Source organism: Dipteris shenzhenensis, chromosome 14 (genome assembly GCF_047967505.1).
Source record: "Dipteris shenzhenensis isolate YYH24624 ecotype China chromosome 14, Dip_SZ_1.0, whole genome shotgun sequence".
In the NCBI taxonomy this organism is placed as follows: Eukaryota; Viridiplantae; Streptophyta; class Polypodiopsida; order Gleicheniales; family Dipteridaceae; genus Dipteris; species Dipteris shenzhenensis.
Genome location: NC_141609.1, coordinates 18,499,342 through 19,047,709, shown reverse-complemented (window position 1 = coordinate 19,047,709; position 548,368 = coordinate 18,499,342). Strand labels below are relative to the sequence as shown.

The 548,368-nt window shown below is 44.0% G+C and overlaps 3 protein-coding genes, 4 long non-coding RNA genes and 1 pseudogene across 10 annotated transcripts; 6 read left to right on the top strand and 2 right to left on the bottom strand.

Annotated features, from left to right (window-relative positions):
• Nucleotides 1-30,774: 30,774 nt before the first annotated feature.
• LOC147894298 (putative glycosyltransferase STELLO2) lies at nucleotides 30,775-47,991 on the top strand. The gene is made up of 3 exons (XM_087384520.1): nucleotides 30,775-32,855; nucleotides 33,057-33,183; nucleotides 46,901-47,991. Exons 1-3 carry the CDS (start codon nucleotides 31,126-31,128, stop codon nucleotides 47,375-47,377), a joined length of 2,334 nt encoding a protein of 777 aa, XP_087240646.1. The 5' UTR covers nucleotides 30,775-31,125; the 3' UTR covers nucleotides 47,378-47,991.
• Nucleotides 47,992-71,891: 23,900 nt separating this feature from the next.
• On the bottom strand, nucleotides 71,892-326,022 carry LOC147894296 (binding protein). 2 transcript variants are annotated; one of them, XM_087384649.1, is made up of 42 exons: nucleotides 325,879-326,022; nucleotides 325,117-325,701; nucleotides 312,373-312,436; nucleotides 311,706-311,982; nucleotides 281,556-281,717; nucleotides 262,419-262,733; nucleotides 262,035-262,245; nucleotides 248,266-248,325; nucleotides 213,421-213,529; nucleotides 213,072-213,334; nucleotides 203,372-203,705; nucleotides 202,413-202,880; nucleotides 202,110-202,271; nucleotides 201,676-201,825; nucleotides 200,024-200,179; nucleotides 199,861-199,902; nucleotides 199,417-199,761; nucleotides 199,060-199,254; nucleotides 197,934-198,094; nucleotides 173,454-173,772; nucleotides 154,651-155,074; nucleotides 154,128-154,470; nucleotides 153,773-153,961; nucleotides 134,781-135,042; nucleotides 134,450-134,692; nucleotides 134,126-134,347; nucleotides 130,986-131,162; nucleotides 125,161-125,303; nucleotides 124,630-125,061; nucleotides 124,334-124,532; nucleotides 118,779-119,000; nucleotides 118,166-118,633; nucleotides 117,668-118,012; nucleotides 117,104-117,556; nucleotides 116,946-116,992; nucleotides 116,759-116,852; nucleotides 105,879-106,085; nucleotides 105,607-105,732; nucleotides 105,022-105,414; nucleotides 98,047-98,278; nucleotides 96,913-97,743; nucleotides 71,892-72,273 (listed from the first exon to the last, which is right to left on the bottom strand). In XM_087384649.1, exons 2-41 carry the CDS (start codon nucleotides 325,242-325,244, stop codon nucleotides 97,037-97,039), a joined length of 9,849 nt encoding a protein of 3,282 aa, XP_087240775.1. In that variant the 5' UTR covers nucleotides 325,245-325,701; nucleotides 325,879-326,022; the 3' UTR covers nucleotides 71,892-72,273; nucleotides 96,913-97,036. The 2 variants fall into 2 exon arrangements, with proteins under 2 accessions (XP_087240775.1, XP_087240776.1); XM_087384650.1 differs by having other exon boundaries at nucleotides 118,166-118,630.
• On the top strand, nucleotides 272,746-278,658 carry LOC147894297 (uncharacterized; annotated as a pseudogene).
• Nucleotides 326,023-380,023: 54,001 nt separating the features above from the next.
• LOC147894295 (short-chain dehydrogenase reductase 3b-like) lies at nucleotides 380,024-382,159 on the top strand. Its single transcript, XM_087384711.1, has 2 exons — nucleotides 380,024-380,619; nucleotides 381,354-382,159. Exons 1-2 carry the CDS (start codon nucleotides 380,582-380,584, stop codon nucleotides 382,153-382,155), a joined length of 840 nt encoding a protein of 279 aa, XP_087240837.1. The 5' UTR covers nucleotides 380,024-380,581; the 3' UTR covers nucleotides 382,156-382,159.
• A 14,749-nt stretch (nucleotides 382,160-396,908) lies between these two features.
• Nucleotides 396,909-397,718, top strand: LOC147894294 (uncharacterized). 2 transcript variants are annotated; one of them, XR_015542057.1, is made up of 3 exons: nucleotides 396,909-397,201; nucleotides 397,318-397,536; nucleotides 397,610-397,718. It is a non-coding gene; the product is annotated as an uncharacterized LOC147894294 (long non-coding RNA). The 2 variants fall into 2 exon arrangements; XR_015542056.1 differs by having other exon boundaries at nucleotides 397,318-397,712.
• Nucleotides 397,719-431,865: 34,147 nt separating this feature from the next.
• LOC147894293 (uncharacterized) lies at nucleotides 431,866-433,033 on the bottom strand. Its single transcript, XR_015542162.1, has 2 exons — nucleotides 432,753-433,033; nucleotides 431,866-432,103 (listed from the first exon to the last, which is right to left on the bottom strand). It is a non-coding gene; the product is annotated as an uncharacterized LOC147894293 (long non-coding RNA).
• Nucleotides 433,034-519,195: 86,162 nt separating this feature from the next.
• LOC147894292 (uncharacterized) lies at nucleotides 519,196-519,837 on the top strand. Its single transcript, XR_015542066.1, has 2 exons — nucleotides 519,196-519,498; nucleotides 519,615-519,837. It is a non-coding gene; the product is annotated as an uncharacterized LOC147894292 (long non-coding RNA).
• A 25,204-nt stretch (nucleotides 519,838-545,041) lies between these two features.
• On the top strand, nucleotides 545,042-545,794 carry LOC147894291 (uncharacterized). Of its 2 annotated transcripts, XR_015542161.1 has the most exons (3): nucleotides 545,042-545,277; nucleotides 545,394-545,612; nucleotides 545,686-545,794. It is a non-coding gene; the product is annotated as an uncharacterized LOC147894291 (long non-coding RNA). The 2 variants fall into 2 exon arrangements; XR_015542160.1 differs by having other exon boundaries at nucleotides 545,394-545,788.
• Nucleotides 545,795-548,368: the final 2,574 nt, after the last annotated feature.

Below are 548,368 nucleotides of genomic sequence, written 5' to 3'. Positions count from 1 at the left end.
GCAAAGCTATGCATGATGAAATGGATGCACTAGTACACAATGATACATGGGATTTGGCTGAGTTACCAAATGGCAAGAATGTTGTTGGCTATAAACGGGTTTATATGGAGAAACGCAAAGTCAGATGGTTCATTTGAAAGACATAAAAAGGTTGGTTGCAAACGGTTATGCACAAGCTCATGGGCTTGATTATGATGAGACATTTAGTCCACTAGTTACAATGGCTATTGTGAGGTCTATGATTTCTTTGGTTACAACTAAAGGTTTGGAGTTACACTAGATGGATTTGAAATGTGCACTCTTGAATGGAGAGTTACAAAAAGAGGTGTTTATGGAGCAACCATAGGAATGTGTGCATTTAGACTTTCCCACACATGTATGCAGGTTAAAGAAGGCATAATTTGGTTTGAAGCAAACCCGACAAGTTTGGAGTGACATAATTTCCAGTTATCTCATAAGCATTGCCTTTCATATTGTAAATTCGGGATGTGAAGAAGACAAAGAGTAGATTGGTGATAATTGTGATTTACGTGGATGGCTTGATAGGCACGAGTGATTGTGAGAATGACATTGTGAGAGTGAAAGCATCATTGGGTGGTCGATTTGACATGAAAGATTTGGGTGAGTTGAGATTCTTTCTAGGATTGAGGTGGTGAGGATACCACATGGTATTCAATTAGCACAACTGTAGTGTGCATCAGAAGTGTTGGCAAAGTCTGGCATGTCTAGATGCATATATATCTTACAATCACTAGGGCAGATCTATGTTAAACATTGGAATGGCCCTAGCTAGTTTATGCAAAGTCAGAAGGATCATGAGATATGTGACTCATTATGGTCTATTTTATGAGCATTGTAAGGATGTGATGCCATATGGTTACATGGATGTAGATTAGGTAGGAAGGAGTTGCAAGCTAAAGGAGGTTGGTGACACCTTTATAAATACAGATTTTCTTGGGACACCACGTTAACACATGCAGATCATCAATTTAAAATTAGTTGAAGTGGTACATCATGCAATTGGATATTTTAATTTTCATGATGATTGATTGGACATATATCAAATTAAAAAATGTGAAGAATATAGCCATTACAAAATTATAGGGTAATGGCACAATTGCCTTCCACAAAGGTTTTGATAATCTTGTGAATCATTAGTGCACAAAACATTTGTAACAAATGTACTATGCATCAGGCTCCACATTAAAGAAAGATTGAAATTTTGATATGGAGATGAAAGAGGGAAGGTCTTTGGAAAGCCCACAAAATTAAGGGTGCCTAGTGATATCAAGGTTGAGTTGAGCATTGTTTTCCTCGCAAGAAGATCAAATAATACTCTTTTCTAGACACCACAAATGGTTAGTGATTCTTTCACATCAACACATGAGACTCGTGCATTGAAGAGTCCACAAACCATGCAAATCACCCCATAAATGGTATTGATGTGCCATGTGATCATAAAGATAAGAAGTTGGATGGTCCTTCTTCACCCCCTTAGTGATAAGAAATTTCATTTTTTTAAATCAATTTGCCACTATTCTATCATTGTGATAAACTCATAAGTAGTGATGATATTGATTCAATATCCCTACATACTCTACTTACTAGCAACCATGATAGTGTCACATACATTGGTGGACCTTTCCCCCCCCTTTTTTAGGGAGAAGGGAAAAAGTTTGTCTCACATACATTAGCCCATTTTTATTGGAAAAAGTTAGGAAAATTTCCACAATATTACATGGTTCATTTATCATTCCCTGTCAATGTAAGGGAGAGAGGGTAAAGAAGAGAGAGAGAGAGAGAGCTTAGAGAGGGAAAGAGGGGGGGGAAATAGAGGGAGGAAGAGAGAGGAGAGGGTAGATATATAGCGAGGATAAAGAGAGCGAAAGGGGAGGAGAGAGGATAAATGGAGAGAGGGAAAATTTTGAAGAGAGGGGAAGGATATTAAATGGTAAAAATTGGTGAGAGTAGCATGTTGTGAAGGGCGGGACATAAGGTGCTAAAGGGAAGAGAGAGAGAGAGAGAGTGCGCCCGTGTCCATGCGTGTGTGTTAATGTGTTGGTTGGGAATGCAATGTATTTTTGGTGAGCTGACCGATGCTATATATTTACACTAAGAGCCATTTCAAAAAGAGTAATGTGGTCGTCTATAGCCAAATACGAAATGCATAGGTGGAAGGAAAAATAATTAACTAGCACCAATAATTCACCACTCTCTAAGAACTGCATATTTCTAGAATGAGTTTTTTTCAAATGCTTATTTCCTTGGCCTCTTCTAACAACAAAGGCAAGCTTCAATAATAGTGAAGCAATAAGGGTTATTTACTTGCCCTCTTTTATGCACCAAGGAAAGTTTCCTTAACAACGAGGCAATAAGCCAAGAGGAAAACCTCAAGTGCGAAAGATAACCATCAACAAGCTTGAAATGAGTTAAATGTGAGGGAGACATAATGCTCACTTGATGCTAAGGTGGGTGCTCAACTAACCAAAACTTTATGGAATAGAGGTTCATTCATTCTATGTCTTACTCTTTTTGTCTATTTGATACCTTTTGCTTGCTACTAGATTGTATAATAAACATAAAAAAACAACAAGAGTAGAGTCACTTTCTTGTCTTTGATTAAGAACTTGTTGGGCAAAACTCACAAGATGAGAAATATAATAGTTTCTCTCATTGATGAGTTTCCTTGTACTGTGTGTGTGTGTGTGTGTCTGTGTGTGTGTGTGTGTGTCACAACAATAGGCATGTGGAGAGAAAAACTTGAGGTCATCAGAGTTGAGAGACTATTTGGTAAGCGGAATACCAGTTACTATTTGGAAATTGCAATGAGCAACTATTAAAGTCAAATTCTATGATGCTTTGAAATCTAAAGTGGTTCAATTGCTAGAAATTATTGGCCATCTTTTCTCATTTGATTTTAGAAGAGGCCAGTCACAGCAAGTTGTTGGAATATGACTTGAGAAATGATGAATGTAAAATGCACATACTCATAATGAACAATGCTTGCTAGCTCATCTATGAATAAGAATAACAATGCTTGCTAGAGATTAACAACTCAAATGGTGTCTTTTTATGATACAACTTAACAACTCAAATGGTGTCTTTTTATGATACAACTGAGCATTCATGAATGAAAAAGAGGTTTTATGCATGAAGTGTTCAAAGACGAGATGCCATGATTCTAGACAAGGGCAACTCAAAAGGTTGAGAAAAAGACATCTCAAAAGCCTTGACAAGAAGGTGTGAGAAGGCCTTAAAGAGGTATTAGCAAGGTGTTGAAGGATGATAGTAAACCGTCATTGAACCTACAAGAAAAATTGTGGTAAGCTCACTAAGGACATAGTAGCCTAAGAGAAATGGACTAAGAGAGGACTCAAAGAAACCTAGTAGATTAAAAACAATGTAAAGGAGAACAAGAAAGAAGGCCCTATGTTGTAACAAAATATTGCAAGAGAACAAAAGATCCCATCCCTCGAGAGGGATTAATGATGGTAAGAAAGGCTTCGGAAGTCTAGACAAAGACAACAAAGAAAAATCGTTGGAGGGGAAGACCATAGGAAGCCTAGTCCCACATGAGGAGGAAAAACACAAGGTTAAAGATACCTTAAAAGAAATTGACCCAAGCACACCATTATAGTAGGTAATACTCATAAGAATAGGATAGGTGCTATAGTGGCACCCATCTTTTGAGATTTCTTTAAAAAGAAATTTTGAGAAGAAGAAAATAACAAGTGGATAGATTGGCTACCAAACCATTCTCGTCAATGGTGTAGCGAGAATGACCTCAATGAAGGTTAATCAAAGGAATAATAATTGATATTGGTTCTAGTTAAATATTATATAGAATAATAGTCATAAAAGAATTATAAGTTAGGTCCCAACCTTTGTGTGGTGGGGACTTGGTTCTGTAGATTTTTACATTACTCTTATTGAATAGTTACTATGGCATAGTTATAGATTATTGATGCACTTTACAAACATATTTCTTCTCAAGCTACTTTCTAACTAGAAAACCAAATAGGTAGAAAAATCAATGTCTTTTGATTAATAAAGGAGGAGAATATATGTCCACAAAATTTAAGAAAATTTGCAAAGATTATGGAATTAGAACACAATTTACTTGCCACAAAATGCAAGTGCAAAAAAAAAGACAAAATACTAGTAGATAGTGTTAGAGTAAGTTATGCTTAATGAAAAACACATGCCAAATTAGTATTGGATAAAAGCCATTGATATACCCAATTGGTTAGGGAGGAAGCTACCTGTAGAACCTGTACAAGAGGTATAAGAATATTTGAAGCATTAACTGCCTACAAGCAAAAAATTGGACATACTAAATTTTTTGGATGGATTGCATACTCATATACGTGTTCACAAAAGGGAAACTTGAAGAAAAATTTAAAAAAATGTATTATTGGTGGTTAAAGTGAACAAATCCAATTAATAGGAAAATTATAATCGCTAGAGATGTAGTGCTTGATGAGAACTCAGAGTGGGAAAAACCCACCTCATAAAAACTAATGGTACATACAAAAGAAGATAATGAAGAGCTATCAAAACAAGTAGAAGAAACAATAAGAATTGAGAAGATTAACTAGAGAAAAAAAACAACTAGCAAGGCTTACTGATGTTTAGAAAGGAAAAGGTATCCAAGTTGAAAGCACAAATTATGCTCCTCTGACTACAAGCATGCAAACAAAAGAGCCAATATATTTTGATATGTAATTTAGTAGCCGGAATGGAAGATAACAATGAATAAATAATGGAAGCATTTTATAAAAACAACATTGGGAATTCTATAATTTACCACTAGGAAAGAAGGAAATTGCAAACAAATGGCTTTACAAGGATAAGTACAATATAGATGGTTAGCATTGAAACACATCAAGTGAGACTTAATACAAAAGGATTTGCATAGAAATATAGAAAAGGCAATATAGAAACCTACCCTAGTGTACTTTATCAAATATTTAGCTTCATTAATAGCCATTAGCAAATATTTAGTTGCATTAATAGCCATTAGCAAATGGAATATGCATCTAGATGAAAAGGATGCATCTCTAAATGGAAATTTTACATGCAACACCCTTAAGGATATTTCAAAATTCAAAAATCTAGTGAAGTATGTAGACTAATACAAAATTTGGGTCTAAAATAAGCACCAAGAAGTTGGTACAATAGAATTGATAAATATTTTGCTAATCTTGGTTGATTGACGAGTTACCTCAAGTCTCACAAAATTTGCATAGCGGACATGTCGCTCAATGATGGTCATTTGAATGTATTTGTAGAAGTGTCACGTGCTATAGGAGCAACCTAATGAGTAGTGTACATTTCAAGAAAGAGCTCATGTGAGAGTAGTGCCTCACAGGGGAAGGGATTTCAAGAAATTGTAAAGGAGAGGTGGACAAGATGGAAGAGAAAGTTTTGGAAAAGTTGCCGATGTAGTTGCCTATAAGCATCAAGGTGGAATTTCCCCCCTCACAAAAGATGAGGCAAAAATAATACTCAAGGAAGAGGCTATATGGTGCACAAAAGAGGTAGATAAGAAAGAATGGATCGATTTGAGCAAGAAGCATGCGGTGGTTTGTAGGTTGTCAAATGAGAACTTGAACATCTTGCAAAGGGAGGATTCTATCCTTTCTTCATGGGATGCATACCATCGGTGATGGAGCTCAAGAAATTCTTATCTTATGAGTATGAAATTCCCTTGAAAGGTATGTGTCAAGGTTTATAGGGAAATATTTCTTTTTGCTCCACTATGCTTTTAAAGCTCTCTGTAATGAATTGATGGGAAAAGCATTTTTATTTTTTGATGTGGTTGTTTTGGTGGTCCCTTGGAGTCCTTCATTTAATGTGGATGGATTCCATTTTCATGGTTGTCCTATTAGGGTTGAGCTTCTAGGTTTGCCTTCCTGGTTGGGGGGTTAGAGGGTGGCTAGTTCTTTGGGGAAGGTTTTGCTCATTCCTCCATCCAGGAGGAAGTAGTTTGGCCTTAAAAAGGCTTGGATCCTATGACATAGAGGCCAAGGTATCCCAAACTTGGTGGAAATCATGTTCCTCGATTGACCCTTCAAGCACTAGAGATGATGCAATTTGACGGCCATGTCCACGGAACCAATCTAAGTACATCTCCCAAAATATTGGCTTGGATCCTATAACCTAGAGGCCAAGGTATCCCAAAATTGGTGGAAACATCGACGGCCATATCCATGGAACCAATATAAGTACATCACCCAATAAATGAGCTTAATCAATATTCAAGGCAAACTACTCATGAATGACCTCAATAGTCTTCCAATCACCATCCTATCATCCCACAATTGTTCCTAGCAAACCAACCCCTTCTTTTGGAGGCTTCTAGACCTCAGGAGGTTGACTTGTGCCCAAGGAGTATCATCATTTAATACTGGTTGCTCCACCAAATATTGTCCCTAAGGATGGCATTATGCCTTAGGCCGCATTTTTCTTTTCCAACTGAGCAAGGGTGTAAGCTCTTTCCGGGCCAAAATTAGACCAACACATTAATCTTTGAGCTAGATACTTTCAATAGGAACCATAAAAAAATATTGTCATACCATATAAGTTCCTCCCAGTCTCTACCTTCACACCTTACTTTAGTTCTCCACCCATAGGGTAATCTCCACCCTTGAGGCCTTATACTTAAAGAGCTTTGGTAGCCACTTCGCCAACATTCCTCAAGATAATGTTAGGAACACCCAATCCTCCCTGCACGCTTGAGACTTCAAAAGCCTCCCATGGAATATAATGAAGTTTTTGTTTATCCTCTTCCTCCAACCAAAAGAATTTCAATTTCTACCTACTGTCACTTCTTAAAGTTCCACATCAAGGAAATATAAGCCATGGTTTTATCACACAAGCAAAATAACCAAGATTCTAGCATTCCATCCTAAGCATAGAACTTGCCATCCCCATAACTTTTCCCCATAACTTTTCCTTCAATCTATCCCTGAACCAACTTAAGCATTCCTTAGTGTGTTAATTGTTGTGAATTGCATAGATGCATGCTGTGGTTCAGTCTATCATCTTGTGATGCCCTTTGTTTATTTGGATGATGGGGAAATTGCTGTTTCCAAGTGACCGATGAGTGGCACCCTTTGGCAAGTGTCTGTGGTGCATGTGCAATGAATGTGGAGCATGGCAATTCACTTGTGTGGTTTGCTTCTGCTACCCTTGCCATCAGACACTTGTGGCCAAAACCTTGGTGCTTGGTCACTTTGAATAGAAGTTGGGTAGTCAAACTGACTAAAGGTCAACCTATTTTTCCTTAGCTCAAGGTCAACCTGTTTTGCCAAAGAAGAATTAGTGATAGTGAAGAGTTGTGCTGCTAAAAAAGAATTGTTGATGAGATGTCCTCAAAATGATAGCAAAGTCAAGGAGGAGGAAGAATGAATTATATGTACCAGAGTTTACATCCTGTCTTTTTTACTATAAGGGCTAGAGCATTGTAGTTGTCTTACAAATGCTTATTAGTTTCCCTCACAAGAGTTTGAGGTAATGGTGATCTTTATTGTGAAATCGTTTTTATCTCAATATATAGAAAATAACTTTTCTTCCCAAAAGAAGGGTGGTTAGGAGTATGAGAAGCAGCACAAGGTTAGGAGTATGAGAAGCAGCACAAGGTACATGCATTCTTTGAAGGGTGATTCTAATGCTAATGGAAGCCTCGATGTTATATATGATATATTTGGTGCATTCCATATTTTCATGCATGAGTACCTCTAAATAATATCCATAGCACATATATCGATACATTGTCTTTGTAACTGTATATGCTTTTTAGGGTTGCTTGATAGACATGCTCTTTTGTGAGTGTGCATGATCTACCATTGAAAGGATTTTCTTTTTTTCATATACATAATTGAATTTATGAAACAATTGAGTATAATGTAGACATCATCAAAGGAGATTGAAAAGTCATCAATTGATTTAGGGCATAATGTAGTATGTTTGATTGAGAAGGCATCTCCGAAAAGAATTATGGATATTCAACTACATCTAGTGGATCATTAGCATATGCAAGAATTATGCAAAGTCAACGGGTGTTCTTCTTTGAACATTTTATGAAAGTGTTGAAAGGGTTTGTGAAGAAAAAGGCATGGCCACAAGCTAGCATGGAAGAAGGTTGGTTGGTACAAGAATCAAGGTTTTATGTCATAGATTTTCCCATGCCAATGGAATCCCTCTATACCTTGAATTTGGGATGATATTGATCCAAAAGTTGAAGAGAACGTGGAACAAAAAAAGATGAGTGCTACATTGAGTCAAGGTGACCACATTTTCCCTTTGTAATTGTGAGCGAATGGAGAATGGATTGAAAGATACTAAGAGATTAAAATGAAATGAGAGGAAGATAGAACATCTTTTAGAACAAGAAATAGAGGCGTTGGGTATCCAAAAGATTTATGTATATTGCCAAGCAAATGCAAAATTGAATGGCTCCAAAGGTTCTGTTACAAAGGCCTATAAAATGGGAGAGATTGTGAGTAATAGGGAATAGGAAATTGCTAAGGACTATGATCTTCATGTAAGTAGCAATCTCCTCCTTTTATGATTCTCATGTTGAGAAGTTGTAAATAGTATTATTTGTTTGAAATTCTAATTTTCTTTTAATTTCATGTTTAATATAATTTTTTCATTGCAATGTGGCCACATGGGCATCACTTTTGAGAGAGAAGGTTGATGAGAAGATTAAAACATTTGATCAAGGAGTCATGGCAAACTTCATCCAAGAGAGTCAAGCTAGTGAAAGGGACAATCAAACACTAAAAAGTGAGCTAGATTACATTAGAACGATACAAGCTATCATGAAAGTGAGCTTTTGAGAATTGTATGTAAAAAGGTTCGAAGTTATGGGTAGAGGGGCTAAGAAGCTATGACAAAAGATTTGAATGGTTGTTTTTCCAATGACAACCAAAATTTGGCATGAGCTTATGGATACAGTTGTGTTGCCTCATCATTGTGAATAGTTACGCATATTTTTTAACTATGGGATAGTTTGGGCCATACATTTTGCAACCATTAGTGTATCTAAAATTATAAGTTATTCTTATATTATTTTTTAACTAGATTTCTTGGATGCAAAATGGTGGTATGTGATTCAAGTCACACCAAGGAGTGACATGTCTTTGAAGACAAGAATTTCAAAGGAAGATATGCAAAATGTCATAGTAAATGACATGGAAGAAAGTAATTCTAATGCTCCCCCTTACATTATGAGCTAAGGGCTATACAAGCTCTATAAAATATTGACAAAGCTCTTCATATCATTACTCAAACTTAGATGTGGGGGATCTATTCTTTAATATGGAGGAAATAAAAGACAAACATGATAGTGCTCATGTGTTAGGAGAGGATCATGGAAAAGAAGATTTATCCAATGATTCAGATAATTAACTATGTAATAAAAACTAATTATGCGATACTCATCTTCAAGAGTTTATGCATTCATGGATTATATTATGGTTTGAATGAAACTTCTTGTATGCTAAAGGTTTCACACACATTTCTAGGCAATATATTATAAAAACTCACAATGTTTTTTCATCAAAGTAAGGCATACAAAAGCTTACAAATGTGCAAGAGAGTATAGTTTAGAATTGGCATTTTTAATGCTATTTGGCACTTTTTTAATCTCCTTAGAGTTAGTAGGAAGATGAGCATCAGTCATGGTATCAGGTAGATGGCGAAAGGTTATGTGCACTAAAATTGTTTTCTTCGTCTTGAACCATGTGCACTTCTGTTTCATCTTCAACTCAATATAATCTAAGGGTCTCGTTGCTGAGGTTGCATTTCTTGCTATCTTGCATTCATGTTGGATGCAATTACACCCATATCATTGAACATGTAGATCAGTTTGTATACAAGTGTGATATTTGTGAATTTAGGAGACGGATGTGATGTTTGGCGGGCATCTCGTTACTAAGGCTACAGGCTCCTTTGTCGATTCATCTTGAGATTTGGCATAGCTTCTTGTCCTGCTTGTGAATTCATTGCATGCTTTGAGACTATGGAATGAAAGTGTGCGATACTATTATTGATGCAATCTATTACGTGCTTATGCAAAATCGTGTGAGTGCATGTGATCTGTCAATTAGGTAGGGACTAACTATACACTTATTTGTGGGATTTCATGGGAAACTAAGACTCAATCATCTCTAGGTGGAAACTGATTAGGTCTTCCTATATGTGCAAAAAAGTGCATATGCAAGGTGAGTGTGTCTGTAACAATCTAGTGCAAACTATATCTGCAAAAACATCCATATGCTAGTGAGTGTGTGTGTAATAATCTAGTGCTAACTATTGAAGACTTGGGGTTTCCATATCTTTATTATTATTGGGGATTGTTTGCACGTTGATGTAGTATCACTTCAATCGGCTCCCATTTATGGTTGTGTTGAATTGGACTCCATTTGATGTTTCTAGTAGCAAAGCTCCAATGGGATTCATTTTCCTTACTCGAAAAGGTCCTTGACCTAGACACACGAGTTTTCCCTTGTGGACCTTGGCATTGTATAGTAAGGCCAGGTCACCTTCCTTGATGTCTTTGACTTTAAGGTTTTTGTCAAACCATGCCTTCTTCTACCTTTTTCTATTGTCATGTCATGGTAGGTGAAGACTAATCTAGTCTTTGTATGCTTCTCCAATTGACAGAGTCTTTCTTTTAGGGATGCATGATAACCCATGTGTTCCTGTATTGCTATGCATAGGCTTGGTATTTTAAATTCTAGTGGGACCACAGCTTCAAGGCCATACACTAATTGAAAAGGTATATTCCCTACATTGACCTTGAGTGTGGTTCGGTATGCCCATAAGGGAGCATTTAGTTTCTCTACCCAATCAGAACGTTGTGGTTCTACTACCTTGGTGAGGATAATGCATAATATTTTGTTGGTGGATTCGGCATGTCCATTCCCTTGGGGTAGTAGGGTGTGCTTTTTCTATGGATTACCATAAAGCCAGACGAGTTCTTGGATAACCTCATTGACAAAATGCGTGCCTCTATCCGACACAATTTCAATGGGGCATCCGAATTGGGTGATCACATTCTCGTATAAGAACCTTGTTGTGCTTTTGGCATCTGCCTTTGTGACTGCTTTAGCTTCAGCCCATTTGGTAAAGTAATTAGTGCCACAATGATGTAGCGTGCATGTGTTCCCTTTGCTGCTGGATGGATGGGACCTACAAAATCAATCCCCCATTTTTCAAATGGTTTCTATACAACAACTATTGTTAGGGGATTGAAGTCCTTGTGTTTTGGTTTAGTAGTCCATTGGCATACATCAGAGCTTTTGACATATTCATATGCATCTGCCCAAAGTGTTGGCCACCAGTAGTCTGCGAGGAGGACTTTTATTGTTGTGGCTTTCCCTTGGAAGTGTCCTCTTGCAATGCCTTCATGGACTTCAATGAGGATTGGCATGATCTCATGTAGCATTACACATCTCCTTAAAACCTTGTCATGGACTTGAAGGGGTATGCATAGCAAATGAACCCTTACTTGGGAATACTTTTCCAATGGAAAAGTTACCCCATAGTTCCCAACGTAAGAAGTTTTGAAAGTTTAAGCCACATGTGCAGATGAAGCTTGATAATGAGACTTCAGAAAAAGAAAGTACACAAGAGCCTCAAAATTTGGTTAATGATACATGCCACCCAATGCCCATAGCCCATGTCAGGCTAGTTCAACACCATCAGAGGCTGCTCTTCAAGAAGTGCCAGAGTACTTCAAGAACTAAACAAGTGGTAGTGTCCCCATAGCAATGCCAAGACCAGTAAGAGAATCTGATATGCAATATACTGAAAACATTGGAGAGACTCGAATCTATAAGGGACCAGAACCTTGCCCTTGAAGGGGAGGAAGAGAAATTGGTATTCATTGGGAAATACCTTACACAAGACAATCAAACAAAGCTCAAATCACTCCTAATGGAATACCAAGACTGCCTAGCATGGTCATACAAAGAAATGAAGGGAATTTCACCAGAAGTGGTAGTATACACGATACCTATTAGGGAAGGTGCCCACCCTAAGGTATGTAGACCTTATCAAACAAATCCAAAATATGGCACCATGGTTTATGATGAACTAGAAAAACTTTTAGATGCAAGATTTGTCTATAAGATAGAGCACATTGATTGGGTTTCACCCATTGTCATCATGCCTAAATGCAACAAGAAGCTAAGAATATGTGTTAACTTAAAGAATGTGAATGCCGCCACAATCAGGGATCACAGAAACAGTGTTGGAAAAGGTGGCTAAATCCGAGATATACTGCCTCTTGGATGGCTTTAGTGGCTATAATCAAGTGCAAATTGCTCCTGCAGACCAATCAAAAATAGCATTTTCTACAAAATGGGGTATATTTGTGAATAGAGTCATGCCATTCAGCCTTTCTAATGCCCCGACCATCGGAGAGTCATGTTCACAGCTTTCAAGTCATTTCTAAATAAGTTTCTACATGTGTTCTTGGATGATTTGTGCATCCACTCAAATAAAAAAGACCACTTAAAATGTCTTGAAGCAGTTCTAATCAAATGCAAGGAGTATGGCATCTCCCTAAATCTAACAAAATGCTAGCTCATGGTCACCCACGGAGTTGTTTTGGGACACATAATTTCTCAACATGGGCTGGCAACTCACATGGACAAAATCAAAATCATAAAGGAATTGCCTCCTATAAATTCCAAAGGTGTACAGGTCTTTATCGGACATGCCAGCTATTATAGAAGAGTTATCTTGTGGTATGCCATGATAACCACACCAATTTACAAATTAGTAGTGAAATTCTTATGGATAGAAGAGTGCAGCCAAGCCTTTGATCTTTTAAAGCATCACCTAATCACAGCACCTATCCTTATATCTCCCAATAGGGATATTGATTTTCATGTTCATACTCATGGCTCCAAGTATGCAATTGGGAGTGTGCTTTGCCAACCTAGTGAACATAAGAAAGACTACCCATTCTACTTTGCCATTCAACAACTCAATGATGCGGAGATCAGCTATACCACCACAAAGAGAGAAGCCCTAGCAATTGTGTATAGTGTTAAGCAATTTGGACACTATCTATTGGTAAATTATTTTGTCTTCTACACCGACCATCAAGCATTGCTTTATCTTGTGAAACATCTATGTATAGTAGAAAGAACAACCAGATGGCTCCTCTTGCTACAAGAACTCAACTTCAAAATAATGATCCACAAAGGTGCCCAACACTACATTGTTGATCACATGTCTCGTGTCAAGTCGGGAAAAGAAGCCATTGGAGTAGAAGATGACTTGCGAGATGCCACATTCTTTCAAATAGATGTTCTAGAATGGTGTGCAGATATCATTGGATACTTAATGGCACGAAGACCTTCCTCTGAAATGAAAGCAGTGGATGCTAGAAAACTAATTTTAAAAGCTGCACCCTATCAACTCATTGCACGACAACTATATTCAAGAGGAGGTGGCTCAAATTTCGGGGGAGTTGGTTTGGTAAGATACAACTCAACGATCCTAGTTTGGACTTGTTCGAACTCATTGAAGTGGTCGGCTTTGGCTTTGTAGTAGCGATGTCCTCCTTTAGCTTTCTTGTAACGAAAATTAAAATTTAACATGCTCAGAAATTCAAGATTTACCAAAACCATAGAAACCAAGAACAAGGAAACAAGTGGGGAGAGAAGAGAAAGAGAGAGCGACACTGCATGGCATCCAATCTGCCCCCCCTAGATGGTGGCTCTTGCTTCCCATCTAGAGTATTTATAATTATAATTCCAAAAAGCAAAGAGCCAATAATAGTACATCCAAAAGAATCCCTTGTGCATAACTAGAGGGATTGCTCAACATAGCTCCATGAGCGTAAAATATCTCAAGGCTTAATATGCCCTCATCAACAATTAATAAAATTAATTAGCCCACGGCTTAAAATTCATTACTTTACAATATGTTCCATGGCCTTTGACAACCATTAAATACTTCTATCAATCCAAATCACCTTCACCATCTCAATTCCTTGTTATCCAACTCATCATCTATACATAAGCTGCCAATTGTGTTAGTTGTTACGATCAATTAATGAATCATCACACCAACTAATCCCAACACAATTGTATGCTTGATATACAAACATCAAATACACACCTTGCAACCAATTGCAATAACACCAGTAACACTAGTGACATTAGTATTAACATGGAATCACCCACAATACCAACCATCTAGTCTGGCAAAAACATAGGTAATTAGGCATCCCCAACTAAATCCCACAAAGCATCCACTAGGACCCCCGCCACGTCTGGTGCACTCCTATGGAATACTTTGCCATAGTCACACTTGACTAAAATAAAATAATTTCCATAGCAAGAAATGTTTGAAATACATTTCTATAACATCCCTCTTGCTTGGATTGCAACTAACCTCAGTTGTGTATTTGACTTTTCGAGTCAATGAGTAGAGATATGAAGAGTAATCTCTTGGATATTCATCAAGTATCATCGTGGTCAAAAAATTTCTTCAAGAGATTGTAAGCTCTCATTAACCAAGAGATAATGAATTTAGCCAATTCAAAAATTCTGAAAGATTATTTTTATTCTTATCTTGTACCAAGAGAAAGTACTATACCACATCCATTTGTTGCTTATGTTATTTTGGTACAGGTCCAAGCATTACATTTGTCATATTCCTCAATATCTATACTGCCCCATACCAATACGATATTGAGAAATAATAACGAATACACATCATAATTCCTTTTCCTTTTGATGTGAGTACCAATAAGTGACATATACTATTCTGTGATCAACAAAAGGGTATATGTACGTCATTGTCTAATCACATGTCAAAGTTTCTGATTTAACTTGGTAGCTAGTAATGATCCCATATGAATATTCTTCAGCTGTTAGAAAATACATATAAGATATTATTTGACATACCAACTATTTTTCATTATCTATAAAAGCAATTCTATAAATAAATTATCAAAGCAAGAAGCTTGTTAGCAAACCCTTCCCTCTTGCTCAGCAAAAATGTCATATGCTTTTTCTTCTCTTTAATTTTCTCTAATTTAGTTCACTTTAGCAGAACACTTTATCGAAGCATACCATATGTAACACACCATAATAGTTTTGTTATTTACAATTAAGCTAGGATTGGCATCTACTCAAGCAAGCTATGAGAATACAAGCCCTTTAAGTAATTGTATTTATTATGATATACATCTTGTCATCCTTATCAATGCACATAATCATGCTTATTTAATCATAAAAAAACTCTTAGCTTACCTAGAATATCCTAGGTCTTATATAGGCTATCACTCTTTTTCATGCTATTTTAACATGATTTATTACTCTTCTTCAAATTCAATTGTTCCCTTCCATTGCCATACCATTCTTTCTTATCTCTATATGAGTATTTCTATAAGAGTAAGAAAAATGAAAATATAGGAAAACAAAAAATGGAAATAGATACGTATCTCCTTTGTCCTTCCAAATCTTTGCTTGCTTGGTTGAGCCCCAATCAACTTTCTTTTGCTTCTCGTTCAATTGTCGGTCTAACAACTTTGTGGTTCATAAGAGATTCCTTATAGAGCCTCTCTTTCATAGTGACCTCATCATATGCAACTTAAGAAAAAGCAAATCAGTAAAGCAAAGAAGAAGGATAAAAGATGTATCTAGAGATGCCTTGGCTGTCTCATCACAATGCTTGTATGCTTGACTGTGTCTATTAAGTTAACAAGAGATATTGACGATTGTTATCGAAGCAATAACATGCATATTGTGCATCTATTTGTCCTTGTTTCATTTGCAACTCTCTATTCTTAATTTAGTCCTATTGCGTTCTTCCAAATTAAATAGCCGTGGTCTTTCGTTTAGGAGAGCAACATCCGTGTTGTGATTTTCATACAACTTCCATTCTTGAAATCACATGATGCTACTTTTACTTTAAATATCATTAATTCTATAAGAATAGGAATCTTTACTGTCCTCATGCCCTAAGGTTAAGTCATCTCTATGTTCATCTTCCTATCTAAAGAGTGCTTCTACCAATTCATTATAGTAAGCAATGAAAATAAACAACCATAAATTTCTCACCTGAAGTCAGACTATATTGATCCAACCACTCAAAAGAACCAGTGCATACCCTTTGAACAAGTCATCGTGGGCTGTGTTTGTCAATTGCAATTGTAGTGTCGATTTTCGAAGCATCTTTGATAACTTTTGCATACAAACTCAAAACCTAGCGATCAAGTAGTCAAAACGATCAGGAAGAACATTATGAGAATGACTGTGCAATTATATTGGAAAAAATCATGTTGCTTGCCTCTTGCAGTCAGGCTAGAGCATAGCCAGGCTCTAATACCACTATTACAAAAATTGAAATCAAACATGCTCACAAATTCAAGATTTACCATGGCTCAAAATTCATTAGTTTACAATATGTTCCGTGGACTTTGATAGCCATTAGATACTTTGATCAATCCAAATCACTTCACCATCTCCGTTCCTCGTTATCCACCTCATCATCTGTACTTAAGCCACCAATTGTGTTAGTTGTTACAATCAATTAATGAATCATCACACCAACTAATCCCAACACAATTGTACACTTGATATACAGACATCAAAATACACACCTTATGTCTAATTGCAATAACACCAGTAACACTAGCGACATTAGTATTAACATGGAATCACCCACAATACTAACCATCTAGCCTGGCAAAAACATAGGTAAGTAGGCATCCCCAACTAAACCCCACAAAGCATCCACTAGGACCCCCGCCACGTCCGGTGCACTCCTATGGAATACTTTGCCGTAGTCACACTTGACTAAAATAAAATAATTCCATAGCAAGAAATATAAAAAAGACAATTCCATAACATTTCTTGTGGGATCTTCTGCTATTATTCAACTTTGGAGTTTCAACTTTGGGAGTTCAACTGCCATTAGGGCATCCAGAATGGCTAAATCATTATCAAAGACATGGTCTTAAAATTGAGCATATTCAGCCTCTATTTCAAGGTCCCAAGGAAAATTTGAGTCCTTATTATCATGGATGGCCAGTGCCACAATCTCTACAGAGTGGTTGGAAAGTACTGGGGCTACCACGAAATGAGGCTAAGCTTGATGTCCCAATCGGCATTATTGGGGTGGACCATCAAAGTCTAGGACCGACAAGCATATTATCATAACCTGTGAATGTAATTACATGCCAGCAAAAAGAGGCCACCAAGGGCTCTAATATTTCAATTCAATCCCAAAGACCTCTTCGAAAGAAAGCACAAATGCGTATCCCTTTGCCAAGAAATGAGTAGCCAAGCTCATCCACATTAGCTCTCGAGCCTCAAATAAAAGAATCTCCATACCCTAATGCAGAAGTGGAGAAGGCTCAATTTCAGGCACTTCAACAATGGGTACAAAAGGAACAAGCTCAATTTGAGGCTGAGAAGCAAGCACACAATCCAATCCTTGACTTGGCCCCATGGAGTATCGACATTGTACTTGAGTCTCTATTCCACCAATAAAATCCACAATATAATGTACTGCCATGCCAACTTGAAGGTGCCGCACTCTCCAGCATTCTAAGTTGCCAAGTGTCAATTCCCATTAGAATTCTCTTACGAAAATTTCCCAATCTTTAGGAGGGTTTCAAAGGATGTATTGAACTAGAAAATCCCCCTCCACCTATGGAAGACATAGAAGATATCCCTGCGGATGGGTGAGAGAGATGACATATACAACATTACTGTGCCTTTGATCCATAAAGCATATGATGAAGTCCAAGCCATAGTGGATGGTGGAGCAGGTGTGAATGTCCCATCCAAGGAGCGCTATGATGAATGGGATCTCCCACCGATGCAAAATGTGGGGGTTAAAGGTCACTATGTCTTTACCCCGGTTATGTACAATACTCAAACACATATATAAATGAATGAAAAAGAAGATTAGGGTATTCTACACCCACCAAAACTTGTGTAGCTCTTTGTTTCTCTCTCTCCCTCTTCCGTTCTTGCTTCTGTTGAGAGCACTCTCAACTGGTATCAGAGCCCGGGTGATCTAGGTGAGCGTGCGTGAATGCTTGAAGCTCAGCAGCTTTGTGGGAGGAAGGAGAAGCTCTGTGGGAAGCTTTGTGGGTGACTTTACTTGCATCCGAGTATGTAGAGACCTTGGAGGAACCTTTAGAAAAGTCACTTTGGTTTTACAAAGTGGTTTCGAGAGCCTGTTAAGTGTTTTTAAAGAGAAAGTCGTTTTTTGAGCTTTTCCCTATTCCATTCGATGACAGAGACTCCGTATTGACTTGTAGAGGCAACTATTGCTTGCTTTTGGTGTCCACTTCACTTCAAGAGCTTGGAAACACCTTCATTCTTGAATCTGGGATCATTTCATTGGAATTCTGACTCACTGTGTCAGTTTCTGCGTTTTTTCTGTCTGAATGTTGGAACTCAAGTTTGGAGCAACCATTTGCAGATCTGTCAGTTCCGGTGGACTCAGGAGGTCCTAAAACTTCTATGTTGCTCATCATTCGTACTCCGGTGGAGTTTACAAACAGCTCTATTTCCAAAAACGTTTTTCAGTCCGTGTGTTGGACCCAGTGATTGAGACCACGGTTTCCAAAACCGTCTATCCCATTGCGTTTCGGATGCCTAAAAACCCCTACTTGTCAGCTCTTATGCGATTCGGTGGAGGATTTTCAGAGTTATAGATCTCTGTGTATTGGATTTCGTCTCTCTGTTATGCATTTTTCATTCTAAGGTTTTGAAACCTTAGATTTATGCCACATGGCAGTGGATAAGTGTTGACTCCCATTTCTCACTCATCGGTTGGGATTTTGGAGTTCCGGCAGAAGAGAGATATTTGCAGATTTTCTTGCTGAGTCCGATTATGCAATGATACCCATGTTTTGAGGCATCTCAGGTTCTATTTTCAGTAGCGGTCATTACTGTGGGACTATGATTTCTTGAGCATACCTTATGCAGATCACTCTGGTTGCAATTTGAGCAGTGTGCGCTCATTCGTGGTGTGCATTGGGTTGCAGTGGATGATTTATAGGCCATTTGGATGCATTGCGGTCCTTATTGGATGCGCTGATAGGCCCAAATTGCCTTGTGGGATGCTATTTTTATGGACGCTTTGCACATGGATGCTATTTTATCTGAGGGACAGCTTTGACACATTGCAGGTGATGCACTGATAGTGCTATCCTCTCTTGGATGAGATATTATTAATGCATATGCCAGTGGACGATGTTTATGCTTAAGTCATTTGGCACTTATTGGCATTTTGGATTCCCATTGCAGTTGGCATTTTCTTTTGGGCCAGATTTGCTCATATGGATGTGTAGTATATGCACATGAGTCAGATGCTTTGAGACATGAGTTTTGGTGATATTTCACTCTATTGTGGCATACACATTTGGGTGCACTTGGTATTTGGTGTGACTCTCTTGTAGGCACTAGCATTTGGGATTTTTGCTTCATTTGCATCATGGCATCCTCTTCCATGTCTAAAAAGGAGTTTTTTAGCATTAAAAAATTTGATGGGACAAACTTTTCTTTGTGGAAAGAGCAAATAAGGGATGTGCTTATTCAAAAGAAGCAGATTAAACCCTTGGCAGGGATTGAAGCTAAGCCTGCAAATATGTCTAAGGATGATTGGAATGAGTTGGATGCATTAGCAAAATCTACTATTAGACTTCATCTTGCAGAGTCAATTTATTTCACAGTAGTAAATGAGTAGACTACGGAAGATTTGTGGAAGAAACTGTATGCCACTTATGAAAAGGAAACTGCCTCTAATAAAGTTTACCTCATGAAGAGGTTGTTTGAGCTACAGATGAAGGAAGGGGTCTCCATTGCTTCTCACTTGAATGAATTCAATATTATTTTCAGCCAGGCTTCAAGCTCAGAAGATGAATTTTGATGCGGAGACTAAGGCAATATTTCTCTTATGTTCATTACCATCCTCATGGGATACATTTCGTACAGCTGTCAGTAACTCTGCACCTGGTGGAGTACTGAAATTTGATGATGTTGCTTGTTGGCCGAGGAGATTAGACGGAAGTCTATGGATGGCAACAAGCAAGATGCAGCCTTAAATGTGCAAAGGGGCAGATCACAGTTTAGGGGTAGTCCCAAGAAAGAGGGAAGTCTCGTAGCAAATCCAGGGCATGGAACATTGAGTGTTACCACTGTGGCAAGAAGGGCCATATGAAAAAGGATTGCTACAAGCTGAAAAGAGAGCAAAAGAAAAAGAAAAAGAATGCAAATTGGGGTGCAAATCAAAAGGAAGAGAGTCCAAGGGAGGACAAAGGAAAAGTGAAGATCGAGGAGATCAATGCAATCACACATGATAGTGACAATGACGTTCTCTTCATGTCTAGTTTATCTACAGAGTTGCTTACCACTTCAGATGATGCATATTCCCAGGATTGGATTTTGGATTCTGGTGCTTCATTCCATGTTACTCCCCATAGGGAATGGTTCTCCACTTATGACAGTGGAAAGACAGGTTGTGTGCATCTTGGAAATGACTATCTATGCATGTGACATAGTGGGAGTAGGTGACATAAAGTTTTCTTTGCAAATGGGTCTGCATTTATTTTGAAACATGTGAGACATGTGCCTAAGTTGACCAAGAGTCTTATTTCAGTGGGTCAGCTAGATGACGCTGGTTTTCACACCACTTTTGGCTTTCAGAGTTAGAAAATTCAGAAGGCTCTATGCTTTTGGCCAAGGGTGCCAAGTGTGGGACTTTGTATCCCTTACATGTATCAGGGGTACTTGATCATGTTGTTGCAATAACTGAGCAGCCGAGCACTTCTTTGTGGCATTGCAGGTTGGGGCACATGAGCGAGAATGGAATGAAACTCTTATGCCGTTTGGGTTATGTACCGCATTTGAGTTTCTCTGATTTTGAATTTTGTGAGCACTGTCTCTATGGGAAGCAGACTAAATCAGCCCATAAAAGAAGGGGAAAGAAAGAGTTTGAAAAGCTTGATTTGGTGCATTCAGACGTATGTGGTCCCATGCCTACATGGTCATTAGGCGGGGCTGAATACTATGTGACATTCATTGATGATGCAACTAGGAAAGTGTGGGCTTATGCTATAGCTCGGAAGAGTGATGTGTTCCAGGTATTTCAGAAATGGCTGGCCTTGGTTGAGAATCAGTCAGGTAGAACGCTTAAATGCCTACAGACTGACAATGGTGGAGAGTATATCTCTCATGACTTTCAGCATTTCTGTGATACACATGGGATTAAGAGGGAGCTCACATCCCCTCGTACTCTAGAGAAAAATCCAGTTGGAGAAAAGATGAACCGTACCATTCAAGAAAGGTTGTAATGCATGCTTTCCAATGCAAGTCTTTCTGGTGGTTTTTGGGCTGAGGCAATGAAGACTGCAGTGCATGTGATTAATAGATCACCTAGTAAGAGTTTGGATGGTGGCATTCCTGAAGAGGCATGGAGTGGCAAGAAGCCCTCTTACTCTCATTTGCATATATTTGGGTGTGAGGCATATGCACATGTGCCAAAAGAGCTTCGAAAGAAGCTAGATCCTAAGTCTAGGAAATGCATCTTTTTGGGTTATGGTGAAAGTGGAGAGATGGGCTATCGTCTCTGGGATCTAGAAGCAAAGAAGATCATACGCAACCATGATGTAGTCTTCAATGAAAAGAAGATGCATAAGGCACCCATGAGGGATGTGGAAATGAGGAGAATCACTTTCAAAGCACACCCTACTACCCCCAAGGGAATGGACATGCCGAATTCACCAACAAAATATTATGCATTATCCTCACCAAGGTAGTAGAACCACAACATTCTGATTGGGCAGAGAAACTAATTACAGCCTTATGGGTATACTGAACAAACTCAAGGTCAGTACAAGGAATACACATTTTCAATTGGTGTATGGCCTTGAAGCTATGGTTGTAATACCAAGCATGCACATAGCAGTATAGGAATGCATGGGTAGATCATGTATCCCTAAAAGAAAGAGTCTATCAATTGAAGAAGCATACAAAGACTCGATTAGTCACCTACCATGCCATGACAACAAAAAAATGTTGAAGAAAGGCATGGTTTTGATAGAAACCTTAAAGCCAAAGACATCAAGGAAGGTGACCTAGTCTTACTATATAATGCCAAAGTCCATAAGGGCAAACTCAAGTATCTAGGTCAAGGACCTTATCAAGTAAGAAAAATGAATCCCATCAGAGTTGTGCTGCTAGAAACATTGATTGGAGTCCAATTCAACACAACCATAAATGGGAGCCGAGGGAAGAGATACTACATCAATGTGCAAGCCACCCCCAGCCCTCAATAGTTAGCACTAGATTGTTACACGTGCACTCACTAGCATATGCATGTTTTTGCACATATACTTTGCACTAGATTATTACACGCACACTCACTGGCATATGCAAGTTTTTGCACATATAGGAAGACCTAATCAATCTCCACCTAGAGATGATTGAGTCTTAGTTGCCCTATGAAATCCTACAAATAATCATATAGTTAGTCCCTACCTAATCAATAGATCACATGTACTCACACGATTTTGCATAAGCACATAATAGATTGTAATGAATTCACAAGTAGGACAAGAAGCTACACCAAGTCTCAAGATGAATCGGCAAAAGAGTCTACATCCTCAGTAACGAGACCCCTGCCAAACATCACAGCCATCTCCTGAATGCACAAATATCACACTTGTATACAAACTGATCTACATGTTCAATGATCTAGTGCAATCGCATCCAACATGAATGCAAGATAGCAAGAAATGCAAGCCTTAGCAATGAGACCCCCACCAAACCTCTTCCCAAGAAGATTTGGCAATAGAGTCCACAATTTCAGCAATGAGATCCCTCCAAAATTGATAGTCGTCGCCGTCTCCTCAAATGGAGGTAAGCTTCTTGACTACAACCCAAAAATTGTATGATGCAAAGGCATTATAGAAGGAGTGACTGGCATGCCACCATTGGATTAGGTGCATGGCATTCCAACTCCGAAATCAAAATAAGCCATAACCTAAGGACGGGTAATAAAATGGATCTGCGAGTATGTTGTCTCTGTGCCAACATGGACTTAGGTAGCATAGAATGTGTGTAGAGTAGCGGCAAAGCTCCGCTTGTACTTACATTAGGCTAGGAATAATCTCTCGTAGGAATCCAACACGCATGTTCTCCATGCAAGTTCTACATACAATTCCTATGAATTGTTGAGCTGCTTTTGGCTGCCCTAGTAATTGATCATTCAGGACGCAAAGGATGAGTATCTCTTGTTATTAAGCATCCAATTCTACTTTGGAATTCACAAGTGTCTCCCTTAATGCTATGCATTCCTTTTCTAGTGCTTGAATTTGACGTATGCTGTCATAACATGTTGTTGGTAAGAAGGATTGTAGCTGAAGTATCTTTTGGTAGCCACTCAGTATGTCACTAAGTGGGCTGAAGCTATCGCCCTCCCCGCTGCAAATGGTAAGGCAGTTTCAAATTTCATATTTGAATGTATCTACACAAGGTTTGGGACACCCATGGAAATAGTATCTGACCATGGGAGTCCATTCTTAAATGAAGCAGTGGAGTTGCTCATGGATCGCATGGGTATTGATCATTTGCCCTGGCTAGTTTAAGAACCCATCAGAATGTAGCCTTCCTATGTGAGGTGGTTGATACCTATTGCATGGCATTAGGTTTTATTTGTAGCTGGAATAAATCTTTTGGATTAAGGATACCCTTGGATGCAAGGCCTGGCTGGGTGGAACACTTACTGGTCAAATGGCTTCAGCGTGGTTAGATAATTCGGTACTTTGGGGTTGTTTTTGGGCTCATCATCTTAAGGCAAAGATTTCTTGGTTCAAGGATAAAATAGCTGAGAAGGTGAGAGCTTGGCATGGTCTGAGTCTTGGGTGGAATGCCAGGTTGTTGGTAGTCAAGCATCTTCTTTGTGGCTTCAGTGTGGCATTTTAAAAAATCTCATTGGTATTGAGAAGCTCTTTAGAGATTTTTTGTGGGTTAAAGTGGGCAGTTGTTAAAGGCTTCATTAAATTCCCTAGAAATAGCTAAAGACCTCTAAGTTATAGGGTGGCCTTGGCCTTATAGATGTCGGTATGAGGAATTTTTATCTCCTTTGCAAATGGTAATCATAACTATTAGAGTGCAAAGCCACATGGGTTGAGGTGGTAATATGGTATGTTGAGAAAGGATTTTTTAAAGGAGTTGGTGGGGGTGGGTCTTTCTAGGTAGGATAAGCTAATATCTTGGTTTTGTCTTAAAATTATAGGCTTTGACTTGGTTTCAGGTTTGATTGATGCTTGAAAGTAGTTGCACATAATTATTCCTGAGAAGGGTTCAATTGGGTTATGGGGAGATGCTTGTCTACTGCAGAATATTTGGTGGGGATGGCCTTGCTTGGTTGTAGACAAATTGGTAGCTGCTCATGATATTCATAGTTCATAGTCTCTTCAGAGGAAGGGGGTGCATTGCTGGCTTGATCTCTAGGATGGCAAGTCTAGTTTTAGGAAACCTTTTTTGAAGTTAAAGGGCATTTTAAGCTGACTGTTGATGCAACTAACCCACTAAATGGGTTGGTGGGGGATATCCATCGGAATTGGCCATCTAATCCTTTCCCCCTTCTGTGCTTGGAAACATAATCGTGGGTTGTAGGTGGGGTTAATTTCCATAAGGTCTCTATTGAAGCTGTTTATCATCAATTGCTAATGAATCAGGAACTTCTAGATACTTTCAATGACAAGTGGAATTTAAGAAGAAGTCCCAAGTGGTGGGAGAGGAGATGCAAGGAAATTTGGAAGGTTAGGATGCTAGGGAAAATTAGTTTCCTACTTTGGAAGATTCTTCATATGTGGCTCCCTGTTCAAGGAAAATTAGTTTTTTACTTTGGAAGATTCTTCATATGTGGCTCCCTGTTCGAGGAAAGTTTGTTTGTTGGATTATTGTCTCTCCATTTTTTGTTCTCTATGCAATCATGTAGTGGAGCAAATGAGGCATCTCTTTTAAAGTGCCAAGTTGTCACAAAAACATGGCAATGACTCCAAACGATGGTGAGGAGTGTTGGGCTGTAGTCCAGGTTTCACTTGAATTGGAAATTGGTGTTGCTAGGGGATTTAGAGTGGTCTCCCTCTATTCTGTTAAGTTGTTGGCCTTACTTGAGGGCTGCTATGGTGCTCTTTATTTGGTCAGCAAGAAACCAGCAAGTGTTTCATAGTTACCTAGGAGTTGGAGTGAGAAAGGATAAGGCTATCCTCAGCCTACAAAATGAGGCTCCTTGTACTTGCAAAATCATAAATCTACATCCTCATTTGCCTCTTTATGACTTGCAAGCTTGCACTCCATCTCTCTCATTCATTGTTGTTATCTATTGGCTATGGAGATCTTCTATCCTCCTTAGTCAATTCTGCCTTTACATCTCCTGATCTCAATAACTGGTATCAGCAGAGCCATGTTGCTCCTTGTCTCACTTCAAGAAATCTACTCGTGAGTGTGCTCAATCAATGATCTTAAGAAAATATGAAACTTGGCCTCTTCATCGTGCTACCATAGACTTGCATTACTTTAAGCCTACTGTCACTACACTTTAAGAGATCCACCACACCATTTTTGGTCTTCATGTTAGAGCATGCTCTATGTTGGAACATGTGAAGTGAGAAAGTAATGGAATGAGGAAAGATAGAATAGGAAGGGGAGCACTCAAGGAGAAAGGGAGAAGATAGATTGATCTGGATGGAGCGAGATGAATAAGCCTCTGTGTGCTATTCATCGAGCATGTATGTTCAAATAGAACATCAATTTATTACGTTACAATGACTATCATGGAGGTTTTGGAACGGTCCACTAATTATAAATTATTGAGAACATTGTTTGATAAATGACGTTATTATGTTACAACGACTTGCAATGTGTGCGGAGGCTTTGAAATTGTCCATGAATTGTGATTATTGAGAACATTGTTTATGGATTTATCATGTTTTAACACCCCCCTTAACTCCAAAATGATGTTCGAAAATTCTAAGGGGTGATGAGTCCCATGGATTTACAACAATTCCAGTGAGCCGATCTAGGGAGAGCTTTGGTGAGAACATCCGTGAGCATTTGATCTATGGGAACAAAAATTAGCTTGACATCCTACTATTCAACGTGATGCTTTACAAAGTGATATTTCAAGTCGATATGCTTGGTGCAGTCACTCTGCGTGAGATTGTGGGTAGTCGAGATGTAGGTTTGATTGTCACAATGTAGAATGATGGAGACACCACTGATGAGCCCAAGCTTTTTGAGCAGGCCCTTGAGCCACATGCCATCACATATGGCTATAGAAATCGATAGGTACTCAGCTTCATTAGTGGACATGGCCACCGTGACTTACTTTTTACTGTACCAAGTTATGGGGCCTCTTGCAAGTTGAAAAACTTGCCCAGATGTAGATTTACATGATTCGAGGTCTCCTACCCAATCAACATCGCATCAGCTTATAAGTTCATGGCAATATGTGCGAGTGTAGACGATGCTATGTTTCATTGTGGATTGAAGATATCCGAATAGGCGTAGCATGGCTTGCCAATGTATGTGGTTTAGGTTTTGCATGAGCTAAGACACCTTTGAAGCAGCAAAGAAGATGTTCGTCCTGGTGTAGGTAACAAGATATCGAATGGATCCAATGGCATGATAGTATGGGACCAGTTTCATGGCATTCCTCTTTAGTTGTTGGAGCTATTGCTAGGGTGAGCTTTGTGTTAATTTCCATTGGGGTGGTGTACTGCTTGATGTGCTCCATCTAAAATTGGTGAAGGATCTCTTAGATATATTACTCCTGAAGTAAGGTGATTGTACCTATAGGGCCATCGTGCCAAATCTGGAAGCCTAAACAATACTCTATAGGGCCATTGTGAGTCAAATTTTAATCTGCAGGAGAAAGTCAAAATTATCCCTTGCTAAGAGGAGATCATCAAAGTACAGACCCAAGAGATAGAAGGAAGTAGAAGAACACTTGATGTACACATTGTTGCTGTCGGAGACAGTTCAAGTGAACCCAAGGTCTGCAAGGTATTTGTTGAGCCTTTGGTACTAGACATGGGGGGATTGTTTTAATCCACATAGGCTCATTTTAGAAGAAGGCATACCTGAGTCTCAGTGCCCTTGACATACCCATCAGGTTGTTTCAAGTAAACTCTCTATGATTAGGGAAGGACGCCATTGAAAAATGCTATTTGACATCCATATGATGAAGAGCCCATAGGAAGCGATGAGAGCGATGATGACCCGAAGGGACTCCATCTTTACAACTGGGGCCTATGTGTCCGTGAAGTCTATACCTCATATTTTAGATAACCCTTGAGCCACTAGCCTGGCCTTATAGTGAGAGATGGAGCTCTGAGAGTTGTATTTCTTCTTCAATAACCACTTGGATCCAACAATCTTATAGTGTGGAGGTGGATCACAAGAACCCAAGCTCAATTCTTAATGAGTGAAGAGTACTCATCATTCATTGCATTGCGCTAGAGAGGTGCCTCATTGGAGTGAAGAGTGCAATGAAGTGGACTATGGAATATGATCATTAGGGGAGCTCTCAATGACAATTGTAGGATCGTGTGCTATAGCAAGTGCATATTCAAAGTCCCAAAATCGAGGACCATACTGCCCCTGAGTTTGTCTTGTGGACCGCTGAGGAGTAGATGTGGTTAGAGGTGGGGATGCATCAAGCACATTGATGAGGAGATCTAGCTAAATTAGTTGAGGCAAGGAATTCATCAGGTGCATCATGGATTGCTTCTTTGTCCTATATTGTGACAATCAATCTTGCATCTCGATTGCCCACAATCTCACGCAGAGCGATTGCATCAAAGCATATTGATTGAAATATCACTTTGTGAAGCATTACATCCAATAGGCCGGATGTCAAGCTGATTTTTGATCTTGCAGATCAAATGCTTGCTAATGTTCTCACCAAGGCTCTCCCTGGACCGGCTCACTAGAAGTATTGTAAAATGCTGAAACATGTGAAGCGAGAAAGGAATGGAACAAGGAAAATATAGAATAAAAAGGGGAGCACTTAAGGAGAAAGGACAAAGACAAATCAATTTGGATGGAGTGAGATGAATAAGACTCCATGTATTATTCATTGAGCATGTATGTTCAATTAGAACATCAACCTATTTTGTTACAACGACTTGCGCTACACGCTAAGGTTTTGGAATTGTCTAGTAATCGTGGATTATTGAGAGCATTGTTTATGGATTTAACACTTCATTCCAATCTCCACTCAGAGGGTCCCTTCCTACATTCATCTGTTGCTAGTTGAAGGAGCCATAATGTGCTCCGCTATCTGCCTTCATGTAGTTAGAGTTAGCTGGTATCAGCTTTGTCTTCACTAACTAAGACTTGTACATTGAAGAGGCATCATCAACTCTGAAGAAGAGATCCCATTTACTATCGTGCACTCGCTTTCAAAAAGTTTTAGATGTTCATGTGCAAGAAGCCCTTATTGACTCTTGATATAGTGATGCACCCACCTCATTGGTAGGATAAATCAAGCAGTAGGAGAATAGACGACATGCTTCTTCTGGTGGTCGCAATTCATAGAGTAGAACAAGAAACTATGTCTATTTGAGCCATTACTCGTAAGAAACGTGACAAGTCGGGCCAAATTTGTCATTTTAGAAACATCTCCATTTTTGGGTTCATGCCCCATTGTTGATATTATTGACACTGAGCTTCTAGTTAAGCGGGCACAATATCCTTGAAGACAGAATCTGTGACATCCACTTCTTATACTATGTTACTTGCCAATCATGGTTTAAATGTTACAAGCATTGATGCATATTGTCTATGCTTATCACAGTAGAAGCATTTCTTCTTCTTTTTGCTTTGACTAGTTGATGATTCTTTGCCATCCTCTAAAGATTTCATGCTAGTGTTATTTTTCTTGTGGCTTGCCCTTGCCGTGCTTTACCTTTCTTGAAGCAACAAAGGCTTTTTGATCACCAACCCTAGCTCAGTTGTACAAGTTGTCACCCTTGTGACCAATCCACTGAAGGCGTTCTAGAAGAAAAGGAAATTAACCTTAAAAAAGGGTTTCATATTGGCTAATGAGTTGAAGTAATAATTACATATCGGAATGGAAGAGATTGCATTTCCACTCTAGTTTAAAAAGGAAACTAACATTCAAAAAGAGTTTAATTAAGTATGCACGTCATTACCACACAATATGATAGGTTGGTTGCATTTGACACAAGAAGAAGGGGTGAAATAACGTGTTGTGACAGGTTGCTCAACTATATTTTTTACATTTGAAAGTGTTTATTAATTCTTGAGGCCAATTTTGTTAAATCATTGTATAATGGCATCCGTATTAGGATTTTTCAAGGTACATAATTAGTCGACATTGCCTTTTGCATTCTGAGTGCCATGCAAGTGTTAAAAGAATGATGAAAATGGTCCAAACATAGTATGAATTGTCTAGGAGCCAAGGTACTCTCAAAAGCAAATTTATGGATTAATGGGAAAGAGAGATGGAGAAGTAAGTATACTACGGAGAAGTACTATCCTACTTTTGTTGAGAGAAGTTGTGGAGGGGGTAAAAAATAAGAGGGGCACACTATCATTGAAGTGAAGGTCATTGGGTAATATTAGCCCATGCTACCATTTTTAGGACTTCAATGGTGTAAGTGTACGTAAACTTCATGCACAAGTTTTAACAAGATAGAATTTGAAAAATCTAACGTTTTTGGGGTGAATTTTTCAAATTTTAAGGTCTAAATATTAGCCCAACCAACCCAGATCTTGAGGTTGGGCCGATATTTGTCCCTGCTCTTTTTGGCCTTGGATAGGTAGGCTATAGTAAAGACTCACTCGTTTAATGAAAGTGAAAATTATATTTTGATGAATTTGTGCACACATTTTTTATGATTAAGCTAAAGTTGCACTTGCTATTTGTATCCTTGATCTTGCTATTTGTAAACCCCCCCCCCCCCCCTTCTCTCTCTCTCTCTCTTTTCATGTTCTTCTTCTTCTTTGGCTTCGATTCGCTCCCTTTTCTGCGCGCCATCTCGGGAGTTCATCTTGTTAACTTGTTTTCTTGATGTGGTGGTGGATGCTGAAGGTGGAAGGAAAACACTCTATAGAAACATGGAATGGATTCTAAACGGCTAAGAGGAGACAAGAGTAAGATGAATTGGATGGTTGGCAAAGGATGAAAGGTGAGTGGAGTAGGATGTATGTCGTAGTCACTTCTTCTTCTTCTTCTTCTTCTTCTTGTGGAGCCTCTGATTTCCTTTATGGAGTGGAGTGTCTTCTTCTTCCATCAAGAATTTAAGAGTCTTGCACATGGACATGGACATGGAAATGGACATGACAAGTGAAAGAGACCTCCCACCCTCTTCTCTTTTCCTTTGCTCCTCTTCCTTTTCCTCCTCCCTTTGCTTCACAGATTAGCAGTTCTGCATCTTGATTCATTCTATTGTTTCTGCATCTTGCTTTTGCTCTACTGCTACTGATCTCACAGAAATTTTCTGCATCTTACTTATTTTTACTGCATCTTGATTTGATGCTTTTGCTCTGCTGCTACTCATCTCACAGAGTGCTTCTGCATCTTAATTGTTGTTGAGTGATGATGCTGTGGGTACTGCTTCTGATCTCACAGAATGCTTCTGCATCTTAATTGTTGCTCATCTTGAATGCTGCTGCTGTTGCTACTGCTTCTGATCGCACAGAATGCGTCTGCATCTTAATTGTTGCTCATCTTGATCGTTGCTGTTGCTACTTCTGCCGATCTTGATCTGTGCCTATGTAGCTGAATTGGGCTTTGTGCTGCATTTCCTGGGCGCTGCCTGTGGGCTGGGAGGGCTCGCAAAGCAAGCTCGGTAGCCAGCGACCAGCGATTTCTCTCAGGAATCCTTCCCACGCGCAGAAATCCTGAATCAGACCTAACCATCTCATCAATCACAAATACTTCGCTTTGCTGATCCTGCGCCCGATCTACCATCATTGCGGAACAGTTTGCCGACTCGCAAATGCCTCTCATCTCCTGCCTGCGAGTGCCAGTTCGAATGCTTCCAGTTGTAACTCATTTTTCCTAGCTCCTATTGCATTGCTGTTCGAAATGCTGGTCCAGCAAGAGCGCACTAAACCAAGGCAGTGGGCTGGCGCGGAACCTAATGACGATCGGAAATCCAGGTCTGAGGAGGAGGAGGAGGAGGAGGAGCAGGAGGATGAAGTTCTGCCCAAGGCACGTGAGGCTGGCGTTTGGGACAAGGTGACGGACCATCTCCCAAAGGTAGTGATCGTGGGGCTTCTTTGCCTAAGTGCTCTGATCCTGGTCATCGTGAGGAATCGAGGCGAGGCGGGGGCAATCCTCTGCATCGAGTCTCATTTCTCAAAAGAAGCCGAAAGTATTCCTTACCCAGTCGTGAACTTCAGGAATATCAAAAGGATCGTGGACACGAGCACGTACTCCAGTGTCCATTTTGAGAATTGGATCGTGGTATCGGTTTCTGGCGCTCCAACTGAGGAGGTCCATGCTCTAGCCAAGCTGCCGGGATGGAAAACTTTGGCAATCGGCGGCGCGGAGACCCCCAGCGACTGGAATGTGACCGGGGTCATATACTTGTCCATGCTGCAGCAGGCAGCTCTTGGTTACAGAATCATCGCTCACCTTCCAAACAATTCCTTTGTTCGCAAGACTGTGGGCTACTTGTTTGCGATCAATCACGGTGCTAAGAAGATCTATGATGCAGACGAAAACGCCTCTGTGCTTGGAGGTGATCTTAGCACAGCGTTCGACCTGGAATTGAATGGTGCTAACAGCCGCAAGGAACCCCTTCTGCAGTACCTCTCAATCCAAAACAGGAGCTGTGTAAACCCTTACATCCATTTTGGACAGAGATCCATCTGGCCACGGGGGCTTCCCTTGTCTTTGGTGAGTAAGATCGATTCAGAAGTCAGCTATGGGCAGGTCTTTAGTGGGAAACAATTCATCCAACAAGGGCTTGCAATGGGTTTGCCTGACGTTGATTCAATCTTCTACAGCACTCGCAAATCTGGGATCGAACCATTTGTTATAGGATTTGACAGCCATGCACCTCCAGTGGCCCTTCCCCAGGGCACAATGGCTCCTTTGAATAGCCTAAATACACTCTTCCATTCTACTGCATTTTGGGCGACGATGCTCCCCGTCTCAGTAAGCACAAAGGCTTCCGACATAATGAGAGGTTACTGGGCTCAGAGACTTTTGTGGGAAATTGGAGGATATCTCACTATGCACCCTCCATCGGTATATAGAGTAGACAGAATGGTCCCACCTCTTTATGCTGATGAAAAAGATCTGCATAAAAATGTTGGCAGGCTAACAAAGTTTCTGATTTCCTGGAGATCTAAAAAGGCAACTCTGTTCCAAAAAGCTTTGCATCTAAGCCATTCAATGGCAGAAGCAGGGTTTTGGACAGCCCAAGATGTTGTATATACAGCTGCCTGGCTCCAAGATCTTGTCTCTATGGGCTATGTACAGCCCAGGATATTCGCTTTAGAGCTTGACAGGGGCATATCTTTATTGCACCATGAAGATCATAAAGAATTTGTCCCTGTTAAGCTCCCTTCTGTTCACTTAGGTGTCGAAGAGGCAGCTTCTGTGGGCCCAGAAGTAGAGAATTTGATGACCTGGAGGAAATTTTATGGAAATATAGTGCTGATACTGGAATGTGCCTGGCCAATGAATCATACAGCACTTGGTTGGAAAATGCTGTATGGTCGGATATTCAAGAGTGTCATACTGCTTTCGGAACAGAGCGATGAAGAATTTGGAGTGGGGAGAAGTGACTCACAGCGAAGTTACATGTAAGTATTTTGTTCGAGAATTGTGAACAGTAAGATGGATGTCACCTTTCTTTTATCAAGGAAATGAATCAGCTCCGATCAATCAGCACCAATGAAAACGTTCACATGGGTAGTGTTAATCTTTAAGATGAACATCACCGGCGTTGCTGACAAGAATGTAAGAAAGAATGCTCTCATCATAAGGTTTTAATTAATTTGCAGATCACTTCCAGACATTTTTGAGAGATTCCCCAATGCGGAAGGGTTCTTGTTCATGAAAGATGATGTAATCTTGAACTACTGGAATTTGCTACAGGCAGACAAAAACAAGCTTTGGAGCCTACATAAGGTTAGTATTCTCCCCTTATATGCAAAGATAAGTTGATGATGGATTTTTGTCCATTCTACTCTAATCGTCTTCGTTGAGAAACAGGGCCTTTAAAACTTAGGATGGCAATAATTGGACTGTCAATCACCATAAACTTGGCATGAGTCTATATAAAAAGGATATCTGAAATGTGTCATGGCATAGGGCCCAGGGGTGCACGACAGTTAAGCAAGAGATATCCATGAAGAGGCGCTAACAAAGGATTCTTGCAGTTGTTGACCGAATCATAGAAGGCTCTTTGTATGTAATAAAGTTGCTTGCTGTAGCAAACTCGCACAGAAGGCCATCAAGGAAGTCTCTACATGCAACATCAAGGAAGCACAATCTGTAAATTTCAGGAGAAGTAGAAAAGGCAAATAACTGAGCTAATTAATCATCCACTGGTGTTTTTTAAATAGCTCAAAGATGAGCAACAAACATCAAGCTTGCTCAGGGGTGATAGAAAGCAGATTTTTGCGTAAGTGAAGTACATTCAAGACCAATCAGTACCTTTTCTTCACCCATGTTGGTTGTGAATGGAACAATCCCAATACCCTTATTAGGCTGTTGTGATTTTCACCCACACTGATAGATGAACCAGAACTGACACTGGTGAGGTTCTCAAACCAATCCTTCGTCCTCAACATGTGTTTCGAAGCTCCGCTACCAGGATACCAGTCATCTCCTTACTCGTAGTGCTGAAAATCCTTCTATGATCGTGACCATGAATAGCTCCTCTTTGACCGCCTTGGCGGCTTCTGATATAGTCTCCCTTCAGCTTGTCTGCGTGCTTCTTTTTCTGATCTGCTTCTTCTTCAAGCAGTCCTTTGCAATACTTCTTCTTCGTCTTTGAATGTGCTGACGTGTCGCCTTTGGAGTGACCATCAGACTGGGGCTTACCTTGAGAGGACTTACCCATGCCTTTCCCTTTTGCAAGGATGGCCTTGTCACCGAAACTGACACGTCCCAGCACTCCTGAAACCTCTGATTTGCAAGCAAACACAAGAACACACACAACGTGAGAAAACTGAGCAGGCTGCTCACCACCCAACCATGACATCTATGGGATGTGATCCCGAATCAGGAGATGTCCCCTCCGAGCCACGAGCTGAGCTACTGGCACGAACTCCCAACCAGATCCTAACCAGCATGGTGTCCCATACCACCAGGTGGCGCTGTGAAGCCTGGGATCTGCTACTGGGCCTTGGGCTACGCTATGATGCAGGCGCGCGTCCGCGACTCAATCCAGGATCAGACCTAGCACCTGGGAACGAAACTTGCTCCCATCGGCTCCTTGAGAACTGAACCTCTGGGCCCCTTATATAGACTCGGGTCCCAAGCGCCAAAAATAGCGAAGACCTCTAACTGGTTCGTACCCTTGCCACTCAACCCGAGAATCAAGCCTGCCTAGCTCTAAGCCTCCCCAGGCTACCTAAGCTAGTCTTGTGTACCCAGTACACGTCAGATACCAATCCGTGCACATGACATACTTCCCCTCCTCTAAGAACTCACTCCTGAGTTCGCTAAAAAACCCGAAAATGTTCTCTGGAGGTTTTGTAATGTCTCCCATGTTGCATCCTCCTCAACACGATCCTTCCACTTGATCTTGTATTCCGTGATAGTTCTATTTCGAATTTGTCTTTCACGAAATTCAAGAATACACTCAGGTTTGTGTGGAATAAAAGTCAAATCTGTAACTTCTATTATCTCTTGAGGAGAAACAAGTTGATCATCCGCACCCAAGACTTCTTTCAGTCTACTGACATGAAAGACTGGATGTACTTTAACATCAGGAGGCAATTCTAGTCGATATGCAAGTGGTCCAATTCTTTTAATGACCTTGAACGGACGACCACAGTATCTGGGAGATAATTTCGGAACCAAACCAGTACTTAGGCTCTTGGATTCCTTGGGAATTCGCAAATATACCATCGTTCCGTCAGAGAACTCTCTAGGTGAACGATGTCTATTAGCATAAAATCTATCCCGATCTTGGGCACTTCTAATAGACTCCTTGGCAAACTGCAACATTTCCTGCATGTCTTGCAAGAAGTTCTTTGCAGCATCATTTTGAATCCCTTTTAACCCAACCATAACTGGTGACTTAGGTTGAAACCCGTACATAAGCATAAAAGGACTGTAACCAGTACTGGAATGCTTTGCACTGTTATAAGCAAATTCTATCATAGGTAGATAATCTTCCCATGAAGACTGTCTCTTAGATACATATGCCCGAAGCATATCTTCAACCAATTGGTTAATCTTCTCTGTACTGCCATCGGATTGTGCATGATCTGAGGAACTCATACCTAGAGTAGTTTCTAACTTCTCAAAAACACGTGTCCAAAAGTTACTTGTAAACTTTGAGTCCCTGTCACTGACTATGTCAGAGGGTAAACCATACAGCTTAAACAAGTGGTCCACAAACTCGTGAGCCAACTGAATAGCTGAAATAGTTGTTCTAGTAGGTAAGAATCTAGCCATTTTTGTCAAACGGTCGACTATGACCCAAATGGAGTCATGACCCTTGCGCGTTCGAGGCAAACCAGTAATAAAATCCATGGAAATACTTTCCCATTTATTACCTGGAATCTGCAGTGGCTGTAATAAACCCGCGCTTCGAAGGCGTTCTGCCTTAGTAACCTGACAAACCCGGCAACCTACTACGTAGTTTTCAATAAATGCACGCATCTTAGGCCAATAAAAGGTATGCTTCACAAGAGACAGAGTCCGATGTATACCCGGATGTCCAGCACTAGGAGCATCATGACACTCCTAGAGAATCTTGGATCTAAGTTCCAGAACATCTGGCACACAAATCTTTCCATTCCGGAACAGCAAGCCGTTTCTAATCATCCACTGACCTCCCGCTGCCTGTACCGTAGGAGGCACAATCGCTGAGTCCTGGTCAACCATGGAGCTCCCATCCTGGACTCTCTGCCAATAAGAACTGAAATGACTATCAGTTGCGTAAAGCCCTCTCAAGGATTGAAATAGGTCTGAGGATATTTCCGTAAATGACATAGCATTTACAAACTTGACTCGACTTAAGGCATCCGCCACACTATTCAACGAACCCTTTCGATAACGTATTTCAAAATCAAAATCTTGTATTAATTCTGCCCATCTAGCTTTCCGTCCCCTCAATTCAGACCCATCACACACATACTTAATTGACTGATGATCAGTCAATACGAGAAACTTCGAACCATACAAGTAGTGTCTCCAAACCTTAAGGGCATACACTACATCATAGAGTTCCTTTTCTAGTGTGGGCCAACGATATTGGGTGTCGTCTAGCTTCTTACTCTCAAAAGCTACAGGTCTGCCCTCTTGGAATAGAGCTGCCCCAATCGCAAAATCACTCGCATCGGCCTCTAAAACATAAGGCCGGGTAGGATCGGGTAATGCAAGAATGGGTGCTTCCTTGATAGAAAACTTCAAGGTTTCAAAAGCCTTGTTCAATGCATCATTCAAAGAAATCGGCTGGGTAGACCTGCGTCCACGACCTTTCAATATGTTTGTTAGGGGTGCCGTGATATGTGAATAATCACGCATAGACTTACGTAGAAATACCATAAATCCTAGGAAAGAACGAAGTTGTTTCACAGTCTGAGGGATAGGCCATTCTAAAACCTTCTGGATATGATCCAGATCAATGCTAATACCTTCAGATGTCCTAAGTAAATGATCTCCTTCATAAAGAAGTCACATTTACTCATCTTGGCATAGAGCTTATGCTGTCTTAGAATAACTAAGACAATCCGGAGGTGTCCTATGTGATCCTCAAGTGTTCGGCTATATACTAAGATGTCATCTAAGAACACTACAACGAATTTGCCCAGAAAATCTCGAAACAAATCGTTCATCATTTGCTGGAAGGTGGCAGGAGCATTGATCAAACCAAAAGGTAATACAAGAAACTCGTAGTGGCCATACCTAGTTCGAAATGCGGTTCTATCTATGTGTTTAGCATAGATATGGATTTGGTGATAACCTGTACGCAAATCAATCTTAGTGAAATACTTCGCTCCGGCCAAACGGTCTATTAGATCATCGGAATGAGGTAGAGGGTATCGATTCTTAATTGTCACTTTATTTAATTGTTTATAATCTATACACATTCTCTATGTAGAATCTTTCTTCTTCCTTAAGAGGACAGATGCTCCCCAAGGTGATTTACTTGGGTGAATATAGCCCATATTCAGGTAATCCTGTAGCTGTGAAGCTAGCTCATCCTCCTCAAGCTGGCTCATCCTATAAGGTGGTACACTAATAGGTTGAGCCCCAGGTACTAAGTCTATGCGATGATCTACTGCCCGTTCTGGAGGTAAACCTTCCGGCAGTTGAGCAGGGAATACATCCTTGAAACCATCTAACAACATTCTCAATTCACGGTGTTCAAACAGACTTAAATCATTCTTGTTATTTACAGAGAGAACAAATGAAGAAAGCGGAATCAAAACACACTGATAGACATCATAATGAGAAGTGTTTAATATATTCCGAAGCTGCATCGCAGATACAATAGGTCCCTGGGAAGAGGGAATATTATTACACTGAATACAAAATTGGGTGTCCTTATCCACAAAAGAAAGGGTATGTTCCTTCCATCCAATCCGAATATCGTGGGTTTTAAACCACTCTATTCCGATTAACAAGTCCACATGCTCCAAGTGCATAACATAGCACGTAAGAGCCGTTGTGTATTCTTGAATCCGGATAGAAAGCGCTTCAATCTTGCGATCCCAAAACTGCTTTCCAGCTGGAAGCTGCACCTCATAGGTGTGATCGCTAGGTATCGTGGACAGCCCCATCTTCTGTACAAGTTTGTAATTAACAAAGTTGTGAGAGCTGCCCGGGTCAAAGAGAATGTGAACTCTTTGGTCCCTAACTTCTCCATAAACTCGGAAAAGATCATGGGAACCAAATAACGAAGTATTAAAAGTGCAATTACAAGAAAGTGGGCAGGTAATGACATTTACAGAAATACCTGTCATCGAAACTTGGTTCGCTCCCTTGGCTTTGGTACCCGGACCCGCCTGGAGCTTCGGTCCCAGCGCTTGCTTTTGGTTCTTGCGCTTAGGACAATCGTTCTTAGTGTGGCCCCGCTCCTCGCAGAAGAAGCAACGTCCCTCCTTCTTTAGCTTCAAAGTACGAAGAAAACGGGCACGACCATTCTTCGCCTGAGTCAAGTGTTTCTTGGAGGCGTTGTCTATAGACTTCGTCTCCCCGGTACCTGTGGTAGACTGGAAGAACTTCTGTTTGTTCTTTCCACTTGTGTCGGAAACTGTGGTTCCCTTTGCACTGGCCATGGTATCATCATAAATACGCGCATAATTCATGGCCTCTTGCAATGTGGTACACTTGTTGTTCTTGATCTGCAACTTGTACGAGTCAGGCAAACCATCCACAAAGAAACCTAACAAGGTCACTGGATCCATCTTTGTAGCTCTGGTCTGCAAATCCCGAAACCTTTGAAGATAAACCTCAAAAGTCTAGTTCAGCTTGGACATATCGAGGGCTTTGAGCTTGCCTACGATATCATAATCGTCCTCCTTCTTCAGAAACTCCTTCCTAAAGACCCCTTCGAAATCTATCCATGTTGCAGGCTTGGGTTGGAGTTCCTTTCACCATAATAAACCTGACATGAACCCGACTGCAAGCTGTATTTTCTTGTCATCTGGGTACGGGTGAAACTGGAAGTGCACTTGCCACTTGTGCAACCAAGTGTCAACAACCTCCTTGGTACGAGACTTCTGATCTCCGGGAAAAGGATCTGGAGTGATGTTCGGACCTAACACTGAAGCCATGGCATCCACATGCGTGAGTGCCTGAACAGTGCTAGTCAGAAGTGTGAGGGTAGTTTGAATCCCTTGGAGTTGCTGTGTCAACCCCGTTTGATTCGCATTAACTTGCTCAAACTTTCCATCAAGAGCAGTGGTGAATTCACTGAAGGCTTTCTTCGTAATCAGATCGTCGTAGAGACCCTGGTCTTCCTCCGCAGGTTAGTCCAAATCCTGGTCACCCATCGCAAACTCAGGATTTACAGAATCAGCCGTGTCTGAAATCCGATCTGAAAAGAGTAGTGAACTGAGAGAAATGACTGGTGGAATCGAAGCTTGAAGGAGAGTGGAGCAGAGAGAAACTGTCCCAAGAGGAGGTGACGGAAGAAAATAAGCTGGCCGAGAAGAAGGGGTACAAAGCTGACGATCAGCTCGAGTAGGTGAACCCGGAGACTCCCCCTGCTGGTCCGCTGCTGGCTGTACCATACGGTTATCTGCTGCGAACCGTACCTAGGTGATGAAAATCCGCTAGAGGTGTAGAGGGATCTTCTTGCGAACACTAGCATAATCTGTGGCTGAGCTTGGGATCTCGCCAGGCTATAAAGGAGACAGTTTAGTGCAGCTATTCTAGGAAGCTATGCTTTCTAGAAAAGCCCACCCTCCCAAACTTGGAGGGTTGATGCTTTTTTTAGCATGCACACCCTCCCAAACTTGGAGGGTCGATGCTTTTCTCGCCCCACCCTCCTAACTTGGAGGGTGGTGCTTTTTTCTCTCATCAGCCTCCCCGAGCAGCCTGGCCGCACCCTGCTCCAGCCTATGGCGCATCCCCCTGCCTGGCCGAATCACGCTCCAGCCTATGGCGCACTCCCCTACTTGGCCGAATCACGCTCCAGCCTATGGCGCACCTACTTGCGTTACCTAACCCACTGCGCAGCCCTGACCAAAACACGGGATCCCCTAGGGTTCCCCTCAACCCATCGCCTACCCAACAGCCCCTCTCACGCCTCTCCTCCAATCCTCTCCACTCTCTCCTAGCTACACCTCACACCCTCTCTCACCTAAACCTTCAGCAATCCCGAATTCATCACTCACTCTCTTCTTCCTACCTTTTCCCTAAATCGTGACCACTTCCCATAACTGATGAACCAAACAAGAACTTGCAGCACAAATTTCGAAATTAGGGCATACTTGGAGGAACAAATCGTCCAAAATTCTTGGAACAGAAGTTCCTACCTCAGGAGTTGGCTCTGATACCAACTGACACGTCCCAGCACTCCTGAAACCTCTGATCTGCAAGCAAACACAAGAACACACTCGACGTGAGAAAACTGAGCAGGCTGCTCACCACCCAACCATGACATCTACGGGATGTGATCCCGAATCAGGAGATGTCCCCTCCGAGCCACGAGCTGAGCTACTGGCACGAACTCCCAACCAGATCCTAACCAGCCTGGTGTCCCATACCACCAGGTGGCGCTGTGAAGCCTGGGATCTGCTACTGGGCCTTGGGCTACGCTATGATGCAGGCGCGCGTCCGCGACTCAATCCAGGATCAGACCTAGCACTTGGGAACGAAACTTGCTCCCATCGGCTCCCTGAGAACTGAACCTCTGGGCCCCTTATATAGACTCGGGCCCCAAGCGCCAAAAATAGCGAAGACCTCTAACTGGTTCGTACCCTTGCCACTCAACCCGAGAATCAAGCCTGCCTAGCTCTAAGCCTCCCCAGGCTACCTGAGCTAGTCTTGTGTACCCAGTACACGTCAGATACCAATCCGTGCACATGACAGAAACCCTCGTACTTCTTCTCTTGAGCTTCTTCCTGTACAAGCAGTGGCACTAGCTCCTTGAAGGTTCATTGTGCTTATCAAACCTTTGTAGCTGTGGGGAAGCATGCTTTGTTTCCAAGCAATTGCTGAAAGTTGGTCCGTGTCTCGACCTTTGGGTAGAAGGATCCTTGTATCCTTTAGATAGTGCCAACCAAAAGAGCCCTCCTTTCCATACAATGCATGAGCTAGTTCAGTTTGTTGGAAATGGACATGCGGGGTTGCTTGGTTATTGCAATCAGTTAAACAATGCTCAGTCAATGGCTATGCAAGCAAGTGAGATGCGCAGAGCCCAAGCAAGGATGCTAGCACATTTAGGAAATAGCACCATTGTTGCAATGCATAACTTTATGTAGGATCTTCAAAGGAAGAACCATGACCTTCATGATAAAGCCAAAGCATTGGACTTGGAGTGACATAAATTAGAAGAGTCACTCTGTAAGCTAGCTGAGTCCAAAAAAGGCTTGGAAAGATCTATATACAGATTACTTTCACCTTGGTTATGCAGTCCCTGCACTGAATCCCCTTTTGTCATCTTCATGCTGAAGAGTTTGGTCTCAAACTCCAGGATTCTTACGTCATCGTCGATCTCGAAAATATCCCTCAGGATTGTCCAAACTTTGTGTGCTGTTTCCACAAGCTGAAGATGTGGTAGAATGGTGTGTGCAGTCATGCCAATGATGATGACAAGGGACTCTGTCTTGTAGTACCCCAATCTTTGACTTCTACCAGATCCATGGGTGCCGTGACTGCTCCTGTAGCATCCTTCATCTCTGCAGGATTTAGCTCTCCCAGGTCATCTGTACTGCTAGGTGACTTCTGACCTTCATCTTCCAAAGTGGGTGCCAACTATCCATCCTAAAGTTTGGGGATCGTGAAAGTTGGATGGCACCAACTAGGCCATGGCAAGAGATAGATAAGTGTAGAGGAGAGAAGAGAGACAGTTACTGAAACACTGCGCGCAACAGTACCTTGCTGAAACTGGGGGGTCCTCCTCTTTCTTGTGAGAGACTCCTTTCAGACTTATGTCAATCACGAGTGGTTGACGAGGCTCTGATACCACATCAGAGAATACAAGTCTGCTTGCTGTATAGCAAACTCATGCTGTGGAATCATCTCTCGCACTCTCTCCGATCTGACTCAAGATGGTGCTCCCCCTTGCTCCTGTGTCTCCCTTGTGTGCCGGGGTTGTGCTTCAGACTTATGTCAATCACAAGAGTGGTTGACGAGGCTCTGATACCACATCAGAGAATACAAGTCTGCTTGCTGTATAGCAAACTCATGCTGTGGAATCATCTCTCGCACTCTCTCCGATCTGACTCAAGATGGTGCTCCCCCTTGCTCCTGTGTCTCCCTTGTGTGCCGGGGTTGTGCTTCAGACTTATGTCAATCACAAGAGTGGTTGACGAGGCTCTGATACCACATCAGAGAATACAAGTCTGCTTGCTGTATAGCAAACTCATGCTGTGGAATCATCTCTCGCACTCTCTCCGATCTGACTCAAGATGGTGCTCCCCCTTGCTCCTGTGTCTCCCTTGTGTGCCGGGGTTGTGCTTCAGTGGGTGGAGGTCGTTGGGCACCTTGGACAGTGTCAACAGCGTAGGGGGCCTGGTCACCTGGCCAAGATCCACCCGAGCTTTTCTAGCTATCATGGAGTGAGAGCGCAGCAGCATATTCCCACCCAGCATCCTCCTCACCACCACCGCCACTGTTGGCACATGTTTCGCCTTCCTAGGTTTGTGCAGCTGATGTAGATGGAATCTTTATAGATCCCCTCTGTTCTCATGCAGCTCCTGTTGGCCCACGGGTCTGTGATTGTATGGCACGCAATAACAATTCTCACTCCTCAGCGAGAAAGGGATACACATCATCATCCTCATGTCTGGGATGAAGCAGATCCCCCTTAGGTACCCCACACACATTTTATCTTGCTGCCTCTCCTTGCAGCTTCCCACCCTTCTAATGGCTCACCAACCCCTGCCCCTCCTGCTGCTGGGACTGGCCCGGGGCCAGCAATGGTGGAGGTTGGTGAGGGGGAGGGAGCAGGTTTTGGGGAGTGATAGGCCTTTTATAGGGCTGGATACCCCCTACAAACTGGCAGATCTGCTACAGACTGGACGACCAGTCTGTCAGCCAACCAAACAGCCAACAGACTGTGCCGATCCAGTCTGTCCACTATTTAAGGTCCTGTCCGCAGGTGCTTCTCCTGGATTCTTCCTCAGCCCTGCTGCAATCTCCAGACCTTTCACTATACCCACTGCAGCACCCCTCCATTCCTACACTACTGGCGACCACTCAACATCAGTCTGCTCCAGCCACTGTCCTGCTGTACTCTCTGCTGTCCTGCTGCATTTCTGAGCAAGGTCTCAGCTCTTTGTTCTCTCCCTTCAGACCCATGGTCAGTCCCAATGAAGGGCAGATCCATGCCAGTCCCTTGTGGACTGTTAAGCCTACAGAAGAGAGTCAAATAAAACCCTAACAAGGATTCTCTATGCTGCGCACATGGCAGTCTGTGTGCTGCCCATGTGACAGCCTGTTCATCCTTCCATCTTCCCCCTTTCATGTTACAGGTATCACTCCCCCATGCTCTCCTCATTTGAGGGCTTACAAACTGGGAGTTGACCCTTATTCTCTGACAGGAGGGAGGGGGAGTAAGGGTAGGGGGCTGACGAGGGGGAGTAAGGGTAGGGGGGTGTCAATGGGGAAGCAGGATCAACTAGCCAACAAGGAGGCTGTTCTCCAACTCTAGTTTTCCACCAGACCCTTCACAGCAGGCTGAGATATTGGAATGCCCCTTCTCAACTCTAGAACTGTAGTTTGCTGCACAGGATCAAGCATTTGGCAAGTCCTAGGTCCTGATAAGCTCCAGCAAAAATTCTAGTGCAATTTTTGGGAGTTGATTGGATCCACCCAACTGATTTTATATGCTCTGTAAGTCTCGAGACATGATTCAAGGACATACGGCAGCCCCTGGAGGTGCCACATCATGCAGATACTTGTGACACCTCACCTCTTGGCAGGGGGTCAGCATTAGGACAGCCTAGCCGATCACTTCTGGTGGGATAACAGCCTAACTAAACTCCCTTGCGCACCTTCAGCATATCAGTCCAATTCAGGAGGTGGGGTGAGCAAGTCTGGAGAGCATCTAGTGAGCTTAGAGTTGTTGAGCTTCTTCAGCCCTTTGAGGTCTTTATCGTTTCTACATGGTTCTCTCCTACTTGTACCTAGAATTGAATGTATTGTATTGTTGGAGATAAGTGCACACTAAGTGTACTATTTCCCTAGTCTAGTCTAGTCTAGTCTTTGTGTCTTGAGTGTGTGCCATGTGGCACCTCTACAATTATCCCATAAGCACTCTTGCTTTATGTCTTGTACTTTGGCCCATATATTCATGGGTCACATCATTGCAACTTGTGTCTTGTCTACACTCTTCTCAAGGTACTTCTTTGTCTTTCAATCTTGTTCTTATTTTACTTCTAGTTTTCTAGTTTCTACATGGTATCAGAGCCATGTAGATCCCTCTTCTCTCCTCTCAGTCTGCTGTACCATAGCCGCCTCTTCTCAGATTTCTGCCCCGCTCAGCTGGTCACCATCATCTCCGAAACGGGCTGCTTTTGTCTGCCCGGCCATTCTCTGCGCCACGGGCTGCTCCTGTCTGCCCCGCCATCTCTCTGCCAGATCTGCGCCACCACATCAGGCCGCCATCTCTCTGCCAGATCTGCGCGCCAGATCTGCACGCCATTGCGCTGCCAGATCTGCTGCGCCCAAGGCGCCATCTCTGCCACATCTGCGCGCCATTGCTGCGCTGTGGGCTGCCGCCCCTGTTCATGCTGAAGAGCCGCTCCATGTTGCTGCCCACGACTTTCTGAAGCTGCTGCCCGTACCTTTTCTGTTCGAAACAAAGAAGGAGCTGAAGCTGTTCTATCTCTGCCCAACCTACATTCAGTTCTGCCATCACTTCCTCTTGAAGAGTCTACAAGGTACTGTGCATTGTCTCTTCAGTTTGCTGAGCAGTCTTTTTTTGTTATCCTCATATTTGCAAACTGCTGGTTCCTCCTGCTTCGATGGGCTGTCACATGCTATGGCCTTGACAAAGTGGTGAGAGAACCGGCTTCTTGGATCTCTCCTTTCATTTATTTCTGCAATATTGTAAGGGAATAGACACTGCCCTTGCATCTTAGCAAGAGGTAAGACCTTCCCACATGGCCTCTTCCTCTCATTCTCTCATGTCTATCGACAAATTTAATGGGTCCAACTTTCATACTTGGCAAATCAAAATCAAGTGCCATCTTATGAAAGAAGGTCTTTGGGACATTGTTCACCGTGCTGCTCCCGAAGATCCCGACATTGAGCAAGTTGTCACTGCCAAGAACGACAAAGCCTATGCTATCATCTTGCTCGGTCTTGGAGATGATTACATTCATCACATCTCCGACATACAGTCTGCTCCTCAAGCATGGATCACTTTGGATACCCTTTTTGGACCCCGATCTAAAAACTCTAAGATTGCACTTATGATCTCATTCTTTGATCTACATATGCAGGAAGGAGCTACTATAGCCTCTCATGTCAATTATCTTCGCAGTCTTATGGTTCAGCTTGCATCAGTAAAGTCTCCCATCTCCGAAGATATTGCTATTGCTGTGCTTCTCAAAAGCTTACCTGACACCTATGCTACTCTTGTCACTACCTTCAAACATCACAATAATCCTTCTCTTGAAGGTATCATCAATGCTCTCCAAGAGGAAGAAAGAACTCAACAATGAAAGGTAACTGACACTGCATTTTTAGCAAAGAAAGGAAGTTCTAAGGTAAGAAAGCCTTGCACCCATTGTGGCAAAACTAATCATATGAAGAAGGACTGTTTCAAGGCTCATCCATGCACCATTTGTGGCCGTGATAATCACCGGGAGAGGGACTACTACTCCAAACCCTCTACATCAGCCCCTGCATCTACCTCAGCCGATGTTGCCGCAACATCTCCAGCAGCAGATCCTGCTGTTCCTTCCTCATATGATGAGAAGTGGGCTTTCTGATTACTTCATATTTTCTTGTCTACCACTTTGACCACCGATGATGTAGGTCAAGGGGTTCTAGTGTCTTGGTCTTTCTGTTTGTCTACAGTCAGTCTTCTGTCTATCTAGTCTTGTCTGTCTGTCTATTTGTCTATCAATCTGACTGTGTTTTGTTTTAGATCCATCTTGTCCCTACCCTTGTGGACCCATATGAGGATATCACTTGAGGAGGGGTGTCTGAGGATCTTTGTCTGTCATGTCTTCTGTCTTGTCTCTCAGTCTATCAGTCTTTATGTCTGTCTTCTAGTCTTGTCTTTCTGTCTTACTCCTAGTGTCCACTTAAGGAGGGTGTTGGAGATAAGTGCACACTAAGTGTACTATTTCCCTAGTCTACATTTGTCTAGTCTAGTCTAGTCTAGTCTTTGTGTTTTGAGTGTGTGCCATGTGGCACCTCTACAATTATCCCATAAGCACTCTTGCTTTATGTCTTGTACTTTGGCCCATATATTCATGGGTCACATCATTGCAATCTATCTAGCTTGTGTCTTGTCTACACTCTTCTCAAGGTACTTCTTTGTCTTTCAATCTTGTTCTTATTTTACTTCTAGTTTTCTAGTTTCTAGTTCTTCCTTTTATATTCCTACATGTATATCTTCAGCATGTGTAATAAACGTAGTAGTAAACTAATCCTGCTCTTTTAGCTCTCAGCATAGTTCTGCTTCAGTCAGGATGGAAGGGTGTGAGAAGAAGCCCTAGTTTATGTTCTTTTGGATTTCAGCATCACTTCTGATTCAGTCAGGGTGCAAGTTCTGAGAAACTAATGGCACTACTTTTCATGCTGAAGGGTGGCAGGGTACACCTAGAAAGGCCAGATACAGAGCGAAAGAAAGGGGAGGGGGGGAGGGGGTTGAGTTTTTTTTTAATGTATGAGGGGGAGCAGGACACGGCTGTATCTGAGTGTGGCTTGGGAGCATGATTATTTGAGCTTTGCTTTTCTTCCTTGTCTGGCATAGTGTTGAAGTCTACTGAGTCTTTGTCAATGATGTAACCAGTAAACCCTCGTTTATTTGCAGGTTACAAAGTCTTGGAAGGTTATAAGCTACAATAAAGAGGGTTCTTCCTGGTATTTTAAGAGTAACGTCAAGAAAGGTGTACAAACTCTGCTGAACATGCTACCCCCTCACTACAGAGCTACCTACCGAGCAAACATGGATAAGAACCACTATGCTGTCTGCAGATCAAATTTGTTTTATATCCCTCGTCGTCATGTGGGGGATTTCACTAATCTTGTATCGCTTGGTGTCAAGGCTACTGTTCGCCATGAGGTAGCTGTTCCTCTTTTTTTCCTGGCTATGGACTCCAAACACGAATTTGATGGAGAAGCTTTTAGTGATATTGTGTACAAGCCAAATGAAGGAGAGAGTGCAGCTGCATATTACTCATCCCAGGCGCATGCAGTGTACCCATGGAAGGTGAAAAATGAGCTTGAACTGCAGGGTCTCATCAAGACTATGGCCTCAGGTGATCCTCTTCTGTCGAAATTCCAGTAAAAATATGAAGCACTTCAGTCACCAAAGTTGATTTGTTGAGAGGCTTTGGTGCCTATGGTATGTGATAACATTCGTATGCACCGTTTTAATGTGTTGCTTCAGAATTTTGAAGCTGTTTACTATTTGTTCTGTCAACCGAATGGCCTTTGTGTACAATCTGTTCAGATTTCACAATCTACTCTAGCAGACTGATGTAGTGCACTATCACTTGTTTCTGTATTCTTCACATAGGTCTTCACTAGAGGATATTTACTTCGTGTAGGGTACGTATTATGTTCCGATGGATAATATTGTTTTATGAACTGCTTCAAGAACTTCATGGTAGTAGAGTTTTGTGCTTCGAAGCTCAGGTTATTTGCAGAACAATTTTATGGTTCTGCATGACATGATCGCATTCAACCTGTCAATGTGTTGAAAATAGGTGTGCAAGGATATGGAAATGTGGTTATAAAACAATGTTTCTCTATCCAGAGATCACTGTGGAATAGAATAAGGGTCTGTTGTGACTGGGATTCACATGATCGCATTTAACCTGTCAATGTGTTGAAAATAGGGGTGCAAGGATACGGAAATGTGGTGGTTATAAAACAATGTTTCTCTATCCAGAGATCACTGTGGAATAGAATAAGGAAGGGTCTATTGTGACTGGGATTCACATGACAGGTATCATCTACATTTAGTTTATATCTGCAGCATTGTGGGCATGTCGAGGGAGGTTAGGGTTAGTGTTGAGAGTTTTTCTAATATGAATATGCATCATTGTTGCCCTACATCAAACAATACACGCCGAGTTGCATGGAGTTGTGTTATAGATTTGCAGATAGTGAGGTTTGTTGTGGATCATACGAGTAGTGCTGCCTGAAAGGCAACTCTCTACTAACACTTTTACCAAAAAATGTCCTCCCAATCACTTTTCAACATGCATCCCATCCTGCCAATCAATTTTGGACACTCGTCCCCTCTATTAACTCTTTCTATTCTTGGGCTCTCTCTCTCTCTCTCTCTCTCTCACACACACACACACACACACACACACACACACACACACACGAAGTAAAAAAGCCCCCTCTCTCTCTCTCTCTCTCTCTCTCCCTCTCTCTCTCTCTCTCTCTCTCTCCTTCTCTCTCTCGCTCGCTCGCTCGCTCGCTCTCTCTCCTCCATAAAAGTTAAACAGGCAGCGTTGTCAAGCACATCATGTGTTCCCTTGTTGGTTTATACTAATAATGGTGAAGATTTAATGGTCAGTAAGGAATCCCAAATGTCATGGATGGGATTTGAATTCCCATGGGCATTAGCGAGTTAATAATTGAAGTAGTTGTGGATTTTGTTAAAGGTCCTTTACTTCATGTTAATGGGGAAACTTTAATGGTATCTTTTGATGTAAGATGTCGTGCTTTGTAGTTGTTCATTAGTCCTTGCTATTTTTTGCTTTTGCTTGCTTTTACTACTTTAGATTGAATTCGTACTATGTGTTCAAATTATTGGTGTTGGAGATTGTGTACCAATTCTTTCAAATTCAGTATTATATTGTTGTAATGTGATTACATCTTTGAAATGAGAAGACCGCTCTTTTTTTCGTCGGTTCTTAACATTACTATAACTCTCAAAACACATATGACTAACTACTATCTAGCTTGTTCCTCTAAAACATGATCAGTAGCTAGTGACCTGAATACTCTATGATGATTGCTTGAGCTAAATGAACATTAAGATTTATTATGTAAAAGTAGTGCTTTTAATATTTGCATATGCTTTTGCTCAAAACTTTGTTGCTAACTTTTCCTTCATCCCTTACAATGATGTTGCCAAAGCTTTTGCACTAAAGGTTCTTGGTATTTTTCTCTTATCACGCATGCACCTACCTAATTTTGCAATAACTATGTTCTTTTTGTGAAGCCATTTTGTTTGTCTAATTATAAAACGAATTGTCTTTGGATGCCATGATATCTACAAAGTGAATGATCTGAGTTCTCCATCATTATTTTGCGGATTTTCATATGTTGCCTAGTTTACTTTTCAACCAAAGCTTTAAACTCTCTTAAAGTATCCAATGCGTTTGATTTTTGTTTCAAGAAAACTTGTTTAGTGACTTCTTCGAAGCATAACCTCTCATGGTAGAATGTACAGCCTACTACATGTCATTGCCTTTTTTGCTATAAAGTTGGAAAGGATATTGATATTTTTTATAGAATATGTAGACATTTTTCTAATATAAGACCTAAGCTAGGCCTTGTGCCATGTCAATTTCTTTGTGAAGCACAAGGTGAAGGAATTATGTTTCATTAATAAATCAATATTGATTTAAGAGGATAAAATATCGCTCCATAGGCATTATATTACACAATATATAATAAAACGGTACTTTGCATTTATTAGGATCTAGATTGGCTTACTAAAGTTTCTCATTGCTTGTACAATAAAATTTGATTTTAATGATAAACATATGGATGTGTGTAACTATATCAGCTATAGGGATGCATTGCACAATATATGATGGGCTAGTCTAGGATTTAGCTTGACCTATTTAGGTTTTTAATTTCTTAAAACCAATTTACTCTATCAAATGTGTGTATGCACGCGCGCACACACACACACACACACACACACACACACACACACACACACGCATGCCCGCACACAATTCTCACTCCTCTTTCCCAATTACACCTCCTCTTCCTTAATTGCACCTCCCTTGACCCCCTTCCCTAACTATACCTCCCCAAGTTAATCCAATTAGTTTGTTTAACCATCCTTGACTACTCTTCTTGCACTGCTTCCTCTTCGCCGACTGTCGACTCCTCGACTACCCCCCTGCCATTGTAGTCTCGTCGATTGGCTTCCCTCCCCAACCACTTGCTTATCCATACTACTTAAACTTCCACCTCTCCTATGTAGCCTCTGCCCTCTCTATCGTCTTGCTTTCTTTCCTTGCTGTTCTAGTCCGTTGCCCATTCATTTTCCCTCCCCTCCTCTGCCCTCCTCCCTTATGCATAGTCAAGCCTTCCATCCCATCCCTAACTGCTCCAACACCCATTTGCTCCATCTCGCTACCTGTGTGTTGTTGACTCGCATCACCACTACATCTCAAACTTGCTTAGCTTCCACTGTCGCCTCTGTCGCCATTGCTACCACAACATGTCTCCAACCGTGACCTCGCTTCTATCCTCTACCTCATAGTTGCCTCAACCCATTTTGCTCATTTGCCTCCACACGCCATGTGAATTCAATGGACTACGAGGTGGTAGTCGTTCCTTGCTTTTTCATTTAAACACACACATAATTCGTTTCTCACACGTATAGCTACACTTTATGTGTCACTTATCCCCCCTTCTTTGATTTTATGAATTTCCCTTACATTTAATCATCCCCCCCCCTCCCCCTTATTACCACCCTCCCCCTTCTTTCATTTATTTATCTAACCCATTTATTTATTTCTTCAAATATTATTGTTAACCCCCCTCTCATCTTTTACTAATCTTTTATTTAATACTTCTAACCTTTTATTCTTTATTTCTTTTTAAGCTCTCGATCTTAAAAAAATCCGCTCTTTTCCTTACATGTATTCATTTCTTTTTCTACCATACATCTACTACCCCCGTTTGCCCCCCCCTCTTTTCATATGCCAATAACTTTTTAGCTTTCTCTAACTTTTTTATTAGTTCAAAAACTTATATGCCCTTCCCCCCTCTCATCTTCCACTAACCTTTTATTAGTTCTAACCTTTTATTTATTAGTTCTAACATTTTATTTATTAGTTCTAAAACTTATTTACCCCCTATTTTCTCATGATTAAAATCAAAATTTTCTTTCATCCCATTGTTTACTTGGAAATGCTTATGTTCTCTTCGACTGTAATCGATTTGGGAATTCTTATGACTATAATTGAATTTTTCTTCCACTTAACCCATTCTCCTTTATCTTATTACTTGGAAGTGCTCATGCTTATTATTCTCTCTTTTTTCCATTGTAGGCCCTTTAAAATTCCCCTCCATATTAATTCCATATTAACTTGCTAAACCCAAGATAATTCTCCTTGTCGTACTCTTCCATTTTTTATTGTGACCTCGATAACAAGGGAGGGATATTTATGACACGTCTTCCCAACTAAGTTTAAAGCTGGTTCTTATTGTGGCAGATATGCAGACTCCTCTCTTCAATAAAAGTGATGCTTGCTACGACTTATCAGAGCAAAACTTGTTGTGTAGTCATGCTTTTTACAACTTTTTAGCAATTTTGTCCACTTCTTGATTTTTTTGTGAATGTTTCACCTACATGTTGAGAGAATTTTGTTAAATTAGTAGTTTACTCTTTTGTGTCCATTACCAAAATTGTTTTCATTTTACTATGAAACGGGATTTTGTCGAGTCTTCACACATAGAGTCAGGTTTCCCCTGCGACTCTAGACGGTTGCACATAGTACATTTAAGTCATGATGGCTCTTTTGTCTCTTGACTCACTTTATTGATCGCTTGAGCAATACTGTCTCTCCCACTAAACCATTCAATTTTCACCACTTCATAAACTCTTCTATCCCAAACAATTCTCAAATTAACCCACTTTCCCCTTTTCCTTCCCTCCCTTCTTTCCTTTCCTTTCCCTGGCATTACTATCATTAAATCTTCACTCTGACTTCTTTGCTTTTAATCTTGAAATCCTCACTTCTTGCTCACTTGTCTCTCTCTCAACCCTTAAATTGGACTTTTGGATAGTTCAACCCCTTTTGGGTAGATAGTAGGTCATCACACAAGGTGATGACCTTCTGTCTTACCTAGTGTGGAGTATCCTAATAGGGTAAAGGTGGGTACACACACACACACACACACACACACACAATAGAATAAAAGTTGATTAGTAAATTTATCTCACACACATAGACACTTATTTCTTTACACACACACACACACACACATGTATACTTTCCCAACTATGAATTGTTCTTTTATGTACCACCCGTGAAATCTCTCTTTACATGCTCTTTCTAACCACCTCACACACCAAGCCCACTAATCGTCCCATATATCCTCTAATCCCTTCTCAACTGATGCACTCATTCGCTCCTTACTCCACTTGTGGCTTAATTTTTCTTTTAAATTATCTAAGAATCCATATGGTTGTCTATATTCCTAGGTAAAGCGATAACAAGCACATGCATTAGCTCTATACCCAAACGTTACTATGATGCTCTAACAACTAGTTTGTTTGGATGGTGGAAGGTAAGTGGAAACCAATCTCAGAACCTGGACTGCCTGAGGACCTGACATCTTTTTTCAATATTATGTTTGTCAAACTCAATATTATTAAAAATTCTTAATTTTGATCAAAATTTTTGCAAACTCTAGTTGTTGCATTTTTCAACTTAGATGTCTCAAACATTTTTTAATCTTTTTATTGTTTATCCAATTGATGGAATTAATTGTGTGGCTCAATTATTGATGGGACTTTTTAATCTAAACACAAACTTTGATTTCCCAACTAGCCTTTGGTCGGGCTAGTGTCATACAGTTAATACACATCCATTGGATAATTCTTTAGCATGGATAATCCCTAGTCATTTTGTGATCCTCCTTATTTTTTTACTAACTTTTATATGTATTTGCAAAAGTGGTTTACACATTTACTATTGGCATCATTTTTTCATTTTGATACTTATCATACAGATCCACTTTTATTCACTTATTATCAGTAGATGCGGAGTAAGTTCCACATGGTGGGCTTACTCCCCACTATGTAGTCTTACCCTCTGGGTTGGGGGTGGGCCACGCACACACACACACACACACACACACACACACAAAATTATTTTGATTAGTAAATGTATCTCACATACTCAGGCACTTATTTCTTTACACACACACACACACACACACACACACACATGTATGCTTCCCCAACTATGAATTATTCTTTTATGTACCGCCTGTGAGATCTCCCCTTTACACTCTCTTTTTAACCACCCCACACACCAAGCCCACTAAGCATCCCATACCTCCTCTAATCCCTTCTCAACCCATGCACTCGTTTGCTCCTTACTCCACTTGTGACTTAAAATTCACTTGTGGCTTAATTTTTTTTTAAATTATCTAAGAATCGATATGCTTGTTTATATTCCTAGGTAAAGAGATAACAAGCCAGGGGAAACATGCATTACCTGTCTACCCAAATGTAACTAAGATGTTCTAACACCTAGTTTGTTTGGATGGTGGTAGATAAGTGGACCTCGACCTCGAAACCTAGACTGCCTGAGGATTCAACATATTTTTTCAATATTATGTTTGCAAAACTCAATATTATTAAAAATTCTTAATTTTGATCAAAATTCTTGCAAACTCTAGTTGTTGCATTTTTCAACTTAGATGTCTCAAACATTTTTCCTTATATGTTTTCCTTTTTTTACTTTTTATCCAATTGATGGATTTGATTGTATGGCTCAATTATTGATGGGACTTTTTAATTTACACACACACACACACACACACACACACACACACACACACACACACACACACACACACACACACACACAATTCTCACTCCTTTTCTTCCCTAGTTACACCTCCTCTTTCTCACTTGCACCTCCCCTTACCCCCCTCCCTAACTATACCTCCCTAAATTAACCTAATTAGTCTGTCTAACCCCCCCCCTACTTCTCTTTCTGCACTACTTCCTCTTTGTCAACTGTCGGCTCCTCGACTACCCCACGTCCTTGTAGTCTCGTCGATTGGCTTCCCTCCCCAACCACTTGTTTATCCCCACTACTTAAACTTCCACCTCTCCTACGTAGCATCTATGGTCTCTATCATCTCTCTTTCTTTCCTTGTTGGTCTAGTCCATTGCCCATTCATTTTCCCTCCCCTCCTTCTGCCCTCCCTTATGCATACGCAAGCCTTCTGTCCCATCCCTGACTGATCCAACACCCATTTGCTCCATCTCGCTACTTGCTTGCTATACTGACTCGCATCACCACTTCACCTTAAACTTGCTCTGCTTCCACTATTGCCTCCGCCATTGCTACCACAGCATGTCTCCAGCCGTGACCTCACTAACCTAATTGTCCTATTTGTCCTCTATCTCAGGGTCGCCTCAACCCATTCTTCTCATTCGCCTCCACACCGAGGTGCATGCGATGGAATCTGAGGTGGTAGTCGTTCCTTGCTTTCTTCATCTACAAACATGCATAGCTCGTTTCTCACACGTATAGCTACTCTCTACATGTCACTTATCCCCTTACATTAAGTCCTCCCCCTCCCCCTTATATACCCCCCCCCTCCCCGCCCCCCCCCCCTCTTTTCATTTGTTTATCTAACCCATTTATTTATTTCTTCAAATATAATTAACACCCCTCTCATCTTTCACTAATATTTTATTCAATACTTCTAACTTTTATTCTTTAGTTATTTTTAAGCTCTTGATCTTAAAAAATCCCCTATTTCCCTTAATGTATTCATTTCTTTTTTTACCATACATCTAGTATAGACCCCCCTTTCTTCCCCCCCGCCTCTTTTCATATCCCACAAGCTTTTTAGTTCTCTCTAACCTTTTTATTAGTTCAAAAACTTATGTACCCTTCCTCCCCTCCCCCTCTCATCTTCCACTAACCTTTTATTAGTTCTAACCTTTTATTTATTAGTTCTACTTTTCCTCTCTCACTTTTTATTTATTAAGTTCTAAAACTTACTTACCCCTTATTTCCTCATGATTAAAATAAAAAATTTGTTTCATCCCATTGTTTACTTGGAAATGCTCATGTTCTCTTCGATTGTAATTGACTTGGAAATTCTTATGACTATAATTGAATTTTTCTTCCACTTAACCCATTCTCTCTTTTTTCCATTGTAGGCCCTTTAAAATTCCACTCCATATTAACTTGCTAAGCCCAAGATAATTCTCCTTGTCGTACTCTCTTCCCTCAATCGTATCGATACTCCAATCTACTTTTCACTCATAATTTTACATCTAGCTTGATAAGTTGTCATCTGGTGAGCTGTCTGACATAGTTGTCATCTAGTGAGCTGTCTGACATAGTTGTCACCCTGGTCAGTTGTCTGACATAGTCGTCACCCGGTGACATGGCTGTCATCTAGACAGCTCCCTGACATAGTTATCACCTAGTCGAACCGGTGACATGGTTGTCATCTGGACAACTCCGTGACATAGTTGTCACCTGGTCAGCTCGGCTTGAATTTGAATGCTTGAACTTGAATATCTGCAACATATACTTATTTGAAAAATGGAATTCTATAAAAGAAATAGAAATGGGAAGAACTACTCTACTTTTATAGAAAACCTTTTACAATACAATATTCTATGGTAATCCATTTCCCTTATAATGGGCAAAAAAGACCACCTAGATCTGTATGCGCTATGATAGGAATAAAAGGCATCTTCAAAGTATATGTCATTTATTAAGCTCTATATCTAGTAGGCAGATAAAAATGCGAGTGTGTGTGTCACAGTCATTGCATTAATCTAGATTTATTGCACAATATGTGATAGACTAATCTTGGCATATATTAGAATCTACATTTGGTTACATATATTTTTGGTTAGGTGTAGATTAAATCAAATTCAAAGGTAAGCATATACACACATACATTCACTGTGGTAGAAAGCTATTTCTTGATAGGAGATATTCTAGTCCTTGCATATATTAGGATCTACATGCAAGATTTTTTATTACAAAACCTAGATTTGAGAGGCATCCATGGCTCTTCTCTTTGTTTTGATATTTTTGAAAGTTTATGATGTGTACCTATTTTTTTCTTGAGAGAGGAAAAAGTTGAGAATTAGGCATCAGGTTTAGGTCAATATCAAACTTCAAGTATAAAGAGACTGACGTAAGTTAGGGGAAAGGTCTAGCTAATGATCATAAGAATTTAGACATCTAGATTGCATCAGGTATCAAACATCAACTATAAAACACCAAGCATCAATTTAGCCATCGAGTTTAGGTCCGGCATCAAACATCAACTATAAAGATCAAAGTATGCACCTTAAGTTAGTTTAATGGTCTAGCTAATGATCATAACCACTACACATGCATGAATATGTGCATTAATCACTTTAGCTAATCACTAGATCACTTTTACAATATGGTGCATGTTGTTTTGTACGTATGTGACTAAGTGTGATGACTTCATATTGTAATAATGCATATTAAAGGGAATGTGCAGTCATTGTGATGTAATATGTTTGAACATATTATGTTACATCTCCAAGTAGATTTCCAGCATCGGTGCATGTGTTGAGCCTTAAGAGCCATCAAAAAAGCATGTGTACTACATTGACACATGTCCAAAAATGAAATATGTGATATGCTTAAGTAAATATGCAAATCATTACTTCATTGTGATCGATCTGGCTCCTATGAGCACTATCACCCCTTATTGTCTAATCTGTTGCAACAAGGTCTATCAATGTCACCGCATCTCCATCAAAAAGAGGACTGTGTCTTGGAGCTAACTCAAAGGCATAAGATTCAGTGATGTGTCATTGTGCTTGATCAGCCTCCTATGGGTACTATCACCTCCTACTGTCTAATCTATTGCAACAAGGTCTATTTGTGTCATCGCATCTCCATTAAAAAGAGGTTGATGCATATCTATTCTTGGAAGTGGATCAATCAAGGGAGTGGCCCAAACCTGTGTCTCTCCTAAAAGAAATAGTGGTACCCTCATTGGATCTCATAGTAGGTGGGGCAAGTACATAGGAAGTGCTTCTTTGTATCCACCTACACTGGTATGCATGGCTTGCATATACTGCTCTTATGCTCAACACCTTCCCTGAAGATCAACATCATGAAATAGACCTTCTCTCCTCAAGATGGTGATTATGGGGAATGGAAGAAGGATTGAGAATTACATTCCATCACACCCCTTTAATGGGAATGTTCCTGCTCTACGTCAGTTTGACAAAGATACCTACAACATTCTCTTTGCTGTCACAACGTTGCAATATGATGTCACCAAGTAACATATTTCTTTGATTAAGTGCTCTCTGACATCAATGTGCTTTGTCCTAGAGTGATATATTGGATTGTTGGCTAATGCTTAAGCCAATTGATTATCGCAGTATATTGTGGTTGGCCTTGACTAATCAAAGTCATCTATTTCTAACAATACTCTTCTAAGCCATATAGCCTCAAATGCACCTGTTGTGAGTGCCCTATATTCTACTGCTGTTAAAGACAAAGAAACAGTTGTGGCTGCTTGTTTGACAACCATGATATAGAACCTTGACCAAGGAAAAATGCATACCCTTATGTGGATATCCTAATCTCCTACATAGTCACTGTCACATTATCCATGCAACCTTGGATGAATTTCTTTGTATTCTATTCCAAAGTGTCTTGTACCTCTAATGTATCTTAAGGCTCTCTTGGCTGCATTTCAATGAGATTGTTTTAGATTTGCCATAAATTATGCAAGTGAAATTACTTCATAATAAATATCTGGTCTTGTGACAGTCGAATATATAAGAGATCCAATTGATGTAGTCTTGTGATTGGTGTAGGATTTTCTAGATCTTTTGTAAGTTTCATCCTCTGATCCATGGGTGTGGATGCAATCTTCCAATCTTCCATATGAAACTTCTTTAGGAGTCTATCTAGATATTTGTGATGGCTCATGAATGTGTTGTGTCTGAGTCTCTCCGAACTTGATTCCAAGATAATAGTGCATAAGTCCAAGATCTTTCATGTCAAACTCTACAAACAATTCTTGTTTCACTTTCTTGATGAAGCTTTCATTGCTTCCTATCACGATCAGATCATCTACATACAAAAGTGCAATAGTAATTTCTTCCCCTTGAACTTTATAGTAGAGAGTATGATTTGAATTGGAATTCATGTGTTTGAGATTAGCAAAATACTTGTTAATTCTACTGTAACAAGTACTAGGTGCTTGCTTTAAGCCGTAGAGACTTTTCTTGAGATGGCAAACTTGATGCTCTTTCCTTGGTTCAACATACCTTGTTGGTTGTTGATGCATGTAGACTTCTTCGTCTAGGTCACCATTGGGAAAAGGATTTTTTACATCTACCTAGTACACATTTCATCTACTGAGTGTGGCTAGTGATATAAAAAAACTTATGGAATCAATCTCTGCTACTCGAGCATGAGTCTCATCATAATCTTGATCGTATTGTTGTGCAAAACCTTTTGCAACTAATCAAGCTTGGTATCTTTCAATGTTTCCATTTGGATTGTACTTCACTTCACAAACCCATTTGTTTGAAATTGCCTTATTTCCTGGTGGAAGGTCACATAATCCCAAGTGTTATACAAAGCATCCATTTCTTCGTTCATAGTAGTTTGCCATTCCAGCTTATCAACTACATCCTCAAAGTACATTGGCTATTTTGTAGCCGTGATGGTAGTCATAAGAGCAATCCTTGCTCTTCTTCATCAACATTCTCTATAGGTGACTGAGTAATTGGAGTGACCATGTTCGATTTATTGATGTTTTCCATTCTGATTCTTCATCAAAGATTACATCTCTAGAGATTATGACCTGTTAATTGATGGGATCATATAACTTGTATGCTTTGCTCTCTTCATTGTAGCCAACCGTGATGCATTTACGTGAGATCAATAATATCTACTTTAGTTGTTGATGAAAGTCAAGTAGTAAAGGGAACCATTGATGCTAAGGGTTTGTGCATAACCCGATACATTTGTATGCATCAAATCAAGAATATATATTGCTTGAGAGGTTCTTTTGCCAATATTGGTTCTCTTTTGTTTGCTGAAGCAATGTGCTTCGCAAGCTTTTCCAAGAAATTATAGTTTAGGAATGCGAAGTGCCATATTCTGGTTTCTCAATTGCATCAAGCTTTTGAAATTGACATGTCCATATCTCTTGTGCCATACTGCATGGAAAGTGGCATCGGTGTTGTTGGGTTGACATGGCATGCAAGTTTGGTACTGAAGCTAGCATCCTGAATAAGCATCCTTCCTTGACTACTTTTTCCACTAGATGATATCCTCTGGATTTATCCGTGATTGTGCATTCATCTTCATAAAAGATGACTGTAGAGTTGTGTTCCATCATTTGTCCAACCAAGAAAATTTTCCTACTGAGCTTTGGAACATAGAGTACATCTTTCACTACCAATCCTTTTGTACTAGTGAAATAGTTCATAGGGACAATGCCTTTCCCGTGAACTAGATTTGCTGTGTTATCTGCAATGTAGATAACATTCTTTGGTCCTTCTAATGCCATTTTTGATGCTTTGTCATGTCTAATTATGCACCACTATTTATGTATCGATGATCTTGATCTAACCTGATCAACTTGATAGCTGCATTCCCCCCTAGAACTACAATCAATGTCAATGTATACTGTGTTAGTCTTCTTCACATCCTCACTTGCAAGATAAATTGTGTTAGGTTCATTGGCATAATGATTGTGACTTGGATGTCCACTACGGTGATTTACTCTTCCATGGAATTCCCTCTTTTGTTGCTAGATTGACTTCCTTGGTCATACCATTTCTTGTGGCAATCTCTTTCATATTGTCCAAACTTATGACAATAGTTGCACTGAACATTTGACATGTTGGTGATGCATTCTTTCTTCCTTGAAATCTCCCTCTATTGGAATTATTTCCTCTTGGATGCCGATGCTAATGCAGCTACAGATATTGTTGTTGATGCTGATTTTGATGCATGCTTGATCATTGGAATGACCTTTCCATAGTTAAATGGTCTGAGTCTTGAGTTCTTCACCAAGTAACACTGATTGTAATTATTCCAGTGTTGGAATTTCCTTTGAATGGTAATACTATGGGCTAGATTCTCATATCCCTCTCCTAGTCCATTTAAGATGATTTGAACCATCTCTATGAGATTCATAGTCTCTCTAGCTGCTCTGCAACTTGATTGTTGTAATCCTTGATTTTGAGTACATCAGCATGACCCATTTCATTGCTATTGCAAAAACTCTGGTTGATCTAGTTTCTCAGTGTGAGAATCTTGGATGTATTCTTAGACTCACAAAGAGCTGCAAACATATTCCATGCTTCTTTGGATGTATTCATTGTGTTGAGTTGGCCAAGCATGGCATCTTGCACATTTTTCTTAATCAAATGATATGCATATTTGTCTTTCTTGTCCCATTTTGCTTGTGCTTGGGAAATGGAAGGATCTACTATAGGTGTGGACACCGTTTGTGTAGGTGTAGACCCTTCTGCTTGTGGTCTAGCAATGGTGGTAGTTGCTGCTGGTTCACTAGATAATCAAGGTGTAGATCCATCTATTTACTCCCATTTGTCTTGAAGTACACGAATTTTCTCCTTTCGATATTTCCATGTGCCGTAATTGGAGTTGTCGAGCTTAGTAGATGCCTCCAAATTGAGGTTGCTCATAGTAGACATGATGCAAAATAGTACTCAAAATGCCTGTGAAAAACGCTGTTTGAATCAACTGCAACCTAAACTGCTAGTGAAGATAGAACGGAAATAGATATCCAATCTGTTACAAGGATTATGTGAAAAATGATGTAGAGAATAGCCAAGAGGCTTTAGAAGTCTCAAAATAATTTGCTCAAATGCCAAAAAATAGCCAATAAGGCTTTACAATAGAGGCAATGTGAAGTTTAAAAATAAAATGATGTACAATCTGCCCATTGAACTAAATACCAATACCTTTGAACCTTTCAAATCTACTCACATTGATCTATAGGTGGTCAGGTTTTAGGACATGTGATGATGTGAAACTGCATGTGAGCAAGGCATGACTCCAAGTTGGAACTAGTCAAGAATTTTTGGGCATGGCTTCGATTGGATGCTTTGGAGTTGTCTCCTCTACAATAAACTAATCTATGCTAATCTAGATCTAGATCAATTATCGAGTAATGAAAAGCGAGAAATAGTTTCTTTTCCTTTTGTTCCTTTTAGGTGAAAGGTTAGATGCGTAGATGTAGAGGCTTGAATGTGGAAGAAGTAGATTTGATGATGAGGCTAAAAAGTATGTGATACAAGTGTTGAAATCTATGCGTGATGTGACAAGCGTGCAGAGCATGAAAAAGAGGTTGATTTTTCTTTTTGGAACATCCTCAATTCCTCACAAACCTCACAAAGGCAAAGTATCAATTTGAGCCATAATGGAGATGCTCAATGGAAGCCCACTACAAAGCCTGCATAAGGGTGCTATGTCCAACTTCAAACCAAAATTTACAAAGGCAATCCCTTTGATCCTCGAGCTTGAGACTCGTCATAGTGATCATGACCTTAAAGAAGAGGAATTGAAGAGGCTTTCAACACTAAAATGAGGATAAGAAATTGAGAACTCAAGGAAATTTTCTTTCATAATTAAAATTTGAGATTGATGAGAGACATTCACCCTCATCCTCACCCTCATGACGCAGATGCAAATGCACACATGCATCATCATTGTCATCTTTACACTCACCCTGACTCTTACTTTAACACCTGTAATCAATCATGCATACACACACTCATTTCTTAAGACTTTTTGCAACAAGGAGGCCATGTTCACTAATTTTAGAGTATGGAATGAATAAAGTTCCTTAAGTTAAGCAATGAGTTGCAAGGCCCTTCCACTTAATGCCACTTAAATTGTGCAGAGGCCATATTATCTTGTGATTCCTTCTATCGATCTATGGTCATTTTTCACTCCAATGGCCAGCTAGAGTTGGTAAAAGCCTTGAGTTATTGAAGGCAATGAAGTTTGTGGGGAATACAATTATGGTGGTAAGGCCACACAATTTTCCTTACAAAAATCATCAACAAAAGTAACAAAGTATTAGGCTTTGCCAATTGAAATAGTTGTCATTGGTCCATAAACATTTGAATAAATATGCTACAATGGCTCAATTGCTCCAATACCTTTTGAGATGTCTTATGTACATAAAAGATAAACTTTGAGTTATTGCACACCAAAAAATTTCATGCATTTTATGGAATTTTGACTTTAGGAAGAATGGATGGAGTTTGAGCCAATCATTTTCTTCACGTTCTTCTCTAACTTTTGGATCCCTTTTAAGCTTGGAAAATTTAAAAAGTTTCTATTGTAAAAAAAAAGTCTCTTTGCTTTGAGTCAAAGCACTAACTAAGTTTTTTGTCAATACCATCACGATAAAGCACATCATCAAGCTGCTTTTTCGTACTTGCATGATTGTTACATAACTTTTGGACTAAAGTAGTCTTTATGTATTCTTGAGGAATGTGATATTTCAAGCTCCATTTGCAACTTGAAATAATAAAATCCAACATTTTTTGCTTACTAGCTCCAAAAGCTATGTGCTAAGCTTCGCTTGCAACGTTCATAGATTCACAATTATCTTGAAACCAATGTTTTTTCTTTATGCATTATTGAGTAATGTGATATTTTAATTTTCATTTGCAACTTGAAATGATAAAAACCAAATTTTTACTTCACATGCTTACTACCTCTAGAATTTATGTAACCAATATTTTTTCTTTATGCATTATTGAGTAATGTGATATTTTAATTTCCATTTGCAACTTGACATGATAAAAACCAAATTTTTACTTGTCACATACTTACTACCTCTAGAATTTTTGTACCAAGCATCACTCGCAACATCATAATTATATTGAATAATGAAGCATCTCAATCAACATTTTTCGAATCAGCACTATTTGCTCTTTCTGATCATTTCTATTGAAATGAGACCGGTGTACCTTGTTCACTATATATATATATATATATATAACTTTACCTCTATTGAATCAAGTAATTGATCTCTAAGCGTGTGATGATTGAACATGATATCTTTTTTTTGCCCAATCAAATATGAAATGTCAAGTCCTTTTAGTATTAATGAATTCACAAATTGATGGCAACAAATCTCGTATTTTTCAAGTGATGACTTTGGAGTCTTTAACACATTTGTCAATGCCAACAAGTTGAACTTTGATATCTCAAATCTTGTAGTGTACATCATAATTTGCAATTTGATGATAATCTTTCAAAGTTTTTAAGCCATGCTGCAACATATCTTGTCCTTTAAGTAGATAAACACAATAGTAGGTTTCCTTGAAGTGGATAGGCAACTTCTAAAAGATAACAATTGAAGCTTGCCAAATCTTTGTCATTCTTTTAGCTCTATTTGCAACCTAGTGAGGTGTGGCACCTTTTGAAGGAACGCTCTGTTGAGAAAGGGTCACACCAGAACACTTCTTGGGTTCTTCTCTTCTCCTTTGGGCAATCTCTATTGAAGTGCCCAAAGATTCTAAAAATCTGACATTGGTCTTGCATGCCGCAACCATGAAGAAGAGAGCCATGCAAATGCTGGAGCATAATAGTCATCAAATAAATTGTTGCTAGACATGATGATCTCTTTGGAGACTCCATCAGACTTGATAGTCACCATTTGTGAAAGAGGGTAAACCGGTGAGAGAGGGAATCTTTGTGACCAACCCAAAGGAAGCTTCAATTGTGGCAAGGAGTCAGTGGTAGAGCAGAGGCAACCAGGGAACTTGATAAAGAGTGAATTGACCCATCTGAGAAAGGTCAAAGAAAAGATCTTCTAGGAATGAAGTGTTAGGGGGTAGCCTTGAGCACTATACTCATGACTCCAAGAGAATAAAAAACCACCTAAAAGAAACCACACTTGAATAAACAAACATTTGAAAGGCAAGGGGTGAGGCAATAACTACTCAGTCCTTGCTCGAGTCCTAAAAGGGTGGGATCCATGTATGCATGCAAAAAGGATAGTCAAGCTCTTAAACTTTGCATCCTTTTGAAGCTGTAGCAACTTGTCTTTAGAAAATATGCATGTTCTCGCAATTGGTGGTAAGGGATGAGGATTGGCTAGCCATTCGCCAATCATGGAAGGCCGACAAACAAATTTAAGATCTGTCAGTCACTTGCAATAGAAGACTAGAATGGCAAAGGGGGGAGGGAGGGGGGGCAACAAGAGAGGGAAGGGGCAACAGGTAGGTAGCGAGGCAGAATGGGAAGAGCTAGCAGCAAGGGAGGCTGAGGGGGAGGGGCAAGGAGGGAGGTAGCAATGGGGAGAGTCGGAGGGGGAGGAGAGAGAAGCAAAGGGGAGGGGTGGGGAGGAGACAATAGAGGGGAGGCGAAAAGGGAGGGGCGAAAGGGGACAAGATAGAAGGGGTGGGGCAGAAGGAAGGAGACATCAGAAATTAGGCAGAGGGCAGACGTGCTCATTTTAAATTTGAGTGCTATAGATTCTAATTCTTAAATGAATTATGCAATAGTTCATTTTGATGAATCATTTGTAGCAAAAGAATGTTTGAACTAACAAGATCTATATATAAGATGCATCCTTGCCCCTAAAACTGCCTACCAAGCTGGATTTGCAACATCCCTGCATTACAAAAGAGTATCTCTCACCTGAAAGGAAGATCTACATCTAATGTTTTCGGATTACATAAATATGAATCCAAAGACGACACAGTGTATGTGTGTGTGTATATATACCGTCGTCGTTCGCATCGAGAGAAGGTGCTATATATATACTGTCGTCGTTTGCGTCGAGAGAAGGTGCTTACTTTCGAATTTGAGTTGTCGATGGAGAGTCTTACACTCATCATCGTACCATCCGTTGGAGGGTACCGAGACAAGGGGTGGTGGGCGCATGGTATGTGGGAGGATATGTAGGGTGGCATTGTGTAAGGAACAGGCGATGAGAGAGAGCATAGTTGCCAGAAGTTTTTGAAATGGGAGGTTTGAAATGGGTTTCGAAAAATGAATGAAAGGGGTTTCATTCGGAATGTGAAAATATGTGCATTTATACCTAGGGTATGCATCATGCCATATACAAAAATGTGCAAATAAAGATTGTAAGTGACTCCATAGTGCCGACATGATACAAAAAACATACATATCAAGTATGAGCACCATACATACTGAATCTCGATCATACAAAAAGCTAGAGTCATCAATGATCACACATACTAGAATACTCAACGATCATCATCACACATCCATACTGAATCCTGATCATACTAATCATACATACTGCATACTGATCATTAAAAAAACTAGAGTCATCAATGATCTTCCCAAGACCTCCATGGACCATGAAGGTAAAAAGGTCAAACTACAAATGGAAACCAAAGATCTTGAATCCTCCTAGTACTGTCTATCAATAATTGGGGTTGTATGAAATGGATTTCATACTGGGTTTCATACTTGTATTAAACGCGTTTCATATGCAACTATGAGAGAGAGAGAGAGGGAGAGCGAGAGAACAACTCTCTTGCTTGGCTATCTATGTAGATATATTTCCTTCACCAAGATTGAAAATTTTCCTGTGGAGAGTCTAGCAGGTACATTTCAAGCTTTCCATTCAGCTATTGAGGGGTTGATGTTCCAAGGACTTAGTTTGGTCTCCTTAATAAAATTAGGAGCTTTTTTTGAATCATGCATGTTATCAGGTTCCTTGAAGAGATCAAGCATTTGGAAGCATTTCCCTTCTACCTCTTCTCTCTTTCATAGTATAGAATGGCCTATTCTTGATCCATTCACCATAGATGAATTTAGGATGAAGATACAAAAATATATTCAAACATCCATGAAATGTTTCTAAGTATATTCACGTCAGTGAATTAACCTACATGTAGGCCATCTCTTGGTGGTTCTAGTGATGCCCTATAGGCCATGGTATGTGCCTTGTAGGCATAAATATAGGCACTTGTAGTGTTAGGGCCTTTTAGGCCACACAGGACACTTAGTCCTATGTGACACCTAGGACACTTAGTCCTAGGTCTAGATACAAGTACTTTGTACTCTCTATTTTCTTTACTCTAGTTGACGTGACGACGTTTCTCATCGACCCTTGTACCTTGTACGTGCTCTCTTTTGTCTATGTGACCCTTTAGTGGTATCAGAGCAGGGATTTTTCTTCCTGTGCACCCTTTCCGTACAATCCGTACAACTATACGGACGTTCATACAGACACGTACGGATCCTGCGTCAGATCTAGTACGGTCATATATGCGTCGCCATACGTACCTGCGTTGCATACACTCGTCGTACATACCTGCCTTGTGTAGTCGCCGTACAACTCCGTACCTACGTCATCGTACATTTGTACCTGCTCTGTACTACACTACGTACGTCTCCGTACAAGCACTATACCTGCATACCAACCTCGTACCTACATCCGTACAGTCTCCGTACCAACATACCAACCTCGTACCTGCATCAGTACAGATCGTACTATTCGTACCGTACAATCGTACATTGGATTCAGCACACCTGATCCGTATAGCCTCCGTACAACTACTGTACAGTCATACATTCTATTAGTACAGATCGTCCTATTCTCGGGATTTCAGTACAGGTGCACATTTGCAGTCAATTTGTGGACAGCAAGTCCTAATTCTATAGTTGCAAGCCTTGAGGCTATTTTTTGGGATTTGGTCTGCAATTTCTCTTTTGATTCCAATACATTGGGACAGATTGGAGAACATTGAGTCACATTTGCAGGACATTAAGTCATATTCGCATACATTGAGTCACATTTGTAAAAGTTTTAGCAAAATTTGGGGCTTTTCTGCATTTGTCCTCTTTTTGGCCTATTTGCCTCCAGTAAATTTGGGGCTTTTGCCAGATTTGCTGTTTTTGCAGTGAACATTGCCTGCCACAGTCACATTTGGGCCAGATCTGCATTTGCCCTTTTGATTTGGGTTAGAAATTTGCAAATATTTGTAGTCATTTTTGGACAGCTAGCTTTTTGCAGTGATAGCCTTGAGGCTTTTGGGTTTTCAGGTCTCTTTCAGGGTTTCACTTGTGCTATGGCTGGGAATAATCAAGATCTATTTGGCGTTCTTCGTGAAGATGATAAGTTGGATGACACTAACTATCCGATGTGGTCTTATCTTATGAAACATATTCTAATTGCAAAGCATTTATGGAATATTGTTTCTGGGGTTGATCTGAGGTCAGCCAATGCTACAGTGGTTGCCTCTACTACTGGTCCCTCTGCAGGGGGTACTCCTCCTGATGCCTCATCCTCTAGCACTCCTGCTGCTACTCTTCTAACTCAAGAACAAACAAGATGGGATGCAAGAGATGCAAATGCACATTCATGTATTGCTTTATCATGCAAGAGAATCATCCGGTCTTGCACGACAGCAAAGGATGCTTGGGATAAATTGGCTTCTCTCTATTAGATTCGCAATGAGGCACGTGTTGCATATTTGAGAAGGCAATTACAGGAAGTCAGCATGAATGAAGGTGACTGTAGCACTCCTGCTACTACTCTTCCAACTCAGGAATAGACAAGATGGGATGCAAGAGATGCAAATGCACATTCATGTATTGCTTTATCATGCAAGAGAATCATTATTCCACACATCCGATATTGCAGGACAACAAAGGATGCTTGGGATAAATTGGCTTCTCTCTATTAGATTCGCAATGAGGCACGTGTTGCATATTTGAGAAGGCAATTACAAGAAGTGAGCATGAATGAAGGTGACTCTATGGATGCATATCTGACAAAGGTCAAGGACCTCATGGAACAACTTGCCAACATTGATGAGGTGGTGCCAAATTCACAGCTTGTCAGTACCACATTAAATGCTTCACATGCACATGCTCTTCAGGATGATTGGGCATGGGCTATCCATTGCTCATTTGATCCCTCCAAAGCTGATGCATTCTTTACTGGTAATGATGCTCAGTCCAGGTACTTTGATAGTGGTGCTTCCAAGCATGTCACATCTTGCGGACAATTGTTTCATTCTTTAGCTAATGCACCTCAAGGGGGGACTGTCACATGTGCTAATAATGCTTCATATGCTAAAAGGAATTGGAGATGCGCAGCTCACATCCATTTCAAGCCATCCTGTCACTCTGACAAATGTTCTTTTTGTGCCTGGAATTGAAGTCAACTTGATTTTAATTTCCACAATTGCCACTTCAGGTTTCAGAGTTATTTTTGATGGCTACAGATGCCTAGTTTATGATCTTCGTAATGACAATGCCATAGTTCTCACTGGCACTTTGCAAAAAAGGCTTTATCACCTAGATCATCACTCAGCTGCACTTTCTGTTGAAGCATTGGCTATTTCAGATTCATAGCTTTCAGCAAGCTACATTCATAGCAGATGGCAAATGATGTACCTCAAACTCACACAATTTCCAAACATGTGTGTGAGGGTTGTCTTTTGGGTAAGATGCATCAGTTTCCTTTTCAAAAGAATTGTCCAAAACTCTCACAAAGGAAATTGCAACTAGTGCACAGTGATGTCTGTGGCCCAATGAGGACAAATGCCATTGGAGGGTACAAATATTTCATGACTCTCATTGATGATTTCACAAGATATTGCTGGATATATCCTTTAAAAGCTAAAACTGAAGTTTTCTCATGCTTTCAGAGGTGGCTAAATATAGTTGAGAATGAATCAGGATGCAAGCTTGTCACCCTCAACATAGATAGGGGAGGAGTATATATGTCAAAGGAGTTTGATGCATTTTTGTCTTCACGGGGCATTATTCACTCATGCACTACTCCTTACACTCAACAGAATCTTATTTCTGAAAGGAAAAACATGTCCATAATGAAGATGGCCAGATGCATGCTTAAAGCCAAGTCTTTGCCCAATAAATTTTGGCTTGATGCAGTGATGTGTACCAACTATGTGCTGAATAGATCACCTACACGGGCATTGAAGATTGTTACACCTTATGAAGCATGGAAAGGCAAGAAGCCTTTACTTTCACACATGAGAGTTTTTGGGTCTCTTGCATATGTTCATGTACCATCTCAACTGAGACATAAGCTTGATGACAAGGCAATCAAATGCATATTTATTGGTTACAATCAGGAGAGCAAAGGGTATCGATTATATCAACCAAATACTCGGAAGATTATTGTCAGTAGAGATGTAATCTTTGTTGAACATTCAGATTCTCCTCTTGTGGACTGCAAAGCTAAGCCAGATGTTGACATGTTTGATGCCTTTGAATCTTGGTTACCTCTGCCATCCTCAGAAGAGGACTTTGACCAGCAACATTAGCCTCCTGCACGCCCTCCACCAAGCAATACTCAGCAACTACCCATGCTGATTTGCAAGTTTCTCTTCCAGCACAAAATAATTCCACTATTCATGATGCAATCATTGAAGAAAGAGCTGTCAATAGACAACAAAGGCAAGTTCCCAGATGGCTTCTTGATACATTGAGGGACAGCAAAATAAGATCGGCCTTTTGCTGCCCGGACAAGGTCAGGGAATAGACAGCATGGTCACTTTCTTGAGTTTGCACTCCTTGCTACAGCTTGCAATCAAGAGCCTCTCTGCCATAAAGATGCTTTTGACAGCAAAGAGTGGATGGATGCAATGAGAGCTGAGTTACATTCCATTGCTAAAAATGACACATAGGAATTAGTAGATCTCCCTCCCGGCAAGCATGCCATTGGAACCCGGTGGGCCTAGAAATTAAAGAGGAAATCTGATGGCAGCATAGATCGATACAAAGTCCGTCTTGTTGCAAAAGGGTATGCCTAACAACAAGGCATTGACTTTGAGGAGACATTTGCTCCCACATCCAAGATTACTACCATTAGATGTGTCATTGCCATTGCAGCCCATCATCATTGGCAAGTGCACTAACTTTGACATCAAGACTGCTTTTCTTCATGGGGATCTGCAGGAAGAAGTATATGTCACACAACCTCTTGGCTTTGAGGTTGTTAATTCTGAAAATAAGGTATGCTGGCTTAGAAAAGCCCTTTATGGTTTGAAGCAGACACCCAGGGCATTTCAGAATAAGGTATGCCGGCTTAGAAAAGCCCTTTATGGTTTGAAGCAGGCACCCAGGGCATGGTATGCCAAAATTCATGCACACTTACTATCCCTTGGTTTTCAGAATAGTCCCACAGAACCCACTCTTTATATCCATGGGAGTGGATCTGATTTTTTTGAACTAATTTTATATGTGGATGATATGCTCATCATGAGCCCAGATACTCAGCAAATTACAGCTTTCAAGGCTGATTTGCAACAGATTTTTAACATGTCAGACATGGGACAGCTCCACTATTATTTGGGCATTCAGTTTGCTCATGTTGAGGGAGGTATCATGATGTCTCAGTCCAAGTATATTGTACAGCTCCTTGATTGTTTTCAGTTTGAGGATTGCAAGCCAATCTCTACTCCAATGGACCCTGGCTTCAAATTCTCAGCTCATGATGAGAGCCCACCATGTGATATCACTCTTTATCAGCAGGCTGTTGGATGCCTTATTTATTTATGTCACACCAGACCTGACTTACAGTATGCAGTATCTCATCTCAGCAGATTCATGCACATGCCCAGTTCACAGCATTGGCAGGCAGTGAAGAGAGTCTTCAGATATCTCAGAGGCATTTAGGATTTAGCCCTCTTCTATGGTGATCATGGTTCACTTACCATGCATGCTTACACAGGGCAAGATGTTCCGACACCAGAGTGTCACATACTGGTAATTGTTTTTTGCTTGGCAATTCATGTATCTCTTGGCTCAACAAGAAGCAACCAACAATTGCCACATCTAGTTGTGAGACTGAGTACATGGTAGCTTTCACCGCTACAGTAGAGTGTGTTTGGCTTCGACAATTACTTACAGATCTTGGTATTCGCTAGACATCCTCCACTATTGTCTATACTGACAGCCAAAGTGCTTTGGCCATTGCGCGTAACCCAGTGTTTCATGTGTGTACCAAGCATATTGAAGTTCATTATCATTATGTTCGGGAGTGGTTGTCAGTAGGAGACATAGAATTGTCCTATCTTCCCACAAAGGACAACATAGCAGATATGTTTACAAAGGCACTTCCTCGTCCGAAGTTCGAAGTCTTTCGACAGGCTTTACACTTGGTTCCATTTGTTACATGATCTGACATCCCTTGTACATTCATAGGTGGCTATATCCTTTTGGATGAACATGTGCCACCATGACCAGAAAATACCACGTATTCTGAGACGTTTCCAGAGTACTTCAGCCCATCCCATGGAGGGGGGTTTGTAGGCCATCTCCTCCTGGTTCTAGTGATGCCCTATAGGCCATGGTATGTGCCTTAAGGCATAAATATAGGCACTTGTAGTGTTAGGGCCTTTTAGGCCACATAGGACACTTAGTCCTACGTGACACCTAGGACACTTAGTCCTAGGTCTAGATACAAGTACTTTGTACTCTCTATTTTCTTTACTCTAGTTGACGTGATGGCGTTTCTCATCGACCCTTGTATCTTGTACGTGCTCTCTTTTGTCTACATGACTCTTCACTACATACTTTCCAAACCTTCAAAATGCCACATTTTTTTTAACGCAGGAGTTTACAGCATGTATATATATAAGACTTCAAGGTGGACCCATTTGATACACAATCCCACCCACAACCATAGAATACATTATTTAACAAAGTTCAAGAGTTGCTCTAAGATATTCACATGGAATCCAAGAACCAACCTGCAAACATATAATGGAGGAATGGTGCATGAATGGGCCAATGGAACGTTGAAATGAGATGAAACATATTCCAGTCCCTGTTGAACAACTTTTATAGACACTTCCGCTAATAAATGGGCACAAAGAATTGATTTATACATAAAAATTGGGGTGGTTACATTCAATGGCTGTGATTGCAAGCGATCTGCTTGTTATCCACCTTATGGGGCATGTACAATATCCCTGACTGGCAGCACAAAGGCCTTAATAGTTGCCCCAGATTAAAGCACCCGAAGAGAGAATCTTGTTCACATTATAGAGAACCTGCTAGGCCTGGGTGCTTGCAACAGATTTGAACCAATGAGAAGCATTGGTTTCGACTCCACTTACTCCATTGAATGAAATATGATAATATACAGAAACCATATTTTGCCTTCACAAACTTTGATTGCAATCCATTCTTACAATCTTTCAGGAAGTGAGATGACACTTCATATCTGTATATTTCCCTGTTTGCAAGGCAACAATAGACCTCAGAACCAACATTTCATCTTGTGTATCAATATACTAGAAGTTCTTCAACAAACAGTTTCGACAATGGACTCACATCTCACATGACAGACCTTGACCATAATACCATTCTAACAAAGCCACAATTCTATGCACCAGTGCAAGGATGATTCAATAGTCTCTACAAATATAGACTTGGTATAGCACTTTCTTCCTTGCCTCTTAAACCTTACCCTCAGTGCTCTACATATTGAGTGTAGTGACTTAGAGAAGTCTCAAAGAATATACAGGTGCATGATCAGTGTGCACACACTGTCACAGCCAAACCAAAGGTCCTTTTGAATTCCATGGAAGCATTCTAAAGTAAAATCCAATCTGCGTTTTCTGGCTAGGTGTTTTAGGTTAAGCAGAAGTGGTCTGGACACATGAGCCCAATGTTGCAACCATTACTAGGCATCATAAGGAATCCATAGCCAAGCAGTTAAATTCAGCTAAGATACTCTTTGAGCTATTTCCTGTTTCAAACGCATCTAAGCAAGAATGCTCCTTTACATTGCTTTTCATATAAGCCATCCTTGCATCTTTTGAGGGAACATATCCTTTTTCAGCCCTCCTCCCTTATGTCTCACGTCTCCTACTCTCCTATCAGCAGAACAAGGAATCCCCTACTTTTCCAAAACACCAAAACCTTAAGGTGATGGATGTCCTCCATTAATTGTGGCTAGGGGGAAAATGGCTTCCCAAGGATGAAGAGTCTGCGCATTATGGCCTGAAGAGAATTTTGACAGGGGGATATCAAAATGTGCTAGCCCCACATGCATCGAGGTAGCACCTTGTTGTGCCAACATGGATATGGATATGGCATCATCCTGCTCAAGTGCTCTTGAGCAGTCCTTATTTTGGACTGCTAAGCTGATAATCTCTGAAATCTAGCCGATTTCCTGACAAATCTCGTGGCTAACCTGTTGGCCAATTTATTGGAATGTATGCACTTGGTCATGGGCCAGTATTTTATATACAAAAAGGGTAATGCATGTGTGATTTGAGATTGACTGCCGTCAAGCATAGGTGCCTTGCCACCTATCTTTTGGCAAGCAATGGCTCAAGCTTAGTGCCTCCATGGGCACAAGTCCGAGTAGTCTATTGTAGATAGAGGGAAACAAGAGTGCAGCCTAGCAATTGAATGCTTCGAAGGCTCAGCTTGAGAATCAAACAAGCTCTGCAATTGAGCTTGACTAAGAAAATGCCAAATCCTTAGTCCTCTAAGCTCAACTGGACGGGTTAAAAAAAGGCCTTGAGGAAGAGGAGGTGAAGTATCGAAAGAGGTGCCAACATCTGAACAAACGGGCTGAAACAAATCAAGTTGAGTGTAATAGTGCAAAAAGACACAATGAGCCCAAGCTCCACATCAATGCCCAAGCCACAAACACATCCATGAGGGACACTTTGAAGTCCGAATGAGATGCCTTAACGCAACAATGTAGCAAGGAGGCGAAATACTCAACGCCATGAAGCATTTGCTTCTCTGATTACTTTCTTGTATTCGTCAACTTTCTTATATTTCTCTAATCAGATACTTTCTTATATTTGTTAACTTCTTTCAAAGCTTTATTTGAAATTATGTTGAGTTAGCATTATTCTGCTGAGTACGTATAGGCCCATTGTGTGGATAGAGGAGCTTGATGCAAGTTTGAAGTCTTTGAAACATGAGGCTACATCAGCTCCTATGCTATTGTGGATCCTAGTAAACCATTTGTGGTTTAAACGGATGTTAGTGACTATGCTGTTGGTGTAGCATTGTTCATAGGCAGCAGGCCAGTACCTTTTGAAAGTAAAAGGCTAAATTGAGCTATACTATCCATGGCCGATGCATGAAAAGAAACTGTGAGCTATTATTCACGCGTCGAAAAAGTGGAGATATATATGTATGCCTCTACTTTTGTGGTCTATATGGATAACTCATCTTTGAAGCATTTTTACAATACTTTTGACCCATGGTGGGAGCTTATGCAAGAATTTGATTTCAAGATTCATAATTGAAAAGCCTCTACCAATAAGTTAGCTAATGCCTTGAATAGATTTAATAGTGTGAATCAACTTTGTTTCATTGAGATCCATCCAGATCTATCAAAGTCCATTTATTTAAATGTATATGGGATGAAGTATGAGCTGGGAAAGCCCCTCTTCGTAGTAAAATTGGAGAGTAATTCATTTGAAATGGTTTGCTTTTTGAAAGGGTAAGGCCTAAAGGACAAATTGATGTAATGGATCATACCAAGGTCTATGGTTGTGAGTGATGATGTGAATGAGTGTGTGAACACGTGTGTGTGTGTAGGAGTGCCTGAGTTAGGTGTGACTGATGATGAGTCAGTCAGTAGGTGTGATTGAATTTAGGAGTGTGGTGTGTGATTGAGAGATTCTAGGAGACATTGGTGGTCTTCCTGATTGAGATAAGTGTGGATCTAGATTCCACCTACTCATGGGCAGTCGCCTATGAGTACTCCATTCTATGAATGAATCAGTTCCTCATTGCCTTCATACTTGTGTCATTGTATGTACCTCTTGTCTATCTCCATCATGCTTCCATGCTTGCTCCAACATGTGGTATCACAACCACCATGTCCATACCAGCCTCCTTGAGCTCCCTAGAACCCTACTCTAGCCCCTAGAAGCCTAGATTCCAATAGATTCCTTCTTCTTCATCACCTCCAACTTCACCCATTTTTTTCCCAATTTGAGCCAGACCTTGGAGGAAAAAATTCGGGAGCTACAGTCGAGCATTACCTGAGTCCTTGCAGCTGAAGCTTCCCCACACTAGGGCGAATCTCTGTACTAGTCTATGCCTCGACATTTTGCTCCAGGAAGCCGCATTCTCCAAAATGTCGCCGATTTTCTCTGCTGTTCGATCTCCTGCTACAGGACATCTTTCCAAAATTCCTCCTAGCCGTGGCTGGGCAACAATGTGAGGAACCTTCGGTTCAAATCTAAGCTCAAATTCTTCAGTATTCAAGGTGCATTTGATGAGTTTTCGGCCAGATCTGCTACCGTTCTCTCTGTCGACCTACGCATCTATTTCGCCTTTCTTTGCTACTAGATCTTGCCCACAAATTAGGCTTTCATTTGCCCTAGAAAGCCCTCTCAAAGCTGCGTGCTACTAGTCAAATTTCATCCTCCAATTCCAGTCTGTAAGCCTTTCCTTCATATCTTTGGATTTTGACAGTTTGGTCTTATGGTTGACCAAGTCTACTAAAAATTGGGGTTTTTTTACCTTGACTAAAAATTTCAGAATATTGACTCTTCCTGAGGAGTAGAACTCAGTTATGGAACTCATAGATGTCATTGTACTTTGCATTTATGGAGATCACTTAATGATGTATGCAACCTCTTTGCATCTATATGGGGATGACATGATGATTGTACTCTCAAAAAATATGTTCTCAAGTTCCACTTGCTTGAGTCTATTTGTCAAACCTTGTAAGGCATTAAACACTACCCATGTAGTAAGACCTTGCCTAGAAGGAAAACTATGCTTCATCGACACCAAGTACAATGCAATGGACAAGCAAGTTTATGAGTCTCATGCAATGGTGGCTTGGAAACGACCCCAGAAAAAGATTGAGATCAAGGGAGGGAGTTTTCCCACATCTTCAACTTAGAATTTTTGTGTGTGGTCAATAAGGTTCTCTGCCCTGGGATGTCCCCCTTAAATGATTGTTAGTCTTATGTGAGTTTTACCTTGTTAGACCTATGGGGACTTCCCATGCATAGTCATTGTCCAGTCTTCCAAATTGTAAACCAAAAGACCAAAGTCAGAGTGAGAGAGGGTGTGTGTGTGTGTATAGGGAGTGGTTGTGGTGTGTGCTGGTAGAGAGAGCTCGACGCCTCTGCTGTTCAGCCTCGTCAGGGATCGCGTGGCGCCTGTCTCCCCGTCCGTACATCTGTACGACTGTCGTACAGTTCCCGTACGGCAGTAAGAACATCTGCGTCATGTCTGGCTTACCTCTTCGCATCTTTGAACGGAGCTCCGTACCTGCCTGCATCGCCGTACCTTTCCTGCAGACTACCTTCCCAACGTCCGTACAGCCCCTCAGTATTTTCGTGCAACCGTCACCGTCAGTCTTCCCGTATACCCGTTAGTCTTTCCGTACAGCCTGTCAGTCCTTCCGTACAGCCTGTCAGTTTCTCCATACGTCCGTACAGCCTGTCAGTCCTCACGTCCGTACAGCCTGTTAGTCCTTCCTGTGCCCCGTCTGCTTCTCTCCGTTTGGTACCTGCTGAATCCCTTAGCCTCCATGGCAGAAACAAGCAAGTATTATGTCAAGAGAGCACTCTCTCCTGAACCTAAAAGACAATCAAGGGAAACTTCGCCCCCCTTAGCTCCTTCATCTGAAGATGCTTCCTATGCGTTTGACATGTTGAATGATGATTTTCAACAAAGTAGAAGAGAATGGATTCTACCTGCTCCAGAACTCACTTACAAGATGAAGTTGCCTTCTCTTGTGCATCCTTTGAAGAAGCTCTCTCGAACTGCAGTTATCATCTTTTTCCCAGGCAAAATACCCTCGGCTAATGATGTGGGACAATGGGTGAATTCTCTCCTAGGTGGATGCTATGTAGGAGGAGTCTATTTTGCCTCCCCAGGATTTTATGAAGTTCATCTTTTGGATGCCTTGACAAAACAAAAGATGCTGGAAATGTCCCCTTTATTTTTTGGTCGTCAAATGGTGCACATCATGCCCTGGTCCCCTAATAAGGACTATCAGAATCTCATCAAGCATCATTGCCCTGTATGGGTTGAAGTGGTTGATTTTCCAAATTACATGAGAACAGAGCTTCCAGGCTTAGCCACGACATTGGGACAAGTGATCTGTCCCCCTCGTCCCACAGGTAATAAAAATCATTTTTGCATCTTATGGGATACTGATAGACCAACCCCCTCTGCTATTGTAGTTGAGATTGAGGGTGTTAATTTGGGAAAGAAATATTTCACTTTAAAATGGGGCATTTTTGCTGGAGCTTGTTTCTCTTGTCACAAGTTTGGGCACCTAGCTTCTGAGTGATCCTCTATCCTTCATCCGCCTCCTCCAGCAGCCATTCCTCTGCCATCTAATAAAGGAGGTCAGAAGACATATGTGGAAAAGACTGAAGCTAAAGGAGTAAAGCCTTCAGTTCATACAGGGAGCCAGGCCAATTCAGCTCAAAATAAGGATAAAGGAAAAAGCAAGTTAGTGGAAAATAATTCATCTTCTCACGAGGGATGGCAGACTGCAAAGAAGACGGTGCCTCTCAAACAAAGACCTCTCCAATCTCGTAATTGGGATGCTTCTGCTCCTTCTCCGGGTTAACCTTCTACCTCTTCGGGCAACCCCATCTCAAAGGCATGGGTTAATGCAGTCAAGAAGGGTCTTCCACTTTGTGAAGAAGATGATCTAGTCAGGGAATTGGATTCTGAGGGTCAGCAAGACCCTGTGGCAATGGCAGAGGCTTGATGCCTCCCTTTCTTTTTGAGGACTGTTCATCTCTTGTACATATTTTCATGCGTGCTTCTCTTAAATGTATTTCTTATAATATACAGGGCCTCTGCAACCAGAATAAATGGAGGCTCCTATGGCATTATATAAATAAAACTCATCCAGATGTTGTGTGTCTACAAGAGCATAATCAGCATTCTTTCGCTGGCCAGCATGGGTTCTTTTCAGGATATGATATATTTTATGCAGGATCTGAACAATTCTCTAGGCTGTGCATTTTAGCCAGACATGATCTGCAGCCCTGGATAGCATATAATGATCTTGGTGGCCGATGGATGATTATCCAATGTATAATCAATGGAGAGATTTTTGAAATAGGCTCCTTGTATGCCTCAAAAATTCAGCTTCTAGAGCTCAAATGTGGGACTCCATCAAGCAATATCCTTGGTCTTCAAATGCTCTCCTTTGTGGTGACTTCAATAATTCTCCTCACTGGAAGGACAATACCACGCATAAATCCCATATGCTGCCCTCCGAAATCCAGCAATGGGAACATATGACTTCATCACTTCAATTTGCAGATTTATGGACAGCAACTCACCCTTCAGTTATGGGATTTACATATCATCATAATGCTTTTACAGAATATTGGGCCAGGCTTGATAGATGTTATCTTATTCATGCTCAGCAATATGATGAATATACATGTCAAATGTGGACTGATTATTCTCAACAATATCTGATCACACTCCACTTTGGCTCACCCTTTCATTTGGAATGCCTCTGGATGACATGCAGCTCTCTTCGGTTAGACATTTACAGGTAAATCAATTATATCTTTCTCATGAAAAATTCCAGCAAATGATCAGACTGGCTTGCAGGCCATTGTTATCCCATGCTCAGGAGGATCTGGACTTTGCTTGGAACTCTTTTGTACATCGTATTCAAAATGTCATTAAGGAATATGGAAGATGGTACATGGCAGAAACCAGACAGCATATCCAGTGGGCAAAATCATACAAGCAGTATTTAATACAGATTAGCCATCAAAGATCTCTATCTCCTTCTGAGCAGCATTTATTGTCTTGTGCTTCCTCCATAATTGATGCCAATGATAAACGCAAGCTTTCCAAATGGCAGACCAGGGCTAGAGTTAAACCTATGCTAGATAAGAGTTGTTCCTCGAAATCTTTCTTTCGGAATTTACATGCACATAGACAAAGTCAATCTATCATGAGGGTCAGGAAACCTGACGGTCTTTGGACCCAAACTTTACCTCAGCTAGAAAAACAATGTCTGGATCATTTTCAGCTTCTTTTTTCTCAGCCATCTTCTTCTACACCTCAGGTTGCATTGGCTTGGAACAGATTTATTGAGCTTGTTTCTCCTATTGTTTCTTTGCAAAAAGCTTTAATGCTGGAAATGTCTTTCTCAGATATTGAATTGGATGAAGCCCTCAAGCATTTGGGTAAACATAAATCCCCTGGCTGGGATGGTTTGACGGTTGAATTTTTTGTAGCCTTCTGGGCTGAATTGAAGGGTCCAATTTTGAAGTTCATTAATGTAGCTTGGCAACATCAACATCTTCCCTCAGTTTGGAAGCATGGTCTGGTTAAGCTTGTGCCCAAAAAACCTCTATGTGAGACAATGGATGACTGGAGGCCCATCACTTTGATGCCGGTTATATACAAACTTATTGCTAAAATGTTGGTACATTGGATAAAGGATATCCTTCATGATGGATTTCATCCTAGGCAATATGGTTTTGTTCCAAGACGGCATATACATGATAATATCTCTAATACTCTCATCGCAATGGAATATGCAAAATATTCAGCTCAAGATGTTTTGGTCATGCAGGTGGATGTGGCAAAGGCATTTGATACGGTACAGTGGGATTATGTCTCTCAAATCATGTTTAAACTTGGTTTTGGACCAAAGCTAGTTAATGTCATATATTGGCTTTACTTAGATTCCACTGCACAATGCTTTATAGGGAATCATTTGTCTGAGTCTTGGACTTTGGAACGATCAGTTCGACAGGGATGCCCTCTCAGTGCTTTGCTCTATGCCATTGCTTCACATCCTTTGCTTCTTTATATGGATCATCTGGTAGATACTGGACAGCTAGTGGGGCTTCAGATTTCTGGTTCACGACCTTTCATTGCACAGGCTTATGCAGATGATTCATTCTTCATGCCAAAGAACAGTCCTTTGGAGCTTTGCCTATTGATGGATACCCTTTCAGATTTTGGGTTGGCAGCTGGTCTTAAAATTAATTTTCAGAAATCAAAACTCTTGCCTCTCAAGCATTGTGACTGGCATGCTATCCTGTGGCCCGGCCAGATTATTTATCCGGAAAACATAGTAAGACATTTGGGCTATTCCATTGGCTGAAAAATCAGAAATAAGCAACAAATATCATGGGTGTTAAACAAAATTCAGGACAAATTAGAAAATTGGAAGATCTCCACTTGGCCCCTGCATGTACAGCTTCGAATTGTCCAGTCCATTGTTCTAGCTTATGTCCAGTTCTACCTTCCTCTATTACATTGGTCATCTTGAGATCTCACTTATTTTATGTCTCAAGCCATGGAGATTTTTTGGAAAACTAAGATTCATAAAAAAGCTTTAAGGTTGCTCAAAATGGACTTGCTTTGCTCACCAAGAATGCATGGTGGTTTGAATATAATAAACATCAAATTTCATGTGTTGGCAAGAAAGATCACTATGCTCAAGACATTTTTTCAACAAGAGCAGCCTTGGTCTATCATGTTGGCAATTTTGTGTGGTCAGATGCGCACAAATGCTTATGGACATTGGCTAGTTGATCCATCGGAAGTAGTACTTCGCAAATTTCAAGGTAAAATCCCTGGTTGTCCATTTTCTACTTCCTTGATTTAGGATTGGAAGCAAGTTCTCTCTCACATCAAATGGTCTCCCCATCCTGCTTCTATAGCTTCCTCACTCAGAATGGAAAGCATTCATTGGAGTGCTGTGTTTTTCTCTCCCCTTGCTGTACAACAACCAATCAGAGCTTACAATCTTATGAAATTGGGCATCCGGTTCATTGATGACGTGGTAGATACGCAAGGACATATTCTCTCTTTTCCGGTAGCATGTCGACAGTACAATCTTGGGATGCATCACAGACCTATTTGGAAAGCTATTGCTGATCTCTTACTCCCTTTGGTTCTGATTCCAACATTGAATGTAAGAGACAGGCTTCAAGATTGGCACCTTCAGTCTTCAAGTCCAAGAATATCCTCTCGGCCTTTGCATTTATTGACTTCTATACAGGCTTATCGATTGATATTACCTCCTCCTTGGATTGCTCATCATGCTAATTCTCTATGGCGTCTGAATAAGTCATTAGCCTGGTGGAAAGGAAAATTGCAATTGATATGGAAGTTGAAAATGCCATTGAAGCAGAGACTCTTTCTATGGAGATGCATTGTTGGTATTCTTCCAGTGGGAGTGAAATTGGCTCAAAGAAGCATTGCCTCACCTCTTTGTCCAAGATGTCACCATACTCCTGAGAGAGTTCCGCATTTATTGTGGTTTTGTTCATATTCCAGAGATCTTCTAGACAAGATCTCCTATTTCTTCTGTCTCAGATTTCCTGCACACAGGTTCTTCAGGTTTTTCTGGATGTATGGCAAACTATCAGCTTCTTTGTCACAGTATTCTCTTTTCTTCCAATGGATCAGATATTGGGCCTTATGGACCCTCTGGCTGCAGCGAAATCATGCATATATGAATTCGCCCCTTCAGCACCCTTATGAGTTCTTCCGAGCCTCATTGCGGCAGTCCTTATATGATGCCTTACATGAGGAAGATTTGGATGTTTCTTGTATTCAGCTTTTCTTTTACTGCTTCTGATGGATAGGGCATTGGCTCTTTTCTCGAGCACTGCCCTGATGTAAATGAATGTTTCATAATATAATTTTCTTGGTTTCACAAAAAAAAAAAAAATTTGTGTGTGTGTGTGTGTGTGTGCTCTTAAACCACGTCCATTACAGTCTCGCCATTGGGATGCTTCAACTTCTACCCCTGGTCAGACCTCTACCCCCGCTGACAGCCTTGCTTCTCAACTGTGGGTTGATGTGTTAAAAAGAGGCATTCCTGTATGTGACAATGATGAGGATCATAGAGCCAATGATCCAGGAGCCCAGGTGGATGTTGATGTCATGGCTGAGGCCTGACAGCTTATACTTTACTCTGCTTTTTGGTTTGACTGTACATATCTTCTATGTCTACTTCAATTACTTGCATCACATACAATGTTCAGGGTCTTTGCAATGTCAATAAGTGGAGACTTTTTTGGCATTATGTACATAGAATGATCCCAATGTGATCTCTTTACAGGAACACAACCAACAGGACAGTGTTTTTTTTTTTTAAAAACAGAGAAAAGGAACTTCTATTAAAGCTTAAAATCCAACCATACAAATTGGCTGGCCAGCAAGGCCACTATGCTGGTTATGATATTTTTTATGCTGGTACAATGCACTTTTTGGGGGTTTGCATGCTGGTAAAACATGATATACAGCCCATGGTTGCTTACAATGACCCTCAGGGTCGATGGATGGTGATCAGGTGCACCTGGCAGGCTGATCTCTATGAAATTGCATCTGTTTATGCCTCACAAACTTTTGCGACTAGAGCTCAAATGTGGGCCTCTCTCAAACAATATCCATGGCTGTCCAATGCTTTTTTGTGTGGAGACTTTAACAACTCGCCTGCCACTCAAGACAATACCACTCATCGCTCTCACATGATTCCCACCGAGCTTCGACATTGGGAAGATATGCTCTCATCTCTGCATGCAGAAGATCTATGGCTCTCAACAAGAGACACAGATATGGGTTATACATATCATCACAATGCCTTTCATTACTGGGCTCGACTTGATAGATGGTATTTGCTCCATGCTCAGCAGTATGCTGATTTTACATGTACATTACGGGTTGATCACTCCCTCTTGCTATCTGATCATTTTCCAGTATGCTTGACATTATCAATAGCACATCTGACAGATGATATGCCTTCTTTTGGTCGTCCCCTGCTCCATGTTAATAGTGCTTATTTGCTTCATCAACAATTTCAGAACATGGTGAGAGTGGCTGTCCGTCCCCTCCTCTTACATGCTCAGGAAGATATGGATTTTGCATGGATCAGTTTTGCTTTGGATGCAATCAGTTCTCATAGGCAGCTTACCCCTTCTGAACAGGATTCTTGCGCTTATGCGGTTCATATCATCCACCAAAATGATCTTCGCAAATTAAAGAAGTGGCAAATCCGAGCTCGCATGAAACCCCTTTTAGATAAGGGCTGCTCCTCCAAAGCTTTTTTCAAAAGTCTCCATGCCGATAGGCGAAAGGAGGATATTTGCAGGATCAAGAAAGATGATGGTACCTGGACCACTTCCAAATCAGAATTGGAATTGCAATGTTCTAGTCATTTCCAGCATCTCCTTTCTCTTCAGCCTTATCATTTGATGCAAGTGAATGCAGCTAGGTCTCAATTTCTCATGCATGTCCAGCCCATATTGTCTCGGGAACACGCCTATGCATTGGAGCAGCCTTTTATGCTTAGTGAACTGGATGATGCCTTGAGTCATCTACGCAAAAGCAGCTCTCCTGGTTGGGATGGATTGACTGTTGAATTTTTCCGTGCATTTTGGGGTGATCTCAAGAACACTCTTCTTCTAATGATCAATCATGCTTGGGCAGAACAATCTCTTCCTCCATCCTGGAAACATGGCCTAGTAAAATTGATTCCCAAAAAAAGGTTATGTGAGACGATGGCTGATTGGCGGCCTATATCTCTCATGCTTGTCATTTACAAACTCATTGATAAAATGATTGTCCTCAGGGTTCGCTTCTTTTTGCAAGCAGGACTTCATCCCAGGCAGTATGGGTTTGTCCCTAGAAGGCAGATCACTGACAATATCTCCAATGCCTTGTTTGCGATTGAGTATGCCAAATACTCTAAACAAGATGTTCTCATTCTGCAAGTAGACATTGCGAAAGCATTTGATACAGTCCATTGGGATTTTATCTCTCAGACTATGCATAAATTGGGATTTGGCCCTCGGCTCGTCCATATCATCTATTGGCTCTATTCTCAGGCCACGGCGCAGTGCTTGCTTGGTGGTGGGTTGTCAAGAACCTGGACTATGACCCGCTCAATGAGACAGGGTTGCCCTCTCAGTTCCTTACTGTATGCCATTGCTACCCATCCGTTACTGTTGCATATGGACTATCTTGCAGACACAGGACAGCTTCATGGCTTGCAAATTCCAGGGGCACAGTCATTTCTTGCACAGGCATATGCTGATGATTCATGACCTTTCTCATTTAATGCACACGCTGAATGACTTTGGCATAGCTGCTGGACTGCATATCAATTTTCAGAAATCAAAACTTCTAGCTTTGAAAGAAGCTGATTGGCATGCACTTCTCTGGCCAGGCCACATTATCTCTTCCCATACTATTGTCAGGCATCTAGGCTACCCCATTGGCTGGAATATTACCCCGCATCAACAGCTCAAATGGGTGCTTCAAAAGATCAACAAGAAGTTGGAATACTGGCATTTGTCCACTTGGCCTCTACATGTTCGACTTCGGATAGTACAGTCCATCGTTATGGCATATGTGCAATTTTATTTGCCTCTTCTTCCCTGGTCTTTCAAGCATTTGTCTTCCTATATGTCCCAGGCTATGGAGATATTTTGTTAAAGCAAATCTCATAAAAAGGCCTTGCGACTACTACCTATCTAGTCTATTTGTTCACCTAAGACTCATGGGGGGCTGAATATTCTCAATCTCCAGGTTCATATGTTGGCAAGAAAGAGAACTATGATTGCTGATTTTCTTCAGCAAAAACAGCCATGGGCTATTATGTTAGCAGCTATGTGTGGAAACATGGCGTCTCATGCATATGGGCATTGGATTACAGATCACTGGGAAGCAGTCATGTCCAGATTTCAGGGGAAAATTCCTGGTTGCCCTGTTTCTTCTGCTTTTATTCATGATTGGAAGAGAATTCTCTCATATGCAAAATGGACAGGTGCTTCCATCATGGTAATTCTTTTCGCTTGGAAAGCAACCATTGGAGCAAGGTGTTTGAATTGCCTCTCGCACTACAGGCACCTATTAAAGCATACAATCTCATGAATACATGAGTTTTAGGACTACATCCAAAATTTGAGAGCAGTTCTTTGAGACTTGCAGAACCCATCATGTAAAAAATTGGGCGTCAGATTTGTTGGTGATGTTGTGGATCAACAAGGTTGTATGCTTTCATTTCCACAAGCTTGCAGGACATTCTCCTTGGGCCTGCATCATAGGTCCATTTGGAGAACACTTTCAGCTATGTTGCAGCCATTTGTTCCGGTTCCTCCACTGTTTGCACAGGACAGATTAATGGACTGGAATTTGACTTCTTTACCTCCTGCTACCCATACGCTCTCAATGCACAATCTGACCTCCTCGAAGGTCTACAGATTTCTTCTTCCACCGCCATGGATTGACAAGCATGCCAACACTCTTTGGAATTTGGATAGGCCTTTATCTTGGTGGCAATCACGACTAATGAAAATCTGGAAAGCCAAATTGCCATTGAAACAGAGGCTTTTCTTTTGGAGATGTATAGTGGGAGCCTTTTCCATTGGGGTTAAATTGGCAGCACGCCGCATTGCTTCCCCTTCCTGTCCCCGTTGCTCTCATCATTGCGAGACAGTTCCTCACCTATTATGGTCTTGTCCACACTCTCGCATACTGATCACTCATGTTTCTCATTTGCTGCAGCTTCGGTTTCCCTCTATCAGATTTGGGAAACTCTTCTGGATGTTTGGATGCCTCTCATCTCAGATGTCTCCATTCCTCCTCTTCTTTTACTGGACTCGCTTTTGGGTACTATGGACCATTTGGACACAGAGACTGCATTCTAGGATGAGTCAACAGTTTCCTCAGGCATATATTTTCTTCAGAATGTCCCTCAAGCAATCCTTATATGACAGTTTTGCTGCAAGGGACTTGGATGCCACTAGCCTTGAAGTGTTCTCTACCCGTTTTTGAGTTCTTCCATTGGGCTCTCTTTTGGAGTCTCATGTCAGTGAGTGGGAGACTTCCCATCTTGTAAATTTATGATAATATAAATACACTGGATTTTACCAAAAAAAGTGTGTGTGTGTGTGTGTGTGTGTGTGTGTGTGTGTGTTTTGGCATTTTTAACACTTGAAATGAGCTTAGAGGGCTCAAAAACCCTAGAAACAACTGTAAACATGGGTACCTTTCGATGTTTTTTTAAAACCCGTATGGGAAAAAAGTGCACTAGTAGGGCCTAGCTAGAGTCTGTGCTGGGCTTGGCTAGAGTCTGTGCTAGGACTGGCTAGAGTCTGCGCCAATGTAGACTCTAGCTGGGCCCTGCAGGTGCAATTTTTTCCCACAAGGTTTTTGAAAAATCATCGAAAGATACCCATGTTTACAATCGTTTCCAGGGTCTTTGGGCCTTCTGAGCTCATTTTAAGTGTCAAAAATGCCAAATTATGTGTGTATAAAAATGTTGGATTTTATGTGAGGGATTTAGACTATAAATATATATTTTAAATCTCATATGCCATCCTTGATATCTTGATCATGGCGTATATGGAGAAGTTCATATATATACATAAAGGTTCTGATAAATTTGATGTCTTTATGTAATCCATTGATATGGTTAAAGACCTAGGTGCAAATGTGTGAAAATAGTTTACACTCTTCCAGGAAGCAAGAAAAGTTCATGGAAAATTTCCTTCCTTTAATGTAGGATTCTTGCTCTCTTTGGAGTTGGGAGATTTTTGTCCACACCTAAAAGGAGTGTGTGTGTGTGAGCATGTGTGTGTGTGTGTGTAGAGCTACAGGTCATCGCGTTTCCTTGTTGCTGCCACAGGCCCGTTAAGTGTTCCGCGTGCCTCTTGGAGCTCGTCTTGGATCCCATCCTAGGTCTCGCCCCGCCCTGGAGTCCGTCTTGGATCCCGTGTCCCCTTTGCAAGTCCTGCGCTCTCCTTGTAGTTCTGACTCATGTCCCGTGACCTCTTTGGAGGCCCGTCTAGGCCCTAGGGTCCCGTGCCTCTTCTGCAAGCTCGTCCTTGGCCGCATTCTCTCCCCATTCTTTGGTCCCTGTTCCGTTCGTCGTTTTTTGGGTCATCAACGTATGTTGTCGTCAGCTTCTCTCTTGCTTTCCCTTTCTCTTGCTCTCCCATTTTACTTTTTCTAGCCTTGTGTGTGAGTCATCACTGCTTTTCTCCTCTATCTGTTTCAGCCTTCTCTTTTCCTTTTTCTCCTGCTTTTGTCCATACACCTTTCAAGTCTTCTTATACATATTATAGGTTTTTTCAAATCTTGGGCTTTCTCTTCTTGTGTATGGTACCTTTCACAAAGAAAGATTGGAAGAGAAGCAGGCTGTAGGTCAGGATGACCCTGTTCTTGCTTCATTTGAGGCTCAGTTGGTATATGAGGTTATGCATGAAGGCTTTGAGGACACATGCAAAGGTTGGAAAGATTCAGCCCTTCCAGTTGGACTTATGGTCGAGGTGGATGATATAGTTGCCCTGTGCAGGATTATGCAAAGCATGCTGTTATCATTTTCTTTCCAGGTCGTATGCTAGTTGCTGCAGATGTAGGAAACTGGTTGACCAGGACACTTGGTGGTTCTTTTGTTCGCAAGGTCATTATGCAGCCAGGGGCTTTTTTGAAGTCATTATGACAGATGAGGAGCATAAGCAAGTGCTATTGGAGCATTCTCCTCTTTTTTATGGGCAGCAAATGGTACATGTGCTTCCATGGTCACCGACCAGGGATTACCAAGCTCTCTCATCAGGCATCGCTGTCCGGTTTGGATAGAGGTGGTGGATTTTCCACAGTGTTTAGCTTCCCTTTTGCCTAAAATTGCAGCCTCTTTAGGCACAGTGGTCTATCCCTTGAGGCCAAATGGAAATTCCATTAGATTTTGCATTCTATGGGATATTGATAATCCCACACCTGAATCTTATTCTGTTATCATGAACAATGTTGATATGGGGAGTGCCTTTTACAAGGGGGGGTTATTTGCAGAAGCTGTTTTGAATGCAAAAAATTTGGACATATGGCTTCGCAATGTCCTTTGCGTGTGCAAAAAATGCCGCCAGAAGCTATGCCTATGCAGATGCCAACTAAGGATACTGGTGGGTCTTATGCACTCAAAAATAAAGAAGGTTTTTGCAGCACAAGATAAAGGCAAAGCACCAATTGTTTCTAATGAGAGTAGTGGGAATGTATCTGCTTCAATGCCTTCTACTTCTCAAGCACAGGTAAAGGGAAAAAATTCGAATGAAGCTTGGCAAAATCCAAGAAAAGTTAGCTCAGCCAGGAGACCATTACCTCCTCACACATGGAATGGTACTTCCTCTAATGGCCATACCCCTGAAGAAAATTCAGGTGTTGGCATTACGTGGGCTGCTGTGATAGCCAGTCATATTCTTTTCCCTGAAGAGGAAATTTGTCTTTTCAACAGGCGCTGGTGTCACCTCAGGGAAGAGGCCCTAATTCCTGAGGTGGATATGCATACTTGATTCAGCCTTGCTTCAATGTATATAATAAACTGTAAATATGCTGTCACAGATTAAATGTTTGACACTTAATGTACAGGGTTTGTGTGATGCTAGAAAATGGAAGCTAGTTTGGGTGTATCTCAATAATTTGCAGCCTGATATAGTGGCTCTACAAGAGCACAATCAGCACATGTATGCAAGACAACATGGTCACTCTGCTGGCTATGATATCTTTTATGCAGGAGAGCACTCTTTTTCAGGTGTGGTATTTTTGGTGAAGCATGATCTTCAGCCAACTGTTGCCTTTAATGACACTCATTGTTATGCAATGTCCTGTTCAAGGAGAGATCTTTGGATTTGCTTCAGTTTATGCACCACAATCATCTCATAGTAGAGGTATGATTTGGGATGATATGCAACAGTATCCCTGGAGACACCATGCTTTCCTTTGTGGAGACTTTAATAATGCCCCTCAACAGGGAGATAATACATCTGGTTGTACTCATATGTTGGCCTTTGAAAGGCATCATTGGTCTCAATTATTGGTTCAGCTCAGTTTCGCTGATCTTTGGAAGGAATCACAACCACGTCTGCGAGGCTACACTTTCCAACATAATGCGCATTCTTATTAGGCTCGCCTGGATCGTTGGTATAGGGTCAACCCGTAACACTACGATAATCTCACTACCAAAATGTGGGCGGATTATGCTTTTACGCATTCTGACCATGCTCCTTTATGGTTGAGGATTTCTTTACATGAAATATCAGATGATAGGCTGTTACAAAGAAGGCTGCTCATTGTAAACAATAGTTATTTGGAGCATGATGCATATAAGGCAATGGTCTATGGTGCCTGTCAGCCTCTTTTGCAGCAGAGTCTCATTGATATAGATTATGACTGGGATGCTTTATGCAATCAGCTATTCGGGATTATTGCAAAAATTATATGAAGACATTGAGGGACATTGTTGCTCGGGCAAAATACTTGCCAATCTTTGACTGAGCTTAGTCATTTTCGGCCTTTGTCCAAGGAAGAAAGCACATCTCCATGTCAGGCTAGATACTGTCTACAAAGTAATGATCATAGAAAAATCACTATATAGGAAACAAGAGCGAAGCAAAGGGCTTTCTTGGATAAAGGTTGTTCATCCAAAGATTTCTATAAAAGCCTATATTACAAGAGACAATCTGCAGATATATGGTGTTTGGACTTCTTCTCGAGCACAACTTGCTGTAGCATGTGTTGCTCATTTTTCTAGTCGATTTGGGATTGCAGATCTCCCTTCACAAGAGGTTCTTGCAGCTAGGAGCCAATTGTTACAAAATGTCTCTCCCATTATCTCTTCTGCACAAGCTCTGGAGCTAGAAAGTCCTTTCATTGAAAGAGAATTATTTGATGCCGTAAAATCCTATGGCAGACAGGATGGGATGGTCTCACTGTTGAATTCTTTCTTGCATACTAGGATATCCTAAAATCAACTTTGCTGCGTATGATCAATTCTGCTTAAGAAGATCAGCACATGCCAGTTCCTGGAAAAAAGGGCTTATAAAACTTCTTCCCAAGAAGCACATATGTGAATCCTTGGCTGATTGGAGGCCTATCACTCTCATGCCTGTTATTTACAAGATCATCATTAAAATGGTGGTTGATCGTATCAAAGGATATTTACATGATGGCCTTCATCTGGCACAATATGGGTTTGTTCCTCGTAGGCATATCACAAATAATATTGCAAATGCTTATGTTGGAATAGAATATGCCAAATATTCGGAGTAGGATATTCTATTATTGTAGGTTGACATTGCCAAGGCATTTGACACAATCCAATGGGATTTTATATCACAGACTATGCATGCATTGGGTTTTGGCTACAAATTGCAGCATGTTATTTATTGGCTCTACAATGACAATGTCTAGGGATATTTCTGAAACATGGACTCTTCGTTGTTCAGTTTGTCAGGGCTGTCCACTTAGTGCACTTCTATATGCCATTGCCACGCATCCTATGCTTCAATACATGGATCATCTGGTGGCGCCAGAAATGCTGCATGGATTAGAGATTGCTCAGGCGTATGCTAATGATACATTTTTTACTCCTCGAAATATTAAGCGGGATCTATCCTCTTTGATGCATGCTCTATCTTTATATGGTTTGGCCGCTGGTCTTTATGTCAATTTTCAAAAATCTAAGTTATTGCCTTTGCATTCCAAAGACTAGCATTCTCTTTTATGGCCGGGGGAAATTGTCCAACCCACTCAGCTGGTTCGCCATCTCAGTTACCCTTTAGGTTGGATGATTACTCATCGTCAACAATCTGACTGGATACTTGCAAAGCTGAAGAAAAAACTTGAATACTAGAGTTAGCATATTGGCCATTGCATGTTAGACTACGGATTGTTAAATCCATTTTGATGGCATATACTCAGTTCTATTTGCCTTTGATTATCTTCAACCAGGGAGATCTTACATCTTTCATGTCTTTAGTTATGGAAACCTTCTGGCGATTCAATAATGGCAAGAAAAGTTTGAGATTGCTTTCGGTACAGCATCTCTTTTCACCAAAGATGCATGGGGGTCTCAATATTCTTAACATTCATGCGCATATTCTTGCTCATAAAGGAAAAATGATGCTGCAATTCTTGCACGGTTCTTAGCCTTGGGCTGCCATGATGCACCATTTGCTCTTACATCTCACCACCCTTGCCTTTTGATACTGGCACCCCACTCACTGGGATTTTCTTTTGGGTTGTATTGATGGTAAGATCAAAGGCTGTCCACTGGCCTCCAACATGTTGATGGACTGCAAACATATCCTCTCGCGTTTGGAATGGCATGGCCAGGATTCCTTTCAAGGAAATTCTTTGAGAGCTGAGAGCATACATTGGTCAAGGGTTTTTGTCCCTCCGTTGGCCTTGCAGGAGCCTAGAAGTTCATACTTCATTAGTCTGAAAGGGAACCACTCGGTTGCAGATGTCACTCATTATGATGGAACCCTTTCTTCTTTTCCTTTGGCTGCTGCAAAATATGGTGTTGGCATGCATTATCATCCTATATGGCACACTATTACTCATATGCTTCAGCATTCTCAGCTAGTATCACCACTAGAGATTGAGGACCGGCCGTCCTTTGAGCTATCTCACATTACTGTATATAAAGTTCTTCTGCCCTTGCCCTCGGTTTCACACAGGGCAAATCATCTTTGGCAAATGAATCATCCTGCAAAGTGGTGGCGAAAGAGACTCCAACTGATTTGGAATTCTAAAATTCCCCTTCGACAACAAGTTTTCTTGTGGAGAGTTTTGCTAGGGGTTCTTCCATCTGGGCAGTTTTTGGCACGTAGACATATTGCTCCGGCTATTTGCCGCAAATGTTTGGCTCCACGAAAATTAGTGCCTCATCTTCTTTGGCATTGCTCCCACACCCATGATTTCTTTGGCTTCCTTGAGCAGCATTTGAACCAGATTTCGTAATGCTACTTTTGGAAAAAAAAATTGGCTTTTTGGGATTCACCCACGTAGACATGAGTTTGATTTATTTTTCACTTGGGTTCGCTATTGAGCATTTTGGACCTTATGGAAGGACATAAATCATAGAGACTTTGGTGATCTGACTTCCTCAACTTTCTCTTTTTTCAGGCACTCCTTGCAGCAATTTTTCTATTATGTCTGTAGACTCATTATATAGACTCTAATGGATACTTGTCTTATACAGAGATCTTCTATTGATGTATTTGGACACATCCCATTTTGGGATAGTTACTCTGTAATAAAAATTTCACAAAAAAAAATGTCTATGATAATTGATGGGCTCCATGGCTCGTCAACAAGAGGAGCAGAACCGCACCAATCGGGCTGCCTCCATTCATGTAGATCAGGCCCTTTCTACAGATCATAGAGGCAAGGGCAAAGGGGGCAATAATTTCAGCAAGCCCGAGACTTCTAGACCTTCATCAACTTCTGCCCCGTCAGATGGGAAGAGAAAAAACAGAAAGCGCTGTAATTATTGCAGGAAGGCAGGTCATGACATCTCTGAATGTCACAAGCGCATAGCTTCAGCGAAGAAAATACAGCAAACAGGTCTTGCTGTCATAAATGCCTCTGCTGCCCCTGAACATGCTCATGACTCATGAGGCAGAAAACATTTCTCATGATGAGTCAGCATTTGTTGTGACATGCCATTACCATCCAGAGAAGCATGCTACAGCCTTGTCTATCTCAGATTCTAAGTCAGATTGGTACTTGTCAACTAGTGCTTCTAAGCACATTACTTCCTGCAGATCTCTCTTTCAACCTTTGGGGGCTGCTCCACAGAATAGCACAGTGACATGTGCCAACAATGCATCTTATCCCGTGAGCACATTACTTCCTGCAGATCTCTCTTTCAACCTTTGGGGGTTGAGGTCACTTTAGTATCAGGGGATATAGTTACACTTCTGGATGTGTTTGCTAGGCATTAAAAAAAACCTCATTTCTATCTCAGCCACCTCCTTGAATGGCTTTCAAGTTCTTTTTGACAGTTATTGTTGTGCCGTGTATGACAACTGGTACGATGATTGTATTGTACTTACTGGGTCACTTTCCAGTGGGCTGTACCACCTTGATGTTTATGAAAAATAGCCATCTATTGAGGCAAACTTGGTGTCAGAATCTGTTATTTCAGATTCTCACTTGTGGCATGAGAGATTGGGTCATCTCAATTACAAGAGTCTGGACTCAAAAGGATATGGTGGTTGCACTCCCACCCATGCATGCACCTGCTAAACATGTCTGTGAGGGCTGCTTATTGGGCCAAATGCACAGGTTCTCATTTCCACAAGATGGGGCTGTCGGTGCATCCAGAAGGTTGTATCTCGTACATATTGATGTATGCGGGCTGATGCAAACAACATCACTTGGAGGTGACTTATGCTTTTCCACATTCATGGATGACTTCACCAAGTTCACGTGGATTTATGGCATGAAAGCCAAGTTAGATGTCTTCTCATATTTTAGACATTTTATTGCCATGACTGAAAATGAAAGCGGGAATAAAAACTCGACTCTGCGCACTGACAAGGGGGGGTGAGTACACGTCCCGAGAGTTTTCTGAATTTTTAGCAGCCGGGGTCATTTATCAGAGCACAGTGCTATATACTTTGCAACAGGATGGGCTTGCAAAGAGGAGAAGTCGTACAGAGGTGAAGATGAGCAGATGCATGCTGAAGGGCAAGTCTTTGCTGAACAAATTTTAGTTAGATGCCATCATGTGTTCCAACTATGTACTCAATAGAGTACCCACCTGGTCCTTGAAGACTATCACACCCTATGAGGCATGGACCGGCTGGAAGCCTGTTATTTCACATATGCGGGTGTTTGGGTCATTGGCATATGCGCATGTTCCATCTTAGCTGAGGCATAACCTTGAGGACAAGGACATCAAATGCATATTTATTGGCTACAGCTCAAAGAGCAAGGGATATCGGTTGTATCAGCCTAGCACAAGCAAGGTTATCATCAGTAGGGCTGTTGTCTTTGCTGAGAATGTGCATTTACCTTGGCTGGACTGCAAAAAACAGCCATCCATTGAGGCCTCAGATGTCTTTGATTCTTTGCTGCACCTCTTCCAATTCAGAACAGCCAGTGCAAAGCTTAATGCCACATGCTTCAAGCAGCTCACATCCTCCTCCCGTTGCTCCTGCTCAGCTTGATATGCCTCCAGTTGATCCCCATGCTATTGAGCAGGAAATTGAAGAGGAGAGGGCTGTCATTTGACAGAAAAAATCAGTTTCTTGTTGGCTTTTGGACACCCTTAGGGATAGCAAGTAGATTGAGCCTTTACCTGCCCACACTATACATGCGAACAAACAAATGCAGGGTAATTTCTTGGTTTTTCGAGCATTAATAGACTTTTTCTTTTCTCTGGAAACAAAAAATGGCACTTGGGTGTTGTGTGACTTGCTTGCAAGCAAGCGTTCTATAGGCACAAAATGGGTTTATAAGGTCAAATAGAAAGATGATGGCAAAGTCGACCGCTTCAAAGCCCGCCTGGTTGCAAAGGGATATGCACAACAACATGGCATTGACTTTGAGGAGACATTGCTCCCACCTCTCGCATTACGATCATACGATGCGTCATTGCTCTTGCATCCCGACCACAGACATTATGACCATATGGTGCATCATTGCTCTTGCATCCCACAGGCATTGGAGGTTCATTAAGACCGCCTTTCTTCATAGTGATTACAAAAAGAGGTTTATGTCACTCGGCTACCTGTCTTTGCGCAAAAAGGTTCTGAAAATCAGGTTTGCCGGCAGAAAAAGGCCCTTTATGGATTGAAGCAGGCACCCCTTGCATGGTATGCCCAAATACATGCATCTTTGACAGCCCGTGCTTTAAGAACAGCCCTGCAAGGGCCACTCTTTATGTCCGAAAGAAAACTGTAGAATTTTTAATTCACATTCTTTATGTGGATGACATGCTTGTCACTAGGCCAAATATGGGAAAATTGCAGACTTCAAGGCTGATTTGCAGAAATCATGTGCAATGACAGACATGGGTTCACTGCATTATTACTTTGGCATCCAGTTTGCATACGTTGAGGGGGGTCTAATGATGAGTCAGTCCAAGTACATTGGACAGCTCTTAGACTGCTTCCAGTTTGAGGATTGCAAGCCAGTTTCTAAACCATTGGAGCCTGGGTTCCGTTTCTCCTCTGACAATGGGAGTGCCCCATTTGATGCCACCCTTTATCAGCAGGCTATGGGCCGCCTCATTTATTTATGTCATACTCGGCCTGATCTTCAATATGTCATCTCTCAGATATATGCACAAGGCCAGCAGATAGCATTGGCAAGCAGTGAAGCATGCTTTCCGTTACTTGAAGGTCACACAAAATTTGGGACTGTTCTATGGTGACGAGTCTCCACTAGAATTGCATGCTTTCACGGACAGTGATTGGGTAGGTTGCACCAGAGTGTCCCACAATGGCAATTGTTTCATGCTTGGATCTTCGTGCATCTCATGGTTCAGCAAGAAGCAGCCTACAATTGCTACTTCTAGTTGTGAAGCTGAGTACAAGGCAGCTTTCATAGCTACAGTAGAGTGTGTATGGCTTTGCAAGTTGCTAGCAGATCTTGACATCAGCTAGCTAGCTTCTACTACCATCTACACTTACAGTTAGAGTGCTTTGGCGGTTGTGCGTAACCCAATGTTTCATGCCCGTACAAAGAACATTGAGGTTCATTATCATTATGTTCGAGAATGATTGTCGGTTGGAGACATACAATTGTTCTATGTTCCCATGGTGGACAACTTAGCAGATCCCTTAATGAAGGCTCTACCACGACCCAAGTTTCAGGCTTTTCAGCTTGCCTACACTTGATGATGATCTCCCTGTACTATCATAGGTTGGTTTCCATCTTGGACGAACATTTGCAACCATGATATAGATTCCAGGTATTCCTGAGACGTTTCCAGGATACTTCAGCCATACCATACAAGGGGGTTTGTTAGCACTTAGCCTTGGTATTTGCCTTGTAGGTCAAGTCAACTCATAGCGTTGACTTTATTGGTCAACCATATGGTTGACTTGGGGGCCATATAGGCCACCCCTTTGTACTTAGGGGCCATATGGTTGACTTGAGGACCATATAGGCCACCCCTTTGCACTTTCTCACTATCCATTTGCACGTACTCTCAGTTTCCTTCAGCTGTTGTTAGCTCCCTTGCATTCCACTCACTTTCCATTGCTTCCTGCACCCAACAGTTGAGAACATGAAAGAGTATTGAATCTACCTCTTGTGGATAGTTAATCTCTATTACATGGAGAGATCTCTCAGTCATTCAAAAGATGTTACTAGTGATCTAAAGAGAGTAGTATTATGATGATACATCAAGAATGATGCATGTGTGAGGAGACATATAACTCAGCCACAATGGTTCGATGGCAGCTGTGCATGGTGAGGTCCAGGAAAGCCTAGCAATTAGTGCCAAAGGTCAACCTGACATATGCTGTAAATATTCTCTTTTCTTAAAATCAAGGGGTTGGAGGGAGAGAGAAGGGGGTTAACTTAACTCTAGGGGGGGTTACCCTTGAATAATGCTAACCCACTTTTCTTTTTAAAATTAAGACTAGCCCTTACTTTGTTTAAACTCAAGGGGGGGTGGCAATTTGCTAGAGCACGGGCAGTAAGACATAAGGGTAATAATGACTCAAATTTCTCAACTATTTTCAAAGGATGCAAAAATCCACCTCGTTTCAAGGCTCAACTTTATTGACTTGGCATTGTTGACAGTTTCAAACATACAATTCAACATCAACTTTAAGCTTAGGCCAATAAAGTTCTTTTGACTACACCCAAAGGTCTTTGTACCCTCAGATGACTAGCATTGGGACCGTCATGACATGTTTGAACCTGTGTGCATCTGTACTTGCTGTGTGCAAGTGTGTATGTCCGTGCATGTGTCTGTGTGCACACATGTGCATATGTTGTGCACACATAAAGGGTGGTGGGTGTGTAGGAATGTACATGTGGTGGGTGTGCGTGACTTGGGCATGTGTTGCATGCAACACCACAAACTTTACAAGGAAATCACAAGAGGATGGCATACCTGTTTTACCCATTCCTTGTATGGACGATACACTTTGGATATGCAGTGATAATTCCCAAGCGGCTTCATTCCAATTTGGAGAGCACTGGAAACAGTACATATATATTGACCAACTTCAGTATTGTCAAGGTTGCCGGGGTTTCAAACTATGTAAAATATTTGATTTCTTTTGCTGTTGTATTTCGATGGAGTAAATAAGAAGGTTGCCATCTTGTGTTCCAGCCAGAAAACAGTCCTCTGGGGTTACAGTAAGAGACACAATCGGCATACTTGCCCCCTCGTATCGTCTTATTACATCAAGTGTGTATATTGACCGAACTACCACCTGACCATGGTCACCTCCACACACCAGAAACTCCCCACAGTTGCTGATCTCAAGGCTGTGCACACGTCCATTAGACTCCGAACTTGCCAGGTGCTTTCCATTAATAGAATACAAAAGGAACATGAGATCATCTTTTGAGAAAACTACCATTGTGCCATGTTTAGACAGCACCAGTTTTGAGATGGAGCTTCCTAGGGGGTGCTGAACAGATTGAACATACCTTCCCTCCCGCAAAGTGTGAAAGATGCAAGTTGAATCCATTGACCCACTCACAACAACATCAAGCTCCACACTCACTGCCACACACGTGACAGCATCATCATGTCCACAAAGAACATGACGAGGTTTATCAAATAAAATGTTTTCCCCTTTTCCAGACTTCTCTGTGGAGGTCTGGGTGTCTCTATGCCCCGACCTTTTGCTTGCCAGAGCTAGAAGCTCAATTTCCCATACCATCACCGTTGTATCATGGCTACCAGTAACCACAACGCTTCCATCACTGGAAACTGCAAACAATAACCAAACTTATTTTGAATCCTGAAGGGTCAAATGCAATTGCGATTTTAAAAAAACAGGTCCACATTACCATATTTTTATTGATACAGATAGCAGCTGTACAAATATCATTAAAACTGCATGGGCTATTCAAAACCACTGAAATGAAAAGCATAACTGTACTCACTGACTCGTTGAACTGGTAATAAATTTGCATTACAATAGGAGTCAGCCCCTATGGATGGCCTTCCACAAAAAGATTAAGTACAATAACAAGAAAGTAAGTTGAGGACGATCTGGCATCAAAAGATTACCTGAGAGACAACTGACAACATCTTTATGCTGTCTGTTACTTTGCAAAAGAGATCCATCACTGAGAGAAATGAGTCTGAAGCTGTTGTCCCAGTGACCACAAGTCAGCAGATAGCTTGCTGATTGAACTTGCAGTGTTCTAAAACACCATGAACTTAACTCCACATTTTCCGCAAATGGCCCTTTAATTCTGTAAGGCAATGATAGCTCAGCACCTATGCCAAAGAAGGGTTCCTGCAAACCAGAACCAAGGCTACAAATAAAAATGATAAACTAAATGTCCTATTTTAATCCAGCATACCAGACTTTCTTTCAAATCCAAAAATTGTTTTCATTTTTTATCACTGATAGTGATATTGGAGATACCTTCAAGCCCAGATCTTTAAACATGCTACCATTTGATTCAAAGGAAAAACTGGTCACCATTGAAGCTGCTGTTACATACTCTTTTCAATCCTTATCCATTGAAAGGGCCAATCTAGAGCAGACACACAGTATTCATCCTTGATAGAGTAGCATAATTCAACATTGTTGGGAGAACATCAGAAATGATGAATCTTACAAAAATACCATGTGTTAAGATAGGACAGCTCTCACTTTCAGTAGACCCATTTTGATGAGACATGGTAGTGACACAGACATCAAGGGAAAAACAACTCCCCAATGATAGCTCAGCACAACCATCTGTGAAATGAAGGAAAGGGCCTGGATCCCATATACTGATAAAAGCCTCCTCCTACGCCTAGCACAATCCGAGTCTCCCTGGTGTCTAAACCATCCCTCTGAGAGTACGAATGATCTCTAGCCAAATGCTGGCCAGTGGCTCCGAGGCTGATGTGGTTTGCTGCTTTATGGCCTGCCTGCACCTAGCTGTCCATATGTACCAGGCAATGTGCTCGCTATCAGCTCCCATCTATGATAATGCCCAAGTGTCCACACCGTCTCTCTGACGTCCCGAGTATGGATCACGGTCAACAACTCTTGCCCTACCAATCTAAAGGACAAGCTCCCCTGAATGTCCTCATAACCAACAAGCAGGTCCTCTATCTGTCACCCAGGCCACAGCTCCCTAGGTCACCACCATCTCAGCCTGGATCCCAGCAAAGACCATCCTCAAAGCTCTCCACCCAAGCCTTTTGTGCCAACAGGCAATCCCAAATACAGTGCCTCTCAGAACCCCCTGCTAAACCACATCATGAGAATGACCAAACCGAAGCCAAGAGCCCACTGCAAGGGCTCTGTGTGCCAACCACAGGAAGTGGGAGACCTTCCTTAGCCTATAACTGTCCCAGATCCTGCGCCAAAAATCTCAAGAAACCTCTGAGAAAGACTTGTCTGTGCCAATATTCTGTTGCGGTTGGCATGCCACCAATCCTCCCCATTTGCCTAATCTCACTCAATAGCTGAAAAAAGAAATATCAGGGGCATCCTGAATGAAAAGGGTGTCCCCAATACTACTCTCTTGGACACGGTGTCTCCTCTCCCAAACCTCAAACCTCCAAGCCTCTTCAATCTGGATCAATGTGTCACCTCCTTTGATGTGGAGCTACTATCATGACTCGCTGAGGGGTACATCCTCCAAGCCCCTCCCTTTTGCCCTCCTGTCTCTGCATCTTGCCATCATCTTGCACTGTGAATGTGAAAGAGGACCAATTTGAGGTACCCCCACCAAAAGCATATCTCATGTCTCGTAAAATACCCAAGCCGTTGATAGGACAAAATCTGTATCAAGTTTTTAAGCACTGTATATAGCTGTGGGTAGGCATATAGTTGTACGCATCTAGGGTAGGTGTGGGCTTTTGGCATTTGTGGATTTTTTCTTTCACAAGCATGATGGACTGATGTATATTTTTTTGAGATAATAAAGTATGTTTTGCAGGGACTTCATGGGAAATGATGAAATGCAATCTGGTTGTACAAGACTTCCAGAGCAAGGGTGTCCAGTGTGTGGTCAAATGGAATGTTTTTAGGGTCATGTAAAGTCAAGTCATGAAGGGTTTTTTTATGTTTTCCTGAGTCAATGTGCACTTGCATGTTACAGGAATTTGATATGTTATGGTGTCCATGTCAAGGGGCTTTTCATGTGTGTGCACGGGGGTGCATGCAAGCTTTTATGTGCATGCTAATGTGTGTGGGAATTGTGGACTAAAGGTCCAAAATGTGCATTTAACGTGATTTGGGGGAAATGTCTTGAGAGTGGTAAAATGTCACTGATGAGGTGGCAAATTAGGCTGAGGTGGCTGGACTGATTAGGAAGGCATCCTGCTCATGCAAAGGTGGCTACGTGATGAATGAAGGGATGCTTCTAGTCGACGAGCTGGACGTAGATGAAGGTCACAGCTTGCAGGAGAATTCGAGAAGGAGATCGTGGGCACACGGAGGATGATCACGTAAAGAAGGGGAGAAGAACGGGGAAGTTGAGTGGGTGTGGCCATGGTGAGCAGAAGAGAGCTTGATGACAGTAGTAGAGGCGTCGCCACAGAAGAAGCGGGAGGACCTTGGAACAGAAGGGAGCTTCATGAGCTCTGAGAACAAGGGTAGCCTTGCATCAGGTGGCGTGCGTGGGTTGAGGGCTGGAAAGAGCTGTACGGGCTTTGTACGGGCTGATGCAGGGGATCGTGTACGGGAGGAGCAATTGAATGCCAGCTAATGCTGCTGATACAGCGACGTACAGACGGGCATTAAATTCTATGTACGCGCTGGTACAAAATCTCAAGCGTGGGCTTGTACGGGCTGCAGTACGAGTTTGTACGGGCCTTAATTGCTGATTGGTACGGGCTGGTAGTATGGTGCCTTGATCGCAGGCTGTACGAGCTGTACGGAGGATGGTCGTCATTAAATGCAGGCTGTACGGACTACCGTGCATGGTTGTACGGGGTGTAAGTACCTGTTGTCGTACGTGTGACTGTACGGCTGCTTGTACAGTGAACGTACCTGCAGGTTTACAGATGATTGTACCCGCTGGTTCTTCTTTTGGACAGCTTGTGGGCACGAGGGTCATAGGCTGGCCGTTGCCTCAAGTTGTGTACTCATGGTTGGGCAGTGTGAAATGCTAACTACCTGGGAGTGAGCAAAGCAATGATTACAGAAGAATGCACACAGAGGTTATGCTTGGGGGTCTTGCTGGCCATTGAGCAGTGGGCTGTGGGTTCATAGTATTCTGAGGCTGACTGTTTTCTGAGTTTTTTTGGGGGAAGTTCAGTTCTAAGTTCAGTCTGTTTCAGGCTGTGTAGTCTTTCCCCTTTTTCAAAGAGTCTGTGTGTTCCTGTGTGTGTGTTCTAGTCAGATTGTGTGGGAGATTGACTTGTTATTTGTGTGCTCTGGATATCTGCTCTGGAACCTGGTTCATAAGCTCATCATCTACGAGCCCACATTGCAGCTGATCCCTATGAAGTCTCACCTATCTGACGTGGTGAAGTACATAATTCCTGGTTGTCTTTCCATTTTTTCCTTATCACCGTGTGTGAGCTTGTGCAGGCTTGGGCTCTTGAACTGCTCTCCAGTCCTCACAGAATGCACTCTCAATCTCCTCTACCATGGTCTGGGATCCTCCAAGTCCATGAACTATCTGTCTCCATGCAGGAGGAAGCAACTCTAGACAGCCACTCTTCCACTATACAGCCATGCTCCGAGCAAAGACTCCCCAGCAAAGGATGGGTCTTAACCCAATGGTGTGTCTAGATGCCGATCTGATAAGGTCGCTGAAAAGGAGAGTTGGGAGGACCTTGGAAGCCAAGTACTAGGTGGATTTTTTCTAGGATGAGGGCTAGTTGTTTGGGTACGAGTTCAGAGGTGAGATTTGCAACAACTATTTCTCTGGGCTTGGATGCAGTGCAAGAGATACTTTTTCAAAGGCATCCCACGTCGTCTTGAAGAGAGGAGACAACAGCCCTACACTTATCTAGGAGCAGTCTTTACCAGACCAGTTTTCACAATGATTCATGTAGCCAAGGCATGGCTTAAGCGAGGTCAAGGAGCTCTAGCCCCGTTAGAGTGATAGTGCTTTCAGGCACACTTCTAGGACCCCTCGACGAAGGGATGGCTATTTGATATACTAGTGAGGCCGACAACCATTTATGCAGCACCCTCTAGTGGAGTGATTTCTCAACGACTGATTGGAGGAGGTTTGAGAGACTATAAGTGACTACGGGATCCCTGATGATTTGGAATAAGCCTTCGTTCCTCATCAAAAAGTAGGGGCCGAGTTCGCCACGACACCGCTCCAGATTAATGCTATCTTCCAGATCGTGACATTGTTTGGGCTTTGCCTAGCTGAAGATTAACGAGGTTGGTACTAGATTCATCCAGGACACTAGAGAGGCATTAGCATGGCATGGTATGCATGGGTATCCAAATGGTTCACTAGTCGGTGTATTCAATGGACCAACTCCCCCCTATCAATATAGCTTAGATGCACTAGCCACATGTTGCAGAGATGCACGTCGAAAAATTTTTGGGGTTTCTATCATATTGATAGGGTTCAAATCCAGTAAGGGTGACAAGAAAATCGAGGATTATGATTTAAGGACCAAAAAGGCACTTGCCTATTAATGTGTTTGCTAAACAGCATATTGTTTCTCAGATTGAAAATTGTAAAACAATAGCTGAGCTTTGCAAGCTTTTCAAGCATATGTAGCAAAGAATACTCTCAGAATTTCAGCCTTGAATATATGCGTGAAACAGCCAGCCTTATGTATTATAGATCTAGGGTGAAAGAAATTAAAACTTAACTTACACAACAGAGAAGTAGAAGTAGAAGTAGAAATTATTATCGTCCACGGGGGGCCGAAAACGACCCATGGGACCCAAACGGTGTACAAGAAAAGTCACCGGTGTGGAGGGGTCAAGAATTTTCAAGTTCTTGACGGTACAAAAAGAGGCGGGTAACAAAAGATCCTAATGCTGCCGGCGAGGCAGTGGAAAGGACTGATGTTAACTGTGTGGAGTCTCCCAGTAACTTCCGGTAGTCCTCCCTAATGTGTGCATAACGGGGACACTGCAGAGCTATATGTGCCTCTGTCTCCACTGTTTGAGAGTCACAAAATCTGCATATTCTGGCATGTCGCGGAAGATTCAACCACGCTCCCTTCTCAATTGCAAGCATGTGAGATCTAGTCCGGAATCTAGCAATATTTCTGCGATAGAAAGAAAGAAAGAAAGAAAGTGTATTATTGTCCACTAAAGGCCAAAATGGGCCCATGGGACATCAAGAACTCTGCGTACAAGATAGCACAAAATCAACGTGCCACAAAGAAGAGGCATCGTCGAATATCATCTAAGTGCTACGCAATACAATGCAAGTGAAAGTACATAATGTCAAATCCGAGCCTAAATACAAAGTAAGCTAGATGCAAGGAAACCGCCCCTGGGTGCAAAATGGGGGGATGAGTACAATATGTCAATGCAAAGATACAAGTCCATGTATCACGGAGTCTGAGAACCAAAATAATAATAGAGAGAGAGAAAGAAAGAAGAAAGATGTATTTACGTCTTCGGGAGGCCTTGCGGGCCTATGAGATAGAGTACAATAAAAAAGAGTAACCAATACAAGCCACTGTGGGCTCAGGCAAACAGCCCGCTGGGGCCCTTGCTGAGTGCTATGCTAAGCTAAGAAGATCAAAAGCTAGTGCTCAAAATACAAAACCAGGTGCCATTGTGGCTCTCCAGTGAGTTGCGAAGATATCTCGTTTCTTTGTCTGTCTAGTCGTCTCTCACTGTGGCAGAGGGCATGGCCTCCATGATCTTTGAATCCGGTGAGCCATATCAAGATTAACGCCTTTGCTTTGTTGGTCCTCTCTGAGAAGAGCTGAGATAGGCTAGACCTCCATCATGGGTACTCTAGTCAACCTTTGTACAAACTAGCTCCTCCCACCCACTATGTCCTGGAACTGACTCAAATGCGTAGGAGTCCATGACATGTCATTGTCCTCTTTCTAACCCAATCTCTTGTGGTGCTATCATCTCCTACCTATGCTCAGTATACTCAATAGGGTCTATCTATTCCGTCGCATCTCAATCACGTAGAGGCCATGGTCATGGAAGTGGATCAATCGAGAGAGTGGTCCAAAGCTGTGTCCCTACTGAAAGAGGCAGTGATATCGTCCTTGGATTTCATAATAGACTTGCTGGGTACATAGGAAATGCTCCTCTGTCTCCACCTCCCTCAGCATGCATAGTCTACAGATATGCTGCTCTCTGGGTGTGCCTCGATCCTCAGCTGATGGGATGAGACCCACATCAATCCTCAATGCATGTGGAACTCCCTTGCTAGGTACTAGGGTCTGATGATCACTTATCCTCTGATACTCTTAAGAAGAGGTCGTGGTAGAATTGGATCTTGGTGGGGAACTCCTTGTCCCCCCCCTTTCCAAATCTGTAATGTATAGATGTGGAGTAGATCCAACCGTATGATACGGTTGATCTCATCTTGTGGGATTAGGGGGTCCTGGAATGCTGCCCATAGTGTGGCCCATATGACCACCAAATTTCAGCCTCAATTAATTCGATTTGAAAGCAATCACAGCCAAATTTTTGCTAGGAATGTGAATGTGGCTTATACATTTCACTCCTTTATGTTCAGAGCAAAGAGTGTATATGGCACAAGGGAGTCACTATGGGTAAACCCTATATATCACATGCATTCAAGGCCTCTTTTTAAAGTCCCTTATTTGTAAAATTGTATGACTAAAAGACACCGTTTTTTTTTCAAAGTGGTTTTTATGATACCCCGCTGTATATATATTTTTGTTAAAAGCATGATTCAAAGATGTGTGCAAAAAAAGACGCAGTCAGAAATAAAGCACAAGAAAATTGAAGTTACCATCCCTAGGTGTCATGAAATGCAAAACATCACCTGTAATGTATTCAAGACAGAAATATTAAGCTAGGGCATATACCCTCTGTAGTGTGTAAACTATTTGTTAATCATGTTAAAACATTTCACAGTGGAGAGCCTCTCACGATTTTCATAGTATCACCTGTGATGAAGAGAATGTAAAGTTGCCTCCAGACTGGGAAGGAGTGAGCCAACTCCGGATGATTATATTCAGTTCACTCGTGACCAAGACCACTTTTGAGTCCACAATCCCTATAAACAGCAAAGCAGTTGCTTTCTTCCCTTGTAATGATCCTTGAGACAGCACACTTGCAGGCACAGAAGAAGTGAGAGTTATGGAGGCCGGAGCATAGTAAAGGGGTCTGGAAATTGGAATCGGTGGGCCACGTCGAGGGTGCTTCTTTCGGAAAAGCTGAATTGGTGTCTGGCCAAAGTTTGCAATTTGATCCTCAACTGCAGCACGCTGTAGCCTATCTTCTAGGGCTTCCAATTCTACTGCACCTTCGTATGTCAAATGATAGAAGACATTTGCTGCCTGTTCATCATGCAAAAGTTTTGTCAGCAAATAAAATACCCACCCTGACAATGAAGATGTGATTGAAGGTTATCTGAAATGAAAAGCTCATTGTATCTAAAGATCTATTGATCTACCCAAAAAAGGTTAAGATAAGACATAATCTTGTTTTGATCTATATCGACAAATTTGGGAGCCATGTCAAGGAGTTACCTCCATGGCTGGTCGTCCACGCTGCTTGTACCCAAAGATGAGGTCAATCCACTGATGAAGATGTTGACTGACATACTCACTTTCAAGAGCTTCTCTGTTCTTTGATATAAATTCTTCGGGAGAACCCTTCAGAGGGAAGTAAACATGAAATAATAAGAACAAATGAAACAAAAATAAACAAATGTAGTACAGTCATGCAAATTGAAAAATTCTGAAACAAATCCAAGAGGGAACAGCAAGTCAGCCTTGTATGTGAAGAGCATTTACTGCACCTTTGCCCAACGAGGTAATATGACATTGTCGAGCTTTTCTCCATCTTGCTTTATCCCAAAGTGGTATCTATTTGAGTTCACAAGAAAATCCGGCATATAAAAGAGCTCAGGAATCAACTCCTTCACATCACTCGTGTTGGTCAAGCAGTTTGCAAATGCACCCTCGATGCTATGGAACAACCGATCTGCATGATCAAACTTCCCCCCCTGTAGTACAATTTCATCACAAAATCATAATCTTGCCTGCATTTAAACACACAGAAAAATCTGAAGCAATGCATGACCAGGGAGGGCATCCTCAAGGTTCTTTGAAAAGCTAAGACAGCGGACACAACCAACATAATTTGATGCAGTATAACATTTGACCAGAATAACCTAATTGCGAGAAAGGACAGTAGCTTCCCATGAAGGTATTGAAAATTATGTCTGTCTTGGATATTTTGACGTGAAGCCCATAATCTTCATATGAGCAGGAACATTTGACAGATAAACAGATGCTGCAGCTCCCCATCGTGACCTGCTTCCTGCTCCCTTAGCTTCTACTACAGCCCTTTGACAGCCTCTATCTTGGATGACCTCTTTTGGGATGATGTTTGCCTTTTGCTTCGAGTTACAAAGCCACAATTCTTTTGATGTTGAGGCTTGTTGATGGAGATGGTCCTTGTATTGGGAAGGTATCTGAAGGGACGGATAGGATGATTGAGACCATTCAAAGTATAGATGCTTTGTATGCTTGGAGGAAGGAGGAGTTGAGGACCTTGGCAACCTCTTGGTGGACAGAATATCATTCACCTTTGGAGGCTGCAGCCTTTGTTTTATCCGGAATTTCAAGGGGCAAGAAACATATAAAGAGGTGGTGCAAGGATGGGAGAAGATATTGAGACGACTTGTCTCAAGTCTAGATGATAGGAGAAAAGTGCGGGAGGAGCTGTCATATTATAGGCAAGGAAAAGGTTGTTTGGTTTGAAGGATGCACAGAATGGCAGGTTCAAGATTTCCTCCATTCATTGGTGGGAGGACTATGTGGCAAATTCTCCATTGTTGCAGCATTTGGCCATTTGTATACTCAGCCAAGCAGCTACTCTTCACCCGTTGAGCGGTTGTGAAGCAATTTTAGAAACACTGCATCCAAAAAGAGGAACAGGCTTGGGGTTCAGAAGGAAATTAATCTTGTATTTGTTAATGCAAACTTGCGTTTGCTTAACACGTTCAGGTCAGAGTGCACTCCTGAACCATATCTTGGATTTAAACCAGATGAGGAACCCGACAGTGATGCAGCAAAGGATGCTCCTGAGCATGAGGATGATGAGGCCCAGGACCAGGATCACGATGATGAGGCCTAGTAGGGTGAGGGAGAGGCCTCCATTGCTATGCCACCTTCAAACCATTAGGGATGACTCTCTCTTTTTCTATACACCATGTACTTGACTAGAGAGTCTTGAGTCCTATTTTGTATTGAGGCCTTCAAGCCTGAGGCATGGCCTCCTTTTTTTGTACTTTGCATATTATATGGTCCGGATCTATAGTATTCTACTGCGCTTTATTTTATTTTTTATTTTTGCAAAAAAGAGACTTCTATTAAGTATTAAAACAAACCGTTAGAGCAAGCTCCATACGGGAATATGGGATACACCATGCAATGCATGAAAAGCTCAAGAGCCAAAAAGAAAGGATTGGGGCTGATAGTGCCATCTCAATCCGGTAGCAACCTCCGAGAAAAAGGGAGAACCCCTCCAAACTCAAAGAAATACAGTCCTCCTAGAAGAGACTGCCCATGAAGGGCCCTGCATGCTAGCCCATATGGCTATCAAAGTGTGAACCGTGTCACTCCAAATACCCGTGAACACCTGTGATGGGTGTATCTAGGTGTCATCCCAGGCCTCTGTGCATCTGGCTCTCCAAATGTGCCAAGAGGAAATGCTAAGAGGTGTCCGTTGAAATATGTGAAGCTCTGAAAGGAATATGTGGTACAAACTGAAGAGAGCAAGGCTCTATCACCTGCCGGCGGATCGAGAGTGCCCAAGAAGAAGCCTCACCCTCATAAAACACCTGGGGCCTAGTAAGGGATAACCATGCGACTGAGCCCCAAGTCATGAAGAAAGGGGAAGTATGAAAAATGCTGAGTATCCGAGCAACTCCTTTCCAAACAATTCTTGCTTGATTGCAGTCCCAAAGGCAATGTCGCATTGACTCCTCTGCAGAATGACAGCGAGGGCAAGTGGGATCAGCCCCAAATCGTGATCTCCACAGGTTCACTGCAATCCCTCCATGAATAGAAAGCCAAAAGAAAAGAGTGATCTTTCTATTTCTGAGGGATTTCCAGAGCCTCCTCCAGAAATTCCTACCCAAATCTGCGGTGATGAAGAAGCTATTCCAATGGGGGGCTCTAGAGGGAATCCAACCTCTACTGCTTAGCTGAAATCTCCTGGCATTACCAACCGTGAAATGAAAAAAGGGAATCCCTCTCTCTCGATGCCCATGATCTATCCACTCCCACTCTCCTGGGTCCCACTCCAAGCACCTGATAGGTGCACCTCCATATAACCACAACCTCCAGGATCCCAGGGCCAAGAGCAGAGGGTCGGGGTCTAAGTACCACTGCAAGCCCGCTCCATGGTCCACAAAACCAGCAATCCTGACAGGCTGAAAGGCAACCTCTAGAAGAATATCATCCGTGGATCTAGAGAGTATACCTCCATCCCCAACGTCAAAGACTAGAGCATCTTTCCTAAGATCTCGAAGAGCGATCACCTGTAGAGGAACTACTGTCCTCGAAAAAGCTCCCGTCCAAGTGGTGGAAGTAATAGGCATCTCAACTGTCCATTCCACGGGGATGGCTGCATCTATCTGCTGAATCCTGCGTGCTACCCCTCTGAGGTGACTCAAGGACTGTAGCCTCTGATCCTCAGGTAGCCTGATAAAAGCCTTCCAAGTGCCTACTGTGTAGGCGGGGCCTCTCTCCCCATCTAGACCACTGCATATAATGGGAAGTGCCCAGTGGTCTGCCATGCTCATCAAGTATACTATTGTTCCAAATGATCGGTTGCCTATAAATCTCTTCAAGGGTAGAGGGCGGAACCCTTCGAAGAGTGTTCCTGAAGCTCCCCCAAGCTTTTAGGATGGCAGTCATGAGAGCAGAGGCAAGAGACCTAAGAGAGGCGGAAGTAAAAATCCAGCGAGGGCTGTCCACCCAATCATCTCCCAAGGTAGGTGTGCAAGCTTGAATGCGTCCAAAAAAGAAATCCTTCCAAGGTTCCTACTCAGGCATGAGTCCCCTCACCACCACCTTACAAAGCAATGCCCTGCACTGCAAGTCCGGGTCAATGATATTAAGGCCCCCTTCCCATGTAGGGAGAATAATGGTCTCCTAGGCCACCCTCGCTGCAACATCTGCCATGCCATCAAGTCCACTCCATAAAAAATTCCTGACTGGTCTAATTAGCTGAGTGATGCAATCCCTAGACCGGCACCAGCAAGAACACACAAACCAGGCGGTGGCCAAGAGAACCTGGTTCACTACCACAACTCTAGAGGCAAGGTCGAGTTTGGTTGAGCTCCAAAAAATGATCTTTTTTCTTATACTTTCTAGTACTGTGGCAAACTGCTGTGCTGGAGAGATGCCCAATCCTACCTGGCATCCCAAATATCTGACAGGAATACCCCTCTGAATCCAGGAAAAGCCAATGTCAACTCCCCATCCTGGAGTGTCCTCATCATTGATCCAAAAGCCAAAGGATTTATGCCAGTTAATGTGTGTCCCTATAGCTGAGCAAAAAATATCCAAGGCTGTCCGAAAAGAATCAAGTGACTGCGAAGAGGCCTCAATAAAAATAGCAGTGTCATCAGCCAACTCACAGTCAAAAAGCTCCTGCTCCTGTCTCAAGGACAATCTCAACCCATAGAGCTCAGCCTGAGATCTAAGGAAGATACTCATAGCTTCTGCCACAAAAAGAAAGAGGAAGGGGGCTAAAGGGCATCCCTGACAAACTGATCTGGAAATCTGAAACCTGTCACCCCTTACCCCTCCAATCAAAACCTGGCTGTGGGCTGATCTGTAAAGGAAGGCCACCCCTCTAATCCATGCATTTGAAAATCCAAATCGTAGAAGACTGCCCTCAAGAAAACCCCAATCTACTCTGTGATAGGCTTTCTCAAAGTCCAGGAGTAGAACTGCTAGCCTCTGCCCGCTCTGCATAGCCCACTTTGTGGCTTCCCAAAAGGAAAAGATATTATCAAATATGCTTCTGCCATGCACAAAGCCTGTCTGAGTATCATGGATGAGGTCTGGAAGAAGGGGCTGCAATCGGATGCTGATCGCCTGGCAAGGATTTTGTATAGAGTGCCCAAAAGAGTGATGGTCTCCAATGGGATACAAAATTCATGTTGCCACCTTTCGGGATAAGGTGTATGAGTCCCTCGGTCAGTGAGTCAGGCATCTCACCCGAGTCCCAAATGCCCTGTAGGGCTGAAGCAATATGATCACCTATCATATCCCAAAAGGCTGTAAAAAAAGGAGTAAGACCATCGGAACCAGGGCATTTGCCCTTATGAATGGCGGAGAGAGCAGTCTTGAACTCTGTGTTGGTAAAGCGTGCATCACGTGAGCATATCATCTCTGGTGTGACCAACACCACAGGTAAACTCTGCCAAATTTCATCTCTAGCCACATCTCTGGCCTGTGTGTCAGGATTTGCGGAAAGAAGGGAGGCATAGAAATCTATCGCTAAGTGCATGACGGTATCCGGATGAGACTGCAAAATGCCGTCAGAGTCAATAAGCTGCCTGACACTCTCTCTACTGTGTCTGGGACCAAGTGTAGAGAAAAAGTGTTTATTGACTCTCGCTCGCATCTGTATCCAAAAGGACTCCCGTGCATGGAAGGCATACTCTGCTCTGTGATCAAGCAATATCTGCAAGTGAGTCCTTGCGGTAGCAAGGCGCTCCTGTACCCAAGCATTTGATGGTCGTTTCTGCTCCTCCCTCTGCAAGGCTGCCAACTGCCGATACCAACCTCCCGCCTGAGTACCTCACCTCACCGAGCACTAGCAACGGAGTGATAAAAGTCGCTGATACTGGCAAGTGCTGAGGCCACATGTGAAGGACCGGCCACCCCCCCGTACATGTGAGAAACCCAGATATCCAAGACTGCCTCTGTGAGAGTCTCATCCGTGTATAAGGCATCGGGGATCCTGATACTGTGAGACCGTCCTCTCAAATGGGACTCTGAGATGGATAAAACTACCAAAAAATGGTCGGAAGTGAAAACCCCCGGTGCAATGCAAACTGTCCCCCCTCTATCAAGAGCCCAATCATCCACATAGAATCTGTCAATCCGGGCATCGATAGGCATCTGCACCCTATTGTTCGACCATGAAAACAAAAGTGACTGAGACTGAACATGAAATGCATCATCTGACCAAACATCTCTGCCACTGAACCTGAACAAGAAGGCATCCCAAGCTGCTCTCTCGAGGGAATGAATACCACCTTCTCTGCCCCCTTGCTTATCAGAAGGTGCCTCAACCATGTTGAGGTCACCTCCAATAATCCATGAATCTACAATGTCAGCCCACAAGAGCAACTCTTTCCCAAACAGAACACGGTCCCCTCTATTGTTCGGAGCATAGAGGTTGAGGAAACCAACCTTACGTCCGTCAATTGGAAGTAAAACCCACTGGGCCCTGGAGGGGGTTATGGTACCGTGTCCAATGATCAAAGGGAGAATGGAATCTGAGACTGATATGCATGTACCTCTCCTGGTTCCCAAGGCAGGAAGCCAAAAAGTCCGGCCTGAAAGTAGTTTACCTGACTTGGAGCAATCTCTGGCATCCAGTTTGTGTTCCTGAAGAAAAAGAATGTCTAGGGAACCATCTGAAGCACTTGGATGGAGCTGATTCCTGATCAGCTGTCTGCGACGGCGATGAGGGATGCCGCCCAATCCCTGTATATTCCAATTGGCTATCCTCATCCGCGGGAGGAAGCGGGTTGGAATACCTTACCCGACCTGGTGGCAGAAAAAGAACCCTCCACCAGAGCTGACCTCCTGCCATACACACGAGGTCCAAGGGGAGGAAAGTCCACAGGTGAGAGAGAAAGATCTCTCAAAAGGGATGCCGATAACTAGCTCTCCGAAAGTGGAAGGTATAAAATCATCATCTGGGAGGTCAGAGGGGTCCTCAAGGGCAGAAAAGGAGTTCTGCTGAGCCAGTCCTGGGGAGGGGGTACGAAGGATTCCTACCGAAGCAGAGAGAGAATGTAAGACCCCCTTCCCTCTATCCATAGAAAGAGGCACCTATACTGAGTCCTGATCAAGAAGTGCTGCAGATGAGATGCCAACAACTTGCGCTGCTGAGGAAGGTAGAGCTTGATCCTGGGGTGGAGTCGAACAAGGCTCCTGAACACTAGTCTCCTCCCGAGGCTCCAAGGGGGTAGCCTCCGAAGCAGTGGAGGTGTGATCTGAAGTAGAGGGCCTAACCGCGATTGGAACCCACCATGGGCCAGAGGTGGTGCGGGCTGCAGGAGGGACTCGAGTAGCCCTAGGAAGGGGGGGAGCCTGAGTCTGAGGCGGTGCCTGTGGAGCGGTAGGTCCTGCTCCTACTCTCTGTTCGTAAGCTAGTACGAGCTGGTTGCTTTCTGGGCCTCTTTTTCTTCTTTGGGCAATCTCTGGCGAAGTGCCCCGAGGATCTGCAAATCCTGCATTGGTCCTAACGACCTGCAACCTCAAATCTCTGTCGGAAGAAAGACCCATCGGATCGCTGTAGCATGATGTGGTTATCTGAAATATTAGGGTCCTGGACAATGATCCTAACGCTGGGTATCCCATCCATCCTGACCGCCTCAGCAGCCGAAGAGAGCTCGCCAAGAAGAGGGGGGATCTGTGCTACCACACCAAACCTCTTGCCAATAATTGAAAGAAGCCAATGATAAACTGAGGGGAGACCAGGGAACCTGATGAAAACAGAAACTCCCTGTTTGTCCTCTTCAACTGGTTCAAAGCCCAGTTGAAAGGGAAACAAAAAAATCCTCATGTAGCCTAGAAATAGAAACCCGGCCTGTAGCAGGTCTCTCGCGACGCCCGGGGAATCTAGGCACACCTGAAAGAAACCTCGTCCCAACAAACGAACATCCATCCAATCTCTAGCTTGTGACCTGGAGTGACCTGGAGGGGTGGGAGCCATGAATGTGTGTGAAGACAGTCGTGGAACACTCATGCTCCAAATCCTTTTGCAACTGCTGCAGCTCGTCTTTTGAGAAAGTGACGGTTCTCGCGGCTGATGTGGGCGGTAACGGATTGACTGAATGGGAACCCATTCGTCAATTGAGGTGGGAAAGGCCGATTCAAACACAAAGAAGAACTCCATCCGCTTTCCTGAAGCCCAGGAGACCCCTAAAGGAGAATAGGGTACTCCAGATGAAGGGAGAGGGTGAAAGGAAGGTGGGAGAGAGAGGAGTGAGCAAGGAGAGGAGGAGTAAGCAAAGAGAGAGGGGGGGCAGCAAGAGGAGAGGAGGAACTTGGAAGGGAGAGGAGGGGAGGATAGAGGAGAGGAGGAGTGGAGGAGAGGGGGGGGGAAAGCAAAGAAAGAGAGGGGGAGGGGGGGGGGGGGGCGAGCAGGTAGGGGGGAGGGGAGGGAGGAGGCAATGCGCGGGGGGGGGGGCTGCAGCAGCGAGGGAGGGGAACCAGGGGGGAGGCGGGGGGAGCAGTGGGTAGGGGGGAGGGGAGGGAGGAGAAGCAAGGAGGGGAGGGAGGAGGCGGGGGGAGCAGCAGGTAGGGGGGAGGGGAGAGAGGAGGCAGAGAGTGGGGCGGGGGGGGGGGCTGCAGCCGCGAGGGAGGGGAGTCGGGGGGGGAGGCGGGGGAGCAGTACGTAGGGGGGAGGGGAGGGAGGAGAAGCAAGGAGGGGAGGGAGGGGGCAGCAAGGAGGGGAGCAGGAAGGAGGGCAACAGGAGGAGCGGGGAGCAGCAGCAGGTCTCCGAAAACTTCACCTACTGCACTTTATTCACATTGCAAACATGTACATTTCAGTTTTGAGTATTCTAAGAGTGTCTTTAAATATCTAAAGCTGAAATGGAAAGTTTAGAGCTGCTACAAGTGGTTTTCTTTTCAAAATTGGTATATTTTTATATGAATTGATGACGTGTCATATGATGTGGCGTTCCGGTTCCCGTTCCCCTGTTCCCCCCTTCCCGGAATGTTCCCATTCCGACACTTGAAATTTTGGAATGTTCCCACTCCCTGGTAACTATGATCTACAGCCAAGCTGAGTAACATATTAAATCCATGGGTTTTTTCCTCATTCCCAAAGACATTCAACTTTCCTCTAAGCAATAGAGGTTCTTCACTATTAGAAGATGTCGAGGCTCTTGCTGAGATACGTGTCCAGTCCAAACTCTATACCCTATACCCTAAATCCTAAACTCTATACCCTAGATCCTAAATCTGGCTTACTATTCATGGAGGGATTGCAGTGAACCTGTGGAGATTCAGGTTCGGGGCTGACCCTACATGTCCTCGATGCCACTCAACAGTTGAGTCAGTGCAGCACTCCCTTTGGGAGTGCACTCAGGCGAGGACGGTTTGGAAGGGTGTTGCTAGGATACTTTGCACTTTTCATAGAGCACCCTTCTTAATGCCTTGGGGATCAATTGCTTGGTTGTCACTCACTGGTCCACAAGCTTTCTTTGAGGGACATGGCACGAACACAGCTTTCTTTGTTCGACAACATCTTGTGGAGTCATGCTTCCTCCGGGATGTTCCGTTTACTCCATTCAAAGCTCCCCACGCTTCTGTAGACACATCTTGGGAGATTCTGGCTAGTATCACAGCATGGCATATTTGGAGAGCCAGATGTACAAAGGCTTTGGAGGACTCCCAGGTTCACCCTTCTCAGACTATGGCCAGTATCTGAGCACATACTATACACACTTCGATGGCCATTTGGGCGAACATACAAGGAACCTCCAGGACTGCTACTGCTAGAAGGGTTGCTTTTCTCAGAGTCTGGAAGGATTGTCCTTTCTTCTCTAACTCTCCTACAGGGACGAGGTAGCATTTTCAACCGCCACCCGGGATTTTTGTTTGCTGATTCTGAGCTATTTTTTCTCATGCTTGACATGATGTACTCCCGCACTTGAGCTTGCTCTATGGTTTTTATTCATACTTAATGAAGTACTTTTCTTGAAAAAATAAAAATAAAAACCCATCCATTGTAATGCTTGCAAATGTGTTGTTATAATCACAATGCCTTACTGAACATCTTCCACTGTCACGAGGACGTGAAAAGTGATGTAAAGTATCTTCATAACTCAACCTATGCTTAACCCGAGGTTAACCATGGTTAAGTGTTGTAATGGTTTGGCTGTGAGGGACTGGCTAGAGGAAGTGCACACTTCCTAGAAGTTCCGAAGGGCAAAGTCTAGGTGCACCACTAGGTCCTAGGGGCAAGGCAAAGGTTTTTAAAAGAGGGGTCTAAAAGTTGGACCCAAGGACAACCAATGTTGTCCTTGGTATGGGGGTTAGGACTTTAATGAAGGGGCAAATGGCAAGGAGGAAGTGCCATTTGTCAAGCATGTGTATGCATGCCCTTCCCCCACCTGCCATTTGCCATTTAATGAAGGGGCAAATGGCAAGGAGGAGGTGCCATTTGTCAAGCATGTGTATGCATGCCCTTTCCCCACCTTCCATCTCTCTCCCCTCACTCTCCCAGAGGTGTAGGACGTTTTCAGTTGTTCTTGTGCAGTTTTTGAGCTGTTTGAGCAATTTCAAGCCTGTTTTCGGCCGTTTTAACACTGTTTTGACTGTTCCAAGGCTAGTACGCACTTCTAAGAAGTGCCAAAACTCATTTTTAAACTTTTGGGAAATTTTCGTACGGACTCCACGACGTCCGTACGGCTGTACGGAGTCCGTACGGCTGTACGGAATCCGTACAGACATGTTCAGCTGCCTCCAACAGGTGCCCGGGGTTGTCTTTTGCTGTGCTGGACCTTTGTGCACATTTTTTTGGCTGCGTGGTGGCTTTTGGAGCTGTTCTGGAGCTGTGCAGGCTGCAGGAGGAGCTTTCCCTGTTGCTTTTGGCACCTTCTCTTAGGAGAACTCAGGCACAGATCCCGAGGCAATCATTTCGGGGCATATCTCTTCAAACCATTTAGTATTTTCATTTTTGATGTAAAATGGTTTAGAACTATTTACAATGGTCCGCATGTGACAGTGAGAAAAGACAGTAGCAGTTTCTTTGCAATAGACTCCACCAAACTTTGGACCGATGAAAGTGATACTTTTGTTCTTTTCGAGCATTGTGAGTAGGTGCATACTAATGATTTAATTAATCGAAGCTTTCGTTTTTAAAGATCCATTGATACATGTACTTAAGCATATAATGATGAAGGGGAAAATTACACCCATCTATACATCTGTGAAGTTCTTGAGGCTCAAAAATAACATAGAAGTGCAGCAACATACACTCGTACAGGAGCCCGTATATTTTGAGCAAAACAAGTAGAGCATGGACATGCTTAACAGAGTAGTACAATAGAAGTACCAGAGAAGGAGCCCACATGAATTTATGGTGGTATTAAAAGGTTAGTTTTTAAATGTTGTATCTAAATTTTTTGAACATTTTTAAATTAGGCCTGGGGTGTTTTAAAACACCCCAGGAGCAAACTTTAACTGGGACCGGTTCCAGTTGGTTCCCGAATGGTATATCGATACACCACTCGGTATTGTGACAAAACACCGCATGGTATTCCATAATACCACCCGGTTCTATTTACATCGAGCAGTGTTTCACTACAATGAGTGGTATAGTTAACAACACCGTCCGGTTGTTTATCGAAGGCCGGTTTCATCCACCATCGCCCCCAACCCCCGCAGATTTTGATGTCCTTACCTGCAGATTTCGATGTAGAGAGGTGAAAGGCTCCAACCGCAAAAGATAAAAGAGTACTGTGCCCATGCTTGAATAATGGGATCCATAATAGAAGCTGCGAACAGGAAAAAAGAAACAAGATCTATTATGCTGTACCAAAACGTCGCTTTGAACTGCAGGCATGCTACCTATTGTTTACAACTAGTACCTGGGAATGTCTGGATCACTGAAATTTTGAAAGCGTTCCTCAAAAACCTGGATCAAAGAAGGAACTTTTCAGGACACAAATACTGCACAAATATCCAGGCCTGGCAAAGTGACAGCTCCAAGTAAATTCAGTAAGTAAGTATGAGAGAACTTTCTCACCTCGAATCGTTTTGCATCCAGTGCACCAACAGGCTTGGAAAGATCACGAAATGAGGCAGATGAATTAAGGTCCAAAATCTCTGATGAATAATCAGATATAATCCAGGGGAACACTGGATATTGAGTAAGATCATTATAGGTTCTGCCTGCAAGAGTATTTAAATGCATCAAATACTCAAAGTTGTTAATTTCTCGCCTACGCCAAGAATCCCTAAACCTTTCTGCAAGCTCGATGGACAATCTTTTGTCAATATAAAATGTGTTGTCTCTTTTATCTCTGGAAGTCCCTTTCCCCGTAGAAAGTTTGTTTCGCAGAGAGACAATCTTCAAACCAACTTCTTTGGCATGTCGCTGTGAAGGAAAATTAAAAAATACAGGTGGAATTGAACTGTTGAAAAATAGCTCCAGAGCAGTGTATTGTAATAGATATCTTGTTCCATGTACCCCCTTGACCTGTGAAGGACAACTGACATTAGGAACAAAAAAACATTGTCTTACCAAAGACCACAACAATCTACAGGAATGATGAATTCATTCTAGATCATCCAAATGTCTGAAAAACACCTTTAGCAAATCCCATCTTCGATGACGCTTTATGTCTTTCAACAGTCCCTCTGCTGCTGCACTTTGTAGACTTTCAAGCCTCATTGGTGTGTTTTCTCTTTCAGTTTCCTCGGTATCATTCCCATCCTTTGAATTCACAAGATATTTAACACTTGTTTTTCCAATCATCTCCAATGGTACATGATCAGAGTAGTTTAGTAGCCCAGAAGATGTAAAAACAGAGGTGCCTCCTGTTCCTTCCACGACAAATTCTCCATGGAAATGGAGGCCGTCTTGCATTATCTCTAAGCGACCTGCTAGTTTCCTTTTGCAAGTTACCAGAACACAAAATGCGGAATGAAGTACCTGGTTCAACATATATCTAAATGAATTATCTTAAAGGCTTAACTGAGGAATACATACAAAAGAGCATAAATAACAAAGGAATGGTAAAGCGAGCAACAAAACACAGGCTAATGTAGGCATTTAAGGATCAGATACGATGGCCAAGGGTGAAACCTCATCCAGTCCTCCCTCTGACTTGCTTGCAACCTGTTCTTGTTGATTTGCTGAAGCTTCATCAGTATTTTGTTGCGACTCTGAAGATAGAATCCTCATTTCTTCAATATTGCCAGCATCTGAATCGTCATCATCTTTTTCCTTTTCCTCCTCTATCATATCAGGCACCTCTTCCTCACTTATTCTTCGCAATCCTTTCAATAACAATTTTGATGTTTCACCTAGGACATCATAAGGTGCCCCTTTTTCAACCACAAAGGATGAGGTATCAGGATTTTCACAAGAGTTACGTGGGTGAAGGAGCTGTCCATCAAATCGGTAGTTTCGTTTTAACTTAAATCTCCTACGCCATGGATCCTCTGTTTTATCCAGCTTCCAGAATACATGGAGGTCATTTGAAAATGGGAGTATGGACCATGGACCTCGCTCATCTGTCAAACGCCTGAACAGATGGCACCATTGACTCTGCTACATCCAGACATACATTCATGCATAGAAACTTATTGGTAAACAGTCCTCAGTCCAGCAAAGTTAAAAGCAGTCAATATTGCTGTATTCTTTTTTATACATGCAGACTGAAATTGAATCGATGCAAAGAGTCACGAGCACTTACATTGATAGCTTGCTGATCTTCATCATAGGCCAACTGCAATGCCACACTTCGTGACCAATCACTTATGCATATAGCACTTAGATTGGCTTGGAGCTGGTCATCTATCATTTTCGCATGTGATATTTCAAACTCCAATGCTTCCTTCAGCTCCACATTCAATGATTGAACTTCGTTGCCCCGTTCCAAAAGCACAGACTTCAGAAATCCCTTCTCTTCCTTCACCTTTTTGTCAGAACACACGGGGATACAAAGGGGAGAGGAAAATGGTCCATTAATATATTACCAATTTATCATAACTAATATCTTAGCTTTCCAAAATCTACATGACTGCATACCTTAAGGCCATGTGCAGATTAGTGGTAACTCTATAAGAACATATTACTGGTAACATGCATAGCTTAGGGTAAAAATCTCATTTTTTTTCCAAAGACAAATTGAAAAGCAAAAGAACATGCTTGTCAGCATGATTGAGCTTCCTCTACACCATCTTACTCCACTCTTCTTTTTCCCTCTTTCCAACCAATGATGAAGCACCTTCTCCCCCCTCCAAGATCCAGTTCTCTGGGGTCCATCAAGCTTCTGTTTTCCTCCAGTATGCCCCTCCACCCTGTCGTGATTTACTGGCCTGTGAACTTGAGTCCTTGTGGGCGATATGTCATCTTTTACCAGGCTCGAGGCTCACTTTTCTGGTAATAACACTCTGAAGAGAGCTGACCTCCCTGTGGATGCCTCCACCACTCTGGCTTGCTAATCTATCTTACAGGTCTAGTGTTAATTCAAGTTATTGAGTTGAACATAATTATACCAGTATGAGTACTCTGCAAAGCATTGAGGTCAGCCTTGAACCTATCTGTGACGTGTTCATGTACTAGATGTCCCTGAAAACACTCGAGCCGAGGAGTTCTCTCTCCTGCACTCGAGCTCCCCCCCCCTCCCCCTTCGTGATCACGCTCCCCCTCCTCCATCCCGCCTCGCTCTCCCTCGCCCCCCCCTTTTCCTTCTGCGCTCATGCTCCACCCTCCTTCAACCCACCTCGCCTTCTCCTCTCTCGTCTCCCCCTTTCTCAGTCCATGCCCTTCCTCCCCTTCAACCTCTGCCCCCCCTCCTCCTTGCCAGCCTGCCGCGTAGCCTCTGCTGGCCGCGCTGGCAGTGGACTATGCCGCCCTTCGAGACCCCCTCCTCGCATTTGCCGTCACGCCCTGGGGCCCTTGCAAAGCCCAGCAGCGGGCTAGGCTGCCCTCTAGCCACCTCTTCAAAGCGCCCTTGTGGTGCCTCAAGGGCCATCCCTTGAGCTGCCCGCATAGCGGAGGCCACACTAGGCCTCAGCCCTCCATACCATGCAGATTCGTGCCACGAAGACCCTCGATAACTCAAGTGGTGGACAGCGGGCTGGACATTTGCAATCGCTCTGGACCCTCTCAGCTTCAAGGTGGCTTGCAGGTTTTCTTGGCCCTAGGGTGTGAGGATTTCAGTGACAGCTTTCACGTAGACTCAAGCAACCCTTTTAGTGCGAGGGTTCGAGGGACAAAGGTTGTCGGTGATGCTCTTGGAGGGCTTCGGGCCTTCCTTTTTCATTCTCTCATTCAGGCAGCAAAGAACGAGTTTCTTTCTTCTAGGTTTCGAATTTCGGAAGTGACCACTGGTCCGACAAGAGGAGCTCAAATGGTAGCATCCTCGCCTCCCTCAATTGTCAAGGTTTGGTTATCCCCAAAAGACAAACAACAAGTTAAGAAATTAGTGCAATCTCTTCAAGATAGAGAAATAGTAGGCCGGATAGTGAGGCACACACCCACGAGAAGGCGCGTATGAGAGAGGACCCAGGCGAGTCTAGCGCTAAAGGGTGACCACATTCGCATCTATGGCAAGGGGTTTTCTTCCTCCAACTGAGCTTCTTCGACACCTCCCAGCCCTTAAGCCCTCTTCCTTTAGGCCTGCACTTGGTCTACTTTATCCCGTGGTGGCATGGGTTCATTGTGGAGGACATGGAGTCGACGCATCTTGTGCCCTACTTTCCAGTGACGCTACGCCTCCCAGGCCTTCGCTTCTCGGTGACACTACTGGACCATTCTCCACTCCATCAAGCGAGTTTTTAGTATAGTTCTAAAGAATCCATCCTCGACAGATGCCAGATGATGGGGTCCCCCAACTCAGGTTGGTCGTAGCACACCCAGAGACCCTCCCAGAGGATATCTTCCTCAAGACACTTGATGGCGGACAGTTCAGGCAGAGGCTCGAGGTCTCTGGATTACTAGAACAGTGCCTATGTTGCAGGTTGATGGTCATCTAGCTTATGAGTGTCGGCGGTGTGAGGCCAAGGCTCCAACTAATCCCCAACAAGAGCAACGGGCTACTCGTCCAGAGAGAGCCCCGCATGAGCTAGGTCAACAGATGGAGTCCCAGACCCCTTGGGTGGAGCCCTTGAGAGGGGCTTGGACAAAGGTGAAACGTAAGAGGCCTAGGAATAGGGCCAGGTAGAACCGCAAATGGCGTGCCAGACGTCACGCCTAGAGGATGACTTGGAGCCCCCTCCACAGGGAAAGCACAAAATCCGAAGTAGGAGACCTTTGATGATGCTGTCCCCCCGACGACAGGGGCCCCAAAAACACAATGTCACAGGCATCCAACAGTCCCTCGTGCTCCCCCCGCCGCACCAAAGATGACCCTTGATCCCCCTCCCCCTCCTCCGCCTCCACCTGCACCACTTGACCTTCCACCCCCTCCTCGATTCCTCCTCCGGACCCCCGCCCCCACCTCCCTTGCCCCCTCCCCCCCCCCTAGTGACTCTCACCACCCGCCTGCCATCCCCTCCCTTTCTTCTATCCTCGCCTGTCCTACTCAGCAGAGCCCGCCTCCTCCTCTACTTCCTCTCATCCCCTGCTGGACGCTCCCCCGTCCCGAAGCCCTCGAGTAAGGGCGTGGACAAATTGCCCGCTCCCTCTGTAGCTGAGGCCTCCTCTCCAGAGTCGGAGGCCTCTCCCACTCCTTCACAGGACTCGGCTCTCTTGCAGACTCTGGTGTCAGGTGGCTTATTTTCTCAGTCTCCAGGTCTGAAGCCTTGCCCTAGGAACCCCTAGTCCAGAGAACTCTAGAGGCTGGGACTGTGGTATTACCTAGAGATCCTTGACGAGTACTCCCTGGTGCTTGAGATGACGGTTGTGATTTTGCAGCCCCGCAAAGGGGGATCGCTTGGTGTGGTGGAGTCCCACACTCGAGCCTTTTGGGGGTTCAACATTGCCTCTGCAGGAGAAGAGAAGCGGACTCCCAACCTCTTCAAATGCATGATGAAAGAGGAGATTTTTCATATGATGGCAGAGTAGATGGGCCCCTAGGTTTTGGACATTTGGCTCACACAGCTTGGATTCTCTCCAGAGAGACCTAGCGTAGGCATGGGCATGGCAGTTCAGAGTGGGACCTAAGGTGCAGTTTACGACGCAGGTCACACATTGGTCGTTGCATCAGTGCGTCTAGAACTAGAGGTCACTCCGGAGTCCGGTCATGCCCTTGATCCAGGGTTGAACGGATACGAATTACTCCCCCTCAAAGCCTCCGTCGAAGTCCCAGAGATCTGAGATTGTTTTGCAAGCTCCTTCACATAAGCGAACCCTGTTCGCTTATGCCACCTCCCCATGAAGCGGTGGTAGGCCGATCAATGGACTTTCTTTTACTTCAGGAGCACATGTTTTCAATGGTAGACATTAGACGCTACCACCATCTTCTCCCGGGGAGAGACGCGGAGGTAAGGTCCCCCGCGTTAGGCCTAATTGGGGGGGTCTGCATTTCAGTATCTCAGACAGTGGCCCCGGAGGTTTTTGAGGTTTTTGACCAGGGGCACCTTATCCCAAGCATGGTAGTGTGGGTGGGTATACAGGTGAGAGAGTCCATGATTAGGATTCTGAATGTTTACGCACCGACATACAAGCAGCACTGCCCAACTTTTTGGAGGAGACTTACAGACAGTCTCCCTGACGTCGATTCTTGGGTTGTTGGAGGTTACTTCAACAACTTAGAATTTGAGGACAAGCAGGGAGGAGTCTCGTTCGCGGAGGTGCGGTCAGAGGCAGGAAAACGTGGAGAGAGGAAGAGTTCACCATGACCCTCGACAATTTCCACTTCTCCTTTGGTCAAAGAGATATTCTATGTTGGGGATCGGGCTTTGCGGGCTTTGCTTCGGGGGGGCTCTACAGGCATCCTGGCATGCACGAGGATGTTCGATCACTCCCAGATAGTGCTCCACCTAGAGCTACATAGCCAGGGCCTTCCTAAAAAAGGAGTTAAGATTCCCAATAGACTACTACAGGAGGAGGAGGTACAACAGGAAGTAGCTTTGATTTGGCAGCAGCCCAAGGAGGAACCTAGCTAGGGTTGGTCTTCGTGGGTTGCTAAGGCAATCCTTCGGAGTAGCGAGGAGTGGCAGTCCCAAGCTGTGCGATGGAGACTTGCTATACAGGAGCACGAGTGCGCCTTGAGATGGGACCTCACTTCCATAGACAGACTCGGAGAGCGGGACCAAGATTCCTAGCTCCGTGACCGTTATATGAGTGCACAAGGTTGGAGCTACACGACACAGAGCTCGGACGGGCTGAGTATTCTGACCATTCCATGAGGGCCAGATGGGTACAATAGGGAGACATGATGACCAGATAGTTCTTCCAGCTCACAGGGCCACGCTCAACCGGGTCACACCTCCAGCGATTACGAGATCCCCATGGGCAAATGCACACGGACCCTCGAGATCCTCGAGCTGACTGCTGACTTTTATCGGCAATTGTTCCAGTCCGAGGAGTAGTCCCCATGACTGCAATAGCAGGTGAGGCGGTTTGGGGATGGATTGACCCCGGCCTTCTGTTGTTGCTTCTGGGAGCACTTTTTCACCCCCCTTCGGTTGGCGTGCCAAGAGATCTTCGATTCGGGTGCACTCCTGTAATCCCTGAGTCGAGGATGGATTTTCATGATCCTGAAAGGGGGAGAGAGATCAGATATTCGACAGTGGAGATCGATTACCCTACTAGACATTGCATACAAGATCTTGAGCTTGCGGTTGCAGCCCCATCTTCTAGATATCATCCACGACACTCAGACGGGCTTTGTTACTAATCATGTATGCTTGCTATCTCAACTCTTTGTCGAAAAAAGAACCATCTAGGCACTGAAGCATAATATGGTCATCTAAAATGTTAGGATCGGAGACAATGACCCTAACTCTAGGAACCCCATCAGATCTGATTGCGCCTGCTCTGTAAGAAGTAAAAAGAGGGGATCTTTGTGACCAGCCTGAATGATGCTCCGATCATGGCAAGAAGACAATGGTAAACCTGAGGAAAAGGGTAGAGAAGGGGCTCAGAGGCTGAGAGGGGGAGAAAGTGGGGCTGAGAGGGAAAAAGGGGTCTGACAGAGGGGCTGAGAGGGACGGCCATGCAATCTTCCAAATAGCAAAAGGTTAATGCCCTCTGGAAGGCAAACCAGCTGCTGATATTGACGACTGGCCCATAAAGTAAGATAATTCCAGTGCAGTTTTAAAATGTAAGATTGAGAAGGATAGGATAAATGTAGCATACCGCATTAATAATCCTATCCTGCTGTAGCAAGCTTTGTACTGATGCTGAGTCATTAGATCCCCTGCCATCTTTGTCTACAATGCTCGCAGCTAGCAAGTTTTTCCCATGGTCTACAGTTTCTCTGATAAGCTGGGATATTAAATGAAACCTGGCTCCATTATCCATGGATCCCAATTGTGTACGAGCCTCAATCAAACACCTGTTCAGGATAACAAAAGCTCATCAACTTTGATTGATTGATTAACTGAAAATGATAACATAAAACCAAATCCTTGCTGACTATACTCTGATCATACCATAGAAAAAGCTGCAGCCTATTTTTACTCTGCTCGTTCTCTGCTATCAGAAAGACTGGCAAAAGTGCCACAAACTGTTGGACACATGAAGATGCTGCCTCCAAACTGGCCCGGTATATATACAGGAGAACAAGATGAAATACAAATCTTGGGAATTTTTCACCCCGCAACTTCACAGCTTTGTCTATGAGCTTGCTTGGGTTCATATTGACTACGGCACCAAGCCCTCCAGCCACAACTGCTGCAGCAATTTCAGCAGCTGGAATATTTATAGATTCCACTAAACCACGTGCACGTTGGCCCAAGGATGGACCAGGGTTTGCATCCCCTTTTCCTCTCCCGTTTATGTCTCTCAATAAAGCCCACACTCTATCATAGATACTCCAGTGTTTATCATCAATGTCACTGCTTTCGCCTAGTAAAACTTGTCTCCTATATTGAAAACAAAAAACTATTAATAGGTTTCATTTTTGTGTGCCAAACAAACAAAAAGTATTGTGAAGATAGCAACGATTGGTAAATGAAGCCCACCTCGCATCAATGTTTGATACTGACACACAATGAGATGTATTACTTTGCTCCATCTTTGAAACTGTATTGAATGCAACAAGTCCACTAGCTTCAATTGACACATCATCCTGAGATGTACTTTCCACAATTCCTTCACTGGGGAACTGCCAACAAATGCACAATCATTGCCAATATAAGCCTGTTTTGCTCGGACTAGAAACAAAGGATAGTGAAACAATCAGACCAAAAACAGCATCTACGGGAATTCATGGTGAAGGTGAAATTTCCCAACAATAATTCTTATCTAGCGATCTAAGAGCACCAACTTCCAAAATGATGTCCAAAGCACACTGTTTTTTACAACAGCTTGTGTCTTTAATATCTTTAACCAAAACAGTGCATCTCCTAGCCCAAAAGGCGAATTTGTAGATTCCAGCACTCTTAAACCAATCCAATGCAATCATGTCAAAAAGGGAAAAACAGATCTAGAAAACAAAGCTTAATACAAAGATGTTTCAATCAGCCAAACATAAGGTACTGGATTCAGTTACTGGAAATTTTATTTAGAAAGGAATGTATGACTGAGTAATGGAAGATATGATGTCACTAGCGACCTTGAGTTTCTATAGCTGAACATTATAGTCATAGAAAAGGATTATATGAATGAACTCCATATAGTTTGTGGAGCAAAACCATATACCTAGATGAATCCGAGAACATTCCCAAACTCATCCTTTAAAAACACAACATAGTGCAGTTTCAATGTCATGATAGTCACTCACAAGGTTGAAAACCATAAACTCCATCATGCATAGCAGGGACTAGCTACTATGACATCCCCACTGACGTCATCAGCGCCCAACAGTGGGTGTAGACCATAGTATAAAAACATGCTCTCACACATACAAATCCACACACCCACACATACTTGAGCATCCATTTATACAAAGTCTTCGTACTAAGTTTCTGTCAGCACTCCGGAGGTGAAGGGCAGACTCAGCCATGACGAAGGCTAGCACTAAAGGAGAAGGCTTATCAAAAGGTAGTCCAAAATCTCTTCAATCAAGCTACAACTGCTTGTGAAGTCTAAACGTTTTCATTTTAGTCTCTCCCCAACGAGCATCTAAATCTAAATCTAGCTGATAGGGCAACGCACCATTTAAGAAAGAAAGAATTATCACAATACCAGTAGGCCGCAACTTGGACGAAAACTTCACAAGGTGAAATTTGCATGTCTGCTAATACGGCAGAAGCATATACCTAGATGAATCCGAGAACATTCCCAAACTCATCCTTTAAAAACACAACATAGTGCAGTTTCAATCTCATGATAGTCACTCACAAGGTTGAAAACCATAAACTCCATCATGCATAGCAGGGACTAGCAAAACCATAGAGCTTTCAAAACTTTATAAAAGGCGTTAGAATTTAGTTTTCAGGACTTTGTAGTATCGTTTATTTTAACTCTGATGAGCAGCACCATAAGACCACCATCTATTTCAAATGTGTACAACCATTACCTTGTTACATCATGGAAACTATTTTGAAAGGAAGATATTGCAGAGAAAACCAAAGCCACCACAAGCTACTTAGTGCAGTTTCATTTTTTGTTTGTGAAACAAAAGTAAATTGATGATCGTGGTTACACCTGCAAATCAGGTGGAATTGCAGAAACACAACGCTCATATCCAAGATTTTTTCATACAAACCGTTCAGGTGTGTTGTCGTGCCAGCTCATAATATGTTAAAGTTTAAATACACATTCAATCACAACCTGCGTTCCGTATCCTATTTGCCCTGATACATCTGAAAGATTTCCCTCAAGATCCATGACATGATCCCTTTTCTAGAGATCCCATCCTTGCCTTTGATATGTAGACTTCACCATATCCTGAATACCATAACAGGAGTGACTATTCATATGTGATTCCAAGCTCTACATCTACAATATACAGCTGAGAAAGGCCCAAGCAATGCCAATAGCTACTTATGACTTGGAAAAACCAGAAAAGGGCAGGCCAATCATAATTCCAGGCAGCGCCTACAAGATCCTGGCCAAGATGGTAACCCTAAGACTTCAGCCCCTCCTCCTCAACCCTATCTTGACACTCAGACTAGCTTTGTATGGAGTGGGACCATATGCGATAACATTTTCTCACTTTGACAACTAGTTGAGTGGGCCAAGCAGACTCATCAATCCTTCGCCATCTACCGCTCGACTTTGAGAAGGCTTATGACAGGGCGGAACTAGAGTCTCTTGGAAGGAACTCTCCGACATATGGGTTTCTCAGAGTGGTGGATTATAGGCATTTCTTCTTTTCAACACTCAGCTCAAAGCCAGATTCTCACTCAGGGTGGCAAAGGAGATAGATTTCAGATTCCAGATTTGTCTCACAGGTCTGCCCTCCTGCTCCTTTCTTTACCTCTCCTTTCTGTAATGAGTCCTTTCCTTTGCCACCAACCACGGATCAATGCAGTTCGCCTTTCCATCAAGAATGAGGAAGAGCTTGTTGATTGTGAGCTTGCAGATGACATAGAGCCATATTTCAATTTTCTAGAGGCTTCCCCTAAGAACCTACAATGCTTCTGGTCAGCCTTGGAAGATTTTTGCCTCGTTAATTTGCAAAAATCTACAAGATTTTGGACCCTAGATCCTTCAAGATGGGGAGTGAGCTTGGTATCAGATATATATAGGGGCACCATGGCTAGACATATATATACAGGGAGTGAGGTTGGTATCAGATATATATATATATATAGGGGCACCATGGCTAGACATATCCCAAACCCAACGATTTATTCCTTTATGGGGAGAGGAGATTACTCTATTGCAATTCCTATACCTAGCCTCCAAAGCCTTGCTGGTAATCAAGCTGGTACATTGCATCTTATTGAAGCTTCTTGATCAGGCCTTGATCAGCTTAAAGATTGATCCACGACTAAGGGAATAGATGCCTAGCCAGAGATGGATTTTCATGGACATGAGCATTAGGATTCCATCTTCCCTCCTCTTGGCAATAGTTACCAAAGGAACTTTCACAACGGCCAATTATGTGGAATAAGTACTTCGTTGATCATTTAGGGCTGGGCTATTCAAGATACATGCAATGGTCCAAATGTGAGGGAAGGCTGATCTCACCCACAGACACCTTGATAGCATTCATAAAGCTGCCTTCACCAAAGCATCACACTTTACTAAGGATCTATGGGGCATTTACTAATGCACTTGCAGATTGTCACAGCCATACCAAGGAGGCGAGATAGCTTTGTATGCAATTAAGAGGGGGTCATAGACTAACCAAATTGACAGAGCTTTCTCCATATGAAATTTGTAAGGCCATCCATTGGTTGTTGGCTCTAGAGCTACCCCAGGGGCAGAAGCCCTGGGTTAGGAAGATAGGAGTGAGGTTGTAGTCATTGGTTAGTAGGGATAAATTGACCCTAAGACCTAGAAGTGCCTAGTTAGGACATCTAGGATAGTTAGAACTAATTGTAGGATAGTTAGAACTAATCCTAGGTCCTAGGTGAACTAAGTCTCCACAATGAACTAGTGCATAGTTAGAAGGTGGCCACTAGGCTTGGGGGCAGCAAGTGGTGCATCCTAGAGTCTCCAATCATGGGGCATCTACCGTGGCAAGGTGGTGAGAATTTTGCCATGCAATGTAGCATGTGTATGCTAGTTAAGCAATTTCCATAAAGTTGGCATCTCTATGGATTTTATTATTGATATACCAAGAACACATAGAAGTCATGATCTGCATGGGTAATAGTTAATCGAATGACCAAGATCGCAAGATTGCTTGTCGAAGGAGTTTTCAGGTTATACCGTTTACCTACAAGTACTGTTAGTGAATCATTTTGCGTCTATATAGGGTTATATGGCTATTTCCCGAGTTTTCACGTTATATGGTTTATTTACAACTATTGTCAGTGACTGGGACATTAAGTTTGATAGACATTTTGCTTATTATAGTGCACAACATTCAGCTACAGACTACAGGAGCCTAGGAGTGCCTAGTTACAACGTTAGGACAGCTACCAACCCAAGTCTAGACTCATGAACCCCTCCATGGGATGTCCCTAGACAGCAGGACATCCTCATCTTCACAAGAGAAGAAGTGGTCAGGAGATGACGTGACTGCGACCCAACTTTCCAACAGATCTGATCAGCAAGAGACTAGATCCAGACCATGCAAGCACATGACCCATTCAGCCTTTTAGGGAAGGATAATATTGGAGCATCTCGATACTAGGGCACCGAACGATGCGGCCTGCCCACGACTACACCCTACGGAGAGGAGTCACGGACAATGACAACAGATCTCCGATATTTTCTAGAGACATACGGACTCTTGGTGGCACTTGAGCTGAGCGCATGTGCAGCTTTGGCTACTCAGGACCACACATGATACATGACACACAGCATGACATGACAAGAACTACTCTTGACGTATGGAGTTTTTCTTACTTTTCCTCGGTGGACCAGTAGTTCCTTGGAGGTGTGACAGACACCTCTCGTTCCCCCCATGGATGTGCAATCTCACCTCAATTTCAGCTTCTTGGTCTCATGCGCATTTTTACCCTTCAACAAACATCAGTGCATACCTATAGATCCACCTATCCCACCTAGTACATACAGCTCAAGGTCTCTCTTGTAGATTTCATAGAGGCAAGACACAAGGTCATAGAGACTTCAAGATGCACCCCTCTGTGATATGCATGAGGTGGAGACTGAGGAACATGTATTAGTTAGGTGCCTAGATACCAGAGATCCATGGGAGATTCCATTGCTTGTTTAGTCATAGCTGAGTCAGGTCATCGATTACCAGACTTCAATCTAGACTCGTGAAGCCGTTGCTAGACATGAACCGCGATAGCAAGCAATTATAGAAAGCTTCGCAAGTCTACCCTCCAGACAGGAGATTGGGCACAAGCCCAGTGAGCTCTCACCCATCCAAGGCACCTTTATTGCTGCATCGCAGCACCATGCTGCTTCACAATGTCTACAAGTGCCTCCCACAAAGAGGAGCACAAAGAGGAATCAGGTGCGGCAGCCAGATCCCATGAGCCACAGCTCAGGTCCCAGATGTAGACATGGCATTCTGAAGAATCAAATACATACACAAAGGCCTAGCCGATAAAAAGGAGACATCATTATTTGCAATCACGGAAAGAGACACTTAGGCCTCTGTAACACAGTCTATGGTAGTGCAATTACAACTCACAAACTGAACAGAAAAGAGCTTGCATATCCCTTTGGCCATTGGATTTGGAGGCCTGCATGTATTAACTCTTACTCAAAACATTCTGCATGATGGGACACTTTCTCTCTTTTCAATAACCTTCTCCCAAATCCACACCTGAAGGATTGAAAAATTGTGTAAATACTTTTTCTGTACAAAGTCAATCCATTCTTTGAAAATTACTCCCTGCAAGAATGTTTAAAATAAGCAGGCATAGTTAGCCATGCAATGTTTCAAAAAACATTCCAGAAAACAGTACTGCCAGCAGAAGGCAAGAAGGATTAATTACCAGCTCCGAGCAATGAGATAAGATCAAGCACTGTAATATGCTACATTCCCAGCCATGGTCAACACAAACATAAGAGCTATAAATTGGCAGAAGATTAACCAATTCAAGCTGGACCCTAAACATGTGCTGGGAAACTGTGGCCCCTATGAAAGGAGGTTTTAGCCTTTGTTATTCACATGAAAATAGGTTGTAACCTATGTTATTCATACTACTGTGCTGTGATATTCATCCTCACACATCAATATATAGCAATTCCACAAAAGGGAACAAGTGCAGAAAAGAGCTCACTGAGGCTTAAAAGAGGAATAAATTACTGGCAAAATCTGTGTTGTATCTTTAATGAGCAACTCATCCATCAGAGTCAGCAGATACAAAGCATTGTCACGACATGGTTGTGACATTGGTACACTTTCTTGAGAGCGAGCTTGAAGAACTGCCTCCAGAAGATCTCCAAGTATAACGAGGAGAAGGTCAAACTTGGAAAACATACCCTACAGCAAAACCCAAACATCCAAATAAGTCAGGAAAGAAACTAGATAAACAAAGGACTTTCCAAAAGACAAGTTCCAAACCAAGCAAGTTCTCCCTCTCTTCTGCTATATAAGATCAAAGCACTCAACAAAGTGAATGATCTACAATCACACATTGTAGATAAAACTACATCACGAGCCATTCAGAACGTAAGAAGCTCTGTCAACCTCATTGATAAACAGAGAAGCAATTGTTACGTTGACCTTAGAACAATACAAATTCTTCCCATTCTCAAATCTAACACCACAACATCTAAATAAGTCAGGAAAGAAACTAGATAAACAAAGGACTTTCCAAAACACAAGTTCCAAACCAAGCAAGTTCTCCCTCTCTTCTGCTATATAACATCAAAGCACTCAACAAAGTGAAATGATCTACAATCACACATTGTAGATAAAACTACATCACGAGCCATTCAGAATGTAAGAAGCTCTGTCAACCTCATTGATAAACAGAGAAGCAATTGGTAAGTTGACCTTAGAACAATACAAATTCTTCCCATTCTCAAATCTAACACCACAACATCTATGAAAGATGAAATATAAAAAGACACAAGGATGCTACAAGACCAGATACGAGATACAAAACCAATAGAATTTTACTAGCATGTATATTCAGATCGTGGGTTTCTTCTAGCTTTGACACCTCATGAGCTACAAAGAGACTGACATGCATCAGGAAGCTGATACAGCAATGGAAAAATTCGACAAAATTTAGAAAAACAAGATGGTGGTCGCCCTTTCAGTTTGTCTCTTTCCAGTGATTAGGAAAATCTTATGCATCAGGAAACACTTTTGTGACTCCCAAATCATTTCTTGGACCCAATGTGAGATTTTTAAAAACCCAGATATAATGAAAGCTAGGGTTGGGGCCACTACGCGGGCACCCATACCCAAGGCTGACTGGTGAGTGAGAGGGATCGGAGAAGGAGCGAAGGGAAGGAAGGCAGAAGGGCTGGGGGGCAGGCAACCAGAGAGGGGCAGAAAATGAGGGGGGAGGGAAGAAGCATGTGCGAGAGGAGAGGGAAATGGGGCTGTAGGCCCTGTACAGGCATCTGCACAGACTCTACGGGAGTTATACAGGCTGTATGGTGAGAGGTTGGGGCTTGGGAAGGAGGGCAGGGAGGCTAGGGAGCAGGGTGATTTGAGGGGGGGACGGGCAGGGCATAAAACGAGGCAAGGGGGGGCGGGCAGCAGGTCAAGCAGTAGGGGAAGGAGCAGCAGCTCACCCCTCGGCCATCTGTTATAATGTTGAGTTGGAATACATTGAAAGATCCTGCATCATCGTCACATCTATGGAGGTCGTCAGCATGCTCATTCTTCTGTAATATCATATTCGTGAGGTGCAAGAGGGGGGCTTTTTATATTGCCCCAACATCTTGCACAATCATTGCATCCACGAAGGAACAACAAGGGTGGAATGAATGCCGAAGGCCTAGTTCTTTGTTGAGGTGGTGTCGACAGAGTCCTAATTCCATCATGGCAGAGTGACTAGGACTGAGATCTGCCTCAGCGTCAATCTGTGCATCTGAAGCAGCAACAGTATGCAACCATGGGCTACACAGATGCAAATGGCATCTTTAGATCTCGATGCAATATAGCCTTCATGCAAGTGACGACAAAGAGCTGAAGGCTACGCTGCAAATCTCTATCCTGGTTTTTGATCAACATGAAAGGGGTTCTTCTCAGAACAACAACTCTGATTCCTTGGCCATCACCCTCACAACCGCATCCACTCATGTACGGTGTGCGAGTAATTGATTGCCCACCAGCCTAGCGTTCTTCAGACCTTCACTGAATAAGTAGCCAGCCTTCATGCAAACATTCACTACAAGCCTTTAAAAAAGGCCACCTAAAACATACCAAATAATTACAGACTCCTCAGAGCCAGATATCTTCCAATTGTAACAAGAAATCATAGAACTAAATTGAGACTCATAAAAATAGAGTCAGGTGTTAGACAGTTGAAAAAAGAAAAATGAATTGATCTTTGAGGTCATGAAGAAATGCAATGTACAATTTATCTATACTGTTAAAGACCTGATGACCACACAAATGATGTCAATGAAAGAAGAGGCGATAGAGGTAAACCAACAAAAACAATCGTTAGATAGGAAGTGATCGTGGAGCATTACCAATGCTCTAGTACTCAGAATTGCTGGACTATGGCACAACGGAGATGGTAACAGAGAAGAGGGTTTGAACAACTTTGTGGAAAGACTGCAGACATTGCACAAACTTACGGGCACGATGATTTGGATGAGGAACTTACCCCAAAGCAACTCAGAGAGAAAGCTGCAGAGCTCACTAAAAGAAGCATGAATCAGCAGACTACAGAGAAAGGAGAGCACCAATCAAGGACTCCAAGCCTGAGCCTAAAGACTGATTGTAGTACATTTTGTGTTGGCCATACTATTTAAGCAATAGAAAGTGAATATGCTTTTAATAACTTCTGCGATGCTTCTCCTCCTGGGGGTCTAATGTAGTGACCATTTTAATTGTCCCATAGGTTAGTTTTCATCTCGTGAGGAGGTTAATACAACTTCCTTTCTTTCATTACTATCTACTACAATTCTGTACAAACATTACAATTTCAGAAAAGAACACACTATATTAAAATGCAAATTAAACAGAAGCCACTACTTGCTACGTGTTCTCAGCATACATGTGAACAAAAGTCCATGGTTCTCTCTATAAATGGCCATCCCCGCTCTTATAGATACTATAACAGTAAACAATAGAAAAAATGCTGCCAACCTATACTGAGTGCAAGAATTAAACTCAAGGAAGTGATACCTACCTGTTCAGCATACATGTGAACAAAGCTGCTCCACAAATGTGCCCATTCCCCCCCCCCCTTCTCTTCCCAAATGCTTGCGACCTACATTAAGATGAAAAATTAAACACAAGCCAGTCATGCCTACCTGTTCAGCATACATGTGAACAAAGTTCACACTTCTCTCCAGATGTCTCCATCCTCCCCTTAAACTATAGATACAATAACAGTGAATGATAGCAAAAATGCTACGAATCAGCAGTCCCTCTTCCTCCAACAGTTGAAATGCATCCCCTCTGGCTTCGAATTGCTGTTTCTTATCTTGTATACATGTAAGCACATCGAACAACCAAGCTTGCCAGCGTGGTTCCTGCATGAACGAAAGCTTAATAAAAATAAAGAGACTTTTGCCACACATATATACACATGCACAAGTGCAGTAAACGTTCAGACACCAAGTGTGGAAACTCACAAGCACTAAGCCTTCACTGCTTGAAGGATTTGCTTGTAATAAGCGAAGTATATCACTCAAAATGCCATGCCGTATCTTTGAATCCTCACAGATCAGCAAGAACTTAAAAATAATACCCAGAACTTGGGGTAAAACAAATTGTGATGGGTTGGTTGAATCTTTCCTTCCACTACTAGAGGAAGTAGTCATGCTTTTAAGGAAGACTGGGACGTCAGGTGCAGTGCTAGCCCCCCTTTGCAAAACCTACATCAAACATCCCCAATAATGTCAGCTTTTCTGGAGAATGCACCCAATGTCTTCACCATTGCACAAAGCTAGACGCCACTTGCACCTGTTTTGGGCTTGCGCCTCCTAAAAGCACATCAAATAATGTTGCCCGAAGCACATCTGTAAAGGGGAAGGCAAGAAGACGTTCTGTTATTGCTGCAAAAAGAGGAGTAAGCTTAGCCCTCTCAATTCTCTGTTGTTCATATGCAGCTCTGGTGCTTGCAGTGGCAATTGTAAGAAGCCATGAGCCTTTCCTCTCATAAGGAAGTGCCGCAAGTAAAATCCCAATAATTTGCAAGCCCAAAATTCTCAAAGGTTCTTCTTGCCTGTATCAGAACATGGACAAATTTACTAAGATGTAAAAGGTTGTATCTCGCATGTAATTTTACAAAATCAAACTGAAAATCACAGAGAGTTGCAATGTAAGAAGAAATAATAACTTAGGAGCAGAGACAACCGTTAGCGTTACCTCAGTAATGACTTGAATATGGACAAAAGAAAAGAAAATGGTAACACCACCCGATATAAGACAGCAGCCTCAATTTCGCAATGTGTGTTTATTGAGAAGGCATTGCATTCCTGGATCTAGAATTTCAGTATCAAAATACACTTCAACATGTATTTTGACATGTCAATCTACTACTCACCATAAGGTACCCATTTGTTAGCAATAATGGGTTCACACATTCTTAACTTACTGTTAAGAGAGCTCAGAGTTGGCGTAACTAAAACCTTATAAGTTCCAAATGGAAAGCACATTTTCATCAATGATCTTAATGGTCCTCCTTTAGGAATAACTATTGATGAATGCAATGGTTAAAAGTAATGAACAAGCCCTCCATTTGAGAAAGAATCTTTAACACAGTCTACCCAGGGCTCACAGAGTCATGCAACTGTGAGAGTGCAGTGGAAATGAACGGAAGAGAGAGAGAGAGAGAGAGAGAGAGAGAGAGAGAGAGCATGCCTCACACATACAACCTAAGAAGGAGAGAAGAGAGAGAGAGACACACAGGAGAACTGTAAGTGATCTCTGGAGAAAACCCTGCTACAACTGGGGGAAAACCTTGGAACCAACAGGTTGCTCGAGAGCTCTGACAAACAGCTCAACAACCACCACAAACGAATGCACAGAGAGTGGATGAACTGCGCCACACCTCTGCCCTAGGACTCCTCTACAGCACAGCATGCCTCCACACGGGGCAACACAGGGTGAACACGTATCCTCATGGGGGGCGGGCACACCCACAGCTCAGGCCCTCACTTATCTACGCTAGCCTCTCACTGGGCGAGCACACCCACAAGCAAGGCCCTCTCTCTCTACGGTGACATCAGTGTTGCTAGATCAATGACACTGGCAATGTACTGACCCATCCGGATCTCCAACAGCATCAGACAATAGCTGCAGCAGAACACTGGGAGATCCCCTCTAGATCTACCAGGTCATAACGTCCAACGAAAATAGAAACTAGTAACAAACTGCCACCTGAGTCACTGGGAACAACTCCTCGTGGCTCGAGGTGCGCCTGAAAACCTTCCCTCGATCAATGACTCCAGCTGCCACAAACAAGCAAGCAATCCTCCATTTGGATCCAAAAAGCCTGCTGGCAGCTCCTGCCAAGTGCTACTAAAAGGCTAGAGTAATCGTGGTCGTAGCAGTCACACAATTGGTCAATTGGCTACTGGACCCCTCAGCGTTCCTTTGGGGACATTAACGCCAATAATGACCTTTCTGACCACATGGGTTACACGTTCGGGATGCCTTGAGAGCTTCTCGTTCCTCAAATGTCAACTACTTTCTTCCTTTTTGATTAGTTGTCAAAGCCTCAGGCTGACTATCGTAGGTACGATCAACAAAGCGCTACTCCTGGTCAAGCACCATGGGGACCAATTCCTCTCAAGTCAACTCATTCACCCTACCACAGGTGATCAAGGATGAATAGAAGGCCCCATACTAAGAGGATAACTGGGATAGGTGAGTTATGGCTGCTAATGAAATCTGCTTCCCTGCTTGGAGGATCTCTTGCTGAAGTTCTTGTAACTTGTTGATGTGCTCCCGCAACGATGAAGATTTCTTGGGATCCAACAACCTCATCTGGACCTCCAATGAGACCCTCTTCATGGGAGAGATTCAGTTAAACATGGATGCCAAAATGCTCCCAAATACTTTTGGCCACACGTCATTAATCAACTTAGGAGTACAGCTCAGAAAGATAAATGATCTTACCCTAGCATTAACACGGTCCCACAGATGGGATAGAGTTGCGGCCTCCTTCTGAGCCAGGACGCCAAGGTCCTCTGCCAGGGGATCTGGTCATGCAACACCTATTAAGAAGAAATCTGCCATGTCGTATGACTGTAGCACAGATTCCATCATCACCCACCAAACGCCATAATTGAGCCCATCTAATTGCCGGTCAATCAGGAACGTGGGCAACACTGGAATTCTAGACTTGTTCTCTGCTATCTTGGACAAAGTCACCATGTCGAAGTGAAGGGGATGATGAAATGAAGAGAAGATGGATGGGATAAAGGAAATTGAGGGAAAAAGAAAGGAGAAGGCGAAAGAAGAGGATGAAGGGGCTGACAGCCCAATGTACCTTCACACCTCACTTTCCGTCCCTTGGAAACACCTCCTCTCTAATCTGAAAACACCCTTGAAAGACATTTCTTTGCTGTTCACCCGAACAGTCCACTCCTCAAACCTTCCAAAAGCACCCTAATCCTCCTCTCTGGGTGTTGGCTCAACACTCCCTCCGCTCCTCGGGTCTCAAGCCAACCGTGGCTCTGATACCATGTGAGAAATGCAACGGAAATGAATGCAAGAGAGAAAGAAAGAAAGAAAGATTTATTAACGTCTTCGATAGGCCTCGCGGGCCTATGAGACAAAGTGCAAAATAGAGGTAACTCATACAAACCACAGCGGGCTGAAGCAAAAGACTCGATAAGACCCTTGCTGAGTGCTAATTTGTACAAAATAGCAAAGTAGCAAAATGTCCTAGTATCAAGTGCTCAGAGGTAGTGCACCAAGTACATGTACAGGCTCCATATACCCTGGTACCCTAGTGGCTCCCTGATGGGTCGAGAAGAGAGCTCACATATCCGCATCTGTCGGGTTGTCTCCTACAACAGTGGAGGGTGCGGTCACCTCGATCTCTGTATCCGGTGGGTTACATCGAGAGTGATGCCTCATTGCTGAAGGTCCCCTCTGAGGAGGGCTGAGATAGGTCGGACCTCGATTGTACGTGCTCTTGTCGCCCCTCGTGCCATATGCGATCTCAACGTGCCTCGCCTAACAATGTCGTGGTAACTCCCACTGCCGATCCACAATGATATCGTGTCATCTAGCTCCTCCACCTCAATCTCACCCATGACTGGCTTGGATGTGTACAAGTCGATGACGCGTATCTGTGCTCGGTCAAGCTCTTATCATGTGGCGTCGTCTCTAGCTGCTCCCTAGTCTGCCGCACTAGTGTGTCGCTGTATTGCCGCATCTAAATCAAGTAGAGCAGGACACAAACCTGGTCGGGGAAGTGGATCAGTCCTGTAAGCAGCCCAAAGCCATGCCCTTCCTGAAAGAGACAATGATACCGTCCTCATATCTCATAGTATACTGGGCAGACGCCTTCATAAAAAGATCTCCCAAGTTGTCTTCAGTGGGAATATAAGACAACTCAATATCACCTGCTAATAATTGCTCTCTGACATAGTGCTAGTGAACCTCAATGTGCTTTGTGCGAGCATGGAAAACTGGATTCCGTGCGACAGCCAAAGCACTTTGACTATCAGTGAAGATGACGGTAGGAGCAGTCTGACATGCATAAAGATCTGCAAGTTAACTTCCGAAGCCAAACACACTCCACTGTAGATGTAAAAGCCGCTCTTTACTCACCTTCACAGCTAGAAGTAGCAACTGTACTCTGCTTCTTGCTAAACCAAGAAACACATGAAGTACCAAGCATAAAACAATTGCCACTATCTGACACACGAGTATCAAAACAACCAGCCCAATCACTATCAGTGAATCCATGCATGACAAGTGAAGTATCAGCCCCATAAAGAAGGCCTAAATGCTGAGTGCCTTTAAGATATCTAAAAACACGCTTCAGCTCTTTCCTAGTCAAGAGTCCCGTGCAAATGATCCTGATCAATGATAGGCATATCAGGCTGAATTTCTGGCAGCACATGTGGCTGCAAATCACTAACAGATGGAGGAGGGACAACCTCAGATGGAACATCATCCCACGCATCAGAAACAAAGGCATCAAGCTGTCAAAAATGTATGGGGCATCAACGACGGGCTGTTTTTGACAGTCCAACAACGGCATAGTGGAAGATTCATCAAACACAACATCCCGACTGACAAAACACTTGCCCATGTGGGACTGATATAGCTTACAGCCCTTGCTCTCTGAACTATACCCAAGAAAAATGCACTTGAGAGCTTTATCATCCAACTTAGTGCATTTCTGTGAAGACACATGAGCATAAGCTAGGCTTACGACCCGTCCAAGCCTTGTAAGGTGTGAGAGTCTGCAATGCCTTTGTAGGACATCTATTGAAGATGTACTTTGCACACATGACCGCATCCAACCACAACTTATTAGGCAAATGTTTGCCTTTTAGCATGCATCTGGCCATTTCCATCACTGATCTATTCTTTTGCTCAGCCACAGGATTCTGTTGAGGAGTATAAGGCACCGTGCATTGATGATTGATGCCACGGGAAGCCCAAAAAACAGCAAACTCCTTCAACATGTATTCACCCCCCTCTCTGAATTAAGGTGAGCAATGTGGAGCCCAGTCTCATTCTCAGCCAAGTCAATAAAGTGCTTGAAGCATGAGGAAACTTTAGATTTGGATTTCAATGCGAAAATGCAAGTATACCTAGTGAAATCATCAATAAGAAAAACAAAATAGTAGAACCCCCCAAGAGCTGCAACCCTCATGGGTCCATAAACATCACTATGAACGAGATAAAGCTTGCGTGAAGCACCAACTCTCCCTTCCTTGGGAAACGCAGCACGGTGCATCTTTCCAAGCAACCATGGTCCACAAACATGTTTGGTAGGCATATGCATTTTGGGAATATCCACAACCATATCTTCCTTATATAACTTCACCAGGGCTCCAAAATTGAGGTGTCTAAACCTCTCATGCCACAAATAAGTATCGGCCATGGTAGAATCAATAGCAAAGGCATGTGCATCGGCAAGTGCAGCATCATCATCCAAACATCTGTCATAAACATCAAGTCTATAACGACCTCTAGACAATGTGTCAGTCAAAACCATGGTAAAGGCATGTGTAGCATCATACCTTGCATACCTCACACCACCAAAGAAAACCTGAAAGCCACATGTAGCAATGCTGAAATAGAAATGAGGTTCTTACGAATCCCTGGAACATAAAGCACATGCTCTAGAGTGACAATACCACCAGAAACAAAAGTAAGAGCAACTTACCCAATACCTTTCACGGTATATGATGCATTATTGGCACATGTGACACTGCCCCCCTTAGATGTAAGCTCCAATGAGTGTGCTTGCTAGCACCACTATCAAAAAACTAGGCATCACGAACATCTGAAACTGCCATGCAAGCATCATGAACATCAAGATTATACTGACATGTAACCAAGAAAGCCCAATGCTAGTCTTGTGCGAAATTAGCGGACTCATGTTGACCTTCTGCACTAGAAAAACCAGATACTGCAAGACCAGACTCTTTCTTTTTCTGGATGCTATGTGCTTCCTGCATTCATAAATATCATGCCCATGTTTCTTGCAATAATTACATCCATCACATTAGTGAGATAGGCATCCATCTTACCACCCTCATCAAGCTTTAAATCTTTCAACTTCCTATGGAGATGGACAACCCTCGCCTCATTCCGCACCTGATACAAAGATGCAAGCTCATCCCATGCTTATTTAGATGTCTTGCAAGACCGAATATGAGGGATAATAACCCGTTAACTTGAAAGAGCAATCAAAGCATATGCTTTGGCATCACGACCATCCCACTGTATTTGCTCCTGTGAAGGTGGCAAAGCACTTGTAGCAGGAGGTGCAGAAGTCCTAGCTGTAGCATTAGAACCATCACCTAAAGACCCATCACTTGAAAAAGCAGAGGCTGTAGATGTAGCACCAGAAGTCACAGTGCGTGTAGGCCTGGCCTCAGAACCTAAAACAATATGCCATAGATTCTTGGCAACCAAAACATGTCCCATCATGTATGACCACATGGGATAATTGGTGCCATCAAGCTTGTCATCGGCCCCAATCAGTCCAAACAAATCATCTTTGCCACCAAACATAGTGCTGAAATACAAGGCAAATGCACCAACTGGCAAAGCAAATGAGAGAAAGGCAACCTCTTAGAATCAAGTACCAAAAATCTGCCCAAGCTTCAAAGCTTATGCCTGCTAAAGATTTTGCTGTCCCAAGGTGTATTTGTTGCAAAAAAAATCCCCAATGAGGTACAGTAGTGGCAGGCTCTCAAAGCGAGCAAATGAGGGCTGGAAATGAGAATTATAGCAAAAGAAGTGCTCCCACGAGGAGGAGAGCACGTAGAAATGGAGAGAGAGATCCAATGGAGGGGAACTCGCAGCCCGAGGCAAAGGGATGCCAAATGAGGAGGGAAGGGCTCAAAGAGAAGTCTCCGGATCAATTCAGCACACTCCAAATGGCACCAAACGCCGGCACACAGCTCGAGGCAGCTCCAAAATGCTGACACGCAGCTCGAGGTAGCTCCGAAATGCTGAGAAAGCTTCGATCCAACACTGAAAAAGCTCCGTCCGTGAAACTACTGCCCAGGACGCCCTGAACGGGGATCCATTCGCCAATCGATGTGAAAAGGCCGATTCCAACACTGAAAAAGCTCCGTCCGTGAAACTACTACCCAGGACGCCCTGAACGCGGGCGCAGGAAGAAGGAGAAAGAGAGGGTAGGAGAGAGGGGAAGGGAAGGAGAGGATAGACTCAAGGGGGAGACGGAGGTAGGCTGAGAGGGAGGCGTGGGGAGCTGAGTTAGGAAGGAAGGGGGCAGGGAGAGAGAGGAAGGAGGTTTTTTTTTTTTTTTTTTTTTTGGGTGGGTCTCCCTTGGGGGGGGGATAGGAGGGAGGGAAAGGGAGGGCGGGGGAGAGGAAGGAGGGGGAGGGGGAGAGCAAAGGAGGGCGAGGGAAAGGGAGGGCGGGGGAGAGGAAAGGATGGGGGAGGGGGAGAGCAGCAAGGGGGGGGAGAGGGAGGGGGGCTAGGGAGGAGAAGGGGGTGGGGGGGCTGGCGGGGGAGAGGGAGCGCGGAGGAGAAGGGGGCAGCGGGGGGGGAGAGCGATGACGGGGGAGGGGGTGGGGGAGGAGAAGGGGGACGGGGGGGCTGACGGGTGGGGGAGAGGTAGGGCAGGGAGGGAGAGGTAGGGGCAGCAGGGAGGGAGACGTAGGGGGCAGCGGGGCGGGGAGGGGGAAGGGGAGAGGGAGGGCGAGGGATGAGGAAGAGGGGGCTGGCGAGAGGAGAGGGAGAGGAGGAGCAACGAAGGGGGGAGAGGGGGGGCAGCGAGGGAGAGGGGAGGGGGGGGGAGCTGGCTGAGAGAGGGAGAGGGGAGGGCAGTAGCTCACGGGGAGGAGCAGTAGCTCATGGCAAGGATGATTTGGATGGGGGTAGCCAGGATTTTTCCAACAATCATTATGAAAGGCATCTTGATGACATAATGGCTCTTCATTGCATGCTGTAGCAACCAAAGCATAAGCAACAAACCTAGCATGCTCTTTCCGGACAGCTGCTCTCGTAGGGGCTGGCAAAGGAGTGTCTTGTTTGCTGTCTTTTAATGTGTCAAGGAGCCAACGGGGTACCATTTTGGGCTCCTGAATTTCTGCTCTTTCCTGGTCAAGAGCCCTGTGCAAATGATCCGGATCAATGATAGGCATATTAGTCTGAATTTTTGGCTGCACATGTGGCTGCAAATGACCAATAGAGAGCATCATATGGAAACAAAGGCATCAAGCTGTCAAATATGTCTGGGGCATCAACAACGGGCTGTTTTTGACAGTCCACCGAAGGCATAGTGGAAGATTCATCAAACACAGCATCCCGACTGACAAAACACTTGCCCGTGCGGGGCTGATATAGCTTATAGCCCCTGCTCTCTGAACTATACCCAAGAAAAATTTAACAGCTTTATCATCCAACTTAGTGCGTCTCTGTGAAGGCACATGAGCAAAACCTAAATCTTTCAACTGTCTGTGGAGATAGGCAACCCTCACCTCATTCCGCACCTGATACAAAGATGCAAGCTCATCCCATCCTTGCTTAGCCATAGATTCTTGGCAACCAAAACATGTCCCATCATGTATGACCACATGGGGTAATTGGTGCCATCAAGCTTGTCATCGGCCCCAATCATCCCAAACAAATCATCTTTGCCACCAGACATGGTGCTGAAATACAAGGCAAATGCACCTACAGCAGAAAAGTTTGGGTGTATTTTATGAAAAAGAAAAGTGAAGTGTTTGGGCATTTCAAAGCTTTTAAAGCTATGGTTGAAAAAGAAACAGGCTTGCAAATAAAATGCCTAAGGTCAAATGGAGGGGGAGAGTACCTCTCAAATGAGTTTGCAAGTTTCCTGCAGGAGCATGGCATAAAGTAGCAATATTCATGCAATTATACCCCACAACAAAATGGACTTGCAGAAAGGAAAAACAGGCATATTGGAGAGGTATCTCATGCCATGCTCAACGAAAAAGACCTGGTAGATTATTATTGGGCTGAAGCAGTTGCTACAGCAGTCTACATAATGACCAGGACTCCCACTGCAACAATACGTGGCATGATGCCAGAGGAGAGGTATACTGGTAGGAAAGCAGATATTTCTCATTTGAAAGTTTTTTGTTGCATTAGAGAGAAAGGCAACCTCTGAGAATCAAGTGCCAAAAATCTAACCAAGCTTCAAAGGTCAACTAGCTATGCAAGGAGTCCCTTCGGCCAAATAAGGGCCACCTAGAACTCAAAACCTCCCATTTCCACCACTCATCTTGGGTTGTCATCCCACTGTAAAAGACTCTGCTGTCCCAAGGTGTACCTGTTGGAAGAAAAATCCCCAAAGGCAACACGAGGCCTTTCCAAAATGCAAATGAAGCAGAAATTGAAAAAAGCCAATGCAACAAGGGCTTACCCAATGATGTATAGCAGTGACAGGCTCTGAAAGCGAGCAAACGAGCGCTAGAAATGAGAATTACAGCAAAAGAAATGATCCCATGAGGAGGAGAGCACGTAGGAGGGTGCTGCATACATGGAAGTCCGTCTCACAAGAGTGTCAAAAGCCAACCCTTCGTTGGTGGATCCTGGAAGTACGCCTGAAAACAGTCTCTCTAGTCGGGCTAAGGCACCCTGCCCTCGTGTGGGTCATTGTGAAGACTAGCCCAATGAACACTGCCCCCGAGCCCCAGGTATGTGTAGCACTGCACTATCTCCACTGGCTCCCCTCGGTAAGTGAAACTATGTCAGTGGAGCATTGCTTGCCATGTATTGAAGATCATAACCTTGGTCTTCCCAACATTAACTGTTAGGTACCTCTCTCTGCAGAACACCTCTAGAGCCTCCAAGTGTTTCTGCAGCCCCTCTCTTGTGGATGAAATGAGAACAATATCATCTGCATACAATAGTATCTATATCATCAGATCAGCCACTAGAGAGCCCTCTCCTCCTAGACAGTCAACAAGGACGTGATCTCATCAATGTAGAGCCCGAAGAGAGCCGGTGAAAGGGGGCAACCTTGCTTTGTGCCAATGGTACTCTTGACATAGCCCATCGGATCCAGAGATCGATGAGACCACGCCCTCTACCACCACTGCAGACAGGCTGACAGATGCAGATACGTGAGCCCTTTGCATCTCATCAGAGAGCCAACATGGAGCCTGGATACATGGAGCGGATTCATGCACTTGGGACTCTAGCCACTAGAGAGCCCTCTCCTCCTAGACAGTCAACAAGGACGTGATCTCATCCACTGTTGCATCCGTACGCATACGGTCATTTTTTCCGTACAGCCGTACGTACGGATTTCCGTACGTGACTTTTTTGAGGGGGAAAAAATCGAGATGCGTACCTTATATTATTGCTTGGCTCCTATGTTCGAATCCGTACGACATCCTTGTGAAGGCTCCCGAATCCCAAGAAAGGCCGTACGTACGAATTTCCAATCACGATTCATGGTTCATCGTCGACCGACTCTCTGCCTGCAGGCTGCACACTGACCTTGCTGCCTCAAGAGCCTATTTAGCCAGACGTTTGCCCTCTATTTAGGCAGGCTGCAGCCCTTTGCCCTCTTCTTCAGCACCTTGCTGCCCTCTATTTAGGCAGCCCTTTGCCCTCTTCTCAAGAGCCTATTTAGGCAGCCCTTTGCCCTCTTCTTCAGTCCCGACTCCCGAGTCCCCTCAGCCCTTCACTCTTCTTCAGTTTGCCCTCTTCTTCAGCACCTTGCTGCCCTCTATTTAGGCAGCCCTTTGCCCTCTTCTACTTGCTTTGGAGGTGAGTGGTCACCGTACAGTTGCAGCCCGCAGCTTGCCTCTACGCTCTACCTGCTCCAAGTGTCAAGGTAAATGCAATGGCTGCTTTTTTTTTCCTGTTTTGCAGCAAGTGCTCTCTCTTTAGTTGATGCCATCTAACAGGGCAGCCTGCAAGGGCTTCAAGCCCTCTTTGGAAATTGTTCCTTTGCCCAATGCCTTATTTGCCCTCTTTTGCAAATTGCAGCTTGCAGATCTACAAATGGGAAGACAAAAAGGACCAGAATGGGAATTTTTAGAGGCCTTAAAGCCTTTGGGGAAGGGCCGATTCACTTGTAAATGTAAATTTTGCCCTCATTCATGGGATGGAGGACCGACCCGTATAAGGGCACATTTTCTTGGGCTCACAGGCTTGGGGGTTGACAAGTGTACCGCTCCTCCTGAAAATGTGAAAGATACTTGTCGAAGATTGCAGGCAAAGGTGGCCCTAAAAACTGCTGCAAAACAGCTTGTTGAAGATGTGGCTGATTTGGGAGATGCCTCAGTGAGTGATACTGCAAGTGGAAATGCATTTGGCAGTGCATATGAGCCAAAGCAAAAGAAGTTGAAGATGTCAAAGGGAACCTTGGAAAAGGCATGGGAGTCACCAGCACGGAAGGATGCATACATTGCTCTCCGTCGTTTTTTCTTTGCAGACGATATTCCTCATTGGAAGGTGAGGAGCCCTTATTTTTTGGAGATGGTTCGTGCCATTGGCCAAGTTGGGCCTACCTTTAAGCCTCCATCCTACAATGTTTTGCGCACAACGGAGCTAACTAATGAAGCAGTATGCATAGATCAAGAGATGCTACAGTTTCGGGATAAGTGGAAAAAATATGGCTGCACCATAACTTGTGATGGTTGGTCTGACACTCGACGCTAGCCTATAATCAATATTATGGTCTCATGCATATTTGGTTCAGCCTTCTTGAAGTCCGTGGATACAAGTGGGCAGTATAAGTCAAGGGAGTACATCTTTGGGATACCGAAAGATGCCATTCTTGATGTTGGGGCTGAAAATGTGGTGCAGGTGTGTATGGACAATGCATCTAACTGTGTGCGGGCAGGAGAATTGGTGGAGGAAGAGTGGCCTCACATTTTCTATACTGGATGCACATGCCATTGCCTTGACCTCTTGTTTCAGGACATTGGAAAGCTTTAATGGCTGAAGCCAGTGTTGGTACATGCTAACATGATTGTGACATTTGTTACCCGGAAACACACAGTGTTAGCAATGTATAGAAAATTCAGCAAGAAGGAATTGGTGAAGCCAGCACAAACACGGTTTGCTTACATGTTTATCATGTTAGCAAACTTGTTGGATGAGAGGGTATACAATGGATTGCGTCGCATGGTTGTCAGTGATGAGTATTGCAAGAAGAAGGTGTCACGCACTGTGAAAGCACAACAGGTGTCTTCTATTATATTGGGTGCTTCATTTTGGCAAGATGCAAGACTCATTGTGAAGCTTTGTGCACCTATTTTGAAGATCCGTCGCCTGGCTGATAGGGAAGGGGCTACCATGGGACTTGTATATGAACTCACTGATCGGATGGTCGAGAAGATGGCAACTATTGATGGGATTGAATTCTCAAAGCTGGCTGATGTTAGAGCCTTACGTGTTGACAGTGGAATATGATGCATTCTCCATTGCATGCGGCAACGTTTGTTCTCCATCCTATTTGGAGAGAGAAAAATCCAGATAGTGACAAGGAGGTGCACGATGGGTGGATGGATGCCATAGAGCGGTACACCAAGTATGATGTTGACAGCCAAGGCACCTTATGTGATGAGTTGGATATTTACAAATCCATGTCAAGCACGTTTGCTTGTGCGATTGCAAAGGATGAAAAGAGAATGCACCAAGGGGTGAAATGGTGGGAGACATTTGGGGCTCACACACCAAATTTACAGCAGTTAGCTCTTCGAGTGCTCTCGCAAGGCACATGTGCTTCTCTTGTGAGAGGAATTGGAGCACATTCTCTCTTATCCATACTAAAAGAAGGAATAGGCTGCTTCCAAAGAATACCGAGAAATTAGTATACATCCATACTAATTTGCGTCTCATTTCCAAAATCAAGGAAAGGGGATTTGAGAAGATAGAAGTGACCCTAGAAATGATCAACAAGGAGAAGGATGATGATAGGCTGCTAGCGAGGCAAGCAGATATAGAGGGAGAAGACATTGCAGCCCCTATTGTTACACTTACAGGAACGATGGATGTTGCTGCAGCTTCAAGCAGCTCTAGTCTTTTGGAGTTCCATGGCAAGGCAGATGAGGATGATAGTGATGAGGAGGAGGAGGAGGATGAGGAGGGTGCAGTCATTGATGCAGATCATGATGAGGATGAGGATGAGCAAGAGGATGAGAATGAAGATGCATCTTGAGGCTTGAGCCTCATTGGTTGTGAATTGTCACGCATGCTTTATTTCCGGGCTGTGGCACACTGGCAGCCTTTTCTTTATGATGTTTTGCCTTTCATGTTTTGGTGTAGTTACTAGTACCTACTTCCTTTGAAGTTTGATCATGATGTTTTGGACCTTTTGGTGTAGTATTGATTATTGATCTATGATCTATGATTCCATCATTTGACAGTGGACACTATGTATCATGTATGAATCATGATGTATCAAAATCTAGAATCCAGATGACTACGGTCTCTGGAGACTGGAGGCTGGAGTCTTTCATGAATGATGAATCACGATTCAAGACTCATGACTCATGAGTGATGACTTTAAAATTAATACAAGTTTCAAGTTTCAGTTTAATACCTCTATGTCAATTTAATGTGTACAATGATCAATGATCAATCTATATTTTTCTGAAATTTTTTGGGTAAAACTAGGGTCACGTATGTTTCAGCCCCAAGGGCTGAACCATACTCCAATCATACTTCCGTACTCGTATGACGTATGTGTATGGTAACGTATGGAAAAAACTATGATCTCATCAATGTAGAGCCCGAAGAGAGCCGGTGAAAGGGGGCAACCTTGCTTTGTGCCAATGGTACTCTTGACATAGCCCATCGGATCCAAAGATCGATGAGACCACGCCCTCCCCCACCACTGCAGACAGGCCGACAGATGCAGATACGTGAGCTCTTTGCATCTCATCAAAGAGCCAACATGGAGCCTGGATACATGGAGTCGGTTCATGCACTTGGGACTCTAGCTCTGAGCACTTGATATTTTCATGCCACCCTCATGCTATTTTGCTACTTTTTTGCTATTTTGTACTAGTATAGCAATTTTGTACTCAGCAAGGGCCTTAGCAAGCCCTTTGCCCTAGCTCACGGTGGTCTGTATGAGTTATTTGATTCTGTACTCTGTCCCATAGGCCCGCGAGGCCTCTAGCGGACGTTAATATATCTTTCTTTTTTTTGTTTCTCAACCCACTCTGATAGGCCTTCAGGAGCACGAACTCTACCTCTGATGAACTCATACAGACTCATCACTCCCCAAACCATGACCTCTAGCAGATGCAGCTCTTGTAGTCGTCTTATCAAGCAAGAACGTGGGATAGTGTCAAAAGCTTTCCGAAAGTCTACAAAGCAAGTGTAGACCTTCTGACGTCTCGACTTCCCCTCCTCAATGATAGCCCTCAAGGAAAAATGTGGTCAATGGTAGAATGTTGTCTCTGGAAACCTACCTGCCCGAGGGCGCGCTATCCATGACCCTCTGTGTGGCCACTGATCGCCCTCTCCAATACCGATCCATAAATCTTAGCCAAAGTATGGCCAATCATAACGGTGCGGTAGTTCTTAGTATTCATGGGGTCCCCTGCCTAATGTATCGGTACGATAGTGGTAGTGCTCCAAATAGGAGGGAAATCATGGCATACTGGATGGTTAAATAGCTGTGCTAGAATCAGAGTCAAGACCTCCTACCCATGTGCAGAGTGCTCAGTACGTAATCCCTCATGGTCTGGTGATCTCCGGTTGTGCATTCGAAAGAGACCATCCCTCACATTCTGTGTAGTGAACAAGTGACAAGTAGTGGGCCTAGGCAAAGATGTCATATCTAGTGACCTCTGACTTGGGACATCATATAGGGAGCATGCATATATGTGCCAAACCTCTGGATCTGTGATGGGGATGGACTATTTCCCCTCTGATAGGAGCCCCTAGCCGATAGTCCCCCCCCCCCCCCCCGAAAGGATACGCCATCCTACGGATGAGGAAAGTCCGCTTCTTATGCCGTAGCACCCGGCGTGAGATCCATTGTGCCTCAGATGAAGTCAAGTGTCCCATGGCCCACTCACGAGTGAGGTGGGCTCTCGTCTCCTTGCATTCATCATCGTACCATGGGTTTTGAGGCATCTTCCCAACTGGGACATGTGTGGGTCGATCCGTGGGGAATGATGTAATGGCAGCCTCATGGACCACTGGAGCGAGGGTGGCGGAGTCCTAAGCAAGGTCTACATCAGCTCCATATAGGGTTGGGAGCTCTTGGGCTAGGTGGGTACATAAACCGGATCAAGGGTACGGTCAAAGTGAACATGGACCTGGGTGGGTGTAGAGGGAACTCTCTCCATGACTGGCATCATGATGGAGATACAGAATGTCAAGTATGAGTGATCAGCCCCGAGTGGGAGATGGGGTACAATGAAATTATGGATCTGGGATGCCAAGGTTAGGGGACCCATCAAGTAATCTACTGTGCTGGTCCCTCCGCCATGTGAGAAACAGGTGAGGCCGCTGGATAATGGCCATCTCTGATGACTATTGTATATGATCAGATCATAAATTGCCCCCAGCTCAAGTAGGTGTCGCCCGTATCCAATCACAGTGGTGCATCTGCTGAGTGTCTCACTATCCCAAGCTCAGTCGCATCTAGCTCCGGCACTATGAGGGAAGCGGATGCAAACTCAAATAGTCCCACTTGGCTGTCCCCTGTGCATCCATTGAAGTCACCAAAGAGGAGAGTATCACCTGCCGGGAGAGCTCTGTGATGTCATCGTGTATGGTCTTGGGTTGTTCCCCTCTGTAGTGACCTCCCGTGCATAGGATGATGTGTCGGGAAAAGCAGCACACCGCACTGAAGATCGGTCGTGCATCGGGTAGCTGAACTCGAATCCACATGTGCCGTTGGATGGACAAAAGCAATAGAGCCTAATCCGGCTTCACAGCCACCCTCATCCACATTTAAAACAACTGAATAGCACTATCAGAAGGTAAAAGGCATTCATTTAACATCCTTGTCTCTATACCCCTTTACACTCAATTCATACATTGGCCACCTTTCCTCCCGAGCCAAACAACCCCAAAAAAAACCCAGTGGATTACACAGCTCAACACAAGCTCTCCTACTGACTGAGATCAAGCTCAGAAAATACATAGAAGACCCACAATTTAGGATGCACAGAAAATTGATGATTTTCCGATCTGTTCAACTAGCATTTGAAGTCCCCTATTCACTGACCAGCAATCATCCAGACAACCATGTATTGTCACAAAACATACAACCCACAGTGATAGCTTCATAATGTGCCTGCTCAGAACAGTCAGTCACAGCAGCCTCAGAACTGTCTTCTCTTCAGGAAACATGCTGCTCAAGACAAGACATCTCCATCCATGTAGAATTCAAATCAGCAAATCAGTTCCAGCACTAAATCAGCAACAAAACATTATCTTGATAATTGCATATTCACAGAGAGATAACCCCGTCAACTCCATGCAATTCACATTGCAGCTCAGCAAACAAGCAACCTCAATCTCCCTTTGTGTCAGGCCAAGAAAACCAACATCATGATCACCTCTGATTTGCTAGCCCCATTCATCAGCATGTCAATAAGTAATATTCTTCTCCTACGTGCATTTCGTGGCCTTTTGAGAATGCTTTGGCCCTTTGATAATCTCGACCCATGGAGATCTTCTACAAAAGGTACTCCTTGTAGTAGTGCATGGGTTCTCAAGCGCATCGGATTTCACGACTCACTTGGATTGATGGAACCTATCTATTCTTCACATGCTGGTCATAGCGTAGTGGCTACTCCCATGCTCACGGAGCACACATTTCCTTCGTCTCAGGAACTTTGGACCTGCATAGTAGAGACCCGCAGCCATTAAAGATACCACAGTTAAGACCCAAAGCTCCCATCGACAGTAGTAGTCGATGCCTCCATGCAAAGCTCACGTACTTCCTCCTCTGAAGGACCTCCAGCCGCTCAATAGACACGCCTAGCCCAAACTCCTTGCAACTACAATCACTGAACCTTTGAGCAGGACTCCCGTTGCACGTCACCTTCAAGGGATTAGAGCACTGCAGTTTCCTCCTCCCACAGAGCGCACAAAGCTCACGTATCTCCTTCCAAAACCTTTCAGCCTGCACAGTATCAATGTCTCTACCATCTAGGAGCCTTTGGGTAAATAAAAAACGACAGCACAGCGTGCCTCTCTGTAGCTCACAAAGCTTACACATCGTCATAGTTACCAGCCTCCTTTACGAGAAGCTCACACGCTTTCTCTTTGCATCATCTTCCAACCGAGCTCTCATCGATCCCCTGCCAACTCAGCTCTCCATCACTGGCCATCCTTCCACCACAAGCTCACGTTCTCCCTGCACTCCAGCCCACGATCTCCTTCTCCTTCACACAGTGATCATAGCATCACAGCTTCCCTTCTCCTCATGGAGCACACGCCTTCTCCCAAGGCTCTCCTCTCCCCTCTCTTAGCGACCCCCAGCTTGCAGAACAAACGACCCCCACCGCTCCCTCTGAGCTCGCATCATCGCGACCACAGTCAGGTCGATCAGCTCTCTCACAAGCATCCCTTGGCCTTCCAGCAGGATCTAAACTCCCCGTTTGTCACAGCTGCACAGTAGCCACACCAGCCAAATCCCAGAGCTCCCTGTCGCTCCCAAGCCTTTGGAACCTCCAAGCAATTCTCCCGTCTAGCTCCCGCAATCGAATTCTGAAGCTTCCACCAGCACAGCCGATCTCCCTTGTTCTCAGAGCTCACCAAGCTCCCGCCTCTTCCAAGGTCCTCCACCTTGTGTAGTAGTGACGCCTCCACCGTCTAGGAGCTTCCAGCCACCACCTTCTATTCAGAAGCTCCTCCCTTCATCCTCACGTAGCCACAATTCATGCATGCCTTTTTTTATTATAGCCATGTCATCACCTTATTTTTCACCACTCTTCCACCTCTTCACAAAACTTAAATCTCCAAATTCTAGATCTTAGGCACCACCTCTTCCTACAAACTTTATACAAGGCATTCAATGCATAAATGCCCACATATAACCACACATAAAGCAACCCATGCGTTGAGCAAGTCACCAATGACGAGGAGAGATAGGGGAAGAGGAGGAAAAGGGGGCGGAGGGGGAGTGAGTGAGATAAGGGTTGTGCTGTTGAGCAAGAAGCTCAGCACCGTCCCAGCTCGAACAGGCTAGTGTGTGGCAAGAAGTAGTGTGACGAGGAGCGCCCCCCCTAGTAGCTTGCAATGTCTTTTAAACACTGCAGGTCATAAGTTGGCTTTACTTTGTTTCCCACATTTATTGTAATTTGTTAAATCTTACGATTGGGATGTTGGATTTCGGCCATTTCATCTGCTGGAAACTTGTACTTCCAGGTGAGGGATCACCTGTGCTGTATTAGTGGTATCTAGGCCCCAACCATGATTCACTATGTACTAACAAGAGGATCCTTTTCCTTGAAATGACAGTACCACCCCCCACCTTTCCTTGCACTACTTGGACTTGTTTATTGGATTCTTGAGCAACTTGGATAGCTTAATTAATAATCCTTCCTGGCCTACATGCACGAAGATCAGGCTGCAGTATGCATAAGCAAAAGACGACTCAGCCATCTCAACGATCCTGACCCATTTACTTACAGTAACAGCCTCTCAACTACTTGCAAAGAATGACACATTCTTTTGGAACATATAGTGCCGTTAGCTTTTCTAACTACGTTATATCGCATCTTTCCTCCACACTTTCTTTCCTGTCTTTTACGAGTTCTTATGTAAGGAGTTTTGTTGTGTCCAACAGTCGAAATTCCATATGGTTTTCAATATTGTAAGAGAGTTTAAAGGTAGCTGCAGGTATGCACTGTCGCCTTGGAACTTTAATTTCCTCTTCGAAAACATGAACCATATGAGAGCTCAGGCATAAGGACTCAACATTAGCGCCATAAACCTACTGTGGTCAAACTTACAGGGGCCTACAACTTCGTTCTAAACATCCCTGCAGGCACTCCACTGTTTGGTTACCCTAGAAGTTTAGAAGAGTCGTCATTGAGCATATAATAATTCTCAGCATATTGACATCTCTGACCCACCTTTGAGGTGACCTTACACCCCACAACAAGCTCACAAGACTCCTTTAACGTTAGGAATTCAAGACTTCAATCTTACATAGCTTCAGCACACACAGTGGAGGAACCTCTTCATGTCCAACAATTAAAAAAGCAAGACCTTGACCAAAATAAGGAAAACAAACAAACAAGGTAAAACCCCAAAGAAAAATCCACGAGAGCACCCCTCACAGCCAGCTCCAGGCGCAGATAACCAATAATTGGTACCTTTTGAGAAGATTCAAAAAAAGCTCGCAACCACCAAGCATCTGAATATGCTCTATGAAACCAGTACAGAAAGATTTTCGGGCCAAGAGACCAAGTAGTGTATGTAAAACATCCTCCAAGCCGACAGCATCCTCACTTTTTTCCATAAATGCAAGAACAGCTTTCACATCACAGATAGAAATGGAATCCCTGCACATTTCATCTTCAAATGTGTAATTCATCCTTATCTTCTTGACCAAAACATGAAAAAGACAGTTGAGATTAAATATTCCAAAGTCTGAACTTAGTTATATCTTCCCTGAAGATCCTAAGTATTAGTGTTGCCTTAATGCTCAGAAAACAACAAATGGTTTACCTTAGAACTACCTCATTCAGACTCAGCAGTAAAATCCTCAACTTTCCCATTTCCTCTCGCCCTGGCCTTTCCCCAATGACCTCTTTTGAGACAGGATGTAAGATCCTTTTTGTGCCAATCACCTTACGGTTTTTTGGCTTATCCCAGTAAAACTGCTGAACAACATCCAAGATTCTTGGTAGGCTTATAAAATTGCGGACCAAGGCAGCCTCACTCTCACAATAGTTCAGAAGTACCATGAGAAGCTCACGTTGAACAGCATAAGGGGTATAAATCCATATGTTAAAGTTCATAAAAACACTCAGAAGTGCTTCTTCTATCAGCTGCTTTGAAAAATGAGTACCTGGTCAGGGTTGAAAATTTAAGTATCATAAATGTAGCCTAATGAGGTAAACACTTTGAAATTAAATATTCCATTTGTCAACGATCTCTGGGTACAATTTTCAAGCCCACTTGGATCTCTTAATCACAATTGTTGTAAGGCATAAAAGGCAATCATACACAGAGACCTCAAACAACATACCACTGGTTTTAGTAATCACTGATAACAAATGCACCAGTGCAGAAACAACTTCAGCAGTGAGATGTTGAGGTGAAACCGATTGCAATAAAAATCCAATGATTGTTATCCCCTTGTTTTCATGCATATATTGCTGATGGGCAGAACTATTATCCAAGACTGATGTGATTAGCTCAATCACTTCTGCAGCAACATAGATATTTAATGGTTCCCTTTCCATCACAGAATCCATTGCTGATTGAGGCTGGTCAAGTTGTGTTAACAAAGGGAAGAAAACCCCAACTCCACCTACACAATCAATTATATCTTTCACCACACACCGATAACAAAGCTGGGTCCCTGCCATTATTGTTGCCTCATGAACCACTTTCTCCACTGCACTCTCCGAATATGAAGAAACATCGAATAAAGCACGTCCAGAGCTTGCCTACACAGGAACATAGAGCTGCTTAATCACTCATAAAGGAGATGCCTGAAAGATCAAGCCATAATACTGTGTATAACAACGAGTAAAGAAAAAACCATTTTCAATGCAAAAAGATCTATTGCTAGGCCAAAGTTTGTGTACAATGTGCAACCATGTATGCGAGTAAATTCCCAAATGAAGCCTCCGAACCCTACATATGTTACAAGGTGTTCGTATTAGGGTAAAACAATTTTATTCTCCTTCCATCAACACAAATGAATGTGATTAACCCAATCTTTATTTGAGCTCTTCTCGCAATGTTGTTAGACTATTCAACTCCAAATGAATTTCAACCATTTTCAGTTGTTCAATATGTGGTTACTCCTGTGTTTCAGGACTGACAAGTAGTCTTACAGGACTGGGGAGATCAAAGTATAAAAGTAAAAGAGGAAGATCAGCATGCAAGACCATCGTTACACAAGAGATGCAGCCAAAAGCCCATAGAGCCACGCACGCATGAAGTAAAGATAAAAGCAACTGCAAAAAAGCAATACAGCAGCATAGCGCACACAAAAAATGGAAGACACAAACATGGCAAGGGGAGCAAGCAACAACAACGGACAGAAGAGCAAGAGTCTAAGCGGAAGGACAGCCCAAAGCATGTGCAGACTGCAAAAGAATTGAAGATGCACAATCAATAAATGATGTGAGGAAAGCAGCCAATTTTTACAAATGACAACGCAAGAGTAAACCACAGCAGAGAGAACAGGCAGAAATGCGCAACATGCCATCAAAAGAATTGGTGTGTGCAGAGTGCACAAAGTAGAAAAGGCTACTAGCCTGTCTAGCAAGCCACATATACGAATCATTCCACTAAAATGCAAACAGAAAGCTATTGCAATGGCATCAACTATATCATTGCCCAAGCAAAACAGAGTGGTTTAAACACCAGAGAGGCAACTGAAATAGCTGAAACTTGAGCATTACTTGCAAAAAAACCACTTTGTCATAGCCAGCAGTCAAAGCTGGAACCAGAAGAAGAATGGCAAACAATATTCTACAAACTGTCCATGCGGCCCATATTCCACATGTGTCAGCCAATGGCATACAGCAGAGGCAATTAGAACAGCAGCATGGGCACCAAGCAGATGATTATAAGAAAACAGAATAGGAGAAAGTAAACTAGAAAAGTAACCACATGTCAAAAATATCCCATTAACCGAGTAGCTGTATAGGTAATCCACACACATATGAAACTTTCTTGAGTTGACTCCATAGTACAGCTGGAAAGCCATCAGGGCATTGCTGCAAATGCACAAGGTATAAAACAGAGGAGATCTTATATTCAGAACTTTGTAGTAGCAAAACTAGTAAAACAATCATTTTCCAGGTGCTTCCTTACATCCACAAGAACTGTAAAAGCACAGAAAAAGAGTCTAAATATTTATTAAAAACACGTTCAAGGCTTCCATTACAATGATGAATTAGCATTCCTGACTATCAACTTAACTTTTCAAAAGAAGTAATTTCGAACCCTAAATCCCTCTGGTTTCAACTCTTCCAATATTTTCATATAAAAATGGGATCTCAATGAAGGTGTAAAGATGCAGTCCTGGTGTCCAAGCTGCTGCAATGGAAACCGACTTTCCTAATATTAATCCCCTACTTTGAAGTGCAGAGACTGCAAGTCACTTCAGCAAAATGAAAACCAAATTGTGTCCTTGAAATGAAAGGCAGGGGTGTGCAGATATTGTAGCAAAGTGTACACATGATAGATTTTTTCCATACAGATGATGCTGGTATCATGTCATTAGAATTGATATTAAGCAAGTGCTGCAATTAATATCAACATATACATGGACTGTGACAAACTGGTTCGCTTTCATGTAACTTTCCTTTATTATTTGTGTGCACAATGCACATATTATTGATATATGTGTGAGTCCTCTTGCTAGGCCTTCCACACCATGTTTATAGTCATTTGGCACCCTCCGCACTGCAGTGACCATTCACATATTTGTCACCGTCTATCCCCTTTGGGATTGACTATATATGTATACTTTTTTTGACACTCCATACCACAATGGTTAATCACATGTTCTCCTCCATGCGATGATGAATCTTATCTTCTTTCGTGGAGATGCGATAACCTTAGCTAGTGCATGCCGTGGCTCTCATATAAGTGTGGATCATGGGCTGCCATGTTCAAATGATCTTCCATGTTCACTCTTACCCCCACCAATTCAGTTGCCCAACGAGCCATACTACATAGAGATTGCCCTGCACATCCATAGGGCTTCCATGTCCACACTAAAAGCTTCTACCCTAGTCACCAGCCAAAGACCATGAGGGACTATGGATTACACACATTGCATGGGGATTACGTACCTCAGCCCTGATCTTGGTAAAGCTATGTAACGAAGCATTTTTCCCCTGTTGTCACACATGAACATCATCCCGATTCACAAGGCAAGGAATCCTTTGATCCTAGAAAACCTACACGATTATATGGTTGGGCATGTCATGTTCAAGGTTTATGCTTCGGTGGTTGACAATTAGGTTAGCTAGCTTGCAGAGTGTGAGAGATTCAAAGCCACTAGATGAGCAAGCTTTCGAGCTGATCATGTGACTCTAGACCACATCAAGGCTTTCGACATAGTGCCATTGGTTCCCCTTTTAGATGTCGACACGCCTTGCAATACAATCAAGACAATATATGGGTAGTCATGACACCATATGTGTGGGTATCAAGCAAAGTTCAGATGGTGGTACAGAGGAGATCATCAGTATGAGTGGGGTCAAGCACGAATCTTCTTAGGTTTGATAGGATGAGACCAGCTATGCAAGCTAGATTTAGCAGAGGGTATGTCGTACTTCCCAGACTTGAGCAACAATGTTTCCAGTCACACATCCAAGATACCAAGACCAAGTCTCTTCTCTTCGGTTCTGTTGTTTGTCCACCTGGTATGTATGGTAGTCCCTTTTAGGGCTCACACTTATTAGACGCTGACGGGTCTCAAATAGAAAGGCTACAGGTTTTACTAGATGCACAGATGAGCCACAGTAAACCATCGGTCCCACGTCAATGGCAGATCAATAATAGATCCTTGGAAATACTCTCTAATAAATGGTATTTCCAATGGTTGTAAAAGGCAAGGTGGCTTCCGGTGGTTCTACGTTACTCACTTGATACGAGAAACATTGCATATTCATGAAAATAATTTCCATCTTTAGCCAAAAGGAGTAACGTTTTAAAAGTTCAATGTCTCTAGACACCTAACTGTTCTGCATATGGGCCATCATGGCACTGATGAATTATCTTTTGTCTAAGGCATAATAACTGTAGGCTATCTCATGGGCTATCCATAGATAACACTCATACCTTGGTATCAGCCTTGTAGGCCTAGTTATAGTCAGTCAGGAATATTAGTACAGTTAGTTTATGTACCATCTAGGTCAATTACGACACTTAGTCCATTTAGGGCAATTAGCCCTAGGTTTTGTTATGTTGGCTCTCCCTTGAGCCTCCACACTTCAGTTTTGCCTCGTTTTTCTCCTTTGTGCTTCAATTTTTGAGCTTCCATTGCTTCCAAGACCCAACAGTAGTATCAGAGCAGGTCAGGGATCCACCCTCTAGCCATTTCCAGCCACCCAGAGCCCTTCTGGAGTCATTGGGAGCTATTTGGCAGCCTGTTTCTTGCTGGCTTGCTGGTTTTCTACTCACCCGTGAGCATTTGTGGCCTCTCCAAGCATTTCTGTCACGGAAAGATTGCATTTCGGAGTGCCACTGCAAAGGAACACCTATTTTGGAGCATTTTGACGCGTTTTTCTGCTGCAGCCGCCTCATTCCAGGCTGTTCCAGCCTATTTATGTTCCGTACAGTGCATTTATTGTAGGGCGGCTCCACACCTGTGAGCCGTACTTCTGTCGGACTGTGTACATTGCAGTACGGAGCTGCTGGCAGGGTTCTCGACTCTGTACGGACCTGCAAACAGGCATTTAATGCAGTACGGAATCCGTACAGCCCATTAATGACTGTAGGCACCTGCTGCGCCTGCATTTAATGCACCGAAAGACTGTTTTGACCAGCCTCGAAGTTCTTGCCTGCATTTTGGTGCTGTTTCTTGCTGTACGGAGCTGCCTCGAGATGCGTGCCATCTAGATCGAAGCTTTCTCAGCATTTTGGAGCTGCCTCGAGCTGCGTGCCAGCATTTTGGAGCTGCCTCGATCTGTGTGCCGGCGTTTGCAGCCATTTGGAGCGTGCTGAATTGATCCGGAGACTTCTCTTTGAGCCCTTCCCTCCTCGTTTGGCATCCCTTTGCCTCCGGCTGCGAGTTCCCCTCCATTGGATCTCCTTCTCTCCATTTCTACGTGCTCTCCTCCTCGTGCAAGCACTTCTTTTGCTATAATTCTCATTTCCAGCCCTCTTTTGCTTGCTTTCAGAGCCTGTCACTGCTGAACATCATTGGGTAAGCCGTTGTTGCATTGGCTTTTTCCAATTTCTGCTTCATTTGCATTTTGGAAAGGCCTCGTGTTGCCTTGCGTGTTGCCTTTGGGGATTTTTATCGCAACAGGTACACCTTGGGACAGCAGAGTCTTTTGCAAGCATAAGCTTTGAAGCTTGGGCAGATTTTTGGCACTTGATTCTGAGAGGTTGCCTTTCTCTCATTTGCTTTGCCAGTTGGTGCATTTGCCATGTATTTCAGCACCATGTCTGGTGGCAAAGATGATTTGTTTGGGCTGATTGGGGCCGATGACAAGCTTGATGGCACCAATTACCCCATGTGGTCATACATGATGGGACATGTTTTGGTTGCCAAGAATCTATGGCCTATTGTTTTAGGTTCAGAGGCCAGGCCTACACGCAATGTGACTTCTGGTGCTACACCTACAGCCTCTGCTTCTTCAGGTGATGGGTCTTAAGGTGATGGTTCTAATGCTACTCCTAGGACACCTGCACCTCCTGCTGCAGGTGCTTTGCCTCCTACACAGGAGCAAATTCGGTGGGATGGTCGTGATGTCAAAGCACATGCCTTGATTGCTCTTTTAGTGGAACGGTTATTATCCCTCATAGACAGAAGAAGAGATGTAATTATTGCAGGAAGCCTGGGCATGATATTTCTGAATGCAGGAACCGCATAGCATCTGAAAAGAAAAAGAAAGAGTCTCGTCTTGCAGTATCTGGTTCTTCTAGTGCATAAGATCGACATGAGTCCGCTAATTTCACACAAGACCACCATTGGGCTTTCTTGGTTACATGTCAGTATAACCGTGATGTTCATGATGCTTGTATGGTAGGTTCATATGTTCATGGTGCCTAGTTCTTTGATAGTGGTGCTAGCAAGCACATCACTTCCTGCAGGAAGTTATTCAGCTCATTGGAGCTTACATCTAAAGGGGGTAGTGTCACATGTGCCAATAATGCATCATATACCACGAAAGGTACTGGGCAAGTTGGTATTGTCACTCTAGAGCATGTGCTTTATGTTCCAAGCATTCGTAAGAACCTCATTTCTATCTCCGCCATTGCTACATGTGGCTTTTAGGTTATTTTTGATGGTGTGAGGTGTGCAGTGTATGATGTTACACATGCATTTACCCTGGTTTTCACTAACACATTGTCTAGTGGTCTTTACAGACTTGATGGTTATGACAGATGTTCAGATGATGATAATGCACTTCCCGATGCACATGCCTTTGCTATTGATTCTACCATGGCAGATACTCATTTGTGGCATGAGAGGTTTGGACACCTAAATTTTGGAGCCCTGGTGAAATTATATAAGGAAGATATGGTTGTGGATCTTCCCAGAATGCATATGCCTACCAAACATGTTTGTGAACCATGCTTACTTGGTAAGATGCACCGTGCTACGTTTCCCAAGGAGGGGAGAGTTGGTGCTTCACGCAAGCTTTATCTGGTTCATAGTGATGTTTGTGGACCCATGAGAGTTGCAGCTCTTGGGGGATTCTACTATTTTGTTACTTTTATTAATGATTTCACCAGGTACACTTGGATTTTCGCATTGAAATCCAAATCTCATGTTTCTTCATGCTTGAAGCACTTTATTACCTTGGCTCACAATGAAAGTGGGCTGCACATTGCTCACATAATACAGACAAGGGGGGTGAATATATGTCGAAGGAGTTTGCTGTTTTTTTGGCTTCCCATGGCATCAATCATCAATGCCCAGTGCCTTATACTCCTGAACAGAATCCCATGGCTGAGCGGAAGAATAGATCAGTGATGGAAATGGCCAAATGCATGTTGAAAGGAAAACATTTGTCTAATAAGTTGTGGTTGGATGCAGTCATGTGTGCAAACTACATCTTGAATAGATGTCCTACAAAGGCATTGCAAACTAAAACACCTTATGAGGCTTGGACAGGTCGTAACCCTTGCATTTCCCATATGAGGACTTTTGGATGCTTCGCTTATGCTCATGTGCCTTCACAGCGATGCACTAAGTTGGATGATAAAGCTGTTAAATGCATTTTTCTTGGGTATAGTTCAGAGAGCAGGGACTATAAGCTATATCAGCCCTGCACGGGCAAGTGTTTTGTCAATCGGGATGTTGTGTTTGATGAATCTTCCACTATGCCTTTGTTGGACTGTCAAAAACAGCCCGTTGTTGATGAATTAGACATATTTGACAGTTTGATGCCTTTGTTTCCATCCGATGCTCGGGATGATGTTCCATCTGAGGTTGTACCTCGTCCATCTGTTGGTCATTTGCAGCCACATGTGCATGCAGAAATTCAGCCTGATATGCCTATCATTGATCACGATCATTTGCACAGGGTTCTTGACCAGGAAAGAGCAGAAATTCAAGAGCTCCTTGACACATTAAAAGACAACAAACAAGAAACTCCTCTGCTAGCCCGTACGAGAGCAACTGTCCGGAAAGAGCATGCTAGTTTTGTTGCTTATGCTTTGGTTGCTACCGTATGCAATGAAGAGCCCTTATGTCATCAAGATGCCTTTCAAAATGATTGTTGGATGAAGGCCATGCAAGTTGAATTGGATTCTATCCATCAGAATGATGCTTGGGAGTTGTGTGAATTGCCCCATGGCAAGAATGACATTGGAACTCAGTGGGTTTACAAGATCAAACGGAAAGCTGATGGTTCAGTGGACCGTTACAAAGCCCGTCTTGTTGCTAAAGGCTATGCTCAACAACATAGCATTGACTTTGAGGAGCCCACTTCCAGGATCACTACCATTCGCATTGTTATTGCCTTTGCTGCCCACTTGCCCACTTTCATTGGCAGATACATCAGCTTGATATTAAGACAGCTTTCCTTCATGGGCATTTGCAGGAAGAGGTTTATGTTTCCCAACCTCCTGGCTTTGCGGTTGATGGTTCTGAAATCAAGGTATGCCGCTTGAAAAAGGCACCTCGGGCTTGCTATTCGAGAATTCATTCTCATTGGCCCACACTTGGCTTTCAGAACAGCCCTACAGAGGCCACCCGTTACATCTGCAAGCGTTGGACAGATTTGCTGATTTTAGTCCTTTATGTGGATGACATGCTTGTAACTAGGACACATGCTCAGCAAATTGCAGATTTTAAAATTGATTTGCAACAGACATTTGCTATGTCTGATCTTAGTCTTCTGTACTACTATCTGGGCATTCAATTTGCTTGCAGTGAGGGGGGCATTTTGATGTCACAATCCAAGTACATTGGACAACTTTTGCAGCGTTTTCAGTTTGAGGATTAAAAGCCAGTATCCATACCATTAGAGACTGGTTTTCACGTCTCTTCTGAGGATGGCAACGGTACATGTGATGTCACTCTCTATCAGTAGGCAGTTGTTTGTTTGATTTACCTATGCCATACGAGACTTGATCTACAATATGCTGTCTCACAGTTGAGCAGATATATGCACAGCCCATGTATGCACCATTGGCATGCCGTGAAGCGTGTTTTCAGATATCTTGAAGGCACTCAGCATTTAGGCCTTCTTTATGGGGCTGATACTTCACTTGTCATGCATGGATCCACTGATAGTGATTGGGCTGGTTGTTCTGACACTCGAGCGTCACATAGTGGCAACTGTTTTATGCTTGGTACTTCATGTGTTTCTTGGTTTAGCAAGAAGCACAGTACAGTTGCTACTTCTAGCTGTGAAGCTGAGTACGGAGCGGCTTTTTTTTTTTTCAAGAAAAGTACTTCATTAAGTATGAATAAAAACCGCAGAGCAAGCTCAAGTGCGGGAGTATCATGTCAAGCATGAGAAAAAACAGCTCAGAATGAGCAAACAAAAATCCCAGGTGGTGGTTCAAAATGCCACCTAATCCCTGAAGGAGAGTCAGATGAGAAAGGACAATCCTTCCAAACTCTGAGAAAAGCAACCCTCCTAGCACTAGCAGTCCTGGAGGTTCCCTATATGTTCGCCCAAATGGCCATCAAAGTGTGTATAGTATCTTGCCAAATACTGGCCATAGTCTGAGAAGGGTGAACGTGGGAGTCCTCCAAAGCCTCTGTACATTTGGCTCTCCAAATATGCCATGCTGTGATACTAGCCTGAATCTCCCAAGATGTGTCTACAGAAGCGTGGGGACCTCTGAATGGAGTAAGCAAAACATCCCGGAGGGAGCATGACTCCACAAGATGTCGTCGAACAAAGAAAGCTGTGTCCGTGTCATGTCCCTCAAAGAAAGCCTGTGGACCAGGAACATCAGTGATAGGACCTGAAGAAATGGGTTCCCCTCCTAATGAGCAGGTGGGGGGACTAGGGCAACCACATCTACGCCTGTAGGAATATCACCTACCTGTAGCTGAGAATGGTCCGAGGTGCCTTGTAGAGATGGCGGAGTATCAGCAACCCTCAGAGGCATCCAACGGGGTACTGATCGTACTGTGCGTGCTGAAGAAGAGGGTCCAAGTCTAGGGGCTGGTCTCAAAGGTCCTGGGCGAGGAGGGGCTCTAGTAGCGCGTGTAGAAGAAGTAGGACGAGAAGGCGGAATAAACCGTTTGGGCCTTTTCTTCTTCCTTGGGCAATCCCTGGCGAAGTGCCCAAGGGTCTTGCAAATCCTGCACTGATCCTGTCTCCCAGCAACCTCGACTCTCTGTCGAAAAAAGAAACCATCTGGTCACTGAAGCATGATGTGATTATTTGTAGTATCAGGGTCACAGACGATGACGCTGACTCGTGGCACCCCATCCAAGATGACAGCCTCTGCCGTTGAAGAGGGCATGCCAGGGGAGGGAGGGATCTCTGTGACCAACCCAAAAGTAGCTCCTATGGATGGTAAGAGTCGATGGTAGACCTGAGGAAGGCTGGGAAACCTGATGAAAAGTGAGGTAACCCTGCTATCTTCCTCTACTGGATCGAAACCCAAAGTGAAGGGTGTCAAAAAGATCCTCCTGGAGCTCAATGCCAAAGGACTAGCCATGAGTACTGAACCTGCTGACTCTGGAGAATCAAATACCACCTCGAAGAACCCTCATCCGAGCAGACGAACATCGGTGAGGTGCCCTGCGAGGTCTCCAGGTAAAGCCGAAAGCATCCAATCCCTAGCCTGTAGCCTAGAGGGGTGTGAGCCATGGATGCGAGCAAAGAGTAAGGTGTCGTACTCCTGCTCTGAGTATGTCTTGAGCTGCTGAAGCTCGTCTTTCAAAAGGTAACTGTTTTTGCGGCCAGTGGAAGCGGTCGCAGATTGGCTGAATGGAAACCCATTCGTCAATCAAGGTGGAATGGCCAACACAAACACGAAGATTCTCTGTCCGTCCGACAATCCTGCTGCCAGAGAGAGAAAATCTCTCTCTTGTTTCGTCAGGGGTTGAAGGGGGAGGGAGGTGGTGATGCAGAGGCTGAGAGAGGGGTAGAGGGAGGGGCAGGAGGTAGGGGCCGGGGAGGGGAAAGAGCCAAGGTAGGGGTAGCAGGGGGTAGAAGGAGTAGGGGGATAGAAAGGAGGGGCACCGAGGGGGTAGGGAGAGGAGGGGAGAGGGCAACGCGGTAGGGAGGGAGGGGCAAGTAGGGGGAGCGGGGTAGGGGGAGCAGGGGGTAAGGAGAGAGGAGCAGCGGGGGGTAGGGAGAGGCGGAGAAAGCAGCAAGGGGAGGGGAAGGGAGCGGGGTAGGGAGGGAGAGGTAGTGGGGTAGGGAGAGAAGTAGGGGTAGGGAAGGATAGGTAGTGGGGTAGGGAGGGAGAGGTAGCGGGGGTAGGGAGGGAAGGGAGCAGCAGGGTAGGGGGGGAACAGCGGCGGGAGAGGTAGAAGGGGGGACAGTAGCGGGAGAGGGAGGGAAGGGAGCGGGAGAGGGAGGGAAGGGAGTGGGAGAGGGGGCAGCAGCCTTGGAGGAGGGGCTGGCAGGGAGAGGAGGAGGGAGGGAGAAAGGGCTGGGAGGAAGGGGAGAGGGGTGCAGGATGGAGGGCAGCAGGGAGCAGCAGGATGGGGAGCTCAACAGCTCGAGGTAACACTAAGAGTGGCTTTTACAGCTACAGTGGAGTGTGTTTGGCTTCGAAAGCTACTTGCAGATCTTTGTGCATGTTAGACTGCTCCTACCGTCATCTTCACTGATAGTCAGAGTGCTTTGGCTGTTGCGCGGAATCCAGTTTTTTATGCTCGCACAAAGCACGTTGAGGTTCACTATCACTATGTCAGAGAGTAATTATCAGCAGGTGATATTGAGTTGTCTTATGTTCCCACTGAAGACAACTTGGCAGATCTTTTTACGAAGGCTCTACCTCGACCTAAGTTTGAGGCTTTTCGGCAAGCTTTAAACTTAGTACCTTTTGTAACTTGATTTGTTGTACTCTGTACAGTCATAGGTTGCTATATCCCTACAGGACGAACATGTGCAACCATGACACTCGATATTTAGGTATCCTGAGCCATGTCCAGGATACTTCAGTCCATACCATGGAGGGGGGTTTGTAGGCCATCTCATGGGCTATCCATAGATGCCACTTATATCTTAGTATGAGCCTTGTAGGCCTAGTTTTAGTCAGTTAGGACGATTGGTACGCAGTTAGCCCTAGGGTTTTGTTATGTTGGCTCTCCCTTCAGCCTCCACACTTCAGTTTTGTAGCACTCTATTATAGCATCTCGTTTTTCTCCTTTGTGCTTCAATTTTTGAGCCTCCATTGCTTCCAACACCCAACCTTGCCATGTCTCTTAAGCATACCGCTAGATGCCATGTCATCAACAATCTCGGCAATAGTCCTAGGCCAAAGACTGTAGAAATACTTGTTAACGTTTTGAGCTTCTTTAATCTCAGTCCTTAGAATACTCTCTAATACTGTGAAATTTATATTATGCATAATGTGTAGCAGTGCATTAGTAACTTAATTATCCTTGTTCTTTAAGCTTGAATTTCCATATGGAATTCTTGCATTAGGCCTATCCATCTAGCTTGGTGGTCAACCAAATCTGGCTGTTTACAAAAGTACTTTAGAGTAGCATGATCGGCATCCACATAAGACTCTACACCACATAGACAATGCCTTCACGATTTCAAATATATATACCTTCATAAGACTAGAATATATCCAATCTTACAAAATAATATTTTTTATAGAACAGGGAAAAAACCAAAACCACAATAAACAAAGGAAGGAAGGGAGTTTGTAAGTGAACTTGGACAAGTTCTTATTAAGAAAAGATATACTTATGTTCTCATCAATACCCAAGCATAAGCTCTTATCTCAGTTTTGAAAGGTTCAAAAATCTCTTGGGTAAACCCAATGCTTACTAAGCTCTAAAAATGCAACCAAACAATGTAAACTTTGATAGCACAAAGGAAGAAACAAAGCAAAAAATTAGAAGAAGAAATACAGAGAGACAGAGAGGGAGAGAGAGAAAAAGATATTCTTATGTTCTCATCAATAACCAAGCATAAGCTCTTATCTAGGTTTCGAAAGGTTTCGAAATCTCTTTGGTAAACCCAGTGCTTACTATGCTTTGAAAACACAACCAAACAACAAAAACTTTGATAGCACAAAGGAAGAAACAAAGCAAAAAATTAGAAGAAGAAATACACAGAGAGAGAGAGAGAGAGAGAGAGAGAGACACACACACACACACACACACAGAGACAAGAAAGAAAGAAAGTTTATTATAGTCTACGGAAGGCCGATGGGTCTATGAGACTGGTAGAAAACCTGATACAACAAGCAGAAAGGGTGGGGCTACTAAACGAGCACTATCACCCATGCTGAATGCTAAGTCCTAAGTAGTACATAGACTGGAAGGACTTCATGATCGTGTATCCTGAGTAAAAGCTCTCTAGGTCGAACCGCCTCATGTATGAAAGCAACGAGGCATCCCTTGTCTGAATACGAAAGGAGTTCGGAGAGGGGCCCAAAGTTGTGTCTAAAGAGACAATGATAGCGACCACGGATCTCGTAGTACACAGGGCATCTGAGTGCAAAGTGCTCCTCTGACTCAACCTCCTGCCAATCGCATAGCGTACGTAGGCGGCACTCCCTAGGCATCCCCTCAGCTCATTCACACTCAATATGGAATCAATGTGATGATACTCAAAACTGCCCAATGGAGATCCTCAATGAGTGCGGTAATTGAATCCGAGTATAATCTAGTGGGAGAATGAAGCCCTCCTCGGAGATGAGAAGGCAGTGATCTCTATAAAGCTGAGCTTTACTAGAAGCTCTCTTGGCTCCAACTAGGTCCTCAATGTGTGTAGCTATAAGAGATCCTCTCGAATGACCTGGTTCTCATGGTACCCAAGTGGGATACATGGAGCGTCTAAGCTGTACTGGAAGGGGGTAATCTATCCATGTGGAGCCCCACTCTCTTGAACCACCTACATGTTTGTGCATTGCTTGTCGAGAGGCAGAATTTGTGCATGCCACCTTTGTTGACGCTTCTCTTTCACACCCTCCCGATAGAGCGTCCACTTCCACAAGTGTGGGGGTCCTTTTCCCTATGGACTTTTCTCTCCTCCACTACTCCAATAGGTCTATTTCACACGAAGAAGGTGTTTCCACCACTAGGTCAAGTAACATTTTCCACTATGCTTACTCCTGTCAATGAGGATTGTTAGTTGGAATACTCAGGGCCTTGTTGTTTTCCTCATTATCGCCAAAGGCAGGTAATTCGTAATTCGTCCGGGTGTTACTGAGGGTCTTATTGACATCTTTATATTCAAGAATACAAGATGGGTAGTAAAGACTATTCAAATTTAGGTAAACTGCTTTCTGATCACAATTTCGGGTCTCGTTCCTTGGCCACTAGGGAAGGAACATGCATTTCTGTTCATTTCTCCCCCTTGTGGTTGGGGGGTAACAGGAGAGAAATGTCAGAATTTTAGATCAATGTCCTCTTGCCCCTTTCTTGTACTTATTTGTGGCGAAGCCATGAGCATCTTTTTGAGATCTTAGGAAAAAATTATTGGGATAAGGCTTTTCCCCTGAGGTAGGATGAGGAGATTTGGCGTGCTGATGACACTACTCCATGTCAACCCCTAGACTCTCACAGCTTTTAGGACAGCCTTGGATTTATTTTGTTTTGCAGGAGCAATTATTCATTGGAATAAATCCAATGGCTTCTTGTAGTAACGAGGACACCTCATATTGTGGGCTGAGTTTGAATTCAAAAAGGTCTTTTTGTCACATATCTAGGCTTCCAGTTCTAATTGGGTATCTCTCCTTTGCAACAGTTTACTCCTATGTTGGAGAGTATTAGAATTAAACTCCCCTCTTGAAGTTCAGCTAGACTTGACTCGCATCTAAAGTGGTAATTGTTAACAGGAACCTGTTGGCCACAACCTGGTTTATTTGTCCTAGTTGGTGCCACTCTAGGGAATGCATCACTCAGCTCGAAAGGCTAATAAGGAATTTCTTGTCAAGTGGGCTTGATGCAGAGTGGCTTCGGAGACCTTGATTCTCCCCACACAAGAAGGCAGCTGATTCATAATTCATCCAGGTGTTATTGAGGGCCTTATTGACATCTTTATTTCAAGAACACAAGTTGGGTAGTTAAAGCTATGCAAATTTAAGTAAACTGCTTTTCAGTCAAAATTTTTATTCTCGTCCCTTGGGCACTGGCAGAGGAACATGCATTGCCAGCTTCAATTCACCCCCCCTTGTGGTTGGACATGGCATATCAGAGGGGTCAAAGGAGAGAGATTTCAGATTTCCAGATCAATATCCTCTTTCCCCTTTCTTGTACTTATTCTTGGCTGAACCTGTAAGCATCTTTTTGAGATCTCAGGCAAACATTATTGGGCTAAGGCTTCCCCTGAGGTAGGATAAGGAGATCTCAACGAGAAGCTTGCTGATGGAACTAATCCAAAGGCTTCTGTTAGTAATGAGGACACCTCAGATTGCAGGCTCATTTAGGTTTCTTTTAGATTCACAAGGGTGTCTTTGTCTTGTATTTGGGCTGCCAGTTCTGCGCGGGTATCTCTCCTTTGCAATAGTTTGCTCCTATATTGGAGAGTATTAGAAAACTCCTCTCTTGAAGTCCAGCTAGACTTGACGTCACATCTAGGCTGGCCACAACATGATTTCTTTGTCCTTGTTGGTGCCACTCTAGGCAATGCATCACTCAGGTCAAAATGAAGATAAGGAACTTCTTGTGGAGTGGGCTTGATGCAAAGTGGCTTGGGAGACCTTCATTCTCCCCACACAAGAAGATGGCCTCAAGATTATTGATCAAGACTTACAGTGCAGTGCCTTTTGCCAAGACAAAAGCCTTGGAGATATTTCTTCATTCATAGCATGCAGTCCAGCTCTCCCTCTTTGGGGGGTGATTGGATGGATTGGATCAGGTGGATCCTTACCTAGGAAAATCTTAGGATTCCTTTCTCCTGTCTTATGGCTGCAATCTTGAAAGCTTGGGGCAGCTTCAAGGCTAATCTTTGAAGAATCCTTCGCTCTTCTTTGAAGACAATCTGTAATGTGGAATTACCTCATACTTGATCATCATGGCAAACCTCTTGGTACTTCTAGTTACATGGAGTGGTCCATATGAGAGATAGGTCCCGCACCAAGGGCTCTTGGAAGGATTTCAAAAACCTTCGGGATGATCCGAAGCCAGAGTTGGTAGTCACCTTGGAAGAATTGAAGAAATAATTGAGCTGAATAATGCATCCCTACCCTCGGACTAGGTTCTCATAGATGGAAAGCCATAGCATCGCTCTATATGGCTTGGGGTTTTTACGAGGTCAGGTATCCCACTCCATGTTATAAGGCTTCGACGAGGATGTCTTAATTTTCGATGTTCACTCTGGCGGCAGGTTACCTACATCCACGGATGAGGATATCCTTGTGGATGTTGTTTTTGAGCCTGTCAAGTTTTGGTTCTTGATGAGCAATGTTTCTTAAGGTCGATACCTAGACAAAACATATGTAAGTATATATTTATGTTTGTACTGGATCACTTTCACTTGGGTTTGGACGCGTCCTCATAAAGTATTTGCAATGGGGCACTGGGGGGTGGGAGTGGATTGATGCAGAGAAACATGAAAAGAGCTTTCCTTTCTTTTGCTACTTGGTTAACAACACTAGGAGGTTTTAGCTAAATATTAAGAGCTAGAAGCCCACCGAAGCTCCTCATTAGCAGAATTTTCAGATTTCTATAATCTTGCAGAAACTTTTTGAAAAAGACTCTAGAAGTCCCTTAAGAATACAAAAATCACTATTATCTTTTGGGTTTCTAATCATGGAGGGATTGCACTAAAACCTGTGGAGGTCCAAGTTTGGATCAGCCTACTTGCCCTCGCTGCCTTTTTGCTCAGGAGTCCATTTAGCATTTATGGGATTGCAAATAGGAGAAGTTAATCTAGATGAGGATTGCTACATTTTTTGAGTACTTTTATTCCCTCCCCCTTCTTCATGATCTAGGGCTGGGTGGCTTGGCAGTCTCTTTCGAGGCCTCAGATCCTTTATGAGATGCATAGCTCCTCTTGGTTTCTTTCGGTTCGACAACACTTAGTCAAGTCATGATCTCCGGATAATGTTTCCCATTCTCCTCATAGACCTACACATGCCTTAGTGGATACCTTTTGATAGATCTTAGTGAACATTTCAGCGTGGCACGTATGGAGATCCAGATGCACAAAGGCAATCGATGGCTCCTAGTTCCACCCTTCTCACACTTTGTAAGTATTTTGATAGGCATTGTACACACTCTGATGGCAATCTGGTTGAGCATGCAAGGATCTTCTCAAGCAGCTTTTATTAGAAGGACTATCTTCTGCAGGGAGTGGAGTGGCTCCCTTTTTTCTTGGAGCCCACTATAGGTTTGAGGTGGCATTGTCAGCTTCGGTTTCTCAGAGATATACACCGACAGAAGCATGATCTTCTACACTACTGCCCACAATGACAAGATATACATGGGAGTCAGCCATAGGAGAGAGATGAGGAGAGGCAATGGGGTACGAGGCTAAAGCTTGTAGCTATTCTCTTCAAATCACCTTTGAAACCACTCATATCCGTAAGACGGAGAGAGGAGCATGCACGACATATGTGGATACAAGTCCAGCGATCGGATGAATGACCAATCTTCATTGTGATGTGCTATTTTCCGCCAGATACGTCATCCTATGCATATGAGGTCACTACAAAGGGACACAACCCATATGAGAGGAGATATGATGACATCACGATGTTCTCCAGATAGGGAGATACCCTCCTTGGTGACTTCAATGCACTCACAATAGAGAGATAGGTGGGCTTGCTAGACTTCACATCTGATTCCCTTATAGTACTATAGCTAGATGTCGCAGAGCTTGGGATAGTGAGGCCCTCAACAGATGCACCACATGTGTGACAAGGTTTGGGCGACATCTATTGGAGTTGGGGGCTGTCCATGATTTGATTATATATAACGGCCTCTAGAGATGGCCATCATCAGGCAGGCTCACTTGTTTCCCACATAGCGAGGGGACAAGTACAATGGACTGTTTATGGGTCCCTTAGCCTTTGCTTTACTCATACACGACTTCATTGTGCCTCCTCCCCCACTTGGTGTTGACCACTCATACCTAGCCTTCTCCATCTCTAGTGCTATGCCAACCACACGCCACCCCATGCCCACTTGTGTCCAAATCCACTTTGATCGTGCTCTTGATCCAACCTACGTGAGCCATGTAGCTCAGGAGCTTCCTGCCCTACTTGGAGATGATGTAGACCTCGCCCATGCCTCGGCACCCTTGTATCAATGATGACCAGGAGATCATCTTGGCCGTCATGGCACTTTACGAGAGAGTGTGAGGCCTTTCATCCCATGACCAAGATCAATTTTGAAACTGATCTTGCATGGGGAATGAAAGGCTTAGCCTTTGCCTTTCATCTGGGCAGATCCACCAAATACACTTCAATTGAATGCCAGCCCGTCAGCAATGCTTAGCAATCTCAGCCTGGGAAAAACAGGCAATAGTTCAGAGATTTACCTATTCTCTGAAGCCAACTGCATGTGCTAAGCCACGGAGAGAAGTGATACTTTCTGTGATTATGTATCAAAGATAAAGATTACACCAATGAGTGCAACGGCAATCTTGAGTGGCCCTACTCAAACTTAAAACATAAGGTAGTGGGCTGATCACAAATAGTATCTTCTAATTGATACTCATGATGTAATTCGAAGCCTGATTCAACTTGGCTGCATGGAGATGAAGTCTCCAGTCTGTATCCTACGAGGAATCTTATATGCTCAATCCAAGATAAATCGATGACAACCACCAACAACCCTGATCCTCTGCCACTACACCACATTTCCTGAATCCCCCGAATCTTGGTGTCAGCAATGCAACTGACGCCCTAAAAACTGGCCTCTAATCTCTGATTCACTTGACAATACTACAAAGTGGTTTTCAGCAGGAAACATAGATGATAGTGCTAATTCTGCAATTATGTTCACAGAAGACAAGCATATAAAACAGACGGGTAGACAAGAAGGAAATTTCCTCCTTTTAATGCAAAAATGCTCATTGAAAGAACTCGTGATTCATAGTCTTGCCTGTGAAAGTCATGCCATCTGATACTCCTCTATGAAGATATTTCAAATAGAACAGTGAAATTCAACATTTCCAGCCAGCTCTTTCATCTGGAGAGTAATCTTTCAAAAAAAATTGGTCGAGTGACCATGCATAGGAAGATCTGCTCTAAGATAAGAAGCAGCTCTTGTTTCATCATGCAAAATGGTAGATCTTGGATCTCTTTTGGCCATTTTTATCTGACTTGAACATATACATCAAAGCATACTTTTCTAACACACTGAGCTGTTCAGAAGTATTGGTAAACCTGTCTACCTTAAAGCAAACCCATATTAACCGCATACACCCATATCAAAGCATACACAAAGTCTAATTTCTACTGCTTCATGTATAGATTCAAAATATTCTGTAGAACAGATGGAGATGAGTCCAAAAAAACTCAAGAAATGCTCCTATCAAGGCTATACAACTGGTAATCATGTACGCAGTTTACCTGTGCATTGAATCCGAAAACCACTTTTGAGGCTAGTCCATCCTTCATATCAAATATGCTGTTAGCTGATAGGCTATCCACAATACAGCCAACCTCTGTAGGGAGAAAGGAATACATATAGCCTGAACCAGCCAGAAAGATCCCCAAAATCTGGTCTGAAGAAAGGCAATCATCAAATAGGTAGATTGGCCCAAGTTGTCCATGAAAAGGAAGTGAAAATCTGCCTAACGAGAGGTCAGAAACACTCCCCTCAGATGCAGGAAGGGGAGAACTAGCACCAAGGGTGCACCTCGTTAATGGCTCAGGTACTTTCGGATACCTATGCATGCAGTACACACAGAAAAGGTAAATTTATAAAATCCGCCCATAGCAAAATGCAGACCACTCACACCCAAAAAGTACTTTCAAGAATTAAAATGCTTCCTTTTGTTGTATATACACTTCTTGTATGAAAGACACAAATGGAAGAATAATATATGATAACACTTGCAGTCTTGTATACCCATATGCCTGTTATAGCACGTCAACTGAAAACACAGTACACCTTTACATGCAGGGAGCTTAAGTTTTAGCCTGCCAAACCTATGCTATGACACTCAACTGCAATTTGTCTCTAATAATTTGCTTCATTTTGTTTTGTTTGACTGAAATAGAGATTCAAATTTACTACCAGAGCATGGGCAGTGCTTTGTATCATCTTTGCAAGCCAGGTTGAATGAAGCCCAGTTTACTCTTTTCACTACTGCTTTCCAGATTGGAACCCAGTTGGGCTCCCTTCACTTGACATTTGTCCATTCACCGAATTTTACGCACAGGATTACTCAATGACCTCTTTTACCACACTGGCCCAATAGCATTTATCTATGTAAACTCTGACATCGCCATATCATGCTGAAACTATCTGCCACATTTTTGTGATGGAACTGTGTCTCCTGTTTTCTACCATGTGTCTTACACATGGTGAACAATATTGAGCGCTCTCACTTGATATTCGATCGTTCATCCTATTTTTGGTCATTGGTAATCTGACTTTATCTCCCGCAGGGGCATTTCATCACTTGAGGTGTTACCAATTAGCCTCATAGGCTTCTTTGACCCTTTACTATAATACACACTTGCCCAGTAGCTCTCATCTACAGAAACAGCTTGATTGACCACTTTATGGTCAGTTTTCTTTGTATTCAGCCTCATCCACTTGCACCATTAGCAGGTACCCTCAGCTAATGATGTTCTTCCTGATGCATGCTCACTCACTCAATCAGTCTAACAGAGAATGGAGCAGCAACAGCTCCCCGTCTCACCCCTTGCTGTCCCAGCGCCAGCCTCCCCAACCTCCACGCTCCCTCCCCCACAATGCACATCTCTCCCCCTAGCTGCCCTCTCCACGCTGTCATCTGCCCGCCTCGCCCCCCCGCTATCCTTTCCCTGCCTCTCTCCCCCTTGCTGCCCACTTCCCACTGTCCATTCACTGCCTCTCCACCCCCGGCTGCCCTCTCCCCTCGCTGCCCTCTTCCCTCTGCTGTCCCCCACCTTGCTGCCTTCTACCCCCTGCTGCCCTCACCTACCCCACTCACTGAGGATCTCTCTTGGGCAGTTCCGGATCTCTTCTCATAGACTTCGTATCGAGAGTGGCAGAGCAAAGCAGTTACCCAGGGAGAGGCGCATATGCACACTATGTGACATGCAGGAGGTTGAGACAGAGGAGCATTTCATATTTAGATGTCCTGTTTACTATGAGATCCGAGGGCGTTTCTACTACCTCTTCAGAGACAGTGATGGGGTTTTGGCCTGTTCCTCTCCTACCCAAACCAGCGATGTTTGGCTGGTTTCATTCATGAGGTGCTCAGACACCGAGATAGGATACTCCGAGCACGGAGACAGGAGCAGACTTCTCCCCCGACTGATACCTCTCAGAGCTCTATCACGGAGTTCTTTCAACCATATCACATAGACCCCCACGAGGCAAGACCTCGACATGACTGTGACCCAGAGCCTGTGACCCGACAACTCAAACAAAGGGTTGACTCACAGATCATACTTGGGGACATCCCCTCCTTGTTTAGGGTCGGAGCCTGACCGACGGAGGTCACAGTGGCCCTAGTTAGATGCAGAGCTACGACCAGGAGGACTGCACCCTTGGGGGGGCGTCAGCGCTCTATTGCTGACCTCATGCCTCCACTTCCACAGCCTCATCCATCCTCATGTCCTACTGCTGATGATGATGATGATGATGATGGTTATGATGATGTCGACGATGATGCTGAGATTGATTGATTGATATATACAATCGAGATATGACTATGTTGTACTTAGGATTTAGTACCACCATTTTGCTTTTTTGCATTCTGCATTGGTATGGATGCTCGTTTAGTAGCTCCACTACCACAGCTCATTGTATCAGGTTTTTCACAATCTCATAGACCCATCGGTCTTCCGAAGACTTAAATAAACTTTCTTTCTTTTCTTTCTTTCTCCCCTCATTCCGCTGCCTACTCCTACCTTCCTCTCCTCACCCACTTCCCTTCCCTCTCTCGCAGCCCCTCATGCCATCCCTCCTCTCCTCTCCGCCCATCTCCTCCCCTCTTAGATCCTCCTCTCTCAGACATTTCCTTCCCCAAGCCCCTTCCCTTTTACTCTTAGTGAAAAATAGAGCTTAGCTTGAATCTTCCTTCCACCCTCATAGACAAATGGTCACCCATTCAGTCAATCCTCGCTCAGTTCCAACGGGCACAAGAACATGTACTTTCCCAAAAGACGAGTTTGTTCCAGCTTCAAAGGGATGTGAAGTTTAGCTCCACCACCCTCTTTGTACGCATTCATGGGTCCCAGCCTTCCAGATCACAGGCTAGGGACTAGATGCTTGTTGCCCACCCACGCCTCTCTAATATTCAATTATTGGAACAAGGTTTTTTTGGGTGCCCTTCAACTCTCCTAGAGCCACAATCACAATGCTCAAGGCTAGCCCCTTGGTGCTTAGTTCCAGGAAGATCTTCTTTAAGGCCTTCTCTTTAGGTTTCAACCCTGTAGAAGAGGACAAGCAGATAACTTCACTCTTCATCAGATTTTCCTCTAGATCACTTTGGATATTACTTCTGATTGAGGGACGTAAGATTGGTCTTCTTAACCTTTATGCCGCCAACAATAGAGAGAATTGTGCCTTGTTTGAAAGGAACTTCTCTGTTGGATCCAAAAAGCATACTCATGGAATATTGGAAGTGACTTCAACATGGTGGAGTTGCCCTCAGACAAAAAGAGGGAAAGAGAAGGTCGCATTCACTCACTTGAGAGAGAAGCATGGAATGCCTTCCTATTAAATTCAGTGGCAGAGATGCTTGAGCAGATGATGCATTTCACCCTTGTCCTGATTCACTCCTATTCACATAATTGAACAGGAGACTACAGATGCCCGTCCATGGTGCAGAAAATTGGTTTTATATTGATGATAAGGCCTTAGACTAAGGTGGCTCAATATGTATTTAACCAGGGCTTTCCATCTAGGATTACTTTCCGGTGGCTACGATGATTTAGGAGCTTTCCATTATGAATATTCATGTTCAAAAGTTTCATATAGAATTAAAAATTTTCAGTTTGCATTACTGCTTGTTACAACTGAAGGAGGACTATTACAATTCAAAGTATGTATACAAATTTAGAGCTAGACTAGTAGCATAGCTTCTCCAGTATGTTTCCCCAATAGTTGAGAGTGCAGAGCTAGACTAGTAGCAGAGGTTCTCTAGTCTGCTTCTCCAATAGTTCAGAGTACAGAAGCAGAAAGCTTAAGAAGAGATGACGACGAGGTGTTGGAGCGGACATTAGAGGAGCAAACGGTATAGGAAGAGCTGCATTTGAGACACCACCCTGCCAGTATCCAGATTCCAAATTGTCGAGAATTAGTTGATCATAGCATCCAATACCACATTGGAGCTATGACTACCAAATTGGAGTGCGTGTCTAAGGTTCTAGTCATGTGCTAGGCTTGAGACCCATATAGGTGCTATGTGGCAAGTAATTGTAAGTACCTCGTTTCATGTGAGACACTTGGAGGTGGTATGCTAAGTGAAGGACAAGAGGACTTCTCCATTTGCCTATTTAAGGTCTTGTACATGAGTGTGTGGGACGTCTACGTGACTTGTATTCTCTTTGTGAAGAAAAGAAACTATGTGTTCCTTTGTGATATCTTGTCTCTGATCTTCATTCAGTTTTAGCATGGTCCTCTCAAAGTTTTAACATGGTATCAGAGCATCTTTTTCCTAGATCAAGGACTAGGCTAAGAGAGAGAGAGAAAGAAAGAAAGAAAGAAAGTTTATTAAAGTCTTCGGGAGACCGTGAAGGTCTATGAGACTAAAGATAACTGATACAATGAGCATAACGGTGGCGGTCTCAAAACAAGCCAGCCAACCGTTTCTACAAAAAAGAGGTTATGAAGGACGGTGTGTCTAGTCCTGATACAAAAAATATGTGTCAACCTCCAGATGATACAAAAAAGAAGGGGGGGGCACCAAAAATGGGGCAGAGGGGGGAGATACAATATATATGTGCAGGTGGTGATCGTCAGAGACCAATCATAGAGGGGCCGTCAAATGAGAGGCCGGGAAAAACCTTGCGATAGATGATTGGCCTCTGACGTCACGCGGCCTAGTCGAGCTCGGTCGTCGGGGGCGGCGGGTGGCCCTGTGGATGAGGGCAACGGTAACCCCGGTGGGGCGGGCAGAGAGCAGAGACGAGATGTCATGGACCCGGATGTGTGAGTCTGTCCGCTGGCGCAGCTGTCGTGGCTCTGGCTCTCGCTCACGTCCGCGTCGTCGGCTAGACTGAGGAGAGGTATCCTGTGACTGGAAGAAATCAGTGTCCTCATGCTGTGTGTGCTGCGCGTGTCGCCGTGCTCGGAGAGAGGTATCTCGGTGGCGAGTCATCTCATGTAAGAAAGCAGCTAGGCATCGCTGATCCGGGAACTGCAGCATGTGTGGGAGAGAGAGAGAGAGAGAGAGAGAGAGAGAGAGAGAGAGAGAGAGAGTCTATGTGAAGACCGGAAACTCCGCACAAATTTGGAAGGTATGCACTTTTTCATGGTTCAAAATACTCCCTTGGTTCACCCTTCTACTGTACATTTGATATAGTTTCAAGGGCCAAAAGTTTTCTGGTTTATAGAGGTGGATGCTCAGGAGTGGGTCGAAATCTCGCTTTGTCTCTTTCGTCTATGACTTTTAAAGGATCTCAAACATGAAAGCTCGTTCTCTCTAGAAGCAAAGATTTTTAAGCACCTGGATGCTCATGAGCTTAGGGTGGTTTTTCTCATGGCTAGAAGATTCTTAGTGTGAACAAATGTTCCTTCTCCTAATACTGCTATAAGCTATTCTTGAAGCTCTGAGAAGAGGTGCATCATCTTTGTGAAGAACTGCAATCAAAGGGTGCTTTCTACAACTAGGGAACTTTCTTTCTCGTATAAATTGCTGGACTAGTTCATATTTGGCTTGGGTCCTTGCTCTGTGTGACGCGACAACGACAAAAACAATACCTCAGTGATTCCTATGGGTATTGTTGCACCTTAGTGGCATTATTGTTGCAACTAAGTGAATCATGATCAAATCCTAACAAGCTGATGTTTCTCTACTCATAAAGCTGCCTATATCATAGTGAAATCCAAAATCTGTTTTTGATTGAAAAACGTATATAACTTATCCGTGTCTGCGCTACGATTACTTCCTCCACTCTGATCAATTGTTTGTAAAGTTTAAGTGCGCTACAAGCAGGGGAATGGACAGATCTATAGTATTGTTTAGAGGACAGGATGAAGAAACTGGTGTGGTGCAGTAGAACGATTGAGGCTTTTAACGAAGAGCAGATTCCGGCAGATATTTCCAGCCTGAACCTTCAGATTTCAACTTTGAAGGCCTGCATATTGGCAACCTTCTTTCTTTTCCTTCATGATACCATTTCGGAACGTTGGCAGCCCCTTGCTCTTGTACCTACAATCTGGGAAAAGTAATTTCCCGTTAATGTTCAATGTTCATGACCTGCAACTTAGCTGTTCTCTTCTCTGTGGAAATACCTTCCAAATTGGCAGATTACTGTTCATGTTGAATACCTCATGTTTATGAGACATGTGTATTGTATTTTGTTCCAACTCCATTTCTACTCAAGATTTCTATTGCTGGGTAGTGCTTTCGACGTGGAGAACACCTACGAGACATCCGTGACAATTGTGCAGCTTGACAACTATGTGATGCCTATCAGTGGCTCTATTCAGCTCTAATCTATGTCAACGCTACCAATGGACTGGAGAATAGATTCAAATTGAGAACCATATGTTTGTACGAGCAAGACTTCAACTGATCAGTTTCTTTATGAGATGTGGTGATCTTGTGAATCTCCAAAACAAATAGAAATCGGCTCACCTCAATGGGCAATTTGTTCTTGGTAAGTTCAGAATTACACATTCTCTTTACCTAGGCAGCACTGTATTCTTGGTGAGTCTTAGTGGTTCCTTAGGGTCAAGCACCTAAGTGGAGTGGGTGTCTAAGGTTCTAGTCATGTGCTAGGCTGTGACACATCTGGGTACTATGCGGCAAGTAATTGTAAGTACCTCCTTGCATGTGACACTTGGAGTCAGTCAAGGTCAAGTGGAATTCTCCATTTGCCTATTTAGGTCTTGTACATGAGTGTGTGAGACATCTATGTGACTTCTATTCTCTTTGTGAAGAATAATAACTATGTGTTGCTTTGTGATATCGTGTCTCTGATCTTCATTCAGTTTTAGCTTGGTCCGCTTAAAGTTTTAACACAAATGCTTTGTATGTAGAAGAGGACCTCACAGAGAATGTATTACAGATTTGGTGGTGGGTGTCTCGTGCATGGTGGAGTGCCATCTTCACGTGTGGCAAGAGCAATTTCTATCATACCATTGCTAGTACTAGAAGACCTGAGATTCTCAAAACGAGATTGGCCTCCAACAACAGTTAGCAGCCTTATAGAGGGAATAGCAGAAACGCCTGCAAACGCTTGCGTTCAGGAGCACCTTGCTGCAGCAAGAGCCCATCAACAGGTTTTGTTGGAGCAAAGAGCGGTGTATGTCTTCATGCACGGGAGTCTTTTCGAATTCAGAGTCAATAAACACTTCTTCTCAGTGTTGGCCCGAGACATGATAGAGAAAATATTAAAAATTATTGCCTCTAACAGGGTTTTACACTTAGATCCTAATGTTGTCTCACGTATAGCTACTAATCTTTGGCTTTCCTTCTTTTAGCACATCTTGACAAGGCAATGGAAGCAAAAAAGAGATGCTAATATAACAAAACCCTAGGACAAGGTGTCCTAGGTGGACTAAGTGTCCTAACTGGTACATGTACTAACTGTACCAAGTGTCCTAACTGCCTATAACTAGGCCTACAAGGCACATACCAAGGAATGAGTGGCACTTATGGATAGCCCATAGAATGGCCTACAATAGCCTTTCTTTCTTTCTTTCTTTCTTTCTTTCTTTCTGTCCATCTAGCTCCTGTCCAGACTTTGCCTTAGACTCTCTTGTAAAGTGCCATGACAGCCCAAATGATCTCCTGGTCATACATGTACTAACTATACCAAGTGTCCTAACTGCCTATAACTAGGCCTACAAGGCACATACCAAGGAATGAGTGGCACCTATGGATAGCCCATAGAATGGCCTACAATAGCCTTTCTTTCTTTCTTTCTTTCTTTCTTTCTATCCATCTAGCTCCTATCCAGATTGTGCCTTAGACTCTCTTGCAAAGTGCCATGACAGCCCAAATGATCTCCTGGTCATAAACCAGCTCCTACAATCATTTAATGAGGCGGGCCCTTGGTACCGTATCAAAGGCTTTGCGAAAATCCACAAAGCAACAATAGACCCTTTGCTTCCATGCCCTTGCCTCCTCGATGATACACTTGAGTGTGAGTATGTGATCCATGGTCACGTGGTCACGTCGAAACCCGGCCTGCCCCTCTGCTCTAAGCCCCTACATCTCTGCAAATCGATTGACCTCGATATCAAGTACTAATACGTAGATCTTGGACATGACATGCCCAATCATGATAATCATGTAGTGCTCCGGGTTCATGGGATCCCCTTTCTTGTGAAAAGGTGAAATGGTGTTAATGGCTTAGGTGCGTGGAAAGCCAAGACAAACAGCTTCACTGAGATCAGGGCTAGGATATCAATCCCATATGCAATGAATTCAATGCATAAACCCTCATGATCTTTCGCACGAGGGTTTATGCCTCCTCAATGATACACTTGAGTGTGAGTATGTGATCCATGGTCACGTGGTCACGTCAAAACCCAGCCTGCCCCTCTACTCTAAGCCCCTACATCTCTGCGAATTGATTGACCTCGCTATCAAGTAGTGATACATAGATCTTGGACATGACATGCCCAATCATGATAATCATGTAGTGCTCCAGGTTCATGGGATCCCCTTTCTTGTGAAAACGTGAAATGGTGTTAATGTGAGCCTTGAGCTCCCGCGCCATCATTGCCTCCTCCTTCGTCTCCTTGCACCTCAGCTCCCCTGGCCTCTCCTCCTCACCTCGCCATCTTTCCACCTCTTTTCCTTCATGTTGGCCGCCTCTTCCAACACCCCACCTACCATTGCCTTAAGCTCCCGCGCCATCGCTGCCTCCTCCTTCGTATCCTTCCACCTCAGCTCCCCTAGCCTCTCCTCCTCACCTCACCATCCTTCCGCCTCTTTTCCTTCATGTTGGCCACCTCTTCCAACACCCCACCTGCCATTGCCTTGGGCTGTGTAGCAGCAGCCTCAGCCCCCATTTCTGAGACAAGGTGCACCTTGGGGTGGCCTTTTCTTTCACCATCAACCTCCCTGCCAGCCCGCGTTGGCAACAGGAGCTTCAGGGCAGCATATGGGCCTTCTTTGGAGGCCTCCCCTTGCGTGGGGGCTGCAAGTCAGCCAACGGGCTGTCCACGCCTCCTCAAAGGCGCCTTGGCTCGTGAAGCTCGTCCTCAAGCAGCCCACGGGGGCTGTTCTCTGTGCAAAGCTGCACACGCAGCTTGTGTCGCCAAACGCCTCTCTTTGCCTGACAGCCCCTTTCTCGCTGTCCCTTTTTTCAGTTCTCAAAGGTCCCTCTTTTCAGCTCTCTGCTCCTTGGCGTAGTGGTTTTTTCCTCCTTTCAGCAACCAGCCCCTTTGGCTGGTGGCTGTCCTTTCTTTCCCCTTTTTACTTTGCCCCCGTTTTCCTCTTCATAGTGGTGGTTTTTTGCCTTATCTTGGAGAAGAAGATTCTGCTTGGCCAGAGGGGCTCTTACGGCAGCACCCTCAAATCCCATTGCCATTAAGGTCCCTCTCTCCCCAAAAGATAAGCAGCAGGTGAAACAAATAGTTCAATCAATGTAGGACAAAGCAGTAATAGGCAACATCGTGGGCCTCACACCTACAAGGTGACAAGTGCATGATTGGATCTAGACGAGCTTAGCACTCGAAGGTGACCACATTTAGGACGTCGCCATCAATGCAAGGGGAGTCTTTCTCCTTCAGTTGCACTCGTCAGAGACTACCCTGATCCTTGTGGAGCAGAGCCATATCTTTCCTCAGCCCGCACTTGGTGTATCTCTTCCCTTGGTACCATGGATTCACCTTAGAGGACATGAAAATGACCCACCGCGTAACCCACTTTCTAGTGACGCTCTGCTTTCTGGGCCCCCCGAGAGAGTATAGGGCCATCCTCTCATCCAGTGGTCGCACTTTTGGTACGGTGTTGGAGTCCACACCAGACACAACAGTTGCAATTGTGGTGGATGACGGGGTACCTAGACTCCCACTAGTGGTGGAGAGTCCAGAGTTTTCTTCCGAGGAGATCTACCTCTAGACTTTAGACGTGGGAAGCTCCCGCAAAGGGCTGAAATATCAAGTCTCCCTGGACAATGCCTTCGGTATCGACAGATGCGACACATCGCATGGGACTGCCCTAGGGGCTAGAGATGGGCCCTACCCCCGCCCTCCGTAGGTTCAACAGAGACGACAGAGGGAGCCATAGGCGGATAGACCTTAGTGCACTCATAGACAGCAGCAGCAGTCCCAGACCCCTTGGGTGAGCCATCCAAAGCGAAGTGGACCAAAGTCTACAAGAAAAAGAAAAAGCAAAGAAGACAGGGCGAGAGGAATCGCAGAAGGCATGCCAAAGCCAAGGAGAAGTCACAGTGAGGGCGTGAGGCCACTTCCCAGGGCAGGCCACTTCCCAGGGCAGTCAGGAAGCGCCCCCTCTGAGCGCCCTCAAACGCCAAAGGACAAGACTTTCTTTGACCTTCCGGACGATCCTCGAACAGGGCCCAAGGTACAAGCAGCAGGATTCGGGATCCCCCGAGGCTCCAGTGTCTGCTATCACCCTTGTCAGACCTCCCTCGCCTTCTGGGACAAGAGCCTAGAGACCACAGCGCCTATGCAACAGAGCTGCAATGGAGCTTATGTCACTCTAGCGGCCCACACACCTCCCGTTCGCTCTACCTCCCCCGCCGGTCCTCCCCCGCTTCCCTCCCTCCTCCACAACCCCCCCCCACTCTCACTCACCGAGCTATTGTCACTACCCGCCCCCTTCCTCCTCTTCCCCAACCTGCTCCTGCTCGCCCTCCTGCTGCAGCAGCCCCATTCACCTAGTCAACTTCCTCCGTTCCCAGTTCTAGATCAAGGCTGAGCTAGCTCCCTAGCCCACGGGCAAGGGGGAAGTGGGGGCTTCTTTCCATGCCCCCTCTCCCTCCTCAGAAGCAAACCAGCTCTCCCCAGGACGTAGCCTCTTCAACTATGTCAAGGACAAGTGGTCCCTTCTTCCAGCTCCCGGGCCCAAGACCTCGCCCAAGGTTGTTGGATGTAAATATTTCAAAAAATGAATATAATGTGTTTCTAGCAAGGTCTTGAGGGACATGATGAGCATAAGTGATGTGGGCCCAAGGTCTCCAATGTATTTGGTTTCCATTGTTTGGGTGTTGGTTTGTTAGCTAGTACATAAAAATGGATAATGATATATGTGTGGGGTGTGTTGTTTTGAAAGGGCTACGTCCCTTGGCATTTTTCTTGTCAAGGAAATGTTTGGGGGGGGTGAAAAGGGTATTATGGGTTGTGCATGGGATTATTACCTGACAAAAAAATGCTATCTTGGTGCGTTGACGTGTTGACGGCATTCATGAGCTTTGGTAACGGCGAGAGGCTTCTGGATGACGAGTTGGCAATGGTACGTGGAGCATTTGTGTGAGATCATTCCAGACAGGAATCGGAGGAGGATAGCAATCGCCTGGGTGTGTGGTACGGACTGTATGCACGCAGGAGTTCGAGGTCTGAAAGCGGAGAGGGCGTCTTGGATCGCATGAGCTCAGAGGCTTGGAAGGGGGATCACGTACGGACCTCTCACAGATTGGTGCATCACACTGGTGTAAGCTTGTACGACAAGCTGTTTGGTTTTTTGAGCTGGTATGGACTGGTTTTGTTGGTTGGTTCGGATGGCTCATGGACTGCTTCAGGTATGATTCGTGGTTGTGTATGGACGTGTTACGGTGCCGCATGGATTGGGACATAAGTGCAGCCACTTGCGCTGACGAACAGCTGTGTGCACGGACAACCCTTGGCTGACCCAGGGCTGCAGCAGAGCCACAGTTTGGCTTTTGTGTTGTGTGTGACACAAGGAGACCTTGGGCTGTTACATCACATTTTGATCCTGAATGAGACCCTTGTTTTTTTAGCTTCATTTCTGAATAGGATCACAGCTTTTTTAATCTTCATTGAAGAGTAGATGATAAATGTTTGAATTGGTTGGCTTGCCTTTAAAGTAGAGATAGCTTGTTTTTTTTGTTATCAGCTGACAGCACCTAGACATGTTCTATGATGGGGAATGGCGCTGCACAAGGGAGGCGGGGGGGGGGCCCACCGAAATTTTGGTAAGTACCACAATGTTAGATCACTCCCCAGCTGTGCTTCACCTAGAGCAACCCAGTAGAGGACTCCCCCAAAAGGGGGCTCGCATTCTAGATGACCTTCTCATGGATGAGGAGGTGCAGCGGGCAGTACCACAAATCTGGCAACAACTAGAGGGTGGGCCCAGAGAGGAATGGGCCTCTTGGGTGGCAGAGGCGATTCAGAGGAGTAGCGTAGAGTTACAATCTCATGCCCTTAGACAGAGACACGATCTTCAGAAGCAGGAGAGAGCCCTGGACAACATCTTCATCTTTTGGGAGGCGGTAGACTAGGCCCGGGAGGAATTTCAGCTTCTAGCCATCCTTCTCCTGAATTTCGAGAAGACTTATGACAGGGTTGCGTGGTCCTTCTTGGAGAGCACCACACATAGATTGGGCTTTTCACACCAATGGATCCGGGGGATTGCAGCTATCTATGCAGGGAGCTCTAGCCAGGTGCTTATCAGTGGTCACACAAACGAGGCCTTCTCTTCTCTCCCGGTCAATACGATAAGGCTGCCCCTCACCCCCTTCCTCATCCTCGTCGTCGTAGTCAAGGCGTGAGGTTACTTCCTGTGTTCCCAATAAGCAAGACTGATTGGATGAGGCTTTCAATCTGGAAGGAGAAGGAGAAGGAGCTTTTCAATTCAGAGTTTGCAGATGACACGGCCCTGTATGTGGAGGGATCAGCAGCAAAGGAAGTCAGAGGAGCCCTGGCCATTTATTACAAGGCCTCTGGGGCTCGGATCAACTGGACCAAATCGATTGGCTTCTTTGGAGGAGTAGAGGAGGTCCAAGAGGTTTGAGATTGGGGGCTGTCTTTGGTTTCCAACGGATTCTACGAAGACAGACCGCGTGATACCTAGGATGCCAAGTAGGGATTGACAATTTAGAAGAGCAGCAAATTGCCACAGTTCTGGAGACTGCCTGGCAAAAGCTTCTGTATTGGAGCTCGGCCAAACTCTCCCTAGCAAGCAAGGCCCTAGTGGTCAACTAGGTCCTTCTAGCCATGGCCTAGTACATAGCCTCCTGTGGGTGTTTTCATAGGGGTCGTATGGGGCAGATTAGGTGCCTAGAGCACAATTTCCTTTGGGCTAGTTTGGATGCCACGAGAAACACGGAGCATGAGTTGCTTGGCAGACAGTGATCATGCGGCAAGCACGAGGAGGCTTGGGCATCATCGATCTAGAGATGCAAAGCAGATCCCTTCTAGGCAAGCTAGCGGTATGTGGTCTCACTCCAGACACTGAGCCCTGGAAGCTCCTTTTGCAGAGGGGGCTTCATAGGCACACCCCATGCAGGCAATTAGTGGCAGCAGTCTCACCCCTAGCTTTTATCACAGAGCCCCTCATGGGGAAGGGATCTCCATTGACGCAAAATCTTTTCAGGGTGTGGTAGAGATAGGAAGGGGGACTCATCCGGGCCCCACCTCGCTCTATAGAGAGGAATTCGAGCGTCAGCCCCTTATTTGCCACCCGGAGGTTCGAGATCAGGATGGCTATATGCTCGGGTAAGTAGACACCAGTGGAACAGCGGCCCAACCAACTCCTTTGGGACATGGAGTAGGCTCCCCTCAGATACAAAGGCGAGGCAAAGGACGCTCTCCCATCTTGGAGAAGAAGCACTGCAAATGAGAGAGAGACGCAACCATCCCCGAGACATGGAGGACAACACTGCAGACTTGGACAAACGGCATATGATTGGACCATTTCTCGAGGATAGGGGTCCCTCTGAGGGTTATGACCAAGTGAGGTAGCGACCAAGCCATCTTCTTCAGAGTAGGGCTTGGAGGACTCCTTCAGCCAGTGACAGAGAGAGACTAGAGATGGATGGAATCTTGGACCCCCAATGGTGCCTTTGGCTTTGGGAGGGCCATCCCCTTCAAGAGATCCAGTGGGACCCAAGACAGTGGTTATGGCCATCTAGGATAGGCCACATAGAGAGAGTGAAGGAGGTGGTCCTTTTCTCCTACACGACACGAATTGGACGACGACTTCACATAAAGGTATCGGCCTGGACTCCTGAGAGAGAGAGAGACACTGGGCAAAAGGTGCCCCAAAAGGTCCAAGCTCGTTTCAAGACACGGCTATAGTACAGCCTTTGACCACCGAAGATCTCATATTTCTTTTGGCTGATCGCCCATGGGGGTCTACAAATACGCCCCCAACTAAGCAGACATGGGTGGATGGGCACTGCCACCGTTGCATGGATGGTGTCCTAGAGACGATCCCACATTGCCTTTGGAACCGCCTGAGCACCCGAAGAATTGGGCTGGATTCTTTTCAAATCGTGATCCGGTTCCACCAAAGTATTCATCGGGATTTGGCATGGGGTTAACAGAGGGAGGCATACCTTCCACATCGACGAGGTTACAAAATACACACTCGGAGCATTCACTAGATTGAGCTGCACAAGGCAACCCCTCCATCTCGGCTGAGGACGGTGTGTGGGACACAGCAGCCAGTATCACGACGTGGAACATCTACATTGAGTGTTGCAACCTAGTAGAGAAGGAGCACCATGTTCCACCAGCAGCCACTTTGGCTGATATCTGGCAAATATCAAGATCTCCTCATCCTATCTCGGGGGAAGTGTCAACTCAATCATGTCAGCCTGAGATCTTAAAAAGATGCTCATTGCTTCAGCCACCAACAAATACAGGCAAGGAGCAAGAGGGCATACCTGCCAAACTGATATACAAATCTGAAATCTCTCTCCCATGTCCCCCCCTGATGAGCTTCATCTTAGTGTAGTCAGCTAGACGTATGTTGAATGTGGCAATCCTCATTGGTGGTAGTCCTCATTTTTCATAGGGCTCTTTTGCCAAGATGTTCATCACTCCTGCCCCACCGTCCACTACTGCAGGGTATTGGACAAAGGCTTTATGCTCTAGAGGGATGGTGACATTTTTATGTATGTCCTCATCATAGAATTGAATGAGAAATTTCATCACGTTCATTGATGATTACCCAAAAAGACATGGATCTACTTTCTTAGGAAAAACCAAACGCATTCAATGCATTCATAGAGTTCAAAACTTTATTGGAAAAGCAAATTTGAAAGCACATAAAGATTCTCCAATGTGAGAATGGAGGAGAATACAAGTCAAACAGTTATTCAGACATTCTGGCATCCAAAGATAGTTTACTTGTAGTCATACCGGCTTTATGAGAGGAAGTTGGCCACGTTTGTGACAACACCAATAGCTTTAGGAAGAAGGTCATCCTAAGTAGCGACATGGGGTCAAGCGACGCTATCCCTCTAGCCATCTCTTTTATAACTTTTCATTGATGAATTGGAAGATTGGATGAGAATACACAGCAGAGAAGGGGTCCAAGGTGCAAGGTATGCCCTATTATTTCTCATCTATGCAGATGACATAGTGTTCTACGAGAGGGACATGCAGCACATTTGGATGCACTAGGCAAATTCTGTAGAGACTCACGCATGCGTGTCAACATACCCAAGACAAAAGTAATGGTAATCGGGACTTGGAATAAGCAAATAGACTTCACATTCGAAGGAGGACCTCAGGACACAATCACCATATACAAATGCATACGGCTGGAATTTGAGCATAATTACAAGTGAAATGCATGCATAGAAAGAGAAATTTTGGGAGGTTTGAAAGCCCTATACAACCCCCAAAATAAGTGCAGGGAGGCTATGGAATTGGGAAATTAGAATGTCTGTATACCATGCTTGTGCAAACAGTAATTCTTTATGGATGCCTAGCCTGGGCAACAGAGCTCCCTAAAACTTACTGGAGAAGAATAGGTTTACTATATAAACGCTTTCTCATAGGAGAACTGGGGGTCAAGGTACAAACACCCTATCCCATCCTATTGGCTTAGACTGGTATGATAACTCTTGAAGTGGAAACACTATGCCAATACATGGTCTACCTCAATAAGCTCGAGAAACACGATGCAAGTATGATAATACACAAAGCCATGGAGGCTACAGAGACCATTGGACAGCACAGTGAAGGAAGGAAATGAATGGAGTTATGGGGCATCACGCCTGCTGATGTCCCAGAAGATACATGTGAAATCAGGGATTTAGTAACACAGGCAATGCATAGTTACCCGAAAGGACTCTTTATAGAAAAGGGAAAGCACTTATTGCGGAATTCAATTTAGGCCTAAAGACTCTCGATATCAAACCGATGTAATGCAAGAATATTATCTAGGCACAAAGACTCTCAGTCTCAAATCTAGGCCTAAAGACTCTCAGTCTCAACCGATGTAATGCAGCACATATTATGTTAGAATTAGAAAATAGTTACGTTTGCAAGCTCCAATTTTGGGGATTTAGATATACATGCCACTTATTGCTCCCATAGATCTTTTTGGTCTTTGTGGACCTTAAGAGCACTTTCTTTCGTGCTTCAAAAGTAGTTGTAAAGTTGTGGAGGGAGCAACTTGGCTGCTCCCGCTGCCCCCCTCCCGACATCTCCTCCTTCCCACCTCCTCCGCCATCGCTCCCCCTCGCCGCCTCTTCCCTCTACCTCCTCCGCTACCTCTCCGCCCCCCCCTCCCCATCTCCCCTCGCCTACCCTCCTTGCCTCCCCCCGCCTCGTCTCCCCCCGCTGCCCCCCCAGCCTCTCCTCTTTGCTTCCCCACTCCCCCTCCTCCTCCCCTCCCCGCTGTTTCTTCCTCCTCCCCTCTCCGCTTTTTCTTCCGCTGCCCCTCCCCGCCTCCTTCCGCCGCCTCTACCACCTCCCCCCGCCGCCTTCTCTGCCTCCTACCGCCTCTTGCCGCCCCTACCTCCTCCCCCCTCCGCCTTCTCTGCCTCCTTCTCTCCTCCCCCCTCACCGGCTTCCTTCTCCCACCTCCTCTTTGCCTCTTGCCCTCGCCTTCTCTCCCTCCTCGCCTTCTCGTCCCCCCCCTCCTTCTCCACCTTCCATCCTCCTCGCCTCCCTCCTTCCTCTTCCATCCTTACCCCCCCTCACTCCGCCTCGTCTCCGCCTTGCTGCATAACATGATAGGCATTCAATTTAACTATTGTAGCCATCAATACCACAGTATGACTTTGTACATGAAGAAGTTGCTTCTTGATTCATTCCTCCCTCATCCTAAGGCAGCGGTGGATGTTCTTCTCCATCTCCTCCACTCTTTGCTCACTCCATGCAACAACTTCATCTGATTCCCTCAGCATCTCTTGAAGCTACCTATATTGCTCAATGGCATCAACATGGTCCATTTCCAAGACTTCCACTCTAGTTTGGAACTCTCTCATGACGACATACTACTTTCAAAACTTTCAAAAGCCACTGCAAGCTCGTGCACAACCCTATCATAATCTTGCTGTAGGGTCTTGTAGCTTAATCTTTGAACTTGCAAAAGTGGTTCTAGACAACAACCCCCATTGTGGCTGCTGCAATTTGCTCCATCGTGGCTGCTCTCTGCATCCTTCTTAGCTTGGAGAGCTACCTCACTGTCTTCTCCACCGTGGCTACTCTCTGCCCCATCCTTCCTGGCCTTGAATCTCTCTCGCAGCTCCTACATCACCGCAGAGCCATTTGTAAAGATCCTCCTTTTTGGCTCTCTGTTCTTCAAGATGCTTTTGCATCATTGCTATCTCCTTCTACGCGATGTCCCCATCCAATTGTGACATCTTCAAGCCTATCCCAGAGCTCCTTAATGCACTTCTCTGCTTCTTCTCTACATCTTCTCTTCTATGCCTTTCCATGTCGACCATTTTTGTAGCGACCTTAGCTTGCTCTCATGTCTACAAGGCACTACAAGCACGTGCAAAACCCTATCATAATCTTGCTTTAGGGACTTGTAGCTTAATCTTTGAACTTGCAAAAGTGGTTCTAGATAACAACCCCCATTGTGGCTACTGCAATTTTCTCCATTATGGCTGCTCTCTGCATCCTTCTTGGCTTGGAGAGCTGCCTCATTGTCTTCTCCACCATGGCTACTCTCTGCCCCATCCTTCCTGGCCTTGAATCTCTCTCGCAGCTCCTACATCACCGCTCTCATTTCTGCATTCTCCCTTTTTAGTTCCTCCATCATTTGGTCTTTTTCAAAGTTCAATGTGTTCTGCATGTTGCAGGCCATTTGTAAAGATCCTCGTTTTTGTCTCTTTGTTCTTCAAGATGCTTTTGCATCATTCCTGTCTCCTTCTCCGCGATGTCCGCATCCATTGTGACATCTTCAAGCCTATTTTTGATGCGCTTCTCTACTTCTTCTCTACATCTTCTCTTCTATGCCTTTCCATGTCGACCATTTTTGTAGTGGCCTCAGCTTGCTCTCGTGCCTGCAAGGCACTGCAAGCTCATGCACAACCCTATCATAATCTTGCTATAGGGTCTTGTAGCTTAATCTTTGAACTTGCAAAATATTTGTCTCCCTTTTCTTCTTCCTCCCTGCAGCGGGAGCATTTGCACTTGTTAAGGTGAAAGAAAACCTTGGTGGTGACCCTTGGTCTGGCCAGAGGGGCTCTATGGCAGCACCCTCGAATCCCACGGCCGTTAAGGTTCTTCTTTCCCCAGCTCACAAGCAACACATACAGCAGGCAGTTCAGTCCCTCCAGAACAAGGTGCTTGTGGGCAGAATTGTGGGCCTGGAACTATCTCGAGGTTCTGAACTCTTATCCTCTACCATTGGAGGTAACGCTCATGGTCCTTCAACCCCGAAAGGGGGGCTTGATCAGTGCAGTGGGATCTCCAACACACCCCGTTTGGAGATTTTCGTTTACCTCCACAGGGGTGGAGAAATGGTCCCCGGAGGTGTTCGATGCTATTTTGGGGAATAAGATTACACTCATAATGGATGAGTGGATGGGGCCACATGGACTAGACCTTTGGTAGGCCCATGGTGCGGAGGTGAACTTTCAATTGAGCTTCACGCGCGAGGAGCCGATGTGTTGTTTGGCGACAAGAGTTATCAGATTGCCGCTCGAGGCAAAGGTGGAGCAGGCACAATTCTAGCCCCTCCAGAAGTGAAAGGAGCTCTTTGGAGTGGAAGCCTCCTTCATGATGAAGTGGGCACGGAAGATCAGTATTGAGCTAGTATCCACACTAGTACGGCGACGCACAGATACTGACTACTCGCCCTCTAAACCCCTGGCAAAATCACACAAAGTAGTCTTTCTTGGACAGGCACCCACTCACACAAGAGCCTTGTTCCCGACTCCCCCGTCCTCATGAGCTGGACCATAGTGAGTTGGAATGTACACGAGCTCCACGACCGTGTTCGTAGCCAACCGCAGTACCTGATACTCCAAGAGGAGTTGCAGAGGGCAATGGTAGGACGGCCAGTGGACATCCTTATGATTCAGAAGCACATGTTTTCAGCTTCAGACATCAAACGATGCCATCACCTTCTCCCAGGGAGAGGTCTAGAGGAGTGGTCCCTGCGGTAGGACGGAGTGGAGGAGTCTGCATCTCAATCTCACAGACTCTGGCCCCAGAGGTCTACGACCAGGGCGAGCTCACTCCGGGCAGTTTGGATGGGAGTTCAGACAAGAGAGTTCAGGAACGGGATCCTGAACGTGTATGCCCCAGCGTGCAGACAGCACCGCCCGTCCTTTTGGAGGAGGCTGTCAGAGTGTCTTTCGGATGTAGACTCTGGATTGTTGGAGGTGACTTCAACAACTTGGAGTTTGGGAAAGACAAGCAGGGTGGAGCCTCTTCTTCTGAGAAGCCAACAGTAGAGCGTAGCACCTGGGAGCGATTCATTTTCATGATTAGTGGTAGAGACCCGTGGAGAAAGCCAGATTTCAGCAGGACACCTGGCAGCCTTCTCTTCTCCTTTGGACAGAGGAGACACGATGGATTGCTAGAGAGACTAGACCGTTTCTATGTTGGGGACTGGGCACTACACAGAGGCGAATCTACCGGGATTTTGGCACGTACCACGATGTCAAACCACTCTCCAGTGATACTTCACTTGGATCAGCCCCACCGAGGTCTCCCCCCAGAAGGGGGTCCGTATTCCAGAGGACCTCTTGCAGGACGAGGAGATTCAGCAGGTCATGGCACGGATTTGGGAGCAATCAGAGACAGCACCGTGTGAGGGCTAGCTATGTGGGTGGCCAATGCGATTCAGAGGAGCAGTGAAGAGCTACAGGCTCACGCCCTTCGGCAGAGGAGTACCCTTCATAAGCGAGAGCAGGCTTTGAGGAGAGACCTCGCCTCCATCGAGAGGCTCAGTGAGCAGGATCCAGTGTCTCAGTGGCTTAGTGACATATTCGAGACCGCTCCTCTCGAGCTCCAGGACACGGAGGTGCGACGGGCTAAGTTCTCCTATCATTCCTCCCAGGCCCGATGGGTGCAGCAGGGGGAGAGGATGACGAAGCAGTTCTTTCATACCACTGGGCCCCAATCGGCAAGCACACATCTACAGCGTCTCCAGGACACGCAAGGCATCATGCACACTAACCCGCAGGGGATTTTGGACATGACCACGGGTTTCTACAGCCAGCTCTTTCAGATGGAGAGGATGACCCCAGCTGGTCTTGTGGCCCGAGAACTAGTTTGGGATGAAGTTCCGCCAGTAGTCTCGCAGGACTTATGCAGCAGACTTGACGAGCCTTTCACATATGAGGAGCTCTTGGAAGCCCTCAAGGCTCTCCCGCCGACCCAAAAGTGCCCGGGTGAGGATGGCTTGACTCCGGCCCTCTTCCGGAACTTCTGGGAGATTATCTCCACCCCTTTCCGTCTAGCTTGCCAGGAGATTTTTGACACAGGCCTTCTCCCTCACTCTTTGAGCAGGGGGTGGATTTGTTTGATCTCGAAAGGGGGAGATAGGCCAAACATCCGACAGTGGAGGCCAATCACTCTCCTTGATATTGCATACAAAATCCTCGCCAAAGTCTTGAGTTTGCGGTTACGGTCCCATCTTACCGACACCATCCATGACACACAGACTGGGTTTGTCCAGGAGCGTAGCCTCCTGGACAACATCTTCACATTCTGGAAGGCAGTGGATTGGTCCAGAGAGGAGTCACAGCCGTTGGCCGTCCTTCTCTTGGACTTTGAGAAGGCCTACGACAGGGTGGAGTGGTCTTTCTTGGAGGGCACTATGAGGAGATTGGGTTTCTCAGATAGATGGGTCAAAGGAGTTTCAGCGCTATATGAAGGGAGCTCTAGCTAAATGCTTATCGGAGGACACATAGGTGAGGCCTTTCCTCTCTCTCGCTCAGTCCGCCAGGGCTGCCCACTTGCTCCCTTCCTCTTCTTGTTTGTGGCGGAGGCTTTGGGCTACCATTTGAGATCACAGGTGGCAGGTCTCACAGGGTTGAAGCTCCCAATCAGATAGGAGGAGCTACTTGACTCGGAGTTTGCAGACAACACGGCCTTGTATGTTGAGGGCACCAAAGCGAGTCTGGACAGAGTCAGGGGTGCCCTGGCTATTTATTGTGAGGCCTCGGGGGCACGGATCAACTAGACGAAATCTATAGGTTTCTTCACAGGCTTTGAGGAGACACGGGAGATTCGAGAGTGGGGGAGTGACTTTGGCTTCAGATGGATACCGCGGGGCCAGACAGCGAGATACCTCGAATGCCAGTTGACATTACAGCAGAGCAGCAGATTGCCCTGGTCCTTGAGAGTGTTCGCCGCAAGCTTCTCTATTGGAGCTCGGCCAAACTCTCCTTAACACGTCGCGCCTTAGTGGCAAACCAGGTCCTTCTTGCCATGGCCTAGTATATCACCTCCTGCTGGTGCTTTCACAGACGTTGCATTGGGCAGCTTTGACGGTTGGTATGGAACGTCCTTTGGGCAGGTTCAGATGGCACGAGGAACACTAGGGACCGAGTAGCTTGGCAGAACAGGGATCATGCAGCAGGCAATGGGAGGCTTGGGAGTCATTGATCCGGAGATGCAGAGCAAGGCCCTTCTGGGCAAGTTGGTGGTCCGTGGCCTCACCCCAGGTGCAGAGCCTTGGAAGCTCCTCTTACAGCAAGGGCTTCTGAGAACACCCCACATACTGGGGGACATTGGCAGCCTTCACATCGATGGATCTTCTCAGAGACCTCCTTACAGGGAAGGGCTCCCCCTTGATGAGGAGTCTTCACAGGGTATGGCAGAGACTGGCAGGGGGTCTCATCCGTGCTCCGCCCAGATGCAAAGAGGAGTTTGAGCGCTAGCCCCTTATGTGGCACCCAGAGATCAGAGATCAGGAGGGCCGTATGCTCGGATAGCAGACTCACATTGGTTGGGCACAGTGGGACAGTGGTCCAGCAGGGTCCTTTGGCCGTTGAAGTAGACTACCTATGGAGACAGTGGTGAGGCTTGATGCCCTAGAGCATCTGCCAGGGGCAGGGCAGCGGATGGGCGAGATTGACTTAGCCATTCCGGAGTCCTAGTGGGATGGACTTCACGTTTGGAGAGACAGCAGATGGTTGGGGCAGTTTTCCCGTACAGGTGTTCCCTTGAGGATGTTGATGCAACGCGGCAGCACACACCCCGGCTTCTTCCGTGTGGGACCTAGCGGCCTACTTCAGCCACTCACTGAGAGTGACCCCTAGATGGATGGGAGTCTTGATGGGATACACTGGTAGATTATCAGAATGGTGGGCCGTTTGGGAAAGGAGTGGCACATTGACCCTTCCAGTATTTCAGAGCAGGATGCCTCTAGATGGCGCCTTTGGCTGTGGGAGGGTAGTCCCCTGCTGAGGGAGGTCCAGTGGGATCCGGGAGAGTGGTTCTCACCCTCCAGGGGCCGCCTAGTTGAGCAAGTGGATGAGGTGCCCTTCTTTTCCTATACCACACGGATTGGCAGAAGGCTTCAGATGGACTCATCGAGGTGGACCCCTTCGAGGGAGAGACATTGGGTGACCCAGAGAGTGCCTCGGGATGTGCACTCCAGGTTCTGGACACGGTTGTGGTCCAACTTGCGGCCGAGGAAGATCTCTTACTTCTTCTGGCTGGCCGCCCACGGAGACTTGCCCATTGGACCGTGGTTTAGCAGATGCGAGTGGACGGGCAGTGCCACTGTTGCTCCGATGGTGCCCTGGAGACTATCCCGCATTGCTTGTGGAGCTGTCGTAGCACAGCGAGGATCTGGATGGGAGCCCTCAGGATCATGACATGTATGCAGAGTCTTCATAGAGACTACACCTGGGGGATGGTGGCTTGGTTGACAGAGGGAGGACACGCATTTCAGATTGATGAGATCTCTCCAGCCTACCGGATACAGGGTCAAAGCATCCAAAGGATCGCACTCCACGAGGCTGTCCCCCCTGACAGTCTAGCTCCTCCTCCTCCTAAGGAAGACAATGTCTGGGAGGTGGTAGCCAGCATCACGGCTTGGAACATTTGGGTGGCTTGCTGCAGTCTTGTGATGGGTGAGCACCCGGTTCCACCCATGCCTACCCTAGTTGCCATATGGTAGGATATCATTTACACTCTATGGTCCACCTGGGAGCACGGGACTCCAGGCTCCAAGGCGAGGGCGACCATCGAGAGGCATGCTCGTTTCTGCAAGGCTTGGCCTGCGAGTGTTTTCTACATCTTCACTCCGCGAGGCATTCGCTGGCTGTATAGTCCCCCCACTTGGCTGTTAGCCCCATTTCCAGAGATCCCCTAGGCAGTGAGCTGGGTTTCTCTGGAACAGGCCGGTTTTTCTTTCAGCCTTTTCCAGTTTTTTCCATACTCAGCACCTTCGGGGCTGCTGTCTTGTATGAAAATCTTTCAAGCATTAATAGAAGGTTCCTTTCTTTGGAAAAAAAAAAAAAAGAGCACTTTCTTTCTTATGTTTCCTCTTCTCACTCCTCCCATTGTCTCCTGCCAAATGAGACGCAAACTTGATATTCTTGATATTAATGCCTCACATTGCACAGGCTTCTTCTCATGGGGTCATATACAATTCCAGTATCCATGGCTAACAGAAGCTTTCATATCCCTCCTCGGGTTCGCAAACATTTACACAGTTTCCAAAAATGAGAACACCGTTATTTTTAATAGATCAAATTGCTTTGGTGCATGAGATGTTGTGCACTGTACTACCACAACTGAACATGAAGGGAGATTCAAAAGCATAAACCTCAATATAGTATATAATACCTGAGTGACTCTATGACCGCACTTTTTGCTTCAACATACTTAAATTATCTTGGGCACTGAAAGTTGGCAATCCCAGTGTATCCAATAGCAGGGCTTAGGTGGGACTCGAGGAGACAGTCTAAAAGATGGGGCAATGGCTGGAGGGGGACCTCAAGTTAAGGTCAGCCCAAAAGGTAATCTGCAACACTACTTCTAAGCCCCCTCCCCAATAGACAAATCAAGCATAAGCTGAAGACAGACAATGTTTGTAGACCTCGGAAGAAAATTGGAAATGGGAGAGTCTCATTTAAGAAATGAAAACACATTGATTAACATGGACAGCCTTCGATGGCTCATATTAAGAGTGCCTGGAAGCAATCTGCTCTTACAATTCAATATTGCATATCTCCAAATTTGTCATCCTGCAAGCTGTGGAACTTAGCAAGCTTAATTTCCTCACCTAAGCTCGTGCCAAATATCACCCCCCAGTTTACACTCAACTGTTCTGCAAAGCAGGCGTAAAGTAACCAATCTCACCAATTTGGGAACTTGATTTTCAAAAAAGTAAAACAAACCTTAGTTTCGCACTAGCTACAAGAGATCCATCCACGTAAACCTTTAGGATGCTCCCACCAGATAATGCCCTTCCTGTGGAATGAGTAATGCAAACGAGATACCAGCGCTTGGGCTGAAGTTGCACATTTAAGATGGCCAATTGCGTTTTGTGGCTTGTACTCTGTCACGATACACAATCTTATGAAAATCAACACAAGGGGCCCAATATGAAAAACATGCACAACTGCAGACCAAAAATTATCACAATAATAATAGACTCAGTGAGAATTTATTAGGATGCCAGAACATGCAAGAGAGAAATGGGAATGCAAACTCCTCTATCACAATTGAGATTCTTAATGTAGATCAGTTCGGGTATCATAGCACCAGATTGTAAGTAGGATGGCATTAGAAATATATATCACCAAAACAAAAGCATAAATCATTTTACTGGCATTTAATAGTCGATACCATGGTACTACCATATTCAGTCCCAATAAAGCATGTTATACAGATCGAGTCGAGAGTACAAGGAAGAGCGACAATACAAATGCCAAAAACAAGACATAAACAGGTTCAGCATGAAAGAGAAGTGCAGAAGAGGGTTGATTGTAGACTTAAGGTGGTATCTCGGAAGTTCATCTACTGTATAAAAGATAGAGTGCATTGCAAGTGCTGCCATCTAAGGTTGGGCACAAATGTGAGATTGGAGCTCTTAGTAGGATCATACTACAAGAAGATTTGACATTCTGTGGAACATGATAAATACTTTTAGAAGATTGGCATCCTCTAGAACATGATAAATAGGTTTAGAACATTGACATTCTGTACCACATGATGATAAATATACTACAAAACTGATATTGAGATGGTAGCTACTACGATTCTTCATGGTAAGTGTATCTATGTATTGCAACGCCATTGACAATGCGTTTTGCTCCTATATTCTATGCCAAACAAGAATTTGCACATGGCCCTCATTCGCTTTCAACAAATCAGACGACTCAAAATATACATCCTTACAAGCTTTAACCTAGCTTTAGAAATAGTATTTTCTTACCCTTAAACACAATCATTACACATACACAACACTGTGGAGAAAAAAGGACTTCAGTCACACAGATGACTATGGTATGTGTATCAGACCTCCACCACCATTTTATCCTTTCCAATAAGTGAACTGTACCCTTTTCCACTTTCTGTCAAAAAAGTAAACAGCCCCATCAGGCTTTGACTAGCATTTGGATCCTCCAGAGCAGGAAATTTCTCCACTCGTATCCAGCATGACAAAGTGAAGCCTCGAACACTAGGCCAACGTAGAGAACTTGTCATCATGATTCCCTGATGTGGCAAGAAGGTACTCGATTACACCAAGAAGATCATGACTGAAAGGATCGTCGACCTAATGTCCAGCTTTAAAAAGTGAAGAGACTATTCAGTACTGTTTGAAAAGAGAATCTGTGCACCTATTAAAAACAAAGCTTTGGGACATGAGCTACTTACCGAGTCTTTACCACTTAACTCAAAAAAAACAGCTGGCCCCTCTTCTCTCAGCATCCCTTGAACCACACTCAAAAGAATCTTCCTGTGCCTTGCCTTTGATGCTTGATTGGCATTTCGCAAAAGAAAGAAAATCCTTCGCATGTTCTTCCCAGTAATACTATGTCGTCCTAAAGCCTCTATCAATATAGCTAGCTTTGTAATCAAGTCGTAATCAGGCTCCATGTCAAACCAATCTAAGAGCAAGCTGAGCAAACCAGCTTTGACACATGCAGTCCTGTTTGCTGTTGATTCCTCTACAATCCGATGGAAGGTAAGCAGCCCAAAAGACTGTAAACTCTCACAGCACTGCTATTCACTCAACCAAGCAAATATAGACACATCACATACGTGTACTTGTATAAGAATATTCAAAAGAATTCTCATTCAGGTATGAGAGGAGCATACCTGACGTAGTATGTTGAAAAAAAGCGTGATAGCATCTTCATTCTGCATTTAAGATGGCCATATACCTCCAACGAATCAGCTAGACAAATGTGAAAAGATGATTCTGGATGAGCACTGCATAATGTGGTATAACGATAGGGCCATAGGAAATGTAAAAGTTTACCTGTATGACCATATTTGCAGGTACATTAAAGCTTCCATCAACTAACACATCTAACAGAGCGTTTAATAAATCCTCTGTCCCAGATCTTTGATGGCTGCTCATGAGCAAAGTTTGCAATGTAGCATATCCTGCACCAACAAGGCTCCTAAAAGCAGCCTGTTACAAAGTTCTGTGTTAACAACTCCAGCTCTGCAGGGGGATAATACAGTGAAGACCTACAACTTCAAGCTTATGTACAAACAAATATGAAATAACATAGTATAGATAGATTTAAGTGACATCTCGCCTTTTTTTGTCACATCTTGCTTATTTACAGACAACTGAACTGAATCCACCCTCCATACCATCCAAGTATCAACCAATTATTGATCATGCACCCTGTTCAAATACGGCTAATCCCCACATAAAAGAATTCCAAGAGGCAATGTATGGGAGAAGAAATTCCGCTACTTTTCTGACACTCTACATGTGTAAGAGTCTTCTTGCCATTTTCATGTTGTACTAGTTCATATGTCACCAAGTTGTAAATACTACAAGTCAAAGTTCCAATTCACCATTTATTTGATCATAATTGAAGAGTCTTTCATTTATTTAATTATATACCTTTGTAAGACTAGAATAAGTCCAATCATACAAATTTAGATTTTTTGTTGTTCTAAAGATCAAAAATCTACACAGAAAATAAAAGAGAAAAGGAAAGAGAAGAAAAAAAGAGGTAAACAAAAACTTTTATGAAAAACAAAAGGAATACATACATAGCAAGCAAAGCAACACTTATGTCGTCATCAGTGCCCAAGCATAAGCAGCTATACTAGGTTTCTAAAGACCCACGGAGTCTCTTGGGCAAACCCAGTGCTTACTAAAATACGTCAAATAAACAAAAGAGAAAGAAAACAAGAAATAAAGAGGAAAGGAAGCTGGAGACTAAGCAAAAATAAACAAGCAAGTCAAGAAAAAAAATCTTCAAAAAAACTGGAATATCGCTCTCTCTCTCTCTCTCACTCTCACTCTTATTTAAAAGATAAAAAGCTAAATGGCCCTTTACACTTACGTATCGTTTACTACAAAGAGGCAAAAATACATTTCTAACTTAGAAAGCACAAGCATACATCAACCTCTAATCCTATGGTAGACTGCAAAAGTCTAAGAAAACACAAGAATCCCCTCTTGAAGTGCAGTTCAGTTCACAAGAGTCACGAGGATAGATTCCTTCTCCAAAAGCACTAGTGTCTTTGTACATAAAGTCTTGAAAGTTCGGAACATTTGGTACAAATAAGTCATCTATAAAACGCCTAACTTGGCTAAGCTTATGTAAAATGATAGGGCATGTATTGATAGAAATAAGACGTTGCATAAACTCAAATTCATAAGTGAAAAGATAAAAGTTTGCTAAAAAGACGGCACAATTAGTGCCCATGGGGATTCTAGAATCTAGGATGATTGTCCACATTGAGAGATTCAGTGGAAGCATGTGGTTTTGGCCATCTGGGATGGGTTCCCCTTTAGTGGAGAAAATCATGTAACCCCTCCCTATAACAATATATACACAGAAAGTTCACGTTGAAAGGCATGTTAAAATAATTAACGAATACCACAAAATGTCATCAAACCTAGTCAGAGCATTGACTTAAACCTTGGAAAGCAGCAAGTACCTTGGAAGCTCCGTTGCCAGCAAGAAGACAGATCAGCGTTTGGATGACACTTAAGCTCAAAAGTTTTCCATCTTCCTCAGATAAGTTCTCATTCAGCAAAGAAACAATATGAACAAAGCACTCCCCTTCTCGAAAAAGAGCTTGGTAATACTGCAAAAAACGAAGGGTGGAAAAGGGAAAATGAGAGCAAGGGTAAGAAGAGACCAGAAATAAGCTAGGGCAAGACTGCAAGTAAGCACAAATTCTATGCAGCTTGATAAAGATAAGGCTCAACCATGTAATTCTTCTAATAAACACACATTTGGCATGTTTTTACCGGCTTGGCAATTTAAGACATTCATAAATTATAATAGATCAATTTTAGAACCACGTTTGTTAAAAGAACATAGAATATGATGCCAAAGAAAAAGTAATTAATAACATGAACAGCTTACCACAGGATCTGTCAGAATAATCTCCCGTATTCCACTGAGTAACTCTATACAGAAGTCTATATCCTTTGAGACTCCCTCAAGACTCGACTGAGAGAGGGTTTCCAGGTACTTGATGCAAAGTTCCAACTTAGCTTCTTGGTCAGCTTCCGATGTCGGAGGTAGCTATGCAAGGGAAAAAGGGCAAGATTTAACCAAAATCACAAGTCAACAATCCTGGTTTTCACACTTACCACCTGATGGACTGGCATGCAGATTAAGGTCAAAAGTAGCAGACAAACAACAAAACTAGACTCTGTGGCAAACCTTCATCAGGTCCAGAATATGCCGTAAAGCAAACTTCCGTGATTCTTGGTCCCTTAACAAATTGAAAAGTACTTGCAATGCCTTGGTACTATGCAAAAAAACAATCCGTGCTTCCTCTGATGTCAGCAAATACTCAGCAAAGAGATCAAAGACAGCTTCCCTAGAGTGCTTCCAAGTTTCTCTAACAGCAAGAAACTGCCAGCTAAGTTTGTCCTCTCCCTTACAACCATCTGTGACTAGCTGATTTCCACTTGAACGCAATTTCTCATCCACAACCTTACTAAAGGCCTGCAGCTGTATATTCATCACTTCAGATAGTAATACTAGTGCATTCGATTGTGCAAATGCACTGACAGTTTGTTCTGCAGCCAGCTGTAGAATTCGGTGCAAGCTCTTTACAATCATTGTAGAAACACTTGGAATCTGTGCACACTGCTCAAGAGCCTCCATAAGAGCACGGCATTCTGGCTATCCAGACCAGACAACAACAACTTGATTAGGCACAAGCTTTCCAAACCCTCCCAAAAAAACACAAGGCACATCAGTGAAACTAGATACAAAAGGACCCTGTGTACAGTTTGATTCAATAAAGTTTACTCTCAAATGAGACTTCTTAATCCGTATACCTACATAATGAATATAATTTATTATAATCTTCAGAAGATGGTCAAAGTAACATTCTCGATACTTCAACTTTTACATGAAATATAGAAACACTAAAATACCAAGATGTTGAGACCCAAAAATGTGCAGAGGGGCCCTCACTCTGGGTGGTATTCAACTTTGATTGTGATGATGCATCGATCACTGCTTAAGGATGTATAACACATCACAACTTCCATTGCAGATTCATTTAACATTCGAGACATAATTAGACACCACTCTAAGAGTTTCAATACAAAAACAACTTTGTAGATGTATGCAGTAACTACCAAATGGGTAATGAAAAAGGGCCTTACCACATTGTCATGATTGGTGTTGCTTGTTGCAGCAAGCTCTACAAAAGAAATAACCTCCAGCCGTAGAGGCTCAGAATCAATAGTGTCTTGAATGTGCCTTGCATAATCTGAATCAGCCCCAGTGACAGATGCTCCAGAACCATGCTTGTCGATGCTATCACGTCTTCTTTGTAAGATGGATGCTTCGGATCTTATCTCAAAATAAAAGAAGAACTCTGAAAACATGACCTCCCAAACTCCCTCGTCACGAAAAAGAGAAAGCACTGTAGGTGAAAATGCCAGCAATTTCTTAAAGACATAAAGCACATAATGTTGCAAAGTCGTGGAACATGCTCTGCATCACAAAAACAAAAGAGTAATAAAAACGAATTATCAGAGCTTCACAGGGCCCTTTCGCCATTGCAGTTATGTGCAATATCAATCCCATCCCCCTCCCTCCCTTTCGCTTAAAAAACCACCCCACCAAAAAAAAATCTGCACCAGCACCATAGCACCCATTGCACAGTGTACAATCTTCATAACTGCATATTTGTTGTGACATGCTTCATCTTTTCTGCAGATTACTATCATTGCATGCTTCATCTTTTCTGCAGATTACTATCATTGCATTGTCCATCAATCTATTCTCTGAGATTCCCAAGGGAATGAGGTTGAGGGAGGCCAAAAGAAGCTACTCTCCCTCTTCCCTCATGAAGAGCCTACCTTAGCCCACCTTCTCCTTCATTGAGCTCTAGCAACTTCATCGCCTTCCTCCTCTTCATCGCCTCCTTCTCCTTCATTGTCTTCTCCTCCTTCATCGTTATCTCTTCCTCTCTTGGATGGTCTTCACTTGGCTGCGCAAACCTCTCCTTCACGATTGTTGTAAGCATCAATTCAATGGCTGTTGGTGTTGCTGCGTGAAGAAGATGCGTTTGAAGCTAATTCGTGGAGATCTCGTTATTGCTGGTATGCTGCGTGGAGCTGCTGATGGTTGCTACGTGGAGAAGGTGCATTGGAACTAAGTGGAGCTGATTCGTGGCTGCTAGTGCGGATTTCTGATTCGAGGGGCTGCGTGGAGCTGGAAGTGTCATTTGGGTGCTGTTCCTAGCCTGCTCATGGCATGAAGAAGCTCAGATTACTGATAGAATGCTGGTCGCCATTTTTTGCTGCTGTTGGGACTGATTTAATTTCTTCTACTTGCTGAGTCGACTTCACGAAATCAGGGACGGAAATTCAGCACTAAGGTCTGCAATATCTCTCTCCTTTCCTGCTTCATCTTTGCTTAAATGGAGTCTTCCAAGTCTGCTTTTATTATTGAGAAATTCTCTGTCAAAGAACTTTCCCACATGGCAAACCAAGCTGAGGCTTATTCTTATGAAGGAAGGGGTGTGGAATGTCATTAGTGGAAAGACAAAAAGACTTTAACAAATGAGAAGAAAATTCTACAAGGGTAAAATCTCAACGACAAAGCTCTTGCTCTTATTGGTTTGGGTTTGTTACATGAAGTTATTCATCACTTAGATTTTGATTACACTGCACAAGAATTTTGGGAAAAGCTAGAATGCTTGTTTGGTAACAAAATTATCAACTCCAAAGTATTTCTTAGACAAGCATTCTTTAAGCTTCAAATGAAGCATGAAGATTCTCTCAATGCACATTTGAATCATATGGAATCTATCATCACTCAACTTGCTACGTTGAAGGCCCCTGTTGGGGAAGAAGATCAGGCTGCTGTCCTCCTTTCTAGCATTGAGGATGTTCCTGAATATCGTTACATTATTCCAGCACTTCGTGTGGCACGGGATATGAAATTTTGATGAGATGGTTGCAATGCTCATTGATCATGATAGAAGACATAAGGATGATCATGTCCATGAGGAAGTGGCATTGTATTCTAAGGGTAAAAACAAATTTAAGCCTCTCAAGTGTAGGTATTGTAAGAAGCTTGTACATACACAGAAGCTCGCCAAGCAACAATCTAAGGACCATGCTAACTTGGTTGCAGCTGCCACTAGTGAGCAAGAAGACATCCCAACACCAACTCATGCTCTCACTGCTGAAATCCGACATCTCTCCCCTCAAGAGGTAGATGAGGATGATGAGTTTGTTTTCTAAATCTGTCCATGAGTCATGCGTACTCTACCCTAGATATTTTCCCAAAAATGATTGTAATAATCTCATGAGTATTTGTCTCCTTGAGTCAATAAAGGTTCTCAGCCTTGGATAGTCTCCTCAAATCATGTATTGCTTTGTTATGTGTGGCTCCATGTCACTAATTAGTCCATTTTGGAGCCAGGAGGGGGATGTATTATGGGAGTCCCATTGTATTGGTCTTTGATGGGTTTATCTAGGCCTCACCAAGTTCCAAGATGTTGGTGTAGCCCCTAGACCTATGAGCTAGTCATGTAGCCATGCTAAGACATAAGCCTCTCAGTCATGTTGAGTCTCCAGCCATGAGAGTGCTTGCATCAACCTCTGAACATGCTCAGACTTTAGCCTCTAAGTTACATGGGGTGGACAGATTAGTAGATTCCATCATTGCCATGTTTTCCTCTTGGTTAGTCCCTCACCTTTCCTCAAATTAGTTTGATTTTGTTATAATCGATGGACATCCCATTTTTGGAGAGTACATGTGCGAGTATTACCCCATGTTTCACCCAAAATTGGCACTTCAGGGGATTGAGGGAGATTCTATAGAGATGGGATCTTTTGAACACCAATCTCAGATACTTAAGATGATCATCCCACTTAGAGTGAACACAGAGATCATCCAGGAAAACTTCTTTAAAAACCCTCAAATATTCCTTGAACACAATGATCATTAATCGTTGAAATATTGTGGGCACATTGGTGAGTCCGAAGATCATCACCTTTGAAGCATAGACCCCCCATTCTCTGGCGAAGTCCGTTTTATGTTGATCTTGTGGTGCTATGGACACCTAGTTATACCCTGAAAACCCATCCAAGAAGCTATAAGCTTCCTTCCATGCGACTCTTTCTAGGATATGCTCTATGAAGGGCAGTGCGTAATGATCCTTATGGGTCACGACATTTACCTTCTTGAGATCAATGCATAGTATTCAAAATGCATTGAAAGAGTAACATTATAGTTTCTAAACATAATTGTCCAATAGTAGATTTATAATCAAATTGGATTAATAATTGTCCAAGAGTAGATTTATAATCAAATCAGATTAATAAAATTGAGGCATCATCTCAACTGCAGGCCGCAAACAGGCATGGGGTTGAGTGTTTTATCTTGCTAGTCCATTATTCATCTCGGCCAATGTCATTCTATTTTGTTTATCCACAAACAAATAGTTAGTTGAATTGAAATAAATATGTCACAACTTGCCACTCCATGCTAACTATTTTTTGTGTAATCCTCTTTGAAGTAGTATTCCTTACACTCCTTATAAATGTTAATAATCTCTTTAATCATGCATCCCATGGCTAACACAGCTGATTCTTTACTGTAAGAATTGGTGTTCTCAGGGTCTATTATTTCTAGAGCTTGCCAAGGCCAGAGTCGATTTTGTCTTATTATTGTACTCTTTTTTACCTTATAAGTCACATCATCCATATCTGAAGTACATTTCACAAAATTAACAGCTTCTCTTAATTCATTGTATTGAAGCAACAATCTCCAATCAATGATGCCAACCCATGGACTATAATCCTTGGTAAAACCTAGCATGACATTGAAAGGGTGTAGATCACAATGTATAATGCCTTAGAATCGCGGCCATGCCATTCCAAGTAAGAAAGGACGTGCTTCCAAGCAAGAAGCAAGCTAGAGACCAAGGGGCAACCATGCAATGTACCATCAAAGCAACCAAGTAAGAAGTCCCACTGAGTGGGTTGCCAGTGACCAAAGGCAGAAGTATTGATTTGTTATAACAAAGAGCGAATCATAACAGCCCAAGGCTGAGCACCTTGCATAAATTGCAGCAGCATTTTTCCTTTGTGAGCAAGGATTTGCACCTGGACATCAATGATATTAAGACCTCCATGCATTTTTTGTGAACACAGTCAATGCACGGAAAGCAATCTGACTTTTCCAGCCATGCTTAGATCGCCAAAAGATTTCCATGATTACAGACATGAAAGAAGCAAGGACCGCTTCAGTTAACATGATCAGAGGCAAATAGAATTAAATGTAGGCCACTAGAATTGACTGCACTATTTGAAGTTGAACATGCAATGGCCGGGTTGCTAGTTTCCAATATTCAATCTTTTTTCTAAGCTGACAAGTACCCAATCAATCTGTTGACGACGGATGATCCCCCAACCCAAAGGATAACCAAGATAACGAACAATCTGAATGGGTGGAATTATTTCCCCTGGCCATAAGAGACAATGCCAGTCTTTAGAATGCAAAGGGAGCAGCTTAGACTTTTGAAAATTCACAAAAAACCAGCTGCCAAACCATAGAGCGAAAGAGCTTGCATCAAAGTGGAAAGATCATTTTGAGTATTCTTTGGGATAAAAAAGGAATCATCAGCATAGTCTTGAGCAACCATGCTGCGATTTTCTGCCATTTCCAAGCCATGAAGGATTCATGTATCCACCAAATGGTCTATATATTGCAACATAGGATGCGTAGCAATGGCATACAGCAAAGCACTAAGGGGACATCCCTAACGAACCAAACAAAGAAGAGTCCATTCTTCAGAAGTGTCTCCAAAGAGAATACATGCAGTTTTGTTGTCCTCATAGAGCCAGTAGATAACGTGCTGCATTGTTTTTCCAAACCCCAAAGCTCGCATGGTTTGCGAGATAAATTGCCATTGAACTGTATCAAAAGCTTTTGCAATATCAACCTGCAAGAGTAGAACATCCTGTTGCGTGTATTTTGCATATTCCATCCCAACATGAGCATTTGCAATGTTGTCTGTGATATATGCCTACGAGAATAAACGCATATTGAGAAGGATGCAATCCCTCATGCAAATAACCTTTGATACGGTCTGCAAGCATTTTAGCTATGCTTTTGTAAATGACTGGCATGAGCGTGATTGGTCTCCAATTAGAGAGTGAATCCAATAATTGCTTCTTAGGAAGGAGCTTCACAAGTCCTTTTTTCCATGACATTGGCATGTGCTGATTTTCCCAAGTTGAATTAACCATGTGCAGCAGAGTAGATTTCAGAAGATCCCAAAAAGCCAAAAAAAAATTCAACAGTGAGACCATCCCGTCCTGGAGATTTCCATCTACCACAGGATTTAACTGCAACAGACAATTCACTTTCTGTGAAGGGGCTTTCCAGTTCCAAAGCCTGTGTAGCAAAAAGAATAGGATGGACATGCTTTAAAAGAATTTGCCGTGCAAACACAATCTGAGGAGAAGGATACCACATGCCCAAAAGTAAAGAAGAAGTGTTGCACACAAGCAACAGCAAGTTCTGAGCGAGATGAAGACCAGGCACCATAAGGCATCCGTATCCGACAAATATTTGCTGCATGTCGCTTGTAATGCAAGCTTTTAAAAAATTGCTTTGAGGAGCAACCAATATCAAGAAAAGCTTTATGTCGAGAGTGTGTTTCCCATTTAATGAGCATTCTTTTATCATTAGATTGGAGACAAAGTTTGGCCTGGCATAGCAACATGTTTTCTTCCGAAGACAAAGGCCTAAGATGACCAAGCTCTGTCAAATCCTAGCAAGTATATTTGGCATGAGCAACAGTCTCCCGTATGGCTCTCATATTTGCCATAATCCCGAATAGCAAGCTTGCATTCTAGCAACAAAAGCCTGCCATGCATAATCAAGATCTATCTGTGTCTGATGAGAAAGTGGCTGAATGGCATCACAAACCAATGCTTTAAAATCAGCATGCTCTAAATAACTATTATTCATAAAAAATAGCCTTCTGCAAGGCAATCTGTCATTTGGAAAAGCATGTAGAGAGAGCCTTAATCCACAAACAAACACTTTTTTTTTGGGTGAAATCTTTGATTGATTATATTATATGAGTAGCAACCTCAAAATAAGGTGCTACAATTACATCAACTGAAAATTTCAGTATATGCCAAAAAGACCTCATGATCTATGCAGCGGGTCTGCAAGCAATCAAAGAAAGATTGCTGCAGAGAACGCCTAAAAAAGCCAAACAGAAAGAAAGTAGGATCACCAAAGACTTTACAATTCCTATATGTCCATAAAGTCCATAGTGCCCAGTAGCGAACCTAAACGAAGAAAAGCTGAAACTCCGGTCTGTATGGATGAAACCCAAATAGCCAGAAGAACTTCCCAAACCGAACAGATGGGAATCTCACTTGAAGGTGCTGTCAAAGCAGATCAAGAAACTCACGAGAGCACAGACAATGCCAAAACAAGTGAGGCATAGTCTCCGAAGAAGCAAAACATCTGTGGCAAAGTGCAAGAGCAATGTGTCGATGAGCTAATAGCTGTCCAGATGGAAACACTCCCAAAAGAACTCGCCAAAAGAAAACCTGTTGCCGAAGCGGTACTTTATAGGCCCAAAGTTGCTGTAATCTTTTCCTCCACCACTTGGCTAGGTAATGCATTCGCCAAACAGAATCACCTCTCTCTGAAACCCAAGGTTGAGGCAAAAGGATTTTATACAATGCAGGTACAGTAATCTGAGATAGCCTGAAAGGATGAGAAGAGGACCCTCGAGAAGTCAAAGTCCAATCTTCCAACCGATCCTGGAGTTCCAAAGGAGGAATTAGAACAAAAGGCGAAAGTATAGAAGTAATTTGTCGCCACAAAGGACAACAATAATGAGAGCCCAATCCATATGTAGTGGCTGCTAGAGAAAAGGGAAGCACAGTACCAGCATCATCTATAACATTAGCAACCGAGGTGATGCCTTTAAACGAGACAAAGTAGGAACGTCGAGGTTCCTATAAAGCCAAGGGCAGCTGAAAGACTTTCAACCAGTGAATGCTTTCAGCTCTCAAATAATTCCCAAGCAAAGATTGCCGTCCATTCCATTTCAGATGAGAAAGAACATGCTTCCAGTCAAGAAGCAACCGGGAGACAAAAGGACAGCCAGGCAAAGTGCCATCAGTGCAGCCAAAAAAGAAATCCCAGTGATCGAGTTGCCGATGACCAAACGCAGAAATACTGATATGAGTGACCAGAGTCCTAATCATAAGAGCCCAAGGCTGATCACCTTGTAGAAATTGCAGCAACATTTTCCCCCTGTGGGCAAGAATATGCACATGAATATCCGTGATGTTCAATCCACCATGCATCTTGGGAGAACAAATGTGATGCATCAAAAGCAGCCTGAGACTTCTTATGCCATGTTTTTGGATCGCCAGAAGATTTCCATAAAGACAGACATGAAAGATGTGAGATCTGCCTTAGTGAGCATGATCAATGGCAAGTAAAATTGAATATATGCCACAAGGATGGACTGCACTATTCGAAGACGAACATGCAAAGGCCAGGTTGCCAGTTTCCAATACTCAAGCTTTTTTCGAAGCTTAGCCAAAACCCAATCAGTTTGTTGTCGGCGAGTGAATTCCCACCCCAAAGGGTAACCAAGATGACGAACAAACTGAGTGGGTGGAATGATATCCCCGGGCCATAATAGACTATGCCAGTCTTTGGAATGCAAAGGGAGCAGCTTGGACTTCTGAAAATTAACATGAAGACTAGCTGCCAAACCATAAACAGAGAGGGCTCTTCGGGGTAAAGAAAGAATCATCAGCATAAGCTTGAGCAACCATGTTGCGATTAGCATCCAATTCCAAGCCATAAAGTGATCCTGTAGCCACAAGATGATCAATATATTGCAGCATAGGATGAGTAGCAATGGCATACAGTAAAGCACTAAGAGGGCATCCCTGGCGGACCGAACAACGAAGAGTCCACTCATCAGAGATATCCCCAGAAAGAATGCAAGCCGCATTGCTATCTCTGTAAAGCCAGTAAATAACCTGCTGCATTTTTTGTCCAAACCCCAAAGCTCGCATAGTTTGCGAGATGAAATCCCATTGAACTGTGTCAAAGGCTTTTACAATATCTACCTGCAAGAGTAGAACATCCTGCTACGTGTATTTGGCATATTCAATCCCAATATAAGCATTGGCAATGTTATCTGTGATATGGCGACGTGGAACAAAGCCATATTAGGAGGGATGCAACCCATCATGCAAATAACCTTTAATCCGATCAACCACCATTTTGGCCATGATCTTGTAAATGACTGGCATGAGCGTGATTAGCCTCCAATCACCAAGTGAATCACATAGCTGCTTTTTTCGAATTAGCTTGAGAAGACCCTTTTTCCATGACACAGGCATCTGCTGATTTTGCCATGCTGTATTTACCATTTGCAGCAAGGTGAATTTAAGAAGATCCCAGAATGCAAACAAGAATTCAACACTGAGACCATCCCATCCCATTCTGGAGATTTCCATCTGCCACAGGATCTCAATGCATCAAACAATTCCCTTTCAGTAAAGGGATGCTCAAGTTCCAAAGCCTGGGCATCAGACAAAATTGGATGAATATGCTGCAAAAGAAGCTGACGTGCAGACACGACCCGAGGAGAAAGAGTATCCACATGCCCAAATTGAGTGGAGAAGTGATGCACACATAAATCAGCAAGCTCTAAACGAGATGTTGACCAAGAACCATCAAGCATCCGGATCCGACAGATATTGGCAGCCTGTCTTTTGTAGTGAGAGCAGCCTTTATCCAAAAATGCCCGTTGTCTGAATCGAGTTTCCCATTTAGCAAGCTTTTTGCGATCTTTGGATTGAAGAGAGAATTGAGCCTGACATAAGAGCATACTTTCGTCTGAAGACAAAGGGCAAAGATGAGCAAGCTCAATCAAACTCTGACAAGTAAATTTGGCATGTGCTACAGTCTCCCTGGTGGCTTGCATATAGGATTTGCCATAATCTCGAATAACTACTTGCATCCGAGCAACAAAAGCCTGCCAGGCATAATCCAAACCAATGTGTATCTGACAAGAGAGAGGCTGAATAGCATCAGAGACCAAGGCTTCAAAGTCAGCATGCTCCAGATAACTATTATTAATCAGCAAAAGCCTTCGGCAAGGCAATCTGTCAGTGGGAAATTCATGTAAGGAAAGCCTTAACCAAAGAGGAGCATGATCCGAATGTGTGATCCCACTTGAGCTTGTAAAAGGCACTCCCCATGGAAACATTATTCACAGTAATCGAATATGAAGCTGTAGTGGGGTGATCCGTATCCCACAAAATGCAGAAGCGATTCGAATTTCCATTGGATCGCAGTGGACATAACACCTTACCAAGGGAAGCTGATATTTTAGGTAGAAGAGAAGACAAGCATTGAGGAAAATCCACAACTTCTACCCAAACAGGGCAACGATGCCAAATCAATGCCTGATAATCCTGAGTGGGAGACCAAGGCAGGACATGGACCATCTGCTGGCCATAGAAGAGAGGAGAGTGCTCCAGCAAAACCTGATGGTGCTCCTCATCAGCCATGATGATCTCAAAAAAGCCCCTGCCAACCCACACACCCACAGCCACCCCACCCACCCACACACACTCACACACACACACGCATGGCATACACACATAATATATGTATGTATCTATCATACAATCTAGGGACATGCCCAAACTCTAAAACTAATTCAAGAATATTACTTTAATCTTCGGATCCCTATTTGCATCAACATCATTGTATATCGTCAATCCTTCCGTCTTTTTATTTTTCATTTTCATCATTTAAAAGAAAGAATAATAATACCTTGGGACTTGAGAGCTTTCATTGTATGTGGAAAAAGAATCCATGGTTCTAAAGATCCCAAGCAAGACCTTAACAATCCATCGAGTAGCAAGCTCCCCATAGGAGCTAGTTATACCAAGAGCGTCATGACCACCAGCAAGACCAGAAACAAAACCACGTACATCGCCACATGCTACCAAAAATGAACAAAGAATTCTGCATAGTTGTGCAACTTGGGAGTTCCAACCTTCAAGGTTGTCACCATCGGCAATGCCTTGTACTCCCTGTCCAGAAGTACAACTATTGTATCATTAGACAGAACCATACTTAACATATTTCATAAAACTGATGGTGGTGTGAAAGACATTACTTGCGACGGAACTGTAGGTGAAACGTATGCTGCCCAAACAATGACCTCAACAAACTTTTGGATTCCTCCTTTTTCACATAGGTATTGTAAATTACTAAGGTTTCGAAAGCTGCACAGTATAATGCACAAAGTAGTTAAGGTGATCAAAACGCCACATAAGCATGTCATTCCATGAATGCAAACCACAATTAATTATACTGATTATCTTGTAGCAATTTTTTATCACATAAGCATGTCATTCCATGAATGCAAACCACAATTCATTATACTGATTATATTGTAGCAATTCATCAAAATATACTACCTCCAACTACTTTTTGTCCAATGTACGGTCTGTGCTTATGTTGAAGTGTGCATGTATGTGTGTATATCAGTTGCTAATGGTCACTCAAATTTGTATGAAACAAGGCTTTTCGAAACTCTTACCATGGTACCTTTTTAAACCTTGGGTTCAGATTTTTTTTTCTCTTTTTTTGCCTTTTTGTTCTCTTTTCAAATATTTTATGGGCTTTTCTTGTAATTATTACCTTAATTATTCACATGCGCTTGTAACTTTCCAAGCACCAATTGCCTAAGCCTAGATTGATGAGTTACATAGATTGATGAGTTACATAGATTGATGAGTGACAAATCACATTTGATAAAAATTATGTTCTCAACTCAGAATGTAAAGTTCCTCTAAATTTAGATTCTATGAATGTAAAAGTACATAGTACATACATGCATACATACAGCTACCTGCATTGAAAATGTATTCTAAACATACTTTCAATACCAATAAGGAAGTACTGTGTTTGTATTTGCATCTACACTTGCATCTGTATCTGCATCTATGCCAGTCCACCCTTGCATTAGCACCCACATCCCTACATCTATGTATGGGACTGTCTTGAGGCTATTATGGGTATACCCATGTGTATGTATACATGTATGCGTGCTCAAAGATGTAGTGCAGAAATCCATGTGCATGTCTATGTCAAGCATTGCGGATGTGTATGAGCATTTGATCAAGTCCATGTTTGTGTTTATGTCTGTGCCCATGCCCGTGCATATGTTAGAAAACAGAGCTGAAGATTGCTCGATGTAGCCAACGCTCCCACAGCAGATGATTTGTGTAAACATAGCCCAGAAACCACACAGTCCTGAATTCAAATCTCACTCCTTTCCTCAATGTGTACACAAGTGAATATAGAGAGATAGACAAAGACTTAGATCCTTGAAAAACACAACATAGGTAGAACAGTAGATCATCTATTAAAGATTGCTCCAAACGAATGGACAAGACCTAAGGGCTTGCTCAGTTTGCAACCATCTAGCGCCTGTTTGAGTTTTTGAGATTTTCAGATTATTAGCTTACTAGCTTAGCACTCAGCGAGGGCCTGAGCGAGCCCTTTGCTTCAGCCCACAGTGGCTTGTATGAGTTACTTTACTGATTGTACTTTGTCTCATAGGCCCGTGTGGCCTCCCAAAGACGTTAATACAACTCTCTCATTGGATGATGACCTCACATTGCTACAGCAGGAGCACCGGAGAGAGGGAATGGTGTGTGTTATGGCCGCAAGGGATGCAACTAAATGGGCTATCTACAGAGATGGGAAGGTGATTATCAGAGAGAGAGCAGAATGGGAGGAAAGGGAAGAAAGAGAAGAGGGAGAGATGGACAGCACATGACAGTGTCAAACCCAGAAGATGAGGGCACAAGGGGGGCTGAGAATAGCAGTGTGGAACTGCAATGGTACCCTTTGGTCCGACCCTAGGGGTTTCTTGGAAACATACACCAGCAGAGACATGATCTTCTACACCGAGACCCATGAAAGCCCGGAAAGAGGGCTGCCAACAGTGACAAGATATATCTGGGAATCAGCCCACAAGAACGAGATGAGAGGAGATAGTGGAATATGGGGATCAGGAGGTGTGGCTGTCCTTTTCAGAGCACATCTGAGACCACTCATAGCAGTGGCCCGGGGAGAGGAATATGCAAGACATATGTGGGTGCGAGTTCAGCTACCAGATACACGCCCTATCTTCATTGCAGTGTGATACTTTCCCCCATACACATCATCTTATGCACAAGAAGTTACCACTGACGCGCATAGCCCATATGAGACTATTCGTGATCTCACAGAGCTTTCTAGACAAACGGACACTCTCCTCCTTGGTGACTTCAATGCATGTACTGGGAACAGACAGGTTGGCCTGTTAGATTTCAATGAGGATTCCCTCATAGTATCGGAGATGGATGCAACAGAACTGGAGATCATGAGGCAGTCAGCAAATGCAGATGCACCAGTGACAACATATGGGAGGCATCTACTCGAGATGGGGGCTATCCATGACTTGATTATATATAGCGGTCTCGAGAGATGGCCATCATCTGGTGGGCTCACTTGTTTCCCACATGGTGGGGGGGGGAGAAGTACAGTACACTACCTACTGGGTCCACTAGCCTTTGCCCCACAGATACATGATTTTATTGTGCCTCCTCCTCCACTCGAGGCCGACCACTCATACCTTGCCTTATGTATATCGGTCGCCATGCCAACCATGAGGAGGGGCCCCCCGCCACCCACTTGCATTTAGATCCATTTTGACCATGCTCTTGACCCAGTGTACGTGAGCCACCTCACTTCTGAGCTTCAAGTATTACTTTGAGAGGAGATGGACCTCGCACATGCATCAAATACCCTTGTCTCAATGATACAGGATGTTGCCACCAGATCCTTTCCCATGACATGATCTACACATGTCCCAGATGGAAACATACCCCAAAACCCCTGGTTTGACGATGAGTGTAGAGAGATGAGAGCCCACCTCACACGTGAACAAGCACCGGGACATTTGACTTCACTAGAGGCACAGTGGATCTCATGCTGAGTGACACAGTGTAAGAAGCAGGCTTTCTTCATACACAAGATGGATGAGGTGATCAGATCCTTTGGCGGAGGAGATCCTACTACGGGATGGGGGCTCTTGTCGGAGGGGAAGTCGCCCATCCCCATCACAGATCCAGCAGTCTAGCATACATATGCATGCCCTCTATATGATGTCCCAGGTCAGCCACCACATGATATGTCCTCTATGTCCAGACCCACTACGTGTCACTTGTTTACTACACAAAATGTACGTGCTGCCCTTCTCCGGCTTCATAACCAAAGATCAGTAGATCATGAGGGACTACGCACTGGGCAGCAGATCTTGACCCCGATCCTAGCACAAGCTGTTCAACCATGCCGTATGCCATGGCTTCCCGCCTACCTGGAACACCACCACCATAGTACCGATACACAAGGCAGGTGATCCCATCGAAACTTAGAGCTACCGCACTCTTATGATTGGCCACACTCTGGCTAAGATATATGGGTCAGTACTAGAGAGGGAGATCAGCAGGCACACAAAGGGTCACAGGCGTTGGGCTCTTGAGCAAGCCCTCAGTCCCCCATCAGAATATACAGGCAAAGTTCACCATGGCCCCTCTCCAGGTTGATGCCCCCTCTCAGACAATGACGTTCCTTCACAGACTCTAGGCCTTACTCTGGTGGAGATTACCGAGGTTAGCATTGGAGTCCTCCAGGCGACTAGCAGAGAGCGGTGTTCATACAACATGGTATGCACGAGTGTCCACGTGGTTTGGTGGTCATGGCATTCAGATGGACAAACTTCCCTCCTTTTAGTACAACCTAGATGCACCACCCGAGATGATCCCACGAGATGAGATCAACCGTATCATACGGTTGGACCTCCTCCAGCTCCATACATCTAGGGCTTGGGGGGGAGAGGAGTTCCCCACCAAGATCCACTTCTACCAAGACCACTTCCTAAGGGTGTTGGAGCATGGTCTTGTCATCCGATCTTAGTACCTCGAGGACAGGAGAGTCTCACATGTTGCAAGTCTCATCTCATCAGTTGAGGATTGAGACAGGGAGAGCTGCGGGCATACCCACAGAGTAGAGGATTTGCACACTATGCCAGATGGAGGAGGTGGAGACAGAGGAGCCCTTTCTATGTGTCTGCCTAGTCTATTATGAGATGCGAGGACGATATCACTGCCTCTTCCAGGAGGGGCATGGCTTTGGTCCACTTACACGCCTAATCCATTTTTTCGATCCGTTCTGTGTTAGGCTCTATCTGATTGAGATACGACAACAAAGAGATATACTGGTGCAACATACCGGAGAGCAACAGGGATTGAGGCCACAGTGCACCGAGATCGACAAAGCATAGACACTTGTTACAGATTCCTATGCATCTGAGTCAATTTCCAGGGAGGCTGAGGGAAAGGACCTTGATGAGACGAGAGCATCTTGGACTAGCAGTGGGAGTCCCCGCCACGATGCTGCCAGACAAGAGACGCACTCCACATGCGACACAGAGAGGGACATGCATGATTGAGGTCCAGTCCATTTCAGCCCTCCTCAAAGGTGACTGCCAGAGATGAGGAGTCACTCTTGATGTAGCCCTTTGAATACAGAGATCGAGGAGACCACCCCCTCCACCGCATCGAGAGACAGTCGACAGACACAGATACGAGAGCTCCTCACATCTAATCAGAGAGCCACTAGGTTAGCTGGATATATGAAAATTGGTCATGTACTAGGAGTGTTAGCTCTGAGCACCTGACACTCTTCCGATATTTTGCTACTCTACTATTTTGTTCACTATCTTAGCACTTTAGCTTTCAGCAAGGGCCTTAGTGAGCCCTTTGCTTCAGCCCTTAGTGGCTTGTATGAATTACCTTTTGGTTTTGCATTTGTCTCATAGGCCCGCGAGGCCTCCTGCAGACGTTAATACACCTCTCTCTCTCTCTCTCTCTCTCTCTCTCTCTCTCTCTGGTTGGAGAGGCTCTAGGTTTTGATTATAGAATGTTGTTCATGGATGATTTGTTAGGGCAAGATGTTTTTATCTCTTAGCTTGGTTTGTCTTTGATTGCACAACTGCACTTTGGGCCCTTTCACCTTGAGACTAAGGGACTTTGAAACAGTCGTATGTTTGTTTGGGTACCAACCACCCTCCGCTCTCTCTCTCTCTCTCTCTCTCTCTCTCTCTCTCCCCTGCTCCGTCTGTCACCCCCTACACTACCCTTCACCTCTGCTCCGTCTGTCACCCTCCTGCTCTGTCCGTCACCCCCTACACCACCCTTCACCACTGCTCCGTCATCACCCCTCCTCCTGCTCCGTCGTCACCTCTCAACCTCCCTCTCTGTCGTCCCTCAATCTCCCTCTCCGTCACTCGGTCACCCCTCAGCCTCTGTCCCCGTCACCCCTCAGCCTCCCTCTCCTTCACTCCGTCACCCCTCATCCTCCCTCTCCGTCACCCCTCAGCCCTCCTTCCGTCAGACCACCCCGCCCACCCCCTAGCCTGTCGTGACGCCCCTCAGACCCCCCCACGCCACACCTCAACCCACCCTCGCTACCCCTCAGCTCACCTACCACGCGGAGGGCTGTCCTGTGCCGTCGCAGCGCGGGCCTCCTAAACACTGTTGTGGGGCCATCTGGAGCCCACGGGGCGGCTGCTGCTGCTGCGCCATACTGCCTCGAAGGGCCTCCAGGCCCTTGCACCTCTGCACCACCAAGCACAGCCCGTCACGGGCTGTCATATGCCCGCCCTGGGTGTCCTAGCCCCCGTCTCCCCTCCTGACGCACAGACACCTGCAAAACAGGTCCCCCAATCTATCTCCACTGGCCTCCAAGGCCATGAATTGTTGAGGCCTCCAAAGGCCATGAATCAGCAGCAGCATTCTCGCAGGAGCAACTTGGACTGCTGGTGCTGTCACGGGATAGCTCGGGGGGGCTGTCTAAGCCCTCACACATCCACTGATGCCCGTGGACCAGTAAACCTGCAATTTTGAATTCAAAAGCAGGGGAAAAAAAGGTGCCAAATCATTCAAATGGGGACAGTGGGCAGTCCATCAGATCAGAAAACAAGGGGCGAGAAAGAGCACAAATACGGTGTTATTTGGGCCAAAGTGGATAAAATAGAGGACAACAACATTAAAGCATGCATATCCTCAGTCAAGGAGGTGTGCAAAATGCAGGATGCTCAGCTAGAAAGCTTACAAAAGAAAATGGGAGAGAACAAGGACGATGTGCTCTCAAATATACATACTCAACTACAAGAAGACATGAGAAAATAGCAAACTGAAATGCAAATGAAATGGGCCAAAGAAATCACCCGCATGCTGAATGAGAAAACTAACTCCCTTGCCTCGCAAATCAAGACACTAGAAGACCAAATTGTCATCCTGAAATAAGAGAATGAGAAGTTGAAAGAAGGCTCACACTGGGAGGAATGTGAGATTCAACCACCTATAAAGGAAGAGCTGATTCTTCTTAAAGAACAGATTGAACAGTTTAAGGATGCCAAAGGGACCTCGGAAGAGGGATGCAAGCTCTCATTGATGAGCTGAAATCTGAGAATGAACAGCTTAAGAGGGAAATGTCCACGCTACAGGTCACTATGCAAGGGAAACATGCTGAGTTCACACGGCAAATCACAAAAGGAAAGGCGGACATGCTTGCGTGGAAGGATGTACTTAAAAAGGGCACAGTAGCTCCTAAAAAAGAGCTCATATCTGAGACTCTAGAGGAGTAAAAAAGACGCAGCAGCAAAGCCATGAATGTATTGGTAAGAGGCCTAGCAATGGGTGAAATCCCTATGTCAGATGCCAAGGCGTTGTTTGAGAAAATGGGGGTCAACTTGACTTGTGAATCAGCCTGGAGGGTGGGGAAAGCTGATGTGCCATAAATAACTATGCATGTGACATAGTGGGAGCAGGTGACATAAAGTTTTATTTTGCAAATGGCTTTGCATTTGTTTTGAAAAATGTGAGAAAGCTGACCAAGAGTCTTATTTCAGCGGGTCAACTAGATGATGCTGGTTTTCAAGCCACCTTTGGCTTTCAGAGTTGGAAAATTCAAAAGGGCTCTATGGTTTTGGCAAAGGTGCCAAGTGTGGGACATTGTATCCCTTACATATATCAGGGGTGGCTGATCATGTTGTTGCAATAACCGAGCAGCCAAGTGCTTCTTTGTGGCATTGTCAATTGGGGCACATGAGCCAGAATGGAATGAAACTCTTATGCCGTTATGTACCGTATTTGAGTTTTTCTGACTTTGAATTTTGTGAGCATTGTCTCTATGGGAAGCCCATGGTGATAAAGATGCGGACAGTTATTGACAGATCCACCCTCATGGATATGAGAGCTGCACTGAAGGACACCAAAATCTTTTTAGATGATGACCTCACACTCCTACAACAAGAGCACAGGAGGGTGGGAATGGTGCAAGTTATGGCAGCAAGGCAAGAAGGGCTTACAGGGACGGGAAGGTGATTATTCAAGAGAGGGCAGAAAATGCAGAAAATGGAGGGAGAGAAGGGAGGGCAGAAAACAGCACATGACGGTGTCTGCCTCCTCAGGTGAGAACACAAAACACGCTGAAAATGGCAGTATGGAACTGTAATGGCACTCTCTCGTCTGACCCTAGGGTCTTCTTGGAGACCTACACTGATAGAGACCTGATTTTTTATACCGAGACACATGAGATCCCTGAGAGAGGGCTGCATATAGTGACAGGGTATGCTTGGGAGTCAGCACACAGGAAAGAAATGAGAGGGGACAGCGGAACTAGAGGTTCTGGCGGAGTGGCAGCCCTCTTCAAACTACACCTGAGACTGCTCATATCCATAGTACGGAGAGAGGAACATGCACGACACATGTGGATACGGCTCCATTTTGAGGCACGGCCTCTTTTCATTGCAGTGTGCTACTTTCCCCCAGATACCTCTTCCTATGCGTACGAGGTTACCACAGAGGATCATAGCTCGTATGAGACGATCTTTGATGACATCAAGGAGTTCTCCCAGCAGGGAGACATCCTTCTCCTCGGTGACTTCAATGCACGCACAAGTGGCAAGCAAGTGGGTCTACTAGATTTTGCATCTCACTCCCTTATTGTACCAGAGCTGGACCCAGCAGAGTTTGGCATAGTGAGGCACTCATCAGATACACCCCATGTGATAGGATATGGGCGTCATTTTCTTGAGATGAGAGCTGTCCATGACCTGATGATATAGAATGGCCTCGAGAGGTGGCCCTCATCTAAAGGCCTCACATGTTTCCCACATGGCAAAGGGTCGAGCACAGTGGACTACCTGATAGGCCCACTAGCTTTTGTTTCACAAATACTTGATCTCTTTGTGCCTGTCCCCCTCTTGGTGCTGACCATACATACTTGGCCTTCGGCATCTCGGTCACCATGCCAGTTGTTCAAAGAGCTCCTCGTGCACCTACTCGTGTCCAGATCCACTTTGACCGCACGGTCGACCCCGTCTATGTGAGCCACCTGGCCTCTGAGCTCCCAGCCCTACTTAGAGGTGACATGGACCTCACCCATGCCTCAGATACCTTGGTGACTATGGTACAAGCTGCAACGATCAGAAAGAAAGAAAGAAAGTTTATTAAAGTCTTCGGAAGACCGATGGGTCTATGAGACTATGAAAATCCTGATACAACAAGCTGTGGTAGTGGAGCTACTAAACGCGCATCCATACCAATGCAAAATGCAAAATGCAAAATGGCAGTACTAAGTCCTAAGTACAACATAGTCATGTCAATGGTCGACTATATATCAATCTCAGCATCATCATCAATATCATCATCATCCTCAGCAACAGCAAGATATCAGGATGGATGAGGCAGTGGAGGCATGAAGTCGGCAATAGAGTGATGTCGGCCACTCAGAGGTGCAATCCTAGCACGTCTCCTGGTCGTAGCTCTACGTCTAACCACGGCTACTATGACCCCCGTCGGTCGGGCTCCAACTCTAAACAAGGAGGGGATGTCTCCAAGTGTGATCTGTGTGTCGACCCTCTGTCTGAGCTGTCAGGTCACGGGCTCCGCGTCACGGTCATGTCGAGGCCTCATCTCGTTGGGGTCCATGTGATCTAGCTGAAAGAACTATGTGATAGAGCTCTGAGAGGGATCAACCGAGGGAGAGGTCTGCTCCTGTCTCCGTGCTCGGAGTATCCTCTCGCGGTGTCTAAGTGCCTCATGAATGAAACCTGCCAAACACCGCTGGTCTGGGTAGGAGAGCAAATGGGCTAAAATCTAAAATCCCATAACTATCCTGAAGAGGCAGTGGAAACGTCCTCGGATCTCATAGTACAGAGGACACCTAAAGATGAAATGCTCCTCTGTCTCAACTTGATGTATGTCACACAGTGTGCATATGCCCCGCTCCCTGGGTAGTCACTCTGCTCTGCCGCTCTCGATGCGAAGTCTGTGTGAAGAGACCCGGAACTGTCCAAGAGAGATCCTCAACGAGTGGCGTAGGTGAATCTGTGTGTATCCTGGTGGGTCAATGAAACCCTCCACTGTGATATGTAAGAAGTGATCTCTGTAGAAGCTAAGCTTCACTGGGAGTTCACTCGGTCCCAACCAGGTCCGAAAAGTGTGTAGCTGTAGTAGATCCTCACAGATAGCCTCGTTGACCTCGTGTGATAAGAGGGGAGAAAACGGAGCATCCATGCTATACTGGAAGGGAGGTAGTCTATCCACGTGGAGCCCCAGTTGCTCAAACCATCTCTCTGTACGTGCATACCAGCACCTCTGATCTCCTCCTGCTGCAAGTGCCATAGAATTGGATAGAGCTATCCATGATAACTTGCTATGTCCCAAGGTATAATCCCCATATTCCCTAACTCGGTACAGATATGTGATGACCTGAAATGCAGCATCTAGCTGTAAAGGGGGTGACCCAAACTCAGCCTGAATGATCTGGTGAGGAACGGATGACTTACCACGAATCATCCATGATAACATGAGAACCTGTAGCCGCTCCACACGGGCCCACTCTGTATCCGACAAGTCTGGCCCCCAACAAGGGCTGTCGTACATCCCCGCTAGACGAGCTAAGGAGTCAAAAAGCAACCCCTTGGTGCGTGGATCCTGAAAGTGCGAGCGGAAGCATTGCCTCTCTAGTCTGGGCAATGAGGCATACCCTCTACTCAAGCGTGCCTGCATCGCGGGTCTCATAGTGAAGCTCCGTCCGGAGAAGATAACCCCAAGAAAAGTGTATGATGAAACTATCTCAACAGATGACCCTGCAAATGTGAACTGCTCCTGACGCATGATGGCTCGAGATGTATTGAAGATCATGACCTTGGTTTTACCCAGGTTGACCTTCAAATCATGAGACTCACAAAAGGACTGTAGTGCGTCTAGGTGTCTCTGAAGCCCCTCTGCTGAGGAAGACAAGAGAGCCACGTCATCTGCAGTGAGCAAAACCTAGATCAGCGTGCCCGCAAGAGAGCAACCTACACCCCCCTGTGTCTACATCACTGTCTCAAGCTCGTCAATGTAGAGGCCAAACAAGGTAGGCGACAAAGGACACCCTTGTTTGACCCCAATGGTACTCATGATCACGTCAATCCACCCGGATTCTGCCCGAACTCTGCCAGAAACTCTCTCCTAAAGTGCCATGACAGCCCAAATGATCTCCTGGTCATAACCCAAGTTCTGTAGGCGCCGTATGAGGCGGGCTCTCGCGACCATGTCAAATGCCTTGCGGAAATCCACAAAGCAACGATAAACCCTCTGCTTCCGTGACCTCGCCTCCTCGATGATACATCTGAGCGTGAGAATGTGCTCCATGGTTTCATGATCACGCCAGAATCCGGCCTATCCTGCTGCTCTAAGTCCTCGACACTCTGCAAGTCTGCTAACCTCAGAGTCGAGTATTGATGCATAAATCTTGGACATGACATGTCCAATCATAATGGTCCTGTAGTTCTCCGGGCTCACGGGATCCCCTGCCTTGTGGATGGTGAGATAGTGTTAATGGTTCAAGTGTGTGAAAATCCCAAACAAACTGCTTCATTAAAAAGCTTTGCTAAGATCGGCACTAGGAGGTTAATCCCATATGCAATGAACTCTGTGCATAGCCCTCATGATCCTTCACTCGACCATTATGAAGTTTCATTACGGCATCCTTTACCCCTCCTCTAGTGAAGACGGTGCAGGATGTGCGACGAGGCAGGTGTGAGAGGTTAGGGACTGGCTGATTTGGGATGTCATAAAGTGTGCGTGCATAATCAAACCAGATCTGGGTGTCAGAGAGTGGCGGAGGGGACCGTCCTTCTAGAAATCTCCACCAGAAGTCCTTAGAGTTGTTACTAAACAAAATGTTCAGTAGCTCCTCCTCGTTCTGACAAACGAAGTCTAGTTTCTTCCTCTATACCAGTCTATGGTATTCACGTAGCGTATCTCGTGCGCTTGGAAGACTGTTTTTGGTTTCGAATCTGAGTTGACGGCGTAAGGCCTTACACTCATCATCGTATAACTATTACAGGGTACGGTTCTAGGGGGTGGTGGGTGGGTGGAGCCGGTGGTGTGGGAAAAAGCGTGAATGGCAGCCTCATGTAGTGAGCGGGTGATGGGCAGCACGATCCTCTAAAAGGAGTATGAAGTCAATATAAGCGAGAAGTATGTACAGACGGCCAGAGTAAGAAGGTGAGTGATCCCGATCAACGGGTATATCGTGGTAGGTGGAGTAAGCACTGAGTGGGGTGGAAGGTGCTGTGCGAAGGGAGGTGGAGATGCGAAAGAAAAGGTATGTATGATCAGCCCCTTGGAGGAGAGGTGCTACAGTGAAGTCAGTAATGCAAGATGTGAAGACAAGGAATCCCATGATGTAATCAACAACACTGGAGCCCCCCCCATGTGGAAAGCATGTGAAACCACCTGAAGCGGGCCATCTGTCAAGACCATTACAGATAATGAGATCATGTATCCTGCCTAGGTCTAATAGGGCCTGCCCATAAGATGAGAATGGACCTCGCCTGTCAGCTGAAACCCGTAGCATACCTGCCTCCTCAAGGTCAACATCTGGCTATAGAGTGGAATCATCTCTGAAGTCAAGAAGTGGTACTTGACGAGCCCTTGTCCTCGCATTGAAGTCCCCCACTAGAAGGACTTCTCCACGGCTAGAAAAGTCAACGATGGACTGATAAAGGGCAGCAAATGGGGATGTCTCATCATCACCTCGAATATCTCTGGCAAAGTGCGAGGTCTCCGGGGGGAAGTAGCAAACTGCGACAAACAGATCCCGACTGTCCATGTGTCGTATCCGGATCCAAAGAAATCTGGAATATGTATCTCTCTGCTCTACTGAAATGATCCCCCGAAGTGTGGATCTGAAAAGGACTGCAACTCCACCTGAACCTCGAACTCCTCCTGTACCCCTCGTCTCATCTCTGTAAGCAGACTCCCATGTATATCCGTTGACTGTTGGAAGAGGGCGCTCTGGACTCTGATGTGTCTCTGTATAGAAGACTATGTCATGGCCTGTATAGGATTCCGAGAAGTTCCCTGGTTCTGACCATAAGGTACCATTCCAGTTCCAAATGGTGCAAGACAAGGTCTCGGATATCTGAGTCTCATAGACCCTGCTTCCCTATGTAGGGGAGGGGGCAGGTGAAACCCATAGCATACCTGCCTCCTCAAGGTCAACATCTGGCAGTAGAGTGGAATCATCTCTGAAGTCAAGAAGTGGTACTTGACGAGCCCTTGTCCTCGCATTGAAGTCCCCCACTAGAAGGACTTCTCCGCGGCTAGAAAAGTCAACGATGGACTGATAAAGGGCAGCAAATGGGGATGTCTCATCATCACCTTGAATATCTCTGGCAAAGTGGGAGGTCTCCGGGGGGAAGTAGCAAACTGTGACAAACACATCCCGACTGTCCATGTGTCGTATCCGGATCCAAAGAAATCTGGAATATGTATCTCTCTGCTCTACTGAAATGATCCCCCGAAGTGTGGATCTGAAAAGGACTGCAACTCCACCTAAACCTCGAACTCCTCCTGTACCCCTCGTCTCATCTCTGTAGGCAGACTCCCATGTATATCCGTTGACTGTTGGAAGAGGGCGCTCTGGACTCTAATGTGTCTCTGTATAGAAGACTATGTCATGGCCTGTATAGGATTCCGAGAAGTTCCCTGGTTCTGACCATAAGGTACCATTCCAGTTCCAAATGGTGCAAGACAAGGTCTCGGATATCTGAGTCTCATAGACCCTGCTTCCCTATGTAGGGGAGGGGGCAGGTGCCCTACGGGGGCCTGTAAGAAGTCGTCCCTCTCGTACCACTGTCCACTTCCCCTCCTTCCGGGCTTGATCCTGTCGCTGCTGCAGCAAAGAGCGCCTCTCCTCAACCTGTAGAGGTGTGAAGTCCTCATCCATAGAGATCGCTAGCTGATCTCGAAGGATTGACCTGCGTAGTAGAGCTGAAAGTCGTGCCTGAGTATCATGGAACCGTATGATCAGGGGTTTGCTCTCGGTTGGAATCTCTCCCCACCCGCCATGCCCTCTCTATCTTGTGCTCAACCACACCCACGGTAGCGGTCACGAATGCAGTCGCATCTACCATCGGTGTAGCCTCAATGTGTGGGATCCCACATACTCTAATGTTGAGAGCCTTACTGGCTCTCTGTTGCTGCTCCATGAGGGTAGCCGAAATGATTACCCTTGCGGGTTTCCGTTTGGCCACGTCAACCCATCTGGAAGTCTCCTCAATAGCAGATTGCATGCTCGCAATCTGTGCCTCGACCACCAGGGTACTCCCTGGGACAGTGTTTATGGATGTGACCTCCTGTCAGAGCTGCATGATATCCTATCTAAGTCCCTGAATAAGACCCGCCTGCTCCCGAATGGCCCTAGCCTGCTCCTGTATGATGTGGCTCTACTCCTGGTTGAAGCGAACATTCTCCCGTGTGAAGGGAGTCGGCTCCATCTCACGCTCACGAAAACTATGTATCTCCATGAGCAAGGTCTCATGGGCCTCTGGTGTATCAGCCCACCCATGTCCATGCTAAAACTGTGGTGACTGTGGCATGAAAGAGTGGGACGGAGTCTGAAAACTGGACGGTGACTGAGTGAGGAACGGAGATGACAGTGGAATGGATGAGGCAGTCCCAACGGGGTGTGGGAGGGTGGGCAGACTGAGAGGGGGAGGGGAGAGTAAAGCGTAATGCGGCACAGTGTATGACATCTCCGAAGTAGGGGTCATAAGCTGTGCGAGAGCTGTAACAGGAGAAGAGGGGAAGGGAACAACAACCGACACCATGGGCATGAGTATGTCACTAATCGTAGATGTAGAGGGAGCAGATACTGAAACTAGAGCTGGGCCTGAAGCGGGGGCTGAAGTTGAAGTAGAGATAGAGATAGAGGGAGCTGAGACCGGAGCTGAAAACGAAATTGACACTGTAGCGGGAGTTGAGGTTGAGGTAGAGATAGAGGCTGAAGAAGCTGAGGCGGATCCTACCTTTGCCTTGCTGTCTACCCCGAGTCCACTTCAGTTGTAACGTGTGTTCACATCCTCCAATTTCAGTTGTGTTGTTTGCTTTTTTTTGTTGTTGTTATTGTCGTCTTTCTTGGCTTTGTCCCCCATTTCTCTTGGGGTGTGTGTGCAGATCTTAGTGTCCAGCTGGGAGCGAGAGCACCGGTTCCCCCCCCATAATGGGAGGCAGGTCCAGTGCGAGGTGGTGGAGAGGCAGGGCGGAAGCCTGAGGTGGAGAGGCATCCAAGAGGTGGAGAAGGAGAGGCTAAGATGGCGAGGGTTTTTTTTTTTTTTGGTGGTTGTTTGGATTTTTTTTTTCAAGTTCCAAAGGAAAAAAAAAAAAAGAGAGCGAAGGTGGCCAGGGGAGCAGAGAAGGGGGGGCCAGGGGGGGCGGTGGATGAGCGGAAAATGAGGGAGGGAGGTGGCTGAGTGAGGGGGTAGCGGGGAGCGAGGGGTGGCTGAGGGGAGCGAGGGGTGGCTGAGGGGAGCGAGGGGCTGAGCGGGGAGCAGGGGTGGCTGAGCGGGGAGCAGGGGTGGCTGAGCGGGGAGCGGGGGAGCAAGGAGCAAGGGAGCGGGGGAGCGAGGGAGCTGAGCGTGGAGCGGGAGAGCGAGGGAGCGAGGAGCAAGGGGTGGTTGAGCAAGGGAGCGAGCTAGCGGGGAGCGAGGGGTGGCTGAGGGGAGCGAGCGGTTAGCGGGGAGCACGGGGCTGAGAGCTACGAGGGAGAGGGCAGTGGGGCGTGAGCGGGAGAGCGTGAGCGTAGGGAGCGTAGCGTGAGCGTAGGCTGAGTGTGAGCTTTCCCCACCACTCGGTCCTCGAAATTCCCAGATGGGAAGATGCTCCCAAAACTCTCCGTTTGATGAGTGCAGAGAGACGAGAGCTAACCTCATACATGAGCGAGTTTTGGGACACATGACACCACTCGAGGCACAACAGGTCTCACATCATATGACGTGACGGAAGAAGCGGGCTTTTCTCACATGTAAGATGGATGAGGTGATCAAATCCTTTCGAGGAGGTGATCCCACTATCGGCTAGGGGCTCCTCACAGAAGGAAAGGCGCCTATTGTCTAGCACACATATCCATGCTCTCCTTATGATGTCCCACAGGCACTCCTAGATATGTCAGATATACCCAAGACCAAGACCACCACATGTCATCTGTTCACTACACAGAACATACGCGAGGTGCTCCTACGACTCCATAACCGGAGATCACCAGATCATGAGGGGCTGTGCACTAAGCACTTTGCACTTGGGCAGAGGTCCTAGCCCCAGTCCTAGCACAGATGTTCAACCATGTCGTATGCCATGGATTCCCATCTACTTGGAGCACCACCACCATTGTACCCATACATAAGGCAAGGGACCCCATGGATACTGAGAATTACCGCACTCTCATGATTGGCCACACTTTGGCTAAGATTTATGGATCGGTATTGGAGAGGGCGATCAGTAGCCATACAGAGGATCATGGACAACGAGCCCTTGAGCAGGCAGGCTTTCGGATACAGCACTCCACACTGGATGATATTTTTACCCTAAGAGCCATCATCGAGGAAGCGAAGTCGGGGCGTCAGAAGGTTTACACTTGCTTCGTGGACTTTCGGAAGGCTTTCGACACAGTCCCTCACTCTGGCCTGATCAGGCGACTAAAGGAGCTACATCTCCCAGAGGTCATGATCTGGGGAGTGATGAGTCTATATGAGTCCGTCAGAGGGCAAGTCTGCGCTCCTGGGGGGCTATCAGATTGGGTTGAGAGCACCATAGGGGTGAAGCAGGGTTGCCCCCTCTCACCGACTCTCTTTGGGCTATACATTGATGAGATCACATCCTTTGTTGATCGCCTAGGAAGAACCCAATTGAATTTGCACTTGGGTTGAGGGGCTAAGATGCTCCCCCCCTTTTATGCTTAAGAAGGAGATGGCAGCGCTACAAACAACCATACAAGGGAAGCATGCTGAGTTCACACAGCAAATCACTAAAGGTAACGCAGACATACTAAAATGGAATAATGTTGTTAAGAAGGGTACGGCAGCCCCCAAGAAAGAGATCATCTCTGAAGCCCTAGAGGAAGAGAAAAGGAGGAGCAGCAACACCTTGAATGTCCTGGTCAAGGGCCTAACAGTTGGAGACAGAGACACCCCTATGTCCGATGCTATGACCTTGTTCACCAAAATGGGAGTCAACCTCACATGCGAGACGGCATGGAGGGTTGGTAAAGCTGAAGCTCCAACAAGACCACTCATAATGAAATTACGAACAGCTATGGACAGGTCCACTCTCATGAGCATGAGGGCAACCCTGAAAGGGACCAGAATATTTTTAAATGATGATCTCACGCTGTTGCAGCAGGAACATTGGAGAGAAGGGATGGTACAGGTTATGGCAGCAAGAGAGGCAGGGAAATGGGCTGCCTACAGAGATGGCAAAGTGATTATTCAAGAAGCCGACAGAGGTGACAAGGGAGAAAGGGGAGAAAGAAGAGGGTGAACTATGACGGTGCCAGAGCCGAGAGAAGAGTGCACAAAACAGCTTAGTATGGCTGTATGGAACTGTAATGGCACACTTTGGTCCGACCCAGGTGGCTTCTCGGAGACATACACATGCAGAGACATCATCTTCTACACTGAGACACATGAGAGCCCAGAGAGAGGGCTGCCCACAGTGACAGGATACACCTGGGAGTCTGCTCATAGGAAAGAAATGAGGAGAGATAGTGGGTACGAGGCTCTGGAGGTGTAGCTGTCCTTTTCAAAACACACTTGAGGCCACTCATATCTGTGGTACGGAGAGAGGAACATGCACGTCACATGTAGATACGAGTGCAGCCACTAGATGCCCAACCTATCTTCATTGCAGTATGCTATTTCCCTCCGCACACGTCATCATATGCCCATGATGTCACTACAGAGGGGCAAAGCCCTTATGAGACGATACATGTGGATATCATAGAGTTCTCCAGACAAGGAGACACTCTCCTTATGGGGGATTTCAATGCAAGGACAAGGGACAGGCAAGTGGGCTTACTCGACTTCACATATGAGAGAGATCCCCACATGATGCCAGAGTTAGATGCAATAGAACTTGGGATTCAAAGACTCTCTGCAGACACTTCGCATGTGACAGCATACGGGCGACACCTGCTTGAGTTGGGAGCTGTCCACGACCTCATTATCTACAATGGCCTTCAGAGATGGCCATCATCTGAGGGATTCACATGCTTCCCACATGGAGGTGGGACTAGCACAGTGGACTACCTACTAGGCCCACTGGCTTTTCTCTCACGGATACATGACCTCACCATACCCCCCCCCCCCCACTTGGAGCTGACCACTCATATCTGGCCTTCGATGTTCTTGCTACTACACCAGGCACAGGGAGAGTTCCTACTGCTACCCGTACCCAGATCCACTTTGACCGTGCTCTTGATCCAGTGTATGTGTGCCACTTAGCCAGAGAGCTTCCGGCCTTATTGGAGGCTGATCTAGACCTCACCCATGCCTCAGCTACCCTTGTCACAGTGATACAGGATGCTGCCCCCAGATCCTTTCCTACGAACCGATCTTTACGGGTACGCAATGGGAAGATGCCTCAGAACCCCTGGTTTGATGATGAGTGCAGAGAGATGCGAGCCCACCTCACACAAGAGCGAGCCTTGGGTCAGTTGACGCCACATGAGGCACACAGGATATTTCAGCGGCTGACACGCCGCAAGAGACGAGCCTTCCCCACACATATGATGGATGAGATCATCAGATCATTTCGTGGAGGAGACCCAACCACTGGGTGGGGATTCCTCACAGAGGAAAAGCCACCCATCCCCATCACCGATCCGGACGTGTGGCACACCTATGCATGCTACTTATATGATGTCCCGAGGTAGACACCGCCAGACACGTCCACTATGCCCAGGCCCACTACTTGTCATCTATTCACTACGCAGAATGTGCAGGCTGCACTTCGCCTTTGGACAGAGCACTTCGCACATGGGCACGAGGTTATAGCACCCATCCTTGCACATATGTTTAACCTTGTGGTTTGCCACGACTTCCCACCAACGTGGAGCACCACTACTATCCTACCGATACACAAAGCAAGAGACCCCATAGACACTAGGAACTATCATACCCTCATGATTCGCCACACACTGACCAAGATCTATGGATCGATGCGAGAGAGAGAGAGAGAGAGAGAGAGAGAGAGAGATCAACAGTCACACAGAGGCACGGGGGCAACGAGCACTAGGGCAGGCAGGATTCAGGAGGCAACACTCTTCTCTGGACCACATTTTTACTCTAAGGGCTATCATTGAGGAGGCGAGGTCCTAACATCAGAAAGTCTACACATGCTTCGTAGACTTTCGAAAGGCCTTCCACACTGTTCCACGATCAACGCATGATTAGGAGACTACAGGAGATGCAGATCCCAGAGATACTGATTTGGGGCGTGATGAGCTTATATGAGTCAATCAGAGGTAGGGTCCGTGCCCGAGGCAGCCTATCAGAGTGGGTCGAGAGCACCATTGGGGTGAAGCAGGGCTGCCCTCTCTCACCAACTCTTTTTGGACTCTACATTGATGAGATCATATCTTTCATAGATCGCCTAGGTGGTGAGGGCTCATCACTAGGGGATCTCCTCATACAGATACTGTTATATGATGATGATATAGTCCTCATATCCTCTTCAACGGAGGGACTACAGAGACATCTGGAGGCCTTAGAGGTGTTTTGCACAGAGAGAGATATGACGGTCAACCTTGGGAAAACTAAGGTTATAATCTTCAACACCTCACGAGCAGTGACTAACCGACTCACTTTCACCTATTGTGGTGAACTAGTGGAGATAGTGCAGTCATACACATATCTGGGAGCAGTCTTCACAGGACCCATCTTCACAATGAAACATGCAGCCCAAGCACGACTCACACGAGGGCATAGTGCTTTGGCTGGACTAGAGCGGCAGTGTTTCCAGGCGCACTTCCAAGATCCACCAACGAAGGGCTGGCTTTTCGACACACTACTGCGACCGACTATCATGTATGCAGCACCTTTCTGGGGGTGTGATCTTCCGAGGACAGATTGGAGGAGCTTCAAGCGGCTACAGGTGACGATGGGATCCAAGATGATCCGGTGTAAGCCCTCAGTTCCACATGAGATAGAACAGGCAGAGTTTGCCATGACACCTCTCCAGGTTGATGCCACCTTTCAGACAGTGACTTTCATCCACAGGGTTTGGGACTTACCCCATTGGGGACTTCCGAATTTGGCCCTAGAGTCATCCAGACGACTCGCAGAGAGAGGGGCAGACACATGGTATGCACGCATATCTACATGGTTTGCCAGGCACGGTATCCAAATGGATAGGCTTCCCCTCTTTAAGTACAGCATGGATGCACCTCCTGAGTTGATCCCGCAAGATGAGATCAACCGTATTATACGGTTAGACCTCCTTTAGCTTCACACATCCCAGACTTGGGGGGAGGACTAGGAACTCCCCACCAAGACCTAGTTCTATCACGACCACTTCCTGCGAGTATCAGAGGAGGGATTCATTATCAAAGCCCAGTCTCTCGAGGATAGAGGAGTATCTCATGCACTGAGGATTGCCATCGGTCAGATGTGGGTTTCATCCCATCAGCTGAGGATTGAGGCAGGGAGAGCAACGGGTATGCCTAGAGAGCAGCGGATCTGCACACTATGTACGCTGGGGGCGGTTGAGACAGAGGAGCATTTTCTGTGTTTGCCCAGCCTACTATGAGATTTGAGGACGCTACCACTGTCTCTACCTAGAGGGAAATGGCTTCCGTCCTTTTTCACGACTGATCCATTTCCATGACCAGGTCTGTATCAAACTCTATCTAATGGAGATGAGGCGACACAGGGAGGCGCTTCTACGACAGATCAGAGAGTAGCAGGGGTTGGTCAGACGACTATGGGACATAGAGGGTGATCGGACACAGCGGCACGTCACAGACTTCTATACATTTGAGTCAATCCCCGGACACAACGGAGTGGAGGAAGAGGAGCTAGCCGATATGAGAGCAGTCTGAATGAGCAGCCGGCACAGTACCGCCGAGAGAGGGACGCAGAGGCCATTGTGCGACAGAGAGCCCCCACAGTACACTCTATTGAGGTCCGACCTATCACAGCTTTCCTCAGAGGAGACCGACAGAGATGAGGGATCACTCTAGACATAGCCCAGAGAGTCCAGAGAGCGAGGAGACCGTGCCCCCCGCCGCAGCACGAGATAGCTCGACAGACACAGATACGATATATTTTCGCAGCCCACCAAAGAGCCATCACTGTACCAGGCTTCGGTTTCGTCCTAGCGCCTGGATAGATTCGTTGATATGATATGATTATGATTATGATTCTGTTAGCATAGATTAGTACTCAGCAAGGGTCCTAGCGTACCCTTTGCTTCAGCCCACTGAGGCTTGTATGAGTTCGCTTTTCTGTGCGCTTTGTCCCATAGGCCCACGAGGTCTCTCTCTCTCTCTCTCTCTCTCTCTCTCTCTCTCTCTGGTTGGAGAGGCTCGAGGTTCTCTTTTTAACATAGCTAATTTGCAGTAAGCCATAGGTCCCACACAATATCATCTTGGCTGAGTTCAAGGTCCCTCCATCCAACTTGACGTAGCATTTAGGTGATCACGTACGTGCACTGAGGCAGGGATTCTGGTTCATCGATCTCAGGCTGACATAGTTTACCATGGCTAGCCTTAACCACGTCCATGGCATTAGTAGATGAGGATGATTAGAGGCATTGGTATGCTTGGACATGCAGATGGTTTGCGAGTATGGGACTTCACATGGATAGACTATCATGAGGCTAACTAGGTCATTCAGGAGGATCTCATATGGCTACACACTGGCTCTTCTGTAGCCATGATGGTAGTCATAAGAGTATATCTTGTGCATTCAACTTGCCTTTTTGAGAATAGATATACATAGATGGTAGTCCGTCTAGAGTGGTGTATTTGATGTACCCGAGCGTCTCATGCCATTGTCTAGACATCCCTACGCCTACGTGTATATTCACCGGCCCTTTTGAAGGGACCCATCTATCGCTGCATGCTTTCATTTTCCTCATCTGCTTACGTGCAGAGATTTTAGCTATGCCATGTTATATTGCAATTCATGTAGGATATTGCCTTTCTTTGTTAGTTTCATGTTAAGTAGGAGAAGTAGACCATTTCATGTACTTTTGGTTGTGTCGACTAGTAAACATGAATGAACTTAGGACAGTGAGCAACAACAAGACGTAGACGTGGACGCTGACCTAGAGACCTAGATCTAGCCCTAGACTTGGACCTACAACTAGAGCTACACCTAGCATCTCTAGACTTAGACCTAGATGTAGACCTAGATTGAGACAGAGAGGTAGATCTAGAGCTAGAGCTCGAGTTCGAGTTCGGCCCGCATGCACATCCCTCCCACATATCTTTAGTATCGTGCAAAGTATCATGCCATTGGATATGGTTTGCATGGTTGAAGTTGCATTATACCATGTTTTTACCGAGAGTCATGCACAACGATCAAGAAACACGCTCCGAGATGTCTTATTTGAACATGCACATATCCGATGGACATGATACTTTGCGTAATTGCATGCACATATGCACATGTAGAGAAACACATATACATACTATTGAGATTGCCATGGTCACCTCCCTGCCGTGAGCTCTCATCTGAGGAGGACATGGGGGAGGTGTGCAAACAAAGATGGGAATTGGAAAGAGGTTAGAAGATGAAGATCCAAAGCCACCTTCTAGTATGGATGATCTGGGAGATTAGAACATGAGTGGAGCTAAGGCCTCATGATATCAAAAATGCTGCCAGGGTAGTGGTGACACCAGTAGATCCTAATACAGTCAAAGATCGGGAACGATGTGATCAAGACACTCTGGCCATAATCATGGGCACGACTGCAGACTCAATCCTCCTCATATTTAACTGGCAGACACGACGTTTTCAGCATGGACAATCTCTATAGAACATGTATGAGATCAACAACACAGCTAGAATCCTCGACCCTGAGATAGAAGTCCACATGGAAGGGATGGACACGGTAGAGGACCACGTGACTAAAATGAAGGTGGTGAAGGATTGACTATCAACCGTTGGCCATCAAATGGATTTGGCTCTGATAGCCAAGCTTTGCTTAGCATGCTCCCCAGGAGCCATAAAAGTTTTGTAACGACCATGATTGCAGGGCAACGCTAGATTACTTTGAGAAGCTAGTGTCTATACTTCTGCAGGAAGAAGCTAGAAAGAGAAAGCTTGACACATTTGGTGACAAAGCCTTTGTTGCACAAGACAAGAGCAATAGCATAGGGAAGGGCAAGCTTGGCAACGGCAAGCCCACCAACAAGAAAAGAAATGACAAAACAAATGAGGAGGACTCTTCATCTAGTGGAGCAGAAAAAGAAGAAATGCTTCTACTATGACCAGCCATGGCATTTTGCGAAGGACTGCAGACAAAAGGCAGATAAAAAAAGAAGGAAGGAGTCCAATAAAGATTCAAAGGAGTCAAAACCATCATTACATGTAGTAATGGAAATAGGAAAGCTTTTTCTTTGTGACAACTCTGAGTGTTGCTGAGATCAGGTATACAGATTTAGGGGAACCTATTTGTATGTCTGATATTGAGAGTATGGTCTGTTGAGTCAGAGGGACCATACACATATGTGAAGGTGCAGGACAACAGTGTTTGGTTAGGAAGTTTCTGAGAGTAGAGCTGACATCGCTTGCATAAGGGAGGAGACTTCAAGGATTAGACTCGGAGGGGTAATCCCGCTGATCCATGCTGCCCTCGTATCAGCTATCTCCTCCTCCTCTACCCCAATGTGTCCCGGGACTGACTCAAAGTCATAGAAGTCAGTGTCATGTCACTGTGCTCAATTTGTCTCCTGTGGTACTATTACCTCCTGATCTCTGATCTACTGCAATAGGGACTCTCTATGTGCGCATCTCCATCAAGAAGAGGCCAACGCAGACCTGTTCATGAAAGTGGATCAACAGGGAGAGTAGCCCGAACCCGTCCCTCCTAAAAGAAACATTGTACCATCCTCAGATCTCATAGTAGGCGGGGCAGGTACATAGGAAGTGCTCCTCCCTCTGCCAATGTGCATAGCCTGCAAATCCGTTGCTCTCAATGTGTGCCTGTGGCTCTGCCTCGATCCTCAACTGATGGGACTAGACCCGCATCTGTCCAATCGTAATCCTCAGTGCGTGTGAGACCCGTCTATCCTCCAGATACAGGAGCCTGGTAATCACTCCATCCTCTTATACTCTCAAGAAGTGATCGTGTTAAAACTAGATCTTGGTGGGGAACTCCTAGTTCCCACCCCAAGTCTGTGAAGCATAGAGCTGGACTATATGATACGGTTGATCTCAGGATGCCTTAGCACTACCAAACCTCCACCTTGGGAAGTTTTTCCATCGATTAGAGGATGCACACGTTGGATCCTCCATCACGTAATATAAGAGATATTTGCTGGATATGTGCACCGACCACGAGCTGCTACTCTATAACAAGCTACAGAATTGGCTAGGTTCAGAGGGATGTGCACCATGAGCTACTCCTCTAACAGGCTACAGAGATACTCGCTAGATACGTACACCAACCACAAGCTATTCCTCTTTGTGCACCACGAGTACAGAGATATTTGTTGGATATGGGCACCACAAGCTACTCCACTATAACAGGCTACAAAGTTCAAATGTGGCTAGGTTCAAAAGGATGTACCTGTTGCCCACATAGGGGAGGACCGAGGTCATAGTGTAGTGCAAAATGTCATGGGATCCCTTGCCTTCACGTCATAGATTTATGACCTCATAGTCTTATGCCCGAGCAAAGCACTCACACGTATCCTTCAACATGACCCCTTCCAAACCCATACAGGGCATCCACAGGCCCCCCGCCTCCACATACTACTAGTATGGACTTTGATCATTCACTAGACCACATCTATGGTGGTTAGAAAGCTCATACATGAGCAGCCAAACATAGATGCCAAAGCTCTTCTTCTCACCATGCAATCCATATCACAGCACAACTCCTTTCCATACACAATCAAAAGCATGGGGAAGACACACGAAGGGTCAGTACCTCCAGACAATAGATACAATGACGAGTGCAAAGCACTTAGGCAACGTTGGTGCTCTAAAACCAGCCAAGGACACCTAGATCCTGTTCAACTGAGAAAGAGTATCAACCTTTAGTGCAATCGAAGAAATGATAGTTTCTTGCCTGGCATGAACAAGAGAAAGTATCATTATAGCAATAATTCCAACGAATTTTTGATGAAGCTGTTGGAAAGGAGATCACATATCAACGCCCCCATCCTCTAGAAAGCTTATGCCCGACCTAGAGAACAATTCCCACCCCCACCCCATCCACGCACTTCACCACAACTCTAACCCATAAAAGGGAAATACTTGCTCCAATCCTATCCAAGCTGTCCAATGGACCTTTCTGCAAAGCCTTTCGACCTCCTAGCACCCAACACCATCATAACCATTCACAAGGCAGACAATCCTATGGACGCACATATCTACCAAACTATCATGGTTGGCAATTTGATGGCCAAGGTATATGGGTTAGCTCTAAAGATATACATCAACGAGCATGTCGGGAGCAGGGCTTGTGCCAGACGGGAGAAATAGATTTCAGACACCACCCTAAGATCCATCATGGAGGAGCCCCGATTCTAGAAATAGAGAGTATATTGCTGCTTTGTAGAATTCCAAAAGGCATTTGACTATGGACCTTGAGTCCACCCTATCGCATGACTTCTAGCCTTGGATCAGGCACACATGTTATTTGGGCAGTCATGGCTTCATATGAGAGGGTTACAAGCAGGGTGTGCACTACATAGAACATGTCTAAGGACATGAACAACACCATTGGGGTGAGTTGCCGCCTCTCCCCCACCTCTTTGACTTTACATAGATGTCTTTCCCTCATTTGTGGACACACTAGAAGGTCGAGAATCGATCGTGGCACAGTCAGTCATACCCATCTTCTTATACGCACATGATGTGGTGCCAATACCATACGCAACAAAGAGTTACATCTCGACGGACTACAAATGCATTAACACCTTTGTAGGCATCTTGTGAGGGCTGCGACATGAAGGTCAACCTTGGTAAAACCAAGTTCATAAGCGGGAGACATTAAGTCTGGCAGAGGAGCCAATTGAGAGAGTTAGATTTTGTGTATACTTGGGGTGCAATTTTCAAAGGCCCAAAGTTTACCATGAAACTAACAATACATGCACGACTAACCAAAGGGAATGCCTCTTCACCAAGACTAGACAGACAGTGCCTTTAGGCACACTTCCAACATATGAACACCAAGTCATGAGCTGCTCCTGCGAGCCCCCCTCCCTCCCTCCGTAGACTCTACCTCCCTACCCTCCTCCGCCTCACTCCCTCGCCCTCGCCCCCCCTCGCCCTCGCCTTACCCCCCTCGCCCTCGCCGCACACCCCTCACCCCACGCCCTCGCCCTGCCACCACGCCCTCGCCGCTCCGCCCCTCGCCCCTCGCCTCACCCCTCGCCTCGCCCCTCCCCCCTCGCCTCGCCCCTCGCCTCACCCCTCGCCTCGCCCCTCCGCCCGCCCCTCGCCTCGCCCCTCCGCCTCGCCTCGCCCCTCCGCCTCGCCCCTCGCCCCTCCGCCCTCCGCCCTCGCCCTTCACCCCCCTCCGCCCGTCCGCCCTCGCCCCTCGCCCTCGTCCCTCCCCCCTCCGCCCTCGCCTCCGCCGCCGCCCCTCTCCCTCGCCTTCGACCTCCGCCCTCGGCTCTCGCCTCCGACCTCCGCCCTCCGCCCCCTTCCGCCTTCCGCCTCCGCCATCGCCTCCGCTTCCTCCGCCCGCCTCGATTCGTCTCGCCTTATCCTCCTCCGTCACACCCAGGCTCCATCCCTCGTCTATCTCCCCCCTTTTTGGCGGCAGCCTCTTCTTCATCGGAGGTCTCGCAGTTTGTCTTGGCGGTATGGCGGCTCCCTGCCCGGAACCGGAGGCCCAGTCGGACCCTCCCTCTCCAGATGCCTACCGCGTGATCTTGACAGAGCAACAGTCGTCTCGGGTACAACAGGTTGCCAATGACTTTGCCCTCACTTCCGTCTATGGCAGAGTCATTGGACACTCTCCCTCCAGATCAGCCATCAGGGACTGGCTCCAGTCCACTCTTATGCTAGAGGACAGCCACATCGAGGAGGTGGCCCTTATGGGAAGGGGCATCTTCTGGCTTAAACTCTCCACTGCGAAAGCTGCGAGCAACCTGATTGCTGGTTCCCCCACATCTATGGATGGAAAGATCATCATGATAGTCCCTTGGTACCGAGGATTCAGCGCAGCGGACTTTGATGCTCGTTTCCGCATACCTCGCCACCCAATGACGCTAGTTCTTCCAGGCCTTGCTGCTGAGTTGCGGCCGATAGTCAGGGACCTGGGTTCCCACTTTGGCTGGGTGATGCATGACACTTTCGTCGACGCGGTTACTGCGGCAGGAGCTCCCAGAGTCCGTGTGGCTGTGGCAGACCCTGCGACCCTCCCTGCAGTGATTGAGATCGTGACAGATGCTGGCAGCATTACTCAGAGCATGGTAGTCATAGGACAGCTAGGCCAGTGCCTGAGGTGTCACGGCTTTGGGCACCTGGCTGTTGCTTGTCCACGATTCTCCAGCTCCTCTTGGCCCCCTCCCCCCCCCTCCGGGCAGCCACGTCAGGAGGAGCAGAGGAAGCCGAAGTCCGGTCCAGAGGTGGCTGGCGGCTGGACCGAGGTCAAAAGGAAAAGAGGAAAGAATAAGAAGATTTCTGACAAAGGCAAGGAGGCAGAGGTTACCCAACCTGTAGCAGCGCCTCAAAGACCTGACAGGCAGCCGCCCCAGGGTCTGAGGAGAGCTTCTTCTTCGACTGTAGCCCGCCCTCCGCAGCCTCAGGTCCCCCTCTCTTCCGCTCCCCAGCTCCCTTCCACTCAGCCCCAGCCCCTTCCCCAGCCGCAGCCCCCTCTTCCCGACCCGCAACATCAGCCCCCGCCTCTTCCTCTTCATCCCCAGTCCCAGCTCCAGCCCCATCCCCCCTCCCCCGCCCCTCTCAACTCTTCTGCAGTGTCAGCTGCACCCGTGGTTCCTCAGCCGCGGGCAGCCCCCACTCCCCCTCCTCCGCCCCCCCCCGCTAGTCGCTTCCGTGGAGTCTGAGTTGCCTACCCCTCAGCCTCCTTCCCCTTCCCCACCCCAGGCAGGGCATCCCAAGTCTGCACCACCCCTGGAGCAGTCTTCCCTGTCTGCTAGCCCGACCCCCTCAGTTGCAGACTCTGGCGGGCCTCAGCTTCAGGAGAGAGAGCTTCCTCGCGACTTCTACAGATCTCGTCCCTGAGATTACTTGGATGTGGCCGACCTCGGGACCTTCCCTGCTTGCCTCGACATCAATATCTTCCTGCTCCGTAAAGGGGCGGATGGGAAGATCGCAGCCTTGGCCCCGAGGGATGGCCCTAGCTTTGCTTTCACCTTTCTCAGCGACGGCACCGAGACTTGGACAGACGACTCGGTCTGGGAGGCTCTCAGAGAGCAGACGCACGCTCAGATTTGCTCCTGGATAGGCCTGTCGGGTGGACAGCTTCTCGAGACTCAGTGGTCCGAGGGTGACGTGCGCCTGTGGTGGCGTTGCGCCGCCAAGCATTTCAGATTGATAGTGATCCTCAGGCCCCCTCTGTCGTGGCCCCTTCCCCAGGATGTCAGAGCCTGGACTCCTCAGAAACTTCGAGCCTTCTACGGGATGACTAACTCAAAGATCTCGAGTTGGCTCGAGAAAGCGTTTGTCCATGGCACCAAAGGCCTCACGCCTTTGCTAAAAGTTTTGAAGAACGGGCAGGATGACCCCGCCTCCCCCTCCAAACCCTCTCAAAAGCGTCAGCGCCTTCATTCCGAAATTTCAGCTTCTTCATCGACATCAGCCGCGAGCAGACAGTTGTTCGCAGCCTACCAGTCCTCATCATGAGCTTACACCTTGTCTCCTGGAACGTGAACGGGTTTCATTCTTCTAGCACCCATGGTCCTAGGAAGCTCATCTTGAGACAGGAACTTCAGCCAGCAATGATTGGTCGCTTGGATATACTCCTGCTCCAGGAGCATAAGCTTTCAGTGGCTCATTCCCGTAGCTGCGGGAAGATCCTCCCTGGACGCGCTCACACTTATTGGGAGCCCTCGATCGGTGCACAGGGGAGGAGTGGCGTGTCAGTACTTCCGTTTGCGAGTCGTTTGCCCAGGGAGTTTTTGGTCATGGTACGTTGATCCCAAACCGTGCACTTTGGGTTGGCCTAGAGTTGGAGGGCTCCAAAATAGGAATCCTCAACATCTATGCACCCACAGACCTCCGATGCAGAGCCACTTTCTGGAGGACACTCACAGAGATTCTCCCAGACATGGATTCGTGGATTGTTGGAGGTGACTTCAACAATCAGGAGACTTTGGAGGACCAGCAGGGCAGAGGATCAGAGTTTACAGGTTTAGCTCAGGCAGAGCAGTCCGCTTGGGACTCCTTTATCTTCGCGACAGGAGGTAGGGACAGCTGGAGAGACCCTTCCTTCCGCCCATGGCACGGGAGCTTGGACTTCTCATGGGGCTTCCGCAGAGAAGGAGGCAGACTCCTGGAGAGACTGGACAGATTTTATGTCAGTGATTGGGCCATCAGCAGAGGTGGTCAGGTGGGTATAGTGCCAGGGACGACACTCTCCGACCACGCGCCTGTGCTCTTATCACTAGACTCGGCAGCTCAGTCCCTTCCTCCCCGTTCGTGCAGGATTCCTGATTCCATCTTCTCTAGGGAGGAGGTGCGCAGTAGTATCGGTAGCCTTTGGGACAGAGATTGGGGCGAGTGCGTGGATCTGGTAGAGTCGGTGGCGCAGGCTTTGCAGGAGTCCAGCCAGATTTGCCAACTCGCAGCCCTTCACGTTCGCCAGGAGTGGTGGGGCAGAGAGAGAGCTCTTCGTAGGGACCTCGCCTCCATTCAGCGACTCCAGCAGGCAGCTCCGGGATCGGAGGAGCTTCGGATCCAGGCCCTTCGAGCCAGAGCCCTTCTTGAGGAGACTCTCCAGCGTCGCTCAGAGTTCTCTTATCACGCCTCCCTCTCCTACTGGGCTCGGAAGGGCGACCGGATGAGCAGAGAGTTCTTCAGGACGCATGGCCAGAGGGCAGCAGGTGATCAGCTCTGGATTCTTAAGACAGCGGAGGGGCACATCGTTACTGATCCGGAGGAGGTCTTGGGGTTGGCTACCGACTTCTACAGGACTCTTTTCCAGCAGGAGCAGCTTGCCCCCCGTACTAGACGTTCCCGCGAGGAGGTGTGGAGGCACATTCCATCCCTTGTTCAGCCCAACATGCAGACGACGTTGATGGCACCGTTCACTACTGTCGAGATGCAAGAGGCCTTGATGGCCATCGATGGGCAGAAATGCCCTGGCGAGGATGGGCTCTCTCGCGCTTTCTTCACCTCTTTCTGGGATCAGATCCATCAGCCCTCCAGAGGATTTTCAGCAGCGGACATATGCCAGAGAGCCTCTCTTCGGGATTGATTTGCCTCATCCCGAAGGGAGGAGACCGACAGGAGATCCGTCAGTGGCGTCCGATCACTCTCCTCACCACTGCCTACAAAATCCTTGCCAAGATGATCAGCGCCAGAGTTCGGCCTCTACTTCCAGACCTCATTCATGACACTCAGACAAGCTTTGTCCAGGATCGCAGTATCCTGGATAATGTCTTTACCTTCTCAGAGGCGACGGAGTGGGCTCAGCACAGTGGGTCGCACTTAGCCATCCTACTTCTCGACTTTGAGAAGGCCTACGATCGAGTGGACTGGTCCTTCCTGGAGGGTACTTTGGAGAGACTAGGATTCCCAGTAGGATGGATTCAGGGTATCTCAGCGCTATACAGGACAGCTTCTAGCAGGGTCATCATCGGCGGTAGGATGGGAGAGCGATTTCGATTGGAGAGATCAGTGCGTCAGGGTTGCCCCCTCGCTCCTTACCTGTTTCTCTTCTTCGCCAAGGCGATGACATACTACCTTCGGGCGAGGTCGACCGGGATCCGGGGTGTTCGCCTTCCCATCAGGGAGGACACGGAGCTCCTGGACTCAGAGTATGCAGATGACACAGCGCTGTACGTTCAGGATGATGAGATGATGCTGGAGAGGGTGAGGCTGGCCTTAGAGGTCTTCTGCTCGGCAGCCGGTGTGAAAATCAACTGGAACAAATCAGTTGGTTTTCTCACAAACCCTGGGGCATGCTCACAGTGGGGGAGGTTTTTGGGTTTCAGATGGATCCCGCGGGGACAGACAGCTAGATATCTCGGCTTTCAGGTCGGCTTGGACATCACGCCAGCTCAGCAGTTTCTCCCAGTGCTAGATTCCATTCGACGGAAGCTGGCTTTCTGGAGCACTGCTAAGCTCTCTCTTGCAGGTCGTGCTCTTGAAGTCAACCAGGTTCTCCTGGCCACGGCCTGGTATGTGGCCTCTTGTTGGTGCTTCTCGAGATCCAGCGTGGCACAGCTCAGGAGGATGGTCCGAAATTTCCTATGGTCTGGGGGGATGGTCTCAGAGATACCAGAGCCAGGGTAGCCTGGCAGACAGTCATTCTTCCGCAGGCTGAGGGTGGCTTGGGGGTCATTGATCCTGAGCTTCAGAGTCAGGCCCTGCTGGGCAAGTTAGTTATCCGCGGTTTGACCCCGGGGGGGCAAACATGGAAGATGTTACTTCAGCAGGGGATCAGTTCTTGCGTCCCGCGCCGAGGTGGAGAGTGGCTACCGTCCCTCCTGTGGATTTTCACCTCTGCACCGCTTACTCACCCCCGCTCCCCGCTCATTCGTAGCCTTCTCATGGTTTGGAGGCGACTCCGTCTCAGTCTCCTCCAGTCCCCTCCTAGCTGTCAGGAGGAGATCAACCGCCAGCCGCTCATCTGGAACGATCAGGTCAGAGATACCTTGGGCCTTCAGCTAGGGGAGAGGTCACATATCTTGTGGGACGGTTGGATGCGGGGGCCAGCCCGGTCCCTTTGAGTTTGGAGGGACACTTACAGACACTTGGAGACCGTTGCTCTAGCAGCCACAACTGGAGGTGTCCGTGGAGCTCAGGCGAGACGCACAGAGATAGACGGAGCGATTCCTGCCGATTGGTTGGTTCCACCCGAGATTCAGATCCTCATGCTTGGTGATGACCGTTGGCTTGGACAGTTCACCCCCTGTGGCATCCCACTGGTGGTTGCAGGCCGGATGGACAACACCTCTGTTTCCTTCTTCGCGGTTTTGGGGCACGGCCGACTCAGGAGAGAGGGAGTGCTCATCGACCCCCTTCTCCCGTGGCAGGGGGTTCGGGTCGTAGGCCTCGTGGGGAAGGTTTGGCGGATCGATCCTAGTATAGAGCAGGATCAGCTGCAATTATGGCGACTCTGGCTTTGGGAGGGGCGGGCCTTGTCAGAGATTGATTGGGACCCAGGTGAGTGGAGATGGCCAGAGGTTGTGGCAGGCCAGGGGCCAACCCCTTTCTTCGCTTACAGCACGACATTGGACAGGAGAGTTCTCGAGGATGCAGAGCCGCCCGCCCACCCAGCGGCCCAGTTGGTATGCTCAGGGTATCTCCAGGCTATTTTTGCAGGCCTTCTGGAAGGCCTTGTGGGAGAGCTGGCGGCCGCGGAAGATTTCCTACTTCCTTTGGCTACTCGCCCACCAGGGTCTTCCAGTGGGGAGCTCTGGTTGCGGCAGATTGGTCAGGATGGACTTTGTCAGATTTGTCATGAGGACGAGGAGTCACCAAAACACTGCCTGTGGAGCTGCACTCGCGTCCAGGAAGTGTGGAGGTGGACCTTCGGGATCCTTACTCGCGCAGCACCGGAGCTAGGTTTGATCACCTGGGGCGCGTTCTGCTGGTGCAGCACCACACCTGGCTTTCATCAGTTGTTCGAGGCAGGCCCGCAGGACCCCATGTTCCTTATCACACAGGGGACTTGGGGGCCGCTCGAGGGCATCCCGCTGCACCTGGCAGAGGCAGACACAGGATCTCAGGAGAGGCAACCATTCTGGGAGATTATTAGCAACATCGCTGGATGGCACATTTGGACCTCGCGCTGCGCGCAGATCCTCAGTGGCACCTCTCTTTCGACTGCCCAGGTCATGACCGACATCTGGAGTGAGATTATACACACACTCAGAGGCCAGTGGGGCCAGATACAGGGAGATTCCCGGGCTGGCCGGGAGAAGCGGAGACGTTTCCTCCGAGATTGGGATACGTAGGGCCTCTTCTTCGAGCATACTTCTCAGGGCCTTCAATGGCGCTATTCACCACCCCTCTGGCTGTTTATTCACACCCGCCTGATCCCTCCGTGAGAGAGAGCTTTCTGTTTCCATTTAGGGCTGCGTCCGATTTGTGAACGCAGCCCTGTCAGCTGAAAACTGACCTCATGGATCTTGTTTTTTCGAAGTAATATAATCAGCACTGTTTTTTCGGCAAAAAAAAATGAACACCAAGTCACTCCTCTTTGACTCTCTAGTTTCACCAGCGGCTTTACATGCAAGTGCTTTTTGGGGCAGTACACCTTTGAGAGGATGAGTGGACCGGACTTGAGACGCTACAGATCAAGATGTTGTCGCACAAGATTCAAGGAAAGAGATTACTCCTAGCAGAGTTTGCAGTGAGACCTCTCCACATAGAGACCTCATTCTAGATCATTACATATCTCGACCCAGTCAAACAATTTGGATGGACGGATGCAGATCAGCAGAGAGTACGAGACCTCTCAGCATCGAGGAAGCTTGCAACTGAGAGTGGGAGATGAGCACTTTTGGCACCACAATACCTACAGATCCACCTTTCCGATGCAGTATGGATTAGCTCACAACAAGGCAGGACGCAAGGATCACAGCCACAACACCATAGAGATCTAGGACTTTGCAATCTCTACGGCTAGGCAGTAAGAGATCATAGACTTCTTGATAAGAGAAGGCAGCCCATTTTTGTTTTTGGCCATGATTGGCACCTTTCCAATTTTGCCAATTTGTATGGTTGGATTTTAAGCATTAATAGAAGTTCCTTTTCTCTGTTTTTAAAAAAAAAACAGAAGACATGACCAGGAGACACCAAGATCCAGACCTTGACTTTCAAGCATACCAAGTCAAGAAGACACATGTCCTACGAGCACCCGCCCCATCCAAGGCACCACCATTGCGGCATCCCGACGCCAGGCTGCCTTGCATCGCCCACAAGTACATCCCACAAAGAGGACCGGAGGATGCCAAAGATGAATCTCAGACATGTTACACAAACTATTGGACTCGTGATGGGACCTTAGTCCAACCCACACGGAGCTTAGACTACTCATGACCGACACAAGGCTGAACATGACAGTAGCTCCCTTGACACTTGGAGCTTTGTCTCAATTGTATTGTTTCTGGTTTTCATCTCAGTTCAGTTTCCAAGAGGTTTGACAGACACCCCCACTTCTCCCACAAGGGGTGTACTCTCATGTTGATTTCAGTTTTCCTTGGTCTTGTTCATAGTTGCCAGACGTTTGGAAACACGTTTCCAAACGTTTGGAAAATTTTCCAAACGTGTTTTTATTCAAAATTTTCCCCACGTGCCTGTTTTACCAAAAATTATACGCCTACTATATAAGTACACATTCTTGGGACCTAAAATGCATGATTTCATGCACTAATGGCACCCAAAACACTAAATAGAGGAAAACATTTCAGCAATCTACTTGTTCATACACTCAGAAGTGAGCCCAAGAAGGTGTTTTCCAACAATGCATGATGGCAACAACTCCTTCGACTGCTTTGATAAAAAATGGGGCCAAAAATTGACCTTAGGGCCTTTTGCCCCAAACATCACTGCCAAAAAAACGAGTTTCTTATTTCCAAACATTTGGCAACGTTTGAAAAGGTTTCAAAATATAAAAAAGAGTTTCATTGCAACTACTCTCATTGGTTTTTTTGGCCTTTCAGCGACATAAAAAACAGCTTGACAAAAGTTCAAAAACGATATCTATTCAAGTCTCTAGGAAGAGACATATACCACCTCTTGCTCAATTGAGAATCGATATGGTAAGGTTATATCTACTATATGGTATGCACCATGCTCATATCTGAGGCCATAAAGTGTTCTAGACCGTATAGTCCCCACAGCCAATGGTGGCATGTATAGCACTACTAGAAACTGTGCATCCAAGTTTCTTAGGATCTACATTGTGCCATATTTAACGTGGCCTTCTAGCACTAATTGTTTATGTATTGGCATCTCCCAAGACAGGGATCCATCTTTTGGCAATTTCCTGTCGCTGTAATGTAATGTAGCATATCATTATTTTGGCAAAAGGGAGCCAAATAATTAAGACATTTATCACAAACACTGGAAAATACGAGAAAAAGTTTAAAAACAAAGCAGTATTTCAAAAGATGAAATGAAAAACAATTGCATATATGAGTTTCTCATCTTTTTTTAAAAAGAACTATAAAAAAAGTGCAAGGATACACAGCTTCCCTCAAAACCTCAAGGGAGAGAACTTGCATCTGGAAGTCTCCAACTGTACACCTGTATAACACCAAAAAAGATCAGTTAGTTCATGCAAATAAATAAGAAATCCTGATTTGTAAACCATACTGTGTAATGCCAAAATTTTATAAAAACAAAGGCTCATAAATCCTACCAACGTATAAGATGCAATTGAAAAAGAAGTTTAAAAGTCATTCCCATTCTAATCCGCACTTTTGCTTTCTTCCTTGTCACACAAGATAATCTATCTCAAAAGATTTGACCCTCAAATATGAGATCCCAAAACACTCTAGAAGCAAGCATCTCAATCATCAAAGACATAGCCAAGCTTTTTGGCTGAGAATCGGAGAATGAAAGAAGGTTTATTGATATCTATGAGAGAGCCAAAAGCCTATGAAACCACAAAATGCTGGGGGAACTAGAGGTCTCTTATCACATCTTCAAAAGGCTACCAGGAAAAACAAGAAAACAAACCTAGTCCTATCAAATCACGTGCCATGTGTCAGTCATAAGTATCTTGAGCTCCTGGTGGGCGAGACACTGGTCTCTCTGGGAGTCTTGATGTCTCTAGAACATATCCAATATCTCTTGCTAGCATCCACGACTCCTCACTGAGGGTATACTCATGGGCGACGTGAGGCACCTTGACACCAAAATGCCATAATAATGGTGTCATGGATGGGGCGGCTGCTCGCAAGTCATGGATGGGGCTGCATGTTTAGAACTCAAAGTTGTGATCCAGTCCCTCCTAGTCACTTCTCCTATATTATTATGGAGTTAGTTATATCCTACAATTTGTAACAATTGCAGGCCTCATGAGTCTAGCTCTAAGTCGACTGACCTCATGATCAAGCTTATCAATGACGCTGCTCATATCCGTGTAGTCATGCATGAAAGACAACAGTATCTCCCCTAGCTCCCCTATTACTTAGGGATCACACTAGAACACGCTCCTCTATCTCTACCTTCTATGTGTCGCAAAAAGTGAAGAGTCGCAAGTCTCCATGGTGTCAAGTGGATGCGACCTCATGGCCTACCTCAACTTGAAACCAATGGGACAAGGTCCATGGGGATCCATACTACGTACGAGAGATGGATATATAAATACCTTGGTGCTTGGATAAAGCCACCTTCACTCAGATGGAGGAAGTGCTCCCTCTAGAAGGTCATTTTGGTTGCATGTGGCTAAGAGAAGGGATATGGGATAAGAACGAAGAGGAAGAAAGAAAGAAAGAAAGAAAGATATAATAACGTCCACCGGAGACCTCGCCGGCCTATGGGACAAAGTGCACAGAAAAACCGAACTCATACAAGCCTCAATGGGCTGAAGCAAAGGATATGCTAAGACCCTTGCTGAGTACTAGTCTATGCTTGGGGCTTTTGAGATCTTTGCAGGCACACTGTATTTTTTGGAGTGCTCTTGTGCAATTTTTAGGCAGGCATTGCAAAGAAGAGCAATTTGGGAGCTTTGCAGGTTTTTTAGACTCAGTTTGAGTCACATTTGAAGAATTGGCAATGTTCATTTGGACACATTGGCAGTAGAATTTACTCCTTTTGCAGATAAATTGCGAATTGGGGCTTTCAGTCAATTTGCCCCTTTTTGAGTTGCAATTTCTTGCAAAAATTTGGGGCTTTTTGCTTTACACAGCAATTTCTTGCATTTTTGGGCTTTCAAACAATTTGCCCTCTTTTGGATGCAATTTCCCTGAAGAAATTAGGGCATTTGGCATTCTGATGCAATTTGGCACAGTACAAGCAATTTGGGACTGTTGCAGGTATTTTTGAGTGACATTGGAGAGCATTTGCAGGATAATTGAAGTGCATTCTGAGCCTTTGACAGGCTGTGACAGTATTTGTCACTGTGGGCAGCTTTTTCTTTGCAGATTTTACTTGTGCATTTTATATCCCAGGAAGGGATTTCACTTGGTCAGTCTGCTGTATTTTTTGATATTTTCTGGTATAAATGGCTCAGAACAACTCAAATGAGGTGTTTGGGGTTCTCACACAGGAGGATAAGTTGGATGGCACCAACTACTCCTTGTGGAGTTTCATGGTTCGCAATATCTTGGTTGGCAGACATCTTTGGGATTATGTCAATGGGGATGAAGCAAGACCAAATACAGCTACTACACCTGTCACTCCTACAGCTCGAGGCAGGGGTAGAGGTATAAATGCAGCACAGGTGGTTGGAGCAGCCGAGGAGCTCCCACAGCAAAGCAGAAAAGATGGGACTCTAGAGATGCACAAGCTCTTTCAGTAATTTCTCTTTTTGTCAAGAGGTTCATTATACCTCATATTCGGTTATGCAAGACATCTATGGCAGCTTGGGAGATACTAGAGAGTATGTTTGCAGCAAGAAATGATGCCAGGGTTTCCTTTCTGAAGCGAGAACTTTCCCATACACATATGGAGGAGGGAGATTCCATGAATTCTCACCTCACAAAGCTTCAGGACCTCATGGAACAATTGCTGAATATTGATGAAGTCATTCCGGATTCAGAGATGATCACCACCACTCTAAACTCTCTTCCTGAGTCCTATCTCGGTTTCCACACCTCACTGAATTTGTCATTGAGGGGGGGCAGCAATCGTCTCTCCTTTCACGAGTTGGTAGGACTTCTGTTGCAGGAGGAACAAACTCGCAGAAAATGGCAACCCGGGCTGGCGAGCATGCTATGCTCTCGAAATTCAAGCCCAAGGGTAAAGGGCAGCAAAAGCCACATGCCAATCAGCCCACACATCAGCATAAAGCTGATTCTAAACAGCCTTCTTATAAGGCAAAGGGTGATACAAACAAGTAGAAAAAGAAGGGCATCTGTCATTATTGCAAGAAGCCAGGTCATTATATTGGAGAGTGCAAGAAGCGCATAGCCAAAGAGAAGAAAAGGGATTCCGGTATGGCTGTGTCAGATGCATCAGTTCCACATTCTCATGATGGAGGAGATGTTGCAGCCAACTTGGTAGAAGAGCACTATGCATTTCTGTCTTGCACTTCAGATTTTTCAGTGGATGTTTCTGATATTACAGCCACTAATGATGATGACCCATATGCTTTCTTGACTTGCAGTTATGATCCTTCAAAGGATGAATGCTCCTTTAGTGTTAATGAGACACTTCATACTTGGTATTTTGACAGTGGTGCTTCAAAGCACATCACTTCCAAGAAGAGTCTGTTTGTAACTCTGCATTCTTCACCCACCAAGAAGAAGGCAACTTGTGCGAATAATTCTTCTTATTCAGTGTGTGGAGTGATGGCACAAATTTCAGAATTTCAGCTGTACTCTATGTGCCAGGGATAAAGAAGAATTTGCTTTCAGTGTCCTCACTCAATAGAGGAGGATTTCAGGTTGTTTTTGATGATGACAAGTGTGCAGTCAAAGACAAAGAAAATGACTATGCTTTGATGTTGTCTGGCACTTTGTATCGGGGTCTTTTTCAGCTTGATCTATATGAAAAAAGATCCCATCTTGCATTATCAGTTAGCACTCCCACCGCTGCGATGCAGAATGCGGAGTTATGGCATGCCAGGTATGGGCACATGAACTATGGCAGCTTAATGACACTTCAAACGCATGATACGGTTGATGCATTGCCTCCCTTGGAGTCGCCTCCTCCTCATGCATGTGAAGGCTGCATTCTTGGCAAAATGCATAGACTTCCCTTCAAAAAGGATGGTGCAGTGAAAGCTACACGAAAATTACAGCTTATTCACAATGATGTTTGCGGTCCGATGAGGACACCTGCTTTTGGGGGTTATCTCTAGAGAGACAATGCTTTCACTCCCACTTCTAGGACCCTCGGACCAAGGCTCTTCTCTTCGACTCCTTGGTCCGACCAGCCGGTATGTATGGCAGCCCTTGTTGGGGGCCTGACATGTCAGAGATAGAGTGGACACGGGTGGAGCGCTTGCAGATCCTCATGCTCTCACCGATGATCCGGGGGAAACCGTCTGTACCACATCACATCATTCAGGCCGAGTTTGGTGCTTCTCCACTCCAGCTAGATGCAACCTTTCAGACCATCACATACCTACACCGGGTTAGATCATATGGGAACTGCACATCAGGGAGACAGAGGTTGCCATGGTTGGCTCTCGATTCCTCCATGAGGTTGGTAGCAGAGGGAGACGAGCGATGCTGGTATGCACGGACTCACAGATGGTTTGTGAGACTAGGGTTCCACATCGATAGGATACCTCCTTTTCAGTACAGTTTAGATGCCCCTCCGGTACTCCCACCCACCATCCCGATTGGGCCACATACCAACCAGGTCATTCAAGAGGATCTCCTGCAGCTACACACCTTTAGGACCTAGTTGGAGCCGAGGGAGCTTCCAGTGAAGCTGAGTTTCTACAGAGATTACTGTCTTCGCATTTCGGAGGAGGGATTCATCACACCACCGGGGTACACTGAGCTTCATATGCCTCACTCACTACGGATCTCCATCGGACAGTTTCGGGTATCATCACACCGCCTCCGCAGGCAGCCTTGCTTCACTCCTATGGTGCTCTCAACCCAGTTTGATAGCCCCCCAGGAGTGCAGACTCGCCCTCTGACGGACTCATATAAACTCATCACTCCCCAGATCATGACCTCTGGGAGATGCAGCTCATGTAAGGTTCTAGCTGAGTTAGCACAGGCGCTAGTAGATGGATCATGCTCTAAGAGGAAAGTTGTAATAAGGAGTGACATAGGGGTTAAACAAGGCTGCCCCCTATCACCGACACTTTTCGGTATTTTTATCGATGAATTGGAAGAGTGGATGAGAATACATAGCGAAGAAGGTGTGCAAATTGCAGGATACGCTTTGTTAATGCTTACATATGCAGATGATGTGGTATTCTTCGCAAAGAACAAGGACAGCCTACAAGCACATCTGGATGCACTAAGAGAGTTTTGCAAACACTCAGGAATGCAGATTAATATAGACAAGTCAAAGGTGATGGTCGTCGGGACATCTAACCAGCAGGTGGATGTCACATTTGGAGGGGAGCCCCTGGAAATAGTCAACTCATATAAATATTTAGGTCTGGATTTCCCGACAACTACAAATGTAATGCATGCATGGAAAGGAGGATTTTGGGAGGTTTTAAAAGCTCTATATAGCTTCCAAAATAAATGCAGGAAGGCGCATCTGTGGAATTGGGAAATGAGAAAGTTTATGTACACCATGCTTGTAAAGACAGTAATTCTTTAAGGATGCCCCGCTTGGGCACCTGGGCTATCTAGGATTCATTGGGAAAGAATAGAAACTTTACATAAGCGCTTCCTAATAGGGGAGTTTGGGGTTAAGGCACACACACCCTACTCCATCCTGTTGGCTGAAACAGGTATGATACCTCTAGAAGGGGAAGCATTGTGTCGATTCAGGGCATACCTCAACAAAGTTGAGAAGATGAATGATAGTAGGATACCACACAAAGCGATAGAAGCTACCCAACTCACGGGTCGGCACAAAGAAGGGATGAAGTGGATGGAATCATAGGGTATAACGAACGCTGATATACCAGAAGATGCATGTGAAATAAGAGAGATTGTGACACAGAAAATGGTACAAAAACCATGGCAAAACCCAGGGACAAAAAAGCAGTTTTATAAACAAGAAATTAACTCAATGGACAGTTATGGAATGCAGAAATACCTTGGGGAAGACATATCAACATTTAAAAGACATCTGATCTGCAAAATCAGAACTAGTTCACATGATCTTGAGGTAGAGAGGGGTAGATGGCAAGACCCAAGATCCCCAGAGAGGAAAGAATCTGCAAAATGTGCCCCAAAGGAGAAGTAGAAAATGAGCAGCATGTACTCCCCAGATGTAGAGCATACGCACACATCAGAGAAGGCTATGGGTAAAGTAGAGACCTAAAGAATCTGCTGGAGCAGCCGGCCAAAAAGCTAGGAAGCTACTTAAAAGAGATTTTAGAACATCGCAACAAGGTATTGGGTCTAGCTCACAAGCCAGCCCACCAAGTACTCGCTACATGACAGCTGTAAGATTTTTCCCTTCACTAGATGTAAGGGATCGCCATTAGCCAGTAGTGATCGCCAGTCCCATAGATCCTGAAGGGTCTCACATGGACTTTAATACAATCATATCATATCATATCATACCCATGACATCGATTGCTCCACCCTCCCCTGGGATAGAAAGAAAGAAAGAAAGAAAGAAAGTTTATTAAAGTCTTCGGAAGACCGATGAGTCTATGAGACTGTGAAAATCCTGATAAAACGAGCTGTGGTAGTGGAGCTACTAAACGAGCGTCCATACCAATGCAAAATGCAAAATGCAAAAAATGCATTATGCAGAATGGCAGTACTAAGTCCTAAGTACAACATAGTCATGTCGATGGTCGACTATATATCAATCTCAGCATCATCATCAATATCATCATCATCCCCAGCAACAGCAAGATATAAGGATGGATGAGGCAATGGAGGCATGAAGTCGGCAATAGAGTGCTGCCGGCCACTCAGAGGTGCGGTCCTGGCACGTCTCCTGGTCGTAGCTCTACGTCTAACCAGGGCTACTGTGACCCCCGTCGGTCGGGCTCCGGCTCTAAACAAGGAGGGGATGTCTCCAAGTGTGATCTGTGTGTCGACCCTCCGACTCTAAACAAGGAGGGGTTGTCATTGACATCATCTCTCCCTTCTTCTCCCGCTACAGTTTTCTCACTGATTATGACACCTACTTTGGAGGGGTCATACACTATTCCGCACTATGCCTCGACCTTTCTCTCCCCTCTGCCTCTCAGTCAGCCCACGTTCCCACACCCTGTTGGGATCGCCTCATCCAGGCCACTATCATCTCCATATCGCATCCATCTCACCCAATCATCACCCAGCCTCCAGTCTCATACTTACACTTTCATGCCACTCTCTTTTCAGTTTCCGCTAGGGCACAGACGAGCTGACCCATCACAGGCTAGGCAGAACTTGCTGATGGAGGTACATAGTATCCGAGTGGAGCTGTCACGCTTCGCACACGACGCTTCACCCAGGAGCAGGCGCGTCTCATACAGGAGCAGGCTCAGGCTATCCGAGACCAGGCTGATCTTATTCAGGGACTCAGACAGAAGATCTCACAGCTCTGACAGGAGGTCACTGCTATACGCACAGTCCCAAGGAGCACCCCAGTTGTGGAGGCACAGATTGCGAGCATGCAATCTGCCATCGAGGAGACATCCAGATGGGTCGACGTAGCCAAACAGGAACCTGCAAGGGTAACCGTTTCGGCTACCCTCTTGGAGCAGCAGCAGAGAGCCAGTAAGGCTCCAACATTAGAGTACGTGGGATCCCACGCACTGAGGCTACACCGATGGCAGATGCGACGGCCTCGTGGCCACTACTCTGAAGGCGACTGAGCACAGTATTGAGAGAGCATGGCGGGTTGGGAGGGACCCCAACCAAGAGCAACCCTTGATCATACGGTTCCATGACACTCAGGCACGACTTTCGGCGGCTTTAGGTCGTAGGTCAACCTTACGAGACCAGCCAGCGATCTCCATGGATGAGGACCTCACTCCACTATAAATTGAGGAGAGGCGCTTCCTGTTGTAGCAATGGGATCAGGCCCGCAAGGAGGGGAGGTGGGCAGTAGTACGAGATGGACGACTCCTTACAAGCCCCTGTCGGGCACCCACCTCCCCTCCCACATACGAAGGCGGGGTCTATGAGACTCAGATATCTGAGACCCTATCCGGCACCATCTAGAACTGTAATGGTACCTTGTGGTCAGAACCCACGAACTTCTCGAAATTCTATACAGGTCACGACATAGTCTTTTATACAGAGACACATCAGAGTCCAAAGCGTCCACTACTAGGAGTCAGCGGGTATACATGGGAGTCTACATACAGAGATGAGACGAGGGATACAAGAGGGGTCCGAGTGTCCAAAGGAGTTGCAGTCCTTTACAGATCCACACTTTTGGGGGCCATCTCAATAGAGCAGAGAGATGCGCATTCCAAGTTTCTTTGGATCCAGATTTGGCACATGGACAGCCGGAATCTATTTGTTGGAGTTTGCTACTTTCCACCTGAGACCTCCCACTTTGCCAGAGATATTCGAGGTGAGGATGAGACATCTCCATTTGCTGCTCTTTATCAATCCATTGTTGACTTCTCTAGCCGCGGAGAAGTCCTTCTAGTTGGGGACTTTAACGCGAGGACAGGTGCACGTCAGGCACCACTCCTCGACTTCAAGGATGATTCCACTCTACTCCCAGACATTGACCTTGAGGAAGCACGTATGCTACGGGTTACTGCTGACAAACGAGGACTGTTCACATCTTATGGGCAAGCTCTATTAGACGTTGTTGACTACATCATGGGATCTCCTACCTTCACATCTCGCATCACTGACATTACCGTAGCACCTCTCCCTCCAAGGGCTGATCATACCTATCTTTTCTTTAGTATTTCCACTCCCCATCGCACAGCACTTTCCACCCCGCTGAGTTCTTACTCCACCTACCATGATATACGCTTTGATCGCGATCACTCACCTACTTACTCTGGCCGTCTGTACATACTTCTTGCCTACATTGACTTCATACCCCTATTAGAGGATCATGCTGCCCTAGTCACCCGCTCACTACACAAGATTGCTCTTCACGCTTTCCCCCACACCACCCGCTCCACCCGCCCACCACCCCTTGGGACCGTACCCTGTAATAGCTGGTACGATGATGGGTGTAAGGCTTTACGCCGTCAGCTCAAATTCGAAACCAAATACAGTCTTCCGAGCGAACTAGAGACGATACGCGAGTACCGTCGACTGGTACGCAGAAAGAAACTAGGACTTTTTTTTTTGCAAAGAAAGAAAGAAACTAGACTTTGTTCGCCGGAACGAGGAGGAGCTATTGAACATTTTGTTCAGTAACAACTCTAAGGACTTTTGGGGGAGATTTCTAGAGGGACGGTCCCCTCACCACTCACTGACACTCAAGTGTGGTTTGATTATGCACGCACACTCTATCATATCCCAAATCAGCCAGTCCCTAACCTCCCACATATGCCATGCCCCACATCCTGTACCCTCTTCACTAGGGGGGGGTAAAGGATGCCGTAATGAAACTTCATAATGAGCGAAGGATCATGAGGGACTATGCACAGAGTTCATTGCATATGGGATTAACCTCCTAGTCTCGATCTTAGCAAAGCTATTTAATGAAGCTGTTTGTTTGGGATTTCCACGCACTTGGACCATTAACACTATCTCACCCATTCAGAAGGCAAGGGATTCCATGAGCCTGGAGAACTACATGACCATTATGATTGGACATGTCATGTCCAAGATTTATGCATCAGTACTTGATTCCGAGGTCAGCAGATTTGCAGAGTGTCGAGGACTTAGAGTAGCAGGACAGGCTGGATTCCGGCGTGATCATGGAACCATGGACCACATTCTCACGCTCAGATGTATCATCGAGGAGACGAGGACGGCACGGAAGCAGAGGGTTTACTGTTGCTTTGTGGATTTCCGTAAGGCATTTGACACGGTCTCCAGAGCCCGCCTCATACGATGCCTATAGGATTTGGGTTACGACCAAGAGATCCTTTGGGTTGTCATGGCACTTTACGAGAGAGTTTTAAAGAGAGTCCGGGCAGGATCTGGGTGGACAGACAAGATCATGAGCACTATCGGGGTCAAACAAGGGTATCCATTATCACCTACCTTGTTTGGCCTCTACATTGACGAGCTTGAGACAGTGATGCAGACACAGGGGGGGTAGGTTGCTCTCTTGCAGGCACACTGATCCGGATATTGCTTTACACAGATGACGTGGCTCTCTTGTCTTCCTCGGCAGAGGGGCTCTAGAGACACCTTGACGCACTACAGTCCTTTTGTGAGTCTCATGATTTGAAGGTCAACCTAGGTGAAACAAAGGTATTATGATCTTCAATACATCTTGAGCCGTCATGCGCCAAGAGCAGTTCGCATTTGATGGGTAACCTATTGAGATAGTTTCATCATACACTTATCTTGGGGTTTTCTTTTTCGGACCCATCTTCACTATGAGACCCGCGCTGCAGGCACGCTTGAGCAGAGGATATGCTTCATTGGCCAGACTAGAGAGGCTGTGCTTCCGCTCTCACTTTCAGGATCCACGGACCAAAGGGTTGCTTTTTGACTCCTTGGTCCGTCCAGTGGGGATGTATGGCAGTCCATGCTTGGGGCCAAACTTGTGAAATACAGAGTGGGCCAGGGTGGAGCGGCTACAGGTTCTCATGTTATCACGGATGATCCGTGGTAAGCCATTCGTTCCTCACCAGATCATTGGGACGAAGTTCAGGTCACCCCCATTACAGCTAGATGCTACATTTCAAGTCATCACCTATCTGTACCGAGTCAGGGAGTATGGGGATTACACCTCTGGGTGTAGCAGGCTACCATGGCTAGCACTGTCCTCTTCTATGACACTTGCAGCAGGAGGGGACCGAAGGTGCTCGTATGCACGCACAGAGAGATGGTTTGAGGGACTAGGGCTCTACATGGACAGACTACCTCCATTCCAGTACAACATGGATGCTCCGTTTTCTCCCCTCCTATCACACGAGGTCAACCAAGTTATCCGTGAGGATCTATTACAACTACACACATTCCGGACCTGTCTGGGCCCAAGTGATATTCTAGTGAAGCTGGGCTTCTACAGAGATTAATTCCTACATATCACAACGGAGGGTTTCATTGACCCACCAAGGTACACGCAGATTTACTTACCCCACTCACTGAGGATCTCTCTTGGGCAGTTCCAAGTCTCTTCACATAGACTTCGCATCGAGAGCAGCAGAGCAGAGCGACTACCCAGGGAGAGGCGCATATGCACTTTATAGGAGGTTGAGACAGAGGAGCACTTCGTCTTCAAGTGTCATGTTTACTATGAGATCCGCAGACGTTTCTACTGCCTCTTCAGAGACAGATATGGGATTTTGGGCCGATTCATCTCCTACCCAGACCAGCGATGTTTGGCAGGTTTCATTCATGAGGCAGTTAGACACCGCGAGAGGATACTTTGAGCACGGAGACAAGAGCTGACTTTTTCCTTGGCTAATCCCTTTCAGAGCTCCATCACGGAGTTTTTCCAGCCAGATCACATGGACACCCACGGGACGAGGCCTCGACAGGACCGTGACCCGGAGCGTGTGACCCGACAACTCAGACAAAGGGTTGACACACAGATCACACTTGGGGACATCCTCTCCCTGTTTAGAGTTGGGTCCCCCCCGACAGGGGTCACAGTAGCCCTGGTTAGACGCAAAGCTATGACCAGGAGACATGCCAGGGCTGCACCTTTGAGTGGCCGACAGCACTCTATTGCCCATTTCATGCCCCCATTGCCTCATCCACCCTGATGTCCTGATGTTGATGATGATGATGATGATGAGAGAGTCGACTACCGACATGACTATGTTGTAATTAGGATCTAGTACTGACATTCTGCATTTTTTGCACTTGCATTGGTGTGGATGCTCGTTTTAGTAGCTCCACCACCACAGCTCGTTTGTACCAGGTTTTTCACAGTCTCATAGACCCATCGGTCTTCCGAAGACTTTAATAAACTCTCTCTCTCTCTCTCTCTCTCTATATATATATATATAGATACATATATATATATATATAGCAGACGTACTAGATGGTTTTTTGCTGTCCCATAGACATGTTGGTCTCCCGTAGACATTAATAGACTTTCTTTCTTTCTTTCTTTCTTCTCTCTCTCTCTCTCTCTCTCTCTCATGTAGCAATAACCTTATTAAACTGAAAGTTGTTCTTAGCAAGCCAGACGAGCCAAATTGCATGTGTAAATGTAATGCCAAAAGTCCTGCTTGAGTTTACAGGCATCCCGAAGCAATATGGCTTTCCACTTGCTAGGCTCTCCCAATTGAATCTGTAGTATTTTCCAGATTGTTCCAGCATGTGGGCAAGATATAAAAGATGAAAAACATCCTCCTTGTGACCAGGCATCTTTTGCATTTGCCATCACTATTCCCAATTCTTTTGACCAAAATGCTTTATGTAGGATCAGCCAGAAAGCAGTAGACATTTTCTCAGGGATGTCTCTGTGCCAGATTGTTAGGAATCTACCTTTCCAACAGTAATGATTGTTGTCAGCTCTGGTTCAGTACCTTGCTGACTTCCACTGTTTGAAGAGAGGAGTTGGCATGGGAAACAATTGAGGGCTTCCCACCCAACTGAATTCCTTCCAATAAACCAGACATCTGCCTCCTTTCCATTGAATGTTCCCATTTCAAAGTGCAATCCTGCTCATCACTAGAGGTTCTTGATCGAACAGCCTATACTTTTTTCCTTATCTCTGGCCAATTTGTCATCTGAATTCATCACTAACTCAAAGCTGACCCCAACATTGAAGCCCTTTCTTCACCATCTTTAAGGAGCTCTAAGTCATTGAGAGTATTGCCCTTGAAAATGGAAGAGACATGAAAGCCCCTTTACCTGAAAAGATTATTTGTCTTTAAGACCAAAGGGATCTCAATAAAGGGCTGCCCTTAGTTTTTCATGGCTCAGAATTGCAAGGGCTGAAAGAAGAAGACAGTTTTGCCATTTAAGAGCCCTTAACAGCAAAGTAATTTCTCATCAACAACTGAGCCCATATTTTTTCGGGATTTAGGATGGCCTTCATTATCCATGAAGCTGAGCATTTATAGGCTGCCTACAGGATACACCACTCCTAACCATCCATTCGTAGGCTTGGTATAAAAGGACCATTTGATTAGTGAGATCCTTGCCTCTGGAAGAAATGACACACACTGCCTGATGAATTCTCCAGCCCAGAGGATGACGGGGCCCTTTTGATCCTCTGAATCAAAAGGTGGTCTCTTCATGTAAGAGGAATAAAGCAGCAAACCAAAGACAACTTGAAGAGAAAAATGGAAGCAGCAAATCACAGATATTGCAGAAAAAACCAAAATAAATATTCAATTTTGATTGGTCTCAGTCATCCTTGACTAAAGGTTTGTAGTCTTGGGTTATTATTTTAGAAGGTCTATTTTTAGCAAGAGCCTCCAAATTTAGCAAGTTCAATATGTAGCTACATTCTAGGCATTCCCTGAATTTAGCAAATACTCTAAATTTAGCAGATTTCTAAAAATAATAAGTCTTTGGAAAAGTTTTCTGGGATTCATCTTTACCACAGCCCAAAATAGTAAGCTTTTGAATACTCTCTCTAGACTCTTACAAATCTTAATGCATAATCTAGCACCAAATAAAATTTGATTTTGTTCAAAAAGTTTACAAGATGCTAATCCACCTACGAGGTTTGCATTGACACCTTAAAGCTAGGCAAGGAAACTTTGAGAACAAGAATTATTACTGTTGACTCACTGCACAAGGCAGACCAACCAGCAATTGGACGCAGAGAATAATTATGTCCAGCATGAAAATTCAGATTAATATCATCAGCCTCAAACTTGCAAAAACGTTCTTTCAGAAAAACCCAATCAGTCAGACCAAGGGTCCCCACTCTTTAAAACTCATCAAAGAAGAGACCAACCAACTGCATGTCTTTCTGAAAGATAAAACGTCCAGCAACAGAACCATGCCTGATAAATTTTGACAGAATATGCCTTTAAGAAACGTCCACCGTAGTAGTATAATAAGGAGGGACAACAGACAAGAGAAACCTCCCAAAAAAAGAAACACTCGTGTTTGAGTAGATGGCAAGCGATGGGCATGTATTTAAGCCCATAAAATCCCATCCCATAAAAGAACATTGACAACACAGCTTACCACTCTTTTATTTCTGCACCATGCTGCAGCTTTTTCGGAGGACTTCCTAGACCTTCCATTAACACGTCTATGCCTCCAATGCTCCTAAAATGATTTTGTGCGCGTGAATTTCCAACCAAGGCAGCCCTCAATGTTCTGAGAGTTAATTGTTCCAAAGAAGATTCCGAGAGAATGCCAAGCATCCGCAACTTTCGTACAGTCCTTAGGAGCTCTGTCAGTGATTTCACAGATTAACATAAGGAGAAACAAAAGATGAACAAAGGGATAAATCTTTATTTTCAGGCAATAGCAAATATCTGAAAGCCCGATAGGTCAGTTATAACTGATTACTATAAGAAACACTATGACAGTATGATCATCTTCATGCACTTTACAGAAACTCACCAACAAACCAATTCAAACCTCCTGTCTCCATTAATGGTACAGTGCTACCAAGGGACCCACGTTTCTCCACAGACACCCTTCTTGAACCAGTAGGCTGCATATCCGTATTCCCAGCACCCATTTGAACTAGGAAGTCTGATTGAGCAGCATGACCATCTGTAGCATCCATTGTCTCCGCATCGATAAAATGGGCAACAATTGTGATTATGTATCCAAGCAGATGCTGCAAAGAACTTGATTGCATTCCAACTGATGAAGATGGCATATCTTCCGCTGTGAGAATACTAGCTACAGCTTTATATTGTACTACTGCAGCTGCAAACAACACCACATTCCAGTTGAGTTATAGAAGTTCCAGGGGCTGTAGCAGGCTGTTCATGCATCTTAACACACTTAATGCCACCAGAAACTGCGTACCAGATTCGACTAACATAACACATGCGCATGAAATTTATGGCAAAATCCCATTAATATATGATCAACAGGCCTAAAGTGTAAGGTTTGGAAAACCTGACATATAAGGCAGCATGCACCAGCAAGAAAAGCCATGATACTGGGGCTGTTGATACTTCTCTCAACACAGGTTGGGGATTTCTTTTCATGTACGAGGTTGGGACTTCAGACCACGAGGACCATTGATGTAGTGCACTGCACACATAGCACATTCAATGTATCACACTGAATTTGCTAGATTATAGTGTGTCCCAAACATGAAGAGACCCAATTAGAGAAATATCTTTTGCAACCTAAAACCCTGGCTGTGTACGAAAAATGAAAAAAATGAATTGGAGTTGTCCCAAAGGATGACTGATATCGTGAAAGGCTGCTTCCACGCTCACCTTACAAATCTAAAGGAAGCCGTACCAGAGTTAGCATGGAACTCTACTCAGATAACCAGCTTGACAGCATTGGTATGCATGCCGTTGTTACTTTTAAATCACAAAAGGGGGATATTGATTTCTCAAACAAGTCAAGGAATTGAGAGACACAGATCTAGATATCAGACAATCTTACTCAAGCTCAACTGAAGCAAAAACCAATGGAGCTGGAGAAGTAAGGAAGGCATGCAAATGGGCTATCTACAAGAAAGGAAGGGCAATCATAAGAGAGTGTATGGTTCTAGTTTGTTGCCTTGAAATACCATGTGGGCATTAAATGATAAGATATTCTTAGACCTTAGGGGTGCAATGGGCACCTCAAGTTGAGCATTGAGGGGATGGCGATCTAATTACGTATTCTGGTCTTGGTCTCATAGGTCTTTTTAGCCCTCTGCACACGTTTCTTTTTTTCTTCTTCTTTTTTCAACGAAAGGAGCCTTCTATTAATGCTTGTAAAACTTCATACAAAACAGCAGCCCCGAAGGTGCTGAGTGTGGAAAAGCCGATAAAGGCTGAAAGAAGAAAACCAGCCTGTTCCAGAGAAACCCAGCTCACTGCCTAGGCAATCTCTGGTACAGGGGCTAACAGCCAACCGCAGGCCTATGGACAAGCTTCCGTGGACGGCCAGCCAGAAAAAGTAGGAGATCTTCCTTGGCCACAAACTGGACCATAGGCACGTCCAAAACCTCGAACACACCAGCCTCCTGCCAATCCGAGTGGTATAGAAAAAGTGTGAGTGTGAGTGTAGACAGAGCAAGAGAGTGAGCTGAGAGCTTGAAAGCTTGAGAGCTAAGTTGCAATAGAAGAGTGTAAGAGATACAACTGAAGGAGTGAGATAAGGTTTTGTCCTAGTGACAAAACCTTAGTAGTCACTAACCATAGTTAGTGGACTAACTGCGGTTAGGGGGAAAAACCTCTTAAAGAGGAAAAAGTGCCCCTAACTTGCTTATTAAATTACATTGGTCACTGCTGAATTATATCTATAATTCTAACACCCCCTTGCAATGCCAATGTCATGTACAAGGATGATTAATCACCAAACGGATATAAGTTTAGCGCACTGCGAAATGCCTCAAACTTTTCACGTGGAAGTGCTTTGGTGAAAATATCTGCAACATTGTCATGTGTGGACACAAAGATCATACTGATCTCTCCTGCATGCAACTTCTCTCTGACGTAGTGATAGTGAACCTCAATGTGTTTCGTGCGAGCATGAAACACTTGATTCTTTGCCACTGCAATGGCACTCTGACTATCAGTGAGAATTGGAGAAGGACCCTCCAATGACAGATGAAGATCAGCAAATAGACGACGCAGCCAGACACATTCAACTATTGCTGTGAAAGCTGCCCTGTACTCAGCTTCACATGATGAGGTAGCCACTGTAGATTGTTTCTTGCTCAGCCAGGAAATGCAAGCTTTACCCAAAAAAGTGGACTGCCTAGTGTCATAATCACCAGCCCAATCTGAATCACTGTAGGCATGCATCTGCAAGTCACCCCTGCTGGGAAATAACAAGCCAAAAGACTTCATGCCCTGCAAATAACGGAAGATGCGCTTAACTGCCTGCCAATGCATAGTTTTTGGGCTGTGCATATACCTGCTCACCTAAGATACTGCAAACTGAATATCAGGTCTAGTGTTGCAGAGATAAATGAGGCATCCAACAGCCTGAATGTAAAATGTGGCATCAACTGATTCTCCTGCATCATGCATTGTGAGTTTCAGCCCCGGCTCCATGGGAGTGGCTATGGGCTTACAATCATGCATGTTAAATCTGTCCAAGAGTTTCTGCACATACTTGGACTGAGACATAACAGTCCCACGTCTCTCTTGAGAGAACCAGATCCCCAAATAAAAGTGAAGCAGCCCCAAACCTGTCATGTCAAAGTTGGTCTGCAAATCAGCTTTGAAATCTGCAATATTATCTTCATTGGACCCTGTGAGCAGTAAGTCATCGACCTAAAGAATGATGACTGAAATTTCCCCCCCATCCTTCTTGATGTAGAGGGTGCTCTCAGTAGGACTATTGTGCAGCCCCTTGCTGGTCAAAAAGGCATGAATCTTGGCATACCATGCACGAGGGGCCTGTTTCAGCCCATACAAAGCTTTATTTAGCTTGCATACCTGAAGTGCATTTTCTGAAATTTCAAAGCCTGGAGGTTGTTTGACATAAACCTCTTCCAACAAGTCTCCATTTAGGAAGGCTGTTTTAATGTCCAACTGATGAACATTCCACTCAAAATGTGCAGCCATTGCAATAACAGATCGGATGGTGGTCATCCGGGATGTAGGAGCAAAAGTCTCCTCATAATCTATGCCCTTTTTCTGAGCATAGCCTTTGGCAACCAGCCTTGCCTTGTATCTGTCAATGGAGCCATCTGGCTTCCGTTTCACCTTGAAAACCCATCGTGTACCAATGGCATGTTTACCTGGTGGCAAGTCTACGACATCCCAAGTCTGATTTTTCTGAATGGACTGCAATTCATCGTGCATGGCATTCATCCAATGCACATTGTCCTTTGCTTCTTCGAATGTTGCAGGCTCCTCCTCATCGAGAAGAGTACCTGCATATGCTGATTCCATTGAATTAGCACCTTCCATGTGCCTTACTACACTGCGAGTCCTGCCAGGTAATGGAGCATCAATCTTACTCTCCCTGAGAGTCTGTAACAGCCAATTTGGGACTGTTTTTGCTGCATGTATCTCTGCAATTTCTTACTGAACCACCTGTTCCACTGCCTGTGGAGGTGGCAAGACATTATGTGGCTGAACTGGAGCATGGGAGGTGGCTGTAAATTCTGATTTGCATCAGAAATATCAGCAGGGGAACCCAAGGCAATGGGTAGTAACCCCTCAAAAACATCCTCTGAAGAAGAAGGCATATGAAATTGAGCCTGAGTGTGAGCTGAATTTTCTGCAAATATCACATCTCTACTGACAATGATCTTGCGTGTAGCAAGATTGTAGAGACGGTACCCCTTGCTTTCTGCACTGTACCCAACAAATATGCACTTAATTGCCTTATCTGACAACTTATGCTGAAATTCAACTGGCACATGAGCATATGCAAGGCATCCAAAGACATAGAAATGATCCACTGAAGGCTTTCTCCCATTCCAGACTTCATAGGGAGTTTTTGTTTTCAAAGCCTTAGTGGGAGACCGATTTAAGATGTAGTTGGCACACATTAGACCTTCAAGCCAGAATTTGTGAGGCATGTGTTTGCTTTTCAGCATACATCTGTCCATCTCCATAAGAGTTCTATTTTTCCTCTCAGCTTTGCCATTTTGCTGAGGGGTCAGCCTCACTGTGAGCTGATGCACAATACCCTTGCCTTTCAGAAAAGCATCAAAATCTGCAAACAAGTATTCCCCACCTCTATCTGTGCGCAATGTCTGTATCTTGAGTCCATATTCATTTTCAACCATGGCTGAAAAGTGTTTAAACACCATGAACACTTCTGATTTGCGCTTCAGCCCAAAGACCCAAGTGAAATTGGAGTAATCATCAATAAAAGTAACAAAGTAGAGATGACCACCCAATGATGGAGTCCTCATGGGACCACAGACATCACTATGTATAAGCTGTAATTTTCGAACAGCTTTAACTGAACCATCCTTTTTGAAGGGGAATCTATGCATCTTGCCTAAAATGCACCCTTCACAGGCATGTGGAGGAGGTATATCAAGAGGTGGCAATGCATCAACCATAGAGTGCTTCTGAAGTGTCATCAAGCTGTTGTAATGCATGTGGCCATATCTGGCATGCCATAACTCTGCATACTGCATGGCAGCAGTAGGAGTAGAAACTGCAAGAGCATGGGCTGCTCTTTTCTCAAAAAGATCAAGCTGAAAAAGCCCACGCAGCAAAGTACCAGATAATCTCAAGGCATAATCATTTTCTCTGTCTCGGAGTGGACACTGAAAGGAGATTCTTGGAGATACCAGGCACATACAAGACATCTGAAAGTCTGAAAACTGAGCCATCAATGGCGGTAAGCTCAACTTCTCCTGTACCACGTACTGAATATGACGAGTTGTTGGCACAAGTGACTTTCTTACCAACGGGAGGTGGATGCAAGGAAGTGAAGAGACACTTCCTAGAAGTGATATGCTTGGAGGCACCGCTGTCAAAATACCAAGTATTCAGTGTTTCATTGACCCTGAAAGCTGATGCATCCGTGGAAGGATCATAACTGCAAGTCAAAAAAGCATATGTATCATCATTACAAGTGGCTGTACTATCCCGAGCATCTGGAGCAGCCAGCCTAGAATTTGAAATGCAAGATAAAAAGGCATAATCCTGTCCAACAAAGTTGACTGCAGCATCCCCACTGCCAGATGCATGAGGAGCTGAATCTGAAACAGCCATACCGGAGCTGTTTTTCTTCTCTTTTGCAAGCCTTTTCCTGCATTCTGCAATGTGATGACCTGGCTTTTTGCAGTAATGACAAAAACCCTTCTTCTTGGGCTTACTTGCATCATTCTTAGCCTTTTGTGAAGGCTGTCCTGACCCACTGGAAGGCTGATTTACTGATGTCTTTGCCTGTCCCTTTGTTTTTTACTTGAACTTTGAGAGCATAACTTGTTCACCTGCACGTGAAGCCAAGTTTTTCCTGGTCTGCTCTTCCTGAAGCAGAAGTCCTATCAACTCATGAAAAGTGAGAGGATTTGCACCCCCCCTCAATGATAAGTTCAGCGAGGTATGAAAGCTGAGATAAGTCTCAGGAAGAGAATTCAGAGTGGTGGTAATCATCTCTGAATCAGGAATAATCTCATCAATGTTCAATAATTGCTCTCTGAGATCCTGTAGCTTTGTGAGGTGGACTAACATGGAGTCACCCTCTTCCATATGTGTATTACCTAACTCTCTTTTCAAGAAAGATACCCTTGCATCATTCTGGGCTGCATACATGCTTTCTAAGATATCCCACGCTGCCTTCGAGGTCTTACACGACCGAATATGCGGAATGATAAATCTTTTCACTGAAAGAGAGATGCATGACAAAGCTAAGCATCCCGTGAATCCCATCTCTTCTGCTCTGCAGTAATGGCTATAGCTGCACCAACAACTTGTCCTGCAGCTGCACCCTGTGCACGACCTCTTCCTCCTCCTTGCTGGGGAGGGGTATTAGGTGCCATACCTGCTGGTCGGATCTCATCCCCATTCACATAATCCCACAAATTACGAGAAATCAGAATATTGCGTACCATAAAACTCCAGAGGGAGTAGTTGGTACCATCCAACTTGTCTTCATGTGAAAGACCACCGAACTGGAAATCATTCTGATTTTGCTGGGCCATGTCTGAGAAAGAGATTACAGCAAATACAAAACTGAATTCCCTTGCTGGGAATGAAATGCACAACTCCCAAAAAACACAGCCAAGCACTGGCTGAAAATGCAACTCAGATTTCTGCAATTTCTCTGTCAGAAATCTGTCAAAGCATCAAAACTCTCCCAAAATCTGCCAAAAGTGCTGCAAAACACTTACAGAAAGGAAGTGTGAACTGAAATCTCCAAAATTGCTCTCCCAACACAAAAGCCCCAAAATAGGCCTGAAATTGCAACCAGAAAGGGGCAAATTGATCAAAAGCCCCAAATGTTGCAAGAATTGCACTCTGTCTACAAAAGCCCCAAATTTCACTGCGAAATTGCAGTGTAATCACAAAATCCCCAAATTTCTGCAATAAATTGTACTGCAAAACTGAAAGCCCCAAATTTCGAGCTTGAAATTGCAACTAGAAAGGGGCAAATTTACTAAAAGCCCCAAATCTACAATTTCTGAGCAAAAACCCCAAATTTCTGACCAGATTTGCAATGCTTGCTCCAAGTGCAGCTCCAAATTTCTTCAACACCTGCAAAGTGTTTGCAATGTCTGCCCGCGAATACAAATGGCCGTACTGTACAGACGAGCTGTGTGCTGCAGCCTGTACGGCAAAACAGTACATGATGTATAGCAGGTACGAAGACTGTACGGAACAGTCCGTACGTCTTGTACGGAAGGCAGCGCAAAGAACAGCCAACGAGCTGTACGGAAGGATTCGCAAGTACTTGTACAGACAGCAACCAAAGATCAGTACGGACGAAATGACGCAGGAGCTGTACGGCTGGCGATGACGAACCCTACGGATTGCACGGACGGCGCTGTCGACGAGGGACGTACGGAACTGTACGGCGAACGGGCTGTACGGCGACGATCGCGAACTATACGGAATGGAGCTGCAGGCTGTACGGCGCTGCAGTTGTACGGGCGACAAGACTGCAGCAGACAGAAGGTACGACCAGCAAAGGGAGCTCGCGGGAGCTAGAGTCCGGGAGCACGGAGCAGGTCCAAGAGCACGATCTGCTCTGATACCAAATGTGAGTGTGAGTGGAGGGAGAGCAAGAGAGTGAGCTGAGAGCTTGAAAGCTTGAGAGCTAAGTTGCAATAGAAGAGTGTAAGAGATACAACTGAAGGAGTGAGATAAGGTTTTCTCCTAGTGACAAAACCTTAGTAGTCACTAACCATAGTTAGTGGACTAACTCCGGTTAGGGGGAAAAACCTCTTAAAGAGGAAAAAGTGCCCCTAACTAGCTTATTAAATTACATTGGTCACTGCTGAATTATATCTATAATTCTAACAAAAAGGACACCTCGTCCACCTACTCGATCAGGCCGATCCTGGAAGGCCAAAACCACTCTCCCAAATCCCATTGAACCTCCCTCAGGGGCCTTGTCACGAGGACATGAAAAGAGGACGTGAAAAGTGATGTAAAGTATCTTCGTAACCCAACCTACGCTTAACCCGAGGTTAACCATGGTTAAGTGTTGTAATGGTTTGGCCGTGAGGGACTGGCTAGAGGAAGTGCACACTTCCTAGAAGTTCCTAAGGGCAAAGTTTAGGTGCACCACTAGGTCCTAGGAGGCAAAGGCTTGAAAAGAGGGGTCTAAAAGTTGGGCCCAAGGTTGTCCTTGGTATGGGGGTTAGGACTTTAATGAAGGGGCAAATGGCAAGGAGGAGGTGCCATTTGTCAAGCATGTGTATGCATGCCCTTCCCCCACCTTCCATCTCTCTCCCCTCACTCTCCCAGAGGTGTAGGACGTTTTTAGTTGTTCTTGCACAGTTTTTGAGCTGTTTGAGCTGTTTCAAGCCTATCTTTAGCCGTTTTAACACTGTTTTGACTGTTCCAAGGCTAGTACGCACTTATAGGAAGCGCCGGAACTCATTTTTGGACTTTCGAAAAATTTTCATACAGACTGTACGGACATTCATATGTGTTCAGCTGCCTCCAACAAGTGCCCTGGGTTGTCTTTTGCTGTGCTGGACCTTTGTGCACATGTTTTTGGCTACGTGGTGGCTTCTGGAGCTGTTTTGGAGCTGTGCAGGCTGCAGGAGGAACTTTCCCTGTTGCTTTTGGCACCTTCTCTTAGGAGAACTCAGTCACAGATCCCGAGGCAATCATTTCGGGACAGATCTGTGAACCATCTTTCCTCTACAGCTCTTTCTTGTTCACCCTCCGCTCTCTACCTTCATTTCTCTCTTCTCCTGATTGCTGGAAGACACCTGCACCCTGCGGGGAGCTTGGACATAGGATAGGTGCGAGGAAGGAGCTCGCCCCTCTGCCGCAGACAGCAGGAGTTGGTTCCAGGTTCGGTTTTTCCTTGTTCTTTCTTGCTTTGCAGCTTTTTGCAGTGCATGCGTGTTGTGTGTAGTCCTTTCAAGACTCCAACAGGTTCTAGGAAGCACCCAAAGGCAAGGGTGATCTTGTGGAAGGCCTAAGGACAGTGTGGATGCATGTGATAGCCTTGAGGCTGCCTTGAGCTCAGTTTGCCAGCGGTTTGGATGCCTGAATGCCTCTAAGTCGTGTCAGATCAGAAGTGAATGCCTAGGTATGCCTTGCCAGTGAGAATTCTAGTGGTGCATTGGGATTAGATGCCTTGAAGACAAGTAGAGGATTTGCAGAGAGGAACAGTGCAAGGTTCAACCCTTGTTGTAAAGCATTTCCATTCAGAAGCATTAAATAAATACCCTAAGGGGCGCCAAGGCATTTGGGGCCAGTGGGTGCACTGTGTACTATTTTCATTGAGCAGGGGCATTCTAGCCTCACCTTTGTTGTTGTTGAAGCTTGTTTCTAAGTTGTGCTAAGTGATTTAAGTGACTGAAACTTACATTGTGGCTATTTATGAAGTTTATGACTGAGTAGAAGAAGATCACTGCCCTTTTGTTTATCAAAGGCCGGTTTCAGTGGTTCCATTGCCAGGATCGTCACCATCTTCCTACAGAGGTGGGCCCTTGTAGTGTAGGGTGAAGGACACCTTCAGTGCAATTGTTGCTATAGCCATCAATCTTAGCAAGCATGTCACACCGTGAGAGGTCATTGACCATTTCAGAGCAAGAGGGGCAGGATGAAGACAAAGCATCAGAGAGCTTTGAATAGGAGCACAATACCAACAGGGGTGATGACCAGGAGGACAGTGGGACTCATCCAGTCGGAGGACTCACAGGATGAGGTAGATGAGGCAAAGGAGCTTGATCCCAATGCACTTTGTCAGCTACGAATGTAAAGTGTAGCGGGAGCCCTGTCGCAGTTGCAACATGCTGTCACAGAGATTATGCAAGCTCCTCCCCCTATGGTTGCTTTCCCTGGAAGCAAAAAGTCATCTCAAAAGAAACATAAGAAGCATAAGAAGACCCCTAGGCATGTTTCTTTCAGTGGACAGCCGTCAGAGATGCCCTCGATCACCCCTGTAGCGGGTCATGCCAATAACTTCCATTCAATCAATCAGGGACAGCAAGCCCTTCCTCAGCCCACGATGCATCCAGGATATTTCGGAGGGGGATCAATTTTTCACGCAATGGTGGCACCATCCGCAGAGGCACCCGGAATGCCAAGTAGCTTTATGGGCAGCACGCAGCCGGGAATGCAGAATTTCCAGCAACCTATGATGGGTGGAATGCCCCTTGCAAATGCCAATATGATGTACTCAAACATTGGGATGTAGCCTGGAATGCAGACAGGAATGCCTGGGACAATGGGCAATACTTGGAATATGCCACTAATGCAGGGAGTGGGACCTGAAATGCCAAACCCCACCATGGGTACGGTTGGAATGGCTCAGAATGCGGGAGCAGTGATGCCCCCACCGTTTTTACAGGCCCCCGTTTATGACAATAGGCAAATTGAAAGATTACAAGGAGGGAGGGGCAACTGTCAAGTTTGAGACTTTCAATGGGATGCAGGACAGATTGAAGGCTTTGACATTCGTGCAACAGTTTGATGCTGCCTACTCAGGTGGACACTTCACAGAATCCTCCAAAGTCCGAAAGGCAGCCACCTTTTTGAAGGGCAATGTGCTCCAATGGTGGACCAACCTCCTCTTGCAAGGCAAAGCACCTACCACTTGGGTCGAATTCAAGCAAGTCTTCTCAGCAGCATGGCTCACTACCACTTTTGAGGTGGATATCATGACCGCCTGGTACAGGTTGGATGCTGCAAATTGCAGAAATTTGGAGGACTACAATAAGAAGTTTTGGAAAGCCCTACTGCCAGTGAATTCTTACAAACATGTGCCGCTGTCCGAGCAAATTGAAAGATATTGCTGCGGGTTGCCAAAGGAGATTCGGGACTATTGCACAAAGACAAGGGTTTCCAATATGTCTCAGTTGGTTGAGAATGCCACTACAGCTTATGCACTAATGCAAGGGAAAGTCTCTAGGTTCAAAGGAAGCTCACATGAGACATCAAGGCCAAAGGGCAGCAAGACGGAATCCCCTAAGAAGTTCAGAAAGTTTTCGCAGCCCATGAAGGCAAAGTTTGTTGGAGGACAGAGGCGAGTACCAACCCGCATGCCTGATGAGGAAAAGCAAATTCTCTATGATGCCAACAAGTGTTATATTTGCAAGGAGGAAGGCCACAGGGCTTTCGAATGCCCACATAAGAAGCGGAAGTTCCCTCGTTCTGAGAAGAGTGAGCACAAGGAGGAAAAGAGGACTGATCAGAAGAATAAAAAGCCCAAGCCCACTACTGGTCTTTTGCCAGACTTGATTGGGGCTGTTCACAATACAGATGCTATAGAGTTATGCCGGGCATGGGGCAAGATAAGAGACCAGACAGCTCTGATGTTTTTCGATCCGGGAGCCAAGGCCAATTTCATCTCTCCAGAGCTGGCTGGAAAGTTAGGAATAAGGGCAGAAGAGATGGGTCCTTTGTGTGATGCAGATATGGCGTGTCCGGGACTCAGCCAGTCAGTTACTCCAGTGATAGGCAAGCTGCGGATGCATATTCAGAGCTACGTGGACATAGAAGAGTTCTATATTATGCCGTTGAATGGTTGTCATGTGTTACTGGGGATACCTTGGCACTTTCGTGTTGGGGCTGTTTTGGATACAAAGAATAAAACAATCACAATCACTCACCGTGGCAAGACCCACGTTCTGGATGCTAAATTGAAGGGAGAATCCATCCCTGTTGTATTTGCTTTTGCCATTGGCAACGTAATGAAAAAGCATCTTTCAATGTACTTAGTGTTTGCATCTGAAAAGAAGTCTGTAGAAGAAGAGTCTCATTTTTCTAAGCTGGAAAAACAGCGAACAGATTTTCTTTTTCAGTTTAGGGACTGTTTTTCTGACTCACTTCCACCGAAGTTGCCCCCTAAAAGGCCAGAAGACCACACGATAGATATAATCCCTGGTAGCAGTCCTCCTAACCGACCTCCTTGCAGGGTCAGTGCAGCCTAGCAAGAGGAAATTATGAACCAGGTCAAGGACCTGCTGGAGAAGGGGCTGATTCAGCCCAGCTCTTCACCTTACTGCTCACCCGTGCTCTTGGTCCAGAAGAAGGATGGATCCTGGCGGATGTGCATTGACTATAGAGCCCTCAATAAGATTACCATTAAGAACAGATTCCCCATACCTTGGATAGATGATATTTTGGATAGGTTACAGGGGTCTGGAATGTTCAGCCGCATTGATCTAAAGAGTGGTTATCACCAGATCAGAATTCAGCCAGAGGATGTTCACAAAACCGCATTTCATACCACATTTGGTATGTATGAGTTTCTTGTCATGCCATTTGGGTTAACTAATGCACCCGCCACCTTCAACAGAATGATGGACAGGATTTTTAGAGAGCACCGAACTTTTGTTGGCACTTTCTTCGATGATATCATCGTGTTCTCTCAAGATGAGGCTGAACATAGGAAGCACCTGGCAATTGTTCTCGAGGAGCTACGGAAGCATAAGCTACTTGTCAATGCCAAGAAAAGTGAATTCTTCATGCATGAGATCCATTTTCTCGGGCACATTGTTTCCAAGGATGGAGTTAGGATGGACCCTGCCAAGGTAGAGGCCATTAGGAATTGGCCATACCTGAAGAACATCCATGAAGTACGCAGCTTTCTGGGCTTGTGCTCGTACTACAGGAGGTTCATTCGGTATTTTGCAGAGATTGCATCTCCTTTACATGCCTTACAGAAGAAAGGGGTCACTTTCAGATGGGGACCCAAAGAAATTGCAGCTTTTGACCTACTAAAGAAGCGACTCTGCTCAGATCCTGTGATTATTTTGCCAGATCTTCGCAAACCGTTCACTGTCCAGCAGATGCATGTGGGAACAGCGTAGGAGGGGTACTTATGCAGGATGGAAGAGTCGTGGCATACAAGAGTAGAGTGCTCCACAATGCTGAAATGAATCTTGGCATCTATGAGAAAGAGATGTTGGCTGTCATACATGCTCTTTCGACCTGGAAGCATTATCTTTTGGGTGCTGATTTTCATGTTCAGACCGATCATCAATCACTGCGGTACTTTCTCACTCAGAGAAAGTTGTCTGAGAAGCATATGAGGTGGGCAAATTTTCTTTCTATGTTTCATTTTCAGATTGTGCATGTGCATGGGAAGAAGAATGTTGTTGCAGATGCACTCTCACGCAAGCCCACTCCAGATGCAGTGTCTGTTAAGCCACAAGTTTCAGCAGTGACCATTGCATATCATGATGAGCTTGATGCCATGAAGGATCAATATGCCAATGATGCTGATTTTTCACAGATTTATGATCAATTGGTTGATGGACAGAGGCATGAGCACTATACTCTTAAAGACGGATTTCTGATGATGCATGGCAGATTGTGTGTCACGAAACAGTTGAGGCCCAAAGTGTTGACAGAGAGTCATGCTCCACCCTATGCAGGACACAGAGGCATTGATGTCACCATCAAAGCTGTGGAGCACTATTTCTTTTGGCCATCATTGAGGAAAGATGTCGAGGGGACATGCATCACCTGCCAAAAGGTGAAATATGACAGGCAGAAGCCGGCTGGACTGCTGCAGCCTCTACCTATTCCCGATCGACCTTGGCAGAGCATTGCCATGGATTTTATCTTTGATCTTCCTCGTACACCATTTGGACATGATGGGATATGGACCATTATTTGCAGATTCAGCAAGCAGGCCCACTTCATTCCCATCAGAAAGAAAATTACAGCAGACCAGATGGCGAGACTCTTTATGTCTCATGTGTTTAAACATCACGGGATGCCTCAATCAATTCTCAGTGATAGAGACCTGCGGATGACAAGTCTTTTCTGGAGAGGTATCTTTGAGAATATGGGTACCACGCTGAATTTCTCATCCTCTTTCCATCCCGAATCTGATGGGCAGTCCGAAGAAGCCAATTCCACTGCCCTTGATCTTCTCAAATGCTACGTTTCGGACCAGCAATCGAAATGGGAGCAATTTCTGCCACTTGTTGAGTTCGCCTACAACAACACTGTACACTCATCCACGGGGAAAGTCCCCTTTGAAATTGTGGCAGGAGAACGGAAGGTACCTCCCATTCTGCATACGAAAGAGAAGATTTTTGAAGCAGACAGATTTGTGGAAAGTTTGGATGTTGCTTACCAGAAGGTCAAAACAGCCCTCCAGAAAAGCCAAGAGAAGCACAAACGAGCAGCCGATAAGCATTGCCGCGAGTTGCTCTTGAAAGAGGGCGATTGGGTGCTGCTGCGTTTTCAAAAAGCACGACTCAGGAAGATAAAAGACAAGACGAAAGTGTACACAAAGCTGAAGATGCGGTATTATGGTCCTTTTCAGATTTTTGAACGCATTAATGACGCAACTTACAGGCTGAAGCTACCTGCCACTTGGACCATACACAATGCCTTTCATGTGAGTTTATTGAAGCCTTTCCAGGGTGATGTGCCTATTGACCTGCTGCATGAGGATCAGCCCGAGGTGGAAGAGTTGGATGAAATCTTGGTTCCGGAACAGATTTTGGCACATATGGAAAGAAAAGTAAAAGGTAGAGTTTCCCATCGCTATCTGGTGAAGTTCATGAATTATCCTGCACTGGATGCGAAATGGATGGAGGAGGGTGACCTGGCAGACTCACCTCAGATTTTGCAGCTCTACCTCGATGCGTTTCAGCTTGCGCCAACTACGGTACAGGCTCCTACAGGTTCAGCAAAGCAGAGATCTGGAGCATTGCCTGGTGCCCAAGAGGAGGGTAGCACCTCCCCTTCCTTGATTCAGACTGCTCATATATCTGGAGATCGCTTGGTGGCACCGATTGTCTCACCCGAGATGCTGCTTGCTGATAGTATTTCTGCCGTGAGGTCTCCATGATGGGTGTTCGCGACACTCGACATAGAGGATGCATTGATGTATGGATGGACTCTCGAGCTCTCCTAGCCCATATTATCATTGCAGGTTGTATCTTACAGATGATGTATATTCTGGTATGGGCTATTTCTGCCTATTTGTACTTTTTCAACAGCAACCTAGGTAGTTTGCTGTTTTAAGAGGAGGGTATGTCACGAGGACGTGAAAAGAGTACGTGAAAAGTGATGTAAAGTATCTTCATAACCCAACCTACGCTTAACCCGGGGTTAACCATGGTTAAGTGTTGTAATGGTTTGGCCGTGAGGGACTGGCTAGAGGAAGTGCACACTTCCTAGAAGTTCCTAAGGGCAAAGTCTAGGTGCACCACTAGGTCCTAGGGGCAAGGCAAAGGCTTTAAAAGAGGGGTCAAAAAGTTGGGCCCAAGGACAACCAACGTTGTCCTTGGTATGGGGGTTAGGACTTTAATGAAGGCCATTTGTCAAGCATGTGTATGCATGCCCTTCCCCCACCTTCCATCTCTCTCCCCTCACTCTCCCAGAGGTGTAGGACGTTTTCAGTTGTTCTTGTGCAGTTTTTGAGCTGTTTGAGCTGTTTCAAGCCTGTTTTCAGCCGTTTTAACACTGTTTTGACTATTCCCCCTGCAGAAGGACCAGCAGTAGTAGAGGCAACCACTGTAGCATTGGCTGGCCTCATATCAGCCCCAGAAACAATATTCCACAAATGCTTTGCAACAAGAATATGTTTCATGAGATAAGACCACATCGGATAGTTCGTGCCATCCAACTTATCATCTTCACGAAGACCTCCAAATAAATCTTGATTGTTCCCAGCCATAGCAAATGTGATACCCTGAAAAAGACCTGAAAACCCAAAAGCCTCAAGGCTATCACTGCAAAAAGCTGACTGTCCAAAAATGACAGCAAATATCTGCAAATTTCTGACCCAAATCAAAGGGCAAATGCAGATCTGACCCAAATGTGACTGTGGCAGGCAATGTTCACTGCAAAAACAGCAAATCTCGCAAAAGCCCCAAATTCAATGAGGGCAAATAGGCCAAAAAGAGGGCAAATGCAGAAAAGCCCCAAATTTTGCTGAAATTTTTGCAAATGTGACCCAATGAAGGATAATCTGACTCAATGTTCTGCAAAAGTGACTCAATGTCTGATAATCTGACCCAATGTATAGCCTCAAGGCTTTAAACTGAAAAAGTATGATTTACTGTCCCAAACACCAGCTGAAATTTAGCTCCCAACACAAAAGCCCCAAATTTTGTTGACCTGAGTGATGACGTGGCACAATGTGACAGTCCTGAACCTGAAATTAACTGAAAACTTCAATTTTTGGAAAGATTTCAGTTGTCAACCTTGTCCAAAATATTGTATTGACAGGTTGAAGGTCCAGATGTCCAAAGCCCTAAATTTTCCTGTTGGAAATTAGGGTTTGACAGTCAAATACTGTCCAAAAACAGTAAAAGACTGCAAATATTGATTGTGTATTATCTTCTGGTCCCCTGAGCATAAAGCTGAGACTGAAAAGACCTCAGCAGATAGAATATAACAGGCCACGAAGCTGATGTAGCAGATTGAAGTGCAAAAACGACTGGAGCGTAACTGGAACTGCGCTTAGGCACCTTGAAATAAGTGCGTAACTGCAGGTGTTTTGTGTAGGGATCTGAACAGGTCGCGATAGCAGAACGACTCCTGCAGACGACTGTGAAGAGGTGACTGAAGGTTCACGGAAGCTGGGCGCCTGGATTCACTGAAGCGTCGCTTGAACTAGGCGTCTACTGAAGGGAAGTACAAAAGTGACGACTGATGGCCACGATACTGTGTAGAACCTCGAAACTGCTGCAGCTGGAGCCTACGAGGAGTCACCTCAGTCTGGGAACAGCAAAGAGACGCTTGGTGGCGACGAAAGAGCTCAGGAAGCCTTGGACAGCAAACAGAGGAAACGTACGGTGATCCGTACGTATCTGTACGGAAGTCCGTACAGTTGTACGGACAGTACAAAAAAAGAAGGCGCAGGAAGCAGATCTCGCTCTGATACCACTGTAGGATCGAATGAAGGAGAAAGAGAGTGCAGGTAGCAAAGTTTGACTGAGTTAGCCATCACGTCAAATCTTGGATTATGAAAAAATCTAAGTACAAGGTACTTGTACCTAGACCTAGGACTAAGTGTCCTAGGTGTCACATAGGACTAAGTGTCCTATGTGGCCTAAAAGGCACTAACACTATAAGTGCCTACATTTATGCCTACAAGGCACATACCATGGCCTATAGGGCATCACTAGAACCACCAGAAGATGACCTACATCAACCTCTAATCCTATGGTAGATTGAGAAAGTCTAAGATCTAAGAAAACACAAGAATCCCCTCTTGAAATGCAGTTCAGTTCACGAGGATAGATTCCTTCTCCAAAAGCACTAGCGTCTTTGTACATGAAGTCTTGAAAGTTAGGAACATCTGGTACAAATAAGTCATCTATAAAATGCCTAACTTGGCTAAGCTTATGTAATATGATAGGGCAGGTATTGATAGAAATAAGACGTTGCATAAACTCAAATTCATAAGTGAAAAGATAAAAGTTTGCTAAAAAGACGGCACAATTAGTGCCCATGGGGATTCCTATAATTTGTTGAAACAAAGAATCACCTATTGTGATGTAAAGATTATCTAAAAGAAAATCTATCCAAGAGCAAACATCTTCCACACTTACTACCTTTGTGTATGTTTTCTTTTTAGAACCTATGTCATGATCTTTATTTTTTAGCCACAAAAAGTTAAAGCATAAGGCTGTTTTCTCAACTTTTAGCACTTTGCATCTATCTTTGTCAAATCTCAGCTTGAAAACTTCAGCCACTAGCTTTTTTATTCTAAACTTCAGGTCTTCCAGCTCGATCTTTGTGTAAACAGTGGTAAAATCATAGGTTTGAAGAAGAATAGGAGACTCTTTTTCCTGAATGCTTTGAGAGGAATTAAAAAATTTTACAACATGAATCACTCCTACAGAGTCATTTAAAATCCAGCTTAAGCACGAGGGGACATCTGCCTCTTTTAATAAGTCCCTCCAAAGTTCATGGACACTAGGCAACATGGCTTTGAAGCAATAGCTTAGCCATTTAGAGACATCCGTCAAAGTAGTCTCACAAGCAGCTGCAATAAATCTTGGCTTTTTTGGAGTTTTGTGAAACTTCCAAGCAGCACAAAGAAAAGGTATACTTAGATTGCAAACAAACCTAGAAGACTTGCAAAAACTCTGATGTTTTGAGATCAAATCCTTTTAAGAAACTAAGGCACGGGCGTAATTTTGGCAGACGAGTTCACTTCTCTCAAAAGACATTCTAAGTAAAACTTTTTGCAAATAAAAACAAAGTTATTGAAACATTTGTCCATATAAGAAATGACAAAATTCCTATGGAATTTTCGAAGAAGACTTTCATCTTCTTTAGAAAGATGGTTACTTTGCTTTAAGCAATTAACCGCAGGGACTTCTTCTAGTTTCAAAGCAACTTTCTTCAAAATCTTCCCTTTCCATTCTGATAAGATATTTTGAACTCCTAAACATTCTTCTAACTGTAAAACAAACTTTGAGATTCCCTTATCAATAGCTTTTAAAAGGCAAGACTCTTTAAAAGAGGCTGTTTGACTTGACTACATCCCTGCTTCTCAATACAGCCTGTTCACGGATCACCTTTATTTGGTAGAGGCTGTTTGACTTGACTACATCCCTGCTTCTCTTTGACTTGACTACATCCCTGCTTCTCAATACAGCCTTCACGGCATCGGAGGACACGACCTAGGAGATTATTGCAAGCATCATCGTGCAGCACGTTTGGAGATCCACATGTATAAAGGCTATTGATGGCACATAGGCCCACCAATAGCCTCTGTACATGACTTCCAGTTGGACAGACATTGTACATACCTTGTTGGCCCCCTGGTCGAGGATGGAGGGGACTCATATGGTCTGCATCAGCTAAGAGGAGGTTGTTTCTCAAAGAATGGAGAGGTAGTCCTTTCATCTCTGATTTTGGTATTGACATGGTGTGGCAGTTTCAGCCACACTTGGTTTCTTTGAGGCTTTGCATTCACCTATATCACTTTTTGTTCAAGCTCATTATGATGTATTTATGCCTTAAGTGCTTTGCTCTTGGCTGCTTCTCTCATACTTAATAAGAGTTGGGGGGCGGGGGGAAGGATTTGAAGTCGCATCAATTAGAGAGTGTTTGCCATCGAAAGCGACATACCCAATGGTGTTAAAAATTGGCAGACTTCAGCTCATGCAAGTCCATCAAAAGATTATCAGTATCACCTTTATAACAAGCACTAAGCCACCACTTGTTTTGTTATGTCATCAATTCACATAGAAAGAGTAGTAATAATAATATCCGTTTCCCTAATTTTGTGTACACCTTTTGTTATGTGACCTACTGCACATGAGGAAGGAACAAATGGCAAACAGAGAGTCCATTCCCTTATTTGAGTGCATGTGTGTGTGAGCGTGTATGATTGTACATGTAGCACCTCTGCTTACACTTTCCTTTAAACCTGCTAGAATTCCAAAAACTATCAACAAAAGCCCTGGGGCAATTTGTGAACTGTAGGTATCAAATGCATAGGAAACAACCGCCACACAGCGTTTGCACCCCACAATCATACCTTTCATCAAACTCACGAGTGTCTGCAATCCTCCAGCAAATCTGAATACTTGCCGGTTGTGATTGGAGCGAGTCATGATTGCTAAAACATGTAGAAGGCATATGCCTACTTCCATTACATAAGAATTCAGACCAGCCACACTTGCTTCAGCGATCAATTGCACTGCAACAGATTTGGAACAACTTCAATGAGTGAAGAAGAGATGAAAACATTGAAGGTATACACCTCACATTTACTCACAAAAACAGCTAGACAATATCCACAATATATATCTGTTCCCTAGAAAAGAAATCCTAACAAAGCAAAAGTGTTTCCACCTGTTAAAAAACTACTTTGATACTTCCAATCTACCTTAGACAAGCATGAACTTGGTTGCTTCCAATATCTGTCTTCTATGTTCTTGTGTTGCAGTAAGTACCATTATTCAATCTATCCTTTCATACAGGCATATCATTGAAAACGCACATACCTTCATTAGGAGAGTCTAACCCCAATGGAGATAGAGACTAAGCCACTAACTAGGACACGTCTTAGCTAGTTGATGCTGCATTTATTGGAGATTGGTTGGAAATTTGTTTCGCTTCATCAATCCTTCTCGCTTTTGCAGTAGGGTTGCTTTGTCACTATTCTTCAAAGCCAAAGTAGAATCATTGGAAAGCTGGTTTACGAGTCCGTAAGTATCTGAAACTACATGCAATTATGGGATTACTTACCCAATAGGTATCGAGCTTGGTGAGCTTTGTGATTCACATTGGGCCAGAGATTGGGAAACTTGTACTCCACATCAAGCTATTGCTTAAAGCAGGTTGTCAGGTGTTATTCTTGGCCCACCAAAGGTCACTCTTTCCTCCATAGAGGCAGAGTACAGAGTGGCTTGTTTAGGAACTTGCAAGTCCATTGGCTTAAATGGATACTAGAGGACATCGACTTTCTTCTAGAAAAGGTAACAGTTATCCTACAAGTTGCCTAGCCATTGCAAGAACCCAGTGTTCCATGATTGAGAAAATCACATCAAGGTTCAGTGCCATTTCATCTGGGAGCTGCCTATGGACCGGCTAATGGTGTTGCAACATCAGAGAATACCTCTATTTGTTCACCAAGACTCTCCCTCCAGAGCGGATGGAGCATCTCATCAGATGAATGGGCGTCGTCCCATAGTGAGTCAGTGAGAGGAAGTGTTGCAAGTCACTGCCCCACTGGTGAGCTCCCATATGTGGAGGACTAGAGTACAGTCGACCTAAGTAGTTCTGAGAAGGAGGAAGGGGGAATAGATGTGTCCTAAGTCCACAGTTATTCGAGCACCTAAGGCTGCTGCTCAGCAGCACAATTGTCACCATAATGGATGCCTTTTTATAGGCTTGATGAAGGGGCTGGCAGGGAGCCAGAACTAGCTCAGCAAACCCACCTGACCAGATTGGCCATCCAGAAAGTAAGATCTGCCCCTCCAGTTGGGTCTATATGAGGCTTTTCCTAGCCTATATAAGGAGAGCATTCGCTCTATACATTCCATCCCTTCCAAAGGCAACAAAGGAGAGTTTTGAGAGTCCATACTACTGTCTATTCGATCTGAGTTTTCCTGGCTATAGTTTTGACGGCCCTTCACACCAGATGCTTATAGCTCACCTTGAGCAAGTTTTCCCACATGTTGTGAGATTGGAGAGAGATTAAGTGATCTTTCTCTGCATAGGGTTGCTACAGCAAGCAGGCCCTTATTCTAACAATGATGCGATTGCCAAGACTAACACATCTTTTGGAATTTTCTACTACCTTAACTCTCTTGATCTTTGCCTTTGCTCAGATCTTGCATGTCTCACTTACTCTTTGCCTTTTATAGACATTGATCTCTGATCAGTTAGGTAGAGGTCAGGCAGGGAAGGTTCACCCATATGCACTAGGCATTTGCTAACGTTTACTCCTTTCAAGGAGAAACGTCAATTATTATTCCACACGGAGAGAGCGTCCTTATAGGGGAAGGTAGCCACACCTCACATAAGTCCCAACAAAAAACCAAGTATGCACAAAGATTGTATACCTGCACTACAGACGTAGCAGATCATCCAGAATGCCTTGGATTTAGCTAAAAAGTTTCTCAGGTTTGGAAGATACAAAGGATAAGATGGCAAACCTAAGCAGGCCATAGGATAGGTAGAAGGGTCTGATAAGACAAGTCATACATGTCTTCGTGTCATGTCAAACAATTGGTCTAGACGCATGCATAGGTCAAATCCGCATGATCCTAAAACGTATAGCTTCAGAAAAGGAAAACCCTGAGCAAGTTCACAAATCAGCCAGGTGTAGAATGAAGGTCACTGGCTGGGTTCTGGTTCCTAGAAAGCTCAGAAAGTGCTTTAATTTAATTAGGAGAGTAAGCTTGTAGATCATCTCCTGCCATCTGCCCCAGCTTTCTGTCCTCTCCAAGCCTTGATTCAATTGCAATTTCATTCAGCCCTCCTTCCAAAGTGTGCAACCTTCAGACTCTTGAAAGCAGAAAGGGACTTCTATCCTTGTAGATGTTCCGGAGAGCTCTCTCTCTCTCTCTCTCTCTCTCTCTCTCTCTCTCTCTCTCTCTCTCTCTCTCTCGCGGAGACTACGCCCTCCTCTGGCACCACAGCGTGAGACAGCCAGACAGACGTAGATCCGAGATATCTTCACCGCTCATAGACGAGCCACCACAGTGCCGGGTTTCGGATTCTGAGTTCCAGTTCCAGTTCCAGTTCCAGCTCTCTCTCCTCATTCAAATAGCGCATGATATGACATGACATGACATGATATGATACAAAATGTTTTGTTTTCGATTTTGCTCTTTTTTATTTATTTAAGCATAGTATAGTACTCAGCAAGGGCCTTAGTGCGCCCTTTGCTCCAGCCCTTTCTGGCTTGTATGAGTTTTTTTCCCTTTTTGGTGTTTCCCGCACTTTGTCCCATAGGCCCGCGAGGCCTCCCATAGATGTTAATATTTCACCACAATGCGGTCAGACGAGTGACACACACTCCACATACGACACGGAGAGAGCCCAAAGTACGCATGATCGAGTCCGGCCTATCTCATCCCTTCTCAGAGGCGACCACCAGAGATGAGGCATCACCCTTGACATAGCCCACCGGATCCAGAGATCGAGGAGACCACGCCCTCCCCCACGTCGTGAGACAGCTCAACAAACACAGATACCAAAGCTTCTCACATCTCATCAAAGTGCCACCAGGTTACCTGGATATATGGAACCTGAGCACGTACTAGGAGTGCTAGCCCTGAGCGCCTGACACGCTTCTGTTACTTTGCTACTCTAGTATTTTACTCACTAGCTAAGCATGTTAGCATTTTAGCTTTTGCTTTCAGTTTTTCAGTTTTTCAGTTTTCAGTTCTCAGCAAGGGTCTTAGTGAACCCTTTGCTTCAGCCCTCACTGGCTTGTATGAGGTACTTCTTGGGCTTCGCACTTTCTCATAGGCCCGCGAGGCCTCTCTCGCAGACTAGGAGTGCTAGCCCTGAGCACCAGACACGCTTCTGTTACTTTGCTACTCTAGTATTTTACTCACTAGCTGAGCATGTTAGCATTTTAGCTTTTGCTTTCAGTTTTTCAGTTTTCAGTTCTCAGCAAGGGTCTTAGTGAACCGTTTGCTTCAGCCCTCAGTGTCTTGTATGAGGTACTTCTTGGGTTCGCACTTTGTCTCATACGCGGGTGCAAGGCCTCTCTAGCAGATGTTAATATTTCTTTCTTTCTTTCTTTCTCTCTGAGTCTTCAACTGATGTTATTCAAGCCGTTTTTTTAAGATAGAATTAGTAGCTAGTTATGCATCTAAATAATTGGGGCTGAGTTGCCTTGAGCACTCCCTCAACTCTGGATACCCAGACGTATTTGTAGCTTTTTTGGTGTGTACCTTGTCCCATAGACCCGTGAGGTCTCCTGCAGATGTATTTGTAGCTTTTTTGGTGTGTACCTTGTCCCATAGACCCGTGAGGTCTCCTGCAGACCAGCGATGCAGGCTAGACTCAGCATGGGATACACCTCACTGGCTCGGCTAGAGAGACAATGCTTTCACTCCCACTTCCAGGACCCTCGGACCAAGGCTCTTCTCTTCGACTCCTTGGTCCGACCAGCCGGTATGTATGGCAGCCCTTGTTGGGGGCCTAACATGTCAGAGATAGAGTGGACACAGGTGGAACGCCTGCAGATCCTCATGCTCTCATGGATGATCCGGGGGAAACCGTCTGTACCACATCACATCATTGAGGCCGAGGGTCCCTCGAACCTGCAACAGGGCCAAAAAAAAGGCCCCTCTGGAAGCCCTATGGGCACACCCCCGACAGTACCAGGGCCTCTCAACAGCCACTAGGGCTGTCAGTCCCCCCCCCCCCCCCGCGACTTGTGACAGGGATCAGGGCCCCCGTGGGCTGCTTCTCTGTCCAAAACCCACCCCAAACCCTCCCGATTGCTCCTTGGACTGCTCAAAGACTATCATAGACAGCCTTTAAGGTGCAGGCACACCCACAGGGCCACACAGGAGGACCTGCAAACAAGAACAGAATATTCAGCCTCCATTCATTCAAGAAAAAGGGACAGATTGAGATGCTATCTTTCTTCATTTCTGAACAGTAAACAGTGACAATCTCACGCACTGTTAGACCATCACGACGACACGGAGCTATGTAAAAGCTCTGCAAGGCAATGGAAGATTTGAAATCTGAAAATGAGAATCTCAAGAAGGAGATGGCAGCCTTAGAGACTACCGTACAGGGGAAGCATGCTGAGTTCACACAGAAAATCACTAAGGGGAATGCAGATATGCTAGAATGGAAGAATGTGGTTAAGAAGGGTGCAGCAGCCCCCAAGAAAGAGATCATCTCTGAAGCTCTAGAAGAAGAGAAAAGAAGGAACAAGGCCTTAAATGTCTTGGTCAGAGGCTTAACAGTTGGAGATACTCCTATGTCAGATGCCAAGATTTTGTTCACCAAAATGGGAGTCAACCTCACATGCAAGACAGCATGGAGGGTTGGTAAAGCTGAGACCCCAACAAGACCCCTTGAAATGAAACGTCAAACAGCTATGGACAGGTCTACCCTCATGCGCATGAGGGCAACCTTGAAGGGGACCAGAATATACTTGGATGATGACCTCACATTCCTGCAGCAGGAGCATCGGACAGAGGGAATGGTACGGGTTATGGCAGCAATAGATGCAGGTAAATGGGCTGCCTATAGGGATGGCAAAGTGATTATCAGAGAGAGAGTAGACAGGGAAGAAAGGGAAGGAAGAGAAGAGGGAGAAATAGACAGCACATGACAGTGTCAGACCCAGGAGACGAGAGCACTAGGAGGACTGAAAATGGCAGTTTGGAACTGCAATGGCACCCTCTGGTCTGACCCAGTAGGTTTCCTGGAGACATACACTGACAGGGACATAGTTTTCTATACCGAGACACAAGAGAGCCCAAAGAGAGGGCTGCCCACCCGTGACAGGATACACATCGGAATCTACCCATAGGAAGGAACTGAGGAGGGACAGTGGAGTACGAGGCTCAAGGGGTGTGGCAGCGTGGCTGTCCTCTTCAGGTCAACCCTCAGGCCACTCCTTTCAGTGGTGAGAAAAGAGGAACATGCACCGCACATGTGGATTACAGTCCAGCTACTAGAGGCACGACCGATCTTCGTTGCGGTGTGCTACTTCCCTCCGGACACGTCATCTTGTGCACGTGAGGTTACTACAGAGGGGAACAGCCCATATGAGAGTATCCATGAGGATATCACAGAGTTCCTTGGCAGGGTGACACCCTCCTCCTTGGTGACTTTAATGCACGCACGGGGGACAGCCAGGTGGGACTGCTTGGCTTTGCATCCGATTCCCTCGTAGTACCAGAACTAGATGCAGCTGAGCTTGGGATAGTGAGGCACTCAGCAGATGCCCCACATGTGACAGGGTATGGGCAGCACATACTTGAGATGGGAGCAGTACATGACCTGATCATATGCAATGGTCTTCAGAGATGGCCATCATCCGGTGGACTCACTTGTTTCCCACATGGGCGGGAAACAAGCACAGTAGATCACTTGATGGGTTCCCTTGCCTTCGCATCTCAGATTCACAACTTTGTGGTACCCCCTCCCCCACTTGGCGCCGATCACTCATACCTGACATTCGGTATTTCCACTACCAGGCCAGCTACAAAGAGAGCCCTTCATGCACCCACTCGGACCCATGTTCACTTTGGCTGGACTCTCGACCCGGTTTACGTGAGTTACTTAGCTCGAGAGCTTCCGACTCTGCATGGAGCTGAGGTAGATCTTGCTCAGATTTCAGCCACTCTGACTTCTGTGGTACACGAGGCTGCCATCATATCTTTCCCCACGTCTCGATCCACTCAGGACTCGGTCAGGAAGATGCCTCAGAATCCCTGGTACGATGATGAGTGCAAAGAGATGAGAGCTCACCTCACACGCGAGCAGGCATTGGCACACCTGACCTCATCTGAGGCACATCGTATCTTACTTCAAGTGCACGACGTAAGAAGCGAACCTTTGTCACCCGCAGGATTGATGAGGTGGTCAGATCTTTTCAACGAGGAGACCCGACTATTGGCTGGGGACTCCTATCAAAGGGGAAACGGTCAATCCCAATCACAGAGCCAGAGATCTGGCACAGCTATGCATGCTCTTTATATGACGTCCCAGGTCAGATGCCCCCAGACATGTCCTCTATGCCCAGACCCCCTACTTGTCACATGTTCACTACGTAGAACATGAGAGATGCCCTCCTCCGTCTGCATAACCGGAGAGCACCAGACCATGAGGGGCTACGTACAGAGCACTTTGCACACGGACAGGAGGTCCTGGCCCCGGTTCTAGCGCAGTTGTTTAACCATGCAATATGCCACGGCTTCCCGCCTACTTGGAGCACTATCACCATTGTAGATACATAAGGCGAGGGATCCCATGGATACTGGGAACTACCGCACACTCATGATTGGCCACACTCTGGCTAAGATTTATGGGTTGGTCTTGGAGAGGGCGATCAGTAGCCATACAGAGGGCCATGGACAGCAGGCTCTTGGGCAGGCAGGCTTTCAGAGACAGCACTCCACACTGGACCACATTTTTACCTTGAGGGCCATCATCGAGGAGGCGAAGTCGAGGCGCCAGAAGGTCTACACTTGCTTCGTGGACTTTCGGAAGGCCTTTGAAACAGTCCCACTCTCGCCTAATCAAGCGAATACAAGAGTTGCATCTTCCAGAGGTCATGATATGGGGAGTAATGAGTTTATATGAGTTTGTCAGAGGGTAGGTCCACGCTCCTGGGAGCCTATCAGATTGGGTTGAGAGCACCATCGGGGTGAAGCAAGGCTGCCCCCTCTCCTCGACTCTCTTCGGGCTATACATTGATGAGATCACATCCTTTGTGGATCGCCTAGGAGGAGAGGGCTCCCTGCTGGCGGATTTGATGGTATAGATACTACTATATGCAGATGACATAGTCCTCATTTCGTCCTTAGCTGAGGGACTGCAAAAACACTTGGAGGCCTTAGAGGTGTTCTGTAGAGAGAGGGACCTGACAGCTAACCTTGGGAAAACCAAGGTTATCATCTTCAACACATCCTGAGCAGTGCTTCATCGACATAATTTCACCTACCGAGGGGAGCCAGTGGAGATAGTGGAGTCCAACACGTACCTAGGGGCAATGCTCGCGGGCCCAGTCTTCACGATGACCCATGCCGCCAGAGACGGGGGAAGGGCGCCCTGGCCCGATTAGAGAGGTAGTGCTTCCAGGCGCATTTCCAAGATCCACCGACGAAGGGTTGGCCTTTTAGCACTCTCGTGAGACCGACTGCCATGTATGCGGCACCTTTCTGGGGGAATGACCTTTCAACCATTAGCTGGAAGGGGTTTGAGAGGCTACAGGTGATTATGGGATCTAGGATGATTCGGAGTAAGCCCTCAGTTCCCCATTAGATCATACAGGCAGAGTTCACCATGACACCTCTCCAGGTAGACTCCCTCTTCCAAATCGTGACTTTTCTCCACAGAGTTTGGGCCCTACCTCAATGGAGACTACCAAGATTGGCACTAGAGTCATCCCGATGACGACTGGCAAAGAGAGGCTTTGACACAGCATGGTATGCGCGGGTATCCTGAGAACAAGGTATGCAAGCTGAAGAAGGCTCTGTATGGGCTGAAACAAGCCCCAAGAGCATGGTACCACAACGGATCCCCTCTTTTGAGTACAACATGGATGCACCGCCGAAGCTCATTCCACATGATGAGATTAACCGTATCATACGGTTGGACCTTCTCCAGCTCCACACATCTCGGACTTGGGGGAGGGATCAGGCGTTCCCCACCAAGACCCAATTTTACCATGACCATTTTCTGCGGGTATCGGAGCATGGGCTCATCATCACGCACCAGTACCTCAAGGATAGCAGAGTCTCACACCCCTTGCGAATTGCTATCGGACAGATACGAGTATCTTCCCACCAGTTGAGGATTGAGGCAGGGAGAGTGGCCGGCATACCTAGACAGCAGCAGGTCTGTAGACTATGCACGACGGGGGAGGTCGAGACTAAGGAGCACTTTCTATGCAATTGTCCGGCCTACTATGAGATCCGAGGGCGATACCACTGCCTCTTTCAAGAGGGACTCGGCTTCGGGCCACTCACACGGCTGATACATTTCCCCGACCAGATCTGCATCAGGCTCTACTTCATTGAGATGCAGAGACACAGATTCCTTTGTGCGACACGCCAAAGATCAGCTACGAGTGATGCCTCAGGACACCGGACCAGACCGAGCACAGACACTCATCACTGATTTTTATGCATCTGAGCCAGCACTAGATGAGATCGAGGGGGAGGAGCTCGAGGAGACGAGAGCACTATGGATCAGCAGCAACGAGACCCATCACCACAATGTGGTTGGACGAGAGACGCAAAGAGCACAAACGGCACATGGGAGGACCAGAGCACGCACGATTGAGGTCTGGCCTATCTCAGCCCTCCTCCAAGGGGATTGCCACAGACGAGACATTACTCTAGGTGTAGCCCATTGGATATATAGATCCAAGAGACTGCACCCCCGCCACTGTGGGAGACTGCCTAACAGACACGGATATGTGAGCTCTTTGCATCACATTAGAGTGCCATTAGGGATCCGCGTTATATAGAGCCTGCACATGTACTTGGAGCTCTGGCTCCTAAGCAGTACTTGACTTCTCCTTTCCAATGTTTTGTACTAGCTTTTGCATTTTATTTTAGCACTTAGCACTTAGCAAGGGCCTTAGTGAGCCCTTTGCTTCAGCCCACAGTGGCTTGTGTGAGTTACATATATTTTGTACTTTGTCTCATAGACCCACAGGTCTCCTGAAGACGTTAATACATCTCCCTCCCTCCCTCCCTCTCTCTCTCCCCCATGGGTCATTTTTGGCCACCCGAGGACGTTAATAGACTCTACTTCTACTTCTCTCTCTCTCTCTCTCTCTCTCTCTCTCTCTCTCTCTCTCTCTCTCTCTACTTGACCTGGGGGCTATCCATGACCTAATCATATATAATGGCCTACAAAGATGGCCATTATCTGGTGGGTTCACTTGTTTCCCGCATGGCGGAGGTACTAGTACAGTGGATTACATACGCGGTCCCCTATCATTCACCTCACGGGTACACGACTTCGTTGTGCCCCCTCCCCCGCTAGGTGCTGACCACTAATACCTATCCTTCAGTATCTCCACCACTACGCCAGTCACATGGAGAGCCCCCCCCACTCCCACTTGTGTACAGGTCCACTTTGACCAGACCCTTGACCCCGCTTACGTGAGCCATTTGGCGCAGGAGCTCCCAGGTTTACTACTTGGGGACGAGGTAGACCTCACCCATGCATCACACACCCTTGCCACAGCGGTCATGGACGCAGCTATCAGATCTTTCCCTACGACTCGGTCTGGGTGCGTTTCCATAGGAAAGATGCCTCAGAACCCCTGGTATGATGATTAGCGCAGAGAGATGCGAGCTCACCTCACACGTGAGCAAGCCCTTGGCCACTTGACACCACCTGAGGCACAGAGGATCTCACGACAGCTGACACGCCGCAAGCGGCAAGCTTTCCTCACCCATAGGATGGACGAGGTGATTAGTTCGTTCAGAGGAGAGGATCCTACTATTGGATGGGGGCTCCTATCGGAGAGGAAGCCGCCTATCCCCATCACTGACCCAGGTGTTTGGCACACATACGCATGCTGTCTATGATGTTCCGATGCATGCACCACCTGATATGTCCGCTATGCCTAGACCCGCCACTTGTCACTTGTTCATCCAAAGGGACCTTTTGTCCCATCTTTACAACTAAAATCATTACAATAAAAATATCCTTCTAATTCACAGTAATCGAGCCATCCAAAAGCTAGCATAAATGACCAGTACAATATTACTACTCCCCCTAATCACAAGCCCAATTCCTTCAAGTGGGGAACAAATGCCCTAGCACAGATGTTCAACCACGCCATATGCCACAACTTTCCACCCTCCTGAAGCACTACCACCACCGTCCCAATACACAAGGCAGGTGACCCCATGGACACTGGGAATTACCGCACTCTCATGATTGGCCACACTCTTGCCAAGATCTATGTATCTATACTAGAGAGAGAGATCAACACTCACACAGAGGCACATGGGTAGCGTGCCCTAGGACAGGCAAGATTTCGGAGACAGCATTCCACCCTAGACCACATCTTCACACTGAGGGCTATCATTGAGCAGGCATGGTCGAGGCATCAGAGAGTCTATGCCTGCTTTGTAGACTTTCGGAAGGCTTTCGATACTGTCCCACGATCCCGCATGATCAGGAGACTCCAAGAGATGCAGATCCCAGAGCATCTGATTTGGGGGGTGATGAGCCTAAATGAGTCCGTCAGGGGACGAGTTCGCGCCCCAAGAGGCCTATCAGGCTGGGTGGAGAGCATGATTGGGGTGAAACAGGGATGCCCCCTCTCACCGACTCTCTTCGGCCTCTACATTGATGAGATCACATCCTTCATAGACCGCCTGGGAGGCGAGGGGTCACCGCTGGCTGATTTGTTGGTACCAATACTACTATATGCGGATGACATAGTCCTCTTGTCGTCCTCAGCAAAGGGTTTACAGAGACATCTGGAGGCCCTCAAGGAGTTCTGCACATAGAGAGATATGACAGTTAACCTTGGGAAGACCAAGCTTATGATCTTCAACACCTCATACCCAGTGCTCCATCGACATAGCTTCACTTACCGAGGTCAGCCAGTAGAGATTGTGCAGTCCTACACATACTTGGGTGCACTTCCAAGACCCACCGACGAGGTGCTGGCTTTTCGACACCCTAGTAAGACCAACTACCATGTATGCAGCACCGTTCTGGGGGTGTGATATTTCAGCAGCAGAGTGGAAGAGATTTGAGCAGCTACAGATAATCATGGGATCCAAGATGATTCGTAGTAAGCCCTCAATCCCCCATCACATAGTACAGGCAGAGTTTGCTATGACCCCTCTTCAGATCGATGCCACCTTTCAGACAGTGACCTTCCTCCCTAGAGTCTGGGATCTACCTCATGAGAGGCTACCGAGACTGGCATTGGAATCCTCTATCCGACTGGCAGAGAGTGGGTTTGATACAGCATGGTATGCACGCGTCTCTGCTTGGTTCACCAGTCATGGCATTCAGATGGACAGGCTCCCTCCTTTTCAGTATAGCATGGATGCACCCCCCGAGCTGATTCCGTGAGATGAGATTAACCGCATCATACGGTTAGACCTCCTCCAGCTTCACACACTTCGGACTTGGGGGGGGGGCCAAGATTTCCCCACCAGGACCCAGCTCTACTATGACCATTTCTTGATCGGAGGATGGCCTCATCATCAGACCCCAGTATCTTGAGGACAGAGGAGTCTCACATGCACTGAGGATTGCCATTAGACAGATGCAAGTCTCCTCCCAGCAGCTGAGGATTGAGGCAGGGAGAGCTGCACGCATACCCAGAGAGCAGCGGACTTGTATGCTATGCACGATGGGTCATGTCGAGACCGAGGAGCACTTTCTTTGTATATGTCCCGCCTACTACGAGATCCGAGGGTGCTACCATTGCCTTTTTCAAGAGGGACATGGGTTTGGCCCACTCTCACGACTGATCCACTTCCAGGATCAGGTCTGTATTAGGCTCTACCTGATGGAGATGTGGAGACACAGAGAGACACTACTGTGACGGATCAGAGAGCAGCAGGATGCGACCACCACATCACAGAATACTGAGGTGGACCGAGCGCAGAGGCAGGTCACCGACTTCTATGCATTTGAGTCAGCTCCAAGGCACTCGGGAGTAGAGGAGGAGGAGCTAGCTGACATGAGAGATAGATGGGTCAGTAGAGGGAGTCGACACGACACCACTGCTGGACGAGGGTCACGGGGATCTCACATGTGACAGGAGACCAAAGCACACACGATTGAGCTTCGACTTATCTCAGCTCTTCTCAGAGGCAACCGACAGAGACGTGGCATTACACTTGACATAGCCCATCGGATCTAGAGATCGAGGAGACCACGCCCCCCACCACAGCGCCAGATAGCTCGACAGATGCAAATACATGAGCTCTTTGTGTCACACCAGAGAGCTATCACGAAGCCTGGATACATGGAGCCAGATCATGTTCTTGGAGCATTAGCCCTGAGCGCCTAACATGCCCCACTCATGTTACACACTATTTGGATTTTCTGGCCTAACTTGATATGATGTACTACATTATTATTTCAGTTTGTGTGTTTTCTGGTACTTAGCGAGGGCCTTAGCGAGCCTTTTGCTCCATCCCACTGTGGCTTGTATGAGTTTACTTTGTTTCTGCACTTTTGCCCCATAGGCCCGTGAGGCCTCCCGCAGATGTTAATACATCTTTCTTTCTTTCTTCTCTCTCTCTCTCTCTCTCTCTCTCTCTCTCTCTCTCTCTCACACACACACACAGGCCATACGTGAGGACCTCCTGCAGCTACACACATTCGGAACCTAGTTGGAACTACAGGAACTCCCAATGAAGCTTAGCTTCTACAGAAATCACTGCCTACATATTTCTAGCGAGATTTTTATTGATCCTCTTGGATATACCCAGATTGACCTCCCCCATTCATTGAGGATCTCTATTGGGCGATTCCAGGTTTCTTTACATCGACTCGCATTGAGAGTGGGCGAGCTGAGGGAGTACCTAGGGAAGAAGAAGAAGAAGAAGAATATATTATCGTCCTCTGAAGACCAAAAATCGGCCTATGGGACCTAAAACAATACAAAACCTTACATACATAAAGACTCCTCCCTCAAAGGGGAGGGTAATAAGAGAAACTACCTTTATGTCTAGGTGAGTTTCTGTGCTTGAAAAGCTTAGATACAAATGTTCCTAAAGCTGAGGGTGACGCCTTATGTAGCAAATCAGCTAGTCTGTTATGTCCCTCAAGAAGAGAGCTGAACTTTTTCCTAATGTGTGCATAGTAAGGGCATTTGGCATATTCTGCTCTCTCTTGGCATGTCTTTCCATCCTCCTATTTCAATTGCATAATAGTAAGGGAGTGTTGGTATTGGCAAACCTCACGTGGGCAAAATGGACATGTGGCATGATTGCATGCAGACTCGCCATTTGTAAGGTGGCTTGCTATGGAGGGCAGTATGGCCAAGATTCCTGCTCACTAGCCCTCGCTGCTCCTATGTGCTATCTTCTTTGAGATGCTTGCCTTCCTCTTCCTCATCGTCAGCAATGATTTGGAATTCTAGCTCAGCCGTGAGCTCAGAAGAATCTCTCCACACTATATGGCTCGATGCCAAGGTCGTTCTCTGCAATCTTCTTCAAGTCACTGTAGTCGCAGTTCTTGTTGTGGTTCATGAGTACCATGTAATCATCTTGGATCCTCCAACAAGATCAGTAGAGATGAGGAGGATCATCCATGATCAGTTCTATCTTTGCATGCAGTAGATTAGTAGGCTTTTCCTTGCATATGATAATAAAATAGAGTTGGTTTCTATATTTCATGTTCTTATCACTGAATTTTCTCTAAATTCTATTGTGTGAATGTAAGATTTGATAGTAGTATTTTCACAGTTGGTTGCAATGGAGGTAAAAGCCGCATCTGCAGCGAAGCTCGTAATCTTCAATGGAACTAATTGTCCTACGTGGCAGCTCAGCCTGCGACTCTACTTCATGGGAGAAGAACCACTGGGGAATAGTTGCGGGAATGGAGAAGAAGCCAACCGGAAAGCTGCACAAGAATCCCCTCAAAAGGTGACGGCTTGGGAAAGTAAGAATGAAAGGGCTCTTGTGTAGGCCATCTCCTGGTGGTTCTAGTGATGCCCTATAGGCCATGGTATGTGCCTTGTAGGCATAAATATAGGCACTTGTAGTGTTAGTGCCTTTTAGGCCACATAGGACACTTAGTCCTATGTGACACCTAAGACACTTAGTCCTAGGTCTAGGTACTTGTACCTTGTACTCCTTTTTCATTATCCAAGTTTGACGTGACGGCTAAGACTTGTGCGACGCTTTGCTACCTGCACTCTCTCTCTCTCAATCGATCCTACAGTGGTATCAGAGCAAGGGTCTACACTTGTCTTCCAGCTCTCCTCAGCTTCCGGAGTCCTCCATTGCTCATTGGGAGTCTGCTCCTCTGCTAGTCGTCACTGCTTCAGCCTATTTGCCGTATAGACTCACTGGACCTGTGCTCCTGCCCCCGGATTTGCGTCGCTCACAGCTTTCAACAGCCTCAGTTGCGCTCCATCCGTACAGTCCGTACGACTGTATGGACTTCCGTACGGATCACGTACAGATCCCAAGTCTTTCCGCCCAACTGCATCCCTAGTTGTTCTGCCCAAGTACTTGCGCCGTACTTGCGTTGTACAACAGTGCTTGCACAGCAACTGTTCCGTACAATCGTATATGCACACAGTACTTGTTTCATACAGGTATACTTGCATAAGTACACAATTCCCTACAATAGTGCATGCAGACATACAGGTCTCCCGTACAGATTTTTGTACAGGTGTACTTACATCGTACCTGCTCCGTACAGGTTCATATGCTCCATACTTGTTTTGTACGTTCTTCCGTACGGTCTCACCTGCAGATCATACGTCAATAACTTGTACCTACATTCCGTACACACGTGACTGCAAATCAACTGTCTGTACAGCTCGTACTTGCTCCGGGAGTTCCGTACAGGTTTTGCACGTGCGAAGTTATTTACAGTTTAGGGGCTTTTGCTGGACATTGGCAAATTTGGGGCTTCCAGTTCTTTTCACCTTCTTTGGTTGCAATTTCTTGCAAGAACATTAGGGCTTTGGAGTTTGGTCTGCAATCTCTTGTTTGTTTGCAGTACATTGGATCAGATTGCTAGACATTGAGTCACTTTTGTAGGACATTGAGTCACTTTTGTATACATTGGGTCACATTTGCAAAAGTTTCAGCAAAATTTAGGGCTTTTCTGCATTTGCTCTCTTTTTGGCCTATTTGCCCTCAATAAATTTGGGGCTTTTGCCAAATTTGCTGTTTTTGCAGTGAACATTGCCTGCCACAGTCACATTTGGGTTAGATCTGCATTTGCCCTTTGATTTGGGTTGGAAATTTGCAGATATTTGCTGTCATTTTTGGACAGCCAGCTTTTTGCAATGATAGCCTTGAGGCTTTTGGGTTTTCAGGTCTCTTTCAAAGTATCACATTTGCTATGGCTGGGAACAATCAAGATCTATTTGGCGTTCTTCGTGAAGATGATAAGTTGGATGGCACCAACTATCCGATGTGGTCTTATCTCATGAAACATATTCTTGTTGCAAAGCATTTGTGGAATATTGTTTCTGGGGTTGATCTGAGGCCAGCCAATGCTACAGTGGTTGCCTCTACTGCTGGTCACTCTGCAGGGGGTACTCCTCCTGATGCCTCATCTTCTAGCACTCCTGCTACTACTCTTCCAACTCAAGAACAGACAAGATGGGATGCAAGAGACGCAAATGCACATTCATGTATTGCTTTATCATGCAGGAGAATCATTATTCCACACATCCGGTCTTGCAGGACAGCAAAGGATGCTTGGGATAAATTGGCTTCTCTCTATCAGATTCGCAATGAGGCACGTGTTGCATATTTGAGAAGGCAATTACAGGAAGTCAGCATGAATGAAGGTGACTCTATGGATGCATATCTGACAAAGGTCAAGGACCTCATGGAACAACTTGCCAACATTGATGAGGTGGTGCCAAATTCACAGCTTGTCAGTACCACATTGAATGGACTGCCAGATACATATCAAGGGTTTGCTACAACCCTTCGATTAGTGGCCATAGGTAATCCAGACCACTATTCTTTTGATCAGCTAGTTACTTTGCTTTTGCAGGAAGAGCAAAGTAGAGCTAATAGACAAGCCATTATTCCTGATCATGCATTTGCTTCACAGCAGACAAGAAGAGGCAAGGCTTCCAAGCCTATGGGCAAGCCAAAATATGCACATAGCAGCTGCAATTCCTCCCATGCATCTAAAAATACAGCAGATAAGTCAAAGAAGAAAAGATGCATCTATTGTCACAAGCCTGGACATGACATTTCAGAATGCAGGAAGCGCATTGCTTCAGAGAAAAAGAAAGCAGGATTGACAGTTAATGCCTCTCATGCTATTGAATCCCATGAGCCGGAAGATGCTTCACATGCACATGCTCTTCAGGATGATTGGGCATGGGCTGTCCATTGCTCATTTGATCCCTCCAAAGCTGATGCATTCTTTACTCCTAATGATGCTCAGTCCTGGTAACTTTGATAGTGCTGCTTCCAAGCATGTCACATCTTGCAGACAGTTGTTTCATTCTTTAGCTGATGCACCTCGAGGGGGGACTCTCACATGTGCTAATAATGCGTCATATGCTGTAAAAAGAATTGGAGATGTGCAACTCACATCCATTTCAAGCCATCCTGTTACTCTGACAAATGTTCTTTTTGTGCCTGGAATTGAAGTCAACTTGATTTCAATTTCAGCAATTGCCACTTCACGTTTCAGAGTTATTTTTGATGGCTACAGATGCCTAGTTTATGATCTTCGTGATGACAATGCCATGGTTCTCACTGGCACTTTGCAAAAGAGACTTTATCACCTTGATCACCACTCAGCTGCACTTTCTATTGAAGCATTTGCAATTTCAGATTCACAGCTTGCTGAAACTCATCTTTGGCATGAGAGAATGGGTCATCTCAATTATAGAGCTCTTGCAAAGCTACATTCACAGCAGATGGCAAATGATGTACCTCAAACTCACACAGTTTCCAAACATCTGTGTGAGGGTTGTCTTTTGGGTAAGATGCATCGGTTTCCTTTTCAAAAGAATTGTCCAAAACTCTCACAAAGGAAATTGCAGCTAGTGCACAGTGATGTCTGTGGCCCAATGAGGACAAATGCCATTGGAGGGTACAAATATTTCATGACTCTCATTGATGATTTCACAAGATATTGCTGAATATATCCTTTAAAAGCCAAATCTGAAGTTTTTTCATGCTTTCAGAGGTGGCTGAATATGGTTGAGAATGAATCAGGATGCAAGCTTGTCACCCTCAACACAGATGGTTGAGAATGAATCAGGATGCAAGCTTGTCACCCTCAACACAGATGGGGGGGAGAGGATATGTCAAAGGAGTTTGATGCATTTCTGTCTTCAAGGGGCATTATTCACTAATGCACTACTCCTTACACTCCTCATAAGAATCCTATTTTTGAAAGGAAAAACAGGTCCACAATGGAGATGGCCAGATGCATGCTTAAGGCCAAGTCTTTGCCCAATAAATTTTGGCTTGATGCAATGATGTGTGCCAACTATGTGCTGAATAGATCACCTACACGGGCATTGAAGACTGTTACACCTTATGAAGCATGGAAAGGCAGGAAGCCTTCACTTTCACACATGAAAGTTTTTGGGTCTCTTGCATATGTTCATGTACCATCTCAGCTGAGACATAAGCTTGATGACAAGGCAATCAAATGCATATTTATTGGTTACAGCCACGAGAGCAGAGGGTATTGGTTATACCAACCAAATACTGGGAAGATTATTGTCAGTAGAGATGTAATCTTTGCTGAACATTCAGCTTCTCCTCTTGTGGACTGCAAAGCTAAGCCAGATGTTGACATGTTTGATGCCTTTGAATCTTGGTTACCTCTGCCTTCCTCAGAAGAGGACTTTGACCAGCAACATGAGCCTCCTCCAGGCCCTCCACCAAGCAATAATCAGCCACTACCCCATGCTGATTTGCAGGTTTCTCTTCCAGCACAAAATGACCCCACTATTCATGATGCAGTCATTGAAGAAAGAGCTGTCAATAGACAGCAAAGGCAAGTTCCCAGATGGCTTCTTGATACATTGAGGGACAGCAAACAAGATCAGCCTTTTGCTGCCCGGACAAGATCAGGGAATAGACAGCATGGTCACTTTCTTGAGTTTGCACTCCTTGCTACAGCTTGCAATGAAGAGCCTCTGTGCCATAAAGATGCTTTTGACAGCAAAGAGTGGATGGATGCAATGAGAGTTGAGTTACATTCCATTGCTAAAAATGACACATGGGAATTAGTAGATCTCCCTCCCGGCAAGCATGCCATTAGAACCCGGTGGGTCTACAAATTAAAAAGGAAATCTGATTGCAGCATAGATCGATACAAAGCCCGTCTTGTTGCAAAAGGGTATGCCCAACAACAAGGCATTGAGTTTGAGGAGACATTTGCTCCCACATCCAGGATTACTACCATTAGATGTGTCATTGCCATTGCAGCCCATCATCATTGGCAAGTGCACCAACTTGACATCAAGACTGCTTTTCTTCATGGGGATCTGCAGGAAGAAGTATATGTCACACAACCTCCTGGCTTTGAGATTGTTAATTCTGAAAATAAGGTATGCTGGCTTAGAAAAGCCCTTTATGGTTTGAAGTAGGCACCCAGGGCATGGTATGCCAAAATTCATGCACACTTACTATCCCTTGGTTTTCAGAATAGTCCCACAGAACCCACTCTTTATGTCCGTGGGAGTGGATCTGATTTTTTAGTGCTGATTTTATATGTGGATGATATGCTCATCACGGGCCCAGATACTCAGCAAATTGCAGCTTTCAAGGCTGATTTGCAGCAGGTTTTTGAAATGTCAGACATGGGACAGCTTCACTATTATTTGGGCATTCAGTTTGCTCATGTTGAGGGGGGTATCATGATGTCTCAGTCCAAGTATATTGGACAGCTCCTTGATCGTTTTCAGTTTTAGGATTGCAAGCCAATCTCTACTCCATTGGACCCTGGCTTCAAATTCTCAGCTCATGATGGGAGCCCACCATGTGATATCACTCTTTATCAGCAAGCTGTTGGATGCCTTATTTATTTATGTCACACCAGACCTGACTTACAATATGCAGTATCTCAGCTCAGCAGATTCATGCACATGCCCAGTTCAGAGCATTGGCAAGTTGTGAAGAGAGTCTTCAGATATCTCAGAGGCACTCAGGATTTAGCCCTCTTCTATGGTGATCAGGGCTCACTTACCATGCATGCTTACATGGATAGTGACTGGGCAGGATGTTCCGACACCAGAGTGTCACATACTCGTCATCATGTCCCCCTGATGTACCCACCGGGCCCCAGAAGAGTGATAGGAGAACTCAGCCCACCGAATCTCTCTTTCCTGAGGCTCAAGGCGAGCGCTCTCAAACTTGCCACTAAGACACTGAGATCATGGGTCCTACTCCCTGATCCTCTCTATGGAGGCCAGGTCTCTCCGCAGTGCCTACTCGCGCCTACTCGCGCTCTTGAAGAGCCCTCCTCCGCCTAAGGGCAAGAGCCTGCAACTCCTCACTGCTCCTCTGCATCGCATCGGCCACCCACGAAGCCAAGCCCTCGCACGGTGCCGTCTCTGACTGCTGCCAAATCCATGACCTATTGAATCTCCTCGTCCTGCAGGAGGTGCTCTGGAATGCGGACCCCTGGGGAAGACCTTGGTGGGGCTGCTTTAAGTGGAGTACTACTGGAGATTGGTCTGACATCGTGGTACCTACTAGAATCCCGATAGAGCCGCCTCTGTGCAGTGCCCTGTCCCCAACGTAGAAGCGGTCTAGCCTCTCAAGCAGTCCATCATGTCTCCTTTGTCCGAAAGAGAAGACGAGGTTGCCAAGTATCCTGCTGAACTCTGGCTCTCGCCATGGGTCTCTGCCACCAATCATGAAAATGAACTGTTCCCAAGTGCTCCACTGTGATGCTGGCATCTAAGAGAATGAGGCCCCGCCTTGCTTGTCCGCCCCAAACTCCAGGTTGTTGAAATCCCCTCCAACAATTCAGGAGTCTACATCCGGAAGACACTCTGACAGCCTCCTCCAAAAGGCCATACAGTGCTGTCTAAACGCTGGGGCATACTGAAACCGGCCTCTAATCACTCAGAGGGCAGTGGAACTAAACCTTTAATCACTTCAGCACTTATTTACAGCTCACAAAGCATATATCACAACCATTAACCATTGCATGATCACCATTTGGCATTTACCCATTTGTTCACAAACAAAACCACTGAAAAAAGGATGGAGGCTAGAATGCCCCTACTCAACAAACATAGACAAGTGCACCCGATTGGCCCCAAACACCGTGGCGCCCCTTTCGGTATTTCTTTATATTTCACAGTGAAATGATTACAAGTTGCATCTAGGAGACCTTCCCTGCAACTGAGCACGTAGCCCCAATTCACTGAGCCTTCGCAAGGCTTTCAAGCATAGAACACCATCACATAAGTGCACTTAACCCATAGGCTCAATCCAAAGGCATTCTCTTTTCCGAGTGCAATTCCATTGGCTGTCCAGATGCAATCACACTACACCCCAGCTGCACTCTCTTTGAGTGGTTTCCAGATGGCATTCACAAAGCTTTTCAAAGCTCCAAAATAAAATCAGCAAAGTACCCAACCAAAGAATGACTCATGTAGCACTGCTTGGGCACCGGTGAGCCAAGAAAAAGGCGGCACACGAGGCCAACCAATAGCTTATGGCAAAAAGAAATTGGAGCAGCAAAATCACAACTCACCAAGCCCTGAAAACTCGAACCAAGTCCTCAATCGCCAAGAGGACATAGTAGCCAATGCCCAATTGCACTCTCAGCCAAAGAGGAGTGCAAAGGCATGAAGAAAGAGCATTTACAAGAGCCAACCAGTAAGAATTCCACTGAAAAATGCGAAAAGAAGCACTTCTGTCGCGAAGAAATGGGAGTTCTTGGGCTTAAAAGAAGCGTGCTTCAGAGAGGAATGCATTGAGAAGACTTTGGAGAAGTTTCATCGCTGGAAAGTCCTCCAAAACTGAGAAAAACCAGTCAACCAGCACGTGGGACCACTCGAAATTCAACAAAAAGCTGTAGCTTTGCAAGACGAGAGGCCCAGGAGGCGGTAGAAGCAAAAAGGTCCAGAAAAAGCCACTTTTGCAAATTCGACCAACAAAAGAAGTGCTCAGCTCTGCCCGTTCTACCAAGAGCAAGGAGGGAAAAGCATATCACTATGAAGGGGACGCAGAGGGGAAGCCATCGGGCCAAACGGAAGTCGAGGAATCCAAACGGGTGAGAAGTTATAAAGAAAAACGGAATTCAGCTGAAAGAGGCTGAAAAACCAGTCCAAAATCTCAACAAAGGGAGAAGATGAGAGAGAAAACCACACATGTGAAGTTTAGAAGGCCCAGGAAGGTCCAGGAATGGCAAAGGAGCATGTAGAAGGCACTAGAGCCACCTGGAACTCTAGGGGGGCCACTGAAGGTACATGGCCCTCTAGGGGGCCCATTAAAAATCCCACATCATCATTTCCTAACAACCACTCTTTTAATTCCTTGGAATGCCTTTGGGCCTAGGAATTAATTACGCTTATGTGCTAGGCACCATGCCGCGTTTAATTACACATTATTAAGCCCATGCTTGGACTTTTAAAACCAAAGTTGTCACGGTCTTGTAGTACATCAAAGTACTTGGAATTTCACGCCCCCGTGACATACCCCTCTCTTGAAACAGCAAACCACAGTTTGCTGCCCCAAAACACAGGAGTGAGCATGAAATATAGCATGAAAGAGTATATAAGAAAGCCACAGCTATAGTATACAGAGACAGTGAAAATATGGTTAGAAGAGACATGCATCCATCCATATACACTGCTCAAAATCTATGTGATCCTCCGCGATCAATAGTCAAGATGCATCAATATCATGAAGTCTCACAGCAGAAATATTGTCAGCTCAGTATCTCGGATGAAACATACAGTGTCATCAAGCGACCTCATGAAATCACGGTGAGCCCGTCTGTACTGAGGGAGTGGAGGTGCTACTCCCCTCTCGAACACCAGGTAATGCTTCAGACACTCGCTCTGCTGAACTACCTGTAGAAGCCCGGACCGCAATCGGCTCTAACTGGAAAGCATCAAGGTAAAGCTGCAATATCCCAGGTGAATTTGCCAGTTTACCTTCCTCCATTCATTTTGCATCAAGTGATGGGTAATTTTGAAATTTTACCAAGTAGCGACGGATAACTTTACCCTTGAGCTTTCTATCTCTGTGTGCCAGAATCTGCTCTGAGACTAGAAGTTCATCTTGTTCTTCCACTTCAGGCTGCACCTCATCAGGTAAATCCTCGAGAATATCTCCATGATATTGCTTTAATAAGCTCACATGAAAGGCATTATGTATCTTCCAATGTGGAGGCAACTTCAGCCTGTAAGCTACCTCGTTTATCTTTTCTGAAACCTGGAAAGGACCATAGTAACGCATGTTCAGCTTTGTGTACAACCTTTCCTTGCCTTTCTTATTTTTCAGCCTTGCCTTCTGAAAACGCAGCAAAACCCAATCACCTTCTGTGAATACCAATTCCCTGCGGTGCTTATCTGCTGCTCTTTTCTGCTTGTCCTGACTTCTTTGCAAGGCATATTTGATCTTCTTGTAAGCCTCTTCAAGGCTTTCCACAAAACGATCAGCTTCGAAGATTTTCTCTTTTGTATGCAAAATGGGAGGTATCTTCCTGGCACCTTCCACTATTTCAAAAGGTGCTTTACCTGTGGATGTGTGCACCGTATTATTGTAAGCATATTCCAGCAACGATTGTCCATCAGACTGAGGGTGAAAAGATGAAGAAAAATTCAGCGTAGTGCCCATATTTTCAAACAGCCCTCTCCAAAAGAGGCTGGTCATCCTCGGATCTCTATCACTGATTATGGATTCAGGCATCCCATGATACTTGAAGACATGCTGCAGAAACAATTTGGCCATTTGATCTGCTGTAATTTTCTTTCATCCATGGCTATGCTTTGCCATGGTCTATCCGGAATTGGCAAAGGGTGTAACAACCCAGGTGCCTTCTGCCTGTCAAACTTTACTTTCTGACAAACCATGCATGTTCTCACATATTCTTCCACATCTTTCCTCAAAGATGGCCAATAAAAGTATTGCTCCACTACTGTAATTGTTGCTGTAATTCCCCTATGTCCTGCATATGGAGGAGCATGACTTTCCATTATGACTTTCTGTCGCATCTGATAAGTGACACAGAGTCGTCCATGCATCAAAATGAAGCCCTCTTTCAACATATAGTGATCATGCCTTTGACCATCAGAAAGCTGATCATAAATAGTTGAAAAATCACCATCATTAACATATTGATCTTTCATCACATCTAACACATTGTTGTAAGCAATGCTCACTGCTGAAACACTGGGTTTCTTAGAGACTGCTTCAGGCTGTGGTTTCCTGGAAAGTGCATCAGCCACGACATTTTTGTTACCCGGCACATGTACACTTTGAAAATGAAACATTGAGAGGAAGTTAGCCCATCTCATGTGCTTTTCAGATAATTTTCTCTGCGTGAGAAAATATCTAAGTGACTGATGATCTGTCTACACATAAAAATCAGCTCCAAGAAGGTAACGTTTCCATGTGGTCAAAGCATGTATCACTGCTAACATTTCCTTCGCATATGTCTGCAAGTACAATTCAGCATCTTTGAGAACTCTACTCTCATATGCAACCACTCTGCCATCCTGCATCAAAGTGCCTCCTATGCTGTTCCCACATGCATCACAAGTTACAGCAAAGGGTTTTGCAAGATCTGGCAAGATAATAACGGGTTCAGATAACAACTTTTGCTTCAGGTCTTCAAAAGCTGCATTTTCCTTTGGTCCCCACCGAAACGGTACAAGGATGGCAACAGTAAGAGCAGTCATTGCTATGGCTGCATCAAAGGGATGGTCTTTACATCAGATGGATGTAAAGAATGCTTTCTTGCATGGTGATTTGCAAGAAGAGGTCTATATGGAGCAGCCACCAGGTTATGTGCATGATGTTCATCCTGAGTTTGTTTGTAGGTTGAAGAAAGCCTTGTATGGCTTGAAGCAAGCACCCAGAGCATGGTCTGACAAGATAGGACAATATCTTGTCACTATTGGCTTTCAGATTTCCAAGGCAGGTTTCTCACTTTATGTGAGAAAAACAAAGAAAGGTATTATGCTGCTTGTCATTTATGTTGATGATTTGATCATCATAAGTGATAGTGATGAAGATATCCTTCATGTGAAAATGCTATTGAAGTAGAAGTTTGAGATGAAGGATTTGGGAGAGCTGCATTATTTCTTGGGCATTGAGGTGATTAGATCCACAAGTGGGATATGGCTACTTCTACCTTCTCAAATTCACTACTTGCTTTGGCCTCAAGCTTTTCCCTTATAACCTATTCCTCTCCCCCAAGACCACATATTCCTCAAATCTCCCTTGAGTTTTCAATGGAAGACACCATTAATGATTCCATCAATGAGCTTTAAGAATTGGATAATACAAATCACACACCCACATGGGAGTTGCAACAGGATACAGATAGGATTCCCATTTCTAGGGTAATCCCATTGGTGACTTTGAAGGCAATACCCAGACATGCAGTCAAGAGGAGGATGGGACCTCTCCAGAATTTCAATGAGTATCCGCCAAGCACAAATCACTCCAAACATTAGCAACAAATTGGAGCCAAAGCCTGCTTGGCGTAGACCAAAGCTACTCAACGAAAAGTACCTCCTTGAGTACTTACAAGCTCCATCTTCCTTTCACGTGCATCCTACATTTGATGCGGTACCCCATCGCTACCAGTGGGATGCCAATGATCATCATCCTAATAGTGTAGATGCTCCTCACAATTGGCCGTTAATATCACAATAGAAACTCCAAGATCAAATGGGCAAGCCAGGAAACACTCATCAGAGCCTTGGATAAACATGCATCAATTATGCAAGGCAGTTATGAAAAAACACTCAAGGAAAGTGCAATATACAGTGAAGCCTTAGCAGTAATCTTGGTGCATTGATGACCAAATGCTTAAGCTCAGCTTCAATCCAAATCAACACATAGATGCTCAAACAACAAGTCACCTCTTTCAAAAAGCCATATCTCTTCAAGGGTGTTATGTGTGTTTGTTCGAAGAAATGGTTGAAATTGGCTTCTTAAAAAATGAGCAAGCAATCTATAGTGCTCGTGGATTACAAGGAAAAGATCGACAACAAGCTCACTCCATCTATCACCGACGCCATCTTTACCATACTCGTTGAGTAAAGACAACCGCAGCACAACATCATCTGTAGACTCAACCATAACCCAAGGATGGGTAATCAAATCGGTCCAGGGGAGTTGTTAACCCTATGGCAACAAGGGCCAAAAGTACAATCTAGGACTCCTGCCGACGGATTAGGTACTGCGGTTGACTACGAGCACGATCGTGGAGACCGTGCACGTTCGGACGCCCAGGTTGGAAATTGGGAGCTGAGAGGAGGGAAGTTGAGAGGTGGAGAGGGGCGAGGGGGAGGGGGGGTGGGGCGGAGGGAGGAGGACGGGTGGTGAGGATGACCATAGCAGGAGGGGCGAGGAGGGGGGAGGGGGCGGGGGGAATCAAGGAGGGAGGGGGGAGAGTGGATAGGGAGAGAGATCTGGAGGGGGAGGGGGAGGGGGAGGGGGGAGTAGAGGTGACCACAGGCCTCCTTGTTAATCAGGCTCGTCGAGGCTCTGGATCCGCTCCTCCTCAGTCGTTGTCGGGCTAACATCCATAGCTTCTACCATCATAGCAGCAGGAGCTCCTGGGACTCGCTACTGATGCAAGGGTGAATGCAAACGCCGAACCTCCATCACGGGAGGATCACTTGGCTGGGCAGTGGCCCCTGCCGCTAGGGGGGTGGGTCTCCACCTATGGGCTCCTGCTGCTGCTCCTTAGGTGCCTCTCGAGAAACTCTACAGATTCACCTACCCCACTCACTGAGGATCTCTCTTGGGCAGTTCTGGGTCTCTTCACACAGACTTCGCATCGAGAGCGGCAGGCGCATATGCACATTGTGTGACATGCAGGAGGTTGAGATAGAGGAGCATTTCATCTTCAGGTGTCCTATGTACTATGAGATCCGAGGCTGTTTCCACTGCCTCTTCAGGGATGGTTATGGGATTTTGGCCTGTTTCCTCTCCTACCCAGACCAGCGGTGTTTGGCAGGTTTCATTCATGAGGCACTTAGACACCGCGAGAGGATACTCCGAGCACGGAGACAAGAGCAAACTTCTTCCTCGGCTGATCCCTCTCAGAGCTCTATCACGGAGTTCTTTCAGCTAGATCACATGGACCCCCACGAGACGAGGCCTCAACATGACCGTGACCCGGAGCCTGTGACCCGACAGCTCAGACAGAGGATCGACACACAGATCACACTTGGGGACATCCTCTCCTTGTTTAGAGTCGGAGCCCAACCGACGAGGGTCATAGTAGCCCTAGTCAGACGCAGAGCTACAACCAGGAGACGTGCCAGGACTGCACCTCTGAGTGGCTGACAGCACTCTATTGCCGACTTCATGCCTCCACTGCCTCATCCATCCTGATATCTTGCTATTGCCGATGATAATGATATTGATGACGATCCTGAGATTGATATATAGTCGACCATCGACATGACTATGTTGTACTTAGGACTTAGTGCTGCCATTCTGCATTTTTGCATTTTGCGTTGGTATGGACACTCGTTTAGTGGCTCCACTACTACAACTTGTTGTATCAGGATTTTCACAGTCTCATAGACCCATCGGACTTCCGAAGACTTTGATAAACTCTCTCTCTCTCTCTCTCTCTCTCTCTCTCTCTCTCTCTCTCTGTCTAGCCCTCTACCTGTGGCGCTTTCAGACCTGTTTGCTTGGTTTCTTTCTCTTTTTAACCTGGGTCCAGTCCCCTTTTGAGGAGGTCACCCAAGGGGGTTGAGACTCCTGTTGCTCATGTCTAGGGGGGCGTTGGGCTCTGGCCTGCTAACTCTACCTGCTCTGCAGAGGTGGGGGGGGAGGAGCTTGGCCTTGGTCGTGGGGGCAATCTCTGGCTAGGTGACCCATCTGTCTGCAACGAAGACACTGGCCTGGTAACCCATAAATCTCCACTCGCTGGCGAAGTGTACCCCCTTCAAGGGTCTCTAGGAGGATCAACTCTGGGAGGGACTCTGTGCTCTCAACCACCTACCACTGATGCAGCCGAATTTGGCAGAGACTCGAGCACGGTACCAAATGCCCGACCAATGGAGGGAAGGATGGCTCTATACTCCTTTGGGAGCCCTAGGAAGCGGAGCGTAACTGACAAACGGGAAACATGGTGTGTCGTGTCCATGTCCTCCACTGTAAAGCTGCGAATGAAGGAGAGGGAGGAAGGAGAGGAAGAGGCGGAGAGGAGGAGGAGATGGGGCGAGGGGGGATGGAGAAGGCGGGGGGGAGGAGGCGGAGAAGGGACGCGGAAAAGGAGCGGGAAGAGGCGGGGGGCAGCGGGGAGAGGCAGGACGGAGAAAGCAGCGGGGGGGTCAGGAATAGAGGCACAGAGAGGGCGAGAAGGAGGCAAAGGGGGAGGCGAGGGAGGAGGCACAGAGAGGGCGGGAAGGAGGCAGAGGGGGAGGCGAAGGAGGAGGCAAAGGGTGGGTGGAGATGGAGGCGTGGGCAGAGACGGGGAGGGCGGGATGGCAGGATGGAGGCGGGATGGCGATGAAGTGGAGGCGGGGAGGGAGGCGGGATGCAAGGTGGGGAGAAGGTGGAGAGGAGGCGGAGGCCAAGGATGGCGGAAGGGCAGAGAGGAGGCGGAGAGGAGCGGGGGCAGAGGCAGAGGGGCGGAGAGGAGGCGGATGCGGAAGCGGAAGGGCGGAGGGAGAAGCAGGGCGGGCAGCGGGAGCAGCCAGGGAGCCGGAGCAGCAGCTCAGTTCCATGATCAATTCTATCTTTGCATGCAGTAGATTAGTAGGCTTTTCCTTGATATGATAATAAAACAGAGTTGGTTTCTATATTTTATATTCTTATTAGTGAGTTTTCTCTGAATTGGATTGTGTGAATGCAGGATTTGATAGTAGTATTTTCAGAGGGGACAGCTCATATGCACTCTGTGTGAGCTATAGGAGATTGAGTCAGAGGAGCATTTCATCTTCAAATGTCCAGTACACTACGAGATCTGAGGTCGCTTTTATTGCCTCTTCACAGACAGCTTCAGGCTACTTTTCCGCTTCCTCAACTTTCTAGACCAGAGATGTTTGGCTGCCTTCATTGAGAACGCTTACTCAGATCACAGCGATAGGATGCAGATTCTAGATGTATACCTTTGTAAGACTAGAATAAGTCCAATCATACAAATTTAGATTTTTTGTTGTTCTAAAGATCAAAAATCTACAAAGAATATAAAAGAGAATGAAAGAGAAGAAAAGAGGTAAACAAAAACTTTTATGAAAAACAAAAGGAAGACATACTTAGCAAGCAAAGCAACACTTATGTCGTCGTCAGTGCCCAAGCATAAGCAGCTATACTGGGTTTCTAAAGACCCGCGGAGTCTCTTGGGCAGATTCTAGATGTCATGATTTTGGGGCCGGGGGGGGTTGAGTCTATATGAGTCAGTTAGAGGGAGAGTAGGCGCTCCTAGAGGCTTGTCAGGTTGGGTAAAGAGCACGATATGGGTGAAGCAAGGATGGCCTCTCTCACCGACACTATTTGGGCTATATATTGATGAGATCAAGACATTCATTAACCACCTAGAAGGTGAGGCATCACGACAGGCCGATCTTATGATACAGATATTATTGTATGCAGATGATAGTCATGTCCTCCTTTGCAGCAGCCTGCAGAGACACCTAGACAAAGAGAGAGATCTGACAGTTAACCTTGGTAAGACCAAGGTTATGGTGTTTAACACCTCACGGCCGGCACTTCATCGATGTGGCTTCACTACCGAGGAGAGCCAGTGGAGATTGTACAGTCCTACACCTATTTAGGGGCAGTCTTTGCGGGGCCAGTCTTCATGATGACCCACACAGCCAGGGCACGTCTCACACAAGGGCAGGGAGCCAAAGCTCGACTGGAGCGGCATTGCTTTCAGGCACATTTTCAGGACTCCCCACAAAGGGGTGGCTATTTGACACATTGGTGAGGCTGACAACCATTTATGCAGCACCTTCCTGAGGATGTGACCTACCTATGACTTAGTGGCGATGCTTCAGGTTACTATGGGATCCAGAATGATATGGAGCAAGCCTTCCATCCCTGCCAGATCATACAAGCAGAGTTTGCTATGACACCGCTCAAGATTGATGCCATTTTCTAGAGAGTCAAGTATCTTCACAGGGTTTGGGCTTTACCCAGAGGGAGGCTACCGAGAGTGGCACTGGAGTCATCTAGATCACATAAAGACATGGCGAACCATAGTCCAACACATAACCTTACCAAAGAGGGCATCTCATTGATTTCCTTAGAAACGTCAAATCGTGGTGACAACTTCGATTTGAATCTTGATCCCATCATAAAGGGTCTCAAAGTCCTTCCAAATAACTTTCTACCCTTCTCAATTGAACATATCTATACCAGATATTATAACATGTTCTTGAGACCTTACATAAGAGTCGACCGCAAAATTAAACATGCTACGCATATCTTTAGGCACAATCTTATAGAATGACATATGAATATCATATAGGTTAGCTGAGTAGAGGAATGTTCATTCCTTTGACATTTACAACTTTGCACCATAAGCCACTTTTAGAAAATGTATAACAAGTATTTACCTGCAAAGCATTTCTAAGAAATATCAAAAAACTGCCAATCATGAGAGGCAAAAGACTGCAAAATATTTTACTTACAGTCAGTGAGGGAGCTGATGACACCTTTGAGCTCCCTGGCTAAACCAACAATCACTCTGGTTGGATGACCAATTGTACATCCCACAATGGTGCCTCTTTCTTTGTTAGTTAGATTTGGCAATAAAGACCCCTGCTCAACAGAACCTGGGGTAATCGAAGCCACATCCAAAGACAGTTTGCTTGACACATCTGTGTTATCTGAATCTGCTGGCGCCCAGCTCTCATATACTCGTAGAAAGTACACAAGGAAGACTTCCAAAGCCTTCTCTGTCTCTGTCTGCATACAAAGCCAAAAAAGCAGTCATTGTAGCAGCCTTGGATACAATATGCATTCACCAAAGCACCACTTACAAAAAAGTCCACAAAGAAAGTGGCCTATTTTTAGCAGATCACAATCGGTGCCTAGAAAAGCAATTGTTTTCCTGTTTTTGGTTATATTGTTTATTCAGAGATCATAAAACAGTATCAGAAGTTCCGAACACATGAAGGGACCTTAAGAAACACAAAAATTCAAATCTCACATGTTACAAGTCTTTTAATGATGAAGCTGTCATTCTTGTGAAACAAAGTAGAACCGTATGTTCAATTTTCCAACTAGATAATCTTTACCGATCCCTACATCAAAATTCAGGGGCATGTATCAGACAAAGGATTCTGCCACCCATACCTTTCCCAATGATTCTTCATACCCCTGCCAGAGAGCCTGCAACACTTTCTCATCCCCATCATCACTGAAAAATGAATACAAACATGAGAGAAAAACTCCAATTTGTTAAATCACTTACATGACCTTCATCACTCCCTATTGTTCTCATAAATTTAAAAAGCCTCATTTCATACCTGCTAGCTATAAAGTTTAAGGGCTTAATCTCTTTCCAATCTTAACAAAAGCTTGTGTAGCCTCAGCTTAATGAAAGTCAGTCAAAAAAATTTGAATGCAAAAAGACCTTACAACCCCATCATCAATTCTAACTGATTGCACATGATGCACATAAAAAACATGTAAAACCGACATATTCACACAACAAAAAACTCCATCAAGTCTCTATCATTTTAGAGAAGGTGAACACAGAGTTAAAAATGAGAAAAATAGCAACAGAACCAATTTCATCATAGCATCTCTTGCTCTAAATGTTGATGCACAAATATATTAAGATATAAAATGGAGAACACTAAGCTGAGCTTTGTATCAACCTCTTCTGGCCAGAGGACCATACAATGTATACCTTTGTAAGACTAGAATATGTCCAATCATACAAATTTAGATTTTTTGTTGTTCTTAAGACCATAAAAAGGGCCAATTCAAGTAAAAACTAAAAGATTTAGAGGACTGTGACAAATACCTCTTTGTGTTGCAAAAAGCAAGTGTGGTTGCATGGGGCCAAGGAAAGACACTTGTTTACATCTAGTAAAAGAGAAGACGATGCCCAAGATCCTCACTTCACGGTGTGGGTTTAAAATACCTCTTTAAGGCATATCCCATCTCACAAGTTAGATCTTTTGTAAGACAAACAAAAGAACAATGAAAGGGAGAGGGGTGACTTCTAAGGGAAATAGACACATCTAGTATTTAGATAGTGAGGACGGTAGCAGTTGTGAATTGCAACAAGGGGTGATAGTGCTTGTAATCTGCAACAACAAGAGGGGGCAAAGGTGCCCTCTCAATTGGATTCAATTCTTGGTGACACATATGCACGATGATGGGCGGGGCGATTCATCTCTCCCTGCTACTATTGCTATGAATAGTTTTTTAGGGCAAAAGATGCGGTGGTGAACAACTGGAGACCATAGGCCCCCGGTGGCTGCCATAGCGCCAATTTGCAAATGGCTAAACCATGGGGCCGTAATGGGCAAGGATGCAAAACTCATGATCATTGATCCTTCTACGCTTAACGAACAAGGGACGGAAAGAGAGAGTGATCATATTTTTGAAGGTGGCAGTGCTTGAACGTTATCGTTTGCTCGCATGTTGCCTGTGTTGTCACACACAAGTGCAAAGAAGAAATGACATGTGCAAAGAAAGAGGTGGAGAAGAAGGGCTCGACCAAAGGATTCTTACCGATGGGAGCCTACCACAAAATCCATGGAAATACCTCGCTGAGTTATAATTACCCACAATAAGAGCTGACCCCATGGACTATCAACTAAGACATTCTGACTAACACCCGACGAAGGGTACAGACCATGCCATACGCTCTAAAGATGCACTCTTATACTTATTAGGGGTGTTTTACTCAATTAAAGCAATTTTATAAAAATGTTCTTACAGCAGTTGGAAAGTTTCTGTAAACACGAAACTCAAATCTGATATCCAGCTCAGTTATGACCCTTAAATAACACCAGAAAAGCTCAGACAAGCAGAATACTAACAATTTGGAACATGTGGGCTGAATACTCTTTCAAGTAATTTGATAACAGCATTGTATATAGGATGCACCTAAAGTTTGGGCAATTTCAAGACTACATACGAACAGCACTGACTGTAAAGGCGAAGAGGATCAAAAGACCACCAAACTGCAATTACAGCCAGGCTAGAATTATAATAGTTTATCCACGCTGCTCGAGCGATAACCTCAACTAAGCCCTTACCCTCGGCCAGAACCAATACTAGATTAGCCTAATGTCAACCCTGGCTGTTTCCATCCCTTGGATTAGACTGTCCCTAAACCCTACAACCACCTAGATCCTAGCTTTACCCTAAAACTTGCAGTCATAGTTAAGCCCTTATCAATCCTATTAGGGAACTAACATTCTGTTGGAGTTGAGCATCTCTTGATGTACCATGTGTAGAGTAGGATTGAGGGCCTTTGTTGTGGGTATGCCCTGACTCCTAAGGATAGTGTAGGAGGGGGGTTGGATGCATAATTGCACATGGTTGTCTGCCAGGGTCTTGTGCTGGATCCAACCACCTCTAGGGCAGACCTGGCTGATTGGTGGCTGCGCCAGGGGTGTTGGGCATGTGCCAAGAGAGGAGCAGACCTGTGCACATGTCACGGGGACGTGAATTTTCAAACCGTGACTGGCTTTGGCTAAGGGGACTAGCCCAAGGGAAGCGACACTTCCCACAAGTCCCTAGGTTCACACACTAGGCCTACATGCGAGGGGCAAGGCAAGGTTTAGAGTGGTCATACAGTTGGGCCCAAGGAAACCCAATGTTGTCATTGGTTTTAGGGGTTAGAACTTTAATGTGTGGGCAAACTAATGTTCCATTGGTTTGGAAGGGTTAGACTTTAATGAGGAGCCACGTGGTGATCCCTCATGCAAGTCTACCCACCCCCTTCCTTGTTAGAAAATACCCAACAGAGGGTACACACAGCGGAAATAATGCCCAGGAGCTCACACAGTGTGCGGTGTGGGTGTGGAATCACAAACTTCTTTACTTATGTGCCTTCAATAGGTGTGCAGACTCATCAATAGACAATGAACCAAACTAGATAGAGAAACCACCAAATAATATATTTCCGTCCACAACTATGGACACAATACAAGAGAGACAGATCCAGAGTCCCACCAATGGTGTGGTCCTCTGATCTTACCACAAAGTCCTCCTCCTATCTGCTGGCTATCTCTAGACTAGAGTCCGCGTGCTCCACCTAGAGCGTAAGTAAACTTTCTGTCTAGAATGATCTTCTCCACCTTGCTGTCTGGAAACCAGTCTAGGTGGGCAGCTTTCTGCAAGCTAAGTCTGCAGCACAAGGTACTTCTTTCTCCTCCTGACTGTAGGCCCAAAGGTAGCCCTGCTGCTGCTCCTTCTGCTGGTGGAATTGCTGCTCCAGATGATGTTGAAATGAGGCCTGAATGGCCTCTTTATATAGGCCCCAGGGGGGGCTGGTAAAAACCGACCAGCCTGGTACAAACTGGCCGACCAGTCTGTGGCTGGTCCAGCCCTATAAGGCACACAAACCAGGGCCCTTTGGCCCTCCTTTCAAGGCATATCTCCAGCCTATAAAATGCCTGTCTCCTGCCCACTAACACCCACAGTTCCTGCTGCAGATCTGGGCCTGCACACCCTGCCATATCTGCGCCTCTGCAAACAGTGCGCCTCCATGTCCTAGATCCTTCGCAATCTGTCCCAGACTATCTTCTCTTGTGAGGTGCTGCCCATGTGGCAGCCCCCTCTCTCTTTCTTCTCTGGGCATCTTCTGCCCTAGGTCTCCCTCCCCCATGCTCTCCTCATATGGGGGCTTACAGATGGGGAGGTGACCTTTCCAACACCCCCTCTCACCGACACATCTCAGCCCAATGCCAACACGTCGATGAAGATGCTCCAGTAACTCCCTGGTCGTAGTCCTCTGGAACCTTTCGGTGTCGAAATCTTTTCCTGGCTTTTCATTCCTCTCCTTCTAACTAAGGCTAAGGTACGGATTTCTTTTGAGGTTTATCTTCTTGCTCCTTTCATGCATCCCGAGGTGAAGGGTATGGCTGTTTACGCTGCATTTTGGACCTTGATTGGTGGCTGGCACATTTCCCAAGGCTGCCAAGGTTGGCCCATAGGTTCCGTACGGACTGTATGGAGCCTTTAAGGTGGCTGTACAGGCAGATTTTCCTAGTCTTCTCCAATTCGGGCTGTACGGAAGAGGCACGAATCCCAAGGCTGCTTGTACGGGTGTACGCGTCCTGAGGTAGATTGGTGCTGATTTCGAGGCTGATGTACGGCTGTTTTCTGCACATTGTTCGAGGTGCATGCTTACCTAGGCGGATCTTGCAGGCTGTGTTCATCTCTTTCTCCTGCCCGTGATCTTCCCTCTCTCTCTCTCTCTCTGTCTCTCTCTCTCTCTCTGTCCAGCCCGTTCTCTCCCTTCCTCTCTCTTCCCTAGCTGCCCATTGCTCCTGCTAGCCCTTATTCTGTGGATCGGCTCCCCCTGGATGTATTGAGTTGGAGCTTCTGAGAGCTGATTTGGAACTATCTGGAGCTAGATTGAAGTCATTTGAAGCTGGTTTGAGTTCTCTTGTCACTATCTCTTTCATTTTTAATTGCATTTGGTCATTTTGGAAGGTTGTTGTTGCTCCATTTGTTGTTGGAAGGCCCCTCTTGGCCATTCAGGCGGTCACAGAGGGTGTAACCAGATTGGAGTCAAAGGGGCAGTGTGTGAATTTGCTTCCTGTATTGAGGTTACTTGTTCAGTTTGAGATCTGTGTTGATACTTGGTAACCCTGAGAGGCTGGTGAGTGGGTTGTGGGATTCCCAGACCTGTTGAGCAAGTTGGATGCATTGTGGAATGCTTGGACAGCTTTACAATTGGTCATGGACAATGGTGAATGTCTTAGCCTTGCCTTGGCACTTGGGCACTGGTGTGTGCACTAGGATGGAATGCAGGTTGTAGCCAAAGTTTGGCTTGGACAGTGGAATTGCCAGTGGGGCAGAGCACAAGGGTGAGCCCTTGTTGTATGTACAAATTTCATTCCTAATTACTGGAAGGGGCGCCAAGTGTTTGGGGCCAGTGTAGTGTCTTGTACTTGGTTTCATTGAGCAGGGGCACTCTAGCCTCCATCCAATTATTTCTCAAGTTGTTTCTAAGTGGTATTGTTTAAAGTTAAGTGGCTAGAAATGATGTAATGTGGCTGTGAATAATGAATATGCAATGATAGTTATGGTCTACTGCCCTTTAGGAAACTGAAGGCCGGTTTCAGCACATCAGCCTGGCACGAATCAGGGCTGATTCGGCGCTGCTCATGGCCCTTTGTGACCTGTTTGTGTGCCGCGATGGCAGCCCTTGGAGGCGCCTAGGTGGGGCCAGGATAGGGGGCCATTCAGGCCACCCTTTGGGCAGAAGACTGACCTGTCTGGTAGGGTTACCAGACCCCAGCAGCAGGCTGGTAGGGAGGGTGTAATGAAGGGGGAAAGGGGGTTAATTTAGGGAAGCTTTAGTGAGGGTTAAAGGCGATAATGGAGGGGACTATATAAGTCCAAGCCCTCCACTCTTGTAACACTTTTTTATGTGACATCTAATCCTATCTACTCTACGTCCTCCTTCCTCCTACGTGCTACCTACACTCTCTCTCCCAATCTCCCTCTATCTCTCTTCCCTTCACCCTTTGCTTCAGCCCACTGAGGCTTGTATCTATCTCTCTATCTCTCTATCTCTCTTCCCCTCACCCTTTGCTTCAGCCAGCATGTGGACAGATAAAGGCTGGGCCCTAGCATGGAAGTGTGGGCCAAGGGCCCTGGTTTTGTGTGCCCCTTTGGGGCAGTTTTGTAGCAGCAAGAGTCGGCCAGGGAGGGGCTGATTGGGTCGGCCATATCCCCCTCTCCTGGTCGGTTTTTTGGGCAAGCCATTGGGCCTATAAAAGGTGGCCCTTGTGGACTCATTTCATATCACCTGAAGCAGCCTTCCAAGAAGCAGCAAGCACCAGCAAACCAGCATCTTCTGTGCCTCATCCAGGAGGAGAGAAGAGGCTTGGAGAGCTGCAGACTAACTCCTGCTGCTCCTGTCTGCCTGTCTTTTGCTGCTCCAGAAGATGCTGCATCACAACACATTCAGGAGTATGACAGTGGAGAGCAGAAGGAAGATGGCTGTTATGGCATTTAGAAAATGGGCATGATGGCAAGCAGCCCTTGCACAACCACATTGGTCTAAATAGTTACTGTGCCCAGCAATACATTAGTGCACAGCAGCAAGATAATGCAGATATGCAACGAGATGGAAAAGATGCACATGGAAGTGCTACTGCAGGAGACCGACCTAAGTCTATAGTTCAGGATAAGGCATAGGATTCTGGCATGGTAGACAAGGGTTTCAATAGGGTTAGATCGTCTTGTCAGTTGGTATCAGAGCTGCCCTATCGTGGATGATCTCGATCATGGTTGAAGTGACACAAGGTATGTTGGAGTGGCAAATTCCAGGTATGGATCCAATTTGCAGTTTCCTCCAGGTTTGCGCAAATTCATTTTTTGCAAGTCATGTCTATCAGGAATGGATTGAATTTCGTTTTTGTGTGTGGGAGGATGAGTTAGGGTTGGATTCGGCAGAATACTCTGGTTTTAGGGTGAAGAGAAGATTAGGATGAGATTTGCCAGGGTTTTGGGCAATGAGAGCAGTAGGCGTTAGGAATTCTGGTTTGGGCCTGTAAGGAGGAGACCGAATTGTGCTGGAAGGGTGAATTCTAGATTCGCCATCACTTCTGGTACAGGAACGATGGAAACCGGTGCATCTCGATCTGAGTAGGTGCTGCGAACTGTTCTCCAAGGCCTGAATAGGCCATCCGCTAGGAGAAGGAGACTTGCGAGGGGGTTAGAAAGGGCTGGAAGGATGCACAATTACGGCTGGTTTGCTTTTTTTAGTTGTTTTTTTTGGGGCATCTAGCTTTTGAGATGCTTGGACCTCCAAAAGCAGGATCTCAGTTTTGGCCTTGACTGGCCAAACAAGGAAATCGTTTTTGAACAAAAAGCAAGCGCTTTTGGGGGCCCCAAAAAACTCAACTAACGCTTTTTTTGGAAGCTTTTTCATGCTTTCCAAGAACCAAAAGCATAAGCCAACAGCCTTAAATTCCTTGCCCTCCGTTGTTCATCCCCACGCATAGTCTATGTTGATTTCGCATCCACATGCTCTTTCCCACGTGTTAGGTACAGACCCACCTGCCTGCTGAAGTTCGCAATCCATCTTTCTCTCCTTGCACCTTTTTCCCTTCAGATTTCGCCTTATTTTACTAACTGCCCTTGCTGGGACTCTCCTGCGATTTACCATCTCTGCCCTTCTCAGCTCCAACTGAATATCAGACAGCATCTTCTCGTGGACGATTTCCCTTCCTTGCACACGTGGTGGGCAGAATTGAAGCCTCTTGCAGTTTCAATTTTTGTGAGCTATGGCGATGGAGAGCCACCACAATAACAAGACTCCTTCCTCGGATTACTCTCTTCTGGAATTGGAGGACGAATTCACCTCAAGACTTATTCCACGAAGACCAGAAGTTGTCCTTCAAAAGATGGAAAATTTGCAAAACGAGCTTTGGGAATCTCTTAAATATTATGAGACTCCATAGAATCAGAAGTATGTAGCTGCAGGATCCAATGTCGTGATTTTGTTTTAGAATCATTGCGTCAACACCATGTTATTCGTAAGCATAAGTGATCTCGGACCTGATCTCTATGCATCTCGGCCTTTACTTGTACTCAACCGCTCATGGACTCTTATCACCTCCTACTTGCTTATGGATGTGATTGAAAGGGTCTAAAGTTAAGGGAAACACGCTTCATTTCCAAAGATTTGATGGGTATAGACAGATGCTTCTCGACTAGGGCGCGGCGCTAGTCATGGAAGTTTCTAAGTGCACAAATGTTATCTATTCGCTAATCTCGAATTGAGTTATACTCTTCGAAATTTTTTTTGAAGTTTGTGGTTTTTGGTTGGCCATTTGTATTTACTATTTATAGTTCACAAACTAGTGTTGTAGTAATCATAGCACGTGGGTGTGTGGTGTATTATGGTGGTATGGGACGCCATAATCCATCTCATGCTACAGGGTTATGCCAGAGTATCCAGATTTATTTAGGACTCTATGCCTACGAACACACAAATCTTTGCTTTTTTTTTTTGAGATAGATTAAATCATAATAATGTATGTTGACATGTTGGTTCTTGATACTCAAAGCTCCTTTGCGATTGACCGGTCAGATTTGCTTTGAGTTAGGACCCTCGACTACGCTTTCCGAGCTTGAAAAGCAGACATTTTGACTTTCCGGGTTTGGAAAGTAAGATTTGATTTCACTTCTGGAGTTTGGAAGCATAGATTGGATTTCACTTCCGAGTTTTGGAAGTGCAGATTGGTTGAACTTTCTCCTTTTGGAAAGAGACTACTATTGTGATTATACGTAGTAGATTTTAATTTTTTTCGAGTCTTTGGATTTCCCAGTGTACAGGACATCAAGATTAAAGCAAGCAAGTCAAATGATAGATATTTTTGGCCCAACTTTGATAGTTGTTGCTTACCTTGGATACTGGTAGCATGTGCCTACCTTAGGTACTGGTAGCATTGTCAAAGTAGAGTTGCTAGTTGGTTCATTTGACAGGGATGTTGCTTTTTTACCAAGACTTACTACTCATCGGATGTTTCTGAGCAGCTGGATCTCTTGGTAGGATTTTCCTTGAGTCTATTGGTTTCAACCAATAGTGAATCGTTTCTAGCAAGTTGACTACTTCTTCTGAGTTTCAATGAGTTCAGGAGTGAGCTCTTTGAGGAAGGGCAGTATGTCATGTGCATGCTAGGGATAGGCACGCAGATACGGGCTGGAGTGCTATCCGTGGGAACAAGGGTCAGCAAGATTGTTTTTCACTTTCTTGCTTTCCGCTTTTCTTGGCACGCGTGTGCTTTTCTTGGCTTTGCTTGGCGGACAATCTTCCCTGAGGCTATATAGGGAGGGCCAGGGCCATAGTTGCACACACCACAGTATAAGTGGCCGAAACATGAAAAGGAGTTGTCTGCTATTATTCACGAGACATTACTTGTATGGCTCTACTCTTGTGGTTTTCCTTGATAACGCTTCTTGGAAGTATTTCTGCAGCTCCATTGATCTAAGGGACACGAAAGCCCGGTGGTCCTAGTCAATGCAAGAGTTTGACTTTGAGATCCGTTATCAGAAAAGGACCTACCAACAAGGTCGTTGATGCCTTGAGCAGAATTCATAGTATGAATCACCTTTGGTTCACAAAGATCTATTCAAGCCTTTATGACTCTCTTATGGGCCTTTTTCTCAACAATGAATTTTTCAAAGGAGGAAGTTACAAGAGCACTACATTCGGAATGGTCTACTTTTCCTGAAGAGTAAGGTCGGTGTACCCGAGGTGAGAGAGAAAGAAAGAAAGTTTATTAAGGTCTTCGGAAGACCAACGGGTCTATGAGACTGTGAAAATCTTGATATACGAGCTCTGGTAGTGGAGCTACTAAACAAGCATCCATACCAATGCAAAATGCAAAATGCAAAAAATGCAGAATGGCAGTACTAAGTCCTAAGTACAACATAGTCATGTCGATGGTCGACTATATATCAATCTCATCATCATCAGCCATACGACATCAGGATGGACGAGGCAGTGGAGGCATGAAGTCGGTAATAGAGTGCTATAGGCCACTCAAAGGTGCAGTCCTGGCACGTATCCTGGTCGTAGCTCTGCGTCTAACCAGGGCTACTCTGACCCCCGTCAGTCGGGCTCTGACTCTAAACAAAGAGGGGATGTCCCCAAGTGTGATCTATGTGTCAACCCTCTGTCTGAGCTATTGGGTCACAGGCTCCAGGTCACGGTCATGTCGAGGCCTCGTCTCGCAGGGGTCCATGTGATCTGGCTAAAAGAACTCCGTGATAAAGCTCTAAGAGGGATCACCCGTTGGTCTGGGTAGGAGAGGAAACAGGCCAAAAAGAGGCAGTAGAAATGCCCTCGAAACAAGACACCTGAAGATGAAATGCTCCTCTGTCTCAACCTCCTGCATGTCACACAGTGTGCATATGCACCTCTCCCTGGGTAGTCGCTCTGCTCTGCCGCTCTCGATGCGAAGCCTGTGTGAAGAGTTACATATCATCATGTAAGTGACTTGGTTTCACAGAGAGTTGGTGGTAGATCCAAAAATTCTCAAAAGATTATTGGTGATGACAAGCAACACAAGGATCTCACTGCCCACATCTAATGGTTCAAGTTGCAGATGGTACTAGATTATGAAAGGTCTAAACAAGCCTCAATGCTTGATACTTTCAAAATCCAAGCTGTTCCTAGTTTATGGGGAGACGGCTAGATAGTCATCGGTTAGTTTGAAGATGATTTGACCATCAGGGATGTTTATTGACCATCAAGGATGTTTAGAAGGTGGTGAGTCAGTGGATAGACCTAACAATGGCACCTAGAGGCATTTGGAAGATTTTAAGATGTTCATGACTTGGTTTGGCAGTGCTACAGGTGGGTGGTTCTGTTGCAGTTTTGTAGGCCACCTCCCCACCTGTGAGGCCCCAAATGAGGACAGGATGGGGGAGGTGTATGTAGGCTGCCATTGGAGGGCTGGACAAGCTCTGAGCAATGGGCAGAAGGGCCCATACCTGGGGTGACACATGTGGCCAGGACCAGCAGTAAGGACTGTTGAAGGAAATAGAGGCGTGGACCTACAGACAAGGCTGTGACCGGCAGAAATAGCTTGCGCAGCGTCCATGGCTTGTTTGGAGCAGAACCACTCGTCAGAACCATGCAGCAAACTGGCACAACGGTCAGGGCTGGCACGCAGCAGCCAGGTGGCATGTTTGGAAGTGTTCTACAGGTTGGGGCAGCCACTGTAAGATGCCGCAGACAGGACAGATGGCTGGAGAAGCCTCAGATGTCTGTGCAGAGAGAAGGGCATATAGAGAAACTGTAGGGTTTGCAGTGGAGTGATCAAAAAGTAGACAATACTCCGACACAACTGAAGAACGGAACTCAGAAAACATAGTGCCTGTCGGTAATATGAAAAACTGAATACAAGAACCTCAAGCCGTCGTGTCTGAAGGACCGTGGCTGAGGTGAATCAGAAAGATGATTCCATGTAGAGAGACAGTAGAAAAGATAACAGCGTAGGGAGCGTAACGCGGTCCTCCGTGTAGCTCAATGATGACGAGGATGATGAAGGGCTGGAGCTGCCCTAGGAAATGGCTGAAAACCAGCATGCTCTGAGGAAGGAACCTTCAGGCTATCTCGAATAGCAACATGATGAAGAAAAGGAGCTGATCTGGGGCAGAAGGAGCTGATCTGGAGCAGAGGAGCAGAAGGGGACAGATCTGGAGTAGGATGGAACAGATCTGGAGCAGAAGGAGCTGATCTGGAGTAGAGGAGCAGAAGGGGACAGATCTGGAGCAGGATGGGACAGATCTGGAGCAGAAGGGACAGAGCTGAAGTAGAGGAGCAGATCTGAGTAGAGCAGCAGAAGTTGGGACAGATCTGGAGGAGAGGATGGAGCAGCCAGGAGGCAGGAAGGAGAGGAGGCAGCAGAGGAGGCAGAAGTGGAGGCAGCAGTGAAGGCAGATCTGAAGAGGAGAGGTAGATGGAGCAGGCGGGCCTGCAGCAAAAGATGGAGGAGATGAGGAGCAGCTGCAGGTCCTGTCCTGTCAAAGGAAGTGTGGGGGCAGAAGCCTTTTATAGGCCAGACCTAGCTGGCCGGTCGGTAGGTCGGCCAGCTGGTCGGTAGGTCTGCCAGCTGGTCGGCCAGACCAGCTGGTCTTTCTGGCCACTTGGTTGGCTGAGATGGCTGGCCTTTTGGCTGGCCTGTGAGCTATTAGATTGCCCCATAAATTGGGGATTGCTTAGTTGCTGAATAGGGCAGAGGCTAGAGCTGATGCAGGAGTGCAGGAGATGCAGCTTAGGTCCGGAGCAGAAGGCCCCTGAAAAGCAGCATATGGCTGCAAATATGAAGTCCATCTTGGAGGATCCTATACCTGATATTTTGGCGCTGTACATTCTCTGGACTGTGTCTCTTTCTTTGAGTAGAATTGTGTGCACACATCATCTATCGTGTGATCTTGAGCGTTGGTGATCCTGGCACATTCTGCTGCAGGCGTTAGGCTGTTAGAAGCTAGCCTCAATGACTCTAACATGTACAGCATTTTTTACCAACCCTAATTTTTGTATAAAAGGGGGGGCCTGTTCTACCATCATTACTACTTCCTAGTTGGGATTCCTAGAAAGTTTCAACACTTGTTCCAAGCCGAGGCTTGTGACTTCCTACCAGCCTTGCTAGTGTGTGTTGAGTGTACAGCTTACCACTCCCGAAAAGGTATATGAATTCTCCATTTTCTATTCGCAAGGTCTATTTGTTCCTTATATGATGCTATAGTCAATGTGCTCTAGACAGCAGTAGTCTTTATAGTTAGCAGCTGTTCTATTTCTGTAATAGAGCTTGTGTTACACCATGAAAGCACGGTATTTTATTTCTTCAAGCATTTCGCATGACCTCTCTTTTCAAGGGGTTCCCTACCATCTCCTCGTCTGACACAACCCCTTAATGTACTTGAGTCACTTGGCAACTTTCATATTGATAAGACCGCAAATATGATATCCTCCTTTGCATAATGTCTGATTTTGCAGAATTTATTGATATGGCGTTTGTCGTAGCTGAGTTTCCTTCCTCGTTTTATTTCCTGTTTCCCTAACGTTCCCATTTAAAACCTTCGCTGCGGTGCTTTTCTGCGCCATTTGCACTATAAAAAGGCAGATAAATAAGGTCTGTTTAAACCCATGTACGAGGACACCTCTATTTTTTTAATCATAGCAAGGATGACAACGTATCAGATTACAATTCCTTTGGCATTCTATGCTTAATGCGTGTATATAACCACCGTTCACAAACATATATCACTTCACGTACAAGGCTCGTCTTTTTCTGTCTTTTCCATACATTACTTCGGGGCAACTCAAGTCCTTTTGAAAAAAGCAAGCGCACAATGTGAAACTTAATGAAGATGCACCTGAACTCAACTTCAGGCCAGGGAGCAGCTATCGCTGAGACTTCCCTGTGCTGCCCCTGTGAGTTGTCCCCTTCTTGACCAAGGGAACTTCTTCGGAGAAACCCAGCTACACCTCTTACCAAGTTCATACTTTCTGAGGGATGCCGATATTAGAGTAGCAAATTCTGAAACAGGTTCGTTAAGCCAGAGGAGTAAATGGAACCAGACACTTCTAGCTCCTCTAAACAGCCATGAAAAGGATCATCTCGACGGATAGAGAGGTGACCAATATAATAAGCACGCTCGGACATGGTTCACATACGGTAGTGTGTATTTGTCATACACAAACCACTTTAATTTATGAATAGATGACAGTGTTCCGTATGGCGTCAACCTGCCCTGTGATCTCCCGTGCCTCCTGGCCACTTAGTCAGATCTTGCAATGGTCAGGGATGACTATTCAAGAAAGCAGCTCCCAATGGCGCGTTGCATGTGAGCGCTTTTACTTTTTTTTCTCTAGTGCAAATGAAGTAAAACGGTTCCTTTTAGAGAATATACAACGCTCGGGTTCGAAGAGAAGCAATGCCACGAGTTCTGCGCAGATTGCTGCACAAGACATGGAGCTTGCGATCAAAATCAAGTAAAGATGATGATCGAAACGATTGCTAGACCAAAAAAAGAGCAAACAGGAATGGAATTGGAGAAACGATCGAAAGGTGTAGAAGCCAAATTGCGAAAGATGAAAGGATAGAAATATTGGCGATGGAAATCTGGAAGAATTACCAAAGGAAGAGCTAGAAAAGGGGAGACTGCAGAGTGTGAAGCGTCGAAGAAGCGATGGACGAAGCGAATTAGGGATATGAAGATTGTGTCTGCAGGAAGAAGAAGCAGGAGCTTCAACAGCGAAAAACCAGCTTTGAACAAAAACAGCCCCCCAAGAAGAAGACCACGATGACTTGAAGCGTTTGTTACTTATTTTCTTCGGAATAAAGTGACTCTCCCTCAAGTCACTCTCCCTCACCCATCTTCATTTTCATTCATTGTCTGCCAAGAGAGTGTGGGTGTGGGAGGGGAGGGGGGGGGGTGTGTGGGGGGGGGGTGTGGCTTTACTTTTCACAAGTACTTCTTGTTGTTTGGGATACATCCCCCTCAACATTAGTTTGTTTTTTTCTTTATTTGGGTTCAATATTGGGCACTTTGGACTCTGTGGAAGGATAGAAATCATAGAGTTTTTTGTGACCCGACTTTCTGAGCTTACTCTTTCTTCAGGCACTCTTTGCAACAATCGTTTTATGATTGTTTGCAAACAAGGTCTCTAGATCAGGATGTATATTTGTCATATATTGACGTCTTTGCTTAATGTATTTTGAGCATATCCTGCTTTGGGATGCTCATCTTGTAATATAAAAGCAACAATATTTTCACCCAAAAAAAAAAAAGTGTGTGTGCCACTCGATGAGTTCATCTTCGTTTCTTTAATTTTGAGAGCCCTATTGCCTAGAGCCTTTACACCAAACGGCTAAAGCGAGTGGGTGTGTATGCACCATTGCTAAGTTCAAGTCCCAAGGGGCTCTAGATTCTACCTTGATACCTCGTATGGGGACGTCATTGGCACTTTCAATTTCAATACAATGCCAAAGAGAGAGAGAGAGAGAGCACAGTCACATGCATGTTTGTTTCCAGGTCTGTTGGATGTGTAGAGGTTTGGATGCAAGTCCACATGCATTTGCGAATGGAGACACAATTGTGTAAAGAGTCTGTCATCAACGTATGGAGGTTTGGATGCAAATCCACTTGCATTTGTGAATGGAGGCAAACTCGGCAGGCGGACTGTCTATTGTTGCTAACATTAAACTGTGGAATGGAAGCATGCTGCTGAAAGGAGAGGCCCCAAACCCTTCTCCCTCCATTTGACCTCCATAGCTTTTTCATGAACATTTGGGTGGATTTTTAAAAAAGCTACCAGCTCCTTTATGTTAAGAGTGTGCATGTTCACTCTGCCCTCCAATTCCACACCTGCCTCCATCTGACGTTAGTAGTACAGAGCCTTTGAATAGGCTATCAGCGGTGTGCAATGTATTAAAGCCATTTGACCTCCAAATGACCATGGAAGTGGCCTTGCTCTAAGTCTTCTTCCCTCCCCCCCCCCCCCCCCCCCCCCCCCCCTCTACCTCTCCCCCTCCCCCTCCCCCCCCCCCCCTCTCCCCCCACCCCCCCCCCCCTGCCCCCCCCTCCCCTTCGCCCCCCTCCCCTAACTTAAGGCCTGCAGACCGGTCGCCCGTGGCAGCATAGTCCACCCGCTTTGGCGGCTCTAGCTATGCTCGCGTCACCAAGTCCACCAAGGGGTGGATCCATCTGTTCCAACTCTCGTCAAATCTGCATGCAGCTAGCTCCGACCAACACATCCGCCAACTACGCTCGCCAAATTTGCATACAACTTTGCTGCAGCCAATGCCTCTGGCAACCCTCTACACCGATTCCCCCCCTAAAATTCAAGAAATCCCTTTGACTCCTCCACAACACCACATGGCCGGTCGCGATGATGGGGATCTTGAACTCAAAGTGGCGGGGAACAATTGCAACAATTTTGGCAACAATAATAATAATCAAGGTAGGCGTCCCTTGGGCAAACTTGAACTTCCCAAATATAATGGTAGGGGCGATCCAGCCCGATTCATCCAACTTTTTGATGCCGCATGCCGAGCGGGTGGAGATCAATCCAATGAAACCAAGGTCGCGACCTCCTAGTGGAAGAAAGAGCCACATGGGACTTGTTGCAAATAGAATTCAAGAGGTGCTTCCAAACGGAGAGACTACAAGATGATCCCGCCCTCCAACTAAGCAAGCTTGAACAAGGTCGTCAAGAAGATGTACGCATGTACGTGGGTAAGATGAAATGATTAATTGCTAAGAAGATGTATGCACGATCCTCCACTCTCAAACAAGGTCGTCAAGAAGATGTACGCACGATCCTCCACTCACCCATGAAGAACCAATTGATCTAGAGGTGCCATTCTTTATGGTTGATCTCAAGTGGAATAATGAACCTGAAGAAGGTATCCCTAGAAATAAGGACTCATATTTTCCTCGGGACCTTGAAACTGAGGTTGAGAATGCATAATTTGAAGATCAAGTCTTTGACAATGACAGCCATTCTACATACCCTAATGGCGGTCGAGCTTTCCAAAGTTGAAACTCAAAAGTTGAATAAAATTAGAAGATCCCGTAAGAAAGCGGAAGGAGGATATTGCCGCAAAGCCAAGGCCGACGAACACTTTAATGAATTTGAACGAGTCCAAACTAGGATCGTGAATTGTATCTTGCCAAGCCACCTCCCTCAAAATCTGACCCACCACCCCTTGAATGGTCCCCTGATGGACTTGAAGGAGTATGCACAGCAAAGGAACCCTTACTTGGGAATACTTTGCCAGTGGAAAAGTTACCCCACAGTTCCCAACATAAGAAGTTTCGAAAGTATAAGCCGCATGTGCGAATGAAGCTCGATCAAAAGACTACAGAAAAAGAAAGTCCTCAAGAGCCTCAAAATTTGGTTAATGATACGATGCCACCCAGTACCCATAGCACATGTTAGGCTACTTCAACACCGTCAAAGGCTGATCTTCGAGAAGTGCCTGAGTACTTCAAGAATTACACGTGGTAGTGTCCCCATAGCAATGCCTAGGCCACTAAGAGAATTTGAAGTTCAAGAAACCGATAGCATTGGAGAGACTCCAATCTATGAGGGACCGGCAAAAACTCGAACAATAAACCTCGCCCTTGAAGGGGAGGAAGAAAAATTGGTTTTCATTGGGAAACAGCTTACACAGGAAGATGAAACCAAGCTTAAAGCACTCCTAATGGAATACCAAGACTACCAAGCATGGTCATATAAGGAAATGAAAGTAATTTCACCAGAAGTGGCAGTACACATGATACCTATAAGGGAAGTGCCCACCCTAAGGTATGTGGACCTTATTGAACAAATCCAAAATATGGCACCATGGTTTATGATGAATTGGAAAAACTCTTCGATGTTGGATTCATCTATGAGATCGAGCACACTGATTGGGTTTCACCCATCATCATCGTGCCTCAAGAAGTTAAGAATATGCGTTAACTTAAAGAATGTGAATGCTGCCACAATCAAGGATCACTACCCCCTACCCTTAATAGAAATAGTGTTGGAAAAGGTGGTAGGTTCTAAGAAATATAGCTTCTTGGATGGCTTCAGTGGCTATAACCAAGTGCAAATTGTTCTTGTAGACCAATTAAGAATAACATTTTCTACAGAATGGGGTATATTTGCCTATAGAGTCATGCCATTCGGCCTTTGTAATGCCCTAGCCACATTCTAGAGAGTCATGTTCACAACTTTCAAGTCATTTCTGAATAAGTTTCTACAGATGTTCTTGGATGATTTATGCATCCACTTGAACAAAGAAGACCACTTCAAATGTCTTAAAGCAGTTCTAATCAAATGCAAGGAGTATGGCATCTCCCTAAATCCAACAAAATGCCATTTCATGGTCACCCATGGAGTTGTTTTGGAACACATCGTTTCTCAACATGGGATTGCAACTGACATGGACAAAATCAAAATCATCATGGAATTGCCTCCTCCTACAAATTCCAAAGGTGTACATGTATTTATGGGACATGCTGGCTATTATAGAAGATTTATCTTGCGGTATGCCATGATAGCCAGACCACTTTACAAATTATTAGTGGAATTCTTATGGACAGAAGAGTGCGACCAAGCCTTTGAGCTTTTAAAGCGGCACCCAATCACAGCACCCATCCTTATATCTCCCAATTGGGATATTGATTTTCATGTTCATGCTGATGGATCCAAGTATGCAATTGGGAGTGTGCTTTGTCAACCTGGTGAACATAAGAAAGACTACCCATTCTACTTTGCCAGTTGACAACTCAATGATGCGGAGATCAACTATACCACCACAGAAAGAGAAGCCCTAGCAATGCTGTAAAGTGTTAAGAAATTTTGGCACTATGTATTGGCAAAGGATTTTGTCTTCTACACCGACCATTAAGCATTGCTTTATCTTGTGAACTGTCCATGTACAACAGGAAGAATAACCAGATGGCTCCTCTTGCTTCAAGAATTCAACTTCAAAATTGTGGTCCACAAAGGTGTCCAACACTACATTGCCGATCACATGTCTCGTGTCAAGTCGAGAGAAGAAACCACTAGAGTAGAGGATGACTTGCCAGATGCCACTCTATTTTAGATAGATGCTATTCCAGATTGGTGTGCAGATATCATTGGGTACTTAATGGTAGGAAGACCACCACCTGAAATGAAAGAAGTGGATGCCATAAATTTAATTTTAAAAGCTGCACCCTATCAACTCATTGCACGACAACTATAGAAGATGGGCAAGGACTAGGTTTTAAGAAGATGTGTAATGCCTCATGAGGTCATGCCAATCCTGAGTGAAGTCCATGAAGGCATTGTAGGTGGCACGAAAAGTCCTCGTAGGCTACTGGTGGCCAAAACTTTGGGCAGATGCCTATGAATATGTCAAAGGCTGTGATGTATGCCAACGGACTACTAAACCACAGCACAAGGACTTCAATCCCGTAACAAGAGTTATTGCACAAAAACCATTTGAAACATGGGGGATTGACTATGTAGCTCCCATCCATCCAGCAGCAAAGGGAACACAGGCATGCTACATCATTGTGGCCCATTGATTACATTACCAAATGGGCTGAAGCTAAAGCAGTCAGAAAGGCAGATGCTAGAAGCACTACAAGATTCTTATACAAGAATGTGATCACCCGGTTTGGATGCCCTATTGAAATTGTGTCGGATAGAGGCACACATTTTGTCAATGAGGTAATCCAAGAACTCTTGTCTCGCTTTATGGTAATCCATAGAAAATGCACACCCTACTACCCCCAAAGGAATGAACAGGCCGAATCCACCAACAAAATATTATGCATTATCCTTACCAAGGTAGTAGAACCACAATGCTCTGATTGGGCAGAGAAACTAAATGTAGCCTTATGGGCATATCGAACCACACTCAAGGTCAGTACAGGGCATATACCTTTTCAATTGGTGTACGGCCTTGAAGCTGTGGTCCCACTAGAATTTGTAATATCAAGCCTACACATAGTAGTACAGGAACGCATGGGAGATCATGCATCCCTGAAAGAAAGACTCTATCAATTGGAGAAGAATATTGAGACCAGAATAGTTGCCTACCATGCCATGATAATAGAAAAATGCAAAAGAAAGGCATGGTTTGACAAGAATCTTAAAGCCAAAGACATCAAGGAAGGTGACCTAGTCTTGTTATACAATACCAAAGCACACAAGGGAAAACTCAAGTATCTAGGTCAAGGACCCTATCGAGTAAGAAAAATGAATCCCATTGGAGTTGTGCTGCTAAAAACATTGGATGGAGTCCAATTCAACACAACCATAAACGGGAGCCGACTGAAGCGCTACTACTTCAACACGCAAGCCATCCCCGATAAAAATGCAGACTTGGGAAACCCAAGTCTTCTTTAGTTAGTATTAGATTGTATCATGAGCACTCACTTGCATATGTACGTCTTCGCACATGTAGGTAGCATCAACCGATTTCAACCTATTGCTCATAAGTGATGCCTGAGTCCTAGCTGCCCTATGAAATCCCAACAACAACAACAAAAAAAAGCATATAGTTAGTCCCTACCTAGTTACTAGGTCACGTGCACTCACACGCTTTCGCCTAGACACATAGTTGATTGATTGAATAATTGTGCCATGCACTTTCATTCCACACTCTCAAAGCATGTGTAAAAATAAGATCTCTCACAATACACACACAAATGTCATACCTACATGCCAACTAATCTAATGAACAATGGTACACCATATGAACATGGATGCAGGTTTAGAAACAATGCCGCCACTAAAGAGGATGCAAAGAAAGAGCCCATCGCCTCAGCCCCACGATACCCCCTCCAGGGTTCGCAGTCATCTACCTCCTCTCAACCATGGTGATCACAAGCATTAGTGTTTCTTCTCACTCCCAACACAAGGTGCAAAATACCCTACAAGTCCTGTTGATGCTGAATTTCTCAAAGTATAGCCTCTCCTCGCCAAGGGCACAAAGTTCCATCGGGACGGGATATTACTTCACACCATCATTAACTCTTGCCTTAAGGAACCAACACAATTCCTATCCACAATCCTGGGGGTTAAGTGCGGCAAGAATCGATCCCTTCCACTCTGCACATTTGTTTTGCTGAGTAGGAAGCCAAAGCAATATTGGATCTAACACTTAGTCATCTTCTTCACAAAAAGACTAGATTGTTCATAAAGGCAAAAATGTCAAATTCCACACTTATTGGCTATAAACATCAATAAAGAGCTATAGGAACGAGAAATGACTCTGCCCCAGTCACAAAAACCTTATGAGTTGAACATTCCCTTCTCACTAGCATGGGAGCCATTACCAACTTCTCCTACTATCACATTGGAAAATGCGGATACTTTTGAAGAAATGCCTATTCTGGAGGTTGAAATTGAGGAATTGCCCCACGAGATGCTACACCTCGGCGCACAATTGCAACCAATATATCTCCAACAACATCAGCAGTAGCCAGAGAGCCTGAGGCTACATTAGCACCAGAGCCTGAGGCTACATCAACACCAGCACCGCCCATCAATGACATGCCAGTCCATGAGCCACAAGGGGAACTAGTGCCAGATCAATAATATGACTACTGTACCCAAGTGACTGAAATACCATTGGAACAACCCCCAACAAGTACTACAGAATCATCAAGATGGCTACATGGGCACCAATTGTATCAGAGCAGTATTGCCATTTCTCATCACCGTCTATCATTCTCCATCATCAAGCTAGCCAAATGCTCCAAATGTCAGAACTATTCACTAGCTTGGCCAAGGAGGAACATGCATGAGAATTGGAAAGACAGACTGTAGTAGCAATTGAAGACCAATTTCCAAGGAACTGCCATAGAGGTCAAGGCACTTCGGGCGTGAATAGATGAGAAAGAGGTTGAAGAAGTGCGCATGAACCAAGCTCTCCAAGCTCAAGAGAAGGTAGTGAGGGATGTGACCTCCAACATCCATCAAAGCCAACTACAACTGACAGCAGCAGTATAAGCTATGGCAATCCTATAGACCTCCTATGACTACTTGACCTCCGCACATGCTCATCACACGGAGGAACTGGCACAAGCTCCACTCACTCTAATCGATAAAGAAGAAGAGCTCCAGGATTTCCAAGAAAATCTTGAAGACATGTAGTAGTCTTAAGAGCTTAGAAGGGAGTGCTGAATCTTAAAGGAGCAGCTTGCTACCGCTAAAGAGACCAGCACTTCTCAAGCACAAGTCTTGGACCAATGGTCCAATACCACTGAAGTCATTCCTCAACAACCGCAAGTCACCTTGCAAATGAAAAAGCTAAGGAGGCATACACATCCATCTACCATAAATATAAAGAAAAAATAACAATCAAATGGGAATGTTCCATAGGGACCAAAACTCTACGCATAATTTGCCAAGACTTGTCCGAAGATGAGAAAAATATCTTCTACCTGTCTACACATGCTGGGTTTATAGCACTCAGGACAGATGCTTTCCTCTCATATGTATGCCTCATGGGTAGTCCTTCCCTCATGGTTATTACTGGTTTGTTGCCATTGCTACAAAGTCCATCACTACTATTTGCAAGGCATGACATAACTGACATCCCACCCTTGTAGCTGATGATCCCATTGCACCAGCAAAAAGAAGTGTTGGAAGATGATAGGGCCTATCTCACATCCAACTTCCCATATCTAACCACTCTCTATGCCAACCTCATAACCTCACTTACCCTTGCTGCTACCACCCTCTTAACCTTCCCTGAGCTCTAGCCTGCTGAGCTCTAGCCTAACATCTACTCCGACTAACTTATGAGCCCCCCACACCTAGCTTCTTCCCTTCCCTTGCTAATCCTACTCTCAAGGATTACCAAGCTGCTCAAACCATTTGCCCAGTTCTTCCCCCTCTCCCCTCTGATTCCCCTTCCACAACTAACACTCTTCCATATTTCTCCCCCATGTCTTTTTGGCAGCACATCTTTCCCCCCCTAGCAAATCCTCTCTAGTGATAGAGAGGGTCTGCTGGCCCTCAAGGTGGTCGAGCATAGAAGAATTTAAGGCGATACTCATTGGTGCGTCTGGGTATCACCATGCCGTCAACATCCTGAAGCTGATAGGTTCCATTGGTGAACTTCTTCTTAACTTGATATGGTCCCTCCCATCGGCCGATAAACTTTTTGTCTAGCCGCTTGTCCAGACGGCTATCAAATCTCATGACCAAATCTCCTTCTACCATATCTTTCTTCTTGTGTAATTTGGTGTCAAAACGGGCCTTGCGCCTTTTTTTAAGAAGCTTCCAAGTATTGCAAGGCCTGTAATCTGCATTCATCCAAGGCTTCTAAGCTGTACCAAGCGTTGAGCATAGGCATTCTCATGTCCTATTCTTGCAACAGCAGTGCGAAGGCTATGTATCTCCAATTCAATGGGCAAAATGGCTTCTATTCCATACACTAGTTGGAATGGTGTAAACCCAATAGCCAGCTTGTGTGTGGTTCTGTAAGCCCATAAAACTTCTATGAAGTGCCTATCCCAATGCCTTTTCTTGGTGTCTACAAGCTTTCCCATTGAATTGCACAATAATCCATTTGTTTTCTCAGCCAAGCCATTACATTGGGGATAGTATGGCATGGACATGCTATGATTTATCTTTAGCTTATGCACCACATCTTCAATTAGCTCATTTCTAAAAGAGGTTCCTCCATCAGTGAGAATTTCCAAAGGACAACCAAAGCGTGAACAAATTTGATCAAAGAGAAATTTTGCAACTGTGCTTGCCTTGCTATTGACTATGGCCTTGGCCTCTACCCGCCGAGTCGCATAATCTGTGGCCACCAAACAATAAATAATGCTTGCCCTAAGATGAGCGAGGGAGTGGTCCCACAAAGTCCAACCCCCACCTCTCAAATGGTCCATATGCTGGAATAGGCTTCAAGGGCCCAGGAATCAACTGTCGCCTTCCAAACTTTTGGCATACTTTACAACTTCGACACCATTCATATACATTCTTATGGAGGCGTGGCCAAAAGTAATCTGTATTAAGAATTCTCCTAGGTGTGCTTGCTGAAGCACAATGACCAGAGCATTCATGACACATTTTTAGGATTTTCCTAGTCTCCATGGGATGGACCACTTGACGGAGCACCTTATCTTTTCCCAATTTATAAAAAATGTCATCAACAATAGTATAGGGACAAGCCTTCCTTACCAATCTCTGCTTCTGTTGTGGAGTTAACCCTCAAGGAAACATGCCTTCTTCCACATATTGCTAAACATCTTGCAGTTTTGGCCATCCAGTGTCTACCAAAGGAACCACCCCCCGGTCTTGTACTACAATGGCTGGAGTAGCTAACTCATCTGCCCTTTCATTTTCTTTTCTGTTTATATGAACAAACTTGCAAAAATGAAACTGACTACATAGTGCCATATCCTTTTGATTAAGCTGCTTCAAATGAGGACTTCTTGTCTTGTAATGCCCTTGCATTTGCTTTATAATAAGCTCATAATCTCCTCTTACTTCCAATTCTTTAACTTGACTTTGAAGACAGCCCTCCAAACCAAGAATCAAAGCATTATACTCAGCTGCATTGTTAGTTGTGATACCTGGAAGCTCTTGTCTTCTAGCCCATACCTCTTGACCTTCAGAATTCATCAAGACTATCCCCCCGGCTCCTTGTTGGCGTGAAGGACTAAAAGCCCCATCAAAATACAAAAAATAAATGCAAAAATCATCCAAAAAGACCCTTATGAACTTTCCCAAGTAAGGCTCAAGCACTTGATTCATGAACCTTTGAAATGTAGCTGGTGCATTGGTCAACCCAAAAGGCATCACTTTGTAAGCAAAAACTCCCTAAGGTGTGACAAATGGTGTCTTCTTTTGATCTTCCTCCTGAATGCAAATTTGAAAGTACCCAAAATACCCATCACATACATAAAACATCTCATGCCCTGCTACTTGGTCTAGTATTTCATCTTGGAATGGCAAGGGAAAATGATCTCTCTTAGTGCATGCATTCAAAAGACGAAAGTCCACACAAACTCGCCACTTCTTTCCTTTCTTTGGTGTGACAACTACATGAGATATATCAATAGGAAAGATGAATCCCGCCTCAAGTAGTTGTGTTACCTCTTTCTTTAGTGCCTCAGCTTGGATCACCCCCAATCTCCTTAAGCATTGCACAACTGGCTTACTTTCTAGTTTCAACTCAATCTTGTGCTCCACAAGAGAGATTGGTCAAACCTATGAATAGCTTGTTGCAAAGAGATATGGGAAATTTGTTAGATACCAATGCTACACTCTCGTGTAACTACGCGGGAACCAGCTAACTCTACTTGTAAGCCCCCCATATGAGGAGAAGGCATTTGAGTAGCTCGGTTGGCTGGACGGAGTTGGCACACTACCAACTAGGCTACATGCAAGTGCGGGAAGGCATCCCATGACTGACCGCATTGAGGGTAGACAGAGCATTTCTCGGGGTAGCCCCCACTCTCGGGTTGCGGGGCCCGTTTGGAGTCCTAGATGATCCCAGATGGCTGTGGGCTGAACGGAGTCCATAGGTCAGTTGGTCTATTTTGCACACTGGTTCTATCGTGTGGTCGGTGGCCTATTTTCCGACCCCCAGTCGGCCGTTTTGGTTGGACTGGGTCGGTCACTCAATTGGGTCTAGCTGACTACGACTGGTGGCTATATAAGAGCAAGCCCGTGAAGCCCATTTCATCACTGGCTACAGCAACCCTGATTCCTTAGCATCCAGCCTCCGTCCTCTACTGTTTCTAGCATGCCATCGAAGCTTCTTTCACAGGAGCGCACAGTTGGGAGGCAGCGCCATCTATTGTATCAGTTCTACAGTAATCAAATTTTTGATTCTCCATACTATCTGCTTTTCTCTCTTGCGTACGAGATCCTGTCATCTAACATATCCAAGTACTGGAGCTTCTCACTACCTGATAGAGAATCACCAAGAAGCTCTTCATTGCATTGGCGTCGTTTAGTGTGCTCCACATCCTCCACATGAAGTGTCTCTACAGGATCTTCTTGTACCACCACCTTGTTCCTTCATGACTCGTCCCAATTAGCACCAAGACAAAGACCCAAGGCCACTCCTTCCACCTCACCCTTTGAGCTGGACTCCTCGGAGCTACACCCTGTCTCTTCTTCTTTATTGGTCAACAAACTCTCTGATGTTGAAGACTCCTCCTTGACAACTTCCTTTTTGTGACTTCTGATGTTGTAGCACACCTTGTTATCATTTCCCTGCAAAATCAATTCTCCAGTATCCCACTTTTGAACAGCCTTCACCTTGCGTCGCCAAGGCCTTCCCAAAATCAATGGATAGGCACGTGCATCTGGCTTGGTAGGGATCACCTGAAAAGTAGTCGACACAGAAATTCCACATAGATCCACTTCTAGATTCTTCACAACTCCCAAGGTCTTTATACTAGTGTTGTCAGCCCATTTGATGCGATAAGGGGGTAATACTAGAGTATTTTAAATCAGCATCTATCATGGTCTTCTCACTCATGACATTAATTGATGCACCTCCATCAATGTAAACATTAGAAATCACTTGACCATCAATGATCACATCAACCACAGGTACACCATTACCAACATCTATATCTACCTTTTTAACAACATGAATGGCACTTTTCTTCTTTTTCTTCTTTGACACTCTTGTGCTTGCTAGGTTTTCCCATTCTTTCTGTAGTTTTGGAGACAAAGCAAGTAATTGACCAAAGGTGATATGAGCTTCCTTTTATTTAAGGTCTGACAACAAGTCATAGCTTCCAATGCCTTGTCCTAAAGAAAAGTCAGACTGGCTAATTCTCCTTCTAGATGCCTTCTTTTTATTACTATGGTGTTCCTCTTCTTGATGTTCCTCATCTACTTCTTCCTTGCTTTCTTCTTCTTCTTTTGCTTTACCATGCCCCCGTTTAGCCATCATTACCTCTCATTCCTCATCCCCTGAAGAAGCTTCTAACAAGGATACTTGTTTTTCTTGACCCCACTCTTATCTCTCGAGGCCCATCCTCACTCTTTGGTGCTCTAGGTTGTCATGCATTAACCAAATACAATTTCAAATCAGCAAACTCTGCCATCAATTGGGAGATATTATGATCTAACTCAGAGGACTTTGGTACCTGAGGAGTGCCCATTACCTCCACCTTAGAAGCTGAAGCTGTTGAAGACACAAAAGAGGATTCGATCTTCAGAGAAGCTTCTTTCTTGGTCGCAATGCGAAGTGCCTCCACGTATGTTGTTGGATCTTTACTCATTACTTTTGAGCGAAGACGAGGCTCCAAAGCCATAACAAATTTGCTCATCTTTAAGTGCTCCATCCCTACGAGACTTTGAGGGGCCGATGATGCAGTGCCACAGCTTGCAAGGTTGCCCTTTCATACTTTGTCCATAAAGTTTCATATCGGATTGCCAACACAGAGACCATCTCTCCCTCTCCTTGATAGAATCGGTCCAACTGCAACATCAAAGCATTTGGTGACTCCACTGCCCCAAATCTCTACTTCATTGCAGCCACCACTTGGTCCCAGTCCTCCTTAGTTGAGTCCGACAAGGCCTCATGCCAACTCAAGGCTACACCTTCAAGAAAATTAGGCAAAATCTCCACCCAATCCTTCATGGACCATCCACATAAAGCCAGCATCCTCGAACAAAATCTCGAAGATAAGACTCCGGGTCTTCCCCTTGGGTCCCTCGAAACAATGGAATCTTCACCATGATGAAACACAAAAAGAAAACACCAAGATCCAAATAATATCCCAAACAAGATCCAAACAAGATCCCATAGAGCCTTAGTATACCAAGACCAACTTATTATGCATAACCACTTGTTGAAAACCCTCCACAATGTGATCCACAACAAAATCTTCAAAAATAAGTGACCAACCAACACCACGAAAACATTGTGTATACATGCATTCAAGAATCACCCTTGTCATAGTTGGAAGTGCACATAACACCTTCAACATATTGTACTCTTCATCATTTGCATAGCAAGCAAAGTTGAAAGCATTGAGAATCACCACTCCACTGTTATAGTCAAAAACTGCCCAAAGACTCAACTCTTCTTCACACCAAGCTGCCAGTGCATGAAACAATCCCCAATCTATCATTGTGCCTGCTGACAGCATTGTCGATTCACCAACATATTCACGAGTGCAACCATAAAGGATATGATCACAATGACCGTGCGAATAGCTTGAGCATCACCTTCACAATCTTCTAGTTCTCTTAAATGAGCTACAATCTCTTCTAACAGAGTTCTTCTATGCATCTTCTTTATCACATTAGAAAACACATGCCTATACTAGGCATCACATGTAATCAAGTACACCCAAGACCATTTAATAAGGTGGGATGAATCCAATACCAAACGTACCCGACGTCTCCACCAAAAGATGTGACATGAAGTTGGGGGTAATAAACTTCACGCACCTCTTCACTTCCTACTGCTTTTGAACTGAGTGATAAAGATATTTATCATTGGGAAAGGGACATTAAAAGGAAGCTTTTATACCAAGAGATCACACGATCTTAGAGGGCTAGGCTACGCTGAGCCCCTCCCAGCCCCATCCCTTGGTTGCCAAGCAGTGTGGGGGTTAAAGGTCACTGTGCCTTAACCCCAGTTATGTACAATACTCAAACACATATATAAATGAATGAAAAAGAAGATTAGGGTGGTTCTGCACCCACCAAAACTTGTGTGGCTCTCTGTCTCTCTCTCTCGCTCTCTCTCCCTCTTCCGTTCTTGCTTCCGTTGAGAGCACTCTCAACTGGTATCAGAGCCCAGGTGATCTAGCTGAGCGTGCGTGAATGCTTGAAGCTCAGCAGCTCTGTGGGAGGAAGGAGAAGCTTTGTGGGAAGCTTTGTGGGTGACTTTACTTGCATCCGAGTGTGCAAAGACCTTGGAGGAACCTTTGGAAAAGTCACTTTGGCTTTACGAAGTGGTTTTGAGAGCCTGTTAAGAGCTTTCAAAGAAAAAGTCGTTTTTTGAGCTTTTCCCTGTTCTGTTCGATGACAGAGACTCCGTATTGACTTGTAGAGGCAACTATTGCTTGCTTTTGGTGTCCACATTACTTCAGGAGCTTGGAAACACCTTCATTCTTGAATCTGAGATCATTTCAGTGGATTTCTGACTCACTGTGTTAATTTCTGCGTTTTTTGCCCGGGTGTTGGAACTCAAGTTTGGAGCAACCATTTGCAGATCTATCAGTTCCGATGGACTCAGGAGGTCCGAAAACTTCTATGTTGCTCATCATTCGCACTCCGGTGGAGTTTACAGATAGCTCTGTTTCCAAAAACGTTTTTCAGTCCGTGTGTTGGACCCAGTGATTGAGGCCACGGTTTCCAAAACCGTCTGTCCCATTGCGTTCCGGATGCCCAAAAACCCCTACCTATCAGTTCTTGCGTGATTCGGTGGAGGATTTTCAGAGTTATAAATCTCTGTGTATTCGATTTCGTCTCTCTGTTATGCATTTTTCATACTAAGGTTTTGAAACCTTAGATTTATGCCACATGGCAGTGGATAAGTGTTGACTCCCATTTCTCACTCATCGGTTGGGATTTTGGAGTTCTGGCAGAAGAGAGATATTTGCAGATTTTCTTGCTGAGTCCGATTATGCAATGGCGCCCATGTTTTGAAGCATCTCAGGTTCTATTTTCAGTAGCGCTCATTACCGTGGGACTATGATTTCTTGAGCATACCTTATGCAGATCACTCTGGTTGCAGTTTGAGCAATGTGCGCTCATTCGTGGTATGCATTGGGTTGCAGTGGATGATTTATAGGCCATTTGGATGCATTGCGGTCCTTGTTGGATGCGCTGATAGGCCCAAATTGCCTTGTGGGATGCTATTTATATGGACGCTTTGCATATGGATGCTATTTTATGCTGAGGGACAGCTTTGACACATTGCAGGTGACGCACTGATAGTGCTATGCTCTCTTGGATGAGACATTATTGATGCATATGCCAGTGGACAGTGTTTATGCTTGAGTCATTTGGCACTTATTGGCATTTTTTTTGGGCCAGATTTGCTCATATGGATGCATAGTATATGCACATGAGTCAGATGCTTTGAGCTTTGAATTTTGGTGATATTTCACACTATTGTGGCATACACATTTGGGTGCACCTAGTATTTGGTGTGATTCTCTCTTGCAGGTACTAGCATTTGGGATTTTGCTTTATTTGCATCATGGCATCCTCTTCCATGTCTGAAAAGGAGTTTTTCAGCATTAAAAAGTTTGATGGGACAAACTTTTCTTTGTGGAAAGAACAGATAAGGGATGTGCTTATTCAAAAGAAGCAGATTAAACCCTTGGCAGGGATTGAAGCTAAGCCTACAAATATGTCTGAGGATGATTGGAATGAGTTGGATGCATTAGCAAAGTCTACTATTAGACTTCATCTTGCAGAGTCAGTTTATTTCACAGTAGTAAATGAGCAGACTACGGAAGATTTGTGGAAGAAACTGTGTGCCACTTATGAAAAGGAAACTGCCTCTAATAAAGTTTACCTCATGAAGAGGTTGTTTGAGTTGCAGATGAAGGAAGGGGTCTCCATTGCTTCTCACTTGAATGAATTCAATATTATTTTCAGCCAGCTTCAGGCTCAAAAAATGAATTTTGATGCGAAGACTAAGGCAATATTTCTCTTATGTTCATTGCCATCCTCATGGGATACCTTCCGTACAGCTGTCAGTAACTCTGCACCTGGTGGAGTACTGAAATTTGATGATGTTGTGGGTAGCTTGTTGGCCGAGGAGATTAGACGGAAGTCTATGGATGGCAACAAGCAGGATGCAGCCTTAAATGTGCAAAGGGGCAGATCACAGTTCAGGGGGAAGTCCCAAGAAAGAGGGAAGTCTCGTAGCAAATCCAGGGCACGAAACATTGAGTGTTACCATTGTGGCAAGAAGGGCCATATGAAAAAGGATTGCTACAAGCTGAAAAGAGAGCAAAAGGATAAGAAAAAGAATGCAAATTGGGGTGCAAATCAAAAGGAAGAGAGTCCAAGGGAGGACAAAGGAAAAGTGAAGATTGAGGAGATCAATGCAGTCACACATGATAGTGACAATGATGTTCTCTTCATGTCTAGTTTATCTACAGAGTTGCTTACCACTTCAGATGATGCATATTCCCAGGATTGGATTTTGGATTCTGGTGCTTCATTCCATGTTACTCCCCATAGGGAATGGTTCTCCACTTATGATAGTGGAAAGACAGGTTGTGTGCATCTTGGAAATGACTATGCATGTGACATAGTGGGAGCAGGTGACATAAAGTTTTCTTTTGCAAATGGGTCTGCATTTGTTTTGAAACATGTGAGACATGTGCCTAAGTTGACCAAGAGTCTTATTTCAGTGGGTCAGCTAGATGATGCTGGTTTTCACACCACTTTTGGCTTTCAGATTCAGAAGGGCTCTATGCTTTTGGCCAGGGGTGCCAAGTGTGGGACTTTGTATCCCTTACATGTATCAGGGGTATTTGATCATGTTGTTGCAATAACCGAGCAGCCAAGCACTTCTTTGTGGCATTGCAGGTTGGGGCACATGAGCCAGAATGGAATGAAACTCTTATGCCGTTTGGGTTATGTACCGCATTTGAGTTTCTCTGATTTTGAATTTTGTGAGCACTGTCTCTATGGGAAGCAGACTAAATCAGCCCATAAAAGAAGGGGAAAGAAAGAGTTTGAAATGCTTGATTTGGTGCATTCAGATGTATGTGGTCCCATGCCTACACGGTCATTAGGCGGGGCTGAATACTATGTGACATTCATTGATGATGCAACTAGGAAAGTATGGGCTTATGCTATAGCTCGGAAGAGTAATGTGTTTCAGGTATTTCAGAAATGGCTGGCCTTGGTTGAGAATCAGTCAGCTAGAACGCTTAAATGCCTACGGACTGACAATGGTGGAGAGTATCTCTCTCATGACTTTCAGCATTTCTGTGATACACGTGGGATTAAGAGGGAGATCACATCCCCTCGTACTCCAGAGCAAAATCCAGTTGCAGAAAAGATGAATCGTACCATTCAAGAAAGGTTGCAATGCATGCTTTCCAATGCAAGTCTTTCTGGTGGTTTTTGGGCTGAGGCAATGAAGACTGCAGTGCATGTGATCAATAGATCACCTAGTAAGAGTTTGGATGGTGGTATTCCTGAAGAGACATGGAGTGGCAAGAAGCCCTCTTACTCTCATTTGCGTATATTTGGGTGTGAGGCATATGCACATGTGCCAAAAGAGCTTTGAAAGAAGCTAGATCCTAAGTCTAGGAAATGCATCTTTCTAGGTTATGGTGAAAGTGGAGAGATGGGCTATCGTCTCTGGGATCCAGAAGCAAAGAAGATCATACGCAGCCATGATGTGGTCTTCAATGAGAAGAAGATGCATAAGGCACCCATGAGGGATGTGGAAATGAGGAGAATCACTTTCCAGGATGTGAATCCACCTGCATATGTTGATAGGCAGCAAGCTGTCCATGCACCAAATGTGCAAGAAATAGTACAACCAAGTACTCCCACAGGTATACAATCAAGGGTAGATGATGGATCATCTATTGGTGGAAATGATGAGCCAAATGTGGCTGATATGCAAGTGGGACAGCAAGCTGAAATGTCCTTGAGAAGATCATCTAGAGTGTCTAGACCACCTGATAGGTTTGTTCCAGGGGTAGACTATGTGATGCTTACTGATTGCGGGGAGCCTTCTTGCTACAAAGAGGCTATGATGCGTGAGGATCAACGCAAGTGGGAGTATGCTATGCAATCAGAGATGAGTTCACTTATGAAGAATAAGACTTGGGACTTGGTTTCTTTGCCACATGGAAAGAAAGCATTGCCATGTAAATGGGTCTACAAAATGAAGGTCACAGGTGATGATGTGCCTAGGTACAAGGCCCGTTTGGTTGCTAAAGGGTTCAAGCAAGAGAAGGGTGTGGACTTTGATGAGATATTCTCTCCGGTTGTGAAGATGACCACACTTAGATGCATGCTTGGACTAGTGGCAGTAGAGGATATGGAGCTTATGCAAATGGATGTCAAGACAGCTTTCTTGCATGGGGATTTGCATGACGAAATTTACATGGTGCAGCCGGAAGGCTTTGAAGAAAAGGGCAAAGAGCATTTAGTTTGCAAGCTGAAAAAGAGTCTCTATGGTCTTAAGCAAGCACCTAGAGAATGGTATCAGAAGTTTGATGCTTTCATTCGGTCCCAGGGTTTTAGAAGGAGTGAAATTGATCACTGCCTCTACACTAAAAGGACTAAGGATAGTAGCCTGATAATCCTGGCACTATATGTGGATGATATGCTATTGGCTAGCAAGAATACTTATGAGCTAGATGCATTAAAGGCCAAGTTGCATGAGGCCTTTGATATGAAGGATTTGGGACTTGCAGGTCATATTCTTGGTATGCGCATCACGCGTGATCGGAGTAGGAAACTCCTTTGGCTTTCACAAAAAGAGTATGTTACAAAAGTATTGCAGCATTTCAATATGGAGGGGGGGAAGGTAGTGAGTACTCCATTGCCTCCATATGTGAAACTGAGTCATACAGATAGTCCCAAATCAGATGAGGAAAGGGCCATGATGGCCAAGGTTCCTTATGCATCAGCAGTTGGGAGTCTTATGTATGCTATGATAGCTACTAGACCAGACATTGCATTTGCAGTGGGAGTTGTTAGCCGGTATATGGCTAATCCAGGAAAGAGGCATTGGGAGGCAGTTAAGTGCATCATGAGGTACATGAAGGGTACCAAGGAGATGTGCATTTGCTTTGGTAAAGGAGACATGCGTGTACTTGGGTACACAGATTCAGACTATGCAGGGCATGTGGATAGTAGGAGATCCACTTCTGGTTATGTGTTCACCTTTGCAGGTGGTGCAGTGTCGTGGATGTCTCGTGCACAGAAGTGCATTGCTTTGTCTACCACAGAGGCTGAGTATGTTGCAGCCACAGAGGGTTGCAAGGAGGCTATATGGCTTGATCGGCTAGTGGGAGATTTGGGGATTCATACAGGTGTACCGACATTGCATAGTGATTCCATGAGTGCTATTCAGCTAGCACGGAATCCGGTCTTTCATGCAAAGACCAAACACATTGAGGTCAGGTACCATTTCATCAGGGAGGTACTTGAGGACAAGCGCATAGAGCTTGTCAAGGTTCATACAGATGATAACCCTGCAGATATGCTGACGAAGAGTCTACCGAGTCAGTGGTTTGAGTATTGTCGTGTATTGATGGGCATTGGATAGTATGCTCACTAGTTGTTCTCTCTTAAAGGCACATTGTCCTTTAAGTGGGAGGTTGTGGGGGTTGAAGGTCACTGTGCCTTAACCCCAGTTATGTACAATACTCAAACACATATATAAATGAATGAAAAAGAAGATTAGGGTGGTTCTGCACCCACCAAAACTTGTGTGGCTCTCTGTCTCTGTCTCTCGCTCTCTCTCCCTCTTCCGTTCTTGCTTCCGTTGAGAGCACTCTCAAGCAGTTCTAACCATGTCCAACAAATCTGTACATGATGTCATCATTGAGTTGGATTCTCAAGAACTAAGAGTTAATTCTGACTCCATGAGGTTGCTACTGTTGCAACTTTTTTTTAATGACTGGTGCCGCATCTTAGTCCTTGGCAAAGGGAATATTGAGAAAAACTCTCATTGGTGAAATAATTAGTTGACAATTTGGACCAGCTCATGGAGGAAGATAGCACAGCCCTGCTGACCTTTGCCGAAAAGACACCCGATACTATGCGGAACCTGTTTATCCATTCCAATCTCCCACCCCCAACAGGCCCACTATCCCCAGAATGCTTGGGTCTGAAGTGTTTTTCATTGCCTGAATCTTCATCTATCATCACACAACACAGCTTCTGTGACATGGAAGGAGTTGAAGGAGGATAAGGAAACAATCTATTCTGACCAGTTAATGACAACCACAGTCACTCCAAAGAAGAGCTCCACAAGTACTTATACAAACCCCTTCTTCCCATCACGAGTCCTGGAAGCTGAACTGATTGCCTATGATAAGAAAACATGGGAGCTCCAAACATGAACCTGCTTGCACCATTTGCACCAGATACTTGGCTGTTTTTTGCTGACCTCATCAGTACATAAAAGAATGTGAAGGCTGAGGCTAAAAGAGCAGCACAGAGCTTTCAGATTGGCATTGTCTCCATAACTACCCACTAGCATCTTTCTTCCCAATGTCTGCCTTCACCACAGGAAGGTGCTCCTCACCAGTGGGAGTGTTTGGAAGATGCAAGAGCAGAATTTCTGAAAGGAGAAGAGAACACCTAAATACATCAATGATATATTCAATGTGGGATGCCCTTATGTTAAATGTAGATGTGTGGAAGAAAGTCTTGATTGCAGGGCACAACCACTATGGTATGACCATGCCATATGGTTTATTGCCCATAATTTAACCTCGTTTTTCCCCAACCAGCCTCTTAAAACAGCGCTCTATTCCTTTCTCCTGTTTATGAAAGTGAATGATATGGTCTTGTTCTGCAAGGCCTCTCTCAGCTTCTATTATATGAGAGAACTTGTCCTGACCACAGTAAAGAACTTGGAGAAAAACCCACAAGGACCACTGTTACCTCAACCATCACCAGGAATTGTTTCTTACGGGGAATTAATGCTCAGATCACCAGATGCCCAACCCCTGAGAGCATTTGGACCAACCAGGAAGGGAAGATTTGCTGGACGCACAGGCATGGCTAGAGGACACAACTGCAATACCCCTTACCTACAACAAAGAGGACAATCTGGTAGCAGACTCATTGACTGGCAACCAACCATAGAAAGCTCTGTCCATCATGATAGCCCTGACTGCTAGGTATGAACTACAAAAGCTTTGAGAGGGAGCAAACAGTTTCCTGCACAATTACGAGGGGCCATAATTTTCCTGTTCGACATTTGCTGTATGATGAGAAGGATCAATCACTAATAGTTATGTGCTTGTTCATAGAGATCTGTTGTTTTGATGCTGCATGGAAGATGGACACTAGAATGTAATAGGGATAACCATAACGTTTTCATTCATGTCATGTTTGATAATACCTTGATGGAGTTTTTTTCTTTTAGAACATGGTTCAAAGATTTTTTCGATGAATGGAATTGTATGCTTGGTTGTAAACTTATTGACGAGCTATCATTTGGATGGTCTTTCAAGAAGCCTTTGGCAGCTACACTATGTAGACCTAAAAATACATTTAGGGACTCTTTGACGACTGTCTGCAAATGCAGAAGTTTAAAGAATACCACATTTCTACATAAGATCTGGGGACATGTGGTAACCCTTGACACTGATAGTGTTGAATGAAATACTAAAAAATGAAATACAAAAGGGTTAGGAAATATAGTGAAGGAAAACTACAGCATTAATGGGACCTTAAAATCACTTCATCAAACATGGGGAAAGGTAAAAACATTGGGACATGATATAGGCACACCCTTTCCTACAATGGAACCATACTTTCTGGAGTTATGCTGGGATAAACTAAGGAACTTGAAGAAAAAAGAAAAAAGGGATTCAAGGAAACACCATGGCGTGAGGAGTTACCAGATTTGAGAATAGAGATTGAACGCCTAACGAGTGACTTGTTAATAACATCCACAGACAAATCATCCAATACTCCAGCTTTTATATGCAAAGCACTTATTTTTGAGAAAGCAAGGGAGAAATTGGGAAGCAAAGATTTTATTAAAATCACGGACCCATTGATCCTCGATCGATTGGTCGAAGAGATCAAACACTTTGATCTACACTTGTCACTTCATTCACTTTCACTCCCGTAGTTGATGGGCCACATACAAGGCCCTTAAGGAAGCATTTAGATGGATCACAAATGCACACTCATGTGTTTTCTCAGAAATAGTAGAAAGAGTGATAGTGATTTTGCAAGCTTGCTTGGACCCTTTAATGAGGATAGCTAAGGACCTCCAAGATGAGATATGGAACAGTACGGGGATTGCTCTAAGCGTGTTTTGGATTGTTAACTCATCTTATGAAGTTAAGCTAACCTCCCAAAACAAATCCACTCTTTATTCATAGCAGATATTGGTAAATGTTACGAGAACATCCCCTTGGATGGACAATGGGGACTTAGGGCTATTATGTCAAATATCTATGATTGGGCATTTGATAAGATGGATTCTATGTACATTCGCTTGAAGTCAATAATTGGCTCTTAGAGAACATGCACATCGAATTGGGGACCGAAGTTTTCAAACAAACTACTGGTATTCCAATGGGCTTTGCTTGCTCTCCACTTTGGTGCAATCTGTATCTATTTTGGTTCGAATATAAGGCAATACTATTAAAAATGGCAACGGAAGATGCAAACAAACTGAAGCTACAGAACCACACAGAGAACACTAGAGACAACAAGATGTGCCACAAACAGATCTTGCTGTAACTCAGCCCATAAACCAGGGCAGCAACTGAAATACAAAGTATCCTGAACAGGATGAGAAACAGGAGTTGCAGAAGGGGCTGAACTGAAGCAGAGGAAGGGGGCACAAGGAGGCTGCAGAAGGGGCTGAACTGAAGCAGAGGAAAGGGGCACAAGGAGGCTGCAGCCTGAGAGCATGGAGGCAGGAGGAGCCTGAAGCGAGGAGGCAGGGGCCTGGGAGCGAGAAGGCTAGAGGAGCCTGAACCGAGGAGGCAGGAGCCTGGGAGCGAGGAAGCTAGAGGAGCCTGAACCGAGGAGGCAGGAGCCTTGGAACGAGGGGACTGAAGAACCCTGGAGCGAGGAGGCAGGAGCCCGAAAAGAGGAGGGATCTGCTGAGGGAGCGTGGGCAGCCAACAGGGCAGCTGAGGGGGGGCTCAGGTGGGGACGGCCAGGAGCAGCAGGCTGAAGACTGGAGCCTTGAGGAGCTGCTGGAAGGAGTGAATAAAATGAGGAAGGGGGAGGGCCCTTATATAGGGAAGGTCAGGAGGGTCGGTCAGTTGGCCTAGACCGACCAGCCTGGTCGGTCAGCCAACTGGGCCGACCAACTGGTCAGCTAGAGGCTAGTCGGCCAGGACCTGGTCGGCCAGGGGCTGGTCGGCCAGCCTACCCCCTCTGGCCCCCCTGCTGCGTGGGAGCTGGTCGGCCAGTCTACCTTGGAGATGTCAGTCTCAACACCCCCTCTCAGCTCCAGGGTGTGGCACCAGACCCAGAGAGCTGGCATGACGCTGGAGAAGGGGAGAGGAAACAGGTTTGGTAAAAATGTCGGCGACGTCGGTAGTGGTGCTGAAGAGGAGCAAAATGGTACCGTCAAGAACCTTCTCTCGCGTGTAGTGGTATTGAATTTCGATGTGTTTTGTCCGAGCATGGAAAACCGGATTGCGAGCAAGGGCAATACAGCTTTGATTGTCACAAAAAAGTGTGGTAGGAGCGGGTTGCTGAAAACCACAATCGAGAAGAAGGCGCCGAAGCCACACAGCCTCACAGGTGGCACTACACATAGCACGATACTCAGCCTCGGTGGAGGATAGGGCGACCGTGGGTTGGCGTTTATTGGACCAGGAGATAGCCGCAGAGCCAAAGGAGAAAACATAGCCCGTGGTAGAGCGGCGAGAATCGGGGTCGCCAGCCCAATCAGAGTCACTCCAACCTCAGAGAGTGAGCGGGGAAGGAGAGGAACCACCGGTAGTATATAGGAGCCCGAAAGTAGAGGTCCCCTGAAGATAGCGGAGGAGACGTCGAGCAGCCTGCCAATGAGAAAGCGAAGGGGTTTGCATGAAGGTACTGAGGGTGCCGACAGAGAAGCCGAGTGTTAAGTAGCCAGATAAGAGAACCAACAAGCTAGCGGTAGAGGGAGGCATCAGGATAAGCAGTGGACCCAGAAGCAGAGAGTTTAGAGTTGGGATCCATGGGAGAAGTGATGGGCCGACAGTCAGCCATGTGGAAAGTTTCGAGGAGCTCGTGAACATAGCGCTGCTGAGAGACAAAATACCCCCTCTTGGTCTGCCAAATCTCAAGACCCAAGAAAAAATGGAGGAGGCCCATATCCGTCATCTCAAATTCAGTTTGAAGAGCAACTTTAATGGCAAGGATATGATTGGTATGACTCCCAGTAAGGATTAGATCATCCACATAAAGAATGATGAAGGTATGAAGCTGTCCTTCATGAAAGAGATAAAGATTGGGATCAGCCAGAGAGCGATGAAGCCCTTGGTGGCAGAAGAAGGTATCAATACGCTGATTCCAGGCCCTAGGAGCTTGCTTGAGACCGTAGAGGGCCTTGCGAAGGCGACAGACCATAAAAGGAGAACGAGAATTAATATAGCCGGGTGGCTGATCCACATATACCTCTTCTTGAAGATCACCATTCAAAAACGCAGATTTGACATCCATTTGAAAAATGGGCCATTGATGGTGGGCTGCAAGAGCAAGGATCGTTCGGATGGTGCTCATCCGGGCGGTAGGTGCAAAGGTCTCCCCATAGTCGATGCCGGGTCGTTGGGCATAGCCTTTAGCCACCAGCCGAGCTTTATACTTGTCGATAGAACCATCAGAGGCGTACTTTGTTTTGAATATCCACCGGACACCGATTACGGAACGGTGTGAGGGACGAGGAACAAGGTCCCAGGTATGGTTCCGAAGAAGAGCATGAATTTCCGCTTCCATAGCCTGTTTCCAATGAGGCTGGGCCAGAGCCTGAGGAACGGTAGTGGGCTCGCGAGTGGCGAGGATGCGAGACATAAGGGCGTAATTGACATGGAGGGGATCAGAAGAGGACAGTGGGGGGTGGCGATGAGAGCGACGAGGCCCATCATCAGGGTGTGGTTCGGAGTAGGGATCCTCAAGACCGGAGGAGCGGAGAGTATCAATGAGCCATCGCAGAACACGTACCGAGCGGGGTTCCAATGGAGGAGCAGACGAGGGTGGAGCCGGAGAAGGAGGCGGAGGAGAGAGAATAGGAGGTGATGTAACGGGAGACGAGGCAGGTGGAGGGATAGAGGGCTCCGGGGCATCGGACGGATCTCCAAGAACAGGAGGAGAGTCGGAGGATGGCGGAAGGACCTGCTCGTCGAAAAGGACATCCCTGCTCACGGAGATAATGCGGCAGCGAGGATCATATAGGCGATATCCAGTGGAGACGGAGTTGTAGCCTACGAACAAGAGCTTGTGGGACTTAGGATCAAGCTTTCCACGATCAGATTTAGGAATATGAACATAAGCATCACAGCCAAACACCCGAAAATGGGAAACATCGGGCTTAGATCCATAGTAAGCTTGATAAGGGGTCATGCCTGGAACTGCTGATGTCGGAGAGCGGTTAAGAGTATGGATCGCGGTCATCATGGCCTCGGCCCAGAGGGACTGAGGGAGTTGACTGTGAGTCAGCATGGTCCGAGCCATTTCCACGCCGATACGATGTTTACGTTCAACCACGCCATTATCAGAAGGGGTACCTGTGTTGGCAAATTCCCGTTTGACACCATGACTACTCAAGAACCGATCAAACTCGAGAGAGGTGAACTCACCACCCTTATCAGCACGAAGAATTTTGAGCGAGTGGTTGGATTCTTTTTCGACCAGGGCCAGCCAGGTCTAGAAACGACTGAAAGCCAGATCCTTGTGGGAAAGAAAATAGATCCAAGAATAGCGACTGAAGTCATCAACAAGGAGCATGTAGTACGAGGCTCCCCCCAGTGACATAATCTGCATAGGGCCACATAGGTCGAGGTGAACAAGACCAAGCGGAACGGTGGCACGGCGAGAGGCATGATGGGCGAATGGCTCGCGATGTTGTTTGCCCAATATACAAGAGGGACAGAGACCTTGGCGAGTGCCAATGTTAGGGAGGCCGAGGACAAACTGATCACGGAAAGCACGATGGAGAGCATCAATGTGTAGATGACCAAACCGATAGTGCCAAAGGTCGCCAAGAGAGGTGCCTGTAAGGGAGGGAAGGGCGACAAGCTTGTAGATACCATTAGTAGAATGGCCGGTCCAAACCGGTTGTCCGGTAGCACGATCGCGGATGGTAACACAGGCCGCTTCAAACTCAACCTTCATATTGTTTTGACAAATCTGATGAACCGAAAGGAGATGAAAGCCGAGACACGGAACATAAAGAACACGAGAGGAGTGTTTACCCCCTTTGCCATCAGGAATAATATCAAGAGAGCCCTCTGAATGAACAGGAATAGAGTGCTTGTCGCCGATGCAGACACGACCAGAATGAGGGGTGAGATCCTGGAGCAGCGAGGAGGAGGGGGTCATATGCCGAGAGGCCCCACTATCAACGATCCATTCACGAGCATCGGCACTATGGAGAGCCAATGACTCTACTGCAGGAAGGGGTACCGAATTCAAGAGCTCAAGGTGAACAAATGCAGGAGTGGGGGTAAGGGAAGCATCAGCCGCAGCGGCCATGGGTGCGTCAGCTTGTTTGTGTTTGCGGTAGGGACAATTGCGCCAATAATGGCCAGGAGTGCCACAGTGATTGCAATTACCTTTGCGAGCAGGACGGTCACTGGAGGGATCTGAAGAAGATGAGTTAGTGGCAGAGGACGGGGCATTCTTGGATCGAGGTTTGGGACGGTGGGCCACAAGAGCCTCAGAAGAACCATCAGAGGTTTTAATGAACTGTTCCTCCTGATCCATCATCATGGGGACAAGTTCCTCCCAAGTGATGGTGCTGAGGCGGCCAGAGGTAATAAGAGAAGAATAGAATGCTGCATATCGACTGTCAGTAATAACATGAGATAAGAGAGTAATAGCCATATCTTCGGAGGAGATAGCCTTGCCTGCATGGAGGATGTCCTGATGCATGCTCTGCATTTTATTGATGTGGTCCCGTATGGAAGGGGAAGTAGCCGGATCGAGGCGACGAAGCTGAACTTCCAAGGAGATACGTTTCATGGGAGTGACGCGAAGGTACATGCCATCAAGGAATTCCCAAATAGCACATGCAGAAGTAAGGTGCTTGATATGATTGAGAACCCCTGGTTGACAATTGAGAAAGATGAACGAGCGTACACGAGCATTCAATTTGTCCCAGATAAGAGAAGCATGTGGATCCTCCTCAGGAGACGGACGAGGGATCCCGGGATCAACAAACTCGGCAAGATCATAAGATTCCAATACAGACGCCATCTGAATTTTCCAAAGGGAATAGTTGGTCCCATCTAACTGCCGAGCATCTGGAAATGTAGGAAGAGTGGGGATGCGTACAGGCTTGTCAGACTCTTGAAAGAAACTGGACATAGGGGGAACGCGAAGATCCGGAGTAGAATCCTTTGTTTCATCAGCCATGACTGAAACCAGGGAGTGGACACAGCAACCAAGGGCTGAAGAGAACGGGGCTGGTGAGCAGATCGAAATCTAGAACGGGGCTGCCGACAGGCAGCAAAAAAAAATATAGGGGAAGAAGAGAGCTCTGTAGTCAGCGGGAAAGAGAGTTGCCGACGAGGACAAGCTTCTTCAACTTCATCAATATAGGAGCGCCAAGATCAGAGAGTATTCTGGTGCTCTGATACCATATTAAAAATGGCAGCGGAAGATGCAAACAAACTGAAGCTACAGAACCACACAGAGAACACTAGAGACAACAAGATGTGCCACAAACAGATCTGCTGTAACTCAGCCCATAAACCAGGGAAGCAACTGAAATACAAAGTATCCTGAACAGGATGAGAAACAGGAGCTGCAGAAGGGGCTGAACTGAAGCAGAGGAAGGGGGCACAAGGAGGCTGCAGAAGGGGCTGAACTGAAGCAGAGGAAAGGGGCACAAGGAGGCTGCAGCCTGAGAGCATGGAGGCTGGAGGAGCCTGAAGCGAGGAGGCAGGGGCCTGGGAGCGAGGAGGCTAGAGGATCCTAAAGCGAGGAGGCAGGAGCCTGGGAGCGAGGAGGCTAGAGGAGCCTGAACCGAGGAGGCAGGAGCCTTGGAACGAGGGGACTGAAGAAGCCTGGAGCGAGGAGGCAGGAGCCCGAAAAGAGGAGGGATCTGCTGAGGGAGCGTGGGCAGCCAACAGGGCAGCTGAGGGGGGGCTCAGGTGGGGACGGCCAAGAGCAGGCTGAAGACTGGAGCCTTGAGGAGCTGCTGGAAGGAGTGAATAAAATGAGGAAGGGGGAGGGCCCTTATATAGGGAAGGCCAGGAGGGTCGGTCAGTTGGCCTAGACCGACCAGCCTGGTCGGTCAGCCAACTGGGCCGACCAGCTGGTCGGCCAGGACTTGGTCGGCCAGGACCTGGTCGGCCAGCCTACCCCCTCTGGCCCCCCTGCTGCGTGGGAGCTGGTCGGCCAGTCTACCCTGGAGATGTCAGTCTCAACAAATACTCTTGACCTTACTCTTCTTCCTCTATATTTTCTATGTCCTCCTCTTTCTCTTGTACTTGAAGTTTCTGAGAGAAGGAATGTTGCCTTTTTTTCAAAGTAGGCTTTGGAATTGTGTCCTCTTTATCTTTTACTTGTACTTTCTGAAGGGAGGAACGTTGTCTTTTTGTGAAAGTAGCCTTTGGAACTGTGGCCCTTGCATTATTAATCTTTTCTATTTTGCATCTTTCTTTTCCTTTGATAGGTTGCACCAAAGTGGTCATGGCTCGTCCTTTCTCTTCCTCTATCTTTTGTATTTCTTAAGGCTACAATGGTTGTGTCGCTTCTTCATTTTTTAGTTCAAACGCAGCATCTACTTCTGCTTCTATCTTGAAGAGTTTGCGTGCAGACCCTTGATGTGGGGCTCCTTGTCTAGGTTGCTTTTGAGCGAAACTAGGAGCTCTCTCATCCTGCTTGTGTCCTCTTTGTTTTTGAACCAAACTAGCATCCATCTGATCCTACTTGTGCCCTCCTTGCTCTTGACTGAATTCATGGTCTATCTTGAGTGATGATGTCTTAAAGTACTCAACCATAATCTTTTGATGCAACCTACTTGCCTCTACATTCGAAAATGTACTCCATTCATCCATGAGAGCATGTAATGGAGTTTGTAGTTTTGTAAAGTATAATGGTAGAGGAGGTGGCATTTCGAACATATTTAGACCTCTTGATAAGATAAAATGATAGCCCCCAATATTAGGTTATGAATACTTCACAAAAATATCCAAGTATGGGCTCTTTGGTTCCATAGTAATTCCCACAACCATGCTAGAAGTTATTTCTTTCTTAGAGAAGATTGCATCCCATGGCTCCTCATTTTGCTCCATATCTTTTCTCGACATCATCAAATGTAGCTCAGTTTTTCTTTGAATGAGAAACCAAACTTTTCTTCCCATGTGCATGTGAGTCCACTTCCCTTCAAAGTTACTAGGGGAATACTCTTTCCCATTGAAATGTAAGGTGGTGCTAGAGACAAAAGCTCTAATCTCTTGAGAGTGCTCCATAATAGATAAAAACCCTACATGAAAAATAATGCACGAGACTTTAGATACAATGCTTCAATAAAATAGCCAATAAGGCTTTAAAGTACAAATTGAAAGACAATATATTTTACCCATCATAATGTAATGTGCCCAACTTGAAAGACAATGCATTTTGCCCATCATACTGTAATGCACCCAAGCTGAAAGACAATGCATTTTGCCCATCATACTGTAATGCGCCCAAGCTGTAATGTGTCCACTGATACAATTATGTGTGTGTCCATTTAACAAAATCTTTGAATGAATGGTCAAAAATAGCCTCAAAGGCTTTACAAGGATCAATATATATACATAAATTAAAAAATAATAGCCAATAAGGCTTTACAATGAGATGAGGAAAAATAAAACTATGATGTGTCCATCATTAACAATTACATTGTGTCCATTGAAACTCTGCCCACTGAAACTCTGACTTTGATGTGTCATATGTCATCTGTGTTGGAAAACTGAAAGGAAAGCAAAGAGTGGACACAAACTCAGAATACTTGCATTACTTGGTTGTAGAATGAAGAAGAGTGAGGTCCTTAAGTAGGCACCTCATACATGCTCACTGACATCACTGATGACTTCAGAGCTCCACAATCATCTCCTCAATCTGCTCCTAGATTCTCTCGATCATCCTATGTGGCTCTCCACCACCTAACTGTGCTTGTGGGCACCTAACTGTGCCTCTAGCACTCACACATAGAAACATAAGGTGTGCCTGAGGCATACACCTTGAGATATCCCAACAAACCCCCCCTCAAGGAAATGCCTCAAGCTATGTCAAGGATACATCTAGTCTCATAGTTTCTCATGCCATCTCATGGTGGTCAAGGATAAATCTATGGCTAGGTTCTCATGCTAGCAAGGGTTCCCTTGGGTGTAAGGTAAACAAAAGGGATACAAAAAGACCTTCCAATGGTTATCTCGCCTACATGTACATGCACACAATGTCTGCAGGAGGTACCATGGAACAAAACATACACATGGCCTACATCATAAGGTGACCAGAGGTGTTTACAAAACACAATAGTTTATTTCATTCATTTTGGAGGACTATCCAAGCTGAGTACCTTGACATAAAAAGAGAGATCTGGAGCATACATAGAGATGTTTAAAATGCATAATCTTCATGGGATGCCTCATCTTGTGGAGGCTCAACTGTAAGTAGATTTGCATTTTCTTTCTTTGCTTTGGCTCTGCAAAACTTCTCATTATGGTTGTTCTTGCCACAGTGCTTGCATGGATTAATTTTGAAGCAGTCCTTTGAAAGGTGATTTGTCTTTCCACAGTGATTGCAAGGAGTATACTTGCCCTTCTGGACTTTTATAGCATAAGCAGTGTCATTGCCTTTCCTGAGCTCCATATGCCTTTCTTCTTCTTGGAGAGCAGAGATAATACCTTCAAGATTAGGATTAGGAAGATTTTTCAAAGTGGTAACTATGTGATCATAATCTTCAGGCATGCTCTTAAGTAACACTGCCATAGCATCATCTGGAGAAATAGGAGAGTTGATAGAAGCTAATTGAGTCATAAGACTCTGCATATAGTTGACATGAGCTGCTAAAGTAGTACCACTAGTCATCTTCAATTCAAAGAAAGAGATTTTAAGTGATAGTTTAGAGATGTGAGAGCTTGCACCAAAAATCATGTCTAGCTTCTGCCAAGCTTCCGAAGGAGACTCCAAGTCAGAGATATGGTGTATATAATCATCACCTAGAGCAAGAGCAATTATACCATATGCTTTTTCTTCTCTAGCTGGATCCCTTGCCGGTCGTGTCGGTGTTGAGGATTCTCCAGCATTGGAGGCTGTAGAAGAAGCGGTAGGAGTAGGTTTGACAAGTCCCCATAAGTTCTCCCTCATCAATGCAAATTTCACCTTCATCTGCCATGTATGGAAGCCCTTTCCATTGAACTTTTCTAGATTCAATAGGGTAGCCATGAGAGGGTCTAACCCAGATATTGGGCAGTGTCTATCTCTCTTACAAGGCAAAAAAAAATAATTGAAAGACTTCCAAAATATGAGCACTTGATGTAGCAAAGACTAGTGACCAATATTCAAACAATGATGCTTCTTCTTACATGCTTTCACAGAGGTGGCTTAAAATGAGAACTTTCCAATCAAAACCAGGTCTAGTAATTCAAAACAAAACTGAATCCACACTTGTACTGAAGTTATTGAAAGCTTCAAAAAACCAGAAATGCTAGAGTAGCATTTTATGTAGCATCATCTTCAAAAACTTGTCCAAAACTGTCAAAACTGAAAAGCTGAACTTGGAGGGCTTGTAGCTCACTCTTCAAAGCAAGGAAAAGAGGGCTTTCTAAAGCAAAAGAAAGCTCATATACCAAAGAAGGTCCAGCACAGAGGTTGGACGAAATGGTGCACACTTTTGCCCGGGAGAGTTGCTACAGACTGAAACTGAGTTTTGACGATTTCTCCCTCGTTACTGAACCAAATGACCTGAAAAATGGCTCAAAATCTTCGTCTTGAGGTCGCCCATCTACTCCTAAGAGGGCTCAGGCAATGGCGGAGCAGGCAGGGAGTATTGAGCAACAGAAGAAATTCGCTGTTTGGAGAATGGCAGCCACCACAAACGTTTTTTCTTCAATTACTTGCAGGTGGAAGTTCGCCCATACTAGAGGAGTTTCCAGCTCAGAGGGTTTGGGCAATGGTCGTTTGTAGATGGAGAACCAAGCTCTCAAAGATTTTGGGAAGAAAGAGGAAAATGGAGAAGAAGAAGATGAAGAAGAAGATGATGATGTGGCAGAAATGGGCTCAAGGGGGATCAAAGGGCTCTGATACCATGTTGGAAAACTGAAAGGAAAGCAAAGAGTGGACACAAACTCAGAATACTTGCATTACTTGGTTGTAGAATGAAGAAGAGTGAGGTCCTTAAGTAGGCACCTCATACATGCTCACTGACATCACTGATGACTTCAGAGCTCCACAATCATCTCCTCAATCTGCTCCTAGATTCTCTCAATCATCCTATGTGGCTCTCCACCACCTAACTGTGCTTGTGGGCACCTAACTGTGCCTCTAGCACTCACACATAGAAACATAAGGTGTGCCTGAGGCATACACCTTGAGATATCCCAACAATCTGAAACTTTGCTCATAGGGTTGTGTTATGAGTGTGAAACTGCATGTGAATGTAGGACTAACGCCGATTAGGAACTAGTCGGGAATTTTTAAGCATGGCTTTGATTGGTTGTTTTGGAGTTCTCTCCTCTATGGATAAACTAATCTATGCTAATCTAAGCTATACCAACCATTGAATCGAAGAAAATGCAAGAAATAATTTTTTTTTCATATTCATTTTAATAGGTTACTTGCAAGACAAGAGTTATAAACAAAATTTGATTCTTTTCATATAGAATTAAAATATATTTAATTTAGTAAAGAAATTTAAACTAAATTAAATATACATTTAATCTAAAATGAATTTAAAATTAAAGATCAAATAAAAATTACAAGCTTATGAAATAGAGATTATGTAAACACATTAATTATAAACTAAGGTAAAATAATTAAAAATAAAATGATGAAATGATAGACATAAAAAAAAATCCTTCATTTTTTTCTCTTATATATATGTGTGTGTGTATATACATATATATTCATATATATATATATATATATATATATATATATATAAACATTTTAAACTAAATTAAATATACATTTAATATAAAATGAATTAAAAAGAAAAAATATAAATACATTATCTAAGACAAACTTAAATTCAAAAATACAAAAAATTATATATTAAATTCATTAATCTTGATTTAAATAAAAAAATGTATACAAACTAATGAAATAAAAATTATGTAAACACATAAATTATAAACTAAGATAAAATAATTAAAAATAAAATGGTGAAATGGTATAGACATTCAAAAAAATCCTTCATTTTTTTGTCTTGTACATACATACATACATACATACATACATACATACATATATATATATATATATATATATATATACATTTTAATAAGTTAACTTCAATACAAGAGTTATATATACAAACTAATGAAATAAAGATTATGTAAACACATAAATTGTAAACCAAGATAAAATAATTAAAAATAAAATGGTGAAATGGTAGACATCCAAAAAAATCCTTCATTTTTTTCATATATATATATATATATATGTATGTATGTATATATACATATATATTATGCACACACACACACACATTTTTATAGGTTATCTTCAATATTTTAAAACAAATTAAATATATTCAGTTAATTTAAACCCTCCCTCTCCCCTTTACGCTGGATTAACTAAATAACTAATTAACTAACTAACTAATCAACTAAATAATTAGCTAATTAATTAACTAATTAATTTACTAACCCGCTCCCTATAACCCCTCCCCTTATTCCCTAGCCACGGCCCGCCAAGGAATAAGGGGAGAGGGTTTACTATAACTAATTAACTAATAACTAAATAATTAACTAATTAATTTACTAACCCCCTCCCCTTATTCCCTGGCAGCAGTGGTCGCCGAAGAATAAGGGGAGAGGGTTTACTAACTAATTAACTAATAACTAAATAATTAACTAATCCCCTCCCCTTATTAATTAACTAATTAATTTACTAACCCCCTCCCCTATAACCCTCCTCCCCTTATTCCTTGGTGGCTGCTGCGGCCACCAGGGAATAAGGGAAGGGGATCCCTCATCCCCTCCTTCCATCGCATCCCATCCCTCTCCTTTTGTCACGTTCCCGTCCCTCCATCGTGGCACCTTCCGTTTGTGTCCTATCCCTCTCTTCCATTGCATTGCGACAAAGATTCGGGCAGGGCGATGAAAGTTTGGGAAGTCGATGCAAGTTTGGGGGGTGATTGGGTGATTAAGGGGGGATTAAGGGGTGGGGAGAAAGGGGATTAGGGGATAAAGGTGGTGGTAGTGATTAAGGGGTGGGGAGAGAGGGAAATCTCTACCTGTTAGGGTTGTCGGAGTCAACAACAATGGATTAGGGGAGGAGGAGATTAGGAGAAGAAGAGGTGAGGAAAGTGAGAATAGAAATGAGAAGGATTCAAATTTTGAGAGAGTTTAGGAGAAAATTTGCTCGGGAGATTTAAATTTGAAGTATAAACAAAAAGTGCGAGAGGATTTGAATTTAAACTACAAACAAAAGAGCCGACATTCTCCTAAACAAAAAACCCGACATTCTTTCATCATATATTCTTTCTTCCTTTCCTCACCAAACACACACGACATTCTCTTTTCCAAGATCTCTTATCAACAATAGTACACTGGTAAAAGATCTTTCCAACACTCTTTTTCCGTTGTATTTTTTTCCCAATTTCTTCCCACCTCTTTCTCTCCCTCCATCCTACTCCCAAATGTCCGTCAATCAAAATTTATGTTACCATTCAAATGTCGGTCGCCTGCCACAACATCAATTTCCCGTCGTCCCCCATTACAACATTGATTTTCCATCGTTGCTTGCCACATCGCTCGCATCACCCATTACATTTAAAATTATACGTTCAAAACTTTGTATTAAAAAATTGTACATTCAAAATTTCCGTCGTTCGCCACATCACCAACCATCACTGTTACCGAACGTCCTTGCCATCGTCGACCATCCCCATCAATATTGCCTGCCATCGTCATCGCCGTCACTTTCACTCTCCATTGCCTATCATTGCCATCGCCCCCATTGCCCTCGCCCACCATTAATCACCACCGTCGCCCGCCATCGCCTTTAGGGAAAGGGCAAGTTATCCCCTTGCCTTATTCCTTGGCGACCGCGGTTGCCAGTGAATAAGGGAAGGGGATCCCTCCTCCCCTCATCCCCTCCTTCCATTGCGGCTCTTCCCTCATTGCTCATTCTGTCGCTGCCCATCCCTCGCCTTCCATTCACATCCCATCCTTCTCTTCCATCGCGTTCCCTCCCTCCGTCGATTGCGTCCCACATCCCTCTCCTTCTGTCGCGTTCCCTCCCTCCATCATCTCTCGTTCTGATCTCTTTCCTTACATCCTTTATCTCTTTTCTCTTGCTTCTTCGATTAGCCATGGCCTCCCTCTCCTTCTCAAAAAGATTCATTTCCCTCTCCTTTCTCTCGCAATTTCAGTTTCTTAAATATTTAAGAAAAGGAAACATGAATATAAAATTTTCATACCTGGCTAAGCTGGCTGAAGGTTTTGTAGATAGGCTGTAGACTCGGTTTTGTAGATAGGCTCCTTGATTCTTCCTCTTGCTCCTTCTTGCTCCAATTGATTGAGATAAGAATGAATGAAGAGAAGTAAGACCTTTTTATACTTCTTTATGGCAAATTAAGATTTTCCTTTTCTACCCTTCTCTTTTCTTTTTCCTTTTCTTTCTTTTCAATAGCCTTTTTCCCTTTTCCTTTCCTTTCACCATTCTCTTTCTTCCATACTAAGCACAACTATTCTTGAGTAATTATACTCAATTATTTTCATAATAAACATGCCTTTTTTGAAACTACTAACCTCATAAATAGTTTTCTATAGTCATCCTTCTCTTGATTAATAAATATCCTACTAAGCACAAATGATTTTATAATAATTAGACTCAATTATTTTCATTTAAAATATGAGTATTTTGAAACTACTAACCTCACAAATACTTTTCTAATGTCAATTTTTACTCAAAATTGGCTATCCATTGAATCATGCCTTTTTTTAAACTACTAACTTCACAACTCTTAGGTGTGTTATCCAAACAAGTACTTATCGGATGGGCGTGCCACTTTGCACCCAAGTCAATACCACCTAGGTTGAGGTGCATGCAAAGTATTGTGTCCATCAGATAAGCTTTGCATTGTTGATCAAGCATTAAACACCGTTTTTTCCTCAGTGTGATGCACATTCGCAAAAAAACACGCTCCTAAGTGTGTTATTTGAACAAGTACTTATCGGATGGGCGGGCCACATTGCATGCAACTCAATACCACCTAGGTTGAGGTGTGTGCAAAATATTGTGCCCATTGGATATGCTTTGTACGGTCGATCAAGAATTAAACATCATTTTTGCCTTAGTGTCATGCACAACCATATAAAAACATGGTACATACTCCTGGCCTCAGATGAAAAGCGATGTCATCAAAATGGTTATGTCTTGCTTATCTTGTCAACAAACCAGTAGGACTTCTTCAGTCTCGTCTAGTTCCAACTAAAAGGTGGGAAAGTATTTCCTTGAATTTTATTACAATATTACCACGATCATCTAGAGGTAACACTCAGATTATGGTAATTGTTGATCGATTGTCCAAAATGGCACACTTTGTTGCTTGCAAAAGCAGTGCACAAGCTTCGGACATCGCTAAACTCTTCATACAACATATCTTTCGACACCATGGATTGCCCAAGAACATCATCTCTGACAAAGATCGTAAGTTCACCAGTCACTTTTGGATTTCTCTATTTGAATCTTTGGGTACAACTCTACTGTTCAATTCAGCCTACCACCCAAAATCCGATGGCTAGATTGAAAGAGTCAACCAAGTTCTGGAAGAAATGCTCCAACATTATATTCAGTCATGCTTAGCAGCTTGGGAAGAGTATTTTCCACTCCTCAAGTTTGCTTATAGGTAACTCTTTCCATAGTGCCATTAGCATGACTCCATTCCAAGCAGCTTATGGACATACTCCAATTGTACTAACAAATTTTGTCCTTCAACATTGAGTGGCCCTAGGTGATCAACTGGTTCAAGAAATGCAAGATATTCTACTCCAAGTTAGGGATCATATGCAAAAAGCACAAGAGCGATATCAACAGTCTGCCAACAAATGTAGACATCACCTTGAATTTGAAATTGGTGAAATGGTGTTGTTATTTGTAGTCCCACATTGCTATAAGACAGTCAAGTCTGTGTTTCCTAAGTTGCGACCAAGATACTATGGACCTTTCCAGATCATCAAGAAAAATTTACCTTTAAGTGACAAATTGGAATTACCACCATCATGGTGTAAAATCCATCTGACATTTAATATTTCTTGGTTAAAGACATATAGTCCAGGTGATGAAGCAGTTCCTCTTGCAAGTGATTATGTCCTCCTTATTCTTGAGCATATTCTGGACCATCGACATGGTGAGAGACTCAACATTGACTTATCATAAATTTTTTTTTTTGGTGAGATCTATATGACTTCAATGCTACTTGGCATTATGATGAACACTTATGGCCGTACCTTGACATATTATAGCAATATTTTTCATAATTTACCATGATATTTTCTACATCAACTCATTATCTCCACCAGGGTCTTATTTTGAGTGGGAGGGGATGTCATGATTTGTGACGTATTCCTTTCTCTAAACCTTATACTTATGGATGGTTTGATTAATGGACACTTGTGGAAGGGTATGCCCCTGGGATGCCAACTCAATAGGTAATATGTTACTACCCTCATCCAAAATCCAGGGTATGGGGGATGCTAGATTTTAGAATTTCTACATATTTTTCATAATATGTGAGGCCCAAGGGGGGTAGTCTTTTGGATGAGGGGGGGTAAAACAAAAATTACACTAAAATATGAAAACCCATCGCCTTTCAAATTAATGTAACTTTTTCATGTGTTACCCAAATTTCCTATGAAAATCCATCTCCTTTCAAATTAATAACTTTTTCATGTGTTACCCAAATTTCCAGGTGTGTAGACATATTTGAAGCTCTTTTTGTGCATAACATGAATATGTTAATTTGACTAGTTTTTACTCATGGCATATTGTTAAATTCATCTCATACTCAAGATTTTGATAAGTTTTCTTACAAAAGGGAGTTGGTGCCCCAAGGGTATGCCCTTTCAATGGGACACTTCCTATGCGGCACAACCCTTCATAAGAGACACATTCTATTGAAGAGACACTACCATTGTAATGTACCATCTCATTAAGGGTCACACCTTTCACAAGGGATACACACCTTTTCATGTACATACACTTTGGAGTACACACCTTTTCATGTGAACCCTGGTGAGGTATCTTGGACCATCCTCTAAACCAAATCTCACAAGACATACCATGTGATGCACCTGCGACCAACCCATAAGGGTTGAAGCTAGCAGCTCCCTCCCAGCCATAGGCTCATTTGACCCACCCCTGAACTAGAGGCCTAAACCACCTGGATACAAGAGCCAGCCAGCCTCAGGATCTAGACTTGCATGCAATACCAAAATACCTTCACCCTAGTACTACCCTCTGGCCAATAGATCCTGGTCTGAGGAATGCATCCTCAGGACCCCCTCAACAACTGAGCCCCTACCCTATACTTATAGGCTAGGCATCTCGCTTTATGTGGCTTTAGCTATCTATAGCTGACAACTCCTATTTTAGGACTATATTTGGCTCTGCCCTAACTTGGGGAATACTCCACCCAAGTTTAGCCACACTTGAAGCTAGGCCAACTCTTCTACACCTCTTCTGCTAGCTAGGCCTTAGTCCTAACACTTAGCTAGACCCACGTTGACTCCCCAGGTCTAGTACAAGACCATGTCAATACCAGCTTAGGGTTTGCGAACCCATAGCTGGTTACATCCTAGTGGGGATGTACATACATGCTAGTTAATTTTCATTCACCCTTTAGCTTTTCTGAAGGCTAGTTTCAAGACTTCACACACATGAAAGAAAATCAAGGATTGCTGCCAAAATAGCCTCACCTTGAGATGAGCCACATCTAGGAGTTTTCCACGGTCAATGGATTACATTGACCATCTGACCAGGGTTGGCGGATCTACCTTGAAGGTCTATTGAAGTTGCCTTAGCCCTCCATTGTGGGGCATGCATTCTAGGTAGTCATGCCTTGAGTCCCAGCCAACAAGACCAGCATTTAGCGCATAGTATTCCGCATTAGTTTAGCATATTCCAGTCAGTAGCATACATTAGGAAAAAAGGGAGCTCATTTTGGGGCCTTTTAGGGTTTTGGAAAAATGTATCTCAACCAATGAGGAGACGGCTGACGTAACATAGAAGTTCCACAAAAAAAGGCAAAAATATGAAAAAGAAAATAGTACTTTATGTTGTTACAAGCGTGTGGCATTAATGAGAAGATTTTTTTTAATTCTTTTGTGATTCGCCTGTCGTATCAAGAGATGTGGACCCAAAATTGAAACATAGCTCCATTTTGAAACCTTCCCGCATGGTGACCTAAAACAACCATCCACTTTCTCTTGTTCTCTGGCGCCATTCTCTCTTCAACAAGCATTCCTCTACTTTGACCACCACGATGAGCCATTCCATTCTCTCTTTGACAAGCATTCCTTGTTGCATCACTATTGTTGTGATGCTCCTAAACTTTCAAGACAATAAGCTCCTTTCACCTTTTATTCACTTGTTCTCAGTTTCATTCATTTTTGTTAATGTCTTACTATTTTGGTGTGTGTTTCTTTGACTTCACAGGTATGAGTGAGGATTTTAGATGGCAACCAATAGCTGGATCAACTATATACACAAAGTGTTGAAGGATCTGGTGGATCTGACTCTTCAAAAAACTACAAAAAATAACTTTACTTAGCTTATGAAAAAGTGAATGCTACAAAGACATAAACACAATTGACATAGAAAGATATACTTACTATAGAGCTGCAAGCATGATTGTGCAAGTGACATGTTTTTCTTTCTGTGCTAAAGCCATGATCCAATCTTCTGTCAAGTCCTAGGTTAGGTCATCATTCATAGTCTGGATAGCTACTTTGATCCTTGGTCCAAGTTGTAGGAGCTTCTATTGAATTTGCACCATCCTCACTAATGTCTGTTATTGCAAGACAAACACTGTTTCTTTGACTCTTTCCCTGAGGGACTCTTCATAGGCAACCTTGTCTCTAGTCTCATGTTGGTGAGTGACCTCTGTGATCTTGACTCCATCATCTTTAGGTTTCCTGGTAGTGAGGTTGGAGCTGGAGCTGGTGAGGTTGGAGGCAACTGAAACTAGAGATAGGGATGAAATAAAGGGTAACTCTACTTAGAGGTGATTTTGTCCCGAAATCTATGCAAGTTGAGGAAATAAATGTGCAGGTACCTAGAAGACCGTTTTTTGCACGTGTGGCTGCCATGACAGATGTGACATGCATTGAAAACTATGCCCTTTCCTCTTATCTACACTTTTCTCCATCCCTCTAGTAGTTTTGATCTACACTTTCCTCCATCCCTACACCACATCCTTATCTGCATCATTGCCATCATCCCCCCCCTTACTCCCATCATCCCTGCCCCCCCTTACTGCACCTATGCAAGAGCCACAAACAAGTCACCAGGGCCAACCATGGACAGAAAAAATCCAGGTATTCATATATCCCACTTTGGAATCTACTATATTTGTGGGTAGTAGTGTTTTATTGATCTATGATTGTGTAGACCTCACCTTTCCTTAGATCCCAGTCCTTGCTCCATAGAGGATAATAATATTTTCTAGAAAACATGATTTGAGGTTTTTTTAAATAAAAACACCCTATATCGTGTTTATTCACAAAACATGCTATGTGTGCAAGAATTTGATTAAAAACGCGATTTGGAGCAATTTTCTTGAACAAACATGAATATTACATTTTTGAGCAAATTGTTCTACGAGAGTCTATAAAATGTTTGAGAAAGACCAATTTACAAAAGGTACTAACCTTATTAGTATGTAGATAACAAGAGCTTCATGGGTGATAGCTTGATGGTTGTCAGCTTGATGGATCTTGAGCTATAGTGGGTCAATGTGATAGAGCTAGTGAGGTTGTGGATAATAGTTTGATGGGTGTCAGCTTGATGGGTTGAGATAGAGTTGTAGTGGGTCTAGGGGAAGGAACTGGAGCTGTATTGGGTTTGTGTAATAGAGTTGCTGAGGTTGTCTGTCACAAGCCTATAGGGAGGAAGTTGAAACTAGAGATGGACATGGGAAAGGAAATGATTAAGTCTAGCAGCTTGGTCTAAAAATAGGTGCATGCAATCACTAGATACTCTAAAAATAGTACCTTGACTTGCAGTTGCAGAATTGGACCTAGTGGCCTTAAAAAATGAGACCCTAAGAGATGCTATCATAGTGGATGATGTTGAGGTTGAGAGCTCCGACCTCACTGTGCCCATTCTTCCCTCATTCAATATTGAGGGAAAAGAGTATGTCTTGTTGTATGATGTACAGTGCCTATTTAATTTGAGAGAAGATTATGCAATTGCCCTTATTGCACAATCTTGTAGGGTTGACAAGGAAGTAAGGATTGATGACGATCCTTTGTTAGAGCTGGAGGACAAATTCAATCCTTCGGAAGCATTGTCCATGTGTTTTGAGCAAGACAAAATGTATGAAGAGGTGGATGAGAAAATCTTCCAAGAAACCCAAGCACGAATGAACCTCACAAAGCTTGGATATCAGTCACAGCTCCAAGGGGAAGGAGGCGATGGGTATCTGCTTGTTTAACGACGATGATATACAAAAAAAAGATGAGAATATTGATGTAAGGAACCTAACTTTCTTGAATTTGGAGTTTAGATATGCAATTTGATGGTCTGTTTTAAATCTAAGTGTGTTTTTCATATGGCAGTTATTCATTGAAGATGACACATTCCTCCTGAGAGCAACTGGAAGTAGAATTCCTGGGCTTAGTAAATTATCAAGCCCCTCTCATTATATTAAAGACCTATCTGCTGCAAAGATACAAATTTTTAGCAAATTGCTTAGCAATGATGGAGTTGCTCTTACTTATTTTTTCAAGTGTTTGTCAAAAGTTTCGGGTGGTCATCCTATATCGTGGCAAACAGATAAAATCATTCTGATAGAGAAGCGGTCTAATTTAATTACTTTTCGGTGTTATGATAGAAAGCAAGGCTCAAGAGCCAGTTACTTTTTGACATATACTGCATGGGCACTAGCTTGTGGTGTAAAGGATCCCCTCTCCTTGTGGAAGCTTATGGAAAGCATAAGCTCATAAGGAATCGAGAGCCTTATTTGGCAGCCCTTCTCGACAAAATAGTTGAAAAGCAAACTGCGACCACAACAACTCTTGCACAAGATGAGAAGAGTTCGGTTGCTCCTCAACTCAAGAAAAAAAGGTCTCCAATCAAAGTCACAAGAAGGATTCCATTGGAAGGATAGCCTGTATGGCATTCAAATATTTTACAAGATAGAAGTAACGTTGAATTGTGAGAACACTGTCATTTTAGAATGTCTTAGTTATGTTTATGTGTATTTGTGACAAAAACAATGTACATTTTGAAATAGAAATATATGTAGTACATTTCAAATATTTCAATGGTTGCATACAATGACTTCTTATGAATGAAAGATCCAAGTCTTGTTCATTGCAAAAAAAAACTTTACATTTGATGACACCAATTGATGAACAAGGTGCTTCTATCTACCCATTTACGGTTTACAAATATCTTTGAGTGTCTCCACTGAGCATTTCTTTGTGCTGCATTTGAGTTCTCCAAAATCTTTCGCCTTTTTTCCTTTTGAGCCAATCTGAAACCTAGCTTAACCTATGATGTATTAACTTTCTTCTTGGGTTGAAGTCTTTGTAGTATTCCTCGATAGAACCACTGGAAGACTTCTTTTAAACTATTGGCTTATTGTTTTCCTCCAATATGTTGTGTATGTCTAAAGAATGCATTTCGTGCCATGTAGTGTGATTTCTCCATTCCCTGTGTGGATCCAATTTCAGGGCATCCATATTTTTTTACAAATAAAGGAAGGTGATTGTAGATTATATGTTGTTTTGATACATAGGCAAGTGGGCATTAGAATATATAAAACTAATATTGTTTACTTTAAAAAAAAAACATGCACAAAAATAGGATATTGTTCTTACCATGTGATGAGTGATGTTACATGTTGTCCAAGCCTCTTTCATTGCCTTTTCCAAAACTCTTTACCGCTTCTTCAAATGCTTGTTGATCATTTTTGCTAAAGGTCGCTTGGTCACAAAAAACAAAAAGCTTATCTAAGCATTTCCACACTTTTGCCTTGACATCTCTTGCCAATCCATCTGCCTGATGATGTTTGATAGCATTGTGTACTTTTCTCCACAAATTATACTTTACCCTTGATACGTATGTTGTTTTACTACCATTTATTTTTATTTTCTCTAGATGAGACAAAAATCTTTTAGCCTTTACTCCACCAATAGATGGCTTGATAGGAACATCTTTTCCATTTGTAGATTTTTTAAGATCCTTTTTAATATGTACATCTCCTCCATGGAGACCAATTTTTGATAGCACTGCTTCTAATGGTTGTAGTGCCTCTTTTCTTTTGCTCTCAGGGTGAAGTTTCCATGCAAATCTAATATATAGGAAAACTAGTTTCTCAATGATCCTACATAATGCATGCAATGTACAAATGTGAACATTACATAATGGAATCTCAAGAACTGCTTTGAAATTTTTATCTACTTTATCTCTGTTGGGTGCTCTTTTCCACCATTTAGAATCTAGGACATGTGCTGGTTCGTTGTAGTACAAGCAAGGAGATTTTAAGCTACCCCCTTTACTTATATTGAACATACACTTTAGTGTCGTCAGGTCACCTGCCATATGCCATTCAATTTGAAAATCACCCTTTTCTGATGAAGATGGCATCCTTGGACTTGACTCTTGATAATTGATGGTATATCTATTTAATGAAATATCCAATAAAGTACTGCATGGTCCTCAGTCTTCACCTATAATTTAAAACCACAGGTTAGCAAGATATATGCTATAAAATTTATTGAAATTTGAGCAAAGACTAATTTGAAAGGCGATAGTTTACATACCTCAAATGTGCCCAACCACCATACGTGCTTTTTCGATTGGACACTGAAGTACTTTGAGTTGGACTTTGTGATCGATTGATCAAGTGGTCGATTCATCAAAGTGATAGAAACTCTCTCTATCTTTTTTTCCTTGATGATTTCACACTCATCTAGCTTCACAACAAACTTCAAAACTCCTTTATATTCTTCAAATGTGATACTATAGAACTCAACCATAAGTCTCTGCAATTGTTCAAGATCTACAACAATATTATTCCAAGCATTATATGTAGTGCTTCCCTTTTCACTTTCATATACACTTTCGATATGTGCTGGTGTTGGTAACGACACATATTTTATCCATTGATCTTTTAATGTTGATGACACAACTCTAAATATTGAAGCACATCCCTTTTTGCTCACTCCGCTCACATCAAGAGCCTCTTGAATTTTTGTGACATCAGCTTTACTTTCCGATACAAAGTCTTCTTTCCCTCCATCATGTTCTTTGCAAACAATAGTGGAGACTAAACCCTTCATTTGTTTAACGGGAATTAAATTAGAATCAATGTTTCTTTTTTGAGGTCCTAAAATTTTCCTGCAACAAGTACACTTTGCGATATCATAGATTTTCTTGCAAGACAGATACAAATATACAAATACAATGGCTATACAAGATGTACTTTTACCTTGCTTTTTGTACTCTGTGCTTACATCCTCCAGTGCCAGCTTTCAACTCCATAATGTTTCAAATTCTCTTTCTTCGTTGTCTCTCTCCAAGGACCATTCTCCTCATTCTTGCTCTCCATATCTCATTCTTTGTCTTTGAATGCTCTTCGATTTCCCTTTGTAGCTGCTCTTTCAAGTATGAATTTATCAACATTTCTTGTGCCTTCTCCATTCTTTCTCGGACATACAATGTCTTGTACATTTCCGTAGTTGAATGTTGAGTCAAAATGTATCCATATTCCTGTAAGAACAAATTGATGAAGTTATACCTATGTTTGTGTGTGTGTGTGCTTGTGTGTCCATGTGTGTGATCACTTGTGTGGTGAGTGTGCATGTAGTAGGTGTGATTGATGATGTGTCAGTTAGTAGGTGTGAGTGTGGAAGGTTCTAGTGGATGATTGAGAGATTTATGGAGAGGTCAATGGAGTGATTTGTGGATCTGGGATGCTCTCTCTTGAGCTCACATACAATGTATCACTGGCCTATATATTGGAACTTCCTCTCATGAATAAACTACTCTTTCTCCTTCATTGTTGATCTCATCATGACTTCTCTTCAGTTCCTTCATTTGGTGTCAGCACCATTTCACCCTCCCTAGCCTCCTAGGTGCTATGTCATCACCTTCTTCATCCCTTCCAACTCCATCTTCATTTTTCCCTCTTCTTGGCTGAGCTTGTAGCATCAAATTCTTCTCATCCGGCCGTTGGATTTCGAAATCCTTCTGGCTACAGCTTCCCCACACTAGGGCGCACATCTTCACTGGAGGGATCTCCAAAATTGCGCATCTACAGCTCATGCCTCCGTGATTTCTATTGGCCATACTATCTTGAAATGTGGCTACTATAGTCATAATTTTGATCTGCCCTCTTAGCCACGCTTGGGCGACATCTAGAGCTACCTTCTCTCGAGATTTGAGCTCATTTCATCAAGGGAATGAGGAGATTTTGTCATATCTTTGTCAAATTTTGAAGCTGCTACCCCGAGAAGTGTTGCGCAACATTTCATCCCTGATCTTTGCTGGATATAGTCCTCAGTAAGGGTCTTCATCCTATCCAAAAGCCCCCTTATTGCTACTATAAACAATTCAAATTTTGCCCTCCAGCTTTGATCCGCTCAAATCGGGGATAACTACTATATCTGGCAGAGATTATCTCAATTGGCAATGTTCTAATGCTCAAGTTTTTTAGTTATATGTCAGTATTCTTTGGTCTTTTGCTTTGTTGAGCATTTGAAGAAGTTTTGAGCAAAATTTTATGCCATCTTTGAGGTCCTATTTGCAATTTTGGCAGTATTTCCATGCATACATAGTCAAAGGACTTAGTCAAAGTCAATATTCTCTTCAAGGGTTGATTCTCAGAGCTGTACTCTTTGTATATTGATTGCGGAAGACTTGTTTGAATGATATGGAAGTCATTTATATTCATGTATATGGGGATGATATGCTCTATGCATACAACAAGGAAAATGTGAGGATAATTATGTATGGCTTCATGTTTCATACACAATGCTATGCAACATTGAGATTTATGCTTTGTCTATGCAAGCATATGAAGGATGTCTTGATGGTACTCAAGTCCAATGAAGTGATATTCCTATGCAAAGGTATGAGTTGCAGTATGTTGGCTCCTATTTATACTTGTTATGATGCATATGTTATGCATATTGATGCTCATATGATGGATACTCTTCATAGGTTCTCTGCCTTGGATTTGCCTAAAATGCATGTAATGGTGAAAGGTTATGTGCTTCACTTGAGTAGTGATTTGATGAGCATAGATTTGAAGATCAAGGAATACATTATGTGCCTCAATGGTGATATACTAGCTATACTAGCTAGTGATTCTTTTATGGAGAGATATGTTCTTGGATGCATGACAAGAAGATTATGAAGTACAATACATCAGAAGGTCTGGTGATCAAAGGACATGCTAAAGACATGATGATGATCAAGTTTGATACTCCAGGTTCTCCTGAAAAGGACAAGAGAGGCATCCCCAAAGGATACCTTTCAACTTCAATAAATTAATGAAGACATTGCACATTAGGTTTAGGGATAAGGAATTAGAGAACACCCAGGTCCATTGGGGCTCTATTATATTTAGTTGTTCACATTCATACGAGTTATTGCACATTGCTTTGCATCAATATTCAGTGTCTTGTCGCAGATCTCTCTCTCTCTCTCTCTATATATATATATATATATATATATATATATATATACATACATGCACCATCTAATTCTTAATTGCAATTAGTCTAAGGTTGTTTAAATACAGTCGGAAGACTTTACATGTTAAATAGGATCCCTATTTTACCCACATTCCCGATAGATTAGTTGGATGGAAATAATTATGGAGTGTGGATAGTGATGTTGGAGTCATATTACAATCATGCGACCTAGCTGATTTTATTATTGTTGGGGTTGTGAGGCCGGATCCGAAGGAGGAGGATCTTAGCATCATGGAGTGGAAGGAGCGAGAGAACTTGGCGCAATGGTGGGATAGGGTCAATGCTCAAGTCGTTCCTTTTATCTTCCTAAATTGTACCCCCAAGTGATAAACCATATGAAGCACATGACACTAGCCAGAAGAATTTGAGAGCATTTGGCATTGCTCTATAAAAGGGTCTCTATAATAGAGTCTCCCCAATGAGGCTTGTCTCCTTGGAGGCCTGATGCGTGTTGAGCCCCACAAAGCCAGCTTCAATGCAAGAGCACATCAACAAGTTGCAGGACTTCAACAAGAGGTCCTTCAAGTAGGACATGAGATATCTTCAGAGGACTTGGCCATCACGTTGTTGTCTCATCTTCATCCCTAATTATTACGAGTGGGAGGCTAAACACTCATGTGAGGGGAGCTTGTGCGTATGGTGTTGGACTAGGAAAAATGGTTTGACAACCCTCTATAGGGTGGAAAGCCATTTGACAAGAAGTACGATGCGGACCATGAGGGCTTCAAGGTGAATCAATCGTGTAATGATTAGGGTGAGAAGGGTTACTGTTGGAGAAATGGTCCTTTGTGAAGCTACGAGCATGGTAGCGGTTCATGACAACTCTAGCATTCGTACATCTAGAGATCGTGGACACATGAGTTCCATCTTCAATTTCAGAGGCACCATTTGGTAAGTCTCGAGAGTGGATTATACATAGTGGTGCCTTCAAGTAGATGACATACACCTTTGTAAGACTAGAATATCTCCAATCATACAAATTTAGATTTTTTGTTGTTCTAAAGTCCAAAAATCTACACAAAAAATAAAAGAGAAAAAGAAAGAGAAGAAAAAAGAGGTAACAAAAGCTTTTATGAAAAACAAAAGGAAGACATACTTAGCAAGCAAAGCAACACTTATGTCATCATCAATGCCCAAGCATAAGCAACTATACTCGATTTCTCAAGACCCATGGAGTCTCTTGGGCAAACCTAGTGCTTACTAAAATCCATCAAATAAAAAAAAGAGAAAGAAAACAAGAAATAAAGAAGAAAGGAAGAAGGTGACCGCAAAAATAAACAAGCAAGCCAAGAAACAAAATCTTCCAAAAAACATGAATAAAATCTCTCTCTCTCTCTCTCTCTCTCTCTCTCTCTCTCTTAAAACATAAAAAGCTAAATGGACCCCCTTACACTTATGTACCGCTTCCTACAAAGAGGCAAAATTGCATTCCTAACTTAGAAAGCACAAGCATAACTCTCTTTTGAAACTGAAAGAAATATGGGCTATTCAAGGTAAATTATGCCGCTGACTATTTAAATAGCAATTTTTGTTATTCAGCAAACTAATCTAATTGATATGTTCTCTATTTGTGAGTTATTGTTATCCTGGATATTTGTTTGTCATGGATATTCTGGATGCACATTGGCATGCCTTTTAAAGTACTCGTAAACCTTGTCTAGGTGATGGAAGGGAGATTTTTGAACACTTCTATTGAGGCTGACCTATTAGAGGCAAACATAAACATGAGTCATTACCTGCAGTGATAGATTCCCACTGTTAAGTTGTTAGTCAAAACATACCAGAAAAGATTTTTCCTTTCCCAGGTATACTTGCTCCCTCCTTTAGGGTACCTTAAATTCTTATTGCATACAAAGAAATAATGTTGTTGACATTGATGCTTTGCCATGTGGAGCTTGGATGCAGATCTCTATGATGCAGAGCTAGTTGCACTCCCTTCTCAGAGTACTAGAGGGGATGGCAGGCTAGGCTATGATGACATTTTGGAATTTTTCGAGCAGATGCATGCTTGTGGCGCAAAAGTGGAAGATGTTGAATATTTTGCTAGAAACATGCATAGGGAAATATCATTGCAAGAAATTTTGTAGGATTTGGACAAAGATATAAGTGCACATAATGGGCAATTCTTTGATGTGGTGTCAAAATTTTCAGTATTGAGTTCTATCAGCATTAAAGGTGCCAAGTTGGGTGAGGTTGCAAAACAAGTACAGCCTGCATCGCAAGACATGAGTAGAACATCTGATTCAGAACATGCATTGACAGAGCAAGTCAAGATAGGAGACACCTGTCATGAGTTTGAGGGTACTGAGGTATCTCTTCAAGGTAAACAGGCTACCAAGAGTTTTGGTGGGGCTTTAAGCTTTCTGGGATTAGTTCCAATTTTACCAGCTTCAACTGCTGATTTGTCTCCAAAAGCTGCTCCACAAGTTGCATCGAGAAGGGTGATGGCCACCGAGTGTTGGTGTTAGGGTTGTAACATGTACTTGTGTGAACAATGGCATAGCTTCATCTTATATAAGCTGCTACTCATCCAATGTGGAAAAGAAGGGGCTTTCATCCAATGACTCTAGAATCTAAAGAATTGGAGCAATGACTCTAAAATCTCAAACAGCCCAAAGAGTATGTAAGAGGGGAGAGAACCTAGCTAGCTATGATAGAGGGCAGAGTATGAGAGTAGATTAAAAGGGGATGCAGGGGGGATTGAATCCGAGTGTGATACACCAAGGGAAAGATTCAGCTTCTTGGGATGCAACCCAGAAGCCCCTCTCACGTATGTACCTTGCCCATTCCACCTAAAAATGGGAAAATATCAAGCTCCCCTCCCTTTAATAGCTAGCTATGAGAAATGGTTATCTGCATTACTACATTGGCAAATTCCTCTTTAATGTTGGTGTGTTGGCATTGTTACATTCCATTTAGGACTTGCCTTCTCAGCTATTAGCAATTTTATGACTCATACTTCAAAGGTGCCTCAGTGTGAGTCCATTTTTTGTTTGAACGTTGTAGTGGTTTCTTCCTCCCTATAAAATCTATAGTCATAGGTGGATAAGCTCAAGTTGTATGCATAAAGTAGCCAGCCTTGAGGAAAATAGTTAAGGTTTTCCCTATAACTTTGTATACACCTTTTTCAAATGTAATAATTTTTTAGTCAGGTTGCAACCTTTGTATTCTATTTGGATCTTTGATGACCTAATGGGCGCTTTAGGTTGAAACATGAAGGGGGTAATAATCTACCATAAAGACATGTTGGATGTTAACATTACATTGAAAAAATGTAATCATTTTTTTAATGAATCACTTAAGCCATTACTTATCGTGTTGTTTTAATTGTGGCCTCATGCACCTCAATCTCGTGGCCTATCTCCAAGGTTCGAAAATTGAATGTGGACACTCTGCTTAATTGCTAACGTATGCTTTTAAAGAAAATCTAAATGAGATAATTTCTTTGTCTACAATTTGTCGTCGTCGTTGGACGTTATAACTACTTCTTAAGGAAGGCCATGGTATTTGATGGAAGTCATTACTATGACCTTTACAATTTGAAATGCAAAGTAGTCCACCATGTACATCTTGTTGATGAGATACATAATTGCACAATTTATGGTGTGGAGGAAGACTGGAGGAGATAAAGGGGGGAGAGAGAAAGAGAGAGAGATGTGTCTATTTTAATGTGGCTAGAATGTTGTGTTCCATCAACCCAAAATATTTTAAATTGCAATACCATACTCTATTCTTTTAATGAGAAACTACTACCAAATTCTCTTAATGCCAACCATTGCAAATGCCATCTTGATAACCTTGCATCTTTTAACCTAGGCATAGCATGCCACAATGAACAAAGATATACTTCCCATACCATTCCCCCCTAAGAGAAGCAACCATCCTTATTCCAATTATTGTACAATGCTATGCGCACCTTGTATTCTGGCCTACTTGTTCATCTTGTATAATTATGCAATTTATGGAATGTTTCTATGCAATGTGTCTTTTATAATGTGGCTATGTAGTAGTTGAATACCATGTCCATCAATCCAAAAGATTTAAATTTGCAATACCCAACTGTATTCTTTCAATGAATTAAAGTGCAATTATTTCTCTTAATGCCAAACATTGGAAAGGCCATCTTGATACCCTTGCTTCTCTTGACCTAGGCATAGCATGCTATAATGAAAAAAATACACTCCCCATCTCATTTGCCCCCAAGTGAAGCACAACCCTGAAGCACAACCCGTATTCCACCACTACACAAATGTATCACAAAAGACAAGCTGCATGTAAATATTCACATCAATGTACGATGACAACTTCTTAACAATTAGCCTCCTGTGTCATACTTGAACAAGTCATTAATAACAAGTCGCATCCAATATCATATTCGCCCTTAACGGCTACCTCAAGAGTCCAAAGAATGTGACAACAAAAAACAATACAATTGAAGTGCTTATGTTTGAAATGGCCATGCCTCCCTTTGAGGTTTTATGTACTAGAAGAATACGGATGTGGTCCTTGCTTAGGGAACTTGAATGGGGTTGTATTCATGCTGGCATGGTATCAAAATGAATTTTGCAATGGTTAGCATTAAGAGAGATTTTGGAAGCACTTGCATGTTCCTTTAATAGAAAGGAGAAAGTTGTGTATTTCATGTAGATTATGGGACTTTGGGATTTTGGATGGATGGAACTTGGTATTTTGCATTACATAGCAACATCATAGAAGACACATTACACATAAACATTCCATCTGTTGCACAATTAATAGGATACCTATGAGTAGTACAGGATAGTATATTCAGTTTGTACAATCAATTGATTCAAAGTGCTATGGCCAATCTAGAATACATGGTGATACTATAAAAAGTTTACAAGTTGGGACCTCTCCTCAACTATCCTTTGCAAACTTCTTGTATTCAACGTCCTCTATGATCATGGATACCCCTCTCAAGAAGTCATGAATCCTTTTTATTGCTGAATTTACTTGAGGTATGCAAGATTCAGGGAGATTCGAGAATCCCTTGATGATTGACACATCAAGTTGAAATTTCCTACTCGTGATTTTATTATGTGACCAAGTTATGATTATTTGAAATGATGATAGGGTTAGAGGGGATTATTATGATGTTGACATCAATATGGTTTTTCCCCTTCTCATTCTTTGCATGCCCTCAAGTACATATTTTGTTACTATTGTTTTCCACAAACAATATTTCTTTGTTCAATGGTTGTGTTCATGACAAGGTGAAAGGAATTACTCTCTATAGACATCAGTGCCAATGGAGCTTGCAGATCCCTATACGCCTCGGCAAATAAAAAAGCTTTTATATTTCTTGCTTTCTCTTTCGTCTAGTATATGTGGGAGACAAAAACTAGCTTGCATTTTACAAGTGTTTTCGGGATGAATTCAATGACCAGTAGTTGTGATGGACAAGGCTTATGTATGCACTTGACTATGCTCAAAATTTTTAGAGATTTGTGATACATTTCCAATCTGACTAGAGAGGTACCTGACATCTTTGATTATGTGGAAGATTTTTTACTATAACGACAAATTCAAAATTTTTCTATGACCATAGATTCCCAATGTTCTCATGGATCTTTCATTCATCCATGTATTTAAGATGTACTTTTACAATTCCTAAACTTGTATCATTATATTTATTAATGAATATTTATGTTTTTATATTCATTCATGAATCTTTCATTTGTTCATATGAGTATTTAAGATGTACTTTTACAATTCCTCTATTTGTATCATTATATTTATGATGGTCATGTATGTGTTAGTGAAATAGTGGACAATGTACGATTTGTTTCATATTGGAATCTCCAAGTAACCTCTTTATGATCTCTATGCATGTGTTGTCTTTAATTTTTGTGTCTCATAATGCCATCATGTAATGCCATCTACCAAGCAATGAGGTGGCAAAATGGAATATTAAGCCTTGGCAGCATGACCATATCAAAATTATACCCCCAATTATCGAGACAATTCAAGTACTACCAAGGTTGTCACTAAATCAGTCTTAGTGATACGCTACAATAAAAATAAAATTAAGAGAATAGTTATCAAACTACAAACGATTCTTTTAGTTTATAAAAATAAGGTTTCCTTTTGGGTCAACATATACAAAAAGTAGCTCAGGCAAAATTCTTAATGAACCATTGATAATATTAATGAACCCAATGAAGGATTGAAGTTGATTGGTGAAGCACTATTGGCATAACTACTCTATAAATAGCCTCAACTTTTGATTGCTCCATCATGATTCCCTCCTTGGAGCTAGTGCATCGTGATTCCCTTCAGTGACGGTCCATTTTGAGAGCTAAAACTATTTTGTGAGATTTTATTTGTCCATCAAAACATGGGCTGCGTGTAAACGTTTCTGACATGAGGGGGCTTTTTTAAATGCGTTCGAGCCAGAAATTATTTTGTGAGATTTTTATTTCGGCCATCCATTGTGGAGAACTGAAACAGGGGCCGACGTTAAATGAATGTTTTCGACGTTAAGGGGCTTCTTTAAATGTGTGAGACCTTAAGTGTAGAGGGAAGGTAGGTGTGATGGAATGCTATTGATCTTGTAAATGTTTGTGACGTTGAAAAGGCAGGCGTGCTGAATGTTTGTGAAGTGTAGAGGGCGATGGCTGGGGTTGTGTGGGAAGTGGGAAAAGGCGAGGTTGACCAAAATGGGCCATAGGAGAGCGACCAGAAATGGCTTTTTGGCAAAGGTGGAGACGTTGTATAAGACATTATATATTAGAGCAGAAATGGCCGACAAGACGATTATTACTTTTCTATAAAACATGGAGGAATTATTACTAGTCCCTGGAAGCTCGCCCGATTTCCCGCTCCCCTAATGCACATTCCAATTCTGCAAACCGAAAATTCAAGCGATTGATTCCCTTCGGAATTCGTCGTGTTTCCAGAATGGAATCAAACACGAACAAAATCAGCTCTGTTCGATGCCTCCATTGTTAGAGATCTCCGCCTTCGAGCATCTTTTCGGTTGCAGTACCAAAGTATCACCTCTGTCGAGCCCTTGTGCTGATGCTCACGGCATCAGATTTGTGCTTCCTTCTTGCCTTAATTAGACTCGGGCGTTTTGTCGCGATTGGACGTGCATGATTCCTTTCGTCTCACACTCGGAAGCTTTGGGAGCCCCATGAAATATTACTGTCATAACCATCTGATCTGTGAACTCCTGAAGCGTTCTTTCGGATCTGCTCCTTGCTCTTTAAGGACGCGTCCTTCTGCATCCTCGTAGACAGATTTACTGTGCTTAGCAGCCCGCTCTTTCGGCTCTTGCACTTCTGGTTTTTCGGACAACAAAGTCGCGGATAACTTGTAGTCTGTAATGGCTACTGCGATCGATCACAGCAAAATCGACAAAAGGTCATTTTCTCCGAACGCCGAAAATGCGTAGAGCATGAAGCTGTTAAAAATATCCGTACACGAGTTACGAAGACCTCGCAAAGATTTTGCAGTGCGAGGCGATAAGATCTTGTGGTCGCTTTTTCGTTCTAGTTCTTGTCGAGTAGTGTTTCAAATGGAAAGGCCTATCGCAGATGCAAATTGCTTTTACCCTTTTCGTTGTCTTTAAGTTTCTGTGTTCTTCAGTGAAGTGAACTAGTTGCTGCCAGAATCGCCTTATGAGTTGCTTTTCCTCCTCCGATTTTCTCCTACATGTTTACACCTGGAATTGATTTGGTCCTTTGGAGAATTGAGGGTGTGAGGCTATCGATTCCTCCCTTTCAAGCACCATACAAAAGTGCATCATCCATTACTTTGACTCTGCGGCGACCTTGTTTGGTTAGTGCTGATTTGTACCGTGCAGACGGCTTGACAAGTCTTTTCAGATTGCATCGTTAGTTGATGCGAAGTGATCTTTTCTCAGAGTGCTTCAGCATTCATTCACCATACGCACGAACAAATTCAACTTGAACATTTGAGGCTAAATGAATTCCTATGCTTTTGGTGTTCATATAAAAGTCTCCAATCAATTTCAAGCGATTACATTTACACAAACGGTCGTCTAGGCTTAAATTAGAAGCAATCTCATGAACTATGTCAGCAGGACTACACAGATTTGAGGATTCTGACGAAAGTTGGAACTTGTTTTTCCTCAGGCTTGATGGTAAGGTGGCCATAATAACAGGCGGAGCTAGTGGAATCGGGGAGGCAGCTGTGAGATTGTTTGTGGAGCAGGGAGCCAAGGTAGTGATAGCAGACATCCAGGACGAGAAGGGGGAGAAGTTGGCAGGGGAGTTGGGTGAGTCCGTTGCCATCTACGCAAGGTGCGATGTGAGGAAGGAGGAGGAGGTGGAGGCATTGGTGGCAAAGGCGGTGGAGAGGTTTGGGAAGCTGGACATAATGTTTAACAATGCAGGCATTGTGGGGAGGGGGAAGGGGGAGGACGTAGATGGGATGGATATGACTGATTTCGACCAGGTGATCGCGGTGAATGTGAGGGGAATGGCACTGGGGATGAAGCATGCTGGACGGGTCATGAAGGAGGCAGGGACCAAGGGTGTCATCCTCTGCACAGCCAGTGTTGCCAGCCTCATGGCGGGCATGGCCCCTGTTGTGTATACTGTATCCAAGCATGCCATTTTAGGACTTGTGAGGGCAGGTGCCAGTGCCCTCGGCAAGTATGGCATCAGGGTCAACTGTGTTTCCCCCTTTGGTGTTGCTACTCCTTTGCTTGTTAATCACCTTCGTAACTCCGCAAATGATCCCTCCATCTGCGCTGCCGATGCTGAGGCCATCCGTGATGCCCAGGCAAATCTCAAGGGTGCCACCCTCACTGCCCTTGACGTTGCCAAATCTGCCCTCTTTCTTGCCTCCGACGATGCCTCCTACATTAGTGGCCTTAACCTCCTCCTCGATGGCGGCTTCACTGCCACCAGCCACTGCTTTGACAGTGCTTAAAACAGCAGCTAACCTCGTGCTCTCTACAAATTTTACGTTTCTTTTTTCCCCTTGGGCAAAACTTGGCAGCACAGAAAGGAACGTTGAAGCTGATGTTGTGGAGATCTGGAAGCTTACGGACAAGGCATGTCATGTCTGGATTCCTCGAATTATTATAACTAAAAATTGTAATCCCTGATAAGTATTGGAGCTATTTATTGCTGTAGCAAGAAGGAGCTTTAATTGAACATTTCGTTTGTTCTTTCTCGCTCTCTTTAAAAGGCACAACAGATGCTCCCCTTTGTTTTATCAGCACAAATTTCTTTAATTGTAAATGATGTTCCACTTCGTTTCCCAAGATAATTTTTTATCACTTTTCAGAGGCAGGGTCGAAGTTTCTTTCTGTGATGAGTTGAAATGGTTGCCCTTCAAATGTGAGATAGTTGATCACCATTTGAACTCTAGCACCAATCTGACACATATCAGGATCCAGTACCATTCTTCATTTGAGATGCCTCCACATTCTGAATGAGGGTTTTTAAATGCAGTTTGTATAACGATCCAGCCTAGCCACATCAGACTTCGATTCACACTTCTGAGTGACATCCGATCTGGCCTTATATTTCTGATTACAGTCTTTATGTTGATCCAATCTGAAAGAACACAAGCAACGATCAAGCCATCCAGCCGTGTGATGAAAGAATGCCTGTGTTGTATTGCTCAGTGAAGAAGGTTTATGCCAAACATGAGCCATGTGGATTTATGATTATGTATTTGTTGTAATTTTGATACCCCCTCAATTCAAAATGTACAGAGATATCCAGATATGCGTAAGTTGATAGTCCAAGGAGACTGCTATAAATTCACAACTCTCTCACACCAAGGGGTTCTAGTTTAATTGTAGGGGTCTCCTGTAAAAACGTCTGGACAGATTAAATCAGAACTGGTGCACCCTCCAGAATAGTACAGCTGTCAGTATTAAAAAAGGCTCGGTCTCATTTTCCTTATGTATGAAAAGGCACAACTGATAATTTAGTTTTTGAAAATATAAGGAGCTGCTTTGATATAAGCATGGCAATGTGTAAAGGTTGTTATCAACAGCCCATATGAAAGAAGATTTACTGTTTTTTTTTTGGCCTGCCGGAAGGTTAACTTTCGAGATTCCAAAAATAATTTCTAGCATTGCAACTTCCGTGATTGGTTGGTGTGTTGACTTTAGAGCATCTCTTTCAAATTTGGGTGTGCTTTTTTGGACTTGCATTCATTCCCTCTCTCTCCTCTTCCATATTTTTGGACGTGCATTCATTCCCTCTCTCTCCTCTTCCATCTCTCTCTCTCTCTCTCACTTTGGGCAAATACTACTCACCTTTTTCTCCCCATTTCTCTCGTTCTCTCTTCTCCTTCTTTTCTCTCTCTCTCTCTCTCTCTCTCTCTCTCTCTCTCTCTTCTTCTTCTTCTCTCTCTCTTGGCAGGCCTCGTGAATGAAATTCATCTTGTTTGGAAAAGAAACTATCTATCTATCTTGGATATAAAAATCTTCTAAATGTGATGCTGCCGTACAAAAACAAAATACACAAGAGGCTCCAAAGCACATGAAACATGTCCTGTGATGTGCAAGCTTTTTCCTTTATAAAGCCTTCTTTGACAGCAGCAACAGCCTCTGGGTAAAAAGATTCAGCATCTTGAAGTGACTACACATGAACGAGCGTGAAAAATACAGCATGATGCAGGAATGCAATATGAGGGTCAGCGTGCAACTACCAGAGCATGTTTTGATCATAATTCAGACACTGCAGTCACCCAAGACAAGTTGGGTGCCATTCAAATATCTGATAGGACATGACCAAAGTCAGTGTAGAAGACACATTGCAGGGAGACTGGTCCTTATTCCTGTAGTGCAATCTATTGGATTTGCCATGGGAGAAGGTGCAGCTCTTGCAGATCCTCATGCATCTAGCTCTCCACAATTCCTTTTGAGTCGAACCCGTGCCAAACTGTTTTAAGAAAATCTTGATACAGGACCCACGTTGTAAAATGTTTTTTTGTGAACTAGGGACCATCAACCCACTTGCGAACAACCTACATAGGGACCATCAACCCATTGCCATGGTTTGAGCCACATACCGCCTCTGAACACACAGTCTGTTGGTCAACTCCATCCATTGTGCTTTAACAGGAAGACTGTCACTAATGGGCAGCCCATTATCTCAGACTAGTCAACTGTCAAACAGCTGCCTAGGGCAGTTTCACAGTCCACCGCGGTGAGAAGCCCAAGTAGTTGAGCTTATTGTTCATGGTCCTTGCAGCTTGGGATTGCAATCTTCCAAGTAGAGCCATCAGGGCCACTGCAGGGATCAGACCCCTTGAATTTTGATGGATAGAGAAGATTGTGGGGGAGAAGAAGGCATTTACCAAATTCCCATGCTGTTTGTCCACAAACGATTTCACAAATTCAGTTTGAAAGTCCATCCCCACCACAATTCTCAGCATCCTTTTACTTAAGAGCGCTGTCGCTTTCTCTTTAGACTTGGGACCCCTAGCCTGCTGCTTTCTGGACCAGACAAACATATGCCATAGAACAGTGTGAACACCTTAAAAGATTCAGGAGAGTCCATGGCCAACAGGAAGACCGAAACAGGGATTCTACTTTCTTCCAATGCTGCCTTCTCAAGAGGGCAAATCATGCTGGCATGCACTGTTGAAGTGACAAGAATGTGTTCTAATATGGCAATCTTATATATGCTGTGTGTTGTGGCCATGTGTGTGCGCATGCGCTCAGATGTGTGCACGCTTGTGCATGCACTTGTACGCATGCATTTAAATGAAGTTCAACATGTGTCAAAAACAAGTTTGGGTTTCCACCAACTTCCTAACATGTCTTTGCTGAAGTTCAAGCAGTATTGCTCATAATCACTTAACCCATGTAAGTAACATATGTACTATGATGCTATCTTTTCCTATATTGGCACCAAATAGGCTTCCAGAGTTGATTTTTTATTATTTGATTATGACATACATAATAGGCGATTGCAAAGAGAGGAACAATCTACTCGTGTATGAGTGAGAGGAATGCATGTTAAATGCTTGGCTAAACACAAGTCCTAACACCCTTTCCAGAAACTACCAGAATGATTGTCTAGAGAGTATACCAAATTCAAGGTGAGAATCATCTAAGCAGAGCATATATGTCAACATCTAAGATGAGAATCATCTAAGCAGAATCATACCAAACTCAAGATGAGAATCATCTAAGCGGAGTATATATGCCAACAAATGGATCGCCATCCCTTTGATAAAGGAGAAAAAGAAGCCTAGTTAGAGGTAGCCTTAGGGGCTAAAAGGGGATACAAATCATTATCTACAAGCCCCTTCCCGCTTCCTTCACCTTCGTACATAACTCTCTCTCTCTCTCTCTCTCTCTCTCTCTCTCTCTCTCTTACATGTAGCTTTAGGAATTTATTTTGCATGGCTCCTAGAGCACATAAATTAGTTAATAACTAACACTCCCCAGATAGTAGCTGTATCTAAGTTATGTTTGGTCCCATGGATCATTTTGGCTCCCTGCAGACATTAATACGATCTATCTATCAGTCAGTCTCTCTTTCTCTCCATCTTGTCTATTTGCAACAACAGACTAGTGGAGTTGGTCCCACAGAAAGTATACATAGGTCCAATCATTTGGATGGATAGCTAATTTTGCAGCCAATAGCTAGTGGCCTCCCATCATTGACCATTATATGTTTTAGGTTCTCTCTTTGTGCAAAAACAATGCTATGTATTTATTATCTTGTTTAAGACGTCAGCCTTACGTGTTGGGTGCCTGTTTATAGTGGCTCCACCCCTTAGCTTTCATTGTATCTGGTTTTCAATCTCATAGATCCTTCTGTCTTTCATAGACATTAATAATCTCTCTCTCTCTCTCTCTCTCACACACACACACACACACACACACACACACACACATGTATACTTTCCCAACTATGAATTATTCTTTTATGTACCCTCCGTGAAATCTCCCCTTTACACTCTCTTTTTAACCACCCCATACACCAAGCCCACTAATCGTCCCGTACCTCCTCTAATCCCTTCTCAACCCATGCACTTATTCACTCCTTACTCCACTTGTGACTTAAAACTTTTTTTAATTATCTAAGAATCCATATGGATTTCTATATTCTTACGTAAAGCGATAACAAGCCAGGGAAAATATGCATTACTTGTCTACCCAAACGTATCTATGATGTTCTAACACCTAGTTTGTTTGGATGGTGGCAGGTAAGTGGATCCCGACCTTGGACCCAGGATTTTCTGAGGACTCGACATCTTTTTTCAATATTATGTTTGTCAAACTCATTATTATTAAAAATTCTTAATTTTGGTAGAAAATTTTGCAAACTCTAGTTGTTGCATTTTTCAACTTAGATGTCTCAAACATTTTTTCCTTATAGGTTTTCCTTTTTTTACTTTTTATCCAATTAATAGAATTAATTGTATGGCTCAATTATTGATGGGACTTTTTAACACACACACACACACACACACACACACACACACACACACACACACACACACACACACACACTTACTATTCTCCTTTTTCTTTTGCATCCATTTAATTTCTTAATTTTTTCTTTTTCTATTTTTTCTAATTCCTTTTTCTTCTATCTCACAAACACTCCCTAATTTTTCGTGATTCCTCTTAATTTTTTTTTCAATTTCTTTCTTAGGGCTCTAAATCTCTCTCTCTCTCTCTCTCTCTCTCTCTCCCCCCCGCATCTTTAACCAATTTTCTCCTACTTTCTTTCCTATTTTTTCCTCTTTCTTCCCCATAAATTTTCCTAATTTCACTTGATTTTTTCCCAATTATTTTTATTATTTTTTTAAAACTATCTTTTAAAATCCTTTTTCTTTTTTTTCAAATTCTCTCTAGGCCCCTTTTTTTACACCTTTAAAGTCCACATCGAGTTGTTTAAGTCTGTGTTTAAGCTATTATTTTATTGTGACCTTGATAACAAGGGAGGGGTGTTTATGACACCTGTCTTCCCAATTAAAGTTAAGCTAGTTTCTATCATGTTTTCTTGTTGGACTGTGGCAGGTATGCACTCTCTCCTCTTCACTAAAAGAGATGCTTATGAGGACTTCACCAAGCTCCTTTTTTTTTCTGCAAAAACATTTTTTGCAAAACATTATTGTCATTTCTTATCAAAGCTCTAAATCTTTAAAGCAATGCAATCAAAAGGAATTGCTATTATTGGCCTTAGTATTGCTAGCTCTATTATACATCACATCAATTTTAAACAGTCATTACACCAAGTTTGGAGTATAGATTTTTCGTTTGGAGATTATCTCTTGATTCACAGGCAATGATTTTTTTTCTACGTTTAAATTCCATGCACATAGGAGAAATTAGGGGTTTTTGTGCAAAAATTCTTTCTAAATCATGCATTTTAATAAGTAATCTATTCTATGTAATTAAGCCTAGGTAGGAATCACAAATATTCATTACATGGTTACAAAAATTGATGATTAAAGTGAATATTAGAGGTTAATCACCTTGCATTGATTTATCACCCTAAAGTGTTAATTTCGTGCATTATTTTATCATAATTAAAGGCTAAAATTAGTATAATAAATAAAAATTTACACTCTAAAATGAACAAAATTAATGGAAAATCAAAATTGAAATTAAAATTAGTTTTCATAAATTCAATATGATATTTCCTAATCATTCAAATAATGAATGCAAAATTTAAAATAAACGCAATCTATGCGTAAAAGTGAGGAAAATTATGAGAATTTTTTTAGAAAATTGGATTAAAAATTAACAAAAATAAGAGAAAGGAAGCCTGTGTTTGGAGTCAAAATTGGTGTTCCATAACATAACTTTTTTAATGGAAGTAAAAATTGGAAAAAATCTAGAAATCACACTAAAATCGATTCAACAAGTTGTTTTCCCATTGATCATCAAACAAATTTAGATTATTACATTTCGGCTATCACAAGTGCATTAAAAATTGCTAGAGATTACAAAATTGTCTAGAAAATTTAGGATAGATAAAGAAACTTCAAGTAATATCCTGATTTATATGTGAAAGACATTAGAATTGAAAAGTATACATTTAGTAGTTTTTAATTTTCTAAAATCCTAATGAGATGCCCAGAACAAATTTTAAATAAGTTTTTTGTTCACATGCCCAGAACTAAAATCCTAATGACATGGTGGGAAATAGATTTTCATAGGAAGAGCTAATTTCCCATGTTGAATATCATAATGTTTGGGGCAAATGTCATTTTGAACCCTCTAATACTTGACAAATTCCTTTTTCCCACAAAAGGCCTGAGCTCAAGTGCTCATTGGATTTTGTGGGGAAAAGATAGGAAAAATAGGTCGGGGACCACATGCCACCTTGGCATCACATTTCCCATTTCCCATAAAACACGAAGGTGTCCATATAGAATGGAATGCAGATAGGATGAAGCCATGAAGATATGGATGCCTGGTCACTCGTGGGTTGGCTATGTGCTCCTTTTGTGGGAGCTGATGTGCCTATGCATCTCGTTCGTGGCTTCATTGTCTGCCTTATTTTTGGGAACTCAGCTGCATATGGTTTCTAGTAATCTTTGGTGAATGTTTGTGAGTGCATACCTTCGGGTGCGATTCATGCCATTCATGGGAGCTCTGCAAAAGTGTGTTTCATTGGGACCCTGTAATCAAAGGTTGTGTTATTGGGACCTCCAATGCATGAAAGATGTTTTATTTCAGAAAGTAGATAGTAGTTGGTGTTTCATAGTCAGTCAAGTTGGGGTTGCTTCTGCCCACGCCCTCTTTTTGGCTTTCATGATATGGGTTTTGCTATCATAGTGTCACAGCTTTTGCTCATTGTGAGTCATTCTTGCAATGAAGGGAGTTTAGTCTTATGCGTCTTCTCATAGGAATTCTGATATTGTAGATTAAATACTCATTCACATCAATAGTTTGGGAGATCTTCCACTCTATAATGAGCGGAGTTCATCTTTTCAATGTTATAACTCCCATTTTTTGGTCTTTGTAAAAGCAATGGACTTCCTATATTCTCTTACGTTACATGTTCTGCTGTAATGTTACTAAGATTTTACAATTACTGGTCTTCTTGTGTTGGCAATTTAATGGAATATATTGAAGTAAACTATTACTATTATGACATTTTCAAGGGCGATGGTTTTTGGTGAGCACGCCCGAAAATGGCAAGCACACACTCTCTCTTCTCTCTTCTCTCTTTGAATGTCTATTTCCCTCTCTCTAATCGTGCACATACTCTCTCTCTTCTCCACTCCCCTATATCCCCTCCTCCCCCTTTCACAACCCCCCCGGCGCTCCTCCCCCCCCGCCCCCCCCCCCCTCTCTCTCTCTCTCTCTCTCTCTCTCTCTCTCTCTCCCCCCCCTTTGCCCCCCCCTTTTCTGCATGCCCCCTCCCCTGCTCTCTCTCTCTCTCTCTCTCTCTCTCTCTCTTGCTCATAATTCAAAGAAAAGGGTGTAAGAAATCTCTTAAATTTTGGTCAACATGGTATCATAGTAGGTGTTTCCCACAAGATCGTGGCAAATTTTTGTGCGGCCATCGCATGAGCGACACGTGGCCGCTACGTGACTATGGACATGCTATCATGATGCACACAATGACTTTGAAATATGACTTGATTTGTGTGTATCAGCAATGGCGGTAGCTCTTGATGACTCCCTAACACATGTGTCTCCCTTCAGTGGTCTTTAGTAAACACACTAGCTACATGGTGTTCAGTGGCAGCTTGCGCCCAACCTTGCGTGTTTAGGTTTGACTAGTTGGTCATGTTTGTGTTTTGTCAAAGTAATGTTTTGTAACATGAACATTCTTTACACACAAGAAAATCATTTTCTTTGTTGCTAACTGAGAGAACATCCCAAAGGGCATCCTAGGAACCCCTACATGGCACCATGTGGGGACCTAGAACATAACCACACAACAACGTATCTGACAATTAAGAAAACTATTTCTTTTGTAGCTATCGTCTGCAAATTGCCAAGGAAGAGCAAGAGGAGGAATGACGATTGTGGTTCTAACTATATGAGAAGGGAAGCACTAGAAGAAATTGGTTATTGTCATAAATGAGGGATTCGAGGCACAAGGAATGTGTTTTGGATGAGAGATTCTAGCTACACGTAATTTTTTGGATGAGGGATTCCTAGAGGAGGGAGATGGAAATGGCAACCCTACAACATTATAAGAGGCCTAATAAACTTAGGGTTCACATCTTAGGGTCAAATTTGGCTTGGCTTGGGTTCAAACCTTGGCTTGAATTTGGGACACTGTGGCATAAGCCTATGCCTAAACCTAAACCTACACCTCTCAAGAGACATAAGCATAAACCTTGGCTTCTCTAGTTGGTCCACTTATTGATAATCCCTAAACCTAACCCTAACTACTTTGTTTTCTGTCTGTTTCCTTCCCATTTCACACCCCATTGTCATCATACAAGTGTTCCTCACTACTAAGTACATGACCTTCTACGCAGGTAGTGACAAGAGACTACAAGTGAAAATAGCTAGCATCCATTGCAAGATTACTGAGGATAGACATTGTCATCATTTGAACAAAACACATGGTATTTTTTATCTTTACTAGATGATTACAAGGAGCAAAGAGTTCCTCTAGTTCTCCCTAGTGATTATGGGGGAAACCTTAATGCCTCTTATGGAACATTGATCAAAATTGTGATGCTAGCAAATGTTGATATCAAGATTGAAACCCCAACTTTGGTTGAGTGCTCTAAGGATGACATTCGTGAGAACAGTTTACATGAGAAAATATTGACGTGCGCACCAAGATCAATTATTGGAAAATATGTAATCAAGGTTGATGAACATCATAAGGACATTCTTTGCCAGTTGCAAGCAAGCACAAACCAAACAACATGATTTTGAAATTCTTATTGTTCGCAAGTTTTGTTGTAAATTCGACATGGATTCAAGACATTGCTTTCAAGTTCCAAAGATGGATACATGAAGCACTCAATTCTCTCCACCCTAAGAGAGATTCCCTTGGTTCCATGTGTACTTAAGAGAGCACTTGAGATATGATTTCCTACAAAGTTTCATGTTCCCAGGACAAGCAATAGATGATTCGAAACCTTGTTATCTTATGAAAATGTCGAGACAAAGGGTAGACGCTCTAGGGTGAATATAGTCAATCTCATGCATCGTCAAGGTCATCTTGAAAAACTTGAGTGCACTTTGACCATGTTTGTAGAGTTCGTGGTTGGACCACTATGGTAGCTCATGTACATGATCCAAGGTTGGACCTTTCATCCCCATTACCTCCTTCATATGAGCTTTATTCATATGGAACCAAATTCTTATTTTCTTTTGAACATGTTTGCAGTGAGAGCTTCCAACCATTGCATCTTGTGAGTTCAAAAAGGAGGGGACATATTTTCAAATACTATTTTGGACTACGCTAAATGATGTTGTTGGAAAGTGTGGATTTGATAAACCTCCGTTCATGGGTGATGAAGCACAAGTGAATTGGCAGGCCATGCATACTGTTTATCATGGGGGGCCTAAAAATGTGATGGAGGTTAAGAGCGTTCATGCATTTTTCATTGGGAGCAAGGCTTGAAAAGAGTCACCAAAATTTATCTACCATAGGCTTCAAGATACACATCTTCACGTCTGCAAGGCATTCAAACCCATGAATGCTACGTGTTGTGAGAATCTGGAGGAGGAATGCCCATGTTGATACAAGTGACATTCCATTCCTTGACCAGTGGATTTCATGGTGAGAGGATAGAATAGCCCATTGGGGTGCCTTGATTGTGCAGTGTCATTAAGTTGAATTATGTCTTCATGTTTTTCCTTCTACATGAAAATTTGGGAATTGCATTCTAACGAAGTACCTTGTCAGGTGATGGACTGAGGAACTGAAGCCAATATACTCCATGGTCCAACTTGTTTGAGTCCAAGCATGGGAGTTGGTTAGCAATATCAACCCACAACAGGCTATTAATGTTGCTAACTCTCCCATCAATATTACAGGTGTTGATATTGATCCAAGAGATCTTCTGGGAGACGTTGAAAGTGTTCGACGAAAGAAGAGGATTGGAGAAGTGCTTGGGATGAATGGCACCCATCACCATGATTATGAGTATGTGGTTCATCCAAGAAGAGAGAGTTGTACAATTGCAAGTGGACCAATGTACTATGATGACTTGCAAGATAGGTAGCCATGTACCTATAAATCTCAAAGGGAGATTGAAGGGTGTGAAGGAGATCTCACTATGGAAGAGCAAGAAATCCATGATGTCTTTTGGGCCATTCGCTGTTGTGAGCATGGAAGTAAAGTTCTTTGTCAAGCTTGGCTATCTGGTAAGGATTATCAAGGAGAATAATTTGAGTGAGAATGTAGCCCCATGTTTTAAGGGAAGGATAAATCATACCCAAGGACAAAGGGTGCAATTATTTTGGTTCTATGGAGATGATATTTTACATGCTTGGACTCTAAGCAACAAGATTGTTGAAGTTCCAAGAGTACCAACCACTTGGCTTATCCAAATGGGAGTTGGCTTGGTAGCTACAAAATTGCGAAAACTACAAGATCAGGCTTTCAAATTCAAACAAACGTCATGCCACTCAGAGATCTTTGATAACAACAATGTTAGGATACCATTCGTCTATACTCCTGTCAGTACACCTAATTCATCACGTCGTAAAATGAAACGATGCTCAAGTATCCCTAAGGCTTGCTCTGACCGTATGGTTTGCTCCTTGTGCATGAGAGCTGTAATAAACACAAGATTAGTGCGGCATGTGGATGAGGATGAGGAATTCTTTGTTACAAGCTTTGATTTTGTCATTACTAGCAATACATATATCGTATGTATATGCAATGAACCATCTTGCACCTATGAGGACTTTTATAATCATGACACACATGGCACATTTTTTCTATGCAAGCACATGTACTTTTTTACATTCATGCCTTAGGGCAGAATATGGACTACATGACCACACACCAACCATGATTAACATCATTGGAAGTGTTCCAGCTTTTAACATCATTTATGTCTTAGGTCATTATATGGACCATACATGCACCATGATTAACATCAGTGGAGGTGTTCAGGCTTTTAACATCATTCATGTCTTAGGTCAAAATAGGGACCATACACCAACCACGATTAACATCATTGGAGGTGTTTCAACTTTTAACATTGCCTAGGTTGTGTTATTCATTGTTCAGGGTGACATCGTTTGATGCAATTCGTTCACCCTCATTTGATGCAATTCGAACTTCTTGACATAGTTTTCTAGTAAAGGCCATGACAAGTGGAGAGCTATGTATTTTGTTTTGGCCCTACTTTGACTTGGCATGTTTCTCCTTTTTTGAATTACATCATCTATGCTTTCACTTTTGTTGTATGTTAACGGTTGTTCAAAGTGACTCACATTGATGTAACTCATACTATGAAATAGTATTCTGGCTAAAACTAGGATATGTGGATATCTATAACTTTGCTTTGGTCCAGATTTATGAGGCTTATATCCCCCGTTCTTTAATACATGATATCCGCTTTTAGTAATTTAGTTTCATCAACCATGGTACTTGCAAACCTTGGCTCCAAGAGCTATACAGGAAGCCTCCTCTATATATGTTTCCAATGAATGTTCATCGAAGCATCTTGAGGGAGTTCTTGGGGAGTACTAAAATGTTCACATTGCTTTTCTTAGTTAGGAGAGTGTTTATATTGGCATAATGAATTACATTATCTGCGCTCTCACTTTTGTTGTATGTCAATCATTGTTCAAAGTGACTCACGTTGATGAAATAGTATTGTGACATAAGCTAGGATAAGTGGATATTTATAAACTTTGCTTTGGTCCAAATTTATAGGTCTATATCTCTACGTGATCTTTGCTTTCCACAAGTTAGCTCCATCAACCATGGAATTTGCAAAATTTGCCTCCAATAACGTATATGAAGCCGCCTCTATATATATATATGAATGTGCATTGAAGCACCTTGTTACTTTTGGGGGAATGCTAAAATGTTCACATTCCTTTCCTTAGTAGAGTGTACATATGAATGTACATGAAGCCTCAATACAAATTTAAAATGGAGCATATTGAGACTTTTAGGGAGTGCTAAAATGTTCACATTCCTTTTCTTAGTAGAGAGTTTATATTAGAATATAATGAACTCAATAAAAGCTCACTAACTCACTCTAAAACAACTGATCAAAAGAATTTCCCAACCTACAAGGCTATCCTTGTAAATCGAGAAAACCAAAGGATAGATGGTGCAAGTGTGACTTGAAACTAGGTATACCTTATAGAACATATTCCCATAAGAACTCTCATTACTTTCCACGACGACGAAAAATTGAAGCTAGACTATGACATACAATGTAAGCAAGGAAAAATAACATAAAGGCTCAACCCAAGTGCAAAGGTCATCTTAGAAGTGCCACACCATCAAAATGCCCTTAGTTGCATTCTTATCCTTCTCAACATTAGCATGTACCCAAACAAAACTATCATATACACAAAAAAATCACTACAATCAACAAACATCCACACAAGCAATGGCGTGTGCCACTACTAACATTCAGATGCTAATGCAGAGACGACTTTTTATGAGAGGTATTTGCCTTTTATGAACTTGCTTTCATATATGTAAAGCTCAATCTAGAGATAACATTACCACACGTGTAAACTAGACTTCTATTTCTAACCCAATGTCTGCACAATGTTGTTCTCTATTTTATTATTTGAATATTGTTTCTCTTCTCGGTTAAATTTCACTACTGTCCTTATGGATAGTAATGGTCTATGCAATATGATGAACTAGCCAAAATACAAGCTGACCTCCCCCACAAATACTTTTGCTCTCTCATGCAATCTCAAATTCCGCTGTGAAAAAGCAAAGAGAAAAATGGAGTGCAACCCCCCCCCCCCCCTTCACACAAATCAATTAACAGCACAACTAATCTCTGAGAACTATTCCCCTTAAGGTTTCAAGTGAAGCATATTCTCCCTCATGCTCAATGCCAAGCCTTGTCCTTTGCACAAGTAGAGAACTTGCTACCATTGGGGCCAGCAACCAGCCACACCTTTGAACTATAGTATATGTAAACAAAAATCTTCACAAAAATGAAGCTCTATGCACTACAATAGATCCAACCATCATCAACATCCCTACTTTCACATCAATACAGTTTTGGTTTTGTTGTATTATACGACAACCTTAAAATTCCACTAATATAAGAATGCCTAAAAAACAAGGCAGAATTGCGTAGACATATGACAGGGGCAATCAAAATGGGTGCACATAGACTGCCTCCAAGTATTCAATGCACAATTCATATCTTGGCACTAAAACATGAAATCAGACAACTAAAGAGCATCTTACTATGGTGAAGAATGGATCAGCATGGCTAAGCTAGAACTGAAAAAATGCAGAATAGAAGACTGAAGCACTAAGGATGATAAGATAAACATAGTCTCACTGAAAAGCGTAAACAATAAAGCATTGCATCATATATCACTGACTAGATTCATACAATATGTCGCAATATACATACGTTCATAAGACTAGAACATATCCAATCTTACAAAGTCAAGTTACATTCTACCAGAGTATCAAAAACTTCAAAAGGTTGGATGCACGCTGATTGTCATTCTCCGAGGGTACGCCTTTTCAGCTACAACCACACATAACCTAGTTAGAACCAGCTCATGGTTAGGCACTGACACATCCAATACTCAGCCCCAAAAAAGCCAACAAATCTGGGACTAGCATGAATGTAATACTGTGTTGTTTTGCTCCTACAAAATTAGACTTAAATAGAGGTTGAACCTACAAAAACAAGTTTCAGGAATCATAAGCAGTAGCAGGGGCTCCGAGGAAGCCACATCAAGCTTGGCTTGTAAGGAAGCTTGATTCGTTAATACCCTAGACATGGACACAGCAATGTACAAGGCATGCACGTCAGGACGCAGGTAGTCAGCATGTGGGCAATACATGCATATCAAGATGTGGGCATCCATGGACACATCAGAGGTCATCCCATGTTCTCCTGTGAGATCTCCTCGTGAACTGCTGCTACTGCTGCTGCTTCTCTCCTGGAAGGCTTTAGCAAAGGCCACTTCCTTTCAAAAAGGAAATTGACGTGGCAAGTTTCTTTGCAGGAGGTGCACACGTGTCGTTAGGAGTTTGACACGTGTCCAAGGACATGTTCTGTGCATGCTGTTGGCCGTTCCCCTGTTCTCTCCGCCCTCATTCCTGTTGCTTCGCTATTTCTACGCTATTCTCTGAGATGTTGGGGCTTCCTCTGAACCTGCACTCTTCGGCTGTGGCGTTGGAAAGAACTCCGAATTTCCCTCGTATTCCATATGCATTTGTCTCGGCAAGTTTTGGTATCCAAGTCTGCGGCGGTGATGGGCAGTGGTTTTCCCTTGGTTGCATGCATAGTATTGGTCGACGTTCATCTTCGGCGCCACTTTTGCATCCACACTTTGTCCTGGTCTTCTGGAATGTATTTTGCAATGCTGATATGGCCATCAAAGCCCCTGTTTCGGAGCTCGGCTCCTTCGATGTATTGGGGCGCGCTCATTGCGCTGCAAGAATGGCCACCGAAAACGTTGAGGCGGTTCTCCTTGCGTGGCGATGTGCCAGCATCTTCCCAGGCTTTGTATTGGCATGTTGTCAGTTTCCTTGTGTTTTATTGGAGGAGCTGTGCTGGTCCTTGATCTCGGTGACCTTTGCACGATGGGTAAGAGCACCTGTTGGAAGATTGGTGCTTGCGGGAGTGTCGTGTGCCCTTTCGATCGTCTGTGGGAACATTTTGGTGAGCGTAAGATGGTGTTTTCCGAAAATCTATAAGAGCATGGTGCATGCTCAGTGCATGATCGCTTGTCCTGTGTTCATTTCGTTGTTGCTTCAACTCTTCGTTGCTGCCCTTGCCATTTATTCTCGTCTATCAAGTATGGCCTCTCCTTCGCACATTTCTGGTTTTGAATCCATGGGATCTGCTACTGGAAGTGCTACCTTTGAAAGAGGTATTGCTGAGACTGAGATCCCGACAGATGTAGATTTCCTGTCGCTTCCTTCCTTCCTTCTTTCGATTTTTGCACTTCGATTTACCAAAAACTCATTGCGTGTCTGTGTTTTTCAGAACTGGAACGATTCGCACGTACTTACGTCGACGGTGTTACGGGATTTTGTCTAGGTTCTTCGTGTTTATGTGTCTTAAACAGAATTGATTCGCGTGCAAAGCGATAGTGAGGAAGTATTAGTTCTCAACAGTTGCTTTTTGTTGGAGAGACAGGTGGAAGTGCGGCCAAGCTTGTGAGCGTGAACGAAGAACCGAAGGAGTGTAGCTGGCCTATGGAAGGTGATCACTATCGTGCTGTTTTTTTTTTTGCATGTGCATAAGCTTGGCTTCTAACTCTGTTTTTTGGTGGCAGGTGATAATAAAAACAGCGTGCAAATACCTTCCTAGGTGGTATACGAAGAGCCTCTTGTAAACGTGAAGGAAGAAATTGACGAATTTGATTTTATGATGCAAGACAGTAGTAAAGGAAAGCGTGCGTTATAACCCTTGCTCACATAGTGACGTTGTCTCTATTTTTGTACTGGTTGTGTTGTCCTCACACTTCTTCATCGTTCTTTCTTCTGCAAATCACAAGATTGTCTTCAAACACGCCTGCAATTAACCTTACTGTTCACGGTCGAAGTTGTAATGTATCAGAGCTTCTGATTTTTACTGCATCCTTCCTCTTGCCGTAGAATTTTTTGTTGACGTTGTCCTTCTATCCTGTAGGGTCTGGTGTGGGCGGTGCATCTAATGTTGTTGAAGGTCATGTTGGCTACTCTCGTGATGGAGTATAGCTAAACCTTTGGCTTTTGGAAGCATTGGGAAGAAGTCCCTGAAGAGGGCGTTCCATGCTGCAGTGAAATATGCCTATGAAGAAGGTATGCTTTTATTCGTTTGAGTTTCCTTAGTAGCAGCACATGAAACATATTGACAATATCCACGCTTTGCATATATTGTATTGCAGGATACTTTTTTAAGAATCCACGGTTATACACATATTGCACCACCAATTGTGGCTGTGCATGGACGCTGTCTCTGTAGTTTACTGTATCTCCATGCAGCTGAAACGTATTGAAGATAGCACATTGTATTCTCGTGTGGGCGCGTGGCTATAGGCAAGCTTATTTTGGGTTTATGTATCGATGTGAAGACACTGAAAATTTTCATTCTTGGCAATGCTATTTTGTGGGAGGTGTGTCTATGTGACTGATTAGATCCACTGGATTGATTTCTTTTAAACATATAGTTTTTGGTAATAAGTTTTATGTCTCCATGATTACTTTTGTTGTACCAAAAGTGTGTCACAGAGCACTGTTGAAATAAAGTGTAAAGTCTTTCACTATCATCATGTGGTTACCATTAGTTAAGCACTTTTCCTGCCAGTTAAGGAAGCATCTATTTTATTTCAGAACTATTTTTCTTTTTTTTACATGGTATGCACTGGTTTTTTCTTTTTCGATCATATTCTGTTGTGATCATTATAGCTTTTAATGTATTCACATGTGCAACTTGCGTATGTTAAAACTTTATTCCCTCACCTGTGCAAATTGTATTTTGACACAAGTCCAAAATCTCTCATTAAAGGTTACATGCATAGAGAATGATTTTGTGTATGGCATAGAATTGCATATTGATACGTTTTTGCTTCGTTTCCAGCAACAAGGCAGTCATCCATAAAAAAGGAATATGAAGATCATGCTACATCAAATGCATCCCTCCAAGATAGGCATACTGATACTCCCCCTTTGCATGATAGCCGATACAATGTCCGTGCGATTGTTCCTTTAAGAGACAACTTTGTTAGTGGGGGAAACTCCTTACCCATATTGCCAATAGATGTCATATCCAAATTTACATGGCATAGATTTGCGCCTTTGAGGGTAAACTACTAGCAAAGAATGGAACATACAAAGCTCGTAACCCCAACTATCCCGTATGCATTAGGGCTGATTTGAGTGATCACCGGAACTGTGACACCATTACTTTGGTGATTCCGCATGCATTTGTGGACCAATATAGGGGATTACTTGGAAGTTGATAGCTTTTACCAAATACAAGGAGCCACTGTTGTTCCAGAAGTGAGTGGTGAGGGTGGCACCGCCACCTTCATCTGGACAAACAACTACTCACAACAACAAACATTTGGTACAGAAATTGCTTACTGGTCAGGCCATTCCATTACATACGCTACAACTCCAATCTCATTAGGGCAGACCCCTTGAATGAAATTCAGCTTGTTTCAATGCAAAGAGCGCATTCCCACCAATCCTGCCTTGAAATACTGCACACCAATCGAATGCCATGCAAAGAGCGCATTCCCACTAGTCTTGCCCTGAAATGATGCACCCCAACCGCTTGGAACGCCAAACAAGGTGTATATATATATATATATTCACGTGGCTTGTCCCTTGAGAATATGGCTGAGAACTTGAGTATATCTTTAACCTATTAACCATGGTCCACAAGGAAATCACGGTGAATGATCAATATCATTCATGAGGCCTACCCTGGAAGCTAAGAGAGAGAAGAAGAAGAAGAAGAAGAAGAAGAAGAGAGCAAGAAGAAGAAGAAGAGAGCAAGAGAGAGAGAGAGAGATAGAGAGAGAGGGGGGGAGAAAAAAATGGGGACACAAAACGCAAGCAAGAAGAAGAAGAAGAGAGAGAGAGAGAGAGAGAAAGGGGGAGGAAAAATAGCAAGAACAAAGGAAAAAAATAGCAACGGTGGATAGCCAATCACCCGTTTGCATGCGTCCAAAAATTCACCAAACTACCACTCCAACGCGGCTACCCACAATTAGAAGCTTTACCATCTCAAAACAAAGAAAATCATTACTATAGCCTTTCCCCTGGGTAGGCCAAAAAGTTGAATACATTCAGAAGGCCTACCCTGGAAGTTGAGAGAAAGAAGAAGAAGAAGAGAGAGAGAGAGAGAGAGAGAGAGAGAGAGAGAGAGAGAGAGGGGGGGAGAAAAATGGGGATAAAAATAGCAAGAATAGAGGACAAAAATAGCAGTGGTGGACATCCAATCACTCGTTTGCACGAGTCAACAAAGAAAATCCACCACCCAGCCAGCCCCAGATAGAAAATTTATCATCTTTGACAGTGCAGACTGATTACTATAGCCTTTCCCCCCAGGCAGGCCAAAAACAAGTTGAGGTTCCCTCAAAGGGCCTGCCGTGGTGATTGGAAGTTGGTGTAGTTAATTTGTTATTATGTGATAGGCCACGTGATTGATTGGACTATACTTTACGTGAGCCCCAGACCACGTGGATTTTACGAAGAAAATCTAAAAAGAAAAATAATTTTCGCTTTCGCAAGCTGGCCCACCATTACTAAGGCTTCCACTGTACATGTGGCAGGCCAACAAGTTGAATACATTCAAAAGGGCCTGCCCTGGAAGCTGAGAAAGAGAAGAAGAAGAAGAAGAAGAAGAAGAGAGAGAGAGAGAGAGAGAGAGAAAGAGGGAGATGGGGACAAAAATAGCAAAAGCGAGAAGAAGAAGAGGAGAGAGAGAAAGGGGGAGAAAAAAATGGGGACAAAAATAGCAAGTAAGAAGAAGAAGACAAGAGAGAGAGAGAGAGAAAGGGGGAGAAACAATCAAATGCCACATTGACATGCAAATAAGGCAAAAGTAGAATTTTCGTCATCTTAACAAAACAGACTCTTCACTATAGCCTTTCCTCCTGGGCAGGCCAAAAAGGGAGGATTGAGGAGAAAGGAGTTGCCACGTGTCAGTATTCTAGGATGTTAGATGAGAAGAAGAGAAAAGACGATTGACGATTGATGCGCTTGACTATTGGCATTCAAATCTGCCGACGAACAACGTTTGCGATCCAAATTTGCATGCGCTTCCGTCTATAATACTACCGGAATGGCAAATATATGAGGCTTAAGGCCTTCAATCCGATTGCTAATTCCACAAGAAAAATGTTCCTTTGAGAGCCTCTCGCTTTCTGCCGGGTTCCCTTCTCCCAAGGAGCAAATCCACAACATGTTTCAATTTGCAAACTTACCTAATCGCAGAGCTTGCAAAACAACAACTCTACATGTGCAGCTCCGTAAAGATACATTGGCAATGCCACGAGCAGCAAGCATTGCATTGAAGATGAATTACGGTGCATTTCAGACCATGAGGAAGAGTCGCCAAGTAGGAGCAATGTACGCATTTTTAGTGTGGATGTAGCGTGGCCATTGCATGCATAGCTAAAAATGTGATGGAATTCATCTATTTTTTCCTAAGAGAAGAATGCATTGCGTCTTGCTTGGAGTTGTAGTCTGTTTGGAATATTAACAGGGATTGACCGGTGTTTGTAGATTACAAAAGAAATCAACCTACTTCTGGTCCCTCATAGGTAGCGAATTCAGGTGCGACACTTTGCATTCTTATGTCATTTCGACCTTTTCCGAAGTAGATCCATCAATCTCGAAAACTTTAGGGACCACAGACCATTCACAAGTCTGAAAGTATTAAAATTGAATTACTTCTTCCTGCTTCCCTCTCCGGTATGATGCTCTTGCTCATTCACCATACCTTTGTGTATAGTTCTTCATAATCCATGTGAAATGAGAATCAAGATACCCTTGAGTTGTAAATGTAAAGGACAACGATAGTACAATCATCGATCAATGCACTTAACAAGGGGCGAAGCTAAACATCAAAGAGAGGACAGTCTATCGAAGTCCTAATTGGGAAAAAAAGCAATCAAGGAAGAAATCGTCACCATGGAGGATTTTTTCCTATTAGTTTCATTAAGCAGCGAAACTTTTATATTGGTGTCGGAAGTTTCAATGACCTAATAAAAGTAAAGGTTTGAAAATTTCTCCTTTATGAGAAAAAACTTAAAGTTTCACCAAGATTTACAAAATTTCCTTTAAAATTCAAAATAAAATATATAAAATTGCAATATGTTCTACACATATTGCGAAACTAAAAAAAAAAGCTTGATAAATTTCGCCAAGATTTTATATTAATACATAAGAATAGCTTCAATAAAAACATCCCGGATCGTTACTAACCTTCAAATCTTCCGTTTGGCTACCCAACTTAGAACCTTGATGCTTTGCTTCATACTCAAGGTCCTTGATAGAACTCCCTACCTTACGCGAAGCTCCGTCAGCTTGGCTACGCACGTCCGATGCAATGTTCTCAGCAACATGCTTTGAGCCAGCAACAAAGTCCAAAATCTAATTTTTTTAATTTTTAAAAGAACTTTTTGGATAATCGATTCACAGCTTTGGAGATGCATAAGGATTGCATGAGCCATAGAGGCATGCTTGAACATGTCATCCAATAGATTTTCTTCAGCTAAGGAGTTGAGAAAACACCATCCTTCCATTAGATCACACATACACTTTTGTCCATCCATTTGCCAAGCACTCATTGTTGAGTATATTGTTTGTAATGGTGAACAAGGAATCGAGTGCATGTCTTATTGTTAGCTTAACAACATTGAAACCTTGAAGCACATCATTGTCTACTTGCATTGTATGTGTTTGGGGGTTGCTCAATATGTATTCGCCAAGCCTTATTCTTATAAGTTATGAATCATGCCATCAAACAAATTGTGTTTGTGTACAAGCATTTTTGCTCTTGCTGGAAGTTGAAACTTGAACTACATGTTTTCCTTAGTTATATATGAGCTATCATTGTTTTAGAAATGAGGGTGATGATTTAAGGGTATAATGAAGTCTAGTTGGTCCCTTGACAACTTGAGTATATGCGTGAATTATGTGTAGTTTGGTCTCGTATATCTTAGTTACTTTAGAGTTTGTCCAAATTTGGTTTATCAACACTCCCATATGCCGCCGTCGTTAATTTAGAGTTTGTCCAAATTTGGTCCATGGATTTTTGTTGGCGTGTTAATTCTCTTGTATTAATTTTATCTCTCTCATGAATTTTCTTCATTCGCTTTACTCTTTTGTTTGAAGTTAATATTGAAGTCTCCTAGAACGAAGATATCCTTGATGTTTGTTGGTAGTTGAAGCATCTCGTCTCTAGAGTTTTTAGCAGCTCTGTAGTTTTTGCATGTGGTGACTTGTAAACATTGTAGATCGTGAGCTCGCTATGTCGGAGTGATTTGGAAGGCTCCCTACATGCTCCCTTGACACAGGTCCCCTTCACCATCTGGTCATGCTGATGACGGCCCGCTCCTTAAAGTCCGACGTGCAGAAGACATCTCCACCATGGATGAAGTAATGGAGATTGTGTTTTGTACTTCCCACCAACTCTGTTCAAGCATGGCTCACCTAAGGTTTGCCTTCTCTGGGATATGCACTCTGATCCTCCCTCCCAACTGGAGCTCAATGGGTGGGAATTGATAGCACTAGCACAGTTTGGGGTTTTCCATGATGCCTATTACCACTGCCATCAAGTTGGTCATTTCACATGTGATTGTTCTCTGTGCCTGAAGGAGCCCGTTGTGGTTGGTTCTGTTGAATTGGGTAACACTCCTAACGAATTGCTTCTACGCAAGGGGAAGTCGCCACTTTCTGGTGATGATAGCTCTGTTCAGTCAGGTCACAAAAAGGGTAACGTTCAGCAGCATGATAAGACGCTCGCCTCTGTAGAGGTAGGGGTTGCTTCAACTCTCGATCCTACAACTTCTAGTGGTTAGGTTTGAACTGAGGGTCAAGAGCAGATCATTCCCACTCCATAAGTTGGTGAAACAATTCATCATGGCACCGGGCAATATGTTGACGCAGGTACGAAGGATCACAGTGGTTTAGGTCCTTCTACCTCCACCGGGAATTGTAATCAAGGCATTGGGAAACAGAAACAATTGAGGACTCTCCTCTCCGCTCCATAAAAAAAGTTTCTCGTCGCAGCGGCCTGCTTTTACTAACGTTTATGCCCCCCTCGACCTATGGATGAAGGTGAGGCTGGGCACCAACTCCTTCCCTCATTTTATGCCTGTCAATCTAGCTAGTTCGAACATCCACGTGTTGTGCATGAGATGGAAGTAGAAGATGGTGGCTAAGTTTATGCGACAATACGCACCGGATTTCTTAGTGATGCAAGAACTGAAGACTCGTTTCACTAACCTGGAGGGGGTTCAATTGTCTAGCTACCAGCTTTTATAATTGTCCGGGGGTAGGGCATGTTTGTCAAATCTGGTATACCAGCCATGTTGGTTCATGCGTTTGACAATGGCTCTATTCTGGCGATTGAAGTTAACTGGTGCTCCAACCAGTTCCTATTTATTTCAGTATATTCTTCAAACTCTTCTCTTACTCGTTATCAACTTTGGAATAATCTCAGCCAACTTGTTCATGGGCACAAAGTCATTCTGGCTGGTGATTAGAATATAGTTACTACAACAGGTGATCGTCGGTCCCATCCCAAACATAACATCTCTGTTGCAAAAAATGCGCTTGGAAAAGCCCTGTTCTGCAATATTCACTTGTGGATTAGTGTGAATTTTAGCAACTCAAAATCCTCTCTAAGTTCACCTGGCACAATTGCCATTCTGATTCATCCTGGTGACTTGCTCATTTGGACTGGTTTTACATCTCCGATAAGGCTTGGTGGCTCCAACCTGCAATAGAAGGTCAGGTTATTTCCTCCTCAGTCACCTCTGACCATCTACCCATTTTTTTTTGGGGTCACTCCCGCTTGCCCTGGAGTCAATGATCGTGGGCCTTTACCCTTCAAGATGAATGTTAGTTTCTTCGGGAGACCGGATTATGATGATGCCATTTCGGATGATTCAGACACCCTTCGGAGGAATTTGCCCCATTGCCAGATGGAAAGCCTGTCTTTAAAGTACCACAATTATTAGCAAACACTATGGTCGACAGCAAGATAGGTTGCGTCCGAATCATTTGACTACTCTTCAGTCCATTTGGGAAGCATTGATGAATGCGCTTCAAGTCTCTCCTTTGGATCTCTATTTACCTCCCTTACTCTGCTCTGCTGAATTGGCAATTCATGCCTATGACCACTCATGGATGGCTGCTGCACATGTGCGATCCTGATTGCATTGCTACAAGATGGGGATAAACCATCAGACTATTTCTTCAAGGTGATTAAAGAGAAAAAGATATAGGAGCACATCTCTGTTATGTTGGATAGTCAAAGTAGACGCATGACAGATGAAAGGAAAATATCTTCTATTGTCTGCCAGCATCTTTCTTCGATCGTAGGGGCTGCTCCTCCTCTTCCTTCTTATTATCAATAGAGGGTCAATGCCTTCCTCCAATACACTAACCCGGTAGTGGTTGCCCATGCTTCAATGCCCTTTTTCAAAGGATGAGTTGTGCTTTGTAGTGAATTCAATGGCTCGCAATAAAACACATGGGCCGGATGGGGTACCTATCAACTTCTTGCAGCACTTCTCATCATTGTGTGGTGAGGATCTTACACACATGGTTAATGCCTATTTTAGCTGAGGCAACAGCTCGCTAGTCATGAACCAAGGAGTGATTAAACTCATCTCAAAATCCATGAATAGGTTGAAACCTGGCAATTGAAGGCCTTTAACAATGCCGTACAAAGTCATGGCTAAGGCCCTTGCCCTTCACATCAAATTTCTTCTATCTCTGCCGTTCCTTCCTCTAAATCAATATGGGTTTTTACATGGTCGCAATATCCATGACGCCATCCTCAGCATGTTGATCGCTATTGACTTCGCAATAATGAGTGATTCAAGGTTTATTATGCTCGATTTGGACCTTGAAAAGGCATGTGATCATGTTCGCTGGGACTATGTGTTACTGGTAATGATGCGACTGGGTTTTGGTTCTCCATTTTGCTCTATGGTCAGCACACTTTGTCAATTGGATGTCCTTTGCCATCTGCTACCTATTTGGCGCATGGCAGTCTCTGATGATGTGTGGAAAACCAATTTCCGGTTTATTGGTGATCAATCATTGGGGCTTAATGTGTGGGTCAATCGTTGGCCTTTTTGCAATGGTATTGCACCTTTGCAGATCAAGCCAAGACTTTCATGCGAGATTCACAATAAGGGTCTAACCACTTTGCATTCCATTTGGGACCCCCGATCCTCACGATTTCAGTCTCTAATTGACATAGTAGCTCGTTTCACTCTGTCTCTTGCAGAACAACGTTTTGTTGCTTGAACTATGGAGAGACTATGGGAGTAGTAGCCTACTAGTTTGGTTTCGATGTGGTTGGTCACTGCTCATGGGTAAAGATCTCCCTCTTCCAATCCCGGTTAATATCCCTCAGCTACGTGAAAAGCTGGTGTGGTGTGCAACTCCATCACGTTGTTTGAATTTATTTATGTGGAGAGTCCTAGTTTGTAAGCTGGCTACTAAAAATTACTTGTGTAAATGGAGGGACATTTCTTCATTTTACTCGGTGTGAAAGTCATTACCATTTTTTCGCCCGCCCTCGGGGTAGCCTTAGCAATGCTTCAAATTTGGCAAAGCTGAAATATGTTGACTCTTCTTCATTGGACTTGAATACAGATTTAAAGTGGTTGACTCTCTCTCTCTCTCTCTCTCTCTCTCTCTCTCTCCCCCCTTCTTTATCTCCTCAACTCTTCTTCTTGCACACCATCTCCACCTTTTCCCTCCCCCCCCCCCCTCTCTCTCTCTCTCTCTCTCCCCCCTTTATCTCATGTAGACTTCCTCCACACCATTTCCTTTTCGTTTTCTTTTTTGATCTTGGGCAAGCCTTATGAATGATTAAATATCATTCACTTTGTTTTGGGATTGCTTGTTCTCTAAGTTTGTTTGGCGAACCATGTAGGCTTGGTTAGGTCATGCTTGTATCCACATTAGGGTTTGATGGAAACAAGCCTTGTCAACAAACCCTGCATGACGGGATGCATCACTAGGTGGATGCTGATCCTATTAGAATTCGACTTTACAATTGCGGTGCGCAAGGGCAAAACCCACGTTCTAGCCAATCACCTATCGAGGATCCCCAACTTCTTCGAATTCGAGTCACACCTGGACCTCCACCCTCACCCTATTCTAGAGGCCACAGGCCCATCAAACTCTGAGAGCACCCCTTTGGCCATAATTCGAATGCCGGACAAAATATCCGTGGAGGACTTATAGGAGGAAGACACCTGCACCAGACAGCTAGGAGCCAGCCGCAGCAGTAAGCACAACCCCCATGAAAACATGGAAGCGCATCTCGTTCAAAACTATGGGGTACCAATACCAACATTCAGTTCACACTCTACCCTCATGGGGCAGCCACTTATTGTACATCATACATGACAAAGGCGGATAAAGAAACAACGCAGGCAACTGATCTAGCACTACACGTTGCTAAAGCAAACAATGACCCAAACGAGAGGCTTTGCAAGGTTGGGAATGCAATATTAAACATGCAACACATAAGCGCATAGCAAGCAGTATCCTTGGCTCTATCTCTGCCACTAACAAGTAGTTCAAGAGACTTTGTATACATAAACACATCCACCAAGGAGGACAGAATGCACCTCCTCAAACAACATCATCAATTAGAGAAATTAGATCCAGATAGCTAGGACATTTTCTTTGATGACAACAATAGTGCTTGATGGTCCACAAAGAATACAAACTTGTTAGCTAACAAGTAGTGCCTGAATTTCTTGACTGCATAGACCATGGCGAGACCCTGTCTCTCGATGGTGGTGTAGTTAGCTTCTGCCTCATTTAGTTGATGGCTTGCAAAGTATACCGAGTAATCCAAATTATGCTCCCTGGGTTGAGCTAACACACATCCAATGGTGAAGTTAGAGGCATCAGTGTGGACATCGAATATTAAATTCTAGTTGGAGGACCTCAGTACTGGGGCGGTGGCTAGAGCTAGCTTGAGAGTTTCAAAGGATGTTTGGCATTCTTCAGTCCACTCAAAGGATACTAGCAGTTTGTATAACGGGCGGGCTATGTTGGCATAGAACAATATGAATCTTTGGTAATAGCTCGTATGTCTAGTAAATCGTTGGACTCCCTTAGCGTTGGTGGGGGCCGGTAACTCCAAAATGAGTTTGATTTTATTGTGGTTTGTAGAGATTCCATTTTGGGACACTATGTGACCCAGAATGACACCATGTTTGACCTAGAACTGGCACTTGAGGGGGTTGAGGGATATGCGGTATAAGCGGCACTTCTCGAGGATGAGCCTGAGATACTTTAGGTGGTCATGCCATTTTGAGTTCACGTAGATATCATCCAAGAAGACTTCTACGAAGTCCCTCAGGTATTCCTTGAATACCATGATCATCATACGTTGGAAGGTATCTGGGGCATTGGTTAGACCAAAGATCATAACCGTGGCTGCGTATACTCCCCATTCGGTTGTGAAGGTGGTCTTATGTTGATCTTGGGGGGCGATTGAGACTTGGTTGTAACCCAAAAATCCATCTAGGAAGCTATACGCTTCCTTTTCGGCAACCCTTTCTAGAACATGTTTCATGAATGGCAAGGGGTAGTGGTCACGTCTCATGGCCATGTTAACCTTCTTCAAATCCAAGCACTTTGATTTTTCCATTCTTCTTCAAAACTATCACAATGGGCGATACCCAATCTATATGCTCGATCTCATAGATGAATCCTGCATCTATGAGTTTCTGGATTTCTTCCCTCACTATGAGTGCATACTTAGGATTCATAGGATAGGGGCGTTGCTACACATGCCTGGCATCATCCATCATGGGGATTGTATGCTGCAATACTACGGCAGGTACTCCCTTCATGTCCATGTACTTCCAAGCCATGCAATCCTTAAATTCCCGTAGGAGAGCTATTAAGGCATTCTCCTTATTACAAGTGAGGTCATCGGTGACAAATACGGGTTGTGGGGCTTGGCCTTCTAGGGCTAAGTTTACTTCTTTGACTAGGTCCGGTCCATCATACCCTTGAGAACAACCGTCCTCTTGGGTTCTTTTGGCTTGTTGGTATAAGATCTTGCGATCCTGAATAGTATAGGCCTTGTAGTGTGCTGGCACCTGTCGTAGGTCTTCTTTATCCTCAATCTCCTTCTCATTTTTTGCTTGGGCAGTGGACTTTTTGGTCTTTGCCTTGCCTTTGGATGCAGGAGATTTGGGACCTGAAGGCGGCTTGTCCCTTGTACTTATAGAGCTAATGGGGGTGGCTACCCTACTCAACCTATTTCCCCAGTTAAAGGAGAACTTGTGGTGGGTGGTCATGGTGCCTACGTAGGTCAGCCAGTGAAGATTTGATTTTACCCTTAATGTTCCCTTGCTTACCTCTTGTGGTTTGAGCATATTGAACATCCTTAAGGGAACTACCTAGGTAAAACCCTCAAGCTCTGGGGTGGTGATTTGAAACCCTACACTTTCTGGGACATCTATGTTGGCTAAGATGTGCATCCAATTCTGTGAGAATAATGGCTTGGGAAGAGGTGCATACCAGAAGTCATCAGACTCCTCATCCTCTCCCTTGTTACAGGGTCGAAATAGCTTTACGGAGGTGGTTTGGGCGGTGGTGTCGGACTCTGCAGCAGCAAAGAGGTGTTCTGACAATGGGTGGGCCTTGTAGGTATGCAGGTCCACTCTCATGGTTTGCTCCTTGTGCTGCAGGTAGATATTATCATTATGCCAGTCATGCACAAGTCTAGAAATTCACAAGAATGACTTGCCTAGGATAGCTTCATACTTGAGCTGTCATGTGAAGTCCATGACCATGAACCTGATAGGGTACTGAATCCAAAAACATTAATGTTTATGCCCGTTAGTACTCCTAGAGGTTCAGCAGTTCCTCCATCTGCTAGGTTTACTACCAGATGGGTCTGCTTGAGTGTGGGCTTTTCCCACTTTTCCTAGCATTCCTTGGTGTAGATACTCACTCCTGCTCCCCCATCCAAGATGGCTTCTACCTTTTGGTTTTGGTAGACTATGGGGATTGAGCGTTTGTGTTATCCCCCTCGAAATACTAGCCTAGCTTGTTGATGGGAATCTTGGGTAGGTTCTACCCTTTATCTAGCGTTGATTGGTTGGGCTTAGGGCTGGCTGGGGCTGGAGGTTGGAACGGCTTGTTCATCCAATTGGACAGATCACGCCATAGGATGGGATTTCCTCTTAGTAGAGACACGATCGGCATTTTTACTTCTATAGATAGGAAGGCAGCCAACCCGACACTATCGTAGGGTTTTAATGAAGCGTCTTCCTCCATGGATAACATGTCATTGAAGCCATACAGGTCTCATTTGTCTTAAAGGTTGTGCAGCACTGGGTCCTCTTGGAACATCCTATGCATCAGATCCGGAGCTTCCAACTACTCCAAGCTGAGGTGTTCTTCTTCCTCCACTCTTTCTGGGACCTTGAGAGATTTCACTCCTCGATGCCCCATCAGGTGGGCTGGATGGATAGTATCTGATCCCCTACTAGCCTTTAATCGATGCTCAAACTTATCCTAGCACTCACACACCAAATCTTGGGCATCCTTGACGTATTGCTTTTCTAAGACTAGGTCAGGGTAGGTCTCTTTATAGGTGGGAGCCAGTGCCAGGCCCTGAGCCTACACTGATGTGTTTACTTTTGGAATAGGGAGTACCTCAGGATCACCCTGGATGGAAGACTGTTCGAAGGTGGCAAGGGTAGCTGTCTCCTCATCAGAACTGTCTTGGATGATCGGAAGCGTCACCTACTCAAATGGCTTTCTTAAAATGGGTTAGCGGAAGTACCCATGCCTGCATTCATTGGCGCAACCGATATAGATGGGTAGGAACGGTCTCCCAGAGGTGGGGGGTCCTACGGCATGGTAGCATTGGTCCCATGCTATGGGCAGTAGGGTGGAAATTGCGGTGCCCCAAAATTGACGAAGGATGGTGGGGCTAGGGCGATTAGAGGGTCGTAAGGCATTCCACCTTGGAAGTTCCTAACATCCCCTTGACTTGGGTCTGGAGTAAGAGGAGGAACCTGGATTGGTGAAAGTAGTGTTAGGCCCAGTTTGTGGCTCGAGAACTATATGTTGCTGGCCTTTCCTTCCTGTGGACATGTCGGCAAAGGGGTTCTCCATGTCTACCGACTCTATTCTTCCCAAGCGGCCGAACATATTAGAGAATGTACCTCTAAGCCTAGATGCAACCAAAGGTGCAAGAGAGTTGGGAGAGGCTACACTCATGAAGGGGGGCTTCTGATGCCCTTAAACCCATGGGGTCTTGCATCACTCCTTCAAGAGTCTCTGTGTCGTTCGAACTAGATTGAGTCTTTGGACGAGGTCCTACGAACGAGTGGAGGCTAGGAATCGAGCTACTAGGCCCCCAGCTAGGACGGAGGGTGGGCTAAGCATAGCTCGAAGTGCTTTCCTCTGGCATGGGACCCTTTGGTAATATCCTTGTAGACCTCAGGTGCATGTGGCGTGCCTCTGGTTGGGACCACCTAAGCTAAACTGAGGTTCTGGAATTTTTTGTTAATTCCTTAGCGACCCCAGAAGTATAGCACCGGTTGGTGGGGTAGTACCACTGCACCGGATGGTAGGGTAACATAACAGCATCACTCAGTGGACTACGGGTATAGCAACAGCGGTGCAATAGAGTTTTAGTGGTGGGCGATGGCGTAACCTTTTCGCAACGTTCGATGGAATAAGGAAATAGCACTGTGCGGTGTGATGGATGTATGGTGATGATCTATGGGGAAATAGGTGCCATGTGGTCGATGTGATCCGAAGGACGAACTATCCCCATGGGCATAGGGATATAGTATGACACCGGTCGGTGGGAAAATGACTCGGCGGGATAGTATAGTGACAATGACATAGTACGCGGACAACATCTGATGATGATATTTCACACAGCGACGGGCGGTACGATGTATTAACTGTGGGGGTTAAAGGTCACTGTGCCTTTACCCCAGTTATGTACAATACTCAAACACATATATAAATGAATGAAAAAGAAGATTAGGGTGTTCTGCACCCACCAAAACTTGTGTGGCTCTCTGTTTCTCTCTCTCCTTCTTCCGTTCTTGCTTCCGTTGAGAGCACTCTCAACTGGTATCAGAGCCCGGGTGATCTAGCTGAGCGTGCATGAATGCTCGAAGCTCAGTAACTCTGTGGGAGGAAGGAGAAGCTCTATGGGAAGCTTTGTGGGTGACTTTACTTGCATCTGAGTGTGCAGAGACCTTGGAGGAACCTTTGGAAAAGTCACTTTGGCTTTGCGAAGTGGTTTTGAGAGCCTGTTAAGTGGTTTCAAAGAAAAAGTCGTTTTTTGAGCTTTTCCCTGTTTCGTTCGATGACAGAGACTCCGTATTGACTTGTAGAGGCAACTATTGCTTGCTTTTGGTGTCCACATTACTTCAGGAGCTTGGAAACACCTTCATTCTTGAATTTGGGGTCATTCCATTGGATTTCTGACTCAATGTGTCAGTTTCTGCGTTTTTCTACCTAGGTATCGCAACTCAAGTTTGGAGAAACCATTTGCAGATCTGTCAGTTTCAGTGGACTCCGGAGGTCCTAAAACTGCTATGTTGCTCTCATCATTCGCACTCCGGTGGAGTTTACAAACAGCTCTGTTTCAAAAAACGTTTTTCAGCCCGTGTGTTGAACCCAGTGATTGAGACCACGGTTTCCAAAACCGTCTGTCCCATTGCGTTCCGGACGCCAAAAAACCCCTACCTATCAGTTCTTGCACGATTTGATGGAGGATTTTCAGAGTTATAGATCTCTGTGTATTCGATTTCGTCTCTTTGTTATGCATTTTTCATTCTAAGGTTTTGAAACCTTAGATTTATGCCACATGGCAGTGGATAAGTGTTGACTCCCATTTCTCACTCATCGGTTGGGATTTTGGAGTTCCGGTAGAAGAGAGATATTTGCAAATTTTCTTGCCGAGTCCGATTATGCAATGGCGCCCATGTTTTGAGGCATTTCAGGTTCTTTTTTCAGTAGCGGTCATTACCGTGGGACCATGATTTCTTGAGCATACCTTATGCAGATCACTCTGGTTGCAGTTTGAGCAGTGTGCGCTCATTCGTGGTGTGCATTGGGTTGTAGTGGATGATTTATAGGCCATTTGGATGCATTGCGGTCCTTATTGGATGCGCTGATAGGCCCAAATTGCCTTGTGGGATGCTATTTTTATGGACGCTTTGCACATGGATGCTATTTTATGCTGAGGGACAGCTTTGACACATTGCAGGTGATGCACTGATAGTGCTATGCTCTCTTGGATGAGATATTATTGATGCATATGCTAGTGGACGGTGTTTATGCTTGAGTCATTTGGCACTTATTGGCATTTTGGATTGCCATTGCAGTTGGCATTTTCTTTTGGGCCAGATTTGCTCATATGGATGCATAGTATATGCACATGAGTCAGATGCATCTTTTGATGCTTTGAGCTTTGAGTTTTGGTGATATTTCACTCTATTGTGGCATACACATTTGGGTGCACCTGGTATTTGGTGTGATTCTCTCTTATAGGCACTAGCATTTGGGATTTTGCTTTATTTGCATCATGGCATCCTCTTCCATGTCTGAAAAGGAGTTTTTCAGCATTAAAAAGTTTGATGGGAAAAACTTTTCTTTGTGGATAGAACAAATAAGGGATGTGCTTATTCAAAAAAAGCAGATTAAACCCTTGGCAGGGATTGAAGCTAAGCTTACAAATATGTATGAGGATGATTGGAATGAGTTGGATGCATTAGCAAAATCTACTATTAGACTTCATCTTGTAGAGTCAGTTTATTTCATAGTAGTAAATGAGCAGACTACGGAAGATTTGTGGAAGAAACTGTGTGCCACTTATGAAAAGGAAACTGCCTCTAATAAAGTTTACCTCATGAAGAGGTTGTTTGAGCTGCAGATGAAGGAAGGGGTCTCCATTGCTTCTCACTTGAATGAATTCAATATTATTTTCAGCCCGCTTTAGGCTCAGAAGATGAATTTTGATGTGGAGACTAAGGCAATATTTCTCTTATGTTCATTGCCATCCTCATGGGATACCTTCCGTATAGCTGTCAGTAACTCTGCACCTGGTGGAGTATTGAAATTTGATGATGTTGTGGGTAGCTTGTTGGCCGAGGAGATTAGACGGAAGTCTATGGACGGCAACAAGCAAGATGCAGCCTTAAATGTGCAAAGGGGCAGATCACAGTTCAAGGGGAAGTCCCAAGAAAGAGGGAAGTCTCATAGCAAATCCAGGGCACGGAACATTGAGTGTTACCACTGTGGCAAGAAGGGCCATATAAAAAAGGATTGCTACAAGCTAAAAAGAGAGCAAAAGGATAAGAAAAAGAATGCAAACTGGGGTGCAAATCAAAAGGAAGAGAGTCCAAGGGAGGACAAAGGAAAAGTGAAGATCGAGGAGATCAATGCAGTCACACATGATAGTGACAATGACGTTCTCTTCATGTCTAGTTTATCTGCAGAGTTGCTTACCACTTCAGATGGTCTGCATTTGTTTTGAAACATGTGAGACATGTGCCTAAGTTGACCAAGAGTCTTATTTCAGTGGGTCAGCGAGATGATGCTGGTTTTCACACCACTTTTGGCTTTCAGAGTTAGAAAATTCAAAAGGGCTCTAGGCTTTTGGCCAGGGGTGCCAAGTGTGGGACTTTGTATCCCTTACATGTATCAGGGGTATTTGATCATGTTGTTGCAATAACCGAGCAGCCAAGCACTTCTTTGTGGCATTTCAGGTTGGGGCACATGAGCCAGAATGGAATGAAACTCTTATGCCGTTTGGGTTATGTACCGCATTTGAGTTTCTCTGATTTTGAATTTTGTGAAAACTGTCTCTATGGGAAGCAGACTAAATCAGCCCATAAAAGAAGGGAAAAGAAAGAGTTTGAAAAGGTTGATTTGGTGCATTCAGACGTATGTGGTCCCATGCCTACATGGTCATTAGGCAGGGCTGAATACTATGTGACATTCATTGATGATGCAACTAAGAAAGTGTGGGCTTATGCTATAGCTCGGAAGAGTGATGTGTTCTAGGTATTTTAGAAATGGCTGGCCTTAGTTGAGAATCAGTCAAGTAGAACGCTTAAATGCCTACGGACTGACAATGGTGGAAAGTATCTCTCTCATGACTTTCAGCATTTCTGTGATACACGTGGGATTAAGAGGGAGCTCACATCCCCTCGTACTCCAGAGCAAAATCTAGTTGCAGAAAAGATGAATCATACCATTCAAGAAAGGTTGCAATGCATGCTTTCCAATGCAAGTCTTTCTGGTGGTTTTTGGGCTGAGGCAATGAAGATTGCAGTGCATGTGATCAATAGATCACCTAGTAAGAGTTTGGATGGTGGCTCACACCGAAAGATATGCAAATGAGAGTAAGAGGGCTTCTTGCCATTCCATGCCTCTTCAGGAATATATGCACATGTGCCAAAAGCGATAGTGTTATGGGATCTTGTCTAAGTTCTTCGTGTTTCTGTGTCTTAAACAGAATTGATTCGCATGCAAAGCGATAGTGAGGAAGTATTAGTTCTCAACGGTTGCTTTTTGTTGGAGAGGCAGGTGGAAGTGCGGCCAAGCTTGTGAGCGTGAAGGAAGAACCCGAGGAGTGTAGCTGGCCTATGGAAGGTGATAGTTATCATGCTGTTTTTTTCTGCATGTGCATAAGCTTGGCTTCTAACTCTATTTTTTGGTGGCACGTGATAATAAAACAGCGTACAAATACCTTCCTAGGCGGTATACGAAGAGCCTCTTGTAAACGTGAAGGAAGAAATTGACGAATCTAATTTTATGATGCAAGACAGTAGTAAAGGAAAGCGTGCGTTATAACCCTTGCTCACATAGTGACGTTGTCTCTATTTTTGTACCGGTTGTGTTGTCCTCACACTTCTTCATCGTTCTTTCTTCTGCAAATCACAAGATTGTCTTCAAACATGCCTGCAATTAACCTTACTGTTCACGGTCGAGGTTGTAATCTATCAGAGCTTTTGATTTTTACTACATCCTTCCTCTTGCCGTAGAATTTTTTGTTGACGTTGTCCTTCTATCCTGTAGGGTCTGGTGTGGGCGGTGCATCTAATGTTGTTGAAGGTCAAGTTGGCTGCTCTCATGATGGAGTCTAGCCAAACCTTTGGCTGTTGGAAGCATTGGGAAGAAGTCTCTGAAGAGGGCGTTCCATGCTGCAGCGAAATATGCCTATGAAGAAGGTATGCTTTTATTTGTTTGAGTTTCCTTAGTAGCAACACATGAAACATATTGACAATATCCACGCTTTGCATATATTGTATTGCAGGATACTTTTTTAAGAATCCACGGTTATACACATATTGCACCACCAATTGTGGCTATCCGTGGACGCTGTCTCTGTAGTTTACTGTATCTCCATGCAGCTGAAACGTGTTGAAGATAGCACATTGTATTCTCGTGTGGGTGCGTGGCTATAGGCAAGCTTATTTTGGGTTTATGTATCGATGTGAAGACACTGAAAATTTTCATTTTTGGCAATGCTATTTTGTGGGAGGTGTGTTTATGTGACTGATTAGACCCACTGGATTGATTTCTTTTAAACATACAGTTTTTGGTATTAAGTTTTATGTCTCCATGATTACTTTTGTTGTACCAAAAGTGTGTCACAGAGCACTCTTAAAATAAAGTGTAAATTCTTTCACTGTCATCATGTGGTTACCATTAGTTAAGCACTTTTCCTGCCAGTTAGTGATCATTACAGCTTTTAATGTATTCACATGTGCAACTTGCATATGTTAAAAATTTATTTCCTCAGCTGTGCAAATTGTATTTTTGACACAAGTCCAAAATCTCTCATTAAAGGTTACATGCATAGACAACGATTTTGTGTATGGCATAGAATTGCATATTGATACGTTTTTGCTTCGTTTCCAGCAACAAGGCAATCATCCATAAAAAAGGAATATGAAGACGATGCAACATCAAATGCATCCCTCCAAGATAGGCATACTGATACTCCCCCTTTGCATGATAGCCAATACAATGTCCGTGCGATTGTTCCTTTAAGAGACAACTTTGTTAGTGGGGGAATCTCCTTACCCATATTGCCAATAGATGTCATATCCAAATTTACATGGCATAGATTTGTGCCTTTGAGGGTAAACTACTAGCAAAGAATGGAACATACAAAGCTGGTAACCCCAACTATCCCGCACGCATTAGGGCTGATTTGAGTGATCACCGGAACTGTGACACCATTACTTTGGTGATTCCGCATGCATTTGTGGACCAATATAGGGGATTACTTGGAAGTTGATAGCTTTTACCAAATACAAGGAGCCACTGTTGTTCCAGAAGTGAGTGGTGAGGGTGGCACCGCCACCTTCATCTGGACAAACAACTACTCACAACAACAAACATTTGGTACAGAAATTGCTTACTGGTCAGGCCATTCCATTACATACGCTACAACTCCAATCTCATTAGGGCAGACCCCTTGAATGAAATTCAGCTTGTTTCAATGCAAAGAGCGCATTCCCACCAATCCTGCCTTGAAATACAGCACACCAATCGAATGCCATGCAAAGAGCGCATTCCCACTAGTCTTGCCCTGAAATGATGCACCCCAACCGCTTGGAACGCCAAACAAGGTGTATATATATATATATATTCACGTGACTTGTCCCTTGAGAATATGGCTGAGAACTTGAGTATATCTTTAACCTATTAACCATGGTCCACAAGGAAATCAAGGTGAATGATCAAAATCATTCATGAGGCCTGCCCTGGAAGCTAAGAGAGAGAAGAAGAACAACAACAACAACAAGAAGAAGAGAGCAAGAGAGAGATACAAAGAGAGAGAGAGAGAGAAAGGGGGGGGGAGACAAAAATGGGGACACAAAACGCAAGCAAGAAGAATAAGAAGAGAGAGAGAGAGAGATAAAGGGGGAGGAAAAATAGCAAGAACAAAGGAAAAAAATAGCAACGGTGGATAGCCAATCACCCGTTTGCATGCGTCCAAAAATTCACCAAACTACCACTCCAATGCGGCCACCTACAATTAGAAGCTTTACCATCTCAAAACAAAGAAAACGATTACTATAGCCTCTCCCCTGGTTAGGCCGAAAATTTGAATACATTCAAAAGGCCTGCCTTGGAAGCTGAGAGAAAGAAGAAGAAGAAGAGAAAGAGAGAGAGCAAGGGGGAGAAAAAAATGGGGACAAAAATAGCAAGCAAGAAGAAGAGAGAGAGAGAGAGAGAGAGAGAGAGACAGAGTGAGAGAGAGAGAGAGGGGGGGAGAAAAATGGGGATAAAAATAGCAAGCATAGAGGATAAAAATAGCAGTGGTGGACATCCAATCACTCGTTTGCACGAGTCAACAAATAAAATCCACCACCCAGCTAGCCCCAAATAGAAAATTTATCATCTTTGACAGTGCAAACCGATTACTATAGCCTTTCCCCCCTGGGCAGGCCAAAAACAAGTTGAGGTTCCCTCAAAGGGCCTGTCGTGGTGATTGGAAGTTGTAGTTAATTTGTTATTATGTGATAGGCCACGTGATTGATTGGATTGTACTTTACGTGAGCCCCAGACCACGTGGATTTTATGAAGAAAATCTTTAAAAAAAAATAATTTTCACTTTACCAAGCTGGCCCACCATTACTAAGGCTTCCACTGTACACGTGGCAGGCCAACAAGTTGAATACATTCAAAAGGGCTTGCCCTAGAAGCTGAGAGAGAGAAGAAGAAGAAGAAGAAGAAGAAGAAGAGAGAGAGAGAGAGAGAGAAAGAGGGAGATGGGGACAAAAATAGCAAAAGCGAGAAGAAGAAGAGGAGAGAGAGAAAGGGGGAGAAAAAAATGGGGACAAAAATAGCAAGTAAGAAGAAGAAGACAAGAGAGAGAGAGAGAGAGAGAGAGAGAAAGGGGGAGAAACAATCAAATGCCACATTGACACACAAATAAAGCAAAAGTAGAATTTTTGTCATCTTAACAAAACAGACTCTTCACTATAGCCTTTCCTTCTGGGCAGGCCAAAAAGGGAGGATTGAGGAGAAAGGAGTTGCCACGTGTCAGTATTCTAGGATGTTAGATGAGAAGAAGAGAAAAGATGATTGACGATTGATGCGCTTGACTATTGGCATTCAAATCTGCCAACGAATGACGTTTGCAATCCAAATTTGCATGCGCTTCCATCTATAATACTACCGGATTGGCAAATATATGAGGCTTAAGACCTTCAATCTGATTGCTAATTCTACAAGAAAAATGTTCCTCTGAGAGCCTCTCGCTTTCTGCCGGGTTCCCTTCTCCCAAGGAGCAAATCCACCACATATTTCAATTTGCAAACTTACCTAATCACAGAGCTTGAAAAACAACAACTCTACATGTGCAGCTCCGTATAGATACATTGGCAATGCCACGAGTAGCAAGCATTGCATTGAAGATGAATTATGGTGCATTTCAGACCATGAGGAAGAGTCGCCAAGTAGGAGCGATGTACGCATTTTTAGTGTGGATGTAGCGTGGCCATTGCATGCATAGCTAAAAATGTGATGGAATTCATCTATTTTTTCCTCAGAGAAGAATGTGTTCTCTGTGCCTGAAGGAGCCCATTGTGGTTGCTTCTCTTGAATTTTGTAACACTCCTAACGAATTGCTTCTACACAAGGGGAAGTTGCCACTTTCTAGTGATGATAGCTGTGTTCAGTCAGGTCACAAAAAGGGTAACGTTCAGCAGCATGATAAGACGCTCGCCTCTATAGAGGTAGGGGTTGCTTCAACTCTCGATCCTGCAACTTCTAGTGGTTAGGTTTGAACTGATCAGGGACAAGAGCAGATCATTCCCACTCCATAAGTTGGTGAAACAATTCATCATGGCACCGGACAATATGCTGACGTAGGTACTAAGGATCACAGTGGTCTAGGTCCTTCTACCTCCACCGGGCCTTGTAATCAAGGCATTGGGAAACAGAAACAATTGATGACTCTCCTCTCCGCTCCATAAAAAAAGTTTCTCATCGCAATGGCCTGCTTTTACTAATGTTTATGCCCCCCTCGACCTATGGATGAAGGTGAGGCTGGGCACCAACTCCTTCCCTCATTTTATGCCTATCAATCTAGATAGTTCGAACATCCACGTGTTGTGCGTGAGATGGAAGCAAAAGATGGTGGCTAAGTTTATGCGACAATACGTGCTGGATTTCTTAGCGATGGAAGATTTGAAGACTCGTTTCACTAACCTGGAGGGGGTTCAGTTGTCTAGCTACCAGCTTTTATAATTGTCCGACTAGGGGTAGGGCATGTTTGTCAAATCTGGTATACCAGCCATGTTGGTTCATGCGTTTGACAATGGCTCTATTATGGCGATTGAAGTTAACTGGTGCTCCATCCAGTTCCTATTTGTTTCAGTATATTCTTCAAACTCTTCTCTTACTCGTTATCAACTTTGGAATAATCTCAGCCAACTTGTTCATGGGCACAAGGTCATTCTGGCTGGTGATTAGAATATAGTTACTACAACAAACGATCGGTCCCATCCCAAACATGACATCTCTGTTGCAAAAAATGCGCTTGGGAAAGCCCTGTTCTGCAATATTCACTTGTGGATTAGTGTGAATTTTAGCAACTCAAAATCCTCTCTAAGTTCACCTGGCACAATTGCCATTCTGATTCATCCTGGTGACCTGCTCATTTGGACCGGTTTTACATCTCTGATAATGCTTGGTGGCTCCAACTTGCAATAGAAGGTCAGGTTATTTCCTCCTTAGTCACCTCTGACCATCTATCCATTTCTTTTTGGGGTCACTCCCGCTTGCCCTAGAGTGAATGATCGTGGGCCTTTACCCTTCAAGATGAATGTTAGTTTCTTCGGGAGATCGGATTATGATGATGCCATTTCGGATGATCCAGACACCCCTCGGATGAATTTGCCCCATTGCCAGATGGAAAGCTTGTCTTCAAAGTACCACAATTATTAGCAAACACTATGGTCAGCAAGACAGGTTGCGTCAGAATCATTTGACTACTCTTCAGTCCATTTGGGAAGCATTGATGAATGCACTTCAAGTCTCTCCTTTGGATCCCTATTTACCTCCCTTACTCTACTGTGCTGAATTGGCAATTTGTGCCTATGACCACTCATGGATGGCTGCTGCACATGTACGATCCTGATTAAATTGCTGCAAGATGGGGATAAACCATCAGACTATTTCTTCCAGGTGATTAAAGAGAAAAAGATATAGGAGCACATCTCTGTTATGTTGGATAGTCAAAGTAGACGCATGACAGATGAAAGGAAAATATCTTCTATTGTCTGCCAGGATCTTTCTTCGATCGTAGGGGCTGTTCCTCCTCTTCCTTCTTATTATCAGTAGAGGGTCAATGCCTTCCTCCAATACACTAACCCGGTAGTGGTTGCCCATGCTTCAATGCCCTTTTTCAAAGGATGAGTTGTGCTTTGTAGTGAATTCAATGGCTCGCAATAAAACACATGGGCTGGATGGGGTACCTATCAACTTCTTGCAGCACTTCTCATCAATATGTGGTGAGGATCTTACACACATGGTTAATGCCTATTTTAGGTGAGGCAACAGTTCGCTAGTCATGAACCAAGGAGTGATTAAACTCATCCCAAAATCCATGAATAGGTTGAAACCTGGCAACTGAAGGCCTTTGATGATGCCGTACAAAGTCATGGCTAAGGCCCTTGCCCTTCACATCAAATTTCTTCTATCTCTGCCGTTCCTTCCTCTGCATCAATAGGGGTTTTTACATGGTTGCAATATCCATGACGCCATCCTCAGCATGTTACCCTCCGTGAAATTTTCCCTTTACACTCTCTTTTTAACCACCCCATACACCAAGCCGACTAATCGTCCCATACCTCCTCTAATCCCTTCTCAACCCATGTACTATCTAAGAATCCATATGGATGTCTATATTCCTACATAAAGCGATAACAAGCCAAGGAAAACATGCATTACTTGTCTACCCAAACGTATCTATGATGTTCTAACACCTAGTTTGTTTGGATGGTGGCAGGTAAGTGGATCCCGACCTTGGAACCACGATTGCCTGAGGACTTGACATCTTTTTTCAATATTATGTTTGTCAAACTCAATATTATTAAAAATTCTTAATTTTGGTAAATTTTTTTGCAAACTCTAGTTGTTGCATTTTTCAACGTAGATGTCTCAATTATTTTTTCCTTATATGTTTTCCTTTTTTTACTTTTTATCCAATTAATAGAATTAATTGTATGGCTCAATTATTGATGGGACTTTTTAACACACACCCACACACACACACACACACACACACACACACACACACACACACACTTACTATTCTCCTTTTTCTTTTGCATCCATTTAATTTCTTAATTTTTTATTTTTTTATTTTTTGAAATTTCTTTTTCTTCTATCTCACAAATACTCCCTAATTTTTCGTGATTCCTCTTAATTTTTTTTTCAATTTCTTTCTTAGAGCTCTAAATCTCTCTCTGTCTCTCTCTCTCTCTCTCTCTCTCTCTCTTGTCCCCCCGCATCTTTAACCAATTTTCTCCTACTTTCTTTCCTATTTTTTCCTCTTCCTTCCCCATAATTTTTCCTAATTTCACTTGATTCTTTCCCAATTATTTTTATTAATTTTTTAAAACTATCTTTTAAAATCCATTTTCTTTTTTTTTTAATTCTCTCTAGGCCTTATTATTGAGGAAGATTGCAGAAACTTGGATGAGACCTTTGGCAAAGATGAGTAAAGGCATCCTCTTCAAAGTGAAAATATGGAAAGAAATTCCAATGTAGTTACCACGCACTTTGGTCACGAAGAAATATTCTGCTTCAAAAAGAAAGAAAAAAGAAACAAACAACAGGCTAATCTTGTTAAGAAGATTCCAAGATCGACAATTTAAAAAATGTTTGCGTTTTTCAACAACTTCTTCTTTATGAGGTAAATAATATTTTCTGAGGTCTGTACATATGTGTGTGAGCATCAATAAGGTTTCTTTCCCCTAGGTAGTCCCCATAAAATGATTGTATTTGTGTCTATTGTGTGAAAGCCTTTGTTATATAAAAGGCTCTTGAAATACCTAGTACCATGGTTAAGAGTCAAGGGTGACATTTGTAGTGGTCTCCATTGTTGGTCCTAGGCTGATTAAGAGCATGGGGAGTACACAAAGTCAGACCACCTCTTTGCAGTATTGGGAGGAGCTAGGAGATCAGTTGCATTTTACCATGGGTCTCACCACCCTTCGATCTAAGAGAGGGTTTGTTAGGGGTTTGCAGTGTGAACATGGTTCTAATTCCAGTGGCATCTAAATAAAGAATAGATGCCTCACCTCCATGCACTGCCACTCTCATGCACTTACTACTTGATAACCTTTCTCTATTTGCTAAATCCTCACCTCTGTGCTTTCCCTATCTAAATGACCTCCCTCTCCACAAATGAACACTATTCTCATCTAACCTCTATAGATTTTCTGTTTGGAGATTATCTCTTGATTCACAGGCAATGATTTTTTTTCTATGTTTAAATTCCATGCACATAGGCGAAGTTAGGGGTTTTTGTGCAAAAATTCCTTCTAAATCGTGCATTTTAATTAGTAATCTATTCTATGTAATTAAGCCTAGGTAGGAATCACAAATATTCATTACATGGTTACAAAATTTGATGATTGAAGTGAATATTAGAGGTTAATCACCTTGCATTGATTTATTACCCTAAAGTGTTAATTTCGTGCATTATTTTATCATAATTAAAGGCTAAAATTAGCATAATAAATAAAATTTTACACTCTAAAATGAATAAAATTAATGGAAAATCAAAATTGGAATTAAAATTAAATTTCATAAATTCAATATGACATTTCCTAATCATTCAAATAATTAATGCAAATTTTAAAATAAACGCAATCTATGCATAAAAGAGGAAAATTATGAGATTTTTTTTAGAAAATTGGATAAAAATTAACAAAAATAAGAGAAAGGAAGCCTGTGTTTGGAGTCAAATTTAGTGTTCCATAGCAGAACTTTTTTAATGGAAGTAAAAATTGGAAAAAATATAGAAAATTTTGGAAAATCTAGAAATCACACTGAAATCGATTCAACAAGTCGTTTTCCCATTGATCATCAAACAAATTTAGATTATTACATTTCGGCTATCACAAGTGCATTAAAAATTGCTAGAGATTACAAAATTGTCTAGAAAATTTAGGATAGATAAAGAAACTGCAAGTAATATCCTGATTTATATGTGAAAAACATTAGAATTGAAAAGTATACATTTAGTAGTTTTTAATTATATAATTGTAGTCATAATTATAACTTGTGTGCATCTTCCCCTCATCTTCTTCATGTCTTCTCCGTATCTGCATTCCTCTCATGAAGATACGGTGAAGACGAGGGGAAGATGCGTAGAAGACAGGAAGATGTCCTCTCAACAATTGCATGCTTCCCACATGTGGACCTCAACCAATGGAGATGGTACACATCAATTTCGTAGCATAACAAATTTTAAATATTTTTATTTCTAAAATCCTAATGACATGCCTAGAACAAATTTTAAATAAGCATTTTGTTCACATGCCCAGAACTAAAATCCTAATGACATGGTGGGAAACAGATTTTCATAGGGAGAGTTAACTTCTCGTGTTGAATATCATAATGTTTGGGGCAAATGTCATTTTAAACCCTATAATACTTGACAAATTCCTTTTTCCCACAAAAGCCCTGAGCTCAAGTGCTCATTGGAATTTGTGGGGAAAAGATAGGAAAAATAGGTCGGGGACCACATGCCACCTTGGCATCAAATTTCCCATTTCCCATAAAACACGAAGGCGTCCATATAGAATGGAATGCAGATATGATGAAGCCATGAAGATATGGATGCCTGGTCTTTGCACTCGTGGGTTGGCTATGTGCTCCTTTTGTGGGAGCTGATGTGCCTACGCATCTCGTTCGTGGCTTCATTGTCTGCCTTATTTTCGGGAAGGTAGTTGCATATGGTTTCTAGTAATATGTGGCGAATGTTTGTTAGTGCATACCTTCGGGTACGATTTATGCGATTCATGGGAGCTCTACAAAAGTTGTTTCATTGGGACCCCGTAATCAAAGGTTGTGTTATTGGGACCTCCAATGCGTGAAAGATGTTTTATTTCAGAAAGTAGATAGTAGTTGGTGTTTCATAGTCAGTCAAGTTGGGATTGCTTCTACCCACGCCCTCTTTTTGGCTTTCATGATATGGGTTTTGCTATCATAGTGTCACAGCTTTTGCTCATTGTGAGTCATTCTTGCAATGAAGGGAGTTTAGTCTTATGCGTCTTCTCATAGGAATTATGATATCGTAGATTAAATACTCTTTCACTCCAATAGTTTGGGAGATCTTCCACTCTATAATGAGCGCAAGTCATCTTTTCAATGTTATAACTCCCATTTTCTGGTCTTTGTAAAAGCAATGGACTTCCTATATTCTCTTACGTTACATGTTCTGCTGCAATGTTACTAAGATTTTGCAATTACTGGTCTTCTTGTGTCAGAAATCTTATGGAATATATTGAAGTAAACTATTACTACTATGACATTTTCATGGGGGATGTTTTTTGGTTAGCATGCCCGAAAATGGCAAGCACACATTCTCTCTTCTCTCTTCTCTCTTTGAATGTCTATTTCCCTCTCTCTAATCGTGCACATACTCTCTCTTCTTCCCCACTCCCCTATATCCCCTCTTCCCCCTTTCACAACCCCCCTGGCGCTCCTTCCCCCCCCCCCCCCCCCCCCGCTCTCTCTCTCTCTCTCTCTCTCTCTCTCTCCCCCCCCCCCCTCTGCCCCCCCTTTTCTGCATGCCCCCTCCCCCGCTCTCTCTCTCTCTCTCTCTCTCTCTCTCTCTCTCTCTCATAATTCAAAGAAAAGGGTGTAAGAAATCTCTTGAATTTTGGTCAAGATGGTATCATAGTAGGTGTTTCCCACAGGACCGTGGTAAATTTTTATGCGGCCATCGCATGAGCGACACGTGGCCACTACATGACTATGGACATGCTATCATGATCCACAGAATGACTTTGAAATATGACTTGATTTGTGTGTATCAGCAATGGCGGTAGCTCTTGATGACTCCCTAACACGTGCGTCTCCCTCCTGTGGTCTTTGATAAATGCACTAGCTACATGGTGTTCAGTGGCAGCTTGCGCCCAACCTTGCATGTTTAGGTTTGACCAGTTGCTCATGTTTGTGCTTTGTCAAAGTAATGTTTTGTAACATGAACATCCTTTACACACAAGAAAATCATTTTCTTTGTTGCTAACTGAGAGAACATCCCAAAGGGCATCCTAGGAACCCCTACATGGCACGATGTGGGGACTTAGAACATAACCACACAACAACGTCTCTGACAATTAAGAAATTTTTTTTTTTGTAGCTATCGTCTACAAATTTCCAAGGAAGAGCAAGAGGAGGAATGACGATTGTGGTTCTAACTATATGAGAAGGGAAGCACTAGAAGAAATTGATTATTATCATAACTAAGGGATTCGAGGCACAAGCAATGTGTTTTGGACAAGAGATTCCTGCTACACGTAATGTTTTGGATGAGGGATTCCCGGAGGAGGGAGATGGAAATGGCAACCCTACAACATTATAAGAGGCCTAATAAACTTAGGGTTCACATCTTAGGGTCAAATTTGGCTTGGCTTGGGTTCAAACCTTGGCTTGAATTTGGGACACTGTGGCATAAGCCTATGCCTAAACCTAAACCTACACCTCTCTTTGTTTTCTGTCTGTTTCCTTCCCATTTCACACCCCATTGTCATCATACAAGTGTTCCTCACTACTAAGTACATGACCTTCTGCGCAGGTAGTGACAAGAGAGTACAAGTGAAAATAGCTGGCATCCATTGCAAGATTACTGAGGATAGACTTTGTCATCATTTGAACGAAACACATGGTATTTTTTATCTTTCCTAGATGATTACAAGGAGCAAAGAGTTCCTCTAGTTCTCCCTAGTGATTATGGGGGAAACCTCAATGCCTCTTATAGAACATTGATCAAAATTGTGATGCTAGCAAATGTTGATATCAAGATTGAAACCCCAACTTTGGTTGAGTGCTCTAAGGATGACATTCGTGAGAACAGTTTACATGAGAAAATATTGATGTGCACACCACGATCAATTATTGGAAGATATGTAATCAATGTTGATGAACATCATAAGGACATTCTTTGCCAATTACAAGCAAGCACAAACCAAACAACATGATTTTAAAATTCTTATTGTTCGCAAGTTTTGTTGTAAATTCGACATGGATTCAAGACATTGCTTTCAAGTTCCAAAGATGAATACATGAAGCACTCAATTCTCTACACCCTAAGAGAGATTCCCTTAGTTCCATGTGTACTTAAGAGAGCACTTGAGATATGATTTCCTACAAAGTTTCATGTTCCCAAGACACGCAATAGATGATTCGAAACCTTGTTATCTTATGAAAATGTCGAGACAAAGGGTAGAGGCTCTAGGGTGGATATAGTCAATCTCATGCATCATCAAGGTCATCTTGAGAAAACTTGAGTGCACTTTGACCATCTTTGTGGAGTTCGTGGTTGGACCACTATGGTAGCTCATGTACATGATCCAAGGTTGCACCTTTCATCCCCATTACCTCCTTCATATGAGCTTTATTCATATGGAGCCAAATTCTTATTTTCTTTTGAACATGTTTGCAGTGAGAGCTTCCCATGGGGGGCCTAAAAATGTGATGGAGGTTAAGAGCGTTCATGTAATTTTCATTAGGAGCAACGCTTGAAAAGAGTCACAAAAAATTATATCTACCATAGGCTTCAAGATACACATCTTCACCTCTGCAAAGCATTCAGAGATGCAAAGATAAAGGATGCAACCCATGAATGCTACGTGTTGTGAGAATCTGGAGGAGGAATGCCCATGTTGATACAAGTGACATTCCATTCCTTGACCAGTGGATGTCATGGTGAGAGGATAGAATAGCCCATTGGGGTGCCTTGATTGTGGAGTGTCATTAAATTGAATTATTTCTTCATTTTTTTCCTTCTACATGAAAATTTGGGAATTGCATTCTAATGAGATACCTTGTCAAGTGATGGACTTAGGAACTGCAGCCAATATACTCCATGGTCCAACTTGTTTGAGTCCAAGCATGGGAGTTGGTTAGCAATATCAACCCACAACAGGCTGTTAATGTTGCTTACTCTCCCATCAATATTACAGGTGTTGATATTGATCCAAGAGATCTTCTAGGAGATGTTGAAAGTGTTCGATGAAAGAAGAGGATTGGAGAAGTGCTTGCGATGAATATGATGACTTGCAAGATAGGTAGCCATGTACCTATAGATCTCAAAGGGAGATTGAAGGGTGTGAAGGAGATCTCACTATGGAAGAGCAAGAAATCCATGATGTCTTTTGGGCCATTCGCCGTTGTGAGCATGGAAGTAAAGTTCCTTGTCAAGCTTGGCTATCTGGTAAGGATTATCAATGAGAATAATTTGAGTGAGAATGTAGCCCCATGTTTTAAGGGAAGGATAAATCATACCCAAGGACAAAGGGTGCAATTCTTTTGGTTCTATGGAGATGATATTTTACATGCTTGGACTCTAAGCAACAAGATTGTTGAAGTTCCAAGAGTACCAACCACTTGGCTTGTCCAAATGGGAGTTGGCTTGGTAGCTACAGAATTGCGAAAACTACAAGATCAGGCTTTCAAATTCAAACAAACGTCATGCCACTCAAAGATCTTAGTTGATAACAACAATGTTGGGATACCATTCATCTATACTCCTGTCAGTACACCTAATTCATCGCGTCGTAAAATGAAACGATGCTCAAGTATCCCTAAGGCTTGCTCTGACCGTATGGCTCGCTGCTTGTGCATGAGAGTTGCAATAAACACAAGATTAGTGTGGCATGTGGATGAGGATGAGGAATTCTTTGTTACAAGCTTTGATACTAGCAATACATATATCGTATGTATATGCAATGAACCATCTTGCACCTATGAGGACTTTTATAATCATGACACACATGGCACATTTTTTCTATGCAAGCACATGTACTTTATTACATTCATGCCTTAGGGCAGAATATGGACTACATGACCAGACACAAACCATGATTAACATCATTGGAAGTGTTCCAACTTTTAACATCATTCATGTCTTAGGTCATCATATGGACCATATGCTGTGCGACACCTCGATCAGTACCCTCGCACTAACTCCAATTCTCGCTATGAGTTCCATCACCTGTACTCAAGCTGCCAATTACATTAGTTATTAACAATCGATTGAACGAATCACCGAATCAACCGATCCCAACATAACCACGCTCAAAGCACAATAATCAAGCACAACACCAATAACACTAGCGACATCAATATTAACATGGAATCACCCACAATACCGACCATCTAGCATGGCAATACACAAGCTAGTTAGGCGTCCCCAACTAACCACACAAAGTATCCACTAGGACCCCCGCCGCGATTAACATCATTGGAGGTGTTTCAACTTTTGACATTGCCTAGGTTGTGTTATTCATTGTTCAAGGTGACATCGTTTGATGCAATTCGTTCACCCTCATTTGATGCAATTCGGACTTCTTGACATAGTTTTCTAGTATAGGCCATGACAAGTGGAGAGCTATGTATTTTGTTTTGGCCCTATTTTGACTTGGCATGTACCTCCTTTTTTGAATTACATGATCTATGCTTTCACTTTTGTTGTATGTCAATGGCTGTTCAAAGTGACTCACATTGATGTAACTCGTACTATGAAATAGTATTCTGGCTAAAACTAGGATATGTGGATATCTTTAACTTTGCTTTGGTCCAGATTTAAGAGGATTATATCCCCCGTTCTTCAATACGTGATATCCACTTTTAGTAATTTAGTTTCATCAGCCATGGTACTTGCAAACCTTGCCTCCAAGAGCTATACATGAAGCCTCCTCTACATATGTTTCCAATGAATGTTCATCGAAGCATCTTGAGAGAGTTCTTGAGGAGTACTAGGAGAGAGTTTATATTGGCATAATGAATTACATTATCTACACACTCACTTTTGTTGTATGTGAATCATTGTTCAAAGTGACTCACATTGATGTAACTCATACTATGAAATAGTATTGTGATATAAGCTACGATAAGTGGATATTTATAAACTTTGCTTTGGTCCAAATTTATAGGTCTATATCTCTCAATGATCTTTACTTTCCACAAGTTAGCTCCGTCAACCATGGAATTTGCAAAAATTGCCTCCAATATTGTATATGAAGCCTCCTCTATATATATATATATATATATATATGAATGTGCATTGAAGCACCTTGTTGCTTTTGGGGGAATGCTAAAATGTTTGCATTCCTTTCCGTCAACCATGGAATTTGCAAAATTTGCCTCCAATATCGTATATGAAGCCTCTTATATATATATATATATGAATGTGCATTGAAGCACCTTGTTACTTTTGGGGGAATGCTAAAATGTTTGAATTCCTTTCCTTAGTAGAGTGTTTATCTTGAGACTTTTGGGAAGTGCTAAAATGTTCACATTCCTTTTCTTAGTAGAGTGTTTATATTAGAATATAATGAAACATTTTTTTGTCAATAAAAGCTCACTAACTCACTCTAAAACAACTCATCAAAAGAATTCCCCAACCTACAAGGCTATCCTTGTAAATTGAGAAAACCAAAGGATAGATGGTGCAATACAAAACATATTCCCATAAGAGCTCTCATTACTTTCCACGACGACGAAAAATTGAAGCTAGACTATGACATACACAATGTAAGCAAAGTGCAAAGGTCATCTTAGAAGTGCCAAACCATCAAAATGCCCTTAGTCGCATTCTTATCCTTCTCAACATTAGCATGTACCCAAACAAAACTATCATATACACAAAAAAATCACTACAATCAACAAACATCCACACAAGCAATGGCGTGTGCCACTACTAACATTCAGATGCTAATGCAGAGACGACTTTTTATGAGAGGTATTTGCCTTTTACGAACTTGCTTTCATATATGTAAAGCTCAATCTAGAGATAACATTACCACACGTGTAAACTAGACTTCCATTTCTAACCCAATGTTTGCACAATGTTGTTCTCTATTTTATTATTTGAATATTGTTTCTCTTCTTGGTTAAATTTCTTATTTCACTAGTGTCCTTATGGATAGTAATGGTCCATGCAATATGATGAACTAGCCAAAATACAGGCTGACCTCCCCCACAAATACTTTTGCTCTCTCATGCAATCTCAAATTCCGCTGTGAAAAAGTAAAGAGAAAAATGGAGTGCACCCCCCCCCCCCCTTCACACAAATCAATTAACAGCACAACGAATCTCCGAGAACTATTCCCCTTAAGGTTTCAAGTGAAGCATATTCTCCCTCGTGCTCAATGCCAAGCCTTGTCCTTTGCACAAGTAGAGAACTTGCTACCATTGGGGCCAGCAACCAGCCACACCTTTGAACTAAAGTATATGTAAACAAAAATCTTCACAAAAATGAAGCTCTATGCACTACAATAGATCCAACCATCATCAACATCCCTACTTTCACATCAATACAGTTTTGGTTTTGTTGTATTATACGACAACCTTAAAATTCCACTAATATAAGAATGCCTAAAAAACAAGGCAGAATTGCGTAGACATATGACAGGGGCAATCGAAATGGGTGCACATAGACTGCCTCCAAGTATTCAATGCACAATTCATATCTTGGCACTAAAACATGAAATCAGACAACTAAAGAGCATCTTACTATGGTGAAGAATGGATCAGCATGGCTAAGCTAGAACTGAAAAAATGCAGAATAGAAGACTGAAGCACTAAGGATGATAAGATAAACATAGTCTCACTGAAAAGCGTAAACAATAAAGCGTTGCATCATATATCACTGACTAGATTCATACAATATGTCGCAATATACATACGTTCATAAGACTAGAACATATCCAATCTTACAAAGTCAAGTTACATTCTACCAGAGTATCAAAAACTTCAAAAGGTTGGATGCACGCTGATTGTCATTCTCCGAGGGTACGCCTTTTCAGCTACAACCACACATAACCTAGTTAGAACCAGCTCATGGTTAGGCACTGACACATCCAATACTCAGCCCCAAAAAAGCCAACAAATCTGGGACTAGCATGAATGTAATACTGTGTTGTTTTGCTCCTACAAAATTAGACTTAAATAGAGGTTGAACCTACAAAAACAAGTTTCAGGAATCATAAGCAGTAGCAGGGGCTCCGAGGAAGCCACATCAAGCTTGGCTTGTAAGGAAGCTTGATTCGTTAATACCCTAGACATGGACACAGCAATGTACAAGGCATGCACGTCAGGACGCAGGTAGTCAGCATGTGGGCAATACATGCATATCAAGATGTGGGCATCCATGGACACATCAGAGGTCATTTAGAAAGTGGGGGTGAACCCAACAAACATGTCTGCTCCTAACTCGTCGACAAGTGGAGACGCATTCAATAATGAGAAAGGGACAAGCGGCGGAGGGGCAAGCCTGCCAAGCATGCCTGCGCAGGGGTCATGCACGGGGAAGACAAAGATGAGAGGTGAGCCGACAGAACATGATCTCTCTCTCCCTCTGACCAGATGCGGCCTCCTTTGTCTTCGCCGATGATAAAACACGTAACGGACACAGAAAAGAGAGGAGGGGGGCAAAACAGAGGAAGGAGGGCTAACCTGGAGGAGGCAGGGGGAGGGGTGTAACGGGAGGAGCCGTTGCCGGAGTTGTGGTAAGTGGAGCCGTCGGGGTTGGAGTAGTGGTAGGAGCCGTCCTGGTTGGAGTAGTGGTAGGCGTTCTGGTTAGGCGCAGAGGCTCCATAGTCGCGCGAGCAGTAGTGGTTGCCCTGGTCGTTGGTGCCGGAGCCCTTGTAAGAGTATTTACGGTTGCGTCCTCCCATGTTCTCCTGTGAGATCTCCTCGTGAACTGCTGCTACTGCTGCTGCTTCTCTCCTGGAAGGCTTTAGCAAAGGCCACTTCCTTTCAAAAAGGAAATTGACGTGGCAAGTTTCTTTGCAGGAGGTGCACACGTGTCGTTAGGAGTTTGACACGTGTCCAAGGACATGTTCTGTGCATGCTGCTGGCCGTTCCCCTGTTCTCTCCGCCCTCATTCCTGTTGCTTCGCTATTTCTACGCTATTCTCCGAGATGTTGGGGCTTCCTCTGAACGTGCACTCTTCGGCCGTGGCGTTGGAAAGAACTCCGAATTTCCCTCGTATTCCATATGCATTTGTCTCGGCAAGTTTTGGTATCCAAGTCTGTGGCGGTGATGGGCAGTGGTTTTCCCTTGGTTGCATGCATAGTATTGGTCGACGTTCATCTTCGGCGCCACTTTTGCATCCACACTTTGTCCTGGTCTTCTGGAATGTATTTTGCAATGCTGATATGGCCATCAAAGCCCCTGTTTCGGAGCTGGACTCCTTCGATGTATTGGGGCGCGCTCGTTGCGCTGCAAGAATGGCCACCGAAAACGTTGAGGCGGTTCTCCTTGCGTGGCGATGTGCCAGCATCTTCCCAGGCTTTGTATTGGCATGTTGTCAGTTTCCTTGTGTTTTATTGGAGGAGCTGTGCTGGTCCTTGATCTCGGTGACCTTTGCACGATGGGTAAGAGCACCTGTTGGAAGATTGGTGCTTGCGGGAGTGTCGTGTGCCCTTTCGATCGTCTGTGGGAACATTTTGGTGAGCGTAAGATGGTGTTTTCCGAAAATCTATAAGAGCATGGTGCATGCTCAGTGCATGATCGCTTGTCCTGTGTTCATTTCGTTGTTGCTTCAACTCTTCGTTGCTGCCCTTGCCATTTATTCTCGTCTATCAAGTATGGCCTCTCCTTCGCACATTTCTGGTTCTGAATCCATGGGATCTGTTGCTGGAAGTCCTACCTTTGAAAGAGGTATTGCTGAGACTGAGATCCCGACAGATGTAGATTTCCTGTCGCTTCCTTCCTTCCTTCTTTCGATTTTTGCACTTCGATTTACCAAAAACTCATTGCGTGTCTGTGTTTTTAAGAACTGGAACGATTCGCACGTACTTACGTCGACGGTGTTACGGGATTTTGTCTAGGTTCTTCGTGTTTATGTGTCTTAAACAGAATTGATTCGCGTGCAAAGCGATAGTGAGGAAGTATTAGTTCTCAACAGTTGCTTTTTGTTGGAGAGACAGGTGGAAGTGCGGCCAAGCTTGTGAGCGTGAACGAAGAACCGAAGGAGTGTAGCTGGCCTATGGAAGGTGATCGCTATCTACAAGCCCGAGGTAGAGTGCCCAGCAAGAGCCCTGCAATGGCTCACTCAAGTAAAGCACTCGGATCATCATCAAGCCATTGTGCCCAATATCTTGCTCAGGATGGTCAACTTTCAAAAGATGAACTGGGCTGACTACTACTGCACTAAGATGAGAGAGGACCTCATCACCCACGGGGATGTCATCGAAAACCCTATGTTGTACATGTCAGTCCTCTACTACTTCAAAAGTTAGCATCCGCCCATCGGCTTCGGACTTGCTGAGAAATCGACCATCGGTCCCGTGCAGACCGAGCAGGAAGAAACAAAAACTAGGCCCAAGAGAGCGAGGACAACACCAAGCACCACTCTGGTCACCCTTCAACCCATGTCTTTCAAAACTATGGGGTACGAACACCGACATTCAGTTCACACTCTACCCTCATGGGGCAACCACTTATTGTACATCATACATGACAAAGGCGGATAAAGAAACAACAAAGGAAACTGATGTAGCACTACACGTTGCTAAAGCAAACAATGACCCCACAAACGAGAGGCTTTGCAAGGTTGGGAATGCAATATTAAACATGCAACACATAAGCGCATAGCAAGCAGTATCCTTGGCTCTATCTCTGCCACTAACAAGTAGTTCAAGAGACTTTGTATACATAAACACATCCACCAAGGAGGACTGAATGCACCTCCTTAAACAACATCATCAATTAGAGAAATTAGATCCAGATAGCTAGGACATTTTCTTTAACGACAACAACAGTGCTTGATGGTCCACAAAGAATACAAACTTGTTAGCTAACAAGTAGTGCCTGAATTTCTTGACTGCATAGACCATGGCAAGACCCTGTCTCTCAATGGTGGTGTAGTTAGCTTTTGCCTCATTTAGTTGATGGCTTGCAAAGTATACCGAGTAGTCCAAATTATGCTCGCCGGGCTGAGCTAACACACATCCAATGGTGAAGTTAGAGGCATCAATGTGGACATCGAATATTAAATTCTAGTTGGAGGACCTTAGTACTGGGGCGGTGGCTAGAGCTAGCTTGAGAGTTTCAAAGGATGTTTGGCATTCTTCAGTCCACTCAAAGGATACTAGCAGTTTGTATAACGGGCGGGCTATGTTGGCATGGAACAATATGAATCTCTGGTAATAGCTCGTATGTCCAGTAAATCGTTGGACTCCCTTAGCGTTGGTGGGGGCCGGTAACTCCGAAATGAGTTTGATTTTATTGTGGTTTGTAGAGATTCCATTCTGGGACACTATGTGACCCAGAATGACACCATGTTTGACCTAGAACTGGCACTTGAGGGGGTTGAGGGATATGCATTATAAGCAGCACTTCTCAAGGATGAGCCTGAGATACTTTAGGTGGTCATGCCATTTCGAGTTCACGTAGATAGCATCCAAGAAGACTTCTACAAAGTCCCTTAGGTATTCCTTGAATATCGTGATCATCATACGTTGGAAGGTAGCTGGGGCATTGGTTAGACCAAAGATCATAACCATGGCTGCATATACTCCCCATTCGGTTGTGAAGGTGGTCTTATGTTGATCTTGGGGGGCGATTGAGACTTGGTTGTAACCCGAAAATCCATCTAGGAAGCTATGCGCTTCCTTTTCGGCAACCCTTTCTAGAACATGTTTTATGAATGGCAAGGGGTAGTGGTCACGTCTCATGGCCATGTTAACCTTCTTCAAATCCACGCATACTCTGATTTTTCCATTCTACTTCAGAACTATCACAATGGGCGATACCCAATCTATATGCTCGATCTCATAGATGAATCGTGCATCTATGAGTTTCTGGATTTCTTCCCTCACTATGAGTGCATACTTAGGATTCATAGGATAGGGGCGTTGCTACACATGCTTGGCATCATCCGTCATGGGGATTGTATGCTGCACTACTACGGCAGGTACTCCCTTCATGTCCATGTACTTCCAGGCCATGCAATCCTTAAATTCCCATAGGAGAGTTATTAAGGCATTCTCCTTATTAGAAGTGAGGTCATCGGTGACAAATACGGGTTGTGGGGCTTGGCCTTCCAGGGCTAGGTTTACTTCTTTGACTAGGGCCGGTCCATCATACCCTTGAGAACAACCGTCCTCTCGGGTTCTTTTGGCCTGTTGGTATAAGATCTTGCGATCCTGAATAGTATAGGCCTTGTAGTGTGCTGGCACCTGTCAAAGGTCTTCTTTATCCTCAATCTCCTTCTCATTTTTTGCTTGGGCAGTGGACTTTTTGGTCTTTGCCTTGCCTTTGGATGCAGGGGATTTGGGACCTGAAGGCGGCTAGTCCCTTGTACTTATAGAGCTAATGGGGGTGGCTACCCTACTCAACCTATTTCCCTAGTTAAAGGAGAACTTGTGGTGGGTGGTCGCAGTGCCTACGTAGGTCAGCCAGTGAAGATTTGATTTTACCCTTAATGTTCCCTTGCTTACCTCTTGTGGTTTGACCATATTGAACATCCTTAAGGGAACTACATGGGTCAAACCCTCGAGCTCTAGGGTGGTGATTTGAAACCCTACTCTTTCTGGGACATCTATGTTGGCTAAGATGTGCATCCAGTTCTGTGAGAATAATGGCTCGGGAAGAGGTGCATACCAGAAGTCATCAGACTCCTCATCCTCTCCCTTGTCACAGGGTTGGAATAGCTTTACGGAGGTGGTTTGGGCGGTGGTGTCGGACTCTGCAGTAGCAAAGACGTGTCCTGACAATGGGTGGGCCTTGTAGGTATGCAGGTCCACTCTCATGGTTTTCTCCTTGTGTCGTAGGTAGATATTATCATTATGCCAGTCATGCACAAGTCTGGAAATTTGCAAGAATGACCTGCCTAGGATAGCTTCATACTTGGTTTGTCATGTGAAGTCCATGACCATGAACCTGACAGGGTACGTGAATCCAAAAACATTAATGTTTATGCCCGTCAGTACTCCCAGAGGTTTAGCGGTTCCTCCATCTGCTAGGTTTACTACCAAATGGGTCTGCTTGAGTGCGGGCTTTTCCCACTTTTCCTAGCATTCCTTGGTGTAGATACTCACTCTTGCTCCCCCATCCAAGATGGCTTCTACCTTCTCGTTTTGGTAGACTATGGGGATTGAGGCGTTTGTGTTATCCCCCTCAAAATACTGGCCTAGCTTGTTGATGGGAATCTTGGGTAGCTTCTACCCTTTATCTAGCGTTGATTGGTTGGCTGGGGCTGGAGGTTGGAACGGCTTGATCATCCAATTGGACAGATCATGCCATAGGATGGGATTTCCTCTTAGTAGAGACACGATCGGCATTTTTACTTCTATAGATAGGAAGGCAGCCAACCCGACACTATCGCAGGGTTTCAATGAAGCTTCTTCCTCCATGGATAACATGTCATTAAAGCCGTACAGGTCTCCTTTGTCTTGAAGGTTGTGCAGCACTGGGTCCTCTTGGAACATCCTATGCATCAGATCCGGAGCTTCCGACTACTCCAAGCTGAGGTGTTCTTCTTCCTCCACTCTTTCTGGGACCTTGAGAGATTTCACTCCTCAATGCCCCATCAGGTGCTGGATGGATAGTATCTGATCCCCTACTAGCCTTTAATCGATGCTTGAACTTATCCTGGCACTCACACACCAAATCCTAGGCATCCTTGACGTATTGCTTTTTTAAGACTAGGTCAGAGTAGGTCTCTTTATAGGTGGGAGCCGGTGCCAGGCCCTCGGTGCCAGGCCCTGAGCCTACACCCATGTGTTTAATTTTGGAATAGGGGGTACCTCACGATCACCCTGGATGGAAGACTGTTTGAAGGTGGCAAGGGTGGCTGTCTCCTCATCGGAACTGTCTTGGATGAACACTGGATCGGTTAGCGGTTGTGGAGGGATCTCTGAACCGGGCAATGGGGATACCTTGCCCTTCTTGGTGAGCTTCTTCATAGCCTTTCCTAGTGCCTTAACCTGCATCCGTGTAATGACTTGTAGTGGCATGGTGGCCACATGGTCTTGTTCGATGCTAAGCAGATTCAGGTTGGTGCTCTTTGGCAGGGTGAGTGGAGTGGTCGGTCTTCTTGTGGGATAGTCTTGGAATAGATGCTCCGTGTCACATCCTATGCACAAGGGAGTGGGGTTGGTTGTGGTCGGGGCAATGTGTGTACGATCCCTGTATGAATAGTCCTTCAAGAAGTGTGGACCTTCGCATTTGAAACAGGACATCGGAGGCTTCGAAGTGCCTCAGTAAGGGCATTCATTTGCTCTATGGGGACCTTGGCAAGTATAACATTGGAGCAGGGGCCTCCGAGCCATTGAGTTCAGATCTCTCGCTCTTGCATTTACGGGGATAGTCTGGAATTTGGGGACTTGTTGCTCCTCTGGTCAGAGGTAGTGGGCTAAGGCTCCACTTCCCTCCTCGTAAGGGTAATAATCATGAGGTCCATGATCCACGTCCGTTTCCTCCCATTTGTTGGGTAACTCTTCAACCAACACTTGATTGACTAGGGTGATGCGAGGTAGCGGGGGCTACGGGCCTAGTATGGGTCAAGGCAGCGGAGCGGGCTGAGCACAGTACTGGCTAGAGATAGTGGCTCCAGGGCCACCTTGCGGGAGTTGGGGGTTGGGTGGGGTGGTTAGGGCCAATGGGGGTCGCATTTGATACATGGGTTGGTGGAAACAAGTGGGGGTTGCTCGACACTTCTTTGGAGGTTCCTACTCTCCATTGCTAACCTAGTTGCTCCAACAAGGTGGAGACTAGCTCACTCACATCCAAGATTTTAGAGTCGTTAACATCCTTCTTACTTGTCTCTACACTCGAGGACCTAACTGATGTGGCTACTTCGGAGGGGCCCGAGGCCTTATCCGAATCCACTTTGTCCATGATCTTGTCACTTATACCGATGGCCACTTTGTTGCATAGATCAAAGGAGGTGGGGTTCATCACCATGAGATGGTCGTGCAACTTTGGGTCTCCTAACCCGATAAGGAAGCGTGGCAACAATCGTTCGTCACTCATTCGCTTAGGGTTCACAGTGGGCATTGAGGTGCTTAATCCTCACAATGTAATCCCTAAGGGATTCTTTGTCGTTTTGCTTCTCCCCATACAACTAGTTGATTGGGCTCCATTTATGGCCGCTGGGAGTGAATCCCATAATAAAAGCCTTTCTCAACATTTCCCAGTTGATCTTTTCCTCTGGGGTGAGAGCTCTATACCATTGACTTGCCTTGCCATCCAGGCTAAGGCTGAATGCATTGGCCATTTCAAGGTCGCCTAGTGCACCAATGGCTTCACAAATCTACTCGAACCTTTCCATGTGGAAGACCGGGTCTCCTTCCTCGAGGAACTTGGTCATCAACTTGGAAATGGCTATGGGACGGCTCCTCGAGGGATTTGCCATCCCTACAAGGAACACTGGTGCAGGTGGAGGTGGTGTTGCCCCCCTTCCTAGGGCATTTACCAAAATACGCATAGCCTCATTAGTCAACACCGTTTGAGCAGCTAGCAGGGGTGGTGTGGTTGTGGGCCTAACGAGTCAAAGGGCTGGAAGGGCTGGTGGCCTTAGGCCTTGCCCAGGTGGTGGGGTCCATGTAGTTGTTGGTGTCGGCATCGGGACGGAAGTACCCATGCCTGCATTCATTGGCGCAACCGATATAGACGGGTAGGAATGGTCTCCCAGAGGTGGGGGGTCCTACGGCATGGTAGCATTGGTCCCATGCTGTGGGCGGTAGAGTGGAAATTGCGGTGCCCCAAAATTGATGAAGGATGGTGGGGCTAGGGCGATTAGAGGGTCGTAAGGCATTCCATCTTGGAAGTTCCTAACATCCCCTTGACTTGGGTCTCGCATAAGAGGAGGAACCTGGATTGGCGAAAGTAGTGTCAGGCCCAGTTTGTGGCTCGAGAACTGTATGTTGCTGGCCTTTCGTTCCTGTGGACATGTCGGCAAAGGGGTTCTGCATGTCTACCGACTCTATTCTTCCCAAGCGGCCGAACAAATTAGAGAATGTACCTCTAAGCCTAGATGCAACCAAAGGTGCAAGAGAGTCGGGAGAGGCTACACTCATGAAGGGGGCTTCCGATGCCCTTAAACCCATGGGGTCTTGCATCACTCCTTCAAGAGTCTCTGTGTCGTTCGACCTAGATTGAGTTTCTGGACAGGGTCCTACGAACGAGTGGAGGCTAGGAATCGAGCTACCAGACCCCCAGCTAGGACGGAGGGTGGGCTAAGCATAGCTCGAAGTGCTTTCCTCTGGCACGAGACCCTTTGGTAATATCCTTCCGGACCTCAGGTGCATGTGGGGTGCCTCTGGCTGGGACCACCTAAGCTAAACGGAGGTTCTGGAATTTGTTCTTAATTCCTTAGTGACCCCAGAAGTATAACACTAGTTGGTGGGGTAGTACCACTGCACCGGATGGCAGGGTAACATAATAGCATCGGTCGGTGGGCTACGGGTATAGTAACGGCAGTGTAATACAGTTTCAGTGGCGGGCGGTGGCGTAATCTTTCCGCAACGTTCGACAGAATAAGGAAATAGCACTGTGCAGTGTGATGGATGTATGGTGATGATCTATGGGGAAATAGGTGCCATGTGGTCTATGCAATCCGAAGGACGAACTATCCCCATGGGCATAGGGATATAGTATGACACCGGTCGGTGGGAAAATGACTCGGCGGGATAGTATAGTGACAATGACATAGTACGCGGACAACATCGGACGATGAGATTTCACACAGCGACGGGCGGTACGATGTATTAACATGACGATAGAGGGGAACAATTACGACTATGGATGGAGGGATAGGTTCACCGCACCGGCAATGGGATAGTACAATAGCAACGGTCAATGAGGATCAATGACCTGTCAGATTAGTGTGAAAGTAACTTTGACAAGCATTAACTCCGAGTAGCGGGATAGACTCTGGTCACGGGTTAGGTCGGCGGGGAAGTGCTATAGTGCTAGGTCAACAACATTTGATCGGTGAGATTCGGCTAACATGTCGGTCGGCAGGGAATCTGGTCAGTGTGATACGCGCCGACTTGGTGGGATAGTCAGTCTTAGTTGCGCCGACTGAGATTGGGTGATTTTTGAAGATTTTACAGTTTCTGTTCCTGTTTTTTGTGATGGGGGGGTGCTACATACCTAATCTACCTACTCAATCAGAAAAAACTTGAAAACAAACACTTTTTGGAAGTAAAAATGCAAAAACTCAAAAAAGGCAAGTTTTAGAACATGAAACTACTTCAAAACTTGACAAAAATCCTTAGTTTTGTTGTTTTTTGAGGTGATTAGACTACACACACACCTTAGCGATCAAGTTTACTACATTCCTATCAACTTGGAACACCAAAAAGCAAGCAAAACAGGCTACCCAAGCTCAACAATGGCATTCCTACATGAAAAAATAGATTTCCGTCCTCTCTCTCTCTCTCTCTCTCTCTCTCTCTCTCTCTCTCTCTCTCTTTCCATCTCTCTTCTCTCCTACAACTCCACTAACAAGCTCCGAGTTAAGCTTGAGAACTTGTGCAATGGATAGATATTGAAGGAAGAAAAGTGCAAATGCAAAAGCATACCTTTTATCCCTGGCAGTGGCACCAGAAATGTGGTGTGGTCTCTGCAGTGACTCACGTGTCGTGGGGTAGTTGAAGATATGCCGATGGAGCTTCCACTCCCTGCTACTCCTTGTGGGAGCAATGCATAGCACGAGTCGTCCGCAAGTGTCACTCAAGCGGCCTCCGGATTGTTGCAATGTGGTTTCATGTGAGAGAGAGGGAAGGTGAAGAGGGGAGGGGGAGAACGAGGAGGAGGGAGAAGGGAGGAGGAGGAAGGGAAGAAGGAGAAGGGAGTGAAGGGGGATAGAGTGACAACCACAAAGGCACTACAATGGAAACAAGAGAACACCCAAAACACTCTCTTGGAAGAGAAGAGGGAGCTTGTATTCAAACTTGTGCAAATGACAATGAAGACTAGAGTCAAACTTTTGGCCTTTTATACAAGTCACATTTTGAAGGGAGGGCCAAACCTTTTCCTTTTTAGCACTCTCCCTCACTTTACAACCATGGGCTCTTGGTCTTGTAGGGTGCCAAAGTATATTGCTCTTCTTATCGACTCTCCCTACTAGCGGAAATAGCGCTTGTATTAACCATATTAAAGCGCTTGGGACATACCTAGTATTAGGAGGTGATCCTAATCGGCTCCCAAATAGAGCTTGTGTTAGCCTCGCCACTCCTAGGCTCGAGTGATTTGGGGCTCAATCTCCTTGAGTTTGAGATGTCTTCTTTCATGGCTATTTCTATTGGCGTCGCTATTTCCTGTGGATGTGGAGCTGAACAGTGCAAGGTGCATGCACTCTGAAGTGTGCATCTCCTTGTTCCAACACCTCCTTGTTCTGGGCGAGGGTAGTTGGAATGTACAACCTGTGCATGTTGCCTAGAATATTTGTACTTTTGGGAGGGCTTGGGGTATTTGTGGATCAAACTCCCTGAGTTTGAGCTATACTCCTTCCGTGTGCACATTGCTTGTAATCTTTGACCTTGGTGTATTTGGGTATCAAACTCCCTTGAGCTTTTCTTGTTGAAGTAGATCATTCGGCTTGGTCACCTTTACTCATTGATTACCCTGCATTTGGTGGTTGTACTTGTGGATGCTAACAAGCTCAAAAGGAAGGGTAAAGGATCTCTATTGCCCGGCCCCAAGATTCCTCCATATCCCCTAACCCGCGGTCCAAGAAGGCCATTCGAGTAGGTGACGACTTCGACTAGGTGCTCATCCAAGACGATTCTGATGAGGAGACAACTACTCTTGCCACCTCCTCTTCTTTCGAACAATCTTCCACTCAGGGTGACCTTGAAGTGCCCCTGATCCCAGAGGTGAACAACCTAGTGCAGGCCCAAGGCCTAGCACCCTCACCCTCCTATAAGGAGACCTATCCTAACCCACAGTCTTAGAAAAGAAATACATAAAAGATGCCTAGAACTTGGTACGGGATTGCCAAGAGAAGTACGAGCATTGACTAAAGGCCAGTAGACGGTCATATACTATTCATCTAGCCCACCTGATGGGCCACCGAGTGGCAAAATCGCTCAAGGTATTGGAGAGGGTAGAGGAAGAGGAATACCTTAGCTTCGAGCAGTCAGAAGCTCTGGATCTGACGTAGAAGATGTTCCGAGAAGACCCAGTGTTGCATAAACTCTAGGAGGAAGGAGACCTATACGGGTTCAAGGACATGTTGTCCATGGAGGAAGAAGCTTCGCAAGAGCCCTGTGATAGTGCCGGGTTGGCTGCCTTCCTATTGATAGAGGTGAAAATGCCAATCGCTTCCCTGCTAAGAGGAAATCCCATCCTATGGCGCGATCTATCCAATTGGATGAATAGACCGTTCTTACCTCCAACACGTGGTAGCCCTAAGCCCAACCAATTGACGCCAGAAAAGGGGTAGAACCTACCTAAAGTTCCCATCAACAAGCTAGGCCAATACTTCGAGGGTGATGACACGAACGCCTCTATCCCCATAGTCTATTAAAACCAAAAGGTTGAAGCCATCCTAGATGGGGGATCAAGAGTGAGTGTCTGCAGGAATGCTGGGTGAAATGGGGAAAACCTGCACTCCAGCAGACCCATCTGGTAGTAAAGTTAGCCGATGGGGGAACTGCCAAACCCCTGGGAGTGTTGACTGGCATAAACGTTAAGGTATTTGGATTCACATACCCCGTCAGGTTCGTAGTCATGGACTTCACTCGACATCCAGGATATGAAGCTATCCTAGGTAGGCCCTTCTTGCGAATGTCTAAACTCGTGCATGACTGGTGTAATGATAACATCTACTTGCGGCACGAGGAGCAAACCATGAGAGTGGACTTGCACACCTACAAGGCCCACCCATTGTCAGGACACCTCTTTGCTACAGAATCTGACACCACCGCCTGAACCACCTCCATAAAGCTATTCCAACCATGTGACAGGGAAGAGGATGAGGAGGAGTTTGACGACTTCTGGTATGCACCTCTCCCTGAACCAGAATTCTCGTAGAACTGGATGCACATCTTAGCCAATATAGATGTCCCAAAAAGAGTAGGGTTTCAGATCACCACTCCAGAGCTTGAGGGTCTGACCCCGGTGGTTCCCTTAAGAATGTTTAACATGCTCAAACCCCGAGAGGTACCTACGATAGATATCAGCCCACTACAAGGCCTACATGATTCAAGATCGTAAGATCTTATACTAGCAAGCCAAAAGGTCTCAGGAGGATGAATGTTCTCAAGGGTATGATGGGCCATCCTCTATTAAGGAGGTAAACCTAGCCCCGGAAGGGCAAGACCCCCAACCCGTATTCGTCACCGCTGACCTCACCCCCAATGAGAAGAATGCCTTAATAGCTCTCCTACAGGAGTACAAGGATTGCATGGCTATTGTCTCTGTGCCAACATGGACTTAGGTAGTATAGAATGTGTGTGTAGAGTAGCGGCAAAGCTTTGCTTGTACTTGCATAAGGCTAGAAATAATCCCTCTTAGAAATCCAACTTGCATGTTCTACATGCAAGTTCTACATGCAAGTTCTACATGCAACTCCTACATGCAAGTTCTACTTGCAACTCCTACATGCAAGTCCTACTTGCAACTCCTACATGCAAGTCCTACATGCAAGTCTCTCTTTCTCTCCATCTTGTCTATTTGCAACAACAGACTAGTGGAGTTGGTCCCACAGAAAGTATACATAGGTCCAGTCATTTGAATGGATAAGTAATTTTGCAACCGATAGCTAGTGGCCTCCCATCATTGACCATTATATGTTTTAGGTTCTCTCTTGTGCAAAAACAATGCTATGTATTTATTATCTTGTTTAAGACGTCAGCCTTACGTGTTGGGTGCCTGTTTTTAGTGGCTCCACCCCTTAGCTTTCATTGTATCTGGTTTTCAATCTCATAGATCCTTCTGTCTTTCATAGACATTAATAATCTCTCTCTCTCTCTTTCTCTCTCTCTGTCTCACACACACACACACACACATGTATACTTCCCCAACTATGAATTATTCTTTTATGTACCCTCTGTGAAATTTCCCCTTTACACTCTCTTTTTAACCACCCCATACACCAAGCCCACTAATTGTCCCGTACCTCCTCTAATCCCTTCTCAACCCATGTACTCATTCACTCCTTACTCCACTTGTGACTTCAAACTTTTTTTAATTATCTAAGAATCCATATGGATGTCTTGACAAAACATGTGTGCCTCAGGATCTATGGAGCGCTCTAAGGTGGATGGAACGTATGTGGAAACATGATGAAGAGAGTGCTCATGACATGTATCTCAAGTCAATTAGGTTCCAAGATAGATTAGCTTGGACTCATAAAGAGAATCTTGAGATAGTGCAAAGTGCTTGATTGATTTACTTCAAATGAACCTCCCTTTTATAGGTGAGGGTACTTACATCCATTTGCTTGCTCACATGTGGGATATCTCCTCCATGCCATGTGGCAGCTTTCCCTTTGCTCATACCTTTGCTCTACAAGTGCTCATGGCACCACAACTCTCAACACCTCCCCTTGGTGCCATGATCCTTTGGCTACTGCAAGGTGGTCAGATGTGAGTTACATTCCATCACTTCCTCTTAGTGCATGCATTGCTACTTAAGGTGGTCAAGTGTGGATTTTACATGTCAATACCTCCCCTGGGTGCTTTCATAGCTACTCTTAGGTGGTCAGGCTTGATTACAAAAAAATAATAGGCAAGGTTTTTTGCTTTTCAATACATTCCATTGATGTCACCTTTTGGCTCATGGCTTGATGATGACTCCACGTAGTTGACTTGTTGATTCTTCAATCTGCAATCTTCTTCCTTGTGTCCGAGCTTCTTGCAATGGTGACACTTTGGTTTGTTCTTCAATCTGCAGTCACTTTGATAGTGACCCATCCTTCCGCAATGGTAGCATTTCACTGATGTTTTACTGAATAGTGCTTGTTCTTCATTATAGCTGTTGTGTGTTGATGTCGATGTTGATGTCGATGCCTTCAACTCGAGAAGAGAGGATACACATTCTCCAAACTTTGGATCTGGCAAATTCTTCAAAGTGGTTGTCAATGAACTATACTCTGCAGGCATGCTTTTAAGGAGAATTGCAAGTGCATCTTTCTCTCCTACTTTTGCATTTATGCCCTCTAGTTGAGTCATAATGCTTTTGATTTTGTTGACAAATTGTGCCATGGATTCATTGAAGCCCATGTGCATACCATAGAATTCAATCTTAAGATGGATTTCTTGGTTTTTGGCTTTTGCACCAAACACTGTGTTCAACTCATCCCATGCATCCTTGGCATGATCCTTAGAGTCTATATGATGAATTATGTTTGGACCCAAGTGCAATCCAATGAGTGATAGTGCTGCTTCATCTTTTTCCTTCCAGGCATCATTTTGTGTAGTGGGTATGTCTTCTTTTACAGTCTTCCAAAGCTTTTGGTGCATCAGGAGATATCTCATTTGTGTAGACCATGTGTGAAATCCTTCCCCGGTGAACTTATCAACAGTTGGTGTGCGGATTGCCATTGCAAAGGTCTTACCAGTTGATGATACTTTCAAATCTGGAAGTGTCTAATTGCATACAATGATTCTGATCTGATAGGTGCGTAGAGCTTAAAAAGACGATCACTTTTCCTTTTTGGAGCATGTGCAAATTCTTCCTGGATTGGAAGTTATGGCTTGTTGAAGCTTTTGTGAAGAGGAGGGGCCTTTGATGATGTGGCTTGGCTATTCACATGCTGCTTGCAGGACTGTGCTTGGCAGGGGCTGTGTGCTTAGGTGACACTGTGGTGACCTTTGAACCCAACTTGGTTAAACCCAAGGTTTACACAAACTTTACCATAGTTCAACTAACCCAAGTAACTGAACCTAACCATAGTTAGCTTTGACACCTTATCTGCCACGTGGCCCTTTGTAGACTAACCCAAGGTGAGTTCTTATCTACCATGTGTCTCTCCCTTAGGATGCCACGTGTCCTAAGGTTAGGACCTTAGAACATGAGGAAGCTTTGAAGCTTCTCTGCTGCAGAGACGATGACGGCGACGACGGCCGACGGAGGAGCTCAGGAGATGCGGCTCTGTCGGAAGCCTTTGCAGGTTCATGGAGTGGGCCTTCGGTTGGATTGCTACTGCTGAGAGGTGGTTGTATGCAGTCGCCAGTCGAGGGGAGCCGGTCGATGAAGCTTGCGCTTCGCTGTTCCAGGTCTATGGCATCGCTGTTCGGGCTGCTGCTGACCGCGGTTGTCCGGAGATGGCGCAGGGAGTTGCAGGAGCCTCAGGTTGGCTTTGTTGAGGGAGGCGACTCGCTTGAAGACGGGGCTGTAGAGTCCGTTGGTTGAGAGGCGCCGTTCGGGCTATTCGTTGTTGCAAGTCGTGGGCTCTAGATCAGAAGGCGTCGAAGTCTTCTGATGGCTAGAAGCTACGAACAAGGTTTCTTGTTGAAGGTTGCTGGACGAAAGAGCTTAGCCATTGATGGCTGTGAGCTGTGAGCACTAGAGCAGTCGAGAGCTTATAGTGGAGTCCGTTCATTGTGAATGGTTGCTGCCTTCAGATTTGCATGCAAGGCTTGAGTTGCCTTGTAGATGTAGTCGAGTCTCATAGAGCAATGGGCCTTTGCTTGTGATTGACTAGGAGATGGCTGAACCTTTCCTCGCTTGAACAATGGAGACTCCTATTTCTCACACGGAAGAAAAGATAAGAGACCTCTCACTCTCTTTTTCTTTGAACTCTCTCAAAGAACTCTCAAGTCCTCACAAGGAATGGAATAAACGGAATGAATAACTCTTGAAGGAGATGACAAAAATCTTTCACAAGAAGAATGAATCTAGATCTCTCTCACAACTCAGGAAACACTCTAAAGAAGTCTCTAGATTTAAAAACTAATCTAGGAATGGGAGCAATCCTAGTGAACTACTAATGAGCTAAACTAGGAGAGCTAAACCTATGCTCTGATACCATGACAAAACATGTGTGCCTCAGGATCTATGGAGCGCTCTAAGGTGGATGGAACGTATGTGGAAACATGATGAAGAGAGTGCTCATGACATGTATCTCAAGTCAATTAGGTTCCAAGATAGATTAGCTTGGACTCATAAAGAGAATCTTGAGATAGTGCAAAGTGCTTGATTGAATTACTTCAAATGAACCTCCCTTTTATAGGTGAGGGTACTTACATCCATTTGCTTGCTCACATGTGGGATATCTCCTCCATGCCATGTGGCAGCTTTCCCTTTGCTCATACCTTTGCTCTACAAGTGCTCATGGCACCACAACTCTCAACACATGTCTATATTCCTACATAAAGTGATAACAAGCGAAGGAAAACATGCATTACTTGTCTACCCAAACGTATCTATGATGTTCTAACACCTAGTTTGTTTGGATGGTGGCAGGTAAGTGGATCCCGACCTTGGAACCACGATTGCCTGAGGACTTGACATCTTCTTTCAATATTATGTTTGTCAAACTCAATATTATTAAAAATTCTTAATTTTGGTAAAATTTTTTGCAAACTCTAGTTGTTGCATTTTTCAACGTAGATGTCTCAAACATTTTTTCCTTGTATGTTTTCCTTTCTTTACTTTTTATCCAATTAATAGAATTAATTGTATGGCTTAATTATTGATGGGACTTTTTAACACACACCCACACACACACACACACACACACACACACACACACACTTACTATTCTCCTTTTTCTTTTGCATCCATTGAATTTCTTAATTTTTTCTTTTTCTATTTTTTCTAATTCCTTTTTCTTCTATCTCACAAATACTTTGAATTTTTCGTGATTCCTCTTAACTTTTTTATCAATTTCTTTCTTAGAGCTCTAAATCTCTCTCTATCTCTCTCTCTCTCTCTCTCTCGTCCCCCCGCATCTTTAACCAATTTTCTCCTACTTCCTTTCCTATTTTTTCCTCTTCCTTCCCCATAATTTTTCCTAATTTCACTTGATTCTTTCCCAATTATTTTTATTAATTTTTTAAAACCATCTTTTAAAATCCATTTTCTTTTTTTTTTAATTCTCTTTAGGCCCCTTTTTTAACACCTTTAAAGTCCACATCGAGTTGTTTAAGTCTGTGCTTAAGCTATTATTTTATTGTGACCCTGATAACAAGGGAGGGGTGTTTATGACACCTGTCTTCCCAATTAAAGTTAAGCTGGTTTCTATCATGTTTTCTTGTTGGACTGTGGCAGGTATGCACTCTCTTCTCTTCACTAAAAGAGATGCTTATGAGGACTTCACCAAGCTCCTTTTTTTTTAATACAAAAATACTTTTTGCAAAACATTATTGTCATTTCTTATCAAAGCTCTAAACCTTTAAAGCAATGCAATCAAAAGGAATTGATATTATTGGCCTTAGTATTGCTAGCTCTATTATACATCACATCAATTTTAAATAGTGATTGCACCAAGTTTAGAGTAAGCTCAAAAGAACTTTTTGTAAAAAGATTACCAATTTGAAAGTGTTTTTAAATTGTATCATATTATGAGCTTAAAATGTCTGAAAGTGTTAAACTCAGTAACCACTTGGCTGTAATGTACTCTATTATCAATCAGGTCACTAGTCTTAAAAGTGATCCAAATGATGAGGAAACAATGGGAGTCTTGATCAAGGGCATGAAGGATGTAACGTGATTTTAGCCTTTTCTTGGAGTGCTCCACATTGCATCAACCACGTTCAAAGACATGGTGGCCTTATTATTGAGAAAGATTGTAGAAACTTGGATGAGACCTTTGGCAAAGATGAGTAAAGGCATCCTCTTCAAAGTGAAAATATGGAAAGAAATTCCAATGTAGTTACTGCACACTTTGGTCACGAAGAAATATTCTGCTTCAAAAAGAAAGAAAAAAGAAACAAACAACATGCTAATCTTCAAATAATTAATGCAAATTTTAAAATAAACGCAATCTATGCATAAAAGAGGAAAATTATGAGAATTTTTTTAGAAAATTGGATAAAAATTAACAAAAATAAGAGAAAGGAAGCCTGTGTTTGGAGTCAAATTTAGTGTTCCATAGCAGAACTTTTTTAATGGAAGTAAAAATTGGAAAAAATCTAGAAAATTTTGGAAAATCTAGAAATCACACTGAAATCGATTCAACAGGTCGTTTTCCCATTGATCATCAAAAAAATTTAGATTATTACATTTCAGCTATCACAAGTGCATTAAAAATTGCTAGAGATTACAAAATTGTCTAGAAAATTTAGGATAGATAAAGAAACTTCAAGTAATATCCTGATTTATATGTGAAAAACATTAGAATGGAAAAGTATACATTTAGTAGTTTTTAATGATATAATTGTAGTCATAATTATAACTTGTGTGCATCTTCCCCTCATCTTCTTCATGTCTTCACCGTATCTGCATTCCTCTCATGAAGATACGGTGAAGACGAGGGGAAGATGCGTAGAAGACAGGAAGATGTCCTCTCAACAATTGCATGCTTCCCACATGTGGACCTCAACCAATGGAGATGGTACACATCAATTTCATAGCATAACAAATTTTAAATATTTTTGTTTTTAAAATCCTAATGACATGCCTAGAACAAATTTTAAATAAGCATTTTGTTCACATGCCCAGAACTAAAATCCTAATGACATGGTGGGAAATAGATTTTCATAGGAAGAGCTAATTTCCCATGTTGAATATCATAATGTTTGGGGCAAATGTCATTTTGAACCCTCTAATACTTGAAAATTTCCTTTTTCCCACAAAAGCCCTGAGCTCAAGTGCTCATTGGAATTTGTGGGGAAAAGATAGGAAAAATAGGTCGGGGACCACATGCCACCTTGGCATCAAATTTCCCATTTCCCATAAAACATGAAGGCGTCCATATAGAATGGAATGCAGATACGATGAAGCCTTGAAGATATGGATGCCTGGTTTTTATACTCGTGGGTTGGCTATGTGCTCCTTTTGTGGGAGCTGATGTGCCTATGCATCTCATTCGTGGCTTCATTGTCTGCCTTATTTTCGGGAACGTAGTTGCATATGGTTTCTAGTAATATGTGGCGAATGTTTGTGAGTGCATACCTTCGGGTACGATTCATGCGATTCATGGGAGCTCTGCAAAAGTGTGTTTCATTGGGACCCCGTAATCAAAGGTTGTGTTATTGGGACCTCCAATGCATGAAAGATGTTTTATTTCAGAAAGTAGATAGTAGTTGGTGTTTCATAGTCACTCAAGTTGGGGTTGCTTCTACCCACGCCCTCTTTTTGGCTTTCATGATATGTGTTTTGCTATCATAGTGTCACAGCTTTTGCTCATTGTGAGTCATTCTTGCAATGAAGGGAGTTTAGTCTTATGCATCTTCTCATAGGAAATATGATATCGTAGATTAAATACTCTTTCACTCCAATAGTTTGGGAGATCTTCCACTCTATAATGAGTGCAGTTCATCTTTTCAATGTTATAACTCCCATTTTCTGGTCTTTGTAAAAGCAATGGACTTCCTATATTCTCTTACCTTACATGTTCTGCTGCAATGTTACTAAGATTTTGCAATTATTGGTCTTCTTGTGGGAAATTTAATGGAATATATTGAAGTAAAGTATTACTATTATGACATTTTCATGGGGGATGTTTTTTGGTGAGCATGCCCGAAAATGGCAAGCACACACTCTCTCTTCTCTCTTCTCTCTTTGAATGTCTATTTCCCTCTCTCTAATCGTGCACATACTCTCTCTTCTTCTCCACTCCCCTATATCCCCTCTTCCCCCTTTCACAACCCCCCACCGGCGCTCCTTCCCCCCCCCCCCTCTCTCTCTCTCTCTCTCTCTCTCTCTCTCTCTCTCTCTCTCTCCCCCCCCCCTCTGCCCCCCCTTTTCTGCATGCCCCCTCCCCCGCTCTCTCTCTCTCTCTCTCTCTCTCTCTCTCTCTCTCATAATTCAAAGAAAAGGGTGTAAGCAATCTCTTGAATTTTGGTCAACATGGTATCATAGTAAGTGTTTCCCATAGGACCATGGCAAAATTTTGTGCGGCCATCGCATGAGCGACACGTGGCCACTACGTGACTATGGACATCCTATCATGATCCACACAATGACTTTGAAATATGACTTGATTTGTGTGTATCAGCAATGGCGATAGCGATAGCTCTTGATGACTCCCTAACACGTGCGTCTCCCTCCTGTGGTCTTTGGTAAATGCACTAGCTACATGGTGTTCAGTGGCAGCTTGCGCCCAACCTTGCATGCTTAGGTTTGACTAGTTGGTCATGTTTATGCTTTGTCAAAGTAATGTTTTGTAACATGAACATCCTTTACACACAAGAAAATCATTTTCTTTGTTGCTAACTGAGAGAACATCCCAAAGGGCATCCTAGGAACCCCTACATGGCACCATGTGGGGACCTAGAACATAACCACACAACAACGTATCTGACAATTAAGAAAAAAATTTTTTTGTAGCTATCGTCTACAAATTGCCAAGGAAGAGCAAGAGGAGGAATGACGATTATGGTTCTAACTATATGAGAAGGGAAGCACTAGAAGAAATTGATTATTGTCATAACTGAGGGATTGGAGTTACAAGCAATGTGTTTTGACGAGAGATTCCAGCTACACGTAATGTTTTGGATGAGGGATTCCCGGAGGAGGGAGATAGAAATGGCAACCCTACAACATTATAAGAGGCCTAATAAACTTAGGGTTCACATCTTAGGGTCAAATTTGGCTTGGCTTGGGGTCAAATTTGGCTCGGCTTGGGTTCAAACCTTGGCTTGAATTTGGGACACTGTGGCATAAGCCTATGCCTAAACCTAAACCTACACCTCTCTTTGTTTTTTGTTTGTTTCCTTCCCATTTCACACCCCATTGTCATCATACAAGTGTTCCTCACTACTAAGTACATGACCTTCTGCGCAGGTAGTGACAAGAGACTACAAGTGAAAATAGCTGGCATCCATTGCAAGATTACTGAGGATAGACTTTGTCATCATTTGAACGAAACACATGGTATTTTTTATCTTTCCTAGATGATTACAAGGAGCAAAGAGTTCCACTAGTTCTCCCTAGTGATTATGGGGGAAACCTCAATGCCTCTTATGAAACATTGATCAAAATTGTGATGCTAGCAAATGTTGATATCAAGATTAAAACCCCAACTTTGGTTGAGTGCTCTAAGGATGACATTTGTGAGAACAGTTTACATGAGAAAATATTGATGTGCACACCAAGATAATTTATTGGAAGATATGTAATCAAGGTTGATGAACATCATAAGGACATTCTTTGCCAATTACAAGCAAGCACAAACCAAACAACATGATTTTGAAATTCTTATTGTTCGCAAGTTTTGTTGTAAATTTGACATGGATTCAAGACATTGCTTTCAAGTTCCAAAGATGAATACATGAAGCACTCAATTCTCTACACCCTAAGAGAGATTCCCTTGGTTCCATGTGTACTTAAGAGAGCACTTGAGATATGATTTCCTACAAAGTTTCATGTTCCCAAGACAAGCAACAGATGATTCGAAACCTTGTTATCTTATGGAAATGTCGAGACAAAGGGTAGAGGCTCTAGCGTGGATATGGTCAATCTAATGCATTGTCAAGGTCATCTTGAGAAAACTTGAGTGCACTTTGACCATGTTTGTAGAGTTCGTGGTTGCACCACTATGGTAGCTCATGTACATGATCCAAGGTTGGACCTTTCATCCCCATTACCTCCTTCATATGAGCTTTATTCATATGGAACCAAATTCTTATTTTCTTTTGAACATGTTTGCAGTGAGAGCTTCCCATGGGGGGCCTAAAAATGTGATGGATGTTAAGAGCGTTCATGTATTTTTCATTGGGAGCAAGGCTTGAAAAGAGTCACAGAAAATAATATCTACCATAGGCTTCAAGATACACATCTTCACCTCTGCAAAGCATTCAGAGATGCAAAGATAAAGGATGCAACCCATGAATGCTACGTGTTGTGAGAATCTGGAGGAGGAATGCCCATGTTGATACAAGTGACATTCCATTCCTTGACCAGTGGATGTCATGGTGAGAGGATAGAATAGCCCATTGGGGTGCCTTGATTGTGCAGTGTCATTTAGTTGAATTATTTCTTCATTTTTTTCCTTCTACATGAAAATTTGGGAATTGCATTCTAACGAGATACCTTGTCAGGTGATGGACTTAGGAACTGCAGCCAATATACTCCATGGTCCAACTTGTTTGAGTCCAAGCATGGGAGTTGGTTAGCAATATCAACCCACAAAAGGCTGTTAATGTTGCTAACTCTCCCATCAATATTACAGGTGTTGATATTGATCCAAGAGATCTTCTAGGAGACGTTGAAAGTGTTCGATGAAAGAAGAGGATTGGAGAAGTGCTTGCGATGAATATGATGACTTGCAAGATAGGCAGCCATGTACCTATAAATCTCATGAAGGGTGTGAAGGAGATCTCACTATGGAAGAACAAGAAATCCATGATGTCTTTTGGGCCATTCGCTGTTGTGAGCATGGAAGTAAAGTTCCTTGTCAAGCTTGGCTATCTGGTAAGGATTATCAATGAGAATAATTTGAGTGAGAATGTAGCCCCATGTTTAAAGGGAAGGATAAATCATACCCAAGGACAAAGGGTGCAATTCTTTTGGTTCTATGGAGATGATATTTTACATGCTTGGACTCTAAGCAGCAAGATTGTTGAAGTTCCAAGAGTACCAACCACTTGGCTTGTCCAAATGGGAGTTGGCTTGGTAGCTACAAAATTGCGAAAACTACAAGATCAGGCTTTCAAATTCAAACAAACGTCATGCCACTCAGAGATCTTAGTTGATAACAACAATGTTGGGATACCATTCATCTATACTCCTGTCAGTACACCTAATTCATCGCGTCGTAAAATGAAACGATGCTCAAGTATCCCTAAGGCTTGCTCTGATCGTATGGCTTGCTCCTTGTGCATGAGAGTTGCAATAAACACAAGATTAGTGTGGCATGTGGATGAGGATGAGGAATTCTTTGTTACAAGCTTTGATTTTGTCATTACTAGCAATACATATATCGTATGTATATGCAATGAACCATCTTGCACCTCTGAGGACTTTTATAATCATGACACACATGGCACATTTTTTCTATGCAAGCACATGTACTTTATTACATTCATGCCTTAGGGCAGAATATGGACTACATGACCAGATACCAACCATGATTAACATCATTGGAAGTGTTCCAACTTTTAACATCATTCATGTCTTAGGTCATCATATGGACCATACACACACCACGATTAACATCATTGGAGGTGTTCAGGCTTTTAACATCGTTCATGTCTTAGGTCAAAATAGGGACCATACACCAACCACGATTAACATCATTGGAGGTGTTTCAACTTTTGACATTGCCTAGGCTGTGTTATTCATTGTTCAGGGTGACATCGTTTGATGCAATTTGTTCACCCTCATTTGATGCAATTCGGACTTCTTGACATAGTTTTCTAGTACAGGCCATGACAAGTGGAGAGCTATGTATTTTGTTTTGGCCCTATTTTGACTTGGCATGTACCTCCTTTTTTGAATTACATGATCTATGCTTTCACTTTTGTTGTATGTCAATGGCTGTTCAAAGTGACTCACATTGATGTAACTCGTACTATGAAATAGTATTCTGGCTAAAACTAGGATATGTGGATATCTATAACTTTGCTTTGGTCCAGATTTATGAGGATTATATCCCCCGTTCTTCAATACGTAATATCCGCTTTTAGTAATTTAGTTTCATCAACCATGGTACTTGCAAACCTTGCCTCCAGGAGCTATACATGAAGCCTCCTCTACATATGTTTCCAATGAATGTTCATCGAAGCATCTTGAGAGAGTTCTTGGGGAGTACTAAAATGTTCACATTGCTTTTCTTAGTTAGGAGAGAGTTTATATTGGCATAATGAATTACATTATCTACGCTCTCACTTTTGTTGTATGCGAATCATTGTTCAAAGTGACTCACATTGATGTAACTCATACTATGAAATAGTATTGTGATATAAGCTAGGATAAGTGGATATTTATAAACTTTGCTTTGGTCCAAATTTACAGGTCTATATCTCTCAGTGATCTTTACTTTCCACAAGTTAGCTCCGTCATCCATGGAATTTGCAAAATTTGCCTCCAATATCGTATATGAAGCCTCCTCTATATATATATATATATATATATATGAATGTGCATTGAAGTACCTTGTTACTTTTGGGGGAATGCTAAAATGTTTGCATTCCTTTCCGTCAACCATGGAATTTGCAAAATTTGCCTCCAATATCGTATATGAAGCGGCCTCTATATATATATATATATATGAATGTGCATTGAAGCACCTTGTTACTTTTGGGGGAATGCTAAAATGTTTGCATTCCTTTCCTTAGTAGAGTGTTTATATTGAGACTGTTGGGGAGTGCTAAAATGTTCACATTCCTTTTCTTAGTAGAGTATTTATATTAGAATATAATGAAACATTTTTTTGTCAATAAAAGCTCACTAACTCACTCTAAAACAACTCATCAAAAGAATTCCCCAACCTACAAGGCTATCCTTGTAAATCGAGAAAACAAAAGGATAGATGGTGCAATACAGAACATATTCCCATAAGAGCTCTCATTACTTTCCACGACGACGAAAAATTGAAGCTAGACTATGACATACACAATGTAAGCAAAGTGCAAAGGTCATCTTAGAAGTGCCACACCATCAAAATGCCCTTAGTTGCATTCTTATCCTTCTCAACAAAACTATCATATACACAAGAAAATCACTACAATCAACAAACATCCGCACAAGCAATGGCGTGTGCCACTACTAACATTCAGATGCTAATGCAGAGACAACTTTTTATGCAAGGTATTTGCCTTTTACGAACTTGCTTTCATATATGTAAAGCTCAATCTAGAGATAACATTACCACACGTGTAAACTAGACTTCCATTTCTAACCCAATGTCTGCACAATGTTGTTCTCTATTTTATTATTTGAATATTGTTTCTCTTCTTGGTTAAATTTCTTATTTCACTACTGTCCTTATGGATAGTAATGGTCTATGCAATATGATGAACCAGCCAAAATACAGGCTGACCTCCCCCACAAATACTTTTGCTCTCTCATGCAATCTCAAATTCCGCTGTGAAAAAGTAAAGAGAAATATGGAGTGCAACCCCCCCCCCCCCTCCACACAAATCAATTAACAGCACAACGAATCTCCGAGAACTATTCCCCTTAAGGCTTCAAGTGAAGCATATTCTCCCTCGTGCTCAATGCCAAGCCTTGTCCTTTGCACAAGTAGAGAACTTGCTACCATTGGGGCCAGCAACCAGCCACACCTTTGAACTATAGTATATGTAAACAAAAATCTTCACAAAAATGAAGCTCTATGCACTACAATAGATCCAACCATCATCAACATCCCTACTTTCACATCAATACAGTTTTGGTTTTGTTGTATTATACGACAACCTTAAAATTCCACTAATATAAGAATGCCTAAAAAACAAGGCAGAATTGCGTAGACATATGACAGGGGCAATCGAAATGGGTGCACATAGACTGCCTCCAAGTATTCAATGCACAATTCATATCTTGGCACTAAAACATGAAATCAGACAACTAAAGAGCATCTTACTATGGTGAAGAATGGATCAGCATGGCTAAGCTAGAACTGAAAAAATGCAGAATAGAAGACTGAAGCACTAAGGATGATAAGATAAACATAGTCTCACTGAAAAGCGTAAACAATAAAGCGTTGCATCATATATCACTGACTAGATTCATACAATATGTCGCAATATACATACGTTCATAAGACTAGAACATATCCAATCTTACAAAGTCAAGTTACATTCTACCAGAGTATCAAAAACTTCAAAAGGTTGGATGCACGCTGATTGTCATTCTCCGAGGGTACGCCTTTTCAGCTACAACCACACATATCCTAGTTAGAACCAACTCATGGTTAGGCACTGACACATCCAATACTCAGCCCCAAAAAAGCCAACAAATCTGGGACTAGCATGAATGTAATACTGTGTTGTTTTGCTCCTACAAAATTAGACTTAAATAGAGGTTGAACCTACAAAAACAAGTTTCAGGAATCATAAGCAGTAGCAGGGGCTCCGAGGAAGCCACATCAAGCTTGGCTTGTAAGGAAGCTTGATTCGTTAATACCCTAGACATGGACACAGCAATGTACAAGTCATGCACGTCAGGACGTAGGTAGTCAGCATGTGGGCAATACATGCATATCAAGATGTGGGCATCCATGGACACATCAGAGGTCATCCCATGTTCTCCTGTGAGATCTCCTCGTGAACTGCTGCTACTGCTGCTGCTTCTCTCCTGGAAGGCTTTAGCAAAGGCCACTTCCTTTCAAAAAGGAAATTGACGTGGCAAGTTTCTTTGCAGGAGGTGCACACGTGTCGTTAGGAGTTTGACACGTGTCCAAGGACATGTTCTGTGCATGCTGCTGGCCGTTCCCCTGTTCTCTCCGCCCTCATTCCTGTTGCTTCGCTATTTCTACGCTATTCTCCGAGATGTTGGGGCTTCCTCTGAACCTGCACTCTTCGGCCGTGGCGTTGGAAAGAACTCCGAATTTCCCTCGTATTCCATATGCATTTGTCTCGGCAAGTTTTGGTATCCAAGTCTGCGGCGGTGATGGGCAGTGGTTTTCCCTTGGTTGCATGCATAGTATTGGTCGACGTTCATCTTCGGCGCCACTTTTGCATCCACACTTTGTCCTGGTCTTCTGGAATGTATTTTGCAATGCTGATATGGCCATCAAAGCCCCTGTTTCGGAGCTCGGCTCCTTCGATGTATTGGGGCGCGCTCATTGCGCTGCAAGAATGGCCACCGAAAACGTTGAGGCGGTTCTCCTTGCGTGGCGATGTGCCAGCATCTTCCCAGGCTTTGTATTGGCATGTTGTCAGTTTCCTTGTGTTTTATTGGAGGAGCTGTGCTGGTCCTTGATCTCGGTGACCTTTGCACGATGGGTAAGAGCACCTGTTGGAAGATTGGTGCTTGCGGGAGTGTCGTGTGCCCTTTCGATCGTCTGTGGGAACATTTTGGTGAGCGTAAGATGGTGTTTTCCGAAAATCTATAAGAGCATGGTGCATGCTCAGTGCATGATCGCTTGTCCTGTGTTCATTTCGTTGTTGCTTCAACTCTTCGTTGCTGCCCTTGCCATTTATTCTCGTCTATCAAGTATGGCCTCTCCTTCGCACATTTCTGGTTCTGAATCCATGGGATCTGTTGCTGGAAGTCCTACCTTTGAAAGAGGTATTGCTGAGACTGAGATCCCGACAGATGTAGATTTCCTGTCGCTTCCTTCCTTCCTTCTTTACCTTTGCATTCCTTACAAATGATCACCCTCCTTTGTGGCTTGCGGCTTTGTTGGGGTGGTGCTTCCACTCGCGTCATTACCTTCCTAGGCGGTATACGAAGAGCCTCTTGTAAACGTGAAGGAAGAAAATGACGAATTTGATTTTATGATGCAAGACAGTAGTAAAGGAAAGCGTGCGTTATAACCCTTGCTCACATAGTGACATTGTCTCTATTTTTGTACTGGTTGTGTTGTCCTCACACTTCTTCATCGTTCTTTCTTCTGCAAATCACAAGATTGTCTTCAAACACGCCTGCAATTAACCTTACTGTTCACGGTCGAAGTTGTAATGTATCAGAGCTTCTGATTTTTACTGCATCCTTCCTCTTGCCGTAGAATTTTTTGTTGACGTTGTCCTTCTATCCTGTAGGGTCTGGTGTGGGCGGTGCATCTAATGTTGTTGAAGGTCATGTTGGCTGCTCTCGTGATGGAGTATAGCTAAACCTTTGGCTTTTGGAAGCATTGGGAAGAAGTCCCTGAAGAGGGCGTTCCATGCTGCAGCAAAATATGCCTATGAAGAAGGTATGCTTTTATTCGTTTGAGTTTCCTTAGTAGCAGCACATGAAACTTATTGACAATATCCACGCTTTGCATATATTGTATTGCAGGATACTTTTTTAAGAATCCACGGTTATACACATATTGCACCACCAATTGTGGCTGTGCATGGACGCTGTCTCTGTAGTTTACTGTATCTCCACGCAGCTGAAACGTATTGAAGATAGCACATTGTATTCTCGTGTGGGTGCATGGCTATAGGCAAGCTTATTTTGGGTTTATGTATCGATGTGAAGACACTGAAAATTTTCATTTTTGGCAATGCTATTTTGTGGGAGGTGTGTCTATGTGACTGATTAGATCCACTGGATTGATTTCTTTTAAACATACAGTTTTTGGTAATAAGTTTTATGTCTCCATGATTACTTTTGTTGTACCAAAAGTGTGTCACAGAGCACTGTTGAAATAAAGTGTAAAGTCTTTCACTATCATCATGTGGTTACCATTAGTTAAGCACTTTTCCTGCCAGTTAAGGAAGCATCTATTTTATTTCAGAACTATTTTTCTTTTTTTTACATGGTATGCACTGGTTTTTTCTTTTTCGATCATATTCTGTTGTGATCATTATAGCTTTTAATGTATTCACATGTGCAACTTGCGTATGTTAAAACTTTATTCCCTCACCTGTGCAAATTGTATTTTGACACAAGTCCAAAATCTCTCATTAAAGGTTACATGCATAGAGAATGATTTTGTGTATGGCATAGAATTGCATATTGATACGTTTTTGCTTCGTTTCCAGCAACAAGGCAGTCATCCATAAAAAAGGAATATGAAGATCATGCTACATCAAATGCATCCCTCCAAGATAGGCATACTGATACTCCCCCGTTGCATGATAGCCGATACAATGTCCGTGCGATTGTTCCTTTAAGAGACAACTTTGTTAGTGGGGGAAACTCCTTACCCATATTGCCAATAGATGTCATATCCAAATTTACATGGCATAGATTTGCGCCTTTGAGGGTAAACTACTAGCAAAGAATGGAACATACAAAGCTCGTAACCCCAACTATCCCGTATGCATTAGGGTTGATTTGAGTGATCACCGGAACTGTGACACCATTACTTTGGTGATTCCGCATGCATTTGTGGACCAATATAGGGGATTACTTGGAAGTTGATAGCTTTTACCAAATACAAGGAGCCACTGTTGTTCCAGAAGTGAGTGGTGAGGGTGGCACCGCCACCTTCATCTGGACAAACAACTACTCACAACAACAAACATTTGGTACAGAAATTGCTTACTGGTCAGGCCATTCCATTACATACGCTACAACTCCAATCTCATTAGGGCAGACCCCTTGAATGAAATTCAGCTTGTTTCAATGCAAAGAGCGCATTCCCACCAATCCTGCCTTGAAATACAGCACACCAATCGAATGCCATGCAAAGAGCGCATTCCCACTAGTCTTGCCCTGAAATGATGCACCCCAACCGCTTGGAACGCCAAACAAGGTGTATATATATATATATATTCACGTGACTTGTCCCTTGAGAATATGGCTGAGAACTTGAGTATATCTTTAACCTATTAACCATGGTCCACAAGGAAATCACGGTGAATGATCAATATCATTCATGAGGCCTGCCCTGGAAGCTAAGAGAGAGAAGAAGAAGAAGAAGAAGAAGAAGAAGAGAGCAAGAAGAAGAAGAAGAGAGCAAGAGAGAGAGAGAGAGATAGAGAGAGAGGGGGGGAGAAAAAAATGGGGACACAAAACGCAAGCAAGAAGAAGAAGAAGAGAGAGAGAGAGAGAGAGAAAGGGGGAGGAAAAATAGCAAGAACAAAGGAAAAAAATAGCAACGGTGGATGGCCAATCACCCGTTTGCATGCGTCCAAAAATTCACCAAACTACCACTCCAACGCGGCTACCCACAATTAGAAGCTTTACCATCTCAAAACAAAGAAAATCATTAATATAGCCTTTCCCCTGGGTAGGCCAAAAAGTTGAATACATTCAGAAGGCCTACCCTGGAAGTTGAGAGAAAGAAGAAGAAGAAGAGAGAGAGAGAGAGAGAGAGAGAGAGAGAGAGAGAGAGAGAGAGAGAGAGAGGGGGGAGAAAAATGGGGATAAAAATAGCAAGAATAGAGGACAAAAATAGCAGTGGTGGACATCCAATCACTCGTTTGCACGAGTCAACAAAGAAAATCCACCACCCAGCCAACCCCAGATAGAAAATTTATCATCTTTGACAGTGCAGACTGATTACTATAGCCTTTCCCCCCAGGCAGGCCAAAAACAAGTTGAGGTTCCCTCAAAGGGCCTGCCGTGGTGATTGGAAGTTGGTGTAGTTAATTTGTTATTATGTGATAGGCCACGTGATTGATTGGACTATACTTTACGTGAGCCCCAGACCACGTGGATTTTACGAAGAAAATCTAAAAAGAAAAATAATTTTCGCTTTCGCAAGCTGGCCCACCATTACTAAGGCTTCCACTGTACATGTGGCAGGCCAACAAGTTGAATACATTCAAAAGGGCCTGCCCTGGAAGCTGAGAGAGAGAAGAAGAAGAAGAAGAAGAAGAAGAGAGAGAGAGAGAGAGAGAGAGAGAGAAAGAGGGAGATGGGGACAAAAATAGCAAAAGCGAGAAGAAGAAGAGGAGAGAGAGAAAGGGGGAGAAAAAAATGGGGATAAAAATAGCAAGTAAGAAGAAGAAGACAAGAGAGAGAGAGAGAGAGAAAGGGGGAGAAACAATCAAATGCCACATTGACATGCAAATAAGGCAAAAGTAGAATTTTCGTCATCTTAACAAAACAGACTCTTCACTATAGCCTTTCCTCCTGGGCAAGCCAAAAAGGGAGGATTGAGGAGAAAGGAGTTGCCACGTGTCAGTATTCTAGGATGTTAGATGAGAAGAAGAGAAAAGACGATTGACGATTGATGCGCTTGACTATTGGCATTCAAATCTGCCGACGAACAACGTTTGCGATCCAAATTTGCATGCGCTTCCGTCTATAATACTACCGGAATGGCAAATATATGAGGCTTAAGACCTTCAATCCGATTGCTAATTCCACAAGAAAAATGTTCCTTTGAGAGCCTCTCGCTTTCTGCCGGGTTCCCTTCTCCCAAGGAGCAAATCCACAACATATTTCAATTTGCAAACTTACCTAATCGCAGAGCTTGCAAAACAACAACTCTACATGTGCAGCTCCGTAAAGATACATTGGCAATGCCACGAGCAGCAAGCATTGCATTGAAGATGAATTACGGTGCATTTCAGACCATGAGGAAGAGTCGCCAAGTAGGAGCAATGTACGCATTTTTAGTGTGGATGTAGCGTGGCCATTGCATGCATAGCTAAAAATGTGATGGAATTCATCTATTTTTTCCTAAGAGAAGAATGCATTGCGTCTTGCTTGGAGTTGTAGTCTGTTTGGAATATTAACAGGGATTGACCGGTGTTTGTAGATTACAAAAGAAATCAACCTACTTCTGGTCCCTCATAGGTAGCGAATTCAGGTGCGACACTTTGCATTCTTATGTCATTTCAACCTTTTCCGAAGTAGATCCATCAATCTCAAAAACTTTAGGGACCACAGACCATTCACAAGTCTGAAAGTATTAAAATTGAATTACTTCTTCCTGCTTCTCTCTCCGGTATGATGCTCTTGCTCATTCACCATACCTTTGTGTATAGTTCTTCATAATCCATGTGAAATGAGAATCAAGATACCCTTGAGTTGTAAATGTAAAGGACAACGATAGTACAATCATCGATCAATGCACTTAACAAGGGGCGAAGCTAAACATCAAAGAGAGGATAGTCTATCGAAGTCCTAATTGGGAAAAAAAGCAATCAAGGAAGAAATCGTCACCATGGAGGATTTTTTCCTATTAGTTTCATTAAGCAGCGAAACTTTTATATTGGTGTCGGAAGTTTCAATGACCTAATAAAAGTAAAGGTTTGAAAATTTCTCCTTTATGAGAAAAAACTTAAAGTTTCACCAAGATTTACAAAATTTCCTTTAAAATTCAAAATAAAATATATAAAATTGCAATATGTTCTACACATATTGCGAAACTAAAAAAAAAAGCTTGATAAATTTCGCCAAGATTTTATATTAATACATAAGAATAGCTTCAATAAAAACATCCCGGATCGTTACTAACCTTCAAATCTTCCGTTTGGCTACCCAACTTAGAACCTTGATGCTTTGCTTCATACTCAAGGTCCTTGATAGAACTCCCTACCTTACGCGAAGCTCCGTCAGCTTGGCTACGCACGTCCGATGCAATGTTCTCAGCAACATGCTTTGAGCCAGCAACAAAGTCCAAAATCTAAATTTTTTAATTTTTAAAAGAACTTTTTGGATAATCGATTCACAGCTTTGGAGATGCATAAGGATTGCATGAGCCATAGAGGCATGCTTGAACATGTCATCCAATAGATTTTCTTCAGCTAAGGAGTTGAGAAAACACCATCCTTCCATTAGATCACACATACACTTTTGTCCATCCATTTGCCAAGCACTCATTGTTGAGTATATTGTTTGTAATGGTGAACAAGGAATCGAGTGCATGTCTTATTGTTAGCTTAACAACATTGAAACCTTGAAGCACATCATTGTCTACTTGCATTGTATGTGTTTGGGGGTTGCTCAATATGTATTCGCCAAGCCTTATTCTTATAAGTTATGAATCATGCCATCAAACAAATTGTGTTTGTGTACAAGCATTTTTGCTCTTGCTGGAAGTTGAAACTTGAACTACATGTTTTCCTTAGTTATATATGAGCTATCATTGTTTTAGAAATGAGGGTGATGATTTAAGGGTATAATGAAGTCTAGTTGGTCCCTTGACAACTTGAGTATATGCGTGAATTATGTGTAGTTTGGTCTCGTATATCTTAGTTACTTTAGAGTTTGTCCAAATTTGGTTTATCAACACTCCCATATGCCGCCGTCGTTAATTTAGAGTTTGTCCAAATTTGGTCCATGGATTTTTGTTGGCGTGTTAATTCTCTTGTATTAATTTTATCTCTCTCATGAATTTTCTTCATTCGCTTTACTCTTTTGTTTGAAGTTAATATTGAAGTCTCCTAGAACGAAGATATCCTTGATGTTTGTTGGTAGTTGAAGCATCTCGTCTCTAGAGTTTTTAGCAGCTCTGTAGTTTTTGCATGTGGTGACTTGTAAACATTGTAGATCATGAGCTCGCTATGTCGGAGTGATTTGGAAGGCTCCCTACATGCTCCCTTGACACAGGTCCCCTTCACCATCTGGTCATGCTGATGACGGCCCGCTCCTTAAAGTCCGACGTGCAGAAGACATCTCCACCATGGATGAAGTAATGGAGATTTCGCAGGTCATATGCTGACAAAGCTCATCAAGGGTGATGGTTTGACGAAGCTGACGCTGCTACAGTGGAGTGTCTTTAGTGTGACCTTGCATGTATTAATGGATGTTAGAAGGCTCTGCAGGGAGATGGGGCAAGGTATTCAAGGGCAAGGTCGTGATTTTGCTTGAGCGCCTTTGCTGGCAGTATAATCATCTGCTCGACTGTTGTTTTATTGTGCTTTTCATGGGAAAGTTGCGAAGAGGGATTTGCTCGCTGGTTTTCGACAACCTTCCAAGGGCGATACAACTTGCAGGATTTTCAATTTTTGGGCCGTGGGTTTTTCAAGGGTCGGTGGGATTTAATGCTGAAAGACACTGGTTGTTGTCATGCTGAATTGGTTTCAGAGGAAGTAGTTTGGTGTATGTTCTCCCATGATCTGCTTCGTTCTTTGCTGATGAGTTCTTGTTGCATGAATGCCTAGTGTGGGTACATTTCCCCAATCTCTCTGAGCTTCTCATTGACGAAGTTGAAACGATTGCTGCCTCTATGGGTTGTGTTTTGTACTTCCCACCAACTCTGTTCAAGCATGGCTCACCTAAGGTTTGCCTTCTCTGGGATATGCACTCTGATCCTCCCTCCCAACTGGAGCTCAATGGGTGGGAATTGATAGCACTAGCACAGTTTGGGGTTTTCCATGATGCCTATTACCACTGCCATCAAGTTGGTCATTTCACATGTGATTGTTCTCTGTGCCTGAAGGAGCCCATTGTGGTTGGTTCTGTTGAATTGGGTAACACTCCTAACGAATTGCTTCTACGCAAGGCGAAGTTGCCACTTTTTGGTGATGATAGCTCTGTTCAGTCAGGTCGCAAAAAGGGTAACGTTCAGCAGCATGATAAGACGCTCGCCTCTGTAGAGGTAGGGGTTGCTTCAACTCTCGATCCTACAACTTCTAGTGGTTAGGTTTGAACTGAGGGTCAAGAGCAGATCATTCCCACTCCATAAGTTGGTGAAACAATTCATCATGGCACCGGGCAATATGTTGACGCAAGTACGAAGGATCACAGTGGTCTAGGTCCTTCTACCTCCACCAGGCCTTGTAATCAAGGCATTGGGAAACAGAAACAATTGAGGACTCTCCTCTCCGCTCCATAAAAAAAGTTTCTCATCGCAGCGGCCTGCTTTTACCAACGTTTATGCCCCCCTCGACCTATGGATGAAGGTGAGGCTGGGCACCAACTCCTTCCCTCATTTTATGCCTGTCAATCTAGCTAGTTCGAACATCCACGTGTTGTGCATGAGATGGAAGTAGAGGATGGTGGCTAAGTTTATGCGACAATACGCACCGGATTTCTTAGTGATGCAAGAACTGAAGACTCGTTTCACTAACCTGGAGGGGGTTCAATTGTCTAGCTACCAGCTTTTATAATTGTCCGACTAGGGGTAGGGCATGTTTGTCAAATCTGGTATACCAGCCATGTTGGTTCATGCGTTTGACAATGGCTCTATTCTGGCGATTGAAGTTAACTGGTGCTCCAACCAGTTCCTATTTATTTCAGTATATTCTTCAAACTCTTCTCTTACTCGTTATCAACTTTGGAATAATCTCAGCCAACTTGTTCATGGGCACAAAGTCATTCTGGCTGGTGATTAGAATATAGTTACTACAACAGGTGATCGTCGGTCCCATCCCAAACATGACATCTCTGTTGCAAAAAATGCGCTTGGGAAAGCCCTGTTTTGCAATATTCACTTGTGGATTAGTGTGAATTTTAGCAACTCAAAATCCTCTCTAAGTTCACCTGGCACAATTGCCATTCTGATTCATCCTGGTGACTTGCTCATTTGGACTGGTTTTACATCTCCGATAAGGCTTGGTGGCTCCAACCTGCAATAGAAGGTTAGGTTATTTCCTCCTCAGTCACCTCTGACCATCTACCCATTTTTTTTTGGGGTCACTCCCGCTTGCCCTGGAGTCAATGATCGTGGGCCTTTACCCTTCAAGATGAATGTTAGTTTCTTCGGTAGACCGAATTATGATGATGCCATTTCGGATGATTCAGACACCCTTCGGAGGAATTTGCCCCATTGCCAGATGGAAAGCTTGTCTTCAAAGTACCACAATTATTAGCAAACACTATGGTCGACAGCAAGATAGGTTGCGTCCGAATCATTTGACTACTCTTCAGTCCATTTGGGAAGCATTGATGAATGCGCTTCAAGTCTCTCCTTTGGATCCCTATTTACCTCCCTTACTCTGCTCTGCTGAATTGGCAATTCGTGCCTATGACCACTCATGGATGGCTGCTGCACATGTGCGATCCTGATTGCATTGCTACAAGATGGGGATAAACCATCAGACTATTTCTTCAAGGTGATTAAAGAGAAAAAGATATAGGAGCACATCTCTGTTATGTTGGATAGTCAAAGTAGACGCATGACAGATGAAAGGAAAATATCTTCTATTGTCTGCCAGCATCTTTCTTCGATCGTAGGGGCTGCTCCTCCTCTTCCTTCTTATTATCAATAGAGGGTCAATGCCTTCCTCCAATACACTAACCCGGTAGTGGTTGCCCATGCTTCAATGCCCTTTTTCAAAGGATGAGTTGTGCTTTGTAGTGAATTCAATGGCTCGCAATAAAACACATGGGCCGGATGGGGTACCTATCAACTTCTTGCAGCACTTCTCGTCATTGTGTGGTGAGGATCTTACACACATGGTTAATGCCTATTTTAGGTGAGGCAACAGCTCGCTAGTCATGAACCAAGGAGTGATTAAACTCATCCCAAAATCCATGAATAGGTTGAAACCTGGCAACTGAAGGCCTTTAACAATGCCGTACAAAGTCATGGCTAAGGCCCTTGCCCTTCACATCAAATTTCTTCTATCTCTGCCGTTCCTTCCTATAAATCAATATGGGTTTTTACATGGTCGCAATATCCATGACGCCATCCTCAGCATGTTGATCGCTATTGACTTCGCAATAATGAGTGATTCAAGGTTTATTATGCTCGATTTGGACCTTGAAAAGGCATGTGATCATGTTCGCTGGGACTATGTGTTACTGGTAATGATGCGACTGGGTTTTGGTTCTCCATTTTGCTCTATGGTCAGCACACTTTGTCAATTGGATGTCCTTTGCCATCTGCTACCTATTTGGCGCATGGCAGTCTCTGATGATGTGTGGAAAACCAATTTCCGGTTTATTGGTGATCAATCATTGGGGCTTAATGTGTGGGTCAATCGTTGGCCTTTTTGCAATGGTATTGCACCTTTGCAGATCAAGCCAAGACTTTCATGCGAGATTCACAATAAGGGTCTAACCACTTTGCATTCCATTTGGGACCCCCGATCCTCACGATTTCAGTCTCTAATTGACATAGTAGCTCGTTTCACTCCTGTCTCTTGCAGAACAACGTTTTGTTGCTTGAACTATGGAGAGACTATGGGAGTAGTAACCTACTAGTTTGGTTTCGATGTGGTTGGTCACTGCTCATGGGTAAAGATCTCCCTCTTCCAATCCCGGTTAATATCCCTCAGCTACGTGAAAAGCTGGTGTGGTGTGCAACTCCATCACGTTGTTTGAATTTATTTATGTGGAGAGTCCTAGTTTGTAAGCTGGCTACTAAAAATTACTTGTGTAAATGGAGGGACATTTCTTCATTTTACTCGGTCTGAAAGTCATTACCATTTTTTCGCCCCCGCCCTCGGGGTAGCCTTAGCAATGCTTCAAATTTGGCAAAGCTGAAATATGTTGACTCTTCTTCATTGGACTTGAATACAGATTTAAAGTGGTTGACTCTCTCTCTCTCTCTCTCTCTCTCTCTCTCTCTCTCTCTCCCCTTCTTTATCTCCTCAACTCTTCTTCTTGCACACCATCTCCACCTTTTCCCTCCCCCCCCCCCCCCCCTCTCTCTCTCTCTCTCCCCCCTTTATCTCATGTAGACTTCCTCCACACCATTTCCTTTTCGTTTTCTTTTTTGATCTTGGGCAAGCCTTATGAATGATTAAATATCATTCACTTTGTTTTGGGATTGCTTGTTCTCTAAGTTTGTTTGGCGAACCATGTAGGCTTGGTTAGGTCGTGCTTGTATCCACATTAGGGTTTGATGGAAACAAGCCTTGTCAACAAACCCTGCATGACGGGATGCATCACTAGGTGGATGCTGATCCTATTAGAATTCGACTTTACAATTGCGGTGCGCAAGGGCAAAACCCACGTTCTAGCCAATCACCTATCGAGGATCCCCAACTTCTTCGAATTCGAGTCACACCTGGACCTCCACCCTCACCCTATTCTAGAGGCCACAGGCCCATCAAACTCTAAGAGCACCCCTTTGGCCATAATTCGAATGCCGGACAAAATATCCGTCGAGGACTTATAGGAGGAAGACACCTGCACCAGACAGCTAGGAGCCAGCCGCAGCAGTAAGCACAACCCCCATGAAAACACGAAAGCGCATCTCGTTCAAAACTATGGGGTACCAACACCAACATTCAGTTCACACTCTACCCTCATGGGGCAGCCACTTATTGTACATCATACATGACAAAGGCGGATAAAGAAACAACACAGGCAACTGATCTAGCACTACACGTTGCTAAAGCAAACAATGACCCAAACGAGAGGCTTTGCAAGGTTGGGAATGTTGGAATACTGAAAGGAAAGAGTAGAGTTGACACAAATTCAGAATACTTGCATATAGAATGAAGAAGAAAGAGGTCCTTAAGTAGGCACCTCATACAAGGTCACTGACATCACTGATGACCTCAAAGCTCCTCAATCATCTCCTCAATCTGCTCCTAGATTCACTCAATCATCCTATGTGGCTTTTCCACCACCTAACTGTGCTTGTGGGCACCTAACTGTGCCTCTAGCACTCACACATAGAAACATAAGGTGTGCCTGAGGCATACACCTTGAGATATCCCAACAAACCCCCCCTCAAGGAGATGCCTCAGGCTATGTCAAGGATACATCTAGTCTCATAGTTTCTCATGCCATCTCATGGTGGTCAAGGATAAATCTATGGCTAGGTTCTCATGCTAGCAAGGGTTTCCTTGGGTGTAAGGTAAATAGAAAGGGATACAAACAGACCTTCCAATGGTTATCTCTCCTACATGTACATGCACACAATGTCTGTAGGAGGTACCATGGAACAAAACATACACATGGCCTACATCATAAGGTGACCAGAGGTGTTTACAACACAAAAACACAATAGTTTATTTCATTCATTTTGGAGGACTATCCAGGCTGAGTACCTTGACATAAAAGAAAGATCTGGAGCATACATAGAGATGAGTTTAAAATGCATAATCTTCATGAGATGCCTCATCTTGTGGAGGCAAAATATCCATGTCAAGGCAAGGTCTTACCACATGGGCAGTGTCTAGTGCCTTATAAGATGGTACTATGATAGAACAAGTGGATCTGAAAGTCATATCCTTCAAGAGAACAATTATCTTGTCATCTCCATAGTTGTGTAGAGAAGCATATCTTAGGTGTCTGACCTTCATCTTTTTCTTGGAGTTAAATAAAAGTGCCATGAGAGTGTAGATCTCTGTATTTGCTTCCTTTTTGGCAACCATTGTTTTGGCAATCTTCAATAAGGAAGTCAGGTTGGCATTTTCATCCTTTGTAGCATAACAAGACATTGCTTTATGTTTTGGCTTTTCACATATTTGGCATAAGCAAGCCATGAGAGGCTCTAACCCAAGTATTGGGTAGTGTCTTCTCTCTTACAGGGCTTAGAATAACAACTGAAATGCTTCAAAATATAAGCATTTAATGTAGCAAATAGTAGTGACTAGATTTCAAACAATGATGCTTCCTTTTACATGCTTCATAGAAGTGGATGAAATGAACACTTTCCAATCACAACCAGGTCTAGCAAATCAAAGCAAAACTGAAGCAACACTTGTAATGAAGTTATTGAAAACTTCAAAAGACCAGAAATGCTAGAGTAGCATTTTATGTAGCATCATCTTCAAAACTTGTCCAAAACTGTCAAAACTGAAAAGCTGAACTTGGAGGGCTTGTAGCTCACTCTTCAAAGCAAGGAAAAGAGGGCTTTCTGAAGCAAAAGAAAGCTCATATACCAGAGAAGGTCCAGCACAGAGGTTGGACGAAATGGTGCGCACTTTTGCCCGGGAGAGTTGCTACAGGCTGAAACTGAGTTTTGACGATTTCTCCCTCGTTACTGAACCAAATGACTTGAAAAATGGCTCAAAATCTTCGTCTTGAGGTCGCCCATCTACTCCTAAGAGGGCTCAGGCAATGGCGGAGTATGCAGGGAGTATTGAGCAACAGAAGAAATTCGCTGTTTGGAGAATGGCAGCCACCACAGACGTTTTTTCTTCAATTGCTTGCAGGTGGAAGTTCGCCCATACTAGAGGAGTTTCCAGCTCAGAGGGTTTGGGCAATGGCTGTTTGTAGATGGAGAACCAAGCTCTCAAAGATTTTGGGAAGAAAGAGGAAAATGGAGAAGAAGAAGATGAAGAAGAAGATGATGATGTGGCAGAAATGGGCTCAAGGGGGATCAAAGGGCTCTGATACCATGTTGGAATGTTGAAAGGAAAGAGTAGAGTTGACACAAATTCAGAATACTTGCATATAGAATGAAGAAGAAAGAGGTCCTTAAGTAGGCACCTCATACAAGGTCACTGACATCACTGATGACCTCAAAGCTCCTCAATCATCTCCTCAATCTGCTCCTAGATTCACTCAATCATCCTATGTGGCTTTTCCACCACCTAACTGTGCTTGTGGGCACCTAACTGTGCCTCTAGCACTCACACATAGAAACATAAGGTGTGCCTGAGGCATACACCTTGAGATATCCCAACAGGGAATGCAATATTAAACATGCAACACATAAGCGCATAGCAAGCAGTATCCTTGGCTCTATCTCTGCCACTAACAAGTAGTTCAAGAGACTTTGTATACATAAACACATCCACCAAGGAGGACAGAATGCACCTCCTCAAACAACATCATCAATTAGAGAAATTAGATCCAAATAGCTAGGACATTTTCTTTGATGACAACAACAGTGCTTGATGGTCCACAAAGAATACAAACTTGTTAGCTAACAAGTAGTGCCTGAATTTCTTGACTGCATAGACCATGGCGAGACCCTGTCTCTCGATGGTGGTGTAGTTAGCTTCTGCCTCATTTAGTTGATGGCTTGCAAAGTATACCGAGTAATCCAAATTATGCTCCCTGGGTTGAGCTAACACACATCCAATGGTGAAGTTAGAGGCATCAGTGTGGACATCGAATATTAAATTCTAGTTGGAGGACCTCAGTACTGGGGCGGTGGCTAGAGCTAGCTTGAGAGTTTCAAAGGATGTTTGGCATTCTTCAGTCCACTCAAAGGATACTAGCAGTTTGTATAACGGGCGGGCTATGTTGGCATAGAACAATATGAATCTCTGGTAATAGCTCGTATGTCCAGTAAATCGTTGGACTCCCTTAGCGTTGGTGGGGGCCGGTAACTCCAAAATGAGTTTGATTTTATTATGGTTTGTAGAGATTCCATTCTGGGACACTATGTGACCCAGAATTACACCATGTTTGACCTAGAACTGGCACTTGAGGGGGTTGAGGGATATGCGGTATAAGCGGCACTTCTCGAGGATGAGCCTGAGATACTTTAGGTGGTCATGCCATTTTGAGTTCACGTAGATATCATCCAAGACGACTTCTACGAAGTCCCTCAGGTATTCCTTGAATACCATGATCATCATACGTTGGAAGGTATCTGGGGCATTGGTTAGACCAAAGATCATAACCGTGGCTGCGTATACTCCCCATTCGGTTGTGAAGGTGGTCTTATGTTGATCTTAGGGGGTGATTGAGACTTGGTTGTAACCCAAAAATCCATCTAGGAAGCTATACGCTTCCTTTTCGGCAACCCTTTCTAGAACATGTTTCATGAATGGCAAGGGGTAGTGGTCACGTCTCATGGCCATGTTAACCTTCTTCAAATCCAGGCACTTTGATTTTTCCATTCTTCTTCAAAACTATCACAATGGGCGATACCCAATCTATATGCTCGATCTCATAGATGAATCGTGCATCTATGAGTTTCTGGATTTCTTCCCTCACTATGAGTGCATACTTAGGATTCATAGGATAGGGGCGTTGCTACACATGCCTGGCATCATCCATCATGGGGATTGTATGCTGCAATACTACGGCAGGTACTCCCTTCATGTCCATGTACTTCCAAGCCATGCAATCCTTAAATTCCCGTAGGAGAGCTATTAAGGCATTCTCCTTATTACAAGTGAGGTCATCGGTGACAAATACGGGTTGTGGGGCTTGGCCTTCTAGGGCTAAGTTTACTTCTTTGACTAGGGCCGGTCCATCATACCCTTGAGAACAACCGTCCTCTTGGGTTCTTTTGGCTTGTTGGTATAAGATCTTGCGATCTTGAATAGTATAGGCCTTGTAGTGTGCTGGAACCTGTCGTAGGTCTTCTTTATCCTCAATCTCCTTCTCATTTTTTGCTTGGGCAGTGGACTTTTTGGTCTTTGCCTTGCCTTTGGATGCAGGAGATTTGGGACCTGAAGGCGGCTTGTCCCTTGTACTTATAGAGCTAATGGGGGTGGCTACCCTACTCAACCTATTTCCCCAGTTAAAGGAGAACTTGTGGTGGGTGGTCGTGGTGCCTACGTAGGTCAGCCAGTGAAGATTTGATTTTACCCTTAATGTTCCCTTGCTTACCTCTTGTGGTTTGAGCATATTGAACATCCTTAAGGGAACTACCTGGGTAAAACCCTCAAGCTTTGGGGTGGTGATTTGAAACCCTACACTTTCCGGGACATCTATGTTGGCTAAGATGTGCATCCAATTCTGTGAGAATAATGGCTCGGGAAGAGGTGCATACCAGAAGTCATTAGACTCCTCATCCTCTCCCTTGTTACAGGGTCGAAATAGCTTTACGGAGGTGGTTTGGGCGGTGGTGTCGGACTCTGCAGCAGCAAAGAGGTGTCCTGACAATGGGTGGGCCTTGTAGGTATGCAGGTCCACTCTCATGGTTTGCTCCTTGTGCTGCAGGTAGATATTATCATTATGCCAGTCATGCACAAGTCTAGAAATTCACAAGAATGACTTGCCTAGGATAGCTTCATACTTGGGCTGTCATGTGAAGTCCATGACCATGAACCTGATAGGGTACTGAATCCAAAAACATTAATGTTTATGCCCGTTAGTACTCCCAGAGGTTTAGCAGTTCCTCCATCTGCTAGGTTTACTACCAGATGGGTCTGCTTGAGTGTGGGCTTTTCCCACTTTTCCTAGCATTCCTTGGTGTAGATACTCACTCCTGCTCCCCCATCCAAGATGGCTTCTACCTTTTGGTTTTGGTAGACTATGGGGATTGAGCGTTTGTGTTATCCCCCTCGAAATACTAGCCTAGCTTGTTGATGGGAATCTTGGGTAGGTTCTACCCTTTATCTAGCGTTGATTGGTTGGGCTTAGGGCTGGCTGGGGCTGGAGGTTGGAACGGCTTGTTCATCCAATTGGACAGATCACGCCATAGGATGGGATTTCCTCTTAGTAGAGACACGATCGGCATTTTTACTTCTATAGATAGGAAGGCAGCCAACCCGACACTATCGTAGGGTTTTAATGAAGCGTCTTCCTCCATGGATAACATGTCATTGAAGCCATACAGGTCTCATTTGTCTTAAAGGTTGTGCAGCACTGGGTCCTCTTGGAACATCCTATGCATCAGATCCGGAGCTTCCAACTACTCCAAGCTGAGGTGTTCTTCTTCCTCCACTCTTTCTGGGACCTTGAGAGATTTCACTCCTCGATGCCCCATCAGGTGGGCTGGATGGATAGTATCTGATCCCCTACTAGCCTTTAATCGATGCTCAAACTTATCCTAGCACTCACACACCAAATCCTGGGCATCCTTGACATATTGCTTTTCTAAGACTAGGTCAGGGTAGGTCTCTTTATAGGTGGGAGCCAGTGCCAGGCCCTGAGCCTACACTGATGTGTTTACTTTTGGAATAGGGAGTACCTCAGGATCACCCTGGATGGAAGACTGTTCGAAGGTGGCAAGGGTAGCTGTCTCCTCATCAGAACTGTCTTGGATGAACACTGGATCGGAAGCGTCACCTACTCAAATGGCTTTCTTAAAATGGGTTAGTGGTTGTGGAGGGATCTCGCAACTGGGCAATGGGGATACCTTGCCCTTCCTGGTGAGCTTCTTCATAGCCTTTCCTAGTGCCTTAACCTGCATCCGTGTAATGACTTGTAGTGGCAGGGTGGCCACATGGTCTTGTTCGATGCTAAGCAGATTGAGGCTGGTGCTCTTTGGCAGGGTGAGTGGAGTGGTCGGTCTTCTTGTGGGATAGTCCTGGAATAGATGCTCCGTGTCACATCCTACACACAAGGGAGTGGGGTTGGTTGTGGTCCGGGCAATGGGCGTACGATCCCTGTATGAATAGTCCTTCAAGAACTGTGGACCTTGGCATTTGGAATAGGACACCGGAGGGTTCGAAGTGCCTCAGTAAGGGCATTCATTTGCTCTATGGGGACCTTGGCACGTATAACATTGGAGCAGGGGCCTCCGAGCCATTTTCAGATCTCTTGCTCTTGCATTTATGGGGGCAGTCTGGAATTCGGGGACTTGTTGCTCCTCTGGTGGGAGGTAGTGGGCTAAGGCTCCACTTCCCTCCTCGTAAGGGTAATAATCATGAGGTCCATGATCCGGGTCCGTTTCCTCCCATTTGTTGGGTAACTCTTCAACCAACACTTGATTGACTAGGATGATGTGAGGTAGTGGGGGCTACGGGCCTAGTATGGGTGAAGGCAGTAGAGTGGCAATACTGGCTAGAGCTAGTGGCTCCAAGGCCACCTTGCGGGAGTTGGGGGTTGGGTGGGGTGTTTAGGGCCAATGGGGGTCGCATTTGATACATGGGTTGGTGGAAACAAGTGGGGGTTGCTCGACACTTCTTTGGAGGTTCCTACTCTCCATTGCTAACCTAGCTGCTCCAACAAGGTGGAGACTAGCTCACTCACATCCAAGATTTTAGAGTCGTTAACATCCTTCTTACTTGTCTCTACACTTGAGGACCTAACTAATGTGGCTACTTCGGAGAAGCCTGAGGCCTTATCCGAATCCGCTTTGTCCATGATCTTGTCACTTATATGGATGGCCACTTTGCTGCATAGATCAAAGGAGGTGGGGTTCATCACCATGAGATGGTCGTGCAACTTAGGGTTTGCTAACCCGATAAGGAAGCGAGGCAACAATCGTTCGTCACTCATTCGCTCATAGGGTTCACAGTGGGCATTGAGGTGCTTAATCCTCACAATGTAATCCCTAAGGGATTCTTTGTCGTTTTGCTTCTCCCCATACAACTGGTTGATTGGGCTCCATTTATGGCCGCTGGGAGCGAATCCCACAATAAAAGCCTTTCTCAACGTCTCCCAGTTGATCTTTTCCTCTAGGGTGAGAGCTCTATACCATTGAACTGCCTTGCCATCCAGGCTAAGGCTGAATGCAGTGGCCATTTCAAGGTCGCCTAGTGCACCAATGGCTTCACAAATCTGCTCAAACCTTTCCACATGGAAGACCGGGTCTCCTTCCCCGAGGAACTTGGTCATCAACTAGGAAATGGCTATGGGATGGCTCCTCGAGGGATTTGCCATCCCTGCAAGGAACACTGGTGCGAGTGGAGGTGCTGTTGCCCCCCTTCCTAGGGCATTTACCAAAATACACATAGCCTCATTAGTCAACACCATTTGAGCAGCTAGCAGGGGTGGTGTGGTTGTGGGCCTGACGAGTCGAAGGGCTGGTGGCCTTAGGCCTTGCGCAGGTGGTGGGGTCCATGTAGTTGTTTGTGTCGGCATCGGGACGAAAGTACCCATGCCTACATTCATTGGCGCAACCAATATAGATGGGTAGGAATGGTCTCCCAGAGGTGGGGGGTCCTACGGCATGGTAGCATTGGTCTCATGCTGCGGGAAGTAGGGTGGAAATTGCAGTGCCCCAAAATTGATGAAGGATGGTGGGGCTAGGGCGATCAGAGGGTTGTAAGGCATTCCACCTTGGAAGTTCCTAACATCCCCTTGACTTGGGTCTGGCATAAGAGGAGGAACCTGGATTGGCGAAAGTAGTGTCAGGCCCAGTTTGTGGCTCGAGAACTATATGTTGCTGTCCTTTCCTTCATGTGGACATGTCGGCAAAGGGGTTCTCCATGTTTACCGACTCTGTTCTTCCCAAGTGGCCGAACATATTAGAGAATGTACCTCTAAGCCTAGATGCAACCAAAGGTGCAAGAGAGTCGGGAGAGGCTACACTCATGAAGGGGGGCTTCCGATGCCCTTAAACCTATGGGGTCTTGCATCACTCCTTCAAGAGTCTCTATGTCATTCGAACTAGATTGAGTTTCTGGATGGGGTCCTACGAACGAGTGGAGGCTAGGAATCGAGCTACCAGACCCCCAACTAGGACGGAGGGTGGGCTAAGCATAGCTCGAAGTGCTTTCCTCTGGCACGGGACCCTTTGGTAATATCCTTCCAGACCTCAGGTGCATGTGCGGTGCCTCTGGCTGGGACCACCTAAGCTAAACTAAGGTTCTGGAATTTTTTGTTAATTCCTTAGCGACCCCAGAAGTATAGCACTGGTTGGTGGGGTAGTACCACTGCACCGGACGGCAGGGTAACATAATAGCATCGGTCGGTGGACTACAGGTATAGTAACGGCGGTGTAATACAGTTTTAGCGGCGGGCGGTGGCGTAACCTTTCCGCAACGTTCGACGGAAGAAGGAAATAGCATTGTGCGGTGTGATGGATGTATGGTGATGATCTATGGGGAAATAGGTGCCATGTGGTCAGTGCGATCCGAAGGACGAACTATCCCCATGGGCATAGGGATATAGTATGACACCGGTTGGTGGGAAAATGACTCGGCGGGATAGTATAGTGACAACGACATAGTACGTGGACAACATCGGACGATGAGATTTCACACAGCGACGGGCGGTATGATGTATTAACGCGGCGATAGAGGGGAACGATTACGACTATGGAGGGAGGGATAGGTTCACCGCATCGGTAGTGGGATAGTACAATAGCAACGGTCAATGAGGAACCGCTATAGTACCGGTCAACGACCTGTCAGATTAGTGTGAAAGTAACTTTAACAAGCATTAACTCCGAGCAGCGGGATAGACCGTGGTCACCGGTTAGGTCGACGGGGAAGTGCTACAGTGCTAGGTCAACAACGTTTGATCAGTGAGATTTGGCTAACACGTCGGTCGGCAGGGAATCTGGTCGGTGTGATACGCGCCGACTTGGCGGGATAGTCAGTCTCAGTTGCGCCGACTGAGATTGGGTGATTTTTGAACATTTTACAGTTTCTGTTCCTGTTTTTTGTGATGGGGGGGTGCTACATACCTAATCTACCTACTCAATCAGAAAAAACTTGAAAACAAACACTTTTTGGAAGTAAAAATGCAAAAACTCAAAAAGGGCAAGTTTTAGAACATGAAACTACTTCAAAACTTGACAAAAATCCTTAGTTTTGTTGTTTTTTGAGGTGATTAGACTACACACACACCTTAGCGATCAAGTTTACTACATTCCTATCAACTTGGAACACCAAAAAGCAAGCAAAACAGGCTGCCCAAGCTCAACAATGGCATTCCTACATGAAAAAACAGATTTTCGTCCTCTCTCTCTCTCTCTCTCTCTCTCTCTCTCTCTCTCTCTCCACCTCTCTTCTCTCCTACAACTCCACTAGTTAACAAGCTCCGAGTTAAGCTTGAGAACTTGTGCAATGGGTAGATATTGAAGGAAGAAAAGTGCAAATGCAAAAGCATACCTTTTATCCCGGGCAGTGGCACCAAAAATGTGGTGTGGTCTCAGCAGTGACTCACGTGTCGTGGTGTAGTTGAAGATATGCCGACGGAGCTTCCACTCCCTGCTACTCCTTGTGGGAGCAATGCATAGCACGAGTCGTCCACAAGTGTCACTCAAGAGGCCTCCGGATTGTTGCAATGTGGTTTCATGTGAGAGAGAGGGAAGGTGAAGAGGGGAGGGGGAGCTTCAAGTCTCTCCTTTGGATCCCTATTTACCTCCCTTACTCTGCTCTACTGAATTGGCAATTCATGCCTATGACCACTCATGGATGGCTGCTGCACATGTGCGATCCTGATTGCATTGTTGCAAGATGGGGATAAACCATCAGACTATTTCTTCAAGGTGATTAAAGAGAAAAAGATATAGGAGCACATCTCTGTTATGTTGGATAGTCAAAGTAGACGCATGACAGATGAAAGGAAAATATCTTCTATTGTCTGCCAGCATCTTTCTTCGATCGTAAGGGCTGCTCCTCCTCTTCCTTCTTATTATCAGTAGAGGGTCAATGCCTTCCTCCAATACACTAACTCGGTGGGCCAGATGGGGTACCTATCAACTTCTTGCAGCACATCTCATCATTGTGTGGTGAGGATCTTACACACATGGTTAATGCCTATTTTAGGTGAGGCAACAGTTCGCTAGTCATGAACCAAGGAGTGATTAAACTCATCCCAAAATCCATGAATAGGTTGAAACCTGGCAACTGAAGGCCTTTAACGATGCTGTACAAAGTCATGGCTAAGGCCCTTGCCCTTCACATCAAATTTCTTCTATCTCTGCCATTCCTTCCTCTGCATCAATATGGGTTTTACATGGTCGCAATATCCATGACGCCATCCTCAGCATGTTGATCGCTATTGACTTTGCAATAACGAGTGATTCAAGGTTTATTATGCTCGATTTGGACCTTGAAAAGGTGTATGACCATGTTCGTTGGGACTATGTGTTACTGGTAATGATGCGATTGGGTTTTGGTTCTCCATTTTGCTCTATGGTCAGCACACTTTGTCAATTGGATATCCTTCGCCATCTGCTACCTATTTGGCGCACGGCAGTCTCTGATGATGTGTCGAAAACCAATTTCCAGTTTATTGGTGATCACTCATTGGGGCTTAATGTGTGGCTCAATCGTTGGCCTTTTTGTAATGGTATTGCACCTTTGCAGATCAAGCCAAGACTTTCATGCCAGATTCACAATAAGGGTCTAACCAATTTGCATTCCATTTGGGACCCCCGATCCTCATGATTTCAGTATCTAATCGACATAGTAGCTCGTTTCACTCTATCTCTTGCAGAACAATGTTTTGTTGCTTCAACTATGGAGAGACTATGGGAGTAGTAGCCTACTAGTTTGGTTTCGATGTGGCCACCTATCCTTTGTGGTTGGTCACTGCTCACGGGTAAAGATTTCCCTCTTCCAATTCCGGTTAAAGCTGGTGTGGTGTGCAACTCCATCACATTGTTTGAATTTATTTATGTGGAGAGTCCTAGACAACGTCAACAAAAAATTCTACGGCAAGAGGAAGGATGTAGTAAAAATCAAAAGCTCTGATAGATTACAACCTCGACCGTGAACAGTAAGGTTAATTGCAGGCATGTTTGAAGACAATCTTGTGATTTGCAGAAGAAAGAACGATGAAGAAGTGTGAGGACAACACAACCGGTACAAAAATAGAGACAACGTCACTATGTGAGCAAGGGTTATAACGCACGCTTTCCTTTACTACTGTCTTGCATCATAAAATTAGATTCGTCAATTTCTTCCTTCACGTTTACAAGAGGCTCTTCGTATACCGCCTAGGAAGGTATTTGTACGCTGTTTTTATTATCACGTGCCACCAAAAAATAGAGTTAGAAGCCAAGCTTATGCACATGCAGAAAAAAACAGCATGATAACTATCACCTTCCATTGGCCAGCTACACTCCTCGGGTTCTTCCTTCACGCTCACAAGCTTGGCCGCACTTCCACCTGCCTCTCCAACAAAAAGCAACCGTTGAGAACTAATACTTCCTCACTATCGCTTTGCATGCGAATCAATTCTGTTTAAGACACAGAAACACGAAGAACTTAGACAAGATCCCGTGACACTATCGCTTTTGGCACATGTGCATATATTCCTGAAGAGGCATGGAATGGCAAGAAGCCCTCTTACTCTCATTTGCATATCTTTCGGTGTGAGCCACCATCCAAACTCTTACTAGGTGATCTATTGATCACATGCACTGCAATCTTCATTGCCTCAGCCCAAAAACCACCAGAAAGACTTGCATTGGAAAGCATGCATTGCAACCTTTCTTGAATGGTATGATTCATCTTTTCTGCAACTAGATTTTGCTCTGGAGTACGAGGGGATGTGAGCTCCCTCTTAATCCCACGTGTATCACAGAAATGCTGAAAGTCATGAGAGAGATACTCTCCACCATTGTCAGTCCGTAGGCATTTAAGCGTTCTACTTGACTGATTCTCAACTAAGGCCAGCCATTTCTAAAATACCTAGAACACATCACTCTTCCGAGCTATAGCATAAGCCCACACTTTCTTAGTTGCATCATCAATGAATGTCACATAGTATTCAGCCCTGCCTAATGACCATGTAGGCATGGGACCACATACGTCTGAATGCACCAAATCAACCTTTTCAAACTCTTTCTTTTCCCTTCTTTTATGGGCTGATTTAGTCTGCTTCCCATAGAGACAGTTTTCACAAAATTCAAAATCAGAGAAACTCAAATGCGGTACATAACCCAAACGGCATAAGAGTTTCATTCCATTCTGGCTCATGTGCCCCAACCTGAAATGCCACAAAGAAGTGCTTGGCTGCTCGGTTATTGCAACAACATGATCAAATACCCCTGATACATGTAAGGGATACAAAGTCCCACACTTGGCACCCCTGGCCAAAAGCCTAGAGCCCTTTTGAATTTTCCAACTCTGAAAGCCAAAAGTGGTGTGAAAACCAGCATCATCTCGCTGACCCACTGAAATAAGACTCTTGGTCAACTTAGGCACATGTCTCACATGTTTCAAAACAAATGCAGACCATCTGAAGTGGTAAGCAACTCTGCAGATAAACTAGACATGAAGAGAACGTCATTGTCACTATCATGTGTGACTGCATTGATCTCCTCGATCTTCACTTTTCCTTTGTCCTCCCTTGGACTCTCTTCCTTTTGATTTGCACCCCAGTTTGCATTCTTTTTCTTATCCTTTTGCTCTCTTTTTAGCTTGTAGCAATCCTTTTTTATATGGCCCTTCTTGCCACAGTGGTAACACTCAATGTTCTGTGCCCTGGATTTGCTATGAGACTTCCCTCTTTCTTGGGACTTCCCCTTGAACTGTGATCTGCCCCTTTGCACATTTAAGGCTGCATCTTGCTTGTTGCCGTCCATAGACTTCCGTCTAATCTCCTCGGCCAACAAGCTACCCACAACATCATCAAATTTCAGTACTCCACCAGGTGCAGAGTTACTGACAGCTATACGGAAGGTATCCCATGAGGATGGCAATGAACATAAGAGAAATATTGCCTTAGTCTCCACATCAAAATTCATCTTCTGAGCCTAAAGCGGGCTGAAAATAATATTGAATTCATTCAAGTGAGAAGCAATGGAGACCCCTTCCTTCATCTGCAGCTCAAACAACCTCTTCATGAGGTAAACTTTATTAGAGGCAGTTTCCTTTTCATAAGTGGCACACAGTTTCTTCCACAAATCTTCCGTAGTCTGCTCATTTACTACTATGAAATAAACTGACTCTACAAGATGAAGTCTAATAGTAGATTTTGCTAATGCATCCAACTCATTCCAATCATCCTCATACATATTTGTAAGCTTAGCTTCAATCCCTGCCAAGGGTTTAATCTGCTTTTTTTGAATAAGCACATCCCTTATTTGTTCTATCCACAAAGAAAAGTTTTTCCCATCAAACTTTTTAATGCTGAAAAACTCCTTTTCAGACATGGAAGAGGATGCCATGATGCAAATAAAGCAAAATCCCAAATGCTAGTGCCTATAAGAGAGAATCACACCAAATACCAGGTGCACCCAAATGTGTATGCCACAATAGAGTGAAATATCACCAAAACTCAAAGCTCAAAGCATCAAAAGATGCATCTGACTCATGTGCATATACTATGCATCCATATGAGCAAATCTGGCCCAAAAGAAAATGCCAACTGCAATGGCAATCCAAAATGCCAATAAGTGCCAAATGACTCAAGCATAAACACCGTCCACTAGCATATGCATCAATAATATCTCATCCAAGAGAGCATAGCACTATCAGTGCATCACCTGCAATGTGTCAAAGCTGTCCCTCAGCATAAAATAGCATCCATGTGCAAAGCGTCCATAAAAATAGCATCCCACAAGGCAATTTGGGCCTATCAGCGCATCCAATAAGGACCGCAATGCATCCAAATGGCCTATAAATAATCCACTACAACCCAATGCACACCACGAATGAGCGCACACTGCTCAAACTGCAACCAGAGTGATCTGCATAAGGTATGCTCAAGAAATCATGGTCCCACGGTAATGACCGCTACTGAAAAAAGAACCTGAAATGCCTCAAAACATGGGCGCCATTGCATAATCGGACTCGGCAAGAAAATTTGCAAATATCTCTCTTCTACCGGAACTCCAAAATCCCAACCGATGAGTGAGAAATGGGAGTCAACACTTATCCACTGCCATGTGGCATAAATCTAAGGTTTCAAAACCTTAGAATGAAAAATGCATAACAAAGAGACGAAATCGAATACACAGAGATCTATAACTCTGAAAATCCTCCATCAAATCGTGCAAGAACTGATAGGTAGGGGTTTTTGGGCGTCCGGAACGCAATGGGACAGACGGTTTTGGAAACCGTGGTCTCAATCACTGGGTTCAACACACGGGCTGAAAAACGTTTTTTGAAACAGAGCTGTTTGTAAACTCCACCGGAGTGCGAATGATGAGCAACATAGCAATTTTAGGACCTCCTGAGTCCACTGAAACTGACAGATCTGCAAATGGTTTCTCCAAACTTGAGTTGCGATACCTAGGTAGAAAAACGCAGAAACTGACACATTGAGTCAGAAATCCAATGGAATGACCCCAAATTCAAGAATGAAGGTGTTTCCAAGCTCCTGAAGTAATGTGGACACCAAAAGCAAGCAATAGTTGCCTCTACAAGTCAATACGGAGTCTCTGTCATCGAACGAAACAGGGAAAAGCTCAAAAAACGACTTTTTCTTTGAAACCACTTAACAGGCTCTCAAAACCACTTCGCAAAGCCAAAGTGACTTTTCCAAAGGTTCCTCCAAGGTCTCTGCACACTCAGATGCAAGTAAAGTCACCCACAAAGCTTCCCATAGAGCTTCTCCTTCCTCCCACAGAGTTACTGAGCTTCGAGCATTCATGCACGCTCAGCTAGATCACCCGGGCTCTGATACCAGTTGAGAGTGCTCTCAACAGAAGCAAGAACGGAAGAGGGAGAGAGAGAAACAGAGAGCCACACAAGTTTTGGTGGGTGCAGAACACCCTAATCTTCTTTTTCATTCATTTATATATGTGTTTGAGTATTGTACATAACTGGGGTAAAGGCACAGTGACCTTTAACCCCCACAGTTAATACATCGTACCGCCCGTCGCTGTGTGAAATATTATCGTCAGATGTTGTCCGCGTACTATGTCATTGTCACTATACTATCCCGCCGAGTCATTTTCCCACCGACCGGTGTCATACTATATCCCTATGCCCATGGGGATAGTTCGTCCTTCGGATCACATCGACCACATGGCACCTATTTCCCCATAGATCATCACCATACATCCATCACACCGCACAGTGCTATTTCCTTATTCCATCGAACGTTGCGAAAAGGTTACGCCATCGCCCACCACTAAAACTCTATTGCACCGCTGTTGCTATACCCGTAGTCCACTGAGTGATGCTGTTATGTTACCCTACCATCCGGTGCAGTGGTACTACCCCACCAACCGGTGCTATACTTCTGGGGTCGCTAAGGAATTAACAAAAAATTCCAGAACCTCAGTTTAGCTTAGGTGGTCCCAACCAGAGGCACGCCACATGCACCTGAGGTCTACAAGGATATTACCAAAGGGTCCCATGCCAGAGGAAAGCACTTCGAGCTATGCTTAGCCCACCCTCCGTCCTAGCTGGGGGCCTAGTAGCTCGATTCCTAGCCTCCACTCGTTCGTAGGACCTCGTCCAAAGACTCAATCTAGTTCGAACGACACAGAGACTCTTGAAGGAGTGATGCAAGACCCCATGGGTTTAAGGGCATCAGAAGCCCCCCTTCATGAGTGTAGCCTCTCCCAACTCTCTTGCACCTTTGGTTGCATCTAGGCTTAGAGGTACATTCTCTAATATGTTCGGCCGCTTGGGAAGAATAGAGTCGGTAGACATGGAGAACCCCTTTGCCGACATGTCCACAGGAAGGAAAGGCCAGCAACATATAGTTCTCGAGCCACAAACTGGGCCTAACACTACTTTCACCAATCCAGGTTCCTCCTCTTACGCCAGACCCAAGTCAAGGGGATGTTAGGAACAGGGGCCTCCGAGCCATTGAGTTCAGATCTCTCGCTCTTGCATTTACGGGGGCAGTCTGGAATTTGGGGACTTGTTGCTCCTCTGGTCAGAGGTAGTGGGCTAAGGCTCCACTTCCCTCCTCGTAAGGGTAATAATCATGAGGTCCATGATCCACGTCCGTTTCCTCCCATTTGTTGGGTAACTCTTCAACCAACACTTGATTGACTAGGGTGATGCGAGGTAGCGGGGGCTACGGGCCTAGTATGGGTCAAGGCAGCAGAGCGGGCTGAGCACAGTACTGGCTAGAGATAGTGGCTCCAGGGCCACCTTCATTGGTGCACTAGGCGACCTTGAAATGGCCAATGCATTCAGCCTTTTAGCCTGGATAAGGCAGGTTAATGGTATAGAGCTCTCACCCAGAGGAAAAGATCAACTGGGAGATGTTGAGAAATTCTTTTATTGTGGGATTCACTCCCAGTGGCCATAAATGGAGCCCAATCAACCAGTTGTATGGGGAGAAGCAAAACAACAAAGAATCCCTTAGGGACTAGATTTTGAGGATTAAGCACCTCAATGCCCACTATGAACCCTATGAGCGAATGAGTGATGAACGATTGTTGCCACGCTTCCTTATCGGGTTAGCAGACCCAAAGTTGCACGACCATCTCATGGTGATGAACCCCACCTCCTTTGATCTATGCAGCAAAGTGGCCATTCGTATAAGTGACAAGATCATGGACAAAGCGGATTCGAATAAGGCCTCGGGCCCCTCCGAAGTAGCCACATCAGTTAGGTCCTCAAGTGTAGAGACAAGTAAGAAGGATGTTAATGACTCTAAAATATTAGATGTGAGTGAGCTAGTCTCCACCTTGTTGGAGCAGCTAGGTTAGCAATGGAGAGTAGGAACCTCCAAAGAAGTGTCGAGCAACCCCCACTTGTTTCCACCAATCCATGTATCAAATGCGACCCCCATTGGCCCTAACCACCCCACCCAACCCCCAACTCCCGCAAGGTGGCCCTGGAGCCACTAGCTCTAGCCAGTCCTATGCTCAGCCTGCTCCGCTGCCTTTACCCATACTAGGCCCGTAGCCCCCACTACCTCGCATCACCCTAGTCAATCAAGTGTTGGGTGAAGAGTTACCCAACAAATGGGAGGAAACGGACCCGGATCATGGACCTCATGATTATTACCCTTACGAGGAGGGAAGTGGAGCCTTAGCCCACTACCTCCCACCAGAGGAGCAACAAGACCACGAATTCCAGACTACCCCCGTAAATGCACGAGCGAGAGATCTAAACTCAATGGCTCGGAGGTCCCTCCTCCAATGTTATACTTGCCAAGGTCCCCATAGAGCAAATGAATGCCCTTACTGAGGCACTTCGAACCCTTCGATGTCCTGTTTCAAATGCCAAGGTCCACACATCTTGAAGGACTATTCATACAGGGATCGTACGCTTATTGCCCCGACCACAACCAACCCCACTCCCTTGTGCGTAGGATGCGACACGGAGCATCTATTCCAGGACTGTCCCACAAGAAGACCGACCACTCCACTCACCCTGCCAAAGAGCACCAGCCTCAATCTGCTTAGCATCGAACAAGACCATGTGGCCACCGTGCCACTACAAGTCATTACACAGATTTAGGTTAAGGCACTAGGAAAGGCTATGAAGAAGCTCACCAAGAAGGGCAAGGTATCCCCGTTGCCCGGTTCTGAGATCCCTCCACAACCGCTAACCCATTCTAAGAAAGCCATTTGAGTAGGTGACGCTTCCGATCCAATGTTCATCCAAGATAGTTCTGATGAGGAGACAACCACCCTTGCCACCTTCAAACAGTCTTCCATCCAGGGTGATCCTGAGGTAACCCCTATTCCAAAAGTAAACACATCAGTGTAGGCTCAGGGCCTGGCACCGGCTCCCGCCTATAAAGAGACCTACCCTGACCTAGTCTTAGAAAAGCAATACGTCACGGATGCCCAGGACTTGGTGTGTCTTCCTCCTGTAAGTCCTCCACCAATATTTCGTCCGGCATTCGAATTATGGCCAAAGGGGTGCTCTGAGAGTCTGATGGGACGGTGGCCTCTAGAATAGGGTGAGGGTGGAGGTCCAGGTGTGATGCGAATTCGAAGAAGTCATGTTCGGATTCCATGGTGAATAGAAGTGGAAGTTGTATGACGACGGAATCGGTGGACAAGGAGGAACAAGAGGGCATCAAGTTGCTCGTGAGGATGGAGGGGAAGTGGGCAGGAAACTATCAGATTTTTGGATAAATATTGACAGAGGTTGGTTGCAACTACTATGGCGATGACCCGGCGGGGTAGGTTTGCTTTTATAGACTTTTATCCCTCCGACCAGGTGCTTTGATGTGCAAGCACGGTACCTATAAATGAACAAGAAACCTGGTTGGCTCTATTGTTAGCTCATCTATTAGTTGAATCTATTCAGTCATTGCCTTAAAAATGGTCATTTATCCACGCTGTCAGGTCTTAGCATTATGGATTGTGGCTTCCTCGATGGCTTGGTGCTTCATCCTGGCTACCTCTGCCTTGAGCTCTTTTTCTCTATGTACGGCTTGAACGGAAGGGATAGTGAGTGGTACGTAGTATCTTTTCATTTTGCTTTCGTTTAGGTAGCCATCTGTTGGCCAAGTAGTGGCCAATTTCGGTGGCCCATTCTGGAATGACATCGAGGAAGAAGAGGGAAACGTCAGGAAGATCATCTTCCACTCCTGTTGGAGCTTCGCCGTTGGGGATCCTCGATAGGTGATTGGCTAGAACGTGGGTTTTGCCCTTGCGCACCGCGATTGTAAAGTCGAATTCTAATAGGATCAACATCCACCTAGTGATGCATCCCGCCATGTAGGGTTTGTTGACAAGGCTTGTTTCCATCAAACCCTAATGTGGATACAAGCATGACCTAACCAAGCCTACATGGTTTGCCAAACAAACTTAGAGAACAAGCAATCCCAAAACAAAGTGAATGATATTTAATCATTCATAAGGCTTGCCCAAGATCAAAAAAGAAAACAAAAAGGAAATGGTGTGGAGGAAGACTACATGAGATAAAGGGGGGAGAGAGAGAGAGAGAGGGGGGGGGGGGGAGGGAAAAGGTGGAGATGGTGTGCAAGAAGAAAAGTTGAGGAGATAAAGAAGGGGAGAGAGAGAGAGAGAGAGAGAGAGAGAGAGAGAGTCAACCACTTTAAATCTGCATTCAAGTCCAATGAAGAAGAGTCCACATATTAACTGGATGGAGCACCAGTTAACTTCAATCGCCATAATAGAGCCATTGTCAAACGCATGAACCAACATGGTGGCGACTCTTCCTCATGGTCTGAAATGCACCGTAATTCATCTTCAATGCAATGCTTGCTACTCGTGGCATTGCCAATGTATCTATACGGAGCTGCACATGTAGAGTTGTTGTTTTTCAAGCTCTGTGATTAGGTAAGTTTGCAAATTGAAATATGTGGTGGATTTGCTCCTTGGGAGAAGGGAACCTGGCAGAAAGCGAGAGGCTCTCAGAGGAACATTTTTCTTGTAGAATTAGCAATCAGATTGAAGGTCTTAAGCCTCATAAATTTGCCATTCCGGTAGTATTATAGATGGAAGCGCATGCAAATTTGGATTGCAAACGTCATTCGTTGGCAGATTTGAATGCCAATAGTCAAGCGCATCAATCATCAATCGTCTTTTCTCTTCTTCTCATCTAACATCCTAGAATACTGACACGTGGCAACTCCTTTCTCCTCAATCCTCCCTTTTTGGCCTGCTCAGAAGGAAAGGCTATAGTGAGGAGTCTGTTTTGTTAAGATGACAAAAATTCTACTTTTGCCTTATTTGTGTGTCAATGTGGCATTTGATTGTTTCTCCCCCTTTCTCTCTCTCTCTCTCTCTCTTGTCTTCTTCTTCTTACTTGCTATTTTTGTCCCCATTTTTTTCTCCCCCTTTCTCTCTCTCCTCTTCTTCTTCTCGCTTTTGCTATTTTTGTCCCCATCTCCCTCTTTCTCTCTCTCTCTCTCTCTCTTCTTCTTCTTCTTCTTCTTCTTCTTCTCTCTCTCAGCTTCTAGGGCAAGCCCTTTTAAATGTATTCAACTTGTTGGCCTGCCACGTGTACAGTGGAAGCCTTAGTAATGGTGGGCCAGCTTGGTAAAGTGAAAATTGTTTTTTTTTTAAGATTTTCTTCATAAAATCCACGTGGTCTGGGGCTCACATAAAGTACAATCCAATCAATCACGTGGCCTATCACATAATAACAAATTAACTACAACTTCCAATCACCACGACAGGCCCTTTGAGGGAACCTCAACTTGTTTTTGGCCTGCCCAAGGGGGAAAGGCTATAGTAATCGGTTTGCACTATCAAAGATGATAAATTTTCTATCTGGGGCTAGCTGGGTGGTGGATTTTATTTGTTGACTCGTGCAAACGAGTGATTGGATGTCCACCACTGCTATTTTTATCCTCTATGCTTGCTATTTTTATCCCCATTTTTCTCCCCCCCTCTCTCTCTCTCTCACTCTGTCTCTCTCTCTCTCTCTCTCTCTCTTCTTCTTGCTTGCTATTTTTGTCCCCATTTTTTTCTCCCCCTTGCTCTCTCTCTTTCTCTTCTTCTTCTTCTTTCTCTCAGCTTCCAAGGCAGGCCTTTTGAATGTATTCAAATTTTCGGCCTACCCAGGGGAGAGGCTATAGTAATCGTTTTCTTTGTTTTGAGATGGTAAAGCTTCTAATTGTAGGTGGCCGCGTTGGAGTGGTAGTTTGGTGAATTTTTGGACGCATGCAAACGGGTGATTGGCTATCCACCGTTGCTATTTTTTTCCTTTGTTCTTGCTATTTTTCCTCCCCCTTTCTCTCTCTCTCTCTCTTCTTCTTCTTCTTGCTTGCGTTTTGTGTCCCCATTTTTGTCTCCCCCCCCCTTTCTCTCTCTCTCTCTCTTTGTATCTCTCTCTTGCTCTCTTCTTCTTGTTGTTGTTGTTGTTCTTCTTCTCTCTCTTAGCTTCCAGGGCAGGCCTCATGAATGATTTTGATCATTCACCTTGATTTCCTTGTGGACCATGGTTAATAGGTTAAAGATATACTCAAGTTCTCAGCCATATTCTCAAGGGACAGGCCACGTGAATATATATATATATATACACCTTGTTTGGCGTTCCAAGTGGTTGGGGTGCATCACTTCAGGGCAAGACTAGTGGGAATGCACTCTTTGCATGGCATTCGATTGGTGTGCTGTATTTCAAGGTAGGATTGGTAGGAATGCGCTCTTTGCATTGAAACAAGCTGAATTTCATTCAAGGGGTCTGCCCAAATGAGATTGGAGTTGTAACGTATGTAATGGAATGGTCTGACCAGTAAGCAATTTGTGTACCAAATGTTTGTTGTTGTGAGTAGTTGTTTGTCCAAATGAAGCTGGCGGTGCCACCCTCACCACTCACTTTTGGAACAACAGTGGCTCCTTCTATTTGGTAAAAGCTATCAACTTCCAAGTAATCCCCTATATTGGTCCACAAATGCATGCGGAATCACCAAAGTAATGGTGTCACAGTTCCGGTGATCACTCAAATCAGCCCTAATGCGTGCGGGATAGTTGGGGTTACAAGCTTTGTATGTTCCATTCTTTGCTAGTAGTTTACCCTCAAAGGCGCAAATCTATGCCATGTAAATTTGGATATGACATCTATTGGCAATATGGGTAAGGAGTTTCCCCCACTAACAAAGTTGTCTCTTAAAGGAACAATCGCACGGACATTGTATCGGCTATCATGCAAAGGGGGAGTATCAGTATGCCTATCTTGGAGGGATGCATTTGATGTTGCATCGTCTTCATATTCCTTTTTTATGGATGATTGCCTTGTTGCTGGAAACGAAGCAAAAACGTATCAATATGCAATTCTATGCCATACACAAAATCGTTCTCTATGCATGTAACCTTTAATGAGAGATTTTGGACTTGTGTCAAAATACAATTTGCACAGCTGAGGGAATAAATTTTTAACATATGCAAGTTGCACATGTGAATACATTAAAAGCTGTAATGATCACTAACTGGCAGGAAAAGTTCTTAACTAATGGTAACCACATGATGACAGTGAAAGACTTTACACTTTATTTTAAGAGTGCTCTGTGACACACTTTTGGTACAACAAAAGTAATCATGGAGACATAAAACTTAATACCAAAAACTGTATGTTTAAAAGAAATCAATCCAGTGGGTCTAATCAGTCACATAAACACACCTCCCACAAAATAGCATTGCCAAAAATGAAAATTTTCAGTGTCTTCACATCGATACATAAACCCAAAATAAGCTTGCCTATAGCCACGCACCCACACGAGAATACAATGTGCTATCTTCAACACGTTTCAGCTGCATGGAGATACAGTAAACTACAGAGACAGCGTCCACGGATAGCCACAATTGGTGGTGCAATATGTCGCTGGTAGTAGGAGTATCGTCCAGAAGAGCCCTCGATGATTTTCAAGTTTCAGCAATTTGATTCGAGAGGCAAGGGATATTCCCCCTCATACTTATTACAGGAGGGAGCCGAGTTCCCACCATAGATTAATGATTCACGAAGGATTGAGACAACCCCTCCCCGGAGTCAATATTGGTGAATGAGATTCAGAATCATTTTGCGACGTAGCATCTCGGGTAGTGTATAACCGTGGATTCTTAAAAAAGTATCCTGCAATACAATATATGCAAAGCGTGGATATTGTCAATATGTTTCATGTGTTGCTACTAAGGAAACTCAAACAAATAAAAGCATACCTTCTTCATAGGCATATTTCGCTGCAGCATGGAACGCCCTCTTCAGAGACTTCTTCCCAATGCTTCCAACAGCCAAAGGTTTGGCTAGACTCCATCATGAGAGCAGCCAACATGACCTTCAACACATTAGATGCACCGCCCACACCAGACCCTACAGGATAGAAGGACAACGTCAACAAAAAATTCTATGGCAAGAGGAAGGATGCAGTAAAAATCAGAAGCTTTGATAGATTACAACCTCGACCGTGAACAGTAAGGTTAATTGCAGGCATGTTTGAAGACAATCTTGTGATTTGCAGAAGAAAGAACGATGAAGAAGTGTGAGGACAACACAACCGGTACAAAAATAGAGACAACGTCACTATGTGAGCAAGGGTTATAACGCACGCTTTCCTTTACTACTGTCTTGCATCATAAAATTAGATTCGTCAATTTCTTCCTTCACGTTTACAAGAGGCTCTTCGTATACCGCCTAGGAAGGTATTTGTACGCTGTTTTTATTATCACGTGCCACCAAAAAATAGAGTTAGAAGCCAAGCTTATGCACATGCAAAAAAAAACAGCATGATAACTATCACCTTCCATAGGCCAGCTACACTCCTCGGGTTCTTCCTTCACGCTCACAAGCTTGGCCGCACTTCCACCTGCCTCTCCAACAAAAAGCAACCGTTGAGAACTAATACTTCCTCACCATCACTTTGCATGCGAATCAATTCTGTTTAAGACACAGAAACACGATGAACTTAGACAAGATCCCGTAACACTATCGCTTTTGGCACATGTGCATATATTCCTGAAGAGGCATGGAATGGCAAGAAGCCCTCTTACTCTCATTTGCATATCTTTCGGTGTGAGCCACCATCCAAACTCTTACTAGGTGATCTATTGATCACATGCACTGCAATCTTCATTGCCTCAGCCCAAAAACCACCAGAAAGACTTGCATTGGAAAGCATGCATTGCAACCTTTCTTGAATGGTATGATTCATCTTTTCTGCAACTAGATTTTGCTCTGGAGTACGAGGGGATGTGAGCTCCCTCTTAATCCCACGTGTATCACAGAAATGCTGAAAGTCATGAGAGAGATACTCTCCACCATTGTCAGTCCGTAGGCATTTAAGCGTTCTACTTGACTGATTCTCAACTAAGGCCAGCCATTTCTAAAATACCTAGAACACATCACTCTTCCGAGCTATAGCATAAGCCCACACTTTCTTAGTTGCATCATCAATGAATGTCACATAGTATTCAGCCCTGCCTAATGACCATGTAGGCATGGGACCACATACGTCTGAATGCACCAAATCAACCTTTTCAAACTCTTTCTTTTCCCTTCTTTTATGGGCTGATTTAGTCTGCTTCCCATAGAGACAGTTTTCACAAAATTCAAAATCAGAGAAACTCAAATGCGGTACATAACCCAAACGGCATAAGAGTTTCATTCCATTCTGGCTCATGTGCCCCAACCTGAAATGCCACAAAGAAGTGCTTGGCTGCTCGGTTATTGCAACAACATGATCAAATACCCCTGATACATGTAAGGGATACAAAGTCCCACACTTGGCACCCCTGGCCAAAAGCCTAGAGCCCTTTTGAATTTTCCAACTCTGAAAGCCAAAAGTGGTGTGAAAACCAGCATCATCTCGCTGACCCACTGAAATAAGACTCTTGGTCAACTTAGGCACATGTCTCACATGTTTCAAAACAAATGCAGACCATCTGAAGTGGTAAGCAACTCTGCAGATAAACTAGACATGAAGAGAACGTCATTGTCACTATCATGTGTGACTGCATTGATCTCCTCGATCTTCACTTTTCCTTTGTCCTCCCTTGGACTCTCTTCCTTTTGATTTGCACCCTAGTTTGCATTCTTTTTCTTATCCTTTTGCTCTCTTTTTAGCTTATAGCAATCCTTTTTTATATGGCCCTTCTTGCCACAGTGGTAACACTCAATGTTCCGTGCCCTGGATTTGCTATGAGACTTCCCTCTTTCTTGGGACTTCCCCTTGAACTGTGATCTGCCCCTTTGCACATTTAAGGCTGCATCTTGCTTGTTGCCATCCATAGACTTCCGTCTAATCTCCTCGGCCAACAAGCTACCCACAACATCATCAAATTTCAGTACTCCACCAGGTGCAGAGTTACTGACAGCTATACGGAAGGTATCCCATGAGGATGGCAATGAACATAAGAGAAATATTGCCTTAGTCTCCACATCAAAATTCATCTTCTGAGCCTAAAGCGGGCTGAAAATAATATTGAATTCATTCAAGTGAGAAGCAATGGAGACCCCTTCCTTCATCTGCAGCTCAAACAACCTCTTCATGAGGTAAACTTTATTAGAGGCAGTTTCCTTTTCATAAGTGGCACACAGTTTCTTCCACAAATCTTCCGTAGTCTGCTCATTTACTACTATGAAATAAACTGACTCTACAAGATGAAGTCTAATAGTAGATTTTGCTAATGTTCTATCCACAAAGAAAAGTTTTTCCCATCAAACTTTTTAATGCTGAAAAACTCCTTTTCAGACATGGAAGAGGATGCCATGATGCAAATAAAGCAAAATCCCAAATGCTAGTGCCTATAAGAGAGAATCACACCAAATACAAGGTGCACCCAAATGTGTATGCCACAATAGAGTGAAATATCACCAAAACTCAAAGCTCAAAGCATCAAAAGATGCATCTGACTCATGTGCATATACTATGCATCCATATGAGCAAATCTGGCCCAAAAGAAAATGCCAACTGCAATGGCAATCCAAAATGCCAATAAGTGCCAAATGACTCAAGCATAAACACCGTCCACTAGCATATGCATCAATAATATCTCATCCAAGAGAGCATAGCACTATCAGTGCATCACCTGCAATGTGTCAAAGCTGTCCCTCAGCATAAAATAGCATCCATGTGCAAAGCGTCCATAAAAATAGCATCCCACAAGGCAATTTGGGCCTATCAGCGCATCCAATAAGGACCGCAATGCATCCAAATGGCCTATAAATCATCCACTACAACCCAATGCACACCACGAATGAGCGCACACTGCTCAAACTGCAACCAGAGTGATCTGCATAAGGTATGCTCAAGAAATCATGGTCCCACGATAATGACCGCTACTGAAAAAGAACCTGAAATGCCTCAAAACATGGGCGCCATTGCATAATCGGACTCGGCAAGAAAATTTGCAAATATCTCTCTTCTACCAGAACTCCAAAATCCCAACCGATGAGTGAGAAATGGGAGTCAACACTTATCCACTGCCATGTGGCATAAATCTAAGGTTTCAAAACCTTAGAATGAAAAATGCATAACAAAGAGACGAAATCGAATACACAGAGATCTATAACTCTGAAAATCCTCCATCGAATCGTGCAAGAGCTGATAGCTAGGGGTTTTTGGGCGTCCGGAACGCAATGGGACAGACGGTTCTGGAAACCATGGTCTCAATCACTGGGTTCAACACACGGGCTGAAAAACGTTTTTTGAAACAGAGCTGTTTGTAAACTCCACCGGAGTGCGAATGATGAGCAACATAGCAGTTTTAGGACCTCCTGAGTCCACTAAAACTGACAGATCCGCAAATGGTTTCTCCAAACTTGAGTTGCGATACCTAGGTAGAAAAACGCAGAAACTGACACATTGAGTCAGAAATCCAATGGAATGATCCCAAATTCAAGAATGAAGGTGTTTCCAAGCTCCTGAAGTAATGTGGACACTAAAAGCAAGCAATAGTTGCCTCTACAAGTCAATACGGAGTCTCTGTCATCGAACGAAACAGGGAAAAGCTCAAAAAACGACTTTTTCTTTGAAACCACTTAACAGGCTCTCAAAACCACTTCACAAAGCCAAAGTGACTTTTCCAAAGGTTCCTCCAAGGTCTCTGCACACTCAGATGCAAGTAAAGTCACCCACAAAGCTTCCCATAGAGCTTCTCCTTCCTCCCACAGAGTTACTGAGCTTCGAGCATTCATGCACGCTCAGCTAGATCACCCGGGCTCTGATACCAGTTGAGAGTGCTCTCAACGGAAGCAAGAACGGAAGAGGGAGAGAGAGAAACAGAGAGCCACACAAGTTTTGGTGGGTGCAGAACACCCTAATCTTCTTTTTCATTCATTTATATATGTGTTTGAGTATTGTACATAACTGGGGTAAAGGCACAGTGACCTTTAACCCCCACAGTTAATACATCGTACCGCCCGTCGCTGTGTGAAATATCATCGTCAGATGTTGTCCACGTACTATGTCATTGTCACTATACTATCCCGCTGAGTCATTTTCCCACCGACCGGTGTCATACTATATCCCTATGCCCATGGGGATAGTTCGTCCTTCGGATCACATCGACCACATGGCACCTATTTCCCCATAGATCATCACCATACATCCATCACACCGCACAGTGCTATTTCCTTATTCCATCGAACGTTGCGAAAAGGTTACGCCATCGCCCACCACTAAAACTCTATTGCACCGCTGTTGCTATACACGTAGTCCACTGAGTGATGTCGTTATGTTACCCTACCATCCGGTGCAGTGGTACTACCCCACCAACCGGTGCTATACTTCTGGGGTCGCTAAGGAATTAACAAAAAATTCCAGAACCTCAGTTTAGCTTAGGTGGTCCCAACCAGAGGCACGCCACATGCACCTGAGGTCTACAAGGATATTACCAAAGGGTCCCATGCCAGAGGAAAGCACTTCGAGCTATGCTTAGCCCACCCTCCGTCCTAGCTGGGGGTCTAGTAGCTCGATTCCTAGCCTCCACTCGTTCGTAGGACCCCGTCCAAAGACTCAATCTAGTTCGAACGACACAGAGACTCTTGAAGGAGTGATGCAAGACCCCATGGGTTTAAGGGCATCAGAAGCCCCCCTTCATGAGTGTAGCCTCTCCCAACTCTCTTGCACCTTTGGTTGCATCTAGGCTTAGAGGTACATTCTCTAATATGTTCGGCCGCTTGGGAAGAATAGAGTCGGTAGACATGGAGAACCCCTTTGCCGACATGTCCACAGGAAGGAAAGGCCAGCAACATATAGTTCTCGAGCCACAAACTGGGCCTAACACTACTTTCACCAATCCAGGTTCCTCCTCTTACGCCAGACCCAAGTCAAGGGGATGTTAGGAACTTCCAAGGTGGAATGCCTTACGACCCTCTAATCGCCCTAGCCCCACCATCCTTCGTCAATTTTGGGGCACCGCAATTTCCACCCTACTGCCCATAGCATGGGACCAATGCTACCATGCCGTAGGACCCCCCACCTCTGGGAGACCGTTCCTACCCATCTATATCGGTTGCGCCAATGAATTCAGGCATGGGTACTTCCATCGTGAGGCCAACACCAACAACTACATGGACCCCACCACCTGGGCAAGGCCTAAGGCTACCAGCCCTTCCAACCCTTCGACTCGTCAGGCCCACAGCCACACCACCCCTGCTAGCTGCTCAAACGGTGTTGACTAATGAGGCGATGCGTATTTTGGTAAATGCCCTAGGAAGGGGGGCAACACCACTTCCACCCGCACCAGTGTTCCTTGCAGGGATGGCAAATCCCTCGAGGAGCCGTCCCATAGCCATTTCCAAGTTGATGACCAAGTTCCTCGGGGAAGGAGACCTGGTCTCCCACATGGAAAGGTTCGAGCAAATTTGTGAAGCCATTGGTGCACTAGGCGACCTTGAAATGGCCAATGCATTCAGCCTTAGCCTGGATAAGGCAGGTTAATGGTATAGAGCTCTCACCCAGAGGAAAAGATCAACTGGGAGATGTTGAGAAATTCTTTTATTGTGGGATTCACTCCCAGCGGCCATAAATGGAGCCCAATCAACCAGTTGTATGGGGAGAAGCAAAACAACAAAGAATCCCTTAGGGACTAGATTCTGAGGATTAAGCACCTCAATGCCCACTATGAACCCTATGAGCGAATGAGTGATGAACGATTGTTGCCACGCTTCCTTATCGGGTTAGCAGACCCAAAGTTGCACGACCATCTCATGGTGATGAACCCCACCTCCTTTGATCTATGCAGCAAAGTGGCCATCCGTATAAGTGACAAGATCATGGACAAAGCGGATTCGGATAAGGCCTCGGGCCCCTCCGAAGTAGCCACATCAGTTAGGTCCTCAAGTGTAGAGACAAGTAAGAAGGATGTTAATGACTCTAAAATCTTAGATGTGAGTGAGCTAGTCTCCACCTTGTTGGAGCAGCTAGGTTAGCAATGGAGAGTAGGAACCTCCAAAGAAGTGTCGAGCAACCCCCACTTGTTTCCACCAATCCATGTATCAAATGCGACCCCCATTGGCCCTAACCACCCCACCCAACCCCCAACTCCCACAAGGTGGCCCTGGAGCCACTAGCTCTAGCCAGTCCTATGCTCAGCCTGCTCCGCTGCCTTCACCCATACTAGGCCCGTAGCCCCCACTACCTCGCATCACCCTAGTCAATCAAGTGTTGGTTGAAGAGTTACCCAACAAATGGGAGGAAACGGACCCGGATCATGGACCTCATGATTATTACCCTTACGAGGAGGGAAGTGGAGCCTTAGCCCACTACCTCCCACCAGAGGAGCAACAAGACCACGAATTCCAGACTACCCCCGTAAATGCACGAGCGAGAGATCTAAACTCAATGGCTCGGAGGTCCCTCCTCCAATGTTATACTTGCCAAGGTCCCCATAGAGCAAATGAATGTCCTTACTGAGGCACTTCGAACCCTTCGATGTCCTGTTTCAAATGCCAAGGTCCACACATCTTGAAGGACTATTCATACAGGGATCGTACGCTTATTGCCCCGACCACAACCAACCCCACTCCCTTGTGCGTAGGATGCGACACGGAGCATCTATTCCAGGACTGTCCCACAAGAAGACCGACCACTCCACTCACCCTGCCAAAGAGCACCAGCCTCAATCTGCTTAGCATCGAACAAGACCATGTGGCCACCGTGCCACTACAAGTCATTACACAGATTTAGGTTAAGGCACTAGGAAAGGCTATGAAGAAGCTCACCAAGAAGGGCAAGGTATCCCCGTTGCCCGGTTCTGAGATCCCTCCACAACCGCTAACCCATTCTAAGAAAGCCATTTGAGTAGGTGACGCTTCCGATCCAATGTTCATCCAAGATAGTTCCGATGAGGAGACAACCACCCTTGCCACCTTCAAACAGTCTTCCATCCAGGGTGATCCTGAGGTAACCCCTATTCCAAAAGTAAACACATCAGTGTAGGCTTAGGGCCTGGCACCGGCTCCCGCCTATAAAGAGACCTACCCTGACCTAGTCTTAGAAAAGCAATATGTCACGGATGCCCAGGACTTGGTGTGTCTTCCTCCTATAAGTCCTCCACCAATATTTCGTCCGGCATTCGAATTATGGCCAAAGGGGTGCTCTGAGAGTCTGATGGGACGGTGGCCTCTAGAATAGGGTGAGGGTGGAGGTCCAGGTGTGATGCGAATTCGAAGAAGTCATGTTCGGATTCCATGGTGAATAGAAGTGGAAGTTGTATGACGACGGAATCGGTGGACAAGGAGGAACAAGAGGGCATCAAGTTGCTCGTGAGGATGGAGGGGAAGTGGGCAGGAAACTATCAGATTTTTGGATAAATATTGACAGAGGTTGGTTGCAACTACTATGGCGATGACCCGGCGGGGTAGGTTTGCTTTTATAGACTTTTATCCCCCCGACCAGGTGCTTTGATGTGCAAGCACGATACCTATAAATGAACAAGAAACCTGGTTGGCTCTATTGTTAGCTCATCTATTAGTTGAATCTATTCAGTCATTGCCTTAAAAATGGTCATTTATCCACGCTGTCAGGTCTTAGCATTATGGATTGTGGCTTCCTCGATGGCTTGGTGCTTCATCCTGGCTACCTCTGCCTTGAGCTCTTTTTCTCTATGTACGGCTTGAACGGAAGGGATAGTGAGTGGTACGTAGTATCTTTTCATTTTGCTTTCGTTTAGGTAGCCATCTGTTGGCCAAGTAGTGGCCAATTTCGGTGGCCCATTCTGGAATGACGTCGAGGAAGAAGAGGGAAACGTCAGGAAGATCATCTTCCACTCCTGTTGGAGCTTCGCCGTTGGGGATCCTCGATAGGTGATTGGCTAGAACGTGGGTTTTGCCCTTGCGCACCGCGATTGTAAAGTCGAATTCTAATAGGATCAACATCCACCTAGTGATGCATCCCGCCATGCAGGGTTTGTTGACAAGGCTTGTTTCCATCAAACCCTAATGTGGATACAAGCATGACCTAACCAAGCCTACATGGTTTGCCAAACAAACTTAGAGAACAAGCAATCGCAAAACAAAGTGAATGATATTTAATCATTCATAAGGCTTGCCCAAGATCAAAAAAGAAAACGAAAAGGAAATAGTGTGGAGGAAGACTACATGAGATAAAGGGGGGAGAGAGAGAGAGAGAGAGGGGGGGGGGAGGGAAAAGGTGGAGATGGTGTGCAAGAAGAAGAGTTGAGGAGATAAAGAAGGGGAGAGAGAGAGAGAGAGAGAGAGAGAGAGACAGAGAGAGTCAACCACTTTAAATCTGCATTCAAGTCCAATGAAGAAGAGTCCACATATTTTAGCTTTGCCAAATTTGAAGCGTTGCTAAGGCTACCCCGAGGGCGGGCAAAAAAATGGTAGTGACTTTCAAACCGAGTAAAATGAAGAAATGTCCCTCCATTTACACAAGCAATTTTTAGTAGCCAATTTACCTTCTATCCTGTAGGGTCTGGTGTGGGCGGTGCATCTAATGTTGTTGAAGGTCAAGTTGGCTGCTCTCATGATGGAGTCTAGCCAAACCTTTGGCTGTTGGAAGCATTGGGAAGAAGTCTCTGAAGAGGGCGTTCCATGCTGCAGCGAAATATGCCTATGAAGAAGGTATGCTTTTATTTGTTTGAGTTTCCTTAGTAGCAACACATGAAACATATTGACAATATCCACGCTTTGCATATATTGTATTGCAGGATACTTTTTTAAGAATCCACGGTTATACACATATTGCACCACCAATTGTGGCTATCCGTGGACGCTGTCTCTGTAGTTTACTGTATCTCCATGCAGCTGAAACGTGTTGAAGATAGCACATTGTATTCTCGTGTGGGTGCGTGGCTATAGGCAAGCTTATTTTGGGTTTATGTATCGATGTGAAGACACTGAAAATTTTCATTTTTGGCAATGCTATTTTGTGGGAGGTGTGTTTATGTGACTGATTAGACCCACTGGATTGATTTCTTTTAAACATACAGTTTTTGGTATTAAGTTTTATGTCTCCATGATTACTTTTGTTGTACCAAAAGTGTGTCTCAGAGCACTCTTAAAATAAAGTGTAAATTCTTTCACTGTCATCATGTGGTTACCATTAGTTAAGCACTTTTCCTGCCAGTTAGTGATCATTACAGCTTTTAATGTATTCACATGTGCAACTTGCATATGTTAAAAATTTATTTCCTCAGCTGTGCAAATTGTATTTTGACACAAGTCCAAAATCTCTCATTAAAGGTTACATGCATAGACAACGATTTTGTGTATGGCATAGAATTGCATATTGATACGTTTTTGCTTCGTTTCCAGCAACAAGGCAATCATCCATAAAAAAGGAATATGAAGACGATGCAACATCAAATGCATCCCTCCAAGATAGGCATACTGATACTCCCCCTTTGCATGATAGCCAATACAATGTCCGTGCGATTGTTCCTTTAAGAGACAACTTTGTTAGTGGGGGAAACTCCTTACCCATATTGCCAATAGATGTCATATCCAAATTTACATGGCATAGATTTGTGCCTTTGAGGGTAAACTACTAGCAAAGAATGGAACATACAAAGCTGGTAACCCCAACTATCCCGCACGCATTAGGGCTGATTTGAGTGATCACCGGAACTGTGACACCATTACTTTGGTGATTCCGCATGCATTTGTGGACCAATATAGGGGATTACTTGGAAGTTGATAGCTTTTACCAAATAGAAGGAGCCACTGTTGTTCCAAAATTGAGTGGTGAGGGTGGTACTGCCAGCTTCATTTGGACAAACAACTACTCACAACAACAAACATTTGGTACAGAAATTGCTTACTGGTCAGACCATTCCATTACATACGTTACAACTCCAATCTCATTTGGGCAGACCCCTTGAATGAAATTCAGCTTGTTTCAATGCAAAGAGCGCATTCCTACCAATCCTACCTTGAAATACAGCACACCAATCGAATGCCATGCAAAGAGTGCATTCCCACTAGTCTTGCCCTGAAGTGATGCACCGCAACCACTTGGAACGCCAAACAAGGTGTATATATATATATATATTCACGTGGCCTGTCCCTTGAGAATATGGCTGAGAACTTGAGTATATCTTTAACCTATTAACCATGGTCCACAAGGAAATCAAGGTGAATGATCAAAATCATTCATGAGGCCTGCCCTGGAAGCTAAGAGAGAGAAGAAGAACAACAACAAGAAGAAGAAGAAGAGAGCAAGAGAGAGATACAAAGAGAGAGAGAGAGAGAGAAAGGGGGGGGGAGACAAAAATGGGGACACAAAACGCAAGCAAGAAGAATAAGAAGAGAGAGAGAGAGAGAAAGGGGGAGGAAAAATAGCAAGAACAAAGGAAAAAAATAGCAACGGTGGATAGCCAATCACCCGTTTGCATGCGTCCAAAAATTCACCAAACTACCACTCCAACGCGGCCACCTACAATTAGAAGCTTTACCATCTCAAAACAAAGAAAACGATTACTATAGCCTCTCCCCTGGTTAGGACGAAAATTTGAATACATTCAAAAGGCCTGCCTTGGAAGCTGAGAGAAAGAAGAAGAAGAAGAGAAAGAGAGAGAGCAAGGGGGAGAAAAAAATGGGGACAAAAATAGCAAGCAAGAAGAAGAGAGAGAGAGAGAGAGAGAGAGAGACAGAGTGAGAGAGAGAGAGAGGGGGGGAGAAAAATGGGGATAAAAATAGCAAGCATAGAGGATAAAAATAGCAGTGGTGGACATCCAATCACTCGTTTGCACGAGTCAACAAATAAAATCCACCACCCAGCTAGCCCCAAATAGAAAATTTATCATCTTTGACAGTGCAAACCGATTACTATAGCCTTTCCCCCCTGGGCAGGCCAAAAACAAGTTGAGGTTCCCTCAAAGGGCCTGTCGTGGTGATTGGAAGTTGTAGTTAATTTGTTATTATGTGATAGGCCACGTGATTGATTGGATTGTACTTTACGTGAGCCCCAGACCACGTGGATTTTATGAAGAAAATCTTATAAAAAAAATAATTTTCACTTTACCAAGCTGGCCCACCATTACTAAGGCTTCCACTGTACACGTGGCAGGCCAACAAGTTGAATACATTCAAAAGGGCTTGCCCTAGAAGCTGAGAGAGAGAAGAAGAAGAAGAAGAAGAAGAAGAAGAGAGAGAGAGAGAGAGAGAAAGAGGGAGATGGGGACAAAAATAGCAAAAGCGAGAAGAAGAAGAGGAGAGAGAGAAAGGGGGAGAAAAAAATGGGGACAAAAATAGCAAGTAAGAAGAAGAAGACAAGAGAGAGAGAGAGAGAGAGAGAGAGAAAGGGGGAGAAACAATCAAATGCCACATTGACACACAAATAAGGCAAAAGTAGAATTTGTGTCATCTTAACAAAACAGACTCTTCACTATAGCCTTTCCTTCTGGGCAGGCCAAAAAGGGAGGATTGAGGAGAAAGGAGTTGCCACGTGTCAGTATTCTAGGATGTTAGATGAGAAGAAGAGAAAAGATGATTGTACATAGATGAGAAAGTTGAAAATTATTAGGACTAATATGCGAATCAATGGGGTGTGAAACCATATGAAAATAGGCATTCTTTCTGTGTGTGAGTTGAAGAAAAATCGCAAGCAGGCAAAAGAGAGAAGAGAAGCATAATCAGGCTCTAATTCTCTGTGTGTTTGTCAGATCGGGGCAAACAAATATTGTAGGTGGGGGTTTTTCGATGTTTTGAATGCAATGGTACAGCCCATTTTGTCAAAAAATGCCTCGTTTTTCTACTATTAGCAAGTCCTCTTTGTGTGTGTGTGTGTGTTTGAGTCCCGTCTTCGATCGAAGCTTTATGTTGAGCATTACGTGGAGCATTATGTTGAGCATTACGTTTCATCATGAAGCTACTCTCAACAAATACAACTACACTCTTTGAACGTTATATTGAGCATTACATGCACTACATTGAGCATTATGTTTCATCATGTATTGCTACAATACATTTAATTTTGCAAAATCCACCACATATTTCAATTTGCAAACTTACCTAATCACAGAGCTTGAAAAACAACAACTCTACATGTGCAGCTCCATATAGATACATTGGCAATGCCACGAGTAGCAAGCATTGCATTGAAGATGAATTACGGTGCATTTCAGACCATGAGGAAGAGTCGCCAAGTAGGAGCGATGTACGCATTTTTAGTGTGGATGTAGCGTGGCCATTGCATGCATAGCTAAAAATGTGATGGAATTCATCTATTTTTTCCTCAGAGAAGAATGTGTTCTCTGTGCCTGAAGGAGCCCATTGTGGTTGCTTCTCTTGAATTTTGTAACACTCCTAACGAATTGCTTCTACACAAGGGGAAGTTGCCACTTTCTAGTGATGATAGCTGTGTTCAGTCAGGTCACAAAAAGGGTAACGTTCAGCAGCATGATAAGACGCTCGCCTCTATAGAGGTAGGGGTTGCTTCAACTCTCGATCCTGCAACTTCTAGTGGTTAGGTTTGAACTGATCAGGGACAAGAGCAGATCATTCCCACTCCATAAGTTGGTGAAACAATTCATCATGGCACCGGACAATATGCTGACGTAGGTACTAAGGATCACAGTGGTCTAGGTCCTTCTACCTCCACCGGGCCTTGTAATCAAGGCATTGGGAAACAGAAACAATTGATGACTCTCCTCTCCGCTCCATAAAAAAAGTTTCTCATCGCAACGGCCTGCTTTTACTAATGTTTATGCCCCCCTCGACCTATGGATGAAGGTGAGGCTGGGCACCAACTCCTTCCCTCATTTTATGCCTATCAATCTAGATAGTTCGAACATCCACGTGTTGTGCGTGAGATGGAAGCAAAAGATGGTGGCTAAGTTTATGCGACAATACGTGCCGGATTTCTTAGCGATGGAAGATTTGAAGACTCGTTTCACTAACCTGGAGGGGGTTCAGTTGTCTAGCTACCAGCTTTTATAATTGTCCGACTAGGGGTAGGGCATGTTTGTCAAATCTGGTATACCAGCCATGTTGGTTCATGCGTTTGACAATGGCTCTATTATGGCGATTGAAGTTAACTGGTATATTCTTCAAACTCTTCTCTTACTCGTTATCAACTTTGGAATAATCTCAGCCAACTTGTTCATGGGCACAAGGTCATTCTGGCTGGTGATTAGAATATAGTTACTACAACAAACGATCGGTCCCATCCCAAACATGACATCTCTGTTGCAAAAAATGCGCTTGGGAAAGCCCTGTTCTGCAATATTCACTTGTGGATTAGTGTGAATTTTAGCAACTCAAAATCCTCTCTAAGTTCACCTGGCACAATTGCCATTCTGATTCATCCTGGTGACCTGCTCATTTGGACCGGTTTTACATCTCTGATAATGCTTGGTGGCTCCAACTTGCAATAGAAGGTCAGGTTATTTCCTCCTTAGTCACCTCTGACCATCTATCCATTTCTTTTTGGGGTCACTCCCGCTTGCCCTAGAGTGAATGATCGTGGGCCTTTACCCTTCAAGATGAATGTTAGTTTCTTCGGGAGATCGGATTATGATGATGCCATTTCGGATGATCCAGACACCCCTCGGATGAATTTGCCCCATTGCCAGATGGAAAGCTTGTCTTCAAAGTACCACAATTATTAGCAAACACTATGGTCAGCAAGACAGGTTGCGTCAGAATCATTTGACTACTCTTCAGTCCATTTGGGAAGCATTGATGAATGCACTTCAAGTCTCTCCTTTGGATCCCTATTTACCTCCCTTACTCTACTGTGCTGAATTGGCAATTTGTGCCTATGACCACTCATGGATGGCTGCTGCACATGTACGATCGTGATTGCATTGCTGCAAGATGGGGATAAACCATCAGACTATTTCTTCCAGGTGATTAAAGAGAAAAAGATATAGGAGCACATCTCTGTTATGTTGGATAGTCAAAGTAGACGCATGACAGATGAAAGGAAAATATCTTCTATTGTCTGCCAGGATCTTTCTTCGATCGTAGGGGCTGCTCCTCCTCTTCCTTCTTATTATCAGTAGAGGGTCAATGCCTTCCTCCAATACACTAACCCGGTAGTGGTTGCCCATGCTTCAATGCCCTTTTTCAAAGGATGAGTTGTGCTTTGTAGTGAATTCAATGGCTCGCAATAAAACACATGGGCCGGATGGGGTACCTATCAACTTCTTGCAGCACTTCTCATCAATATGTGGTGAGGATCTTACACACATGGTTAATGCCTATTTTAGGTGAGGCAACAGTTCGCTAGTCATGAACCAAGGAGTGATTAAACTCATCCCAAAATCCATGAATAGGTTGAAACCTGGCAACTGAAGGCCTTTGATGATGCCGTACAAAGTCATGGCTAAGGCCCTTGCCCTTCACATCAAATTTCTTCTATCTCTGCCGTTCCTTCCTCTGCATCAATATGGGTTTTTACATGGTTGCAATATCCATGACGCCATCCTCAGCATGTTACCCTCCGTGAAATTTTCCCTTTACACTCTCTTTTTAACCACCCCATACACCAAGCCGACTAATCGTCCCATACCTCCTCTAATCCCTTCTCAACCCATGTACTATCTAAGAATCCATATGGATGTCTATATTCCTACATAAAGCGATAACAAGCCAAGGAAAACATGCATTACTTGTCTACCCAAACGTATCTATGATGTTCTAACACCTAGTTTGTTTGGATGGTGGCACGTAAGTGGAGCCCGACCTTGGAACCACGATTGCCTGAGGACTTGACATCTTTTTTCAATATTATGTTTGTCAAACTCAATATTATTAAAAATTCTTAATTTTGGTAAATTTTTTTGCAAACTCTAGTTGTTGCATTTTTCAACGTAGATGTCTCAATTATTTTTTCCTTATATGTTTTCCTTTTTTTACTTTTTATCCAATTAATAGAATTAATTGTATGGCTCAATAATTGATGGGACTTTTTAACACACACCCACACACACACACACACACACACTTACTATTCTCCTTTTTCTTTTGCATCCATTTAATTTCTTAATTTTTTATTTTTTTATTTTTTGAAATTCCTTTTTCTTCTATCTCACAAATACTCCCTAATTTTTCGTGATTCCTCTTATTTTTTTTTTCAATTTCTTTCTTAGAGCTCTAAATCTCTCTCTGTCTCTCTCTCTCTCTCTTGTCCCCCCGCATCTTTAACCAATTTTCTCCTACTTTCTTTCCTATTTTTTCCTCTTCCTTCCCCATAATTTTTCCTAATTTCACTTGATTCTTTCCCAATTATTTTTATTAATTTTTTAAAACTATCTTTTAAAATCCATTTTCTTTTTTTTTTAATTCTCTCTAGGCCTTATTATTGAGGAAGATTGCAGAAACTTGGATGAGACCTTTGGCAAAGATGAGTAAAGGCATCCTCTTCAAAGTGAAAATATGGAAAGAAATTCCAATGTAGTTACCGTGCACTTTGGTCACGAAGAAATATTCTGCTTCAAAAAGAAAGAAAAAAGAAACAAACAACATGATAATCTTGTTAAGAAGATTCCAAGATCGACAATTTAAAAAATGTTTGCGTTTTTCAACAACTTCTTCTTTATGAGGTAAATAATATTTTCTGAGGTCTATACATATGTGTGTGAGCATCAATAAGGTTTCTTTCCCCTAGGTAGTCCCCATAAAATGATTGTATTTGTGTCTATTGTGTGAAAGCCTTTGTTATATAAAAGGCTCTTGAAATACCTAGTACCATGGTTAAGAGTCAAGGGTGACATTTGTAGTGGTCTCCATTGTTGGTCCTAGGCTGATTAAGAGCATGGGGAGTACACAAAGTCAGACCACCTCTTTGCAGTATTGGGAGGAGCTAGGAGATCAGTTGCATTTTACCATGGGTCTCACCACCCTTCGATCTAAGAGAGGGTTTGTTAGGGGTTTGCAGTGTGAACATGGTTCTAATTCCAGTGGCATCTAAATAAAGAATAGATGCCTCACCTCCATGCACTGCCACTCTCATGCACTTACTACTTGATAACCTTTCGCTATTTGCTAAATCCTCACCTCTGTGCTTTCCCTATCTAAATGACCTCCCTCTCCACAAATGAACACTATTCTCATCTAACCTCTATAGATTTTCCGTTTGGAGATTATCTCTTGATTCACAGGCAATGATTTTTTTTCTATGTTTAAATTCCATGCACAGAGGCGAAGTTAGGGGTTTTTGTACAAAAATTCCTTCTAAATCATGCATTTTAATTAGTAATCTATTCTATGTAATTAAGCCTAGGTAGGAATCACAAATATTCATTACATGGTTACAAAATTTGATGATTGAAGTGAATATTAGAGGTTAATCACCTTGCATTGATTTATTACCCTAAAGTGTTAATTTCGTGCATTATTTTATCATAATTAAAGGCTAAAATTAGCATAATAAATAAAAATTTACACTCTAAAATGAATAAAATTAATGGAAAATCAAAATTGGAATTAAAATTAAATTTCATAAATTCAATATGACATTTCCTAATCATTCAAATAATTAATGCAAATTTTAAAATAAACGCAATCTATGCATAAAAGAGGAAAATTATGAGAATTTTTTTAGAAAATTGGATAAAAATTAACAAAAATAAGAGAAAGGAAGCCTGTGTTTGGAGTCAAATTTAGTGTTCCATAGCAGAACTTTTTTAATGGAAGTAAAAATTGGAAAAAATATAGAAAATTTTGGAAAATCTAGAAATCACACAGAAATCGATTCAACAAGTCGTTTTCCCATTGATCATCAAACAAATTTAGATTATTACATTTCAGCTATCACAAGTGCATTAAAAATTGCTAGAGATTACAAAATTGTCTAGAAAATTTAGGATAGATAAAGAAACTGCAAGTAATATCCTGATTTATATGTGAAAAACATTAGAATTGAAAAGTATACATTTAGTAGTTTTTAATTATATAATTGTAGTCATAATTATAACTTGTGTGCATCTTCCCCTCATCTTCTTCATGTCTTCTCCGTATCTGCATTCCTCTCATGAAGATACGGTGAAGACGAGGGGAAGATGCGTAGAAGACAGGAAGATGTCCTCTCAACAATTGCATGCTTCCCACATGTGGACCTCAACCAATGGAGATGGTACACATCAATTTCGTAGCATAACAAATTTTAAATATTTTTATTTCTAAAATCCTAATGACATGCCTAGAACAAATTTTAAATAAGCATTTTGTTCACATGCCCAGAACTAAAATCCTAATGACATGGTGGGAAACAGATTTTCATAGGGAGAGTTAACTTCTCGTGTTGAATATCATAATGTTTGGGGCAAATGTCATTTTAAACCCTGTAATACTTGACAAATTCCTTTTTCCCACAAAAGCCCTGAGCTCAAGTGCTCATTGGAATTTGTGGGGAAAAGATAGGAAAAATAGGTCGGGGACCACATGCCACCTTGGCATCAAATTTCCCATTTCCCATAAAACATGAAGGCGTCCATATAGAATGGAATGCAAATATGATGAAGCCATGAAGATATGGATGCCTGGTCTTTGCACTCGTGGGTTGGCTATGTGCTCCTTTTGTGGGAGCTGATGTGCCTACGCATCTCGTTCGTGGCTTCATTGTCTGGCTTATTTTCGGGAACGTAGTTGCATATGGTTTCTAGTAATATGTGGCGAATGTTTGTTAGTGCATACCTTCGGGTACGATTCATGCGATTCATGGGAGCTCTGCAAAAGTTGTTTCATTGGGACCCCGTAATCAAAGGTTGTGTTATTGGGACCTCCAATGCGTGAAAGATGTTTTATTTCAGAAAGTAGATAGTAGTTGGTGTTTCATAGTCAGTCAAGTTGGGGTTGCTTCTACCCACGCCCTCTTTTTGGCTTTCATGATATGGGTTTTGCTATCATAGTGTCACAGCTTTTGCTCATTGTGAGTCATTCTTGCAATGAAGGGAGTTTAGTCTTATGCGTCTTCTCATAGGAATTATGATATCGTAGATTAAATACTCTTTCACTCCAATAGTTTGGGAGATCTTCCACTCTATAATGAGCGCAAGTCATCTTTTCAATGTTATAACTCCCATTTTCTGGTCTTTGTAAAAGCAATGGACTTCCTATATTCTCTTACGTTACATGTTCTGCTGCAATGTTACTAAGATTTTGCAATTACTGGTCTTCTTGTGTCAGAAATCTTATGGAATATATTGAAGTAAACTATTACTACTATGACATTTTCATGGGGGATGTTTTTTGGTTAGCATGCCCGAAAATGGCAAGCACACATTCTCTCTTCTCTCTTCTCTCTTTGAATGTCTATTTCCCTCTCTCTAATCGTGCACATACTCTCTCTTCTTCCCCACTCCCCTATATCCCCTCTTCCCCCTTTCACAGCCCCCCTGGCGCTCCTTCCCCCCCCCCCCCGCTCTCTCTCTCTCTCTCTCTCTCTCTCTCTCTCTCTCTCTCTCTCTCTCCCCCCCCTCTGCCCCCCCTTTTCTGCATGCCCCCTCCCCCTCTCTCTCTCTCTCTCTCTCTCTCTCTCTCTCTCTCTCTCTCTCTCTCTCTCTCTCTCTCTCTCATAATTCAAAGAAAAGGGTGTAAGAAATCTCTTGAATTTTGGTCAAGATGGTATCATAGTAGGTGTTTCCCACAGGACCGTGGCAAATTTTTGTGCGGCCATCGCATGAGCGACACGTGGCCACTACATGACTATGGACATGCTATCATGATCCACAAAATGACTTTGAAATATGACTTGATTTGTGTGTATCAGCAATGGCGGTAGCTCTTGATGACTCCCTAACACGTGCGTCTCCCTCCTGTGGTCTTTGATAAATGCACTAGCTACATGGTGTTCAGTGGCAGCTTGCGCCCAACCTTGCATGTTTAGGTTTGACCAGTTGCTCATGTTTGTGCTTTGTCAAAGTAATGTTTTGTAACATGAACATCCTTTACACACAAGAAAATCATTTTCTTTGTTGCTAACTGAGAGAACATCCCAAAGGGCATCCTAGGAACCCCTACATGGCACGATGTGGGGACTTAGAACATAACCACACAACAACGTCTCTGACAATCAAGAAATTTTTTTTTTTGGAGCTATCGTCTACAAATTTCCAAGGAAGAGCAAGAGGAGGAATGACGATTGTGGTTCTAACTATATGAGAAGGGAAGCACTAGAAGAAATTGATTATTGTCATAACTAAGGGATTCGAGGCACAAGCAATGTGTTTTGGACAAGAGATTCTAGCTACACGTAATGTTTTGGATGAGGGATTCCCGGAGGAGGGAGATGGAAATGGCAACCCTACAACATTATAAGAGGCCTAATAAACTTAGGGTTCACATCTTAGGGTCAAATTTGGCTTGGCTTGGGTTCAAACCTTGGCTTGAATTTGGGACACTGTGGCATAAGCCTACGCCTAAACCTAAACCTACACCTCTCTTTGTTTTCTGTCTGTTTCCTTCCCATTTCACACCCCATTGTCATCATACAAGTGTTCCTCACTACTAAGTACATGACCTTCTGCGCAGGTAGTGACAAGAGAGTACAAGTGAAAATAGCTGGCATCCATTGCAAGATTACTGAGGATAGACTTTGTCATCATTTGAACGAAACACATGGTATTTTTTATCTTTCCTAGATGATTACAAGGAGCAAAGAGTTCCTCTAGTTCTCCCTAGTGATTATGGGGGAAACCTCAATGCCTCTTATAGAACATTGATCAAAATTGTGATGCTAGCAAATGTTGATATCAAGATTGAAACCCCAACTTTGGTTGAGTGCTCTAAGGATGACATTCGTGAGAACAGTTTACATGAGAAAATATTGATGTGCACACCAAGATCAATTATTGGAAGATATGTAATCAAGGTTGATGAACATCATAAGGACATTCTTTGCCAATTGCAAGCAAGCACAAACCAAACAACATGATTTTCAAATTCTTATTGTTCGCAAGTTTTGTTGTAAATTCGACATGGATTCAAGACATTGCTTTCAAGTTCCAAAGATGAATACATGAAGCACTCAATTCTCTACACCCTAAGAGAGATTCCCTTAGTTCCATGTGTACTTAAGAGAGCACTTGAGATATGATTTCCTACAAAGTTTCATGTTCCCAAGACAAGCAATAGATGATTCGAAACCTTGTTATCTTATGAAAATGTCGAGACAAAGGGTAGAGGCTCTAGGGTGGATATAGTCAATCTCATGCATCATCAAGGTCATCTTGAGAAAACTTGAGTGCACTTTGACCATGTTTGTAGAGTTCGTGGTTGGACCACTATGGTAGCTCATGTACATGATCCAAAGTTGGACCTTTCATCCCCATTACCTCCTTCATATGAGCTTTATTCATATGGAACCAAATTCTTATTTTCTTTTGAACATGTTTGCAGTGAGAGCTTCCCATGGGGGACCTAAAAATGTGATGGAGGTTAAGAGCGTTCATGTAATTTTCATTAGGAGCAACGCTTGAAAAGAGTCACAAAAAATTATATCTACCATAGGCTTCAAGATACACATCTTCACCTCTGCAAAGCATTCAGAGATGCAAAGATAAAGGATGCAACCCATGAATGCTACGTGTTGTGAGAATCTGGAGGAGGAATGCCCATGTTGATACAAGTGACATTCCATTCCTTGACCAGTGGATGTCATGGTGAGAGGATACAATAGCCCATTTGGGTGCCTTGATTGTGCAGTGTCATTAAGTTGAATTATTTCTTCATTTTTTTCCTTCTACATGAAAATTTGGGAATTGCATTCTAATGAGATACCTTGTCAAGTGATGGACTTAGGAACTGCAGCCAATATACTCCATGGTCCAACTTGTTTGAGTCCAAGCATGGGAGTTGGTTAGCAATATCAACCCACAACAGGCTGTTAATGTTGCTTACTCTCCCATCAATATTACAGGTGTTGATATTGATCCAAGAGATCTTCTAGGAGACATTGAAAGTGTTCGATGAAAGAAGAGGATTGGAGAAGTGCTTGCGATGAATATGATGACTTGCAAGATAGGTAGCCATGTACCTATAGATCTCAAAGGGAGATTGAAGGGTGTGAAGGAGATCTCACTATGGAAGAGCAAGAAATCCATGATGTCTTTTGGGCCATTCGCCGTTGTGAGCATGGAAGTAAAGTTCCTTGTCAAGCTTGGCTATCTGGTAAGGATTATCAATGAGAATAATTTGAGTGAGAATGTAGCCCCATGTTTTAAGGGAAGGATAACTCATACCCAAGGAGAAAGGGTGCAATTCTTTTGGTTCTATGGAGATGATATTTTACATGCTTGGACTCTAAGCAACAAGATTGTTGAAGTTCCAAGAGTACCAACCACTTGGCTTGTCCAAATGGGAGTTGGCTTGGTAGCTACAAAATTGCGAAAACTACAAGATCAGGCTTTCAAATTCAAACAAACGTCATGCCACTCAAAGATCTTAGTTGATAACAACAATGTTGGGATACCATTCATCTATACTCCTGTCAGTACACCTAATTCATCGCGTCGTAAAATGAAACGATGCTCAAGTATCCCTAAGGCTTGCTCTGACCGTATGGCTCGCTGCTTGTGCATGAGAGTTGCAATAAACACAAGATTAGTATGGCATGTGGATGAGGATGAGGAATTCTTTGTTACAAGCTTTGATACTAGCAATACATATATCGTATGTATATGCAATGAACCATCTTGCACCTATGAGGACTTTTATAATCATGACACACATGGCACATTTTTTCTATGCAAGCACATGTACTTTATTACATTCATGCCTTAGGGCAGATTATGGACTACATGACCAGACACAAACCATGATTAACATCATTGGAAGTGTTCCAACTTTTAACATCATTCATGTCTTAGGTCATCATATGGACCATATGCTGTGCGACACCTCGATCAGTACCCTCGCACTAACTCCAATTCTCGCTATGAGTTCCATCACCTGTACTCAAGCTACCAATTACATTAGTTATTAACAATCGATTGAACGAATCACCGAATCAACCGATCCCAACATAACCACGCTCAAAGCACAATAATCAAGCACAACACCAATAACACTAGCGACATCAATATTAACATGGAATCACCCACAATACCGACCATCTAGCATGGCAATACACAAGCTAGTTAGGCGTCCCCAACTAACCACACAAAGTATCCACTAGGACCCCCGCCGCGATTAACATCATTGGAGGTGTTTCAACTTTTGACATTGCCTAGGTTGTGTTATTCATTGTTCAAGGTGACATCGTTTGATGCAATTCGTTCACCCTCATTTGATGCAATTCGGACTTCTTGACATAGTTTTCTAGTATAGGCCATGACAAGTGGAGAGCTATGTATTTTGTTTTGGCCCTATTTTGACTTGGCATGTACCTCCTTTTTTGAATTACATGATCTATGCTTTCACTTTTGTTGTATGTCAATGGCTGTTCAAAGTGACTCACATTGATGTAACTCGTACTATGAAATAGTATTCTGGCTAAAACTAGGATATGTGGATATCTTTAACTTTGCTTTGGTCCAGATTTATGAGGATTATATCCCCCGTTCTTCAATACGTGATATCCACTTTTAGTAATTTAGTTTCATCAGCCATGGTACTTGCAAACCTTGCCTCCAAGAGCTATACATGAAGCCTCCTCTACATATGTTTCCAATGAATGTTCATCGAAGCATCTTGAGAGAGTTCTTGAGGAGTACTAGGAGAGAGTTTATATTGGCATAATGAATTACATTATCTACACACTCACTTTTGTTGTATGTGAATCATTGTTCAAAGTGACTCACATTGATGTAACTCATACTATGAAATAGTATTGTGATATAAGCTACGATAAGTGGATATTTATAAACTTTGCTTTGGTCCAAATTTATAGGTCTATATCTCTCAATGATCTTTACTTTCCACAAGTTAGCTCCGTCAACCATGGAATTTGCAAAAATTGCCTCCAATATTGTATATGAAGCCTCCTCTATATATATATATATATATATATATATATATGAATGTGCATTGAAGCACCTTGTTGCTTTTGGGGGAATGCTAAAATGTTTGCATTCCTTTCCGTCAACCATGGAATTTGCAAAATTTGCCTCCAATATCGTATATGAAGCCTCCTATATATATATATATATGAATGTGCATTGAAGCACCTTGTTACTTTTGGGGGAATGCTAAAATGTTTGAATTCCTTTCCTTAGTAGAGTGTTTATCTTGAGACTTTTGGGAAGTGCTAAAATGTTCACATTCCTTTTCTTAGTAGAGTGTTTATATTAGAATATAATGAAACATTTTTTTGTCAATAAAAGCTCACTAACTCACTCTAAAACAACTCATCAAAAGAATTCCCCAACCTACAAGGCTATCCTTGTAAGTTGAGAAAACCAAAGGATAGATGGTGCAATACAAAACATATTCCCATAAGAGCTCTCATTACTTTCCACGACGACGAAAAATTGAAGCTAGACTATGACATACACAATGTAAGCAAAGTGCAAAGGTCATCTTAGAAGTGCCAAACCATCAAAATGCCCTTAGTCGCATTCTTATCCTTCTCAACATTAGCATGTACCCAAACAAAACTATCATATACACAAAAAAATCACTACAATCAACAAACATCCACACAAGCAATGGCGTGTGCCACTACTAACATTCAGATGCTAATGCAGAGAAGACTTTTTATGAGAGGTATTTGCCTTTTACGAACTTGCTTTCATATATGTAAAGCTCAATCTAGAGATAACATTACCACACGTGTAAACTAGACTTCCATTTCTAACCCAATGTCTGCACAATGTTGTTCTCTATTTTATTATTTGAATATTGTTTCTCTTCTTGGTTAAATTTCTTATTTCACTAGTGTCCTTATGGATAGTAATGGTCCATGCAATATGATGAACTAGCCAAAATACAGGCTGACCTCCCCCACAAATACTTTTGCTCTCTCATGCAATCTCAAATTCCGCTGTGAAAAAGTAAAGAGAAAAATGGAGTGCACCCCCCCCCCCCCTTCACACAAATCAATTAACAGCACAACGAATCTCCGAGAACTATTCCCCTTAAGGTTTCAAGTGAAGCATATTCTCCCTCGTGCTCAATGCCAAGCCTTGTCCTTTGCACAAGTAGAGAACTTGCTACCATTGGGGCCAGCAACCAGCCACACCTTTGAACTAAAGTATATGTAAACAAAAATCTTCACAAAAATGAAGCTCTATGCACTACAATAGATCCAACCATCATCAACATCCCTACTTTCACATCAATACACTTTTGGTTTTGTTGTATTATACGACAACCTTAAAATTCCACTAATATAAGAATGCCTAAAAAACAAGGCAGAATTGCGTAGACATATGACAGGGGCAATCGAAATGGGTGCACATAGACTGCCTCCAAGTATTCAATGCACAATTCATATCTTGGCACTAAAACATGAAATCAGACAACTAAAGAGCATCTTACTATGGTGAAGAATGGATCAGCATGGCTAAGCTAGAACTGAAAAAATGCAGAATAGAAGACTGAAGCACTAAGGATGATAAGATAAACATAGTCTCACTGAAAAGCGTAAACAATAAAGCGTTGCATCATATATCACTGACTAGATTCATACAATATGTCGCAATATACATACGTTCATAAGACTAGAACATATCCAATCTTACAAAGTCAAGTTACATTCTACCAGAGTATCAAAAACTTCAAAAGGTTGGATGCACGCTGATTGTCATTCTCCGAGGGTACGCCTTTTCAGCTACAACCACACATAACCTAGTTAGAACCAGCTCATGGTTAGGCACTGACACATCCAATACTCAGCCCCAAAAAAGCCAACAAATCTGGGACTAGCATGAATGTAATACTGTGTTGTTTTGCTCCTACAAAATTAGACTTAAATAGAGGTTGAACCTACAAAAACAAGTTTCAGGAATCATAAGCAGTAGCAGGGGCTCCGAGGAAGCCACATCAAGCTTGGCTTGTAAGGAAGCTTGATTCGTTAATACCCTAGACATGGACACAGCAATGTACAAGGCATGCACGTCAGGACGCAGGTAGTCAGCATGTGGGCAATACATGCATATCAAGATGTGGGCATCCATGGACACATCAGAGGTCATTTAGAAAGTGGGGGTGAACCCAACAAACATGTCTGCTCCTAACTCGTCGACAAGTGGAGACGCATTCAATAATGAGAAAGGGACAAGCGGCGGAGGGGCAAGCCTGCCAAGCATGCCTGCGCAGGGGTCATGCACGGGGAAGACAAAGATGAGAGGTGAGCCGACAGAACATGATCTCTCTCTCCCTCTGACCAGATGCGGCCTCCTTTGTCTTCGCCGATGATAAAACACGTAACGGACACAGAAAAGAGAGGAGGGGGGCAAAACAGAGGAAGGAGGGCTAACCTGGAGGAGGCAGGGGGAGGGGTGTAACGGGAGGAGCCGTTGCCGGAGTTGTGGTAAGTGGAGCCGTCGGGGTTGGAGTAGTGGTAGGAGCCGTCCTGGTTGGAGTAGTGGTAGGCGTTCTGGTTAGGCGCAGAGGCTCCATAGTCGCGCGAGCAGTAGTGGTTGCCCTGGTCGTTGGTGCCGGAGCCCTTGTAAGAGTATTTACGGTTGCGTCCTCCCATGTTCTCCTGTGAGATCTCCTCGTGAACTGCTGCTACTGCTGCTGCTTCTCTCCTGGAAGGCTTTAGCAAAGGCCACTTCCTTTCAAAAAGGAAATTGACGTGGCAAGTTTCTTTGCAGGAGGTGCACACGTGTCGTTAGGAGTTTGACACGTGTCCAAGGACATGTTCTGTGCATGCTGCTGGCCGTTCCCCTGTTCTCTCCGCCCTCATTCCTGTTGCTTCGCTATTTCTACGCTATTCTCCGAGATGTTGGGGCTTCCTCTGAACGTGCACTCTTCGGCCGTGGCGTTGGAAAGAACTCCGAATTTCCCTCGTATTCCATATGCATTTGTCTCGGCAAGTTTTGGTATCCAAGTCTGTGGCGGTGATGGGCAGTGGTTTTCCCTTGGTTGCATGCATAGTATTGGTCGACGTTCATCTTCGGCGCCACTTTTGCATCCACACTTTGTCCTGGTCTTCTGGAATGTATTTTGCAATGCTGATATGGCCATCAAAGCCCCTGTTTCGGAGCTGGACTCCTTCGATGTATTGGGGCGCGCTCGTTGCGCTGCAAGAATGGCCACCGAAAACGTTGAGGCGGTTCTCCTTGCGTGGCGATGTGCCAGCATCTTCCCAGGCTTTGTATTGGCATGTTGTCAGTTTCCTTGTGTTTTATTGGAGGAGCTGTGCTGGTCCTTGATCTCGGTGACCTTTGCACGATGGGTAAGAGCACCTGTTGGAAGATTGGTGCTTGCGGGAGTGTCGTGTGCCCTTTCGATCGTCTGTGGGAACATTTTGGTGAGCGTAAGATGGTGTTTTCCGAAAATCTATAAGAGCATGGTGCATGCTCAGTGCATGATCGCTTGTCCTGTGTTCATTTCGTTGTTGCTTCAACTCTTCGTTGCTGCCCTTGCCATTTATTCTCGTCTATCAAGTATGGCCTCTCCTTCGCACATTTCTGGTTCTGAATCCATGGGATCTGTTGCTGGAAGTCCTACCTTTGAAAGAGGTATTGCTGAGACTGAGATCCCGACAGATGTAGATTTCCTGTCGCTTCCTTCCTTCCTTCTTTCGATTTTTGCACTTCGATTTACCAAAAACTCATTGCGTGTCTGTGTTTTTAAGAACTGGAACGATTCGCACGTACTTACGTCGACGGTGTTACGGGATTTTGTCTAGGTTCTTCGTGTTTATGTGTCTTAAACAGAATTGATTCGCGTGCAAAGCGATAGTGAGGAAGTATTAGTTCTCAACAGTTGCTTTTTGTTGGAGAGACAGGTGGAAGTGCGGCCAAGCTTGTGAGCGTGAACGAAGAACCGAAGGAGTGTAGCTGGCCTATGGAAGGTGATCGCTATCTACAAGCCCGAGGTAGAGTGCCCAGCAAGAGCCCTGCAATGGCTCACTCAAGTAAAGCACTCGGATCATCATCAAGCCATTGTGCCCAATATCTTGCTCAGGATGGTCAACTTTCAAAAGATGAACTGGGCTGACTACTACTGCACTAAGATGAGAGAGGACCTCATCACCCACGGGGATGTCATCGAAAACCCTATGTTGTACATGTCAGTCCTCTACTACTTCAAAAGTTAGCATCCGCCCATCGGCTTCGGACTTGCTGAGAAATCGACCATCGGTCCCGTGCAGACCGAGCAGGAAGAAACAAAAACTAGGCCCAAGAGAGCGAGGACAACACCAAGCACCACTCTGGTCACCCTTCAACCCATGTCTTTCAAAACTATGGGGTACGAACACCGACATTCAGTTCACACTCTACCCTCATGGGGCAACCACTTATTGTACATCATACATGACAAAGGCGGATAAAGAAACAACAAAGGAAACTGATGTAGCACTACACGTTGCTAAAGCAAACAATGACCCCACAAACGAGAGGCTTTGCAAGGTTGGGAATGCAATATTAAACATGCAACACATAAGCGCATAGCAAGCAGTATCCTTGGCTCTATCTCTGCCACTAACAAGTAGTTCAAGAGACTTTGTATACATAAACACATCCACCAAGGAGGACTGAATGCACCTCCTTAAACAACATCATCAATTAGAGAAATTAGATCCAGATAGCTAGGACATTTTCTTTAACGACAACAACAGTGCTTGATGGTCCACAAAGAATACAAACTTGTTAGCTAACAAGTAGTGCCTGAATTTCTTGACTGCATAGACCATGGCAAGACCCTGTCTCTCAATGGTGGTGTAGTTAGCTTTTGCCTCATTTAGTTGATGGCTTGCAAAGTATACCGAGTAGTCCAAATTATGCTCGCCGGGCTGAGCTAACACACATCCAATGGTGAAGTTAGAGGCATCAATGTGGACATCGAATATTAAATTCTAGTTGGAGGACCTTAGTACTGGGGCGGTGGCTAGAGCTAGCTTGAGAGTTTCAAAGGATGTTTGGCATTCTTCAGTCCACTCAAAGGATACTAGCAGTTTGTATAACGGGCGGGCTATGTTGGCATAGAACAATATGAATCTCTGGTAATAGCTCGTATGTCCAGTAAATCGTTGGACTCCCTTAGCGTTGGTGGGGGCCGGTAACTCCGAAATGAGTTTGATTTTATTGTGGTTTGTAGAGATTCCATTCTGGGACACTATGTGACCCAGAATGACACCATGTTTGACCTAGAACTGGCACTTGAGGGGGTTGAGGGATATGCATTATAAGCAGCACTTCTCAAGGATGAGCCTGAGATACTTTAGGTGGTCATGCCATTTCGAGTTCACGTAGATATCATCCAAGAAGACTTCTACAAAGTCCCTTAGGTATTCCTTGAATATCGTGATCATCATACGTTGGAAGGTAGCTGGGGCATTGGTTAGACCAAAGATCATAACCATGGCTGCATATACTCCCCATTCGGTTGTGAAGGTGGTCTTATGTTGATCTTGGGGGGCGATTGAGACTTGGTTGTAACCCGAAAATCCATCTAGGAAGCTATGCGCTTCCTTTTCGGCAACCCTTTCTAGAACATGTTTTATGAATGGCAAGGGGTAGTGGTCACGTCTCATGGCCATGTTAACCTTCTTCAAATCCACGCATACTCTGATTTTTCCATTCTACTTCAGAACTATCACAATGGACGATACCCAATCTATATGCTCGATCTCATAGATGAATCGTGCATCTATGAGTTTCTGGATTTCTTCCCTCACTATGAGTGCATACTTAGGATTCATAGGATAGGGGCGTTGCTACACATGCTTGGCATCATCCGTCATGGGGATTGTATGCTGCACTACTACGGCAGGTACTCCCTTCATGTCCATGTACTTCCAGGCCATGCAATCCTTAAATTCCCATAGGAGAGTTATTAAGGCATTCTCCTTATTAGAAGTGAGGTCATCGGTGACAAATACGGGTTGTGGGGCTTGGCCTTCCAGGGCTAGGTTTACTTCTTTGACTAGGGCCGGTCCATCATACCCTTGAGAACAACCGTCCTCTCGGGTTCTTTTGGCCTGTTGGTATAAGATCTTGCGATCCTGAATAGTATAGGCCTTGTAGTGTGCTGGCACCTGTCAAAGGTCTTCTTTATCCTCAATCTCCTTCTCATTTTTTGCTTGGGCAGTGGACTTTTTGGTCTTTGCCTTGCCTTTGGATGTAGGGGATTTGGGACCTGAAGGCGGCTAGTCCCTTGTACTTATAGAGCTAATGGGGGTGGCTACCCTACTCAACCTATTTCCCCAGTTAAAGGAGAACTTGTGGTGGGTGGTCGCAGTGCCTACGTAGGTCAGCCAGTGAAGATTTGATTTTACCCTTAATGTTCCCTTGCTTACCTCTTGTGGTTTGACCATATTGAACATCCTTAAGGGAACTACATGGGTCAAACCCTCGAGCTCTAGGGTGGTGATTTGAAACCCTACTCTTTCTGGGACATCTATGTTGGCTAAGATGTGCATCCAGTTCTGTGAGAATAATGGCTCGGGAAGAGGTGCATACCAGAAGTCATCAGACTCCTCATCCTCTCCCTTGTCACAGGGTTGGAATAGCTTTACGGAGGTGGTTTGGGCGGTGGTGTCGGACTCTGCAGTAGCAAAGACGTGTCCTGACAATGGGTGGGCCTTGTAGGTATGCAGGTCCACTCTCATGGTTTTCTCCTTGTGTCGTAGGTAGATATTATCATTATGCCAGTCATGCACAAGTCTGGAAATTTGCAAGAATGACCTGCCTAGGATAGCTTCATACTTGGTCTGTCATGTGAAGTCCATGACCATGAACCTGACAGGGTACGTGAATCCAAAAACATTAATGTTTATGCCCGTCAGTACTCCCAGAGGTTTAGCGGTTCCTCCATCTGCTAGGTTTACTACCAAATGGGTCTGCTTGAGTGCGGGCTTTTCCCACTTTTCCTAGCATTCCTTGGTGTAGATACTCACTCTTGCTCCCCCATCCAAGATGGCTTCTACCTTCTCGTTTTGGTAGACTATGGGGATTGAGGCATTTGTGTTATCCCCCTCAAAATACTGGCCTAGCTTGTTGATGGGAATCTTGGGTAGCTTCTACCCTTTATCTAGCGTTGATTGGTTGGCTGGGGCTGGAGGTTGGAACGGCTTGTTCATCCAATTGGACAGATCATGCCATAGGATGGGATTTCCTCTTAGTAGAGACACGATCGGCATTTTTACTTCTATAGATAGGAAGGCAGCCAACCCGACACTATCGCAGGGTTTCAATGAAGCTTCTTCCTCCATGGATAACATGTCATTAAAGCCGTACAGGTCTCCTTTGTCTTGAAGGTTGTGCAGCACTAGGTCCTCTTGGAACATCCTATGCATCAGATCCGGAGCTTCCGACTACTCCAAGCTGAGGTGTTCTTCTTCCTCCACTCTTTCTGGGACCTTGAGAGATTTCACTCCTCAATGCCCCATCAGGTGCTGGATGGATAGTATCTGATCCCCTACTAGCCTTTAATCGATGCTTGAACTTATCCTGGCACTCACACACCAAATCCTAGGCATCCTTGACGTATTGCTTTTTTAAGACTAGGTCAGAGTAGGTCTCTTTATAGGTGGGAGCCGGTGCCAGGCCCTCGGTGCCAGGCCCTGAGCCTACACCCATGTGTTTAATTTTGGAATAGGGGGTACCTCACGATCACCTTGGATGGAAGACTGTTTGAAGGTGGCAAGGGTGGCTGTCTCCTCATCGGAACTGTCTTGGATGAACACTGGATCGGTTAGCGCTTGTGGAGGGATCTCTGAACCGGGCAATGGGGATACCTTGCCCTTCTTGGTGAGCTTCTTCATAGCCTTTCCTAGTGCCTTAACCTGCATCCGTGTAATGACTTGTAGTGGCATGGTGGCCACATGGTCTTGTTCGATGCTAAGCAGATTCAGGTTGGTGCTCTTTGGCAGGGTGAGTGGAGTGGTCGGTCTTCTTGTGGGATAGTCTTGGAATAGATGCTCCGTGTCACATCCTATGCACAAGGGAGTGGGGTTGGTTGTGGTCGGAGCAATGTGTGTACGATCCCTGTATGAATAGTCCTTCAAGAAGTGTGGACCTTCGCATTTGAAACAGGACATCGAAGGGTTCGAAGTGCCTCAGTAAGGGCATTCATTTGCTCTATGGGGACCTTGGCAAGTATAACATTGGGCTTCCGATGCCCTTAAACCCATGGGGTCTTGCATCACTCCTTCAAGAGTCTCTGTGTCGTTCGACCTAGATTGAGTTTCTGGACAGGGTCCTACGAACGAGTGGAGGCTAGGAATCGAGCTACCAGACCCCCAGCTAGGACGGAGGGTGGGCTAAGCGTAGCTCGAAGTGCTTTCCTCTGGCACGAGACCCTTTGGTAATATCCTTCCGGACCTCAGGTGCATGTGGGGTGCCTCTGGCTGGGACCACCTAAGCTAAACGGAGGTTCTGGAATTTGTTCTTAATTCCTTAGCGACCCCAGAAGTATAGCACTAGTTGGTGGGGTAGTACCACTGCACCGGATGGCAGGGTAACATAATAGCATCGGTCGGTGGACTACGGGTATAGTAACGGCAGTGTAATACAGTTTCAGTGGCGGGCGGTGGCGTAATCTTTCCGCAACGTTCGACAGAATAAGGAAATAGCACTGTGCCGTGTGATGGATGTATGGTGATGATCTATGGGGAAATAGGTGCCATGTGGTCGGTGCAATCCGAAGGACGAACTATCCCCATGGGCATAGGGATATAGTATGACACCGGTCGGTGGGAAAATGACTCGGCGGGATAGTATAGTGACAATGACATAGTACGCGGACAACATCGGACGATGAGATTTCACACAGCGACAGGCGGTACGATGTATTAACATGACGATAGAGGGGAACAATTACGACTATGGATGGAGGGATAGGTTCACCGCACCGGCAATGGGATAGTACAATAGCAACGGTCAATGAGGATCAATGACCTGTCAGATTAGTGTGAAAGTAACTTTGACAAGCATTAACTCTGAGTAGCGGGATAGACTCTAGCCACGGGTTAGGTCGGCGGGGAAGTGCTATAGTGCTAGGTCAACAACATTTGATCGGTGAGATTCGGCTAACATGTCGGTCGGCAGGGAATCTGGTCAGTGTGATACGCGCCGACTTGGTGGGATAGTCAGTCTTAGTTGCGCCGACTGAGATTGGGTGATTTTTGAAGATTTTACAGTTTCTGTTCCTGTTTTTTGTGATGGGGGGGTGCTACATACCTAATCTACCTACTCAATCAGAAAAAACTTGAAAACAAACACTGGAAGTAAAAATGCAAAAACTCAAAAAAGGCAAGTTTTAGAACATGAAACTACTTCAAAACTTGACAAAAATCCTTAGTTTTGTTGTTTTTTGAGGTGATTAGACTACACACACACCTTAGCGATCAAGTTTACTACATTCCTATCAACTTGGAACACCAAAAAGCAAGCAAAACAGGCTACCCAAGCTCAACAATGGCATTCCTACATGAAAAAATAGATTTCCGTCCTCTCTCTCTCTCTCTCTCTCTCTCTCTCTCTCTCTCTCTCTCTCTCTCTTTCCATCTCTCTTCTCTCCTACAACTCCACTAACAAGCTCCGAGTTAAGCTTGAGAACTTGTGCAATGGATAGATATTGAAGGAAGAAAAGTGCAAATGCAAAAGCATACCTTTTATCCCTGGCAGTGGCACCAGAAATGTGGTGTGGTCTCTGCAGTGACTCACGTGTCGTGGGGTAGTTGAAGATATGCCGATGGAGCTTCCACTCCCTGCTACTCCTTGTGGGAGCAATGCATAGCACGAGTCGTCCGCAAGTGTCACTCAAGCGGCCTCCGGATTGTTGCAATGTGGTTTCATGTGAGAGAGAGGGAAGGTGAAGAGGGGAGGGGGAGAACGAGGAGGAGGGAGAAGGGAGGAGGAGGAAGGGAAGAAGGAGAAGGGAGTGAAGGGGGATAGAGTGACAACCACAAAGGCACTACAATGGAAACAAGAGAACACCCAAAACACTCTCTTGGAAGAGAAGAGGGAGCTTGTATTTAAACTTGTGCAAATGACAATGAAGACCAGAGTCAAACTTTTGGCCTTTTATACAAGTCACATTTTGAAGGGAGGGCCAAACCTTTTCCTTTTTAGCACTCTCCCTCACTTTACAACCATGGGCTCTTGGTCTTGTAGGGCGCCAAGGTATATTGCTCTTCTTATCGACTCTCCCTCCTAGCGGAAATAGCGCTTGTATTAACCATATTAAAGCGCTTGGGACATACCTAGTATTAGGAGGTGATCCTAATCGGCTCCCAAATAGAGCTTGCGTTAGCCTCGCCACTCCTAGGCTCGGGTGATTTGGGGCTCAAACTCCTTGAGTTTGAGATGTCTTCTTTCATGGCTATTTCTATTGGCGTCGCTATTTCCTGTGGATGTGGAGCTGAACAGTGCAAGGTGCATGCACTCTGAAGTGTGCATCTCCTTGTTCCAACACCTCCTTGTTCTGGGCGAGGGTAGTTGGAATGTACAACCTGTGCATGTTGCCTAGAATATTTGTACTTTTGGGAGGGCTTGGGGTATTTGTGGATCAAACTCCCTGAGTTTGAGCTATACTCCTTCCGTGTGCACATTGCTTGTAATCTTTGACCTTGGTGTATTTGGGTATCAAACTCCCTTGAGCTTTTCTTGTTGAAGTAGATCATTCGGCTTGGTCACCTTTACTCATTGATTACCCTGCATTTGGTGGTTGTACTTGTGGATGCTAACAAGCTCAAAAGGAAGGGTAAAGGATCTCTGTTGCCCGGCCCCAAGATTCCTCCATATCCCCTAACCCGCGGTCCAAGAAGGCCATTCGAGTAGGTGACGACTTCGACTAGGTGCTCATCCAAGACGATTCTGATGAGGAGACAACTACTCTTGCCACCTCCTCTTCTTTCGAACAATCTTCCACTCAGGGTGACCTTGAAGTGCCCCTGATCCCAGAGGTGAACAACCTAGTGCAGGCCAAAGGCCTAGCACCCTCACCCTCCTATAAGGAGACCTATCCTGACCCACAGTCTTAGAAAAGAAATACATAAAAGATGCCTAGAACTTGGTACGGGATTGCCAAGAGAAGTTCGAGCATTGACTAAAGGCCAGTAGACGGTCATATACTATTCATCTAGCCCACCTGATGGGCCACCGAGTGGCAAAATCGCTCAAGGTATTGGAGAGGGTAGAGGAAGAGGAATACCTTAGCTTCGAGCAGTCAGAAGCTCTGGATCTGATGTAGAAGATGTTCCGAGAAGACCCAGTGTTGCATAAACTCTAGGAGGAAGGAGACCTATACGGGTTCAAGGACATGTTGTCCATGGAGGAAGAAGCTTCGCAAGAGCCCTGTGATAGTGCCGGGTTGGCTGCCTTCCTATTGACAGAGGTGAAAATGCCAATCGCTTCCCTGCTAAGAGGAAATCCCATCCTATGGCGCGATCTATCCAATTGGATGAATAGACCGTTCTTACCTCCAACACGTGGTAGCCCTAAGCCCAACCAATTGATGCCAGAAAAGGGGTAGAACCTACCTAAAGTTCCCATCAACAAGCTAGGCCAATACTTCGAGGGTGATGACACGAACGCCTCTATCCCCATAGTCTATTAAAACCAAAAGGTTGAAGCCATCCTAGATGGGGGAGCAAGAGTGAGTGTCTGCAGGAATGCTGGGTGAAATGGGGAAAACCTGCACTCCAGCAGACACATCTGGTAGTAAAGTTAGCCGATGGGGGAACTGCCAAACCCCTGGGAGTGTTGACTGGCATAAACGTTAAGGTATTTGGATTCACATACCCCGTCAGGTTCGTAGTCATGGACTTCACTCGACATCCAGGATATGAAGCTATCCTAGGTAGGCCCTTCTTGCGAATGTCTAAACTCGTGCATGACTGGTGTAATGATAACATCTACTTGCGGCACGAGGAGCAAACCATGAGAGTGGACTTGCACACCTACAAGGCCCACCCATTGTCAGGACACCTCTTTGCTACAGAATCTGACACCACCGCCTGAACCACCTCCATAAAGCTATTCCAACCATGTGACAGGGAAGAGGATGAGGAGGAGTTTGACGACTTCTAGTATGCACCTCTCCCTGAACCAGAATTCTCGTAGAACTGGATGCACATCTTAGCCAATATAGATGTCCCAAAAAGAGTAGGGTTTCAGATCACCACTCCAGAGCTTGAGGGTCTGACCCCGGTGGTTCCCTTAAGAATGTTTAACATGCTCAAACCCCGAGAGGTACCTACGATAGATACCAGCCCACTACAAGGCCTACATGATTCAAGATCGTAAGATCTTATACTAGCAAGCCAAAAGGTCTCAGGAGGATGAATGTTCTCAAGGGTATGATGGGCCATCCTCTATTAAGGAGGTAAACCTAGCCCCGGAAGGGCAAGACCCCCAACCCGTATTCGTCACCGCTGACCTCACCCCCAATGAGAAGAATGCCTTAATAGCTCTCCTACAGGAGTACAAGGATTGCATGGCTATTGTCTCTGTGCCAACATGGACTTAGGTAGTATAGAATGTGTGTGTAGAGTAGCGGCAAAGCTTTGCTTGTACTTGCATAAGGCTAGAAATAATCCCTCTTAGAAATCCAACTTGCATGTTCTACATGCAAGTTCTACATGCGAGTTCTACATGCAACTCCTACATGCAAGTTCTACTTGCAACTCCTACATGCAAGTCCTACTTGCAACTCCTACATGCAAGTCCTACATGCAAGTCTCTCTTTCTCTCCATCTTGTCTATTTGCAACAACAGACTAGTGGAGTTGGTCCCACAGAAAGTATACATAGGTCCAGTCATTTGGATGGATAAGTAATTTTGCAACCGATAGCTAGTGGCCTCCCATCATTGACCATTATATGTTTTAGGTTCTCTCTTGTGCAAAAACAATGCTATGTATTTATTATCTTGTTTAAGACGTCAGCCTTACGTGTTGGGTGCCTGTTTTTAGTGGCTCCACCCCTTAGCTTTCATTGTATCTGGTTTTCAATCTCATAGATCCTTCTGTCTTTCATAGACATTAATAATCTCTCTCTCTCTCTTTCTCTCTCTCTGTCTCACACACACACACACACACACATGTATACTTCCCCAACTATGAATTATTCTTTTATGTACCCTCTGTGAAATTTCCCCTTTACACTCTCTTTTTAACCACCCCATACACCAAGCCCACTAATTGTCCCGTACCTCCTCTAATCCCTTCTCAACCCATGTACTCATTCACTCCTTACTCCACTTGTGACTTCAAACTTTTTTTAATTATCTAAGAATCCATATGGATGTCTATATTCCTACATAAAGCGATAACAAGCCAAGGAAAACATGCATTACTTGTCTACCCAAATGTATCTATGATGTTCTAACACCTAGTTTGTTTGGATGGTGGCAGGTAAGTGGATCCCGACCTTGGAACCACGATTGCCTGAGGACTTGACATCTTCTTTCAATATTATGTTTGTCAAACTCAATATTATTAAAAATTCTTAATTTTGGTAAAATTTTTTGCAAACTCTAGTTGTTGCATTTTTCAACGTAGATGTCTCAAACATTTTTTCCTTGTATGTTTTCCTTTTTTTACTTTTTATCCAATTAATAGAATTAATTGTATGGCTTAATTATTGATGGGACTTTTTAACACACACCCACACACACACACACACACGCACACACACACTTACTATTCTCCTTTTTCTTTTGCATCCATTGAATTTCTTAATTTTTTCTTTTTCTATTTTTTCTAATTCCTTTTTCTTCTATCTCACAAATACTTTGAATTTTTTGTGATTCCTCTTAACTTTTTTATCAATTTCTTTCTTAGAGCTCTAAATCTCTCTCTATCTCTCTCTCTCTCTCTCTCTCGTCCCCCCGCATCTTTAACCAATTTTCTCGTACTTCCTTTCCTATTTTTTCCTCTTCCTTCCCCATAATTTTTCCTAATTTCACTTGATTCTTTCCCAATTATTTTTATTAATTTTTTAAAACTATCTTTTAAAATCCATTTTCTTTTTTTTTAATTCTCTTTAGGCCCCTTTTTTAACACCTTTAAAGTCCACATCGAGTTGTTTAAGTCTGTGCTTAAGCTATTATTTTATTGTGACCCTGATAACAAGGGAGGGGTGTTTATGACACCTGTCTTCCCAATTAAAGTTAAGCTGGTTTCTATCATGTTTTCTTGTTGGACTGTGGCAGGTATGCACTCTCTTCTCTTCACTAAATGAGATGCTTATGAGGACTTCACCAAGCTCCTTTTTTTTTAATACAAAATTACTTTTTGCAAAACATTATTGTCATTTCTTATCAAAGCTCTAAACCTTTAAAGCAATGCAATCAAAAGGAATTGATATTATTGGCCTTAGTATTGCTAGCTCTATTATACATCACATCAATTTTAAATAGTGATTGCACCAAGTTTGGAGTAAGCTCAAAAGAACTTTTTGTAAAAAGATTACCAATTTGAAAGTGTTTTTAAATTGTATCATATTATAAGCTTAAAATGTCTGAAAGTGTTAAACTCAGTAACCACTTGGCTATAATGTACTCTATTATCAATCAGGTCACTAGTCTTAAAAGTGATCCAAATGATGAGGAAACAATGGGAGTCTTGATCAAGGGCATGAAGGATGTAACGTGATTTTAGCCTTTTCTTGGAGTGCTCCACATTGCATCAACCACGTTCAAAGACATGGTGGCCTTATTATTGAGAAAGATTGTAGAAACTTGGATGAGACCTTTGGCAAAGATGAGTAAAGGCATCCTCTTCAAAGTGAAAATATGGAAAGAAATTCCAATGTAGTTACTGCACACTTTGGTCACGAAGAAATATTCTGCTTCAAAAAGAAAGAAAAAAGAAACAAACAACATGCTAATCTTCAAATAATTAATGCAAATTTTAAAATAAACGCAATCTATGCATAAAAGAGGAAAATTATGAGAATTTTTTTAGAAAATTGGATAAAAATTAACAAAAATAAGAGAAAGGAAGCCTGTGTTTGGAGTCAAATTTAGTGTTCCATAGCATAACTTTTTTAATGGAAGTAAAAATTGGAAAAAATCTAGAAAATTTTGGAAAATCTAGAAATCACACTGAAATCGATTCAACAGGTCGTTTTCCCATTGATCATCAAAAAAATTTAGATTATTACATTTCAGCTATCACAAGTGCATTAAAAATTGCTAGAGATTACAAAATTGTCTAGAAAATTTAGGATAGATAAAGAAACTTCAAGTAATATCCTGATTTATATGTGAAAAACATTAGAATGGAAAAGTATACATTTAGTAGTTTTTAATGATATAATTGTAGTCATAATTATAACTTGTGTGCATCTTCCCCTCATCTTCTTCATGTCTTCACCGTATCTGCATTCCTCTCATGAAGATACGGTGAAGATGAGGGGAAGATGCGTAGAAGACAGGAAGATGTCCTCTCAACAATTGCATGCTTCCCACATGTGGACCTCAACCAATGGAGATGGTACACATCAATTTCATAGCATAACAAATTTTAAATATTTTTGTTTCTAAAATCCTAATGACATGCCTAGAACAAATTTTAAATAAGCATTTTGTTCACATGCCCAGAACTAAAATCCTAATGACATGGTGGGAAATAGATTTTCATAGGAAGAGCTAATTTCCCATGTTGAATATCATAATGTTTGGGGCAAATGTCATTTTGAACCCTCTAATACTTGAAAATTTCCTTTTTCCCACAAAAGCCCTGAGCTCAAGTGCTCATTGGAATTTGTGGGGAAAAGATAGGAAAAATAGGTCGGGGACCACATGCCACCTTGGCATCAAATTTCCCATTTCCCATAAAACACGAAGGCGTCCATATAGAATGGAATGCAGATACGATGAAGCCTTGAAGATATGGATGCCTGGTTTTTGTACTCGTGGGTTGGCTATGTGCTCCTTTTGTGGGAGCTGATGTGCCTATGCATCTCATTCGTGGCTTCATTGTTTGCCTTATTTTTGGGAACGTAGTTGCATATGGTTTCTAGTAATATGTGGCGAATGTTTGTGAGTGCATACCTTCGGGTACGATTCATGCGATTCATGGGAGCTCTGCAAAAGTGTGTTTCATTGGGACCCCGTAATCAAAGGTTGTGTTATTGGGACCTCCAATGCATGAAAGATGTTTTATTTCAGAAAGTAGATAGTAGTTGGTGTTTCATAGTCACTCAAGTTGGGGTTGCTTCTACCCACGCCCTCTTTTTGGCTTTCATGATATGTGTTTTGCTATCATAGTGTCACAGCTTTTGCTCATTGTGAGTCATTCTTGCAATGAAGGGAGTTTAGTCTTATGCGTCTTCTCATAGGAATTATGATATTGTAGATTAAATACTCTTTCACTCCAATAGTTTGGGAGATCTTCCACTCTATAATGAGTGCAGTTCATCTTTTCAATGTTATAACTCCCATTTTCTGGTCTTTGTAAAAGCAATGGACTTCCTATATTCTCTTACCTTACATGTTCTGCTGCAATGTTACTAAGATTTTGCAATTACTGGTCTTCTTGTGTCGGAAATTTAATGGAATATATTGAAGTAAACTATTACTATTATGACATTTTCATGGGGGATGTTTTTTGGTTAGCATGCCCGAAAATGGCAAGCACACACTCTCTCTTCTCTCTTCTCTCTTTGAATGTCTATTTCCCTCTCTCTAATCGTGCACATACTCTCTCTTCTTCTCCACTCCCCTATATCCCCTCTTCCCCCTTTCACAACCCCCCGCCGGCGCTCCTTCCCCCCCCCCCTCTCTCTCTCTCTCTCTCTCTCTCTCTCTCTCTCTCTCTCTCCCCCCCCCCTCTGCCCCCCCTTTTCTGCATGCCCCCTCCCCCGCTCTCTCTCTCTCTCTCTCTCTCTCTCTCTCTCTCTCTCTCTCTCTCATAATTCAAAGAAAAGGGTGTAAGAAATCTCTTGAATTTTGGTCAACATGGTATCATAGGGACCATGGAAAAATTTTGTGCGGCCATCGCATGAGCGACAGGTGGCCACTACGTGACTATGGACATCCTATCATGATCCACACAATGACTTTGAAATATGACTTGATTTGTGTGTATCAGCAATGGCGATAGCGATACCTCTTGATGACTCCCTAACACGTGCGTCTCCCTCCTGTGGTCTTTGGTAAATGCACTAGCTACATGGTGTTCAGTGGCAGCTTGCGCCCAACCTTACATGCTTAGGTTTGACCAGTTGGTCATGTTTATGCTTTGTCAAAGTAATCTTTTGTAACATGAACATCACACACAAGAAAATCATTTTCTTTGTTGCTAACTGAGAGAACATCCCAAAGGGCATCCTAGGAACCCCTACATGGCACCATGTGGGGACCTAGAACATAACCACACAACAACGTATCTGACAATTAAGAAAAAAAATTTTTTGTAGCTATCGTCTACAAATTGCCAAGGAAGAGCAAGAGGAGGAATGACGATTATGGTTCTAACTATATGAGAAGGGAAGCACTAGAAGAAATTGATTATTGTCATAACTGAGGGATTCGAGGCACAAGCAATGTGTTTTGACGAGAGATCCAGCTACACGTAATGTTTTGGATGAGGGATTCCCGGAGGAGGGAGACGGAAATGGCAACCCTACAACATTATAAGAGGCCTAATAAACTTAGGGTTCACATCTTAGGGTCAAATTTGGCTTGGCTTGGGGTCAAATTTGGCTTGGCTTGGGTTCAAACCTTGGCTTGAATTTGGGACACTGTGGCATAAGCCTATGCCTAAACCAAAACCTACACCTCTCTTTGTTTTTTGTTTGTTTCCTTCCCATTTCACACCCCATTGTCATCATACAAGTGTTCCTCACTACTAAGTACATGACCTTCTGCGCAGGTAGTGACAAGAGACTACAAGTGAAAATAGCTGGCATCCATTGCAAGATTACTGAGGATAGACTTTGTCATCATTTGAACGAAACACATGGTATTTTTTATCTTTCCTAGATGATTACAAGGAGCAAAGAGTTCCTCTAGTTCTCCCTAGTGATTATGGGGGAAACCTCAATGCCTCTTATGAAACATTGATCAAAATTGTGATGCTAGCAAATGTTGATATCAAGATTAAAACCCCAACTTTGGTTGAGTGCTCTAAGGATGACATTTGTGAGAACAGTTTACATGAGAAAATATTGATGTGCACACCAAGATAATTTATTGGAAGATATGTAATCAAGGTTGATGAACATCATAAGGACATTCTTTGCCAATTACAAGCAAGCACAAACCAAACAACATGATTTTGAAATTCTTATTGTTCGCAAGTTTTGTTGTAAATTTGACATGGATTCAAGACATTGCTTTCAAGTTCCAAAGATGAATACATGAAGCACTCAATTCTCTACACCCTAAGAGAGATTCCCTTGGTTCCATGTGTACTTAAGAGAGCACTTGAGATATGATTTCCTACAAAGTTTCATGTTCCCAAGACAAGCAACAGATGATTCGAAACCTTGTTATCTTATGGAAATGTCGAGACAAAGGGTAGAGGCTCTAGGGAGGATATGGTCAATCTAATGCATCGTCAAGGTCATCTTGAGAAAACTTGAGTGCACTTTGACCATGTTTGTAGAGTTCGTGGTTGCACCACTATGGTAGCTCATGTACATGATCCAAGGTTGGACCTTTCATCCCCATTACCTCCTTCATATGAGCTTTATTCATATGGAACCAAATTCTTATTTTCTTTTGAACATGTTTGCAGTGAGAGCTTCCCATGGGGGGCCTAAAAATGTGATGGAGGTTAAGAGCGTTCATGTATTTTTCATTGGGAGCAAGGCTTGAAAAGAGTCACAGAAAATAATATCTACCATAGGCTTCAAGATACACATCTTCACCTCTGCAAAGCATTCAGAGATGCAAAGATAAAGGATGCAACCCATGAATGCTACGTGTTGTGAGAATCTGGAGGAGGAATGCCCATGTTGATACAAGTGACATTCCATTCCTTGACCAGTGGATGTCATGGTGAGAGGATAGAATAGCCCATTGGGGTGCCTTGATTGTGCAGTGTCATTTAGTTGAATTATTTCTTCATTTTTTTCCTTCTACATGAAAATTTGGGAATTGCATTCTAACGAGATACCTTGTCAGGTGATGGACTTAGGAACTGCAGCCAATATACTCCATGGTCCAACTTGTTTGAGTCCAAGCATGGGAGTTGGTTAGCAATATCAACCCACAAAAGGCTGTTAATGTTGCTAACTCTCCCATCAATATTACAGGTGTTGATATTGATCCAAGAGATCTTCTAGGAGACGTTGAAAGTGTTCGATGAAAGAAGAGGATTGGAGAAGTGCTTGCGATGAATATGATGACTTGCAAGATAGGCAGCCATGTACCTATAAATCTCAAAGGGAGATTGAAGGGTGTGAAGGAGATCTCACTATGGAAGAACAAGAAATCCATGATGTCTTTTGGGCCATTCGCTGTTGTGAGCATGGAAGTAAAGTTCCTTGTCAAGCTTGGCTATCTGGTAAGGATTATCAATGAGAATAATTTGAGTGAGAATGTAGCCCCATGTTTTAAGGGAAGGATAAATCATACCCAAGGACAAAGGGTGCAATTCTTTTGGTTCTATGGAGATGATATTTTACATGCTTGGACTCTAAGCAGCAAGATTGTTGAAGTTCCAAGAGTACCAACCACTTGGCTTGTCAAAATGGGAGTTGGCTTGGTAGCTACAAAATTGCGAAAACTACAAGATCAGGCTTTCAAATTCAAACAAACGTCATGCCACTCAGAGATCTTAGTTGATAACAACAATGTTGGGATACCATTCGTCTATACTCCTGTCAGTACACCTAATTCATCGCGTCGTAAAATGAAACGATGCTCAAGTATCCCTAAGGCTTGCTCTGATCGTATGGCTTGCTCCTTGTGCATGAGAGTTGCAATAAACACAAGATTAGTGTGGCATGTGGATGAGGATGAGGAATTCTTTGTTACAAGCTTTGATTTTGTCATTACTAGCAATACATATATCGTATGTATATGCAATGAACCATCTTGCACCTCTGAGGACTTTTATAATCATGACACACATGGCACATTTTTTCTATGCAAGCACATGTACTTTATTACATTCATGCCTTAGGGCAGAATATGGACTACATGACCAGACACCAACCATGATTAACATCATTGGAAGTGTTCCAACCTTTAACATCATTCATGTCTTAGGTCATCATATGGAACATACACACACCACGATTAACATCATTGGAGGTGTTCAGGCTTTTAACATCGTTCATGTCTTAGGGCAAAATAGGGACCATACACCAACCACGATTAACATCATTGGAGGTGTTTCAACTTTTGACATTGCCTAGGTTGTGTTATTCATTGTTCAGGGTGACATCGTTTGATGCAATTCGTTCACCCTCATTTGATGCAATTCGGACTTCTTGACATAGTTTTCTAGTACAGGCCATGACAAGTGGAGAGCTATGTATTTTGTTTTGGCCCTATTTTGACTTGGCATGTACCTCCTTTTTTGAATTACATGATCTATGCTTTCACTTTTGTTGTATGTCAATGGCTGTTCAAAGTGACTCACATTGATGTAACTCGTACTATGAAATAGTATTCTGGCTAAAACTAGGATATGTGGATATTATAACTTTGCTTTGGTCCAGATTTATGAGGATTATATCCCCCGTTCTTCAATATGTAATATCCGCTTTTAGTGCAAACCTTGCCTCTAGGAGCTATACATGAAGCCTCCTCTACATATGTTTCCAATGAATGTTCATCGAAGCATCTTGAGAGAGTTCTTGGGGAGTACTAAAATGTTCACATTGCTTTTCTTAGTTAGGAGAGAGTTTATATTGGCATAATGAATTACATTATCTACGCTCTCACTTTTGTTGTATGTGAATCATTGTTCAAAGTGACTCACATTGATGTAACTCATACTATGAAATAGTACTGTGATATAAGCTAGGATAAGTGGATATTTATAAACTTTGCTTTGATCCAAATTTACAGGTCTATATCTCTCAGTGATCTTTACTTTCCACAAGTTAGCTCCGTCAACCATGGAATTTGCAAAATTTGCCTCCAATATTGTATATGAAGCCTCCTCTATATATATATATATATATATATATATATGAATGTGCATTGAAGCACCTTGTTACTTTTGAAAAAATGCTAAAATGTTTGCATTCCTTTCCGTCAACCATGGAATTTGCAAAATTTGCCTCCAATATCGTATATGAAGCCGCCTCTATATATATATATATATATATATATATATATATGAATGTGCATTGAAGCACCTTGTTACTTTTGGGGGAATGCTAAAATGTTTGCATTCCTTTCCTTAGTAGAGTGTTTATATTGAGACTGTTGGGGAGTGCTAAAATGTTCACATTCCTTTTCTTAGTAGAGTATTTATATTAGAATATAATGAAACATTTTTTTGTCAATAAAAGCTCACTAACTCACTCTAAAACAACTCATCAAAAGAATTCCCCAACCTACAAGGCTATCCTTGTAAATCGAGAAAACCAAAGGATAGATGGTGCAATACAGAACATATTCCCATAAGAGCTCTCATTACTTTCCACGACGACGAAAAATTGAAGCTAGACTATGACATACACAATGTAAGCAAAGTGCAAAGGTCATCTTAGAAGTGCCACACCATCAAAATGCCCTTAGTTGCATCCTTATCCTTCTCAACATTAGCATGTACCCAAACAAAACTATCATATACACAAGAAAATCACTACAATCAACAAACATCCGCACAAGCAATGGCATGTGTCACTACTAACATTCAGATGCTAATGCAGAGACAACTTTTTATGCGAGGTATTTGCCTTTTACGAACTTGCTTTCATATATGTAAAGCTCAATCTAGAGATAACATTACCACACATGTAAACTAGACTTCCATTTCTAACCCAATGTCTGCACAATGTTGTTCTCTATTTTATTATTTGAATATTGTTTCTCTTCTTGGTTAAATTTCTTATTTCACTACTGTCCTTATGGATAGTAATGGTCTATGCAATATGATGAACCAGCCAAAATACAGGCTGACCTCCCCCACAAATACTTTTGCTCTCTCATGCAATCTCAAATTCCGCTGTGAAAAAGTAAAGAGAAATATGGAGTGTACCCCCCCCCCCCCCCCCCCCCCTTCACACAAATCAATTAACAACACAACGAATCTCCGAGAACTATTCCCCTTAAGGCTTCAAGTGAAGCATATTCTCCCTCGTGCTCAATGCCAAGCCTTGTCCTTTGCACAAGTAGAGAACTTGCTACCATTGGGGCCAGCAACCAGCCACACCTTTGAACTATAGTATATGTAAACAAAAATCTTCACAAAAATGAAGCTCTATGCACTACAATAGATCCAACCATCATCAACATCCCTACTTTCACATCAATACAGTTTTGGTTTTGTTGTATTATACGACAACCTTAAAATTCCACTAATATAAGAATGCCTAAAAAACAAGGCAGAATTGCGTAGACATATGACAGGGGCAATCGAAATGGGTGCACATAGACTGCCTCCAAGTATTCAATGCACAATTCATATCTTGGCACTAAAACATGAAATCAGACAACTAAAGAGCATCTTACTATGGTGAAGAATGGATCAGCATGGCTAAGCTAGAACTGAAAAAATGCAGAATAGAAGACTGAAGCACTAAGGATGATAAGATAAACATAGTCTCACTGAAAAGCGTAAACAATAAAGCGTTGCATCATATATCACTGACTAGATTCATACAATATGTCGCAATATATATACGTTCATAAGACTAGAACATATCCAATCTTACAAAGTCAAGTTACATTCTACCAGAGTATCAAAAACTTCAAAAGGTTGGATGCACGCTGATTGTCATTCTCCGAGGGTACGCCTTTTCAGCTACAACCACACATAACCTAGTTAGAACCAACTCATGGTTAGGCACTGACACATCCAATACTCAGCCCCAAAAAAGCCAACAAATCTGGGACTAGCATGAATGTAATACTGTGTTGTTTTGCTCCTACAAAATTAGACTTAAATAGAGGTTGAACCTACAAAAACAAGTTTCAGGAATCATAAGCAGTAGCAGGGGCTCCGAGGAAGCCACATCAAGCTTGGCTTGTAAGGAAGCTTGATTCGTTAATACCCTAGACATGGACACAGCAATGTACAAGTCATGCACGTCAGGACGCAGGTAGTCAGCATGTGGGCAATACATGCATATCAAGATGTGGGCATCCATGGACACATCAGAGGTCATTTAGAAAGTGGGGGTGAACCCAACAAACATGTCTGCTCCTAACTCGTCGACAAGTGGAGACGCATTCAATAATGAGAAAAGGAGAAGCGGCGGAGGGGCAAGCCTGCCAAGCATGCCTGCGCAGGGGTCATGCACGGGGAAGACAAAGATGAGAGGTGAGCCGACAGAACATGATCTCTCTCTCCCTCTGACCAGATGCGGCCTCCTTTGTCTTCGCCGATGATAAAACACGTAACGGACACAGAAAAGAGAGGAGGGGGGCAAAACAGAGGAAGGAGGGCTATCCAAACCAGAACGCCTACCACTACTCCAACCAGGACGGCTCCTACTACTACTCCAACCCCGACGGCTCCATAGTCGCGCGAGCAGTAGTGGTTGCCCTGGTCGTTGGTGCCGGAGCCCTTGTAAGAGTATTTACGGTTGCGTCCTCCCATGTTCTCCTGTGAGATCTCCTCGTGAACTGCTGCTACTGCTGCTGCTTCTCTCCTGGAAGGCTTTAGTAAAGGCCACTTCCTTTCAAAAAGGAAATTGACGTGGCAAGTTTCTTTGCAGGAGGTGCACACGTGTCGTTAGGAGTTTGACACGTGTCCAAGGACATGTTCTGTGCATGCTGCTGGCCGTTCCCCTTTTCTCTCCGCCCTCATTCCTGTTGCTTCGCTATTTCTACGCTATTCTCCGAGATGTTGGGGCTTCCTCTGAACCTGCACTCTTCGGCCGTGGCGTTGGAAAGAACTCCGAATTTCCCTCGTATTCCATATGCATTTGTCTCGGCAAGTTTTGGTATCCAAGTCTACGGCGGTGATGGGCAGTGGTTTTCCCTTGGTTGCATGCATAGTATTGGTCGACGTTCATCTTCGGCGCCACTTTTGCATCCACACTTTGTCCTGGTCTTCTGGAATGTATTTTGCGATGCTGATATGGCCATCAAAGCCCCTGTTTCGGAGCTGGACTCCTTCGATGTATTGGGGCGCGCTCGTTGCGCTGCAGGAATGGCCACCGGAAACGTTGAGGCGGTTCCCTGTTTTTCAGAACTGGAACGATTCGCATGTACTTACGTCGATGGTGTTACGGGATCTTGTCTAGGTTCTTTGTGTTTCTGTGTCTTAAACGGAATTGATTCGCGTGCAAAGCGATAGTGAGGAAGTATTAGTTCTCAACGGTTGCTTTTTGTTGGAGAGACAGGTGGAAGTGCGGCCAAGCTTGTGAGCGTGAAGGAAGAACCGGAGGAGTGTAGCTGGCCTATGGAAGGTGATAGTTATCATGCTGTTTTTTTGTGCATGTGCATAAGCTTGGCTTCTAACTCTGTTTTTTGGTGGCACGTGATAATAAAAACAGCGTACAAATACCTTCCTAGGCGGTATACGAAGAGCCTCTTGTAAACGTGAAGGAAGAAACTGACGAATCTGATTTTATGATGCAAGACATTATATATTGTATTGCAGGATACTTTTTTAAGAATCCACGGTTATACACATATTGCACCACCAATTGTTGCTGTGCGTGGACGCTGTCTCTGTAGTTTACTGTATCTCCACGCAGCTGAAACGTGTTGAAGATAGCACATTGTATTCTCGTGTGGGTGCGTGGCTGTAGGCAAGCTTATTTTGGGTTTATGTATCGATGTGAAGACACTGAAAATTTTCATTTTTGGCAATGCTATTTTGTGGGAGGTGTGTCTATGTGACTGATTAGACCCACTGCATTGATTTCTTTTAAACATACAGTTTTTGGTATTAAGTGTTATGTCTCCATGATTACTTTTGTTGTACCAAAAGTGTGTCACGGAGCACTCTTGAAATAAAGTGTAAAGTCTTTCACTGTCATCATGTGGTTACCATTAGTTAAGCACTTTTCCTGCCAGTTAAGGAAGCATCTATTTTATTTCAGAACTATTTTTCTTTTTTTACATGGTATGCACTGGTTTTTTCTTTTTCGATCATATTCTGTTGTGATCATTACAGCTTTTAATGTATTCACATGTGCAACTTGCATATGTTAAAACTTTATTCCCTCAGCTGTGCGAATTGTATTTTGACACAAGTCCAAAATCTCTCATTAAAGGTTACATGCATAGAGAACGATTTTGTGTATGGCATAGAATTGCATATTGATACGTTTTTGCTTCGTTTCCAGCAACAAGGCAGTCATCCATAAAAAAGGAATATGAAGACGATGCTACATCAAATGCATCCCTCCAAGATAGGCATACTGATACTCCCCCTTTGCATGATAGCCAATACAATGTCCGTGCGATTGTTCCTTTAAGAGACAACTTTGTTAGTGGGGGAAATTCCTTACCCATATTGCCAATAGATGTCATATCCAAATTTACATGGCATAGATTTGCGCCTTTGAGGGTAAACTACTAGCAAAGAATGGAACATACAAAGCTCGTAACCCCAACTATCCCGTATGCATTAGGGCTGATTTGAGTGATCACCGGAACTGTGACTCCATTACTTTGGTGATTCCGCATGCATTTGTGGACCAATATAGGGGATTACTTGTAAGTTGAAAGCTTTTACCAAATAGAAGGAGCCACTGTTGTTCCAAAAGTGAGTGGTGAGGGTGGCACTGCCAGCTTCATCTGGACAAACAACAACTCACGACAACAAACATTTGGTACAGAAATTGCTTACTGGTCAGACCATTCCATTACATACGCTACAACTCCAATCTCATTAGGGCAGACCCCTTGAATGAAATTCAGCTTGTTTCAATGCAAAGAGCGCATTCCCACCAATCCTGCCTTGAAATATGGCACACCAATCGAATGCCATGCAAAGAGCGCATTCCCACTAGTCCTGCCTTGAAATGATGCACCCCAACCGCTTGGAATGCCAAACAAGGTGTATATATATATATATATATATATATATATATATTCACGTGGCCTGTCCCTTGAGAATATGGCTGAGAACTTGAGTATATCTTTAACCTATTAACCATGGTCCACAAGGAAATCAAGGTGAATGATCAAAATCATTCATGAGGCCTACCCTAGAAGCTAAGAGAGAGAAGAAGAAGAAGAAGAAGAAGAAGAAGAAGAAGAGAGCAAGAGAGAGCGAGAGCGAGAGAGAGAGAGAGAGAGAGAGAGAGAGAGAGAGAGAGAGAAAGGGGGAGGAAAAATAGCAAGAACAAAGGAAAAAAATAGCAACGGTGGATAGCCAATCACCCATTTGCATGCGTCCAGAAATTCACCAAACTACCACTCCAACGCGGCCACCCACAATTAGACGCTTTACTATCTCAAAACAAAGAAAACAATTACTATAGCCTTTCCCCTGGGTAGGCCAAAAATTTGAATACATTCAAAAGGCCTGCCCTGGAAGCTGAGAGAAAGAAGAAGAAGAAGAGAGAGAGAGAGCATGGGGGAGAAAAAAATGGGGACAAAAATAGCAAGCAAGAAGAAGAGAGAGAGAGAGAGAGAGAGAGAGAGAGGGGGGGAGAAAAATGGAAATAAAAATAGCAAGCATAGAGGATAAAAATAGCAGTGGTGGACATCCAATCACTTGTTTGCACGAGTCAACAATAAAAATCCACCACCCAGCTAGCCCCAAATAGAAAATTTATCATCTTTGAAACGGCACACCGATTACTATAGCCTTTCCCCCCCGGGCAGGCCAAAAACAAGTTGAGGTTCCCTCAAAGGGCCTGCCGTGGTGATTGGAAGTTGGTGTAGTTAATTTGTTATTATGTGATAGGCCACGTGATTGATTGGACTGTACTTTACATGAGCCCCAGACCACGTGGATTTTATGATAAAAATCTTAAAAAAAAAATAATTTTCGCTTTCCCAAGCTGGCCCTCCATTACTAAGGCTTCCACTGTACATGTGGCAGGCCAACAAGTTGAATACATTCAAAAGGGTCTGCCCTAGAAGCTAAGAGAGAGAAGAAGAAGAAGAAGAAGAAGAAGAGAGAGAGAGAGAGAGAGAAAGAGGGAGATGGGGACAAAAATAGCAAAAGCGAGAAGAAGAAGAGGAGAGAGAGAAAGGGGGAGAAAAAAATGGGGACAAAAATAGCAAGTAAGAAGAAGAAGACAAGAGAGAGAGAGAGAGAGAAAGGGGGAGAAACAATCAAATGCCACATTGACACGCAAATAAGGCAAAAGTAGAATTTTTGTCATCTTAACAAAACAGACTCTTCACTATAGCATTTCCTCCTGGGCAGGCCAAAAAGGGAGGATTGAGGAGAAAGGAGTTGCCATGTGTTAGTATTCTGGGATGTTAGATGAGAAGAAGAGAAAAGATGATTGACGATTGATGCGCTTGACTATTGGCATTCAAATCTGCCGACAAATGACGTTTGTGATCCAAATTTGCATGCGCTTCCATCTATAATACTACCGGAATGGCAAATATATGAGGCTTAAGACCTTCAATCTGATTGCTAATTCCGTATGAAAAATGTTCCTCTGAGAGCCTCTCGCTTTCAACCGGGTTCCCTTCTCCCAAGGAGCAAATCCACAACATATTTCAATTTGCAAACTTACCTAATCGCAGAGCTTGCAAAACAACAACTCTACATGTGTAGCTCTGTATAGATACATTGGCAATGCCACGGATGTAGCGTGGCCATTGCATGCATAGCTAAAAATGTGATGGAATTCATCTATTTTTTCCTCAGAGAAGAATGCATTGCGTCTTGCTTGGAGTTGTAGTCTGTTTGGATAGTTAACAGGGATTGACCGGTGTTTGTAGATTACAAAAGAAATCAACCTACTTTCGGTCCCTCGTAGGTAGCGAATTTAGGTGCGACACTTTGCATTCTTATGTCATTTCGACCTTTTCCGAAGTAGATCCATCAATCTGGAAAACTTTAGGGACCACAGGCCATTCACAAGTTTGAAAGTATTAAAATTGAATTACTTCTTCTGCTTCTCTCTCCGGTATGATGCTCTTGCTCATTCACCATACCTTTGTGTACAGTTCTTCATAATCCAGGCAACATGAGAATCAAGATACCCTTGAGTTGTAAATGTAAAGGACAACTATAGTACAATCATCAATCAATGCACTCAACAAGGGGCGAAGCTAAACATTGAAGAGACGACAGTCTATCGAAGTCTTGATTGGGAAAAAAAGCAATCAAGGAAGAAATTGTAGGAAGAAATCGTCACCATGGAAGATTTTTTCCTATTAGTTTCATTAAGCAACAAAACTTTTATATTGGTGTCGGAAGTTTCAATGACCTAATAAAAGTAAAGGTTTGAGAAAAAACTTAAAGTTTCACCAAGATTTACAAATTTTCCTTTAAAATTCAAAAGAAAATATATAAAATTGCAATATGTTCTACACATATTGCGAAACTAAAAAAAAAAGCTTGATAAATTTCGCCAAGATTTTATATTAATACATAAGAATAGCTTCAATAAAGACATCCGTGATCGTTACTAACCTTCAAATCTTCCGTTTGGCTACCCAACATAGAACCTTGATGCTTTGCTTCATACTCAAGGTCCTTGATAGAACTCCCTACCTTACGCGAAGCTCCATCAGCTTGGCTGTGCACATCTGATGCAACGTTCTCAGCAACATGCTTTGAGCCAGCAACAAAGTCCAAAATCTAATTTTTTAAATTTTTCAAAGAATTTTTTGGATAATCTATTCATAGCTTTGGAGATGCAGAAGGATTACATGAGCCATAGAGGCGATGTGCCAGCATCTTCCCAGGCTTTGTATTGGCATGTTGTCAGTTTCCTTGTGTTTTATTGGAGGAGCTGTGCTGGTCCTTGATCTTGGTGACCTTTGCACGATGGGTAAGAGCACCTGTTGGAAGATTGGTGCTTGCGGGAGTGTCGTGTGCCCTTTCGATCGTCTGTGGGAACATTTTGGTGAGCGTAAGATGGTGTTTTCCGAAAATCTATAAGAGCATGGTGCATGCTCAGTGCATGATCGCTTGTCCTGTGTTCATTTCGTTGTTGCTTCAACTCTTCGTTGCTGCCCTTGCCATTTATTCTCGTCTATCAAGTATGGCCTCTCCTTCGCACATTTCTGGTTCTGAATCCATGGGATCTGTTGCTGGAAGTCCTACCTTTGAAAGAGGTATTGCTGAGACTGAGATCCCGACAGATGTAGATTTCCTGTCGCTTCCTTCCTTCCTTCTTTCGATTTTTGCACTTCGATTTACCAAAAACTCATTGCGTGTCTGTGTTTTTAAGAACTGGAACGATTCGCACGTACTTACGTCGACGGTGTTACGGGATTTTGTCTAGGTTCTTCGTGTTTATGTGTCTTAAACAGAATTGATTCGCGTACAAAGCGATAGTGAGGAAGTATTAGTTCTCAACAGTTGCTTTTTGTTGGAGAGACAGGTGGAAGTGCGGCCAAGCTTGTGAGCGTGAACGAAGAACCGAAGGAGTGTAGCTGGCCTATGGAAGGTGATCGCTATCGTGCTGTTTTTTTTTTTGCATGTGCATAAGCTTGGCTTCTAACTCTGTTTTTTGGTGGCAGGTGATAATAAAAACAGCGTGCAAATACCTTCCTAGGCGGTATACGAAGAGCCTCTTGTAAACGTGAAGGAAGAAACTGACGAATTTGATTTTATGATGCAAGACAGTAGTAAAGGAAAGCGTGCGTTATAACCCTTGCTCACATAGTGACGTTGTCTCTATTTTTGTACTGGTTGTGTTGTCCTCACACTTCTTCATCGTTCTTTCTTCTGCAAATCACAAGATCGTCTTCAAACATGCCTGCAATTAACCTTACTGTTCACGGTCGAAGTTGTAATGTATCAGAGCTTCTGATTTTTACTGCATCCTTCCACTTGCCGTAGAATTTTTTGTTGACGTTGTCCTTCTATCTTGTAGGGTCTGGTGTGGGCGGTGCATCTAATGTTGTTGAAGGTCATGTTGGCTGCTCTCGTGATGGAGTATAGCTAAACCTTTGGCTTTTGGAAGCATTGGGAAGAAGTCCCTGAAGAGGGCGTTCCATGCTGCAGCAAAATATGCCTATGAAGAAGGTTTGCTTTTATTCGTTTGAGTTTCCTTAGTAGCAGCACATGAAACATATTGACAATATCCACGCTTTGCATATATTGTATTGCAGGATACTTTTTTAAGAATCCACGGTTATACACATATTGCACCACCAATTGTGGCTGTGCATGGACGCTGTCTCTGTAGTTTACTGTATCTCCACGCAGCTGAAACGTATTGAAGATAGCACATTGTATTCTCGTGTGGGTGCGTGGCTATAGGCAAGCTTATTTTGGGTTTATGTATCGATGTGAAGACACTGAAAATTTTCATTTTTGGCAATGCTATTTTGTGGGAGGTGTGTCTATGTGACTGATTAGATCCACTGGATTGATTTCTTTTAAACATACAGTTTTTGGTAATAAGTTTTATGTCTCCATGATTACTTTTGTTGTACCAAAAGTGTGTCACAGAGCACTGTTGAAATAAAGTGTAAAGTCTTTCACTATCATCATGTGGTTACCATTAGTTAAGCACTTTTCCTGCCAGTTAAGGAAGCATCTATTTTATTTCAGAACTATTTTTCTTTTTTTTACATGGTATGCACTGGTTTTTTCTTTTTCGATCATATTCTGTTATGATCATTATAGCTTTTAATGTATTCACATGTGCAACTTGCGTATGTTAAAACTTTATTCCCTCACCTGTGCAAATTGAATTTTGACACAAGTCCAAAATCTCTCATTAAAGGTTACATGCATAGAGAATGATTTCGTGTATGGCATAGAATTGCATATTGATACGTTTTTGCTTCGTTTCCAGCAACAAGGCAGTCATCCATAAAAAAGGAATATGAAGATCATGCTACATCAAATGCATCCCTCCAAGATAGGCATACTGATACTCCCCCTTTGCATGATAGCCGATACAATGTCCGTGCGATTTTTCCTTTAAGAGACAACTTTGTTAGTGGGGGAAACTCCTTACCCATATTGCCAATAGATGTCATATCCAAATTTACATGGCATAGATTTGCGCCTTTGAGGGTAAACTACTAGCAAAGAATGGAACATACAAAGCTCGTAACCCCAACTATCCCGTATGCATTAGGGCTGATTTGAGTGATCATCGGAACTGTGACACCATTACTTTGGTGATTCCGCATGCATTTGTGGACCAATATAGGGGATTACTTGGAAGTTGATAGCTTTTACCAAATACAAGGAGCCACTGTTGTTCCAGAAGTGAGTGGTGAGGGTGGCACCGCCACCTTCATCTGGACAAACAACTACTCACAACAACAAACATTTGGTACAGAAATTGCTTACTGGTCAGGCCATTCCATTACATACGCTACAACTCCAATCTCATTAGGGCAGACCCCTTGAATGAAATTCAGCTTGTTTCAATGCAAAGAGCGCATTCCCACCAATCCTGCCTTGAAATACGGCACACCAATCGAATGCCATGCAAAGAGCGCATTCCCACTAGTCTTGCCCTAAAATGATGCACCCCAACCGCTTGGAATGCCAAACAAGGTGTATATATATATATATATTCACGTGACTTGTCCCTTGAGAATATGGCTGAGAACTTGAGTATATCTTTAACCTATTAACCATGGTCCACAAGGAAATCACGGTGAATGATCAATATCATTCATGAGGCCTGCCCTGGAAGCTAAGAGAGAGAAGAAGAAGAAGAAGAAGAAGAAGAAGAGAGCAAGAAGAAGAAGAAGAGAGCAAGAGAGAGAGAGAGAGATAGAGAGAGAGGGGGGGAGAAAAAAATGGGGACACAAAACGCAAGCAAGAAGAAGAAGAAGAGAGAGAGAGAGAGAGAGAAAGGGGGAGGAAAAATAGCAAGAACAAAGGAAAAAAATAGCAACGGTGGATAGCCAATCACCCGTTTGCATGCGTCCAAAAATTCACCAAACTACCACTCCAACGCGGCTACCCACAATTAGAAGCTTTACCATCTCAAAACAAAGAAAATCATTACTATAGCCTTTCCCCTGGGTAGGCCAAAAAGTTGAATACATTCAGAAGGCCTACCCTGGAAGTTGAGAGAAAGAAGAAGAAGAAGAGAGAGAGAGAGAGAGAGAGAGAGAGAGAGAGAGAGAGAGAGAGAGAGAGAGAGAGAGAGAGAGAGAGAGGGGGGAGAAAAATGGGGATAAAAATAGCAAGAATAGAGGACAAAATTAGCAGTGGTGGACATCCAAT

Coding starts and splice junctions, on each gene's coding strand:
- LOC147894296 (XM_087384649.1), bottom strand. CDS start 325,244: ATGAACTTGGTAAGAGGTGTAGCTGGGTTTCTCCGAAGAAGTTCCCTT. Junction 312,437..325,116: donor TGGCCTGAAGTTGAGTTCAG/GTGCATCTTCAT, acceptor TTCATTTTTCAG/TGATGATGGGGATGAGAAAG. Junction 262,734..281,555: donor ACTCGTGAGTTTGATGAAAG/GTATGATTGTGG, acceptor TGTTGTTTGCAG/CTGCAGTAGTACAATATAAA.
- LOC147894295 (XM_087384711.1), top strand. CDS start 380,582: ATGGCTACTGCGATCGATCACAGCAAAATCGACAAAAG. Junction 380,620..381,353: donor CACAGCAAAATCGACAAAAG/GTCATTTTCTCC, acceptor GTTTTTCCTCAG/GCTTGATGGTAAGGTGGCCA.
- LOC147894298 (XM_087384520.1), top strand. CDS start 31,126: ATGCTGGTCCAGCAAGAGCGCACTAAACCAAGGCAGTGGGCTGGCGCG. Junction 32,856..33,056: donor GACTCACAGCGAAGTTACAT/GTAAGTATTTTG, acceptor ATTAATTTGCAG/ATCACTTCCAGACATTTTTG. Junction 33,184..46,900: donor AGCTTTGGAGCCTACATAAG/GTTAGTATTCTC, acceptor GTTTATTTGCAG/GTTACAAAGTCTTGGAAGGT.